This window comes from Microcaecilia unicolor, chromosome 4 (genome assembly GCF_901765095.1).
Source record: "Microcaecilia unicolor chromosome 4, aMicUni1.1, whole genome shotgun sequence".
NCBI classification, from domain to species: Eukaryota; Metazoa; Chordata; class Amphibia; order Gymnophiona; family Siphonopidae; genus Microcaecilia; species Microcaecilia unicolor.
The window spans coordinates 179,964,301-180,541,016 of NC_044034.1; the positions used below are offsets into that span (position 1 = coordinate 179,964,301).

General features: G+C 46.8%; 1 protein-coding gene across 6 annotated transcripts; it reads left to right on the forward strand.

Annotated features, from left to right (window-relative positions):
• Positions 1 to 1,472: 1,472 nt before the first annotated feature.
• Positions 1,473 to 431,783, forward strand: STK33 (serine/threonine kinase 33). Of its 6 annotated transcripts, none has more exons than XM_030201030.1 (16): positions 1,473 to 1,624; positions 24,734 to 24,778; positions 82,191 to 82,305; positions 125,940 to 126,036; positions 191,134 to 191,250; positions 224,232 to 224,345; positions 226,767 to 226,871; positions 227,053 to 227,191; positions 260,740 to 260,828; positions 277,206 to 277,293; positions 289,873 to 289,948; positions 340,960 to 341,072; positions 346,281 to 346,366; positions 355,647 to 355,907; positions 399,104 to 399,187; positions 430,461 to 431,783. In XM_030201030.1, the coding sequence occupies exons 4-16, from the start codon at positions 126,028 to 126,030 to the stop codon at positions 430,671 to 430,673; spliced, it is 1,494 nt and encodes a 497-aa protein (XP_030056890.1). In that variant the 5' UTR covers positions 1,473 to 1,624; positions 24,734 to 24,778; positions 82,191 to 82,305; positions 125,940 to 126,027; the 3' UTR covers positions 430,674 to 431,783. The 6 variants fall into 6 exon arrangements, with proteins under 6 accessions (XP_030056890.1, XP_030056889.1, XP_030056892.1 ...); XM_030201028.1 differs by lacking the exon at positions 1,473 to 1,624 and adding an exon at positions 1,830 to 2,077; XM_030201033.1 differs by lacking the exon at positions 1,473 to 1,624 and adding an exon at positions 1,830 to 2,077 and having other exon boundaries at positions 355,647 to 355,814.
• The last annotated feature ends 144,933 nt before the right edge of the window (positions 431,784 to 576,716 follow it).

Genomic DNA, 576,716 nt, shown 5'->3' on the forward strand with positions numbered 1-576,716 from the left:
TCAAGGAGCCTGCAACCACCCGTCTCTCTGAACAAACCCAGAGAAGAAGTACACACACATGGCTCAGGGCTGTGCCAGTTAAGTGTGCGTCTCGACGGGACCCCGCGCAGCCCAAGGACGCCGCTTGTGTTGAGGTAGGGGACATGACACATCCGCTGTCATGGACCTGAGTATGACATCTGAGGCTGGCATACAGGTTGGCACGAAATATTTTGTAAGATGTTTTTTGAGCATCCCCGATGCTCTCCGGTGGTCATCTGGCCATTTCGGGCACCTTTTTGTGCCTTAGTCCTAAGAAAAACAGGTCTGGGTGAAAATGTTCAAGTGTTCGTCAGGGACGTCCTTGTTTTTTTCGATTATCAGTCAAGGACGTCCAAGTGTAAGGCACGCTAGTCCCGCCTTCGCTACGCCTTCGACACGCCTCCTTGAACTTTGGCCATCCTTGCGACAGAGTGCAGTTGGAGACGTCCTAAATCGGGTTTCGATTATACCGAGTTGGACGTCCCTGGGAGAAAGACGTCCATCTTCCGATTTATGTCGAAAGATGGACGTCTTTCTCTTTCGAAAATGAGCCCAATAGTGGAATTAGAAAAGGTACAGAGAAGGACAATGAAAATGATAAAGGGGATGGGACGACTTTCCTATGAGGTAAGGCTGAAGTGGCTAGGGCTCTTCAGCTTGGAGAAAAAACAGCTGAGGGAAGATATGATAGAGGCCTATAAAATAATGAGTGGAGTGGAACAGGTAGACTTGAATTGTTTGTTTACTCTTTCCAAAAATACTAGGAGTAGGGGGCATGCGATGAAGCTACAAAGTAGTAAGTTTAAAACTAATCGGAGAAATTTTTTGTTCACTCAACGTGTAATTAAGCTCTGGAATTCGTTGCCAGAGAATATGGTAAAGGCGGTTTGCTTTGTGGGGTTTAAAAAAGGTTTGGACAGCTTCCTAAAGGAAAAGTCCATAGATCATTATTAAAATGTCATGTGGATAATCTACTGCTTATTTCTGGGATAAGCAGCATAAAATGTATTGAACTTTTTGGGGATCTTGCCAGGTATTTGTGATTTGGATTGGCCACTGTGGGAAACTGGATGCTGGGCTTGATGGACCTTTGGTCTGTCCCAGTGTAGCAATACTTATGTATGTAGTTATGTAGGTTCAGTCCACTAACACTTAGGTGACCGAAGTTTGTACAGTGGAACCCTTGAGAAAATTTCTCGCGGTCGCTGTATTTGTCATCATTTACTCACCAAGGACGTTTTAAACATTTGCAGCAACTGCCTTGGAAAGGGGAGTGGGCTAATTTTTGGGACTGGCTACTGAAGTCATAGAGGCCAGAGCTTTTAGTACCTCCTAAAAGGGAGGCAGGCAGGCGCCTCAATCCCTGGCAAGAACAAACCGCCTCGAGAATAGATGCCACCAGCAGGAAACCCATACTAGATAAAGCCTGTCTCCCTCCCGGCACCCGTAGTCGTACCAGCTGCTTGTACAGGGCAAAAAGTTTTTTTCCATCGAAGTTGCCCCCGTTGCGCGAAAACCTGAGGCTGAAGGGGGGGTCTGTTCCGAGCTCGGCTGCTCTCGGGGCAGCGGTAGGGCAGGTCCACAGGCAGCGCAGGGCGCCCAGGTAAGTGGCGGCCCCTCAAACTGGGGATGAGAGTCAGGCTGACGGGCCAGCGGAGTGCGCGAGTTGTCTCGTTGCTATGGCGACGCTCACCGCCGCTTAGGCCGGCATCCTGCCGCCGTGACTCTGTCTTCCTCATTTCCTCAGCTCCCCCCACCCCGTCCCCCGTTAACTTTTTCGTGTTTCCCCCCTTCCTCTCCATCCCACACTTATTCCCGCTCTCCAACCCACCGCCTCCCAAGGGACGGGGACCCAGCCTGGAACACCGACCTGCTTGACGCACGTCTTCCCGCTCCTTCGCCTCACTGCGTATAGTAAAGCGAAAGCACTGTCTGCCCCGAGCCCCTTATCCGTTTCCCATTTCATAGCTCTGATTTCATTTATTTATGAAAAACAGCTGGGTCGCTCCGGTTCTGGAACACGAGTCTTAATGCCTGTCTCACGGCGTTGATCCAGGTATAATGTTAGTAGTGTAGTGATTCTACGGCAGGTTATTATGACTGTCGATACTTTCATCAGAGCAACTTGTGACTGAAGACAGAGACCGGAGGAAGCCAAGGGTGCGATGGGGAAAAGTTTCGGCTTTCTGCCTCTTGTTTTGGGTTTGATAGAGTAGATGCTGACATAGAGGCCGCCCAGTTTTTACAAATTCAGTCATTTTCTAGTTATGGCAAAGCTCTTTCGAAAAGCAAGTTCTGAAATGGTTCATTTTTTTCGAGAACTTGCAGCCCTTTTGCTTCTTATTTCTGCTAGTTAGCGCTGATGTAATTTTTGGCTGTGTAGAAATAAAACACTCCATATAGGAAGTACCCAAGTCTCCAGAAAAATTTCCCGTCTCGGCACCCGAGGGCATTTTGTAGCTATGTGGAAAACCTTTAGGAGATTGGACTTTTAGATGACAAAAAGTCAATAGTTCTCTTTTTCTTCTTGTTTGTTTTTTTGGAATAGCAGTTTCATCAAATGGCATAAAAATAGTGTTATATTTTGGAGCAGCAGAATTTGTTCTACAATTGTATACAAAATGACCGTGTGATAATGTACAGGTAGGAAAGCAGTTGCACTACTAGAACAACATGATGGGTAGAGCCATGAAAACCTGAATTAATTAATTCCATGTCTAAGGCACACATTTAACTAAACTTGGTTAAAATTTATAATGTAAACTCTTTTGCTGTGAGGGTCATTTGATTGATATTATTATGTAAATTACAGCTAATTGTGACCAAATATAAGTTATCACTGATCAAAAATTTGTAGGGGCAGAGACCTTCCTGCTGTTGAAATTATAATTTGTTTTAGATACACAAGGTATTTTTAAATAAAAGTTTTAAGGAATTCTTAAATGATAAGAATCACCATTAAGAGTTTTGTGGGGTTTTTTTTTGTTTTACTATAATAGAAGTAAAAGATTCTTTTGTTTTTTTTAAGGTTGCTTCTTATATTGGGCTTCACCTCTTTCTGATACGTCTTTTTGTTGGATGCATGTTTCAACTGTAGTTCCATAGATTCTGATAGTAAATATCAAAGGACCCCAAATTACTTAGATCATAGTTCATAGTAGTACAGACAAATTGGAAGATTTCAAAACACTTTCAGAATGTATTTCCTCTAAGGAAAGATCATAGTAGGAGACAAGATTTAACAAGAATCCTTTCCTTCCTCTTTCTACCCTTATTTAACCTCTGCACAATATTAAATGTAACTGTCACCCTGCAATGACAATGTTAACAAAACTTTGTAAGCCACATTGAGCCTGCAAATAGGTGGGATAATGTGAGATACAATGCAATAAATAAAAAAGAACAGATACAGTTCAACTAGCTTGTACTAACAGTGAATGAGAAGTTGCTATAGTATTTTTTAAATGGTTTGGGAAAGAGGTACTTCAAAAGATGGGAAAAATGAGATGTAACTGAGTTGTGGTGGATCCTGAATGAGGGAGAAGTACCACAGTACCTCCAAGATTAGGTGATGGAGGTAAAGAGTTTGTGAAGAGGAGAGAAAGACTTATGTTTCTTGATATCCTATATAATAATTTGCACCTCCAACATTCTACGTCTGGATGCCTGGGTTCATTACATCCATTCCCACTCATTGCCCCGCCCTCGCGTCAAAACATAATGACGTCAGAGGGCAGAACAGTGAGAGGGAAGGGAAAGCTGGAGGCTGGCTGACGTCAGAAGGGATGTTACGAACGGAACGGAAGCCAGCGCCAGCCAGCCAGAGAACATTCGGGTACAAATCGAGGGGAGGAGAGAATCGCGGGACATCAAGGGAAGGGGAGGGAGGGGAGGGCAGGGCAGGGCAGAGGAGAATGGATGGGATGGGAGGACAGCAGAGGAGATAATCGCGGGACACGGATGGGAGGGCAGGGAAGAGGAGAATTACTGGACATGGAGGGAGGGCAGGGGAGAGAGAGAAAAAAAAAAGCTTACATGACAGCCTTTCTAGGGCCCGTTTCATTGTTGAGGAAACGGGCATGGTTCCACTAGTGTTCTATAATTCTAATGCGCTATCTTAGTGTGACTGGCTCACTTTTCTGCTCCTGGGGAATCTTGGTATGGGAATATAGGTAAGCAGCTTAGGCTACAAGGTGCTCAGAGATGGAACATGGAAGTGACTCCATGTTGTGGTTTCTCAAGGGAAGAATGGGAAAACTACTACTACCATTAAACATTTAGGGTCCCTTTTACTAAAGTTCAGTAATGTTTGCACTTACTGCACTTAAACAGCAAAAATTAATACATGGTAGCTGTTAGGGACACACCCAGCACATCCCCTGCAGTAACTACACAGAAAATTCTTTACCATGTGTTTAGATTATTTGTAATTAGCGCAGATACCCTTGCTGCCTCCTCGTGGTTAAGTATATTTGCTCAAGTGACAGTTTGTGGTAAGTACTGTGCACTGACAGTGTGCAGTCCACTCCCATTCTTTGCGTATAATCTTTCCAGTTCCTTCTTATTGTGGCATGCAGTTAGGACTAGATTCTATATATGGTACTGAAAAAATGGGCATGGAAAAAATGAACTTAGTTCTATTCTTTAACCTGCGCTTAGCGTTAGGTGTGGTTTATAGAATATGCGTAGTGCCCTGACCTATGACTAAATTAGGTGTGATCATTTATGCAAACTAAAACCTTGGGTAAATGCCCACACCTAACTTAGGCGCGGATCGGGCATCCTGTCTAATAAACCGCACCTCCAACGTTCTGAAGCTGACTCCGTGGCTGAAGCATTCCTGCGGTCTGTAAGGCTCCATCTACTGAACCGACGTCACGTACTTCCGGGTACGACAGCCGCAGCACTGACCAACAGCACGACACCTGCATGAGGCTCCGCCCCTGCCACCCTCACCAAAACGCCACGCTCCCCCAGGTTGCTGCCCCCAGGCGTACACACTCGGCCCTTCTCTCTCTGTTAGCTCTGGTTCTGCCCTCCTTTCCTGTTTCCGCAATGAGGGCGGGACCAGAGCTAACACACAGAGAAGGGCCGAGGCTGTACGCCTTTTAACGCTGCTTTCGTGTGAAGATGAGTTTTACGATTTGGAGCAAGTGCGCCTGGAACTGGAAGGGAGGGAGGAAGGGAGGGACGACGACCCTAGAACTGGGAGGGGAACCATGAAACTCGGAGGGAGGGGGACCCTGGAACTTGGAGGGAGGGAGGGGGGCCACCCTGGAATTCGGAGGGAAGGAGAGGGGGCCACCCTGGAACTCGGAGGGAAGGAGAGGGGGCCACCCTGGAACTCGGAGGGAGGGAGGGGTGACCCTGGAACTCAGGGGGAGGGAGGGAGACCCTGGAAATTGGAGGGAGGGAGAGGGGGGCGACTCTGGAACTCGAAGGGAGGGAGAGGGGGGGCGACCGTGGAACTCGGAGGGAGGGAGGGGTCGACTCGGAGGGGGCGACCTGGGAACTCAGAGGGAGGGAGGGGACCCTGGAACTCAGGGAGGGAGGGGGACGACGACCCTGGAACTCAGAGGGAGGGAGGGGGCGACCCTGGAACTCAGAGGGAGGGAGGGAGGGGGACGACCCTGGAACTCAGAGGGAGGGAGGGGGGCCCATGGCACACACTTTCATTCTCACACACACACTCTCTCACATACACACTCGCACCCAGTCTCACTCTCTCTCTGTCACACACACACACTCGCACATTCACTCTCTCTCTCTCACACAGTCAGTCTCAAACATACACATTCCGAGGACAACCTTGCTAGCGCCTGTTTCATTTGTGTCAGAAATGGGCCTGATGTACTAGTATTCTATAACAGTGCATGTAGTTTCTAGGAATGCCCACGACATACCAGTGCACCTCCCATGGCCACACTCCCTTTTGAAATTCATGCATTAGAATTATGGGCACCACTTTACAGAATACACTTAGACAGTAACGTGTGTAAATTCTAATTAGTGCCAATTAGTGCTGATAATTGCTCGTTATTGGCCAGTTATCGGCACTGATTGACTTGTTAGACAATTAAGTTTCACATGCAGTTTGGTTGCACTGCCAAATTTGCATGCACAACTTTAGCCACCATATATAGAATCTGGGGGTTAATGCACAAATTATCATGCACCTGCCAGTGCAATAACAGTAAACTTGTGCCCATTACAGTATATAGCGCAACAGGATGTATGCAGGACTTTACAAACGCAAAGACAGTCTCTGCTCAGTCTTCAGCAGGACAGGCAAGTTCTGTAGGATACCTATGTAATTTGGGAGCCCTGTGATATGTTGCAACACTCCTGGCAGTAGGAACACAGGCGGCAGACTCTCATGCACTTTAGAGCAGTGATCCTCAACCCAGTCCTCAAAGTACACCCAGCCAGTCAGATTTTCAGGATATTCACAATTAATATCCATGAGATAGATTTGCATACACTGTTCCATATCATCATGCTGATCAATCCATAGACTGGTGGGTTGTGTCCATCTACCAGCAGGTGGAGATAGAGAGCAATCCTTTTGCCTCCCTATATGTGGTCATGTGCTGCCGGAAACTCCTCAGTATGTTCTCTATCTCAGCAGGTGGTGGTCACACACAGCAGCAGCTCTGGCTAGGTCTCCAAGCCTAATTTTTAGGTTTTGTTGAGTACCTGGGGTTGAGGGCTCTTATTGAGCAAGTGCAAACCTGGTGGCGCCAGGTCCCTCCTTTTCTCCCCCCTCCCGCTGGCTCCGTTAAGAAAAAAAAATAAATTTTTTTGAACGTCCTTAAGGGCGTTTATTTCGACGTTTATTTAAACGTTTATTGCAGCTACTCACTGGGACACCAGGTCGTTACAGCTTGGAGCGAGAAGCAGGTAATTTTTACCTTTTTATAGCGGGCAGGGGGTTCCCCGATCGATCTCCACGTGGCCTATGGCGTCGGAGGGCGAGGGCGCGAAGAATCGCTCCCCGGACCGTGTGTGCGCTTCTAGTGGGGATGCGGGGGTCTTAAAGTCTGACTCGCCCTTGTTGGGTGTCAGTTCGGAGGCCGGTCAGTGTCCCGGGTCTTCCTCCGGTGCGGCGGTTTTTCCCGCCATAAACGCCCATCCCCCGCTGCTCGCCTCCGCCATCTTGGCCGGCCACGCTGCTCGGACGGCTTCTTCTTGGGCCGCCCTTGAGCTGGGAGACATTAATGCCATGGCCGCCCTTGATTTGGGCGACGGCAAAAAAGCGGCTAAAGTTAAGCGCCGTTCTTCCCGTGCGGCTCCTTCGCGGAGTGTCGCGCCGGACGCCATCTTGGATGCGCAGCATGTTTCTCCCCCGTTCTTGCGAGCGCCGGTTGAGGGTGCGTCTAGGGCTGTGGCCCAGGCGGCTGAAGTGCACAGTCTTGGGGGTTTCTCCCCCGAGTTTATTTTGCTGCTGCATCAGGCCTTCCTTATGCAGAACGCTGCCCCTTCTCCCTTGTCTGATAAAGGGGTTGAGGCCCCCGGAAGTAAACGCCCTCGGGTGGATTCCCAGGCCTTAGAGGACTTTGTCTCCTCTGATGTAGATGAGGGCAGCGTATCTGAGTTCTCCCAACGGTCCTTTGCGGATTCCTTGGAGGAGACGGATTCCCGCTCGGATGGAGCGGATGACCCCTCTGCAGCGCGGATCTTTCGCTCAGAGGATTTGCCCAACCTGTTACTGCAGGCCATGAGCATTTTGAAGATTTCCTCTCCAGAGGACGTCTCTCCCTCAGCCCCTGTTGGCTCCGCCATTATGCTGGGGACGAAGTGCCCGCCTAGAACCTTCCACGTGCATGATGCCATGCACACCTTAATTTCGGCTCAATGGGATGTCCCGGAAGCGAGCCTCAAAGTGGCTAGGGCTATGTCCCGCCTCTATCCTTTGCCTGAAAGTGAACGGGAAGCCTTTCTTTGGCCTACCGTGGATTCTTTAATCACTGCGGTGACTAAGAAAACGGCGTTGCCGGTGGAAGGTGGCACGGCCCTAAAGGACGCCCAAGACAGAAGATTGGAGGCGGCCTTAAGGTCGTCCTTCGAGGCGGCTGCCTTAAGTTTGCAGGCCTCAGTTTGCGGCTCCTATGTGGCCAGGGCGTGCCTGGCGATTGTGCTGCGGGCTTCCCCCTCGGATCCTTCCTTGAGGGCTGATTGGCCGGCCCTGGAATCGGGCTTGGCTTATTTGGCAGACTTACTGTATGATGTCTTGAGAGCCTCGGCTAAAGGTATGGCTCAGACAGTCTCTGCGCGGCGGTGGCTTTGGCTGAAACATTGGTCTGCTGACCACGCCTCTAAGTCTCGCCTGGCTAAGTTGCCTTTTAAAGGCAAGCTGCTCTTTGGAGTCGAGCTGGACAAAATTGTGACCGATCTCGGCACATCTAAGGGCAAGAGGTTACCAGAGGTCAGGGCTCGGGCCAGTGCTCGCCCCGGTATCTCCAGAGGACGGTTTCAGGAAGCCCGTCGGTACCGCCCGGGCAAGTCGGGCTCCTCTGCCCCCTCTTCCTTCAAGAGGAATTTCTCCCCCAAGCAGCATTCCTTTCGCAGAGACCGCGGTCCCGGAGGTGCGCCCTCCGGTCCTCCCCCAGGGTCTCGTACCCAATGACTGGGTCCTGGTCCATGGCCCAGTGCAGATTGGAGGACGCCTGTCCTCGTTTCTGGGCGAGTGGACCAGGGTAACTTCAGATGCTTGGGTGCTGGAAGTCATCAGAGACGGCTACAAGCTAGAGTTCTGCTGACCCTTAAGAGACCGGTTTGTACTCTCTCCCTGCAAGTCTCCGGTCAAAGCTGTGGCAGTGCAACAGACCTTGGACAATCTGATCCGCCTGGGTGCGGTCGTTCTGGTGCCAGAAAATCAGCTTGGCAAGGGACGTTACTCCATTTACTTTGTGGTACCAAAGAAAGGAGGTTCTGTACGGCCTATCCTCGACCTCAAAGGGGTCAATCGGGCCTTGAAAGTTCGGCACTTTCGCATGGAGACTCTCCGCTCTGTTATAGCGGCAGTGAAGGCAGGGGAGTTCCTGGCATCCTTGGACATCAAGGAAGCTTACTTGCATATTCCCATCTGGCCTCCTCATCAACGCTTTCTGCGTTTTGCAGTCCTGGGCCGACACTTCCAGTTCAGAGCCCTCCTGTTCGGGTTGGCTACTGCTCCGCGGACCTTCTCCAAAGTAATGGTGGTCATCGCGGCCTTCCTGCGAAAGGAAGGAGTACAAGTCCATCCTTATCTGGACGACTGGTTGATCCGAGCCCCCTCTTATGCAGAGTGCGGCAAAGCTGTGGACCGGGTGATTGCTCTTTTGAGCTCCCTGGGGTGGATCATCAACTGGGAGAAAAGCCAGCTGCACCCGACTCAGTCCCTGGAGTATCTGGGAGTTCGATTCGACACCCAAGTAGGCAGAGTGTTCCTGCCGGACAATCGGATTGTCAAACTTCATGCTCAGGTGGACCAGTTCCTAGTAGCCTCTCCGCTTCGGGCTTGGGACTATGTGCAGCTGTTGGGCTCTATGACGGCCACGATGGAAGTAGTGCCCTGGGCCAGGGCTCATATGAGACCACTACAACACTCTCTGCTGCAGCGCTGGACTCCGGTGTCGGAGGATTATGCTGTGCGCCTTCCCTTGGACCCAGCAGTGCGCAAGGCGCTGAGCTGGTGGCTGAAGACAGACAAGTTGTCTGCAGGGATGCCTCTTGTGACCCCAGAGTGGATTGTCGTCACGACGGACGCCTCTTTGACGGGCTGGGGAGCCCACTGTTTGGGAAGGACAGCGCAGGGGCTCTGGTCTCCTGCAGAGGCAAAGTGGTCTATCAACCTCCTGGAACTCAGAGCCATTCGGTTGGCGCTTTTGGAGTTCCTCCCGGTACTGGCGTTGAAGCCAGTACGGGTCCTGTCGGACAACGCCACGGCTGTGGCCTATGTCAACCGCCAGGGAGGTACCAAGAGCGCCCCTCTCGCCAAGGAAGCCATGAATCTATGCCAGTGGGCGGAAGCGAACCTGGAACAGCTGTCAGCGGCCCACATTGCCGGAGTCATGAATGTCAAGGCGGACTTTCTCAGTCGCCATACCTTGGATCCCGGAGAGTGGCAGTTATCGGCTCAGGCGTTCTTGGACATCACGAAGCGCTGGGGCCAGCCGAGCCTAGATCTGATGGCGTCATCGGCCAATTGCCAAGTGCCGCGCTTTTTCAGCAGAGGACGGGACCCTCGATCTCTGGGAGTAGATGCTCTTCTCCAACAGTGGCCGACACAAGAGCTTCTCTATGTGTTCCCGCCCTGGCCCATGTTGGGCAGGGTACTAGACCGGGTGGCAAAGCATCCGGGCCGGATAATCCTGGTGGGTCCGGACTGGCCCAGACGTCCCTGGTATGCGGACTTGATCAGGCTCTCAGTGGACGACCCTCTGCGGCTGCCAGTGGAGCAGGGCCTGTTGCATCAGGGTCCCGTGGTGATGGAGGATCCCTCCCCCTTTGGTCTTACGGCCTGGCTATTGAGCGGCAGCGTCTGAGGAAGAAGGGCTTCTCAGACAAGGTCATCGCCACTATGCTGAGAGCGAGGAAGCGCTCTACTTCTACTGCTTATGCCAGGGTTTGGCGTACCTTTGCAGCGTGGTGTGAAGCAGGCTCACTTTCTCCCCTCACTGCTCCAATTTCTTCAGTGCTGACGTTCCTGCAAGAAGGTCTGGAGAAAGGCCTGTCGCTCAGTTCCCTTAAAGTCCAGGTAGCGGCTCTGGCTTGCTTCAGGGGCCGCCTGAAGTGTGCTTCCCTGGCTTCGCAGCCAGATGTGGTACGTTTTCTCAAGGGAGTTAATCACCTGCGCCCTCCTCTGCACTCAGTGGTGCCTGCGTGGAATCTCAACCTGGTGCTAAGAGCCTTGCAGAAGCCGCCTTTTGAACCCTTGTCGAGGGCATCTCTGAAAGACCTGACGTTGAAAGCAGTCTTTTTGGTGGCTATCACTTCAGCCAGAAGAGTTTCCGAGCTTCAGGCACTCTCATGTCGAGAGCCTTTTCTGCAGTTCACTGAGGCAGGAGTGACTATTCGCACAGTGCCTTCCTTCCTGCCCAAGATTGTTTCTCGCTTCCATGTGAATCAGCAGCTCTGTCTCCCTTCCTTTCGTAGGGAGGACTACCCAGAGGAATACTCTGCTCTCAAATATCTGGATTTGAGACGAGTCATCATCAGATACTTGGAAGTGACCAATGATTTCCGGAAATCGGATCATTTGTTTGTCCTGTTTGCAGGTCCTCGTAAGGGTCTGCAGGCTGCTAAGCCTACAGTGGCAAGATGGGTCAAGGAAGCCATTGCAGCGGCTTATGTGGCCGCGGGGAAGGTGCCGCCTATCCAGCTGAAGGCTCACTCCACTAGAGCTCAGGCGACCTCGATGGCAGAGGCCGGGTCCGTCTCCTTGGAAGAGATTTGCAAGGCGGCAACTTGGGCATCGGCCCATACCTTCTCCAGGCATTACCGCTTGACTGTGGCTGCTCGGGCGGAGGCCCGGTTTGGAGCTTCAGTGTTGTGGTCAGGGATTTCAATGTCCCGCCCTGGGTGAGTACTGCTTCGGTACATCCCACTAGTCTATGGATTGATCAGCATGATGATATGGAAGGTAAAATTATGTATCATACCTGATAATTTTCTTTCCATTAATCATAGCTGATCAATCCATAGCCCCTCCCAGATATCTGTACTGTTTATATTCTGGTTGCATTTCAGGTTCAAGTTTAGTCTTCAGTTCCTGTTCAGGAGGACTTCGTGTTCAAGTTTTTTCAATTGGATTCTTCAAGAGTTGAGACGAGTTTGTGTTACAGTGAGCTGCTGCATTCCTCTCCCCTCCGTTTTACGGGGCTGGATTGAGACATAAATTCTGCCGGCGCTCCCTCCCGCTTCGTGCGGCTGTAGGGCAGCTTTGTACCCCTCCCGCTTCGGCGGTGTTAGGGTCAGTCAGCTCCTCCCGCGGTTGCGGTTGCAGGATAAGCCAGATCCCCCCGCATCGGCGGGGTGGTGTCCCTCCCCCGCTCCGCGGGGATGAGCTGGACGGATTCCCCTCCCCCACGTGTGGGGATGAGCTGGGTTAATTCCCCTCCCCCGTTTCGGCGGTGGTGAGCTGGGAAGAGTGTCCCTTTGTGGGTGTAATTCTCTAAGTGCTGAGTCCTGCGGATGGAGCTTGGATATCGACATACTGAGGAGTTTCCGGCAGCACATGACCACATATAGGGAGGCGAAAGGATTGCTCTCTATCTCCACCTGCTGGTAGATGGACACAACCCACCAGTCTATGGATTGATCAGCTATGATTAATGGAAAGAAAATTATCAGGTATGATACATAATTTTACCTCTCTTTAGTATGCAAGTCTCTCTCAGGCATATTCATTGTGGATATCCTGAAAACCTGACTGGCTGAGTGTGCCCCAATATCTAGGTTGAGAATCCCTTCTTTACAGGGGATATTGATTATTAGCTGTGTCATCTCCCGAACTGTTACTTAGTGGTGGTACTCTTGCAGGCTTTGAGGATAGTTTGGTTGATTCTTTGGAATATTCTGGAGGAAAGTATCTGTCTCTTCCTAAGATTACTTCTGTGGGAATTCTGTACAACTGTGCAGTGCAGAATTTGTGTAGAATTCTGCACAGGTGGCTGCAATGGCTTGGCAGTGCGGCATGTTGTGGCTCAGCCTCCTTCCCTCCATCCCTGCCACAATCAAGAGGAGGAGTTGCACAGCTGCACATTGAGCTGTGGCTGTACAGAAGCCCATGTTGTTCAAAGGAACAGTTGGGTCCAGGATAGCAAAGGGGAAGGATATCACCCAATTCATATTCATTCACCTCCTCCTCTTGCTGCATAGTTGGTGGGGGGAGGGAAGGGGAGTGACTGAAGAAAGGTAGATGGGTGTGTGTGTGTTTGTGTGTGTGTACGCATGTGCCTTGGGAAGGGGAGGGCTGGAGAAAGGTGGATGGAATGTGTGTCTAATGGGAAAGGGGGAGAACCCTTGGAGACGGACGAAACTGGGGTTATGCTGGGAGTTAGGAGAGACTAGTGGGGGTGTGAATGAGGGGTGAGAAGAGAGAACTGTGGAAGGCAGAGCTGCTAGGGGTAGAGAACATGTGAACAGAAAGGGAGTGTTGGGGAGCAGAAATAGGACATTCACCCTCAGCGCTATTCTATAAAGGGCACTATGGGATTCCCAAAGTTGCTTGCTCCAACTGAAAACTGGTGTAAATCCTGGCACGTAAGTTGGGCGTGGATTCCTGGAATTCTGTAACAATGCGTGCATCTTTTGAGAATGCCCTGATCTGGCTATGCCCTGATCTGGCCATGCCCTTCCCATGGCCACGCCTCCATTTGGTTGCACTCTATGAGATTTGAGTGCTCAGGCTTCTAGAATATCATGGGACAGTGGGACACTGTCATACCAGGGTACAAATTATATTGTAGTGATAGGGTGGATCATTTCCACCTTCACAGGATTTTCTCCATATACAAAACATTAGGTGTAGAATTAAGACAGATATTTTTATGTCTCTCTATATTCTCAATTTCTCTATATGGACCCAAATGATATTTATAAGGCACATTTACGTCATTATGATTTATTATTATTTGTTTTGTACGGACCAGATGATGCATACAAAGCATTTCTTTTTTTTTTCTTTTTTTTTTATTAATATTTTCAATGATACACAATACAATGTGACCATGCAATTCACATTTAGATCCATAAACGGAAAAACATTTCAATTAACACATAAGGAAACTGAGAACATTTTTTCTGTCCACATAAAAGAAAGAAATTGGTTCCAAGATAGGAAAATTTTTTAACAAAAGTATAGAATTAATAACGCAATTGCTACCTCTCTGTTTATACTCCAGCCTGTTATATGGGAGGGCATATAACATTCACTTCACCTCTAGCATCTAGGAAATCTTTAAGCTGTTTAGGGTCCACAAATTGAAACTGTTTACCTTCAAACATTACATTACAAATACAAGGAAAACGTAATACAAAGTTTGCTTTAATGGTCTCAACTCTGGGTCGCAGTTCCAAAAAGGCCCTGCGTCTCATTTGTGTTGGCCTAGATAAATCTGGAAAAATCCTAACCTTGGAACCCATAAACAAGCTATCTAAATGTCTCAGGGAAAGCCTTAGTACTGCATTCCGGTCTGGTTCCAACACAAAAGTGACCAGCATAGTCGTCCTGTGAGTGATTACTTCCAAAGAGCTTTCCAGGAAGGAGGTGAGATTCATTTCTGCCTCCGTCCCTCGTATAGGGAGTTCTCCCATTATTCCCTTAGTGTTCCAGATATAATAAGCCCGAGTTATAGGAGGCAATGAGTCTTTATCCATTCCCAGTAAATCCGTCATATATTTTTTCACCATGTCCATTGGGGAAATTAAGGGAGATTTGGGGAAATTAAGGAACCGAAGGTTAAGTCTACAAGCTTGGTTTTCTAGGTATTCTAACCGTTTATGTAGAAAATTACTATCTTTAACCATAACGGATTCCACAGTCCCCATTTCTTGAATTTTAGTGTCCAAACTTTCAATCTTACAGGACTGCTGCGCAGTCACTTGTGCCTGTATCAGAACGGCTTCAGAAAGAATTCTAATATCATTAGTATTTTCTTGCAACATTTTTTGCATGGAGGAGTGAGTGTCATAGACCATATCCCAAAGTGACTCAAGCGTCACATTTAAGGGTTTAATTATTCCACCTGTTGGTACCGAGGTGTGGGACGGGGGCTCAGTACGTGATAACTTATTCACAATATGCTGTGGTAATACCTTTAGGGCCAAATCGGCCGAAAACGCCTGGTCCTGTGTCCCAGTCCGATTGACAACAGTCCTCCCCTCTAACAGTTGCGGATTCAACACTCCGGTGTCCGTTTCTGCTCAGGCTGCTGAAAATAACTCACTCCCCGGCTGTGGTGGAGCCCTGCGTTCCACAGGGCTCAGGGAAGCCCCGTCTCCGCTACCCATCGACGTCAATACGTCGACGTTCACAGAGGGAGTCGATGTGCAGAGAGGACCCGGTAGAGCCGTGGGAAATTGCAGAGTAGATTGTTTCAAACCCGACGATGGTCCAGGAGTCGAGGGGACCTCCTTTACCTTCCCCCTTCGCTTCCCCATTGAAAACGAGGAATCGTGGGTCTCGGAAGAAACAGCAGTCTGCAACAAACACTCGGAGCCACTACAGGTGCGTGCGTTCAGAGCGCCATCTTGGAATCCGTCTTGCATACAAAGCATTTCTATTGTATTTTTATTATAGTAAATGTTCATTTAATACTCTGATTATGCCATTTTGTATACGTGTATGTATATATATGTATTTTTAAATTTAAAATTTAATATTTTTTAATTTAATTTACTTTTATGTTTTAGAAGCATATACATGTGATATTGTGATTAGCCTTCATTTTTGTACACAAATATTGCATTGAGAGGTATGTATATACAAAATTTTTTTTGTCCTCCCCATTTTTTATATGTTTTATATATACATTTTATTTTATATATACACTTTCTTATAGATATCCTGTTTTTATAGATATCTTTTTATTCATATGTACGTCTCGTTTTATAATTAAAATTGTATTTTGTTTTTTATTTTTATTTTTATGTTTATTCTTCTTCTTAATGAAGATTCTGATGATCCCCATATATATATTTATATAAAAAGTTTATTTAATGCGGGTCTTTTGAAAAAACGTGTATATATAAAAAAATCGAAAAAGAGTGGATGTTTGGGAGCTTATTGTGATATATATAGAATATTCCCCACATCTATAAAATTAGGTCTTTCAAAACAGAAACATATTCTTCTTCTTTGACATTGTATATCGATACTGCTTTTTTAAATATATTTTTTATATATATATATATTTGTGGTTTTTATTGCATATTTTTGTTTTTTATATAATATCTGTGATCTTTTTGTAGACTCCTGATGCAGACCTAGTGGCCGAAACACACCGTTTGTGTCATCTTTTTATCCAATAGACATTTGTTTCTTGAAGAATCCATCTCTCCAGTCTTTGTTTTCCGTGGTCAAACATCCCACTTTTTCTCTTACCTTGTGTTCTTCCGTGGGACGTTCGAGTAACGCACAATTTAACATGCAAAAGCAAGCAGACTACCTCAAAACCCCTTAACGGGGTCATGCAGTAGCTTGTTTCTGCACTTTAACTGCACATTATTTTCTAAAAACACCATGAAAAGCCATATCCACATGTCTTCACCTCCTGCTTATATTACTGCAACCAGCTGTTCACAGGTCTCCCACTGAACCATCTCTCATCCATTCAATCTATTCAAAATTCTGCTGCACAATTTATCTTCTGCTATTGTCGTTACTCTCACATAAACCCTCTTCTCAAGTCAGTTCCTTGGCCCGCTATCTATTTCTGCATACAGTTCAAGCTTCTCTTACTGACTTACAAATGCATCCATTTTGCAGCTCCTCTGTATCTCTCCTCTTTTATGTTTCCCTATACCCTGGGAGCTTTGTGTATTGGGTAAGTCATTCTTGTTTGTGCCCTTCTCCTCCACCACAAACTCCAGACTGTCCCTTCCACCTTACTGCAACATATACCTTCATGAGTCAATATGTCATTCTCTATCTCTGTCCCTATTCAAATCCAGGCTAAAAACCAACCTCTTTGAAGCAGCTTTTCACTCTTAACCCCTTATTTGCCTGTTTAATGCCCAGGTTTTTGTAATCATTCCCATAAATGAAACTCCCTATTCCTTGTCACTTGCAGCAGATGAATCCAGGAACTAGTGGGTTAAGTCCGCCTACCAGCAGGTGGAGATAGAGATAAACAAACTAAAGGCAGTGATGCCAGAGGGCCAGCTCCTTCCTCTGTTAGTATGTCTCTATCTCAGCAGGTGGTGGATGGCTTTTTCTCCAGCTCTTGGGCCCAAGGCCTCTGAGAGTGCCCCTGGGCCGGTGGCCAGTTTGAGCCAGCGGTGGCGGACTGGTGATGTCCCCTTTGGCAGCATACGCAGTTGCTGGGTACCTGCTGTACCTCAAATTCCCTGTGAACCAGGGGCGTATCTGGACCGCCGTTAGGGGGTTCCAGAGCCAAGGTGAGGGGGCACATTTTAGCCCCTTACCGGCGCCGCCGCCGCAGGCACCCCACCCGCCATTGCTGACACCCCTTGCCGCCGCCAGAACCACCTCCAACAACTGTGGCCCGCCCGCCGACGATCCCCTGCCCGCTGTCGCCGTGACATCGCCTACCTTTGCTGGCGGGGGACCTCAACCCCTGCAAGCCGATGTGTTCTTGCTTCGTTTGGTTTCTGAGTCTGTCTGACATCCTGCACGTACAACATGTAGGACGTCAGACTCACAGAAATAGAACAAAGCCCTGCAGATTCCAAGGCTTCGTTCTGTTTCTGTGAGTCTGACGTAGGATGTCAGACAGACTCAGAAACCAAACGAAGCAAGAAGACTTCGGCTGGCGGGGTTGGGGTCCCCCGCCAGCAAAGGTAGCAGACGGCGACGGCAGGTTGACGGCGGGTTGGCAGCGAGAGGAGGATGTTGAGAGGTTCGTTGGCAGGGGGGTCCAGGGCCAAATCTACGGGGGCCCTGGCCCCCATGGCCCCATAGTAGCTACACCCCTGCTCTGAACAGGCTTTTGCTGTTCCTTTCTTTCCCTGTTTGTTTCTGCCTCCTCACTAAAAAAAAAAAAAAAAGAGAACCATAGAATTTATTTAAAAGAGAAACATAGAAGCACAGGGAAGTGTGTTTTTGTTGAGAGCAGGTTTGTGTTACTGCTGTCCGAGTCCTGTTTTCTGTTGCCTGCTTGTCTGAGCTTGCCTCGAAGTGGAGTCGGAGAGTTTTTTTTTTTTCTTCGGCTCAGCTGTCAGTTCCCGTGCTTTCCCGGTCCGGGGTAAGTCCTGCTGGGTTCCTGTTTGGGGACGGGCAATAGCAGCAGAGGTGGTAAAACGTTGTTCCCGATGCGGGAAATGGCATTCGGCGGCGGGCCTTTGCAGCGCGGGGTGTGCTGATTTTGCGGGACTTGACGGAGCAATGGCCCCCCCGAGAGTGTGCTTTCCCGCCCAGAACCTGGCAATTCTTGAGTCATTTTGCGATTGGTTGCGGAGCCGGCTCCGTTAGCGGTTTTGGGCAAAGCTTCTTCTCCGCTGGTAGGGGAGTCGGGGGGGGGGGGGGTGGTCAGGCACTGTGGGCGGTGGTGCAGGTGCCATGGCTGCGACCTCCTCCGTTGCGGGGGAGGGGTTTTCTACAGAGTTTATTTTGCTACTCCTGGCGTTTTTGTTGAAAAGGGCCTTGCCCCCCCCCCCCTCACGCGACTGCGACAGCTTCGGCCTTTGATTCTCTCAGGGGGTCTGGGGGTAACCAAGAGATTTTGGGTTTTTCCCCAGAGAATTTCTCCTCCCTTAAAAAGCCTAGGCTTTCTTTGGGGTCTGATGAGGGGTCCTGCATACGGTTACCTGCAGCTTCCTCCGTGGTGGCTCTCTCAGAGCAGACGGGGGTAGAGGACGTGGAGGACGGTGTCCTCACTGACCAACCGGAGGACTCTTCCACCGTGAGGATTTTCCATAAGGAGGAGTTGTCCTCCTTTATCTCTCAGGCGCTGGAAGCCCTGAATATAGAGGACCCTGAGGCTGCGGCTTCTCAGGCGGTCAGCCCCAAGATGGCTAGTACCAGACGACCTTCTAAGGCCTTTCCGGTACATGAAGCTATTGAAGAGTTGATTTCGGCCCAGTGGGCGGATCCGGATGGGGGGCTGAAAGTAGCCATGGCTATGGCCAGGCTGTATCCGGTTTCAGCGGACCGTTTAGAGCAGTTTGCTCTACCTAGGGTGGACGGAGGTCACTAAAAAGACTACTAGTGGAAGGTGGTGTGGCACTTAAGGATATGCAAGACAGACGGCTAGAGACCTCTTTAAAACGTGCCTTTGAGGTGGCCGCTTTGACACTTCAAGCTTCTGTTTGTAGTTCTTATGCGGCTAGAGCTTGTCTCAGTTGGCTACATTCTGTCGTGGATTCAATTTCGGAGTCTGATATTCCAGGAACTCCTCAGATGTCACTGATGGATATTGGGCTGGCGTACTTGGCGGATGCCTTGTATGATTTGGTCCGTGCTTCGGCCAAACTCATGGCCTTGACCGTTTCCTCTCGGCCTCTTCTGTGGCTCTGTCATTGGGCCGCAGATACGGCCTCTAAGCAATGGCTCATTAAATTGCCTTTTCGAGGGAAATTGCTTTTTGGGGAAGACCTAGAAAAGATTGTTGAAGATTTGGGGGATTCCAAATCTCAGCGTCTTCCGGAGGATAGACCCAAGTCTACTTCCAGCGTTCTTCCTTTTGCAACGAGAAGCGTCCGGCTGGACCCCCCTCTCATCAGGGGGCTCCTTCTTGGGCCTCCCAATGATGGGGCGCAGGTCCACTCGGGAGGAGAGCAGATCGGTGGTTGACTTTTTCTGTTTCTTACAGAGTGGGCCAGAATTACTTCGGACCAATGGGTCCTCGATGTGGTGGGAGAAGGTTACAAGCTAGAATTCTTCTCTCCCGTCACAGACTTTTTTCTGGAGTCCCACTGTGTATCGTGGGCCAAGAGGACAGCGGTTCTGCAGTGTTTGCGAGACCTGCTAAGGATAGGTGCTATCGTGCCTGTTCCTCCTCTCGAAAGGCGCACAGGTCGGTGCTCCATCTTCTTTGTGGTTCCAAAGAAGGGAGGGCCTTTCGGCCTATTCTCAGAAAAGTAAATCAGTGTTTGCGGGTTCGTCACTTCCACACGGAGACATTAAGGGCAGTTATTGCTGCTGTTCAACCAGGCAAGTTTTTGATGACTCTCGATTTGAGGGAAGCTTACCTGCACATTCCCATTTGGCAGCCCCATCAGAGATTTCTCAGATTTGCGGTGCTGGGTCAGCACTTCCAGTTTCGGGCCCTTCCTTTCGGAATGGCCACTGCCCCACACACTTTTTCTAAGGTCATGGTGGTGGTGGCGGCGTTCCTGCGGAAGGAGGGGATTAGAGTGCGTTCATATCTCGACGACTGGCTGATTCGGGCGAAGACAGCAGAGGAGAGTCGAGTGGTCACCGGCCGAGTGATTGCGGTGTTGCAATCCTTAGGTTGGGTGGTCAATATGGACAAGAGTCATCTGGTTCCTACTCAGAGTCTGTAGTATCTTGGAGTGCAATTCGATACGAAGCGGGGGAAGGTGTTTCTGTCCGAGGGGCGAAGGATCAAATTGCTTTCTCAGGTACGGACCTTATTAGTCGTTGCGCTCCCCGAGTGTGGGACTATGTTCAGCTCCTCGGTTCCATGTCAGCGACCTTGGAGGTCATTCCATAGGTAAGGGCTCACATGCAGCCTCTTCAGAATTTCCTTTTGAGCAGATGGTCGCTGAGGTCGCTGGATTATCAACGACGCCTTCCTTGATCGAGCTGGGCCAGGGACAGTCTCGCGTGGTGGCTCCGGTCAGCCAATTTGCAGAAGGGTGCTTCTCTGGCGTCTCCCAATTGGGTGGTAGTCGTGACGGATGCCAGCCTTGCAGGCTGGGGAGCCCATTGTCTTCATCGAGTAGCCCAGGGATCGTGGACCCCTCTCAAAGCGACTTGTCTGATAAATCGTCTGGAGTTGCGAGCAGTCGTGAATGCGCTGTGGAGTTTTCAGGACCTTCTGCAGGGGCAGGCGGTTTGTGTATTCTCGGACAACACCACGACGGTGGCCTACATCAATCGGCAGGGGGGCACTCGCAGTCTTCCCTTGGCAGTGGAAGCGTCTCGTCTTCTAGTATGGGCGGAAGCGCATGTCCAGCGTCTGTCGGCAGCACACATTGCGGGTCAAGACAATGTTCAAATGGATTTTCTCAGCTGGACTCTTTTGGACGCAGCGGAATAGACGCTGTCGGACTCAGCTTTTCGGCTGATCTGCCAATGTTGGGGAAGACCAGTAATGGATCTCATGGCCATGGCTTGCAATGCCAAAGTTCCCCAGTTCTTCAGCTGCAAATGGCAGCCAGGATCCGCAGGATTGGACGCTCTTCTGCAGCCATGGCTGGAACAACAGCTACTGTATGTTTTTCCTCCGTGCCTCTGATAGGGAGAGTACTTTGCCGCATAGGGCGGCATTGGGGGCCGGTTGTCCTAGTGGCACCAGACTGGCCCCGACGGCCGTGGTATGCGGATCTCGTTTGATCACTCTCAGAGCCACCATTGTGATTTCCAGTGACTCCCGATCTACTGCTTCAAGGGCCAGTTCAGATGGAAAATCCCTCCCGCTTTGGTCTTATGGCCTGGCTATTGAGAGGCGGCAGCTGAGGAAGAAGGGATTTTCAGGACCAGTCATTGCCACTCTTTTGGGGGCACGGAAGCAGTCTACTTCAGCAGCGTACGCGCGAGTGTAGAAAGCTTTCTTGGCGTGGTGTGCTTTGTGTGCTGAATCGCCTTTTCGGGTGGACATTCCGGTTATTCTGGAGTTCCTTCAGGATGATCTTCAAAAGGGATTGGCATATAATTCCCTTCAAGTGCAGGTGGCCGCACTAGCTTGTTTTAGGGGCAAACTGGACGGTTCCTCTTTAGCAGCTCACTCTGATGTGGTCCGTTTCCTACGCGGGGCTCTTTGGCTTCGGCCTCCTCTGTGGCAGCCGTGCCTTGCGTGGCATTTGAATGTGGTACTGTGAGCCCTCCAGGCCCCACCGTTTGAGCCGTTGAATAAGGTTTCTGAGAAGGATCTAACACTTAAGACAGTGTTTTGGTGGCCATTGCTTCGGCTAGGAGGATTTCTGAAATTCAGGCTTTGTCTTCCAGAGATCCGTTTTTGCAGTTTTCTGAAGCAGGGGTGTCGATCCGGATGGTGCCATCGTTTCTACCTAAAGTGATTTCGGCTTTCCATGTCAATCAGGCGGTTTATCTTCCATCTTTTCGAAGAGAGGATTATCCGGGGGAGTTTGTCTCGCTACGTTTCCTGGATGTGCGGAGAGCCTTGTTTTGGTACTTGCAGATCTCTAACGAGTTTCGACGCTCGGATCATCTCTTTGTTCTCTTGTTGGGATCGAAAAGAGGTGAGGCGACTTCTAAGGCTTCCATTGCTCGCTGGATTAGGGAAGCCATTGGAGCGGCGTATCTGCTACAAGGGTGGGCGTCTCCAGTGGCCCTGAAGGCGCATTCTACTCGAGCACAGGCGGCTTCTTGGGTGGAGGCATCGGCCTTATCGCTGGAAGAGATTTGTTGGACGGCTACTTGGGCGTCCCGTCATACTTTTGCGAAGCATTACAGGCTAGACGTGTCTGCTCGGGAGGATGCGAGTTTTGGAGTGGGAGCGTCGGCTTCCCACCCTACTTAAGGAATGCTTTGGCACATCCCACTAGTTCCTGGATTCATGTGCTGCAAGTGACAAGGAAGGTAAAATTATGTCTTACCTGATAATTTTCTTTCCTTTAACGCAGCAGATGAATCCAGGATCCCTCCCTAGTTCATCCGACGTTTTTTTCATTTTCTGCGCAGTGTGGCTATTTTTTCCTTCTGGGTTCTCTTGCAGAGTTCAGACAGATATGGGAACACGGAAAGGATTCCGATTTCTGGCTCAAGTTGCAGTTATTTTGAAGTTCTTATTTGGTTCTCTGTTTTTCATAGTGAGGATGGTTTCTGGTTGTTATTGGTTTCATATTTTTGGCCTTGGCAAATGCTTACGACTGACATACTAACTGAGGAAGGAGCTGGCCGTCTGGCATCACTGCCTTTAGTTTGTTTATCTCTATCTCCACCTGCTGGTAGGCGGACTTAACCCACTAGTTCCTGGATTCATCTACTGCGTTAAAGGAAAGAAAATTATCAGGTAAGACATAATTTTACCGTCTTATATTTGTTCTGTTTGTATTGAATAGATTGTAAACTCAGCTGAGTTGATATAGAGGGGCATTTTCGAAAGAAACATCTAAGTTGGAATTTGGACGTCTTTGTAGAACGTCCAAATTCAGAGGCGGGGAAAAGGTCATTTTCGAAAAAAGATGGATGTCCATCTTTGTGTTCGAAAGTACCTTGGACGTCCTTGGATTTGGATGTCTTTGATTTTCAGCCATTTTTGAAACCAAAGACGTCCAAGTCTAAAACGTCCAAATTCAAGCCATTTGGACGTGGGAGGAGCCATCATTTTTAGTACACTGGTCCCCCTGACATGCCAGGACAGCAGTCGGGCACCCTAAGGGGCACTGCAGTGGACTTCATAAACTGCTTCCAGGTACACAGCTCCCTTACCTTGTCTGTTGAACCCCCCAAAACCCACCACCCCCAACTGTACACTACTACCATAGCCCTTATGGGTGAAAGGGGGCACCTATATGTGGGTACAGAGAAGGTTTCTGGTGGGTTTTTGAGGGCTTGCTGTTTCCTCCACAAATATAACAGGTAGGGTGGAGTGTGAGCCTGGGTCCACCTGTCTGAAGTGCACTGCACCTACTACTAAACTACCCCAGGGACCTGCATGCGCTGTCATGGACCGGAGTATAACATCTGAGGCTCGCATAGAGGCTGGCAAGTAATATTTTTAATCATGTTTTTTGAGGGTGGGAGGGGGTTAGTGACCACTGGGGGGCGTAACAGGAGGGCATCTGGTCATTTCGGGCACCTTTGTGTGCCTTATTCGTAATAAAAACAAGTCTGGGTGAAAACGTCCAAGTTTTAGTCCTGGACGTTTTTGCTTTTTTCCATTATGGCTCAAAGATTTCCAAGTCTTAGGAATGCCCAAGTCCCGCCTTGTCCATGCCTCCGATATGCCCCCTTGAGATTTGGACGTCCTTGCTACGGACTTCTGAGAAAGACGTCCAAAATCAGGTTTCGATTATACCGATTTGGACGTATCTGAGATGGACGTCCAAGTGCCGATTTATGTCAATTTTTGGATGTCCATCTCTTTCAAAATTGAGCCTGATAGTCTCTTTTGTGTTTGTGTACAATGCTATGTACATCTAGTAGTGCTATAGAAATAAGAGTAGTGGTAGTAGGTTTATTGCCTCATACATGCTGCTTAGTTACTGGGCATTGCGAGTGGGAGATAACATAACATTTTCTTATCTCAGGCATATTCACCTCCACTGTATGCAGATCTCTCTCATGGATATTTGTTAGGAATAAACTGAAAACCCAACATGTTTGCAGCCCCCAAGGGATGAAAATGAATACCACTGGCCTAAAAGTGTTTACATTAATTGTAATAGCTAAATAAACAGATTTTAATAAATCTAGTAAAAGACAGAAGTAGTATACAAAATAAATCTTTGTGGTTAAGTCTTAAACAATCACTAACACTTCATGGATAGTCAATCAAAAATCTGACAATTCTATTAAGCTTTGCATTGGCCTTCCCTGCTTCTGAATAGAAGCCAACAATAATACAGCGAGTAATCCAATTTGTCCAGGCAGAATCAGACAGTAAATTTCATAAGAGTCTGGTTTTACTTTACAGGTCTATGTGTTTCTCCGATATAAAACTGCTGTTATAGCATTACTGTACCATTAAGTTTCACGCACTATCTAGGTGGTTTATAATAGCTCAATTAATTAAAATGGTGAGGGAACATACACTGTTTCAAGGAAGGGGTGTTAAAAAAGTGAAAAAGTAATAATGGTCTCGTCCTACGTCAACAAGATACCAACCAACTTGAATTGGATCAACAATTATTTTCAGATATATTTATTTCTCTCTGTCTCTCTTTCTTTCATTTCTAGCCCACCTATATTACTGAAAGCTTGCCAATCCACCAGGTGTTTCTGGTAAATAATAGGGGGCATGCCTTCCAGAAACTTGTCCATACCATTTTTATCTCCATCTGTAATAATAGTTTTAATCTTATCCTCTAGCAATACATTCGAAAAAATATCAATGCCATATTTTTTTAAATAGACCTTCAGAGGAGGGCTCATAGAGGTTATTCATACCTTGTCATCAACAGCAGATGAATCCATTAACTGATGGGTTGTATCAGTCTACCAGCAGGTGGAGATAGAGAACACTGAAAGCACATGATGTTCCAGGACGCCCAACCCCCTCTGCCTTCAGTATAACTCTGTCTCCCAGCAGGTGTGGACGTCGCTTCTTAGCTCCTGGATTTTTTCCTGGGGTGGCTCCTGTGCTTTGCCAGTAGATTTGTGGCTGGTGGTGCCCACTTTAAAGGCATACTTGGTTTTCACTGTCCCTTCCTTACCCCATTCCCCCTCCTCCCAGAGTTCCTCTGTGGCTGCCTGCCTCTAACTTTCCTCACAGTAAAAAAACAAACAAACAGAGAGAGGCTTTCTCCTGAGCTCCTGGTTCGATGCAGCTTCACCACAGCTCATTTGACTTGGTCTCCTGAGGTGAGAGTGGTGCCCAGCTCCTCCGGGGAGGTTCCCACTGACAGCGCTCTATGTGGGGTAAGTTTTGGTGCGAAGGCACCATTTTGTTTTCTGTATTTGATGGCTGCTGAAGGGGTTAAGCGCTGCTCCCACTGTGGGAAACGCAGATCAGCAGCGGGGCTTTGCAGCACATGTTGCCTAGATGCTAATCTGGCACGAGCATGGCGGGCGGTGATTCTTCCTGCCCGCCGGAGTTGGCAGCGGCCGCCATCTTGGAGGCACCATATGACTCGATCCTCACAGTTGCGGAGGGGTCTGAGTGCAGGGGGATGCCTCGTTTTGAGGTTTCTAGAGGAGCTTTTGCCTTCGCTTCCCCCAAGGTGGGGGCGGATGTACAGGGTGAGTTTTTCTCCCCTGAATTTGTGCTGCTGATGCATAAGGATTTTATGTTAAAAAGAGCACTGCCTGAAGCTCCTGACAATTCCTGTCGGTATGGGTTGCCTCCGGTTCTTTATAGCCCAGCATCTGCTGGAGACTTTTTTTCTTCCCCCAAGCTTTTGGCTGACGCTAAGCGTAGACGAGTGAATACCCCGTCTGATGGGCACTCTTCACTCTGTTCTCCCCCGTGGTCTAGTTTCGGGGAGTCTGAGTGGTCTAGCAGGCCCTCACGGACTGATGATCCAGATGAGGGTGGCTGCTTGCCACAGGAGTTGGATGACCCTAAAGCGGTTCGGATTTTCCACCACGACGAGCTGCCAGCTCTCATTTCTGATGCCTTACAGGCCCTTTGTTTTGAAGATCCTGATGAGGGCACTGCCTCTTCTATTAATCCTAGGATGGCTAGCACTAAGAAGCTTCCATCCAAGAGCTTATTGCAGCTCAATGGTCTGACCCTGAGGGTCCCTTGAAGGTGGCCAGGGCTATGTGTCACCTTTACCCCCTGAGGGAAAGTCAGTTGACCCTCTTTGGGATGCCTAAAGTGGATGCCTTAGTCACGGCTGTGACTAAAAAGACTACTCTCCCGGTGGAGGGAGGGGTCGCTTTGAAAGATAGGCAGGACTGGCGGCTGGAATCCGCGCTGAAGCGGGCCTTTGATATCGCGGGCCTTTCCTTATGGGCGGCTATTTGCAGTTCCTATGCAGCCCGGGCCTGCCTTTCCTGGTTGCAGCAGGCGGTTGAGCAGCCCGCCAATGGAGCGGGTTCCCTCGCTGAGGTTGGCCCGCGTATGGACTCTGCCCTGTCTTTTTTGGCTGATGCCCTTTATAATCTGGTCAGAGCTTTGGCTAAGCAGATGTCTGTGGCGGTTGCTGCCCGCCGCCTTCTTTGGCTCCGGCATTGGGCGGCTGACATGGCCTCTAAACAAAGGCTGGTGAGGTTACCCTTTCGGGGCCTTCTTTTATTTGGGGAGGATTTGGAGAAGATTGTTAAGGACCTAGGGGACTCTTAAGTCCCAACAGTTGCCTGAGGATAGGCCGAGGCCTTCTTCCAAAAGTCCTTCTTTTCCCTCCTCTTCCAGGCCACATTTTCACTAAGCTCCCAGGTATCGCCCGTGGCGCTCTGCGGGGTTTGGTCAATGTACCCGTTTCCAGCAAAGGAACTCCTTTCGTTCAGACAAACGCACGGTGGCATCCGGGCAACGTCTAGGAGTTCAGGGGCGTCCTCCACAATGATGGGGCGCTGGTCCACTCGTCGGTTCCCCCAGTAGGGGGTCGTCTCTCCCTCTTTTTCGAGGAGTGGACCAAGATTACTTCGGATCAGTGGGTCCTAGACCTGATCAGAGAAGGTTACCGGCTAGAATTTGCCGTCCCAGTAGGAGACGCGTTTTTGGAGTCCCAATGCGGCACTGCCGTCAAGCGGGCGGCAGTATACGAGACCTTGCAGGTGTTGCTGAAGCTCGAAGCGGTGGTTCCGGTTCCTCCCTCTGAACATGGCTGCGGTCGCTGCTCCATCTATTTTGTGGTGCCTCAAAAAGGTGGGTAGTTCAGACCTACCCTTGACTTATGCAGAGTCAACGAGGCCTTAGGAGTGCGACACTTCCATATGGAAACTCTGCGCTCCGTCATTGCGGCAGTACAGCCAGGAGAGTTTCTCGTGTCTCTGGACCTCAAGGAAGCGTACTTGCATATTCCCATCTGGCCGCCGCATCAGCGGTTTCTCCTGTTTGCGGTATCGAGCCAACATTTCCAGTTTTGCGCCTTGCCTTTCGGCCTGGCGACTGCCCCTCGGACTTTTTCCAAGGTCATGGTGGTAGTGGCTGCCTTTCTCAGGCGAGAGGGTATCAGAGTTCACCCTTATCTCGACAACTGGCTCATCAGAGCGGGTTCGGCAGATGAGAGTCGACTTGCCACAGCCAGAGTTGTTACAGTTCTTTAGACTCTGGGCTGGGTAGTCAATATGCCCAAAAGTCACCTGACCCCCTCTCAGTCTCTCGAGTATTTGGGGGTCCAGTTCGACACGGCTTCGGGGTTCGTTTTTCTTCCTGACAGCAGGTGGCTCAAGCTTCAGAATCAGGTCCGCCTGCTCCTGCGGATGCCTCGCCCTCAAGCTTGGGACTTTGTTCAGCTCCTTGGATTGATGACGGCCACCATAGAGGTGGTTCCCTGGGTGAGAGCTCACATGAGACCCCTGCAGCTTGCTCTGCTTCAGCAATGGTCTCCGATTTCCCAGGAATACCAACGGAGACTACGGTGGCTTCTGGCGGCTCAGCGCAGTATGGATTGGTGGCTTTTCGACAGCAGGCTGCGGCAGGGGATTCCTCTGGCTCTTCCTTTTTGCTGTCTGGTGATAATGGATGCCAGCCTTTCGGGCTGGGGAACTCATTGCCGGGGACGCTATGCTCTGGGGCTGTGGTCCACCACGGAAGCGGGATGGTCCATCAATCGCTTGGAACTGAGAGCGATATTTCAGGCTCTTCTGGCCTTCCACTGGACGCTGAAGGGTCTTCCTGTCCGAGTTCTGTCGGAGAACACGACAGCAGTGGCCTACATCAATCGCCAGAGCAGCACTCAGTGCAGGGCCCTGGCTGCGGAAGCGTCTCAGATCTGCGACTGGGCCGAGCGCCACCTAGAGCTGCTGTCTGCGGCTCACATAGCCGGTTAGAGCAACGTGCAAGCCGATTTCCTCAGCAGACATCAAATCGACCCGGCGGAATGGGAACTGGCAGATGAAGTTTTTCTTCCGATTTGTGCCAAATGGGGGACTCCAGACTTGGATCTCATGGCGTCAAGCGTAACACCAAAGTCCCTAGCTTTTTCAGCAGAAGGAGAGATCCTCGCTCGGCGGGGTTGGATGCTCTGGCTCAACCTTGGGCCTCGGGTCTCCTGTATGTGTTCCCTCCTTGGCCCTTGATAGGGAGAGTTCTACTTCGGATTCGTCTGCACTGAGAATTGGTGATTCTCATCGCCCCGGAATGGCCAAGGTGTCCGTGGTACGCGGATCTCCAGCAGATGCTGGTGGACGCGCCTCTTCCTATGCCTCGGGTTCCAAACCTGTTAGTTCAGGGTCCGGTGACTATGGAAGATCCTTGCCGCTTTGGTCTTATGGCCTGGCTCTTGAGAGGGCGCAATTGAGGGACAAGGGCTATTCTAATAAGGTTATTGCCACGCTCTTGCAGGCTTGCACGCGGTCTACCTCTGCGACTTATGCTCAGATCTGGCGCACTTTTGAGGTGTGGTGTACGCCAAAGTCTTTTTCGCCAACTCTGCCGACAGTCTCGCTCTTGCTGGACTTTTTGCAGGACGGGCTACAAAAGGGCCTGGCCTACAATTCCCTTTGAGTTCAAGTGGCAGCGTTGGCCTGCTTCCGGGGGAAAGTCTCCGGATTGTCCCTTGCTGCTCATCCGGATATTCTCCGTTTTCTCAGAGGGGCGCTTCGTCTCCATCCTCCTTTGCGGTCGCCTTATCCAGCTTGGAACCTGGGGCTCGTGTTGAAGGCGCTCTAGCGATCTCCGTTTGAGCCTCTTAAACGGGCTTCTGAGAAGGATGTGACTCTCGACAGTTTTTTTAGTGGCAATGATGTCGGCTAGAAGAGTGTCTGAACTTCAGGCTCTTTCTTGTCGGGATCCCTTTCTGCAGTTCTCGGAATCTGGGGTAACTGTTCGTACCGTGCCTTCTTTTCTGCCTAAGGTGGTTTCAGCTTTTCACCTCAGCCGGCCCATCTTTCTTCCTTCTTTCTCTAAGGAGGAGTTTCCGGACTCCTTTGGGCAATTGCACTTTTTGGATGTCCGCAGGGCTCTGTGGCAGTATCTGCAGATGTCAAATGAATTTAGGAATTCTGATAATTTATTTGTTCTGTTGGCAGGTCCCCGACCGGGGTTTCCAGCGTCTAAGGCCACTATAGCCCGATGGCTTAAGGAACTCATTTTTTCGGCTTATCTGCTTTCAGGGCAGTCGCTGCCTGAAGCGTTTAAAGTTCACTCTACAAGGGCAATGTCCTCTTCGTAGGCTGAAACAGGTGTTTTTCTCTTCAAGAGATCTGTCGTGTGGCTACCTGGGCTTCTCAGCTCTCTTTCGTGCGACATTACAGGCTGGATGCGGCTGCGCGGCAGGATGCGCATTTTGGAGCGCAAGTGCTTGCTTGCGGAGTTGCCTGTTCCCACCCTAGTTAGGGAGTGCTTTGGTACATCCCATCAATTAATGGATTCATCTGCTGTTGATGACAAGGAAGGGAAAATTAGGTTCTTATCTTGATAATTTTCTTTCCTTTAGTCACAGCAGATGAATCCATGATCCCTCCCTGACTGAATTTAGTTTTTGTACAGATGTTGCATACAGACATTGTGCCTCATCAGGAGTACTTGAAGACAAGCTATCAGAGTTTCTACATGCTGTTTTTATTGCGGGAGGTTGATAACGTCCCTCCTTTGTTTGGTTATTGCCCCGGTTCTGGGGCGTTTGTTCTCTGTGAGGAAAGTTCAGTATATGAAATTTCCAAAGCAGAGTGAATAAAAAAGGCAATATAACATAAACTTTCCTCATAGAGAACAAACGCCCCATATACTGAAGGCAGAGGGGGGGTTGGACGTCCTGGAACACCATGTGCTTTTAGTGTGCTCTTATCTCCACCTGCTGGTAGGCAGATACAACCCATCAGTTAATGGATTCATCTGCTGTGACTAAAGGAAAGAAAATTATCAAGGTAAGAACCTAATTTTCCCTTACTCACTTGTGACTCCTCAAAAAGAGTGTACACCAACAATCTTCATCAGGCCTTAAAATAATTTTTTTGCAAATAGTTGGTAGTATTCCAATAATTGTCCAAACTTCAGAACAATGATAAATCACTTATCTTTTATAAATAAATTAGGGGCCCTTTTACGAACCTGTGGTAGAGCTACCTTGTGCCAAAACAGCGTTACCGCCGGGCACTTTCAGGGTCCCAGTGGTAGTTCTGATTTTGGTGCACACAGTTTCCTTTGGTAGAAATTAATTTTCTATTTTCTACCACGGGGAGCATTCCTGGCGGTAATCGGCAGCATGGCCACATTGGTGCATGCTGCTCGATTACCATTGGTTTAGCGCATGAGCCCTTACCGCCTACTAAATAGGCAGTAAGGGCTCACACGATAAATGGCCAGGCGCTAATTTTGACCTTAGTGCCTGACCATTATTGGTATAAATAGAAAATTGGCTTTTTTGCATCTGCACTAAGGTGGCTGGAGCATGCAGGAAAATCACTCACTACAGCTACTGCCGGCCATCTTATAGTGTGCCTTCATAAAAGGGCCCCTTAATCTTCAGTCTTCAATATTAGAGAGCCATAATTCTTTAAAACATTCTGGGAGACATTTCACAAGACTTTCATTTTGGGTTAGCACATGAAAGATTGGTGGATTTTGAAATGTTGAGCAGAAACTTTCACTTCTGCTATGAAGTTGGTCCCAGAAAAACATATACTGAAACCAGGCGCCTTGTTGGACCCATCATGTCAAGCTTCATAGATAAGTGATTGTTTAATTCTTTATTCCTTGTCATCAAGCAGATGCAACCATTACAGATGGGTTGTGTCCATCAACCAGCAGAGGGAGATAGAGAGCACACTTTTTTCAGTGCCTCATACCAGCTTGCTCCACTGCCTCTCTTCAGTATTCTCTATCTCCCCTAGCAGAGTGGCTGCAGCTTCTTCGAGCTCCATCTAAAATCTGCCTGGAGGTTGCTCCTGTGCTTTTGCCAGTTGTTAGCAGGGGTGTTGGAGGCTATAGCAGCTTCACTTTAAAGGCACATAGGTTCGCCCTTTCCCTGCCTTACCCATACCTCCGTGGATGTGGACACATTGCTTAGCTTTCCCTGTCCTTCCCCACCAACAGTGGATGCAGGCACATAGGTTCGCCCTTTCCCTGCCTTTCCCACTCACCTGAGCCTCCGGAGTTCTATTTTCCTCTGCTTTCCTCACAGCGTTAAAAAAAAAAAAAGTTGCGTCACGCTTTGGTGCTTAGACGCTGGAACAGAGGTATTTCCTTGCCTTTTTCTGTGGGACCGGAGCTGTGATACTCGGTCCAGTGAGGTAAGAGTGTTTTCTGACTCCTCCGGGGTGGGCCCGTGATCGGGGCGATTTTGGCGCGAACCGCCATTTTGAATTTTACCGCCATTTTCGACGATGGCTGCGGAGACAGTAAAGCGCTGTTCCAAGTGTGGCAAGCGCAGATCAGCAGCGGGGCTCTGTAAATCGTGCTGTACAGACGTTAGAGCCGGCCCGAGCATGGCGAGCGACGATTCTTTGCGCTCTGAGCTGGCAGCGGGTGCCATTTTGAATTTACCACATGGCGTGACCTCCGCTGAGACGGAGAGTCCTGAGCCCTGGGGAGGCCTCGGAGTGAGGCTGATACTACTAGCCCCGGCAGAGATCCGGGTGCCCAGGGTGAGTTTTTCTCCCCTGATTTTGTCTTACTAATGCATAAAGCATACATGCTTAAAGGAGCTCTCCCACAAAGCCCGGCATGGGCCTCTTCTAATACCACCCCCCCCCCCCCCCCGGTGAGGCGTTATTCCCTGATAATTGGCAGAATATAAAGTGCAGAAGGGCTCATTCCCCTTCAGAGAGTGCTGCACCTCCTTTCCCCCCCCCCCCCCGTGGTCGGGCTGTGAGGATTCGGAGGACTCTGGCAGGCCTTCATGGTCTGAGGAGCCAGAGTCTGGTGCAGAAGTGACTCAGGATCTGGACGATCCCTCCGCGGTGAGGATTTTCCACCGTGATGAGCTGCCAGCGCTTATTTCTGATGCCCTGCAGGCTCTCTCTATTGAGGACCCTGCCAGTGGCACAGCCTCCTCAGTGAATCCTAGGATGGCTAGTACCAAAAAGCCTGCTCGAACCTTTCCTTTGCATGACTCCATCCAAGAGCTTATTTCGGCTCAATGGGCTGACCCCGAGGGACCTTTGAAAGTTTCCAGGGCTATGGGGCAATTATACCCTCTGAGTGAGGAGCATATGGCTCGCATTGCTATGCCTAAAGTGGATGCCCTAGTCACAGCTGTGACAAAAAGAACTACCCTCCCTGTTGAAGGAGGTGTTGCCCTGAAGGATATTCAAGACCGTAGACTGGAATCAGCACTTAAACGGTCATTTGAAATTGCAGGTCTCACTATTCGGGCGTCTGCATGCAGTTTTTATGCTGCTAGAGCCTGCCTGGCTTGGTTGCAACAGGCAGTGGAACAGCCCGGTGATGGAGCGGAGCCCTTTTCAGATGTGGCTCCGTGGATGGAGTCGGCCTTGTCCTTTCTTGCTGACGCCCTTTATGATATTGTCAGAGCTTCGGCTAAACACATGGCAGTAGCAGTGGCGGCTCGCCGTCTTCTTTGGCTACGGCATTGGGCGGCGGACATGGCCTCTAAGCAAAGGTTGGTGAAGTTGCCCTTTCAAGGCCTTCTCCTGTTTGGTGAGGAGTTGGAGAAAATTGTGAAGGGCCTGGGTGAGGCTAAACCCCAGCGCTTGCCCGAAGATAGGCCTCGGCCTTCCTCTAAGGGTGCGGCGGTCCACTCCTCTTACAGACCTCGCTTCCGTGAAGCTCGAAGGTACCGCCCGGGGCGTTCTGCTGGGTTCACTTCTCGTCCCCGTTTTCAACACCTTTCGCTCGGACAAACGTTCCACAGCCATTGGCTCAAGGCCTGGAGTTCAGGGGCGACCCTCTCAATGATGGTGCGCCGGCCCTCTCCTCGAGTCCTGTCATCGGAGGACGTCTTTCCCTCTTTGCCGAGGAGTGGGCCAACATTTCCTCAGATCAGTGGGTCTTGGACCTGATCAGAGACGGTTACAGAATAGAATTTGACGCCCCTGTAAGAGACGTGTTTGTGGAGTCCCGATGCGGTTCTGTCGCCAAACGGGCGGCGGTAGAGGAGACTTTACAGGGTCTGATTCAGATAGGGGCCGTGTCCCCGGTACCTCCCGCTGAACACGGCTGCGGCCGCTACTCCATCTACTTTGTGGTGCCGCGAAAAGGAGGGTCTTTTCGCCCTATTCTGGACTTAAAAGAATTAAACAAGTCCCTGAGAGTGCGGCATTTTCACATGGAAACCCTGCGCTCCGTCATTGCGGCGGTACAGCCAGGAGAGTTTCTCACATCTCTGGACCTGGAAGAAGCTTACTTGCACATTCCAATTTGGCCCCCGCACCAGAAGTTTCTGAGGTTTGCGGTGATGGGAAAGCATTTCCAGTTCCGGGCCTTGCCTTTTGGCCTCGCCACAGCTCCCCACACCTTTTCGAAGGTTATGGTGGTAGTAGCTGCCTTTCTAAGGCGAGAGGGTATTCGGGTTCACCCGTACCTGGACGACTGACTCAATCGAGCAAACTCTGCTGCAGAGTGTCAGCATGTAACAGCCAGAGTGGTCTCAGTACTTCAATCTCTGGGCTGGGTCGTCAATTTGGCCAAAAGTCACCTGACCCCCTCGCAGTCTCTAGAATATTTGGGGGCCAGGTTCAACACAGCCTCGGGGTATGTGTACCTACCCGAGCAAAGGCGGTGCAAGCTTCAGAATCAGGTCCGTCTGCTCCTGAGGATGCCTTGCCTGCGAGCTTGGGACATTGTCCAGCTGCTTGGTTCGATGACGGCCACCATGGAACTGGTGCCCTGGGCGAGAGCGCACCTGAGACCTCTACAGTATGCTCTAGTCCAAAGATGGTCTCCAGTATCTCAGGATTACCAATGCAGACTCTCTTGGCTCCCTGCGGCCCGACTCAGCATGGAGTGGTGGCTCTCAGACAGCATGCTGCGGCGAGGAATGCCGCTGGCGCTCCCCAATTGGTGCCTAGTGGTGACAGATGCCAGTCTGAAAGGCTGGGGCGCACATTGCAAGGGGAAGCATGCCCAGGGTCTATGGACACCCGAGGAGTCGGAGTGGTCCATCAACCGCCTAGAGTTGAAAGCGGTGTTTCAGGCGCTTCTGGCCTTTCAAGTGACCCTGGAAGGATTGGCTGTCAGAGTGATGTCGGACAACACGACAGCAGTGGCCTACATAAATCGACAAGGCGGCACTCAGTGCAGAGCTCTAGCTGCGCAGGCCGAACAAATTTGCCACTGGGCTGAGCTGCATCTACAGTTTCTGTCGGCAGCTCACATTGCAGGTCAGAGCAACGTGCAAGCCGATTAAGCAGGCATCAGATCGATCCAGCGGAGTGGGAACTTGCAGACGAAGTGTTCCTGCAGATATGTGCCAAGTGGGGCAAGCCTGTGATGGATCTAATGGCGACAAGCTCCAATGCCAAAGTCCCGTACTTCTTCAGCAGACGGAGAGATCCTCGCGCGGCGGGGTTGGATGCCTTGGCTCAACCCTGGCCTCCGGGCCTACTGTATGTGTTCCCTCCGTGGCCCTTGATAGGGCGAGTGCTCCTGCGGATTCGGCTGCATCCAGGAGAAGTGGTTCTTGTCGCCCCGGATTGGCCCAGGAGGCCTTGGTATGCGGACCTCCGACAGATGCTCGTAGAGGATCCCCTTCAGTTACCTCTGGTTCCCAACCTGTTGTCACAGGGTCCGGTGACCATGGAGGACGCCGGCCGATTTGGTCTTATGGCCTGGCGATTGAGAGGGCGCAATTGAGAGGCAGAGGCTATTCCAATAAAGTAATTACCACTCTTCTGCAAGCCCGCAAGCGTTCCACTTCTGTGGCTTATGCCAGGATTTGGCGCCAGTTTGAAGTCTGGTGTGCTTCCAGAGAGATCACACCCCTGTGGGCTCCTGTCTCGCCGATTCTGGACTTTTTGCAGGATGGTGTACAAAAAGGCTTGGCCTATAATTCCCTGCGGGTGCAAGTGGCAGCATTGGCCTCCCTGCGTGGCAAGGTTGAAGGCGTGTCTTTAGCTGCTCATCCGGATGTGGCACGGTTTCTTAGAGGGGTGCTTCGGCTCCGTCCTCCCGTGCATGCACCTTGTCCAGCTTGAAACCTGGGGCTAGTGCTGAAGGCCCTTCAGGGTGCTCCCTTTGAACCGCTTCGGCGTGCTTCAGAGAAAGATTTGACACTGAAGGCCGTCTTGTTAGTGGCCATTACTTCGGCGAGACGGGTGTCAGAGCTCCAGGTGCTGTCCTGTAGAGACCCTTTTCTGCAGTTTTCAGAGTCCGGGGTCACGGTTCGGACCGTGCCTTCCTTCTTGCCTAAGGTGGTTTCAGCTTTTCACCTAAACCAACCTATTTTCTTGCCCTCCTTTGTCGAGGAGGAGTTTCCAGAATCTTTTGGGCAATTGCACCTGTTGGACGTGCGCAGGACTCTGCTGCAGTATCTGCGAGTTACTAACTCTTTCAGGACCTCTGATCATCTGTTTGTTTTGCTATCAGGTCCTCGCAGAGGGTCTCCAGCGTCTAAAGCCACTATTGCCCGCTGGCTTAAAGAATCTATCTTTTCAGCTTATTTGCTTGCCGGCCGGCCTCCGCCTGATGCCTTTAAGGCGCATTCCACTAGAGGAATTTCCTCTTCTTGGGCTGAAACTGGAGCACTCTCTCTTCAAGAGATTTGTAGTGCAGCAACATGGGCTTCTAAGCTCTCTTTTGCCCGACATTACAGGCTGGATGTGGCTGCCAGGAGGGACGCACATTTTGGAGCGCAAGTGCTGGCGTGTGGTGTGGCTTGTTCCCACCCTATCTAGGGATTGCTTTGATACATCCCATCTGTAATGGCTGCATCTGCTTGATGACAAGGAAGGGAAAATTAGATTCTTACCGTGATAATTTTTTTTCCTTTAGTCATAGCAGATGCAGCCATGATCCCTCCCTGTCCGATGCCATCTACTGTAAATCTATTTCAGGTTCTGTTCGTGTTTCCTGGAGATTCTGTGCTTGGGAGAAAGTCGGAAAACAGTCTTCAGGATTTTTGTTCAATTAACGGAGGATGACTTAATTCCCTCCAGTTACATGTTTTGGAGGATGAGTTTATTCCCTCCGGGAGGATGAGTTTATTCCCTCCAGTTATGTCTCAGTGGAGGATGAGTTTATGCCCTCTGGGAGGATGTTTCATTCCCTCCATTCTGAGTTAATGCCCTTTGTTGTAGGGCCATCGTTTGCTGTGAGGAAAGCTTATGTTATTCCCATTGCGGTTTGCCATACTGCTTTGGAAGCTTCAAATACTAAAGAGAGGCAGTGGAGCAAGCTGGTATGAGGCACTGAAAAAAGTGTGCTCTCTATCTCCCTCTGCTGGTTGATGGACACAACCCATCTGTAATGGCTGCATCTGCTATGACTAAAGGAAAGAAAATTATCACGGTAAGAACCTAATTTTCCCTTACTACGACTTGTGAAATAAATGTTTTTGACTTAGGGGACCAGATCATAGATTATAAGTTCACATAAGGACTATTTATTTTTTTATTATCTGTACAGTTGCAAGGAGACGTATTTTGATTTTAGTGTTTCAATTGTGTGCACTTTTGAGGAGTGACACATGATGGATTTGTGAGCTTTGATGTATTAGCAAAGCTGTTCTTAAAATTTTCTTTTGTCTTTACCAATATATTAGTTTCCTTCCATCAGCCTTTTTATTGGTGGAAATGGGAATATCTCAAAGCTTATTTCTTCAAAAGTTTATTTGGAGCATGTTATGCTGAACCATTTCATTTTGTGCCTTTCACACACTGACTTCTATTCTTTATATTTGAGTTACATCTGTTACATTAAAACAAATGACAGGAATGCTTTGAACATTTTCATTTTTAATTGTTATGAACAAAACAAAATGAGCAAGACATGCCCTGAAAGGACAACATTACTATAATTTTCCCTGTTACTACTGGTTTACAGGATTTGTATGATTCCATTTCTCATTGTTTTTCAACCATTACCAATTGGATGACATCTCTTTATTTGAAATTAAATAGAGAAAACATGACATTTTTACTGCTAGGAGCAAACAGAATCAAGAAGTTAATTCAAATTCTACTAGTGAAGGGGAATATTTTTCATTAGATCAATCTATTAAAATCTTGAGTATTGTGTTAGATATCAAATTATGTATGGAACAACAGATTAATTCACTTGTTAGGAGCTCTTTTTACATTATGAGAAAGTTGGGTATCCGTAAATACTTGCCAGAAGATTTATTTAGACTCGTGGTATAGTCATTGATTTTAAGCAAATTATATTATTGTAATGTTGTTTATTTGGGCTTACCAAAATATCTGCTGAGAAAGTTGCAAACTATTCAGAATGTGGCGGCCTGCTTAATTTACTGTCTCAAGAAATCAGACATCTTATTTCATTAAGCTTCATTAGTTTACTGTTGAAGCTAGGATAATTTTCAAACTAGATTGTCTGTTGTGGAAGATTGTATATGGAAGGGTTCCACAATATATGATTTCTCTTGTAAGTTATTCATCTGTGTGACAATTCTATAATACTCAAGTTCTTTTTCATTTTTCTTTCTAAGTCCCCGGGGTATTATCTTGAGGACCTTTTTTATATGCTTTTTTGCGTTTCAGGCTGCCAAGTTACAGAAGTTTCTTCCATTTAATTTATGATTTCTTCCTAGAAAGGCTTAAAGTCATTACTGTTCCATAGGTATGTGATTAAGAAATAATTATTTGCAGTTACATTATTAGATGTGTTTCTGTATTAAATTTTTTTTATGATACTTAGATTATATTTACGGTTATTTTTTTTATTTTAAATTGTTACATCCTAGACTTATTGTGTTTTAGTATTTTGCTGTAGTCAGATTGTAAGCTCTTTGAACAGGGACTGTCTTTCTTCTATGTTTGTGCAGCGCTGCGTACGCCTTGTAGTGCTATAGAAATGCTAAATAGTAGTAGTAGTAGTGAATGGTATTAGCGGGATATAAGTGAACTAACTGTAACTGTAAGGTGGCGGGGGTGCTATGGTGGTGCATCTGAAATAGCATTGATGAAGAGCCCATATTAAGTGAGAGAAAGTTTCTTTTTGGTCTGGATACTTAGTGCCTTCAACATTTGGTTCTCTAGGTAGTTGCCTATGTTGTTTATTCCTAAATCCAGGCCTGGGACATATGCATATATTATACATGTTGACGTGCTGATCTGTCCCATGTTTTGGATATTTTCCACTCCTAGGAATGCATGGATAAAGGTAAGCACTATAGAGGTAACTTCATAAAGTCATTTTCACATGTATGTGGCTTCTTATAAAATTCCAACCATCATGATGACATGATAGCCTGTACTTTGCTGGTAGGTATGTCCAGCATGAAAGTACACATGATGACATTATGGCCTATACTTTGCTGGTAGGTATGTACAGGGGTGGAGTTTGCATATATTTGCATATATTATAAAATATGCTAATGTCCACACCGCGGGCGACAAACACAGATAGGGATGGAGGGTTGGTAGTCCCTGAATGATTTTCAGAGGACTGTGTTCGTGAGTAGCTGGCTAAACTAAAGGTGGACAAAGTGATGGGGCCAGATGGCATACATCCAAAGGTACTGAAGGAACTTAGGGAAGTTCTAGCGGTTCTGCTGGCCAACCTTTTCAATGCTTTTTTAGAGTTAGGAGAGGTCAAAGAGCAGATGTCTCTCTCCACAAAAGCAGAAGTAAGGAAGAGGTTGGGAACTACAGGCTGGTAAGTCTGACTTCTGTGGTAAGTAAATTAATGGAAATGCTTTTAAAACAAAGAATAGTAAAGTTTTTGGAATCCAGTGGATTACAGGACCCAAGGCAACATGGTTTTGAGGCAGTCTTGTCAGACCAATCTGATTCATTTCTTTGACTGGCTGACGAGAGAGTTGGATCGAGGGAGAACGCTAGATGTAGTGTATTTAGATTTTAGCAAAGCCTTTGACATGGTGCCACATAGATGACTAATTAATAAACTTGAGTGCCTTTGGTATGGGCCCTAAAGTGACTGACTGGGCTAGGAACTGGATGAGTGGAAGATGAAAGAGGGTAGTGGTAAGTGGAGCTCATTCTGAGGAAAAGGATGTTGTTACCAGTGGTGTGCCACAAGGTTCGGTTTTTGGCCTGGTTCTTTTTAACATTTTTGCAAGTGATATTGCTGAAGGGCTGTCTGGTAAGGTTTGCCTCTTTGCGAGAGATACCAAAATCTGCATGGTGTGGATAACATGAGGAGGACTTAGCGAAGCTAGAGGAGTGTTCCAGAATTTGACAGCTAAGATTTAATGCTAAAAAATTCAGGGTCATGCATTTGGGCTGCAATAACCCGAGGGAACAGTATAGTTTAGGGGTTGAAGAACTTTTGTGCATGAAAGAGGAGTGGGACTTGGGTATGATTGTATGTGATGATCTTAAGGTGGCCAAACAGGTAGAAAAGGCAAAGGCGAAAGCTAGAAGGATGATTGGGTGTTTCGGGAGAGGAATGGCCAGTATTAAAAAGGAGGTGTGATGCCCCTGTATAAGACTCTGGTGAGACCTCATTTAGAATATTGTGTACAATTCCAGAGACCGCACCTTCTAAAATATATACACAGAATGGAGTTATCGGTCCAGAGGATGGCTATTAAAATGGTCTTCGTCATAAAATGTATGGGGACAGACTTAAAGTTCTCAATATGTATACTTTGTAAGAAAATATATAGAAAGGTACTCTTATTTTTATAAGCTATGACAGTCGTGGTGGCAAACACAAAACCCACTAATTATGCGTTGAGGAAAAGACCTCGAGAAACCCTGTGACTTCTCACCTTGTGTTATTTGTAATAGTTCTCACCTTGTGTTATTTGTGATACTTTGTAAGAAAGGCAGGAGAAGGGAGATATGGTAGAGACATTTAAATACCTATGTGGCACATAAATGCATAGGAGACGAGTCTCTTTCAGTTGAAAGGAAGCTCTGGAACGAGGGGCATAGGATGAAGGTGAAAGGGGATAGACTCAGAAGTAACTTGAGGAAATATTTCTCCATGGAAAGCGTGGTGAGTTTGTGGAACGGCCTCCTGGTGGAAGTGGTGGAGACGAAAACAGTATCTGAATTCAAGAGAGCTTGGGACAAGTACATAGGATTTCTAAGGGAGTGATAGGGAGAGTAGATGGAGTGGATGGGCAAACTGGATAGACTACTACTACTACTACTTATCACTTCTATAGCGCTACAAGGCATACGCAGCCTTACGGTCTTTCTCCAAGAACAAGCAGGCTTGCATATTCGCATATTCTCACAAGTAGGTAGATGCCAATCCTGTCGCCTGGTCCGGCATTTATGCCAAAGTAAAATATTAGAGCTTTGTGCAGCACGAACCATGCTCCACCGCGCATGCCTGAGTGTGTTCCTGCCCATCGTGCGAACGCGGTCTCCTCAGTTTTTTTCTTTCCACGTGAGGAGCAGCTGCTTTTTTTCGGTTCTGTCCTCACATGCCTGATTCAAAGAGCTTTTGAGTGCCTTTTGCCTATTTTCTTTTTGTTTTATTGTGGTTTTTTTTTATTTTTTATCTTTAAAACCCGTCCTTTAGTTTCTTAGCGATTTTTGCCAAACTTTAAGTTTTCTTTCTGTTTCAACGTCACAGGCCATCTCGGGGAAGAACACTCATTCTTGGTGTCTGCAGTGTCTTGGGTCTGACCATAGCCCTGCTGTGTTCTCTGTCTTTGTGAAGAGAGGACCCAGATTTCCCGAGAGGATCAATGAGAGAAGATTTTTGGAACCAGGTCCTGTTCCTTGACGTTGGCATCGGCATCAAGGTTGGAGGCGTCGGCATCAACGCGAAGCATTGTACTGGCATCGGGAGCCTCGGTGTTACGGTTGTGAGTTCTTGTGCCTGTTGGGAGTACAGAGATGAAGACTCAAATCTGCACTCCGTTAGGCAGCCGAGCAATCCCGTGGTTTCACCTGTGGTAACCGGCGTTCCCCGAGGGTTGAGCCCCCAGGTGCAGGCGGCCGACAGGACTTCTGGAAACAGGCGGAGAGCAATCTGGTGTTCAGGCAAGGATCGGGTCAGGCGACAGGCAAGGCATAATCTGGTATTCAGGCATAGGTCAGACAGCAGGTAAGGCGTAATCCGGTATTCAGGCAAAGGGCAGGTCAGGCAGCAGGCAAGGAGTAATCCGTTAGTCAGGTAAAGGTCAGGTCAGGCAGCAGGCAAGGCGTAATCCAGTATTCAGGCAAAGGTCAGGTCAGGCAGCAGGCAAGGAGTAATCTGGTATTCAGGCCAAGGTCAGGCCAGATAGCAGACAGAAAACAAAATCATTCAGAAGCACTATCCAATCTACAGAAGTAGAAGCCGAAGCACTGGAGTAAAGGACAGACGCTCCTAAAGTAGCCCCCACCATTAGGCACAAGCGAGATCAGCTGGCAAGGAAAATCCCCAGTTGGGTGAGCCAGCTGGGAGAGGCGGAGCCTGGCTGCAGGGAGCCTATCCAGTGGCAGGGGTGGAGCGAGCGTTCTCGGGCCCCGCGCCCGGAAGAGAAGAGACCCGTAACTGCTTGGTGCGCCGGCCATCTTGGCTGCGCCGGCGTTCCAAACCGTGGGCGCGCAGCGGGACCAGAGAGAGGAGCACAGCAGCAGCGGTGGACACAGAAGACGTCGGAGCGCCGACGCCTCCAATCTGGCCGGCGCTCCCCCCCCATGGCGGCAGGGGCATGAAGCGGGCAAGGCAGCAAAGGCCAGGCGAGGGGCATGACACTCGGTAAACATAGCTGCTTCGAGACCTTTAGACACCGGGAGCAGTGAAGCATCGAGAGGGTCGCCATCTGTCTTGAGACCTCCTGCTGTGCAGGCCCCCGGGGACCGTCCATCGTCGGATCCAGCCCCGAGATGATGTGAGGATTCATTGTCCTTGTCGGCACTGAGGAGCCTGGGTGACATGCTTCGGGCGAAGGGCAGGAAGCATCGTCATCAGTCACCCTCGATACATGGTGCCGGGAGCTCCAGGGCATTGAAGAATTCAGCACCCGAGAAGCATTAGCGCTGGGAGGATCGTTCTCCCTCCATACAGGAGGTACCGATGCACTTGTCTCCAAGCAGGTGAGATCCTGCTCTTGCATCAACCCCTGCAGTTCTGTAACCTGTGCCTCAGACGGCATCCCAGCTTTTCCTGATGTCGGCCCTCGATGAACACATCCGTGCCTTGCTCCCTGAGCTGCTGGATGGCCTTATGCAGCGATGTGCATTGGTATCAGGGGTGCTTATCCTGCCATACCTTCTGCTGTGGCCCCGCCTGGCCTCAGCCTGCGTTGTGGCCTCCGATGCCGGTGCTGCTTGTGGCCTCGGTATTGACTGCCACCCAGGCCAGTACATCCTCGACGGTGGAGGAAGCTTCCCCAGAGTCGAGGCGGGAGCCGGTTTCTCAATGCCGTTCTCGAGGACATGGCTCCTCGGCATCGAGGCAGGTTCGGTCTCGGACATCCCATGGGGAGATCCTGTCCAACACCAAAGGGGAGCACTCATGGGAATCAGAGGAGGATCCCAGACACTTTTCCTCAGATGAGTCTAATGGGATCCCCTCTGATCCCTCCCCACCACCTGAAAGGAGATGGTCTCTACCCGAGAGACTTTCTTTCTCATCTTTTGTCAAGGAAATGACTGATGCCATTTCATTTCCTTTAGAGGTGGAGGATGAGCCCAGGGCCAAGATGCTCGAGGTCCTGGACTACACATCTCCTCCTAAGGAGACTGTGACAGCTCCTCTCCATGAGATACTTAAGGAAGTCCTTTCAGGAACTGGGCATCCCGTCTATTGGTCCCTGTTGTGCCCAAGAAAATTGACACCCAGTATTAGAGCCACAGTGAACCTGGGTTTGTTAGGCCTTTAGTTGCCTCACAATTCCTTGGTGGTGGAATCCGTTCTCAAAAGAGCCAGGAGTACTAGGGACAATGGTTTGGCACCCCCTGACAGAGAAGCTAGAACCCTGGATTCTTTTGGGAGAAAGATGTACCAGATTTCAATGCTGATCTCCCAAATACAGTCATACCAGCTCTTCACTAGTGTTTACTTGCGAAACTCGGTGAGACAGCTGTCAGACTTGGTCGATGCGCTCCCTCCGGAGCAGGCTGAGCCTTTTCGCCAGTTGGTCAAGCAGCAAAAGGCATGTCAAAAGTGTTTGGCCAGGGATATTATGACACCTTTGATGTGGCATCCAGAATCTCTGTTCAAAGTATAGCAATGTGCAGACTCTCATGGCTGCGTATTTCTGACTTGGAACATTTTGTTCAGCAGAGGTTGTTGGATACCCCTTTCTTTCAATGTCGCTTTCGGCACCTAATCACTACACCTCTACTCAGGAAATCTAGACTACCCCAACTTGACATTTCGTCCTTTAGATTCTAAGCTCTTCTGAGCAGGGACCGTCCTTAGTTATTAATTTGTACAGTGCTGCGTAACCCTAGTAGCGCTCTAGAAATGTTAAGTAGTAGTAGTAGTAGTAGTAGGGATAACCTTTTTGGCGAGAAGGTTGAGGAGGCCGCTGACCAAATCAAGAAACACACTGATACCATCTCTTCTCTCTCCTGCCTGGTGCCTTCTGCAGCCACCTCTTCATCTAGGAGGGTTTTTGGCAAGCCACAGAGTGGTCCCTACTATTCTAGGCGTAGGTACACTCCTGTGGCTCATCAGCCCCATCGTGCTCATTCCCGTCAACAGCGTGTGCCCAAGGCCCCTGCTGCTCCCTAGTCAAAGCAAGGGACGAGCTTTTGACTGGCTCCAGCAGAGCATAATCTCAGTAAGAGTGTCGGATGACTTGCCAGTCGGGGGGAGGTTAAAATTTTTTCACCAAAGGTGGCCTCTTATAACCTCCGACAGGTGGGTTCTTCAAATAGTCCATCTCGGATATCCCCTGAATTGGCTCTCCAGTCCACTCTTTCTGTTCTTATCACAGGCCGGTACTTGCTGAGGAACTCTCCGCCCTTCTGAAGGCCTGTGCGGTTGAACCCATTCCACCAGGGGAAGAAGGGCAGGGATTCTATTCCATGTACTTCTTTGTGCAGTAAAAGACAGGGGGGATGCATCCATAGGCGGTCGGTGGTCCAATTGTTTGGGGAGGCTAAAGGGGGCAGGGTTCGGGGTGGAGCCAGAAAAACACACAGAAAAAAATAAGTAAAAATAAAATAGTCACAATTAATACCTTTTATTAAATTTAGATATTAGATATGTATCATATGTCAAAGAATAAAGTGATTGCAAATCGTTCAACTGTAAAACACTATGCACAAATTTGTGCAAAAACACACTCAGAACCTTACTGTACCATAAATATTACACTGGGCAGACCCCAATACACCAATATACCACCCATACAGAAAATGCAGACCATCAACAATATGAAACAAGGGATTATAATATCATAATTCTCATGTAGAGCCACAAAACACCCTTTTAGGGTGGATAGTGTTCACAATGAGCTCCTTTTATTAACGACCATATGTAGATCCTTCAAGAGGTAGTGTGTCATGATTTAGGCTCTACACCCTTTCTGATGTTTTGGTGCCACCTCAGTAAGGCCAACACACAATCTCTCCACTGCAAAACACTATACACAAACTTGTGCAAAAACACACTCATAACCTTACCAAGCCATAACAGCACTAATTCCAAGGACAGGACGAGCTACAACCTTATGCGTGGAAAGGCAGCACTATAATTACACCGGGCTCTAAAACACCAGTACACAACCTAGTGAAATAAAAAAAACAAAAACCAAAAAGGGCTGCAAATACTACACGCTAGCAGAATACTGCATCTTGATCACACATGAAAAACACATGACACAACAGATATGAAGGCAAAATACTGAACTGGAAAGTTACCTCAAGAAGTCAGACTCAGCATGTAGCAATACTAGAAAAATTGAAACTTACATGCAAAATATCACAGATACACATTTCCAAAAGCTGACATATTCCAATTAATAAATTCTGAATAAAATACTTTTTTCTACCTTTGTTGTCTGAGCATTTAGTTATTCTATTCGCTTTGGTCCCAGTGTCTTCTGTTTTATGCAGTGTTTTCTTTCCATTTGATATTTTTTTTCTCACCATGTCCACCATCCTCTTGTGTCCTTATGCGTCCTGTCTACCATTTGTAGCCCTGTCCCTATCCTTCCTCCAGTTTCAGCATCTGCCCTTAAAATGTTCCGATCCAGCCCTTAAATTCAGCAGTTTCCCCATCTATGTCTTTGTCTTGCCTTGGCCTGCATTTCCCTCTCTTTTTCCCCTACCCTCTGCTGTGATCAGTATTGCCCCTCTGTGTCACTAACCCACCCCTCCCCTGTCTCTTCCCTTCTTCCCCCACCCTGGGGCCAGGATGTCTCCCTCTTTCATCGCCCTTCCCCACAGTTCAGTATGTCTCCCTCCTAGGTCTCCAGGGTCTTCCCCCCCCTCTCTTTACCTAGTCAATCAGTCTTTCCCTTGCCTCCCACCCTCCAAGCTGATCCAGCATCTATGTATCCCTCTCGGCCCTCTCCCTCTTCCTCCAACACCTCTTCCTGTCTGTCTCTCCCTCTTCCCTCCCATTCCAGCAGAGCAGCACTTAGTTCTCCCTCCCTCCCTTTATCTCTCCTCCCCCATGGTTCCAGAGCCTCTCCCTCCGTCCTTACTCTCTATGGTCCGATGGTGCTTGCTAAGTTGCCTCAATCGCTGCTGGCAGGGGCACTGCAGCATTGAAAGATGCTGTATGGGTACCTCGATCTTCCCTGTGATGTGTTCTGCCTTCTCTGATGCAATTTCCTGTTCCGCATGGGCAGGACACATCTAGGCAGCTCCTTTCAATCGCTTCGGTGCCTCTGCCAGCAGCGATTGAGATAGGTTAGCAAGCACCGTCGGACCGCAGGGAGCTGGAGGGAGGAAAGTTGGCAGCAGCCCAGGACAGTAGATGTCATTCTTGCCGTTGGGGAGGCGGGACGGGGCGGCCATGACAGCGGACTCGCGGAGCTGCAGCTGCTGCTTGCTGGTTCTCTCTCGGAGTCTGACGCACACATTTCACGCTAGAGGGGGTGGGACTAAGGCCGACGGGCGGCAAAAGAGAGAGGAGGAGCCTTTCAGCCTTGCAAAGTGCAAGGCTCCGCGGATGAACTGCACACTGCTTTTCCTTGGGCAGGAACGATGATGCAGGTAAGAGTAGCACTCGCTCGCCCCCCCCAAACTACGTCCATGTCTCTTATATGGGACGCCTATGGATGCATCTCATCCTAGAACTAAGGGCCCTGAACAAGTTTCTAGTCCAAGAAAAGTTCAGGATGGTTTCCCTGGGCACCCTTCTTCCTATGATTCAGAAAAATGATTGGCTATGCTCTCAGGACTTAAAGGATGCATATACTCACATCCCGATACTTCCGGCCCATCGGTAGTATCTCCGATTTCGGCTGGGAAAACATCACTTTCAGTACCGCATGTTGCCTTTTGGGCTCAAGTCAGTCCCCAGAGTCTTCACCAAATGTCTAGTGGTAGTTGCAGCATCGCTATGCAGACTGGGAGTCCATGTGCTCCCATATCTCAACGATTGGCTGGTGAAGAGCACCTTGGAGGATGGTGCTTGAGAGTCCATACGGATGACTATTCTGGTGCTAGAGCTCCTAAGGTTCGTTATAAACTACCCCGTCCAATCTGCACCCTGTCCAGTGATTGGAGTTCATAGGAACCCTGCTTGACACTCAGAAGGCTCGAGTCTACCTCTCAGAGACGAGGCCATAATGGAACAGACCAAAGGTTCATTAAGCCCAGCATCCTGTTTCCAACAGTGGCCAATCCAGGTCACAAGTACCTGGCAAGATCCCAGAAAAGTACAATACATTTTATGCTTCTTATCCTAGAAATAAGCAGTGGAATTTTCCCAAGTCCATTTTAATAATGATCTGTGGACTTTTCTTCTAGGAAGAGCCAAACAAAAAATGAGAAAATCACCTCACGTGGAAGTAAGCAACAAAGAAAAAAGTGAGGTAGATGCAAGGAGGATATCTAGAAATCTTTAATGCCAACAGCAGAAAGATGACCTGACACGTCCATGTTTTGGCACAAAGGCCTGCCTCAGGGGTCAGGTAAATCTCATGTTATGGTGAAAACGCTTAACAAAAGAGTAAAGTCAAAGCCCAGGCTGTAGAATTCCTGTGATATCCTCAGTAGGACAAACCCCCTGAGCTGCAAAAGACGCCTGACCGGCAAATGTCTGTGACGTGAATCTTGCCATAACATCTTGCCTAGCATGCCCTGATGATACATTTACCCAGTCAATATTGGGGTAATTGAAATCACACAACAGTAATTACTTCTACACCAATTTATTCCGTATCTGGAGGTACGTCTTATATTATTCAATGAAAAAAATAGTGGAGAAAAAGACCTCAGTGTGAATCAGAGACACCCCAATTTGAAAGATATACCTTCATTTGCAAAGAGGGCTCCTTTTAATCATTAGTCTAAAAAACTCCACTATATATTACATGTATGTAATACCTCTCCACGATACAGAAATAACAAGAGACAAACTTCTTTATGGCTGATATATTTAGAGTTAAGCACTTATCTTGGATGCAGCTATCAAGAAATCTGCCACTCCTTCAGTAAATGTTATCAGAGTCCTGATGATTTCTCTAACTCCCAACAGGGGTTCCCTGTTTCACCATCATTTGGCTGCTTCAGGGGAAAAAATTACAATTTTAACGGGACACATCCAAGACAGCAAAAATTCAGTTCACCACCGCCCGTCTCTCCTGGCTTTTCACAAAATGGCGGCTGCTTCTTGAAAGACGCCAAGAACTTTAAATCCTCGCGTCATAGGTTTACGTTAGAACGTTGTGTGAGACAGAAGTGTAAGGTTATAGGAACGCCTTCCATTCAATGGAAATATTTAATCCTTTGGGAATTACTGTCTGCAGAGTGAAAATCCATCTTTGTTCCCTCTGTCGAAGGGAACGTCTTAAATCCCCTTTTCGCTCTGTAAACTTTATTTGCTCCAACACAATACATTGCACTTCTGAAAACTTATGTTGTTTCTCCATAAAATGGGATACCAAAGGTTCATGAGTCTTTTGAGAATGTATACAATGTCTATGTTCTATGAAGCGCATCTTCAGAGAGCGTGATGTTTGACCAATGTAATACAAATTACATGGGCTAAAGAGAATCCACGTGCGTGGAGAACTCAATAGATCCCACGGAGCATAAAATGAAAAATAAAAAGGTGGGAATACGAGCCAGGCTATCCAAAAACTGGATCCAAAGCGAAATTTTAAAATAAACAGCGTTTATTAATTTTCAAAACGATGATAATAAAACAGTTACACATTAAAAGTGACTTGACACAACGTTGTGTTTTGGCCAGAAGGCCTACATCAGGAGTCTTGTAACTGAGATCAAATAATGAAATAAGATCATCAATTTGTGTAATAAAGAAATCTCAAATCACAAAATGAAAAATCTGTAGACAAGGACTTAAAAATGGTCTTTAAAAAGACCGTTTGGCAAATAATCCGTCTGCCACTATTCTCTACAGAGAGGCGATCAAAGTGTTAGAATCCAGTTTTTGGATAGCCTGGCTCGTATTCCCACCTTTTTATTTTTCATTCTTCTTCTTCTTCATACAAATTACATGGACATGTCCCTTCCTAATCTCTTCTCCTCCCCACCCCCACTGTCCACCATTGGAACTCGTTGCCCTCCCGCCTGGCCCACCACGGCAATACCCTTTTCACCCCCATCCCTCACCACCTCACCATCCCTCTTATCCCCCTCCTCCATCCTCGCTCTCAACCTTCAACACTTCCTTCTTGCCATTAACCCATCCCCATTCCTCCTAAGTGCACCCTGTCTTCGTCGCCTTCGTCGCCCGTCCTCCCCCTCCCTCCTCCGCTCTCTCTTGCTCCTCCTCCTACTATCCGCCGAAGACATTAACCCTAATCCAGGTCCCCCTCATCTGTCCCCGTCCTATCCACGCGGACGATCCCGGGACGTCTCCAATCTCGTCTCTATTCACCTCCTCCCCCCTTCTTCCCTCCCTTTCTCTTGCACCTTGTGGAATGCCCGCTCAGTCTGCAACAAACTGCCCTTCACCCACGATCTCTTCATCTCCCACTCCCTTCAACTGCTCACCCTAACCGAAACCTGGATCTCCCCGGACGACTCTGCCTCAGTCGCAGCCCTTTGCCATGGTGGTTACCTCTTCTCACACACTCCCCGCCCAGTTGGCCGCGGTGGAGGCGTTGGGTTACTACTCTCGCCCTCCTGTAGTTTCCAACCCCTCCTCCTACCGCAGTCTCACTGTTTCTCATCCTTTGAAGCCCACTCCATTCGGCTATTCAACTCGCTACCACTCAGAGTGGCAGTCATCTACCGCCCCCCTGATAAATCCTTCTCTTCCTTCCTTACTGACTTCGATGCCTGGCTCTCTGTCTTTCTTGAACCCTCATCTCCATCTCTCATTCTCGGAGACTTCAATATACATGTTGATGACCCATCTGACCCTCACGCTTCTAAGTTCCTCACCCTAACTTCCTCCTTCAACCTCCAGCTCTACCACCACTACTCACCGTGATGGCCATTGTCTTGACCTCGTCCTTTCCTCATCCGGCTCACCCACCAATTTCCAAGCTTCAGTTCTTCCTCTCTCCGATCACCACCTGATCACATTCACACTTCTTCACCCCCCCTCTGCCCCGCCCAACCTTAACCACCACCTCCAGGAATCTCCAGGCCATTGACCCCCTCACCTTATCCGCTAGTATCTCTAATCTCCTCCCATCCATCATGTCTTCCGAGACTGTCGACAAAGCAGTCTCCGCTTACAATGCCGCTCTCTCCTCTGCTCTGGACACTCTCGCACCATCCACCTCCCGTCCCACAAAGCGTACTAATCCCCAGCCCTGGCTGACCCCTGGCATCCGTTACCTTCGCTCCTGCGCACGATCTGCCGAACGCCTCTGGAGGAAATCTCGTACTCATTTAGACTTCCTTCACTATAAATTCATGCTGTCCTCCTTCCACTCCTCCCTATTCCTTGCAAAACAGGACTATTACACCCAATTGACCAATTCTCTCAGCTCCAACCCTCGTCGTCTCTTCGCCACCCTTAACTCTCTCCTCAAGGTGCCCCCCGCTCCCACTCCCCCCTCACTCTCTCCTCAATCACTGGATGATTACTTCCACGACAAAGTGCAAAAGATCAACCTTGAATTCACTACCAAGCCATCACCCCCACCCCCCCTCTTCACCCATTAACCCTCTCCCTCAACCAACCAACCCAGGCCGCCTTCTCCTCCTTTCCTGAGATCACCGAGGATGAAACCTCCCGCCTTCTTTCCTCCTCTAAATGCACCACCTGTTCCTCTGATCCCATCCCCACCAACCTACTTAACACCATCGCCCATACTGTCAACCCCTCTATCTGTCGCATCCTTAACCTCTCTCTCTCCACTGCAACTGTCCCTGACACCTTCAAGCACGCTGTAGTCACACCTCTCCTCAAAAAACCATCACTCGACCCTACCTGCCCCTCCAACTATCGCCCCATCTCTCTCCTACCCTTCCTCTCCAAAATACTTGAGCGCGCCATTCACAGCCGCTGATTTTCTCTCCTCTCATGCCATCCTCGACCCACTCCAGTCCGGTTTCCGCCCTCTCCACTCGACAGAAACAGCACTCTCTAAAGTCTGCAATGATCTGCTCCTGGCCAAATCCAGAGGCCACTACTCCATCCTCATCCTCCTCGATCTTTCTGCCGCTTTTGACACTGTCAATCACGATTTATTTCTCGCCACACTGGCCTCATTTGGGTTCCAGGGCTCTGTCCTCTCCTGGTTCTCCTATCTCTCCCACCGCACATTCAGGGTGCACTCCCATGGATCTTCCTCCACTCCCATCTTGCTATCTGTTGGAGTTCCCCAGGGATCTGTTCTTGGACCCCTTCTCTTCTCTATCTACACCTCTTCCCTAGGCTCACTGATCTCATCTCATGGTTTCCAGTATCATCTTTACGCTGATGACACCCAGCTCTATCTCTCCACACCAGACATCACCGCAGAGACCCAGGCCAAGGTATCGGCCTGCCTATCCGACATTGCTGCCTGGATGTCCAACCGCCACCTGAAGCTGAACATGCCGAAGACCGAGCTCCTCGTCTTTCCACCTAAGCCCACTTCTCCTCTTCCCCCACTCTCTATCTCAGTTGATGGCACCCTCATCCTCCCCGTCTCATCTGCCCGCAACCTCGGAGTCATCTTCGACTCCTCCCTCTCCTTCTCTGCGCATATCCAGCAGACTGCCAAAACCTGTCGCTTCTTCCTTTTCAACATCAACAAAATTCGCCCTTTCCTCTCTGAGCACACCACCCGAACTCTCGTCCACGCTCTCATTACCTCTCGTCTCGACTACTGCAACTCACTGGCCTCCCACTCAGCCATCTATCCCCCCTTCAATCCATTCAGAACTCTGCCGCACGTCTCATATTCCGCCAGAGCCGATATACTCATATCACCCCTCTCCTCAAGTCTCTTCACTGGCTTCCGATCAGATACCGCATCTAATTCAAGCTTCTCCTCCTTACTTACAAATGCACTCACTCTGCTGCTCCACCCTACCTCTCTACCCTCATCTCCCCCTATGTTCCTGCCTGTAACCTCCGCTCACATGACAAATCCCTCCTCTCAGTACCCTTCTCCACCATTGCCAACTTCAGGCTTCGCTCATTTTGCCTTGCCTCACCCTATGCCTGGAACAGTCTTGCTGAATCCCTAGGCCAAGCCCCCTCCCTACCCATTTTCAAATCCTTGCTTAAAGCTCACCTCTTCAATGCTGCGTTCGGAACCTAACCTTTCGAACATATAGGTTGCCCCAATCTGTCTGACCTATCTGATTAACTGTAAATTGTCTTTTTAGATTGTAAGCTCTTCGAGCAGGGACTGTCCTTCCATGTTAAATTGTACAGCGCTGCGTAACCCTAGTAGCGCTTTAGAAATGTTAAGTAGTAGTAGTAGTAACATTTTGAGATACACAAGAAGTTTGAGCAGCAAGGGGATAGACCTTCCCAGTATGTATAATAATGAATTGATTAGATTCCAACATAACATTACATATAGTGCACGATCCGCATGCTGTATGATATTGTATTCTGGTGCACCTTTCATCACGAATCCATGGTTCAGATGTACATAGCATGTCCTTTAAGTTGGAATTACGTTGGAAAGCAAACAAAATTCTCAATTTTTGAAAGCACGGAAGAACTCTCAACATATGGATATGTCTCTTAATCATTATTACAACTGTGAGGAGATATTGACATTTGTAACAAAATATAATTGTCACACTAATGCAGTTGTAAGGATATAAGATGTTCCCTTCGACAGAGGGAACAAAGATGGATTTTCACCCTGCAAACAGTAATTCCCAAAGGATTAAATATTTCCATTGAATGGAAGGCGTTCCTATAACCTTACGCTTCTACGTTCTGACCTATGTCATTGGTACCCACGTGTACCAAGCCAGCTCGCTCCTCCTCATTACTATCTAAAATCCTATCTAGGTGATGCCTGAGGTCCGCCAACTTCACACCAGGTAGGCAAGTGACCAGGCGATCCTCATGGCCACCAGCTACCCAGCTGTCTATATGCCTAATAATCGAATCACCAACTACAACAGCTGTCCTAACCTTTCCCTCCCGGGCAGTAGCTCCTGGAGACACATCCTCGGTGTGAGAGGATATTGCATCCCCTTGTGTGCTGGTCCTGTCTACAGGATTACTTCCAGCTGCACAAGGGTGATGCTCTCCTTTTAGAAGACCTCCCTCCTCCAAGGCAGCACAGGTAGGACTTCTCTACAATGTACCTGTAGGCCTTCCTTATGTACCTCTCTGTCTTCCTCAACTCCTCCAAGTCTGCTACTCTAGCCTCATTGCACCAAGCACACACATATGACCTCTCACCAACTGGGAGATAATCATACATTTGGCCCTCAATTTAAAAGACTGGGTAGCACAACTCTCGCTGCTGGACTACTATCTGCATCTTAGTATTTTAGAGTTGTTTATTTAAAACTTCTTAAGGTACTTGGAATGTCAGATGAATATAAAGAGCCTTAAGATTGGTGTAATTTGTAATTTATTTAGTGTTTGCTTCTCAGAAACTAATTAAATGTAATTAAAACTCTAATGACAACTCTTCTCTTGTTGTCCTAATTAAGAATAATTAATCATAAATGAAGAGTTGAGCTAGGGGAGGATGGGTGGGAATGAGGACCGAACTGTGCCTTTTATCTATTAATGCTGTGGCAGAAAATTCAAGTTTTAAAACTATTTGGAAAAGGGTATGGAGGCTAGCTAATAAAGTTTGCGTCTTTTTTTTTTTTTAATTTTAACTGTGTTTATCAATATCCTACAAATCCACTTTTAAACCCAATCTTTAAGTTACCAGTCATGGAATAAAATAATGTCACTTACCCACAGAAATGCCCTCTTCTCTCATGACTTCTCAGAAAGAAAGTTAAGTAGGACCATTCCTCTCTATATAGTTTGGATTCTAAGGAGACTGTTTCAAACAAACCCTTTGAAGCTTGTCCAGTAATCAGATTGCCTTTAGTAATCTTTGTAAATATTCTACTTCCTCACACCATAATTAACACCTAAGTCAGGTCAGTAGCAGTGCTACCTCTCCAGCAGGCAAGAACAGAAAATAATTTTCTTTTAAGGATAGTCTAAGCCTTGCTACTATCCTTTTTATACTCTTGGCTGGTAAGTTTCTACCTCTAGAGAAAGTTTCAGTTTAAAACTATGGGGAAAAAGGTTGTACGCTATGGAAACTAGTTAATAATGCTTACTTCTTTCTCTTTTATTTTTTTTTCTACGACTGAACTAGGCCCTACTGTGCCTTCTATAGACTTATCTGTTAATGCTGTGACAGAAAATTCAAGCTTTGCAACGATGACGAAAAGGGTATGGAGACTAGCCAAGAAAGATTGCTTTCTTTAAAAAAATTCTAATTCTAACTGTGTTTAACAATATCCTACAATTCCACTTTTAAATCCAATCTTTTAAGTTACCAAGCACAGATTAAAATAATGTCACTTACCTACAGAAATGTCCTCTTTTCTCAGAACTTCTCAGAAGTCTTGTCTCGCTGGCGTCCAAGGTTCATGCCTCTGAGCAGGTCAAAGTTCGGCAGATGTCGAGATTGCTGGGCCACATGGCATCCACAGTGTTCGTTACACCCATGACATGTGTTCACATGAGATCAGCTCAGTGGATCCTGGCTTCTCAATGGTGTCAAGTCACAGGACGTCTGCTGGATGTCATCCAAGTGTCCCCAGAGCTAGTTCGCTCTCTCCAGTGGTGGACAATTCGATACAATTTGACTCTGAAACTTCCATTCCAAATTCCTCAGCCACAAGAAGTGCTGACGACGGATGCATCTCTCCTGGGTTGAGGAGCTCATGTAGATGGGCTTCACACTCAAGCAGCTTGGTCTGCCCAGGATACGAATCTTCAGATCAACCTTCTGGAGCTTCGAGCGATCTGGAATGCTCTAAAGGCTTCCAGGGATTTTCTCATCAATTCATTCTCATTCAAACAGACAATCAGGTTGCGATGCATTACATGAAGAAGCAGGAGGGCACAGGATCGCGCCCTCTGTGTCAGGACAGAGGCTGTCCGGATGTGGCATTGGGCTCGCAAATATGGCATGCTTCTTCGAGCCACTTATCTGGCAGGCGCAAACAACACCCTGACCGACAGACTAAGCAGGATAATGCAACCCCACGAGTGATCTCTTCGTATGGGCAAGGACCACAAGATCTTCTGAGCATGGGGCACCCCACGGTGGATCTTTTTGTCACTTGGATCAACCACAAGGTCCCTCATTTCTGTTCCAGGCTTCAGGTCCAACTCAGACTTGCATCAGATGCCTTCCTCAATTGGCGGACAGGTCTTCTGTATGTGTATCCTCCCATACCTGTAGTGGGAAAAACTTTGTTGAATCTCAAGCAAGACCGTGGTACTATGATTCTGATCATACCGTACTGGCTACGGCAGATATGATTCCCTCTTCTTCTGGAATTATCCTCTGAAAAACCGTGGAGATTGAAATGTTTTCTGATCCTCATTACTCAGAATGGGGGGGGGGGGGTCTGTTCTACATCCCAACCTCTGGCTCTCACAGCTTGGGAGCTTAGAATTTGCTTCCGTGGGTCTTTCAGAGTGTGTCTCCCGAGTCTTGCTGGCTTCCAGGGAAGATTCCACTAAGTGGTGTTACTTTTTTAAAGGGAGGAGGTTTGCCATCTGGTGTGAGTGCAAGGCCTTAGATCCCCTTACTTGCCCTACCCAGACACTGCTTGAATACCTTCTACACTTATCAGAGTCTGGTCTCAAGGGTTCACCTTAGTGCAATTAGTGCTTATCATCAACGTGTAGCAGGTAATCCCATCTCTGGACAGCCTCTAGTTGTTAGCTTCATGAAAGGTTTGCTTTTGTCAAAGCACCCTGTCAGACCTCTACCAGTGTCATGGGATCTCAACATTGTACTCACGCAGCTGATGAAAGCTCCTTTCGAGCCACTGAATACCTGCCATCTGAAGTACTTGACCTGGAAGGTCGTTTTCTTGATGGCTGTTACTTCAGCTCATAGGGTCAGCGAGCTTCAGGCCATAGTGGTGGATGCACCTTATACTAAGTTTCATCATAACAGAGTAGTCCTCCGCACGCACCCTAAGTTCCTGCCGAAGGTGGTGTCGTAGTTCCATCTGAATCAGTCGATTGTCTTGACAGCATTCTTACCCTGACCTCATGCCCATCCTGGCAAAAGCTTGCACACCTTGGATTGCAAGAGAGCATTGGCCTACTACATGAAGCGGAGAAGGCCCTACAGACAGTCCACCCAGCTTTTTGTTTCTTTTGATCCCAACAGAATGTGGGTCGCTATCAGGAAACGCACCATATCCAGTTGGCTGGCAGATTTCATTTCCTTCACTTATGCCCAGGCTGGGCTGGTCTTAGAGGGCCATGTTACGGCTCATAATGTCAGAGCCATGGCTGTGTTGGTAGCCCACTTGAGGTCAGCCTCCAATGAAGAAATTTGCAAGCCTATGACGTGGTCTTCAGTCCACATGTTCACATCTCACTACTTCCTTGAGCAAGATATCCGACGTGACAGTCAGTTTGGGCAGTCAGTGTTGCAGAATCTAGGGTCTAGAATCAAACTCCACCCTCCTAGGCCCATTTTATTCTGTTCCAGGCTGCACTGTCACTCAGGTGAATATAGTTTCAGGTTAATCTATGTTATGTCCTCGCCGTTGCAAGGCCCAATTAACCAATGTGTGTTGTTTTTGGTGAGCCTGAATGCTAGGGATTTCCCACTTGTGAGAATATGCAAGCCTGCTGGTCCTAGGATAAAGCAAAGATACTTACCTGTAGCAAGTATTCTCTGAGGACAGTAGGCTTCACGTTCTCACAATCCCTCCACTCATTAAAATTTGCATGCACATCTGACTGCGTGCTATTCTATAAGTCATGATGCCTAATTCCCATGGCACATATCTCAAAAGAGTTGTGGCCATGGGCACATTGGGGCGTTCTGAAATGTTGCTCATGGAGTTACAGAAAACTGCCTAACTGCACCTAAATTGAGTGCCGGTATTTACACCATGTTTCAGCAGGAGTAAGTCTGGTGCCAAATGTTAGGTGCAGGATTCACACTAAACACTAGGTAATCACCCTTTGTAGAATAGCACTTAACACCACATTTTTTTTAATCGCCAAAGTATTGGTGCCATTTACTGGATTCTGTCCTATGTGTCTTTATCCAAACTCCACCTCCAAACATGTCTAAACCCAAGTTACATACAAGTACACACATTCATGTCATTTTGCATACTTGTACACATGGGTTAATTTTATAAGTCATCCAAAGGAAAAGGAAGAAGGCAAATCATGACAACATACATAAAAAGAAACAAACACCTTTAAAAAATATTTTGTATAATTATATACTTTATATATAGAAAATCTTATCATAATACTAGGGTGGCAATGGTGTATATAGGTCACACAGCCTCTTATGGCTTATGTCATTCCAGGTCAACGACCTTAATCAATGGTTTTAATCATTTGTACCACCACTTGTATCCAAAAGACTACTTTACTTGTGACAATATAAAAATTTAAAAAGCACTTAGCTTATCGCTGTTGCTCTATTGTTCATGCAACGAGTTCAACGTTGAAGACCAGCCCCATACCCAATGTCAACAAGGAGTGTTAAGGCATTTCGGCAACACTTATGCCTGCTTCTGGGGTTAGGTGCTTGAATCACGGACACAAACATGTAATTAAACTGTTAGTACTTGAAACTGGAAGTGTTTAATTACACGTGATTGAGAAGCACCTAACCCCGGAAGCAGACATAACTGCTGCCGAAATGCCTTACCACTGCTTTTTGGCGTCGTGTATGGGTCTGGCTATCAACGTCGTTTGATGTGTTATGATTGGTATACATTGGTATACCCTGGAGGAAAGGAGAAACGGGTGATATGATACAGACGTTCAAATATTTGAAAGGTATTAATCCGCAAATGAACCTTTTCCGGAAAGGGGAAGGCGGTAGAACTAGAGGACATGAAATGAGATTGAAGGGGGGCAGACTCAAGAAAAATGTCAGGAAGTATTTCTTCATGGAGAGAGTGGTGGATGCTTGGAAAATTTGTTTATTAATTGAAACAGAAAACAAGATACATAAAAGCTAAAAGGTACATAAATACCCCTCAATCCCCTATTTACAAATACAGACCAAACCCCCTACCCCCCCAACATAGTCAAATAAATTCAAACAAATTCAAGGTGGCTTCAATCGCACATGTTTCCACCATCTGCAAAATGTACCCCTCCCTACTTCTACCCGCTCCCAACGTGCCACTTCTCACACAGCTCCAACAATGTCCCAGCTAACCCGTTCTACTGACCTGAACTCCTGGCGCAGGGGGACTCCGCATCGTGCCATCCAAAGATAGAAACGGACAATGACCGAGATTAAGAACTCCGTCCCTGGGTCCAAGCCCCCCGACCCCTGCCCCTGCCCATACACCCAGTCCGCATAAGAGTAGGTGCAAAAGCTGGGGATATGAAGCAGGGAGGCCACACGTTTACATACCAGAATCAAAAATGGACATTCCCTAAGGAAATGATCCATCGTCTCAGTGCAACCAACACATTCCCCCCTTGGGCAATCACGATCTTGTACGTTCCTATAATTCAAGTTTGCTCTCACATACAGTTTCCCGTGTAGGGATAGCCAGGCAATGTCACGATATTTGTGTGGAATCCGCTTTGATGCCACAAACTGCAAGCCTTGTTGCAGAACTGGCTCTGGAGCGTCCCGAAGTGCCAAAGGAGAGGAGAATCGCTGCATCTGCACTCTCTCCACCCATACCTCCCTCCTTTCCTCTTTAACCTCCTCCACCGTGATCCCCAACAACCGCACCAGTTTAGTCAATGTCCTGTAATACCCAACACTTCCCGGGAAACCCCTCCTTGGGCCCACCACTTTCCCCCCTTCCAACCACAGACCCCAAAACTCCTCCCACCACTGCACAACACTACGCGCCCATCCCGGAGCATCTCGCCCCACCGCCTTCCCCAAATTAAACTGGATAAAGAAAGAACTGAACGTAAGAACCGGATTAATCATCCCAACCCCCCCCCCCCCTTTCCCCGTGGCAGATACGTAATATTCCTCTTTACAGGGTTCATTCGGTTCCCCCAGAGTAACTGAAAAAAACACACTATAAAGCCCTGTATAACAACATTCCGGCAACAAACAAATATAGCTAAGAAACAATAATATGGGCACCACCTGCATTTTCAGTAATCTCACCCGGTCAGTCATCGACATCCTCCACCCTTTCCACCTCTCTACCTTAGCCTTGGCCTCCAAAATCTTCCGTTCCCCAGTTTCACTGTCCATAATCCCCCCCCCCCCAAAGTAAACCCCTAGAACCCGCATCATTTCCACCCCTGGCGGAAACCCTCCCCCTAACTCAAAACGAGCCCCTTCCGGACCTACCCACAAGGAAGTACACTTTTGCAGGTTAATCCTGGACCCTGTCGCCCGAGAGTACTCCACAGTCTTCCTGTTCAAAACTTCCCCTTCCCCCTGATCCACCACCCAAACTGTTATGTCATCTGCGTATGCCACCACACGCAGGGACACCCCCGTACACACTTCTATCCCTCTAAGCCCATCCACCCCCCCCCCCACTCCAACCGGCGCACCAGGGGATCAATCACAAAAGTGTACAGCAGGGGGCTCAACGGGCACCCCTGCTGCACCCCCGCCGTGATATCAAAATCCCTCCCTTTCCACCCATTAACTAATGGAAAGCAGCGAACACTGATGTACAACAACTGGAGCTGCTCAACCCAAGCCCTCGGAAAACCATAGTACCGCAAAACCTCCCAAAGAACCCTCCACTGCACCCGGTCGAAGGCCTTATCCTGGACAAAGGCCACTACTAGACGGCCCTCCTGCCCCCCCGGCTCCGCTCCACCCGAACCCAGGCCACTGCTACCAACACCCCCCTCCCTGGGACCCCACACCCCTGAGACACCGCCAACTCCCTCCCTGCCACCTGCCGCATACGTGCCAACAACATGTGAGCAAAGATCTTACGGTCACTGTTCAATAAGGCAATGGGCCTCCAATTTACTATATCTCGAGCATCTTTCCCCTTACTGAGAAGGACCAAGGCCGATTTTCCAAAGGACTCTGGCAGAGAACCTCCCTTCCGGGCCTCCTCCCATACCTCCAACAAGATAGGTGCCAACTGAACTTTAAATCGTTGATAGAACTCTGCCGGGAGACCGTCGGGCCCCTGTGCTGTCCTGCGCCGCAGGCCTCAATGGCCGCCTCCACCTCCCTGACTGTCCAAGGCTGCAGCAAGGCCTGAAGATGGGGCCCCCCCCCTGTCCCACCCCCGGAGTCCCTTCCACATACCTACTACTACTACTACTATTTAGCATTTCTGTAGCGCTACAAGGCGTACGCAGCGCTGCACAAACATAGAAGAAAGACAGTCCCTGCTCAAAAAGCTGACAATCTAATAGCAAAAAATAAAGTAAGCAAATCAAATCAATTAATGTGAATGGGAAGGAAGAGAGGAGGGTAGGTGGAGGCGAGTGGTTACAAGTGGTTACGAGTCAAAAGCAATGTTAAAGAGGTGGGCTTTCAGTCAAGTTTTAAAGGTGGCCAAGGATGGGGCAAGATGTAGGGGCTCAGGAAGTTTATTCCAGGCGTAGGGTGCAACGAGACAGAAGGCGCGAAGTCTGGAGTTGGCAGTAGTGGAGAAGGGAACAGATAAGAAGGATTTATCCATGGAGCGGAGTGCACGGGAAGGGGTGTAGGGAAGGACGAGTGTGGAGAGATACTGGGGAGCAGCAGAGTGAGTACATTTATAGGTTAGTAGAAGAAGTTTGAACAGAATGCGAAAACGGATAGGGAGCCAGTGAAGGGTCTTGAGGAGAGGGGTAGTATGAGTAAAGCGACCCTGGCGGAAGATGAGACAGGCAGCAGAGTTTTGAACTGACTGGAGAGGGGAGAGGTGACTAAGTGGGAGGCCAGCAAGAAGCAGATTGCAGTAGTCTAAACGAGAGGTGACAAGGGTGTGGATGAGGGTTTTGGTAGAGTGCTCGGAAAGAAAGGGGCGGATTTTACGGATGTTGTAAAGAAGAAACGACAGGTCTTGGCAATCTGCTGGATATGAGCAGAGAAGGAGAGAGAAGAGTCAAAGATGACCCCAAGGTTTTGAGCTGAGGAGACAGGGAGAATGAGAGAGCCATCAACAGAAATAGAAAACGGGGGGAGCGGGGAGGTGGGTTTGGGGGGGGGGGGGAAATGAGAAGCTCGGTTTTGGTCATATTTAATTTCAGGTGGCGTTGAGACATCCAGACAGCAATGTCAGACAAGCACGCTGAAACTTTGGTTTGGATGCAAGGTGAGATATCAGGGGTAGAAAGGTAGATTTGGGAGTCATCAGCTTAGAGATGGTAGGAAAAGCCATGGGATGAGATTAATGAACCAAGGGAAGAAGTGTAGATAGAAAAGAGGAGGGGACCAAGAACAGAACCCTGAGGTACGCCGACAGGCAGAGGGATAGAAGTAGAAGAGGATCCACCAGAGTGAACACTAAAGGTGCGGAGGGAGAGGTAGGAAGAGAACCAGGAAAGGACAGAGCCCTGGAATCCAAGTGAGGACAGGGTATCGAGAAGTATGCTGTGATCGACAGTGTCAAAAGCAGCGGAAAGATCAAGAAGAATGAGGATGGAATATTGACCTCTGGATTTAGCCAGTAATAGGTCATTGGAGACTTTAGTAAGCGCAGTTTCGGTTGAGTGGAGAGGGCGAAAACCAGATTGTAGTGGGTCAAGAATAGCATGTGAGTAGAGAAAATCAAGGCAGCGGTGGTGAACAGCACGCTCAAGTAATTTGTCTTCCTCATCCAAATGTAGATCTGAGAAGAAATGTCCAAAATGCTCCCCTACCACCCGCAAAATCCCTTCCCTCGAATCCTGAACAACCCCGTCCCTGTCCATTAACCCTTCCATTACCCTACGTTCCCTTCTTTCCTTACAGCACTCAAACGGGTCCGGACTCAATAATTTGCCAAAATCCCTCTCATAAACTAATGAGGAGTACTGGTCATACTGAACTCGCTCGATTTCCACCTGTATAGCCTCTATATCCTCCCTCTCCCCCCCCCCCCCCCCCCCGGAAATTAAATTATCCCGCCTCTTTTTTAATGCTATTCCCAACCGTGTCGCCTCCCTCCCCTCCTGCCTTGCCTGTCTAAGAAAAAACCCCTTCGTGCGTTGTTTCACCGCTTCCCACCACCTCCCTACCGAGGGGAAGATGCATAAGATGGTCTGCTGATCCCCCAAAAACTCCATATATTCTCTATGCACCTCCCCCTCCTTTAACCATTTCAAATTTAATCTCCACATCCCCTTTCCTGACCTATGGACCCCCGACCCCCCTACCTCTATCCGCATCGCCCTGTGGTCCGAAAACTCTACCACCACCAACTCGGGAGCCTGTACACAGGTCCCTCTCTTAACCAAAAACCGGTCGATCCGACTTCTACAATTCCCTCTAAAAAAAGTAAAACCCCCTTGCCCACCCCCGTGCTCCAAGTAGACATCCACTAACACTGCCCCCCTCATTATCCCCGCTAAACGAACTCCGTCATACCTCACCTGTGCACACCTGCCCCCGCTGTCCTCCTTCCTCAAAATCGTGTTAAAATCGCCCCCCCCCCCCACACTAACTGACGTGAAGAATACAAATAGGGTTTGATTTTCCCAAATAACTTCGACCTCCCCTTCTTAGTTTGTGGCCCATACACATTTATCACCCTTAACGGCACCCCGTGCAACAAAACATCCACCACCAAACACCTCCCTACCCCTAACTCCACCACCCGTTGAATCACCGCTTTGTGAGATTTAAACAAAATTCCCACCCCCCCATACTTCTCCCCTGCCAGCCCCCACACTGAGGGTCCCCATCTCCAAGCCTGCTTCGCTCTTCTCACATCTGCCAAAGTCTGCAGCCTTGTCTCCTGCAGGAGAAAACAATCAGCTGACATGGATGAAAGGCCCTCAAAGGCCAGACACCTCGCCCTTGGGGAGGCAATACTTGCCACGTTCAGTGTGATGAACGCCAACAAGGAACCTGCCATCATTATCAATTAGAAAACCGCCTCCCCTGGCCCTGCCTCCCCTTCCTTCCTTCTCTCTGCTCCAGACCTCCCTTTGAAGGCCCAGCTTCTTCCTCTACCTCTTCCTCTTCCTCCGCCCAGTCCCTAACCCCAAACTCGAAGGTCCCCCCCTTCCATCCTTCCCTGGTCTTTGCTTTCTTCCTCCCCTTCTTCTTCCTCTCCTCCCCCCTCCCCCCTCACCGGAAAAACCCCGGTCCCTCCCCCTTCCCCCTCCTCCTCCCCCATCCTACCCTCCATCCCTCCTCCCTCCCCTCCACCTTCCCCCCTCTGCCTCCCACCCCTCTACCCCCTGCTCCCCCAACCTTTCCTAATTTCCTCTTCTCCCCTTCTCCCCCACCTATCTCTTCTCTCCCCCCTCCTCCTGCACTTCCATACAGTCTCCTACCTCCGACCTCCCCGTCCTCCCCCTTCCCCTCCTCGCACCCTTCCCTCCCCCCTCTGTCCCTATCTCCCCCTCTTCACCTACCCCCTGCCATGCCTCACTGTCCTCCCTTCCGTTCTCCTCTCCATACTCTTCTCCCTGTCCCTTATCTTCGAGGACCCGAAATCTATTCTCCACCGCTATTCCCTGCCCTAACTTCCTTCCAGCCTCCACCAGAAGTCCCCCTCCCCCCTTCCTCCTCCTAGAGACTCGCGTCCACCCTTCCCCCTCCCCTCCTTGCCTCTTCTCACCCTTCCAAACGTTCGCCCCCTGCTCCCCCAACTCTTCCTCTACCCTCCCCCCCTTCAGTCACTACTACTGCCTGCCCCAAACCTCCACCCCTCCCCCCAGCACGATCCCCCCCATTATGAAAGGTTTGCGGGCAAGCCCGAAAGGCGTGCCCCAGATCCCCGCACAAATTACACCGATTGAGGTACAATGTTCTGCCACGTGCTCCCTCGCCCCACACTTTGCACACTGAACCACTGGGCACGACATACTAAAATGCCGGAAGGAACCACACTTAAAACATTGCCTAGGCTGTCCCTTATAAAAACACAAGATCCGATCTCTTCCGATGAAAGCTGCTGAGTGTTGGGTGACGTGTCCCACCTGGTATAACCTCACCGTCGCCCCCCACCCCCTGCCCATACCTTACTAGGGTTTGGAAGCTTGACCAGAGGAGTCCATAACTCTGCATACCTCTGCAGCCAGTAGGTCAAATCCGCCCCCGAGATTGACTCATTCTGCACTAACAGAGTCACCTGCACCAGGTCAGGTTTACTAATAGGCACAACTCGAAAATTTCTCCAGTCCCCCCCCCCTTTAACCTCCCTGTATTTCTCCCAAAAAATCTCCATTCCCCGTTGGGTCAAAAAACTGACATCATACTCTGGAATGTTCACCGGGTGAATGCAGGCATACAGATCTTCCAGGAGAAATCCTAACCCTAGAACCATTTTTAACACCACATCCCTACTCGGCATCCCCCCTCCCCCACCCACCTCAATTGAACCACATTCCGACGTTTGGGAACAGACCCCCCCAGACCACCCCTCAACCCCCTGTCCCCCCTCCCCTGCCCAAAACCCCCCTACCTCTCCCCATACCAACCACCGTGGCAAAGGAAGGAGCCCCCCCGCCCCCCCCCGCCCCCCCCGCCCCCCCGCCCCCCCGCCCCCCCCACCTTTGGCGCTCGAGGCTTCCTGCCCTTCACACACCAACCCCCCTCTTACAAAACCCTTCTTGCCCCCTCCATCCCCTTCCTCGGTCCTATCATCCCCCCTCCCTTCCCCCCTTCTCCAGCCTGAACCTTATCCCCCTGACCCCCCAAACCAGCTAACCTATTCCCCTCAACAGGATGAGACATGTCAATCACATCCCCCCCATTCCGCAATCCCTGCCCCTCCCCCTTCCTGCAAATCAAGACTCCCCCCATCGTCCTTGCCCAAACATGGAACAGAGTCAACAGTCGGACACAAACCCTCACAGTTCAACAATCCCCCCACTTGAGTCGCAGCAATGTCAGGAAAAGTGTTCAGCAACTTATCTGCCGTCTGTTGTAAAGCTGGCTCAGCGTGCTGCTCCTCAGCCGGCAGGTCCCGCGCGAGACGAACAGGGAGTCCCGATTCAGTCAGTTCCTTCTTCTGATCCAAATTCTCTGCTGCCTGCCCGCCAACGACCAGCAAGTTTCGTCCTTCTCCTGCTGCCTGCTTGACCAGAATCTCCTGGTGCTCCGTGTCAGGTGGGCGGGGCCTCTCCAATCCAGCAAACGCCGCCCCTCGCCCCTCTGTACCGTCTGAAATGCCACCATCCGGTAATGAACTGCCAGCCTTCCCCGGTGCCTCTGGAAGCCGTTCTTTGCCGGGTACAGCGCATCCACCACCCGACTCACTGTTTGCCAGCTCTCCCTCCAGAAAACCGCCATTGTGCACCCCGGACGCTGCTCGGGGGCAGGGCTTCTCCAAACATAGAGGCAGAGATGTAGCTGCAGTTAAAGATACCTGTTTCTGCTGCAGTCCTTCTGGCTCTGCCTCCGCTGCTGCAATCTTTCTTTCTGGAGGTTCTAATATCGATAAGTCACCATCTCCTTCACTGAACACCTCTGCCACTACTTCTGTAGAAAAAAGCCGACAGCTTGAAACTCCCTCCTCCGTCTCCACAATCTGGAAGGTCTTAACCAGCTTTTTAATTGCTTTCTCTTCTCCAACAGGTGCAGTCACCAACCCTGCCCCCGAACCACATCCTGCTGCTGCCTCCCTGCAGTCTGCCTGCTTAGTAAGTCCCCTGGACTGAGGGCTAGATGCATTACACCTTAACGACCCTCTAACAACCCTTTATCGAAGGAAATTCCTAACCATTGCATGCATTAAAGGCCCTTTTCCTACGAAGCAAGCAGCTAACGAAAACAGAATGCAAAGGAGAAACTACCATTGAAATGTGGACAATTCGGAATGCACTAACCATACGGATGATTGCAACGAATCATTTGCCGTCAGAAATTTTACATGTGCTCAGACCGGTCGTTAAGGCCTGAGCTATCATCTCCCTGCTGCCCCCTGCACCATAAAAATCCAAGCCAGCATGTTTAAAAAGAAAAGTGAGATACAAACACAAACACGTGGCTCTCCGCTTTCCCCTGCATCATTACAAAACAAAACATACTGCTTCTCCCTGCAGCTTAAAAATCCTGTCTCTCCCCTTCTCCAACAGCTTTGAAAATTAACACTCTCTGCTATTCCCTAAAGCCAATTTTCCCAGTACTGTAAACAAACTGCAAAGAGGTCTTTTGTTACAAAAGGGGATTTACGAGGGTCGTTCTTTTTAGAGTTATCTTCAACTGCACTCTTCTGCTAGATCAGACAGCTAAAAGGCTTGCAGGTCGGGATCCCCCCTCGCACGCCCCAGTCTGACGTAAGCAACCTACGTAGGTTTAATACGTTTGTGGCTGCTCTGCGCATGCTTAAGGAGCAAATTACCGACGGGGATAACGAACGCTTGATACATTGTACTTTTCAATACCGCACCGAACATTTCTGATCTGGTTTTTTTGTGCATTCTTTGTTGTTTCAAATTCGTTAAGCACTTTTACAATTTAGATTTTTTAACATTTGGTTGATGCATCTAGCCCTGAGTTGCCAGGTTTTTCATAAATGTTAAAGTGGATGTACTAGCAGAGTCTGTCAAGTCTTCTGGTTTAGACAAATCCTGAGACAAGGAGGCTAGACCCGATGTCCGCAGTTCTGTTTCCCTGGGAACTGCAGACTCTTGCTGGGACACAGTTCTCCCTTGACCTGAAGACTGTGACCTTAAAGCCATACGTTCTTGATTACAATATAGTTCTTTTAAAGGGTTCTCAGGTCCCTTTTTTAAACCCCTCAGCAACAGTTCTTTCTTTTGTATTTTTTTTCTCAAGCGGGCTTCCTCCTTCACATAACCTTTCTTGTGCTCAGCTGGAGCAAGTTTACTCATAACCTTTGCCATTTTCACACGCTTTCCCAATTCAGCCAGTTCTTTCTCCACACGTTTAATTCTTTGCACTCTACAGATCACACTATGTGCCGAGTCCTCAGGGTCATAAGGAATATCTAGGAATTCCTCCTCTTCCTCCTCTGAAGACCCACTCTCCTCACTTTCTGCCTCATCAAATGCAGGAAAAAATTCTGAGCTAACGTCCATAGCTTCATCTTCCTTTCTCTGCTTAGGGTGCCCTTCCAGGGCCTCCACCAGCTTTCTCCCCCCCTCCCCACAATCTTCACTCTCACCTCCCAGATGTTGCTGGAGCGTGGGGGGGGGGGGGGGAGTACTGGACTGGCTTCCACTCTTGGGCCTCCGCTCTCTTCGATCAACAGGACTCCTCTCGCTCCTGTCAGAAGCTCGACCGGAAAGAGAGCTGCTTCTCCCGGCCTTCTGGTCCCTGGCCCCAGGAGGCCCCATGGCCTGGGCCTTTCCTGAGGACCGCTCCCCAGGGACCCTCTGCATCCTCAGGGAAGGAGCTAGGCCTCACTCCCTTCCCTGGAACCTGCAGAGCCTCCGGCGGCACCTCCTCCTCCTTCCAAGTCTGAACAGCAACTAACTTGGAATGCCCTCCCGCGGGAGGTGGTGGAAATGAAAACGGTAACGGAATTCAAACATGCGTGGGATAAACATAAAGGAATCCTGTTCAGAAGGAATGGATCCTCGGGAGCTTAGCCGAGATTGGGTGGCAGAGCCAGTGGTGGGAGGCGGGGCTGGTGTTTGGGAGGCGGGGATAGTGCTGGGCAGAATTATACGGTCTGCGCCAGGGCTGGTGGTTGGGAGGCGGGGATAATGCTGGGCAGACTTATACGGTCTGTACCAGAGTTGGTGTTGGGAGGCGGGGCTGGTGGTTGGGAGGCGGGGGTAGTGCTGGGCAGACTTATACGGTCTGTGCCCTGAAGAGGACAGTTACAAATTAAGGTACGGTATGCACAAAAAGTAGCACATATGAGTTTATCTTGTTGGGCAGACTGGATGGACCGTGCAGGTCTTTTTCTGCCATCATCTACTATGTTACTATGATGGCCACCTTAGTATTATGATAAGATTTTCTATATATAAAGTATATAATTATACAAAATTTTTTTAAAAGGTTTATGTTTTTTTTTATGTATGTTGTCATGATTTGACTTCTCCTTTTCTTTTGGATGTTTTAACCAGTGTGGAGGGTCATTATTGGTAATTTTGTTCCCCTTTTTCTGTATAGTTAATTTTTTAAGTACCATTTTATTTGGATTTGGATTTTGCTCACACCTTTTTCAGTAGTAGCTCAAGGTGAGTTACATTCAGGTATACTGGGTATTATCCCTGTCCCTGGAGGGTTCACAATCTAAGTATGCATAAAAAAGAGCTTTATAAAATTGTTCCTTCAATGGATAGTATTTGAAAGCATACTTGTTACCGAAATACTTTCTTTTTGTGTGTGCAGTTGTATTTTTCAGGGTCTCAGATATAGCGGTACTTTTGTATATCAATGTTCTGTACTCCCAGTGAGATATCACTGATCTGCTAATTGTACAAAATATAGAATACTTTTTCAATATTTCAACCTTTTTCTATTTAAGTTCCTCTTCTCTCCTCACTGCTGCTGGAGCAAGTGTACTGTCTCTTCTTAATAAGAAAGAAGGTTGGTCTGTGGAGGTCTCCAGCAATGAGTGGCCCTGCTTGAGACTTACTGCTTGGTTCTGGATCATAGGTTTTTCCAGCTGGCTGACTGCTTGCCTGGTATTCCCTAGTTTGTCAACCAGCTACTAGCTGAATCTGACCACGCTTAGCTAGTATTCATAATGGGTAGGAGAACACTGACCTTAAACACTCTTGATATCTTTTGAGAAGTATTTTTCTGTTGTAATAATAGGAGAGAGAATAGGCTTTCATTTAAATGTCTTGAAGAGAAAACGTACTGGAGAACTTTTTACAAATAGAGGGCCCCTTTTACAAAGGCGTGCTAGCGTTTTTAGCGTGCTCTAAAAATAAGTATGCTTTAAACACTAGAACGCCCATATATTCCTATGGGCATCTCTAGCGTTTAGCACACACTAATGATTAATGCGCACTAAAAATGCTAGCGCGCTTTTGTAAAGGACCCCCAGAATGTAGTGGTGGTTGCGGGCAGATGGTTGTTTGACACAATTTTTATCATTGTATGGTGTACTATGATATGAAGAAAGCAAATTTTACGAAGCAAATTTTACCATTTCAAATTCACACCTAAAATTATTACACACTAAAAATTATTAGCGAGAAGGAAATGGTGAGTGGGAAATACTGCCTTAATAGAGAAACACAGTTGTAGTAAACCATTAATACAAGCTCAACATGTTTTTTAGAGAATCGTCTTTCTTTCCTCTTAGAAGACAGTGCTATGCAATGTTTTGTAAAGGCTTTTTGGTAAAGAACATTTCTAATAACTTCTAGACCTGACATTAATGAAATGCTATATTTTTCTGATGCCTTTATAACTGCTAACTGAAGCGTTTACTTGTGTATGTGTGTCTGTTGTTTCTCTGAGGACAAGCAGGCTGCTTGTTCTCACAATTGGGTCGTCGTCCGCGACGGCCCAGGAAACCGGCAAAAACTTGCACAGCAAAACAAAGAACTGTCGAGAACACTCCATCGTGTGGGCTGAACACACCCGCGCATGCGCGAATGGCTTCCCGCCCGCGACGCGAGCGTGCCCCCTTCAGTTTTTTTCTGTCCGCGTCTTGAGTTACATGTTTCTTCACGGTACTCAGTTTTTCAGCCAGGAGACTTGGTTAGCGTTTTATCACCCCTTCTAATTCTCTTTTTTGACTTCTTGTTAACTCGTATTTTCAAATATTAAAAAAAAAGTGTTTATTCCACCTTATTTTCTTAGTTTTTCTTCACTTGTTTAAGTTTCCTTTCTTTTTCGTTGCGGCTGCCCTTTAGGCTGCTTGACGGGGTCATTTTCTCCTTTTTTGTGCCTTTTCATTTGGCACGATCGAGTCTTTTAATTTTGCAGCCGCTGTTTTTCCGTCCATGTCATCGAGGACTCGCAGCGGCTTCAAGCGTTGTACTCATTGCAACCGGACCATCTCGGGTACCGACTCCCACGCGTGGTGTCTCCAGTGCCTTGGGCCCGAGCATTTGCCAGCTGCGTGTAAGCTGTGCTCTTTAATGAAGAAACGGAACAAGTGTCTCAGGAGGCTGAATGTGAGAAGCTCTTTGCAGATTCGACATCGGCATCGACATCAGTACTGAGGTCGGCGGCGTCAACGTCGAGGGAAGCATCGACATCGAGAGCGCAGGTAATGGCTGCCGAACAACTGCATCACGCTGGGAGCAGCGAGGCATTGAGTGGGTCTCCACCTATCTCGAGACCTACTGCTGTGCAGCCCTCCCGGGACCAACCTTTGTCGGACCTGGCCCCGAGGAAGCTTGAGGATTCGACGTCCTCCTCTTCTGTACCGAGGAGTCTCGATCATGGGCGTTGAGCGAAGGCTAAGAAGCACCATCATTGTTCTCCTTCCATGCATGGTACCGAGAGCTCTGGGGAGCCGAGGGAGTCGGCACTTGAGAAGCGTCGGCGCCATGAGGACCACTCACCCTCCATACAGGAAGTGCCGATGTGTCGGTCATCTGGCAGCCTGGTACTGGCTCTCAAGCCCCCTCAGATTTTGCCACCGACTCCTGCACCAGCCCCCCAGCCTTTTCTGATGGAAGCTCTCGATGAGTGCATCAGGGCCCTTCTTCTACAGCTTCTGGAGGGATTGCTGCGTCAATCTGCTTCGGTGTCGGGGGTGCTTGTGCCTTCTGTACCGACTGCGGAAGCGGCATCTGGGCCATCGCCTGTGGTGAGGTCCCCGTCCTCGGTGCCGCTTGCGGTATCAGCGTCGGCCGCCACCCGGGTCGATTCCCCCTCGACGTCAGTGGAGGAAGCTTCGCCGGAGTCCAGGCAAGGGTCGACTTCTCGACATCCCCCACGAGGTTGTCGTTCCTCGACGTCGAGATAGGCTCAGGTTCGGGCTGCTCTTACAGAGCTTTTGTCTGATACTGATGAGCGCTCGTGGGAAGAGGAGGAAGACCCCAGATACGTCAATTGAAAGAAGAATGTCTCGGAGATCCAAGATGGCGACTGTCTGAGACACAGCACCAGACGCGCTCAGCACTGGTACAAAAACGCCGCTGAAGAGGGTTCTTCTCCTTACCCTGGAATGGGGAAAAGGAGAGGCAAAGTTAGGGAGGTACCAGCTCCAGCAGACGACTCTGGAACAGTTTGGAGTAGCGCCCGGTCCCAGGATGGCTTCTACCTCTGAAATCGCAGCGAACACTTCGGTGCTTGCTAGCAATGTAGACGGGGTTTCCCTGAGCCCTGTCAAACGTGTGGCTCCTCCCCAGCCAGGACAAGGAAGTCTGGAGTCAAGCACTGTAGCTCAGTCCCAGAATGGGGACCAGAGCGAACAGGGAGGGAACGCCCATACTAAGTGGAAAATCAAAAGCCAGCAATTTAGAGGAACCAAAGAGGACATCTATTTCTACACTGTCTTCACAGATAGTGAGTACTTTGGAACGAACTGCTAAGGCACCTATTCCTGTTTTTTCTATAGAGGAAATGGAAAAACCAGCCGTAGTGGTGTTGGAGTCACTGGGACTTGACTTTTACTACGCATTCATCCCTACAGTCCTTGATAATTAAAAATAATAAAGTAATTAAGTTATTATCGGAGACTGCTTTCATTCAGGCACAGGCTTGTGAACAACAAGCCTCTGAACTGAAACAATTGGATGAAAGAATTCAGAAAATGGAACTTGTGGGACAAACTTCATTAAAGGAGAAAAACTTTACTTTCAGTCGCTTGGAATACTTAGAAAACCAATCCAGGAGGCTTAATTTGAGACTGATAAATTTTCCTCGATCACCTTTAATTACACCGATACAAATGGTTAAAAAATACCTAATTGAAATTTTAGGCATGTTAGAGGATTCTTTACCACCTATAACCTGGGCATTTTACATACAGGGTAATGTTAAAACAGACTCAGGTAGTATGCGACCTCAGGGTGGTGAAGAAATAAACCTCACAGCCTTTTTAGAATCTTCAACTATGTTGGTCTCTTTCTCCTTGGAGATGGACAGAAATGCAGTCTTAAAACTTTCCTTGAGACATTTGGACTCTACATTTTTGGGATCTAAAATAAGAATTTATCCTGACTTAGCTAGAGAAACGCAGAGAAGATGCAAAGTTTTTTTTAGCTTTGCGTCCGAGGGTTTTGGCAATAGTTTTGTACTTAAATTTCCTTGTATTTGTCGTATATTATTTCAATCTAAGCAATTTTTTGATCCCAAACAATTAGAAGAATTCTTATCAAGTAGGGAGAAAGTAAATGTAACATTCTAGTCTCAGATAAACACTGTAGATGCTTGGAGTAAGCCACCTTGGTTAGCTGTATCATTGATTAGTTTATTATAAGATGTATAAGTATATATATATATAATTTCTTTTGTTATTTCCTATCTTGGATCAATTACCAAAAAAATTATTGTGGTCGATATTTAATGAAAACCTTGTTTAAATAATTTATATTGCCTCAGATTTAATTTCTAGATTTGTGTATTATCATTCATAAGATATATATTATGATTGTTATATATAAAAACTTAATAAATAAAATAAAAAAAAAGAAAAAGAAAGAAGAATGTCTCCACCTGAGTCTTTCTTTCTCATCCTTTGTTCAGGAAATGTCGAAGGATATTCCCTTTCCTATGGAGGTTGTGGATGAGCCCAGGGCCGAGATGCTCGAGGTCTTGGACTATCCTTCTCCGCCTGCTGAGGTTGCAATGGCCCTCTTGCATAATACACTTAGAAGTTCTTATGCGAAATTGGTTGTTCCCTCTTTCTAATCCAGTGGTCCCCAAAAAATATGAGTCCCAGTACAGAGTCCATGGAGAACCGGTAATGGTGAAGGCCCAACTTCCTCACGATTCCATGGTGGTGGACTCTACTCTCAGAAGAGCCAAGAGTACTAGAGACTATGCCTCGGCGCCCCCAGGCAGAGAGTCTGGGACCTTGGATTGTTTTGGGAGAAAAACGTATCAGGCTGCTATGCTCACAGCCAAGATCCAAACATACCAGCTCTATAAGAGCATCCACTTACGTAACTCGGTGAGGCAACTGTCTAGTTTGGTTCAAGCACTTCCTCCGGAGCTCGCCGAACCTTTTCACCAGGTGGTCAGGCAGCAGAATGCGTGTCGCAAATTCCTGGCCAGGAGTACTTATGACATTTTTGATGTGGCATCCCGAGTAGCTGCTCAAGGTATAGTGATGCGCAGACTCTCATGGCTGCGTGTCTCTGACCTGGATCTTAAGACCCAGCAGCGAATGGCGGATGTTCCGTGCCAGGGGGATAATCTTTTTGGACAAAAAGTAGAGGACATGGTCGATCAGATCAAAAAGCACCATGATGCTATGGATTCTCTCTCCCACCGGGCGTCTTCTGCTACCTCCTCCTCATCTAGGAGATTTTTTTGAGGGAAGATGAGTGCTCCCTATTCCTACAACAGGCGTAGGTACACTCCTGCTTCTCGGCAGCCTGTCCAGGCTCAGTCCCAGCAAGCTCGTTCCCGTCAACGGCGTGCACCTAAGGCCCCTAGTGCTCCTCAGCAAAAGTAAGGGATGGGCTTTTGACTGGCTCCAGTGCAGCATAGCCTCAGAAAAACTGTCCATGCCGGACGGCTTACCGGTTGGGGAGAGGTTGATATTTTTTCATCAAAGGTGGCCTCTTTATTACCTCCGACAGGTGGGTTCTTCAAATAGTCCGGTTAGGATACACCCTCAATCTGGAAACCAGGCCTCCAAATTGTCCACCGGGAGCTCAATCTTTCAGCGCCCAGCACAAGCAGGTACTTGCAGAGGAACTCTCCGCCCTTCTAAAGGCCAATGCGGTCGAACCCGTACCACCAGGGGAAGAAGGGCTGGGATTCTATTCCAGGTACTTCCTTGTGCAAAAGAAAACAGGGGAGATGCGTCCCATCCTAAGGGCCCTGAACAAATTCCTAGTCTGAGAAAAGTTCAGGATTGTTTCCCTGGGCACCCTTCTTCCCATGATTCAGGAATACGATTGGCTATGCTCTCTGGACTTAAAGGATGCCTATACACACTTCTTGATACTCCCAGCTCACAGGAAGTATCTTCGGTTTCGGTTGGGAACTCGGCACTTTCAGTACTATGTACTGCCCTTTGGTCTCGCGTCTGCACCCAGGGTTTTCACAAAGTGCCTGGCAGTTGTTGCAGTATCGCTACGCAGACTGGGAGTGCATGTGTTCCCTTATCTCAACGATTGTATGGTGAAGAGCACCTCGGAGGCAGGCGCTCTACAGTCCATGCGGATGACTATTTGAGTGCTAGAACTACTGGGGTTCGTAATCAATTATCACAAGTTCCACCTTGTCCCGGTTCAGAAATTGGAGTTCATTGGAGCTCTGTTGGACACACGGACGTCTCAATCTCTTGGCCTAGTGTCCTTGGCTCGAGCATCTCAACAGATCACAGCTCGGCAGATGTTGAGACTCTTAGGATACATTTATTTATTTGTAGCATTTGTATCCCACATTTTCCCACCGATTTGCAGGCTCAATGTGGCTTACATTTGCGTAATGGCGGATGCCATTTCCGGGTAGCAGAATTACAAATGGTCTTGCATTAATGTGCGAACATACATGGAACATAACATAGATAGAATAGATCATGGTATATATACCATGTGCATACAGACATGGTTAAGAAGAATACATTAAGGTATTACAAGAAGGTTTCTGAGTAATAAATTGGATTGTAACATACATTAGGTCATCGACTATAGAGAGACCCTATTCGACATAAGGTTAAAGTGGTAGTGCTTGGTCCTTAGTTATGTGAAAAGATTTTGGTTTTGTATAGATCGTGTATAGTGTTATTATTTAGTATTTAAGATGGATGTGTATTGTATGTCTTCTTCAAAAGATCTGTTTTCAGTAGCCTTCGGAAGATGGTTAGGTCTTGCATTGTTTTATGGTCTTCAGTAGTGCGTTCCATAGCTGCGTGCAAATGTAGGAGAAACTGGTCGCATATGTGGATTTATATTTTAGCCCTTTACAGTTAGGATAGTGGAGATTGAGGCATGTGCGTGACAATCTTTTTGCGTTCCTAATAGGCAGGTCTATGAGGTCTGACATGTAGGTCGGCGCTTCCCCGTAGACGATTTTGTGGACCAGGGTGCAAACTTTGAACGCAATTCGTTCTTTTAATGGGAGCCAGTGTAGTTTTTCTCTTAGGGGTTTGGCGCTTTCGTATTTCGCTTTCCCAAATATGAGTCTGGCTGCTGTGTTTTGAGCGGTTTGAAGCTTCTTAATGATTTGTTCTTTGCATCCGGCATAAATGGCATTGCAGTAGTCTAGATGACTTAGTACTATTGATTGTACTAGGCTACGGAATACTTCCCTTGGGAAGAAAGGTTTGATTCTTTTAAGTTTCCACATTGAGTAGAACATTTTCTTTGCTGTATTTTTCGCATGGTCTTCAAGTGTGAGATTATGGTCAATTGTGACTCCCAGAATTTTCAGGCTGTCTGAGACCTGAAGGGTGTAGTCTGGTAGTTTATGGTATTTGGTTTGTTTGTGTTGTATTGTGATGACAGGATGAGACGTGGAGGGGCATAATCGAATGAAAACGTCTATCTCCATGGGCGTTTATCTCCGAGAACGGGTCCATGAAGGGGCGGACCAAACTGTATTTTCGCAAAAAATAGACGTCCATGTTTTATTCGACAATTTGTGAGCTGGGCGTTTTTGTTTTTCAGCGATAATGGAAAATGAAAGCGCCCAGCTCAAAAACGAATAAATCTAAGGCATTTGTTCGTGGGAGGGGCCAGGATTCATAGTGCACTGGTCCCCCTCACATGCCAGGACACCAACCGGGCACCCCAGGGGGCACTTTTACAAAAACAAAATAAAAGGTAAAAGAGCTCCCAGGTGCATAGCACCCTTCCCTTGTGTGTTGAGCCCCCCAAATCCCCCTCAAAACCCACTGCCCACAAGTCTACACCATTACTATAGCCCTAAGGGGTGAAGGGGGGCACCTACATGTGGGTACAGTGGGTTTGGGGGGTTGGACAACTAATAAGCATTAAGCAGCACAATTGTAACAGGTAGGGGGGGATGGGCCTGGGTCCACCTGCCTGAAGTCCATTGCACCCCCTAACAACTGCTCCAGGGACCTGCATACTGCTGCCAGGGAGGTGGGTATGACATTTGATGGTGAAAATAAAAAGTTGTGAAACATCATTTTTTTGTGGTGGGAGGGGGTTAGTGACCACTGGGGGAGTCAGGGGAGGTCATCCCCGATTCCCTCTGGGGGTAATCTGGTCATTTAGGGCACTTTTTGGGGCCTTATTCGTGAAAAAACAGGGTCCAGGAAAAGTGCCCTAAATTCTAGCTACAAACGCATACTTTTTTTCCATTATCGACGAAAGGCGCCCATCTCTGTTCGGGTGATAACCATGCCCCAGTCCCGCCTTCAACACGCCTCCGACACGCCCCCATCAACTTTGTACGCTTCCGCGATGGAGTGCAGTTGAAAACGACCAAGTTCGGCTTTCGATTATACCGCGTTATTCGTTTTTGTGAGATAAACGTCCATCTCCCGATTTAGGTCGGAACTTGGGCGTTTTTCTCATTCGATTATAAGCAGGATAGTGTCTTTTCTGCGTTTAGCTTTAGTTGGAATGCGTCCGCTCATGAGTTCATTATTTGGAGGCTGTGTGTGATTTCATTTGTGATTTTGGTTATGTCCTGTTTGAACGAGATGTATATCGTGACATCGTCTGCATAGATGTACGGGTTGAGTCCTTGGTTGGATAGCGATTTGGCTAATGGTGTCATCATTAAGTTAAAAAGGGTTGGTGAAAGCGGTGATCCTTGTGGTACTCCGCATTCAGGTTTCCATGGTGTTGATGTTTTAAAGTTTGAAATCACTTGGTAAGTTCTTGCTGTTAAGAAGCCTTTAAACCATGTTAGTACGTTTCCTCCAATCCCGAAGTAGTCTAGGATGTTCGAGAGTATTTGGTGGCTGACCATGTCGAACGCGCTGGACATATCAAATTGTAGGAGTAGCACATTGCATCCAGTTGCAATTAGTTGTTTAAATTTGGTTATGAGTGTGGTTAGCACTGTTTCAGTGCTATGGTTGGATCGAAATCCTGATTGTGATTCATATAGTATTGTGAATTTGTTTAGGTAATTGTTGAGTTGTTTTGTTACCATACTTTCCATTAGTTTTACTATCAGGGGGATGGATGAGACTGGACGGTAGTTGGTTGTGTCATTTAGTTTTTTCTTTAAGTCTTTGGGTATGAGTGTAAGTAATGTATTTCCTTTGTCCTTGGGGAAAAGTCCGTGTTGTAGCATGTAGTTCAAGTGTGACGTAAGGTCTGTTATGAAGCATTTGGGGGCAGACCTTATTAGGTTACTGGGAGAAATATCCAGTTTGGAGTGGGTTTTGGAGAATTTGTTGAGTGCTTGAGTGATGGTTTCTTCGGTTAGCAGTTCGAAGTAATTCCAAGTTCGATCTGCTGGGTATTCACCGGGAGTAGGGTCCAGGCATTCCAGAAATTTTTCGTGATCAGTGGTATTGAGTGGTAATGTTGATCGAAGTTTTATAATTTTCTCATTGAAGTATTTGGCAAGTTGGTCAGCCGATGGGGTGTCTGCGCTGGTTGTGGTAACCGGCGTAGTGTCTATTAGTTTATTCACAAGTTGGTAGAGTTTATGTGTGTCTTTGTAATCTGGTCCTATTTTGGTTTTGTAGTATGCTCTTTTGGATTGTCTTATTGTATATTTGTATTTTCTTTGCATTTGTTTTCAAGCTTTGAGTGTCTGTTCAGTTTTCATTTTTTGCCATGTGCGTTCGAATCTCCTGACTTGTGTTTTTAGTTTTTTCAGTTCATCGTTGAACCAAGGTATTGAGTTGTGTCGTTGTGTGGTACTTGTTTGTAGTGGTGCAATTTCGTCTAGTATGCTCCTGCATCTGTCGTCCCATTTTTGTAGACAGTGTTTGGATTCTGTCTGTGTTAACCATTCATTTTTGTAGATCTGTTCCCAGAATGTAGCAGGATCAATCTGTCCTCTAGTGGTGTATGTTGTGCATTCTTGCTTGGGTTGTGTGTCTTTTTCCCTCCATTGTAGGGTAACGTTTAATTTATGGTGATCTGACCATGGTATGGCCGTCCATTTTGTATCTGTTAGTGTAAGGTTTGAGTCTGAGGATAGTTTGTATGTAATGAGGTCAATTGTGTGTCCTTTGACATGTGTAGCTTGCATGTTAGGTAAGCTAAGATCCCATAGTTGTAGGAAGGCTTTGCAGTCACGTGCATTGGTTGCTTTAGGGTCTTCCAGGTGTAGGTTTATGTCCCCTATTATGAGTAAGTTGGAGTTGGATACACATGTATTCGATATAAAATCCATAAAGTTTGACTGGCATTCTTGCCAATTTCCCGGTGTCTACAAAACAGGACCAAGTTTAGATGGTCGAGCAAGGTAGCACGGTGGATTCTGACTGAGGCAATTTCGAGTTTTGGTGTTATAGACTCAGCAGTTGTTGTTATGGTGAAGTGGGATCTATAGATTATTGCTATTCCGCCTCCTCTTTTGTCCAGTGTGTGATTTTGTAGCCTGGGAGGCAGAGTTCTAGGATTACGGGGTCTTTGGGATCGTGGCTTCCACAGTTCATGTGACTCTCATGGCACGCCTACATATGAGATCAGCGCAATGGACCCTAGCTTCCCAGTGGTGCCAGGCCACAGGGGATCTAGAGGATGTGATCTATCTCTCCACCGACTTTTGCAGTTCCCTTCAGTGGTGGACCATTCGATCCAATTTGACCTTGGAACTTCCATTCCAAATTCCTCAGCAGCAAAAAATGCTGATGACGGATGCATCCCTTTTGGGGTGGGGAGCTCATGTAGATGGACTTCACACTCAAGGAGCTTGGTCCTTTCAGGAAAAGGATCTTCAGATCAACCTTCTGGAATTACGAGCGATCTGGAATGCTCTCAAGGCTTTCAGAGATCGGCTGTCCAACCAAATCATTCTAATTCAGACAGACAATCAGGTTGCTATGTATTACACCAACAAGCAGGGGGGCACCGGATCTTGCCCTCTGTGTCAGGAAGCTGTCCGGATGTGGCTTTGGGCGCACCATCACGGCATGTTTCTCCAGGCCACATATCTGGCAGGCGTAGACAACAGTCTGACCGACAGGTTGAGCAGGATCATGCAACATAACCAGTGGTCGCTAAACATGGCCATTGTCCTCAAGTTCTTCTGAGAGTGGGGCACCCCCTCGGTGGATCTTTTTGCCAGTCAGATCAATCACAAAGTCCCTCAATTCTGTTCCAGACTTCAGGCCCACGACAGACTAGCGTCAGATGCCTTTCTCCTACATTGGGGACAGGCCTTCTGTATGCGTATCCTCCCATACCTCTAGTAGGGAACACTTTGCTGAAACTCAAGCAAGACCGTGGAACCATGATTCTCATTGCGCCCTTTTGGCCCCGTCAGATCTGGTTCCCTCTTCTTCTGGAGTTGTCCTCCGAAGAACCGTGGAGATTGGAGTGTTTTCAGACCCTCATCACCTAGAATGAGGGGTCGCTTCTACATCCCATCCTCCAGTCTCTGGCTCTTACGGCCTGGATGTTGAGTGCTTAGAAATTGCCTCCTTGGGTCTTTCAGAGGGTGTCTCCTGAGTCTTGTTTGCTTCCAGGAAAGATTCCACGAAAAAGTGTTATTTTTTCTAATGGAGGAGGTTTGCCATCTGGTGTGACAGCAAGGCCCTAGATCCCTTTTCTTCTTCTACACGGACCCTGCTTGAATGCCTTCTACACTTATCAGAGTCTGATCTAAAGACCAACTCCATAAGAGTTCACCTGTGCAATTAGTGCTTATCATCAACATGTAGAGGGTAAGCCTATCTCTGGACAGCCTTTAGTTGTTCGCTTCATGAGAGGTTTGCTTTTGTCAAAACCCTCTGTCAAACTTCCACCAGTGTCATGGATCTCAACGTCGTTCTCACCCAGCTGATGAACGCTCCTTTTGAGCTACTGAATTCCTTCCATCTGAAGTACTTGACCTGGAAGGTTGTTTTCTTGGTGGCGGTTACTTCAGCTCGTAAGGTTAGTGAGCTTTAGGCCTTGGTAGTGCATGCACCTTGTATCAAGTTTCATCATAAGAGAGTAGTTTTCCGCACACACCCTAAATTCCTGCCGAAGGTGGTGTCAGAGTTCCATCTGAACCAGTCAATTGTCTTGCCAACATTTTTTCCCCGTCCTCATACCCGCCCTGATGAATACAAGTTACACACCTTGGACTGTAAGACAGCATTGGCCTTTTACGTGGAGCGAACAAAACCCTATAGGCAGTCTGCCCAGTTTATTTCTTTTGATCCCAACAGGAGGGGAGTTGCCATCGGAAAACGCACAATCTCTAATTGGCTAGCAGATTGCATATCCTTTACTTATGCCCAAGCTGGGCTGACTCTAGAAGGCCATGTCATGGCTCATAATGTCAGGGCCATGGCTGCGTCAGTGGCTCACTTGAAGTCAGCTTCTATTGAAGAGATTTGCAAGGCTGCAACGTGGTCATCAGTCCACATATTCACATCTCACTACTGCCTTCAGCAGGATACCCGACGCGACAGTCGGTTTGGGCAGTCGGTGCTGCAGAATCTGTTCGGGGTTTAGAATCCAACTCCACCCTCCTAGGCTCATATTTCTTCTTTTCCAGGCTGCACGCTCACTTAGTTGTGTTTCTTTTCAGGTCAATCTAAGTTATGTTCTTGTCGTTGCAAGGCCCAGTTGACCAATGTTCATTGTTTTGAGTGAGCCTGGGGGCTATTGATACCCCGTCAGTGAGAACAAGCAGCCTGCTTGTCCTCGGAGAAAGTGAAGATACATATCTGTAGCAGGTATTATCCGAGGACAGCAGGCTGATAGTTCTCACAAACCCACCCTCCTCCCCTTTGGAGTTTTTCCAGTTTTCTATTTTGCTTTTTATTAAACTGAAGAGGGCACGCTTGCGTTGCGGGCGGGAAGCCGTTCGCGCATGCGCGGTGTATTCGGCCTGCGCGATGTAGCGTTCTCAAGAGTTCTTTGTTTTGCTATGTAAGATTTTGCCGGTCTCCTGGGCCATCACGGACGTCGACCCAATTGTGAGAACAGTCAGCCTGCTGTCCTTGGAGAATACCTGCTACAGGTATGTATCTTCACTTTATATAACTATGTGGATGTGAGCCTATATCTCTGATTTCTGTTTTCTCCTATTTTCGTATCCTACCATTAGCTAACACGCTACATACCTTGACATCAGTTTTCATTTGCGCATATGGTTAAGTGACAATTTAAGTGCTGTTTGAAGCCACAGAATCAGCTGTGTGCCATGATAAATCTCAAGGCAGTTTTCTAAAACTCATATGGCATTGACCTTATCTGCTCTGAATTTTGAATGTTTTATCTTGAGATCATTCATAATGATTCTTATGTAATGAGTTCATATTGTTCTTTATAAGTAAGGCCTGAGTGAGTATCTTCGTTGTGGGATAACTTATCTCCCCCCCCCCCCCCCGTTTACTAAGCCATGCTAGTGACTGCCATGCGCTAATGGCGACACAGCCCATTCACTTTGAATGGGCTGTGTCGGCATTGCCGCGTGGCTTAGTAAACAGGAGGGTTATTTTTGATGTGGTTGAGGTGAAAGATTTTACAGCTGTCTTAATATGAAGATGCCCCATTTCTTAAATAAGAGGTTTGAGAAGATTTAAAAGGGTAATATAAAGATTGTTAAAATTAGATTTTGTTGATATTTATTTACAGCTGTACTTCACCTGGAAAGATATGCAGATAGAGGCAGCAGAGAATCAACTGTACTTCGCCAGGAAACAGCTCAGCAGAATGGACCAAAATTTCTGTAATTTCACAGTCTACAAAAGTGTGTAGTATATTTTGTGTTAGACAATTATGTTTATCTGTGCACTTTTTTTTTTTTAATCAGAGTGGAGGAGTAGCCGTGGACTTTGATCTTGGAGAACTGGGTTCAGTTCCCACTGCAGCTCCCTGTGACTCTGGACAAGTCACTTAGCCCTCCATTGCCCCAGGTACAAATAAGTACCTGTATATACAATGTAAACTGCTTTGAATGTAGTTGCAAAAATCACAGAAAGACCCATTTCCCTTTCCTTTCCCTTTCCCTTTATTGAAAGTCTGAATCAGCTTCTGGTTAGTTATTTGAGAATTATTGGATATGATGATGGATGTAAAGAAAATAATACTATTTAAAAAAGTACATCTGTAGTTTAGTTTTCAGCACTTATTGCACTGCGATGCAACAAGTCAACATGAAAATGAAAATAATAGCTTGTAGATGTCCCAGTCTCTAGTGCTGAAAATTTAATTACTATCAGTCCTGAACAATGCATACAAACCAAAGGCACATGTTGTTACTTTACCATCACACATTTCAGTGTCTAGCCAGTTACTATATTTTGATCACTAAGGGGTCCTTGTACTAAGCTGCATTAGGCACTAATTTGCGCTTAGGGCAAAAAACCCCCAAAGCAATACCACGGAATGCGCTCAGATGTCCTGTGGTAACTTAGCAATTTGTGTGCATTAAAGGGGTCTTTTACTGAAGATTAGCTCTGCAGCAGGGTCTATTTTATTCCTGTAGGCCCTGCTACAGATAACTCGAGCTAATCTTTACTAAAGATTATTCCTGTATTGTAATTTTTATTAATCCTATGTAAGCCACATTGTGCCTGCATGTGTGGGAAAATGTGGGGTAGAAATGTACTATAAATAAATAAATAAAAGAACCCCTAACTGCGCACTAAAAAATGTTTCTTATTTTTTTTGAGGGTGTGTGTCAGGGGTGGAGAGTGGGCATTACTGTGCTATTTATATTACTGCACACTAAGGGGTCCTTTTACTAAGCAGTGGGAAAAAAGGTCTTGCGGTAGTGGTGGGAGCTGTTTTTCCCACGCTCCAGGGCCCTTTCAGCAGTTAAAATGCCTCCCAAAAAGTGGCCACACGGTAAGATAACTCTTACTGTGTGGCTGTGTGGCAGGGAGCACTTACTGCCACCCACTGATGCCCGATTACTGCCGGGTTAGTACCGCGATACAAAATAAAAATTCCCGTAGTGCCGGAAATTGCATGCGGTCGAGCTGGAACTACTGCCAGTGGCCGTGTTGGCCGGCAGTAGTTCTAGCATAGCGTGCGGTAAGCCCGCTTTGGGCTTACCACTGCTTTGTAAAAGGGCTCCTAACTGCACAGATATTGCAGGAGCCCTTACCGCCTACAAAATAGGTGGCAGTAAGTGCTGTCTTGGTAATTTAAAAATATGTCAGCATATTGGTGGAGCTGAGGGAGACAGAGAGGTACATAGAGGAGACCTACAGGGATGTTGTAGAGAAGTCCCACCTCCAGTCTGGTAGCCCTTGTGCTACCCTGGAGGAGGGAGGTCTCCTAGAAGGAGAGCATCACCCTGGTGAAGTAGGAAGTACTCCTGTAGCCAGGACCTGCCCACCAGGGTATGTACCATCCTCTCGCACCGAGGATATGTCTCCAAGTGCTTCCTGGGAGGAAAAGGTTAGGACAGCTGTTGTAGTTGGTGATTCGATCATTAGGCATATAGATAGCTGGGTGGCTGGTGGACGTTAGGATCGCCTGGTGACTTGCCTGCCTGGTGCGAAGGTGGCGGACCTCACGCGTCACCTAGATAGGATTCTAGATAGTGCTGGGGAGGAGTCCGCTGTCTTGGTACATGTGGGTACCAGTGGCGTAGGAAAATGTGGGAGAGAGGTTCTGGAAGCCAAATTTAGGCTCTTAGGTAGAAAGCTCAAATCCATTTCCTCTAGGGTAGCATTTTCTGAAATGCTACCTGTTCCATGCGCAGGGCCCAAGAGACAGGCAGAGCTCCGGAGTCTCAATGCATGAATGAGACGATGGTGCAGGGAGGAGGGTTTTAGATTTGTTAGGAACTGGGCAGCATTCTGGAGAAGGGGGAGCCTATTCCGAAAGGATGGGCTCCACCTTATCCAGGGTGGGACTAGGCTGCTGGCGTTGGCGTTTAAAAAGGAGATAGAGCAGCTTTTAAACTAGAAATGGGGGGAAGGCCGACAGTCGCTCAAAAGCGCATGGTTCGGGATAAGGTATCTTGCAAAGATACCTCACAAACAGGGAAGATAGGGTTTCTGGATAGTGAGGTTGCACAACAGACCGTGGTAGGCCAGGTGCCCTTAAATACAACTAAAGATCAGACAAAAGATGGCAAATCAGTAGTGTCCAGTACTAAGCATCATGCAAATAGGAATAACAAACATACTTTGAAATGTCTATATGTAAATGCTAGGAGTCTAAGAAATAAGATGGGAGAGTTGGAATATATTGCAGTTAATGAAAAATTGGATATAATAGGCATTACTGAGACCTGGTGGAAGGAGGATAACCAGTGGGACACTGTCATACCGGGGTACAAAGTATATCATAGTGATAGGGTGGACCAGACTGGTGGAGGGATAGCATTGTATATTAATGAGAGCCTTGACTCAGATAGATTACAAATTCAGCAGGACACAAATCACACCCTTGAATCATTGTGGGTTGAAATTCCATGTATAAAAGGGAAAAGGACAGTGATAGGAGTGTACTACCGTCCGCCTCGCCAGGATGAGCAGGTAGACGCATAAATGATAAAAGAAATCAGAGACGCAAACAAAATGGGCAATGTGATAATAATGGGTGACTTCAATTATCCAAATATAGACTGGGTAAATGTAACATCGGGACACGCTAGAGAGGTACAATTCCTTGATGAAATCAAGGACAGCTTTATGGAGCAACTGGTGCAGGAGCCGACGAGAGAAGGAAAAATTCTAGACTTGGTCCTTAGTGGAGCACATGATCTGGTGAGTGATGTTATGGTACTGGAGCCGCTTGATAACAGTGATCATAATATGATCAGTTTTGATATCAAACTTGAAGTAACTATACACAGGAAGTCAAATACGTTAGCGTTTAACTTTAAAAAAGGAGACTATTATAAAATGAGAAGAACGGTGGAAAAAAAACTTAGGGGGACAACTGAGAGGGTAAAAACTGTACAAAAGGCATGGACGCTGTTCAAAAATACCATCCTGGAGGCCCAGGCCAAACATATTCCACAAATTAGAAAAGAAAGACGGAACTCCAAAAGACAGCCGGCGTGGTTGAAAAGTGAGGTGAAGGAAGTTATTGGGGCTAAAAGAAATGCCTTCAGAAAATGGAAGAAGGAAACGTCTGAAAATAAGAAGCAGCATAAGGAGTGTCAAAGCAAATGCAAGGCGCAGATAAAGAAGGCCAAGAGGGATTACGAAAAAAAGATAGCATTAGAGGCAAAAAAGCATAGTAAAATTTTTTTTTTGGTATATTAAAAGCAGGAAGCCAGCAAAAGAATCGGTTGGACCGCTGGATGACCGAGGGGTAAAAGGGGCGATCAAGGAAGACAAAGACGTAGCGGAGAGATTGAATGAATTCTTTGCTTCAGTCTTCACTGAGGAAGATTTGGGTGGGATACTGGTATCGGAAATGATATTTCAAGCGGAGGAGTCAGAGAAACTTACTGACTTCACGGTAAACCTGGAGGACGTAATGGGGCAGTTCAGCAAACTGAAGAGTAGCAAATCTCCTGGACTGGATGGTATTCATCCTAGAGTACTGATAGAACTGAAAAATGAGCTTGTGGAGCTACTGCTACTGATATGCAATTTATCCTTAAAATCGAGCGTGGTACCAGAAGATTGGAGGGTGGCCAATGTAACGCCCATTTTTAAAAAAGGTTCCAAGGGAGATCCGGGAAATTATAGACCGGTAAGTCTGACGTCGGTGCCGGGGAAAATGGTAGAGGCTGTTATTAAAAACAAAATTACAGAGCACATCCGAGGACATGGATTACTGAGACCAAGTCAGCACGGCTTTTGTGTGGGGAAATCTTGCCTGACCAATTTACTTCAGTTCTTTGAATGAGTACAGAGGAAATTGGAGGGTCATGGGATAGGAGGAAAAGTCCTATTGTGGATTAAAAACTGGTTGAAGGATAGGAAACAGAGAGTGGGGTTAAATGGTCAGTATTCACAATGGAGAAAGGTAGTTACTGGGGTTCCTCAGGGGTCTGTGCCAGGACTGCTGCTTTTTAATATATTTATAAATGATTTAGAGATGGGAGTAACTAGCGAGGTAATTAAATTTGCTGATGACACAAAGTTATTCAAAGTTGTTAACTCTCTACAGGATTGTGAAAAATTACAGAAGGACCTTTCGAGTCTGGGAGACTGGGCGGCTAAATGGCAGATGACGTTTAATGTGAGCAAGTGCAAGGTGATGCATGTGGGAAAAAAGAACCCGAATTATAGCTACATCATACAAAGTTCCACGTTAGGAGTTATGGGCCAAGAAAGGGATCTGGGTGTCGTCGTCGATAATACACTGAAACCTTCTGCTCAGTGTGCTGCTGCAGCTCGGCAAGAGAATAGAATGTTGAGTATTATTAGGAAAGGTATGGAAAACAGGTGTGAGGATGTTATAATGCCGTTATATCGCTCCATGGTGCGACCGCACCATGTTCAATTCTGGTCTCCGCATCTCAAGAAAGATATAGTGGAATTGGAAAAGGTGCAGCGAAGGGCGACTAAAATGATAGCGGGGATGGGACGACTTTCCTATGAAGAAAGACTAAGGAGGATAGGGCTTTTCAGCTTGGAGAAGAGACGGCTGAGGGGAGACATGATAGAGGTATATAAAATAATGAGTGGAGTGGAACAGGTGGGTGTGAAGCGTCTGTTCACGCTTTCCTAAAATACTAGGACTAGGGGGCATGCAATGAAACTACAGTGTAGTAAATTTAAAACAAATCGGAGAAAATGTTTCTTTACCCAACGTGTAATTAAACTCTGGAATTCGTTGCCGGAGAACGTGGTGAAGGCGGTTAGCTTGGCAGAGTTTAAAAAAGGGTTAGATGGTTTCCTAAAGGACAAGTCCATAAACTGCTACTAAATGGACTTGGGAAAAATCCACAATTCCGGGAATAACATGTATAGAATGTTTGTACGTTTGGGAAGCTTGCCAGGTGCCCTTGGCCTGGATTGGCCGCTATCGTGGACAGGATGCTGGGCTCGATGGACCCTTGGTCTTTTCCCAGTGTGGCATTACTTATGTACTTATGTACTTACGTACTTATGCTAATGGCAACATTAATGCATGGCCCTTAATGCAAAAAATAGAAAGTTGGGTTTTTTCGGCTACAGTAGAAATTACCTTAGTGTGTGGGAAAGACCCATATAAGGGCGTGCTAAGATCTATTTTTACCACAGCTTAGTAAAAGGACCCCTAAGTTTGGTTTAAATTTCAAGTACTACATATAAATACATATGGATATGATTGGCTAGCCATTATAATTAGGAGGTATACAGTATATCAAATTTTAATAAAGATGTGAAGAGGTAAAAATTTGCTTATACTCTCACTGTCATCTGGACATGCATTTATTTTTTAAAATTTTATCTTTATTAAGGGCCCTGTTTACTAAGCTGGGGTGTAGGTATGCTAGTGTTTTTAGCGCATGCTAATGCTAAAGACATCCATAGTAAACAGGTTCCTTAGGGCTTTGTTTACTAAGCCACGCTGAAGGTGCGCACACGTTTTAGTGCACGCTAATGATAGAGACACCCATAGGAATATAATGGGTATCTCTATCGTTAGTGCGTGCTAATTTTTAGCACACACTTAAAAGTTACTGTGCCTACAGCACGGCTTAGTAAACAGGGCCCTTAGTTTTTACAAAAATCCAAGTAAAACTTACTTGTACAGAAATTTGGCCAACCATTGGAATGTTATAAAAGAAAGTAAAAAAAAACAAAACAATTTTTCTGGACATGCATTTAGTTGACAAACCAGTCTCTTGTTACTGTGGGGGGGATGCACTAAAGTCGTCGTTGCAGCCGTTCCGTACCGAATTCCATAGCGAATCGGTAGGGAACGGCTATGCATCAAGGAAAGGGAATGCAAATGAGCTGCTCGTTGCAGCTCACTTGCATTCTCTAATCCTTCGTAAAACCGTCAGATAATTGGCCAGTAGAGCATGCGCAGAGCAGCCAAGCGTTATGCTTGCTGCTCTGCGCATGCCAAGGACGTAAAAAAAAACGCGTCCTTTATGGACGGCCTTGGCCCCCCCGCCCGAGGTCGCCGCCGCTGCTCCCCGCTCCCCACTACCCCCTCTCCCCTGCATTGAAATCAGAACTTTATGCAGCCCCGGCCCCCCTCCCTCCCTTCCTTCCTTCCTTCCTTGAAATGACAGCTTCCCCGCCATCCTCCGCCCCCCTGTGGCCCCGCCCCCACCTCCCCTGAGGTCATTGCCGCCGCTGCTGCCCCCCTCCACCCGCCCCCCTCCTTCTGCCACCGGGCCTTCACAGCGCCTCTCACCTCCGTGTGAAGGCGCTGCACCGGCAACAGCAGCTGATCGCCTCTCCGGACTTCCGTCCTTTCCTCCCTGATGAGGGCGGGCCAGGGAGGAAAGGAGGGAAGTCCGGAGAGGCAATCAGCTGTTGCCGGTGCAGCGCCTTCACACGGAGGTGAGAGGTGCTGTGAGGGCCCGGTGGCAGAAGGAGGGGGGCGGGTGGAGGGGGAGAGCGGCGGTGGCGACGACCTCAGAGGGGGGGGGGGCGGCAGGGCAGGGCCACAGGGGGGGCGGAGGATGGCGGGGAAGCTGTCATTTCAAGGAAGGAAGGAAGGAGTAAAGTTCTGATTTCAATGCAGGGGGGAGGGGGAGCGGCGGCTGCGACCTCGGGCGGGGGGGGCGGGGGGCATGGTCGTCCATAAAGGACGCTCCTGACAAGCACTTGGTCATTTCCTCCTCAACCCTCCAGACCGGTCAAGACGCTTGGGTTATGCTCGCCTACCAGCAGAGGGAGACTGAGAACACTAACTTCAAACTATGTACATATAACCTGTGCCTAGCCTTCTGTCGTCAGTATTTTCTCAGTCTCAGCAGAGGGTAGACAGGCAACCTGTGCAGCTTGTCCGGTCTGGTAGGATTCAGAGATTTTGTTAGAAGTTTCTTGGATCTGTTTTTAGATTTCATCCCTGTGCCTGGAAGACTTAGTGTGCTGGGGGTTGGTGGGTCCGGTGGGGCCTGCCATTGTCCCCTTTGGGGTGTCACACCCGGGTGGCCGGGTCCCTCCCCCTAACTGGCTCTCCCATTTGGGCAGCTTGTGCCTCGGCTGCAGTTCTGTGCTGCAGCCTTGAGTGCCGTATAGTTTAGCAGCAGCAGGGCTCAATTTCTGCAATAAAGTTTGTAAAAAAAAAAAAGATTCTTTCAGAGCAAAGGCCCAGACGGTGTTGAGAGCTAAGTGAGCTGCACTCCGGGGTTCCGGAGTTGTTCAGCTGTTTTGGGGCGCTGCTATTGAAGGCTCCGGGTGATTGAGGTTTCGGGCTGTCAGCTGTTAGTTTGGCGCGCGATGTCGGGAAAGCCGCTCCGATGCAAATCTTGTGCGCGCCGGGGGGTTGACGTGGTTGGCGGTTCCTGCCGTTATTGTGGCGAACCGAAGGCGTCTTCCTCCGCTCCGCCGGTGCTAGCGGCGGAGGTACCCGCGTCTGGCCCCCCAGAGCCGGCAGCGTCTCAGTGTAGCAGTGCGGCGGTCCCGATTTTGGCGGGAACCGCCGCCATTTTGGAATCGGCATCGCAAGGCCCGGAGTTGGTCGGAGGACTTATGGGCAGTCAATTGTCAGGTTTTTATGGGGGGGACGTTCCTGGTCGGATGGGTTTCCCGCCGGATTTCATCTGGAGTTTATTCCAGGCCTGGCAGGCAGGGCCGACGCGAGCGGAGCCCCCTAGTCTGGGAACGGGGGGGGGGCTAGTGTGAAAAGACCACGTGTAGAGTGGTCGGAGGACTTGGACAGTTTTTCCCCTCCAGAGTCAGAGGGCGATTTTAGTCCCCTGGAGGAGGATGAGGGGCCGTTGGCTGGTTGTGAGAAGGAGATTGCGGTGCCTGGGGAGGACCCTTCAGTAGTTCGCATTTTTCACCGGGATGAGTTGACGGAACTGATTGAACAGGTGTCGTCGACTCTCAAGTTTGAGGCGTCAGCTCCAGTGACAGCCGGGACGCAGGATCCATTGGTTAAGGGGATCCGGCAGGTTTCACGTACTTTTCCTATGAACGCGGATCTGAGGGAAATGATTACCCAGGAGTGGCGTTCGCCAGAGGATCAGTGTAAGGTGGCTCGAGCCATGGCTAAGTTGTACCCGCTCCCGCAGGAGGATAGAGAATCCCTCCGGCCTCCGACCGTGGATGCCGTGGTGACGGCTGTGACTAAGGCTACGGCTATTCCTGTGGATGGGGGGGCTGCGTTGCGGGACCCACAGGACAGGAAGTTGGAGACGTTTCTCAAACGGAGTTTTGATTTGTCTGCCTTGGCGCTGCAGGCGTCAGTTTGTGGAGGTCTGGTGGCCCGGGCATGTTTTCGCTGGGCGGAGCGGCTGCTGGATAGCCCACCGGCGGATAGGGCTTCTTTAGTTCAAGATTTGGCAAAGTTGGAGATGGGGTCGTCTTTCATGGCTGATGCGCTGTACGATTTGTTACGGGCTTCGGCTAAGAACATGACCCTGGCAGTGGCTGCTCGTCGGGCCCTGTGGTTGCGGGGCTGGATGGCTGATGCTGCTTCTAAGGCAAAGCTGTGTTCGCTGCCGTTTAAAGGTTCTTTGCTTTTTGGAGAAGAGTTGGATAAGTTGGTGAGGGGTCTTGGTGATGCTAAGGTTCCTCGTCTTCCAGAGCTTCGCCCTAAGGCCGCTAGGGGGTCCGCGGTGCGTGGTCGGTTTCAGGAAGCTCGTCGTTATCGGCCCGGCAGGTCCTCGGGGGGGACTAGGGGTCGGTTTTTCCAAAGAACTCAGTCCTTTCGAGGTGGTCGCCGTGTAGGGCGTGGGTCCGCTTCGGGAGCGAACGGAGTGTCCCGTCCTTCGCAATGATGGTTTGGGGACCCAACCTCTGGTTCGCGTGGGGGCGCGTTTGCGCTTGTTTTACCAGAGGTGGATCCAGATCACCTCAGATCAGTGGGTGCTGCAGATTGTGCGAGACGGCTACGCGTTAGAGTTCGACGGTCCTCTGCCAGATTTCTTTCTCGTGTCCCCTTGTCATTCCAGGCGCAAGGCGAGAGCAGTGCGGGAGACTCTGGCGCGTCTGGTCGATTTAGGAGCAGTGGTTCTGGTTCCTTCAAAAGAGCGAGGAAAGGGTTGTTATTCCATTTATTTTGTGGTCCCCAAAAAGGAGGACGCCTTTCGGCCCATTTTGGACCTCAAGAGGGTCAATGCAGCTCTGAAGGTTCCTTCCTTTCGAATGGAGACGTTATGCTCGGTCATTGTAGCGGTTCAGGAAGGAGAGTTTCTAACGTCTTTAGACCTGACGGAGGCGTATTTGCACATTCCCATCTTAGAGGCACACCAGCGGTTTCTTCGTTTTGTGGTGTTGGGGAGGCATTTTCAGTTTTGTGCTCTTCCGTTCGGCCTGGCAACGGCGCCCCGCACTTTTTCCAAGGTCATGGTAGTGGTGGCGGCTGCGCTGCGTTTGCAGGGCATTTTGGTCCATCCGTATCTCGACGACTGGTTGATCCGAGCCAAATCAAAGTCAGAGAGCGAGGACGTCACCGGCCGGGTGGTGTCTTTTCTGCGGTCGCTCGGATGGGTTGTCAATCTGGCCAAGAGTCACCTCGTTTCGTCGCAGTCTCTAGAATATTTGGGAGTACGTTTCGACACGAAGAAAGGCCGAGTGTTTTTGACAGCTCCCCGCATTTCCAAGCTGCAGTCTCAGATTCGGCACCTCCGAGCTCAGAGGGCGCCAGTGGCGCGGGAGTATCTTCAGGTGCTGGGTCTGATGGCGGCATCAATAGAGGTGGTGCCCTGGGCCAGGGCCCACATGAGACCGTTGCAGGTAGCGTTGTTGTCTCGTTGGTCTCCTCAGTTTCAGAGTTTGGAGAAGAGGCTCTCACTGCCGGAGGTGGCTCGGTGCAGTCTTCGCTGGTGGCTCCACTCTCCGAATCTAGTGAAGGGCATGCCGTTGGACACTCCAGATTGGGTGGTGCTGACCACGGATGCAAGTCTGTCAGGATGGGGGGCTCATTGTCTGGGTCAGGTGGCCCAAGGGCGTTGGACGTTGGAAGAGGCGAGTTGGTCCATCAATCGCCTGGAGACGCGAGCTATTCGGTTGGCTCTTCGGGCCTTTCAGAGTCTTCTGGACGGCAAGGCAGTCAGGATTCTGTCAGACAATGCCACGGCCGTCGCCTATGTAAATCGACAGGGGGGAACGAAGAGTCCCGGGTTGGCCGTAGAGGCGGCGGAGTTGCTGTCCTGGGCAGAAGTTCATCTGCAGAGTCTATCGGCGGGACACGTGGCAGGGGTGGACAATGTGAGTGCGGATTATCTGAGCAGACACACGTTGGATCCCGGAGAGTGGGCTCTCCATCCCTCCGTGTTCGAGCGGATAGTGTTGCAGTGGGGTCGGCCAGTGTTGGATCTTATGGCGTCGGCCGACAATGCGCAGGTCTCTCGGTTTTTCAGTCGTCGAAGGGACGCGCGAGCCGAGGGCATCGACGCGTTGGTGCTTCCGTGGCCAACTCAGCAGTTGCTCTACGTGTTTCCGCCGTGGCCGCTGGTGGGTCGCGTGGTGCAGCGGATCGGTCGGCACTCGGGGTTAGTGGTGCTGATAGCGCCCAATTGGCCCCGGCGTCCGTGGTACGGAGATCTGATGCGGTTGCTGGTGCAGGATCCGATTCCCTTGGGGCCTCGGGTGCGACTGGTTCAGGGGCCGATAGAGATGGCAGATCCCTCTCCGTTCTTGCTTACGGCTTGGCTCTTGAGAGGCACCGGTTGAGAAAGAAAGGTTTTTCGCCCAGGGTGGTTGATACGATGTTGAGGTCTCGCAAGAGGTCTACTTCTTTGGCGTATGTGCGGGTGTGGCGCATCTTCGAGAATTGGTGTCAAGAGCGGGATTATGTTCCTTTGCGTGCTTCGGTGGTGGAAGTTTTGGATTTTCTGCAGGATGGTTTGGAGAGGGGGCTGTCGCTCTCTTCCCTGAAAGTGCAGGTTTCGGCCTTGTCTTGTTTTAGAGGTAAGATTCGGGGAGTTTCCTTGGTGGCTTCTCCTGATGTGGGGCGGTTTCTGAATGCAGTGAAGTTGATTCGGCCGCCTCGTCGTCCGTTGGTCCCGCCTTGGGATTTAAATTTGGTCCTGGAGGCGTTGGTGGCACCTCCGTTTGAACCCTTGGCATCCATTACATGTAAGGATCTTACTTTGAAGGCGGTTTTTCTGGTGGCCATTTCTTCGGCGCGTAGGATTTCAGAGCTTCAGGCTCTGTCTTGCAGGGAGCCTTTTTTGTCTTTTGCTAAGGAGAAAGTGACTTTACGGACGGTTCCTTCCTTTGTGCCTAAGGTGGTGTCTGCTTTTCATGTCAACCAGGTGATTTCCTTGCCTGTGTTGGGGGATCGCGCTGGGGATCTTACGCAACGTCGACTGGCTAAGTTGGATGTACGGCGCGTTTTACGGTCTTATTTGCACAGAACGCAGGATTTTCGAGCATCGGATAGGTTGTTTGTGTTGTTTGGAGGTCCCAAAAAAGGGGCAGCAGCTTCCAAGGCTACTCTGGCTAGGTGGTTGAAGGAGACCATTGCGTCGGCGTACTTGTTGAAACGCCGGGCCGTGCCCTCGGTGCTTAAGGCTCATTCTACTCGGGGGGTAGCTGCTTCTTGGGCGGAAAGTAGTTTTATTCCTCCGCAGGATATTTGTAAGGCAGCGGCGTGGTCTTCCATCCATTCCTTTGTGAAGCATTACAGACTTGATGTTCAGGCAAAGGAGGATGCTCGGTTTGGAGCGGCGGTGTTGTCTTCTGCTTTTCGAGGATCCCACCCTTAAGTTTCTACTGCTTTGGTACTTCCCAAGCGTCTTGACCGGTCTGGAGGGTTGAGGAGGAAGGTGAAATTAGGCCTTACCTGCTAATTTTCTTTCCTCTAGACCCTCCAGACCGGTCAAGAGCCCGCCCTGTGGATTATCAGAAGTCTGTGGATTATCAGAAGTGATTTTGAGCCGTGTTCTGCTATGACTATCCTTTCAAGTTTAGGTGGTCGGAGAGAATTTCTTTGACTATATGACTCTACAGAGCGGGGCGTTTTGACGTTCCGTCTGTGGAGGCACACTGTTGGTGTTGGACTAGGGGTTTTCCAGGTTCAGGGGTTGTTTTTATTGTTTCAGGTTTTTTGGTTTCTGCTTTGCTAAGTGTATACTGACGACAGAAGGCTAGGCACAGGTTATATGTACATAGTTTGAAGTTAGTGTTCTCAGTCTCCCTCTGCTGGTAGGCGAGCATAACCCAAGCGTCTTGACCGGTCTGGAGGGTCTAGAGGAAAGAAAATTAGCAGGTAAGGCCTAATTTCACCTTTTGCCCCCTCCCGATTTTTTTTTTTTTTTTTACATTTTATACGTTTTCCAAGCCCGCGCAGCCCCAACGAGAGGTACAGACCTCTCGTTAGATTTCCCAACGTTTTCCAGCGATAGGGCAAGCGGAAAAGCTTAGTGCATCTCATTTCAATAGGGTTTCTACAGAATTTGCTCATCTGCATTCCGTTTGCGTTAGCTGCTACCGTCGTCGGAAAAAAGTATTTAGTGCATGCCAGGGTTTACTACTTGTTCATTAATGGCTCGTTATTGGCTCTTAAAGTTTAGTGCATCTGGCCCCGTGTTAGAATTCTTTATGTTCAGCTTGCAAATAGATGTTATATTTTGTTTGCCTGTTGCTTAGCTCTTTTGATAGAGTTGGTGACTAACTGTTGTTTCCTGTCCTTAATTGAATGATTCTCTGATCCAATCACTTGTCACTGTTAACACCACCTTTGTTTTCAAATTGTGTTCCCATCCTTCATGTTCTTCATGGTGTCACATCCTATGTGTCTCTTAACTTGAGGGTCCTTTTACTAAACTGCGGTAAAAGGGGGCTTTGCGCTAGCGTCAGCGTGTGTTTTTGACATGTGCTGAGGCCCCTTTTACTGCAGCTGGTAAAAGGCTATCTTTTTTTCTCGACAAGAATTGGCCGTGCGGTAAGTGAACCACTTACTGCACAGCCATTTCAAGGGGGGGGGAGGGCACTTACTGGCACCCATTGAGGTGGCAGTAAGGGCTCCCAAGCTATCCTGGCGATAACCGTGCAGCGCACGGCACTGCCTGATTATCACCGGGTAAGCACTGGCACTACAAAAATAGAAAATATTTTTGTAGTGCCGGAAATGGCTTGTGCTGGAGGTGGGAACTACCACTGGGCTTCTGCGGTAGCCTGGTGGTAGTTCCGGATTGGTACACGGCAAGGCCATTGCAGCGTTCCAACCCATTAGTAAAAGGGCCCATTGGTGATTTCTTAACATTTTTTAATTCTCTTTTCCTGTTGCACTTAAAAGCCTCTTAGGAAATTTTATTTTGATATATAGGATTTCATAAGTAACTTTCCAGGTCTATCTTTTACATCTTGAAGAGAACCTTAAAACACAGGCAGAGCAGGATGTGGAATCTGTTATTGAGACTGTGGTGAAGGCAAGAAAGAGAAGTGGTGAGAAACCTTTCAAACTAGTGAAGTCTAGATGATTGATGAAATACAGAAGGAATTGGGGGGGGGGGGGGGTCTTTTCCTAAAGCTTAGCTCAAGTTATCTGCAGCTGTTCCCATAGGAATAAAATGGGCCCTGCTGCAGATAGCTCGAGCTAAGCTTTAGTAAAAGACCCCCTAGATTTGTTTGAGAACCAAAAGATTTTTGTTTTGAAAATGCTCTTTCTTCCCCCAAAATGGATTAATTTTCTAAAATTTAGCCCAGTGATATCATAAAGCCAGTATTATGTGGTTCTTTATCAAAAATCATCACAATGTTTTAAGCATTCCTTTACATTATAATTATTGAAATCAACTATTTTAGGGCCCTGTTGATAAAGGTGAGTTAGTGTTCATTAGAGCACTCTAAAAACTACCATGTGCTAACTGTATAGATGCCAACAATATTCCTATAGGCGCTTCCACAGTTAGTGCACGCTAACGAACGCTAATGTTCCTTTCCTTGTCACAAACAGCAGATGAATCCAGGAACTGGTGGGTTGTGTCCATCTACCAGCAGGTGGAGATAGAGATAACAGAACTGTTGGGAGTAATAGCGGATGGCCAGCCTCTCTATCAGTTAGTATATCTCTATTTCCAGCAGGTGGTGGATGGCTTCTCTCCAGCTCCTGGATTCAAGGCCACTGAGAGTGCTCCTGGGCCACTGGCCAGTTGAGCTGCGGGGGGGGGGGGGGGGGGGGGGGGGGGGGGGTCAGCTTCGGAGGCATACTTTACTGCAAGGTCCCTGCCTCACCCCTTATTCTCTTCTGTCAGGCTTCAGTTTTCTCTTTTTCTGCTCTCTCTTCCCTCCTCACTTAAAAAAAAAAAAAAAAAAAGAGAACCATAGAATTTATTTAAAAAAAAAAAAAAAGACAAAACCCTATTGAGAGCTGAGAGTGATGCGTGCCTGTCTGACTGACTTCTGCTGCTGTTAGAGCCAGAGCATGTTTCCTCGGCTCCTGCTGCCCGGTCAGTGCTTGTGGGGGAATTAGCTGGTAAGTGCTGGCTTCGGGTTTGTTTTACTCCTAGTGGGGCAGTATGGCGGCGGAAACGGTCAAACGCTGTTCCCGCTGTGGGAAGTGGCGTTCGGCGGCGGGAATCTGTAGCACCGATTGCGCTGTGCCTGGGGCAGAGGGCTCTTCCTTCATCTTGGAGACAGCATTTTCCCGCACTGAGTCGCGTAGTCCGTGCGCCATTTTACATACGCTACCGAAGCGGTTCCAGTAGCGGTTCCTGCTCTCCTGCCTTCCCCATTGTACGGGGCCTTGTTGGTGGGGGGGGGGGGGGGGTCTGAAACGCTGATTCCTTTGACGGGTCACAGTCCAGCTACTCCTGTTGCCCCGGGGGAATTTTTTTTTCTCCAGAATTTGTACTGTTGATTCATCAGGCCTTTATTCTGAAGCGGGCCTTCCCCTTTTCTACCTCAGCTCTCTCCTCTGGACCTTTGGCAGTTCTTGGGGGCGAGAAGGGGCTCTTGGGGTCCCTTCCTGATGACAGGGCGACTCTTAAGAGGAGAAGGACCTCTCCTGGTACTGAGGAGGGGTCTTTGGCCCCAGGGTCGGCGGCTCCGTCGGGTTTCTGGAGACAGGCGGCTGGGGAGGAATTTGAGGAGGTTGACCTTCTTCAGGAACGGGCGGGTGATTCCTCTTCGGTTCGTCTTTTCCACAAAGATGAGTTATCATCTTTCATTTCGCACGCTTTAGAAGCATTAAATATTGAAGACCCAGACATTGCGGCTGCTCAGTCTGTGAATCCTAAGATGGCTAGCACTAGACGTCCGGCTAGGGCTTTTCCAGTGCATGAGGCCATTGACGAGTTGATTTCTGTCCAGTGATCAGACCCAGATAGCGCTTTGAGGGTTTCCAAGGCCATGTCTCGTCTTTATCCAGTAGCGTTGGTGCGATTGGAGCAGTTAGCCCTCCCTAAGGTGGACGCCCTAGTGACTGCGGTCACTAAGAAGACTACTCTACCAGTTGAGGGTGGAGTAGCACTCAAAGACATGCAAGACAGATGACTGGAAGTCTCCTTGAAGCGCTCCTTTGAGGTGGCCTCGTGGGCACTTCAGGCTTCCATTTGTAGTTCCTATGTGGCTAGAGCTTGTCTGAGTTGACTCCACTCCGGGCAAGAGTCTCTTCAGGAGACAGATGGGTCTGGATCTCCGACTTTTTCTCAAATGGAGGTAGGTCTGGCTTATTTAGCAGACACCCTTTATGACTTGGTTCGTTCTTCAGCCAGGCTTATGGCTCTAGCTGTTTCCTCTCGGAGGATGTTATGGCTTCGTCATTGGTCGGCTGACATGGCCTCCAAACAGCGCCTTATCCATTTGCCTTTTCGAGGTAAACTGTTGTTTGGGGAAGACTTGGAAAAAATTGTTAAGGATTTGGGGGAATCCAAATCCCAGCGCCTCCCTGAAGATAGACCTACTACTACTACTATTTAGCATTTCTATAGCGCTACAAGGCGTACGCAGCGCTGCACAAACATAGAAGAAAGACAGTCCCTGCTCAAAGAGCTTACAATCTAATAGACAAAAAATAAAGTAAGCAAATCAAATCAATTAATGTGTACAGGAAGGAGGAGAGGAGGGTAGGTGGAGGCGAGTGGTTACAAGTGGTTACGAGTCAATAGCAATATTAAAGAGGTGGGCTTTCAGTCTAGACCTAAGCCTTCTTCCAGACAAGGGCCCGCTAAATCCTGTTTTCGGGATGTGTGCCGTTATCGCCCAGGTCAGGCATCTGGCTCCTTTCAGCATCCCTGTTTCCAGCAAAGATCTTCCTTTCGCAATGAAAAGCGAGCTGCAGGAGCCTACGGTCATCAGGGAGCCACTCCTCGCACCTCACAATGATGGGGCGCTGGCCCATTCTGGGGAGCAACAGATAGGGGCTGGCTTTCTCTGTTTCTCCCAGAGTGGGTCAAGATAACCTCAAGCCAATGGGTTCTAGACGTGGTGCGGGATGGATACAAACTGGAATTCAGTGCACCTGTCACAGTAGTTTTTCTGGAATCTCGATGCGGAACGCATTCGAAGCGGATAGCGGTGCTATCCACTTGCGAGAACTTCTAAGGTTGGGAGCCATAGTTCCCGTTTCACCTCTTGAATTGCGCAAAGGTCGCTATTCCATTTACTTTGTAGTACCCAAAAAAGGCAGAGCTTTTTGCCCGGTTCTCGATTTAAGGGTCGTGAACAAGTTTCTGCGAGTTAGTCATTTTTGTATAGAGACATTACAGGCCGTTATTGTGGCAGTCCAGCCAGGAGAGTTCTTGATGACGCTACACCTCAAAGAAGTTTACTTACACATTCCAATTTGGCAACCGCTTCAGAGGTTTCTCAGGTTTGCGATCTTAGGTCGTCACTTCCAGTTTCGAGCTCTTCCCTTTGGCCTGGCCATGGCTCTACGCACCTTTTCAAAGGTCATGGTGGTGGTGGCAGCTTTCTTACGGAAAGAAGGAATTCAGGTTCATCCTTATTTCAATGACTGGTTGATTCGGGCCAACTCTCCTCAGGAAAGTCAGTGTCACCTCCCGGATGATCTCTCTTCTTCAGTCTTTGGGATGGATTATCAACTCAGACAAGAGTCAACTGTTTCCGACTCAGACCTTGGTATACCTGGGGGTGCTCTTCGACACGAAGGTAGGGAAAGTCTTCCTTCCCAGTGGTCGAAGAATAAAACTGATGGCACAGGTGCATGCCTTGCTTTGGATGCGTCGCCCTCGCATTTGGGACTATGTGCAAGTCCTGGGGTCTATGACAGCTGCACTGGAAGTGGTGCCATGGGCGAGGGCTCACATGCATCCTCTACAGTTGTTTCTTCTGAGCAGATGGTCTCCAACTTCTCTGGACTATCAACGGTGCCTGCCCTGGACGGATGTGGCCAGGGGAAGCATGACTTGGTGGATCTGCCCGACCAGTTTGCAGAACAGCATGCAGTTAGCCTCCCTGAATTGGGTGGTGGTTGTGATGGATGCCAGTCTGGCGGGTTGGGGTGCTTATTGTCTACACAGAGTGACTCAGGAGACTTGGATCCCTCTCGAGGCAGTGTGGTCCATAAATCGTTTGGAGTTGAGAGCTGTGGTGAATGTCTTGGAAGCTTTTCAGGATCTCCTGCAAGGGATACCAGTTCGAGTGTTTTTGGACAATTTGACGATGGTAGCTTACATCAATCGGCAAGGAGGGACTCGCAGTGTGTCTCTAGCAGTGGAGACATCCCGTCTCATGGATTGGGCGGAGACTCATGTTCTTTGCCTTTCAGCGGCTCACATTGCAGGCCAGTCCAATATCCAGGTGGATTTCCTCAGTCGAACTCTGTTGGATGCGGCGGAGTGGACGCTGTTGGCGGCTGCATTCAGACTGATTGCTCGTCGTTGGGGAACGCCAGCGATGGACCTCATGGCCATGGTACAGAATGCCAAGGTGCCCAGATTCTTTTCCTGAAAAAGACAGCCCGAGTCTGCAGGAATCGACGCCCTACTGCAGCCGTGGCCAAAGCAGGGGCTACTCTATGTGTTTCCTCCTTGGCCTCTGATAGGAAGAGTTCTCCATCGCATCAGTCGTCATTGCGGGCTCGTGGTTCTGGTGCCTCCAGACTAGGCCCGAAGGCCGTGGTAAGCAGACCTCATTTGGTTACTGCACGACACTCCGCTGCGACTTCCGGTATCTTCGGGTCTACTGTGCCAATGCCCTGTCCAGATGGAAAATCCCTCCTGCTTTGGTCTTATGGCCTGGCTGTTGAAAGGCAGCGATTGAGAAATAAAGGGTTTTCGTAACCTGTGATTACCACGCTTCTACAAGCCCGAAAACGGTCCACTTCTTATGCTTATGCCCGAGTAAGGAAAATCTTTTCCTTGTGGTGTGCTCAGAAGACCGCCTCTCTGTTCTTGGCGTCGATTTCAGTGATCTTAGATTTCCTCCAGGAAGGTCTTTCGAAGGGTCTCGCATATAATTTTCTGTGAGTGCAGGTAGCGGCTCTAGCTTGCTTTCGAGGTCGAGTAGTCTGGTTCTCCCTAGCATCCTAATCTGGATGTGGTTAGCTTTTTGCGAGGAGCCCTTCATCTTCGGCCGCCTCTTCAGCAACCTTGTCCTCCTTTGCGGCTAAACCTGGTGCTCAGTGCTTTACAGGCGCCTCCGTTCAAGCCATTACAAAAGGCAACGGATAAGGATCTTACTCGTAAGGCGGTGTTTTTGGTGGTCATTACCTCAGATTGGCACATTTCCGAACTACTGGCTTTGTCTTGTAGGGATCCCTTTTTTACAGTTTTCAGATTCGGGGGGTCTTGGTTTGGACGGTTCCTTCCTTTCTTCCGAAGGTAGTGTCAGAATTCCACCTCAATCAGACTCTGTTTCTTCCATCATTTTGGAAAGAGGATTTTCCAGGGGAGTTTGCATCCCTTCGCCTGTTAGATGTGCAGAGGGTGCTTTTGCGTTACCTCCAGGTCACCAATGAATTTCGGCGATCAGACCACCTCTTTGTCCTTCTTTCGGGGCAGCAGAGAGGTGAGGCAGCCTCCAAAGCCTCTATAGCACGTTGGATTAAGAAGGCCATTGGGTTGGCGCATCTGTCACAAGGTCGAGAGCCACCCTTGGCTCTATGAGCTCATTCTACTCGGGTGCAGGTGACGTCTTGGGCAGAGACCTCTATCCTTCATGTGGATGAAATTTGTTGAGCAGCTACTTGGGCATCTCGTCATACTTTTGTCAAACACTATCGGTTGGATGTCGCCGTGACGGAAGATGCGCATTTCAGGGCTCAGGTTTTGGCGCGGGGGACGTCGGCTTCCCTCCCTTCTTAGGGTAGGCTTTGGTACATCCCACCAGTTCCTGGATTCATCTGCTGTTTGTGACAAGGAAGGTAAAATTAGGTCTTGCCTGATAAATTTCTTTCCTTTAGTATGAACATTTACCATGGGGCAGGTATAAATATCTGTGCCAATATTTTTGTCACGTGTACATATTAATTATAGTTTTTTTATAATCTGTGTGGTCCACTCAAACTGTACCCCTGTGCATGCACAATGGCAAAGTACATGCTATCATGTCATAGCGTGTACTTTTCAAGTAGTTGGAAACTGTAAGGGGTCATTTATATATTTATGTTTCTATGTTCATGTTTAAGGGCCCCTTTTACCAAGCTGCAGCAAGAGGGGGCTGGTGCTGGCATCAGCATGTGTTTTACACGTGCGCCAAGGCCCCCTTTTACCGCAGCTGGTAAAAGGGAAGTCTCACTTTCCTAGAGGAAATGGCCATGTGGCAAGTAAAGCACTTGCTGCGTGACCATTTTTTTGGGGGGGGGGGGGGGGGGGAGCCCTTACCACATGGCCACATGGTGCCAAGGGCTCTCGCATTAACCCAGCGGTAACCGGGCAGCACGTGGCACTGCGTTGGAGTGGCCTAGTGGTTAGGGTGGTGGACTTTGGTCCTGAGGAACTGAGTTCAATTCCCACTTCAGGCACAGGCAGCTCCTTGTGACTCTGGGCAAGTCACTTAACACTCCATTGCCCCATGTAAGCCGCATTGAGCCTGCCATGAGTGGGAAAGCGCGGAGTACAAATGTAACAAAAATTAAAATAAATAAAAATTACAGCCTTTACACTCCGGCTACAAAAATAAATACATTTTTGTAGTGCTGGAAATGATGGCGTGCTAGGGGTGGGTAGTACCACCAGACTGCTGCGGTAGCCCGGCGGTACTTCCTGTACAGTGAGCGGTAAGCCCACATTGGGCTTACCGCCGCTTAGTAAAAGGAGCCCTCAATGATTTGAATACTGCAAAGTGGGTGTATACTTTATTCTCCGAGGACAAGCAGGCTGCTTGTTCTCACTGATGGGTGACGTCCACGGCAGCCCCCTCCAATCGGAACTTCACTAGCAAAGGCCTTTGCTAGTCCTCGCGCGCCGATGCGCACCGCGCATGCGCGGCCGTCTTCCCGCCCGAACCGGCTCGTGTTCGTCAGTCTTCTTTTGAATGCGCTCGGGACGGTCGTGTTTTGCCGCCGTTTCGTGCCCCTCAAGTTGACCTCGCGCGTCTTCACGTTTTTCGCTATAAAAAAAAAAAAAAAGAGACCGATTGGTCTTTACCCCTTCCCGTGTTTCCAGTTGTTTCCCCGCGTAAGTTTCCTTTCGCTTCGGGACCGGCCTATTTGGCCTCGGTACGGGTTTTTTCTCCCTTCTTTTTGGTGCCTGTCGTCATCATCGCGAATTTTGATTTCGCTGGCGTGATTTTTCCGCCCATGTCATCGAAGTCTTTCAGCGGCTTCAAGAAGTGCACCCAGTGCGCCCGGGTAATCTCGCTCACTGATAGGCACGCTTCGTGTCTTCAGTGTCTGGGGGCTGGGCACACCCCGCAGGCCTGCAGTCTTTGTGCTCTTTTGAAAAAGAGGACTCAGGTAGCGAGATTGGCCCAGTGGAACGCGTTGTTCTCGGGCTCTTTGACGACTACAGCACGGGGCGCATCGAGTGCATCGACGTCCACAGCTTCGAAGTCCTCGTCATCGGCATCGACTGCATCGAGGCTTCTACCTCCTGCTTCGTCGGTACCGAGGCATCGGAAGGCTGCATCGACGTCGGTGGTATCGGGACCCCCGCTATTGCTGATGTCGTTGGACAGTGGTGCTTCGTCTGGAGTGCAGGTGAGAGCTGTCCATTCCCCTGCTGGTGGCGGTGAGCCTTCGGGTGGGTCTCCCCCTGCCCTGAGGGCTCCTGCGGTACAGCCCCCCCCCCCAGATCGACCTTCTTCGGCCTCGGCCCCGAGGAAGCGACGGTTGGATTCTACGTCCTCCTCGTCGGTACCGGGAAGCTCCGGTGACATGCTTCGCTTGAAGAAATCAAAGAAGCATTGTCACCGGTCTCCTTCCCGTCTCGGTACCGAGAGCTCTGGGTCGCCGAGGGAGTCGGCACCCAGTAGGCATCGGCACCGGGAGGACCGCTCACCCTCTGTTCAGGAGGTGTCGATACGCTCCCACTTGGACAGCCCGGAACCGCCTCCACGCCCGGAACAGACTCTGACATCGACGCCTGCATCGGCTTCACAGTCTTTCTCCACAGCCGCTCTGCACAAGAGTCTACGGGCCGTTCTTCCAGAGATTCTGGGAGAGCTGTTGTGCCCTTCCCCTCCGGTACCGGGGGTGCTTGCGCCACCGGTACCGTCGAGTGAGGTGCCGGCTGGCCCCTTGCCCGAGGTGAGGTCTCCTACGGCCGACTCCCAGGCAGACTCCCCGACGACGTCGGCGGAGGGAGCTTCGCCGATGCTGGCGAGGGAGTCCACCTCTCGACGCTCCTACCGTGGCCGTGTTTCCACGGAGTCGAGTCGGGGACGGCTTCAGACGCAGATTCGTGAACTTGTGTCTGATACCGATGGTGAGGCCTCGTGGGAGGAGGAGGAGGACATCAGATATTTCTCTGTCGAGGAGTCTGATGGCCTTCCTTCTGATCCCACTCCCTCCCCTGAAAGGCAGCTTTCTGCTCCCGAGAGTCTGTCTTTTGCGGCCTTTGTCCGGGAGATGTCTACGGCCATCCCCTTCCCGGTGGTTGTGCAGGATGAGCCCAGGGCTGAAATGTTTGAGCTCTTGGACTATCCTTCTCCACCTAAGGAAGCGTCCACAGTACCCATGCATCATGTCCTAAAAAAGACATTGCTGGCGAACTGGACCAAGCCACTAACTAATCCCCACATTCCCAAGAAGATCGAATCCCAGTATCGGATCCATGGGGACCCAGAGCTGATGCGCACTCAGTTGCCTCACGACTCTGGTGTGGTGGATCTGGCCCTAAAGAAGGCTAAGAGTTCTAGAGAGCATGCTTCGGCGCCCCCGGGCAAAGACTCCAGAACCTTAGACTCCTTTGGGAGGAAGGCCTATCATTCCTCTATGCTCGTGGCCAAGATTCAGTCCTACCAGCTCTACACGAGCATCCATATGCGGAACAATGTGCGGCAGTTGGCGGGCTTGGTGGACAAGCTCCCTCCTGAGCAAGCCAAGCCGTTTCACGAGGTGGTCAGGCAGCTGAAGGCGTGCAGAAAATTCCTGGCCAGAGGGGTGTATGATACCTTTGATGTTGCATCCAGGGCCGCTGCTCAAGGTGTGGTGATGCGCAGACTCTCATGGCTGCGTGCCTCCGACCTGGATAATAGGATCCAGCAGTGGATTGCGGACTCCCCTTGCCGAGCGGACAACATTTTTGGAGAAAAAGTCGAACAGGTGGTAGAACAGCTCCACCAGCGGGATAACGCTTTCGACAAATTCTCCCGCCGGCAGCCTTCAGCATCTACCTCCTCAGGTAGACGTTTTTATGGGGGAAGGAGGGCTGTTCCCTACTCTTCTGGTAAGCGTAGGTACAATCCTCCCTCTCGCCAGCCTGCGGCCCAGGCTAAGCCCCAGCGCGCTCGCTCTCGTCAGCAGCGTGCGCCTCAGCAAGGCCCCTCGGCTCCCCAGTAAAAGCAGGGGACGAGCTTTTGACTGGCTCCAGCAGAGCATAGCCGACATCAACGTGTCCGTGCCGGGCGATCTGCCGGTCGGGGGGAGGTTGAAAGTTTTTCACCAAAGGTGGCCTCTTGTAACCTCCGACCGTTGGGTTCTTCAAATAGTCCGGCAAGGATACACCCTCAATTTGGCCTCCATGCCTCCAAATTGTCCACCGGGAGCTCAGTCCTACAGCTTCCAGTACAAGCAGGTACTTGCAGAGGAACTCTTCGCCCTTCTCAGCGCCAATGCGGTCGAGCGCGTGCCATCCGGGCAAGAAGGGCTGGGATTCTATTCCAGGTACTTCCTTTTGGAAAAGAAAACGGGGGATGCGTCCTATCCTAGACCTAAGGGCCCTGAACAAATATCTGATCAAGGAAACGTTCAGGATGCTTTCACTGGGCACCATTCTTCCCATGATTCAGGAAAACGATTGGCTATGCTCTCTGGACTTGAAGGACGCCTACATGCACATCCCGATGTTGCCAGCTCACAGGCAGTGTCTGCGATTTCAGCTGGGCACACATCACTTCCAGTACTGTGTGCTACCCTTTGGGCTCGCCTCTTCGCCCAGAGTGTTCACGAAGTGCCTGGCTGTAGTAGCAGCAGCGCTTCGCAGGCTGGGAGTGCATGTGTTCCCTTATCTCGATGATTGGCTGGTGAAGAACACATCCGAGGCAGGAGCTCTACAGTCCATGCAGATGACTATTCGACTCCTGGAGCTACTAGGGTTTGTGATAAATTATCCAAAGTCCCATCTTCTCCCAGTACAGAGACTCGAATTCATAGGAGCTCTGCTGGATTCTCTGACGGCTCGTGCCTATCTTCCGGAGACAAGGGCCAACAACCTGCTGTCCCTCGTCTCCCGGGTGCAAGCGTCCCAGCAGATCACAGCTCGGCAGATGTTGAGATTGCTTGGCCACATGGCCTCCACAGTTCATGTGACTCCCATGGCTCGTCTTCACATGCGATCTGCTCAATGGACCCTAGCTTCCCAGTGGTTTCAAGCTGCTGGGGATCTAGAAGACGTGATCCACCTGTCCATGAATTTTCTCAAATCCCTGTATTGGTGGACGATTTGGTCCAATTTGACTCTGGGACGCCCTTTCCAAATTCCTCAGCCACAAAAAGTGCTGACTACGGATGCGTCTCTCCTGGGGTGGGGAGCTCATGTTGATGGACTTCACACCCAAGGAAGCTGGTCCCTCCAGGAACGCGATCTGCAGATCAATCTCCTGGAGTTCCGAGCGGTCTGGAATGCTCTGAAGGCTTTCAGAGATCGGCTGTCCCACCAAATTATCCAAATTCAGACAGACAACCAGGTTGCCATGTATTACATCAACAAGCAGGGGGGCACCGGATCTCGCCCCCCTGTGTCAGGAAGCCGTCAGCATGTGGCTGTGGGCTCGCCGTTACAGCATGTTGCTCCAAGCCACATACCTGGCAGGCGTAAACAACAGTCTGGCCGACAGGTTGAGCAGGATTATGCAACCCCACGAGTGGTCGCTCAACTCCAGAGTAGTGCGCCAGATCTTCCAGGTGTGGGGCACCCCCTTGGTAGATCTCTTTGCATCTCGAGCCAAACACAAGGTCCCTCAATTCTGTTCCAGACTTCAGGCCCATGGCCGACTGGCATCGGATGCCTTCCTCCTGGATTGGGGGGAAGGCCTGCTGTATGCTTATCCTCCCATACCTCTGGTGGGGAAGACTTTGTTGAAACTCAAGCAAGACCGAGGCACCATGATTCTGATTGCTCCTTTTTGGCCGCGTCAGATCTGGTTCCCTCTTGTTTTGGAGTTGTCCTCCGAAGAACCGTGGAGATTGGAGTGTTTTCCGACCCTCATCACGCAGAACGAAGGGGCGCTTCTGCATCCCAACCTCCAGTCTCTGGCTCTCAAGGCCTGGATGTTGAGAGCGTAGACTTTGCCTCTTTGGGTCTGTCGGAGGGTGTCTCCTGCGTCTTGCTTGCTTCCAGAAAAGATTCCACTAAGAGGAGTTATGGAGGAGGTTTGCCGTCTGGTGTGACAGCAAGGCCTTAGAGCCTCGCTCCTGTCCTACACAGACCCTGCTTGAATACCTTCTGCACTTGCCAACTCTGTAAGGGTTCACCTTAGCGCAATTAGTGCATATCATTACCGTGTAGAAGGTAAGCCGATCTCAGGACAGCCTTTAGTTGTTCGCTTTATGAGAGGTTTGCTTTTGTCAAAACCTCCCATCAAGCCTCCTACAGTGTCATGGGATCTCAATGTCGTTCTCATCCAGCTGATGAAACCTCCTTTTGAGCCACTGAATTCATGCCATCTGAAGTACTTGACCTGGAAGGTCATTTTCTTGATGGCAGTTACTTCAGCTCGTAGAGTCAGTGAGATTCAAGCCCTAGTAGCTCATGCTCCTTATTCCAAATTTCATCATAATAGAGTAGTCCTCCACACTCACCGTAAGTTCTTACCAAAGGTTGTGTCGGAGTTCCATCTGAACCAGTCAATTGTCTTGCCAACATTCTTTCCCCGTCCTCATTCCTGCCCTGCTGAACATCAGCTGCACACATTGGACTGCAAAAGAGCATTGGCCTTCTATCTGGAGCGGACACAGCCCAACAGACAGTCCGCCCAAGTGTTTGTTTCTTTTGATCCCAACAGGAGGGGAGTGGCTGTGGGGAAACGCACCATATCCAATTGGTTACGCCCAGGCTGGGCTGGCTCTTGAGGGTCATGTCACGGCTCATAATGTTAGCGCCGTGGCAGCGTCAGTGGCCCACTTGAAGTCAGCCACTATTGAAGAGATTTGCAAGGCTGCGACGTGGTCATCTGTCTACACATTCACATCTCATTACTGCCTGCAGCAGGATACCCGACGCGACAGTCGGTTCGGGCAGTCAGTGCTTCAGAATCTGTTCGGGGTTTAGGATCCAACTCCACCCCCCTAGGCCCATGTTTATTCTGTTCCAGGCTACACTCTCAGTTAGTTGGATAAATTGTTAGGTCAATCTCAGTAATGTCCTCGCTGTTGCGAGGCCCAATTGACCATGTTTGTTGTTTTGAGTGAGCCTGGGGGCTAGGGATACCCCATCAGTGAGAACAAGCAGCCTGCTTGTCCTCAGAGAAAGCGAATGCTATATACCTGTAGAAGGTATTCTCCGAGGACAGCAGGCTGATTGTTCTCACAAACTCGCCCGCCTCCCCTTTGGAGTTGTGTCTTCCCTTGTCTTTGTCTTGCTACGTATGGGACTGACGAACACGAGCCGGTTCGGGCGGGAAGACGGCCGTGCATGCGCGGTGCGCATCGGCGCGCGAGGACTAGCAAAGGCCTTTGCTAGTGAAGTTTCCGGTTGGAGGGGGCTGCCGTGGACGTCACCCATCAGTGAGAACAATCAGCCTGCTGTCCTCGGAGAATATCTTCTACAGGTAAGTAGCATTCGCTTTATACTAATGAGCATATGCAGCAGCGAAACTCTGCACACGTTATAACCGTTATCTTATCTGGTTGCCATAGCATCCTGTTTGCAAGGTTCTGCAGTTCTGTCTGCAGTTCTGTTAACTATTACAAGTACAGCTTCTTTATAAAAAACACAATAGAGCAGCAGCTTACAGCTTCTTCAGCAAAAGCACAATATATTGCCATTTATGGCAAAACTCTGAATGTCCAGTCTGTAAGGCTGCCCCCAACAATCCTCCCTTTGATACTTTATCATCTTCATAGTGGAAAGTATCACATTCTTGATCCGTAGGGTTGACCACGGAGCTGATGAGATCTTTGACCTTTCCATTGCTCAAGAGGTGCGGTTCGTAGCTGCGAGGAAGAAGAAAAAGGTTAGACCCTAGAAACAATCAGTTGGCCCTAATCCCCTGCTCCGGCCGCTGGTTTGTTCGCCGGGTTTGAGATGGAGGGTTCCTATTGATGTCCCCCCCCCTTTGTAGCCGGACTTAGCCGCAGCAAGGGCTGGTGTACTTCAGATTGGTCCTGCAAGGAAAGGAAGAACTTCAGTCAGGGTCAGACAAGGGTAGGAGGAATACATTTGTAGAGACATAATCTGTGCAACAGCCCTCTGGTCAGCAATACGCTCCATTTTTCGGCAGGCATAGGACAGCAGACAAGGTATCAAAGAGGGTAAGAAAACAACACCTCCTAATAAACATAGTCCAAAAAATAACATCTTTTTCCACCATGCCCCTCCAAGCAAAGAGTCCCACCAACTACCATCTAACATAGATTTCCACCGCTGGACTGGTATGTGGGCAATTTTACGGATGTTAGTGGCTGTTTTTAACAGCGCCTCCCCATTGTCGTGAATCCCCAAACAGCAGTTAGATGTATTCCACTTACCACCAGTGTGACGTGCACTCCGAACTGGAGATGTGCAGTGTTTACACGGCTGACTGTCTGTTAATAGGACAAGGAGACAGTTACAAAGAAGGGCACACCACATCATAAACATTGTAATATAGTGAGAGATAATAACATGTGTTGCTGAAAGATGTAACCAAGTTTTTTTCTAAAACCAACAAAAGGATACCCAAAATTGCGATTCCGGTTATTAGCAAAAAGGCAATGCAAAACCTCCACGGGTGTGGATCAGGGTCAGGCATGTGGAAGCGGTGCCACTCAGCATCCTGGAACGTGAGTAGAGCAGGGTGGTCAACGCCTCTTCAGGGTCAGTCGCAAGGGTGTCTCCGGATGTGTGCTGGCGGTCCACAGCTCTGGGTGGGACGGGTTGGCCGCTGGCTTCACTCTGGTCCAATGTATCCAGGCCGGATTCCCTGCAATTTTAATAACAGTGGAGGTTGTAAGCAGAACAAGGGAGGCTCTCCTCCATTTAGGTTTCAAACAATCAGCCTCGTTCCACTCTTTTACCCATACCTCATCCCCTATCTGAAACTGATGAGTGGGGGTTGTCAGGATTAGAGGGCCTACGCTTTCAGTGTATTTCTGGATTTCTTGTACGGCCATGCATAGGCCTTTCATTTGCCTCACTAAGTAGCTCTCTCCCTGTATCTGTAGTGAGTCAGGAAACGAGGGTAGGGGTGGTGGTCAGCCATACATCATTTCATAAGGGGTGAGACCTGTGGCCCTGGGCGTGCACCTAAGGTGCAGCAAGGCTAGTGGGAGGAGGTCTGGCCTCTTGACTTTGGTATCCTGGCATAGTTTGGCTAGCTGGGTCTTTAGGGACCTGTTGGCTCTCTCTACGGCCCCACTACTTTGGGGTCTCCATGCACAGTGTAGCTTCCAGTTGAGGCCTAGCCTAGTGCTGAGTTGCTGGGTCACTTCACTAGTGAAGGCCGGGCTGTTATCGGAGTTCATCTGTTTGGGGAGGCCATATCTTGGCAGGATGAGGTGGACGAGTAGGGACATGACCTCCTTTGCCATTTTAGTCCTAGTGGGTGCGGCCTCAATCCATCCTGTGTATGTACATATTGCTACTAGGATGGCTCTGTGTCCTTTGGCTGGGGGCATGTGCGTGAAGTCGATCTGGCAAACTTGGAAGGAACTGGTGCCTTGGAGTATGTTACCAGGGGCTGGACCGGGCCCGGTGCATGGGTTATTTTGGATGCAGGTTGCGCACTTGCTGGAGGCATTTTTCGTCCATAGGGACATCTTGTTGACATAGTATGTCTTTCCAAGCAGTCGGGCTAGGGCGGTCCTGCCCAGGTGGGTCTGGTCATGGGCTCCCTTGACCACAGTCCAGGCTAGTGTCTCTGGTATCTAGATGTGTCCATCTTGCAGTATCCACCATCCGCTGCGCCGCTCCAGCCCTTCCTGCTGCGCCCATTCGTCTTCTTGTGGTGAGTATGTGGGCGTTTCTTCTGGAAGATGGATGAGGAGCAGCTTCTTGAGTTCAGGGCGGCCTGGCTTTTGACTTGCTCTCTTAGCGGCCTCGTCCGCCCGCCGGTTGCCCCTGGCGATGGGATCTGATCTCCCTGTATGGGCTCGGCAGTGCATCACAGCCACTTTCTTAGGTTTCCACACTGCCTCAAGCAACTGGCAGATTTCTGTAGCGTTTGCGAGCCCCCTTCCTTCAGCCGTCAGAAATCCTCTCTCCTTGTATAGCGCTCAATGGACTTGAAGGGTGAGAAAGGCGTATTTGGAATCGGTGTAGATACAGTGGTGGAAATAAGTATTTGATCCCTTGCTGATTTTGTAAGTTTGCCCACTGACAAAGACATGAGCAGCCCATAATTGAAGGGTAGGTTATTGGTAACAGTGAGAGATAGCACATCACAAATTAAATCCGGAAAATCACATTGTGGAAAGTATATGAATTTATTTGCATTCTGCAGAGGGAAATAAGTATTTGATCCCCCACCAACCAGTAAGAGATCTGGCCCCTACAGACCAGGTAGATGCTCCAAATCAACTCGTTACCTGCATGACAGACAGCTGTCGGCAATGGTCACCTGTATGAAAGACACCTGTCCACAGACTCAGTGAATCAGTCAGACTCTAACCTCTACAAAATGGCCAAGAGCAAGGAGCTGTCTAAGGATGTCAGGGACAAGATCATACACCTGCACAAGGCTGGAATGGGCTACAAAACCATCAGTAAGACGCTGGGCGAGAAGGAGACAACTGTTGGTGCCATAGTAAGAAAATGGAAGAAGTACAAAATGACTGTCAATCGACAAAGATCTGGGGCTCCACGCAAAATCTCACCTCGTGGGGTATCCTTGATCATGAGGAAGGTTAGAAATCAGCCTACAACTACAAGGGGGGAACTTGTCAATGATCTCAAGGCAGCTGGGACCACTGTCACCACGAAAACCATTGGTAACACATTACGACATAACGGATTGCAATCCTGCAGTGCCCGCAAGGTCCCCCTGCTCCGGAAGGCACATGTGACGGCCCGTCTGAAGTTTGCCAGTGAACACCTGGATGATGCCGAGAGTGATTGGGAGAAGGTGCTGTGGTCAGATGAGACAAAAATTGAGCTCTTTGGCATGAACTCAACTCGCCGTGTTTGGAGGAAGAGAAATGCTGCCTATGACCCAAAGAACACCGTCCCCACTGTCAAGCATGGAGGTGGAAATGTTATGTTTTGGGGGTGTTTCTCTGCTAAGGGCACAGGACTACTTCACCGCATCAATGGGAGAATGGATGGGGCCATGTACCGTACAATTCTGAGTGACAACCTCCTTCCCTCCGCCAGGGCCTTAAAAATGGGTCGTGGCTGGGTCTTCCAGCACGACAATGACCCAAAACATACAGCCAAGGCAACAAAGGAGTGGCTCAGGAAGAAGCACATTAGGGTCATGGAGTGGCCTAGCCAGTCACCAGACCTTAATCCCATTGAAAACTTATGGAGGGAGCTGAAGCTGCGAGTTGCCAAGCGACAGCCCAGAACTCTTAATGATTTAGAGATGATCTGCAAAGAGGAGTGGACCAAAATTCCTCCTGACATGTGTGCAAACCTCATCATCAACTACAGAAGACGTCTGACCGCTGTGCTTGCCACCAAGGTTTTGCCACCAAGTATTAGGTCTTGTTTGCCAGAGGGATTAAATACTTATTTCCCTCTGCAGAATGCAAATAAATTCATATACTTTCCACAATGTGATTTTCCGGATTTAATTTGTGATGTGCTATCTCTCACTGTTACCAATAACCTACCCTTCAATTATGGGCTGCTCATGTCTTTGTCAGTGGGCAAACTTACAAAATCAGCAAGGGATCAAATACTTATTTCCACCACTGTATTTACTATCTTCCCTTCTGCCCATTGCAGGGCTCTGATGAGTGCAATCAGTTCGGCTTTCTGGGCCGACGTTCCAGGGGGAAGGGGCTTCGCCTCTATTATGTCATCCTCCGGTACAACAGCGTAGCCTGCTCTCCTGATTCCCTGTATCACCTGGCTGCTCCCGTCGGTGAACAACGTTGTTCCCTTAAGCCACGGTTGGTCCTTTAAGTCAGGTCTACTGGAATAGACTGTGCCCATTACCTCTTCACAGTCATGGCTTCCTGGTTTGGGGGCAGGCAGCAGAGTTGCTGGGTTTAGGTTAGTAGTGTCCTGGATCTGCTCCTCAGGGTTTTCACACAGGAGGGCCTGATATTTGACTAATCTGGAGTTGGTCATCCATTTGGGTCCATGGCTTTCGAGCAAGCCGCGGACGGTATGGGGGGTGGTCACAAGGAGTGTCTGACTGAAGGTGAGTTTGTTGGCTTCCTGGAATAGTAGGTATGCAGCGGCTATGCTCCGGAGACATCCGGGCCATCCTTTTGCCACGTTGTCCATGCCTTTGGAGAGGTACGCCACTGGTCGCTGCCATGTCCCGAATGCCTGGGTCACGAGCGCCAAGCCCCTTTTCTCATCCACAAACAGGTGGAAAGGTTTGGTGACATCTGGTAGTCCCAGCGCTGATGGGAACATGAGGGCTTTCTTCAGATCTGCCAGGGCCCTCAGTTCGTGCTTTTCCCATGTGAGGGTCTGGGCTTCGGGTTCGGGTCCTTTCAGTTTGGCGTACAGGTCTTGGGTCAGAATAGCAAAGTTAATGATCCATATCTAGCAGTATCCCGCTGCTCCCAGCAGCGCTCGCAGTTCCTTTTTGTTCGCCGGGGTGGGCTGGTCACAGATAGCTTGGGTGCGGGGTGTGCCGAGCTTCCGGGTCTCTTCACAGGGGCAAGATCCCAGGGCTTTCAGGAATTACAAGACGAACGCTGCACAATCAACAGGTCACCCATGTACTGGACAACTGATCCATATTCGATCTGGCACATCTTCAGATCTCTGGCGGGTTGTTCCCCGAACAGGGTACGTGAGTGTTCGATCCGGTACATCTTCAGATCTCTGGTGAGTGGCTATGTCGAGCTGCATAGGGTTTACTGTGTTTGGGGCTGGTTTGCAACCTGGGCGTTTGGTTTCAGTTCGATCCAGATGGGGGTGGCATTCACGGCCAATCCTCCGGGATTGGATTCCGCCCATACTCCTGGTACCTTTGCCATGAGGTCCCTCCTCTGTTGGGCGAAAGCAGTGTTTTGAAAGTACCGGCTATCAGTGGCCCCGACGATCAAAGGGGCGTGCAGTCTCCATTCTTCTTGGACGGGGCATATGAGCGTCACTGGTTGAGCTTCAAAAATGGCTTCCACCTCGCCGGAGGGTTTGAATTTTAAGGTGGCTTGTAGTTTACACAGTAGGTCTCTTCCGATCAGGGGAACTGGGCATTTGGGTACATGTACAAACTGATGTGATACTGTCTTTCCCCCTATCTGAATCTGGCGTTCCTTCAATAGTGGTGCCGTGAGGGATTTGCCGGAGGCTCCCACTATCGGTATAGTTTCTTTGGTATGAGGGGCTATTGCTGTGGTGATGACGGATCGTTGGGCCCCTAAGTCCAGCAGGGCCTTCATTTGTTGTGTCCCCACTCGGATTTCCACCAGAGGGTCGATGGGGACTCCGCCCTCCCGGTATCTTCATGCTGTGTATTCTTCCGTGTTCTGTATGGCCATTTGCCATTCCTCCCGTTCTGATCGTCCTCGACCTCTGCCTCGGCTTCCTCCTCTTCTGGGGGTCCGGGGGCGATCAGGGGGACAGATTTGTCCGGCGGTAACTTCCTCACTTCCATATTTTTGTCGTCTTTCCTCGCATTCTGCTTTCCAATGGCCTTCTCGTTTGCAGTAGGCGCACTGGTTTCTTCCTAAAGGGGGTCTACTCCCCTGTCGTCCTCTGGTTCCCCCACTCCTTGGGGGAGTCCTCTTTCCCAACTCCCTGCCCGGTGTCCTCCAAGGCAGTCGCTAAAAGACTGACTTTCTCTCGCATTCGTCTACTTGCTTTTCTCTTTTCTTCCTGATCTCTATTCCCAAACACTCTGTCCGTCATAGCCTTTAATTGACTAATGCTCATTCCTTCGAATCCTTCGGTTTTCTGTAACTTCTTGCGTATGTCCGGGGCGGACTGGTTAACGAAACTCATGACTAACATTTGCCGGTTGTTAAGGTCCTCTGGGTCGAACAGGCTGTGTTTCCGGTACGCGTCCATCAATCCAAGAAATCCATGGGACTTTCTTCCTTTTTCTGGGTTATATTGTGGATTCTGTTCATGTTGGTGATCTTTCTTTTTCCCTTTTTCAGGGCCTCCAGATAGGCTTGTTGGTATGTGGCAATACGATTCCGCCCTTCCTGGGTATGATGGTCCCATCGGGGGGTCAGTAGTTGGGACAGGTTGGTTGGTACGGATAGCTGGATCGTCTCCCTGGGGGGGGGGGGGGGGGGGGTGGTCGCCCTGACGGCGGTTTCCATATTTTGTTGCACTTGGCGACGTTCCTCTGTAGTGAGGCTATAGGACCCCAGTTGTCGCATGTCTGCCCAATTGGGGTTGTGACTGGTAATTTGGCCCGCCACCATCTCGAACATCTGTTCAGGCTTCTGTTCGTAAGAGGGGCCGTGGAGTTTCCAGTTAAGGAGGTCGGAACTAGTGAAGGGTACGTAAGTGTACATTGTCAGTGGTAGGGGTTGAGCCGGGCCTCCGTCTGCGGCTACCTGTGGAACATAGGTGGTAGTCTGTCGGATGGGAAATGTATTTGCTGGTTTGCCATATTGGCTGTCAGGGCTAGTTTGGTGTTTCTTTGGGCCTTTTTTTTTCGCTGCGGGTGCTAGGCCTTGAGCCTCCGGCTGTGGAGGGGCTGGCCTCACTAAATGCCGCGGTCGAGTCTGGGCCCCCTTGGTCACGGTCTTGATCGGAGACCCTTTCATCTTCGTCTTGATCCAAATCAGCTGGCAGTTGGTCTGGGCGGCCTTCAACGATAACTATGTTCTGAACCCGGGCCGCTCGGCTGAATTCGAAAGATCCTTCTTCCGGCCAGTCAACTATCTGGCCGAGTCCTGGCCACATGACTTGGCATCTCTGGATCATACCTCCCTTTGTACATAGTTTCTGGTCGAACACTTCACTAAAATGTTCGGTCATTAGGTCTAAGGATGTGGACCCACCCCCGCCCATCCTGGCCTGAGTACAAAAGGATAGTAGACAGAAAAAGGGGAAAGGGTTGGTGGAGGGGTAAGGGGTCCCGTTCCACCGGACACATGAGGGTTTTCAGTCTGCACCAGCTGGGACGTGGTCGCTCGGCCAGAACCGCGGTGCCAGTCATGCTCTTTCACACAACAAGAAACCCGGCCTCCCGTTCCTCCCGGTCTCGGGCGGGTTTCGGAACCTAGTTCCTACTCTGCGCCCAGTGGGGGTTGATCAGGCCCCCCTTCGGTCTTTTAACAGACCGGCCAAATTCCCAAGTATACTCGCCTGGCTTCAGGATTCTCCAGAGATGAAAGCTTGTCTTGTTCGGATCCCGCAGCCCTGGCGCAGGTCAATCGGCCTTGTGCAGCCCCTCCTCTGGGCGGTCGGACACTGAACTCAGTGGTGCGCACTCACCGATCGGCCGGAGAGGGGCCGCCCGTCCCGGTGTGACCGTGCGCCGAAGGGGGAGGAATATCCTCGTTCCCCGAACCTCCTGGCTGGCTCGCCAGAAAATGTAACAGGATTAGCAAGTAAAACAAGAGGCTTGAGGCAACGGATCCAAATCAAGAAAACTTTATTGCTAGCAAGACGCAGCTGAGTTGTCTCAGTAACACTGCGTGTCTTGTATCATTTGCCACTGACATTTATAGTCTTTTACAGCAGACATGCGCATTGAGTTCACAAAAAGATTACACAGAAGTCAGGAATTGAAACTTAACACACAGTTCATTTTCATTACACAGACAAAGGATTATACTAATGAGCATATGCAGAAGCGAAACTCTGCACACCCTATAACCGTTATCTTATCTGGTTGCCATAGCATCCTGTTTGCAAGCTTCTGCAGTTCTGTCTGCAGTTCTGTTAACTATTACAAGTACAGCTTCTTTAGAAAAAACACAATAGAGCAGCAGCTTACAGCTTCTTCAGCAAAAGCACAATAGAGTGTCATTTATAGCAAAACTCTGAATCTACAGTCTCTGTAAGGATGACCCCAACACATCGAGCCCAGCATCCTGTCCACGACAGCGGCCAATCCAGGCCAAGGGCACCTGGCAAGCTTCCCAAATGTACAAACATTCTATACATGTTGTTCTTCCTGGAATTGTGGATTTTTCCCAAGTCCATTTAGTAGCAGTTTATGGACTTGTCCTTTAGGAAACCATCTAACCCCTTTTTAAACTCTGCCAAGCTAACCGCCTTCACCACATTCTCCGGCAACGAATTCCAGAGTTTAATTGCGCGTTGGGTGAAGAAAAACTTTCTCCGATTTGTTTTAAATTTACTACACTGTAGTTTCATTTTTGGAAAGTGTGAACAGACACTTCACATCCACCTGTTCCACTCCACTCATTATTTTATACAGTAGATATTTTTCTGTTTCTGGAGGGCTCACAGTTATTTAAAAAAAAGAAAAAAAAGAGCTGAAATTGGATTTGAACTTGGGTTCCTTGGTTTACAGTCCCTGCACTAACCACCAGGCTGCTACTCAGACTTGCTTTGTTAAGAATGCCCATAATACCTGCAACTATCATAGAACCTGGTATCCTCTTTCGGTTTCACTTTCAGGGGAGAGGAAGGGGGACAGCAGCCACTGAGGGATTAAGGAGGTGTCATGCTAACAGCGCACTTATTATTTATTTATTTATTTGTAGCATTTGTATCCCACATTTTCCCACCAATTTGCAGGCTCAATGTGGCTTACATTTGCCGTAGTGGCGGTTGCCATTTCCAGGTAACAAAATTACAAATGGTGTTGCGTTAAGGTGCATACATACACTTCAATCAGAGCACCTTTTTGTACCCTGGACGTACCTGAAACAGGTCTAAATAAGGATGTCTTTCTTTTTAGACATGGACATTTCTTCTCCTTCAGTAATCGCTGTTGAACATCCAGATTTCAGGCCCTCCCTAATCTTGCCTAAAGCATGCCCACAATATGCCCCCTTGCTATATTTAAAATGAAACTATGGTTTTGGATGTCCTTTTTTCTGCCTTTTCAAAAGTTGTCTCTTGGACATCTATTTCAGCCATTTGAGATGTTTAGGGTTACCATATGGCTCCAGGAAAAGGAGGACGGATTGAGCCAGCCGGGTTTTACTTCCATTGCTTTCAATGGAAGTAATTGAGCCAGCCAGGTTTTACTTCCATTGCTTTCAATGGAAGTAAAACCCAGCTGGCTCAATCCGTCCTCCTTTTTCTGGAGCCATATGGTAACCCTAGAGATGTTCATATGCTTTGAACATAAGTGCCGTGGAGGGACATAATCGAAAGGGACGCCCAAGTTTTGCTGAGGACGTCCTCGTAAAACGTCTTGATGGAGGGGCGGGGAAACCTGTATTATCAAAACAAGATGGACGTCCATCTTTTGTTTCGATAATACGGTCGGGGATGCCCAAATCTTGAAATTTAGGTCGTCCTTAGAGATGGTCGTCCCTAGACTTGGTCGTTTCTGATTTTCGGCGATAATGGAAATCAAGGACGCCCATCTCAGAAACGACCAAATGCAAGTCCTTTGGTCGTGGGAGGAGCTAGCATTCGTAGTGCACTGGTCCCCCTCATATGCCAGGACACCAACCGGGCACCCTAGGGGGCACTGCATTGGACTTCATAAATTGCTCCCAGGTACATAGCTCCCTTACCTTGTGTGCTGAGCCCCCCAACCCCCCCAAAACCCACTACCCACAACTGTACACCACTACCATAGCCCTTACGGGTGAAGGGGGGCACCTAGATGTGGGTGCAGTGGGTTTGTGGTGGGTTTTGGAGCGCTCACATTTACCACCACAAGTGTAACAGGTAGGGGGGGATGGGCCTGGGTCTGTCTGCCTGAAGTGCACTGCACCCACTAAAACTGCTCCAGGAACATGCATACTGCTGTGATGGACCTGAGCAGTGGCGTACCTAGGGTAGTTGACACCTGGGGCTGGTAATGTTTTAATACACCCCTCCAAAATCCAGTACTAGGCATACCGAGAATACAAAACACTCAGGACCTATAGAACAATTCTAGCATACTGTAAGCAGTTGTTTCTACAAGTCACACAAGGAAAAGGAAAGCATCTTAAACACTACAGTGAGCACTAGAACGTCAATTCACCTATTGTAAAACTAAACCAGACAGAATAGTACAGATCATCGATCCTGCACAGTCAATGCCAACTGAAAGCCATGTCTTTTTCACAAACACAGATACACCCTAATCCACTATAGAGTAAGTAATCATAAACATTCTATTTATACAAAAATTATACTGATCCCCCGAGATAGTAACATAGTAAATGACGGCAGAAAAAGACCTGCACGGTCCATCCAGTCTGCCCAACAAGATAAACTCATATGTGCTACTTTTTGTGTATACCTTACCCTGATTTGTACCTGTCCTTTTCAGGGCACAGACCGTGTAAGTCTGCCCAGCACTATCCCCGCCTCCCGCCACTGGCTCTGCCACCCAATCTCGGCTAAGCTCCTTAGGATCCATTCCTTCTGAACAAGATTCCTTTATGTTTATCCCACGCGTGTTGGAATTCTGTTACTGTTTTCATTTCCACCACCTCCCGCGGGAGGGCATTCCAAGCATCCACTACTCTCTCCGTGAAAAAATACTTCCTGACATTTTTCTTGAGTCTGCCCCCCTTCAATCTCATTTCATGTCCTCTCGTTCTACCGCCTTCGCACCTCCGGAAAAGGTTCGTTTGCGGATTAATACTTTTCAAATATTTGAACGTCTGTATCATATCACCCCTGTTTCTCCTTTCTTCCAGAGTATACGTGTTCAGGTCATCAAGTCTCTCCTCATACGTCTTGTAACGCAAATCCCTTACCATTCTCGTAGCTTTTCTTTGCACCGCTTCAATTCTTTTTACATCCTTCGCAAGGTACGGCCTCCAAAACTGAACACAATACTCTAGGTGGGGCCTCACCAACGACTTATACAGGGGCATCAACACCTCCTTTCTTCTGCTGGTCACACCTCTCTCTATACAGCCTAACAACCTTCTAGCTACGGCCACCGCCTTGTCACACTGTTTCGTCGCCTTCAGATCCTCAGATACTATCACCCCAAGATCCCTCTCCCCGAACGTACCTATCAGATTCTCCTCGCCTAACACATACGTCTCCCGAGGATTTCTATTCCCTAAGTGCATCACTTTGCATTTCTTCGCATTGAATTTTAATTGCCAAACCTTAGACCATTCTTCTAGCTTCCTCAGATCCTTTTTCATGTTTTCCACTCCCTCCTGGGTGTCCACTCTGTTACAGATCTTAGTATCATCCGCAAATAGGCAAACTTTACCTTCTAACCCGTCGGCAATGTCACTCACAAATATATTGAACAGAATCGGTCCCATCACCAATCCTTGAGGCACACCAATACTCACCTTTCCCTCCTCCGAGTGAATTCCATTCACCACCACCCTCTGGCTTCTGTCCGTCAACCAGTTCCTAATCCAGTTCACCACTTCGGGTCCTATCTTCAGCCCATCCAGTTTATTTAAGAGCCTCCTGTGGGGAACCGTGTCAAAAGCTTTGCTGAAATCAAAGTAGATTACGTCCATAGCTCGTCCCTGATTCAATTCTCCTGTCACCCAATCAAAGAACTCAATGAGATTCGTTTGGCACAATTTCCCTTTGGTAAAACCATGTTGTCTCGGATCTTGCAACTTATTGGCTTCCAGGAAATTCACTATCCTTTCCTTCAGTATCGCTTCCATTACTTTTCCAATAATTGAAGTGAGGCTTACCGGCCTGTAGTTTCCAGCTTCTTCCCTATCACCACTCTTGTGAAGAGGGACCACCTCCGCCGTTCTCCAATCCCTCGGAACCTCTCCCGTCTGCAAGGATATATTAAACAAATCTTTAAGAGGACCCGCCAGAACCTCTCTGAGCTCCCTCAATATCCTGGGGTGGATCCCATCCGGTCCCATGGCTTTGTCCACCTTTAGCTTTTCAAGCTGTTCATACACACTCTCTTCCGTGAACGGTGCTCTATTCAATTCAATCTCATTTGTACTTTTTGCAGTCCATCGCGGTCCTTCTCCAGGATTTTCTTCAGTGAAAACAGAACAAAAGTATCTATTTAGCAAATTTGCTTTTTCCTCATCATTATCCACTTAGCGGTTCGCAGTATCTTTTAGTCTCACAATTCCCTTTTTAGTCATTCTCCTTTCACCAGACTCTGTATACAATGCAACACCACAGAAACAGAAAATGTCCCCTAGTACTGTGCAAAATATAAAGACAGCAGATGTAAATTTGGAAAAACTAACAAATACCAATCACCACTTTAAAAATTAACAAATAGAAATAAAACAAATATATAAAACTAGTAAAAAAGGCCCGTTTCTGACACATATGAAACGGGCGCTAGCAAGGTTTTCCTCATAATGTGTATGTTTTGGAGAGTGTATGTGAGAGTGACTGTGTGTGATAGAGAGAGTGAAAGTGTGAGTGTGTGTGTGTGAGAGAGAGAGTGAGTCTGTGAGCGTGTCTGTGAGAGAGTGTGTGTGTGAGAATGAGAGTGTGTGCAATTGCGTATGGGAGACACAGTGTGATAGAGAGAGAGAGAGTGTGTTTCACACAGATACAGTGTGTGCGTGAATGAGAGTGTGTGTGAGGCACAGATTGTCTGTGAGACTGAGTGTATGAGACCAAGCGAGTATGTAAGTGACTGTGTGACACATAGAGAGTGAATGTGATACAATGTGAGACATAGAGTGTATGAGAGTGAGAGACAGAAACACATTGTCTGTGAGAGAGAGAGTGTGTGTGTGTGTGACAGAGATACCTCCCTCCCTCTCTCTCTATGGTGTCAGGCCCCCCTCTTTCTCTGGTGTCTGAGATTGCTGCCACTGCACCTAAGCAATTGGTGTGCTGGAGGAGAGGAAGAGAGAGAGAGAGTGTGTGTGTGGGGTGGGGGGGATGTGTTGGAGGGGTTCAGCTTGGAAGAAGAGGGGTGTGGAGGATTCTGGATGCGCTGCCAGATGAAAGTAAGTGAGTATGTGTGTGTGTGTGTGTGTGTGTGGGGGGGGGGGGGGGGTTCAGGAAGCAATGGCAGATGACAGAGTGAGGGAGTGTGTGGGGGGGGGGGGGGGCAGGGGGTACAGGAAGCGCTGCCAGATGAGAGAGTGAGTGTGTGTGTATGGGGTTTCATGAAGCGCTCCCATCCTTGAACCCCCTCCCCACCTCAGTCCCCTTCTCTCATTCAAGAACCCCCTCCCCAGTCTCTCCCATCCAAAAACCCCAGTCCCCTCCCCACCCGTCCCCTTCTCCAATCCGAGAACCCCCTCCCCAGTCTCTCCCATCCAAAAACCCCAGTGCCCTTCCCACCTGTCCCCTTCAAGCATCCAAGAACCCCCTCCCCCATCCTTGAACCCCCTCCCCACCTCAGTCTTCTCCCATTCAAGAACCCCCTCCCCAGTCTCTCCCATCCAAAAACCCCAGTCCCCTCCCCACTCGTCCTCTTCAAGTATCCAAGAACCCCCTCCCCACCTCAGTCCCCTTCTCCCATTCAAGAATCCCAGTCCTCTCCCCATCCGTCCCCTTCTCCCATCCGAGAACCCCAGTCCCCTCCCCACCTGTCCCCTTCAACTATCCAAGAACCCTCTCCCCACCCCCTTCTGCTTCTCCCATCCATGAACCCCTCCCACCTCAGTCTCCTTCCCATTTGAGAACCCCCTCCCCCCCACCTGAGAGCCCCACACCCTTCTCCCATCTGAGTCCCTCCCCACCTACCAGCTCCATTCTCCTGCCGCCCAGGCCCACCACCCTCACTGCCTTAAAAGAAAACCCAATTTGAAGCACTGGAGTAACAGGCAGCAGCGCCTCGCGTCTGCCCTTCTACTAAAAATCTCTTCCACGACGTCATTGGGCCTTCCCACATTGAGTCCCACCCGCCCTCGCGGTAATTGGAAGTTACCTGAGAGGAGGGCGGGACTCAATGTGGGAAGGCCCAATGACGTCGTTGAAGAGATTTTTAGTAGAAGGGCAGACGCGAGGCGCTGCTGCCTGTTATTCCAGCGCTTCAAATTGGGTTTTAAAGGCAGGACAGCGCCGGGAGCGGACTCGCAGCACCCCCCACCCGCTGACATCTGGGGCGGAGCGCCCCCACCACGTCGCCGTCGCGCGTTGCGGGGAGAGGACTCGGAGCACCCCCCACCCGCTGACATCTGGGGCGGAGCGCCCCCACCACGTCGCCGTCGCGCGTTGCTGAACTTGGGAGGGAGGGAGGGAGAGTGGTGCTCGGGCGGTCGGGGCGGGGCTACCTGAGGCGCGCGGCGCGGTTGGTAGCCAGCGTTTCCTTGGCAGGGGGAGGAGTATACTCCTCCCCCTTCCTTGATGCGGTCCCTGCTTTCATTTTTCTGTTGGTTTTCCGCCCTCGACGTCATGACGTTTGACGCGAGGGCGGGGCAGCAAGTCGTTCAGTGGCTTCACCACCACGAACTTACGAACCGTTCTGGGAGTCTGAGTGACTTCAGAACGTTGTCCTCAGAACGTTGAGGGTGCCTTTTATTATATTAGATAAAATAATACCATTTTATTGAACTAATACATTTAGCTTTCAGAGGCCAAAACCTCCTTCCTCAGGACAATATAGTATAGTGCTGTTACAGTATCCTATCCTGACCTGAGGAAGGGGGGTTTGTTCTCTGAAAGTTAGTAAAAATGTATTAAAATTAGTCCAATAAAAAGATTACCTTATTTACATGTTCTATTTATAAACATTTATTAACACATCTACAATACTACTTTATCCTAAAGCAAAAAAATAAAAATATATATTTTATTTACAGTTTGTTGTCTCTGGTTTCTGCTTTCCTCATCTTCTTTTTACCGTCTTCCTTCCATCCAGCATCTGTCTTCACTCTCTCTCTGCTGTCCCTTCCATCCACTGTCTGCCCTTTTTCTCTGCCCCTTCAATCCATCATTTGCCCTCCCTCTCCCATCCATCCAGGGTCTGCCCTACCTCTCGCTGCCCCTTCTTTTCGGCCCCCAGCTCCAGCCCCATTATCCCACCTGCCCCTAGTTCCATCCCCAGCCCACATCTCCCACCTGCCCCTCCTTTTCAGCCCCCAGTTTCAGCCCCACTATCCCACCAGTCCCCAGTTTTAGCCCCAGCGCTTTTCTCCCACCAGTCCCATGCATCAGCCCCCTGCTACTTCTCCCTGTCCCCTTTTCAGCTCCCAGTCCCCAGTTTCAACCCCAGCACTTTTCTCCCACCAGTCCCGAGCTTCAGCCCCAGCCACCTCCCTGTCCCCTTTTCAGCCCCCAGTCCCCACAGTTTCAGCCCCTACCCCTTTTCAGCCCCCAGTTCCAGTCCCCTTCATCCACTTGCCTTGCATTAGGGCCCCTCTTTTCAGCCCGACCCATTCTCCCACCTACCCCAGACATGGCCCCCTTCTCAGACCCCAGTACAGGCTCCAGGCCCCTTGTCCCATCTGAGCCCCCCCTCCCAGACCCAGTCCCCTTGTCCCATCTGAGCCCCCCCAGACCTAGTCCCTTTCTCCTATCTGAGCCCCCCCAGACCCAGTCCCCTTCTCCCATCTGAGCCCCCCACCCAGTCCCAGTCCTCTTCTCCCATCTGAGCCCCCCTCCCCAACCCAGTCCCCACCTGCCTACCAGCTCCATCGACAGACAGACGACCCTTTTCTCCTGCCACCCAGCCTTAAAAAAAAAATCTGGGAAGCGCCTCGCGTCTGCTCTGCTCTGCTGTAAAGGAAGCAAATCGCCTCGTTGTGTCGGCCCTTCCCTCACAGTGTCCTTCCTATTTCTGCGAGGGCGGGACACAGTGAGGGAAGAGCCGACGCGACTAGGCGATTTGCTTTCTTTACAGCAGAGCAGATGCAAGGCGCTGCACAGGTTTTTTTTTAAGGCTGGGTGCCGGGTGGCAGGAGAAGAGGGTCATCTGTCCGTCGACGGAGCTTGTAGGCAGGTGGGGACTGCAGCACCAGCGGAGCACCCCCCCACCTACTGAGACCCGGGGTGGACTGCCCCCACCGCCCTGCCCTTGGTACGCCACTGGACCTGAGTGCTGAGGCTGGCACAAAATATTTTTAAAGATTTTTTATGAGGGTGGGAGGGGGTTAGTGACCACTGGGGGAGTAAGGGGAGGTCATCCCAGATTCTCTCCGGACCGTGGTCATCTGGTCATTTCGGCCACCTTTTTGTGCACAGGAAAGTCGTCCAAGTGCTCGTCAGGGACTCCCTTTTTTTTTCCTTTATGGGTCGAGGACGTCCATGTGTTAGGCATGCCCAAGTCCCGCCTCCGACACGCCCCTGTGAACTTTGGCCATCTCTGCGACGGAAAGCAATTGGGGACGTCCAAAATTGGCTTTCGATTATACCGATTTAGACGACCCTGTGAAAAGGACGCCCATCTTCCGATTTGTGTCGAAAGGTGGGCATCCTTCTCTTTCGAAAATAAGCCTGAGAGTGTGACAAGTACTCATTTAGGAATGACGATTCTATCTTTATTACACTATCATGTACGTTATCCCTGTTAATTCATACTGTAAAACATTTTTGTGTTGCAGTTTCTCCACTGTCTTTTGCAAGAAATTGGTGAAGTGTTCAACTCATTACATCACTTCCGGAGGTGACGAGACTCCCACTCTAAGAATCATGAATCAGGTCAGTTACTTTTATAAATGTTTCCCCACTCACAACAGACCCAGTTTTGATTTCTTTTTCTTAACCTCTGATCTAGTTGTTAATGCTGTGAGCTCTTGGATGAAATTTGGACTGTGTTATTTCATGTCTAGATATTTCCTAACATCAGAATTCACCAATGGTGGCAATTGCTTTGTTCTGGAGAATTTTGGGAGCTTCTCAGAGGACTTGGGCGCCGATGCACAAAGGCACCCATTAATTACAGGTGCTGCTGTAAAGCTTACCGAGTCGCAAACAGCGACCGATGCACAAAGGATATTGCATGTAAATGGGATGCACGGATCCCCTTTTACTTTGGTCACTGTTTGCAACTCAAGCTGTCAAATGCATTTGACACTATACCACCAGGGAGATTTTTGAGTTGCGTTGGGGGGGGGGGGGGTCTCGGGAAAATCCACTGGACCCCCCTCTTGTGCCCCCCTCCTCCTGTACAACTCAAAAACTTCCTGGTGGTCTAGTGACCCCCCTCCCCTCCCTACATGTCCAGAAAATCCATGGTGGTCCAGTGGATTGCTGCCCGACCTCCCCCCCCAGCACCCCACTGAACCAACAAAAATCTCTGATGGTTCAGTGGACCACCTTCCTACCATCCCCCCCTCACTCTAAATGACTGCTTCCTGGTGGTCTAGTGAGCTCCCACGCCTCCTCCCTCGTGCCTCTGAACCTGCCTTCTTAAAATGGCGGTGTCCAGCCTGCCTGGTGCATCCTGGGATGCACTGGGAGGGGCTAGGCACCAGGGGCTGAGTGCCACCATTTTGAGAAGGCAGGCCCAAGAGGCCTCCAGCGTCTTGAAAATACGTGGGGGGGGGGGGGGGGGGAGAGATCACTAGACCACCAGGGAGTAGTCGTTCAGAGTGAAGGGAGGGTGGTAGGGAGGTGGTCCACTGGACCACCAGGGATTTTTGTTGGTTTGGGGGGGAGGGTTGGGAGGCGGTCCACTGGACCACCGGGGATTTTTGGTTTGGGGAAGGCGGGTCGGGGGTGGGGGGGTTGGTGTCCTCCGGACCAACAGTGAATTTTTTTTAAAGGTCTTGGGGGGTGGGAGTCATGTGTCCTGAGCGCCTACTATGGAGAGCAGTCTGCTTACACTGTACAGTGCAAGCAGGCTTCTCCCAATAACAACAGGTCCAGACCTCCATAACATTTTGAACGTTAAAGGTAGGTGATCAAGGTCTGTGCATTGCTTGGAATTCTCATTTTAATACTAATGAGCTTGTTGCAGTGCATTTGTGTAGAGCACATGTTAGAGCCACAGATAACCCCTTTGTGCGTTATTTGCTAAATAATGTTTGCTGTAAACCAGAGGAAATTGGAGAGTCATGGGATAGGAGCTAGTGTTCTATTGTGGATTAAAAACTGATTAAAAGATAGAAAACAGAGAGTAGGGTTAAATGGTCAATATTCTCAATGGAGAAGGGTAGTTAGTGGGGTTCCCCAGGGGTCTGTGCTTGGACCGCTGCTTTTTAATATATTTATAAATGACCTAGAGATGGGAGTAAATAGTGAGGTAATTAAATTTGCTGATGACACAAAGTTATTCAAAGTCGCTAAATCGTGGGAGGATTGTGAAAAATTACAAGAGGACCTTACGAGACTTGGCGTCTAAATGGCTGATGACGTTTAGGTTTAAACAATTTTTATTGATGATTCAACATTATTAACAAAACCAATAACGTAACCTTGGAAAAATACAACGCATTTGGGTATACGCATCCATATCTTTTATCATCAATGATTTTATCATCCCCCCCCCTTACAACCAGATCCCCATAGCCAGCACTGTTTTGCCACATGAATATCCACTATAACATTGATATCTCCCGAATACGCTGCTCATACATTCTTTGTGCTTGCCTTATCATAATCCCCGCTCTCCCCCCTCCCCCAATAACTACCGTGAATGCAAAGAAACTTTCATTAACTCTACACCTCATTAAGCATAAGCAATACATGCCACTAGACAGAAATATACCAGTGTTCTGAGACCTATACATTTGAGGAGACTTTCCCCCTCTCCTTTCTGTAGATCATTGTTATCAAAACCTGGACTTTGGCCACCTCCGAGAAGTAGACAATACCCTATTGCATGAATTGCTGCGAACTGCACAGAATCAGTATCTTTATAATGCGAACATTCCACTTAACTGTCCCATCAAAACATGCCCGTCCCACACAAAAATTAAACAGCCCCTACTGCCCTCTACCACACCCTACCTGAACATACCAGACTTCTCTCCTTCCCCCCTACTCCCTTACCGATCCCACCTTCCGCCCCCCCCAAGAGAAAGAAAAAAAAACCCCACTACCTGCTCTTCTCCTTCTCTCCTTCCTTACATACCATTTAATACTAAACTTCGTGCCCTAGTATATACCCCCTCCAGATTCTCATAAATCGCTCTCTCGCCTTTGGGGAGGGTCCCATCGCCCGACGCTCATGCAGCAAAAGATCATGGAGTTGATTTCTCCAATACCAAAAATCTGGAGGATCAACGCTAAGCCACCTATTCAAGATCAACTTTTTACCTAGGATACAGGCTTTACGTATAAAAAGCCGGGCACCCCTTCGTTGATAGCCAAATAATTCAAATTTGTCTAATAATATCCCTGAAGGGGACATGGGAATCCTAGCTTGCAATAGTCCCTCCAGATATTTAAAGATCTGCCTCCAGTAGTTCTGCACTAGGGGACAGCCCCAGAGGTAATGAAAGAATGTCCCCTCTGTCTGTTGGCACTTAGAGCATAGGGGGTCTGGCACCCCCCCCATCTTGAATACTTGGGCCTTGGACATATATGTTCTATACAAAATTCTATAATGGCATTCTCTGAGAGCTGCATTGATCGATATGGCCGGGACACGGGCCACCAACTTTTTATAGTCTAGGTGGAATTGGGTCTCTGCAAATCGTGTGCCCAGCGTGGCTGATGACGTTTAATGTGAGCAAGTGCAAAGTGATGCATGTGGGAAAGAGGAACCCGAATTATAGCTACGTCATGCAAGGTTCCACGTTAGGAGTCACGGATCAAGAAAGGGGTCTAGGTGTCGTCGTTGATGATACGTTGAAATCTTCTGCTCAGTGTGCTGCTGTGGCTAAGGAAGCAAATAGAATGTTAGGTATTATTAGGAAAAGAATGGAAAACAAAAATGAGGATGTTATAATGACTTTGTATTGCTCCATGGTGCGACCGCACCTCGAATATTGTGTTCAATTCTGGTCACCGTATCTCAAAAAAGATATAGTGGAATTAGAAAAGGTGCAGAGAAGGGCGACAAAAATGTTAAAGGAGATGGGACGACTTCCCTATGAGGAAAGGCTAAAGTGGCTAGGGCTCTTTAGCTTGGAGAAAAGGCGGCTCAGGGGAGATATGATAGAGGTCTATAAAATAATGAGTGAAGTGGAACAGGTATTTGTGATCTGGATTAGCCACTGTTGGAAACAAGATGCTAGGCTTGATGGACCTTTGGTCTTTCCCAGTATGGCAATACTTACAGTGGTGGAAATAAGTATTTGATCCCTTGCTGAATTTGTAAGTTTGCCCACTGACAAAGACATGAGCAGCCCATAATTGAAGGGTAGGTTATTGGTAACAGTGAGAGACAGCACATCACAAATTAAATCCGGAAAATCACATTGTGGAAAGTATATGAATTTATTTGCATTCTGCAGAGGGAAATAAGTATTTGATCCCCCACCAACCAGTAAGAGATCTGGCCCCTACAGACCAGGTAGATGCTCCAAATCAACTCGTTACCTGCATGACAGACAGCTGTCGGCAATGGTCACCTGTATGAAAGACACCTGTCCACAGACTCAGTGAATCAGTCAGACTCTAACCTCTACAAAATGGCCAAGAGCAAGGAGCTGTCTAAGGATGTCAGGGACAAGATCATACACCTGCACAAGGCTGGAATGGGCTACAAAACCATCAGTAAGACGCTGGGCGAGAAGGAGACAACTGTTGGTGCCATAGTAAGAAAATGGAAGAAGTACAAAATGACTGTCAATCGACAAAGATCTGGGGCTCCACGCAAAATCTCACCTCGTGGGGTATTCTTGATCATGAGGAAGGTTAGAAATCAGCCTACAACTACAAGGGGGGAACTTGTCAATGATCTCAAGGCAGCTGGGACCACTGTCACCACAAAAACCATTGGTAACACATTACGACATAACGGATTGCAATCCTGCAGTGCCCGCAAGGTCCCCCTGCTCCGGAAGGCACATGTGACGGCCCGTCTGAAGTTTGCCAGTGAACACCTGGATGATGCCGAGAGTGATTGGGAGAAGGTGCTGTGGTCAGATGAGACAAAAATTGAGCTCTTTGGCATGAACTCAACTCGCCGTGTTTGGAGGAAGAGAAATGCTGCCTATGACCCAAAGAACACCGTCCCCACTGTCAAGCATGGAGGTGGAAATGTTATGTTTTGGGGGTGTTTCTCTGCTAAGGGCACAGGACTACTTCACCGCATCAATGGGAGAATGGATGGGGCCATGTACCGTACAATTCTGAGTGACAACCTCCTTCCCTCCGCCAGGGCCTTAAAAATGGGTCGTGGCTGGGTCTTCCAGCACGACAATGACCCAAAACATACAGCCAAGGCAACAAAGGAGTGGCTCAGGAAGAAGCACATTAGGGTCATGGAGTGGCCTAGCCAGTCACCAGACCTTAATCCCATTGAAAACTTATGGAGGGAGCTGAAGCTGCGAGTTGCCAAGCGACAGCCCAGAACTCTTAATGATTTAGAGATGATCTGCAAAGAGGAGTGGACCAAAATTCCTCCTAACATGTGTGCAAACCTCATCATCAACTACAGAAGACGTCTGACCGCTGTGCTTGCCAACAAGGGTTTTGCCACCAAGTATTAGGTCTTGTTTGCCAGAGGGATTAAATACTTATTTCCCTCTGCAGAATGCAAATAAATTCATATACTTTCCACAATGTGATTTTCCGGATTTAATTTGTGATGTGCTATCTCTCACTGTTACCAATAACCTACCCTTCAATTATGGGCTGCTCATGTCTTTGTCAGTGGGCAAATTTACAAAATCAGCAAGGGATCAAATACTTATTTCCACCACTGTATGTACTTATGTACAGCCAGTCTGAAGCAAATGTTGAAAGCTCAGTAAACTTTGTGCATTGGCCACTCAGTGTCCATCCACAGTTTTTCCCTAAAGGTGATTTCTCCTTTCTACGTGAAAGGAGGTCTGCTTGTCTTCCTTTTGGATCAGGGTACAGACTTGAGGGCCAGGAAGCTCTACAAGTCAAACGTCCGCAGAGTATTGCTTCGATACTTGCAGGAGACAAACTTTTTCCATCTCTGATCATTTGTTCATCCTGTTCCATGGCCCCCAAAAAGGCAGGTGGTGTCAAAGGCTTCTGTTTGCCTGCTGGATAAAAGCAGCCATTGAGGCTGCCTATATTTGCAGAATAAACAAGTACCTTTCAGCGTTTCAGTGCACTCGACTCGTGCTCTGGCGATATCCTGGGCAGAGGCTGAAGCTGTTTTGCCAAAGAATATCAGTAGAGCGTCAACCAAGTCATCGCCCCATTCTTTTGTAAAGCATTACTGGATGTGCTGGCCAGAGCCTTGTTAGACTGGCAGAACCATACTTCAGGGGCCCTTGTCTTTTATTATTATTTATTTATTTATTTATTTGGCTTTTGCTCACACCTTTTGCAGTAGTATTTCAAGGTGAGTTAAATTCAGGTACACCGAGTTTCTGCTTGAGTACATCCCAGTCATAGGGGATGGTGCAGCTGGGTGCTGAAGACAGTGAAATTTAATCATACTTGTTAATTTCCTTTTCTTCAGTCCTGCTGTACCAGCCTGTGATTCTCCCTGGAAAATTTTGGTTCAAGGGACTAATTGAGTTTTCCACAGAGCACCAGCCCGTATACCAATGATATAATTGGGAAATGTCAGTTTTTCTGCCTCCATCTGCTGGGAGGAAGGGGATACCCAATCATGCAAAATGGTGCAGCAGGACTAAAAGGAAAGGAAATTAACAGATAGGAATAAATTTTACCTTATTCACAGTAGTTGATATTTAACAGTGTGACTGTACCTAACATTTACTCTTGTTTTGACTAGAATGTTCTTGTAAAGTTAGTTATGTTCTAATCCTTTACTTTTATACTTTTCGATCTTTGTTTGTGTATGTATGCTTAACTTTGATTTAGTTTTAGTTCAGAAAGCTCTTACCAGGCTTGACCACTACTGACTCATATCCATACAGTGTGAAACTTGATTAGAGCACATAGACTATTTGTCAGAGGTTTGCAATTTGCTTTTATGTTTTCAAACCTAGGGCATTTTGTTTTTATACTGAGATAAGTCCTTAAGTAAACCACATAGACTGGTGCATACAATTTGTTGAAAGTGGTTTCTTAGCAACAGTCAAAATGCCTGCAGTAAATAAGTACTTGACATTCACCTTGCTTTTGGCCTCTCTCTGGTTCCCATGCATAGTATTACACTGGAAAAAAAAGCAGTGAGAGAAATTGGTAGTATATCAATGTATACTGTTTTCAGGATTTTATTCATTTTAGAAGGGAAAGGCATGTGTAGAATCCTTCAAAAAAGATCGGGAAAATATGATTAAAAAACTGGATGAGAAAGCTAAGTAAACTACATAGTGCTTAATTCCCATCTATAGCACAAAAGCAAAAAATTGCACAGCTCTGCAAATACTTTTCATTCAATCTCTTAAACAGTTCCTCCCCCCTGTGTATATAAATATATATAAGGACGTGCTGTTATGTTTCCGAAGGACAATCAGAGACTCAAAGATCTTCAAAATTGTCCAGGCATATAATTATAGCACGACTCTAGTGATTTAAAGTGATGCCTCCAGGTGCCATATATAACACTTTCTGTGCAAACCAATTTACTATGAGCTTTCACTTAAAGACTGAAAATGGATCCCGACATGGTCCATGTTTCGCTGTAGCTGTTTCAAGACACCCGCTGACTGGTCTTTTAAATCTTATAGTGAAAAGCGTTCCTGGAAACAAAAAACTTCAACTCAAAAAACTTGCAAATAAACATAAAACTTAATACTATCCTAAAATAGGCTAACTATATAGTAAGCTAACTATACAGCTGGCTGAACAGGATATCCTTACCTTTATTATCAGACTGGCTCCCTTTTTCTCCAGAATTTGTTCTTTTAATGCACAAAGCTTTTTTGTTGAAAGCAACAGTGAACCCTCAGGGTTCTGCCGCCCGCTCTACTACTACTACTATTTAGCATTTCTATAGCGCTACAAGGCGTACACAGCGCTGCACAAACATAGAAGAAAGACAGTCCCTGCTCAAAGAGCTTACAATCTAATAGACAAAAAATAAAGTAAGCAAATCAAATCAATTAATGTGTACAGGAAGGAGGAGAGGAGGGTAGGTGGAGGCGAGTGGTTACAAGTGGTTACGAGTCAAAAGCAATGTTAAAGAGGTGGACTTTCAGTCTAGATTTAAAGGTGGCCAAGGATGGGGCAAGACGTAGGGGCTCAGGAAGTTTATTCCAGGCGTAGGGTGCAGCGAGACAGAAGGCGCGAAGTCTGGAGTTGGCAGTAGTGGAGAAGGAATAGATGAGAAGGATTTAGCCATGGAGCGGAGTGCACGGGAAGGGGTGTAGGGAAGGACGAGTGTGGAGAGATACTGGGGAGCAGCAGAGTGAGTACATTTATAGGTTAGTAGAAGAAGTTTGAACAGGATGCGAAAACGGATAGGGAGCCAGTGAAGCGACTTGAGGAGAAGGGTAGTATGAGTAAAGCGACCCTGGTGGAAGACGAGACGGGCAGCAGAGTTTTGAACCAATTGGAGAGGGGAGAGGTGACTAAGTGGGAGGCCAGCAAGAAGCAGATTGCAGTAGTCTAAACGAGAGGTGACAAGGGTGTGGATGAGGGTTTTGGTAGCGTGCTCGGAAAGAAAGGGGCGGATTTTACAGATGTTGTAAAGAAAGAAATGACAGGTCTTGGCGATCTGCTGGATATGAGCAGAGAAGGAGAGAGAAGAGTCAAAGATGACCCCAAGGTTTCGAGCTGAGGAGACAGGGAGAATGAGAGAGCCATCAACAGAAATAGAAAACGGGGGGAGTGGGGAGGTGGGTTTGGGGGGAAAAATGAGAAGCTCGGTTTTGGTCATGTTTAATTTCAGGTGGTGTTGAGACATCCAGACAGCAATGTCAGGCAAGCACGCTAAAACTTTGGTTTGGATGCAAGGTGAGATATCAGGTGTAGAAAGGTAGATTTGGGAGTCATCAGCATAGAGATGATAGAAAAAGCCATGGGATGAGATTAATGAACCAAGGGAAGAAGTGTAGATAGAAAAGAGGAGGGGACCAAGAACAGAACCCTGAGGTACGCCGACAGGCAGAGGGATAGAAGTAGAAGAGGATCCACCAGAGTGAACACTGAAGGTGCGGAGGGAGAGGTAGGAAGAGAACCAGGAAAGGACAGAGCCCTGGAATCCAAGTGAGGACAGGGTATCGATCTTCAGAGATCTCGTTCTCCCCCACCAGCACATTTACCTAAGAGGCAGCACTTGGAATGTCTTCAAGAATCTGATAGGGCCTTTGGTGATTCGGAGGCTGCGGATGGCTCCTTCTCTGAAGCCTCCCTTTCTGCTGGCATGGATCCTCTGGACGAGGGGGAATTGCCACCAGATGAAGGGGATGACCCCACGGCAGCTAGACTATTTAGAAAGGAAGAACTCCCGGAGCTTATTCTCCTTTCCCTTGAAGGGGATAGTGCTGGGCAGACTTATACGGTCTGTGCCAGAGCCGGTGGTGGGAGGCGGGACTGGTGGTTGGGAGGCGGGGATAGTGCTGGGCAGACTTATATGGTCTGTGCCCTGAAGAGGACAGGTACAAATCAAGGTAGGGTATACACAAAAAGTAGCACAAAAGAGCATATCTTGTTGGGCAGACTGGATGGACCGTGCAGGTCTTTTTTTGCCGTCATCTACTATGTTACTATGTATATGTTAACTTAGGATAAATTCCAATGTGGCTAAGCAATAATAGCTCCCAAGTGGTGTATTGCATTATGTGTCCTTGTGAACTTTACTATATAGGTCACACTAAACGTCCCTTAAAGAACAGATTAGCAGAGCATGTAAGTAATTTACGTTTGAAGAAAATGATGTGCCCTCTGGTTGCTCATTGGTATGAGTGCAATCATACTGTAGATCAGTTAAAGTGTGTGATATTAATACAAATTCCCCTCGATAGGAGCCGTGGGGGTGATATTAGCTCTAGATTGTTAGCCATAGAACAGATATATATCTATACATGGCGAACAGTGACTCCTATGGGGCTAAATCAAGAGGTAGAATGGATTTAAGAGTCTGTTTCTTTAAGGGAGAAAAAAGAAAAAAGAAGCTATGCATTGTGGGAGGATATAAGTTTGGGTGTTCTGATCAGTGTTGCCAGGTGGGCGGTTTTACCGCCCAATTGGGCGGTTTTCCGCGACCCGCCGCGGGAAATTTTTGCCCGCGGCGGGTTGCGGTTTTTTGGGCTGGTTTTTGTGCTTCGGGCGGTTTTTTCGGCCGCGGGGGGGGCGGGGTTAGTGACGTTTTTGGGTGGGGTTAATGACGTTTTGGGCGGGGTTAGTGACGTGGGAGGCGGGGCCGATGACGTGGGGGGCGGGGGCCGATGACGGGGAGGCGGGGCCGATGACGGGGAGGCGGGGCCGATGACGTAAGAGGCGGGGCCGATGACGGGGAGGCGGGGCCGGTGACGTGGGAGGCGGGGCCGGTGACGGCGGGGGCGGGGTTTATGACGGCGGGGGCGGGGGTGATGACGCGGGGGTGGGGGTGTCAGGGGCGGGGTTTGTGTTTGGGCGGTTTTTGGGCTGTTTTTTGGGCTCCAGTGGGCTGGAAAAAAATTTTCCACCTGGCAACCCTGGTTCTGATCCTCCCTGGTTAATTCAGAGCCACGGCAGTTGGGTTCCGGCCTGAGAAAGTCCTTTGTTGGCACGCAGCCAAGCAGAATTGGTTAAAGTAAGTGAAGTTATAATATATAAAACATTGTATTTTGAAGAGAAATAAATATGTTTGAAGGTTGAGATTGAAGGGGTGACAGTGGAATTGTGTTATTTTAGGGGATATGGTGGTTCCTCCTGATGAAGAGAACGAAATGCGGTCCTGCATAGAGGAGCCGAAGCTTGTTTAAGGACCGAAGTAACAGCAGTTATGAGATCGAAGGTCTCATTCCGCTAATTTAGTGCATGAAGCCTATTGAAAGTGGAGTTGTTTTTTCCCCCAGAGAAGCGAGTTGGGGTCTTTTTTGATCTTTTTTGAACTTTCATGAAACTTTATATGAAACCGGAAACCGGAAGAGCAGAGCGAATGGACACATGCAAAGGTTTCCTGTTTCTAAATGCTGTGAAGTCTCTTTGAGAGACGAGTAATCACGAACTTTGACACAGCGTGTAGTAATATTCAAGAAAGTAATGTGTATATAAATTCTACTTGTTATAGATTTTCTATGTAGGCACTATAAGGTGTGAATGAGTATGAATGATATAAGAGAATATTGTTTGTGAATAAAGGTTTTAAATACACGTGAGCAGGTTTTGAAGCACACGTGTTTAATAAAGATATTTTGTATTTAATAGACTGGAGCCATTTAGTGATTGATAATACGAGTGTTCCAGCAGCTCTATCGAGTCCCTAATTGTGTAATATTAATAATATAAGCAGTAATGGAGACAAGTTCTGGATTTATTCCTGAACACTGTTGAACCAAAGGATTTGTGATTCATAATTTTTATTAATTTTATACATACTTTACAGAAATTATCATACTGCAAAAGTATAATACAGCCATTGCATACTCAAAAAGAAAAGATAATAATACATCAAATTATCTAAATAAAATCAAATATTGGCTTCCTTAGACCTCAATAATGGGGGGGGCAGGAAATAGTGAAGTTATACAAAATCGTAACATTATAAATGAAAATTTTGGTTCCGTCAGTCCCATTATAATTCTAACTCTATCGTTGTTTAGTGTCTAGAAAAGTCTGAAGCTGTTCAGGCATATAATATGTATATTTAACTTGATTCAACCTGATGACACATTTACATGGGTAAGCCAGGAGGAAAGAGCCTCCCAATTCCAATACCTTTGACCTCATAGATAGAAACTTTTTACGTTTTTCTTGTGTGGATTTAGTCACGTCCGGGTAAAGCCAAATCTTTTGGCCTGCAAATTCTCGATTAGTAGATTTAAAGTAAAGGCGCATAACCGCGTTTAAATCCTGTTGAAATACAAAGGAAATTATCAATGTCCCCCTTTCTGGTGATTCCTCAATTGTTTGCTCCAAAATGGCTGTGACATTTTGTAAATCAATAGAATTTCCTGTCCCAACTTTTTTCATCGTACTTGGTATATAGTAAATTTTATCCAGAGGAGGAAATACTTCTTGGGGAAAATTTAAATTTTCTTTTAGATATCTCTGGAACAAATCTTTTGGAGATTCTCCCAATATTTTAGGAAAGTTCAGCATTCGAAGATTCAGTCTCCTATTGAAATTCTCTACCTGCTCCAGTTTTCTTCTAATTTCCATATTGTCTTTTACCACTGCCATTTTAAAATCTTCTGTTTGCTTTGTCTCTCTCTCTAAGGCCTCAATCTTTGAAGTAAAATCTTGTTTTGCCAAATCTAGGGAACCTTTCACTTCCTGGATATTAAGATTTAAAGTCTTTACCTCATCAGAAGATTGTCTCAAAGTTTGTTCAATTTCCAATAGTTTCAGCCAGATCTTGCTCAGGCTCACCTCCGTCTCCTCTGCAGCTGCAGTTCTCTTTACAGAGCTAGGCTCCCCTCTGGGCTCCCCGGGATAGCCCTTTCCGGGCTCCAAGAGAAACCCCGACTCGCTCAGAGCAGTTGCAGGGCATGGAGGCGTCGTAGAAGGCGGGGAGAGAGAAATTTCTATTTCCTGCGGGGAGGTCGCTTCACCGACCCCACCCGCTAAGGACTCCGCTCCGCTTCTTCGGGACAATGCAGGGAAGAAGCGTTCCAGACCTCCGCTTGCCGGTGTGGACGTCGCGGGGTGAAGGGGAATCCCCCGAGTCGTCCCTTTACGCTTGGTATGCGGCATTAAAGAAAGCAGGTATATAATTATATTTATTCCACAAGCAGGCAAAGGCAGGAGCTCGCTTTCAACACGTCTGCTCACGGCGCCATCTTGACACGCCCCCTCTGAACCAAAGGATTTGAATAGGGAAGTGGAGTGGTGGGCATATTTATAAACAGTTTATTTTGTTTGCTTTCGGGGTAGTGACGTCTCCAGGTTTAAATGGAGCCGCCACTATTCTGGGTTTTCCTTAGCGTCTGCATTTCAGTTGAAAGTCGTATAAGTTAGGTAAGGATATCCCGTTCAGCCAGCTGTATATTTAGTTTACTATAGTTAGCCTATTTTAGAATAGTATTAAGTTTTATGTTTATTTGCAAGTTTTTTGAGTTGAAGTTTTTTGTTTTCAGGAACGCTTTTCACTATAAGATTTAAAAGAGCAGTCAGCGGGTGTCTTGAAACAACTCCAGCGAAACATGGACCATGTCGGGACCCGTTTTCAGTCTTTAAGTTAAGTGAAAGCTCATAGTAAATTGGTTTGCACAGAAAGTGTTCTCCGAGGACAAGCAGGCTGCTTGTTCTCACTGTTGGGTGACGTCCACGGCAGCCCCTCCAATCGGAACACTTTACTAGCAAAGGCCTTTGCTAGTCCTCGCGCGCCGATGCGCACCGCGCATGCGCGGCCGTCTTCCCGCCCGAACCGGCTCGTGTTCGTCAGTCTTCTTTTGTCCGCGCTCGGTACGGTCGTGTTTGCGCCGTTCGCGCCCCTTAAGTTGACCCTCGCGCGTCTTTTGACTTTTTCGCTTTCAAAAAAAAACAAAAAACAAGGGATTTCAGAGAAGGGCCTTTCGGTCTTTTTCCCTTCCCCGTATTTCTAGTTTTTGGCCCCGATAAGTTTTCTTTCGTTTTCGGGGTAGGCCCATTTGAGGCCTCAGGTCGAGTGTTTTTCTCCCCCTCTTTTTGGTGCCTTACCGCAATTACGAGTTTTGATTTCGCCGGCGTGATTTTTCCGCCCATGTCATCGAAGTCTCCCAGCGGCTTCAAGAAGTGCACCCAGTGCGCCCGGGTAATCTCGCTCACTGATAGGCACGTGTCGTGTCTTCAGTGTCTGGGGGCTGGGCACCGCCCGCAGGCCTGTAGTCTTTGTGCCCTTTTACAGAAAAGGACTCAGGTAGCGAGATTGGCCCAGTGGAACGTTTTGTTCTCGGGCTCTTCGTCGGCATCGGCACCGGGAGTATCGAGTGCGTCGACGTCGACAGCGTCAAGACCTCCGCCATCGGCCGCAACTGTATCGATTGCATCGAGCCATCGAACCCTCTGCATCGTCGGGGCCGAGTCATCGGAAGGCTGCGTCGGCGTCGGTGGTACCGGGACCTCCACTAGTGCTGATGTCGTCGGACGGTGGTGCTTCGTCTGGAGTGCAGGTGAGGGCTGTCCATTCCCCTGCTGGTGGCGGTGAGCCTTCGGGTGGGTCTCCCCCAACCCTGAGAGCTCCTGCGGTACAGCCCCCCCGAGACCGACCTTCTTCGGCCTCGGCCCCGAGGAAGCGACGACTGGATTCTACGTCCTCCTCGTCGGTACCGGGAAGCTCCGGTGACATGCTTCGTTTGAAAAAGTCAAAGAAGCATCGACACCGGTCTCCTTCCCGCGTCGGTACCGAGAGCTCTGGGTCGCCGAGGGAGTCGGCACCCAGTAGGCATCGGCACCAGGAGGACCGCTCACCCTCTGTTCAGGAGGTGTCGATGCGCTCCACCTTGGACAGCCCGGAACAGCCTCCATGCCCGGAACAGACTGACTTCGACTCCTGCATCGGCTTCCATGTCTTTCTCCACAGCCGCCCTGCACGAGAGTCTCTGGGCCGTTCTTCCAGAGATCCTGGGAGAGCTGTTGCGCCCTTCCCCTCCGGTACCGGGGGTGCTTGCGCCACAGGTACCGTCGAGTGAGGCGCCAGCTGGCCCCTTGCCCGGGGTGAGGTCTCCAACATCGGTGCCGCTTGCGGTACCGACTGCGGTCGCCTCCCAGGAAGGCTCCCCGACGACGTCGGCGGAGGGAGCTTCGCCGGTGCGGGCGTGGGAGTCTACCTCTCGACGCTCCCACCCTGGCCGTGGTTCCACGGAGTCGAGCCGGGCACGGCTTCAGACACAGGTTCGTGAACTTGTGTCTGATACCGATGGTGAGGCCTCGTGGGAGGAGGAGGAGGACATCAGATATTTCTCTGACAAGGAGTCTGATGGCCTTCCTTCTGATCCCGCTCCCTCCCCTGAAAGGCAGCTTTCTCCTCCTGAGAGTCTATCTTTTGCCGCCTTTGTCCGGGAGATGTCTACGGCCATCCCCTTCCCGGTGGTTGTGGAGGACGAGCCCAGGGCTGAAATGTTTGAGCTCCTGGACTATCCTTCTCCACCTAAGGAAGCGTCCACAGTACCCATGCATCATGTCCTAAAAAAGACATTGCTGGCGAACTGGACCAAGCCTTTAAGTAATCCCCACATTCCCAAGAAGATCGAGTCCCAGTACCGGATCCATGGGGACCCAGAGCTGATGCGCACTCAGTTGCCTCACGACTCTGGAGTTGTGGATTTGGCCCTAAAGAAGGCTAAGAGTTCTAGAGAGCATGCTTCGGCGCCCCCGGGCAAAGACTCTAGAACCTTAGACTCCTTTGGGAGGAAGGCCTACCATTCCTCTATGCTCGTGGCCAAAATTCAGTCTTACCAGCTCTACACGAGCATACACATGCGGAACAATGTGCGGCAGTTGGCGGGCTTGGTGGACAAGCTCCCTCCTGAGCAAGCCAAGCCATTTAAGGAGATGGTCAGGCAGCTGAAGGCGTGCAGAAAATTCCTGGCCAGAGGGGTGTATGACACCTTTGATGTTGCGTCCAGGGCTGCTGCTCAAGGTGTGGTGATGCGCAGACTCTCATGGCTGCATGCCTCCGACCTGGAGAATAGGATCCAGCAGCGGATTGCGGACTCGCCTTGCCGTGCGGACAATATTTTTGGAGAGATGGTCGAACAGGTGGTAGAGCAGCTCCACCAGCGGGACACCGCATTCGACAAGTTCTCCCGCCGGCAGCCTTCAGCCTCTACCTCTACAGGTAGAAGATTTTTTGGGGGAAGGAAGACTGTTCCCTACTCTTCTGGCAAGCGTAGGTACAAGTGTCAGTGCCGGGCGACCTGCCAGTCGGAGGGAGGTTGAAAGCTTTTCACCAAAGGTGGCCTCTCATAACCTCCGATCAGTGGGTTCTCCAAATAGTCCGGCAAGGATACACCCTCAATTTGGCCTCAAAACCTCCAAATTGTCCACCGGGAGCTCAGTCTTACAGCTTCCAGCACAAGCAGGTACTTGCAGAGGAACTCTCCGCCCTTCTCAGCGCCAATGCGGTCGAGCCCGTGCCATCCGGGCAAGAAGGGCTGGGATTCTATTCCAGGTACTTCCTTGTGGAAAAGAAAACAGGGGGAAGGCGTCCCATCCTAGACCTAAGGGCCCTGAACAAATATCTGGTCAAAGAAAAGTTCAGGATGCTTTCCCTGGGCACCCTGCTTCCCATGATTCAGGAAAACGATTGGCTATGCTCTCTGGACTTGAAGGATGCCTACACACACATCCCAATACTGCCAGCTCACAGACAGTATCTGCGATTTCAGCTGGGCACACGTCACTTCCAGTACTGTGTGCTACCCTTTGGGCTCGCCTCTGCGCCCAGGGTGTTCACAAAGTGCTTGGCTGTAGTAGCGGCAGCACTTCGCAGGCTGGGGGTGCACGTGTTCCCATATCTCGACGATTGGCTGGTGAAGAACACGTCTGAGGCAGGAGCCCTGCAGTCCATGCAGATGACTATTCGCCTCCTGGAGCTACTCGGGTTTGTGATAAATTATCCAAAGTCCCATCTTTTCCCAGTACAGAGGCTCGAATTCATAGGAGCTCTGCTTGATTCTCGGACGGCTCGTGCCTATCTCCCAGAGACGAGAGCCAACTACTTGTTGTCCCTCGTCTCGCGGGTGCGAGCGTCCCAGCAGATCACAGCTCGGCAGATGTTGAGATTGCTGGGCCACATGGCCTCCACAGTTCATGTGACTCCCATGGCCCGCCTTCACATGAGATCTGCTCAATGGACCCTAGCTTCCCAGTGGTTTCAGGCTGCTGGGGATCTAGAAGACGTGATCCACCTCTCCATGAGTTTTCTCAAATCCCTGTATTGGTGGACGATTTGGTCCAATTTGACTCTGGGACGTCCTTTCCAAATTCCTCAGCCACAAAAAGTGCTGACTACGGATGCGTCTCTCCTGGGGTGGGGAGCTCATGTCGATGGGCTTCACACCCAGGGAAGCTGGTCCCTCCAGGAACGCGATCTGCAGATCAATCTTCTGGAGTTACGAGCAATCTGGAACGCTCTGAAGGCTTTCAGAGATCGGCTGTCCCACCAAATTATCCAAATTCAGACAGACAACCAGGTTGCCATGTATTACATCAACAAACAGGGGGGCACCGGATCTCGCCCTCTGTGTCAGGAAGCCGTCAGCATGTGGCTCTGGGCTCGCCGTCACGGCATGGTGCTCCAAGCCACATACCTGGCAGGCGTAAACAACAGTCTGGCCGACAGGTTGAGCAGGATAATGCAACCTCACGAGTGGTCGCTCAACTCCAGAGTAGTGCGCCAGATCTTCCAGGTGTGGGGCACCCCCTTGGTAGATCTCTTTGCATCTCGAGCCAACCACAAAGTCCCTCAGTTCTGTTCCAGGCTTCAGGCCCACGGCAGACTGGCATCGGATGCCTTCCTCCTGGACTGGGGGGAAGGTCTGCTGTATGCTTATCCTCCCATACCTCTGGTCGGGAAGACTTTGTTGAAACTCAAGCAAGACCGAGGCACCATGATTCTGATTGCTCCTTTTTGGCCGCGTCAGATATGGTTCCCTCTTCTTCTGGAGTTGTCCTCCGAAGAACCGTGGAGATTGGAGTGTTTTCCGACCCTCATCACACAGGACGAAGGGGCGCTTCTGCATCCCAACCTCCGGTCTCTGGTTCTCACAGCCTGGATGTTGAGAGCGTAGACTTTGCCTCTTTGGGTCTGTCAGAGGGTGTCTCCCGCATCTTGCTTGCTTCCAGGAAAGATTCCACTAAGAGGAGTTACTTCTTTCTATGGAGGAGGTTTGTCGTCGTGTGTGACAGCAAGGCCCTAGATCCTCGCTCTTGTCCTACACAGACCCTGCTTGAATACCTTCTGCACTTGTCTGAGTCTGGTCTCAAGACCAACTCTGTAAGGGTTCACCTTAGTGCAATCAGTGCATACCATTACCGTGTGGAAGGTAAGCCGATCTCAGGACAGCCTTTAGTTGTTCGCTTCATGAGAGGTTTGCTTTTGTCAAGGCCCCCCTCAAACCTCCTACAGTGTCATGGGATCTCAATGTCGTTCTCACCCAGCTGATGAAACCTCCTTTTGAGCCACTGAACTCCTGCCATCTGAAGTACTTGACCTGGAAGGTCATTTTCTTGGTGGCAGTTACTTCAGCTCATAGAGTCAGTGAGCTTCAGGCCCTGGTAGCCCAGGCCCCTTACACCAAATTTCATCATAACAGAGTAGTCCTCCGCACTCACCCTAAGTTCTTGCCAAAGATTGTGTCGGAGTTCCATCTGAACCAGTCAGTTGTCTTGCCAACATTTTTCCCCGTCCTCATTCCTGCCCTGCTGAACGTCAGCTGCACACATTGGACTGCAAAAGAGCATTGGCCTTCTATCTGGAGTGGACACAGCCCAACAGACAGTCCGCCCAATTGTTAGTTTCTTTTGATCCCAACAGGAGGGGAGTGGCTGTGGGGAAACGCGCCATATCCAATTGGCTAGCAGATTGCATTTCCTTCACTTACACCCAGGCCGGGCTGGCTCTTGAGGGTCATGTCACGGCTCATAATGTTAGAGCCATGGCAGCGTCAGTGGCCCACTTGAAGTCAGCCACTATTGAAGAGATCTGCAAAGTTGCGACGTGGTCATCTGTCCACACATTCACATCTCATTACTGCCTGCAGCAGGATACCCGACCCGACAGTCTGTTAGGGCAGTCAGTGCTTCAGAATCTGTTCGGGGTTTAGAATCCAACTCCATCCCCCTAGGCCCATGTTTATTCTGTTCCAGGCTACACTCTCAGTTAGTTGGATAAAGTGTTAGGTCAATCTCAGTTATGTCCTCGCCGTTGCGAGGCCCAATTGACCATGTTTTGAGTGAGCCTGGGGGCTAGGGATACCCCATCAGTGAGAACAAGCAGCCTGCTTGTCCTCGGAGAAAGCGAATGCTACATACCTGTAGAAGGTATTCTCCGAGGACAGCAGGCTGATTGTTCTCACAAACCCGCCCGCCTCCCCTTTGGAGTTGTGTCTTCCCTTGTCTTTGTCTTGCTACATATGGGACTGACGAACACGAGCCGGTTCGGGCGGGAAGACGGCCGTGCATGCGCGGTGCGCATCGGCGTGCTAGGACTAGCAAAGGCCTTTGCTAGTAAAGTGTTCCGATTGGAGGGGCTGCCGTGGACGTCACCCATCAGTGAGAACAATCAGCCTGCTGTCCTCGGAGAATACCTTCTACAGGTATGTAGCATTCGCTTTATATATGGCACCTGGAGGCATCACTTTAAATCACTAGAGTCGTGCTATAATTATATGCCTGGACAATTTTGAAGATCTTTGAGTTTGTGATTGTCCTTTGGAAACATATAAGCACGTCCCTATATGTATATTTATATACATGGGGAAACGCTGTTTTAAGAGATTGAATGAAAAGTATTTGCAGTACTATACTATTTTTTGCTTTTGTTCTATAGATGGGAATTAAGCACCATGAATGTGTAGTATCCTTGCCGTGGCAGAATGTAAACAATTATGATTACTGATAGCATACTTTACTTTTTTCATCAGATTTATATTTCCCAATATAATATTATAAATGTGAACAGTAAATTATATTTTTTACTGTTCAAATTGCTGACTGTTGAATATTGCAGCATAATATATTTGGGTTTCTGTGAATTTATACAGTGAAAACTCTGGTTCCTACATGTTGTCTGTTTTAACAGAAGAATACAAGGCACCCAATTTCCAAGAATAACCATTTAGATTTTGCTTTAAAATAACATCTTTTCAATAGAGATTACTTACAGGACATTTTTCTAGTCTTCATGGTGTGTTTATTAGATGGAACTTTGTGCCTGGGCACAACAAATTCTTTTTTAGGACATCTTGGCAAGTACAATATTCCAAGCAAAGAAGAGCTACTTAAAATATTTTTGGTGTTACTGTATGTTATTCTATGACCATATTTCTAGAAGTTGCAAAGAATCGGTCTGCTTGTTTGGCTTATTTTACCTTTTTGTTTTGTAAAATCTTGCGTGAATTATTCTTCTGTAATAAAAAGCATCTTCTGCATGTATTCATTTTACAGTATGTTGTGCAATAGAAATTTGGTCCATACAACATTCATTTCACTAGGTGTAAGGATATGCCCCAGTTGTCAAGTCTTGTTGTAGTTGGTTAACATTGCTGTCATGCACACTGTACCCCCTACACAGAATGCCTTAAATGTTTGTGGGTCTCAAGCACAAACCTTTGCTAGTTGTTGAAATAAGAGGTATTCTTAGAAGAGTTTTCACAGCATTACTAGACCTAATGTTCCTCATGCCACTGATTAATAATTTATTGAATTGTATTGGATACACGAGTCATTAAAACCTTTCCCTTTGCTCTTTCACCACCCTCAATTAGTTTTGTTTCTTGGTGAGATTGACGTCAGTCCTGGAACAGCCCAGTTGAATTAGTAGTGCGTGAAAGTAGTATAATGAAAAAATAGTTATAGACAATATTCCTTGTTTAAAAATAATACAGTTCGACTCCGATTATCCGGACAATCCTCTGCAGATTTCGATTATCCAGATTATTCTCTGCAGGGGGTGGTCCGGATAATCATAAATCTGGATAATTGGACATTCCTTTTTGAAAAGAGAATATACTTTGAGAATTGCATGTTGAGCATTATGTTTTGCTTTCAATTATAAATGGGAAAATATCAAGCTATTTGTGATTCTATAACATTTTTTACTGTATATCAGGCATAACATGATAACTATGATACAGAGATTATGATTTAAAAAAATGGAAAAGATAAGGAACAGAAGCAATCCGGATAATTGGAGTTTGGATAATCGGCATCCTATTGTTGTTCATTTAGAAACTTGAAGCATATGTTTCTGAAAACCACAATTGTAAACTAATCCTGTTGGCAAATTGTGTAGCATAGTATTTTAAGCATATTACTCAAAAGGGTTAATATATATAGGGATCCTTTTACAAAAGTGTGGCAAGCCTATTGCGGGCGTGCTGTGCTGCAATAGTTCCAACCCTCACTGCACGCCATTCCCGGCACTAGAAAATATTTTTATATTTTCTAGTGCTGGGGGTGTGCCCAGCGGTAATTGGTACTGCCTGGATACTGCTGGGCTACTGCTGGGCTCCCTCAAGAAATGGCTACGCGGCAAGTGTTTAACTTACCGTACGGCCATTTCCTTCCTATTAAAAAAAAGCCTTTTCACCGAGGACAAGCAGGGTGCTTGTTCTCACACTTGGGTCGACGTCCACAGCGGCCCCAGGAATGGCAATTTTTCAAAGCAAAAATCTTCAAAGTTTTGCCAGAGCCCCATCGCGCATGCGTGGCCGTCTTCCCACCTGTCGCGTGAGTGTTCCCGCTTTGTTCCCTTTTTTCCGCGGTAGTAGCTGCATTTGTGGTCTCTCTTTTCAGCCCTTGGAACGAGCCTTCGCCGTTTTTTTGAAGTTTTTACTTCGTTTTGTCTTCTTTTATTTCTTTACCTTGTTCCCTTTAAAAAAAAAAAATTTTTTTTCCTTTACCTCTTAGTTTTTGGCCTGTTAAGTTTCCGTTCGCCTCCATTGCGGGCTGCGCGTACGCGGTTTCTCCTTTTTGTGCGCTTCCTTGAGCCACAATCGTGGATTTTGATTTTGCCGCCGCTATTTTTCCATCCATGTCATCGAGGACTCCCAGCGACTTTAAGAAGTGTTCTCGGTGCAGCCGGTCGATCTCGGGTACCGATCCGCACGTGTGGTGTCTTCAGTGCCTTGGGCCCGACCATCGCCCAGACACATGTAAGTTGTGTCTTAGCCTGAAAAAGTGGACACAACCGTCAAGAAAAGCTTTTCAAGACCAACTTTTCGGAGCTTCGACCGGTTCCTCGGCGTCGCCGTCGACATTGGTACCGAGGTTGGCAGCGTCAGTATCAGCACCGGGGATGGAATCGACTTCAGGAGCGCAGGTAATGGCTGTCCGGAGACCACCACACGCTGGGAGCAGAGAGACGTCGAGTGACTCTCCACCTGTCTCAAAGTCTCCTGCTGTACAGGCCCCACGGGACTGACCAGATTCGGACCTGACCTCAAGGAGGCGTGTGGATTTGACGTCCTCCTTGTTGGTACCGAGGAGTATCCATGACGTGCATCGAGCGAGGGCAAAGAAGCATCATCATCGGTCGTCTTCCAAACACGGTACCGAGAGCTCCAGGGTATCGAAGGATTTGGCACCCGTGAAGCGCTGATGCCGGGAGGACCACTCACCCTCCATTCAAGAGGTGTCGGTTAATTGGTCTTTGGGCAGCCTGGTATCGCCTCCTCAACCTCCACAGATCCTGACACCAATTCCTGTACTGACCCCGCAGCCTTGCTTGACGATGACTCTAGACGAGCACATCCGAGCCCTTCTTCCAGGTCTTCTGGAGGGGTTTTGCGTCAGTCTGCTTCGGTGCCGGGGGTGCTAGCGCCCTCCATACCGTCGGTGGAAGCGGCAGCTGGCTCTGTGCCTGTGGTGAGGTCCTCGACGCTGGTGCCACCACCCAAGTCGATTCCCCGTCGACATCGATGGAGGGAGCTTCATTGCCGCCAGCAGAGGAGTCGACCTCTCGACATCGCCATCAAGGACATGCTTCCTCGGTGTCGAGATGGGCCCGGTTTAGGACTGCAGTTAAGGAACTCTTGTCCGACACCGATGAGGATGCCTCTTGGGATGAAGAGGAGGATCCGAGGTATTTCTCTTCTGAGGAGTCTTGTGGTCTTCCTTCTGATCCTACTCCTTCACCAGAAAGAAAGCTTTCTCCCCCGGAGAGTCTTTCTTTCTCTTCATTTGTCCGGGAAATGTCTGTGGCCATTCCCTTCCCAGTGGTATCTGAGGATGAGCCCAAGACTGAGATGCTCGAGGTCCTGGACTATCCTTCGCCACCTAAGGAGTCATCCACGGTTCCTTTGCATAATGTGCTCAAGGAGACACTTATGCGGAACTGGATGAAACCATTAAGTAATCCCACCATTCCCAAGAAAGCTGAGTCCCAATATCGGATTCATGGAAAACCTGAGTTGATGAAGTCGCAGTTACCTCACGACTCTATGGTTGTGGATTCTGCTCTCAAGAGAGCCAGGAGTTCTAGAGACTTTGCCTCGACACTCCTGGGAAGAGAATCTAGAACCCTGGACTCTTTTGGGAGGAAGGCGTTTCAGGCCTCTTTGCTCGCGGCCAAAATTCAATCCTACCAACTCTACACAAGCATTCACTTGAGAAACACAGTGAAGCAACTGGCAGACTTGGTTGATAAGCTCCCTCCAGAGCAGGCCAAGCCTTTTCAGGAGGTGGTCAGGCAGCACAAGGCGTGTCGTAACTTCCTGTCTAGGGGTGCTTACGATACTTTTGATGTTGCATCCAGAATCGCTGCCCAATGTATAGTGATGTGCAGACTCTCATGGCTGCGTGCCTGTGACCTGGACAATCGAGTTCAGCAGCGGATTGCGGATGTCCCTTGCTGGGGGGATAACATTTTTGGCGAGAAGGTCGAGCAAGTGGTTGATCAGATCATGCAGCGGGAAACCGCTATGGACAATCTCTCCCGCCGGGTGCCTTCTGCTTCTACCTCATCTGGTAGACGATTTTTCTGGGGAAGGAAGAATGCTCCCTATGCCTATAACAAGCATAGGTAAAATCCTCCTTCTCGACAGCCTTCTCAGGCTCATCTCCAACGCGCTCATTCTCGTCAACAGCGTGGGCCAAGGCAGGCCCTGTGGCTCCCCAGAAAAAGCAAGGGATGGGCTTTTGACTGGCTCCAGCTGAGCATAGCTGCTGTTCAAGTGTCCGTGCCAGATGACTTAACGGTTGGAGGGAGGTTAATCTTTTTTCACCAAAGGTGGCCTTTCGTAACCTCCAATCGGTGGGTTCTTCAAATAGTCTGGTTAGGATACTCCCTCAATTTGATATCCAGGCCTACAATTTGCCCACCGAGAGCTCAGTCTTTTAGCTTCCAGCACAGGCAGGTACTTGCAGAGGAACTCTCCGCCCTTCTCAAGGCCATTGCGGTCGAGCCCGTTCCACCAGAGCAAGAAGGGCTGGGATTCTATTCCAGGTATTTCCTTGTGCAAAAGAAAACAGGGGGGGGGGGGGGGTGCGTCCCATCCTAGACCTAATGGCCTGGAACAAATTCCTAGTCCGAGAAAAGTTCAGGATGGTTTCGCTGGGCACCCTTCTCTCCATGATTCAGGAAAACGATTGGCTATGCTCTCTGGACTTAAAGGATGCTTATACACACATCCCGATACTTCCAGCTCACAGGAAGTATCTTCGATTCCGTCTGGGAGCGCAGCACTTCCAGTATTGTGTGCTGCCCTTTGGGCTGGCGTCTGCGCCCAGGGTCTTCACAAAATGCCTGGCAGTAGTTGCAGTGTCGCTATGCAGACTGGGAGTACATGTGTTCCCTTATCTTGACGATTGGCTGGTGAAGAACACCTCAGAGGCAGGGGCTCTACAGTCCATGCAGATGACTATTCAACTGCTGGAGCTACTCGGGTTGTTATAAATTACCCCGTCCCATCTTTTCCCTGTTCAGCAACTGGAATTTACAGGAGCTGTGCTGGACTCACAGATGGCTCGAACCTATCTTCTTGAGGCAAGAGCAGACAATCTTCTGTCTCTAGTTTCCATGGCCAGAGCGTCTCAGCGGATCACACCTCGGCAGATGTTGAGACTTCTAGGCCAAATGGCCTCCACAGTTCATGTGACTCCCATGGCGCATCTTCACATGAGATCAGCTCAATGGACCCTAGCTTCCCAGTGGTCCCAAGCTGTGGGGGGATCTAGAGGATGCAATCCAGCTGTCCACCGATTTTCACAATTCCCTTCAGTGGTGGACAATTCGACCCAATTTGGTCTTGGGACGTCCCTTTCAAATTCCTCAGCCACAAAAAATACTGACAATGGATTTATCCCTCCTGGGGTGGGGAGCTCATGTCGATGGGCTTCACACTCAGGGAGTTTGGTTCCTCCAGGAAAAAGGTCTTCAGATCAATCTCCTGGAATTGCGAGCAGTCTGGAACACTCTAAAGGCTTTCAGAGATCGGTTGTCCAATCAAATCATCCTAATTCAGACAGACAATCAGGTTGCGATGTACTACATCAACAAGCAGGGGGGCACCGGATCTCGCCCTGTGTCGGGAAGCTGTCCAGATGTGGTTTTGGGCTTGCAGTCACGGCATGTTTCTCCAAGCCACGTATCTGGCAGGCGTAAACAACAGTCTGGCCGACAGGTTGAGCAAGATAATGCAACCTCACGAGTGGTCACTCAACATGGGCATTGTACGCAAGATCTTCCAAGCGTGGGGCACCCCTTCGGTGGATCTTTTTGCCACTCAATTCAATCGCAAGGTCCCTCACTTCTGTTCCAGACTTCAGGCCCACGACAGATTAGCATTGGATGCCTCTCTCCTTCATTGGTGGACGGGCCTTCTGTATGCATGTCCTCCCATACCTCTGGTGGGGAAGACTTAGCTGAAACTCAAGCAAGACCGCGGAACCATGATTCTGATTGTTTCCTTCTGGCTGCGTCAGATTTGGTTCCCTCTTCTTCTGGAGTTGTCCTCCAAAGAACCGTGGAGATTGGAGTGTTTTCCAACCCTCATAACTCAGAACGAGGTGGCGCTTCTGCATCCCAACCTCCAGTCTCTGGCTCTCACGGCCTGGATGTTGAGAGCGTAGAATTCTCTTTCTTGGGTCTTTCTGATTGTGTCTCTCGGGTTTTGCTTGCTTCCAGGAAAGATTCCACAAAGCGGTGTTATTTTTTCAAATGGAGGAAGTTTGCAGTCTGGTGTGATAGCAAGGCCCTAGATCCTTGCTCTTGTCCTACACAGACCCTGCTTGAATATCTTCTACACTTGTTAGAGTCTGGTCTCAAGACCAACTCCGTAAGGGTTCATCTTAGTGCAATTAGTGCTTTTCATTCTTGTGTAGAAGGTAGGCCTATCTCTGGACAGCCTTTAGTTGTTTGCTTCATGAGAGATTTGCTTTTATCAAAGCCCCCTGTCAAACCTCCACCAGTGTCATGGGATCTCAACGTCCTTCTCACCCAGCTGATGAAGCCTCCTTTTGAGCCACTGAATTCCTGCCATCTGAAGTACTTGATCTGGAAGGTCATTTTCTCCAAGGAGAAGCAGGCTGGACATCATCACTCATGGGTCGTCGTCTGCGACGGCCCAGGAGACCGGTAATTAAAAGCAAAACTTTTTTTTAAATTCTAGAAGTGACGTGGGGCACGTGGGGACAACACACTGTGCATGCGCGAGTGACTTCCTGCCCGCAACGCCCGCGCGCTTCCCTCAGTTCTCTTTTTTCTGCTTCGCGAGGAGTAGTGTTTTTTGCTGCTCCTTTGCGTATTCGGCCCAGGAGAATTTTTTCGCGTTTATCCCGCCCTTTTTTCTTCTTTTTCTTTGATTTTTCTTCCGTTATTAAAAAAAAAAAAAAAAAAAAAGACGTTTTTCCCTTATTTTCTTATTTTTTCTCATCTTTTTAAAGTTTCCTTTCCTTTCTTCGCAGACGCCTTCAGGCCGCTCAGCCGTGTTCCTTTTTCCCTTTTTTTGTGCCCTTTTTCTTGACACAATCGAGTCATTTAATTTAGCGGACGCTTTTTTCCTGCCCATGTCATCGAAGACTTCAAACGCTGTACTCGCTGCAACCGGACCATCTCGTCTACCGACCTTCACGTGTGGTGTCTCCAGTGCCTCGGGCCCGATCATCTTCCAGCTGCTTGTAAGCTGTGTAAGTTAATGAAGAAGAGGACCCAGGTGGCTCGAGAGGCTCAGCACGATAGGCTTTTTTCGGATCGGTCCGGTCCTTCGACGTCTGCATCGACATCGGTACCGAGGTCGGCGGCAATGACGTCGACGTCGAGGGAAGCAGCACCGAGAGTCCAGGTAGTGGCTGCTGAAAGACCACTTCAAGCTGGGAGCAGCGAGGCATCGAGCGGGTCTCCACCTGCCTCGAGGCCTACTGCTATGCAGGCCGGCCCCGAGGAGGCGTGAGGATTCCACGTCCTCCTCGTCGGTACCGAGGAGTGTCGATGACGGGCGTCGAGCGAAGGTGAAGAAGCACTGTCATCGATCTCCTCCTCACGGTACCAAGAGCTCCGGGGAGCTGAGGGAGTCGACACCCGAGAAGCGTCGGCGCCGGGAGGACCGCTCACCCTCCATTCAGGAGGTGCATCGATCGTCCGGCAGCCTGGTACCGGCTCTCGAGCCCCTTCAGATTCTGGCACCGACTCCTGCACTGGCCCCGCAGCCTTTTCTGATGGCAGCTTTCGATGAGCGTCTCCGGGTCATTCTTCCAGGGCTTCTGGAAGGACTGCTCCGTCAGCCTGTTTCAATACCAGAGATGCTTGCTGAGTTGGCGTCTGGCCCATCTCCTGTGAGGAGGTCCCCGCCATCTGTACCGCTTGCGGTACCAGAGCCTGTTACCACTCGGGTTGACTCTCCCTTGACGTCGGTGGAGGAAGTTTCGCTGGAGTCCAGGCAGGAGTCGACTTCTAGACATCCCCAATGAGGACATCGATCTTCGAAGTCGAGACAGGCTCAGGTTTGGGCTGCTCTTCGAGAGCTTTTGTTCGATACCGAAGAGGAGCACTCATGGGTAGAGGAGGAAGACCCCAGGTATTTTTCGGAAGAAGACTCCCAGGGGCTTCCTTCTAATCCTACCCCCCTATTGAAGTTAGACAATCTCCACCTGAGAGTCTTTCTTTTTCATCTTTTGTGTGGGAAATGTCTAAGGACATTCCATTTCCCATGGAGGCTGTGGGTGAGCCCAGGGCTGAGATGTTTGAGGTTCTGGATTATCCTTCTCCTCCTGCAGAGGTTGCAACGGCCCCCTTGCACAATACATTCAGGGAAGTGATGTTGCGGAATTGGTCTTGCCCTCTCTCTAATTCAGTGGTCAACAAGAAGTCCAAATCCCAGTACAGAGTCCATGGTGAGCCTGTGATGGTGAAGGCCCAACGTCCTCACGATTCTATGGTGGTGGACTCTGCTCTCAGAAGAGCCAAGAGTACTAGAGACTATGCCTTGGCGCTTCCGGGCAGAGAGTCTAGGACCTTGGATTCTTTTGGGAGACGTACGTATCAGGCTGGAATGCTCGCCGCCATGATGCTATGGATTCTCTCTCCTGCTGGACGCCTTCTGCTACTACCTCCTCCTCTAGGAGGTTTTTTGGAGGGAGGAGGAGTGTTCCTTATTCCTATAATAGGCATAGGTACACTCCTACCTCTCGACAATTTGTTGAAGCTCGCTTCCAGCAGGCTCGCTCTTGTCAGCGGCGTGCACCGAAGACCCCTCCGGCTCTCCAGCAAAACAAGGGATAGGTTTTTGACTAACTACGGAGCAGCATAGCTGAGGTAAGAGTATGCGTGCCGGACGATCTGCCTGTTGAGGGGAGGTTGATATTTTTTCACCAAAGGTGGCCTCTTATAACCTCCGACAGGTGGGTTCTTCAAATTGTCCGGTTGGGGTACGCTCTCAATCTGGAATCAAAACCTCCAAATTGCCCACCGGGAGCTCAATCCTTCAGCTCCCAGCACAAACAGGTACTTGCAGAGGAACTCTCCGCCCTTCTAAAGGCCAATGTGGTCGAACCCGTTCCACCAGGGGAAGAAGGACTGGAATTCTATTCCAGGTACTACCTTGTGCAAAAGAAAACAGGGGGGATGCGTCCCATCCTAGACCTAAGGGCCCTGAACAAATTTCTGGCCCGAGAAAAGTTCAGGATGCTTTCCCTGGGCACCCTTCTTCCCATGATTCAGGAATATGATTGGCTATGCTCTCTGGACTTAAAGGACGCCTATACTCACATCTCGGTGCTTCCAGCTCACAGGAAGTACCTTCGATTTCGTCTGGGAACTCAGCATTTTCAGTACTGCGTGCTGCCCTTTGGTCTAGCATCTGCGCCCACGGTCTTTACAAAGTGCTTGGCAGTTGTCGCAGCATCGCTACGCAGACTGGGAGTGCATGTCTTCCCTTGTCTCGACGATTGGCTGGTAAAGAACACCACAGAGGCAGGAGTTCTACGATCTATGCAGATTACTATTCAACTGCTCGAACTGCTGGGGTTTGTAATAAATTATCCCAAGTCCCACCTAGTTCCAGTTCAGAAATTGGAATTCATAGGAGCTCTGTTGAACACACGGACGTCTCGAGCTTTTCTCTGTGGACAAGCAGGCTGCTTGTTCTCACTGATGGGTTGACGTCCGACGGCAGCCCCAGGTCCGGAATTCTTCCTAGCAACAAAGCTTGCTAGAGCCCTCGTGCGCACGAGTGCGCGCACCGTGCATGTGCGGCCGTCTTCCCGCCCGTCACGAGAACGTGCTCCTCAGTCTCTTTTTTTCCGCAGTCAGAGTGGCTGTTTTATGGTTGCTCTGCGCCTCAGGAGAAAGCCCTGTTCATGATTCACCGTCTTTTTCTTCTTTTTTCGCGAGTTCGCTCGTGTTCTTCTTTGTTTAAAAAAAACAAAACAAAAAACTCCACAAGAGAGCTGAGTCCCAGTATTGGATTCATGGGGACCCGGAGTTGATGGAGAGTTGATGAAGTCCCAATTGCCTCACGACTCTGCGGTTGTGGATTCCGCTCTCAAGAGAGCTCGGAGTTCTAGGGATTACGCCTCAGCGCCCCCGGGGCGGGAGTCTAGAACTCTGGACTCTTTTGGGAAGAAGGCCTATCATTCCTCTATGCTCGTGGCCAAGATTCAGTCATACCAGCTCTACACGAGCATCCATATGCGGAATAATGTGAGGCAACTGGCGGACTTGGTCGATAAGCTCCCTTCCGAGCAGGCCAAGCCTTTTCAGGAGTTGGTCAGGCAGCTGAAGGCGTGTCATAAATTCCTGTCCAGGGGTGCTTATGACACTTTTGATGCTGCGTCTAGGGCCGCTGCTCAGGGTATAGTGATGCGCAGACTCTCATGGCTGCGTGTCTCTGACCTGGAGAATCAAGTCCAGCAGCAGATTGCCGACGCTCCTTGCTGGGGGGATAACATTTTTGGCGAGAAGGTCGAGCAGGTGGTAGAACAGCTCCATCAGCCGGAAACCGCACTCGACAAACTCTCCCACCGGATGCCTTCAGCATCTACCTCTTCAGGTAGACGTTTTTACGTGGGTCGGAAGAATGCTCCCTACGCTTATAATAAGCGCAGGTACAATCCTCCTTCCCGCCAGCCTGCTCAGGCTAAGCCCCAGCACGCTTGTTCACGTCAACAGCGTGCGCCTCAACAGACCCCTGCAGCTCCCCAGCAAAAGCATGGGACGGGCTTTTGACTGGCTCTGGAAGAGCATAGCCGACATAAAAGTTTCTACTGGTCGGAGGGAGGTTGACATTTTTTCACCAACGGTGGCCTCTTGTAACCTCCAATCAGTGGGTTCTCCAAATAGTCCGACTAGGATACTCCCTCAATTTGATGTCAAAACCTCCAAATTGTCCATCGGGAGCTCAGTCCTTCAGTTTCCAGCAGAGGAACTCTCCACCCTTCTCAGCGCCAATGCGGTTGAGCCCGTGCCACCGGGGCAAGAAGGGCTGGGATTCTATTCCAGGTACTTCCTTGTGCAAAAGAAAACAGGGGGGATGCATCCCATGCTAAACCTAAGGGCCCTGAACAAATATTTATTTATTTATTGCATTTGTATCCCACATTTTCCCACCTATTTGCAGGCTCAATGTGGCTTATAGAAACCTGTTATGGCAGCGCCATTTCAGGGTACAAAATACATTTGGTGTTGCAAAGATGTCAAGGATGTCAATACTTTCTAATCAATCAGTTATAGTAGAAGAGAGTAGAATAAGGTAGGAGTGGTGGTGTGTAGTATATGGTTAAGGGTTCTTATGGTAGGCTTTGTTGAAGAGATAGGTTTTCAAGGATTTGCGAAAGTTAGTTCGGTTGTTAATAATCCTTACTTGTTTTGACAGTGCATTCCACAACTGTGTGCCCATGTATGAAAAGCTGGAAGCATGTGTTAGTTTGTATTTTAGTCCTTTGCAGTTGGGGAAGTGTAGCTTAAGAAAGGTGCGGGCAGATCTTTTAGCATTTCTAGGTGGGAGGTCCACGAGATCTAGCATATATGATGGGGTGTCTCCATAAATGATTTTATGAACAATCGTGCAGATCTTGAATGCAATACATTCCTTAAGTGGGAGCCAGTGCAATTTCTCTCTTAGGGGTTTTGCACTTTCGTATTTTGTTTTTCCAAATATAAGTCTGGCTGCGGTATTTTGAGCGGTTTGTAGTTTCTTGATGATCTGTTCTTTACAACCAGCGTAGAGTGCGTTGCAATAGTCCAGGTGACTAAGTACCATTGACTGTATCAGGTTTCGAAAAATGGCTCTAGGGAAGAAGGGCTTTACTCTTTTGAGTTTCCACATGGAATGGAACATTTTCTTAGTTGTATTCTTCACGTGATTGAAACAAAAAAAGGCAAAGATCTGCCACAGAAATAGCAAATCAAAAGAAAAAAAAAAAAAAACAGATCAAAAAAGACAAAAAAATAGAACAGGAGGGTAACAGAAGAAATGGTTTATTACAAGTTACCCGTCAACATAGCATTGTGAAGTTTGCTGAGTAAGCTTGGGAAGCACTTATGTAAGGTGGTTGTATGACTACTTTTAGGGGTTCACTTTGCTTTTTACCCCTGTTAGTTTTTTTTACCCCTGATGCAGGCTGAGGGCAAAACGTGGTCACGTGATTTTCAAGTGTGAGATTTCGATCAATGGTAACTCCAAGAATTTTCAGGGTGTTTGAGACGGGAAGGGAAGGGGGTTGTTACGGTGGAGAAGTTGCTTGTGTTGTGAGGTGATTATAAGACATTGTGTTTTTTCTGCGTTGAGTTTTATCAGGAATGCATCCACCCAAGAGTGCAGGATTTGGAAGCTTTGGTTGATTTCGTTGGTGATTTCCTTTAGGTCTCGTGCGAAAGAGATGTAAATCGTGACATCATCTGCATATATGTATGGATTGAGGTTTTGGTTGTCTAGTAACTTGGCTAGTGGTATCATCATTAGGTTAAAGAGGGTTGGTGATAGGGGGGATCCTTGAGGAACTCCACATTCAGGTGTCCATGGGGCTGATGTCGCCGCGTTGGTTGTTACTTGGTATGATCCTGTTGTCAGGAATCCTTTAAACCAGTTAAGAACGTTACCTCCAACTCCAAAGAATTCCAGGATGTGCAGTAGTATTCCATGGTTGACCATGTCGAAAGCACTGGACATATCAAATTGCAAAAGAAGTATGTTGTTTCCAGTTGCAATTGTTTGTTTAAATTTATTCATTAAGGTTACTAATACTGTTTCAATGCTGTGGTTCAATCGAAATCCTGATTGAGATTCGTATAGGATTGAGTGTTTGTTTAGGTGGTTAGTGAGCTGTTTCGTCACTGTGCCTTCCATGAGTTTGGTTAACAGCGGTATCGAAGCTACTGGTCGATAATTGGTTATGTTGTTTGTATTTTTCTTTGCGTCTTTAGGTAGAGGAGTGAGTAGGATACTTCCTTTATCTTTTGGGAAGAGGTCGTTTTGTAGCATGTACTTCAGGTGTCTTGTTAGGTCTGTTTTGAATTGTTGAGGAGCCGATCTTATAAGTTTGCTGGGGCATATGTCTAGTTTGCATTGAGATTTGGCGTAGTTTTTAAGCAGTTGGGAGATGCTATCGATTGACATTATGTCGAAGTTGGTCCATGAACGGTCTGCTGGATATTCCCCAGGTATTGGGTCTAAGCATTCAAGGAGGTTTGCACAGTCGGTTGTATTGGTGGGTATCATGAGGCGTAGTTTTATAATTTTTTCTTTAAAGTATGTCGCAAGGTTATTTGCTGATGGAGTGTCTGTATTGGTAGAGGCAATAGGAGTGGTATTTAGTAATTTGTTTACGAGTTGGTACAGTTTGTGTGTGTCCTTGTAGCCCGGTCCAATTTTAGTTTTACAATAAGATCTTTTAGTTTGTCTGACGGTGTATTTGTACTTTCTTTGTAATTGCTTCCAGTCGTTGAATGCAGAGTCGTCTTTTTTCTTATTCCAGGCTCGTTCTAATCTTCTGACTTGTGTTTTTAATGTTTTAAGTTCTTCATTAAACCAAGGTATTGAGTTTTTTCTGTGTGAGGTTCTGGTTTGAAGTGGTGCGATCTGGTCAAGTATGATTCTACATCTGTTGTCCCATTCCTGAAGGAATTGAATAGAGTCTGTTGGTGCTGTCCATTCGCTGTTGTAAAATTGTTGCCAAAATGTTAGTGGGTCTATTTTGCCTCTCGTGGTATAGGTTGATTGTTCTTGTTTATGTTGCGACTTTTTTGTTCGCCATTGAAGGGAGAGGTTTGCTTTACAGTGATCAGACCAAGGTATGGCTGTCCATTTTGTGTCTTTTAGTGTGATACTTAGTTCCGGTGCGAATTTGTGTGAAATGATGTCTAGTGTGTGTCCTTTAATATGGGTGGGTTGTATGTTTGGCCATTGGAGCTCCCATAATTGGAGGAAGTCCTTGCATTCGGCTACATTTGTTAGATTAGTGACCTCAAGGTGGAGGTTGATATCTCCTACTATAAGAAGGTTTTGGGCTGAGACACATGTGTTTGATAAGAAGTCCATGAAATGTGTTTGGCAGTCTTGCCAGTTGCCTGGTGGTCTATAGAACAGGATAATAAGGTTTAGGTGGTCCTGTAGGGTTGGGTGATTGATTCTGACTGCAGCGATTTCCAGTTGGGGAAGTATAGATTTGGCTATTGTTGAAACGGTGAAATATCTGATTCGAGAAAAGTTCAGAATGTTTTTCCTGGGCACCCTTCTTCCCATGATTCAGGAAAACGATTGGCTATGCTCTCTGGACTTGAAGGATGCTTATATGCACATCCCGATACTGCCAGCTCACAGACAGTATCTTCAATTCTGTCTGGGGACACAGCACTTTCAGTATTGTGTACTGCCCTTTGGTCTCGCCTCCGTGCCCCGGGTGTTCACCAAATGCCTGGCGGTAGTGGCAGCGTCTCTGCGCAAGCTGGGAGTGCATGTCTTCCCTTATCTCGACGATTGGCTGGTGAAGAGCACTTCTGAGGCAGGAGCTCAGCAGTCCATGCAGATGACTATTCAACTCCTGGAGCTACTCTGGTTTGTTATAAATTACCCAAAGTCCCATCTTCTTCCAGTTCAACAACTAGAATTCATAGGAGCTCTACTGGACTCAAAGACGGCTCAGGCCTACCTCCCCGTCGCCAGTGCAGACAATCTTCTGTCCCTTGTTTCCTGGGTCAGAGCGTCTCAGCAGATCACAGCTCGACAGATTTTGAGACTCCTGGGCCATATGGCCCCCACAGTTCATGTGACTCCCGTGACCAGTCTCCACATGAGATCAGCTCAATGGACCCTAGCTTCCCAGTGGTCTCAAGCTGTGGGGGATCTGGAGGATGTTATCCAGCTGTCCACAGTGTTTCTCAATTCCCTCTATTGGTGGACAATTCGATCCCGTTTGACTTTGGGACGTCCCTTTCAAATTCCTCAGCCTCAAAAGGTACTGACGACGGATGCATCTCTTCTCGGGTGGGGAGCTCATGTCGATGGGCTCCACACTCAAGGAGTTTGGTCCCTCCAGGAAACTGGTCTTCAGATCAAACTCATGGAGTTGGGAGCGGTCTGGAACACGCTGAAGGCTTTCAGAGATCCAATCAAATTATTCAAATTCAGACAGACAATCAGGTTACCATGTACTACATCAACAAGCAGGGAGGCACCGGATCTCGCCCCTTTTGTCAGGAAGCCGTTCAGATGTGGCTTTGGGCTCGCCGGTACGGCATGTTTCTCCAAGCTACGTATCTGGCAGGCGTAAACAACAGTCTGGCCGACAGGTTGAGCAGGTTAATGCAACCTCACGAGTGGTGTCTCAACTCGAAAGTAGTACGTCAGATCTTCCGAGCGTGGGGCACCCCCTTGGTGGATCTCTTCGCCACTCGACTCAATCACGAGGTCCTTCAGTTCTGTTCCAGGCTTCAGGCCCACGGCAGGCTAGCGTCGGATGCCTTTTTCCTTCATTGTGGCAAGGGCCTCCTGTATGCATAGCCTCCCATACCTTTGGTGGGGAAGACTTTGCTGAAACTCAAGCAGGATCGTGGAACCATGATTCTGATCGCTCCCTTCTGACCGCGTCAGATTTGTTTCCCACTTCTTCTGGAGTTGTCCTCCGAAGAACTGTGGAGATTGGAGTGTTTTCCAACCCTCATTACTTAGAACGAGGGGGCGCTTCTGCATCCCAACCTCCTTGGCTCTCACGGCCTGGGTGTTGAGAGCGTAGACTTTGCCTCCTTGGGTCTTTTGGAGGGTGTCTCCTGAGTCTTGCTTGCTTCTAGGAAAGATTCCACTAAAAAGAGTTACTTTTTTAAATGGAGGGGGTTTGCCGTCTGGTGTGACAGCAAAGCCCTAGACCCTCGCTCTTGTCCTACACAGACCCTGCTTGAATACCGTCTGCACTTGTCTGAGTCTGGTCTTAAGACCAACTCCGTAAGAGTTCATCTTAGTGCAATTAGTGCTTATCATTACCGTGTGGAGGGTAAGCCTATCTCTGGACAGCCTTTAGTCGTTCGCTTTATGAGAGATTTGCTTTTGTCAAATCCCCCTGTCAAACCTCCTACAGTGTCATGGGATCTCAACATCGTTCTCACCCAGCTGATGAAAGCTCCTTTTCAGCCACTGAATTCCTGCCATCTGAAGTACTTGACTTGGAAGGTCATATTCTTGGTGGCTGTTACTTCAGCTCGTAGAGTCAGTGAGCTCCAAGCCTTGGTAGCCCATGCTCCATATACTAAATTTCATCATAACAGAGTAGTCCTCCACACTCACCTTAAGTTCTTGCCCAAGGTGGTGTCGGACTTCCATCTGAACCAGTCAATTGTCTTGCCAACATTTTTTCCCCGTACTCCTACCTGCCCTGCTGAGCGTCAGTTGCACACATTAGACTGCAAAAGAGCATTGGCCTTCTATGTGGAGCGGACAAGCCCATTCAGACAGTCCGCCCAAATGTTTGTTTCTTTTGATCCCAACAGAAGGGGAGTGGCTGTCGGGAATCGCACCATTTCAAATTGTCTAGCAAATTGCATATCCTTCACTTATGCCCAAGCTGGGCTGACTCTTGAGGGTCATGTCACGGTCATAGTGTTCGAGCCATGGCAGCGTCAGTGGCTCACTTGAAGTCAGCCACTATTGAAGAGATTTGCAAGGCTGCAACGTGGTCATCAATCCACACATTCATATCTCACTACTGCCTTCAGCAGGATACCCGACGCGACAGTCGGTTTGGGCAGTCGGTGCTCCAGAATCTGTTTGGGGTTTAGAATCCAACTCCACCCCCCTAGGCCCATTTTTATTCTGTTCCAGGCTGCACTCTCAGTTAGATGTTCTGGTTCATATGTCAATTCTTGTTACGTCCTCGCTGTTGCGAGGCCAAATTGACCCTGTTTGTTGTTTTGAGTGAGCCTGGGGGCTAGGGATACCCCATCAGTGAGAACAAGCAGCCTGCTTGTCCTCGGAGAAAGCGAAGGATTTATACCTGTAGCAGGTGTTCTCTGAGGACAGCAGGCTGATTGTTCTCACAAACCCACCGACCTCCCCTTTGGAGTTGTTCTTGTTGTTTCTTGCTTTTGGATATAACTAAGCGGGAACACTCACACGACGGGCGGGAAGACGGCCGCGCATGTGTGATGCGCGCGCCCCGCGCGCCAGAAGGCTCTGGCAAAACTTTGAAGATTTTTTTTTTAATTACATTTGTACCCCATGCTTTCCCACTCATGGCAGGCTCAATGCGGCTTACATATTGTATACAGGTACTTATTTGTACCTGGGAAAATGGAGGGTTAAGTGACTTGCCCAGAGTCACAAGTTGCTGCCTGTGCCTGAAGTGGGAATCGAACTCAGTTCCTCAGTTCCCCAGGACCAAAGTCCACCACCTTAACCACTAGGCCACTCCTCCACATTCCTGGGGCCACCATGGACGTCGGCCCAAGTGTGAGAACAATCAGCCTGCTGTCCTCAGAGAACACCTGCTACAGGTATGTATCCTTCGCTTTACCAGTGGTAGTAAAAGGGGGCCTCAGCATGTGGCAAAGCTGCATGTGGATGCCAAAGCAAGGTCCTCTTACTGCCGCTTGGTAAAAGGAACCCATAGATTGTATAATCAGCCTCTTTATTTATTTATTTTTTTAATATTTATTTTCAAATGTGAACAACATTATACAGCACTAGAACAATGTGCAGAAAGCATAACGGACAAAAAATGATTTGAGACCTAGCAGATAATAATAACATGTGCAGCTATTGTTGTACAATTCCAAAAAGCATGACCTAAGGTATTGTATGATATTTGGCATTTTAAACGTTATAGAAGATTCCACCTGCCTAATTTTGGGCTTGAGTTTGTGAAAGCTGTGCTCTGTGAAGAACCCTAAACCGACATTCTTAAATCTTCATTGTGGACCATTAGAGGAATCCTTCCTACAAAAGTCACAACATTAAAGAGATTCTATAGGATGTTCAAAATCCATACTGCATCTGCCCACTACATCACTATAATACTGAGGGGGAAGAACTTTATAGATTTATGTAGCTGCAACACCGATAGTTTCCCTGGTGCATGGATATCAAAAAAATCTTGCATTGTGGCTCCAACCTGTGTATAGAGGGCAGTTGCATCCGAGTTAAGGTAATGTAATAACTGATGATAGGTGTAGATTGTAAGCTCTCTTGAGCAGGGACTGTCTTTCCCCATGTTTAAACTTGTACAGCGCTGCGTAACCCTGGCAGCGCTATAGAAATGCTAAGTAGTAGTAGTAAATTAGTCCCCCTGCCAAACATGGATTCGTTGTTGTACCTCTGTATAGGACATAATCTGTCCGTCCTCTCTTAGCAAATGCTCAACCAATGTTAGACCATTCCCAGCCCATTGAGTGAAAGTGACATTGTCCAGTCCTGGCAGGAACTCAGCATTCCCCTGACCTGGTATAAGATCATTCTCCAAGGACAAGCAGGGCATTAATTCTTACAACTGGGTGATGCCGACTCATGTCGCCTGGTCAGGGACTTATGAGTAGCATAAGTACAGCTTTGTGGAGCACGAGGCATGCTCCACCATGCATGCGCAAGTGCCTTACCACTCACTGTGAGAGCACAGTCTCCTCAATTCTTTTTCTACTGTGGTGAGGAGAGGGTGTGTTTTTTTTTACCATCTTACTTCGTTCAATCCAAAGAGCTTTTTTGTGCCTTTCAGCAATTTTTTCATCCTTTTTTTGTGTTACTGTTGTGGAACCCCCCTTTTATTTGCATTTTTCCTTTATTTTCTAGTTTGAGTTTGTCCGGTTTTAAGTTTCCTTTCTTTTTCATCGTCATTCGGCCGTTTTAGGCCTTGACCGGCCAGGATTTTTCCCTTCTTTTTGCTGTGCCTTTCCCCTTTTTCAGGCACCATCGCTTCGTTTAATTTAACTGAGGAAGTTTCTCCTTCCATGTCCATGAAGGTTCCCAGTGGCTTTAAGTGCTGTACCTGTTGCAATCGGACAGTCTCTAGGAAAGATACACATTCTTGGTGACTTCAGTGTCTTGGGCCCGACCATAGCCCAACTAACTGTGTTCTCTGCCTTCGTATGAAGAAGAGGACCCAGGTTTACAGAGAGGCTCAACGAGAGAGGATTTTTGGAGCCGTCCTGTTCCTTAACATCGACATTGGCATCGAAGTTGGAGACGGCATCAAAGTTCAGCATCACAGTGGCATCTGGAGTGTCGGTAAGCATGGCTACTGTTAGACCCATTGACACTGGGAGCAGTGAGGCATCATGTGGGTTTCCACCTGCCTCGAGGCCTCCAGCTGTGCAGGGCTCCCGGGACTGTCCATTGTTGGAGCTGACCCTGAGGTGATTTGTGGATTTGATGTCGTCCTGAGGAGCCTCGATGACAAGCTTCGGGCGAAGGCCAAGAAGCATCGACATTGATCGCCCACGACGCATGGTGCCGGGAGTTCCGGGGTGTCGAAGGATTTGGCACCTGAAAAGCATCAGTGCTGGGAGGACCGCTCCCCCAACATACAGGTGCCAATGCGTTGGTCTCCTAGCAGCCTGAGCCAGCTCCCACATTGACCTCGGCAGTTTTGCAACCTGTGCCTCAACCGACACCCCAGTCTTTTCTGGTGTCGGCTCTCGATGAGCGCATATGGGCCTTGCTCCCTGAGCTGCTGGATGGCCTTTTGTAACGGTGTGCATTGGCATTGGGGGTGCTTGTGCCTACTCTGCCTCCCGTTGTGGCCCCGCTTGGCAGCCTGCAGTGCGGCCTCTGACACTGACGCCACGTGCTGTTCCGATGATGACTGCCACCCAAGCCGGCACTCCCTCGACGTTGGTGAAGGAAGCTTTGCCAGAGTCAAGGCGGGAACCGACTTCTCGATGCCATTCTCGAGGCTATGGCTCCTCCACATTGAGGCAGAGTGTCACTCCCTCCAGGAGGTATTGTTGACACCAGAGAGGAGCGCTCATGGGATTCAGAGGAGGATCCAGGGTCCTTTCCCTCAGATGAATCCTATGGAATTCCCTCTGAACCCTCCCCTCCACCTGAAAGGAGAAAGTTTCCTCCGGAGAGCCTTTCATTCCCTTCTTTTATCAAGGAAATGACTGATGCCATTCCATTTCCTTTGGAAGTGGAGCACGAGCCCAGAGCCCCAAGATGCTTGAGGTCTTGGACTACACGTCTCCTCCTAGGGAGGCTGTGACTGTCCCTCTCCACGAGGTACTCCAGGAAGTCCTTGTTAGGAATTGGGAGTCACCTCTGTCGGTTCAAGTCATGCCTAAGAAGATCGATATCATGTACTGGATCCACAGTACACCTGGTTTTGATTAGCCTCAGTCGCCTCACAATTCCATGATGGTGGAGTCCGCTCTCAAAAGAACCAGGAGTTCCAGGGAATATGCCTCAGTGCCCCCAGGTAGAGAAGCTAGAACCTTGAATTCTTTTGGGAGAAAGATGTTCCAGGCTTCAATGCTCATCTCCCAAATACAGTCCTACCAGCTCTTCACGGGTGTCTACTTGCGAAACTCGGTGCGTAAGTTGTCGCACCTGGGTGAGACACTCCCTCCGGAGCAGGCCGAGTCACTTCACAAGTTGGTTAAGCAGCAGAAGGTGTGTTGAAAGTTCTTGCCCAGAGGCACTTATGACACATTTGATGTGGCATCCAGGATCTCTTCCCAGAGAGTATAGCAATGTGCAGACTCTCATGGCTGCGTGTTTCTGACTTGGAACATTCTGTTCAGCAGAGATTGGCAGATGCCCCGTGTCAGGGGGGATAAACATTTTGGTGAGAAGGTTGATGAGGTCGCAGACCAGATCAAAAAACTACTACTACTACTTTTTATTTCTATAGCGCTACTAGACGTACGCAGTGCTGTACACTTGAACATGAAGAGACAGTCCCTGCTTGACAGAGCTTACAATCTAATTAGGACAGACAAACAGGACAAATAAGGGATAAGACAATTACTAAGATGGGAATGATAAAACATGGGTACTGAACAAGTGAATAAGGGTTAGGAGTTAAAAGCAGCATCAAAAAGGTGAGCTCTTAGCCTAGATTTTAAGACGGCCAGAGATGGAGCTTGATATACTGGCTCAGGAAGTCTATTCCAGGCATATGGTGCAGCAAGATAAAAGGAACGGAGTCTGGAGTTAGCAGTGGAGGAGAAGGGTGTAGATAAGAGAGATTTACCCAGTGAATTGAGTTCCTAGGGAGGAGTGTAGGGAGAGATAAGAGTGGAGAGGTACTGAGGAGCTGCAGAGTGAATGCACTTGTAAGGAGTTTGAAGTGTATGTGGAAATGGATAGGGAGCCAATGAAGTGACTTGAGGAGAGGGCTAATATGACACTGGCGGAAGTCGTGCAGCAGAATTTTGAACAGATTGAAGGGGAGAGAGATGGCTTAGCGGGAGACCTGTGAGAAGCAAGTTGCAATAGTCTAAGCGAGAAGTGATAAGAGTGTGGCTAAGGGGTCTGGTAGTGTGCTCAGAAAGGAAAGGACAAATTTTGGTGATATTATAGAGAAAGAAACGACAGGTTTTAGCACTCTGCTGAATATGTGCAGAGAAGGAGAGAGAGAGGAGTCGAAGATGACCCCAACGTTATGAGCTGATGAGACAGGGAGGATGAGGGTGTTATCCACAGACATAGAGAATGGAGGAAGAAGAGAGGTTGCTTTAGGGGGAAAGATAAGAAGCTCAGTCTTGGTCATGTTTAGTTTTAGATGGCGGTGAGACATCCAGACAGCAGGCTGATAATTTGGTTTGAATTCCTCTGAAATTTCTGTTCTGGAGAGGTAGATCTGGGAGTCATCTGCATAAAAGTGATACTGAAAACCATGGGAGAAGATCAGAGTACCAAGGGAGGAAGTATGTATGGAGAAAAGAAGAGGTCCCAGTACAGATCCCTGAGGTACACCAACTGATAGGGGGATAGAAGTGGAGGAAGATCCACCAGAGTATACACTAAAAGTATGATGGGAGAGATGAGAAGAAAACCAGGAAACAACAGAGCCCTAAAATCAACTGAGGATAGCGTATCAAAGAGTAGGCCGTGATCAACAGTGTCAAAAACAACAGATAGATCGAGAAGGATGAGGATAGAATAGAGACCTTTGGATCTGGCCAGGAACAGGTCATGGGAGACTTTAGCAAGCGCTTTCAGTTGAATGAAGAGGATGAAAGCCAGATTGAAGTGGATCAAGAATAGCTTGAAATGAAAGAAAGTCAATGTCATGATTGTGGCCGTGACCCCTCTTTTGACTCACCTTATTCTGCTGGTCAGCTCATGAGCTGGCTACTGTCTGCATTGTTGTGTTTGTCCTATGTGTTCCAAGCCTCACTTCGGTGTTCAGTGTGTATTTCTCGTTTCTGTCCTGTAGGGTTTCCACTTCCTCTGTGTTTCAAGCCTCACTTTGGGTTCTGTGTATTTCCTGTCTCTGTCCTGTTATAAGGAAGTGGTGCACTTTCATTCAGGGCCTTTGCAATGCCAAAGGTCCCGAGGTAGTTCGTGTGCAGTGTGCACTTCTGTTTGGATTTCTTGCCTTTTTCTTGTCTGGGTGCCTGTGGGCACTTCTGTGTCATGTTTTCTTATTTTGGTGCCTGTGTGCACTTCTGCCTTTAGCCTTTGTTCTTTTGTTTGTCTGTGTGGGTTAGCTTTGTGTCCTGCCTAGTCTGCCTTGCTTGTTCTAGTCCCTTCTACCTTAGCTTCAGCCTTAGTTCTGTTGTTTGTCTGTGTGGGTCAGCTTTGGTTCTGTCCCTGCTTGTCTGTCTTTACCCTGGTAGTCTTTAGCTCCAGTCCTCTTCCTGCGTGCCTCTGCCTTGCAAGCCTTCAGCTTTGGTTTTGTCCCTGCTTGTCTGTCTTTACCCTGGTAGTCTTTAGCTCCAGTCCCCTCCCTGCTTGTCTGTGCCCTGTTTGTAGCCAAGCTTGTTCCTGAATCCAGTTCCAGTCCAGTCAAGCCAAGCTTGTTCCTGAATCCGGTTCCAGTCCAGTCAAGCCAAGCTTGTTCCAGTATCCGGTTTCAGTCCAGTCAAACCAAGTCCATTCCAGCGTTTGGTTCCAGCCCAGTCAAACCAAGCTTGTTCCAGTATCTGGCTCTAGCGAAGCCAGTGCATCCTGAATCCTGCCCAGTCTTGCTTGGGGGGTTTTGCCTCCTGCTGCCGCTCGACGACAGTAGGCCAAGGGCTCACATTGTTCCAGAGTTCGTGCCTGGTTGTTCAAAGCCTGGGATCGCGACAATCAAGACAATGGTGGTGAACATCACGTTTACGTATCTTGAATAGAAAGGGAGGAGGGAGATGGGGTAATAGTTGGAAGGACAGGTAGGGTCCAGTGAAGGTTTTTTGAGGAGTGGTGTGACTATGGCATGTATGAAGGCATCTGGAAAAGTCGCAGTGGAAAGTGAAAGATTGAGGATATGAAAGACAAAAGGGATGACAGTAGGAGAGCTAGTGCTAAGTAGATGGGTGGGAATGGGATCAGAGGAAAAGGTAGTTAGTTTTGAGGAGGAAAGAAAATGTGCACTTTCCTCTTCAGTGATTTCAGAAAAGGAAGAAAAGGAGGCAGGGGTTGAAGGAGGGTTGATAGAATGGACCAAGGGAAGGAGAGGTGGAGGAGGCTTGGTTGAGAATTCAAGTTTAATCTTGTGAACCTTATCATGAAAGTACTCAGCCAGAGTCTGGGGAGAAAGTGAAGGGGGAGTTGGAAATGAAGGCACTTTGAGGAGAGAGTTCATTGTGGCAAAGAGACGTCGAGGGTTTGAGCCAAGAGAATTTGCCAACTGGATGTAGTAGCCCTGTTTGGCAAGTGAAAGAGCAGACTGGAAGGAGTTCAGCAAGAATTTGAAATGTGTGAAGTCAGCATGGGCATAGGATTTCAGCCAAAGGTTTGACAGAGCAGGCACAGGAACGTAGGTAGTGGATTCTAGAGGTCAGCCAAGCCTGGGGTTTGGTACGCCTTACAGAATGAGGAATGGGAGGAGTGAGGGTATCCAGAGCAGAGGAGAAAGTAGTATTATAGGGAGAGACAGCCTCATTGACAGACTTGGATAACATAGTGGTTAAGAAGAGATTTGAAACACTGGAGGACAGAGTAGAAGGGTCAATAGCCTGAAGATTCCTAAATGTATTGGTTAAGATTGGAAAGGACTTGGGGGTAGTGTGTTTAAGTATGAAAGTTATCAGATGATGGTCAGAGAGGGGAAAAGCTAAGGCACAGAAACTGGAGAGTGAGCAGTTGGAGAAGGAGATAAGATCAAGGGGGGTGAGTGGGGGTAGTGGAGCACAGTTGAAGATTGAAAGAGGATGTTAAAGCGAGAAACTGAGAGGCATAAGAATCAGAGGGATCATTAGCATGAATGTTAAAATCCCCAAGAATGAGGGAAGCAGATGAAGGTTCAAGAAAGAAGGAAAGCCAGTCGTCAAAAGTCAGTGAGAAAGGAAGAAAGGGACTTACCAGGGGGTTGATAAGTGACTGCTACGTGGAGAGGCAGAGGAGTGAATAGACAGATGGAGTGGACTTCGAAGGAAGAAAAGCAGTGAGACTGAGGTAGAAGAAGAGGTTGAGCTCTACAGGAGGGTGAAAGTAGTAGCCTGACACCCCCTCCACGGCCAACCAGGCGAGGAGTATGGGAGAAGAGGTAGCCTCCATGACACAGGGCCGCAGCTGAAGCAGAGTCTTCAGGGCAAAGACAAGTCTCAGGGCAAGCAGATGGAATGTATGAGAGATAAAGAGGTCGTGGATGTAGGGAAGTTTGTTGCAAACAGAGCGGGCATTCCACAAAGCACATGAGAAAGGCATGGAATAAGGGGGGAGGAGTGGAACAGAAATTAGATTGGAGACATCACAGTGTGACCTGCACAAATAGGATGAGAGCTGATGTGGAGGACCAGGATTGGAATTCATATCCCTTGCAGAGAGCAGGAGAAGGAGCAAGAGAGTACGGAGATGAGTAGGAGAGGCATGATGACAGTGACAAAGGCGAGATGTACTCAGGTAGAATGGAGATGGTTGAATGGAAAGAAGGAAATGTTTAAGATTGAGAGCTGAGAAGGGAGAAGACAAAAGAGATGGTGAGATGATGAAAGCAGAAGGTGGGCAATGTGTTCCTGCAGTATACAGTGGTTTCAGATGGTGAGTTTGGGAAGGGACAGTACCAAGAAGAGATAGTATACTGGAGCCATAAGAAGAAACTGGGAGAAAATGCAAAGTGTGTAGAGAAAATGCTTCGGCACGCGGCACCTGGAGCGAAGGCTCTGGGAGGATTAGGTGGATCTGGGAGTCACCCCGGAGAAGGCTGTGAGGATATGCAGATGGGTCAAGTCCTCCACAGCACCTGGAAGGCAGTTGGTGGGAGCGCTGAGCACCTCCCAGCCAAGAAAAGGCTTACCAGGGGTTAGGCCGAAGCCTGCATTCCTCCCCCTGATACCTTCTCTTCTCTCTCCCGCTGGGCACCTTCTGCATCTACCTCCTCAGCTAGGAAGACTTTTGGCAAGCCAATGAGGAGTCCCTATTACTATCAGAGGCATAAGTGCAGCCCCTCAGCTCGCCAGCCTACTCAGGCTACTACTACTACTAATAGCATTTATATAGCGCTACCAGGCGCATGCAGCGCTGAACACCTGACATAGAGAGACAGTCCCTGCTCAAAGAGCTTACAATCTAGATAAAACAGACAGACAAGACAGGCTCAACCTCAGAACGCTTGTTCATGTCAACAGCATGCGCCAAAGGTCCCTGCTGCTCCCTAGTCAAAGCAAGGGATGAGCTTTTGACTGACTCCAGCAGAGAATAGCTGCAGTAAAAGTGTCCATCCTGGACGACTTGCTGGTCGGGGGAGGCTGATATATTTTCAAGAAAGATGGCCCCTTATAACCTCTTCAAATAGTCCGTCTCAGATACACACTCAATTGATATCTAAAACCTCCAAATTGACCACCGAGAGCTCATTTGTTGAGCTCTCAGCACAGGCAGGTACTTGCAGAGGAACTCTCAGTCCTTCTGAAGGTCCATGCGATTGAGCCTGTGCTACCAGGGTGTTACAAGAAATGATTTATTTTGGGGAAAATAGCTCTAGAGCAACTCGCCACTGTTTATAATTTAAGAGCAGGTGCTGTATTTATAAGTTTTAGGATATTAATTTCTCCACCAATCACCAAAGGTGATAATTGCAATAAATTAAATAAATTAAGTATATATAAAAGGTACCATATACTCAGAACACAAAGAGACCGTATTTTTAGCTTCAAAAAGATTGATTTAATATACAATTGCACACGAGAGGTAGGTTTTTAAGAGATCTTTACAGATAATCTGTGCATGAAGTAGAACAAAGTAGCAGGTCTAGATCAAAAGTTATGTTACTTACAAGTCCTTGTTACACAGTATGAACAGCATTAGGTAAGCACATGTTTGCAGGACAGGAACAGGGCTTCTGCAGTAAGTGGATCATGTGAGTTGCTTGCAGCTGAAGAGAGTCTGAGTTGCTTGCAGTTGAAGAGAATCTGACTCTTGGGAAACAGCTTGTCCTTTTATACCTTGCAAGCTGCAGGAGGATATGCCATGTGGATCTTTGCTGGCTTCCTGGTTTTTTGCACACGACCCCTGAGTCCTGGTCTCATGTTTGCACACGACCCCTGAGCCTTGGTCTCATGTCTTATGACATCAGGAGACTTGCTGTCTGGATTTTGCTGGCACATGGTCTTTTGATGTCCTGCTCAGTCTCTGGGGCAGATACATATTACAAGTCCTTCCTTTCTGCACATGTCTGAAAGCTGATGGGAGGGGCAGGCATACCTTTGACAAGCAAATGTCCTGTTTATGGTCTTCCTCTGAGTTCTTTGTTTTCAATGGGGTATTCAGGTGCCCACCTTAGTCATGCCTTTGTTAGGTGGGAGGGCAGAGGAAGCTCTTTTGTGTTTGTTAAGTGTTTGTAATTAACTATCCCTGCTCTCAGAAGTTCCCAGAAAAAGGAATGGGGAGAGAGGGGCTTGAAATGAAACTATTTTCTCTGCTGCAGTGTAAAAGCTGCACAAATATATTGGTGTATATATAATCCAGCAAAATATAATAAACTGATACCATTACAAGGGGAGGAAGGGCGGAGATTCATTGTAGATATACTGAAAACCTGACTGGCTGGAGTGCTTCCAAGACCAAGTTTGGGAACCAGTGCTGTAGAGTGATGCACATAAATTCTAATGCGTGCTGCCAAAAAGGGAACATGGAATGGGCAGTTCATGAGCGTTTCTAAAAATTATGCGCGCTGTTATAGAATACACCTGCTCCGTGGCCAAGTTAGTTGCCAACATTTACAACAAGTTTTACTGCCTAGGTGTATTTGTTTCAGTGTGCTTGCCACCTCTTTCTGCCTCTATTACTTCCCTTTTGTTCATGTTGCAAGCCCATTTGAAGCTTCGTTAGATGTTTGTTTTGACTTAATCATTATGCTTAGAAGCTCATGACTAGATCTGGATGGCATAATCATTGGGTTTAATGACTTCTTGGGCAGTCATCGTTCCGAAAAATGGCCATTTCAAGTCTTATCCATTATGCCACTATCATTTGTAGCTGAATGTTTATATTGTGTATCAATCATTATTGGAACAATTAAAAAGATACTTTAAACATAAGGTTCTCTTTTGCCGCATTCTGTTTTATGTCTCCCTCATTTCTCTGTTTTTCTTGTAGATTTTGTGAGGGTTGTTTCCTCCTTCTGTTAGTGCCATTAACACATGGCCATTAATACAAAAATAGAAAAATTGGCCATTTTACTGCTGTGGTAAAAACGGCCTTAGTGCATGGGAAAAACCTGTGCAGGGGCACAGTAAGGCCATTTCTACTGCAGCTTAGTAAATGGATCCCTTAACCCTCCATGCCTCGAGAGACGGCAATGGCAGATCACCCCGTATCATGCCAAGAAAACCACAAAGAGGGCATCTGCTTTCATTTAAGGTTTCTAAGTTGTAGTTCATGAATAAATGCATATATACTTAGTTTGAATTTTAATACTACACATGAAATTTTTCAGCTGTAACAGAGGTAAGAAGAAGACATGAAACAAGGCTACCACCTTGTGGGAGGAATGAATTATTGCAGAAAGCATAAATAGTTACTCTGAATAGTAGGTATTTATATTTTCTGAAGGTAAGCAGCTCAGCCAGTGATATGACCCATTTGTATGTCTTTGGTTACAGGAAAGACCATAGGTGTCTTCTGTGCATTCATAGGAGTTCTTGTGCTGCTGCAGTCCTGAGGTTTTTCGTGCACCAACACATGTCTGTGAGCTTCTTCGGGCTGTTTCACTGTTCAAAACATTTGTTCCCCTACCTCTTATTTTTGTCTAGACAGACTTTCAGTGGTTCCTTAAGTTATTTTTTAAATTGTTATGCTACCTGGCATTAAAAATACTTTTTCTTCTCACATTACAGGCTCTTAGCTGGCCATTTATTTTCAAGTTTTCATTGGTTTCTAGGGAGAAAATTTCAAACTACCAGAATAGCTGCAAAGTATGCAGGTACTTTTTAATTCTCAAAGTAAAAATATATGCACACTTCTGCTTTGTAAAAATTACATAAGAAAATATTTACCTACACATATTTGTTCCTCCTTTTTTGGGTGGATATTTTTTTCAACTAAAAGAACATATATAGTTTGAAAATACAAAAGTATGCATGATGTTTCAATCCCTGCAGAAAAATCAAATATTGTGGATCAAAACACCCTGTGTTACAAACAATCTATCTGATTTATATTTTAAAAAATGGAGAAAAAAGGCCTCAAAAAGTCTGTGGTACTTTCACAGTCTTCACAAAGGTACAGTATCCTGCAGAACTGCGACTCATCAATGTCCAAAAACCTCCCAGTAAATTTTCTTTTTTATTCCACTTATGATTAGGTATTTTAAACAATACATGAAGTGAATGAAATAACATAGATTATGAAATAATAAACAAAACTATAATGTATGTAAATATAATACTAATGTTAAGAAGTGCTCAGTTCACACGTCAGTCATAAACAAAGTGACTGGCTGAGTAGAGAACCATCATTGCACCACTCACATTCTCATGAATGCAGACTATATATGACTCTGCACTATAGCAAAGTGAAGCATTCTACCTGTGGCTTATGTAACCACAATACACATTCATACTCCAAAGATGGTAATATGAGCAACAAACAACCCGACTAATGTCCAAAACTAATATATATGTATGGGTATGCAAAATTAGTATGTGTGTGTGTATGTGTATATATATATATCTATATATCTATATCTATATATATATATATATATTTCTCCGAGGACAAGCAGGCTGCTTATTCTCACTGATGGGTGACGTCCACGGCAGCCCCTCCAATCGGAAACTTCACTAGCAAAGGCCTTTGCTAGTCCTCGCGCGCCCATGCGCACCGCGCATGCGCGGCCGTCTTCCCGCCCGAACCGGCTCGTGTTCGTCAGTCTTCTTTTGTCCGCGCTCAGTACGGTCGTGTTTGCGCCGTTCGCGCCCCTTAAGTTGACCCTCGCGCATCTTTTTGACTTTTCGCTAGTTAAAAAAAAAAAAAAAAAGGAATTTCGGAGAAAGGCCTTTTCGGTCTTTTTCCCCTTCCCGTATTTCCAGTTTTTGCCCCGTTAAGTTTCCTTTCGTTTTCGGGGTAGGCCCTTTTGAGGCCTTACCGCAATTACGAGTTTTGATTTCGCCGGCGTGATTTTTCCGCCCATGTCATCGAAGTCTCCCAGCGGCTTCAAGAAGTGCACCCAGTGCGCCCGGGTAATCTCGCTCACTGATAGGCACGCGTCGTGTCTTCAGTGTCTGGGGGCTGGGCACCGCCCGCAGGCCTGTAGTCTTTGCGCCCTTTTACAGAAAAGGACTCAGGTAGCGAGATTGGCCCAGTGGAATGTGTTGTTCTTGGGCTCTTCGTCGACAACAGCACCGGGAGTATCAAGTGCATCGACGTCGTCAGCGTCAAGACCTCCGACCTCTGCATCGACCGTATCGACTGCATCGAGGCATCGACCCTCTGCATCGTCGGTACCGAGACATCGGAAGGCTGCGTCGCCGTCGGTGGTACCGGGACCTCCACTAGTGCTGATGTCGTCGGACGGTGGTGCTTCGACTGGAGTGCAGGTGAGGGCTGTCCATTCCCCTGCTGGTGGCGGTGAGCCTTCGGGTGGGTCTCCCCCTACCCTGAGGGCTCCTGCGGTACAGCCCCCCCGAGACCGACCTTCTTCGGCCTCGGCCCTGAGGAAGCGACGGTTGGATTCTACGTCCTCCTCGTCGGTACCGGGAAGTTCCGGTGACATGCTTCGTTTGAAAAAGTCAAAGAAGCATCGACACCGGTCTCCTTCACGCATCGGTACCGAGAGCTCTGGGTCGCCGAGGGAGTCGGCACCCAGTAGGCATCGGCACCGGGAGGACCGCTCACCCTCTGTTCAGGAGGTGTCGATGCGCTCCACCTTGGACAACCCGGAACAGCCTCCACGCCCGGAACAGACTCTGACTTCGACGCCTGCATCGGCTTCCATGTCTTTCTCCACAGCCGCCCTGCTCGAGAGTCTCCGGGCCGTTCTTCCAGAGATTCTGGGAGAGCTGTTGCGCCCTTCCCCTCCGGAACCGGGGGTGCTTGCGCCACCGGTACCGTCGAGTGAGGCGCCGGCTGGCCCCTTGCCCGGGGTGAGGTCTCCGACATCGGTGCCGCTTGCGGTACTGACTGCGGTCGCCTCCCAGGAAGGCTCCCCGACGACATCAGCGGAGGGAGCTTCGCCGGTGCGGGCGAGGGAGTCTACCTCTCGACGCTCACACCGTGGCCGTGTTTCCACGGAGTCGAGCCGGGCACGGCTTCAGACACAGGTTCATGAACTTGTGTCTGATACCGATGGTGAGGCCTCGTGGGAGGAGGAGGAGGACATCAGGTATTTCTCTGACGAGGAGTCTGAAGGCCTTCCTTCTGATCTCACTCCCTCCACTGAAAGGCAGCTTTCTCCTCCTGAGAGTCTGTCTTTTGCGGCCTTTGTCCGGGAGATGTCTACGGCCATCCCCTTCCCGGTGGTTGTGGAGGACGAGCCCAGGGCTGAAATGTTTGAGCTCCTGGACTATCCTTCTCCACCTAAGGAAGTGTCCACAGTACCCAAGCATCATGTCCTAAAAAAGACATTGCTGGCGAACTGGACCAAGCCTCTAAGTAATCCCCACATTCCCAAGAAGATCGAGTCCCAGTACCGGATCCATGGGGACCCAGAGCTGATGCGCACTCAGTTGCCTCACGACTCTGGAGTTGTGGATCTGGCCCTAAAGAAGGCTAAGAGTTCTAGGGAGCATGCTTCGGCGCCCCCGGGCAAAGACTCTAGAACCTTAGAATCCTTTGGGAGGAAGGCCTACCATTCCTCTATGCTCGTGGCCAAAATTCAGTCTTACCAGCTCTACACGAGCATACACATGCGGAACAATGTGAGGCAGTGGGCGGGCGTGGTGGACAAGCTCCCTCCTGAGCAAGCCAAGCCATTTAAGGAGATGGTCAGGCAGCTGAAGGCGTGCAGAAAATTCCTGGCCAGAGGGGTGTATGACACCTTTGATGTTGCGTCCAGGGCCGCTGCTCAAGGTGCGGTGATGCGCAGACTCTCATGGCTGCGTGCCTCCGACCTGGAGAATAGGATCCAGCAGCGGATTGCGGACTCGCCTTGCCGTGCGGACAATATTTTGGAGAGAAGGTCGAACAGGTGGTAGAGCAGCTCCACCAGCGGGATACCGCTTTTGACAAGTTCTCCCGCCGGCAGCCTTCAGCTTCTACCTCCACAGGTAGACGTTTTTATGGGGGAAGGAAGACTGTTCCCTACTCTTCTGGTAAGCGTAGGTACAATCCTCCTTCTCGACAGCCTGCGGCCCAGGCTAAGCCCCAGCGCGCTCGCTCTCGTCAGCAGCGTGCGCCTCAGCAAGGCCCCTCGGCTCCCCAGCAAAAGCAAGGGGCGAGCTTTTGACTGGCTCCAGCAGAGCATAGCCGACATCAACGTGTCAGTGCCGGGTGACCTGCCGGTCGGGGGGAGGTTGAAAGTTTTTCACCAAAGATGGCCTCTCATAACCTCCGACCAGTGGGTTCTCTAAATAGTCCGGCAAGGATACACCCTCAATTTGGCCTCCAAACCTCCAAATTGCCCACCGGGAGCTCAATCTTACAGCTTCCAGCACAAGCAGGTACTTGCAGAGGAACTCTCCGCCCTTCTCAGCGCCAATGCGGTCGAGCCCGTGCCATCCGGGCAAGAAGGGCTGGGATTCTATTCCAGGTACTTCCTTGTGGAAAAGAAAACAGGGGGGATGCGTCCCATCCGAGACCTAAGGGCCCTGAACAAATATCTGGTCAAGGAAAAGTTCAGGATGCTTTCCCTGGGTACCCTTCTCCCCATGATTCAGGAAAATGATTGGCTATGCTCTCTGGACTTGAAGGACGCCTACACGCACATCCCGATACTGCCAGCTCACAGACAGTATCTGCGATTTCAGCTGGGCACGCACACGTCACTTCCAGTACTGTGTGCTACCCTTTGGGCTCGCCTCTGCGCCCAGAGTGTTCACAAAGTGCTTGGCTGTAGTAGCAGCGGCGCTTCGGAGGCTGGGAGTACACGTGTTCCCCTATCTTGACGATTGGCTGGTGAAGAGCACATCCGAGGCAGGAGCTCTACAGTCCATGCAGATGACTATTCGCCTCATGGAGCTACTGGGGTTTGTGATAAATTACCCAAAGTCCCATCTTCTCCCAGTACAGAGACTCGAATTCATAGGAGCTCTGCTGGATTCTCGGACGGCTCCTGCCTATCTCCCAGAGACGAGAGCCAACAACTTGTTGTCCTTTGTCTCGCGGGTGCGAGCGTCCCAGCAGATCACAGCTCGGCAGATGTTGAGATTGTTGGGCCACATGGCCTCCACAGTTCATGTGACTCCCATGGCCCGCCTTCACATGCGATCTGCTCAATGGACCCTAGCTTCCCAGTGGTTTCAGGCTGCTGGGGATCTAGAAGATGTGATCCACCTGTCCACGAGTTTTCTCAAATCCCTGTATTGGTGGACGATTTGGTCCAATTTGACTCTGGGACGCCCTTTCCAAATTCCTCAGCCACAAAAAGTGCTGACTACGGATGCGTCTCTCCTGGGGTGGGGGGCTCATGTCGATGGGCTTCACACCCAGGGAAGCTAGTCCCTCCAGGAACGCGATCTGCAGATCAATCTTCTGGAGTTACGAACGGTCTGGAACGCTCTGAAGGCTTTCAGAGATCGGCTGTCCCACCAAATTATCCAAATTCAGACAGACAACCAAGTTGCCATGTATTACATCAACAAGCAGGGGGGCACCGGATCTCGCCCCCTGTGTCAGGAAGCCGTCAGCATGTGGCTGTGGGCTCGACGTCACGGCATGGTACTCCAAGCCACATACCTGGCAGGCGTAATCAACAGTCTGGTCGACAGGTTGAGCAGGATTATGCAACCTCACGAGTGGTCGCTCAATTCCCGAGTAGTGCGCCAGATCTTCCAGGTGTGGGGCACCCCCTTGGTAGATCTATTTGCATCTCGAGCCAACCACAAAGTCCCTCAGTTCTGTTCCAGGCTTCAGGCCCACAGCAGACTGGCATCAGATGCCAACTCTGTAAGGGTTCACCTTAGCGCAATCAGTGCATACCATTACCGTGTGGAAGGTAAGCCGATCTCAGGACAGCCTTTAGTTGTTCGCTTCATGAGAGGTTTGCTTTTGTCAAAGCCCCCCGTCAAACCTCCTACAGTGTCATGGGATCTCAATGTCGTTCTCACCCAGCTGATGAAACCTCCTTTTGAGCCACTGAACTCCTGCCATCTGAAGTACTTGACCTGGAAGGTCATTTTCTTGGTGGCAGTTACTTCAGCTCATAGAGTCAGTGAACTTCAGGCCCTGGTAGCCCAGGCCCCTTACACCAAATTTCATCATAACAGAGTAGTCCTCCACACTCACCCTAAGTTCTTGCCAAAGGTTGTGTCGGAGTTCCATCTGAACCAGTCAGTTGTCTTGCCAACATTCTTTCCCCGTCCTCATTCCTGCCCTGCTGAACGTCAGCTGCACACATTGGACTGCAAAAGAGCATTGGCCTTCTATCTGGAGCGGACCAAGCCCAACAGACAGTCCGCCCAAATGTTTGTTTCTTTTGATCCCAACAGGAGGGGAGTGGCTGTGGGGAAACGCACCATATCCAATTGGCTAGCAGATTGCATTTCCTTCACTTACGCCAAGGCCGGGCTGGCTCTTGAGGGTCATGTCACGGCTCATAATGTTAGAGCCATGGCAGCGTCGGTGGCCCACTTGAAGTCAGCCACCATTGAAGAGATCTGCAAAGCTGCGACGTGGTCATCTGTCCACACATTCACATCTCATTACTGCCTGCAGCAGGATACCCGACGCGACAGTCGGTTCGGGCAGTCAGTGCTTCAGAATCTGTTCGGGGTTTAGAATCCAACTCCACCCCCCTAGGCCCATGTTTATTCTGTTCCAGGCTACACTCTCAGTTAGTTGGAAAAATTGTTAGGTCAATCTCAGTTATGTCCTCACCGTTGCGAGGCCCAATTGACCATGTTTGTTGTTTTGAGTGAGCCTGGGGGCTAGGGATACCCCATCAGTGAGAACAAGCAGCCTGCTTGTCCTCGGAGAAAGCGAATGCTACATACCTGTAGAAGGTATTCTCCGAGGACAGCAGGCTGATTGTTCTCACAAACCCGCCCGCCTCCCCTTTGGAGTTGTGTCTTCCCTTGTCTTTGTCTTGCTACATATGGGACTGACGAACACGAGCCGGTTCGGGCGGAAAGACGGCGCGCGCGGGGACTAGCAAAGGCTTTTGCTAGTGAAGTTTCCGATTGGAGGGGCTGCCGTGGACGTCACCCATCAGTGAGAACAATCAGCCTGCTGTCCTCGGAGAATACCTTCTACAGGTATGTAGCATTCGCTTTCTCCGAGGCAGTTTGGGGGGGGGGGAGCGCCGTTGGATCAGCTGTGAGATTTGTTTTGCGTCTCCCCCCCCCCCCCCCCCCCCCCCCGGGGTCTGATGTGGGCGTCATACTGGGAAGGTGACGTCAGCCTGGCTTCGGAGCCTAGCAGACCAACTCAGCCTAGAACACAGGCAGCAAGACAGAACGTTGGAGGTGAGAATTATTATATATATATATATATATATATATACATACCGTGTTTCCCCGAAAATAAGACAGTGTCTTATATTAATTTTTGCTCCCAAAGATGCGCTAGGTCTTATTTTCAGGGGATGTCTTATTCGGGAGTAGTAGGGGGACTGTGGCGGTCGGGAACAGTATTGAAGTGGGGGTGGGATCCTGCAGGAGTAGGCCGTGGCTCGCCTATCTGCCCACAGTGACCGCAGGACTCGAGCAGAGCAGAGCCGCCCTGGCCGGTCTGGGAATGGAGGAGGGGTATGCACTAGGGAAGGTAATGGAATGTGGTGCCGGGCTGCTCTGGCTGGGGGTCTCGGGAGGTTGTGAGAGGGCTTAGGGCGCAGGATCATCCCTACCGTATTACAAACGTTAAAAAAAAATTCTACGGTAGCTCCGTTCCCCGTTGGTGGCGTTTTATGCGCTCCTCCTGTACATTCGCAACACTTTCCATCCATCTAGTCTGACTTAGCCCTAGGGCAATGGAGCAGCGCTGAAAGGGCTCGGTTACTCATTTTCTTTTCTTTTATTATTTCTGCAAGGGGGATGCTTCTTCTCTTTCCGGGCTCACTTACCGGTAGTTGATCTTCACAAAAGCGTGAAGGAGGATGGTAGGAGTGCGCTGGACGATAGATTTTCCACCTCAGTTTTGTTTCTTGCATTTCTTTAATGTTATTTCGTCTTTGGGTTACAGCAAAAAAAATTAAGGTTTCTGTGTCCATGTCCCATCGGGGCCAAACAAAAACTTTGCTAGGTCTTACTTTCGGGGGAGGCCTTATATGTAGCAATTCAGCAAAACCTCTACTAGGTCTTATTTTCAGGGGATGTCTTATTTTTGGGGAAACAGGGTATATATATATAAGCAAAATAAGTCCAACAGCACCCTAACAGTATCACAGCAGAAAACCAAAACTACACAAAACACTGTGGTGTAATCTGCAGAGCCTTGAATCCTTCAGAAAATGGAAGAAGGAACCGACTGAAAATAATAAGAAACAGCATAAGGAATGTCAAGTCAAATGCAAATCGCTGATAAGGAAGGCTAAGAGGGACTTCGAAAAAAAGATTGCGCTGGAGGTAAAAACACATAGTAAACATTTTTCTAGGTATATTAAAAGCAGGAAGCCGGCAATAGAATCGATTGGACCCTAGATGACCGAGGAGTAAAGGGGGCGATCAGGGAAGACAAAGCCGTAGTGGAGAGAGTAAATGAATTCTTAGCTTCGGTCTTCACTGAGGAAGATTTGGGTGGGATACTGGTGCCGGAAATGGTATTCAAAGCTGACGAGTCAGCGAAACTTAATGAATGGAGTGGAGGAGTGGCCTAGTGGTTAGGGTGGTGGACTTTGGTCCTGAGGAACTGAGTTCAATTCCCACTTCAGGCACAGGCAGCTCCTTGTGACTCTAGGCAAGTCACTTAACCCTCCATTGTCCCCTGTAAGCCGCATTGAGCCTGTCATGAGTGGGAAAGCGCAGGGTACAAATGTAACAAAAAAAAAATTCTCTGTAAACCTGGAGGATGTAATAGGGCAGTTCTACAAACTGAAGAGTAGCAATGGACAGGATGATATTCATCCCAGAGTACTGATAGAACTGAAAAATGAGCTTGCTGAGCTGTTGTTAGTAATATGTAATTTATCCTTAAAATCGAGTGTGGTATTGGAAGGTGGCCAATGTAATGCCGATTTTTAAAAAAGGTTCCAGAGGAGATCCGGGAAATTATAGACCGGTGAGTCTGACGTTGGTGCCAGGCAAAATGGTAGACACTATTATTAAGAACAAAATTACAGAGCATATTTAAAAGCATGGATTAATGAGACAAAGTCAACATGGATTTAGTGAAGGGAAATCTTGCCTCACCAATCTACTACATTTCTTTGAAGGGGTGAACAAACATGTGGATAAAGGTGAGCCAGTTGATATTCTATATCTGGATTTCCAGAAGGCGTTTGACAAAGTACCTCATGAAAGACTCCAGAGGAAATTGGAGAGTCATGGGATAGGAGGTAGTGTTCTATTGTGGATTTAAATCTAGTTAAAAGATAGAAAACAGAGAGTAGGGTTAAATGGTCAGTATTCTGACTGTAGTGGAGGAGTGGCCTAGTGGTTAGGGTGGTGGACTTTGGAACTGAGTTCAATTCCCACTTCAGGCACAGGGAGCTCCTTGTGACTCTGGGCAAGTCACTTAACCCTCCATTGCCCCAGGTACAAATAAGTACCTGTATACAATATGTAAGCCACATTGAGCCTGCCATGAGTGGGAAAGCACAGGGTACAAATGTAACTAAAAATAAAAAAACTCTTAATGGAGCAGGGTAGTTAGTGGGGTTCCCCAGGGGTCTGTGCTGGGACCACTGCTTTTTAACATATTTATAAATGACCTAGAGTTGGGAGTAACTAGTGAGGTAATTAAATTTGCTGATGACACAAAGTTATTCAAAGTAGTTAAATCATGGAAGGATTGTGAAAAATTAGAAGAGGACCTTACGAAACTGGGAGACAGGGCGTCTAAATGGCAGATGACGTTTAATGTGAGCAAGTGCAAAGTGATGCATGTGGGAAAGAGGAACCCAAATTATAGCTACGTCATGCAAGGTTCCACGTTAGGAGTCAATACCAAGAAAGGGATCTAGGTGTCGTTGTTGATGATACGTTGAAACCTTCTGCTCAGTGTGTTGCAGCGGCTAAGAAACCAAATAGGTATTATTTGGAGTGGAATGGAAAACAGAAATGAGGATGTTATAATGTCTTTGTATCGCTCCATGGTGCGACCACACCTCGAATATTGTGTTCAATTCTGGTCGCCGCATCTCAAAAACGATATAGTGGAATTAGGAAAGGTACAGAGAAGAGCGATGAAAATGGTAAAGGGGATGGGACGACTTCCCTATGAGGAAAGGCTAAAGCGGCTAGGGCTTTTCAGCTTGGAGAAAAGGCGGCTGAGGGGAGATATGATAGAGGTCTATAAAATAATGAGTGGAGTTGAATGGGTAGATATGAAGCGTCTGTTTACGCTTTCCAAAAATACTAGGACTAGGGGGCATGCGATGAAGCTACAATGTAGTAAATTTAAAACAAATCGGAGAAAATGTTTCTTCACTCAATGTGTAATTTAAACTCTGGAATTTGTTGCCGGAGAATGTGGTAAAGATGGTTAAATTAGCGGAGTTTAAAAAAGGTTTCGACAGCTTAGAACATAAAAACATAAGCACTGCCATACTGGGAAAAGACCAAGGGTCCATCAAGCCCAGCATCCTGTCTCCGACAGTGGCCAATCCAGGCCTCAAGAACCCGGCAAAACCCCAAAAATAAAACAAAAATTTAAATTAATAATGTTCAATGGACTTTTCCTTCAGGAATCTGTCCAAACCCCCTTTAAACTCAGCAGTGCCAACTGCTGTCACTACATTTTACGGCAATGAGTTCCAGAGTCTAACTACGTGCTGAGTAAAGAAAAACTTTTTCCTATTCGTTTTTTTTTGTTTTTTTTAATTTTATTTTTAAGTTTTTAACATTTAAATCAAGCAATACACTTGTTTGAAAAGCAATACATTTCAACATATTTGAAGAAAAAATAAAAAACAGAAAAGTACTGAAATTTCTTGCTCAAGTCCACATTTTTGGGGCAAGATGTTAAGAAATGGAATATATATTATAACAAAAATTATCAATGATAGAGCAACAAATGATAACAGCCGACATTATGCAGTGCTAACTATATTTCAAGGGTAAAGATGTTCTAAGATCCCCGTTTTTGCCTTGAGGTAAGGAATGCTGTTAATTGAGCCGAATCAAAAAATACATATTTATTTGATTGGTATCTCAGCACACACTTGCATGGATATCGCAAATAAAATGTTGCACCCAGTTGAATTACAGCTGGTTTCATTAAAAGAAATGATTTCCGACGCTTTTGCGTGTCTCTGGAGATATCTGGAAAAATTTGTATTTTCTGGCCGAGAAATGTTTTATGTTTATTCTTAAAGTACATAGACATTAACCATTGTTTATCTGGTGCCAATGCCAATGTTACCATCAAAGTTGTAGGAATCACGTCATCAGGATCTGTTAATTCAAGCAATTCAGTAACATTGAGTGGTTGTTCTTGTGCTTCAATTTTTTGTTCACTTCTCTCCTTAAGCGGAAGATAGTACACTTGGGTAAAAGGAGGAATTAATTCCTCTTTTACTCCCAAGATCTCTATTATATATTTTTTCAACATTTCCCAGGGAGGTTTAATAGTCTGTCTGGGAAAATTCAACAGTCGTAGATTGTTACTTCTAACAGTATTTTCAAGAGACTCAGTCTTTCTTCTTAATGAGGTCAGGTCTTTAATCATAATCTCCTGTTGGGACTGGATTCTATTCATATCAAGATCTTTCTTTTCTTCTGCCTGTTCAAGTTTATCTATTCTTGCCTCTATAGTCTTTATTTTTTCCCCTTGTTTTCTCATATCCTGATTTAATATATTTATCTGTGGGGTAAGAGACTTCCCAAGATCTACAATCAGAGTCCATAATGAATCCAAAGTCACTTCAACTGGTTTGTGCACTTCAAAGGAAAAAAGTGGTAGTGTTACCTCTTTCTGCTGCAAAACGTCCGGATTCAAACCAGCAGCATTTCCCGCCGAAGTCACTGTTATTGTCGGCATTTCCATCAAGGCTTCCTGCACTCCAAAAGACCGCTGTTCTGCCTCCCGACTCTGTTCGGTCTCACCACTTCTGGGGGATCCGTTCAGGGTCGTCTCTGATGGGGTGGAATAGCCCAACGGCTGAGGGGGTGGTTCCCTTGTGTCGGGGCTGAGCGTAAGCTCTAGCCCTGGAGACGCTGCCGTGCCTCCATCCGCACAGGCGCGTATCAGCGGGCTGCCCCCAGACACTTCCAACACTGCCGTAGATGGAACCACAGTTGTCTGCAAAAAAAAGGCCGAATATCTTGCGAAAGAGGATCCGACCACTGGGGAGCATGGGGGGCGGACCTGCCCCGTCGCTTCGGCATCTCAATAGGTAAAAGCTGAGAACTGGGGAAATGCTGGCGGTTAGCAAGTTCGCTCGGCGGCCATCTCTCTCCTATTTGTTTTAAATCTACCACATTCTATCTTCATCTTATGTCCCCTGGTTCTATTATTGTTATAAAGTGTAAACAAACGCTTCACATCTGTCCGCTCCATTCCACTCATTATCTTGTAGACTTCTATCTTATCACCCCTCAGCCGCCTCTTCTCCAAGCTAAAGAGCCCTAACCGTCTTAGCCTTTCCTCATAGGGAAGTTCTCTCATCCCTTTTACCATTTTTGTCACCCTTCTCTGCACCTTCTCCAATTCCTTTATATCTTTTTTGAGGTGCGGTGACCAGAACTGAACACAATACTCGAGGTGCGGTTTCACCATGGAGCGATACAACGGCATTATAACATCCGTGTGTTTGTTTTCCATCCCTTTCCTAATAATACTCAACAATCTGTGTGCCTTCTTAGCCGCCGCAGCACACTGAGCAGAAGTTTTCAACGTGTTATCCACGATGACTCCCAGATTCCTTTCTAGGTCTGTAACTCCTAACATGGAACCTTGCATGACATAGCTGTAATTCAGGTTCCTCTTTCCCACATGCATCTCTTTGCACTTGTCAACATTGAACTTCATCTGCCATTTGGACGCCCAATCTCCTAGTCTTGCGAGGTCCTCCTGTAATCTTTCACACTCCTCCTGCGACTTGACGACCCTAAATAACTTTGTGTCATCTGCGAATTTAATTACCTCACTAGTTACTCCCATCTCTAGGTCATTTATAAATATATTAAAAAGCAGCGGTCCCAGCACAGACCCCTGAGGGACCCCACTAACTACCCTTCTCCATTGAGAATACTGACCATTCAACCCTACTCTCTGCTTCCTATCTTTCAACCAGCTCTTAATCCACAATAATACCCTACCTCCGATCCCATGACTCTCCAGTTTCCTCTGGAGTCTTTCATGAGGCACTTTGTCAAACGCCTTCTGAAAATCCAGATACACAATATCCACTGGCTCCCCATTGTCCACATGTTTGTTCACCCCCTCAAAAAAATGCAGTAGATTGGTGAGGCAAGACCTCCCTTCACTAAATCCGTGCTGACTTTGTCTCATGAGCTCATGTTTTTGTATGTGCTCTGTAATTTTATTCTTAATAATAGCCTCTACCATTTTGCCCGGCACCGACCTCAGACTCACCGGTCTATAATTTCCCAGATCTCCTCTGGAACCTTTTTTAAATATCGGCGTTACATTGGCCACCCTCCAGTCTTCCGGTACCCCACCTGATTTTAGGGATAGATTGCATATTACTAGCAGTAGCTCTACAAGTTCATTTTTCAGTTCTATTAATACTCTTGGATGAATACCATCCGGTCCTGGTTTTGCAGAACTGACCCATTACATCCTCCAAGTTTACAGAGAATTCGTTTAGTTTCTCTGACTCGCCCGCTTCAAATACCCTTTCCGGCACCGGTGTCCCTCCTAAATCCTCCTTGGTGAAGACCGAAGCAAAGAATTCATTTAACTTCTCTGCTATGGCTTTGTCTTCCCTGATTGCCCCTTTAACACCACTGTCGTCCAGCGGCCTAACCGATTCTTTTGCCGGCTTCCTGCTTTTGATGTATATATAAAAATTTTTACTATGTGTTTTCGCTTCTAACGCTAATTTTTTTCAAAGTCCTTTTTCACCCTCCTTATCTCCGCTTTGCATTTGGCTCGGCATTCCTTATGTTTTATCTTATTATTTTCAGTTGATTCTCTTCTCCATTTTCTGAAGGATTGTTTTTTGGCTCTAATGGCTTTCTTTACCTTGCTCTTTAGCCTAAAGGAAAAGTCCATAGACCATTATTAAATGGACTTGGGGAAAATCCACTATTTCTGGGATAAACAGTATAAAATATTTTGTACTTTTTGGGGATCTTGCCAGGTATTTGTGACCTGGATTGGCCACTGTTGGAAACAGGATGCTGGGCTTGATGGACCTTTGGTCTTTCCCAGTATGGCAATACTTAAGTACTTATGAATCTTTTATCTGGAATACTATGGATGTATACATATCATTAATCGACGTAAGTGGAGCTGGTCAATCCTCAGTCCAGAATTTTCACCCCAAAATCTAATTGTTCAAAGAAGTAAAAGCTTCAGCAAACCCTAGTGTTGAATTCCCTCAACCCAAGCTGAGTTTTGAAAATCTTCATCACGAGGAAACTACTAAAAAATAATAACCAAAACGAAACACGAACACTCCCTTTTAATTTATCTCATAATTACAGAATATAAACTCAAAAAGCAAAAAAGCAAAATAAAAATGTATTTATTTGTATATTGGCTGCGTACCAAATGGGAAACTCCCACATATATTCACACAGACATTGCCTAACCGCTACGAAACCTGGGCTCTTGCTTAGTGACGTCACTCAATTGTGGCGCCTGCCATTGACGTAAAAAAACTAAAATGCCTTGCAGTTACAGCCACTCAGCTTCTTTGTTTAAGCCCTTAGGACTAACTGTGTCCCGTACAAAGATGAATCATTGTTCCTTGCTGATAAGTAACTCAAAAACATTACCTCCATGCATAGAATGTATTTTTGCAGAGGCAAGGGAGTAGCGTGATCAACAGGACACTTCCAAAGAAATTCAAGGAGATGAAAGATGGTAAAATATTCTTTAATAGTGGATAAGACTCAATACGGCACTGTGTTTCGGCAAACACTGCCTGCCTCAAGTGTCTGTACTTGGTAAATGCCAGTTGGTGGAGTTGAAGAAAGCGAACCAAATAAAGCCTTTAAAAAGTCTGTGGATTGATAAATAAAGGTGTGAGAGAAGTTGAGTGCAAAAAATGCCAAATAGCAGTATCTCAGTGTCACTTTCTTCAACTCCATCAACTGGCGTTTACCAAGTACAGACTATTGAGGCAGGCGGTGTTCACCGAAACACTGTGCCGTGTCAAGTCTTATCCACTATTAAAGAATATTTTACCATCTTCCATCTCCTTGGATTTGTTTGGAAGTATCCTGTTGATCACAAGTACAAATTCAAGGTAAGGTATACACATATGAGTTTGTCTTGGGCAGATTGGATGGACCATGCAGGTCTTTTTCTGCCGTCATCTACTATGTTACTATGATCACGTTACTCCCTTGCCTCTGCATTTCTGCTCGTAGTGGATCCAGTTTCTCCACTTCTGTGGCTTCTTTTGTTTAGAATGTATTTTTAACAGAACAACAAAGTGCAAGTCCTGTAAACTGTTATCAAACCAAAACCTCAACCCATACATATACACAGATGACGTAACGATCTACATCCCATTTAAACAAGATTTAAAGGAAATTTCCAATGACATCAACCAAAGTCTCCATATCATGCATTCATGGGAGGATGCATTTCAGCTGAAACTTAATGCAGACAAAACCCAATGTCTAAACTTACCTCCAACATAACACGAACAAATTCACCACCATTAACACACCAAATCTGAACCTTCCAATTTTGGACACCCTAAAAATTCTTGGAGTTACCATCGATCGACACCTAACACTTGAGAACCACGCGAAAAACACAACCAAGAAGATGTTCCACTCAATGTGGAAATTAAAAAGAGTAAGACCTTTCTTCCCAAGGACTGTTTTCCGTAACCTGGTACAATCAATGGTGCTCAGTCATCTAGACTACTGCAACGCACTGTACGCCGGCTGTAAAGAGCAAATAATCAAGAAACTTCAGACAGCCCAGAACACTGCAGCTAGACTCATATTCGGTAAAACAAAATATGAAAGTGCTAAACCCCTACGTGAAAAGCTACACTGGCTCCCACTTAAAGAACGCATCACGTTCAAAATATGCTCCCTAGTTTACAAAATCATTCACGGAGATGCACCAGCCTACATGTCAGACCTGATAGACTTACCACCCAGGAATGCTAAAAGATCATCCCGCACATTCCTTAATCTTCACTTCCCCAACTGCAAAGGTCTAAAATACAAACTAATGCATGCGTCAAACTTTACCTACTTGAGCACACAGTTATGGAATGCACTGCTGCGCAACTTAAAAACGATTTACGAACTAACCAACTTCCGCAAACTACTGAAGACCCATCTCTTTAATAAGGCATACCACAAAGATCAACAAATGTGAACATACACCACTCCTCCACCTATATTGAGAACTGTTTTACAATATATGCTTGTTATATTACTATCATGTTTTATCATTATCATGTTACCCAAAATCCTTCTGTAACACTAAATGTCTATTTTCTAATATATTTCCACCATTCATGATGTATTGTAAGCCACATTGAGCCTGCAAGGAGGTGGGAAAATGTGGGATACAAATGCAATAAATAAATAAAGTATGTCCTTGTTCCTCCCAATGGGATACCAAAGGAGCTTCCTCTCTCCTACACCTCAAATTGGTCAAATGTTCTCAAATGCGTAACTTAATACTGCCTCTGGTTTGTCCAATGTAGTATAAGCCACACAGGCAGACTATGCAATATATCACATTATCACTGGAGCAATCAGCATGTTGTTTCAAATAAAATATTTGATTAGAACCAGGAATTTTAATGCAATCTGTTTCCAAAGCATGACAGCAGTATATGCAATAACCACATTTGAAATGGCCATAGGCCTCCATATGTGGTTGTTTAAATCCAGACAAAATCTTACCTACATTGCGACTGCATGTATAAGCAAACTTAGATAAGTCTTGTAATTTTAAATGAATTTGTAGAACTTGCCAATATTTTTGTACAATCAATCGAACCTGATGAGCTTGAGACGAATAGGGAAGAATACATATCAGAGGGTTATCATTTCTTGTTTCTTGATCCAATAGTAACCACTCTCGATTGGTGTGTAATGCTCTTTTGTATGCCTGTTTCACTACAGTAGATGCACAAATCTGATACATATCTTCTGAATGGGTTTTATACAGGGTTGTCTTAGAGCATAAGCGTTTTACTCTAAGAAATTTGTCCCACCGGTATATTATTGCGTAAACCCCTTAGGTGGAAACTGGATTAGTGTAATAGAATTTAGTTAGCCTATTGCCTAACAAAATTCCTAATATTCTGATATAAGAAGAGAATTGATATAATATCTGAGTTATCATCACTCTTTTTTCCCTTTGCATCTGGAGAATAGGTAACTAATAAAAATTTAGTTTTTTCTGAATTTAATTCGAGTTTATGCCTTTTCATCTATACTTTTAAAATATTTAAAATATTATGAAGTAAATCTAGATGAGATGAAACCATTGTATTAATGGGAACCAAAACCGTTAATGTCATCTGCATAGCTGTAGAAATGAACTCCCAACTTCTCCAGAGCGTAACCCAAAGAGTGCATATACACATTAAAAAGTATAGGAGAAAGTGGAGAATCCCGAGGAACACCACTTGAATTACTTCACCTATCTGATAAAGTACCATCCAACCTTACTCTGTAAGTACGATCTTTCAGAAACCCTGATTTGTACATAGTATAAACCTAAATTATTCTCCTTAATTATTTACTTTCTAGTATACATCAACATGAACATGGACTTTTAAGTTAGATAACGGTTATTTAGATTTCAGTAGTTAAGGCAAGTTACATTCAGGTATAGTAGGGAAGGTAGAAATTATATCACCAAAGGAAAGATGAAATCCATTATGATTTTATTGGGGCTCTATTGAAGCATTTTTCTACAATTTGAAATTGTTATTTGTGACCTTAGTTACTTTTCAGCAAAATTCGGGTTTACTCATGAAGCTTTACTTATACCTCTAATTTTCTTTTTTTTAAAATTTAATTATTATTTATATAAAGAATATGTATTTCTATTCTGAATATAAATAATTTGCAGTCTAGCCTTTAAGCAGTAAAACTTAAATATTTTTTATTTGTTTCATTATGCTAAGCTGCTGTCACCAGATGTGCTAGACTCATGCAGAAAAGTGCCTACCCAATGGGCTCGCAGTGGTAGTGCAGAGAACAAAGTGCCCCACAAGCGCATGGATGATGAAGCAGCAATTCAGGTATTTCTGTTATATCCTATCTTCAAGCCTTTTCAAGTGCTTTTGTTTTTCTACTCAATAGAGCCTTGGATTTTGGTGAACCTCTTCCATCGGTACTTACACTCTTTTTTGGTTCCATATGAATAGTTTTTTAATCAGGCTCCTGTTTGCCTGCCATGATTTTGCAGCAGACTGCAGTGTTTTTATCTTGGTGGTCAGATGTAAATAGTTGGAACGGTTGGGAGGCGGGGCTAGTGCTGGGCAGACTTATGTGGTCTGTGCCAGGGCTGGTGGTTGGGAGGCGGGGATAGTGCTGGGTAGACTTATACGGTCTGTGCCAGAGCCGGTGGTGGGAGGCGGGGCTGGTGGTTGGGAGGCGGGGATAATACTGGGCGGACTTATACGGTCTGTGCCCTGAAAAAGACAGGTACAAATCAAGGTAAGGTATACACAAAAAACTAGAACATATGAGTTTATCTTGTTGGGCAGACTGGATGGACCGTGCAGGTCTTTTTCTGCCGTCATCTACTATGTATGTTACTATGTTCTTTGAGAACTATACTCGGTAAGTATCCAGATTCTAACAGATGCAAGATTCACCCACATCTGCCGTTTCTCAGTTACTTTTGTTGCACTTCCATTTTGTTTGGAGCATGTACCGCTTAGTCAGAGGAACTTGAAGAGTTCTGTGATTAAGTCTAAAAAAAAAAAAGACCAATCATTTTGCAGAACATGATGCCCTGATACTTAAATGTCTTTCAGTGACATTGGAGCCCAAGAAGGCATGGGGCAGACACAGAGGGTCTCTGAGAGAGAAGAGAGAGAGAGGAAAGAATTGTAGAGTTTAATAGCTGGTATGGATGGACAGTCTAGATAGGCCATCTTGGCTTTATCTGCCATCTTTTTCTCTATTTCTGTGTCTTTTTAAAGCCCAACAGAAATATGCTGCTTTTAGTATGTGAGTTTTTAAGACAAAACATGTCTGCCGATTACTATATCAATCAAAACATTTTCAGTTCTTTGACCCGAGGCAGCTTGTGGAATTTTTGGTTTCTTAAAACGAAGTAAATGTAAATGTGAATTTGTGATTAACAGAAAGGGCACTGCATAAGATAGCTTGGAGGAATGAAATAGGGTGGTGGCAATTCCCGTGTAGATTAGTCTAACTATATATATTATATAATTGTATAATTATATGATTTTATTTTATTTTCCTTTCTTGGATCTGGTAGGGTTGCTTTCCTATGTTGTGGTCGATGAGATTTAGATTATTTCACTGTATATAAGGGGAATTATTTGAATGTAATATTACAAATTTCCAGTTATTCATCTCTGTTTGAGTTGTATAAGTAATTAAAATTTAATAAAAACAAAATAAAAAAAAGGCAAAACATGTCCTTCTGTTAGCTGCTGTGCTTATATCTCAGGGGATGTCTGTGCTTTTAAAAGCCCATGTGCTGCTGTAACAGGGGATAATATTTAGTTGTACAGTAATCATTTAAAGGTTATCTGGTTAAGGTGCTCATTTTCAAAGCAAATGGATGTCTTAAAATGCCTAAAAATCATCCATCTGCTAAACACGTCCAAATCCTATTTTGGAAAGTCAGAATTTGGATGTTTCACACTGTAGTTCATCTAAATAGCAAGGGAGCGTGTTACGGGCATGTTTTGGGCAGGGCAACGGAGGGCCCAAATGTAGGACATCCAACAGAGATTTTTGAATGGGAAGAAACATCTATGTCTGAAAAAAGGATGTTTCTATCTAGACCTATTTCAGTCAGTTTAAGTTACAAAAAGTTGCTCTAATTGATCATGTGATCACTGGAGGGATTAAGGTATGACCCTTTCCCTCTCACCTGAAAATGAAACTGCAAAGGAAAACCAGCTGCAGGTATTATGGCCATTCTGAACATAGTAGTAAGTAGGTCAGAGTAGTAGCCTAGTGGTTGGTGCAGTGATTATGAACCAAGGCACCCATATTCAAATCCCCCTTCAGCTCTTTCTTTTTTAAAATAATTCTGAGTCTTCCAGAAACAGGAAAATACCTACTGTATATATAAGACGAGACTGGGAGACTGGGCATCCAAATGGCTGATTATGTTTAATGTGAGCAAGTGCAAAGTGATGCATGTGGGAAAGAGGAACCAGGGCTATAGTTATGTGATGCAAGGTTCCATATTATTTATTTATTTATAGCATTTATACCCCGCTCTTTCCCACTCGATAGCAGGTTCAGTGTGGCTTACAAGGTATGGTACAAAGTATCACAGAGGTAAAACAAAGTATGGTACAACGTAGCAGGTATTCTGAGTACAGCAGGCTATATATTCTCACAACTGGGTAACGCAATACCACATTCCTTAGCGTCCCTCCGGACCGGACCAAGATTGGACTCGGGTTGTGCTCGCCTACCAGCAGGTGGAGACTGAGAAGAACTTGTGACTCTGGAGAGCCAATAAGAGCCCTGGTCATGTGACCCTAGCCCCAGTATTTTCTCAGTCTCCCAGCAGGTAGGAAGCGAGCCCATTAGTCTCTCTCTTTATCTTTCTCTTTTAGAGGTTAATAATAAGAACAACTATGCTACCTCTTCTTCTGTGCCTAGGAATTCTTTGTTAGATGCTGGTCAGGTAGGGATTTCTTTTCCTTTCTTTCTTTTCAGCCTCTGGGGGTGTTAAATTCGGGGTGCCCCCGGGTCCCTCCCCCCTTCCTCCCCATCTCCCATACGTAGCTGGGAAGGGCTACCCTTTGTTTAGAAAGGGGTATGCCTCTGGGAGAGGCAGCCACTCTAGAAAGTCCCACATTTTTAACCAGCAAGCTCAGTTGTTTATTAAAAAAAAAAAAAAAACAGACTGCTATTTTATTTCTCTTCAGCACTGTTCTTTTCTAGCTCGGCTATATTGTTTGGCCATTTTTAATAGGCAGCCATTTGTTACTCTAAAGGAATTAAAAGAAAACGAAATTAAGACAAGAAGCTTTTTCTTTCTCCAGACTTTTGCTGGCAGTCAACTCTTTCTTAGCTCAGCTTTTAAAATGTATATATGTATGTATGTATGTATATATATATATATATATATATATATATATATATATATATATATATATGTATGTATAGATATATGGATATATATAGATATATAGATGTATATGGATATATTTATATATTAATACTAGCGAATTATTCAGCATCTGTGTCTTTAAAGGGGCGATTTTTCTCTTCACAATTATTTTCCTCCGTTTTCTTACGTATAAAAAAACCGCGAATCGCTTAGGCGCGGGCACGCTCTCCTCTGATCTGTCGACAAAGCTCATGTTGAGACGTGCTGTTTATCAGCGTCGGAGGAGAGGCTAAGGTTTTTGCTAGGTAACAGGGGGTACCTGTTCCTTTTCCTCTACCAGCGTCACCGATTTCCTGCTTCGTCGCCTCCATGTTTTTCTTCTTCGATCCTCGTTCTTTTTTACTTTTGGCGCGATAGGATGCCATTTTTGAATGCAGCGGCAGTTTCATTTCCGCGGAAGTGTTGCTTTTATTATGCTTTACTTTCGACACTGTAGAAGAACGGAGATATTGTTTCTGGGATAGTCTGGAGATTTGCAGCAGAGGGTGTTTCCCTCGGTGTCTTTTTCTTCTATGGACTTTCAGCTTCAGTTCCTATTGTTCTCTCTATGTAAGGTATTCGGTGCTGCGTGTGTCTGGTTCCGCTATTCATATCTTAAAAATAATATTTTGATTGTTCCTTATGCTTTTATTCTTAGGTGGCCCCTATAGGGGATGACTGTATGTTTTGGTTTACTACTACTTACGCAGCGCTGTACAAATGAACATGAGAGACAGTCCCTGCGCGACAGAGCTTGCAATCTAAATTGGACAGACGAAACAGACTGCATTTGGACAGTCTGTTTGCCTTTTGGTGGTGGTTGGCTAGTGCACTGGGAGGATTTCCTTCTTAGTATGTTTGCTTTTTCTCATCTCAGGTATCCTAAATTTTTCCTTAGGCATGGTGGCAGTCAGGCATTCATTTAGCTGCACTTTCTATAAAAAAAAACAAAAAAAAACAGCTGCAGTGTGGTGCAATTGTTTTTTTTTTGAGAGCTATTTCTGTAAGATGTGTCTGTGTGTGTATATATATATATATATATATATATATATATATATATATATATATATATATATATATATATATATAATGTATAGTAGTACTGCCACACTGGAAAAGGACCTAGAGTCCATCGAGTCCAGCTCCCTAGCTATGAAAGCGGTCAATCCAGGCCAAGGGTGTCTGGTAAGCTTCCTAAACGTTCAAACATTCTATAGAAAACAAATCATTTATACATTTGATTCAATTCAGTTTCCCGCAAATTGGCGTCAAGCGCTCTGGGATATTTATTTATTTATTTGTTGCAGTTGTATCCCATGTTCCATTACATCATGCATGATGAAAATATATAGGAGATTATACATTTAGTATTGCATAAGGACCTTGGGAGTCATTAAATGGCAAAGAAAACATACTTTTAGTGTGGCATAGGATCTTAGATGTTTCTTCTGATATCATATGAGTTTCAAGGGTATATTGTGTAACTGCTGCGGCTGGCAGTTTATCTGGACCTTCAGTCAAGTCTGCAATAAATATAGCATTGACAGATTGTACACATTCTGGTTTTTTTTGCCCAGTATGCCCTTTCATAGCATCTACTATCTTTTTCTCTTGCTTACAGACCTTATGTTCTTGTCTCAAGCTGTCTTGGAGTCAGATACAGTCTCATACTTTCTTACAGTCAGATACAGTCTTGTATTCTCCGCCTTCACCAGAAAGGCTATGGCACAAATTCACCACCTTTTTCCGTTTATAATATTTTTCTTTCTTTTTTCTTTCTTTTCGTGCTCTGCTCTCTCACTCCAGAGCTTCTTTTCATTTGGAAGGGGATTTTGTTTTCACTTCCTGGGCATTTTTGCCATCACTACGTTGGGCCCAATACAGGTTGTAATTACCACATTCTTCTCTATGGGGTGTGGGTCTGTATATCTCACTATGGCAGGAGAAAAGGCCATGATACGAGGATGATGGCAAGGTCCACATTACCAGTTTTATTGCCCTGCTCTTTCGCAGCGGCGCTCATGAAACAAGGCCTCCTCGTTTCATCCTTTCCTGGACGACCGGTTCATGACAGAACGTCTTATTGGCAGAGTTGTCATGTCACGCACAGGGGGGTGCATTTTTCTGCTGTCTCTAGGTTGGGTGGTGAATGTTGCCAGGTTTATTATTTCTTCTCTCCTTTGATTTCTCATGTGATCTCATTAGATTTCATTACATATCTCTGCTTTTCTCTCTTTGTTTAGTCAAGCTGGAGCAGAGTATTCTGTCTTCTCTACATGCATCCCACTTTCTGTTTCTAGCGCCCAAGAAGGAATTTTTCTTCATTATATTTCGAGTCTCAGTAGTCTCCTTTGGCAACTTTTCACTTCTTCAATGTCATGGACATGGGAATATTTGTCTAACCCTGGGAGAGTGTTTTTTCTTTCCCTACTAGATAGCGAGGTGGTGAGAGTCTGACGGACAATGCCTCAGCAGTAGCTTAGGTCATTTGTCAAAGGACAATGAAGAATCTGCTCTTCACATGGCATGTGGTTGGATTAAAAAAAAAAACGCATTGTGTGTATTTTTTCTCTTGGATTTCACTCTACTTTCAGGGGAAGAGACTCGCAGCTTCTGGGCTTTGTCAGCGGATAGTACCTTAATGGGATGTCCCTCTTCTACAACATTTTGTTTTCGCTTTGAACTCAGGTATGCTTCGCTTAGTCTCTTGCTGCAAAGACAACGGCAGGAGTACATGTCCTCTGGCAGCAGGGATCTTATGGTCTTCTTCTTCTCTATCTTTTTCCTCAATATTTTCTCTTGAGTTATGACTTTCTTTACATCTCTCTGATATTCTCTCACCTCTCATATATTCTCTCCTATCTGGTTATTTTTCTCGGATGGAATCCCTCAGTTGCCTATGTAGTCTTTAGAGTGCAGCACTCTGGTCTGCTGGTTGAGATTGAGCATCCTTTCTGTAGGTATGTCTCGAGAATATAGACAGTGGACAATTTTTTTACATAGGTATATGTGTATTACCACACTCGGTAAAGGTCAAATGTCCCATCGAGCCCAAAGGGCACCTGCCTAGATTCCTAAATGGACAATCTTTCTATACATTATTCCTAGAACTGTGTAGTGGTTTATGGAATTCAATATGATAAAAGGTATTAATGAGGGTATTAACAAGTGTCTACATTGCATTTCAGTTATTCACGTTTCCTCTAATTGGTGTTTGCGGCAAGAATTTCAGGTGATCTGCTTGCAGAGGCAGCAGCTACAGATGATTGTTCTATCTCATTTCAATTGCGCTCTGAGATATGTTTTCTCCATATTCTGTAACTGCAGCGGCTGGCACTTTATTTGCACATTTAGTCAGCTTGGCGGCAGGGATTTAGATGCTTTCTTCTCCTGCATAGCATTTTCGGCTATGATAATTTATTTAATTGTACTCTTGTTTTCACCTTTTTAGTTTCAAGTGATCAGGTGCTTTCTCTCTGTCAGTTTTTTCTTTCTTCCAATCTGCTGTTAGGTCGGCTAGGATATCTGTAGGAGTGGTAGTTCAGTATTCCTGTTGCCATTTTTCTCAGCTGAGGTGGATTCTTGGCAGATTTTTTGTTTCAAGGCGGCTTTGCAATCTTTCTTTTAGCAGGTTTTCTCTTTCTAGAGTCTCCCTGTCCTTCGCGCTGCACAGCTAGTGCGGTAGGTAGGGGACAATAGTCATCGTCGCTTGGACTTGTAGGTTTTTTTTTTTTGTTTTGTAGTCATCCTATTTGGTTTGTTGGCGGCTCTTGGATCTTCAAGCTTTTGGCTTCGTATTCATCCTAGTCTGTTTTCAGGTACTCTTCCGCATTCTCAATGCCAGTCCCTCCCGTAACATTACTGCTTTGGTACTTCCCAAGAGTCCAATCCTGGTCCGGTCCGGAGGGAGAAATTAGACCTTACCTGCTAATTTGCTTTCCTTTAGTCCCTCCGGACCTGACCAGGCCCCTCCCATGTTTTGTCATTTTTTCAGCGGAATAGTAAAATAAATAAATAGATAATTAAAAAAAAAAAAAAAAAAACAACAACAACAATACAACAATAACAAGCTTGTATATTTAGCATTTTCAGTGACCCATGCCACATCTCTAGTTGGAGTTGCGGGTGGGTTCCGTTGCTGCTATATATGTGTATGTATGTATGTATGTATCTATACAACTTTAAGGGGACCTTACCGCTTCTCTGGTGGGAGTTGCTGGTGACCTATACTTCAAGTGAGCCATACCACTTCTCTGGTGAGAGTTGCTGGTGAGCTGTTATACAAGTGGGCCATACCACTTCTCTGTCGAGAGTTGCTGGTGACCCATACTTCAAGTGAGCCAAGTGAGTCATACCTCTTCTCTGGTGGGAGCTGCGGGTGAAGTATGATACAAGTGGCCTATACCACTTCTCTGGGGACAGTTGCTGGTGACCTATACTACAAGTGGGCTATACCTCTTCTCTAGTGCTTGTGAGCTAGAATATGAGTGAGCCATACCACTTCTCTGGTGAGAGTTGATGGTGAGCTATATTACAAGTGAGCCATACCACTTCTCTGGTGAGAGTTGTTGGTGAGCTCTAGTACTCGGCTTTGTCGAGGAATTTGTGGCTGCTAGGATTCCATACGGCACAGAAGGTTTCTCTCTTTCTTTTCTGCTTGGTTAGTCAAATACTGAGGCTAGGGTCACATGACCAGGGCTCTTATTGGCTCTCCAGAGTCACAAGTTTTTCTCAGTCTCCACCTGCTGGTAGGCGAGCACAACCCAAGAGTCCAGTCCTGGTCCGGTCCAGAGGGACTAAAGGAAAGCAAATTAGCAGGTAAGGTCTCATTTCTCCTTGCCTGGTTTGGAGCTTAGGCGTCACTGACCAGGAAAGGGATCTAGGTGTCATCATTGGTGTTACCTTGAAACTCATTGCTCAGTGTGCGGTGGCAGTTAAGAAAGCAAATAGAATGTTAAGTATTATTAGGAAATGAATGGAAAACAAAAATGAGGATGTTATAATGCCTTTGTATTGCTCCAAGGTGTGACCACACTTCGAATACTGTAAGCAACATTTTTTTCTCCAAGGACAAGCAGGCTGCATTATTCTCACACGTGGGTTGACGTCCACGTCGGCCGGGAACTAGCATTTGCCATAGCAAAACAAAAAACTTTGCTAGAGCCTTCTGGCGTATGGAGCGCACACCGCACATGCGCGGACTGACTTCCCGCCCGCCTCGTGATCGCGTACCTCAGTTTATTTTTTTCCATGACAAGGTGCGGCAGGTTCCTCCTGTGTTCCTCATTTTGGCACGGGAAAAGAGTCTTCTTTTCAGCAAATTTTGTGTCAGTTTTTTCCCCTTTTATTTAGTTTGTTTAAAAAAAAAAAGAGATAGGATTCCTTTTTTAAAATCCTCAGTTCTGTTTTCCCTACTTTTAAGTTTTCTTACATTTCGACTCGGCTGGTTTTAGGCCGCATGATCGGGTTTCTCCCTCTGTGCCCTTTTTTACTGGCACATTCGAGTCCTTTGATTTAGCCGGAGCCATTTTTCCTTCCATGTCATCGAAGACACCCAGCGGCTTCAACCACTGTATTCGGTGCAACCGGACCATCTCAGGTACCGATACCCATTCTTGGTGTATCCAGTGCCTTGGGCCTGACAACAGCCCAGCTACTTGTGCTCTGTGTCTTTGTGTGAAGAAGTGGACCCAAGTAGCTCAAGAAGCCCAACGTGAGAAATTTTTTACGGTTTGGTCCAGTCCTTCGACATCGGCATCAGCATTGGTACCAAGGTCAGCAGCATCGATGTCGACATTGGGGGAAGCGTCGACGTCAGGAGCAGAGGTAATGGCTGCTGAAAGGCCAAGACATGCTGGGAATAGTGAGGTGTCGAGTGGGTCTCCACCTGTCTTGAGGCCACCTGCTGTGCAGGCCCCCTGGGACCGACCATCGTCGGACCCAACCCTGAGGAGATGTGAGGATTCTATGTCCTCTTCGGCACCGAGGAGTCTCGGTAAGGGGCATCGAGTGAAGGCAAAGAAGCACTGTCACCGTTTTCGTTCGACACATGGTTCTGGGAGTTCCGGGGCGTCAAATGATTCTGCTCCCAAGAAGCGTCGGTGCTGGGAGGATCACTCCCTCCTTCATACAGGAGGTGCCGATGTGTGGGTCTCTTAGCAGTCCGGTTCCTGCTCCTGAGCCTCAAGCGATTCTGCACCAGCTGCTGTACTGGCCCCTCAGCCTTCTCCGATGGTGGCTCTTGATGAGCGCATCCGGGCCCTACTTCCAGAACTTCTGGAAGGACTGCTGTGTCAGTCTGCTTCGGCATCGGGGGTGCTTGCGCCTTCCGTGCCGCCTGCTGCAGCGCTGTCTGGCCCTTCACCTGCGGTGAGGTCCCTGTCCTCAAGCAGCACTGGTGTCGGCTGCCAGCCAGGTCAACTCCCCTTCGACGTTGATGGAGGAAGCTTCATCGCAGTCCATGCGGGCGCCGGCCTCTCAACATCACCATCGAGGACGTCGGTCCTCGGCGTCAAGGAAGTCCTTATGCGAAACTGGTCGTTCCCTCTGTCTGCCCCCGTGATCCCTAAAAAGACTGATTCTCAGTATCAGATCCACGGTGAACCTGGGTTGATGAGGTCTCAGTTACCCCACAATTCTATTGTGGTGGACACCGCCCTCAAGATAGCCAAGAGTACTAGAAACTATGCCTCGGCGCCCCCAGGCAGAAAAGCTAGGACCTTGGACTCTTTTGGGAGGAAGATGTATCAGGCCTTTATGCTTGCTGCCCGTATTCAATGTTACCAGCTCTTCACGAACGTTCACTTGTGGAACTTGATGAGGCAGCTGTCTACCTTGGTCGATGCCCTCCCTCTGGAGCAGGCCAAGCCTTTTCGCCAGGTGGTCAGGCAGCAGAAGGCGTTTACGATACTTTGGATGTGGCATCCAGAATCGCTGCTCAAGATATAGCAATGTGTAGACTCTCATGGCTGCATGTCTCTGACCTGGACCATTTGGTCCAGCAGAGGATGGCGGATGTACCTTGCTGGGGGGGGGGGGGGGGGGGGGAGGGATAATCTTTTCAGAGAGAAGATGGAAGATCTGGTCAACCAGATCAAAAAGCATAATGATGCTATTGCTTCTCTCTCCCGCCGGGCGCCTTCTTCTACATCCTCCTCAACTAGGAGGTTTTTTTGGGGGGCACGGAGTGCTCCCATTCCTATGCTAGTTGTAGGTACACTCCGGTGTCCCAACAGCCTATTCAGGCTCAGCCCTAGCGCGCTCGTTCCCATCAATAACGTGCGCCTAAGGCCCCTGCTGCTCCCCAGCAAAAGTTAGAACGGGGTTTTGACTGGCTTCAGCGAAGCATAGCCACAGTAAAGTGTCTGTACCGGACGACTTGCCGGTTGGAGGGAGGTTAATGTTTTTTTTCACCAAAGGTGGCCTCATAACCTCCGACCGGTGTGTTCTTCAAATAGTCCGGTTAGGATACACCCTCAGTCTGGAATTCAAACCTCCAAATTGCCCACCGGGAGCTCATTTGTACAGCTTCCAGCACAGGCAGGTACTTGCAGAGGAACTCTCCGCCGTTCTAAAGGCCCAAGCGGTTGAACCTGTTCCACCAGGGGAAGAAGGGCTGGGATTCTATTCCAAGTACTTCCTTGTGCAGAAGAAAACAGGGGGGATGCGTCCCATCCTAGACCTAAGGGCCCTGAACAAGTTTGTAGTCCAAGAAAAGTTCAGGATGGTTTCCCAGGGCACCCTTCTTCCCATGATTCAGGAAAACGATTGGCTATGTTCTCTGGACTTAAAGGAGGCTTACACACGTATCGCGATACTTCCAGTTCACAGAAAGTATCTTCAATTTCGGCTGGGAACACGGCACTTTCAGTACTGTGTACTGCCCTTTAGCCTGGTGTCTGTGCCCAGCGTGTTTATAAAGTGCCTAGCAGTAGTCGCAGTGTCGCTACACAGATTGGGAGTGCATGTGTTCCCTTATCTCGACGATTGGCTGGTGAAGAGCACCTCAGAGGATGGTGCTCGGGAGTCCATGCAGATGACTATTCAGGTGCTGGAGCTACTAGGGTTTGTAATAAATTACACCAAGTCCCATCTCACTCCTGTTCAAAAATTGGAATTAATTGGAGCACTGCTGGACACGAAGACAGCTTGAGCTTATCTCCCCAACACGAGGGTAAACAACCTCCTGTCCCTGGTGTCCACAGTTCAAGCTTCTCAGCAGGTCACAGCTCGGCAAATGTTGAGACTGTTGGGGCACTTGACCTCCACAGTTCATGTAACACCCATGGCACGTCTACATATGAGATCAGCTCAATGGACCCTAGCCTCCCAGTGGTATCAAGCTGCGGGGAATCTAGAGAATGTGATCCAACTGTCCACCAACTTTCAGAATTATCTTCAATGGTGGACAATCCGATCCATTTTGACCACGGGATGATCATTCCAAATTTCTTAGCCACAAAAAGTGTTGACGACAGATGCATCCCTCTTGGGGTGGGGAGCTCATGTAGATGGGCTTCACACTCAGGGAGCCTGGTTCTTCCAGGAATCAGGTCTTCAGATCAACCTCCTGGAGCTCCGAGTGATCTGGAATGCTCTGAAGGCTTTCAGAAATCGGCTGTCCAACCAAATTATATTGATTCAAACAGACAATCAGGTTGCGATGTACTACACCAAGAAGTAGGGGGGGGGGGGGGCACCGTATCTCGCCCTCTGTGTCAGGAAGCCATTCAGATGTGGCATCAGGCATGTTTCTCCAAGCCACTTATCTGGCAGGCGTAAACAACAGTCTGGCCGACAAGCTGAGCATGGTAATGCAGCCTCACGAGTGGTTGCTGAATATGGACATTGCCCGCAAGATCTTCTGAGCGTGGGGCACCCCCTTGGTGGATCATTTTGTCACTCAGATCAATCACAAGGTCCCTCAGTTCTGTTCCAGTCTTCAGGCCCATGGCAGACTAGTGTCAGATGTCTTTCTCGTACATTGGGGAACAGGCCTTCTGTATGCGTATCCTTCCATACCTCTAGCAGGGAAGACTTTGCTGAAACTCAAGCAAGACTGCGGAACCATGATCCTGATTGCACCCTACTGGCCGTGTCAGATTTGGTTCCCTCTTCTTCTGGAGTTGTCCTCCGAAGAACTGTGGAGATTGGAATGTTTTCCAAACCTCATCACTCAGAATGAGGTGTCGCTACTACATCCCAAACTCCAGTCTCTGGCTCTCACGGCCTGGATGTTAAGAACTTAGAATTTGCCTCCTTGGGTCTTTCAGAGGGTGTCTCCCGGGTCTTGCTTGCTTCCAGGAAAGATTCCATGAAGAGGTGTTACTCTTTGAAATGGAGGAGGTTTGCTGTCTGATGTGATAGCAGGACCCTAGATCCTCTCTTTTGTCCTACACAGACCCTACTTAAATACCTTCTACACTTGTCAGAGTCAGGTCTCAAGACCAACTCAGTAAGGGTTCACCTCGGTGCAATTAGTGCTTATCATCGGCCTTTAGAGGGTAAGCCTATCTCTGGACAGCCTCTAGTTGCTTGCTTCATGAGAGGTTTGCTTTTGTCAAAGTCTCCTCTCAAACCTCCGCCAGTGTCATGGGACCTCAACGTTGTTCTCACCCAGCTGATGAAAGCGCCTTTTGAGCCACTGAATTCCTGCCATCTGAAGTATTTGACCTGGAAGGTCATTTTCTTGTTTGAGTGCACTGGATGACGGCTGCGCAGGATAGGGGAATCAAAGATTAAGCTGACTGGCTTCCCTGCCTACAGTAAACTGGACAGGCTGACTTCTACTCCAGTCTATTAAATCTCCTACGTACATATAACTGTTAATATGCATACCTAGAATTGTATAACTATAACAAAACTGCAATTGCAGATCTGTAATATTCACGCTTATCTGTAAGCTACTTACCTCTCTTAGGAACTTTTCTTATATAGTGCTGTAATGCTCATGCTTAATTGTGACATGTAAATCATCTGCTATCTCTAATACCTTTGATAAGACGGTAAACTACACTAGTCATAAGGGACAAACAATAACATTGCATGTAAGTAATCTACCTCTCTTTAAAACGTTTTCTTCTACAGTGCTGTAATGTTCATGCTTATCTGTGACATGCAAATCATCTGCTCTCTCTGATTCCTCCTAGATGACCGTAAATTATATTAAGAAATATAACATAGTCATAAGTAATATACTATACAGCTGAAAGCCCAAGTTACTGCATTAATGCCTGATGTTGATAATAATCGATGTTCACACTAAATCTCATTTACTAACACCACCAATTAACACTAACTATAGCCAACATGAACACCAGTAGACTACTTTTAATAATTTACTTTCTTCCCCTAATCCATGGACAACTCCGCACATAGACAATAACCTACTCACAGCTCACAAGAACAATAATCAACTAAGAGGAAAAACAAACACACACGGAAACAACCAACAAAAAGGGAAGAAAGGACACAACAGAACCAGACACTAAGATAACAAACAACTAATAAAGATTAACACATCTACGCCCCAAATTGAACCCTATCAACTAATCCAACTGGGATACGTAAACGCCAGATCAGTAGTTAATAAAGCAGAAATTATAACAGACTGGATCACAGCAGACAATCTAGATCTGTTATTCATCACTGAAACCTGGATTCAAGACCTTAAAGACCCCATAATCCTGGATCTATGCCCACCAGGTTACAAGATTACTCACTGGACAAGAAACGGAAAAAGAGGAGGAGGAATAGCCATAATATACAAATCCGAGTTCATCATCACAACCACAGCTGAATCCATTCTACCACAACTTGAAATCGCCTCGGTAAGAATCAGTCACCCAAATTTGCAGGATCACCTTAACGCAGTCCTGCTCTACAGACTGCCAGGCAACTGGCAAGACTCCCAAACACACTTCATGGACTTTATCTTGAACACTTGTGTCTCTACCTCAAACTTTATCATAATAGGAGATATCAACCTGCACCTTGAAGATTCTACCTCAACTAGCACCCAAGAATGCAAAAGAGTTCCTACAACTGTGGGACCTCCACGGACCAAACACACAACCAGCTCACATTAAAGGACACACACTAGACATTATCACACACAAATTCGATTCCGACTCAAACCTTATACTAACAGATACAAACTGGACACCCGCACCGTGGTCAGTCCACTATAAAGCATATATCTCCCTCCAATGGCGAACGAAAGACACAATCAACAAACAAGAATGAAAAATCTACACCACGAGAGGAAAAATAGACCCGATAATATTCTGGCAACAGATCTACCACAACGGATGGACAATAGAGGCAGATACAAACCAATTCCTCTTAGAATGGGACGATAGATGTAGATCAATATTAGACAATATTGCACCAACCCAAACCAGAACCTCACACAGAAAGAACTCAACACCATGGTTCAACGAAGAACTGAAAAAAATTAAAACACAAGTTAGAAGGTTAGAACGTGCGTGGAATAAAAAGAAAGATGACCCCACATGTAACGCTTGGAAACAACTCCAAAGAAAATATAAATATACCATAAGGCAAACTAAACGAATATATTACAAAACTGAAATTGGACCAAACCACAAGGACACACATAAACTCTTCCAACTCGTGAACAAACTACTAGATATCACACCAATCACAACCAACAGTAAAGATACACCAGGAGCAGATAATCTCGCGAAATACTTCAATGAGAAAATCGTACAATTGCGACTTAAAATACCTGTTAGTACCATCGATTACGCCATACTCCTCGACTGTCTAGATCCAGACCCTGGAATATACCCAGCAGACAGAACCTGGACCAACTTTGAGACATTATCGGAAGATCTCATCTCCCAAACACTCAAAAGATTGGCCAAATCTCATTGCAAATTAGACATATGCCCAAACAACCTTATGACATCTGCCCCTCAACAATTTATAACAGACCTAACGAATCACATGAAGTACATGTTACAAAATGGACTCTTCCCGAAGGAGAAAGGAAACATTCTACTCACCCCCATACCCAAAGACGCAAAGAAAAGTGCTGGTGAACTAACCAACTACAGGCCAGTAGCATCCATTCCCTTAATAACCAAACTAACGGAAGGGATGGTGACCAAACAACTCACAAACTACTTAAACAAATTCTCAATACTACACGACTCCCAGTCAGGATTTCGGACTAACCACAGTACTGAAACAATACTAGTTACTTTCATGAATAAATTCAAACAAATGATTGCAACTGGCAAGAACATACTACTTCTACAATTTGACATGTCTAGCGCCTTCGACATGGTTGATCATGGAATACTACTACATATCCTCGAGTACTTCGGAATTGGAGGCAATGTTCTCAACTGGTTCAAGGGGTTCCTAACCACACGATCATACCAAGTGACATCCAATTCGACTACATCAGCCACATGGATACCTGAATGCGGAGTTCCACAGGGATCCCCCCTCTCACCGACCTTATTCAACTTAATGATGATAACCTTGGCCAAACTACTATCAAACCAAAACCTCAACCCATACATATACTCAGACGACGTAACGATCTACATCCCATTTAAACAAGATTTAAAGGAAATTTCCAATGACATCAACCTAAGCCTACATATCATGCACTCGTGGGCCGATGCATTTCAGCTGAAACTCAATGCAGAAAAAACCCAGTGCCTAATACTCACCTGCCAACATAACACGAACAAATTCACCACCATTAACACACCAACTCTGAGTCTTCCAATCTCGGATACCCTAAAAATTCTTGGAGTTACCATTGACCGACACCTAACACTTGAGAGTCACGCGAAAAACACAACCAAGAAAATGTTCCACTCAATGTGGAAATTAAAAAGAGTAAGACCTTTCTTCCCAAGGACAGTCTTCCGCAACCTGGTACAATCAATGGTACTCAGTCATTTAGACTACTGCAACGCACTCTACGCTACTGCAAAGAGCAAATAATCAAGAAACTTCAGACAGCTCAGAACACTGCAGCTGGACTCATATTTGGTAAAACAAAATATGAAAGTGCTAAACCCCTACGAGAAAAGCTACACTGGCTCCCACTTAAAGAATGCATCACGTTCAAAATATGTACCCTAGTTCACAAAATCATTCACGGAGATGCCCCAGCCTACATGTCAGACCTGATAGACTTACCACCCAGGAATGCTAAAAAATCATCCCGCACATTCCTTAATCTTCACTTCCCCAACTGTAAAGGTCTAAAGTACAAACTAATGCATGCGTCAACCTTTTCCTACCTGAGCACACAATTCTGGAACGCGCTGCTGCGCAACTTAAAAACGATCTATGAACTAACTAACTTCCGCAAACTACTGAAGACCCATCTCTTTAACAAGCATACCACAAAGATCAACAAATGTAAACTCCACACAGATAACCAGAATTGTCTTATAACATTTGCTTGTTACACTACTATCATGTTTTATCATTATCATGTTACCCAAGATCCTTCTGTAATACTAAATGTCTATTTTCTCATATATTTCCACCATTCATGATGTATTGTAAGCCACATTGAGCCTGCAAAGAGGTGGGAAAATGTGGGATACAAATGCAATAAATAAATAAATAAATTTTCTTGGTGGCTGTTACTTCAGCTCGTAGGATCAGTGAGTTTCAGGCCCTAGTAGTGGATGCACCTTATATTAAGTTTCATCACAACAGAGTAGTCCTCCGCACGCATCCTAAGTTCCTGTCGAAGGTGGTGTCGGAGTTCCATCTGAACCAGTCGATTGTCTTGCCAACATTTTTTCCCCGTCCTCATACCCACCCTGGCGAAAGCAGCTTGCACACCTTGGACTGCAGGAGAGCATTGGCCTTTTACGTGGAGCGGACAAAGCCCTTCAGACATTCTGCCCAGTTGTTTGTTGCTTTTGATCCCAATAAGAGGGGCGTCGCCATCTGAAAACGCACAGTCTCCAATTGGCTAGCAGATTGCATGTCCTTCACTTATTCCCAAGCGGGGCTGACTCTGGAGGGTCATGTCACGGCTCATAATGTCAGAGGCATGGCTGTGTTGGTAGCTCACTTGAAGTCAGCCTTCATTGAAGAGATTTGCAAAGCTGCATCGTGGTCTTCAGTCTACACTTTCACTTGACATTACTGCAGAATCTGTTTGGAGTTTAGAATCCAACTCCACCCACCTAGGCCTGTTTTATTCTGTTCCAGGCTGCACTCTCAACTAGCTGTATATAGTTTCAGGTCAACCTACGTTATATCCTCGCCATTGCAAGGCTCAATTGACCAGTGTTTATTGTTTTGGGTGAGCCTGGATGCTAGGAATACCCCATGTGTGAGAATAATGCAGCCTGCTTGTCCTAGGAAAAAGCGAAGATACTTATCTGTAGCAGGTATTCTCCGAGGACAGTAGGCTCATTTTCACAATCCCACCCACCTCTCCTTGGAGTTATTTGTTATTTGTTTATGCTTTAGACTTAACTGAGGTACACGCTCGCGTGACGGGTGGGAAGTCAGTCCGCATTTGAGCGGTGCACATGCGCCAGAAGGCTCTAGCAAAGTATTTTTGTTTTGCTGTGGGAAATGCCGGTTCCTGTTCCGACACGGATGTCAACCGACGTGTGAGAATAATCAGCCTGCTGTCCTCGGAGAATACCTGCTACAGGTATGTATCTTCACTTCACTCAACATGTAATTAAACTCTGGAATTCGTTGCCAGAGAATGTAGTAAAAATGGTTAACTTAGGGTTTAAAAAAGGTTTGGATAGCTTCCTAAAAGAAAAGTCTATAAGCCACTATTAAGATGGACTTGGGGAAAATCCACTGTTTATTTCTAGGATAAGCAGCATAAAATGTATTGTACTGTTTTGGCATCTTGCCAGATACTTATAACCTGGATTGGCCACTGTTGGAAACAGGATATTGGGCTTGATGGACCTTCAGTCTGTCCCAGTATGGCAATTCTTATGTTCTTATGACGCAGTCTGAAGGCTGTTGAAGTGGTGCACATTCAGGTACAGTAGGTATTTTTTCAGATTTTGGAGGGATCACATTTACAAAAAAGCATTAGAGTGGGGTTTGAACCTGTGTCCTTTGGTTTCAAGTCTACTGTACTAACCACTAGGCTACTCTTCTGTTTTGTAGGGATATCTGTATGGCCATATTTTTGAAAATGATGCTAAACAGATGTTCATGTCCCTGCTTTTTGTTGTTCAAAAGTTGGATGTTTCCCTTTAGAAAATGGCTATTCATTTTAGACATTTTCAGTGCATAATCGTCCTTCTGACAGCCATAATCGAACAGGAAGTTCAAAAGAGATGGGAGTAACTAGTGAGGTAATTAAATTCGCAGATGACACAAAATTATTCAGGGTCGTCAAGTCCCAGGAGGAGTGTGAAAGATTAAAGGAGGACCTCGCGAGACTGGGGGATTGGGCGTGCAAGTGGCAGATGAAGTTCAATGTTGACAAGTGCAAAGTGATGCATGGGGGTTAGAGGAACCCGAATTACAGCTATGTCATGCAAGGTTCCGCGTTAGGAGTTACAGACCTAGAAAGGGATCTGGAAGTCATCGTGGATAAGACGTTAAAAACTTCTGCTCAGTGTGCTGCTGCGGCGGCTAAGAAAGCGCACAGAATGTTGAGTATTATTAGGAAAGGGATGGAAAACAAACATGAGGATGTTATAATGCCGTTGGATCGCTCCATGGTGCGACCGCACCTCGAGTATTGTGTCCAATTCTGGTCGCCGCATCTCAAAAAAGATATAAAGGAATTAGAAAAGGTGCCGAGAAGGGCGACGAAAATGATAAAGGGAATGGAACGACTTCCCTATGAGGAAAGACTGAGAAGGTTAGGGCTCTTCAGCTTGGAGAAAAGGCGGCTGAGGGGTGATATGATAGAAGTCTACAAGATAATGAACAGATTAAAGCGGACAGATGTGAAGCGTTTGTTTACACTTTCAATCAACAACAAAACCAGCGGACACAAGATGAAGCTAGAATGTGGTAGATTTAAAACAAATAGGAGAAAGGTTTTATTTACTCAGCGTGTAGTTAGACTCTGGAACTCATTGCCGGAGAATGTAGTGACAGCAGCTGGCCTTACGGAATTTAAAGGGGGTTTGGACAGATTCCTGAGGGAAAAGTCCATTGAACATTATTAATTTTTTTTTTTTGGGGGGGGGGGGGGGGGTTGCCGGGTTCTTGAAGCCTGCATTAGCCGCTGTCGGAGACAGGATGCTGGGCTTGATGGACGCTTGGTCTTTTCCCAGTGTGGCGGTACTTATGTAAGTTGGACTTTTCACTGAAGAGAATTGCTATTCATTTTAGACATTTTCAGTGCAAAAACATCCATCTCACAGCCATAATCGAACAGGAAATCTAGACATTTTTCCTGTTTGATTATGACTGTGAGATGGCCGTTTTTGTGAATGTTTTGAGCAGGATTTTTTTTGACAGACTTTTTTTGAAAATGCCCCTCTAAATTTCAAGTACATTTTCACCCAACTTTAACCAGTTAAGTTGGACTACTGAATAAGCGTAATAGTCTTTCAACTTCAGGACAATTATGTGGTCATAGTGAGCACTATCCAATTAACTTTAAATCCCACCCTCAGTTCACCCCGCCAGAAATCAATATGTATGAACAAAACATATGCAGTCAGTGTCCCAGGACATTCAGAGGTGAAGACTTATCTAGTTAATTCTCAAAGCTAACTCAGTAAATCTTTGACCATCGTCCCTCTACCTTTAGGCAAAGCTCCCCAGACTGTGGGTTGGGATCCCAAATGGGGGTCATAAAATACGTATTTGGGTAGGCTTTCAATGGGTGCATCATTATTCTGTACCTCCAGAGGGATGGGGGTGTCAGATAATTTTATTTGGCTGTGATCATGGGGTGATGGCCACAAGCACTGCCTTTATGTTTTGGTTTATGGTTAATTAGAGAGCATGTGGAGGATAATTTTTATAAGAGGTTGCTTAGTTTGGGAGGCCAAGTAACTGCCAACTCCTGCCAATGTGCATGGCTGAAGTACATATGTAGATGTCTATTTTATAATCTATATGTGTACATTGTGACTGTCTAAACTCCTTCCTGAACACGCCTGCCCTTGGGTCGCATAAAAGTACACACCTTCTTGTCACCGGGAATACTTGTGTAGTTTTTATAAGAGGCCTTTTATGCACATACAATATGGTTTATTTTTATTTATTTATTTGTTACATTTGTATCCCACATTTTCCCACCTATTTGCAGGCTCAAATGTGGCTTACATAGTACCGTAGAGGCGATTGCCAATACCGGTTATAACAAATACAAAGTGAGGCTGTGGTAAAGTAAAGTTCCTGTGTGACAGACACATTGGGGAATCGTAAGAAGAAGAGTTAAGTTATGTCCAGTATGTCCAGTATGAGCTTTGGTTTTGTTGTGTTGCTGGGTTAAGGCATTTAAGTTGGATCATTAGGGTATGCCTTTTTGAACAAGTTATTTTTTAGTAATTTCCGGAAATTCAGGTGGTTATATGTTGTTTTCACGGCTTTTGGTAATGCGTTCCATAGTTGTGTGCTTATATAGGAGAAGCTGGATGCATAGGTTGATTTGTATTTGAGTCCTTTGCAGCTTGGGTGATGGAGATTTAGGTATGTTTGTGTTGATCTTGATGTGTTTCTGGTTGGTAGGTCTATGAGGTCTGCCATGTATCCCGGGGCTTCTCCATAAATGATTTTGTGAACCAGGGAGCAGATTTTGAATGCAATACGTTCTTTGATTGGGAGCCAGTGCAGTTTTTCTCGTAGGGGTTTGGCACTTTCTAATTTCGTTTTTCCAAATATAAGTCTGGCTGCTGTGTTTTGAGCAGTTTGGAGTTTCTTTATGATTTATTCTTTGCATCCCGCATAGATACCATTACAGTAGTCTAGATGGCTTAGTACGAGAGGAAGTGACGTCACGACACGGCATGGCTGCATGCTAGCTGAGCTCCGTACAACCCGCGGAGATTAATAAGCTAAAAAGCCTGTTTAAAGTGGCGAAATCACTACCCACCGCGAGCGGAGGAAAGCGCAACATAGCGGGAATAAATTGCTGATGCAGACGGAGGCGGAGAGAGTGAACTTCTCCCGCTTCGCATACACATCGCTGGCGCGAGGAGAAAATAAAATGGCGGCCGCATCATCGAACCGCCCAGAACGGGCGATCGCGGCAGCGGACCTCACAGAACCAACATCCCCTTCGGAGACGAACACCAAAGCAGACCAGGTGGGGCCCGAAGAAGAGATGGGCCCGGAGTGGCAGAAATGGCTGCAAGAGATACGGACAGACTTGAAAGCGATGCGCAACGAGCTGGTGACTATGGGAGCAGACCTCAAAGGTGAAATTAGAGAGCTGGGATCCCGCTTGGAGGAGGCAGAAAATCGGCTTGATGCCCAGTCAGATGCAATTGAGGCCTTGGATCAGCGAACTACGGAAAGCCAGCTAGCCCACCAACAGGTCCTTAATAAAATAGAAGACCTGGAGAACCGTAGCCGCAGATGCAATTTGCGTTTTCGTGGACTACCAGAATCCCCTGCTTACACAGACTGTGAGGATACTATACAAAGGCTAGTGAGTGAACTACTAACAGCTGGAGGTACTGCAACAGAGCCAACCTCGATCCTCATTGAGAGAGCCCATCGGGCATTCAGCTCTCCACGAGCCAATTTGCCTAAGGACGTTATAGTGTGCTTTAGGGACTTCAAGATGAAGGAGCAGGTGGCAAAAGCGGCACGGCAGACCCCAAATTTCAAATGGGATACATACGCAGTTGAGGTGTACCAAGATTTGGCAGCCACTACGTTAAAGCGTAGAGCGGAACTCAAACCAGTCACTAGGCGACTTCAAGAATTGGGGATCCGGTACAAATGGAGACACCCATTTGCATTAGTTTTTTACAAAGAGGGAAAATTGCAACAAATAACAACACTTTCAGAGGTGAAGGAAGTCCTTCCAGAGGAAGTCGAGATGGAGACATCGACTCCGACGGCAGCGGCAAAGCGAGGTCCATCCCGGGTGATACCACCAAAGTGGCAACGAGCAGGCAATGGTCAGAGACGTCTAAAATGCCAACAATCGGCAACCAAAGTGACCTGAAGGAGAAGCACTTCAAGGGGAGACCTTGGTTTGTGAGCAATTGCCGGATCAGTGAAAAGATAGAAGCTGCCTCTATAGCCGCTCAGCGGTAATGATACAGAGACGATGAACCTTAAGAAGTGGTTGGGTGATGTATTTTGTTCTGTTAATATTATGCAAACACCAGTTATGTTGTCAAGTTGTCACTCAGTTTTATAGAAAGGTTAAATTTGAAAAGAAACAGGGCTTTGCTTAAATATACAAGAGCACTCGCGGGAGTACGGACTGAACAGCTTACACTTCTTCCTAGGATGCCCTTAGTGATATACAGGGGCAGCTTTCAAATGAGGGGGGGAGGGAGGGGGAAGGGAGGGAAACATGGGGAAAGGGACAGGGAAGAGGCCTATCAGAAAGCTATGGGGAGGATCAATCAGAGGGAACAAATGGAAAAAAGGCAAAGAAACACACCAACTCAGACTCCAGCAGGCAATAGAGAAACCTATTATGATACTGCATGGCAGCTATTAATCTATTACTGATTAATGCCAGAGGGTTGAATATCCCGAGAAAGCGACAGCTCCTGTTTAGAGAAATGCTCCGCTTGCAAGCAGATGTGGTTTTAGTGCAGGAAACCCACTTGTTACCCAGACATGAATACTTATGTCACCATAAGAAATATCCCAATATATATTTTGCGTCCAATGGCGACAACACGAAGAGTAAGGGGGTACTGATGGCATTTGTGGGGGATAAGCCCTGGGACATTCTTAAAGTGATTAGAGATAGAGGGGGAAGATATCTCCTGGTGGTTTTTTCACTACTGGGACAGGTCTTCACTGTAGTAAACGTATATGGACCGAATACACAGCAGGAGGGCTTTTTCTTTGAGATAGACCTACTACTCCAGAAACATGTAGAGGGCTCCCTCATGGTGGGGGGAGACTTTAATCTTACCCTACAGTCCCACCTAGACAATTCCTCGAGCAGCATACAGTATGGCCGAAGAGATAGAGCACGATTGTACAAATTTGTTAATCATTGGCACCTAATAGATCTGTGGCGACAAGTACATCCAAGAGAGTGTAGCTATACGTACTACTCTACAGTCCATAAGTCATCCTCCCGGATTGATTACTGGCTAGGAGAAGCAGCAATAGCAGGGTTGATGGGGACACAGCAGATCTTACTTAGGACCTGGTCAGACCACTCCCCGGTTCTGCTGCAGTTGACATTACCCAACACGCGAGGGAGACAAAAAAAGCTGGCGTCTAGATGATGCTCTTTTGCAGGATTCAGCCAATTTAGCTAGCATTGAAAACAATATTAAAGAATATATCCAATTCAATGATAATGGGACAGTTTCACCGATAATAGTCTGGGAGGGATTTAAAGCAGTCATGCGGGGTCACCTCATAGCGCTGAAGGCACATATTAGGAAACAGCGAATGTCCAGGGAGGCGACTCTCCGGAAACAACTAGAACAGGAAGAAGCCAAACTTCACTGTGGTGGGTCGGAACACTTACAGACGTGCTTGGATGGTATTCGCCGGCTGCGGAATCAAATTTGTGATCTGGAGCTGGCGGATATCTCCGAAGATCTTCAGAGGGCTCAACAGACCCACTACGAATTTGGCAATAAGGCCAGCAGTCTTCTGGCTTACAGGCTTAAACAGCAAGCAAATCGCAACATAATTGCGAGCCTAAGAGATGAGGGAGGGGGCACTCATACAGACTTGGATTATATAGAGCTAGCATTTAAAGACTTTTATGAGAAGTTATACACTAGGGGCGAGGAGACAGATTACACAGAGACAACAGAATATCTAGAGGGGCTAGAGCTCCCAAGGCTGGCGACTAGTGCCACTCAGATGCTATCACACCCCATTGAAATGGAAGAGGTTATCCATACTATTAAGGAGCTCCCAGCAGGAAAGGCCCCAGGCCCCGATGGCTTCACTAACAAATTCTATAAAATATTTGGGAAGCTCCTGGCCCCATTGTTATTGCAGGTGTTTAATTCTTTGGAGGCCAACTCAGGGCTCCCGCCAACCTGGAATCTGGCTAATATTACGGTCATCCACAAACCAGGGAAGGATCCACAGCTCTGTGGATCTTATAGGCCTATCTCACTGTTAGGGATAGACTATAAGATCTTCACAAAGATTCTGGCGACACGACTGCAAAAACATTTGCCCTCTCTAGTCCATGAAGATCAGGCAGGCTTTGTGCATGGGAGGCAAACATTCGATAACATACGTAGAGCCCTGCATTTGGTATACCATGCACAGGACACACAGTCTCCATTATGCATTCTGTCGCTAGACGCCGAAAAGGCGTTTGATAGAGTGAGCTGGTCCTTCCTGTTTGGAGTGCTAGACAAAATGGGATTCACTGGGCGCTTCCTCCACTGGCTCCATCTAATTTATAGAACTCCTCAGGCTTCCATTAGAATAAATGGCAGACTGACAGAGCCCTTTAATCTATATAGAGGAACAAGACAGGGATGTGCACTATCCCCCCTGCTTTTTGCCATTGTAATGGAGCCATTGGCGGTTGGGCTCCAGACACACCCAGAGGTTAAGGGGCCACGATTAGGTAGAATCGAAACGCGGACGCTTTTCTTTGCAGACGATGTCTTGCTAATGCTGAAAGACCCTGAGACCTCCTTTCCGAGAATATTGGAAATGTTAGATGCGTATGGGAAAGTCTCGGGTTTTAAGATTAATTTAGACAAATCTGAAGCGCTTGACATAAATATTCCTACTGAACAAAAATCCCGTCTACAGCACGCAGCTCCGTTCCGATGGGCACCGCGATATATTCGATATCTGGGGGTTAATATTCCCAGAGACATTAAGGAGCTATTCCAGGTTAATTTCCCCGAGGTAGCGAAGCAGTTGCTACAAGATTTACAGAGGTGGGAGGGTCTCCAGCTATCCTGGGTTGGGAGAATAAGTGCAGTAAAAATGGTAGTACTCCCAAGGATATTATATCTTTTTATGGCGCTACCGATTTCCATCCCAGACAGCTTCCTGCGAGGCCTCCAGAGGGACATCTTCTCATTTATTTGGAAAAAAAGACCCCCACGAGTTAGAAGAGAAGTTATGTACCAGCCAAGACAACAGGGAGGGATGGGGGTCCCTTCTATCACTTTGTATTACCAGGCGGCACATCTTAGAACAATAGCGGCATGGTTTACAGACACAGAGAAGTTAAGTATAAAGATGGAACAGGGTTGGGTGGGTCCCTTCCCACTTAGGGCTATTCCATGGCTGGCTAAGCAGGAGTTGGATGAGCTCATTAAGGGATGTCCGCCACTGATGCAGTGGCCCCTACACATCTGGAGTAGGGTGCGAGAACAGTTTTTCCCAGGGCGCAAGTTCTTTCGGCACATGTACCTTAGATTTGCTCCGCACTTTACGCCAGGAAGGCATAACACAGCCTATTGTAGTTGGGAAGATATGGGTCTATGTACGCTAGGCCAAATGTGGGAGGAGAGTAAGACGATAACGTTTGAGGAGCTCTGCAGGGAACATGGTCTATCCTCTTTGCAAGCTTTTCAATATTATCAGGTACAGGACTTTATAAAACGAAGGGCAAAGGATGAGCTTGGTCTATCAGAAACTAAGGTAGAAATGTGTATGATGAGAGGGGGAGGTAAGGGCAGTATATCAAGACTATATGAAGCGTTGCTTTTATATTCCAATCCAGTAGAACACTACTTAGCTATATGGCATGAAGCCTTGAGGGAAACATATACCTTTCAGCAATGGAAATTAACATTTAAATCTTTGCTCAAAGTCTCGATTTCCAGCTCTATGATCGAGAATGGACATAAGATATTATATTGCTGGTATTATACCCCACATCGCATTGCAAAGATGTTTAGAGGAAGTTCAGCTACATGCTGGCGACAGTGCGATGGTATAGGAGACATGTTCCACATCTGGTGGGCCTGCACACACGCCCAGACATACTGGACCATGCTTTTGAAATTTCTATCTGAGGTCACCGGGCTATCCTACCCAATGAAGATGGATTATTGTCTGCTACATTTTAAACCTAAAGGAGTTCCAAACCCAATACATCAATTTGCTGGACAGCTGTTTGTGGCAGGCAAGCTGGTGTTAGCGGCGGCTTGGAAACAACCATCACTGCCGGGCCTTCGGAAAGTCCTGCAGAAACTAGACTATATTTGCCTTATGTCCAAACTTACAGCATTACGGAATGGTCATCTAGTACAACATCAAAAGACTTGGAAGCTTTATGAACAATGGTTATCCTCCCGAGACAATACGGGATAGTAAAATATAGGACACTAATGAGTGGATAAAGGGGGAGGGGGGGAGGGGAAGGGTGGGAGGGGTTTTGGTGAAGCCAAATGAGTGGAACTAGAAATGGGGAATAGTTCAAGCAATGTGCCTAACAATATGATTGTATCAGAATTGCTCTATGTTTTGATATGTTTATATATGAAAATAATAAAATAAATGGTTAAATAAATAGATGGCTTAGTACCATAGATTGTACCAAGTTGCGAAATATTTCTCTCGGGAAAAAAGGTTTCACTCACTTGACCTTCCACATTGAGTGGAACATTTTCTTCATTGTAGTTTTCACTTCGCTCTCTAGTGTGAGGTTTCGGTCGATTATGACTCAGAGAATTTTCAGGCTGTCTGAGATAGGGAGGGTGTAGTCTGAGGTGGTTATGTTGGTGGGTTTGTTCGTGTTATATTGGGATGAGAGGATGAGACTATCCAGCTTATTTTGGAACGAGACGGACGCCCATCTTCCGACACAAATCGGGAGATGGACGGCCGTCTCAAAAACAGGTATAATCGAAAGCTGAATTTGGACGGCCCCAACTGCTTTCCGTCACGGGGACGGGCGAAATTCTCAGGGGCGTGGCCGAACGGTAGCGAAGGCGGGACCGGGGCGTTCCGGGGCGTGGTTAACAGATGGACCTTCACGCCTGATAATGGAAAGAAGCAAGACGTCCCCGACGAGCATTTAGTCCACACAAAGTTGGTCCTGTTTTTTTTCATGACCAAGCTTCCAAAAAGTGCCCAAACTGACCACCGGAGGGAATCGGGGATGTTCTCCCCCTCCCACCCTAAAAAACAAACTGTTTAAATATTTTTCCAGCCTCTATGTCAGCCTCAAATACCATACCTAGCTCCATGACAGCAGTATGCAGGTCCCCCGAGCAATTTTAGTTTAGTTGGTGCTGCGCGGGACCCATGTAGAGAGCAAAAATCGGAAGAAAAATAAACATGCAAGTGCAGTCAGGGACGTCCAAATTAAAACAATAGTAATGGGGGAATTCGAACCAGCCACCTTCTGATTACAAGACTTGTGCTCTAACCACTGCACCACTTATTCAGTTGCTTAGACATTCCTTCCCTTTCCATTAAGTCCCTCCAAGTTTCTGTCAGCCAATCACAGCTCATTTACCTGACATCGGTGTCAGCTAAACGAGCTGTGATTGGCTGACAGAAACTTGGAGGGACTTAATGGAAAGGGAAGGAGGTCTAGCCAGCTGAATAAGTGGTGCAGTGGTTAGAGCACAGGTCTTGTAATCAGAAGGTGGCTGGTTCAAATCCTACATTATTATTGTTTTAATTTGGACATGTTTTTTTTCCTTCCGATTTTTGCTGTCTGCATGGGTCCCTTGCAGCACCAACTAAACTAAAATTGCTCTGGTTCGAATCCTCCTATTACTATTGTTTTAATTTGGACGTCCCTGACTGCACTTGCATGGTTTTTTTTTCTTCCGATTTTTGCTCTCTGCATGGGTCCCGCGCAGCACCAACTAAACTAAAATTGCTCCGGGGACCTGCATACTGCTGTCATTGAGCTAGGTATGATATTTGAGGCTGGCATAGAGGCATCTCAGGGGGACCAGTGCATTACGAATGCTGGCCCCTCCCACGACCAAATGGCTTGGATTAGGTCCGTTTTTGAGATGGCCGACAGCGGTTTCGATTATCGCCAAAAACCGCGGACGGCCATCTCTAGGTCCAGTGATCTCACCATTTGTGTCGTCTATCTCTAGAGTCGACACAAATGATGGGATTTCAGCGGGCCGAACCGTATAATCGAAACCGAAGATGGACTGCCATCTTGTTTCGATTTTACAGTTCGCTCCGCCTCTTCACGGAGCCGTCTCCGGAGATGGACGTTTTTACACATGGGCGTTCACGTTCAATTATGCCCCTCTATGTGTTTTTTCTGCGTTAAGTTTTAGTTGAAATGAATTTGCCCATGAGTTCATGATGTTTAGGCTGAGATTGATTTCTTTGGTGATTTCTGTAAGGTCATGTTTGTATGGGATGTAAATTGTGATGTCGTCTGCTTATATGAAAGGGTTGAGGCCTTGATTGGATAAGGACTTGGCTAGTGGGGTCATCATTAGGTTGAAAAGGAGTGATGATAGTGGTGTTCCTTGAGGTACTCCACAGTCTGCTTTCCATGGTGGTGATATGTTTGAATTTGATTTCACTTGATATGTTCTATTGGTTAGGAAACCCTTGATCCAGCTAAGTACATTTCCACCAATCCCGAAATATTCTAGTATGCTTAGTAGTATGTTGTGATTTACCGTGTCGAATGCACTAGACATGTCGAATTGTAAGAGAAGTACGCTTTTGCCTATTGCAATCTCTTGTTTGAATTTGGCCAAGAGAGTAATTAGAACTGTTTCGGTGCTGTGGTTGGAGCGGAATCCTGATTGTGATTCGTGGAGTATTGTGAATTTGTTTATGTAGTCAGTTAGTTGTTTAGTTACCATGCTTTCCATCAGTTTGACTACTAGTGGGATTGATGCTACTGGGCGGTAGTTGGTGATATCATTTGTTTTTTTCTTAGTATCTTTTTGTATTGAGGTGAGTAGGATGTTGCCGTTTTCCTTAGGGAAGAGACCATGTTGAAGCATATACTTTAAGTGGGATGTGAGGTCTGTTGTGAAGCGGTGGGGAGCGGATTTTAATAGGTGACTAGGGCAGATGTCCAATTTACAATGAGTCTTAGAGAACTTATTAATCGCTTGGTTGACTGCTTCAGCGTTGAGTGGAAGGAAGCTTGTCCAGAATCTGTCTGCTGGATATTCGCCGTGGACTGGGCCCATACAGTCGTTGAAATTTCCAATGTCGGTGCTTTTCTGAGGTAACGTATTGCGTAGGTTTACAATTTTTTCTTTGAAGTATTTGTCAGGTTTATCTGCAGGTGGGATATCTCTGTTGGTTGAGTTGACCACAGTGGTGTCTAGTAGTTTGCCCACTAGTTGGTATAATTTTTTCGTGTCTTTGTAGTCAGGCCATATTTTGGTTCTGTAGTATTGCTTTTCGGCTTGTCTTATTGCGTATTTGTATTTTCTTTGATTGTGTTTCCATGCAGTGAGTGTTTGTGCATCTTTCATTTTTTTCCATGCTCGTTTGAGTCTCCTTGATTGTGTTTTCAGTTTTTTTAGTTCTTCGCTGTACCATGGTATCGTGTTGTGCCCACGTGAGGTTCGTGTTTGTAAGCGTGCTATTTTGTCTAATATGTTTTTACATCTTTTATCCCAGTCCGTGAGATAGTGTGTGGAGTCCGTTTGTGCAGTCCATTCATTATTATTTGTTGCCAGAATGTTTCCGAGTCTATTTGGCCTCTTGTGCTGTAGGTTGTGTGTTCTTGTATGCAATATGAGCCCTTTTCCCACCAGAGTAGGGATAGGTTTAGGTTGTAGTGATCCGACCATGGTATGTTTGTCCAATTGAAGTCTGATAATATTACGTTCTGGTCTGTGGCCAGTTTGTGTGACTTGAGGTCCAGTGTATGTCCTTTGACATGGGTTGCTTGAGTGTGTGGCCATGAGAAATGTTTTATAAATTGATCTTAGTAGGAAGATCATGTCCATCCTGTGTGTCTGTGATGCTGTTTCAACACAGAAACCAGCACATAGATAATTTTGAAAAAATCAAGTTGGGGAACGTGCTTAACAAAATGTGAGGGACATTTCGGCTGGCAGTAGCATCAGCTTATGATCTGTAACTTGCACCGAACAGATAGGGGCATTTTCGAAAGGGACATCCTCGTTTCGATTTGGACGTCCTCTCAATACATCCCGATCCAGGGGCGGGGTAACCCATATTTTCGAAACAAGATGGACGTCCATCTGTTGTTTCGATAATACGGTCAGGGGCGTCCAAATCCTGAAATTTGGTCGTCCCTAGACTTGGTCGTTTTTGATTTTCGGTGATAATCGAAACCAAGGACGTCCATCTCAGAAACCACCAAATGCAAGCCATTTGGTCGTGGGAGGAGCCCGCATTTGTAGTACATTGGTCCCCCTGACATGCCAGGACACCAACCGAGCACCCTAGGGGCACTGCAGTGGACTTCATAAATTGCTCCCAGGTACATAGCTCCCTTACCTTGTGTGCTGAGTCCCCCAAAACCCACTACCCACAACTGTACACCACTACAATAGCCCTTACGGGTGAAGGGGGGCACCTAGATGTGGGTGCAGTGGGTTTGTGGTGGGTTTTGGAGGGCTCGCTGTTTCTAGGGGGGTATGGGCCTGGGTCCGCTTGCCTGAAGTACACTGCATCCACTAAAACTGCTCCAGGAACCTGCATACTGCTGTGATGGAAACACTTACCTGCGAAACTGACATTATGCTGTATAACTGTACATACATGGCAAGTAAATGCAGGCACTCAGTTATAGAATTGCCCTTTTAATGTGTTTATGGAGGAGTAGCCTAGTGGTTAGTGCAGCAGCCTTTGATCCTGGGGAACTGGGTTTGATTCCCACTGTAGCTCCTTGTGACTGTGGGCAAGACACTTAACCCTCTATTGTCCCAGGTACAAAATAAGTACCTGCATATATGTAAACCGCTTTGAATGTAGTTGCAAAATACCACAGAAAGGCGGTATATCAAGTCCCATTTCCCTTTCCCTTTATTTAGGCAGAAAAGTAGGAGACCAGAGTATATTTGAAAATTGTACTCGTTTTGAGCTCTAAGATGGGTAAATGTTACAAAGTTTTTTAGGATGGGATCTATAGGTTGATATCAGTTTAGGAAAAAGGTTTAATAGTTTCTTTGCTAGGAGTGCCTACTTACAGCAATTATTTTGATGGTATTTATACATCTTCTGACTGTAATGGTCCCTGTTTTTATGCCATATGCATTCTGAGAGCCAAATTTGATTCTTAATTAGGCAGAGACCTGGGTTATACCAGCCATTTTGGTGGATTAGATTAACAAAGGAGGTTCTAATTGGACCTGTTGTGTCTAATGGGATGGTAAGGCTTGAATCCTAGCTCTGTACTTGTGAATCAAGAGATAAGTTTTGAAATTTGAACAGAAAAAAAAAGAAGGGAAAGACGAGAAGAGAGGTTTTCAGATGGAATAGAGGCAAGATTTCTACTGGTTGAAGAATATTGAGTGCAGTGTGTGTCAGTGACATCCATCCTTTCCAGCTCATCTTCAGACTTTTTACTAGTTGTATCCTCAAGGAGGTTTGCATTTCCAAATGCATTCTCTTCATCTGTTGAGAAATACCTTGTTCTTCAAGCATGGGGCTTTTCCTACCATCCATGTCCCCCTTTCTGTCCTGAGCTTGGGTAGAAAGTAAGAGAGTTGTAGAAAAAAAATTAAAATGAAGACAGAGGCCACCTCAGATGTTTTCAGGGGTTGCCATTGGCTCCCAGACCTTGCATTGAAGAACCCTGCCTTATATGGTGCACATCTATGATTGGTTGAGATCGAAGTAGTGTAAGAGAAGTGTTAGACTGTAGAGAGAATCTTGCATATGAAGCTGAAAATTTATGAATTACTAGTAAAAAAATGCCCGTTTCTGTAAACAATGAAACGAGCGCTAGCAAGGTATTGGCTTCCTGCAATTAATGTTTGGAAAGTGTTTTTTATGATAAATGTGTTTTTTTAGTGTTTTGGTTGTGTGTGTGGTTGTGAGTGTGAGACGCTGATTCTGCATGTTGCAGCTTGTGTATTTTTTTTTTTGGGGGGGGGTGTTGGTGTGAGTGAGGGCAGAGATCTTGATTCAGCACGGCAGAGTGTTTATATGATGTTTCCCTACTCCTCCCCCTGCCTAGGTCGCTGTTTGCTGCTGTGCGTCGTGCTGGTTTGCTCACCCGCAGGCAATCACTGTGATGATAGTTCCTTATGCGTCTCTCTGTTCCTCCCTCGACGTCATCACGTTTTGACGCGAGGGCGGGGCAGAGAGACAGGGAGAGTGGGATGGCTTCACCACCATGAATTGTCGAGCCCTTCATGGTGTGGACTGAGGAGTGACTTCAGAACGTTGTCTTCAGAACGTTGAGGGTGCGTTTTATTATAGTAGATGTTGTAAGATTCTCATTTTGCTCAGCATTTCCATGTGCTTGTTTTAACTTTAACATTTTAAAAAATATATATGTTTATTAGGATTTATTTAAGGAATTCACTCAAGATGGTGTACAGTAAGAATAGATCAAACATGAGCAATAGACAATTACAGCAGTAAAAATATTCAAATAACAATACAAAGTATGGCATAGTATACTACCTACAATGTCAGCACAATACGTAATAGAACATTTTAATTGAAAGTGAAGGGTTAAGCAAAGATGGAACATATAGATAGGTAAGAGAGTAAGAAGAGTTAGAAAGTAAGGTGACTAATTTAAAAAGAACGTTGCAGATGAGGTCAGACAGATGGTTAAATATTATCTCAGCTAGGGTAGGAGTGGATAAACATCATTTGGAGGCATTGTTTTTTTTTTTTTTTTACCTGTTCTGCTTTTTCTAGCAAATCTATACATTTGGAAGGAAACTGGGACAAGGAAGCTTTGGAGTGGTGATTGAAGCAACCCATAAGGAAACAGGCAAAAAGTGGGCAATTAAAAAAGTGAACAAAGAAAAGGTAAAGAAAGAGAATAGTGTACTCTCATTGCTCTTGTTGGTACTTATATATACGGCTTAATATAAGCAATGTCATAGTAAAGATACAAACTTAGAACAGAATGAGAAAAATGTCAAATTTCCTATCCAAAATGAAGGGCATTTAAACCTAATTTTATATAGAATGTAAAGGTTGGAATTTAGACATGCAGGTCGGGACACGCTCAATTCCTACTGATGCAGAGCGTTTCTAAAATACCTGCAGGAGTACACATGCATTTGGGAGTGCGTGCTGTGGGAGCAGCCATTTTACAAAGATACATGTTGAAAGAATGAATGATACAGACCCAGCAGCATGGAGGTGTCAGTACTTTGCATGGAAGTAGCACCATTTCCATCAGTGGCTGCCACATTTTACAAATCTACACATATAAGTGCCACCAATTAAGAAGTAAGGCCGCATTTTACATGTTTCAGTTTGGAAATCAAAATAAATTACATGGGATTAAGGAGAATGACTCCCTTAATCTCTCATGTAAAGCCCTGGCCAAAATGAACATTTAAGCTTTGAGAAGATGTAAATCCTGATGAGGAAATTGTCCCCCATACACGTGTATTCCTTTTGTAAAACAGGCAATACATGTGTATATTTTAGGTCCACCCAAATCATGCCCCTTGGGCCTACATGGCATAAGCCCTGGGGTCTACTGGGGTTGGGACAGTGTGATTCCCAGTCGTTCCTACCCCTTGCTGGTATCGGTTCAAAATGGCCCAGTAACATTTGGCAGTGGTCTCACTGTACTACTGTTAGAGGTAAAGCTGTCTCCCCCAAATATAAAATTTTTTACATGCAAATTTTCAAGCATGGTACTTTTTGGTATAATTTTATAAAGGTTTTCCCATGTGAAAAATGCTTTTTATAAAACTGCACAGTCGTTTGTGTATAGACATTCCTAGGTATATAGTTAGGGAGAGCAGAGATGTATTTATAAAAATATGCAGGTACATGCATAGAGTAAGTACATATTTACGGTAACCTTGGAGCAGGATTAATTGCATGTGATGGCATTTATGCTCTATTTTTGCTGGTTCTTGGGGTCAATGTAAAAAAAAAAAAGGCACATATGCATCTATGCTACTTTTATCAAAAACCCGCCAAAGGCTTAAAATAGGTGCTTTTTTGGATTCTCACATTGATGCCATTTTACCAGATCAGGCCCTTAATACATACCTGTTAGCATTCATGTTTAAAAGTGTCTCAAATTATCTCACACACAGTGTGATTTGTTATTATATAACAACCAGTTTTACTCGATCTGAGAATTTGTGACTTTCTGGTTAGTAGTTCAGGGCCACAAGGGAAAATATTACTTGAAAGTAGCATTTTTAATTGGTAGTACTTGGGTATTGCTGTTGACTTTGTTACTTCCTAAACATCATGCTGTACAAATAGGGTGGGATTCAGTTTTTTTATTTTTAAAGATTTTACTATAGATGGGCTTCCTGTTCTTTTACTTCCCCTAACAATTTTTATATTGTATACTAGCAGTTCACATCCGTATGAAAACAATGGATTCAGTGTACTCTAGGGGCTTAAATTGTCCAGCAGTTTCTCTTTTATTTGTTGTTATTGTACCTTAGTAAAACAATGCCAAGTAACTTTAAGGGGGGGGGGGGGGGGTGTTAAATGTGGGCTGCTATTAACATAGGTTATTTTACCACATATCATGCTATTTTAGCACAAGGTCCCATTTTATGCAATGAGAGCCTGTGTTAAAATAACGTGTGGTAAAAAATCCTATCTTAACGGTAGCCCATGTTGATAATTTCCCCCTCTAAATGCACTTTTGGAATTGTGTAAGCTAGCTATGTCTGGTGTTCGTTGAACTCAAATCTAAATAGTTGTCTGTCTATGAATACATTTTATATAACAAAAGAGAGGGAACGAAGTACAAACTAAAGTCCAAACAAAAAAAAACAGCACCACGGGCCTTTAAAAATGGAACACAGTTCTTTAATGAATGAGCCTTGACAAAAAGACCCGATACAGAAAGTGAAAGTGCCTTGGTGCTTTGTAGCTTTTACTACATGAGACGTGGGGTAAGGAATAATATATTGTAGAGGAATATATTCGAGTTATTCCCCAAGTTTTCCACGTCATCACTGTGACCCCTGACGCAGGTGCTAGTCACCGAAACACGGCCCTTGTCGGGTCTTTTTGTCAAGGCTCATTCATTAAAGAACTGTGTTCCATTTTTAAAGGCCCGTGGTGCTGTTTTTTTTGTATGAATACATTTTAGACATTCATTAACCACGTTTAGTCAATGGTAAAATGAACAGAAAAATAACCAAAGAAATTATTGAATGAGTATGACTCTATTATGCAGGATTAATTATAATACCAGTGAGAACATACATTTGTTTTTGTTTGTTTATGGTGAAGGCTGGAAGCTTAGCTGTGAAGTTACTTGAACGGGAAGTACACATCCTAAAATCTGTAAACCATGAACATATTATACATCTTGAAGAAATTTTTGAAACTCCTAAAGTAAGGCTTTTTACAGTACATTATAAAAAGTTGCATTTCATGAGGAAATATGAATGCCATCTTTTATTCCTTACCTAATGCGCCTGTTTTCAAATTGCTTGTGTTGTCTTCGTGGTTAATTCTTTAATCATATAATATATGGCAAGAAAAGTTATTATTTCTGGTTGTTTTCTAATATCAGCGGATGTACCTTGTAATGGAGCTGTGTGAGGGTGGAGAACTGAAAGAAATTCTTCAGATGAAAAAACATTTCTCAGAAAATGAAACAAGACACATCATTCACAGTCTAGCATCAGCAATAGCATACCTTCATAAAAAGGGTAAAAAAAGGTTTATTGATTTTATTTGTCCTATGACTGCAGTACTATTTGTATTTACTAGCTAACACCTATTGAAATATTAATATGGATGCAGTGACTGTATGTATTGGTCAGGTGTGTGTCACTACACACACACCAGTATGCAGTGAGGTGTGTATGTAACATAGGTGTATGAATGTACATTGTATGTATTCATATAGCCTTCAGGGCACAGAGAAGTGCACTCATACCCCCTATATCTATCTATCTATCTATCTATCTATCTATCTATCTATCTATCTATCTATCTATCTATCTATCTATCTATCTATCTATCTATCTATCTATCTTTATGCAATGAAAGTAATGAATACAAATTTGTTTATAATTTACCACCCATATACTAGAGTCTTTAGCTATGAAAATGTCTGTTATACCAAAGTTATTTTCTTTAGCTTGGAATGAACTTCTTTCTCCTTTTTCTTCCAACTCAATTGGAATCAGTGTTAGTGTTCTGTTACTATGCACCTCGATTCATGTGAATTTTTTTTTGCTTATTTTAATTAGCCCTTCCCTTTTCACTGTTCTTAGTCTGGTCACCAAGGATTCTTCTAGATCCCTGTTTCATGGTGTCTAAATTGGGTAACCTGTTGATGATAACAAAGCCCTGGTGAAGCAAGTAATGAAGCAAAACTATGACCGGTTGAGTCTCTCTTGAGAAAAATGGAGCCAACTGGGTAACAGAATTGTTCATAATTGGCCGGCTGATATTCCTTATAATAGAATCATAGATGTCTCATACCCTAAGACAGATTTGAATGGTTAACTATATGAAAGTTATTTTCATTAATCTCAGTATTCTTATTAACGTACTCTAAAATATCTAGTTGCTTTCTTGTGATTAAATTTAAAGATCAAATCCACATTCGTTGTAATGGAATGGTCATGCATTTGATTAGCACAGATTTTAGCTCATACTTTTTCAGTATTAGTTCAAGGTGAGATATTTCCCCGTCTCCAGAGGGCTTATATCCTAGTTTTGTACCTGAGACAATGGAAGGTTATGGGCCCCTTTTACAAAGCGGAGGTAAACCCAATGCGGGCTTCCTCAGCGACCCTCCAGACCGGTCAAGACGCTTGGGTTATGCACGCCTACCAGCAGAGGGAGACTGAGAACACTAAAACTTAAACCAGTATAAGCTAGCAGCCAACCCCCAAGCAGCCAATAAATCTCAGTCTCCAGCAGAGGGTAGACATGCAGCCTGAGCAGTCAGTCTGGTCTGGTAGGATTAGATTTTCTTAACTAATACCCTGTACTTGGAATTATTTTTGGTTGAGTGCTTCAAGAAAAGCGGGTCCAGTGGGATTCACTGTGGAATTTAGCCGGTGTGTGGCTTATTCCCCGGCTGGCCTTTGGTTAGGCAGCCATGTGCCTCGGCTCCTGTTGTGACAGGAACCTTGAGAGCCATAACTTCTGGCAGTTTGAAACAGGGGCGTATCTGGACTCCGGCGGTAGGGGGGACCAGAGCCAGAGGGAGGGGGCACATTTTAGCCCCCTCCCCCACCGCCACCGACCCCCCCCGCCATTGTCAGAGCCCCCACCGCCACCAATGACTCTCTCCACCCCCCTCCCGCCGCCAACCCTCCCCAGCTGCCGTTGCTTACCTTTGCTGGCGGGGGGCCCCAACCCCCGCCAGCCGAGGTCCGCTTCCACCTGCCGCTGCCTTAAAAACTACTTCTTCAGCCGGCGGGGCACCCCAAACCCCCGCCAGCCGCCCCAAGGTGTTTAAAGTTCATCTTCGGCCTCCGTGGCCGTGCTGCTGTTGATAGGAGCTGTTGAATCCACTTCGGAGTCTGACGTCGCAGCACGTACAACGACGTCAGACTCCGAAGTGGATTCAACAGCTCCTATCAACAGCAGCACGGCCACGGAGGCCGAAGATGAACTTTAAACACCTCGGGGCGGCTGGCGGGGGTTTGGGGTCCCCCGCCGGCTGAAGAAGTAGTTTTTAAGGCAGCGGCAGGTGGAAGCGGACCTCGGCTGGCGGGGGTTGGGGTCCCCCGCCAGCAAAAGTAAGCAACGGCAGCGGGGGAGGGTTGATGGCGGTAGGGGGGTCCATGGCAAAATCTGCGGGGGCCCAGGCCCCTGAGGCCCCATGCAGATACGCCCCTGGTTTGAAATCCTCTTTCTGAACTTTCTGCTTGTTGCCTCGGCTCCTGCTATGGCAGGAACCTTGAGTGCTTAGTCCCTGTCAGCTCTTAGCAACTGGGCTTTTGTTGTGAGTGTAAAAAAAAAAAAGAAAGAAAGAAAGAAAGAAAAAGAAACAGTGTTTGGCTGCTTGGCAGTGCTTGACTGTGTTGTTTGGGAAGCTGACAGAGAGGCCTGGGGATTTTGAGCAACTTTGAGAGAGCTGGGACGTTAGGGTGTACCGCTTTAAATTCGCGGTGTCGGCGGGAAAGCCGTCGCGCTGCCGTTCTTGTGCGCGAAGGGGGATAGACGCGCCAGGAGCTCAATGCAGGTTCTGTGGGGAGCCTAAACAGCCTGATTCTTCGCCTCCGGTACTAGCTGCGGAGGGTTCAGGTAGCGGTAAAGGTTTGCCCGGCTCTGACTTGTCCTCTGGGCCCGTAGCGGCGGTTCCGATTTTGGCGGGAACCGCCGCCATCTTGGATTCGGCCGCCACGGGGGTGGCTGCTCGCCCGCTGTTGGAAGGTCCGGGGCAGAGTGCTTCCAGGCCTCCGAAAGGTGCGGGGGCCATGGGGTTTCCTCTGGATTTTATTTGGGCCATGTTTCAGGCCTGACAGTCAGGCCCTAATCAGTTAGAGCCTCTGAAGGGAGCAGGGCCTCTGGTTGCTAAGTGACAGCGTTTAGATTGGTCTGAAGAGCCAGATTTGTTTTCCTTGCCTCTCTCAGACGACGAGGGTAGTCTGCTGGGGGATGAGTTCCTAGGGGACAAGGTTTCTGAGGAGGAGGGGCCTTTGCCAGGTGAAGACCCCTCGGTGGTGCGCATTTTCCCTAGGGATGAGCTTCCTGAGCTGTTTGAGCAGGTAGTGTCCACGCTTAGGTTTGATTCGCCTGAACCGGTGGTAGCGGACGCTAAGCAGCTTGACCCTTTAGTTAAGGGAATTCGGCGGGCAGCGCGTACTTTTCCCATGAATTCGGATCTCAGAGATATGATCGTCCAGGAGTGGTCTTCCCCAGATTCTCCTTGTAGGGTGAGCAGAGCTATGGCGAGACTGTACCCTATTCTGCAAGGGGATAAGGACTCCTTTAAGTCGCCGACAGTGGATGTGGTGGTGACCGCGGTTACCAAGGCTACGGCTGTTCCGGTTGATGGGGGAGCTGCTCTCAGAGATCCGCAGGATAGGAGATTAGAGTCTTTCATTCGGCGCAATTTTGATCTCTCGGCATTGTCACTTCAGGCCGCTCTGTGCGGGGGCCTAGTAGTCAGGGCATATTTCCGTTGGGCTGAAAGTCTTTTGGATGGCCCGGCCTTAGATAGAGCTTCCTTGGTGCAAGAGCTAGCCAAGTTAGAGATGGGCTCTTCCTTTTTGGCAGATTCTAGTTATGATCTGCTGAGAGCTTCTGCTAAGAATATGGCGTTGGCGGTTGGAGCTCGTCGGGCTCTTTGGCTTAGTGGTTGGACGGCGGATGCGGCGTCTAAGTCCAAGTTATGTTCTCTCCCCTTCAAGGGGACCTTGCTGTTTGGAGAAGAGTTGGATAAGTTGGTTCGATTTTTTCAGCGTACTCAGCTCTTTCGCGGAGGTCGGTGAGGAGGCCGAGATGCGCCGGGGGAAGGTCTGTCCTCCGGGCGTGCTTCACAATGAAGGTGTGTGGGTCCAGCCTCTGGTAAGGGTAGGGGCTCGTTTGAGTCAATTCTATCAGAGGTGGACCCATATCACGTCAGATCAGTGGGTACTCGAGGTGGTGCGAGACGGGTACACGCTAGAATTTGAGACTTTCCTTCCAGATTTTTTCCTCGCCTCTCCATGCCGCTCTCGGGTCAAGGCCAGGGCGATTCGGCAGACACTTCGTCGGCTGATACATCTGGGGGGCGGTCGTTCCCGTGCCGGTTTCAGAAAGGGGGACAGGTTGTTATTCGATTTATTTTGTGGTCCCCAAAAAGGAAGGTTCCTCTCGGCCTATTCTAGATCTCAAAAGGGTCAACGAGGCTTTGAAAGTTCCCTCCTTTCGCATGGAAATGTTGCGCTCTGTCATAGTTGCGGTGCAGAAGGGGGAGTTTCTCACATCTTTGGATCTGTCAGAAGCCTATTTTCATATTCCCATTCGGGCGGCGCATCATCGGTTTCTCCATTTTGCGGTTCTGGGACAGCATTTTCAATTCTGTGCGCTGCCGTTCGGTCTGGCTACGGTGCCTCGTACCTTTTCCAAGGTTATGGTGGTCGTGGTGGCGGCTTTGAGGAAACAAGGAGTGTTGGTACACCCATATCTCGACGATTGGCTCATTCGCGCCAAGTCCCTTCAGGAGAGTGTGGATGTGACGGCGAAGGTGGTAGCTTTCTTGGAGTCGCTTGGCTGGGTGGTGAACTTGGTCAAGAGTCACCTGGAACTGACTCAGTCCCTGGAATATCTGGGGGTTCGCTTCGATACGGCAAAGGGCCGGATGTTTTTACCGGCAGTTCGAATTGCCAAGATGCAGTTATTGATTCGCCAGTTTTGTGCCAAACGGTTCCTGTCTGCTCACTCTTACCTTCAGATTTTGGGACTCATGGCGGCATCGATAGAGGTAGTGCCCTGGGCCAGGGCTCACATGAGGCGGCTGCAGGTGGCACTGTTGGAGCGGTGATCTCCTCAGACTCAGAGCTTGGAGAAAAGACTGCGCTTGCCGGATCTGGTTCATCTCAGCCTGCGATGGTGGCTTCACACGCCGAATCTGGAAAAAGGCATGCCCTTGGATCCTCCGGAGTGGACGGTGCTAACGACGGATGCCAGTCTAGCAGGTTGGGGGGTGCATTGTCTCGGAGAGGTAGCTCAGGGTCGCTGGTCGGAGGAGGAGGCCTTGTGGTCCATAAATCGGTTGGAAACTCGGGCGATAAGGTTGGCACTGCAGTCTCTTCAGTATCTTCTCGAAGGCAAGGCAGTTCGAGTACTGTCTGACAATGCCACGGCGGTGGCGTATGTAAATCATCAGGGGGGTACCAAGAGTTGAGAGGTGTCAGAGGAGACGGCGGAGTTAATGCGTTGGGCAAAACTTCATCTTCAGAGTCTCTCGGCAAGTCATGTAGCCGGAGTAGACAACGTCAGTGCGGATTTTCTGAGCAGGCACACGTTGGATCCAGGAGAGTGGTTGCTACATCGTCCATTGTTCCGTCGCCTAGTGAAGGAGTGGGGTCTGCCTTTGATAGATCTCATGGCCTCGTCAGACAATGCTCAAGTACCCAGGTTTTTCAGCCGGCGGCGAGGTCTGAGGGGATCGATGCTCTGGTGCTCGCGTGGCCCCCTCACCAGCTGTTGTACGTGTTTCCTCCTTGGCCCTTGATAGGATGGATAGTTCAAAGAATAGAGCGGTACGCCGGGACAGTAATTCTTGTGGCTCCAAATTGGCCTCGTTGGCCTTTGTTTGCCGATCTAGTACGTCTGGCGATAGGCGGGCAGCTCGCACTGGCGGAGTCGGTGGTGTTGATGCAAGGCCCAATCGTGATGCCAGACCCGTCTCCGTTCTCGCTTACGGCCTGGCTCTTGAAAGGGACAGGCTGAAGAAGAAAGGTTTTTCAACTAAGGTGATTGATACTATGTTGCAGTCCCGTAAACGTTCCACGTCCTTTGCTTATATTAGGGTGTGGCGGATCTTTGAAGGTTGGTGTAACGATCGTTCTTGTTCGCCTTGGACCGCTTCCATTCCGGAGGTATTAGAGTTTTTACAGGATGGTGTAGACAGAGGTCTTGCTCTTTCCTCTTTGAAGGTGCAGATTGCGGCTCTGTCCTGTTTTCTGGGAAGGATACGGGGAGTCTCCTTGGCGTCTTCCCCGGATGTGGTTCGGTTTTTATGTGCTGTAAAGCTGATTCGTCCTCCTCGGCGGCCGGTTGTACCGCCGTGGGATTTGAACTTGGTGTTGGAAGTCTTGGTAGGGCCTCCCTTTGAGCCTCTGGGGTCGAGTACTCTTAAAGATCTTACTTTGAAGTCGGTGTTTTTGGTGGCTATTACTTCGGTGCGGTGAGTTTCGGAGTTGCAGGCTTTGTCTTGTCGTGCGCCTTTCCTGGCTTTCTCGAAGGAAAAGGTCTCTTTGAAGCCTGTTCCATCGTTTTTACCCAAGGTAGTGTCGTCTTTCCACGTAAATCAGGACATTTCTTTGCCAGTGCTGGGAGATAAGTTGGGAGATGCGACTCTGCACCGTTTAGCCAAGCTGGATGTTCGGCGAGTCTTGAGGGTTTATTTATTCAGGACTCGGGAGTTTCGGTCTTCAGATAGGTTGTTTGTGTTGTACGGCGGTCCAAAGAAGGGAGCTGCAGCTTCTAAGGCAACTATTTCCAGATGGTTGAAGGAGGCGGTTTCCTTGGCATATTTGATCAAGGGACGTAGAGTTCCTGACCAACTGAAGGCGCATTCGACCAGGGGAGTAGCTTCCTCCTAGGCGGAGAGTGGTCTGGTTCCGCCTCAAGATATTTGCAGGGCGGCGGTCTGGTCCTCGTTGCATTCGTTTGTGAAACATTATAGACTGGATGTGCAGGCTAGGGAGGATGCCAGTTTTGGTGTGGCAGTGTTGACTTCTGGGTTGCAAGGTTCCTGCCCTTAGGAGTTGTACTGCTTTGGTACTTCCCAAGCGTCTTGACCGGTCTGGAGGGTCGCTGAGGAAGGTGAAATTAGATCTTACCTGCTAATTTTCTTTCCTCTAGACCCTCCAGACCGGTCAGGAACCCTCCCGCTGTGTACATGTTTCTTTGTGGTGAGTATGATTGGCAGAGTTCTGGTGTTCTTATGGTCTATGTTGCTATGGCTGAAAGGTATCTAAATTTCAAGTCTTGCTATACATATATTTCCTCTGCATTTCAGAGAGGGACCGTAGTGCTGTGGCGTTCGGACAGTTGAAGCACGTGTTTCATGTTTTTTGTTTCTGAGTACAGGGTTCTTTGACCTTTCGGGGTTGTAATTGTTTATTGGTTTCATTTGTTTTCTGCTTTGTTAAGGATTTACTGGCTGCTTGGGGGTTGGCTGGTTTAAGTTTTAGTGTTCTCAGTCTCCCTCTGCTGGTAGGCGTGCATAACCCAAGCGTCTTGACCGGTCTGGAGGGTCTAGAGGAAAGAAAATTAGCAGGTAAGACCTAATTTTACCTTATTGCTCACTAAAAAGGAACTACCGCCGGGCTACCACAGCAGCCCAGTGGTAGTTCCCACCCCCAGCACGCAGTCATATCCGGCGCTACAAAAATATATTTATTTTGTAGCGCTGGTGTGTACCCGGCGTTAATTGGGTAGTCACGCGCTACCTGGTTAGTGCTGGGTTAGCACAGGAGCCCTTACTGTTACCTCAATAGGTGGGGGAATGGACACCCCCTGAAATGGCCGCACGGAAAGTGCGTCACTTGCTGCACAGCCATTTCTTTAAAAAAAGAAAGACCTACCTTTTACCTGCTGAGGTAAAAGGGGACCTTGGCACGAGTCAAAACACGTTCCGATGCCAGCGCAGGCCCCCTTTTGCCGCAGCTTGGTAGAAGGGGCCATATGTGACTTGTTTAAAGTCAGAAGGAGCATCAGTGGGATATGAATCCTGACATCCTTGGTTTTTAGCCCACTGCTGTAACCACTAGGCTACTTATCCACTCTAGTGGGCCACTTACTATAGTACTAACGCTGAGAGACACTTCATGAAGCTAATAGATAGTGATTTTAAATTAATTGGAATTTGTTGCTCAAAGGTGCCGAGAAAGCAGTTAATGTACATGGATTTATAAAGGGTTTAGAAAAGATCCTGGAGAAAAGGTTAATAAACCAGTATTATCCAGGTAGGCTAAGGAAAGCCATGACTTATCCATGAATGCTTGGGCATTCTAGTGAATACGATCTGGATTAACCACTGCTGTAAAGCAGGCTGATGCTCTTATGGACCTTTTGGTCTGACCCAATATGGCATTTCTTAAGTTACCTTCTTAATTTGACTTATTCCATATTGGAAGAAATATGCCAACCAGTTGTACATTTTGTGTTTGTCTCTCTAATAATAACAATAAAAATATTTAAACGTATTTAGAAAAGAAAGTATATAATTCTGTGTCTGTAATAAAACTGTTTTGAAATTAGAGCTTCCTGATAATTTTGTTTATAAGAAAAGCCTTTTATAAATCAGACTCCTAACTTGTTTTTTAAAATTCTGATAGCTGTGTATGTAGGCAGTAGCTTACTGTATTCAAGCTACATCTGGCTAAGTGGACTTTTGGCCTTGAAAGTTCATGCCTCAATAAATCAATTAGCCTACATGATTCCACTAGCCCAGTGATTCCCAAACTTTTTCAGTTCACAGCACCCTTCGTGTCCGAGCAATTTTTTGCAGCACCCCCTCCCCCGGCCACACTGATCTCCGCCCCCCTCAGCCACAAAGGTCTCCGCCCCCCAGCCACACCGATCTCCGCCCCCTCCCACTCATACAAATATAGTGCTAGGGTGTCCCTATAACCAGTCCCTCCAAATGACACATTAATTACTACTATTACTACTACTACTACAAATCATTTCTATAGCGCTACCAGTCGTACGCAGTGCTTCACAATTGAACATGAAGAGACAGTCCCTGCTCAAAGAGCTTACAATCTAAGTCAGGACAGACAGATAGACAGGACAAATAAGGGATAAGGGTAGGACAGACAGATAGGACACGTGGAGGGGCATAATCGAACGAAAACGTCTATCTCCATGGGCGTTTATCTCCGAGAACGGGTCCGTGAAGGGGCGGACCGAACCGTATTTGGGGAAAAAATAGACGGCCATGTTTTATTCGACAATTTGTGAGCTGGGCGTTTTTGTTTTTCAGCGATAATGGAAAATGAAAGCGCCCAGCTCAAAAACGAATAAATCCAAGGCATTTGTTCGTGGGAGGGGCTAGGAGTCGTAGTGCACTGGTCCCCCTCACATGCCAGGACACCAGCCGGGCAACCTAGGGGGCACTTTTACAAAAAAAAAAAAAAAAAAGGTAAAAGAGCTCCCAGGTGCATAGCACCCTTCCCTTGGGTGTTGAGCCCCCCAAATCCCCCTCAAAACCCACCACCCACAAGTCTACACCATTACTATAGCCCTAAGGGGTGAAGGGGGGCACCTACATGTGGGTACAGTGGGTTTGGGGGGCGGTGTGGAGGGCTCCCATTTACCAGCACAAGTGTAACAGGTGGGGGGGGATGGGCCTGGGTCTACCTGCCTGACGTCCACTGCACCCCCTAATAACTGCTCCAGTGACCTGCATACTGCTGCTAGGGAGGTGGGTATGACATTTGAGGGTGAACATAAAAAGTTGTGAAACGGCATATTTTTGTGGTGGGAGGGGGTTTGTGACCACTGGGGGAGTCAGGGGAGGTCATCCCCGACTCCCTCCAGTGGTCATCTGGTCATTTAGGGCACTTTTTGGGGCCCTATTCGTGGAAAAACAGGGTCCAGGAAAAGTGCCCTAAATTCTCGCTAAAAACGCATATTTTTTTCCATTATCGGCGAAAGGCGCCTATCTCTGATCGGCCGATAACCACGCCCAAGTTCCGTCTTCACCACGCCTTTGACACGCCCCCATCAACTTTGTCCGCATCCGCGACGGAGTGCAGTTGAAAAACGTCCAAATTCGGCTTTCGATTATACCTCTTTATTCGTTTTTGTGAGATAAACGTCTATCTCCCGCAATAAAGGCGTTTTTCTTTTTCAATTATAAGCTGGATAGGGATAAGGGACTATTGAAGAGAGGAAGATAAGATAAAGTTTACGAATAAGTGACAAGTTAGGAATCAAAAGCACCATTAAACAGGTGGGCCTTTAGCCCGGATTTGAAGGCGGCCAGAGATGGAGCTTGACGTAATGGCTCAGGAAGTCTATTCTAGACATAAGGTGCGGCAAGATAAAAGGAACTGAGTCTGGAGTTAGCGATGGAGGAGAAGGTGCAGTTAGGAGAGATTTACCTAGTGAACGGAGTTCCTGGGAAGGAGTGTAGGGAGAGATGAGGGTGGAGAGGTAGTGAGGGGCTGTGGAGTGAATGCACTTATAGGTCAATAAGAGGAGCTTGATTTTAATTACCATTTATAACAAATTACTACTCTACCTGTGAAATATTATTCCGTTATTACACTTCCTCTGTATGCTGCACAAGCCAGTATGTTTGAAAATATAAGTGAGATTAAATAAAAAATACCACCAACAATAAAGAATGACAATGTGGATGCAGCAACTCAGGTTTGCTTGCTGTGTTTTGAATGGGAAGGGAAAACAGAGACTTTGTGACTTCATCCTGTCTCTTATTTCCATCCAACTTCCTTGGCAGCAAAAGCGAGTCTCGAAGGCTGTCTGCTCTTTGCCTCCAGTGGCCGTGACAAAAAAAAATAAGAAAAAGCAAGTGTGAGGCCACAGCAGCCTTCAGGCATGCGCTGTTGGCTCTGCTGGTCCTCTGCTCCCGCTGATGTCAACTTCCAGTTCCGGGGGCAGAGGACTGGCAGAACTAACAGCACATGCTTGAAGGCTGCTGCAGCCTTGCGCTTGCTTTTTTTGTTGTTATTTGCCACCGCTGCTGTCTGCAGTAGCGGTTCAGGTGGTGGCAGGACAGGACAAAAAATAAGATATTTTTGACTAGACCTGTTTCAATAACAACTAAGTGCCAAAAAGGTGCCCAAACTGACCAGATGACCCCTGGAGGGATAAAGACATGACCCCCCAATCTCCCAGTGGTCACTGACAGCCTCCCACCTCCCTAAGACGTGAAAGTGACAGTACATACCGGGCTGTATGGCATCTGCAGATATAATGGCCATTCCTCTTAGAGCAGCAAGCAGGTCCCTGAAGTAGCCTAGTGGTCGGTGCAGTGGACTGTAGAGAAGGGGACCATATCGCACTCTAACTAGTACATATATGGTGGAAAGTGTGAGCACCCCAAAACCCATAAAATACCTATTGAACCCACAGGTGACACCTGCAGGCATAAGGACTATGGTAGTGGTGTACAGTTGTATACAGTACATTTTTTTTGCTAGTCCAGGAGGGCTCACCATACAGTATAAAGGGGTTATGATGTGATGTATACCTGAGTCCTTTTATGTGAAGTTCATTGCAGTGCCCCCTAGGCTGCCCTACTGCTCTGCTGGGATATCTGTGTGGCCAGTCTAGTAGGACTGCTGGCCCCCAGATATCTCAATGGCTTGTATTTTCCTTTGTACATTTTTTTGTTTGAAAATGGCCCTAAAAGAAAGATGTACTGAGCACAAAAACGTCTAAAATAGGGCGATTTATGAACCAAAAAAATATACATTTTTCTGTTTTGAGAACCATGTTTGGCACTGGATTTTTGGATGTTGTTTGCAAAACATCCAAAATTGGATTTGGAAGATAATGAAAATGTCCCTCCATACTACTCAAAAATGTGTATTCCATTGCTGCAAAGTTTGATCAAATAAACAACTTAGCTGATTCAAGGCTAGTTTGCAACTATGGTGTCTGTCTAGGGTGGCAGAATTTGGAAGAGGGTGGCACAGTTCCATTGTGCGAGAGTGCCTTTCCCTGTTTCCCTTCTCTCTGCCAGGGCTGCTGCCGCCTCCTATCAGCTCCTGAACCAGCCTGAAGATTAAACAAGCCTGAGTGCTGCACAGATCCTATAAGCACAATCGCTTACAGTGTTATTCCAACTACAGTAGAACTTTGTTATAAGGGACTTTCTACCCCTGATATCTCACCTTGCATCCAAACCAAAGTTTCAGCGTGCTTGTCTGACATTGCTGTCTGGATGTCTCAACGCCACCTGAAATTAAACATGACCAAAACCGAGCTTCCCATTTTTCCCCCCAAACCCACCTCCCCACTCCCCCCATTTTCTATTTCTGTTGATGGCTCTCTCATTCTCCCTGTCTCCTCAGCTCGAAACCTTGGGGTCATCTTTGACTCTTCTCTCTCCTTCTCTGATCATATCCAGCAGATCGCCAAGACCTGTCGTTTCTTTCTTTACAACATCCGTAAAATCCGCCCCTTTCTTTCCGAGCACTCTACCAAAACCCTCATCCACACCCTTGTCACCTCTCGTTTAGACTACTGCAATCTGCTTCTTGCTGGCCTCCCACTTAGTCACCTCTCCCCTCTCCAATCGGTTCAAAACTCTGCTGCCCGTCTCGTCTTCCGCCAGGGTCACTTTACTCATACTACCCCTCTCCTCAAGTCGCTTCACTGGCTCCCTATCCGTTTTCGTATCCTGTTCAAACTTCTTCTACTAACCTATAAATGTACTCACTCTGCTGCTCCCCAGTATCTCTCCACACTCGTCCTTCCCTACACCCCTTCCCGTGCACTCCGCTCCATGGATAAATCCTTCTTATCTGTTCCCTTCTCCACTACTGCCAACTCCAGACTTCGCGCCTTCTGTCTCGCTGCACCCTACGCCTGGAATAAACTTCCTGAGCCCCTAGGTCTTGCCCCATCCTTGGCCACCTTTAAATCTAGACTGAAAGCCCACCTCTTTAACATTGCTTTTGACTCGTAACCACTTGTAACCACTCGCCTCCACCTACCCTCCTCTCCTCCTTCCTGTACACATTAATTGATTTGATTTGCTTACTTTATTTTTTGTCTATTAGATTGTAAGCTCTCTGAGCAGGGACTGTCTTTCTTCTATGTTTGTGCAGTGCTGCGTACGCCTTGTAGCGCTATAGAAATGCTAAATAGTAGTAGTAGTAGTAGTAATCTCGTGTTCAAGGGCTGCCCCCTTTGAGGTAGACTTACTGTCAAGAGGGTGGGGGGAGGGCAGGACTTGGCCAATGTTTCTTCTAAGGATTGATAGCTTGTGCAAAAATTTCCACTGACTAAATTTGTGAGCATTTTTCTGCAGCAGAAGCTCTTGATTAAAAATCATAACCATAACAAGGTGAACATTTTTAGATAATATTACATTTTTACTATTACCTTAATGGTTATATATTAATATTGATTGTCTCGGCTAACATGAATTAAAAACATGAAAAATTAAAGTATTTCAGACCTGTGATGGAAAGTTAATTGAAAATTGTATAGTTGTAAAATGCCACCCTCTCCCTAAAATAAACCCTGTCATATCAGGGCTTTTAAAAACAGAATCATGCAGCTTGGACCACTGCTGATAACAGTGTCATTATAATCTATAGTATTATAGTGCCATCTTATGGATGAGACCAGAATAGCCAGTTTAGCAGAGTGCCACTTTAAGCTAAGTAATTGCTCAACTGTAACATAGTAACATAGTAACATAGTAGATGACGGCAGAAAAAGACCTGCATGGTCCATTCAGTCTGCCCAAGATAAACTCATGTGTATACCTTACCTTGATTTGTACCTGTCTTTCTCAGGGCACAGACCGTATAAGTCTGCCCAGCAGTTTTTCCCGCCTCCCAACCACCTGTCCCGCCTCCCATCACCGGCTCTGGCACAGACCATATAAGTCTGCCCTCCCCTATTCTCGCCTCCGAACCACCAACCCCTCTTCCCCCCACCTGCTCCACCACCCAATTTTAGCTAAGCTTCTGAGGATCCATTCCTTCTGCACAGGATTCCTTTATGCATATCCCACGCATGTTTGAATTCCGTTACCGTTTTCATCTCCACCACCTCCTGCGGGAGGGCATTCCAACCATCCACCACCCTCTCCGTGAAAAAATACTTCCTGACATCTTTCCTGAGTCTGCCCCCCTTCAATCTCATTTCATGTCCTCTCGTTCTACCACCTTCCCATCTCCGGAAAAGATTTGTTTGCGGATTAATACCTTTCAGATATTTAAACGTCTGTATCATATCACCCCTGTTCCTCCTTTCCTCCAGGGTATACATGTTCAGGTCAGCAAGTCTCTGCTCATACGTCTTGGAACGCAAATCCCATACCATTCTCGTAGCTTTTCTTTGCACCTCTTCCATTTTTTTGACATCCTTCGCAAGGTACGGCCTCCAAAACTGAACACAATACTCCAGGTGGGGCCTCACCAACGTCTTATACAGGGGCATTAAAACCTCCTTTCTTCTGCTGGTCACACCTCTCCCTATACAGCCTAGCAATCTTCTAGCTACGGCCACCGCCTTGTCGCACTGTTTCGTCGCCTTCAGGTCCTCAGATACTATCACCCCCAAGATCCCTCTCCCCGTCCGTGCCAATCAGACTCTCCCCGCCTAACACATATGTCTCCCTTGGATTTCTACTCCCTAAGTGCATCACTTTGCATTTCTTCACATTGAATTTTAATTGCCAAACGTTAGACCATTCTTCTAGCTTCTTCAGATCTTTTTTCATGTTTTCCACTCCCTCCGGGGTGTCCACTCTGTTGCAAATCTTGGTGTCATCCGTAAAAAGGCAAACTTTACCTTGTAACCCTTCGGCAATGTCACTCACAAATATATTGAACAGAATGGGCCCCAGCACCGATCCCTGAGGCACTCCACTACTCACCTTTCCCTCCTCCGAGCGAACTCCATTCACCACCACCCTCTGGCGTCTGCCCGTCAACCAGTTCCTAATCCAGTTCACCACTTCGGGTCCTATCTTCAGCCCATCCAGTTTATTCAAGAGCCTCCTGTGAGGAACCGTGTCAAAAGCTTTGCTGAAATCTAAATAGAGGCAGATACAGATAGTTCAGTTTTTCTGTAATGCTTTTTAACAACTAATAAAAATATCTCAGTATTTATATTTTCTTGTGCATGCAACATTTTGCTGTGTGCACACACGCTCAACTTAGAGGGAAAACTGGTCATGGCAGTGCTTGAGTGTGAGCCTGTGATTAAAGGGCGAATAGAATGTTGGGTATTAGGAAAGGTATGGATAACAGGTGTGAGGATGTTATAATGCCGTTATATCGCTCCATGGTGCGACCACACCTTGAGTATTATGTTCAATTCTGGTCGCCGCATCTCAAGAAAGATATAATGGAATTGGAAAAGGTGCAGCGAAGGGCGACTAAACTGATAGTGGGGATGGGACGACTTCCCTATGAAGAAAGACTAAGGAGGCTAGGGCTTTTCAGCTTGGAGAAGAGACGGCTGAGGGGAGACATGATAGAGGTATATAAAATAATGAGTGGAGTGGAACAGGTGGATGTGAAGCATCTGTTCACGCTTTCCAAAAATACTAGGACTAGGGGACATGCGATGAAACTACAGTGTAGTAAATTTAAAACAAATCGGAGAAATTTTTCTTCACCCAACGCGTAATTAAACTCTGGAATTCGTTGCCGGAGAACGTGGTGAAGGCGGTTAGCTTGGCAGAGTTTAAAAGGGGGTTAGACGGTTTCCTAAAGGAGAAGTCCATAAACCGCTACTAAATGGACTTGGGAAAAATCCACAATTCTGGAAATAACATGTATAGAATGTTTGTACGTTTGGGAAGCTTTTATATGCAAAAGTAGTAGCGTATGACTGTTTGTATTTAATTTCTTTGCAGTTGGGGAAGTTTAGATTGAGGAATTTGCGGGCCAATCTTCTGGCATTTCTAGGTGATAGGTCCACCAGATTGAGCATATAAAGTGGGGCGTCTGCGTGGATGATTTTGTGGACTGTTGTGAAGATCTTGAACTCGATTCGTTCCTTGAGTGGTAGCCAATGTAGCTTCTCTCTTAGAGGTTTCGCCCTCTCGTATTTAGTTTTTCCAAAGATGAGTCTGGCTGCGGTGTTCTGGGCTGTTTGGAGTTTTTTAATGGTCTGTTCTTTACAGCCTGCGTACAAAGTGTTACAGTAGTCCAGATGACTTATTACTAATGACTGTACTAACATAGTAACATAGTAGATGACGGCAGAAAAAGACCTGCACGGTCCATCTAGTCTGCCCACGATAAACTCATATGTGTATACCTTACCTTGATTTGTACCTGTCTTTTTCAGGGCACAGACCGTATAAGTCTGTCCAGCAGTATTTCCCGCCTCCCAACCACCAGTCCCGCCTCCCATCACTGGCTCCGGCACAGACCCCGTATAAGTCTGCCCTCCCTCATCCTAGCCTCTCAACCACCAACCCCTCTCCCCCCCGCCACCCAATTTCAGCTAAGCTTCTGTGGATCCATTCCACAGAAGCTTATCGTGGCTACCACTCAAGGAACGAATCGAGTTCAAGATCTTCACAACAGTCCACAAAATCATCCACGCAGACGCCCCACTTTATATGCTCAATCTGGTGGACGTACTAGGGTACGGAAGATGTTTCTTGGGAAAAAAGGTTTTATTCTCTTGAGTTTCCACATCGAGTAGAACATTTTTTTCGTTGTATTTTTCACGTGGGTGTCGAGTGTGAGGTATCGATCAATAGTGACTCCAAGAATTTTCAGATGATCTGAAATAGGGAGTGTGCAATATGGTGTGGTTATGGTAGGGTAGTTGATTGTGTTGTATTGGGAGGTGAGAACTAGACATTGAGTTTTTTCTGCGTTCAGTTTTAACTGGAATGAATCCGCCCAAGAGTGCATGATTTGGAGGCTCTGGTTGATCTTGTTGGTTATTTCGTTTAAGTTACTTTTAAACAGGATGTGGATCGTGACATCATCCGCGTATATGTAGGGGTTGAAGTTGTGGTTGGTTAGAAGTTTGGCTAGTGGTATCATCATAAGGTTGAAAATAGTTGGCGAAAGGGGGGATACCTGAGGAACTCCACATTCAGGAGTCCAAGGTGGTGATCTGTCATTATTCGTTGTTACTTGGTAGGATCTGGTGGTGAGGAATCCTTTGAGAACTGGGCCTTCGATTCCAAAGTATTCTAGCAGATGTAGTAATATTTCATGATCTACCATGTCGAAAGCACTAGACATGTCGAATTGTAGTACGAGTATGTTCTTGCCGGTTGCAATTGTTTTTTTGAATGAATTCATTGCAGACACTAGTACAGTTTCAGTACTATGATTTGATCTAAATCCTGATTGAGACTCTTGTAGGATTGAGTGTTTGGTTAGGTAATCCATGAATTGTTGCGTCACTATGCCTTCCATCAGTTTTGTTATGAGCGGGATCGAAGCAACTGGTCGGTAGTTGGTTAGGTCCATTGTGCTTTTCTTGGCATCTTTTGGCAGTGGAGTGAGAAGGGTATTTCCTTTATCCGTAGGGAAGAGACCGTTTAGGAGTCTATAATTTACTTGGTTTGTGTAGTCTTTTGTGAATTGTTTGGGGGCGGCTTTTAGTAGGCTAGTAGGGCAGATGTCAAGTTTGCATTGAGATTTGGCATATTTTCCGATCCAGTGTGTGAGTTCGTCTACTGAAATCAAGTCAAAGTTGGTCGATGATCGATCGGCTGGATATTCTCCAGGTTTCGGGTCTAAGCATTCAAGGATGCTTGTGTACTCAGTGATATTGCTTGGTATCATGCGTCGGAGCTTTATAATTTTTTCCTTGAAATAGTTCGCTAGGTTGGTTGCCGATGGGGTTTCTATGCTATTCGAAGTGACCTGTGTGGTGTTTAGGAGATTATTTACAAGTGAAAAGAGTTTATGCGTATCCTTGTAATTTGGTCCTATTATAGTTCTGTAATGCGTTCTTTTGGTTTGATTTTGTATTTGTATTTTCTTTGTAACTGTTTGCATTCTTTGAGTGTGTGTTTGTCTTTTTTTTTGCTCCAAGCTCTTTCTAGCCTTCTAACCTGTGTTTTTAGTTCTTTCAGTTCTTCGTTGAACCACGGGATTGAGTTTTTCCTATGTGAGGTTCTAGTTTGTCTAGGACTGTTCTGCATCTATTATCCCATTCTTGTAGAAATTGGGGTGAGTCAGTAGTTGTTGTCCATTCATCGGTATATATTTGTTGCCAGAATGTTAGAGGGTCTATTTTGCCTCTTGTAGTGTATGTTCTTTTTTCTTGTTTTTGTAGTGTCTCTTTTGTTTTCCAGAGGAGGGAGGTGATAGCCTTGTAGTGGTCTGACCACGGTGTGGCTGTCCATTTTGTGTCTTTGATTCTGAGGTTCGCTTCTGATGAAAATTTATGGGTAATGATGTCTAATGTATGTCCTTTCTTGTAGGTGGGTTGCATGTTAGGCCAGTGGAACTCCCAAAGTTGTAGGAATTCCTTGGATTCGTGTACGTTGTTTGTGTTAATTTCTTCCAGATGAAGGTTGATGTCTCCTGCTATAAGAATATTTTGGGAGGACAGGCAAGTATTTGATATGAAGTCCGTGAAGTGTGTCTGGGTATTTTGCCATCTAGCTGGGGGGTCTGTAAAATAGGATTATGTTTAGTTGGTCCTGCAGGTTGGGGTGGTTGATTCTGATTGAGGCTATTTCGAGATGGGGAAGGATAGATTCAGCTGTTGTTGTGACTGTGTATTGGGATTTATAAATTATAGCTATGCCTCCGCCTCTTTTTCCTTCCCTTGTCCAATGGGTGATTTTGTATCCTGGTGGGCAAAGCTCTAGGATTATTGGGTCTTTAGAGTCATGAATCCAGGTTTCATTGATGAGAAGGAAGTCAAGGTGATCTTCTGTTATCCAGTCAGTTATCGTTATGGTTTTTTTGATTATTGATCTAGCATTAGAGTAGCCTATTTGTATTAATTGGTATTGCTCCCTTGGGTTTGGGTTTGTGGTGATATTTATCAGTTGTCTATTTTCTTGATGTGTGGATTTGGTATTTTCTTTTTTTGATAACTCTTGTTGGTGTCTGTAGGTATTAGGTTTGTTGTATACTTTGTTGTTGTTTTGTGCAAGCATGATTTGTACGTGTATGGTGTGTGGTTCGAAAGTTGTGAGGTTGTTGTTATATGTGTCATGGGTTGTATGTACTTGTATGAGTAGGATGAAACAGTAGATAATTAGGGGTATTTTGTTGGGGTACATATCAACATTTAAGACACTACAGCAATTTCTGAAGCAAGAGTAAATAGGATGTAGAATACAATATACTCGGTGCACCTACTGTACAGTGTCTACTGCTGGGTTCCTGTAGCAGCTAGTTATCAGCATTTAAGACACTACAGCAATTACTAACGCAACAATGTAAAGGATATAAAGTACAATATGCGTGGTGCACCTACTGCATGGTGTCTACTGCTGGGTCCCTGTAGCAGCTGGTTATCAGTATTTAAGACACTACAACAATTACTAAAGCAACAGTATATAAGATGTAAAGTAGCTCCACGCTCCACGCAGAGATTACAGATCTTGCTTCATGATAATGCTATAAGAAGCTTAGCAAATATTTAGCAGGTATATAAATTTACAAGCATTACAGATCTTGCTTCACTATGATGCTATGAGAACCTAGCAAACATTTAGCAGGTATTTACTTTTATAAGCATTACAGATCTTGCTTCAATATATTGCTATGAGAAACCTAGCAAACATTTAGCAGGTATTTAGATTACAGGTGTATGATAATCTTTAAGAGTTTTCTGGATCTTGTTACAGGCTGTGAGTTGTGAGGCAATCATTCAAGAGGCATTTATATTATAGATCTGGATGCAATTTGATACCTCCCGTATAAGTCCTATCCAGATTTGTTTTTTTTTTCCAGTTGTAATGGAAGTGCGTTTTAGCAGAGCAAGCAAAACAATACAGATAAGCAGAATCGCAGGCAGCCTATCTAGTTCATTTTGGCAGAACTAAACAAAAATAAACAAAGCAAAGCAAGCAAACATCGGTGGTGTTAGAAGCAATCCGCTGATCCAGTCCTCTCTCTCGTGCCCGCCAAGTTCCTCTGCAAGGCCTGACCTGGTAGCGAGCAGCTAATCCGGGGCCTCTGTCGGGACGGTGTTCTTTACCTCAGGCAGTGCTCCTGTACACTTCATGAGAGATTTGCTTTTGTCAAAGCCCCCTGTCAAACTTCCACCAGTGTCTTGGAATCTCATTGTCGTTCTCATCCAGCTGATGAAAGCTCCTTTTGAGCCACTGAATTCCTGCCATCTGAAGTACTTGACCTGGAAGGTCATTTTCTTGGTGGCTGTTACTTCAGCTCGTAGAGTCAGTGAGCTTCAGCCTTAGTAGTGGATGCACCTTATACTAAGTTTCATCATTTATTTATTTATTTATTTATTTATTGCATTTGTATCCCACATTTTCCCACCTTTTTGCGGGCTCAGTGTGGCTTACAATAAGATATGAATAATAGAATTACATTTGTTACAACTTGGTTGTGGATTACATTGTACAGAGTTGTGCGAGACATTCGAATATCATTAGGAATATAACAATGGGACATCAACATAGAAACATTGGAAGGAGACAATGGGAAGTTGAAAGGGCAGTGTTAGACACAAAGACATATGGTGTACATAGTTCCGTGAATAAATGTATGATTGACTGGATTACAGGATGAGGGAGCAGAAGTGGATGTATGTTGCATTGATGAACAGTGAGTATGGACTCTATGTGTTTTGGCTCTTTCCGTAAGTTTGTTCAAACAGGTGAGTCTTCAGTAGTTTACGGAAGGAAGCTTGTTCGTTAATCATTCTTAGGTTGCGCGACCGAGTAGTCCTCCACACGCACCCTAAGTTCATGCCGAAGGTGGTGTCGGAGTTCCATATGAACCAGCCGATTGTCTTGCCAACATTCTTTCCCCGACCTCATAACCCATCCTGGCGAAAGCAGCTTGCGGACCTTGGACTGCAAGAGAGTGTTGGCCTTTTTCATGGAGTAGATGAAGCCCTTCACACAGTTCACCCAGCTTTTTGTTTCTTTTGATCCCAACAGGATGGGGGGCGCCACCGTGAAGCACACCATATCCAATTGGCTAGCAGATTGCATTTCCTTTGCTTATGCCCAGGCTGGACTGACTTTGAAGGGTCATGTCATGGCTCATAATGGTAGAGCCATGGCTGTGTCGGTAGCCCACTTGAAGAAAGCCTCCATTGAAGAGATTTGTAAGGCTACGATGTGGTCTTCATTCCACACATTCATATCACTACTTCCTTGAGCAGGATACCCGACGTGACAGTCGGTTTGGGCAGTCAGTGTTGCAGAATCTGTTTGGGGTCCAGAATCCAACTTCACCCTCCTAGGCCCGTTTTATTCTGTTCCAGGCTGCACTCTCATCTAGTTTCTGTATAGTTTCAGGTTAATCTGCATTAAGTCCTGGTCTTTGCGAGGCCCAATTGACCAATGTTTGTTGTTTTGGGTGAGCCTGGATGCTAGGGATTCCCCACTTGTGAGAAGATTGAAATCCGCTTGTCCTGGGAGAAAGCGAATATACTTACCTGTAGCAGGTATTCTCCGAGGACATCAGGCTTCATATTCTCACAATCCCGCCCACCTCCCCTTAGAGTTGTCTATTTGCATGTTTTTATTTTTATTTTTTTACTTTTGTATTAAACTGATGTGGTGGCAGGCAGGAAGGCACTCGTGCATGCGCGCTGGAGCGTGGCTCGTGCTTCTAAAAGCTCTAGTTAATTCTATGGGAAATTTGCCGGGCTGGGCGACGCGGGATGGTGCCTACCCACTTGTGAGAATAAGAAGCCTGCTGTCCTCGGTGAATGCCTGCTACAGCTAAGTATCTTCGCTTTTTCTCTATAGACTCATCTGCTCAAACAGATTTTCATCTCAGAGCCAGCACAGGCATCTTCTTTGCTATGCAAGTCCATACTCTGTTTTGCTACCTTGGTGCAATATCATTGCACTGGATGCTTCAGAAGGGTAGTTTTTGATGGAAAAGCCATTAAAATCAATCCCGGTTGTACTAACTGTAGAAGATAAATATTTTTTCATCTTTTTTGTGTTTGTTTTTATTTTGCACTTTTCAGGACAGTCTTGCTAATTTTTACAGGAAATATTCAAAGACTTTGTTAAGGGCTATTACAAGGATATCCCATGTGGAACCACAAGCTTCTTTTTTCCACCTTCTCCTTGTAGATTTTTCAAAGTTATACTATTAGTATCTGGCTAAATATCTAAATATCTGACTAAATGGTTTGATACTATCCATATAAAAAGGGACTGGGTTTTGGGTGGGGTGCAGGGCGGTTGAAAAATTATCCATTCAGTCGCGATATTCAGCCATTAAACAGATACATTATCCCCTGGATTCTATTTTTCTCCAAGGACAAGCAGGCTGCTTGTTCTCACATATGGATGACGTCCACGGCAGCCCCATGTCCGGAAAATCTTTCTAGCAACAAAAGTTGCTAAAGCCTTCGAGTGCACAGGTGCGCATACTGCGCATGCGCGGCCATCTTCCCGCCCGTTGCGCAAGAGTCCCGCTTCAGTCTTCTTTTTTCTGTGGTCAAGAGTGGCTGTTTACGGCGGTTCTGTGCCCCAGTAAAGAAGAGCCTTCGTTTTTAGCTGGCTTTCGCCAGTTCTTTCTTCTCCATTTGTGCTCGTGAACGAGCTGTTTCGTTTATTCTTTATAAAAAAAAAAAGTTTTCCCTTAGTTTCTTTAGTGTTCTCCCTGAAGTTTCCTTTCGTCGTCGTGTGCGGCCATTTTGGCCGCCCGTACGGGTTTTCTCCCTTTTTTGTGCCTTTCCTTTGGCACCATCACGAATTTTGATTTTGCCGTCGCTATTTTTGTCGATGACATCGAGGCTCGCCAGTGGCTTCAAGAAGTTCACTCGGTGCAACCGGGCAATCTCAGACACCGACCCTCACGCGTGGTGTATCCAGTGCCTTGGGCCCGACCATCGCCCAGACGCATGTAAGTTGTGTCTTAGCCTTAAAAAGTGGACACAAGCATCGAGACAAGCTCAACGGGAACGCCTGTTTGGAGCTTTGCCCGGTACTTCGGTGTTGACCTCGGGAGCGTAGGTAATGGCTGTCCAGAGACCATCACATGCTGGCAGCAGTGAACCATCGAGTGGGTCTCCACCTGCCTCAAGGGCTCCTGCGGTACAGGCCCATCGGGACCAACCCCTTTCGGACCTGACCCCGAGGAGGCGTGTGGATTCCACGTCCTCGTCGGTACCAAGGGGTACCAGTGATGTGCCTTGAGCAAAGGCAAAGAAGCACTGTCATCGGTTCCCTTCTCGTTACGGTACAGAGAGCTCCGGGGCATCGAGGGAATCCGCACCTGTGAAGTGTCGACGCCGGGAGGACCGCTCACCCTCCATACAGGAGGTGTCGATGCGCCGGCCTCCGGACAGCCCAGTACCGCCTCCTCCTCGGCAGATTCTGGCCTCAACTCCTGTACCGACTCCGCAGCTTTTCTCAACACTCTTGACGAGCGCCTCCACGCCATTCTTCCAGGGATCCTGGAGGGGCTGCTGTGACAGTCTGTTCCAGTACCGGGGTGCTTGCGCCTACGGTACCGTCGATGGATGCGGCGGCTGGCTCCCTGCCTGTGGTGAGGCCCTCGACGTCGGCATCGGCCTCGGCTGCCCCCCAAGTTGACTCTCCGTCGACGTCGATGGAGGGAGCTTCATTGCTGCCAGCACGGGAGTCAAGTTCTCGGCATCTCCATCTGGGACATAGCTCCTTGGCGTCGGCTTCGGACTGTAGTCAGAGAACTCCTGTCCGATACCGAAGGAGAGGCCTCGTGGGAGGCAGAGGAAGACCCAAGATATTTTTCTTCTGAGGAGTCTTGTGGCCTTCCTTCTGACCCTACTCCTTCGCCAGAGAGAAAGCTTTCTCCCCTGGAGAGTTTGTCTTTCTCATCCTTTGTCCGGGAAATGTCTACGGCCATTCGCTTCCCGGTGGTAACTGAGGATGAGCCCAGGGCTGAGATGTTCGAGGTCCTGGACTATCCTTCGCCACCTAAGGAGTCATCCACTGTTCCTCTACATAATGTCCTTAAACAGACACTGTTGAGGAACTGGATGAAACCACTATCTAACCCCACCATTCCTAAGAAGGTTGAGTCCCAGTATAGGATTCACGGGGACCCGGAGTTGATGAAGGCCCAGTTGCCTCATGACTCGGGGGTTGTGGATTCTGCTCTTAAGAGAGCCAAAAGTATGAGAGATTTCGCCTCGGTGCCCCCGGGACGGGAGGCTCAGACTTTGGACTCTTTTGGGAGGAAGGCCTACCAGTCAGCTATGCTCATCTCCAAAATCCAATCCTACCAGCTATACACGAGCATTCACTTGCGGAATAATGTGAAGCAACCGGCGGACCTGGTCGATCAGCTCCCTTCGGAGCAGGCCAGGCCTTTTCAGGAGGTGGTCAGGCAGCTGAAGGCATGTCGTAAATTCCTGTCCAGGGGTACTTTTGACGTGACGTCCAGAGCTTCTGCTCAGGGTGATGCGCAGACTCTCATGGCTGCGTGCCTCTGACCTCGACAGTCAAGTCCAGCAGCGGCTTGCGGATATTTCTTGCCGGGGGTATAATATTTTTGGCGAGAAAGTCAAACAGGTGGTAGACCAGCTCCACCAGCGGGAAACCGCATTTGACAAACTCCCACCGGGCGCCTTCAGCATCTACCTCAGGTAGACGGTTTTACGGGGGGAGGAGGAATGCTCCCTATGCTTACAATAAGCATAGGTACAATCCACCTTCCCGCCAGCCTGCTCAGGCTCAACCCCAGCGCGCTCGTTCACGTCAACAGCGTGCGCCTCGAGAGGCCCCTGCAGCGCCCCAACAAAAGCAAGAGACGGGCTTTTGACTGGCTTCAGGCGAGCATAGCCGCAATAAAAGTGTCCGTGCCGGACGATCTACCGGTCGGGGGGAGGTTAAAATTTTTTCACCAAAGGTGGCCTCTTGTAACCGATCGGTGGGTTCTTCAAATAGTTCGGCGGGGATACTCCCTCAATTTGATCTCCAAACCTCCAAATTGCCCACCGGGAGCTCAGCCCTTCAGCTTCCAGCACAGGCAGGTATTTGCAGAGGAACTCTTTGCTCTTTTCAGCGCCAATGCGGTCGAGCCCATACCACCCGGGCAAGAAGGGCTGGGATTCTATTCCAGGTACTTCCTTGTGCAAAAGAAAACAGGGGGGATTCGTCCCATCCTAGACCTAAGGGCCCTGAACAAATATCTGATTCGAGAAAAGTTCAGGATGCTTTCTCTGGGCACCCTTCTTCCCATGATTCAGAAAAATGACTGGCTATGCTACCTGGACTTGAAGGATGTGTTAGGTTCTCAGGTTCCAAACATGCAGGTACGGACTCTGGAGTAATCGTGAGCCCTTGGGCTGCTGACGCAGAGAGGCAGCAGCAGGCAAAACCCACCAACCAACACTGGGCTAGAACACACCGGACTGGTATGCACTGAACTGGAACCCACAGGACTGGAACCCACTGGACTGGTACACACTGGACCGGAACACACTGGACAGAAACACACGAAACTGGACCTAGGCTTCACCTACACTTAGCCGCCATTCCCTGGGGGTTGAGCCCCCGGCCCCCGGGTGCAGGCAGCCGGCAGGGCTTGGAGGAAAACTGGTACTGGAACTAGCAGGCAGGAACACCAGGAACCAGGATTCAGAAGTGTCCACAGGCACCTAGACAAAAGCAGGGCAGACAGGGTTCAGAAGTGCCCACAGGCACCTAGACAAAAGCAAGGCAGACAGGGGTTCAAGGTACTCAGACAGGAGGGAAAGGAAGCCAAAAGCAGACAGGATTCAGAAGTGCCACCAGGCACCCAGACAAGAGCAAGGCAGAAGTGCTAACTGCACCAGGAATACAGGGTTTTCAGACAGGAGGGAAAGGGAGCCAAAAGCAGACAGGATTCAGAAGTGCCACCAGGCACCCAGACAAGAGCAAGGCAGAAGTGCTAACTGCACCAGGAATACAGGGTTCTCAGACAGGAGGGAAAGGGAGCCAACAGGACTGGAATCAGGATAGGATTCAAGGCAAGCAAGACAAGGCAGATGTGCTAACAGCACCAAACACTAACCTGGACCTTTGCCGTTTGCAAAGGTCCTGAATTGAAGAACATCACTACCTTATCAAGGGCCTGACTGATGATGTCACAGCTACAGGACTCAGGCAGAAAGCATACTGAAGCACAGAGAGGCTGAACACACAGGTGCAGTATAGTGGAGTAATTAGAGCCACGCTGGAAGCAGCACACAGAGACAGAGGCAGAGCTAACTCAGGCAACACACACAGGTGCAGTATAGTGAAGCAATTAGAACCATGGTGGGAGCAGCCAGCACACAGAGACAGAGCTAACTCAGGAAGGACAGACAGAAGCCAGCTAAGAAGCTGACCACCAGAAATAAGGTAAGTTTGAGAGGGGTCACGACCACAATCGTAACAGTACCTCCCCCTCAAGGCTCCCGTGTCCCCACGGGAGCTCCAGGTCTCCAAAGGAAATTCAGGTCTCAATGGGTAACAATGGTGAAATCTACGGAGGAGCTTCAACACATGACAACGGTCAGCTGGGCAGGAACTGGAACAAGAATCAGGACTGGAACGCAGACTGGAACTCGGACTGGAATCAGGACTGTACCTTGGACTGGAATCAGGACTGGAACTCAGACTGGAGTCCAGTCTGGAACAAGAATCAGGACTGGAACGCAGACTGGAACTCGGACTGGAATCAGGACTGTACCTTGGACTGGAGTCAGGACTGGAACTCGGACTAACATCAGGACTAGAACTCAGACTGGGACTCGGACTGGAATCAGGACTGGAACTCGGACTGGAGTCAGGACTGGAACTCGGACTAACATCAGGACTGGGACTCAGACTGGGACTCAGACTAACAGGACTGGAACTTGGACTGGAACTCAGACTAAAATCAGGACTGGAATCAGCATCAGCTCGGCTGGAACTGGAACTCAGTTTGGACTCAGCAGCTTGGCTAGAACTGCAACTCGATCCGGACTCAGCATCTCGACTGGCACTGGAACTCGGCAGAGGCTTGGCTCGAAGTGACCTTCGGACTGGAATCGGCGGCTCGGTCAGAAGCGTCCCTTGGACTGGACTCCAAAGCGTGAGTGGGAGCGCCACTTGAACTGGGATTGGAGGCTCGGTTCGAAGCACCCCCCGGACTGGAATCGGAGGCTCGGTTCGAAGCGTCCCTTGGACTGGACTCCGAGGCTTGAGTGGGAGCGGCACTTGAACTGGGATTGGAGGCTTGGTTTGAAGCGCCACCCGGACTGGAATCGGAGTCTCGGTTAGAAGCGTCACTCGGACGGGACTCCGAGGTTTGAGTGGGAGCGCCACTTGAACTGGGATTGGAGACTTGACTGGACGCGTCGCTTGGACTGGACTCAGCATTTTGGCTGGATGCGCCACTTGGGCTGGACTGGACTCCAGCTGAGCCCAGAGCGTGGAATTTCCAAGACGTCTCCTTTCAGCAACAGCTTCAGGAGTATCCCACAAAGCTGGATTCAAGACAAGGTTGCGGCGATATTCAGAGAGCGTGATAAACAGGTCAATATCCGAAACTGGGTTTTCGACGATCCCGAGCAGCTGGACATGTTTTCTCTCAGCTGCCGCTTCAGGGGTCTTCTTCAAAACAGGATGAGACAAAAGTTTACCATGATACCAGTGAAGAGTCATAGAATGATCAAGAACAACGACGGAGCTGGACCCCAGCTGGGCGGGTGATCTTGCCGGGCTCATGGCCTTTTGCAATCTATTAGGTTCTCAGGTTCAAAACACGCAGGCACGGACTCTGGAGTAATCGTGAGCCCTTGGGCTGCTGACGCGGAGAGGCAGCAGCAGGCAAAACCCACCAACCAACACTGGGCTAGAACACACCGGACTGGTATGCACTGAACTGGAACCCACAGGACTGGAACCCACTGGACTGGTACACACTGGACTGGAACACACTGGACAGAAACACACGAAACTGGACCTAGGCTTCACCTACACTTAGCCGCCATTCCCTGGGGGTTGAGCCCCCGGGTGCAGGCAGCCGGCAGGGCTTGGAGGAAAACTGGTACTGGAACTAGCAGGCAGGAACACCAGGAACCAGGATTCAGAAGTGTCCACAGGCACCTAGACAAAAGCAGGGCAGACAGGGTTCAGAAGTGCCCACAGGCACCTAGACAAAAGCAAGGCAGACAGGGGTTCAAGGTACTCAGACAGGAGGGAAAGGAAGCCAAAAGCAGACAGGATTCAGAAGTGCCACCAGGCACCCAGACAAGAGCAAGGCAGAAGTGCTAACTGCACCAGGAATACAGGGTTTTCAGACAGGAGGGAAAGGGAGCCAAAAGCAGACAGGATTCAGAAGTGCCACCAGGCACCCAGACAAGAGCAAGGCAGAAGTGCTAACTGCACCAGGAATACAGGGTTCTCAGACAGGAGGGAAAGGGAGCCAACAGGACTGGAATCAGGATAGGATTCAAGGCAAGCAAGACAAGGCAGATGTGCTAACAGCACCAAACACTAACCTGGACCTTTGCCGTTTGCAAAGGTCCTGAATTGAAGAACATCACTTCCTTATCAAGGGCTCTGGAGTAATCGTGAGCCCTTGGGCTGCTGATGCGGAGAGGCAGCAGCAGGCAAAACCCACCAACCAACACTGGGCTAGAACGCACCGGACTGGTACGCACTGAACTAGAATACACTGGACTGGAACGCACCGGACTGGTACGCACAAACTGAAACACACTGGACTGGAACACACCGGACTGGTACGCACGAACTGGAACACACTGGACTGGAACGCATCGGACTGGTACGCACTGAACTGGAACATACTGGAGAGGAACACACGGGACTGGAACCCACAGGACTGGAACCCACTGGACTGGTACACACTGGAACGGAACACACTGGACAGGAACACATGAAACTGGACCTAGGCTTCACCTACACTTGGCCGACGTTCCCCGGGGGTTGAGCCCCGGGTGCAGGCAGCCGGCAGGGCTTAGAGGAAAACTGGTACTGGAACTAGCAGGCAGGAACACCAGGAATCAGGATTCAGAAGTGCCCACAGGCACCTAGACAAAAGCAGGGCAGACAGGGTTTCAGAGTACTCAGACAGGAGGGAAAGGAAGCCAAAAGCAGACAGGATTCAGAAGTGCCACCAGGCACCCAGACAAGAGCAAGGTAGAATTGCTAACTGCACCAGGAATACAGGGTTCTCAGACAGGAGGGAAAGGGAGCCAACAGGACTGGAATCAGGATAGGATTCAAGGCAAGCAAGACAAGGCAGAAGTTCTAACAGCACCAAACACTAACCTGGACCTTTGGCGTTTGCAAAGGCCCTGAATGGAAGAACACCACTTCCTTATCAAGGGTCTGACTGATGATGTCACAGCTACAGGACTCAGGCAGAAAGCATACTGAAGCACAGAGAGGCTGAACACACAGGTGCAGTATAGTGGAGTAATTAGAGCCATGCTGGAAACAGCCAGCACACAGAGACAGTGGCAGAGCTAACTCAGGCAACACACACAGGTGCAGTATAGTGAAGCAATTAGAACCATGGTGGGAGCAGCCAGCACACAGAGACAGAGCTAACTCAGGAAGGACAGACAGAAGCGAGCTAAGAAGCTGACCACCAGAAATAAGGTAAGTTTGAGAGGGGTCACGACCACAATCGTAACAGGATGCTTATACACACATCCCGATACTGCCAGCTCACAGACAGTATCTTCGATTCCATCTGGGAACACAGCACTTTCAGTATTGTGTGCTGCCCTTTGGGCTCGCCTCTGCACCCCGGGTGTTCACAAAATGCCTGGCGGTCATTGCAGCGTCGCTACGCAGGCTGGGAGTGCATGTGTTCCCTTATCTCGACGATTGGCTGGTGAAGAACACCTCGGAGGCAGGAGCTCTACAGTCCATGCAGATGACTATTCAACTCCTGGAGCTACTGGGGTTTGTCATAAATTACCCAAAGTCCCATCTCCTTCCAGTTCACAACTAGAATTCATAGGAGCTCTGCTGGACTCTCAGACAGCTCGGGCCTATCTTCCCGAGGCGAGGGCGGACAACCTTCTGTCCCTGGTTTCCTTGGCCAGAGCATCTCAGCAGATCACAGCTCGGCAGATGTTGAGACTTCTGGGCCATATGGCCTCCACAGTTCATATGACTCCCATGGCACGCCTTCACATGAGATCTGCTCAGTGGACCCTAGCTTCCCAGTGGTATCAAGCTGCAGGGGATCTAGCAGATACAATCCTGTTGTCTACCGCTTTTCACAACTCCCTGATATGGTGGACAATTCGCTCCAATTTGACCTTGAGACATCCCTTCTAAATTCCTCAGCCTCAAAAAGTGCTGACTACGGATGCATCTCTTCTAGGGTGGGGAGCTCATGTAGATGCACTCCACACTCAGGGAGTTTGGTCCCTTCAGGAATCAGGTTTTCAGATCAATCTCCTGGAGTTGCGAGCAATCTGGAACGCTCTAAAGGCTTTCAGAGATCGGCTGTCCAATCAAATTATCCAAATTCAGACAGACAACCAGGTTGCCATGTACTATGTCAACAAGCAGGGGGGCACCGGATCTCGCCCCCTGTGTCAGGAAGCCGTCCAGATGTGGCTTTGGGCCCGCCGTCATGGCATGTTTCTCCAGGCCACGTATCTGGCAGGCGTAAACAACAGTCTGGCCGACAGGTTGAGCAGGATAATGCAACCTCACGAGTGGTCTCTCAAGAGGGTAGTTGTCCGCAAGATCTTCCGAGCATGGGGCACCCCCTCGGTGGATCTTTTTGCCACTCAGATCAATCACAAGGTCCCTCAGTTCTGTTCCAGACTTCAGGCCTACGACAGGCTAGCCTCAGATGCCTTTCTCCTACATTGGGGGTCAGGCCTTCTGTATGCGTATCCTCGCATACCTCTGGTGGGAAAGACTTTGCTGAAACTCCAGCAAGACCGCGGAACCATGATTCTGATTGCACCCTTTTGGCCGCGTCAGATTTGGTTCCCTCTTCTTCTGGAGTTGTCCTCTGAAGAACCGTGGAGATTGGAGTGTTTTGCAACCCTCATCACTCAGAATGAGGGGGCGCTTCTGCATCCCAACCTCCAGTCTCTGGCTCTCATGGCCTGGATGTTGAGAGCGTAGATTTCGCTTCCTTGGGTTTTTCAGAGGGTGTCTCCCGAGTCTTGCTTGCTTCCAGGAAAGATTCCACGAAGAGGTGTTACTCTTTTAAATGGAGGAGGTTTGCTGTCTGGTGTGACAGCAAGGCCTTAGATCCTCGCTCTTGTCCTACACAGACCCTACTTGAATACCTTCTGCACTTGTCAGAGTTTGGTCTTAAGTCCAACTCCGTAAGAGTTCATCTTAGTGCTATTAGTGCATATCATTATCGTGTGGAAGGTAAGCCTATCTCTGGACAGCCTTTAGTTGTTCCATTCATGAGAGGTTTGCTTTTGTCAAAGCCCCCTGTCAAACCTCCTACGGTGTCATGGGATCTCAACGTCGTCCTCACCCAGCTGATGAAAGCTCCTTTTGAGCCACTGGATTCCTGTCATCTGAAGTATTTGACCTGGAAGGTAATTTTCTTGGTGGCTGTTACTTCAGCTCGTAGAATCAGTGAGCTTCAAGCCTTGGTAGCCCATGCTCCCTATACTAAATTTCATCATAACAGAGTAGTCCTCCGCACTCACCCTAAGTTCTTGCCGAAGGTGGTGTCGGAGTTCCATCTGAACCAGTCAATTGTCTTGCCAACATTCTTTCCTCATCCTCATACCCGCCCTGCTGAACGTCAGTTGCACACATTGAACTGCAAGAGAGCATTGGCCTTCTATGTGGAGCGGACAAGCCCCTTCAGACAGTCCGTCCAAATGTTTGTTTCTTTCGACCCCAACAGAAGGGGAGTGGCTGTCAGGAAACGCACCATTTCCAATTGGCTAGCAGATTGCATTTCCTTCACTTATGTCCAAGCTGGGCTGACTCTTGAGGGTCATGTCACGGCTCATGGCAGCGTCAGTGGCCCACTTGAAGTCAGCCACTATTGTAGAGATTTGCAAGGCTGCAACATGGTCATCAGTCCACACATTCACATCTCATTACTGCCTTCAGCAGGATAGCTGATGCGACAGTCAGTTTGGGCATTCGGTGCTGCAGAATCTTTTTGGGGTTTAGAATCCAACTCCACCCCCCTAGGCCCATTTTTATTCTGTTCCAGGCTGCACTCTCAGTTAGATGTTTCTTTGTAGGTCAATTTTTGTTATGTCCTCACCATTGCAAGGCCCAATTGACCCTGTTTGTTATTTTGAGTGAGCCTTGGGGCTAGGGATACCCATATGTGAGAACAAGCAGCCTGCTTGTCCTCGGAGAAAGCGAAGTTACTTACCTGTAGCAGGTATTCTCCGAGGACAGCAGGCTGATTGTTCTCACCAACCTGCCCGCCTCCCCTTTGGAGTTGTTCTTTTCTTTGTTTTTGCTTCATAAGTTGACTGAAGCGGGACTCTTGCGCGACGGGCGGAAAGATGGCTGCGCATGCGCGGTATGCGCACCCGTGTGCTCGAAGGCTTTAGCAACTTTTGTTGCTAGGAAGATTTTCCGGACCTGGGGCTACCGTGGACGTCACCCATATGTGAGAACAATCAGCCTGCTGTCCTCGGAGAATACCTGCTACAGGTAAGTAACTTCGCTATCGCGCCTAGTGTTCTGTGCCAAAATCCAAGCGTATTCTATATCAATGTGCATAACTGAATTGGCTTAACAAGCTAATCAGCATTGATAGCAGCACTTAACAAGCAATAATGAGCACTAATTGGCGATAATTAAAATTTACGCACACAACTCGCGAAGTGTATTCTTTAATGCAGAGTGCCAAAATTCTAATGCGCACAACCAAAAAGGGGTGTTGCTATGGGTGGGGAAATGGGCGTTTCATGGGTGTTCCAAAATTTACATGCACTGTTATACAGTATAATATGGCCCTCCATGCCTAAATCTATGCACCATGTTTTCTTTGGTGTAAATGGATTCTCGTAGTTCTAGGTACTGAGATATCAACTAATTGTATTCTATATACTGCACCTAAATCTAGGCACCGCTTATAGAATATGCTTAGGCGGAAATTTGTTTCGCATGGATTTTTCAGGCACCATATTTTGCCCTATATTTTTAGCTTAGGCATGCTGAATATTGGGCCTGAATTAAATGGATAGTGCCCACCTAGTAATTATCCATATATTCAGTGCCGCTAGTTCCGCTGCTTAGAAGAGCCAACGTTCCAGCTCCATATTGGCTGATATGTATGTATGTGTGTCTGTGTGTATAAATGTTCATTGTTGAGTTAATCTTGAATTGATAAATGAATGTGACTGTTGGGCAGACTGGATGAACCATTCAGGTTTTTATTTGCCGTCATTTACTATGTTACAATGTTACTATGTTTTAATTGTTTCATTATGTATTTTATTGTTGATAAAGGTGATTAATAGATTGTAATAAAATACAGATCTCTTTATAAAGTCAGATTTGTTTTGCTAGTGTTATCCTAGAGATGAGATTGCCAGGTTTGAAATACTGTAGCATCTTATAATTTAAGATAACTCTAATAATGATTTGACTCTGCTTCGTAGAGGCATATTAGCCTTGGATATATAATATTAGTTTATCTTCAGTTGGAAAGAATGTTGTATTATGACTCTAATCCTTTGACTGAATTATTTGTCTACCAAAGTACTGCATTTTATTGAAATATTCTAAATACTATGTATAATTTGAGGGGGTTATTTTTCATTACAGATATAGTTCATAGAGATCTAAAACTGGAAAATATTTTAGTTAAGAACAGTGAACATAACAGTGCAGATGCATTGGAATTAAACATAAAGGTAAGCAGCAGGTTGTATTTACTGTTAACACTATTTTGATTTCGGGTGCCAAAGGCAGCACAGTTAGAAAAAAAGTTATTCAGTGTTTCTTTGGAGGGAGGGGGTAGGAGTAGAGTTTGTATTGTTAAGAAACTATAGTCTGAGTCAACTATGAATTTGATATGTGTAGGGGATGAGTATCTAAGCTTATATGTATAATCTCTCTCTCTCTCTCTCTCTAACATGTATTTATATATTTATTTATTAGGATTTATTTACCACCTTTTTGAAGGAATTCACTGAAGGCGGTATACAGCAAGAATGTCCAGCTTATTTTCGAAAGAGAAAGACGCCCATATTTCGACCCAAATCGGGATATGGGCGTCTTTCTCCCGTGGGCGTCCAAATCGGTATAATCGAAAGCCAATTTTGGGCGTCTTCAACTGGAATCTGTTGCGGAAACAGCCAAAGTTGACGGGGGCGTGTTGGAGGCGTGGTGAAGGCGGGACTGGGGTGTGTTTATCGGCCGAGATGAGCGTCCTCGGCCGATAATTGAAAAAAGAAAGGCTATTAGCGCGAATTTGGGTCACTTTTTTTGGACCCTGTTTTTTTATGAACAAGTCCCAAAAAAGTGCCCTAAATGACCAGATGACCACCGGAGGGAATCGGAGATGACCACCCCTGATTCCCCCAGTGGTCACTAACCCCCTCCCACCCAAAAAGAACAAATTTAAAAACGTTTTTTTTCCAGCCTGTATGCCAGCCTCAAATGTCATACCCACCATGATAAATAAGTTACTTTGTCAAGATCTTTCCAACAAAAGAAAAGTGTTCTAAGGGCTTGATGTAACATTAAATCCAGTAATTGTGCTTGATATTTGTCTATTGATGATTGTAACATTAGTGATCCACATATAACTATATTATATGATAAAACATCTTGAATATTCAAGGTGGAAGATATTGTGTCCCATACAGAATGATGGAATTCTGTGTCTATTTTAGCTAAATATGAATATGCTGCGTCTGAAAAACATAACTCACTTGTTAAGTACAACAAAATATGGTCTCCTTTACTAAACCCACTACGTAATAACCTTTCTCCGAGGACAAGCAGGCTGCTTGTTCTCACTGATGGGTGACGTCCACTTCAGCCCCTCCAATCGGAACACTTCCTAGCAAAGTCCTTTGCTAGTCCTCGCACGCCGATGCGCACCGCGCATGCGCGGCCGTCTTCCCGCCCGAACCGGCTCGTGCCGGCCAGTTTTCTTTTGTCCGCGCTCGGTACGGTCGTGTTTCGCCGTTCGCGCCCCAAAGTTGACCTCGCGCATCGTTTATCGACTCAGTTCTAAAAAAAAGAAAAAAAAAAAAAAGGTGTCGGAAGGAGACCTTTATGGTTTTCTCCCTTCCCGTACTTCCAGTCTTTGGCCCTGTAAGTTTTCTTTCGTCGTCGGGGTAGGCCCTATTTAGGCCTCGGTTGAAGTTTTTCTTCCCCCTATTTTTGCGGTGCCATTTTCGCCATTTCGAGTTTCGATCTCGCCGACGCGATTTTTCCGCCCATGACATCGAAGTCTTCCAGCGGCTTCAAGAAGTGCACCCAGTGCGCCCGGGTAATCTCGCTCACTGACAGGCACTCGTCGTGTCTTCAGTGTCTGGGGGCTGGGCACTACACGAGCATACACATGCGGAACAATGTGCGGCAGTTGGCGGGCTTGGTGGATAAGCTCCCCCCTGAGCAAGCCAAGCCATTTCAGGAGGTGGTCAGGCAGCTGAAGGCGTGCAGAAAATTCCTGGCCAGAGGGGGGTGTATGACACCTTTGATGTTGCGTCCAGGGCCGCTGCTCAAGGTGTGGTGATGCGCAGACTCTCATGGCTGCGTGCCTCCGACCTGGAGAATAGAATCCAGCAGCGGATTGCGGACTCGCCTTGCCGTGCGGATAATATTTTTGGAGAAAAAGTCGAGCAGGTGGTAGAGCAGCTCCACCAGCGGGACACCTCATTCGACAAGTTCTCCCGCCGGCAGCCTTCAGCCTCTACCTCTACAGGTAGAAGATTTTTCGGGGGAAGGAACACTGTTCCCTACTCTTCTGGCAAGCGTAGGTACAATCCTCCTTCTCGACAGCCTGTGGCCCAGGCTAAGCCTCAGCGCGCTCGCTCTCGTCAGCAGCGTGCGCCTCAGCAAGGCCCCTCGGCTCCCCAGCAAAAGCAAGGGACGAGCTTTTGACTGGCTCCAGCAGAGCATAGCCGCCATCCAAGTGTCAGTGCCGGGCGACCTGCCAGTCGGAGGGAGGTTGAAAGCTTTTCACCAAAGGTGGCCTCTCATAACCTCCAATCAGTGGGTTCTCCAAATAGTCCGGCAAGGATACACCCTCAATTTGGCCTCAAAACCTCCAAATTGTCCACCGGGAGCTCAGTCTTACAGCTTCCAGCACAAGCAGGTACTTGCAGAGGAACTCTCCGCCCTTCTCAGCACCAATGCGGTCGAGCCCGTGCCATCCGGGCAAGAAGGGCTGGGATTCTATTCCAGGTACTTTCTTGTGGAAAAGAAAACAGGGGGGATGCGTCCCATCCTAGACCTAAGGGCCCTGAACAAATATCTGGTCAAAGAAAAGTTCAGGATGTTTTCCCTGGGCACCCTTCTCCCCATGATTCAGCAAAACGATTGGCTATGCTCCCTGGACTTGAAGGACGCCTACACGCACATCCCGATAGTGCCAGCTCACAGACAGTATCTGCGATTTCAGCTGGGCACACGTCACTTCCAGTACTGTGTGCTACCCTTTGGGCTCGCCTCTGCGCCCAGAGTGTTCACCAAGTGCTTGGCTGTAGTAGCAGCGGCACTTCGCAGACTGGGGGTACACGTGTTCCCATATCTCGACGATTGGCTGGTGAAGAACACATCCGAGGCAGGAGCCCTGCAGTCCATGCAGATGACTATTCGCCTCCTGGAGCTACTGGGGTTTGTGATAAATTACCCAAAGTCCCATCTTCTCCCAGTGCAGAAACTCGAATTCATAGGAGCTCTGCTGGATTCTCGGACGGCTCGCGCCTATCTCCCAGAGGCGAGAGCCAACAACTTGTTCTCCCTCGTCTCACGGGTACGAGCGTCCCAGCAGATCACAGCTCGGCAGATGTTGAGATTGCTGGGCCACATGGCCTCCACAGTTCATGTGACTCCCATGGCCCGCCTTCACATGAGATCTGCTCAATGGACCCTAGCTTCCCAGTGGTTTCAGGCTGCTGGGGATCTAGAAGACGTGAGCCACCTGTCCACGAGTTTTCTCGAATCCCTGTATTGGTGGACAATTTGGTCCAATTTGACTCTGGGACGTCCTTTCCAAATTCCTCAGCCACAAAAAGTGCTGACCACGGATGCGTCTCTCCTGGGATGGGGAGCTCATGTCGATGGGCTTCACACCCAAGGAAGCTGGTCCCTCCAGGAACGCGATCTGCAGATCAATCTTCTGGAGTTACGAGCGATCTGGAACGCTCTGAAGGCTTTCAGAGATCGGCTGTCCCACCAAATTATCCAAATTCAGACAGACAACCAGGTTGCCATGTACTACGTCAACAAGCAGGGGGGCACCGGATCTCGCTCCCTGTGTCAGGAAGCCGTCAGCATGTGGCTCTGGGCTCGCCGTCACGGCATGGTGCTCCAAGCCACATATCTGGCAGGCGTAAACAACAGTCTGGCCGACAGGTTGAGCAGGATTATGCAACCTCACGAGTGGTCGCTCAATTCCCGGGTAGTGCGACAGATCTTCCAGGTGTGGGGCACCCCCTTGGTAGATCTCTTCGCATCTCGAGCCAACCACAAAGTCCCTCAGTTCTGTTCCAGGCTTCAGGCCCACGGCAGACTGGCATCGGATGCCTTCCTCCTGGACTGGGGGGAGGATCTGCTTATCCTCCCATACCTCTGGTGGGGAAGACTTTGTTGAAACTCAAGCAAGACCGAGGCACCATGATTCTGATTGCTCCTTTTGGCCGCGTCAGATCTGGTTCCCTCTTCTGGAGTTGTCCTCCGAAGAACCGTGGAGATTGGAGTGTTTTCCGACCCTCATCACGCAGGACGAAGGGGCGCTTCTGCATCCCAACCTCCGGTCCCTGGCTCTCACGGCCTGGATGTTGAGAGCGTAGACTTTGCCTCTTTGGGTTTGTCAGAGGGTGTCTCCCGCATCTTGCTTGCTTCCAGGAAAGATTCCACTAAGAGGAGTTACTTCTTTTTATGGAGGAGGTTTGCCGTCTGGTGTGACAGCAAGGCCCTAGATCCTCGCTCTTGTCCTACACAGACCCTGCTTGAATACCTTCTGCACTTGTCTGAGTCTGGTCTCAAGACCAACTCTGTAAGGGTTCACCTTAGTGCAATCAGTGCATACCATTACCGTGTGGAAGGTAAGCCGATCTCAGGACAGCCTTTAGTTGTTCGCTTCATGAGAGGTTTGCTTTTGTCAAAGCCCCCTGTCAAGCCTCCTACAGTGTCATGAGATCTCAATGTTGTTCTCACCCAGCTGATGAAACCTCCTTTTGAGCCACTGGATTCCTGCCATCTGAAGTACTTGACCTGGAAGGTCATTTTCTTGGTGGCAGTTACTTCAGCTCGTAGAGTCAGTGAGCTTCAGGCCCTGGTAGCCCAGGCCCCTTACACCAAATTTCATCATAACAGAGTAGTCCTCCGCACTCACCCTAAGTTCTTGCCAAAGGTTGTGTCGGAGTTCCATCTGAACCAGTCAATTGTCTTGCCAACATTCTTTCCCCGTCCTCATTCCTGCCCTGCTGAACGTCAGCTGCACACATTGGACTGCAAGAGAGCATTGGCCTTCTATCTGGAGCGGACACAGCCCAACAGACAGTCCGCCCAATTGTTTGTTTCTTTTGATCCCAACAGGAGAGGAGTGGCTGTAGGGAAACGCACCATATCCAATTGGCTAGCAGATTGCATTTCCTTCACTTACGCCCAGGCTGGGCTGGTTCTTGAGGGTCATGTCACGGCTCATAATGTTAGAGCCATGGCAGCGTCGGTAGCCCACTTGAAGTCAGCCACTATTGAAGAGATTTGCAAAGCTGCGACGTGGTCATCTGTCCACACATTCATATCTCATTACTGCCTGCAGCAGGATACCCGACGCGACAGTCGGTTCGGGCAGTCAGTGCTTCAGAATCTGTTTGGGGTTTAGAATCCAACTCCACCCCCCTAGGCCCATATTTGTTCTGTTCCAGGCTGCACTCTCAGTTAGTTGGTAAATTTTTTAGGTCAATCTCAGTTTTGTCCTCGCCGTTGCGAGGCCCAATTGACCATGTTTGTTGTTTTGAGTGAGCCTGGGGGCTAGGGATACCCCATCAGTGAGAACAATCAGCCTGCTGTCCTCGGAGAATACCTTCTACAGGTATGTAGCATTCGCTTTCTCCGAGGACAAGCAGGCTGATTGTTCTCACAAACCCGCCCGCCTCCCCTTTGGAGTTGTGTCTTCCCTTCTCTTTGTCTTGCTACATATGAGACTGGCCGGCACGAGCCGGTTCGGGCGGGAAGACGGCCGCGCATGCGCGGTGCGCATCGGCGTGCGAGGACTAGCAAAGGACTTTGCTAGGAAGTGTTCCGATTGGAGGGGCTGCCGTGGACGTCACCCATCAGTGAGAACAATCAGCCTGCTGTCCTCGGAGAATACCTTCTACAGGTATGTAGCATTCGCTTTGTCAGAATTGAAATTATGTATTACTCCTGTGACTTATGATTATGATCTGTTATCGAAATAATCCCGGACTTGCCCTAACTTGAACATGTATGCTGATGCTTGTTACTGTTAACTTGTTAAGCTGGCTAATTGCTTTATTTTAGCTATTTGTTATCATTTATAAAACACAATAAAAATATTGGAACTAAAAAAAATGTCATACCCAGCTCCATCACAGCAGTATGCAGGTCCCTGGAGCAGTTGTTAGTGGGTGCAGTGGACTTCAGGCAGGTGGACCCAGGCCCATCCCCCCCCCCCCTCCTGTTATACTTGTGGAAATGGGAGCCCTCCAAACCGCCCCCAAAACCCACTGTACCCACACCTAGATGCCCCCCTTCAGCCATAAGTGCTATGGTAATGGTGTAGAGTTGTAGGGAGTGGGTTTTGGGGGGGATTTGTGGGGCTCAGCACCCAAGGGAAGGGAGCTATGGACTTCAGAGGTAGTTTGCTTTGTTTTTTTAATTGTTACAAGTGCCCCCTAGGGTGCCCGGTTGGTGTCCTGGCATGTCAGGGGGACCAGTGCACTACGAATCCTGGTCCCTCCCACAACCCAATGCCTTGGATTTGGTCGTTTTTGAGCTGGGTGTCTTTGGTTTCCATTATCGCTGAAAAACGAAACCGCCCAGCTCAAATCCGCACAAATCCGATGCATTTGGCTGGCACAAACCGTATTATCAGAAAAAAGGACTTCCATTTTTTGAAAATACGGTTTGTCCCACCCCTTCATGTACCCGTTCTCGGAGATAGACACCCATGGAGATGGGCGTTCCCGTTCGATTATGCCCCTCTGTGTCAAACATAAGCAATAGACAATTGCAGCAGTAAAAATATTCAAGCAACAATACAAAGTATGGCATAGTATGCTACATTATAATGCCAGCACAATACAGAATAAAACATTTTAATAGACAGCATAGGGTGTAAGCTAAGATGGAACATATAGATAGTAGGGCTGTGCATTCAATGTTAATAACGCGGTGAACACGCAAAATGCTTAACTAGCGTTAAAAATTTGAACGCAGTTAACACATTCCTCTGTCTCCCCATACCCCGATTCCAGCTTCACCCCATCTTGTCTCCATGTCCTCTCCCCCTCCCACTGGCTTTCTCATTTTAGATGGTGTGGAGCTCGTACACCGATCCCCTGCTTCTCTCTTCACCATACAGCAAGCCAAAGACAGGCGCAGGAACGTTCACCTGTGTGTGCTGCTGTTGACTCTGCTGGACTCAGAAACAGTGTGTAACTTCCTGTTTCTGGGTCTGGCAGAGCCAGTGGCAGCACACAGAGGGGAACATCCCTGCACCTCTCTTCTGCTTTCTGCCGCTACAGCCACAGTGAAGAGAGAAGGGAGAGATTGGCGCACGAGCTCCAGACCATCTAAAATGAGTAAGCCAGTGGGAGGGGGAGAGGGCAGGGAGACAAGACAGGGCAAAGCTGGATACGGGAGCCATTTTTCTCTGAGGACAAGCAGGCTGTATTATACTCACAACTGGGTCGTTGTCCTCGACGGCCCAGGAGACCGGGAAAAATTTTGCCAAGCAAAAAGAGAGAGACTTCTAGAACACTGTGTCGCGCGGGCCGAACACACCGCGCATGCGCGAATGGCTTCCCGCCCGTGACGCGACCGTGCCTTTTTTCAGTTCTTTTGATCCGCGATCGAAGATAGACGTTTTTCTTGGACTCCGTTTTTCTTTTTGGCTCAGGAGACTCGGGTAAGCGTTTACCGCTTCCTCTTTTTTCTTTTTCTTCTTAAACTTTTGATCTCTTCAAAATAAAAACAATTTTAAATCCCCCTTTTTTCCTTTAATTATTAGGTTTTCTTCACCTTTTTAAGTTTTCTTATTTTTTCCGTCGTGGCCGCCCTTTAGGCTGCTCGGTGGGGTTATTTTTTCCTTTTTTGTGCCTTTTTGTTTGGCACGATCGAGTCATTTAATTTCGCTGCCGCTGTTTTCCCATCCATGTCATCGAGGACTCCCAGCGGCTTCAAGCGTTGTTCTCGCTGAAAGCGGACCATTTCGGGTATCGACCCCCACGCGTGGTGTCTCCAATGCCTTGGACCCGACCATCTGCCAGCTGCCTGCAAGCTCTGTCTTTTGATGAAGAAATGGACCCAAGTGGCTCGGGAGGCTGAACGTGAGAAACATTTTTCTGATCGGTCCGGTCCTTCGACGTTGGCATCGACATCGGTACCGAGGTCGGCGGCATCAAAGTCGACGTCGAGGGAAGCAGCGACACCGAGAGTACAGGTAATGGCTGCTGAACGACTGCATCGTGCTGGGAGAAGCGAGGCATCGAGTGGGTCTCCACCTATCTCGAGGCCTACTGCTATGCAGGCCACCCGGGACCGACCTTCGTCGAACCCGGCCCCGAGGAGGCGTGAGGATTCCACGTCCTCATCGGTACCGAGGAGTCTCGATGACGGGCATCGAGCGAAGGCTAAGAAGCGCCGTCATCGTTCTCCTTCGGTACCGAGAGCTCCGGGGAGCCGAGAGAGTCGGCACCCTACAAGCATCGGCGCCGGGAGAACCGCTCACCCTCCATACAGGAAGTGCCGATGCGTCGGTCATCTGGCAGCCTGGTACCGGCTCTCGAGCCCCCTCAGATTCTGCAACCGACTCCTGAACCGGCCCCCCCAGCCTTTTTCCGATGGAAGCTCTCGATGAACGCATCAGGGCCCTTCTTCCGGAGCTTCTGGAAGGGTTGCTTTGCCAGTCTGCCTCTGTGTCGGGGGTGCTTACGCCTTCTGTACCGACTGTGGAGGCGCCATCTGGGCCATCACCTGTGGTGAGGTCCCTGTCCTCGGTACCACTTGCGGTATCGGCATTGGCTGCCACCCGGGTCGATTCCCCCTCGACGTCGGTAGAGGAAGCTTCGCCGGAGTCCAGGCAGGGGTCGACTTCTCAACACCCCCCACAAGGTCATCGATCCTCGGCGTCAAGACAGGCTCGGGCTGCTCTTAGGGAGCTTTTGTCCGATACCGATGAGGAGCGCTCGTGGGAAGAGGAGGAAGATCCCAGATACTTTTCAGAGGAAGAGTCTTATGGGATTCCCTCTGATCCTACTCCACCAATTGAAAGAAGGTTGTCTCCACCTGAGAGTCTTTCTTTTTCCTCCTTTGTTCGGAAAATGTCTAAGGAGATTCCATTCCCTATGGAGGTTGTGAATGAGCCCAGGGCCGAGATGCTCGAGGTCTTGGATTATCCTTCTCCGCCTGCTGAGGTTGCAACGGCCCCCTTGCATAATGCTCTCAGGGAAGTACTCTCAGGGTTAAAAGATAGAAAACAGCGAGTAGGGTTAAATGGTCAGTATTCTCAATGGAGAAGGGTAGTTAGTGGGGTTCCCCAGGGGTCTGTGCTGGGACCGCTGCTTTTTAACATATTTATAAATGACCTAGAGATGGGAGTAACTAGTGAGGTAATTAAATTTGCTGATGACACAAAGTTATTCAAAGTGGTTAAATCGCGGGAGGATTGTGAAAAATTACAAGAGGACCTTACAAGACTGGGAGACTGGGCGTCTAAATGGCAGATGACGTTTAATGTGAGCAAGTGCAAAGTGATGCATGTGGGAAAGAGGAACCCGAATTATAGCTACGTCATGCAAGGTTCCACGTTAGGTGTCGTCGTTGATGATACGTTGAAACCTTCTGCTCAGTGTGCTGCTGCGGCTAAGAAAGCAAATAGAATGTTAGGTATTATTAGGAAAGGAATGGAAAACAAAAATGAGGATGTTATAATGCCTTTGTATCGCTCCATGGTGCGACTGCACCTCGAATATTGTGTTCAGTTCTGGTCGCCGCATGTCAAGAAAAATATAATGGAATTGGAAAAGGTGCAGCGAAGGGCGACTAAAATGATAGCGGGGATGGGACAACTTCCCTATGAGGAAAGGCTAAAGTGGCTAGGGCTCTTCAGCTTGGAGAAGAGACGGCTGAGGGGAGATATGATAGAGGTATATAAAATAATGAGTGGAGTGGAACAGGTGGATGTGAAGCGTCTGTTCACGCTTTCCAAAAATATTAGGACTAGGGGGCATGCGATTAAACTACAGTGTAGTAAATTTAAAACAAATCGGAGAAAATGTTTCTTCACCCAACGCGTAATTAAACTCTGGAATTTGTTGCCGGAGAACGTGGTGAAGGCGGTTAGCTTAGCAGAGTTTAAAAGGGGGTTAGATGGTTTCCTAAAGGAGAAGTCCATAAACCGCTACTAAATGGACTTCGGAAAAATCCACAATTCTGGGAATAACATGTATAGAATGTTTGTATGTTTGGGAAGCTTGCCAGGTGCCCTTGGCCTGGATTGGCCGCTGTCGTGGACAGGATGCTGGGCTTGATGGACCCTTGGTCTTTTCCCAGTGTGGCGTTACTTATGTACTTATGAAGGGTCAATAGCAGAAACTGGGTTTACAATAAGCCCAAGCTGCCGGATACGCTTTCTCTCTGCTGAAGCTTCAGGACGCTTCTTCAAGGCTGGAGCAGACAAAAGCTTCCCACAATATTCATCAAGTGTCATGAACGGATCAAGAACAATAATGAAGCTGGAACCGATCTTTACACGGGAAACAGGAGCCAAACCCGGGTGGTGACCCGGATTGCCAACAGGGGCAACGGTTCTAGGCTGGAAGCCCAGCTGGTAGGGTGATCTTGCCAAGCTCATGGCCTTTGCATTCTGTCACGATCTCAGGTTCAAAACAGTCACTAGAACATGAGCCCTTGGACCACTGCCGAGAAGCGGCAGCGGCAGGCAAGACCCACAGCTTGGACTAGGCAAACAAGCGAGGCTGGAGCTGGAATGGACTTGGCCAGAATGACAGGATTGGAAATGCGGCTGTAGGCAGACAATGCTGGAACCACAGGACTGGGATAACAGGAGGCAAACAGGACTAGAGGAGCTCCGGGTTTCACCTGCGCTGACCGCCGTTCCCCAAAGGTTGAGCCCCTGGGTGCGGGCGGCCTGCAGGACTTACAGGATGGAGCTGGACTGGATCAGGATTCACAGACAGACTAGGCAGACAGGGCGTCCATACAAGCTTGGCAGAAGCAGGGTTCAGGACATACATACAAGCTAGGCAGAAGCAGGGTCCAGGATATACATACAAGCTTGGCAGAGGCAGGGTTCAAGATATACATACAAGTTTGGCAGGAGCAGGGTTCAAGATATACATACAAGCTTGGCAGAAGCAGGGGTTAGGATATATACACACAAGCTTGGCAGGAGCAGGGTTCAGGATATACACACAAGCTTGGCAGAAGCAGAGGTTTAGGATATTCACACAAGCTTGGCAGAAGCAGGGGTTTAGGATATTCACATACACAGGCAACAGAAAAGAACCAAGACTGAAGGCTGCCAAGCAGCCACAAACAGAAACACAGCGAACAAGACAAACAGAAGGACTGGAAGCCCACAGACAACAGCAAGACAAAGCATAAGGGCAAGAGCCTACAGAACAAGGCTGGGTAAACCGTGCAACAGCAAACCGACTAACCTGACGACCCTTGGCAATGCAAAGGCCCTTAATGCAAGTACACCACTTCCTTATCAAGGCCCGACTGATGATGTCACAACTACAGGACACAGGCAGAAAGCATACTGAAGCACAGAGAGGCTAAACACACACAGGTGCAGTATAGTGGAGCAATTAGAGCCATGCTGGAAGCAGCCAGCACACGGAGACAGAGACAGAGCTAACTGAGAAAGAACAGAAGCCAGCTCGGAAGCTGACCGCCAGAAATAAGGTGAGTCTGAGAGGGGTCACGACCACAATCGTGACAATATCCTCCCATATCTCTAGTAGGGAAGACTTTGCTGAAACTCAAGCAAGACCGTGGAACAATCATCTTGGTTGCTCACTCTGGACTTGTCAGATCTGGTTCCCTCTTCTTCTGGAGTTGTCCTCCGAAGAACCGTGAAGGGTGTTTTCGGACCCTCATCACCCAGAATGAGGGGTCGCTTCTACATCCCAACCTCCAGTCTCTGGCTCTCGCGGCCTTTATGTTGAGAGCTTAGAAATTTCCTCTTTAGCTCTTCCAGAGGGTGCCTCCCGAGTCTTGCTTGCTTCCAGGAAAGATTCCATGAAAAAGTGTTATTCTTTCAAATGGAGGAGACAGCAAGGTGTGACAGCAAGGCCCTAGATCCTTTTTCTTGTGCTACAAGGACCCTGCTTGAATACCTTCTACACTTATCAGAGTCTGGTCTCAAGACCAACTCCGTAAGGGTTCACCTTAGTGCAATTAGTGCTTATCATCAACGTGTAGGAGGTAAGCCTATCTCTGGACAGCCTTTAGTTGTTCGATTCATGAGAGGGTTGCTTTTGTCAAAGCCCCCTGTCAAACCTCCACCAATGTCATGGGATCTCAACGTCGTTCTCACCCAGCTGATGAGAGCTCCTTTTGAGCCACTGAATTCCTGCCATCTGAAGTACTTGACCTGGAAGGTCATTTTCTTGGTGGCTGTTACTTCAGCTCGTAGAGTCAGTGAGCTCCAAGCCCTGGTAGTGCATGCACCTTATATCAAGTTTCATCATAACAGAGTAGTCCTCCGCACTCACCCTAAGTTCTTGCCGAAGGTGGTGTCGGAGTTCCATCTGAACTAGTCAATTGTTTTGCCAACATTTTTTCCCCGTTCACATACCCGCCCTGGTGAAGACAAGTTGCACACCTTGGACTGTAAGTGTGCATTGGCCTTTTACGTGGAGCGGACAAAGCCCTATAGACAGTTGTTTGTTTCTTTTAATCCCAACAGGAGGGAAGTCGCCATCGGAAAATGCACAAACTCTAATTGGCTAGCGAATTGAATTTCCTTTACTTATGCCCAAGCTGGGCTGACTCTAGAGGGCCATGTCACGGCTCATAATGTCAGAGCCATGGCTGCATCAGTTGCTCACTTGAAGTCAGCTTCTATTGAAGAGAATTGCAAGGCTGCAACGTAGTCATCAGTCCACACATTCACATCTCACTACTGCCTTCAGCAAGATACCCGACGCGACAGTCGGTTCGGGCAGTCGGTGCTACAGAATCTTTTGTTCCAGGCTGCATTCTCATGTAGTTGTGTTTCTTTTCAGGTCAATCTATGTTCTGTTCTCGCCGTTGCGAGTCCCAATTGACCAATGTTCATTGTTTTGAGTGACCCTGGGTGCTAGGGATACCCCAATCGTGAGAACAAGCAGCTTGCTTGTCCTCGGAGAAAGCGAAGATACTTACTTGTAGCAGGTATTCTCCGAGGACAGCAGGCTGATTGTTCTCACAAACCCACCCTCCTCCCATTTGGAGTTCTAGTTCTCTAATTTGCTTTTTACTAAACTGCGGCGGGGAGGAAGCCATTCGTGCATGCACAGTGCGCTCTGCCTGCGCTCCGGAGCGTTCTCGAAGATTCTTATTTTGCTTGCAAAATTTTTTGCCGGTCTCCTGGGCCGCTGCGGTTGTCGGCCCAATCATGAGAACAATCAACCTACTGTCCTAGGATAATACCTGCTACAGGTAAGTATCTACGCTTTCTCTGCGATTCCCAATGCGATTGTAACATATGAACCTTATCCGACTATAACATCATTTTGTATTTGTTCTCTACCGGAGTTGGCGATCGCCGTTACAGTACCATATAAGCCACATTGAGCCTGCAAATAGGTGGGAAAATGTGGGGTACAAATGTAACAAATAAATAAATAAACCTGATTTATAATATAATAACATATGCTTTACTGTTTGGGGTAGTTTGTCTAAAGGCTTTATCACAGGTAAAGCACTTGTATAAGCAAAAAAGGCCTTTTATAAAATTGTATGGCTGTATATATATGCCAAAAGATCACACATCTTTTTACACATATTCGGCCTGATTCTATAAATGGCATGCAAATTTACGTGCAAAATTGTGCGCTATTGTGAGATGCATGTGGAAGTAGACTCCCCCCTCCCATTTTACAAAGCTGCACAGGAATGCCAACACAGCCCATTCAAAGTGAATGGGTTGTGCCGGCACTACTATACCAGCAGCTGCTAGCACAACTTTGTAAAAGGGGGGGAGGGTAAATTGGGTAATGAGCCAGTTGGCGCTATCAATTATTGATGTTAATGGGCAACAATTTGGATTTTCTTGCGAATCTTGCTAGGTGCTGTTCCATAAAGATCCACATGTAAATCTTAGTGCGCAAGTCAAAAGGGAGCATGTCCATAGGAGGAACATGGGAGATGGGAGGATGTTCACTAAAGATGCGCTTGGCATTACTGAGTACCAGGGATCTGCACCTAACTTACGCGTCAAAATTTACACCAGGTTTGTTGGTGTAAAAGTTGGGCATGAATCCCAGTGCTATGCACTGTAGGGCTCCAATCCCAGAACACCCATTATAGAATACCATTGAACACTGATTTTTTTTTTGGCGCCAAGTTTTGAGCACCATTTACTGAATCCAGCCCACTGTGCATAGGTATTTCCAGAGGGCATAGTTTCAGCAGATGTGGAGATGTAATATATGCATTTATTTTATAAAATATATGGTTACACACATAACGTACATGCACACATTCAAACCATCTTCAGATCAGGTGTAAATCTGTGCTTGTGAATTTATGCACTATTGGGGCTGGTTCTGAATGCCTATTTGTTCCTGTCTTTGGGAAAAGATGATTAAAGTAGTGGATCCAAAATGTCAAGAATGGCTGATTTTTCATGTCATGGGTCCATAAGCAGTCTGTAAAAGTTACATGTTTGAAGTTCTGTAACTTTTTTATTTTTTCACATACAGTGGTGGAAATAAGTATTTGATCCCTTGCTGATTTTGTAAGTTTGCCCACTGACAAAGACATGAGCAGCCCATAATTGAAGGGTAGGTTATTGGTAACAGTGAGAGATAGCACATCACAAATTAAATCCGGAAAATCACATTGTGGAAAGTATATGAATTTATTTGCATTCTGCAGAGGGAAATAAGTATTTGATCCCCCACCAACCAGTAAGAGATCTGGCCCCTACAGACCAGGTAGATGCTCCAAATCAACTCGTTACCTGCATGACAGACAGCTGTCGGCAATGGTCACCTGTATGAAAGACACCTGTCCACAGACTCAGTGAATCAGTCAGACTCTAACCTCTACAAAATGGCCAAGAGCAAGGAGCTGTCTAAGGATGTCAGGGACAAGATCATACACCTGCACAAGGCTGGAATGGGCTACAAAACCATCAGTAAGACGCTGGGCGAGAAGGAGACAACTGTTGGTGCCATAGTAAGAAAATGGAAGAAGTACAAAATGACTGTCAATCGACAAAGATCTGGGGCTCCACGCAAAATCTCACCTCGTGAGGTATCCTTGATCATGAGGAAGGTTAGAAATCAGCCTACAACTACAAGGGGGGAACTTGTCAATGATCTCAAGGCAGCTGGGACCACTGTCACCACAAAAACCATTGGTAACACATTACGACATAACGGATTGCAATCCTGCAGTGCCCGCAAGGTCCCCCTGCTCCGGAAGGCACATGTGACGGCCCGTCTGAAGTTTGCCAGTGAACACCTGGATGATGCCGAGAGTGATTGGGAGAAGGTGCTGTGGTCAGATGAGACAAAAATTGAGCTCTTTGGCATGAACTCAACTCGCCGTGTTTGGAGGAAGAGAAATGCTGCCTATGACCCAAAGAACACCGTCCCCACTGTCAAGCATGGAGGTGGAAATGTTATGTTTTGGGGGTGTTTCTCTGCTAAGGGCACAGGACTACTTCACCGCATCAATGGGAGAATGGATGGGGCCATGTACCGTACAATTCTGAGTGACAACCTCCTTCCCTCCGCCAGGGCCTTAAAAATGGGTCGTGGCTGGGTCTTCCAGCACGACAATGACCCAAAACATACAGCCAAGGCAACAAAGGAGTGGCTCAGGAAGAAGCACATTAGGGTCATGGAGTGGCCTAGCCAGTCACCAGACCTTAATCCCATTGAAAACTTATGGAGGGAGCTGAAGCTGCGAGTTGCCAAGCGACAGCCCAGAACTCTTAATGATTTAGAGATGATCTGCAAAGAGGAGTGGACCAAAATTCCTCCTGACATGTGTGCAAACCTCATCATCAACTACAGAAGACGTCTGACCGCTGTGCTTGCCAACAAGGGTTTTGCCACCAAGTATTAGGTCTTGTTTGCCAGAGGGATTAAATACTTATTTCCCTCTGCAGAATGCAAATAAATTCATATACTTTCCACAATGTGATTTTCCGGATTTAATTTGTGATGTGCTATCTCTCACTGTTACCAATAACCTACCCTTCAATTATGGGCTGCTCATGTCTTTGTCAGTGGGCAAACTTACAAAATCAGCAAGGGATCAAATACTTATTTCCACCACTGTAAAAGGATGGGGTTTGGACTGTTGTATTACAAATTGTTTGCTGTAACAGAATTCATTAAAACTTCAGTTTTTGTTTCTGGTGACTTTAGTAACCTTTTTCCTGACATGGTTACATTTTATAAACACCCAGAAGTGTCTGTTAGGTGCCTTTTTGGATTTTTTTGCCTAGGTGCCTTGTTATAAAATTACACCCTAGATATATAAAACATCACGTATGTCTCATATGTTTTAACTAAGCATGTCCACCATATCTATGTAAGTAGCTATTGTGTTAGAATAAATGAGTGGAGCTTGATATATGTATGGGAAGTTTTATATTGTTGTGTTTCCTCTAGGTAACTGATTTTGGTTTAGCAGTGAAGAAGGGTGGTGTTGGCAGTGAAAGTATGCTGCAGGCTACCTGTGGGACTCCTATTTACATGGGTAAGAACAACGGTCATATCTTAAGAATAGCTTTCACAAAGAAATAGACTGGTTAATACAGTTCAAAGACTAAGTTCTTGAAAGACCTGAACATGGTTTTATTTTTCCATTGTAAGAAAAGAGTGGGTGTGTGTCAGGGTGGTAATATGTCCAAGAACACATAGAACTGATAAAAAAAACAAAAACTTCAGCCGATATTCAGCAAGCAGCAGCCAGTGTTTGTTTTTTAAATACTTACCATTGCCGACTAGATTAGCCCCCAGTATTCAGTGCCAGGCCATGGCTGGTCACTGACACTGAATATCCGGGGCTAACTGAAAGGGCCCTTATCACCAGAGTTTATGCGGGTCTGAGCCAGTATTCAGTTGGCGCCTGCATAAGACAGTTATGCGGTCTCTAGCTGAATATTGGCCAGGACCCGCATAACAATTTGTAAAAATCTTCCTGATCCCCTGAAATGCCCCTCTCTTCTCTTCCCCTCCCCCTCAGCCCATGATTTACAAACACCCTCTCATCCCCCATCTCGGTAGGCCCCCTGGTCCTACCTGATATCCCTAGTGCTCCAATGGGGTTGATGGGGGCAGGAGCAAAGCCCACCGGACCACCAGGGATATCAAGTAGGTCTGGGGGGCCTACCAAGATGGGGGGGTGTTGGGGATCATTTTGGGGGAGGGTGGGAGGGGATTTGTGTCTTGCGGGCTGGGGGGGGGACCAGAAGAAAGAGGGGGGACTTTTTTTAGGGGACCAGGGAGCTAAAAAAATAGTTAAGCAGATCTCAGCAGATATTCAGTGCTGGGACCCACATAGCTAGGCCAGCCAAAGTTAGGTAGGACAGCTTTTGCGCTGTCTTAACTTAGCCAACTAGCTATGTGAGTTCCAGCACCTGCATAACTGTTAGCTTCTCCCCAGTGTTAACCCTTGAACCACTCCTAATCTGCCTACCTTTGACATGGGCAGTTAGAGACAATGTTCAGCAACACTGCCTGGTTTAGTGCCACTGAATATCATTAGTTAGTTGATTCAGAGCCTCTTTTACAAAGACGTACTACCGATTCTCGGTGCGGCAAATGAGAGGAAGCCCATTTAATTCCTATGGGTTTTCTCTCATTTGCCACACGGGAATCGCTAGCGTGGCTTTCTAAAAGAAACACTCAGAGCAGTTTTAGCGGCCCAGAGCTTGTACTGCCCACTTAAATCACTCTGAATATTGGGGGGGGGGGGGGGGGGGGGAGGGAAGAGCTATTAAAATGTGAAATAATTATTCTTTCCACCAGGCAATATTCAAATGTTTTAAAACAATACTAGCTTTAAAAAGACTTAAGAATTCAGTTGGAAGGTAAAATAAGTGAACTTAAAAAGGTATTTGTTTTGTCTTTGTTACTACAGTCAAGACAAGATGTGGGCTACCAAGGTGATTGCCCATCCAACGTTTTTCCCTACTTAGCATTAGCAACTAAGAAGCATGGGAGTCAGGAATAGAGGAGGGGTCTTTTACTAAAGATCAGCTTAAGTTATCTGCAGCAGGGCCTATTTTATTCCTATGGGCCCTGCTGCAGTTAAGCTAACCTTTAGTAAAAGACCCCCAGAGTTTGCTGTTTTTGGCACCCCTAATCAGAGAGGTGTTCTCCTGTTGCTGAGTTCCTTAATCTGAAAATTGCCATTATTCAAAACAATCATGACTTCAGTTCTGTAAAACAACCAATAATTGATTAGCTTTATATGTGGCATTGTCTGTAATTCTTTTATCAGAAAACTCCTGTTATCCAGAACATCCATTATCTAGAAAAACATTGGTCCCAGTTAGTCCAGTTATTAGGTGCTCTACTGTATTTTATTCCTAAAAAAATTATCTTTTGAAAACTCCTCAAATTTATATTTTGAAAACCTCTAATTTATCTACTGGAGTGTTACTCAACAAATATTAAAATATGCATGTAAAGGGACTTTGCCGGAAAAAAATGTAAAACCTTCCAATAAGAGCAGAAAAAAAAGGTTGAATACAATAATTAGGAGAACAGCTGAGGCAATGGCTTTGCAGTAGTAATAAAGTTTTGCAGAATAGATAAAACTTCAGGTCCTTATTTGCTGTTATATTCTATGTTTCTGTAAAAATGTTAGGCTAGGTGATACTTTCAAGATTGTATGTAGTACCTTTTCTTTGTTAAGAGTGATCTTATAGATCTCTTTTGATTTTGCCTAAATAAGATATGAGTCAAATTTGGGTTTGTCACCAATTGATAGTATCTCTTTCTTACAATATGTAACTAAGAGCTCTTTTTACAAAGCCGTGTTAGTGATTCCCATGTGGCAAACATGACAAAGCCCATAGGAACTGAATGGGCCTTGCTGCATTTGTTGTGCCAGAATCGCTAGTGTGGCTTTGTAAAAGGAGCCCTAAATTGTCATTGTATTTAGTTTTGTAATGTTTGTAAGCTAGAATTTATTGGCACCTACTAGAATAGATGTACTATAGATTTCAAGATGTTTTTTCTCCTAGTCCAGAAAATGCTGACATGTAAACACTTCACTTTATTTATATACTCTTTCTACATACAGAGTCAAGGCAGTTTACAATGCTGCTTCAGTCTTAACAATCAAAAATAAATTAAACCCCAATTAAAACAAAAATAATATAGTCTACATTCCCTAAAATAACAAATTAAAATGAAAAATAAAATACAGTGAACAAGGTCAATATCAAGACAAGATAAAAAGTCAATTACATTTCCTCCAAAACCAATCAAGTGACTGAGAATTTGAGGTAAAAAAAATATGCCTTAACATATTTTTAAATATGTTCTCTTTTTAAATTTTGAAAGGTTTGACTCACTCCTTAAATGTAATGGAAGCAGACTTCAAAGTGTGGGGACAGAATAAAAAAAAGCTGAATTCCTTGTCATCAAGCAGATGCAGCCATTACAGATGGGTTGTGTCCATCAACCAGCAGAGGGAGATAGAGAGCACACTTTTTTCAGTGCCTCATACCAGCTTGCTCCTCTGCCTCTCTTCAGTATTCTCTATCTCCCCTAGCAGAGTGGCTGCAGCTTCTTTGAGCTCCATCTAAAATCTGCCTGGAGGTTGCTCCTGTGCTTTTGCCAGTTGTTAGCAGGGGTGTTGGAGGCTATAGCAGCTTCAGCTTGCTCCACTGCCTCTCTTCAGTATTCTCTATCTCCCCTAGCAGAGTGGCTGCAGCTTCTTCGAGCTCCATCTAAAATCTGCCTGGAGGTTGCTCCTGTGCTTTTGCCAGTTGTTAGCAGGGGTGTTGGAGGCTATAGCAGCTTCACTTTAAAGGCACATAGGTTCGCCCTTTCCCTGCCTTACCCATACCTCCGTGGATGTGGACCCATTGCTTAGCTTTCCCTGTCCTTCCCCACCAACAGTGGATGCAGGCACATAGGTTCGCCCTTTCCCTGCCTTTCCCACTCACCTGAGCCTCCAGAGTTCTATTTACCTCTGCTTTCCTCACAGTGTTAAAAAAAAAAAAAGTTGTGTCGCGCTTTGGCGCTTAGACGCTGGAACAGAGGTTTTTTCCTTGCCTTTTTCTGTGGGACCGGAGCTGTGATACTTGGTCCAGTGAGGTAAGAGTGTTTTCTGACTCCTCCGGGGTGGGCCCGCGATCGGGGCGATTTTGGCGCGAACCGCCATTTTGAATTTTACCGCCGTTTTCGGCGATGGCTGCGGAGACAGTAAAGCGCTGTTCCAAGTGTGGCAAGCGCAGATCAGCAGCGGGGCTCTGTAAATCGTGCTGTACAGACGTTAGAGCTGGCCCGAGCATGGCGAGCGACGATTCTTCGCGCTGTGAGCTGGCAGCGGGCGCCATTTTGAATTTGCCACATGGCGCGACCTCCGCTGAGATGGAGAGTCCTGAGCCCGGGGGAGGCCTCGGAGTGAGGCTGATATGGGAGCTACTAGCCCCGGCAGAGATCCGGGTGCCCAGGGTGAGTTTTTCTCCCCTGATTTTGTCTTATTAATGCATAAAGCATACATGCTTAAAAGAGCTCTCCCACAAAGCCCGGCATGGGCCTCTTCTAATGCCCCCCCGGTGGATTCTAGCCTGGGTATGCCCTCTGAGGCGTTATTCCCTGATAATTGGCAGAATATGAAGCGCAGAAGGGCTCTTTCCCCTTCAGAGAGTGCTGCACCTCCATTCCCCCCCCCTGGTCGGGCTGCGAGGATTCGGAGGACTCTGGCAGGCCTTCATTGTCTGAGGAGCCAGAGTCTGGTGCAGAAGTGACTCAGGATCTGGACGATCCCTCCGCGGTGAGGATTTTCCACCGTGATGAGCTGCCAGCGCTTATTTCTGATGCCCTGCAGGCCCTCTCTATTGAGGACCCTGCCAGTGGCACAGCCTCCTCTGTGAATCCTAGGATGGCTAGTACCAAAAAGCCTGCTCGAACCTTTCCTTTGCATGACTCCATCCAAGAGCTTATTTAGGCTCAATGGGCTGACCCCGAGGGACCTTTGAAAGTTTCCAGGGCTATGGGGCAATTATACCCTCTGAGTGAGGAGCATATGGCTCGCTTTGCTATGCCTAAAGTGGATGCCCTAGTCACAGCTGTGACAAAGAGAACTACCCTCCCTGTTGAAGGAGGTGTTGCCCTGAAGGATATTCAAGACCGTAGACTGGAATCAGCATTTAAACGGTCATTTGAAATTGCAAGTCTCACTATTCGGGCGTCTGCATGCAGTTTTTATGCTGCTAGAGCCTGCCTGGCTTGGTGCAACAGGCAGTGGAACAGCCCGGTGATGGAGCAGAGCCCTTTTCAGATGTGGCTCCGTGGATGGAGTCGGCCTTGTCCTTTCTTGCTGACGCCCTTTATGATATTGTCAGAGCTTCGGCTAAACACATGGCAGAAGCAGTGGCGGCTCGCCGTCTTCTTTGGCTACGGCATTGGGCAGCGGACATGGTCTCTAAGCAAAGGTTGGTGAAGTTGCCCTTTCAAGGCCTTCTCCTGTTTGGTGAGGAGTTGGAGAAAATTGTGAAGGGCCTGGGTGAGGCTAAACCCCAGCGCTTGCCTGAAGATAGGCCTCGGCCTTCCTCTAAGGGTGCGGCGGTCCACTCCTCTTACAGACCTCGCTTCCATGAAGCTCGAAGGTACCGCCCGGGGCGTTCTGCTGGGTTCACTTCTCGTGCCCTTTTTCAGCAGAGGAACTCCTTTCGCTCGGACAAACGTTCCACAGCCACTGGCTCAAGGCCTGGAGTTCAGGGGCGACCCTCTCAATAATGGTGCGCCGGCCCTCTCCTCGAGTCCTGTCATCGGAGGACGTCTTTCTCTCTTTGCCGAGGAGTGGGCCAACATTTCCACAGATCAGTGGGTCTTGGACCTGATCAGAGACGGTTACAGAATAGAATTTGACGCCCCTGTAAGAGACGTGTTTGTGGAGTCCCGATGCGGTTCTGCCGCCAAACGGGCGGCGGTAGAGGAGACTTTACAAGGTCTGATTCAGATAGGGGCCGTGTCCCCGGTACCTCCCGCCGAACACGGCTGCGGCCGCTACTCGATCTACTTTGTGGTGCCGTGAAAAGGAGGGTCTTTTCGCCCTATTCTGGACTTAAAAGAATTAAACAAGTCCCTGAGTGTGCAGCATTTTCACATGGAAACCCTGCGCTCTGTCATTGCGGCGGTACAGCCAGGAGAGTTTCTCACGTCTCTGGACCTGAAAGAAGCTTACTTGCACATTCCAATTTGACCCCCGCACCAGAAGTTTCTGAGGTTTGCGGTGATGGGAAAGCATTTCCAGTTCCAGGACTTGCCTTTTGGCCTCGCCACAGCTCCCCGCACCTTTTTGAAGGTTATGGTGGTAGTAGCTGCCTTTCTAAGGCGAGAGGGTATTTGATTTCACCCGTACCTGGACGACTGGCTCATTCGAGCAAACTCTGCTGCAGAGAGTCAGCATGTAACAGCCAGAGTGGTCTCAGTACTTCAATCTCTGGGCTGGGTCGTCAATTTGGCCAAAAGTCACCTGGCCCCCTCGCAGTCTCTAGAATATTTGGGGGCCAGGTTCGACACAGCCTCGGGGTATGTGTACCTACCCGAGCAAAGGCGGTGCAAGCTTCAGAATCAGGTCCGTCTGCTCCTGAGGATGCCCCGCCCGCGAGCTTGGGACATTGTCCAGCTGCTTGGATTGATGACGGCCACCATGGAACTGGTGCCCTGGGCGAGAGCGCACCTGAGACCTCTACAGTATGCTCTACTCCAAAGATGGTCTCCAGTATCTCAGGATTACCAATGCAGACTCTCTTGGTTCCCTGCGGCCCGGCTCAGCATGGAGTGGTGGCTCTCAGACAGCATGCTGCGGCGAGGAATGCCGCTGGCGCTCCCCTATTGGTGCCTAGTGGTGACAGATGCCAGTCTGAAAGGCTGGGGCGCAAATTGCAAGGGGAAGCATGCCCAGGGTCTATGGACACCCGAGGAGTCAGAGTGGTCCATCAACCGCCTAGAGTTGAAAGCGGTGTTTCAGGCGCTTCTGGCCTTTCAAGTGACCCTGGAAGGATTGGCTGTCAGAGTGATGTCGGACAACACGACAGCAGTGGCCTACATCGACAAGGCGGCACTCAGTGCAGAGCTCCAGCTGCGCAGGCCGAACAAATTTGCCACTGGGCCGAGCTGCATCTACAGTTTCTGTCGGCAGCTCACATTGCAGGTCAGAGCAACGTGCAAGCCGATTATCTAAGCAGGCATCAGATCGATCCAGCGGAGTGGGAACTTGCAGACGAAGTGTTCCTGCAGATGTGTGCCAAGTGGGGCAAGCCCGTGATCGATCTAATGGCGACAAGCACCAATGCCAAAGTCCCGTGCTTCTTCAGCAGACGGAGAGATCCTCGCGCGGCGGGGTTGGATGCCTTGGCTCAACCCTGGCCTCCGGGCCTACTGTATGTGTTCCCTCCGTGGCCCTTGATAGGGCGAGTGCTCCTGCGGATTCGGCTGCATCCAGGAGAAGTGGTTCTCGTCGCCCCGGATTGGCCCAGGAGGCCTTGGTATGCGGACCTCCGACAGATGCTCGTAGAGGATCCCCTTCAGTTACCTCTGGTTTCCAACCTGTTGTCACAGGGTCCGGTGACCATGGAGGACGCCGGCTGATTTGGTCTTATGGCCTGGCGATTGAGAGAGCGCAATTGAGAGGCAGAGACTATTCCAATAAAGTAATTACCACTCTCCTGCAAGCCCGCAAGCGTTCCACTTCCGTGGCTTATGCCAGGATTTGGCGCCAGTTTGAAGTCTGGTGTGCTTCCAGAGAGATGACACCCCTGCGGGCTCCTGTCTCACCGATTCTGGACTTTTTGCAGGATGGTGTACAAAAAGGCTTGGCCTATAATTCCCTGCGGGTGCAAGTGGCAGCATTGGCCTCCCTGCGTGGCAAGGTTGAAGGCGTGTCTTTAGCTGCTCATCCGGATGTGGCACGGTTTCTTAGAGGGGTGCTTCGGCTCCGTCCTCCCGTGCGTGCACCTTGTCCAGCTTGGAACCTGGGGCTATTGCTGAAGGCCCTTCAGGATGCTCCCTTTGAACCGCTTCGGCGTGCTTCAGAGAAAGATTTGACACTGAAGGCCGTCTTGTTAGTGGCCATTACTTCGGCGAGACGGGTGTCAGAGCTCCAGGCGCTGTCCTGTAGAGACCCTTTTCTGCAGTTTTCAGAGTCCGGGGTCACAGTTCGGACCGTGCCTTCCTTCTTGCCTAAGGTGGTTTCAGCGTTCACCTAAACCAACCTATTTTCTTGCCCTCCTTTGTCGAGGAGGAGTTTCCAGAATCTTTTGGGCAATTGCACCTGTTGGACGTGCGCAGGACTCTCCTGCAGTATCTGCGAGTTACTAACTTTTTCAGGACCTCTGATCATCTGTTTGTTTTGCTATCAGGTCCTCGCAGAGGGTCTCCAGCGTCTAAAGCCACTATTGCCCACTGGCTCAAAGAATCTATCTTTTCAGCTTATTTGCTTGCCGGCCGGCCTCCGCCTGATGCCTTTAAGGCGCATTCCACTAGAGGAATTTCCTCTTCTTGGGCTGAAACTGGAGCACTCTCTCTTCAAGAGATTTGTAGTGCAGCAACATGGGCTTCTAAGCTCTCTTTTGCCCGACATTACAGGCTGGATGTGGCTGCCAGGAGGGACGCACATTTTGGAGCGCAAGTGCTGGCGCGTGGTGTGGCTTGTTCCCACCCTATCTAGGGATTGCTTTGATACATCCCATCTGTAATGGCTGCATCTGCTTGATGACAAGGAAGGGAAAATTAGGTTCGTACCGTGATAATTTTCTTTCCTTTAGTCATAGCAGATGCAGCCATGATCCCTCCCTGTCTGATGCTATCTGCTGTAAATCTATTTCAGGTTCTGTTCTTGTTTCCTGGAGATTCCGTCCTTGGGAGAAAGTCGGAAAACAGTCTTCAGGATTCTTGTTCAATTAAAGGAGGATGACTTAATTCCCTCCAGTTTCATGTTTTGGAGGATGAGTTTATTCCCTCCAGTTATGTCTCAGTGGAGGATGAGTTTATGCCCTCCGGGAGGATGTTTCATTCCCTCCATTCTGAGTTAATGCCCTTTGTTGTAGGGCCATTGTTCGCTGTGAGGAAAGCTCATGTTATTCCCATTGCGGTTTGCCATACTGCTTTGGAAGCTTCAAATACTGAAGAGAGGCAGTGGAGCAAGCTGGTATGAGGCACTGAAAAAGTGTGTTCTCTATCTCCGTCTGCTGGTTGATGGACACAACCCATCTGTAATGGCTGCATCTGCTATGACTAAAGGAAAGAAAATTATCACGGTAAGAACCTAATTTTCCCTTTCTTGTCAAGTCTAGTCTAGTCTCATCTTTGAGACTGGTGAAACCACAAGACGATGTTGGTCTTGAGAATATAAAACATGACCAGGAGCCTTATGTGTTAAAAGACTAAAATTTAAAATTTTATCTGGTAACAAATAGGGAGCCAGTGCGCTTCCTTGCAAAGTGGAATAGCATGGTCAAATGAATGGGCGCCTGTAGCTATTTCTAACAGTCATTTTCTTTCTTTTTTGTATCAATGAATATTTTATTTTATGTGCAAATACAGATAACCATATAAACCATCACCAATAAAGAAACAATATATAGGTCCAGTCTATTAATATCATGATACCCAAGCCCCCCTGCACCGAGTCATTCACGATGAGCCCCACAACCCCCCCCCCCCCCCATAACTAAAAGGAAACCCCACACAAGAAAAATCACCTGCAGAGTGCCCCAATGTTCTTTCAAGGCACCTCACTAAAGGGAAATGGGACTTGATATACTACCTTTCTGAGGGTTGTTTTTTTAAACCTACATTCAAAGCGGTTTACATATATTCAGGTACTTATTTTGTACCAGGAGCAATGGAGGGTTAAGTGACTTGCCCAGAGTCACAAGGAGCTGCAGTGGGAATTGAACTCAGTTCCCCAGGATCAAAGTCCACTGCACTAACCACTAGGCTACTCCTCTAAGTCCACTAAAGAAATCCCATGCCCCCTTCTCCCCTCTTCCCCCCACCCTTCCCATCTAAACCTAACAATCCTAAAACCCCATACCCAACCCCCCCCCCCCTTACATCAAATCAGACATGGAGTCACTAAGTCTATCCCAGTCTCCCTTATGAGGTAGATAGCTGTCATTATGTTGGGCTATCAATCTTTCCATGTATAACAAGGAGTGAAGATGCTGGATCCAATCTTCCAAAGAAGGTGGTGTGGTACTCTTCCAGCAGGAGTCAATCAAATATTTAGCTGCTGCTAAGCCCCAAAGTAACAGTTTACCCTCCCACCGGATAGGACGATCGTTGTACAATCCTAGTAAGTGTGCATCAGGAGTACAAGGCAGGGAAGCCCTGAGACCCTTCACTAAAGCTTGCATGACCTTCATTCAAAACGGGGATATCAGAACACACCCCCACCAAATATGAAGGAAAGTCCCCACCCCATTCATACAGCTCCTACACACATCTGAGACAGTAGGAAACATCCTCTTTAAATGATCAGGAGTATAATACCAACTTGTAAGCACTTTATATGTATTTTCTTGAAGCAGGGCACAGGCTGAAGCCTTCTCCACCTCTGTACACATGGCATCCCACTCCTGAGTCAAAAAACTACAATGTCAGCATCAATTTAAGCTTAGAAAAATCCCACCCTCTCACATATTTATATAGCACTGAAATGGGGTGAGGAGCCTTTCTTAAAGTATCCATAAATTCTCCAGATTTTCTGTCCCACGAGGGTCCTTCCACAGCCAGCCCTGCTTACCAATGTAATGGTGTAGTTACATATAAGGTAAAAAAATCCTCCAGCGGCAATGCATATTTATCCCATAATATCACAAAGGGAATCATACACCCTCCCACCAATACATCACGAAAACTAACCAAACTCAACTTTTCCCACTGAGAAAAAGCCCTACCCTCGCGACCTCCTTGAAAATCAGGCACCCACCTCATCGCAGCCAAAGAGAGAACTCTATGTTTCTGACCCCATCGTTTACAGGCCTCCCCCCAAATCTCAAACAGATGATGTGAAAAGGGTTCAGTATTCTATGTGGAGACCAACCCGGTTCCCGTGGTATCCACAAAAAGGAGCACAACTGGCAGTCCGGAAAATACGATTACTCCAATTATAAGAACATAAGAGTAGCCATACTGGGTCAGACCAATAGTCCATCTAGCCCAGCATCCTGTTTTCCAACCAGTGGCCAAGCCAGGTCACAAGAACCTGGCAGAAACCCAAATCGTGTCAACACTCTATACTACAAATCCCAGGGCACAGCTGATTTGCTCTATCCCACTTCCCTATCCAACACCAAATGCAACTGTGCTGCCATATAATACCAATCTAAATTAGGGATAGCCATACCTCCCTGAGCCAGGGCTCCTCATGAAACCTGTTGAGACAACCGCGGACGTTTTCTATCCCAAATAAAATGGATTAAAAGAGCTTGCATCCGGCGAAGAAGCTTTCAAGGGATAGGTATCGGAAGAGACTGGAATAAAAAGAGCAACACAGGCAAAATATTCATCTTTACTACCGCAATGCAACCCCACCAAGAAAGCCATAATCCTTTCCACTGGCTTAAATCCCGACGAATGAGAAATAAAATCTTATCATAATTTAAGGCATATAACCATTGGAGGTTGCGTGGCACCTGAACCCCTAGATAGCAAAGATTTGCTGGCTCTTCCATCTGGTTCTGCAGCTCTTGTATCGTCACACTATCCTTAGATAGGGAGCCCTTAACTGCTAACACATCCTCCCTCAGCGAGTCCATATCCTCCTCCACTGAGGCCACGTGAGCCCCTAATTCACTTATTTTAGTCTTAATATCTTTTAAGGTATTCTGAACATCACCGCGGACACCTGCCACATCTTCTTTCAGTTCCTGGAACCAGCCCACTATGTCATTCTTAGTTACCTCCACTGTTTCTGCATGGGCTGCCAACTGCTCATCCTTCTCAGAGTCTGATGGAACTGGCGCCATCTTTTTCATGCCCACCTTAGAACCCGCTGGTTCCTGCCTCAATTTCTCATACTGGTCAGTGGAGTGGCAGAATCTCTCTAGGCTCTTTTGATTCGGCACGTCTTCTCCTCTTATTACTAGCAAAAAGCATTATGCAGCAACAAGCACAACTGACGAGAAACGCTCAACACAGCAAAGCCCTGACGCTGCCATCCTGAAAAGTGCGGTCACTTCCTCCCTCTAACAGTCATTTTCTGAACTAGTCGTAAGCGGTGCGAAGCATAATGTGGAAGACCATTAAATAAGGAGTTACTACTACTACTACTACTTAACATTTCTAAAGCGCTACTAGGGTTACGCAGCACTGTACAATTTAACATAGAGGGACAGTCCCTGCTCAAAGAGCTTACAATCTAGAAGACAATTGAACGGTCAGTCCGATAGGGGCAGTCAAATTGGGGCAGTCTGGATTTACTGAACGGTAAGAGTTAGGTGCCGAACGCAGCATTGAAGAGGTGAGTTAGAGTAATCCAGTTGACTAGTAATTAGAGCATGGATTTATAATATTTTTGATAATTATTTTAGAAAAATAAGAAAATAAGACAAAGAAAACTAATAAAGTGACAGTAAAGGAGGTTTGTAGACTTATGATGAAGCGACCGAGCAACAAAAGAAATATATTGTGAAGTCTTTACCTCCGAGAAATAAGTGAATTTAGTAGAAGTTTAAGCAGTTAAGATGATACATTTCTTGTGTACTAGATAAGATTGGTGAGTTCACTGATCACAAGTTTTAAGCCATTAAGATTTGAGAATGTTGCTTATTGAAAATGTAATAAAGATGTATGCTTTAAAAAGGGTATTCAGTAGTGTAATTCAGGTTTTAAAAGAAAAATACCACTGCTCTGTATTTAGTGAGACAATTAATGTTATTTCCTTTAGAAGCTAAATGAAAAGTAAAGATTGTACATCATAAATTCCTAAAGTCTGTATATTATTTGTTTTTAAGTATCTGTTCTTTTTTCCTTTGTTATGTGGGGATATATTATTTCACACCAGCAAGATTTTTATTCCGTGTTTAAGTATTTAAAAGTAACACTTGTATTATTAATATTATTGTTTCTGCTTGGTTGGCAGCCCCAGAAGTTATCAATGCCCATGACTATAGCCAACAATGTGACATTTGGAGCATAGGTGTCATTATGTATCTGCTGTAAGTAGCCTGTATAATTTGCAATTTAAAGTGAATCGTCACAGTAATAATACTTACAAGAACACTGAACCCCCCATCCAAAAAAATTTAATATATGAGAAAAAGGATATATATTAGCACACTGAGGCTATTTAAGATGCATATTTTAAGTCTATTCTATAAAGAAAAGTAGGTGCCTACTTTTCTTTATAAAATAATGCACGTGGCCCATAATGCAATGCAAGTATGTGCATAAATGATCATGTTTCATGATCAATATGCGTACTTGCTTACACTGTCCACACTCCACCCAAACTCCACTCATGTACCTACCCACAGTAAAAGTAAGCACCACACAAACAACACATATACTAGTTGGTGTTTTATAAGAGGTCATTTATATGTGCAAGTGGCCCTTAACATGCACAAATGATTAAAATATCTTACCGTTCCTCAGCAATCCTCCAGACCGTTCAAGACGCTTGGGTTATGCACTCCTACCAGCAGAGGGAGACTGAGAACACTAAAACTTCTTATACAAGTAGCCTGTGCAGACCTTCTACTAACCAGTATTTTCTCAGTCTTAGCAGAGGGTAGATGTGTGCAGCCTGTGCAGTGTACTTAGTCTGGTAGGCCCGTTTGGGGTTTCTAGGTTGGGTTGTAAATGTTAGAGAACCCACACTTGGATCTCTATTACAGGGTGTAAGTCCTAAGGGGCTTCTTATTCCCTGTGGGGTGTCACACCCGGGTGGCCGGGTCCCTCCCCCTGTGCTCTTCCTCTGGAGGACTGCTTGACCTCGGCTACAGACCTCGTTCTGTACCCTTGAGGCGTTTAGGCATCAGCAACGAGGTTTAAAAAAAAATAAACGTTTTTAAAAGGTGGCTATTTTGGCCGTTCTTGTGGCAGTCCAGAGATAAAACGTCTTCAAGGGTGTTCTTGCCTTAGGCGGTTTTGCCTATTAGTCTGTCAGAGCACAAAGCAACTGTTTGTTTTTATAGTGTTCGAGGCCATTATGTCTAAGCTGGCGAGGTGTCGGTTTTGCGTGAAGCGCGGCGTTGAAGTGAAAGGTGGCCAATGTAAATTTTGTGGGGAGCCTAAGTTGTCATCGCTTTTGTCCCCCGTGCTTTCCCCTGAGTCGGTGGAGGTGTTGGGCAGCGATTTGACCGCTTGACGGAGCCGTTTTTGGTGGGAAGTGCGGCCCTTTTGGCCACGCATTCCGTACCGGCACCGGGGGACCCGTGTGTGGCGGGAAGCGCACCTAGTTTAGCCGCGGATCATGCGATGGACCTGCCACCTCAGGAGCGAGGGGGTCCACCACGGAGACTGCGGGAAGTGTTGGGGCTTCAGCAGCGTCGGGGGGGGGGGGGGTATGGTTTTCCCCCTGTTTGGTCTCTGTATAATGCCTGGAGAGCTGGCCCCTCTCAGGCTGTTTGTTCCCTGGAGGCTGCTAGCTCAGTGGGAGTTAAGCGCCCGCGGGTGGATATTTCGGAGCCTATGGAGATACTTTCTCTGCCTGGGTCGGAGGTTTGGAGTGACCCAGGAGAGGAGGATCTCTTAGATGAGTCTGAGGATCAGGATGGGCTAAGGCCTGGGGAAGATTCTTTAGTGGTTCGCATTTTTCATAAGGAGGAGTTGTTAGAGCTCATTGATCAGGTGATCTCTACTTTGAAGTTTGCTCCGGCGGCTACTCCCTCTGCGGAGGGACCCCAGGTAGATCCCTTGGTTAAGGGGATTCGGAGAGCCTCCCGTTCCTTTCCCATGAATTCAGACATTAGAGACATGGTTTTTCAGGAATGGTCTGTGCCGGAGGCTGCTTGTAAGGTGTCTAGGGCTATGGCGCGGCTGTATCCCTTGCCTCTGGAAGATTTGGCCCTGCTGAAGCCACCTACTGTGGATGCTGTGGTTACGGCGGTTACTATGGCTACAGCCATTCCGGTGGATGGCGGTACAGCCTTACGGGATCCTCAGGATAGGAAGCTAGATTCCTTTCTGAAGCGCAGCTTTGATTTGTCAGCTTTGGCCTTGCAAGCTTCTGTGTGTGGGGGCTTGGTAGGCAGAACTTGTTTCCGTTGGACGTAGAAGCTCTTGGATGAGCCTGCGTTAGATAGGACTGGTTTGGTTCAGGACCTGGCCAAATTGGAGATGGGGTCTTCGTTTTTGGCGGACACCCTTTATGATTTGCTAAGGGCTTCGGCTAAGAATATGGCTCTGGCGGTGACGGCTCGCAGGGCTCTTTGGCTTAGGGGCTGGGTGGCAGATGCGGCCTCTAAAGCAAAGTTGTGTTCTCTACCTTTCAAAGGTTCTATGTTGTTTGGAGAGGACTTGGATAAACTGATGAGTGGTCTTACTACTACTACTACTTAACATTTCTAGAGCGCTACTAGGGTTACGCAGCACTGTACAAATTAACAATTAAGGACGGTCCCTGCTCGGAAGAGCTTACAATCTAAAGGACGAAATGTCAAGTTGGGGTAGATAAGTTTTCCTGAGAAGAGGTGTAGTGATTAGGTGCCGAAGGCGACATTGAAGAGGTGGGCTTTGAGCATTGATTTGAAGATGGGTAGGGAGGGAGCACGGCGTATGGGCTCAGGGAGTATGTTCCAGGCATGGGGTGAGGCGAGACAGAAGGGGCGGAGCCTGGAGTTGGAGGTGGTGGAGAAGGGTACTGAAAGGAGGGATTTGTCTTGAGAGCGGAGGTTACGGGTAGGGACGTAAGGGGAGATGAGGGTAGAGAGGTACGGAGGGGCCGCAGATCGAGTGCATTTGTAGGTGAGTAAGAGAAGCTTGAACTGTATGCGGTATCTGATTGGGAGCCAGTGAAGTGACTTGAGGAGAGGGGTGATATGAGTATATCGGTTAAGGCGGAAGATAAGACGTGCGGCAGAGTTCTGGATGGACTGAAGGGGGGATAGATGGCTACGTGGGAGGCCGGTCAGGTTGCAGTAGTCAAGGCGAGAGGTAATGAGAGAGTGGATGAGAGTTCGGGTGGTGTGCTCGGAGCGGAAGGGGCAAATTTTGCTAATGTTATAGAGGAAGAAGCGACAGGTCTTGGCTATCTGCTGGATGTGTGCAGAAAAGGAGAGGGAGGAGTCGAAGATGACACCGAGGTTGCGGGCAGATGAGACGGGGACGATGAGGGTGTTATCAACTGAGATAGAGAGTGAAGGGAGAGGGGAAGTGGGTTTGGGTGGGAAAACAATAAGTTCAGTCTTAGACATATTCAGTTTTAGGTGGCGGTTGGACATCCAGGCAGCAATGTCGGATAAGCAGGCCGAGACTTTGGCCTGGGTATCCGCAGTGATTTCTGGTGTGGAGAGATAAAGCTGGGTGTCGTCGGCATAAAGATGATAGTGGAAACCATGAGAAGAGATCAGGGAGCCTAAGGAAGAGGTGTAGATTGAAAAAAAGAAGGGGCCCAAGGACAGATCCCTGAGGAACTCCAACAGAGAGCGGGATAGGGGAGGAGGACGAACCATGAGAGTGTACTCTGAAGGTGCGATGGGAGAGATAAGAGGAGAACCAGGAGAGGACAGAGCCCTGGAACCCAAGGGAGGACAGTGTGTCAAGAAGTAGGTTGTGATTGACAGTGTCAAAAGCGGCGGAGAGGTCGAGGAGGATGAGGATGGAGTAGTGACCTTTGGATTTGGCGAGGAATAGGTCATTGCAGACTTTAGATAGTGCCGTTTCTGTTGAGTGTAGGGGGCGAAAGCCGGATTGAAGCGGATCGAGGATGGCATGAGAGGAGAGAAAATCAATACAGCGGCTGTGAACGGCGCGTTCAAGTATCTTGGACAGGAAGGGTAGGAGGGAAATGGGGCGGTAGTTGGAGGGACAGGTAGGGTCAAGTGATGGTGTTTTGAGGAGTGGAGTGACCACAGTTGGAGGTTGAAGGAGGAGGTAAGAGTGAGGAACTGAGAGACATATGAATCGGAAGGGTTATCAGTGTGGATGTTGAAGTCACCGAGAATGAGGGATGGGGATGAGGGCTCAAGAAAGACGGAGAGCCAGGCATCGAAGTCGGTAAGGAAGGATGGGAGGGATTTATCAGGGGGGCGGTAAATGACTGCAACTCTGAGTGGCAGTGGGTGGAATAGACGGATGGAGTGAACTTCAAAGGATGAGAAGCTGTGAGACTGAGGTAGGTGGAGAGGTTGGAAGCTGCAGGCGGGCGAAAGTAGTAGTCCGACGCCGCCACCGCGGCCGACTGGGCGGGGCGAATGGGAGAAAAGATAACCTCCGTGGCATAGGGCTGCGATTGAGGCAGAGTTGTCCGGGGTGAGCCAGGTTTCAGTTAGGGCGAGCAGATGAAGGGAATGGGAGATGAAGAGATCGTGGGTGAAGGGAAGTTTGTTGCAGATTGAGTGGGCGTTCCACAGGGCACACGAGAAGGGGAGGGAGGAGAGGGGGAGGAGGGGAATAGGGATGAGATTGGAGATATCGCGGGATCGTTTGCATAGATGAGATGAGGACGAGGACAGGTGTGGGGGACCTGGGTTGGGATTAATGTCACCAGCGGATAGCAGGAGAAGGAGCAAGAGAGTGCGGAGAAGGGTGGGTGAGGAAGGGCGACGAAGGCGACGAAGACGGGATGCGCTTAGGAGGAAAGGGGAAGGGTTCATGGCAGGAAGCAGGTGTTGAAGGTTGAGAGCTAGGAAGGAGGAGGAAGACAGTAGGGATGGTGAGGTGGTGGGGGACAGGGGTAGGTAGGGGAGGGTGGAAGAGGACAGGGATGGGTAGTGAGATCGTGTGGAAGACAGCGGTGAGAGGGGGAAAAGATTAGGGAGGGACAGGGCAAGGAATAGAATGTGAATGGGGGCCATGGGTAGTGACTGAGGTGTTCAAAGGGAAGGTAGGTGGGCTGGGAGACAGGCAGGAGAGGGTAAGCAGTCGGGCAGGAGAGTGATGAGCTGGTAGGAAGATGGGCTGGGAGGCAGGCGGGTTTCAGGGTGGGTGGTAGACAGTCAGGTGATTGGTGGTAAGTCAATGATTGGCTAGTAGTCGAGTGGCAGGCTGGAGTGGTTTGAAGCAGGAGCTGGCGGATTAGGACAAGCTGATGCAGACAGACTGGAACAGGCTGGGACAAGCTGAAGCAGATGGACTGGAACAGGCTGTATCAGGCAGACTGGAGTAAGCTGGCTGGAGCAGAGGGCCTGGAGTAAGGGAGTAGCTGGAGCAGGCAGGCTGTAACACGCTGGATCAAGTAGACTGGAACAGGTTGAGGCAGATGGACTGGAGCAAGCAGGGAGGGCAGGATCGGGCGGACTGGAACAGCTGGATCAGGTGAAGCTTGCATAGTTGTGGTGGCAGTATGAAAGGTGAAGAGATTCTCTTTTGGAAACCAGGTCCGTATGGGGACATCATCAGACACCCGATCGATACTGTACATGCGCTCCAGCTTCCTTCTTTGCCAGCCTGATTCACTGGACTGGTGCTGCTCCACCTCAAAGGAATTCTGGGAGGGCACTGTCAGGTGGGTACAGTTGGTGTTCTGCTGGCTGCCAGCCCAGCTCTTGCACTGACTTCTGATGTTGTAAGAGCTGCCAGAGCTCTGCAGAGGTTGAGGGGAACAATGGTGGTGGTGGTGACGATGGTGGTGGAGGTGGTGATGGTGGCCATGATCGTCCTCTTGACTACCCTTTATCACCACCAGCTCCATACTCTCATTCTCATGGTCCGACAGCATAGGCCGCTCGCCAGAGATGGTATACACCTGTGACTTGGAGCCCTCACTCGGGGTCTTCTCACCACACTCCTCTGAGAATCTCCTCTCAAATTTACTGTCCGAAATGACTGAGAGCCTGCGCTTGTTCTGAACCACCTTTTGCCTTTCTGGGGAATCTTCTTGGACAACATACGAGTCAGCTAACAGGTGATCTGATCCATTCCTGCCCTCAGAATGGTTCTGGGAAAGATACTCTCCAAAAGCCCGTGCTGCTCGAACTTTAGCTGCTACCGAGGACATGGCATCATTCCGCAGACTCTTTTTTTTGGATACAGCTGTGCCCATTCTCGTTTGCAAAGCTTTGGGGAAACATTCAGTACCAAGGACTGGACTTGTAACGTTTAAAAGGAAAAGAGACTGTGTTATTTATTACAAAGGGGGAAAAAAATAGAACATCTAACCTATAAAACCAGCTGCCCTGAAGGGTGTCTCCTTGTTTTGTTAAGTTTGCTTAGGCCCATTGCTGAAGCAGGAGTATCTGAATCCCAGCTCCACAATTCCCCGTTTCTCGATCCAGGATGCAGCTCCTGCCTCCTGCTGCTGTCTGCAATGCATATTTCTCACCGCCTTCCCATTGATTGCTGCAGGAGGGTGGGGAAGGCAGAGCGAGACAGGACCTGGCCAAATTGGAGATGGGGTCTTCGTTTTTGGCGGACACCCTTTATGATTTGCTAAGGGCTTCGGCTAAGAATATGGCTCTGGCGGTGACGGCTCGCAGGGCTCTTTGGCTTAGGGGCTGGGTGGCAGATGCGGCCTCTAAAGCAAAGTTGTGTTCTCTACCTTTCAAAGGTTCTATGTTGTTTGGAGAGGACTTGGATAAACTGATGAGTGGTCTTGGGGATAACAAGGTCTCACGGTTGCTGGAGTTATGGCCTAAGGCGGCTAGTTGATGTGGTTCGGCTAGAGGTCAGTTTAAGGACGCGAGGCGGTACAGGCCGGGCAGATTTGTATCTCCTTCTAAAAGCCGTTTTTTCCAGCTGACGCAGTCCTTTCGAGGAGGTCGTCGAGGAGGTCGGGACTCCTCCGGAGGTGCCGGAAATGGTAATAAGTCCTCCTTATGAAGGTGTGCGGGTCCAGCCTCTGGTGAAGGTCGGGGCGTGACTTCATCTGTTTTATCAGGGGTGGACCCAAATTACTTCAGATCAGTGAGTGCTGGAGGTCGTTCGCGATGGTTATGCGCTCGAGTTCGAGCACCCGCTGCCGGATCTGTTTCTTCCCCCTCCTTGTCACTCTCGAGTCAAGTTAAAGGCTATTCAAGAGACTCTGGGTCGCTTAATCCAGTTGGGAGCTGTGGTACCCGTTCCTCGGCATGAGCAGGGAATGGGTTGTTATTCCATTTATTTTGTGGTGCCGAAGAAGGAGGACCAGTTTCGACCCATTTTAGATCTCAAGAGGGTCAATGGGGTGCTCAAGGTGCCATCCTTCCGTATGGAGACTCTGTGCTCGGTCATAGTGGCTGTTCGTCAGGGAGAATTTCTCACGTCACTGGATCTCATGGAAGTGTATCTGCATGTGCCGATTCGAGAGGCCCATCAGCGTTTCCTTCGTTTTGCTGTTTTAGGGAGGCACTTTCAGTTCTGTGCTTTGCTTTTTGGTCTGGCAACGGCTCCATGCACCTTCTCCAAGATAATGGTGGCGGTAGCAGCGGCTTTGCGGAGGCAGGGGATTCTGGTGCATCCGTATCTGGATGACTGGTTGATCCGGGCGAAGTCTCGGGCTCACAGTGTTGCGGCGACGGCTCAGGTGGTTGCGTTTCTGGAATCGCTCGGATGGGTAGTGAATGTAGTCAAACGTCAGTTGATCCCATCGCAGAGTCTGGAGTACTTGGGAGTGCGGTTCGACATGGCAGTGGGTCGTGTTTTTCTGCCGGATTCTTGGATCGCCTCTCTTCAGCAGCAGGTCCGGCTGTTAATGTCCGTTCAGAGTCCGACGGTTCGAATGTACCTTCGGGTTCTGGGCCTCATGGCAGCAACAATAGAGGTAGTACCTTGGGCCAGGGCACATATGCGTCAGCTTCAGGCGGCTCTGTTGTCCCGGTGGTCTCCCCAGGTACACATTTTGGAGTTGCGGTTGCCAGTGAGGGGGGCTCCTCGGCGCAGTCTCCAGTGGTGGCTGTGCTCGGCCCATCTAAGGGCATGCCGTTGGAACCTCCTCAGTGGGTGATTCTGGTAACGGATGCCAGTCTGCTGGGCTGGGGAGCTCAGTGTCTTGGTTGGTCCGTGCAGGGGCGGTGGTCGATGGAGGAAGCTCAGTGGAGACGAGGGCGATTCGGCTAGCTCTGTTGACGTTTCGCTCAAGTGTGGTCAGAAAGGCGGTAAGAGTCATGTCCGACAACGCGACAGCGGTAGCGTATGTCAACTGGCAGGGCAGTACAAAGAGTCCACGGTTGGCAATCGAGACGGCTCTGCTCATGAGTTGGGCGGAAAGGCATCATGCAGATTTCGGCGGCACACATGGCCGGGGTGGACAACGTGAACGCGGATTTTCTAAGCAGACACATGTTGGACCCCGGAGAATGGTCTCTGCACCGGTCGGTGTTCGACCAGATAGTTCTAAAGTGGGGAATGCCAGTAGTGGATCTCATGGCGTCGGCACAGAATGCTCAGGTTCCTCGGTATTTCAGTCGGCATCGGGATCTGCGAGCGGAAGGGATCGATGCGTTAGTCCTTCCGTGGCCTCAGTGGGTGTTGCTGTACGTGTTTCCCCCGTGGCCCTTGATAGGTCGAGTCCTACAGAGGGTAGAATGTCATGCGGGTCCGGTGTTGTTGGTGGCTCCGAATTGGCTGTGTCGGCCGTGGTTTGGGGATCTGATGCGCTTGTTAGAAGGCAAGCCTCTGCGGCTGGGGGGCTCGGTGTTGTTGTGTCAGGGTCCAATTGTCATGCCGGATCCGGCTCGGTTCTCTCTTACGGTGTGGCCCTTGAGAGGGAACAGTTGAGAAGGAAAGGGTTTCCCCCTCAGGTGATTCAGACGATGCTGCAGTCTCGCAAACGTTCGACGTCTTTGGCCTATGTGCATGTGTGGCGCATATTTGAAGATTGGTGTGGGGACCGGGCATGTGTCCCTTCGACAGCTTCTTTGTCGTGCATTTTAGATTTCTTGCAGGATGGTTTTGAGAATGGCCTTTCATTGTCATCTTTGAAGGTGCAGCTGGCTGCTTTGGGGTGTTTTCGGGGTAAGGTGCAGGGCAGGTCGGTTGCTTCTTCCCCGTTATGGTCCGTTTTTTGAGGGGGGTGAAGTTGCTTCGACCTCAGCGGCTGGTAGTTCCTCAGTGGGATCTTAATATCGTTCTTGACTCTTTGGCGGGTTCTCCTTTTGAGCCCTTGGAGTCTTGTTCGATAAAAGACCTTACTATGAAGGTGGTCTTTTTGGTAGCTATATCGTCGGCTCGCAGGATTTCGGAACTTCAGGCTCTTTCATGTAGGCCTCCGTTTCTGTGGTTTTCTAAGGAAAAGGTTTTGCTGTGTCCAGTCCCTTCGTTTTTGCCTAAGGTGGTATCCTCCTTTCATGTCAATCAGGTGATTTCATTGCCGGTCTTGGGGGACTGGACGGGGGATGCTTCTCAGCGTCGTTTGGCAAAATTGGATGTGTGCAGAGTGTTGAAGGTTTACTTGCGCAGGTCGGAGGAATTCAGGTCTTCGGACAGGTTATTTGTCCTTCATGGGGGGCCCAAGAAGGGAGCGGCTGCTTCTAAGGCATCTATAGCTCGGTGGTTGAAGGATGCCATCTCTTCGGCTTACATATTGCATGGTCGTAGGGTGCCGGTGGGGCTCAAGGCACATTCCACTAGGGGGATGGCGGCTTCATGGGCAAAGAGTAGTTTTGTTCCACCGGTGGACATTTGTAGAGCGGCGGTGTGGTCCTCCCTGCATTCTTTTGTCAAACATTACAGAGTGGATGTACAGGCAAGGGAGGATGCCAGTTTTGTATCTGCAGTCCTGTCCTCTGGGCTTCGCAGGTCCCACCCTTAGATGTGTTTACTGCTTTGGTACGTCCCAAGCGTCTTGAACGGTCTGGAGGATTGCTGAGGAAGGTGAAATTAGGCCTTACCTGCTAATTTTCTTTCCTCTAGATCCTCCAGACCGTTCAAGAGCCCACCCAGTGTATCAGACAGTTCAGTATGATATTTTCTTTAGACTTCAGTTGCTGATATTTCTAGTAGCTCTTGTGATTTGGGTCCTGGAGTTTTACTAAGGGCAGTTTGTGGTACCGTTTGTGCCCATCTGCAGTTGAATTCCCCCGTCTTAAGGGGAGGAGATCTGAGTGTGGATTCAGTGGTTTTGTTTAAGTGGAGGTGTTTTGTTCCTCTGCTTTGTTACTGTTTTACTGGTTAGTAGAAGGTATGCACAGGCTACTTGTATAAGAAGTTTTAGTGTTCTCAGTCTCCCTTTGCTGTTAGGAGTGCATAACCCAAGCATCTTGAACGGTCTGGAGGATCTAGAGGAAAGAAAATTAGCAGGTAAGGCCTAATTTCACCTTTACTTGCGTTCTTGGTGTCTGAAAGTAGACAGCTGTATCTAAATTTATCCCCATAAGAACCAAAGTACATTTTAAGGAGCCCGAGCAACAATTTATGCTGATGATTTACAAAATAAGTTTTTAAAACCCATGTTATTTAATTTTTATGTAAGTCACAAATATCTTAACTGCCTTTTCAGAAGTCTATAAGAAAGGGTGCTTTGATAAAAACTTATTTCACAAAGGAACTGGGTGACCAATGAAATTTCTTGTTTATTTTCATTATTTCACTAGTTGTATCAGTGTCTCTAGTAGTAATCATGTGTTTAAAAGCTTCTTTTTTGAGGCAATACATTGCTAAGTGACTATAAAATCTTATTTGTATATCATACAGATATTGACTGTGCTTGAAGAGTTGCAATGGGAAATAATTTCCTGAAAATGCAAAAATGTGATTGAAGTTATGAACACAGGGTATCCATATCAGGTTCATGTGTTGCTTATTAACAAGCCAATTAAATTGCACACACAAACTGGATGTGTGCCCAAATTATTGCACACAATTAATGACTTTTATAGAATTTGGGGGCATGTGATTAGCACGCCAATTTTATAGAATAGCGCCTAGCACATATGTGTGTAAATGCCAATTGTACTATCATTGATGCACATAAGTGTGCCTACTCTCTAAATCAATGCATGAAATTGGTGCCTATATTTAGGCCCTCTTTATAGAATTGTCCTTCACATCTTTAGATAATTCTTATGATGGGCAGAAAAATACCATCACAATACAAAGAATACAGCTCTCATTGGGGCCAATGTGGATACTAGAGCTGTGTTTGCACAATTATATACAACATATATTATAACCTCCAATTATCAGCACTAATTAGATTTAATTGGAATATATGTGCGTAAATTTACTCACAAGTTCAAAAAGGGAGCCGGAAATGGGAGGGTCATGGAGCGGAACGGGGACATTCCTAAAATTATCACATTTATTTATACAGTGGGTATTTTACAAAGTCACATTAGCGTTTTTAGTGCGCACTAGTGATTAGTACACTCTAAACACTAGAGAGGCCCAAAGGAATATATGGGCATCTCTAGCGTTTAGCACATGTTTATTAGCGTGTGCTAAAACGCTAGAGCGCCTTTGTAAAAAGACCTCAGAATAAGGGGAAATGCACCTATTTGAGGCGTGAAGATTTGCACCATGTTTCAGTTGGTGCAAATGGCCATGCCTAAAGTTAGGCGCGATTCCCAGGTGTAAACGCTATTCTAGAAACCATGCCTAATTTAGGTTTTTTCAGTACCGATTTTTTTTGGCGCCATATATAGAATTCATCCCATGACATATAACAGCAAATGGGCTGTGCCAGTGGGTGGAGCATGGGTGTATCATGGGCATTCCATTTAGCAATGTGTGCACATTATAGAATAGTATCAGATGCATACATTACAAAGTGTGCTTAGGCTCGCCTGCCATTGACCTAGTATAAGCTTTGGCGCCTTAGTTTCAACACGCCAAAACAGCTTGGTGCTACTTAGGAATACCATAATTATAGAATCAGCACGACACTAAGTACACTTCTTTGTTGCACCTACTTTCAGGCAGCACTTTATAGAATTGACCCATTGTGCATAAGCTTTCAAAACCTCATTCATCTCTTTGGATGTGAAGAAGAACAATAGTTGTCTGAAGAAAGGTCTATGTAGTTTCCATATCTCGTGAACAACATTTTTGGATTGTTCTTATGTTGAACAGAAAAAAAAACCCAAAACAAACAAAAACCCCACTGGAACTTTCCAATGCTGTGACCTCTGAATACTGTATTACTGACAGAAGTAGCCTCATGGTTATAGCAGTGGGCTGAGAAGCAGGGAAGTTTGGTTTAAATCTCTCACTGTAGCTTCTTGTGATTTTGGGCAAGGTACTTAACCCACCATTGCCTGGGTACAAACTTAGATTGGAAGTCTCTGGGGACAGATATCTTCCTGTACCGGAATCTAACAAACTTTGAGCTAAATTCTCCTGATATTCATATTGATAAATGATAATACAAAGCAAAAGTGCACAGTTGCTGCTTATACTTTTGTCAGCAAGCTCTTACTGCCTACTTCTCCACTTACTGTAGCTGTGGAGGAGCAGAAAAGAGGTATTTAAATATAAAATGTTTAGTTTTTGTTACTTTTCTCTTGGGGTGTGCGTTTCAATCTTTTTTTTTTTTTCATTGAGGATTGCTTTCTTTTTTATCATTTTGTTTTTGATTTGTTTCATTTATGTGAAAAGCAAGAAATTACAAACTTAGGGGTCCTTTTATTCACGTGCACTGAAAAATGGCTGCGCAGGTGTAGATGTGTATATTGGACGCGTGCAGGCCCATTTATCAGCGCATCCAAAAATGGATGTGCGGCAAAATGAAAATTGTCACGCGTCCATTTTGGTTCTGAGACCTTAACCGCCATCCACTGATTTAGTGGTAAAGTCTCACACGTTAACTGTTCGGTAATCATCAGCACGCATACAATGCCGATTACCACCCGGTTAGCACCGTGCGCTGGAAAATTTTCCAGCGTGCGTAAAAAATGAAATTACTGCCTGGGCCACACGGTAGCCAGGTGGTAGTTCAAAATTGATGTGTGTAGGACGCGCATGCGCGCCTACACGGCTTAGTAAAAGGACCCCTAAGGGCTTCTTTTACAAGCCACGCTACCGATTCTCAGTGCGGCAAATGAAAGGAAACCCATTCAATTCCTGTGGGCTTCCTCTCATTTGCCGTGCGGGAATTGCTAGCTCGGCTTTGTAAAAGAAGCCCTCAATAAAAAAAATATGACTCCCCCCCCCACACCCCGCAAATTCAAAACAAAAGGAAAATAAACATTTGGTCTAGGATCTGGTTGCCCAGCCTATGACTTTTGGCTCTCCCACTCTTCTGTCCATCTCTCCTTCTTATCCAAAGTCTAAAGGAGCAGGAGTGATCTCAAGTCAGAGACTGGCAGATGTCATTTTGAAATAGAGCCTGTGCATCTGAGGACCCCCCCCCCCCCCCAAGTGTTTCAACCTTACTCCTAAGCCAGGGCATGTAGAGTATGATCTCAGTCTGTCAGATTTACTGCTGACGCTCGCCATAGTTCTTGCATTGTGCCAAAGAGAGCTTCTTTCTGAAGTTCATAAGATGTAATATGTATATGCAACTTATCCAGGTGCCCTTGGAAGTTTTTTGATCAAGCCTGTGGCACTCAAAACAATGAGAAAGAAATATTGTGTATATTTCTGCCATGTTTTCTTGGTCTCAGACTTAATTTCCTGTTACTTCAGGATCTTTTCTGTCTCCACACGATTCATCAAGTAATTGTTTGGGACCAACAACTCTGTAATCAATGCCGTTCTTGTGTTTTTCTCTTTTACTACTACTACTACTTAACACTTCTAAAGCGTTATGCAGCGCTGTACAGTTTAACAAAGAAGGACAGTCCCTGCTCAAAGGAGCTTACAATCTAATGGACAAAATGTGCAGTCAATCAAATTGGGGCAGTCTAGATTTCCTGAATAGAGGTATAATGGTTAGGTGCTGGTTGGGGTTGGACAGTTTCCTAAAGGACAAGTCCATAAACCGCTACTAAACGGACTTGGAAAAATCCAAAATCCCAGGAATAACATTTATAGAATGTTTGTACGTTTGGGAAGCTTGCCAGGTGCCCTTGGCCTGGATTGGCCGCTGTCGTGGACAAGATGCTGGGCTCGATGGACCCTTGGTCTTTTCCCAGTATGGCATTACTTATGTACTTATGCTGAAGGCGACATTGAAGAGGTGGGCTTTGAGCAAGGATTTGAAGATGGACAGGGAGGGGGCTTGGCGTATGGGCTCAGGAAGTTTATTCCATTCATAGGGAGAGGCAAGGTAGAAAGGGCGGAGCCTGGAATTGGCGGTGGTGGAGAAGGGTACAGAGAGGAGGGATTTGTCTTGTAAGCGGAGGTTTCGGGTAGGAGCGTAAGGGGAGATAAGGGTAGAGAGGTAATGAGGGGCTGCAGATTGAGTGCATTTGTAGGTAGTAGGAGAAGCTTGAATTGTATGCGGTACTTGATCGGAAGCCGGTGAAGTGACTTGAGGAGAGGGGTGATATGAGCATATCGGTCCATGCGGAAGATAAGATGTGCAGCAGAGTTCTGAACGGATTGAAGGGGGGATAGATGGCTAAGTGGGAGGCCAGCGAGGAGTAGGTTGCAGTAGTCAAGGCGAGAGGTAATGAGAGAGTGGACGAGCGTTCGGGTGGTGTGCTCAGAGAGGAAAGGGCGAAATTTACTGATGTTATAGAGAAAGAAGCGACAGGTCTTGGCTATCTGCTGGATATGCGCAGAGAAGGAGAGGGAGGAGTCGAAGATGACTCCGAGATTGCGTGCAGATGAGACGGCGAGGATGAGGGTGCTATCGACTGAGATATAGATTGAAGGGAGAGGAGAAGTGGGTTTGGGTGGAAAGACAATAAGCTCTGTCTTGGCCGTGTTCAGTTTCAGGTGGCGGTTGGACATCCAGGCAGCAATGTCGGATAAGCAGGCCGATACTTGGGCCTGGGTTTCCACAGTGATGTCTGGTGTGGAGAGATAAAGCTGGGTGTCGTCAGCATAGAGATGATATTGGAAACCATGAGATAAGATCAGGGAGCCCAGGGAAGAGGTGTAGATTGAAAAAAGAAGGGGTCCAAGGACAGATTCCTGAGGAACTCCAACAGAGAGCGGGATGGGGGTGGAGGAAGAACCATGAGAGTGTACTCTGAAGGTACGGTGGGAGAGATAAGAGAAGAACCAGGAGAGGACAGAGCCCTGGAACCCAAATGAGGACAGTGCGGCAAGAAGTAAATTATGATTGACAGTGTCAAAAGCGGCGGATAGGTCAAGGAGGATGAGGATGGAGTAGTGACCTTTGGATTTGGCAAGGAACAGGTCATTACAGACTTTAGTGAGTGCCGTTTCTGTCGAGTGTAGAGGGCGAAAACCAGATTGAAGCGGATCGAGGATAGCATGAGAGGAGAGAAAATCAAGGCAGCGGCTGTGAACAGCGCGTTCAAGTATCTTGGAGAGGAAGGGTAGGAGGGAGATGGGGCGGTAGTTGGAGGGACAGGTAGGGTCTAGTGATGGTTTTTTGAGGAGTGGTGTGACTACAGCATATTTGAAGGTGTCAGGGACAGTTGCAGTGGAGAGAGAGAAGTCAAGGATATGACAGATGGGGGGTGGTGACAGTAGGAGAGATGGTGTTAAGTAAGTTGGTGGGGATGGGGTCAGAGAAACAGGTGGTGCATTTCGAGGAGGAAAGAAGATGGGCGGTTTCCTCTTCGGTAATATCAGGAAAAGAGGAGAAGAAGGCCTGGGTTGGTTGATTGAGGGAGTGGGTTATAGGGTGAAGAGCAGGAGATGGTTTGGTAGTGAATTCGAGGTTGATCTTCTGTACCTTATCACGAACGTAGTCATCTAGTGATTGAGGAGAGAGTGAGGGGGTGGGGGGTGGGAGCGAAGGGCACTTTGAGGAGGGAGGTAAGGGTGGCGAACAGACGACGAGGGTTGCAGCTGAGGGAATTAGTTAATTGGGTGTAATAGTCCTGTTTGGCAAGGATTGGAAGGATGAATTTGTAATGAATGAAGTCGGTATGGGTACAAGATTTCCTCCAGAGGCGTTCAGCAGATCGGGCGCAGGAGTGAAGGTATCGGATGCAAGGGGTCAGCCAGGGCTGTGGATTAGTACGCCTTATGGGACGGGAGATGGATGGTGCAAGGGTGTCCAGAGCAAATGAGAGAGTGGCATTGTAAGCGGAGACAGCCTTGTCGACAGACTCGGAGGACATGATGGAGGGGAGGAGATTAGAGATACTAGAGGATAAGGTGGGAGGGTCGACGGCCTGGAGATTCCTGAAAGTAGTGGTTAGTGTAGAGCGGGACTGAGGGGGAGGGTGATGAAGTGTGAAGGTGATCAGGTGATGATCTGAGAGAGGAAGAGCTGAGGCGCAGAAGTTGGAGGGTGAGCAGGTAGAGGAGAGGACGAGGTCAAGACAATGGCCAGTTTGGTGAGTAGGGGTGGTGGAGCTCAGCTGGAGGTTGAAGGAGGATGTCAGAGTAAGGAACTGAGAAGTGTAAGAGTCGGATGGGTCATCAGCGTGTATGTTAAAGTCTCCAAGAATGAGGGACGGAGATGAGGGTTCAAGAAAAACGGAGAGCCATGCATTGAAGTCGGTAAGGAAGGAGGAGAGGGACTTATCAGGGGGGGCGGTAAATGACTGCAACTCTGAGTGGCAGTGGGTAGAATAGACGGAAGGAGTGAACTTCAAAGGATGAGAAGTAGTGAGACTGCGGTAGGAGGAGGGGTTGAAAACTACAGGTGGGTGAAAGTAGTAACCCGACACCTCCTCCGTGGCCGACTGGGCAGGGAGTGTGGGAGAAAAGATAACCTCCATGGCATAGGGCCGCGACTGAGGCAGAGTCGTCGGGGGTGAGCCAGGTTTCAGTTAGGGCTAGCAGTTGAAGGGAACGGGAGATGAAGAGATCATGGGTGAAGGAAAGTTTGTTGCACACAGAGCGGGCATTCCACAGGGCACACGAGAAGGGGAGGGAGGGGGGGAGGAGGGGAATAGAGATGAGATTGGAGACATCCTGAAATCGTTTGCATGGATGAGACGAGGACAGGTGTGGGGGACCTGGATTGGGATTGATGTCTCCTGCGGATAGCAGGAGAAGGAGCAAGAGAGTGTGGAGGAGGGTGGGGGAGGTAGGGCGACAAAGGCGACGAAGACGGGATGAGCTTAGGAGGAATGGGGATGGGCTAATGACAGGAAGTAAGTGTTGAAGGTTGAGAGCTAGGAGGGAGGGGGGATAGGAGAGATGGTGAGGTGGTGAGGGACGGGGGTGGGTGGGGTAATGCAGTAGTGGGCAGGACGGGAGAGGACATAGATGGGCAATGAGTTCCTACAGTAGACAGCGGTAGGGGGAGGGGGAAAAGATTAGGAAGGGACAGGGCGATGAAGAGAATGTGTATAGGGGTCATGAGTGGTGACTGAGGTGTTTATGGGTGTTTACCAGTATATCCATTTTTTTTTTGCATCCAGCTTTTTATCAGTCAGACTGGGGATGTCCCAGGTGATCATAACCTCCTTCGATTTCCACAGTTCTCCTAACGTTACAATCCCAATGCTTTTCTTGTACACTGATTTAATGCTTACAGAGTTTCCAATGAATGAAGTGCGCCACTTTGTAGTACCTTTCTGTATTAAAATATTCCTACCATCAATACTTTGCAGCTAGCTACGAAATGAGTAACTATTTCTAGCTCTTTCTTACAGAATCTACAGATGTCTGTTGCACACAGTTTTTTCATTCCTTGCTGTAAGCTATCTCATCTGTAATCTGCTGTTATAGGTTGCAACTATCCATCACTCTTCCTTAGGTTTTCGTTCATCTCTCCTTAACCATTCATGGGTTCAATTTTGAGCAACGAATGCTTCCTGGAGTACCACTTTGTATTCCCCGCTGCACTCATGCGTTTGCCACGTTGTTTCTCCCCTGTGATCCAATTTCTTGAAGAGTTTTTCTTCTTCCTTTGCAAATTGTGTTGCTTTCTTCCTTTTTGATACTAATGGATTTTCACCTGTTCAATCTACTTGTTGAAACACTTGTTCAAGTTTAGTAATGGAACTGAATTCTGCAAGTTTTCTTTTGTATTTCAACACCTCTTGTTCATTGGGATTGGATGCTGTGTGGCACATTATTGCTCTAATTCTATATTTGGCGCTCAAAATTGTATGTGCAAATTTAATTGATAAACGAGCCAATTAATGCTGATAATGAGGCACTAATAATTATCGGCGCTAATTAGCATTAATCAAAATTTGCACTCACATCTTTAGGTGCCGGTTTATGCGCAAATCTGAAAAGGGGGTATGGCCGTGGGAGAGGCATGGGTGGATCAGGGCATGCCTGGAATTTGTGCACAATGATATAGAATTCGGGGGATCGCCTAAACGCTAATCTGTAAATGATGCCCAAGAGCGCAGTTTATAGAATAGCACTAATTTTTATCAGCGTTGGTTTTTTGCCACCATATATAGACTTGAGTCCTATATGACTTTTCAGCAGTAGTGGCTTCCATCTTGCCAACCTTCCATACAGACGATAGTCGCTGAGTAGTCTTGAAATTGTTGCAGAGTTAACATTTTTTCCTGTTCTCTGCCATAGACCTTTCTAGTTCTTTTAAAGTAATTTTAGGCCTCAAAAGTGACCTTCCTCAGCAGTTTCTTTGCTCCAGTTACTGACTTTGGAGGAGCATCCTGATCAAGGCAGTATATTGGTGGTATCAAACTGTTTTCACTTTACAATGAAGGATGTGACAGCTCTCAAGGATTATTTAAACACATCAACATTTTCTTTGCACCTTCTCCCAATTTGTACCATTAAAAGCTTTATCTTGGAGTTCATTCTACAGTTTCATGTTTGATATATTTAGACTTTTGTTTCAAATTTACTTAATACAAATGAATCAGCTTGATTCTTTGTTCAGGAATATTCAAATCAGCTCAGCTACATTGGACACAGGTGGGTTGGTTCTATTTAGTTTACATGGGACTTATTAATACAAGTTTTTGAAATGGAACTGATTTGGGTTTGCTTTGGCAAAGGGTCATGCTATCAAGACTCTGTTGTTGTTTTTTTTTTACTCCTGATTACTTTTTCAATATTGCTATAATTGTTCTTCCATGTTGAAAGTGTAGAGTATGTTGTGTAGACCAGTGAATGTACAAGGATATAACGTTTTTCACATAGCACTGTACTTGTCCTTGAATGTGTAAGTTACATAAAAAAAGCAAGATTAGTGATAGGGAAAAATGTTTATTATCAGATATGAAAGGAGAAAGCAGAACTAGAAAGTGAGAAATATAATTAAAGAGTCAGGCTGACTGAGCAAGTGGCCTCACTCATATATTTTGCTTTTAGTCCATTCCATTTCTTGCAGTCTTGGTTTCAACCTATCCATTTGATCACCTCTAATCTTTTCACTAGGCCTTTATTTCAGAAATCCTTTGATCCACTAGTATGCTTTTTACTGTTCTATTCTTTTTGGATCTTATATGTGCATATTGACCCTTTTTATTATCTAGCCCTTACTTCTTCACATGTACCAACACTTTTCATCTCATCATCAGTACTCCTCAGTTTTCTTTTATACTTCTCCATACCTTGCCATTTTTTTCTTCATTGTTAGCTGTTACTTTGTATTTTTCTGAATGATAACGCTTCATAGCACAATGGTTCAATATCGAGACATGGTAATTTAAAATATTTAGTTCTAGAACATAAATGCTTTTGTAGAGTTTATTAGTATTACTTTTTCATGCGTAAAGAGGATCAGGTCAGTATTCAAAAGCACTTATCCAGATAAGTGCTGCTGACCAGGATAGTCAGAGGCACTATCCAGTTAGTGCCTCTGTACAACCCTACAGAATGGCTTGGCACTGTGAGAGCAATTCTGTAAGTGGGCAAATCCATTTAGATGTCCTTGGGGTATGTGGTAGGAACCTGTTCTGTATAGAAACTTAGGCATCTTGGTTCCGTTATAGAATACTAGCATAACCTTGTATCGACACACCTAACATTTAGGCATTCTCAGCCATAGAGCTGGTGTAAGTTCAAGTACATAAATGTGGCAGGGAGCAATGCCTATGCCCTCCTTGCAAACTCCTATTTCCAGAATACTGTTTAGGCGGCATTCTAACATATGTGCTAGTATTCTAAACATTTACATGCATAATGCAAATGTAAATGGTAGCATCTAGTTCAGTGGAATTAGAAAAGGTACAGAGAAGGGCGACGAAAATGATAAAGGGGATGGGACGACTTCCCTATGAGGAAAGGTTGTAGCGTCTAGGGCTCTTCAGCTTGGCGAAAAGATGGCTGAGGGGAGATATGATAGCAGTTTATAAAATAATGAGTGGAGTGGAATGGGTAGACGTGAATAATTGTTTACTCTTTGCAAAAATACTAGGACTAGGGGCATGCGATGAAGCTACAAAGTAGTACATTTAATACGAATCAGAGAAAATGGGGAGGGGGGGGGGGGAGGTATGAGCCTGGGTCCACCTGTCTGCAGTGCACTGCACCCACCATTAGACTACTCCAGGGATCTGAATTCTACTCTAATGGACCTGGGTATAACATCTGAGGCTGGCATAGAGGCTGGTAAGTAATGTTTTTAATCACATTTTTGGGGGGGTGTGGGGGTGGGAGGAGGTTAGTGAATACTGGGAGAGTAAAGGGAGGTCATTCCTGATTCCCTCCGGTGTTCATCTGGTCATTTAGGGCTCTTTTTGTGGCTTATTTTTTAATAAAACAGGTCTACACCAAAACGTTCAACTTAAAGCCCTGGATGTTTTTGTTTTATTACATTATGGCAGAAAGATATGCAAGTATTAGGAACGTCCATATCCTGCTATTAACATGCCTCTGACACGCCCCTTTGTGATTTGAATGCACTTCTGGTGGACTTCATAGAAAAACATCTAAAAATTGATTTTGAAAATACCAATTTGGATGTTTTTGTGAGAAAAACTTCAAAATGCTAATTTATGCCACTTTTTTGATGTTTTTCTCTTTTGAAAATGAGCTCCATAAGCATCTGTATGATTTCATAAAATACTCAGGGTAAACTGGATGCAGTAGAGGTTTTAAACTCAGACAAATGTCCAGACATATTACCCATCCTTCTACCTTCTGGACCTTAATGTAAAATTCTGCTGACTTCTGAAAAAAACTGGACAATCCTAAACTACCTGAGTCCTGAGTATATATCAGAGGGCCCCCTGAAATATAACACAAAATATATGCAGAGTTTGCCAATGGTTTAATCTAGCCCTGTTCATAGCAACAAAATGTTACTTGGCAGTGTACTTAAAGGGAAATTCTATAATCTAGGTGCCTATATTTATACACCTTTTGTATGTGTGAATGTTGAGAATATTAGCATTTACAGGTGTATGTGTACTGTACACGTACTTGTGAAAGTGCCATCAGGGCACCTAAGTGTTATTCTGCAAATACCCCCATAATATACATAGCACATAATTTGCAAAGGGGTGTACACATGGACAGGGCTTGCACTTATATGTGTAAGTTACATGTGACCCTATCACATTTAGGTGACCACACTTACATAAGTTCTATGGCTGTTGTAACTGTGGATGTCTAATACTTAGGAGCACCAATATTGGGTTTTGTTAGTATTCTGTAATGGAACCCTCCAGTATAAAAGAGGTTCCTACTGCATGACTTCTGGTCCTCTAAATGGAGGTACCCAGTTATAGCAACCAATAAGAAAGCTGTGATTCTTAAAGTAGTTTTCAGAGTAGAATTAACAACAAAGATAATGAAATAAAGGACTAGGGAAATATTAACATTTCTTTTGTGTGCCTCTGTGTGATCTGCATGTGTTTCTGTTTGTTTGTGTATCTCTGTTCTGTGTTGTGTATGTGCTGGGCATGTGTTGTGTGTGGAGGAAGTAGCTGGAGTTGGAGAAGCACTTGTGAGGCGGCACGTTTGAGGGGGAGGGGGTAGTTGGAACTATGTAGACAAGTTGTGAGCGACTAGTTTTGAGGGTGGCACAGTTGCAGGGGAACAGTTGGTTAGGGCAGTTTGTGGGGTGTTGTATAAGTTGTGGGTAGGGTATTTTTGGGTATGAGGCAGTTTGTGGGGGGTTATTGTTTGGGGGTGGTAGGGTTAGGGTCATTCTTGAATAAAAATCTGTGTGAACCCTTGGTTGTCTCCCCTCCTTTCCTAGACCACCACCACTGTTTCTTAGACCTTTGGTTGATTGATGTTTTTCTCCTTTTTCTCCCTTTCTCTTCTTGGGGTTTAGAGTAGGACAGTATACAGGGTGGTGGGGCAGTTTAGTTGTTTTTTTGGAATGAGTCAGTTTGCAAGAGGTAGTTGTAGGGGTAGGGCCAGTTTAGGTGTGTTGTGGCAGTTGCAGGATGTATGTTTGGTTAGTGGGGGAAGTATGTGGAGTGGTGTGGAATTTCGGAGGTAGGTTTTGGGGACAGGTCACTTTGCAAGGTGATGGGGCATTGGCAGGAGATAGTTGTTGGAGATGGAGCAGTTTACGGGTTGGTGTGCCAATCAACGTCTTTAACTTTGCCAGCTCTCACCATGCATGATGTTCTCCTTTCATATATAATGACAGTCAAAATTCTTTGATAGTGAGCTCTCCTTTTCCAGTCATATTTCTCTTACTGTGTCATCCTGCTTTTTTACACTAAGGCAGATCAGATCTTTATTCTAAGGCAGATCAGATCTTTATGCCACCTTCTCAAAGAGTCATTTTTCGTACCTTAATCCTGGCTCTTGTAATCTCTAAGCTTGTTTATTACAACTCATTTTACTCAGTCTTCCTCAATCCCAAATCCATGGATTACAGCTATTTTTTAAAATTTATTTTATTTATTTGTTAGGATTTATTTACCGCCTTTTCAAAGAAATTCACCCAAAACAATGTACAACAAATATTCAAATAACAGTACATATTAAGGTGCAGTATGCTACTTACAGTGTTGACACAATACACAATAAAACTCCATTTGCTGAGGGAAAATTTCCGGTTCCTGGGCCGGCGTGGACGTCGACCCAAGTGTGAGAACAAGCAGCCTGCTTGTCCTTGGAGAACAAATAAAACAGTTTTGCTTTTTTTTTTTTAATACAGTGCAAACAGAACAAGCAAGGTAAGAAAGGATTTGCCAGGTAGAAATGAGAGGGAAGTAATGCAAAAAATGTGACTTAGATTTTGATAACACTGAAAAATGTTATTTCTGCTTAGTTTTAGTCAACAATAAAAAGAAGCTGTGATTCACAGGATCACAATAAAGGTATGCAATGTTATCCCATTGTTTATGATTTTTACATAGCACAGAATGTAACAGTGGGTTTCCTTAGGCAGATCACTTAAAACATGGAAGATGTGCAGGATGTGTGAAACCTGGAAGATGCAGCTGTGTGTCCGTTCGGGGTTTAGAATCCAACTCCACCCCCCTAGGCCCATTTTTATTCTGTTCCAGGCTGCACTCTCAGTTAAATGTTCTAGTTTTAGGTCAGTCTTTGTTACGTCCTCGCCATTGCGGGACCCAATTGACCTCTCTTTCTTGTTTTGAGTGAGCCTGGGTGCTAGGGATACCTCAAGTGTGAGAACAAGCAGCCTGCTTGTCCTCGGAGAAAGCGAAGGATACATACCTGTAGCAGGTGTTCTCCGAGGACAGCAGGCTGATCTCACAAACCCGCCCACCTCTCCTTTGGAGTTGTTGCTGTTGTTGCTTTTTGATTTAACTGAGCGGGAATGCTCACGCAGTGAGCGGGAAGACGGCCGCGCATGCGCGGTGCGCACTATTCACGCTCCAGAAGGCTCTAGCAAAACTTTTAAAATTTTACTGGGGGAACATTTCCGGTTCCTGGGCCGCCGTGGACGTCTACCCAAGTGTGAGAACAAACAGTCCTCGGAGAAAACCTGCTACAGATATGTATCCTTCGCTTTATTGTTTACTGGGCACTGCATTTGAAAACTGTTCTGTCTGTTATTAAGAGCAGTGGTGTAGCTAGGTGTGGCGCCAGGGGAGCGGCCGCTCCCCCAAATGGAGTTCTGCAGGCGCTGGCGCTTATTTTTTTTCTTGTCATGTTTCATTGAAAATGTGCGCCGGCGGAAGTCCGCTTTTGTTCCCCCCGCGCCGTCAACCTGGCTCCGCTTCTGATTAAGAGCTTTTATTTCTTCATTGTTTTTGAACTAGACTTGCTTCTGTCCTTCCCCCACTGGTCCCTAATAGGAAGCATTGAAAGGCTGAGGTGTGGCTGGCCTACAAAAATAGGGGAGCTAAGGGCAAATACATGGTCTTTCTTTGAGATCTACATTTGGATTGAAACCTCACTGTCTGAGATAAGCCACATTTTCTGCATTTCTTCCCTCTCATTTCTACCTGCCAAATCCTTTCTTACCTTCCCTGTTCTGTTTGCACTGTATTTTTAAAAAACTGTTATAATTTACACTTCATTTGAAAACTGTTATAGTTTCACAGCTAGAAAACCCACAGATCTTACTTCTTAGGCTCTACCCCTAAGCCCAAACAGTGGTGTAGTAAGGTTGTTTAATGTAGCTTTGGAGATAGGTTTCACAACATATTCTACAGATACTTTCTCTACAAGCTCCTACACTTGAAATATGACAAAGCAACCCCGTGCCCCTAAAGCTGCAGCTCCCATTACAGCTATTGCTTCTGTCCAGACTGAATGATTGGTCCAGGGCAAGATTCTGGTTTCATGTCATAAATGTATGCACATTGAAATCCCTCATGAATGAAGCACAAGAACTAAGAGAGGAGGTGGCAAAACTAAGAAGCATCTGGGACAACCAGAAATTCATCCTGGAGATGCATGTTGAAACATTGGGGATCTCCAGCAAAGGGAGAGAAGATCTTGTGCAGAAAGAGGACAGCTGGACAAAGGTCACCAGATCCTGCAAAATCAACTCCCCAACTCCATCTTCGATTGGACTGAAGAATCAGTTCGCAGCCCTGGAGGCAGAAGAGCTCAAAACATCTCAAGAACAAGAGGAGACGATGATCAATAATCCTAAATCCGCTTGACTGGTGGCCAACAAGAAACGAAAGGTACTTTTTGTTGGTGATTCTCTTCTGAGGGGTATTGAGGCACCCATCTGTAGACCAGACATGTTGTGCAGGGAGGTGTGCTGTCTGCCTGGTGCCAAAATTCAAGATGTAGCAGAAAGATTGCCTAGACTTATCAAGCCTTCTGACCACTATTCTATGCTGCTCATCCATGTTGGCACAAATGATACTGCTAGGCATCCTACTGAACAGATGAAACGTGATTTCTTGGCTCTGGGTCAGAAGGTAAAGCATCTAGATGTGCAGGCGTGTTCTCATCGATCCTTTCGGTTCAAGGTAAAGGCTGAACGAGGGAAGCTTGCATCGTGGAGCTAAATGTTTGGCTGCATAGATGGTGCCAATGTGAGCACTTTGGACCATGGGATAATTTTCCGAGAGCTACTAAGCAGCAATGGTGTCCATCTCTCAAGGAAGGGACATAGTGTCTTCAGTACCAGACTAGCTACTATACTAAAGAGAGCTTTAAACTAAATTTGCTGGGGATGGGTGAGAAAAACCCAAAGTCATTAATAACCCTCAAGAAGGTAAGATACCACATACCCTTATAGAAAGGGGAAAAAAGAGTAACATCTGGAGAGTGGGATGGAGCTATTCTGGACCTGGTACTTAGAAATAGGGGCAATGTCTCTGATGTTATGGTGGGAGATTATTTGGTATCAAGTGATCACTGAATGATGTGATTCAATATTAAGACAAAGGTTGAGAGGGCTTATTCAAGATTGAAGGGCCTAGATTTCAAAAGAACTAACTTTGCTGAGATGGGGGAATTTCTCAGGGAAGAGTTAGTTGGATGGGAACAACTGAAGGAAGCAGAACAGCAGTGGGCAAAACTGAAAGGAGCCATCTTAAAGGTGACAAACCTTTATGTTAGTGAACTATATAAAACTCATAGGAAAGGAAGACCACTGTGGTCTTCAACATACTAGCTGAAAAGGTAAGTAAAAGAAGATTAGCCTTCATATGTTACAAGAGGACTCAGAAAGAGGAAGACAGGTAGAGATACCTGGAAAAGCTGCCAGGAATGTGAAGAGGAAAATGGAAGAAAAGATAGCCGAGATGGTAAAATTGGGGGAAAAAATTTTTTTTGGCTATATAAGTGACAGAAGGAAGTGCGGAAGTAAGCAGGATGTTGGGAATTATAAACCTCTCTGTCTCACCTCGGTGGTGAGTAAACTAATGAAAACACTTCTAAAATGGAGGATCGTGAGGTTTCTCGAATCGGATGGCCTGCAGGACCCCGAGGCAACATGGCTTCACTAGAGGCAGGTCATGTCAGACAAATCTGATTAGCTTCTTTGACTGGGTGACCAAACAGTTGGATATGGGAGGGTTGCTTGATGTGTTGTACTTACTACTACTACTACTTAACATTTCTAGAGCGCTACTAGGGTTACGCAGCGCTGTACAGTTTAACAAAGAAGGACAGTCCCTGCTCGAAGGAGCTTACAATCTAAAGGATGAAATGTCAAGTTGGGGCAGTCAAGATTTCCTGAATAGATATAAAGTGGTTAGGTGCCGAAGGCGACATTGAAGAGGTGGGCTTTGAGCAAGGATTTGAAGATGGGCAGGGAGGGGGCTTGGCGTTTGGGCTCAGGGAGTTTATTCCAAGCATGGGGTGAGGCGAGGCAGAAAGGGCGGAGCCTGGAGTTGGCGGTGGTGGAGAAGGGTACTGAGAGGAGGGATTTGTCTTGGGAGCGGAGGTTACGGGTAGGAACGTAAGGGGAGATGAGGGTAGAGAGGTAAGGAGGGGCTGCAGACCAAGTGCATTTGTAGGTTAGTAGGAGAAGCTTGAACTGTATGCGGTACCTGATCGGAAGCCAGTGAAGTGACTTGAGGAGAGGGGTGATATGAGTATATCGGTCCAGGCGGAAGATAAGACGTGCAGTCGAGTTCTGAACGGACTGAAGGAGGGATAAATGGCTAAGTGGGAGGCCAGTGAGGAGTAGGTTGCAGTAGTCAAGGTGAGAGGTAATGAGAGAGTGGATGAGAGTTCGGGTGGTGTGCTCAGAGAGGAAAGGGCGAATTTTGCTAATGTTATAGAGGAAGAAGCGACAGGTCTTGGCTAGCTGCTGGATATGCGCAGAGAAGGAGAGGGAGGAGTCAAAGATAACTCCGAGGTTGCGGGCAGATGAGACGGGGGCGATGAGGGTGTTATCATCTGAGATAGAGAGTGGAGGGAGAGGGGAAGTGGGTTTGAGTGGGAAGACAATAAGCTCGGTCTTGGCCATGTTCAGTTTCAGGTGGCGGTTGGACATCCAGGCAGCAATGTCGGATAAGCAGGCCGATACTTTGGCCTGGGTTTCCGCAGTGATGTCTGGTGTGGAGAGGTAAAGCCGGGTGTCGTCAGCATAAAGATGTTATTGGAAACCATGAGATGAGATCAGGGAGCCCAGGGAAGAGGTGCAGATTGAAAAAAGAAGGGGTCCAAAGGACAGATCCCTGAGGAACTCCAACAGAGAGCGGGATGGGGGTGGAGGAAGAACCATGAGAGTGTACTCTGAAGGTACGGTGGGAGAGATAAGAGGAGAACCAGGAGAGGACAGAGCCCTGGAACCCAAATGAGGACAGTGTGGCAAGAAGTAAATTGTGATTGACAGTGTCAAAAGCGGCGGATAGGTCAAGGAGGATGAGGATGGAGTAGTGACCTTTGGATTTGGCAAGGAACAGGTCATTGCAGACTTTAGATTGTGCCGTTTCTGTCGAGTGTAGGGGGCGAAAGCCAGATTGAAGCGGATCGAGGATGGCATGAGAGGAGAGAAAATCAAGGCAACGGCTGTGAACAGCGCGTTCAAGTATCTTAGAGAGGAAGGGTAGGAGGGAAATGGGGCGGTAGTTGGAGGTACAGATAGGGTCAAGTGATGGTTTTTTGAGGAGGGGTGTGACTACAGCATATTTGAAGTTGTCAGGGACAGTTGCAGTGGAGAGAGAGAGGTCGAGGATATGACAGATGGGGGTGGTGACAGTAGGAGAGATGGTGTTAAGTAAGTTGGTGGGGATGGGGTCAGAGAAACAGGTGGTGCATTTCGAGGAGGAAAGAAGATGGGCGGTTTCCTTTTCGGTAATATCAGGAAAAGAGAAGAAGGCCTGGGTTGGTTGGTTGAGGGAGTGGGTTATAGGGTGAAGAGCAGGAGATGGTTTGGTGGTGAATTCGAGGTTGATCTTCTGCATCTTGTCACGGAAGTAGTCAGCTAGTGATTGAGGAGAGAGTGAGGGGGGGTGGGGTGGGAGCGGAGGGCACTTTGAGGAGGGAGTTAAGGGTGGCGAAGAGACGACGAGGGTTAGAGCAGAGGGAATTAGTCAATTGGGTGTAATAGTCCTGTTTGGTGAGGAATAGGGAGGACTGGAAGGAGGATAGCATGAATTTGTAATGAATGAAATCAGTATGGGTGCGAGATTTCCTCCAGAGGCGTTCAGCCTATTGGGCGCAGGAGCGAAGGTATCGGGTGCAAGGGGTCAGCCAGGGCTGGGGATTAGTACGCCTTGTGGGACGGGAGATGGATGATGCAAGGGTGTCCAGAACAGAGGAGAGAGTGGCATTTTAAGTGGAGACAGCCTTGTCGACAGACTCGGACGACATGATGGAAGGGAGATGATTAGAGATACTAGAGGATAAGGTGGGAGGGTCGACAGCCTGGAGATTCCTGGAAGTAGTGGTTAGTGTTGGGTGGGACTGCGGGGGAGAGTGATGAAGTGTGAAGGTGATCAGGTGATGGTCAGAGAGAGGAGGAGCTGAGGTGCAGAAATTGGAGGGTGAGCAGGTAGAAGAGAGGACAAGGTCAAGACAGTGGCCAGATTGGTGATTAGGGGTGGTGGAGCTCAGTTGGAGGTTGAAGGAGGAGGTTAGAGTGAGGAACTGAGAAGCGTAAAAGTCAGATGTTAAAGTCTCCAAGAATGAGTGATGGGGATGAGGGCTCAAGAAAAACGGAGAGCCAGGCATCGAAGTCGGTAAGGAAGGAAGAGAGGGACTTATCAGGGGGGCGGTAAATGACTGCAACTCTGAGTGGCAGCGGGTAGAATAGGCGGGTGGAGTGAACTTCAAAGGATGAGAAGCAGTGAGACTGCAGTAGGAGGAGAGGTTGAAAACTGCAGGAGGGCGAAAGTAGTAACCCGACGCCGCCACCGCGGCCAACTGGGCAGGGAGAATGGGAGAAAAGATAACCTCCATGGCATAGGGCCGCGACTGAGACAGAGTTGTCAGGGGTGAGCCAGGTTTTAGTTAGGGCGAGCAGTTGAAGGGAACGGGAGAGGAAGAGATCATAGGTGAAGGCAAGTTTGTTGCAGACCGAGCAGGCATTCCACAGGGCACACGAGAAGGGGAGGAAGGAGGGGGGGAGGAGGGGAATAGAGATGAGATTGGAGACATCGTGGAAACGTTTGCATGGATGAGACGAGGACAGGTGTGGGGTACCTGGGTTGGGATTGATGTCTCCTGCGGATAGCAGGAGAAGGAGCAAGAGAGTGCGGAGGAGGGTGGAGGAGGTAGGGCGACGAAGGCGATGAAGACGGGATGAGCTTAGGAGGAATGGGGAAGGGTTCATGGCAGGAAGGAGATGTTGAAGGTTGAGAACTAGGAAAGAGGAGGAGGACAGTAGAGATGGTGAGGTGGGGGACGGGGGTGGGTAGGGTATTACAGTAGTGAGCAGGACGGGAGAGGACATGGATGGGCAGTGAGTTCGTGTGTTATACAGCGATGGGGGGGGGGGGGGGGGGGAAGATTAGGAAGGGATAGGGCAAGGAAGAGAATGTGTAAGGGTCCATAAGTAGTGACTGAGGTGTTTACGGGTGCATATGTAGTGACTGAGGTGTTAAGCAACGGGTAGGGCAGGAAAGCCGGACTGGAGGCTTAAAACTGGAACAACAGGCAGCGATTTGGAACAGAAGGTGGGTAGACTGGTGGGTAGGCAGGTGGTTTGACAGGCAGATTGGTGGTCTGTCTGGCCGATTGGCAGGTGGGGAGGTAAGTAGAGGGGCTGGCGGCGGGTAGGTAGGTTGATGGGGGCGGGCAGGCAGGTAGATGGGCTGGGAAACAGGCAGGTTGAAGGGAGAGCAGTTAGTCAGGGGAGTGATGGGCTGGCAGGTAGAGGGGCTGGGAGGCAGGCAGGTTGAAGGGTGAGCAGTCAGTCAGGAGAGTGATGGGCTGGCAGAGGGCAGGCAGGGAGGCAGGTAAGTAGTTGTGCAGGCTAGGGGGCAGGCAGGTTGTTGATGGGCAGACAAGCAGGCAAGTTGAAGGGCTGACAAGCAGATAGGTTGGTTGATTGGCTAGCAGGCAGGCAGACAGGAACAGGTGAATGCAGTGGAGAGCACAGCAGCAGGACTGGAACAAGCTGGAATAATTGAAGCAGAGGAGAGCAGAGCAGCAGGATTGGAGCAAGCTGGAACAAGCTGGAGCAGACGGACTGGAGTGAGCTGGATCAGGCGGACTGGAACAAGCTGGAGCAGACGGACTGAAACAAGCTGGATCAGGCGGACTGGAACAAGCTGGATCAGATGGGCTGGAAGAAGCAGGGAGGAGCTGGATCAGGCGGACAGGAACAAGCTGGAGCAGATGGATTGGATCAGGCAGGGAAAAGTTGGATCAGGTGGACTGGAACAAGCTGGGGCCGATGGACTGGAACAAGTAAGGAGAAGCTGGATCAGGGGGACTGGAACACGCTGGAACAAGCTGGATCAGGCAGACTGGAACACGCTGGGGCCAATGGACTGGAACAAGTAGGGAGAAGCTGGATCAGGCGGACTGGAACACCCTGGAACAAGGTGGATCAGGCGGACTGGAATAAGCCGGATCAGGCGGACTGTAACAAGCTGGGGCAGATGAACTGGAATAAGCTGGAGCAGAGAAGAGCCGAGCAGCAGGACCGGGATAAGCTGGAACAGACGGACTGGAGTAATCAGGAGCAGGAGAGAGCAGAGCAGCAGGGCAGGGACAAGCTGGACTGAGCAAGCTGGAGCAGATGAGCCGGATAAACTGGGACAAGCTGGATCGGGCAGGTTGGAACAGGCTGGAGTGGATGGACTGGGCTCCTCTGCCAGAAGCTCATGAGGTCCAGCTCTGGGACCAGTTGGATCAGGTAGACCGGAACAGAAGTTCACCAGATCCAGTTTAGGCACAGACAGTGAAGCCGCGAGGGCCTCACAACAGCCCCCTGGCTTGTCCCACCCTCGGATGATGCTGCAGCGTGGTCGGGCCCGGTCAGACGAGGTGTTCCGTATCGCCCAGGTCACGTCGCCCTCGCCACCAGAGTCCAGGACATCCGCCCGTGCTGTGATGGGCGGGACGCTCCAGAATCGTTGTTCGGGCAGTCCTCTCGCTAGCAGCATGATCGGCTGCGTGGTCGGGTCTATCGATTGGCCTCGCGACCAGGCCAGCTCAGCAAGCGGCGCCGAACTCGAACTTCGGTGTTGCCATGGATCACCTCCGCTGCCACTCTGCCTCCGCTTCCCGGTCTGGATTTTAGCAAAGCCTTTGACACGGTTCCGCACAGGCAACTGATTAATAAACTGAATGTCCTCAGCATGGGACCTAAAGTGACTGACTGGGTTAAAAACTGGATAAATGGGAGGAGACAGAGAGTAGTGGTAAATGGAATGTGCTCCAAGGAAAGGGATGTTATCAGTGGTGTACCACAGGGATCGGTCCTAGGGCCGGCTCTTTTAAACATCTTTGTGAGTGATATTGCGAAAGGGCTGTCTGGTAAGGTTTGTCTCTTTGCAGATGATACCAAACTCTGTAATCGGGTGGATACTCTGGAGGGAGTGGATGGCATGAAGAAGGATCTAGTGAAGCTTGAAGAATGGTCCAAAAATCGGCAACTAAGATTTAATGCTAAGAAATGCAGGGTCATGTACTTGGGTGGCAAGAATCCAAGGGCACAATACAATATAGGAGGTGAAGTGCTCCTGTGTACAAAAGAAGAGTGGGACTTGGGGGTGATTGTGTCTGACGATCTTAAGGTGGCCAAACAGGTAGAAAAGGTGATGGTCAAAGCCAGAAGGATGCTTGGGTGCATAAGGATAGGGATGACCAGCAGGAAAAAAAAGGTGATAATGCCCTTGTTTGTAGTGAGGCCCCACTTAGAGTACTGCGTGCAATTCTGGAGACCGCTCCTACGGAAAGATGTAAAAAAGAATGGAGTCAGTCCAGAGGGCGGCTACCAAATTGGTAAATGGTCTCGGTCATAAAACATGCAGTGATAGGCTCATGAACCTCAACATGTATACACAGGAAGAGAGGCGTTAGAGAGGTGATATGATAGAGACGTTTAAATACCCTAGTGGCGTTAATGTACAGGAGGTGAGTATTTTTCAAATGAAGGAAAACTCTGGAATGAGAGGGCATAGGATGAAGTTAAGAGAAAATAGACTTAGGAAGAATCTAAGAAAATACTCTTTCATGGAAAGGGTGGTAGATGCGTGGAATGGCCTCCCGGTGGAGGATGTGGAGATGAAGACTGTGTCAGAATTTAAGAAAGCGTAGGACAGGCACGTGGGATCCCATAGGAAAAGGAGGTGTTAGTGGTTACTGAAGAAAGGCAGACTGGATGGGCCATTTGGCCCTTTCTGTCGTCGTGTTTCTATGTTTCTATATTAGAACAGCCAGATATGATAGCACATTGGCCACAAAATAATAGCTGACAATAAACAATATAACAAGTACAAACCCACAGCCATAAACACCCCAGAACACATCCTTCCCATCTCAGACAGCCTAAAAATACTCGGCGTCATAATCGACCGCAGCCTTACCCTTGAGACCCAAGTAAACTCTGTAATAAAATCCCCCACCCCCCACCACCACCACTTAAGATCTGAGCAGCAACAGCATAAGTTTAAAAAAAAAATCTAATGGCCTGTGAGCCAGCACATTCTGCACAAAAGCCCACGTTTCCCCAATCCCCACCTACCTTAGACGTATTTGTCTAATTCGTAGGGTCCCACTCCTTGCATGAATGTCCTAAGTGAGTGGTTCCCAGGCCTGTTCTGGGGAAAACCCCGGCCAGTCGGATTTTCTGGATACTTGCAGTAAATATTCAAGAGATTGATTTGCATGCACTGTTTCCATTGCACATAATTTTCTCTCATGCATATTTGGTGTGGATATCCGGAAGACCCGACTGACTGGGATTCCCCCAGGATAGGTTTGGGAACCACTGCCCTAAGTAGAAGAAAGCAGTACAGACTTCCTTACTTATGCTGATTCCCCCACTCTAGCGATCTGATTTTGACACAGGTTGCCATCCCATCATCCCGCAGCTCCCTCACTGCGCTCTTCAGGATGCAACAAGGAATAAAACCAGCTCTGCATCCTCAGGTTAAGGTGGCTGTGGCTGTAAGGGGTCTGCATGCATTGTGTGCCACTGCTTTCTCTTTTCTAGAGTGTACACATTTTGGAGACGAGAACTAAGAAGGTCTGACAAGATATTCAGATAGCTATTTTTCCTTTTCTTGAGAGGAGAATACATAGAACACAATGTTGGTGTGAAGTTCTAGAGGCAACTTAGAAGCAACGTTGGAAAATATTTCTTTGTGGAATGGGTGGATATGTGCAGGGGGCATCAACTGAAAATGGTGGAAGCGTGGTATTTAGACACAGAGAATCCTTCATAGGATGCTTAAATCATTTCTGGGAACTCTATGCAAAATCTTTCAGGCGGAGAAGTTGGCTCATCAGATATATGAGGGGCAGAGACTGCATTACTTTGAATACTTTTACCCATATCCTACTCTGTATTGCTCACTAGAAGCTGTAGTCCCATCCCCGGAGACTTATCAGCCTCATTGGTATTTCTTTTCTCTATATGCTACTATAGTTGTATTCTCTTTTTCAGAAACTTATCAGCTTCCTTGCACCTACTGTTACTCTATTTTCCACTCTGTATATATTCCTGGAGTTGGTACTCTCCTCTCTGGAACCTGTAAGCCACATTGAGCCTACTGGGAAAATGTGGGATACAAATGTAATAAATAAATAAATAATATAGAAAATGTTCTACTCAATGTGGAAACTTAAACGAATGAAACCTTTCTTCCCAAGGGAAACTTTCCAAAACCTAATACAATCAATGGTCCTAAGCTACGCAGACTACTGTAACGGAATCTATGTGGGATGTAAAGAACAACTCGCAAAAAAACTCCAGACTGCCCAAAATACAGCTGCTAGGCTGATATTTGGCAAAACATGCTTCGAACGTGCCAAACCCCTCCGTGAAAAGCTACACTGGCTCCCAATCAAAGAATGGATCATCTTCAAAATCTGCACCTTGGTCCACAAAATCATCTACGGCGTAGTCCCAGGATACATGACAGACCTCATAGATCTACCAACCAGGAACAGAATCAGATCATCACGATCTTACCTAAACCTACATTACCCAAACTGCAAAGGACTCAAATACAAAACAACCCACGCATCCAGCTTCTCCTACATAAGCGCACAACTATGGAATGGACTCCCAAAAGCCGTGAAAACAATCCATGACCATCTGAACTTCAGGAAATCACTAAAAACCACCCTCTTCAAAAAGGCTTACCCACCGATCCAATGTAAATCCCTACACCCAGCAGCACAACATAACCAATGATCATACTGGACAATAACTTTCGACCCCCATGATGCCTGATACACAACTACCTCATTCAACCACAATATAACCTTGTATTTGTTATCAGCCGACTGGTGAACGCCTTTACGGTACTATGTAAGCCACATTGAGCCTGCAAATAGGTGGGAAAATGTGGGGTACAAATGTAACTAATTAATTAATAAGAAAAAGGTCTATGTTTTTGATTTGATAACAGTATTTCATGCCTTTACATATTATTTCCTTAGCAGTCCACAACAATAGTCTATTAGTTTTCACATATTTTGGAAAGTTTTTCCATTAGGTTATTGCTGTTGCTGTTTAGTTTGGTCTCGAAAGAATTTATGGATTGTCTTTTAAAAAAAAAATTTTTATTTATCATTTTACTTAATTACATTCACATTTATCACGTAAATGTAAGGAAAAACAGAAATTAATATAAGGAAAAAGAAAAAACATTTTCTCTCAACAATATATATAATTGTCCACAATTGGGGGATCCAAGATCAGGAAAACAATCTCAAAGAAAATAAGAAAAACACCAAGTGGTTAATCTTACAAATTCATATTTTCTGAGGAAGGAAGGTTAATTGGTAATTGCAGCCGGTACAGTGGTAACTAAAGGAAGTTGCTGCAGAGGGTTCTTCATCTGTTCTTTTAACTCCACAAACTCTTGTAATTTCTTGGGTTCAACAAATAAGTAATAAGGAAATAAAACACTTACAAGGGAATCGCTGAATTTATGGATTGTCATCTGCCCAGGTACCAATGTGAATGGCATCTATTTTTATTATGATATTCATTATTGCTCTTATTTTTATTTTTGTTATTTCTTTTTACAATTTTTTACAATATTTTTAGGCCTTTTTCATTCCCCTACAGCAGTAGAAGTTCCTTGGATTCTGCCTGGTCGTTCATGCTTTTGATGGTGGGGTTCAGGGTTGCCAGGTGGAAAATTTTTTTCCAGCCCGCTGGAGCCCAAAAAACAGCCCAAAAACCGCCCAAACACAAACCCCGCCCCTGACACCCCCACCCCCGCGTCATCACCCCCGCCCCCGCCGTAATCAACCCCGCCCCCGCCGTCACCGGCCCCGCCTCCCACGTCATCGGCCCCGCCTCCCCGTCATCGGCCCCGCCTCTCACGTCATCGGCCCCGCCTCCCCGTCATCGGCCCCGCCTCTCACGTCATCGGCCCCGCCTCCCCGTCATCGGCCCCGCCTCCCACGTCATCGGCCCCGCCTCCCACGTCACTAACCCCGCCCAAAACGTCATTAACCCCACCCAAAAACGTCATTAACCCCGCCCCCCCCGCGGCCGAAAAAACCGCCCGAAGCACAAAAACCAGCCCAAAAAACCGCAACCCGCCGCGGGCAAAAATTTCCCGCGGCGGGTCGCGGAAAACCGCCCAATTGGGCGGTAAAACCGCCCACCTGGCAACACTGGTGGGGTTCTATATGCAGTCAGTTTTAGATTTTGGCTTCCTCCTCTTTCCTTCCTGCCCCCACCCCTCGCACGCGTTAGTAGTAGTTATAGTAGTGGGAGGACATGTGCCTGCCGAGCTCCTGGGCTTGCCTTCATATTTATCAGCATTTTGTCTTGAGCATGGATTTCTCTCAACAAAGCTTGCTGAACCTATGGACAAATTTGTGGAGCGACTGACCGATCCTAAACCTGCTAAATCGACCCGAGCAGATCGAGCTCAAGGTAAGCAAGGGAACGAAAAGACGGTGGCATGTAATGCAGTTTACAACAGCATCAGCATTATCAGGCAGTTCGTCTGCTGTAAACACAGCCTGAGAAGTGAATTTGCAGGCTGTGGTTTCCACTGTAGCTGCACTAATTGAATCAGAATGCATTCTCCAATTGTAAAACCTTAGGAATTTGCTAACATCATCCTGTTAATGGCTCATTACCTTTGGGCCCTATTTGGGGGCTTTCTCCTGTTCTATGCTAGTAGCAAAAATCATTTATCAATGAATCCTTTTTTTTTTTTTGTTTAATTGACTGTGTATTATCAACCTTACAAAAATGTGAAATATGGGTAGAAGAGCCGGAATACCTGAAACTTTTAATTCTTAATCTTTTATTGAGGTTTCCAACCTGAATTCTCAAAATACACAACAGTAAGCTGGTGTGTGTGTATGTACACACACACACCTTCTCCCCTCCCCATACACACCCTAATTTGTTTTGAAAGCCTGCTTAATTTTTACCTGGCTTTTCTAGAACTGTAGTTGCAGGCTACCAAAGTGTCAAAACTTCAGGCATTCTAACAGTGTGTTGATTTAATACTATTGTGTACAAAAAGTCTACACAAATGATGAGATTCTATTAATGATTCTTGTTTAATTAACAGATGTAAGTATAAATGTCGTCTTAAATAGTTGCTATTCTCATCAAGCGCCTGCAGATTTAATTAAAATATGATAAAAACTCTATAGTTTAAAGCTAAAACCTGCTTTAAGCCTTAAATCTCTACAATCTCTTTGGAAGAGAGTCAGTTTTTTAGAATCCTGTAGATTATGACTTTTTCCAACAAGTGCTTCCGAAAATCCCATGAAACCAAGCTGCTTCAGTTTGTATAACTCTTCCCTACACTTTTACATAATATTGTGCAGAGATGGTATTGCTGGGGGTTTTTTTCCTTTTTTTTTTTTTTTTGTTTTTTGTTTTAAAGGTAAACTACTTTTTCCAGGGGCAATCCTAAAAGGATGAGTGCTGTGTGTTAAAATAGGGTTGTCCTTGCTATACTTAAAATTCATTTGTCAGATGTGGCGTATAGAACTTTGCATGCCTTGAAAAGTTTGTATTTATGTTTTGCAGGCAGATATATTCTAATTCCACTATCCAGCTTATAATCGAAAAAGAAAAACGCCTATATTGCGACCCAAATTGGGAGATAGACGTTTATCTCACAAAAACGATTAAATCAGTATAATGGAAACAAAATTTTCAGTACGTCCGGGTCGCTCGTACGCTCAGAGAGAAACACCCAAATAAGGGGCGTGTTAGGGGTGGTGATACGACCTGGTCATGTACAACGTATAACGGATAGCGAAATGGATCTGGTTGGGCGGGAGCATGGGCGTCATTTGTTGGACCCCAAATAAAAGCGACCAGAGCAAGGGGGAAACATCTTTAGACCCAATAGCGCTTGTGTGGAGTTGGAGAGTGGCAAGATCGGTGTTGGGAGAGCTGATTTGTTGGTTGCAGAGAGAAAGTTGAGTGTGTTGAGTACCTGGTACGTTCGTCTGTGTGGCCTGCCTCTTTTGTGACTGACCGTTTGACCTTTCCCTACTCCTACTCCTTGCTCTATCAGTACCTTCCCCTTCCCCTCCCCCTATCCCTCTCCAATCACTGTTCCCACATGTATATTGTATTCCCTGACCTCCGTTTGTCTCTGTGTTGCCTGTGTGAGTGGAAGAGGGCATGGTGGCTGGCAGTGAGAGGTCTGTGTGTTGTGCGTGTGTTATTACTACTACTAATAATACTTGCACTGCTGGGAAAATGGATGCACTTAATGCACTGGTGTCTGGCATGGTAGAGGAAGAGGGCACACACCGCAGGACGTATGCACGGCCCCGAGTCTATAGGCCCCGCACCACCTTCCTACAACTCACTGACCAGCAGTGTCTTACAAGGTTCAGGTTTGATAGGGACACCATTGTGCAGCTTTGTGAGCAGCTGAAACCCCTCCTTCAGCCCCAGACCCGTAGGAATAACCCCATCCCTGTCCATCTCAAAATCACTTCCTCTCTCTCTGTCCTGGCCACTGGGAGTTTTCAATCTGTATTAGCTGTTAACACAGGGCTCACCCAGGCTTCTATTTCACACTGTCTCACCCAGTTCCTGCATGCCTTTCTAACTCACACCTCTCACTACATCACTTTCCCCACCCCCCCCCCCAGGCCCTGCACACCAACATGGCTGCGTTCTATGCTGTTGCTAGATTCCCCTCAGTCATAGGTGTGATTGATTGCACACACGTCGCCCTCAGACCCCCCAGGGCACACGAAGCCATCTACAGAAACAGGAAGGCTTTTCATTCCATGAACATGCAAGTTGTGTGTGATGCCCAGGGGGAGATATTAGACATGTGTGCCAGGTTCCCCGGTTCCACCCACGATGCATACATCCTACAGCACTCGGGCATCTACCGCAGATTTGAGCGAGGAGAGTTCACCGGTGGATGGCTACTAGGTAAGTTCAACATGGATGGACCCATACCTATACCTCCTCCACTGGGCAGCCCTCCGCCCTGGCTTCCTCCACCTCACTCCACAACCCACTATCCTTATCCTCCCTTCCCCACCCCCCTGTACCTGCTCCAAGCAATACACACTCATCTATCTCATTCTGCTTTTCTCCAAAGGTGACCAGGGCTACCCGCAGAGGACGTGGCTCATGACCCCCGTGGTGCATCCACAACCAGGCCCACAAGAAACTTACAACAGGAGACATCGGAGCACCCGGGGGATCATTGAGCGGACTTTTGGAATGGTCAAAAACCGGTTCCGCTGTCTGGACCGGTCTGGAGGGGAGCTCCTCTACAGCCCTGAAAAGGTGGCCAAGATGTTTGTTGCCTGCTGCATGCTGCACAATTTGGCTCAGCGCAGAGAACAGCCTCTCCCAGAGGAGGCACAGCCACCAGAGGAGGCCCCAGATGAGCAGGAAGAGGAGCCCCCTCCACCCCCAGCCCACAGAGCAGACCTCAATGCTTACCAGCTTGGCATAAGAGCAAGACAAAGACTCATTGAAACAAGTTTTGTGTGAAAGTAAGTGCACATTTATTGTGTATAACTGCATAAGTGCATGGGTGTTCAACCCCCCCCCCCCCACCCTCACCCTCCAGCATGTGATGACATCACTTTCCCCGTCCCCTCCCCCGTCCCCTCCTACCCCTCCCACGGACTTCCTGTGCAGCTGGTGCTGCAGGGGAAGTATCTTCACTCTCTGATGTGCTGCTCCCACTGTCCTCCTCCTCGGTATCCACACAGGAGCCTGCGACTTGGGCTACGGAGTGGAAATCTGGCCACTTTGTTGGGTTTAGCCTGGCCACAGGACCCAGAATGGGAGATGGTTTGGTGGTGAGTGCTGCAGTAGTGGGTGCGGAGGCGGCAGATCGCAACGCCCACCTCTTGGCTGGTGGTTGCTGCCCACTGGAGGAGGAAGTGGAGGGCAGGTCTTGGTGCTGCAGCATGGCTGGAGTAGGTGGTGGTGGGCCCGGAGGGCGCAGCCCTTCAATGGTGTGCTGCAGCTGTTGGAGTTGGTGCAGCACCTCGTGGTGGGCTTCCCGCTGCGCCTGGAGCACCTCTTGGCGGGCTTCCCGCTGCGCCTGGAGCACTTCTTGGTGGGCTTCCCGCTGCGACTGAAGGGCTTGCCGCTGCACCTGCAGTGCTTCCCTCTGCAGCTGTAGTTTTTCCTGGCGGTACTCCTCCAGGCGCACATTGTGCCTCAGCAACTCAGTGGCCAGCCGCAACAGTTGCCTCCGTTGGCTGGATGGCCTGTGACGAGGAGCTGACCCCCTATAGGCATACTCATCAGCAGAGTCAACCAGTGGTGGAGGTGCCGCCTCTGCTGGTGGTGCTGGTGGAGGTTGAGCCTCTACTGCTGGTTCAGCTGCAGGTGGTGGTGGTGGTAGAGGCTGTACTGGTGCAGGTGGTGGTGGTGGTAGAGGCTGTACTGCTGCTGCAGGCGGTGGAGGGTGAGGCTGTGGTGCTGCTGTAGGCCTTGGTTGGTCTTGCAGGCCACTAGGGCCAGCCTCCTCAGAGTCATCACCTGTATAGCACAAGGGTGAGCAAATGTTGGTGAAAATAACCCACTTTTGTCTTTCAGCATTCATATACATTGGCCCCCAAACTGCTGACCCAGCAAAGAGATGGTGAGGAGGAAAGGAATTGCCAGCGATGTGAAAGAGAGCCCCACAGCCAGCTGGGTAGAGGTGGTGGACGGCCAGCCAAGAGAAGGACACCGCTCACAACTTTGTGGACAAGCTGTTTGTTGTATATTTGTCAAAATGAAGGACATTTCAGCATGTCTTCTGTTACTACGGACTTGCTAGACTCTCTAGAACTGCATTATCACCCCCATTACAGGCTCCTTAAGTTGCAAGCATGTGGCCCACACTCAGTAGAGCACAGAGGTGATAGAAGGAAATAGGCACGGTTTGGTGATGGGAAAATAGGAGGGAGTAGTAGGGAAGGAAGGGTCCCAAAGTAGTGCCACAGTAGTACCCTACATACACCCATAGGAGCCAACTGTTATGCATTATTGGGGGTGAAGCCGAGTGCACAAAACTTCACCCTGGACACCTACATGATAGTTGATCAATATTGGGGGTGTTGAAAAACCCACAGCAGCCACAGAGTGTGCTCCTATGACACACCACAACTCAAAGAAAGCTTACAATGTAGTTAAGAAGCACACACAGGACAAGTATGAGGGAAGGTAAATGAGTACGGTAGGGATAGAGAGTAATGATACAGAGCAAGTGAGTAGGGGTAGGTAAGAAAGTCAGCACAGCATCATTAAGATGGTCGTTTATTCTACATATTAACACACCCGCCTGAAACTCCCTCCCGCTTCCCGCTCACCCCACTCCCCACCTCCCACCTCCTGGCCCCAACTTGTATAACACAGTTTAGTGCAGCGGAACACATAAGCGCAGCTTCATAAAGAATGGTCAACCTACCTGAGTCCTCAGCCTGTGCAGAGGTGTCAAGGGACCCTATTCCATGGATGCCCTCCTGGGGTAGGAGGGAGTGGACCATCAGCTCCAGGGGGGTGAGGTTGGCAGTATCATGTGGTGGGGGATGGGCACCAGCCTTGCACCTCACATCCCTCCGGAGCTTGCGCCACTTGCGCTTGCAGTCCTCCACGTCCCTTGCACAATGGAAGACTGCATTGACGCTGTCACGGACCGCCTTCCACTCCCTCTGTTTCGTGGTTGCAAACAGATGTTGGTGGCGTTGCTGGATCTCCTGCACCAGTAGCTCTACCTCTCCATCCGTAAAATTACCCTTCCGGGTTGGGGGTTGATGTGGCGGCATTGTACCAATGGGGTTTTCGAAAATACGGAGTGGGCGTTTATATAGTCGCCAGGAACGCCCATTGAGACGGGAGATAGGCGTGTCTGATATGGGCGGTTTTTTTGCGATTATGCACATAATTCCTAAGCGTGCCCAGCTCAGATAGCGATTTGGAACACATGATTTCGATTATGGGTAGATAAGTATGGGCGTCCCTACCTGCCTTCCCTTTCTTGATTGCCATTTAAACCGGCATTTCCTGCGCTGGGACGTTTCCGGTTGTTCGTAACATGCGTTGACAGGGTTTTACCCTCACTTATAATAAGGTTTGTGTTTGCCAATGTATGCTTGGGTACACCTGTGTATTTGGGGGGGGGGGGGGTTGTGATTAGTGCTGGCCCTTAGCCACCACGCCTTCGGTTTCCAGTCCTCCACATCCCGTGAGCCTCCCTTACTTTCTCCCATTCTCTCTGGCTGGTAGTAGCAGGCAGTCTGTGGGAGCGGAGAGCTTGGTAGAATGGCACCAAAGGAAGCACCCATCTGTAAGGGTCATTTCACTGACGCTGAAATGGAGCTCATGGTCCAGGAGAAAGAAGCCCCAATACACAATGTTGCAACACACGTTCAAGGTAAGCTCAGTCTGCTCAGCCACCTCTTCTCTTTCTGCTCATAATCAAGGAGTGTCCATTCACTGTATGTAGTCTGCAGTCAACTCTTAGCTCTCTTTTCACCAGGTTCCTTTTGCACTGGTTGGAGTCCATCAGCGCTGTACTTTGTGGGGTTGTCAGGTCCTGAATGGTGTGGGCCAGCTGTTGGAGCTGCTGTATTGGTTGCTGGTAGGTTCCATCTTCCTTGTGTATGTGGTGAACCCCAGTCCCCATGTATGAAGTGGGCACCCATTCTCAACGTCCATAGGAGGGGGGGGGGAATAATATATGCAATGGATGTGTGTAACCCATTATTGAACACCTTCCTCCTAAAATCCTACCTAGTTAGGGAGCAAGAACATTTCTAACATTTGGTAGCCTGGGAAGTAGGCTAAAGGTGGCTACAGGTACTGCCTACTGAGCCCTTAAGACGTGGTGGTGAGGGAGAGGGTTCTGTGTACAGATCCAAACCCAAATTACCTGCAGGTGGCTATAGCCTGGTGGCTGATGTGGCCTAGTGGTTAGAGCACCAGCCTTGTAATCACAAGGTTGACAGTTCAATTCCCACTGCTGCTCCGTGTGATCTAGGGCAAGTCACTTCAGTGGCAGTTGGCTCAGGGACAAGCTTTTAGTCATCCCGTGACAGAGACACACCCAGAATACCTGAATGTAACTCACCTTGAGCCACTACTAGAGGACGTGTGATGAAACCTCCAAATAAGGAGCACCATATTTATTTGTGCCCTTCTGTAACTGTTGTATTATATTGCTACTGTGATGAAGTAAAGTAAGCAGCCATCTAATGGGTTTCCCATTGTTAACCCTTTTCTCCTCAGCACTATATACCATTGCTGATGTATTGAATACAGTAGTATTTCCCGCCTCCCAACCACCAGTCCCGCCTCCCATCACCGGCTCTGGTACAGACCGTATAAGTCTGCCTCCCCTATCCTAGCCTCCCAACCACCAACCCCTCTTCCCCCCACCTGTTGTGCTCAGTGCAACCGGACCATCTCAGGTACAGATACCCATTCCTGGTGTATCCAGTGCCTTGGGCCCGACCATAACCCAGCTCGTTGTGCCCTTTGTCTTTGTATAAAGAAAAGGACTCAACTTGCTCAAGAAGGCCAGAGAGAGAAACCTTTTGGGACTCGGTCCGGTCCTTCGACGTCGGCATCGACATTGGAACCGAGGTCGGTGAAGTCGACATTGAGGGACGCATCGTCATCAGGAGCAGAGGTACGCATGTGCTGAGAGGCCTCGGCACGCTGGGAGCAGTGAGACATCGTTTAGGTCTCCACCTGTCTCGAGGCCTCCTGCTGTGCAGGCCCCCAGGGACCATTGTCGGACGCGACCCTGAGGCGACGTGAGGATTTGATGTTGTTCTCGTCGGCACTGAGGAACCTTAGTGACGTGCATCGAGCGAAGGCAAAGAAGCACTGTCACCGTTCCCCCTCAACACACGGTGCTGGGAGCTCTGGGGCACCGAGGGATTTCGGCACCTGAGAAGCGACAGCGCCAGGAGGACCACTCCCCCTCCATACAGGAGGTGTTGATGCGTCGACCTCCTAGCAGCCCGGTTCTTGCTCCCGAGCCTCAACCGAGAATGCCACCAACTGCTCCACCAGTCCCCAGCCTTCTCTGATATTCTGCTCCAAACCATTCCAGCTTGTTCCAGTCCTGCCGATGTACTCTCCACCGCACTCACCTGCTCCCGCCTGCCTGCCTGCCTGCTTGCCAATCAACCTGCCTGCTAGCCAGTCACCTGCTCCTGCCTGCCTGCTGGCGTAGCACCTCCTCATGTCTGCCTGCTAACCAGGGCTTTTTTTGAGGGGGTACTTGGGGGAACTGAGTACCGGCACCTTTTCTGTTGTCTGCTAAAATTGACCCATGGACCTCAAGTTTTAATGAAAGAGCTGAGGCTCTACACACCAATTCTGCCTTGACATACATTCTGTGACTGGTTGCAGGGGGCTTGGCTATTGTGGGATGGGTTCCTCAGTGATTATCCTACCCCTGAAGAGTGGCCTAGCATTTGAGTACCGGCACCTTTTTTTACTAGGAAATACGCACTGCTGCTAACCAATCAACCAAACTGCCTGCTTGTCTGCCTCTCAACCGCTCGTCGGCCCATCAACTACAGCCTACCTCCCAGCCTGCATAACTACCTACCTCTGTCATTACATCTGCAACCGTAAACACCCAGTCACTACTTATGGCCCCCTTACACATTTTCTTCCTTGCACTATCCCTCCCCAACCTTTTCCCCCTCCCACCGCCGCATACTCCAGAAACCCACTGCCCATCCATGTCCTCTCCTGTCCTGCTCACTACTCCAATACCCTACCCACCCCCATCCCCCATCTCACCATCCCTACTGTCCTCCTCCTCCTTCCTAGCTCTCAACCTTCAACACCTCATTCCTGCCATGAACCCCTCCCCATTCCTCCTAGGCGCACCCCGTCTCCGCCGCCTTCGTCGCCCTACCTCCCCCACCCTCCTCCGCATTCTCTTGCTCCTCCTGCTATCCGCGGGAGACATCAATCCCAACCCAGGTACCCCACACCTGTCCTCGTCCTCGCTTCATCCATGCAAACGTTTCCGCGATATCTCCAATCTCATCTCCATTCCCCTCCTCCCCCCTCCTCCCTCCCCTTCTCGTGTGCCCTGTGGAATGCATGCTTGGTCTGCAACAAACTTTCCTTCACCCATGATCTCTTCATCTCCCATTCCCTCCACCTGCTCGCCTTAACTGAAACCTGGCTCACCCCTGACGACTCTGCCTCAGTCGCGGCCCTATGCCACGGTGGTTATCTTTTCTCCCATTCTCCCCGCCCAGCTGGCCACGGTGGCGGTATCGGGCTACTACTTTCGCCCTCCTGCAGTTTTCAACCTCTCCTACCACAGTCTCACTGTTTCTCATCCTTTGAAGTCCACTCCATCCGTCTATTCTACCTGCTGCCACTCAGAGTTGCAGTCACCCTCCAATTTCTGCGCCTCAGCTCTTACTATCTCTGACCATCACCTGATCACCTTCACACTTCATCACCCTCCCCCTCAGTCCCGCCCAATACTAACCACTACTTCTAGGAATCTCCAGGCAGTTGACCCTCCCACTTTATCCTCTACTATCTCTGATCTCCTCCCTTCTATCATGTCCTCCGAGACTGTCGACAAGGCTGTCTCCACATACAATGCCTCCCTCTCCTCTGCTCTCAATGCCCTTGCACCGTCCATCTCCCGTCCCCTGAGGCGTACTAATCCCCAGCCCTGGCTGACCCCTTGCACCCGATACCTTCGCTCCTGCGCCCGATCGGCTGAACGCCTCTGGAGGAAATCTCGCACCCACACCGATTTCATTCATTATAAATTCATGTTATCCTCCTTCCAGTCCTCCCTATTCCTCGCCAAACAAGACTATTACACCCAATTGACCAACTCCCTCAGTTCTAACCCCCTCGTCTCTTCGCCACCCTTAACTCCCTCCTCAAAGTGCCCTCTGCTCCCACACTCCCCTCACTCTCTCCTCAAGCACTGGCAGACTACATTCGTGACATGGTGCAGAAAATCAACCTCGAATTCACCTCCAAACCATCTTCTCCTCCTTCTCACCCTACAACACACTCCCTCAACCAACCAACCCAGGCCTCCTTCTCCTCTTTTCCCGATATCACTGAAGAGGAAACCGCCTATCTTCTCTCCTCTTCGAAATGCACCACCTGTTCCTCAGACCCCATCCCCACCAACTTACTTAACACCATCACTCCTACTGTCACCCCCCCCCCCCCCATCTGTCATATCCTCAACCTCTCTCTCTCCACTGCAACTGTCCCTGACACCTTCAAGCATGCTGTAGTCACACCACTCCTCAAAAAACCAGCACTTGACCCTACCTGTCCCTCCAAATACCGCCCCATTTCCCTCCTACCCTTCCTCTCCAAGATACTTGAACGCGCAGTTCACAGCCGCTGCCTCGGTTTTCTATCCTCTCACGCCATCCTTGATCCACTTCAATCCGGCTTTCGCCCCCTACACTCGACGGAAATGACACTATCTAAAGTCTGCAACGACCTGTTCCTTGCCAAATCCAAAGGTTCAATTCTGGTTGCCGTATCTCAAAAAAGATATAGTGGAATTAGAAAAGGTGCAGAGAAGGGCGACGAAAATGATAAAGGGGATGGGACGACTTCCCTATGAGGAAAGGCTAAAGTGGCTAGGGCTCTTCAGCTTGGAGAAAAGGCGGCTGAGGGGAGATATGATAGAGGTCTGTAAAATAATGAGTGGAGTTGAACGGGTGGATGTGAAGCGTCTGTTCATTCTTTCCAAAAATACTAGGACTAGGGGGCATGCGATGAAGCTACAATGTAGTAAATTTAAAACGAATCAGAGAAAATTTTTCTTTACTCAACATGTAACTAAACTCTGGAATTCGTTGCCAGAGAATGTGGTAAAGGCGGTTAGCTTAGCGGAGTTTAAAAGAAGTTTGGATGGCTTCCTAAAGGAAAAGTCTATAGACCGTTATTAAATGGACTTGGGGAAAATCCACTATTTCTGGGATAAGCAGTATAAAATGTTTTGTACTTTTTGGGATCTTGCCAGGTATTTGTAATCTGGATTGGCCACTGTTGGAAACAGGATGCTGGGCTCGATGGACCTTTGGTCTTTCCCAGTATGGCAATACTTATGTACTTATGGAAGCTAGTATTCAGCTCTGCATGTATATGAAACCGTAAAGTTGTGGATTGGTTCAGGTTAGATGGAAGACAAGCGCTGCAGGGAAATAAACATCACAGAAACCAGCATGTATAAACTATGCTGTTTATAAAAGAGGAAACCCAGTACGGCTTGTGTGAACTATGTTACCACCACAAAACTGTTTGTTTAAAAGGATTACATCAAGGAGTATAGTACGGCTATGGAAAGCTTGTGTGTGTATTAAAAAACTAAAATTCAGAAAAAGTGCACCAAAACTGTGATTTAAAGATGCCAACATCCTTTAGAATGGAAGGGAAAAGATGCCGTGTTAAATTAGAAGGTAAACCGCAGTGAAAAGAAGATAACAAAAAACAAAATGAACAACATGACTGAAAAAGTTGCTTACCAAATAGACTTCCACTCGTGTAAAAAAGGGGGAAGTGACAAAAGCGTCATCTATTTAAAGAACGTGTATTGCATATGTATTAGCATCTAATGAATATGAAACGAAAATACATCATCTGACTTCCTGTGAGACCGGTATTGGAAGGGAGCTTATGTGCGTAAGCAGTGGTGTTCTGGTAAATGTTTATCAAGAGGCTCTCTCCCTGGTCCACCTCTGTGCCGCCCCTCCCCCCCCCCCCGTCCACCTTTGCGCCCCCCCCCCCCCAAATTGCAGAGCTGGCTATAGCCAGGGAGAGAGCTTGGGGGGGGGGGGGCAATGCATTACTCCAGGAAAAAAAATTAAATGATCCCAGGTTCCAATCTAATTCATGTTTAATGTGGGATAAAATGCTATAAATAAGTAAATAAATATAAACTTTTAATGTTGAGCACCTGATTCTCAAAGTGGACATTTTCCAAACACTGTAATGAAAACAAAAAGATTTTTTTCTACCTTTGTTGTCTGGTGACTTTGTTTTTCTGATCATGCTGTCCCATTATCCGATTCTGCTGCTATCTGTCCTCTTAACTCCGTTTCCAGGGCTTCCTTTCCATTTATTTCTTTACTTTCCGCCTTTCTTCTTCATTTCTTGCCCTACATCCATAAGTAAATGCTGGGTCCTCTGCAGACTTGACTGTCCAGTGGATCCAGCTTCTGCCTATTTTCTTCATCCATGTACAGTTTTTCTCCTCTCTTCCTTTTCCCTCTTCCCTCATCTCATCTCCTTCCTCACTCTTCCTTCCCCTCCATCCATGTCCAGCATTTCTTCTATCTCCCTTCCCTCTCCCCATCCATGTCGAGCAACCCTCCTCTCCCCCTGTCCTCCCCTCCATCCACCCATGTCCATCAACCCTTCTCTTCCCCCTGCCCTCCCCTCTATCCACCTATGTCCAGCAACTCTCCTCTCCCCTGCCCTCCTCTCCATCCACCCATGTCCAGCAACTCTCCTCTCCCCTGCCCTCCATCCATCCATATCAGCAATTCTCTTCTCTCCCCTGCCCCCCTCTATCCATCCATACCCAGTGATTCTCTTCTCTCCCCTGCCCCCCCTCCAGCCACCCATACCCAGCGATTCTCTTCTCTCCCCTGCCCCCCTCCAGCCACCCATACCCAGCGATTCTTTTCTCTCCCCTGCCCCTCCTCCAGCCACCTATACCCAGCGATTCTCTTCTCTCCCCTGCCCCCCCTCTAGCCACCCATACCCAGCGATTCTCCTCGCTCCCCTGCGGCCGCGTTATTGAAAGCCCTGCCCGTCTCTAGCCTTCCCTTCGAGTTCGTTCCCTCAGAGTTCCGCCTTCTGACGTCATTTCCTTTTTCCGTGAGGGTTCCAGCACACCACTGTGCGCAAGCCAAATAGTGCCACTTGAAAATGTATGAGCGAAGATGGTAATTGTTTTATATACATTCGATACTTTAAAAAGGGGGGGGGGGGAACTTTACCAAGTGGTATGAGAAAGTTGTGATGATATCTTACAAAATGGTATTGAGAAGGTCGTGAGTGCTGGTTTATAGTTCTAAAAGTAGAGTGGAAATGTCCATATATGTTGATATAAGAATGAGAACATAAATACAATTATGACTGAGTTATGTGCATAATTGATATTTAAATAAAGATCATCTTATGAAAATTTGAATCATCTTTTGAAAATGAAAATAAAGTGGGACATTTAAGGCAAAACTAAAACATTGCAAAGCATTCATGCAGAAATTAAACGTTGCATTTATCAGTACCACACAGATACGACTTTCAGTTTACATTATGTATAAAAGAATGAGGTATAAAAAACTATTGTATTAAAATGCTATCGGGCTCATTTTCAAAAGAGGACGTCCATCTTTTGACATAAATCGGAAGATGGACATCTTCTCCCAGAGATGTCCAAATCGGTATATTCGAAACCCGATTTTGGACGTGTCCAACTGCAGTCTGTCGCAAGGACGTCCAAATTTCAAAGGGGTGTGTCGGAGGCGTAGCAAAGGCGGGACTTGGGCATGGTTAACACTTGGACGTCTTTGACCCATAATCGAAAAAAACAAGGACGTCCCTGACGAACACTTGGACATTTTCACCCGGATGTGTTTTTGTTACGAATAAGGCACAAAAAGGTGCCCGAAATGACCAGATGACCACCGGAGAGAATTGGGGATGACCTCCTGTTACTCCCCCAGTGGTCACTAACCCCCTCCCACCCTCAAAAACATCTTTAAAAATATGTTGTGCCAGCCTCAGATGTCATACTCAGGTCCATGACAGCGCATGTAGGTCCCAGGAGCAGTTTTAGTGGGTACTGCAGTGCACTTCAGACAGGCGGACCCAGGCCCCTACCTCCCCTACCTGTTACATTTGTGGAGGAAACAGCGAGCTCTCCAAAACCCACCACAAACCCACTGTACCCATATATAAGTGCCCCTCTTCACCCGTAAGAGCTACGGTAGTGGTGTACATTTGGGGGTAGTGGGTTTTGGGGGGGGGGTTGGGGGGCTCAGCACACAAGGTAAGGGAGCTATGTTCCTGGGAGCATTTTATGAAGTCCACTGCAGTGCCCTCTAGGGTTCCCGGTTGGTGTCCTGGCATGTCAGGGGGATCAGTGCACTACAAATGCGGGCTCCTCCCACGCCCAAATGGCTTGCATTTGGACATTTTTGACATGGACGTCTTTGGTTTTGAAAATCGCCGAAAGTCAGAAACGTCCATGTCTAGGGACAAATTTAAGGATTTGGACATCTCTGACGGTATTTTCGAAATGAAAGATGGACATCCATCTTGTTTTGAAAATACGGGTTTCCCTGCCCCTGGATTTTGCCTTTTTGCAAGGACGTCCAAATTGCAACTTCGACGTTTCTTTTGAAAATGCCCCTCCACGTGTCTCCAGATGACATTTACCGACTGCATTTTAGAGATATTGCAATATTAATTAAGTATGATAATCTATACAAAAAGCATATCATGAATAACTATTACATATGTCAAAAACGATTTTTCAGCATATATATACCTGTGGGCTTCTTAGCATTTAGCCAGTGTTAATCAGTGTGTGCTAAATCCATTAGTGCACTTTCGTAAAAGGAGCCCTTTGTGCTAGTCAGCACTTTTGCAGTCAGCACGGGACCACTTACTGTCTCCAATGCTGGAAATGCTTGCAATGGTTGCTGTATTAAGGCCCTCTTTTACTAAACCACGCTGTGGCACATTTGCCGTGTGAGGAATCGCTAGCACAGTTGAAGCCCTAAATTTGCAGCTACCTCACGGCAAAGTCCTGTGTTAAACCCTGGTGACTGCACATTTTACTGTGGTTTAATTAAAGGACCCCAAAATATTGGTAGTAAATTCCCTAAAATGGAAATCGAGGATAAAATGAAAGTTAGGATCTAAACCTATGATAATGAGCCTTAAGCAAAAGCAGGCCAAAAATACTGGACCATGTAGTACTCTTGTAAAATATGCAATAATGTAGTGTTAATATTATTAAAATATATCCCCCTTATGCAAAGCCACGCGGTAATGCCATAAGTACATAAGTGTTGCCATACTGGGACAGACCGAAGGTCCGTCAAGCCCAGTATCCTGTTTGCAACAGTGGCCAATCACTTTGAATGGGCTGTGTCAGCATTACGGCACTGGCAGCCGCTAGCTTTGTAAAAAAAAAAAAGGGGGGATAGTTTGTAGAATGATGAACTGTACAATTCTGTTCCATCAGATCAAATTTTGAAAATATAAATTGCTTCCAATTTTATTATTTTTCAATTATTTTATTTTTAGATTATGTGGTGACCCACCTTTTATGGCAAACTCAGAAGAAAAACTTTTTGAACTTATTAAAAAGGGACAGCTGGACTTTACAAATTTAGTATGGAAAAATGTTAGTGATTCTGGTAAGTACATATCAAGGTTTTGCTGAAATATATAATAGTACTCAGCTGAAGAAAGTAAGCTTTCAAAAACACTAGGTATTGCTAAAGATAGCATCTTAATGGGAATAGATTTTAGTGCTGTGAGTCACAGTGACTTCTGATTTCATCACAAAACCAAAGGTCATTTAGATTAAATAGACCTAGGTAATCAACACTACTGTTTTGTTTAAAAAAATAAATAATTCTTAATAAAGAGACTGCTAATTACTTGTGCCTGTTTTTGCAAGTCACAAAAACTTATGGTAAATGGAAGGCAAAGAAATAATCAGCTTTATTTGCTTTCTAAACAGGATTTTTAAGAAATAATTCAGTACCAAGAGCGTGCAATAAACCTCACAGTGTCCCTATCGTACACTCTCATCATCCACAATATGATAGAATTATATGGAATTTAGGAGCCAATGCACTAAAGGGTAGATTTACAAAGGGTTTAAATGACTTTCGAAATTAGCCAGCTTAATCTCTGCATTTGATCATTCTTATGACTAAATATAGATGCCTCCCCTCTGGTTGGAGTGGGTGGCTGAGCCAAGGGAAGGATTATAGCTAGCTAGCACTGATTTCAGCACTGGTGGACTAACCTGGCTAGCCAAATCTAGGTACTGCAAACTAGCCCACCACTCACCAACGTGCCCATGGAGTTCCGATCTCCTCAATTCAATAAAGAATCCTTTTAACATGTCTGATGTCACCTCCTTCCTAACTGTTCAAATGTTCCTTTCCAAAATGATCTGATCATCCTTCCCTCTGCCTTATTTTTTTTTTTTTTTTTCAGACAATCTCCTCTCTCTTGCTGCTTCTTCGATAACTCCCCTTTCCCAAATCTTCCCAATCCAATCTGGTAGGAGGGCACTTCCTGTTGGCTTGGTTTGAAGAGTAGGTATGGGGGCAGAGGGAGAGGTGGCAGATATTGGGGCAGTTTTTATAATATCAGGTTGGAGGGGAGCTTAGCCCATACATTTTTTAACCTTGAGTAGAAGGGAGGTGTAGTGCTCTCTTTCTCTGTCTTTTAAATATCAGGAAGAAGAAGGGATTAGAGATGGGTAGGAGGAGCTCAGCATACAGTTTTTCAAGATCAGGAGAAAGGAGACCCTTTAAAAGAGAAGACTTAACAAATTAGTGCTGATATTAATATTTAATAATCTTTGCTGTTGGCCAGGTACATTTAGGTGCCTAAGATAGAGTGGCCTATCTAAACAGAGAATGTTTAGGATGATTGTCAGCTCAAAATCTAACCAACAAAATATGCCTAAAATTTTGGTCAGCTACCTAGTTGTTGTGGCCCTTGTTGAAAAGTAATTCCTAAGTATTTTTCTCCTAGTGGTTAGTTCAGTGGACTTTGATCCTGGGGAACTGAGTTCAATTCCCACTGCAGCTCCTTGTGACTCTGGGCAAGTCACTTAACCCTCCATTGCCCCTGGTACAAAATAAGTACCTGAATATATGTAAACCGCTTTGAATGTAGTAGCAAAAACCTCAGAAAGGCGGTATATCAAGTCCCATTTCCCTTTCCCTTAAATGTTTGATTTTGCCTATGGTGCTGAGACACTTTGAAGGGGCTGGACCGGGCTGGGACATACTGGGGCTCATTTTCAAAACAAAATAAATCCAAAAAACGTCTTAAGGTGGCAGAAGGACGTTTTTCTCTCAAAAACGTCCTTTGTGATTTTAGACATCTTGCTCCACAGTTCATCCAGATTTCAAGGGGGTATGTTGGGGCATGTTTTCAGTGGGACATGGGTGGCACCAAAAGATAGACGTTTTCCTGCAGTAATGGAACAAAATGAAAATGTCTAGGGCCAAAATTAATGCTTTTTGGCTAGATCTGTTTCAATCACATCTGAGTGACCAAAAGGTGCCTTAAATGACCAAACCACCACTGAAGGGATTAAGGTATAACCCCGCTTACTCCCCCAGTGGTCACTGAACCCTTCCCAGCCCCCTAAGATGTGACAGTGACAGTACATACCAGGCTCTGTGACAGCTTCAAATATGATGGCTATTCCTACTAGAGCAGCAAGCAGGTACCAGGAATAGCCTAGTGGTCATTGCAGTGGACTGTAGAGGAGGGGGTACAGGTCCATATCCCACTTTGACTGGTACACTTCTGATGGAATGTGTGAGCCCTTCAAAAAGCACTAAATATATACTGTACTTACATATAAGAATAGCCATACTGGGTCAGACCAATGGTCCGTCTAGCCCAGTATCCTGTTTCAAACATTGGCCAATATTGCCAGGTCACAAGTATCTGGCAGAAAACCAATTAGTAGCAACATTCCATGCTACCAGGGTAAGCAGTGGCTTCCTCATGTCCATCTCAATAGCAGACTATGGACTTTTCCTCCAGAAACGTGTCTAAACCTTTTTTAACCCCAGATACGCTAACTGCTGTTACCACTTCCTCCGGCAACGAGTTCCAGAGCTTAACTGTTTGTTAAGTACAAAAAATATTTCTTCCTATTTGTTTTAAAAGTATCTCCATTTAACTTCACTGAGTGTCTCCTAGTCTTTCTACTTTTTGAAAGAGCAAAAAATTGATTCATTTCTACTTGTTCTACACCACTCAGGATTTTGTAGATATCAATCATATCTCCCCTAACCTCTTTTGCCTTTCCTCATGTGAGAGGAGTTCTATCCCCTTTATCATTTAGGCCGTTCTTCTTTGATCCTTTTCTAATTCCGCTATATCTTTTTTGAGATATGGCGACCAGAATTGAACACCTGCAGGCATAAGGGCTATTGTAGCGGTGTACCATTAGGTACAGTAGACATTTGGTGGGTTTTGGAGGGCTTACCATACAATATAAGGGGGTAACGGTGAGATGTGTACCTGGGACCTTTTATGTGAAGTCTACTGCAGCATCCCCTGAGGTGCCCCATTGCTCTTCGTGGATGTCTTTGTGGCCAGTCCACTAAGAATGCTGGTTCTCCATACGTCCCAGTGGCTTGTTTTTGTCCGTTTTTCCCTTGGCCCTTTTTTTTTTTTTTGTAATGGTCCTAAAAGATGGATGCACTGAGCAGAAAAACGTCTAGCAAATAGCCATTTTTCTGGTTTGAAAATGGCCATAATCGCTACTGGATTTTTGGATGATTTTTGCAAAATGTCCAAAATTGGATATACTGTAGACGTCATATCGAAAATGCCCCTCCACGTCTGTTTGTGTATGGATGTAAGTGTTGCTTTCTTATCTAACAGTGAATTTCCTATCTGGCAGTGAATTATTCCCTAATTATTGTTTTGTAACATACTCTACCTTGTCATGGTCTTCAAGAAAGTTGGTTTAGCAAATCCAAATAAGTCATAAACCATAGTTATAGAATGAGAACGTCAGGTCATTAGTCTGGAAACTTGCACGTTCTACGCATACAATACAATCTAATATAATAATTTGCACCTCCAACATTCTGAAGCTGACTCCATGGCAGTGAAGCCGTGTAGTGTTCGTAGGGTTCGTAATCGCCCTGCCCTCGAGGGAACTCTGTATAGTTGCCAGGGAAAGAAACGCGACGTCAGAAGGAGAAGAGACCAACCACAGGCCTCGCATTCGCTCTCAGTGCCCCGCCCTCTGAGGGAAGGGAAGGCTGCATATAATATTCACCCACCGGAAGTTCGTTCCCTCCCTCCCAGTTCCAGCGTCCCCGTCCGTCCCCCCTCCCTCCCAGTTCCAGCGTCCCCCCTCCCTCCCAATTCCAGGGTCCCGCCTCCCTCCCAGTTCCAGGGTCGTCATCCCTCCCTCCCTCCCTTCCAGTTCCAGGCCCCCTGCCTCCGAATTTAAAAGTCATCCTGACTTACCTCTTGCTGTAAAAAGCGTGCAGGCTCAGCACTTCAGTTTTCCCTTCTCTGTCTCTCAGCTCTGGTCCCGCCCTTGCGGAAACAGGAAATGAGGGCAAGACCAGAGCTGAGAGACAGAGAAGGGAAAACTGAAGTAAGTGCTGAGCCTGCACGCTTTTTACCGCTGCTGCCGGCCACCGTAACCCCGACGAGGTAAGTCAGGATGACTTTTAAAATTCAGAGGGAGGGGGCCTGGAACTGGAAGGGAGGGAGGGAGGGACGACGACCCTGGAACTGGGAAGAAGGGAGGGGGGACCCTGGAACTGGGAGGGAGGGCCCTGGAACAGGGAGGGGGGGGGAGCCTGGAATTGGGAGCGGGGACGTTGGAACTTCCCTTAAAAACATTAATGGCAGAAGGTGATTACCTTGCTAGCGTCCGTTTCATTTCAATGAGAAACAGGCTTTTTTTACTAGTATATTATAAAAGAATCTAGCTTTCCATTTAAACTGCATACTAGAGTGCATCAGGGGCGTAGCCAGATTTCCAATTTTGGGTGGGCCTGGGCCCAAGATGGGTGGGCAGAAGAACCCTGCCTCGTCCCCAAGTGATTTGGTCTCCCTCTTTTGCCTGCATGTCATATGGTCTCTCAAACATCTCCTCTCCCCCACATACCTTTTAAATAGCAGATTTTCACCAGCAATGAGCAGTAAATAATACACACTGCTCATGTTGGCCCCATAGTCTTCCCTCTGATGTAACTTCCTGTTTCCGCCTAGGCGGGAATAAATCAGAGGGAAGGCTGTGGGGGCTGGTGCAAGCAGTATGTATCAGTCGTTGCTCGCTGCAGGCAAAGATCTGCTATTTACAAGGTATGCAGGAGGGACAGTTGTTGGGAGTTTTCGGCTGTTGGGGCTTGGGGATCCCTACCAGCCACATCATAAATGTGGTGCTACTGGGTAGGCCTGAGCCCAAAATGGCGACGCCACTGGAGTGCATACTGTTCTAGGGGTAATATCTCTTATTGCGGTCAAGATGAAGAGACTTTATGCTGAGTACCTCCAAACTAAAATCTTTTGTGTCTTTTAAGCGATTGTCCACTAATATGCATTACTTGTAAGATCTTGATTTTCCTGTGCTACAGACATGGCTAATCATGTATAAGGAAATACAGGGAAGATTCACAAAATCAAGTTCAGCAATCAGTGAAATCTTTCATACCTCTTTCTCAAACTTATGTAATATATGTCCTTACTAAAATATGCATTTTCATGTAGTAGATCAAAAAAGGAAGTGTTAAAGACCAACAAATCTAAGATCTACATCAACAGAACAGATGAAGGTAAAAGAGAAGTGTCTATTACAACTGAAACATTAAAAATGTGTTTTTTTTTAGCTAAATTTACCTTGCAGCAGCTGTTGAAAGTAGATCCTGCCCACAGAATTACAGCTAATGAATTGCTTGACAACCACTGGATAACAGTAAGTGTAGCACTGATAGTTTGTTCACTGTCCTTTGCTTATGTATCTTTAGACTACAAAAGTTAGAAATTAACAACTAATTTTTTATGAACTATATTTAACTGAAATGTGTAAATCTCATGGAATGGAGGAGTAGCCTAGTGGTTAGTGCAGTGGGCTTTGATCCTGGGGAACTGAGTTCAATTCCCACTACAGCTCCTTGTGACTTGGGGCAAGTCACTTAACCCTCCATTGTAAGTACCTGAATATATGTAAACCACTTTGAATGATAGACTTACAGACTAGGAATGCCAAAAGATCAGCCCGTACATTCCTGAATCTTCATCTCCCAAGCTGCAAAGGTCTAAAATACAAACTTATGCATGCAGCAAACTTTACCTATCTGAGTGCCAAGCAATGGGCTGCACAACCTGAGAAAGATCTACAAACATCCAAATATCATTGAAGACCCATCTTTTTAACAAGGCATACCACAAAGAACAACAAATATAAATGCATGCGTTTCCTTTACCTTCACACAGACCTATTTTTATAATATCTGTTTGTTCTAAACTTCTACTATGTTACTCAATATCTCTAAGTAACAATATGTAATTATTTTATAATATCTGCTTGTTTTAAACTTCTAATACTTTACTATAATTCTCCATGTAACAATAAGTAACTATGTTCTAATCCAATACCACCAAGAACGATACATTGTAAGCTACTTTGAACCTGCAAAGAGGTGGGAAAATGTGGGATACAAATGCAATAAATAAATAAAAATATAGTTGCAAAAACCTCAGAAAGGCAGTATATCAAGTCCCATTTCCCTTTCCCTTTCTGTGGCAAGTTTCTCTTCATATTCTCTTTTAGCCGCCTTTATCAGTGCTTTGCATTTAGTTTACCAGTGCTTATGTTGCTTCTTATTTTCTTCATTTGGATCCTTTTTCCATTTTTTGAAAGATATTCTTTTGTTTCTAATAACTTCTTTCACGTTACCTTTAACAATGCAGGCTGTCGTTTGCTCTTCTTTCCACCTTTATTAGTACGTGGAATACATCTAGTCTGGGCTTCCAAGGCTTCCTGAGGATCATGAGTCAATCATGACATATTCTGGGAGTTCCTCTTCTTTCCAGAGGAGGCAGATGGAAGTGACCACATTTGCAGTTTGAGTACCCATTGCAAAGCTGAGTCAGAACATCTGATTGTATTTGCTCCTGACCGATTCCTGTGACAGCTCCTGATTCCGCAGCCTCCTTCTGCAGTTACTTAACATGTGCCCAGGAAGGCCGCAGTAGAGAGAGGCCTTCCTGATGTTGCCTATCTTTCTTCTTTGCCGATAGGCTTTATTTCATTGTGTCTATTAACATGGGATCCTCTGGAGGTTGTGATCTTTCTAGCAGCGTGACACTGCAGCTCAGTCCAGTACTTTCTGCCTCTCTTTCCAGAATATGTTGTAATTAGCATCTTTCTGGAATAGCTTCTCTAGTTATACTGAAACTCCAGATGTACCAGTTCATTCATAATAGGAGCATCAAGGCCCCACTGAAGTGGGCCTAGAGGGCTGGCTCATTCCTGTTGATATAATTTGCCCAATGCTGGAATTCTGTAGCGTATTCTATTACTATTCTGCAGCCCTGATAAAGGGTCATTATTTGATTCTCAGCCATCTGAGCTTGATCAGGTTCCCCAAAAGGGCAGCTTTAGAAAAGTCTGCTTTACCCACTCACTTTTTCAAGTTGAATAACTAGACTGAGATGGTCATGCTCAACTGTGGCAGGTAGGAAGTGGCATGCATATGAAATGAGGCAGGTCAAAAACTTCTAGTACTTACTATTCTGAAGGAATTTTCCCATGAGCAGTAGCGTACCAAGGTGGGGGCGGTCCGCCTTGGGTGCACGCCGCTGGGGGGTGCCACGGCGCGCGACTGCTCCTCCGAGTTCGCTAAGCTTCGTTCGTTCGCTGCAGCTCCCTCTGCCCCGGAACAGGTTACTTCCTGTTCCGGGGCAGAGGGAGCTGCAGCGAACGAACGAAGTTTAGCGAACTTGGAGGAGCAGGTGCGCGCCGTCGCACCCCCCCCCCCCCCCAGCGGCGTGCACCCGGGGGGGGGGTCATTTCGCCGGAGGGGGGGAGGTGTCATCTAGCGGGGGGGGGGGGGGCGCATCGGCACTCCGCCCCGGGTGCCATCCAGGCCAGGAACGCCACTGCCCATGAGGGCTCCATCTGTGATGTCACCCATTGTGTGAGGAACTTTTATCCTGCTGTCCATGGAGAAAAAGAACATAAGAATAGCCGTACTGGGTCAGACAAATGGTCCATGTAGCCAAATTTCCTGCTTCCAATATTGGTCAATCCTGGTCACAAGTACCTGGCACAGTGGTGTAGCTAGGTGGGGCGCCAGGGGAGCAGCCACTCCCTCAAATGGAGTGCCTATTTTTTTCTCGTCGTGTTGCATTGAAAATGTGCACTGGCGCCAGTGGAAGTCCGCTCTTGCGCCACTTTCGCTCCCCCCCCCCCCCCCCCCCCGCGCTGTCAACCTGGCTCCACTTCTGACCTGGCAGAAACCTAATTAGTAGCAACATTCCATGAGACCAATCCCAGGACAAGCAGTGGTTTCCCCCTTGTCCATCTCAATAACAGCCTATGGAGTAGCCTAATGGTTAGTGGAATAGGCTTTGATCCCGCTGACCTGGTTCAGTCCCAACTGCAGCTCCTTGTGATCGTGGGCAAATCACTTAACCCTCCATTGCCCCAGCTAAAAAACTTAGATTGTGAATCCTCTGGTGACAGAGAAAGTACCTGCATATGATGTGTACAGCACTACCTACATCTAGTAGCACTATAGAAATGATTAGTAGTAGTACTATGGCCTTTTCCTCCAAGAACTTGTCCAAACCTTTTTTAAACCCAGATACACTAACCGTTGTTACCACATCCTCCGGCAGCAAGTTCCAGAGCTTAACTATTCTTTCAATGAAAAAATATTTCCTCCAATTTGTTTTAAAAGTATTTCTATGTAGTTTCATAGAATTTCCCCTAGTCTTTGTACTTGTTGAAAGAGTGAAAAATCGATTCACTTCTACCCATTCTACACCACTTAGGATTTTATAGACCTCAGTCATATCCCCCCTCAGCCATCTCTTTTCCAAGCTGAAGAGCCCTTATTTCTTTAGCCTTTCCTCATATGGGAGGAATTCCACCCCCTTTATCATTTTGGTAATTCTTCTTTGAACCTTTTGTAATTCACTATCTTTTTTGAGATACGACGGCCAGACTTGAATGCAATACTGAAGGTGAGGTTGCACCGTGGAGCAATACAGAGGCATTATAGTATTCTTGGTCTTATTTTGCATCCCTTTCCTAATAATTCCTAGCATCCTGATTGCTTTTTTGGCTGCTGCCACACACTGGGCAGAAGATTTCTTGAGTGCTGACTTCTAAGGTGGACCCTAGCATCAGGTAACTATGATTTGGATTATTCTTCCTAATGTGCATCACTTTTCATTTGTCCACATTAAATTTCATTTGGCATTTGGATGCCCAGTCTTCCAGTTTCTTAAGGTCTTCCTGTAATTTTTCACAATCCGCATATGTTTTGAAAACTTTGTATAGTTTTGTATCATTTGCAAGTTTAATCACCTCGCTCGTCATTCCGTCTTCTAGGTCATTTGTAAATATGTTAAATGGCACTGGTCCTAGTACAGATTCCTGCGGCACTCCATTATTCACCCTCCTCCATTGAGAAAAATGCCCATTTAACCCTACCCTCTGTTTTCTGTCCAATAACATATTCCTAATCCATTGCCTCCTGTCCCATGACATTTTAATTTCTTAGGAGTCTCTCATGAGGAACTTTTTCAAAAGCTTTCTGAAAATCCAGATACACTACATCAACCGGCTCACCGTTATCCACATGTTTATTTATATCCTCAAAGAAATGAAGCAAATTGGTGAGGCAAGACTTCCGTTGGCTGAACCCATGCTGACTCTGTCCAATTAAACCATGTTTGTATATGTGTTTTGTAAATTTATTTTTTAAAATAGTTTCCGCTATTTTCCCCGGTACTGAAGTCAGGCTTACCATTCTGTAGTTTATTAGATCAGCCCTGGAACCTTTTTAGAAAATCGGTGTTACATTGGCCACCCTCCAATCTTCAGGTACTACAGATGATTTTAACAACAGGTTACAGATCTTGGTGTTGCAAACATTGAGTATTCTCCAGCAAAGGTCCACAGCAGTGGGCCCCAACATCAAGCAACATGTCCGGAGTCTAGGTATCCCCATAATTACCATACTTGGAGACAGCAAGGTAAGAGGTAGAAGTGGATAAACATTTCAGAAACTTGAGCATGAGCCACTCATTTTAGGAACAAACTTTTTTTTTTTTTTGCTCTCTTTAGGGTTACTGTGTTCCCCTTTTCGGAGGAAGAGGAGGAATTTTTTTTTTTGTTTTGCCTCTTTTGCTGATCCCCCCCGCCCCCACCACCACCAAAAGAAAAATCTCTGGTAAGAGGCATCTGCTTGGCACAAAATGTAAACTTCCTCAGCAATCCTCCAAGACCGTTCAGGATGCTTGGGTTGTGCACTCCTACCGGCAGAGGGAGACTGAGAACACTGGAACTTCTTGTACGGGTGGCCTGTGCAGACCTTCTACTAACCAGTATTTTCTCAGTCTTAGCAGATGGTAGATGTGTGCAGCCTGTGCTGTGTACTCAGTCTGGTAGGCCTGTTTGGGGTTTCTAGGTTGGGTTGTAAATGTTAGAGAACCCACACTTGGATCTCTATTACAGGGTGTAAGTCCTAAGGGGCTTCTTATTCCCTGTGGGGTGTCACACCCGGGTGGCCGGGTCCCTCCCCCTGTGCTCTTCCTCTGGAGGACTGCTTGACCTCGGCTACAGACCTCGTTCTGTACCCTTGAGGCGTTTAGGCAGCAACGAGGTTTAAAAAAGAAAAAAAGAAATAAACATTTTTAAAAGGCGGCTATTTTGGCCGTTCTTGTGGCAGTCCAGAGATAAAACGTCTTCAAGGGTGTTCTTGCCTTAGGCGGTTTTGCCTATTAGTCTGTCAGAGCACAAAGCAACTGTTTGTTTATACTGTGTTCGCGGCCATTATGTCTAAGCCGGCGAGGTGTCGGTTTTGCGCAAAGCGCGGCATTGAAGTGAAAGGTGGCCAATGTAAATTTTGTGGGGAGCCTACGTTGTCAGCGCTCTTGCCCCCTGTGCTTTCCCCTAAGTCGACGGAGGTGTTGGGCGGCAGTTTGACCGCACATTCCGGGCCGGCAATGGCGGGGCCGGTTTTGGCGGGAAACACGGCCATTTTGGCTACGCGTCCCGGGTCAGCCTCGACAAAGCCGTTTTTGGTGGGAAGCGCGGCCCTTTTGGCCGTGCACTCCGTACCGGCGCCGGGGGACTCGTGTGTGGCGGGAAGCGCACCTAGTTTAGCTGCGGATCACGCGATGGACCTGGTGCCTCGGGAGCGAGGGGGGTCCATCGCGGAGATTGCGGGAAGTGTTGTTGGGGCTTCAGCGTCGGGGGGGGGGGGGGTCTGGTTTCCCCCCTGAGTTTGTTTGGTCTCTGTATAATGCCTGGAGAGCTGGCCCCTCTCAGGCTGTTTGTTGGGCAGACTGGATGGACCGTGCAGGTCTTTTTCTGCCGTCATCTACTATGTTACTATATTAACAACAGATCAGCAATTTCATGTTTGAGTTCTTTCAGTACCCTGGGGTGTATGCCATCCACACCAGGTGATTTATTACTCTTTAACTTGTCAATTTGGCACAGTATGTCTTCCAGGTTCACCGAGATTTCTTTCAGTTCTTCCGCATCGTCACCCTTGGAAATCATTTCCGGTACAGATAGATCTCTTACGTTTTCTTCTGTAAAGACCTCCCTGAGTGCCCCTTTTGCTTCTTCATGATCTAAAGGTCCCACAGATTCCCTCACAGGCTTTCTGCTTCTGATGTACCTGAAAGAGGTGTTACTATGAGTTTTTGTCGCCACAGCAAGTTTTTCTTCAAATTCTCTTTTAGCCTTCTTTATCAGGGCTTTGCATCTAGCTTCACACTGTTATGTTGTTTCTTATTTTCTTCATTCGGATCATTTTTCCATTCTTTGAAGGATGCTCTTTTGGCTCTAATAGCCTCTTTCACTTTATCTTTTACCTGCTACAGGTAAGTAACTTGGTCTTAACAGGTACTGTTGTTACCTGAGGTTGTTACTGCCTATTATCTGCCATGTAATGACGCCTGAATAGGTGTAGCTAACTGCATCACCTTATCTGCCATTCAGTTATCTTTCTTTGCATTGACTGAATGACAAAATAGTTGCAGTGCCAACAACATTTAACACTGAGGCCTATCAGAAAAAATTAAAGACCTATTTCTTTCTCCAGGTGTATGGGATGAAAGAATAACTAGGACCTATTTTATCTGGTGTATATTGATACCTGAAATGATATTAATAGTTTGTTTATTTTATTATGCATGTGAATTGCTCTCTGCTTAGAATTTGTAGATAATGAGGACTATGAATACATTTTCTAATTATTAGTATGTTAATTTTGACAACCTCAGATAACAGCAATATTTTACCAGTAAATAGGAACCTTATTTCATTTTTGTTTAATTTTTATATCTTCATAAGTGACCAGGAAGTCTAGATACCCTAAGTAGCACTTTTTTGAAATGCAGAGAGACTTTGCTGCTGTAAGCACTGTAATCTGAAAGCCTTATTGAACATCTTAAAATCACAAATTAAAAAGAATACAAAAAGAATTTCAACACATTTTAACATAATTATAAACCATTATTTCTCATAGGAACCAGTTCAAATAGTATGATCCAGTGTAATATCTCAGTATTGTGTGGCATATTGCTTTGAATGTGTTGATATTTGAATGTATATGTCTTCATTCAGTATATTTGGAGAGTCAGTAAATAAAGTGAATTTAATTATAACATCAAAATAGTAGAATTTACTTATTGACTTCCTCTTTAGGTATGTGTGTATATGTGTGTATTATATCTATAAATACACACTCTGTTTTGTGCTAGATTACAAGTATACGTTTATGGGGCAAATCGTTTTAAAGAAATGCTTAGGGACCCTTTTACAGAGCGGCAGTAAGCCCAACGTGGGCTTACCACTTGCTCTTCTGGAACTACCACTGGCCCTATCCCCCCCCCCAGAAATGGCTTGTGCAGTAGAAACTTGGCGGTAATCATGCATCTCCATGATCTGCCTGGTTACCGCTGTGTTAATGTGGGAACCCTTATCACCACCTCAATGGGTGGCAGTAAGGGCTCCCTGTCACATGGCCATGCGGTAAGAGTTCTCTCACTGCATGGCCATGTGTGCCTGGGGTCTTTTTACCTGCTGCGGTAAGAATCGCCTTGGTGTGCAGGAAAAAAGGCCTCTGCTGCTTGGTAAAAGGACCCTTTAGTGCCTAAATTTATTTAGATTTTGTTCACACCTCTTTCAGTGGTATCTCAAGGTGAGTTACATTTAAGTACACTGGGTATTTCTCTGTCCCTGGAGTGCTCACAATCTAACTTTGTATCTGAGACAATGGAGGGTTAAGTGACTTGCTGAAGATCACAAGGAGCAACAGTGGGATGTGAACCACCCACCTCCAGATGTCAAGACTGGTGCTTTAACCACTAGGCTGCTCTTCAATTCCTATGAGGGTAATACATTTTACCTACATTTATGAATCTACGTTAGATGCCTGTTAAGGAAAAATCAGTGCTAAGTTCCCAACTTTACTTCTTCTCTCTAATTTGGCCCCATGGAGGGGCGTAATCGAACGGCGCCGGCCATCTATATGGCCGACCATCTTCGGGGCCGGCTCCACAAAGGGGCGGTGCCAACCGTATTATCGAAAAAGATGGCCGGCCATCTTTTCTTTCGATAATACGGTTGGGGCCGGCTAAATCTCAACATTTAGGTAAAATGTTGAGATCGCCGGGTTTACAGATGGCCAGCTTCAAAACAAGTGGAAAAAAAATTAAAGTGCTTGTCAGGGATGGTGTTTTCAGTAGTACCCATGGGATTTGAACCAGCCACCTCTGGATTATAAGACCGGTGCTCTAACCACTTGGCCACAGCTCCTCTTACTTGGGTGTCCCTCCCTTTTGATTATGCCCCTTCAGATCTCTCTCAGCCAATCACAGCACATTTAGCTGTCTGTGAGTGGCTGAGAGAGACCCCTGTCTGTGATTGGCTGAGAGAGACCTGAAGGGGCATAATCAAAAGGGAGGGACAGCCAAGTAAGTGGCACTGTGGCCAAGTGGTTAGAGCACAGGTTTTGTAATCCAGAGGTGGCCAGTTCAAATCCCACTGGTACTACTGAAAAAGCCAAGCAAAAATAGTTTTGATTTAGATCGTCCCTGACGAGCACATCGATTTTTATTTTTTGGGGGTGGGAGGGGATTGGTGACCACTGGGGGAGTAAGGGGAGGTCATCCCCAATTCCCTCCGGTGGTCATTTGGTCAGTTGGGGCTCCTTTTTGAAGCTTGGTCGTGAAAAAAAAATGACCAAGTAAAGCCGGCGAAATGCTAGTCAAGCCTGGCTTTTTTTCCCCCATTATCGGGTGAAGCCGGTCATCTTGTGAGCTTGCCCCCATCCCGCCTTCACTACCCTACCGACACGCCCCCTTGAAATTTCACCGGCTCTGCGACAGATAGCAGTTGAAGCCGGCCAAAATCGGCTTTCGATTATACCGATTTGGCCAGTTGTGTCGGAAGATTGCCGGAGATCTCTTTCGAAAATAAGCCTGATGGCCACACACTTTTTAGGTTCTTAAATTTAAATGCATTGTGGAAATAGGCTTCTACATTTAAAAGCTCAGCACTAATCATTTTTCAAATGGGCTAGTTTAGGCATCTAACTTCCAAATTTGGACGTATTAAATCCTTTGAAAATTGATCCTATTAAATATAGATATGACTGCACATTATAAAGGTAAATTTATGCTAATCTTCAAATGCATTTGTGCTATTTTAATATAATGAGCTGCTTAACATAAATCTGTATGTGATTATTTAATATGTGAGCACATGTAAACTCTCTGTTAATGGTAGCATGTTAAGCTTAACACAATGTTAATGTCATTTAAAACTGTATTAACATGCATTAATGATGTTTTCCCAATAACTCACTTTTGTACTGTGGTTCCAGTTTGTTAGTTTATTCTAAACAGCCATACTCTAAAACTGTTATATTCTAAAATGGACTTTGTGTTGTATTATCTATACACTGTTAAAGCAAACAATAAAAGTTGTTCTTACTTTTGAGGGTGAAACAAGCACAATACAGAAGCCTAACGTTCTAGAAATGATGAAGGAATGGAAGAATAGCCAGGATGGTGATGAAGGAACTAGTTTGGAAACAGAATGCAATGGTCCAATCATCCAATCGATGCAGGACAGCAAGATCCATACTGTAAAAACCACTGAAAAAAGGGCAAGTCCAGTGAGAAGCAATGGTACCCCTGAACTGGTCCTAGAAACTGAAACAGACAGTGGCAGCAGCAAACCATCCACACCAACCAAACATGTAAGAACAAACATGTGCCAGTAAGATTTAATTGGACACTTTTAGTTCTGCATGGTTTTGTAGGACTATTGTAGAAGGGCACTGTCAAATTAAAACATATTTGGGACACAGCAGGTTGCAAATTTGCATGTGTTACCTTTTTTAACTTATAGCAGCCTTGGTGCATATCACCTAGAGGAAAATTTTTCATTGGATAAGCTCACATTTCTTAAGATACAGTTTGTTGTGTATGCTCAAAATTTGCTGCTTCTCTGTCATGCCTGTATGTATTTATATATTTTTATTGGATCCAGTATAATTACTAAACATAGTTTAAAATTTACTTGATTATTTGGGAATTCAAATATTTATGAAATAAAAACAGTGACAGAACTCATGCTGGGTGACTGTAACAGCAAGGAAGGGAGATGATGGGAGGTAAGAACAGTGTTTGAGGTGAGATAGTTGATGGGGTAATTGTGCAGATTGGGAAAACCAGTCTGTATCTGGCAACTATGTAAGGGCTTGATTCACCAACATTCTTTTTGACTTCTTGAGTCAACTCAAAACAACAGCTGCTGTAAAAGCTGTTTTCCTTATCATCCTGCTAAACCAGCCCAGACGAGTGGCGGCAGAGATCACTGACAGTTCAGTGATGTCATCACCAATGTGCCTTGTGATGCAGCCCTGGAACTTGCCAGCATTTCTCTGCCTCCTGCAGATGGTGCAAATTGGACTGGTGCAGCAGGATATCTTTGATACAGATCTGACTTCCTAGGGTGTAGTCCACAGACTGTGACCTTTAAAATAGAGTGCCTTGGCCCATATAGGCTCCCAGGGATTTGTCCACGGACCTTCCCCTGGTTGAGCCCAAAGGAGTCTGACCTGCTGGAGCCCCAAGCCTCAGCCTGTGGGCTCCCCTATGGCTAGCTGTAAACTCCTGATGCAGTCCATTCAGCTGAAACATGGCCTGTGTCAAGACTCCTAGAGGACATTCATTAAAGCAACTTTGGCACCGTTGGTTGTTTTTTGTCACCTCTACTGTTTCCTGTTCTTGGTTGAATAGTGTGGAGATGTATTCTTTTGTTTCTTGTGATAGCTGTCAGATGTTCCATGAGGCCTCTGTCAATGAAAATGAGTTATTCTTAGCAATGTTCCTGAGGAGGATCTCAGGCCTCAGTCTTCAGATCTTTTGCATGATGAGATGGACATGTGGTTTCTCCTCTTCTTCCTCCCCTCAGAGGTTGGGGAGTCCTTTATAGCTTGCTCATTTCTTTTCTCTGTTTAAAAACAAAGGTATTTGGATGGTCGGGAGAATGAGGGGGTTCAAGCCAGAGGTAGCCTCGCACTTATAGCGTTGACTTGGATGGAGGGAGGGGGAATTCTCCGATGCTGTATGGAGGGGAATTCCCAGAGCCACAACAGCAGATAGGGGACAGTGTCAATGTGCAAGAGGGTCCTGTGTTGCTGCAGTAGGCTGGATGTGAGACACAGAAATCCCCAATTCCTGGGATTACTTGTATGCTGCAGCTGGAAGTGGGAGGACTTGGAAGCATTTGTAGATTGCAGTCCAGTGTAGTGCCGCAGGGTGTTATGTTTGTAAGACAGGAAACTCTGTCATGGGCCAAGGTAACGGAAAGATCTCACCTGAGGTTACAGTTAGTTTGGGAGGGTCCCGCTGTCCTGGCCTGTGGATTTCTCATACGTGGGAGAGGTAGCCATCTTGGTTTGTATTGCGGGTTCCAGCTTTGTCTGCAACGAGAGGAACAAGTCTTTTGAATAGGAACAAACAATTTCGGGAAATAAATCTGCCTGCTGGGATGTGAGCCAGAAAGTTGTGATTCTTCAGGTAGTGCAGGGGTCTGGAGACTTAAAAAGAAGCAGCTGCTTTATTCTTCTTATCCTCATTTTTCTCCTTCTCTCTCACTGATAGTCACTGGGGGTGGGGTGCATGGCTAGCCTAATAGCTGGTGGGGCAGGTAGTTCTCCATGCTGTAGCAAGGTTTTAGTTTCTAGCTAGGCTCTTTCGAGATTTGAAGCGCCCCTTTTCCCGTTTCTCCAAGCTTGAAGGGCAATAGGAATACAGATTCCAGAACTGGTGCTAGGCTCCGCTATGTGACTGGAACTTTCCACAGTGTCCAGGACAATTTACATTGCAGTACCTGAACAAAAAAAAATAAAGAGAAAGGGATATCCTGCGTTGGCAGCTCTTCTGACCTGGGCTGGTGCCCTTCCTGGCCCTAGTCTGTGCCCCTGCAGATTCAGCTTGCTCCAGGTCTGACTTCCCTGGTTGGAGTCAGCATCCTCTGGGGAAGGCCGTATTGCCTTTCGGAAAGTAGCCTTGCATGGTGATGAGAGTGCTTACATATATCTGTGTGGACCTTGTAAGGGTATCCCCTGTATCTCATCTTTTGTAGGCCTGAGGCCTGTATGGACCATGAACCATCTTTGCTGAACAATACTAACATGGATTCTGTATGACTTCCTGGCAGCACTGTGCTAGCTGACATCACCCAAGGACATGCTGTTTACTTGCATTAGCCCTCCAGTCTATCTCATGGGAAGCAGTGGAGGGGAGAACTTTACAGGTACACAGAGCCCTCCAGTATCTTGTAAGAAGCTGTAGAGGAGAGAGTTTTCACAGAAAGCCAGGGACGAGGTCATGCTTGTTTACCTCATTGGCAAGAGACTACTACTGATAAGGTGGTCCTTCTGGAAACCCAAAGGCCCGTCATTGTGGACAGATATATATGGTTCCTGAATTGTCCCGGATCATCACCTGTGGACCCTGGGAGCAGTGTCAATTCAGGGGCTAGAGAGAGAGATGGGCAAGGAGAGAGGAGAAAAGAAGATGATCTGATGGTGTATGCATCTCTCTGAGGAGAGGGACTAAATTGTCAGTTACACCTGTGGATTGTGCCTTTCTCCGAGGACAAGCAGGCTGAATATTATCACTGATGGGTTGTCGTCCTCAACGGCCCAGGAGACCGGAACCTGTAAAAAACAAGAACTTTCCAGTACGCGGCGTCGTGCGGGACAAGACACACCGTGCATGCGTGAGCAGGTTCCCGCCCGCGACGCGAGCGTGTCGCCTTTAGTTCTTTTTGATCCGCAATCGAAGTAGCATGCTCCTTCTGGCTACTGTTTTTTTCGTTGGCTCAGGAGACCCGGATAAACGTTTGCCGTTTCCCCCGTTTTCATTTTCTTCTTCTCATCTTTACTACCCTTCTAATATAAAAAAAAAAGAAGCCCCTTTTTCCTTTAATTTTTAGATTTCTTCACCTTTTTTCTTGTTTTTTTTATCGCGGACTCCCTTAGGCTTCTCGGCCGAATCTTTTATCCCCTTTTTTGTGCCTTTTTTTATTTGGCACCATCGAGCCATTTAATTTCGCTGCTGCTGTTTTCCCATCCATGTCATCGAAGACTCCCAGCGGCTTCAAGCGTTGTACTCACTGCATCCGGACCGTTTCGAATACCGACCCCCATGCGTGGTGTCTTCAGTGTCTTGGGCCCGGCCATCTTCCAGCTGCCTGTAAGCTGGGTAAATTGATGAAAAAACGGACCCAAGTGGCTTGAGAGGCTCAGCGTGAGAAACGTTTCCAGATCGGTCTGGTCCTTTGATGTCGGCATCGACGTCGATGTCTAGGAAAGCAGCGACATCGAGAGTTCAGGTAATGGCTGCTGAACGACCGCATCGTGCTGAACGACCTATCTCGAGGCCTACTGCTATGCAGGCCCCCGGGACCGACCTTCGTTGGACCCGGGCCCGAGGAGGCGTGAGGATTCCACGTCTTCCTCTTCGGTACCGAGGAGTCTCGATGACGGGCGCCGAGCGAAGGCTAAGAAGCACCGTCATCGATCTCCTTCCATGCACAGTACCGAGAGCTCCGAGGAGCCGAGGGAGTCGGCACCCAAGAAGTGTTGGCGCCGGGAGGACCGCTCACCCTCCATTCAGGAGGTGCCGATGCGTTGGTCATCTGGCAGCCTGGTACCGGCTCTCGAGCCCCCCTCAGATTCTGCAACTGACTCCTGCACCGCCCCCCCCCCCCCCCCCAGCCTTTTCCGATGGAGGCTCTCGACAAGCGCATCAGGGCCCTTCTTCCAAAGCTTCTGGAAGGGTTGCTTCGCCAGTCTACCTCGGTGTCGGGGTGCTTGCGCCTTCCGTACCGACTGCAGAGGCAGCATCTGGGCCATCACCTGTAGTGAGGTCCCCGTCATCGGTACCGCTTGCCACCCGGGTCGATTCCCCCTCAATGTTGGTGGAGGAAGCTTCGCCGGAGTCCAGGCAGGAGTCGACTTCTCAACACCCCCCACAAGGTCGTCGATCCTCGACGTCGATACAGGCTCGGGTTTGGGCTGCTCTTAGGGATCTTTTCTCTGATACCGATGAAGAGTGCTCGTGGGAAGAGGAGGAAGACCTCAGATACGTTTCGGAGGAAGAATCATGTGGGCTTCCCTCTGATCCTACTCTGCCAATTGAGAGTAGAAGGTCTCCACCTGAGAGTCTCTCTTTTTCATCTTTTGTTCGGGAAATGTCTAAGGACATTCCATTCCCTATGGAGGTTGTGGATGAGCCCAGGGCCGAGATGCTCGAGGTCTTGGATTATCCTTCTCCGCCTGCTGAGGTTGCTACGGTCCCCTTGCATAATACACTGAGGGAAGTGCTTATGCGAAATTGGTTGTGCCCTCTTTCTAACCCAGTGGTCCCCAAGAAATCAGAGTCCCAGTACAGAGTCCATAGAGAGCCTGTAATGGTGAAGGCCCAACTTCCTCACAATTCCATGGTGGTGGACTCTGCTCTCAGAAGAGCCAAGAGTACTAGAGACTATGCCTCGGCGCCCCCAGGCAGAGAGTCTAGGGCCTTGGATTCTTTGGGGAGGAGAACGTATCAAGCCACTATGCTCACCGCCAAGATCCAAACTTACCAGCTCTACACGAGCATCCACTTACGGAACTCGATGAGGCAGCTGTCCAGTTTAGTTGAAGCACTTCCTCCGGAGCTTGCTGAACCTTTTCACTAGGTGGTCAGGCAGCAGAAGGCGTGTCGCAAATTCCTGGCCAGGGGGTCTTACGACACTTTTGATGTGGCATCCCGAGTAGCTGCTCAAGGTATAGTGATGCGCAGACTCTCATGGCTGCTTGTCTCTGACCTGGATCACAAGACCCAGCAGCGGATGGCGGATGTTCCTTGCCGGGGGGATAATCTTTTTGGAGAAAAAGTAGAGGACATGATTGACCAGATCAAAAAGCACCATGATGCCATGGATTCTGTCTCCCGCCGGACGTCTTCTGCTACCGCCTCCTCTTCTAGGAGGTTTTTTTGGGGGGAAGAAGAGTGCTCCCTATTGCTATAACAGGCGTAGGTACACTCCTGGTTCTCGGCAGCTGGTTCAGGCTCAGTCCCAGCATGCGTGTTCCCATCAACGCTGTGCACCCCTAGGGCTCCCCAGCAAAAGCAAGGGACGGGCTTTTGACTGACTCCAGTGCAGCATAGCCGCAGTAAAAGTGTCTATGCCGGACGGCTTGCCTGTTGGGGGGAGGTTGATATTTTTTCACCAAAGGTGGCCTCTTATAACCTCTGACAGGTGGGTTCTTCAAATAGTCCAGTTAGGATACACTCTCAATCTGGTATCCAAGCCTCCAAATTGCCCACCGGGAGCTCAGTCCTTCAGCTCCCAGCACAAGCAGGTACTTGCAGAGGAACTCTCTGCCCTTCTAAAGGCCAATGCAGTCAAACCCGTTCCACCAAGGGAAGAAGGGCTGGGATTCTATTCCGGGTACTTCCTTGTGCAAAGGAAAATGGGGGATGCGTCCCTTCCTAGACCTAAGGGCCCTGAATTAATTCCTAGTCCGAGAAAAGTTCAGGATGGTTTCCCTGGGCACCCTTCTTCCCATGATTCAAGGAAACGATTGGCTATGCTCTTTGGACTTAAAGGATGCCTATACTCACATCTCCATACTTCCAGCCCACAGGAAGTATCTACAATTTCAATTGGGAACTCAGCACTTTCAGTACTGTGTACTGCCCTTTGGCCTCGCGTCTGCGCCCAGGGTCTTCACAAAATGCCCGGCAGTTTTCACAGCATTGCTACGCAGACTGGGAGTGCATGTTTTCCCTTATCTCGGCGATTGGCAGGTGAAGAGCACCTTGGAGGCAGGAACTTTACAGTCCATGAGGATGACTCTTCAAGTGCTAGAGCTACTGGGGTTCGTAATCAATTATCCCACATTTCCCGATTCATTGGAGCTCTGTTGGACACACGGAGCTTATCTTCCCCAGGCAAGGGCAGACAATCTCCTGGCCCTAGTGTCCTTGGCTCGAGCGTCTCAACAGATCACAGCATGGCAGATGTTGAGACTTTTAGGGCACATGGCTTCCACAGTTCATGTAACTCCCATGGCACACCTACATATGAGATCAGCTCAATGGACCCTAGCTTCCCAGTGGTGTAAAGCCACAGGGAATCTAGAGGATGTCATCCATCTCTCCACCGACTTGCAATTCCCTTCAGTGGTGGACCATTCGATCCAATTTGACCTTGGGACGTCCATTCCAAATTCCTCAGACGCAAAAAGTGCTGATGACAGATGCGTCCCTCCTGGGGTGGGGAGCTCATGTAAATGGACTTCACACTCAGGGAGCTTGGGCCTTTCAGGAGAAGGATCTTCAGATCAACTTCCTGGAATTGCGAGCGATCTGGAACGCTCTCAAGGCTTTCAGGGATCCAATCAAATTATTTTAATTCAGACAGACAATGAGGTTGCAATGTACTACACCAACAAGCAGGGGGGCACCGGATCTCGCCCTCTGTGTCAGGAAGCCGTCCAGATGTGGCTTTGGGCTCACCATCACGGCATGTTTCTCAAGGCCATTGGAAACATTCAAACATTGGAGATAAAGCCCAGAAAAGGGTGGTACATATGGAAGATGGCCCATTCATCAGGACCCCAATACAAGGCATAGTTGTTCCAGATTCAGTGACCATTGGCAAGATGATTAATTTCCTTCTTTTCCCTCCTCAAGTAGATGGTCCTGGTCAAGGGTTCAGTAAGGGCATTTCTCCCCTCTTCCTCCACCTTACCCGGTGTCATTATCTATGGTGGTGCAGGGGCTGTTTTCCTTTATGGAATCATCTGGTGTCCTGTTTCTGGCTGAGGGCTGAGATTCAACAGGTCTTTCTCCACCTTTGCTACAGTCCTTGAGGACGTTAGGCTGATGTTGTGCCACAGGCTTTGGACCCGGGAAGGACTTTTGTTTTCCTGGGTTCCTCAGATTCGATGGCCTGGATTCCTCCCTATTGATGTCATGTTCTTCCCTTGGGTTACCCGTAGCACCTGCAGGTGAAGTGCAGTTTGTTTTTTCTCCTAGAAGAGCATGGTGGTGTGTGAGAATTCAGGGGATCAGGGCCTCACCCCCCAGTGACTAGTTCTCTTGTCTCCCGCAGACTGGTTACTTGTACAGTTCTTGTCCCTAGAATTGGAGTTCTCTGTTTTGTTCCTAGGCTAGGCTCCTAGGTGCCCCTCCCAACTCAAATCTGTCCAGAAGGACCATTGAGGTGCTGGTTTTAGTCCTTTGTCACTGTGGACTGGTGACCGCTGAGTTTCATTGGAGAACATAAAAAGTGGCGGCTACGGTGATGCATCACAAGTCCAATGAAGGCTAGCAAGTTCTGTACATCATTTTCAGTTGTTGCATGTACTGAAATTGAAGATTGACTTGGGCATTGGTTTATTTCAGCTTCTTATATACTCCTGTGCTTTGTTCCTCCTAGGGAAGTCCCTTTTATAGTTTATTTGCCAGTCCGCTAATCCTGTATGTTATTCCTTGGGTTGGGACCCAGATTGTGCATTGCTGTCTTTCCAGTTACACTCCTGTGGTAGGGCGCTGTGGTGGGGCATCACCTTTGGAATTGTCTAATCAGCAGCCTTTGCATCATGGTGGTTGTCTAGCTCCTGAGTGTTTGGTAAATAAGAGTGAGGGGGTCTGACAGTAGAGAGAAAAGATGACCAAGGGGAGATATGATAGCGGTCTATAAAATAATGAGTGGAGTGGAATGGGTAGACGTGAATCGCTTGTTTACTGTTTCCAAAAATACTAAGACTAGGGGACATGCAATGAAGCTACAAAGTAAAACGAATCGGAGAAAATATTTCTTCACTCAACGTGTAATTAAACTCTGGAATTTGTTGCCACAGAATGTGGTAAAAGCAGTTAGCTTAGCAGGATTTAAAAAAGGTTTGGAAAGCTTCCTAAAAGAAAAGTCCATAAACCATTATTAAAATGGACTTGGGGAACATCCAGTGCTTATTTCTAGGATAAGCAGCATAAAATGTTCTGGTTTGGGATCTTGCCAGGTACTTGTAACCTGGATAGGCCACTGGTGCAAACAAGATGCTGGGTTTGATGGACCTTCAGTCTGTCCCGGTATGGCAATAATTATGTTCTTAGGTCTGAGGACTATACAGGACTCGTTAGTTTGGTCACTGCCTGCAGAAGGTCCCTGGCCAGCCCAGAGGTTGCTAGGCTCAGTTTTCTTTAGAGGACTCATATTCTTGAACTTTGGCTGGGTCTTAGAATGGTCCATTAAAGGATGTTATGAATGTTTGAGTTTTGATGGGTCTTAGCTGTAATGCTTCTGTGAGCTTTGGGGTTAGCCTAAGTTCTAGCCTTTAAGAGGTTGTGCTACTAAAGAAAAAAAAAAAAGGAAAAGACAAAAAAGTCTTGCCCTTCTTTGGCTAGCAGGTTCCTACCCTCGTGTCTTGCCCTGCATGCAATGATTAGTTGGGGGAGACTTCTGGAACCCTGGGGATTTCCTTGAGTTTTGTATGGCGCTAACCCTTGCCCCTGTTGTCCTCTCCTTTAGGTATTCAGCGTCAAATTTTTCTTCACTTATGGGAATTCAGTTTGCTCCACTCATAGCTCAAGGGGAGCAGGGCAGTGCCAGTTTCATTGACCTTTTTGTTAATTTGAGAGTTTCGGCAGTAGTTGGTCTCCCTCGATACGATGTGATGTGACATATATGAGGGGCCTGATAACAGAATGAGAATTTCAGAATCTTTTTATATTTGATACCAGAAAAAGAAGGGAGTAATAAACTAAATGGATCTCATGATCTTGAACTATGACGAGCCAAAGGAAAAGAAATCAAATTAAAAAGATATTCTGAAGATGTACCATCAAATATCTTAAAAACTAAACAAGCTATCTTAAACAAAACTCTCCGATGAATGGGAAGCCAGTGCACAGTAGCAAGGGCAAAAGTGGGGCCATCGCTTCTGGATGTCCCATATTTGGTAGCACATGGGGAGGGAGCAGTATGCACACTGGGGTGGCCCTACACACTTGTTCGTTGGTAACAATAGGGATGCTCAAAGTCAGCGGGTTGTGACCTTAAGAGAACAGCAAGTATCAGGGCTCGGTCTCATCTCAGCTGGGTTCCTTAGGGCTTTGGTATGTCCCACTCATCTGGGCTGGTATAGCAAGATGATAAGGAATATAAAAGTTTGTTCTTTCCGGCTAATTCCTTTCCTTAAGTCCTGCTAGACCAGTCCAGGACCTGCCCAGGAAAACTGCAGCTGGATCTCCCTCTTGGGATTGTCTAGCAACTCAGCAGATATCCTTGGTTTTTGTTCCTATGGGTGGTTCCAGGGAAATAATTTTCAATCCTGCCAAAGTTAGGAGCTTTGTGGAAGTGGAAATACTATATTGTTTTATGATTCTACTCTATAATGCCATGTAAAGTTGTTCCACTGTGATGATGCTATATGCCTTGGCTCTACATTGTAGCACTATGAACTTGATTTATTGAGGGGTCCTTTTACCAAGCTGTGGGAAAAAGGGCCCTGCACTAGCAGCGGGGGCCGCTTTTCTTTCACGCCAGGTCTGTTTTTACCGCAGCAGGTATAAAAGCCCCCAGCACACATGGCCATGCGGTAAGAGAACTTTTACCGCATAGCCATGTGGTAGGGAGCCCTTACCACCACTTATTGAGGTGGTGATAAGGGCTCCCTCGCTTACCCGGTGGTAACTGGGCAGTGTGTGGCGATGCTTGATTACTGCTGGGTTATCACCATGCAAGCCATTTCTGAGGATTTTCTTTTTCCCCGTGAAATGACACACGGTCGGGGCGGGACTACTGCTGGTGGCCGCGTTGGGCCGGCAGTAGTCTCGGAAGAGTGAGCGGTAAGCCCGCGTTGGGCTTACTGCCGCTCTGTAAAAGGGTCCCTGAGTTAATATATAATGCTGTTGTAGAAGATTCTCCGAGGACAAGCAGGCTGCTTGTTCTCACTGATGGGTGACGTCCTCGGCAGCCCCTCCAATCGGAATCTTCCTAGCAAAGTCCTTTGCTAGCTCTCGCTCGCCCGCGCGCACCGCGCATGCGCGGCCGTCTTCCCGCCCGAAACCGGCTCGAGCCGGCCAGTCTTCTTTCGTCCGCACTCGGTACGGCTGTGTTTTTGTCGTGTCGAGCCCCGGAGAGTCGACCTCGCGCGTCCGTTTTCTAAATCGACGTGTTTTTCTTCGGAAAAGTTTCATTTTCGTTCGGAAAGTGCTCCGGAAACCCCCTTGGGTTTCGTTTGCCCCTTCCCGTATTTCCAGTTTTGCCCCGGTAAGTTTTCTTTCGTTGTCGGGGTAGGCCTCTTTCGGCCTCGGTCGAGATTTTTTCTCCCTTAAAGTTTTGGTGCTCCAAATTCGTCATTTCGGATTTTGACTTCGCCGGCGTGATTTTTCCGCCCATGACATCGAAGCCTTCCAGCGGCTTCAAGAAGTGCACCCAGTGCGCCTGGGTAATCTCGCTCACTGATAGGCACTCTTCGCGTCTTCAGTGTCTGGGGGCCGAGCACCGTCCCCAGAACTGTAGTCTGTGTTCCCTCTTACAAAGGCGGACTCAAGTAGCGAGATTAGCCCAGTGGAACGTTTTGTTCTCGGGCTCTTCGTCTGCATCGGCACCGGGGTCATCGTGTGCATCGACGTCATCAGCGTCCAGACCTTCTTCCTTGGCTGCCAGTGCATCGAGTGCATCGAGGCATCGGCCCTCTGCATCGGCGCCGAGACATCGGATAGCTGCATCGACGTCGGTGGTACCGGGACCTCGTCTCCTGATGTCGTCGGACGGTGGTGCATCGAGTGGAGTGCAGGTGAGGGCTGTCCATTCCCCTGCTGGTGGCGGTGAGCCCTCGGGTGGGTCTCCTCCTACCCTGAGGGCTCCTGCGGTACAGCCCCCCCGAGATCGACCCCCTTCGGTCTCGGCCCCGAGGAAGCGACGGATGGATTCTACGTCCTCCTCGTCGGTGCCGGGGAGCTCCGGTGACATGCTTCGGAAGAAGTCGAAGAAGCATCGACACCGGTCCCCTCCCCGCGTCGGCACCGAGAGCTCTGGGTCGCCGAGGGAGTCGGCACCCAGCAGGCATCGGCACCGAGAGGACCGCTCACCCTCTGTTCAGGAGGTGTCGATGCGCTCCACTCTGGACAGCCCGGAACAGCCTCCACGCCCGGAACAGGTTCTGACGACGCCTGCATCGACCTCCATGCCTTTCTCTGCAGCCGCTCTGAACGAGAGCCTCCGGGCCGTTCTCCCAGAGATTCTGGGAGAGCTGTTGCGCCCTACCCCTCCGGTACCGGCGGTGCTTGCGCCTCCGGTACCGTCGAGCGTGGCGCCGGCTGGCCCATCGCCCGGGGTGAGGTCCCCGACGTCGGTACCGCGTGCGGTGCCGACTGCGGCCACCTCCCAGGAGGGCTCCCCGACTACGTCGGCGGAGGGAGCTTCGCCGATGCGGGCGAGGGAGTCTACCTCTCGACGCCCCCATCGTGGACGTGGCTCCACGGAGTCGAGCCGGGCACGGTTGCAGACGCAGGTCCGTGAACTTGTGTCTGACACCGAGGGTGAGGCCTCGTGGGAAGAAGAAGAAGATCCCAGATATTTCTCTGACGAGGAGTCTGAGGGTCTTCCTTCTGATCCCACTCCCTCTCCTGAAAGGCAGCTTTCTCCTCCCGAGAGTCTGTCTTTTGCTTCCTTTGTCCGGGAGATGTCTACGGCCATCCCCTTCCCGGTGGTTGTGGAGGACGAGCCCAGGGCTGAAATGTTTGAGCTCCTGGACTATCCTTCTCCACCTAAGGAAGCGTCCACTGTTCCCTTGCACCATGTCCTGAAAAAGACATTGCTTGCGAACTGGACAAAACCATTAACTAATCCCCACATCCCCAAGAAGATCGAGTCCCAGTACCGGATCCATGGGGACCCAGAGCTGATGCGCACCCAGTTGCCTCACGACTCTGGAGTTGTGGATCTGGCCCTAAAGAAGGCTAAGAGTTCTAGAGAGCATGCTTCGGCGCCCCCGGGCAAAGACTCTAGAACCTTAGACTCCTTTGGGAGGAAGGCCTACCATTCCTCTATGCTCGTGGCCAAAATTCAGTCTTACCAGCTCTACACGAGCATACACATGCGGAATAATGTGCGGCAGTTGACGGGCTTGGTTGATGCTCTTCCCCCTGAGCAAGCCAAGCCTTTTCAGGAGGTGGTCAGGCAGCTGAAGGCGTGCAGAAAATTCCTGGCCAGAGGAGTTTATGACACTTTTGATGTTGCGTCCAGGGCCGCTGCTCAAGGTGTGGTGATGCGCAGGCTCTCATGGCTGCGTGCCGCCGACCTGGAGAATAGACTCCAGCAGCGGATTGCGGACTCGCCTTGCCGTGCGGACAATATTTTTGGAGAAAAAGTCGAGCAGGTGGTAGAGTCTCTCCACCAGCGGGACACCGCATTCGACAAGTTCTCCCGCCGGCAGCCTTCAGCTTCTACCTCTACAGGTAGACGATTTTTCGGGGGAAGGAAGACTGTTCCCTATACTTCTGGTAAGCGTAGGTACAATCCTCCTTCCCGACAGCCTGCGGCCCAGGCTAAGCCCCAGCGCGCTCGCTCTCGTCAGCAGCGTGCGCCTCAGCAAGGCCCCGCGGCTCCCCAGCAAAAGCAAGGGGCGAGCTTTTGACTGGCTCCAGCAGAGCATAGCCGACATCCAAGTGTCAGTGCCGGGCGACCTGCCAGTCGGAGGGAGGTTGAAAGTTTTTCACCAAAGGTGGCCTCTCATAACCTCCGATCAGTGGGTTCTGCAAATAGTCCGGCAAGGATACACCCTCAATTTGGCCTCAAAACCTCCAAATTGTCCACCGGGAGCTCAGTCTTACAGCTTCCAGCACAAGCAGGTACTTGCAGAGGAACTCTCCGCCCTTCTCAGCGCCAATGCGGTCGAGCCCGTGCCATCCGGGCAAGAAGGGCTGGGATTCTATTCCAGGTACTTCCTTGTGGAAAAGAAAACAGGGGGGATGCGTCCCATCCTAGACCTAAGGGCCCTGAACAAATATCTCGTAAAAGAAAAGTTCAGGATGTTTTCCCTGGGCACCCTTCTCCCCATGATTCAACAAAACGATTGGCTGTGCTCTCTGGACTTGAAGGATGCCTACACACACATCCCGATACTGCCAGCTCACAGGCAGTATCTGCGATTTCAGTTGGGCACACGTCACTTCCAGTACTGTGTGCTACCCTTTGGGCTCGCCTCTGCGCCCAGGGTGTTCACAAAGTGCCTAGCTGTGGTAGCAGCGGCGCTTCGCAGGCTGGGGGTGCACGTGTTCCCATATCTCGACGATTGGCTGGTGAAGAACACATCCGAGGCAGGAGCCCTGCAGTCCATGCAGATGACTATTCGCCTCCTGGAGCTACTGGGGTTTGTGATAAATTACCCAAAGTCCCATCTTCTACCAGTGCAGAAACTCGAATTCATAGGAGCTCTGCTGGATTCTCGGACGGCTCGTGCCTATCTCCCAGAGACGAGGGCCAGCAACTTGTTGTCCCTCGTCTCGCGGGTGCGAGCGTCCGAGCAGATCACAGCTCGGCAGATGTTGAGATTGCTAGGCCACATGGCCTCCACAGTTCATGTGACTCCCATGGCCCGTCTTCACATGAGATCTGCTCAATGGACCCTAGCCTCCCAGTGGTATCAGGCTGCTGGGGGTCTAGAAGACGTGATCCACCTGTCCACGAGTTTTCTCGAATCTCTGTATTGGTGGACAATCTGGTCCAATTTGACTCTGGGACGTCCTTTTCAAATTCCTCAGCCACAAAAAGTGCTGACTACGGATGCGTCTCTCCTGGGATGGGGAGCTCATGTCGATGGGCTTCACACCCAAGGAAGCTGGTCCCTCCAGGAACGCGGTCTACAGATCAATCTCCTGGAGTTGCGAGCGATCTGGAACGCTCTGAAGGCTTTCAGAGATCGGCTGTCCCATCAAATTATCCAAATTCAGACGGACAACCAGGTTGCCATGTACTATGTCAACAAGCAGGGGGGCACCGGATCTCGCCCCCTGTATCAGGAAGCCGTCAGCATGTGGCTTTGGGCTCGCCGTCTCGGCATGGTGCTCCAAGCCACATATCTGGCAGGCGTAAACAACAGTCTGGCCGACAGACTGAGCCGGATTATGCAACCTCACGAGTGGTCGCTCAACTCCAGAGTGGTGCACCAGATCTTCCAAGCGTGGGGCACCCCCTTGGTGGATCTCTTCGCATCTCGAGTGAACCACAAAGTCCCTCAGTTCTGTTCCAGGCTTCAGGCCCCCGGCAGACTGGCATCGGATGCCTTCCTCCTGGATTGGGGGGAGGGCCTGCTGTATGCTTATCCTCCCATTCCTCTGGTGGGGAAGACTTTGTTGAAACTCAAGCAAGACCGAGGCACCATGATTCTGATTGCTCCCTTTTGGCCGCGTCAGATCTGGTTCCCTCTTCTTCTGGAGTTATCCTCCGAAGAACCGTGGAGATTGGAGTGTTTTCCGACCCTCATCACACAGGACGAAGGGGCTCTTCTGCATCCCAACCTCCGGTCCCTGGCTCTCACGGCCTGGATGTTGAGAGCGTAGACTTTGCCTCCTTGGGTCTGTCAGAGGGTGTCTCCCGCGTCTTGCTTGCTTCCAGGAAAGATTCCACTAAGAGGAGTTACTTCTTTCTGTGGAGGAGGTTTGCCGTCTGGTGTGACAGCAAGGCCCTAGTTCCTCGCTCTTGTCCTACACAGACCCTGCTTGAATACCTTCTGCACTTGTCTGAGTCTGGTCTCAAGACCAACTCTGTAAGAGTTCACCTTAGCGCAATCAGTGCATACCATTACCATGTGGAAGGTAAGCCGATCTCGGGACAGCCTTTAGTTGTTCGCTTCATGAGAGGTTTGCTTTTGTCAAAGCCCCCTGTCAAACCTCCTACAGTGTCGTGGGATCTCAATGTCGTTCTCACCCAGCTGATGAAACCTCCTTTTGAGCCACTGAATTCCTGCCATCTGAAGTACTTGACCTGGAAGGTCATTTTCTTGGTGGCAGTTACTTCAGCTCGTAGAGTCAGTGAGCTTCAGGCCCTGGTAGCCCAGGCCCCTTACACCAAATTTCATCATAACAGAGTAGTCCTCCGCACTCACCCTAAGTTCTTGCCAAAGGTCGTGTCGGAGTTCCATCTGAACCAGTCAATTGTCTTGCCAACATTCTTTCCCCGTCCTCATTCCTGCCCTGCTGAACGTCAGCTGCACACATTGGACTGCAAGAGAGCATTGGCCTTCTACCTGGAGCAGACACAGCCCCACAGACAGTCCGCCCAATTGTTTGTTTCTTTTGATCCCAATAGGAGGGGAGTGGCTGTAGGGAAACGCACCATTTCCAATTGGCTAGCAGATTGCATTTCCTTCACTTACGCCCAGGCGGGGCTGGCTCTTGAGGGTCATGTCACGGCTCATAATGTTAGAGCCATGGCTGCGTCGGTAGCCCACTTGAAGTCAGCCTCCATTGAAGAAATTTGCAAAGCTGCGACGTGGTCTTCTGTCCACACATTCACATCTCATTACTGCCTGCAGTAGGATACCCGACGCGACAGTCGGTTCGGGCAGTCAGTTCTTCAGAACCTGTTTGGGCTTTAGGATCCAACTCCACCCCCCGAGGGCCCTGTTTGTTCTGTTCCAGGCTGCACTCTCAGTTAGTTGGTAAATTTTTTAGGTCAATCTCAGTTATGTCCTCGCCGTTGCGAGGCCCAATTGACCATGGTTGTTGTTTTGAGTGAGCCTGGGGGCTAGGGATACCCCATCAGTGAGAACAAGCAGCCTGCTTGTCCTCGGAGAAAGCGAATGCTACATACCTGTAGAAGGTATTCTCCGAGGACAGCAGGCTGATTGTTCTCACAAACCCGCCCGCCTCCCCTTTGGAGTTGAGTCTTCCCTTGAAGTATATTGTCTTGCTACATACTGGACTGGCCGGCTCGAGCCGGTTTCGGGCGGGAAGACGGCCGCGCATGCGCGGTGCGCGCGGGCGCGCGAGAGCTAGCAAAGGACTTTGCTAGGAAGATTCCGATTGGAGGGGCTGCCGAGGACGTCACCCATCAGTGAGAACAATCAGCCTGCTGTCCTCGGAGAATACCTTCTACAGGTATGTAGCATTCGCTTTATTTAATAATGCTTTTTGAATATTGCAGATCTGCTTTGTCAATAATATACTAGCAAGTTCTAGGGCTGCACCAGTCATTACTGAATTGTCAGTGTTTTCTGCCTCCATCAGCTGTTCTGGGGATATAACCTACTCTTTTGGACTGGTCTAGAAGGACTCAAGGAAAAGAAATTCGCTGGGAAGAACAAATTTCACCATTTAAGAGATTTATCCAAAGAGAAAATATTCATTAAAACTGGAAAATGTTAGATTGTCCCAGAGGATGATGGTCTATAGATCCTTGATTTCATAGGAGCCAACTTTTCAAAATTATTGGGGGTGCTAAGCCCAATGAAAATAACCCCTCCGTGGACACATACAAGGAATTTTCTTAATATTGAGGGTGCTCAAGCACCCACAGAGTCGGCTCCAGTGCTTGATTTATACCCTGCACTCTACCCACAGAGATGCCCACAAATACCCATTCACCTCTAGTAGCTCTTACACAAGAATGTACTTCTGACTCGCCTTTTTTTTTTTTTTTTAAATTGAAGCAATTCTGACACTTATAGAATTTGTTATTTTCTAAGGAAACTAGAAAACCAAGCTGGATTAAACATTTTAGATTATCAAAAAACAGTCTTCCTCTAATTTTAATTGGTGTTTAAGATTTTACATTCAAAGTATTTTTAAAGGGTTAGTGTTGCTTTATTCAGTGAGAATCATTGTGTTTACCTGTCCTGATAGGAGTGAACTGCATTTTTTAAAGGTGGCGGGGATGCAGTCCTGAAAACAAGGCCAATATCACAAAAAATTTAGGAAAAAGTCATACATTGCCATGTATCTTGCCACAATTTTCATGATGTTCTTGTATAAATTTCATAAATGTTTAATTCTTTTTAGAATTTAGACTGTTAACTCACACAGCCAAGTGACAATCTCAACCACACATGGAATCCATTTCCTTGAATCTATAAAGAATAACTAACTGTGGTCACAAAAATGTAATGTGCAAATGTATTAGACACATGCAAGCAACATAAAGAGGTTGAATTTGCACAAGTTTTGAAGCTTGTGAGCAGTAACACTGGTTGTCAAGGCTTCAACCATAATATCTCTGTGTTCACTGTTCATGAATCTTATGCATTCATAATTCTACCATCTTAAAACAAATTATCTAAAATGTAGAGCATGTGTCACATGTACTTTTTTCATGCTCGAGCCAGAAAAGGCTGTTTATCATCATGGAACAGGTTTGTAGGTGAGCGTGATGGTCCAGTGAGGGGGCTGGTGGGAACTTATTTTCATAAATACAAAATGAGAAGAAATTATAAGTAAATCAGGCCCTTTTATGCCACATACGTCTGCAAGTTTAGAAACCATTTTTGTCAACTCTCATCTGGTGTAACACTAGAATTCTCTGAGGACAAGCAGGCTGCTTGTTCTCACGATTGGGTCATCGTCTGCAACGGCCCAGGAGACTGGCAAAATTTGCATAGCAAAAACAAAGAACTCTCCAGAATGCTCTGTCGCACAGACAGAACACACTGCGCATGCACAAATGGCTTCCCGCCCGCGACGCGAGCGTGCCCTCCTCAGTTCTTTTTTTTATCCGCGTCTTGAGTGACATGCTATCCCGCTGTGCTCATTTTTTGACCCAGGAGACTCCGTCTAGCGTTTACCGCTACCCCTTTTTTTCTTCTTCTTTTCGTTTTCTATTTTCACAAATATTTAAAAAAAAACATTTAGTTTTTCCCTTATTTCTTAGTTTTTTCCCATAAAGTTTAAGTTTCCTTCTTTTTTCATTGCGGCCGGCTTTTAGGCTGCTCGACCGGGTTTTACTTTCTTTTTTGTGCCTTTTTAATTGGCACGATTGAGTCCTTTAATTTTGCAGCCGCTGTTTTTCTGTCCATGTCGTCGAGGACACCCAGCGGCTTCAAGCGTTGTACTCAGTGCAACCGGACCATCTCAGGTACCAACCCCCACGCATGGTGTCTCCAGTGCCTTGGGCCCGATCATTTGCCAGCTGCTTGTAACAAGCTGTGTTCTTTAATGAAAAAACGGACTCAAGTGTCTCGGGAGGCTCAACGTAAAAAACTTTTTGCGGATCGGTCTGGTTCTTCGACATCGGCGTCAAGGGAAGCATCGACTTCGAGAGCGCAGGTAATGGCTGCCGAACGACCACATCGCACTGGGAGCAGCGAGGCATCAAGTGGGTATCCACCTGTCTCGAGGCCTACTGCTACGCAGGCCCCCCGGGACCGACCTTTGTCGGACCTGGCCCCGAGGAGGCATGAGGATTCCACGTCCTCCTCTTCGGTACTGAGGAGTCTCTATGATGGGCGTTGAGCGAAGGCTAAGAAGCACCGTCATCGTTCTCCTTCCATGCGCGGTATCGAGAGCTCCGGGGAACCGAGAGCACCCCAGAAGCATCGGTGCCAGGAGGACCGCTCACCCTCTATTCAGGAGGTGCCGATGCGTCAGTCTTCTGGGAGCTTGGTACCGGCTCTTGAGCCCCTTCAGATTCTAGCACTGGCTCCTGCACTGGCCCCGCAGCCTTTTCCGATGGAGTCTCTCGACGAGCGCATCAGGGTCCTTCTTCCAGAGCTTCTGGAGGGATTGCTGTGCCAGTCTACTTCGGTGCCAGGGGTGCTTGCGCCTTCTGCATCGACTGTGGAAGCAGCATCTGGGCCTTCGCCTGTGGTGAAGTCCTCGATGCCGCTTGCAGCATCGGCGTCAGCCGCCACCTAGGTTGATTCTCCCTCAACGTCGGCGGAGGAAGCTTCGCTCAGTCCAGGCAGGGGTCAACTTCTCGACATCCCCCTCGAGGTTGTTCCTCGACATCGAGACAGGCTCAGGTTTGGGCTGCTCTTAGAGAGCTTTTGTCAGATACCGATGAGTGCTCGTGGGAGGAAGAGGAAGATCCCAGATACTTTTCTGAAGAAGAGTCTTATGGGGTTCCCTCTGATCCTACTCCGCCAATTGAAAGAAGGTTGTCTCCACCTGAGAGTCTTTCTTTTTCCTCTTTTGTTCCGGAAATGTCTATGGACATTCCCTTCCCTATGGAGGTTGTGGATCAGTCCAGGGCGGAGATGCTCGAGGTCTTGGATTATCCTTCTCTGCCTACAGAGGTTGCAACGGCTCCATTGTATAACACACTCAGGGAAGTTCTTATGCGAAACTGGTCGTTCCCTCTTTCTAATCCCATGGTCCCTAAGAAAGCTGAGTCCCAATACAGAGTCCATGGAGAACCTGTAATGGTGAAGTCTCAACTGCCTCACGATTCCATGGTGGTGGATTCTGCTCTCAGAAGAGCCAAGAGTAGTAGGGACTATGCCTCGGCGCCTCCAGGCAGAGAGTCTAGGACCTTGGATTCTTTTGAGAGGAAAATGTATCAGACCACTATGCTCGCAGCCAAGATCCAAACTTACCAGCTCTACACGAGCATCCACTTGCGGAACTCGGTGAGGCAACTGTCCAGTTTGGTTGAAGCTCTTCCTCCGGAGCTTGCCGAACCTTTTCGCCAGGTGGTCAGGCAGCAGAAGGTGTGTCGTAAATTTCTGGCCAGGGGTACTTACGACTCTTTTGATGTAGCATCCCGAGTAGCTGCTCAGGGTATAGTGATGCGCAGACTCTCATGGCTGCGTGTCTCTGACCTGGATCATAAGACCCAGCAGTGAATGGCGGATGTTCCTTGCCGGGGGGATAACCTTTTTGGAGAAAAAGTAGAGGACATGGTCGATCAGATCAAGAAGCACCATGATGCTATGGATTCTCTCTCCCGCTGGACGTCTTCTGCTACCACCTCCTCAACTAGGAGGTTTTTTGGAGGGAAGAGGAGTGCTCCTTATTCCTACAATAGGCGTAGGTACACTCCTGCTTCTCGGCAGCCTGTCCAGGCTCAGCCCCAGCACGCCCGTTCCCGTCAATGGCGTGCGACTAAGGCACCTGCGGCTCCCCAGCAAAAGCAAGGGACGGGCTTTTGATTGGCTCCAGTGCAGCATAGCCTCAGAAAAAGTATCCGCACCAGATGACTTGCCGGTTGGAGGGAGGTTGATATTTTTTCACCAAAGGTGGCCTCTCTTAACCTCCGATCGGTGGGTTCTTCAAATAGTCCGGTCAGGATACACCCTCAATCTGGTATCCGAGCCTCCAAATTGCCCACTGGGAGCTCAGTCCTTCAGCTCCCAGCACAAGCAGGTACTTGCAGAGGAATTCTCCACCAATGCGGTCAAACCCGTTCCACCAGGGAAAGAAGGGCTGGGATTCTATTCCAGGTACTTCCTTGTGCAAAGGAAAACGGGGGATGCGTCCCATCCTAGACCTAAGGGCCCTGAACAAATTCCTAGTCCAAGAAAAGTTCAGGATGGTTTCCCTGGGCACCCTTCTTCCCATGATTCAAGGAAACGATTGGCTATGCTCTTAGGACTTAAAGGATGTCTAAACCCACATCTCGATACTCCCAGCTCACAGGAAGTATCATCGGTTTCAGTTGGGAACTTGGCATTTTCAGTACTGTGTACTGCCCTTTGGCCTCGCGTCTGCACCCAGGGTTTTTACAAAGTTCCTGGCAGTTGTCGCAGCATCGCTACGCAGACTGGGAGTGCATGTATTCCCTTATCTCGACGATTGGCTGGTGAAGAGCACCTCAGAGGCAGGCGCTCTACAGTCCATGAGGATGACTATTCGGGTGCTAGAACTACTGGGGCTCGTGATCAATTATCCCAAGTCCCATCTGGTCCCGGTTCAAAAATTGGAGTTCATTGGAGCTCTGTTGGACACTCGGACGTCCACCGATTTTTGCAGTTCCAATTTGACCTTGGGACATCCATTCCAAATTCCTCAACCACAAAAAGTGCTGACAACGGATGCATCCCTCCTGGGGTGGGGAGCTTATGTAGATGGTCTTCACACTCAAGGAGCTTGGTCCTTTCAGGAAAAGGGTCTTCAGATCAATCTCCTGGAATTGCGAGCGATCTGGAACGCTCTCAAGGCTTTCAGAGATCGGCTGTCCAACCAAATCATTCTGATTCAGACAATCAGGTTGCTATGTATTACACCAACAAGCAGAGGGGCACCGGATCTCGCCTCTGTGTCAGGAAGCCATCCGGATGTGGCTTTGGGCGCGGCGTCACGGCATATTTCTCCAAGCCACGTATCTGCTAGGCGTAAACAACAGTCTGGCCGACAGGTTGAGCAGGATCATGCAACCTCACGAGTGGTCGCTCAACATGGGCGTTGTCCACAAGATCGTCTCAGCGTGGGGCACCCCCTTGGTGGATATTTTTGCCACTCAGATCAATCACAAAGTCCCTCAGTTCTGTTCCAGACTTCAGGCCCACGACAGACTAGCGTCAGATGCTTTTCTCCTGCATTGGAGGACAGGCCTTCGGTATGCGTATCCTCCCATACCTCTAGTAGGGAAGACTTTGCTGAAACTCAAGCAAGACCGCAGAACCATGATTCTGATTGCACCTTTTTGGCCCCATCAGATCTGGTTCCCTCTTCTCCAATCCCCTCCGAAGAACCATGGGGATTGGAGTGCTTTCCAACCCTCATCACCCAGAGCGAGGGGTCGCTTCTACATCCCAACGTCCAGTCTCTGGCTCTCACAGCCTGAATGTTGAGAGCTTAGAAGTTGCCTCTTTGGGTCTTTCAGAGAGTGTCTCCCGAGTCTTGCTTGCTTCCAGGAAAGATTCCACGAAAAAGTGTTACTCTTTCAAATAGAGGAGGTTTGCCGTCTGGTGTGACAGCAAGGCCCTGGATCCTTTTTCTTGTCCTACATGGACCCTGCTTGAGTACCTTCTACACTTATCAGAGTCTGGTCTCAAGACCAACTCCGTAAGAGTTCACCTTAGTGCAATTAGTGCTAAGATGGCCGACAGGTAAAGAGCTCTGTGGCGAGCTCCTGAGGCCCCGGGGGAATAGACCTGCCTGGACCTACCTGTTCCATCCTTGACCGGAGTTGGATCGGAACCGACTGAGGGACTGCTGGCCTGCGACGGCCTCACTGGATTCCAGCACGGGTGAACGAGCCCGACGCTGATCGCGACGGTCTGCCTACCTCGTGGCCACAATTCATCCCCGACCGGATTGAGCCCAGCCGCGTCGGGATCGACCGACCTCGCCGACCGGCGGCCTTCGTGAGGGACCGCCGCGAGGTTTGTACTCCCTTGGCCCGGGTCCGGTGCACTAGTGGACCTCCAGAGCCTTGCTGTGCCCGGGAGACGTGAAGCGGGGGGAGACGCCGGCCGCCGACCGCGTGGATCGATAGGAGGAGGAGGAGAGAGACGCACTCGGACCGCGGGCCTCCCAGACAGATCGGGAGTACCAGGAGACCCACCCGGACACAACCTCCCAGCTCTGAGGACCTTACAGGAATTCATAAGAATGCAAGCTTTGTTTGTTCATGAATGAGGTGAATCATGGCTACCTGGGGGTAATGGAGACAGAGACTGATCATGTAGGTGCCCTTGCTACAAGAGCTAGATAGGCTCTCTTCCGTTCTGTCTATTGAACATCCTTGCAGCAGTTCAGGGATTTGAATTCATTGTTTGAGTGTACTGGATGACGGCTGTGCAGGGCTGGGAAACAGAGACCAAGCTAATTGGATTCCTTGCTTACATGCTTTGTCTACGGATGACGACTGCCTAGGAGTAGCTTCTTCCAGCCCTTCTGCTCCAGCTTGTTCCTGTCCGCCTGACCCATCTTCTCCCTACTCGTTCCAGTCCGCCTGACCCAGCTTCTCCCTGCTTATTCCAGTCCGTCTGATCCAACTTCTCCCTGCTTGTTCCAGTCCGCCTAATCCAGCTCGTTCCAGTCCATCTGCTCCAGCTTGTTCCAGTTCGCCTGATCCAGCTTGTTCCAGTCCATCTGTTCCAGCTTGTTCCAGCTTGCTCCAATCCTGCTGCCCTGCTCTCTTCTGCTCCAAACTATTCCAGCTTGTTCCAGTCCAGCTACTGTGCTCTCCACCGCTCTCACCTGTTCCTGCCTGCCTGCTAGCCAATCAACCAACCTCCAAATTATTCCAGCTTGTTCCAGTCCTGCTGCTGAGCTCTCCACCGCACTCACCTGTTCCTTCCTGCCTGCCTGCTAGCCAATCAACCAACCTGCCTGCCTGCTAGCCAATCAACCAACCTGCCTGCTATCAGCCCTTCAACGTGCCTGCTTATCTGCCCATCAACAAACTGCCTGCCTCCTAGCCTGCATAACTACCTACCTGCCTCCCCGCCTGCCTCCTAGCCTGCACAACTACCTACCTGCCTCCCCGCCTGCCTCCTAGCCTGCACCACTACCTCAGTCACTACTTATGGCCCCCATACACATTCTCTTCATTGCCCTATCCCTTCCTAATCTTTTCCCCCTCCCCCTACTTCTGTATACCGCACGAACTCACTACCCACCCATGTACTCTCCCGTCCTGCTCACTACTGCAATACCCTACCCACACCCGTCCCCCACCACCTCACCATCTCTATTGTCCTCCTCCTCCTTCCTAGCTCTCAACCTTCAACACCTCCTTCCTGCCATGAACCCTTCCCCATTCCTCCTAAGTGCATCCCGCCTTCGTCGCCCTACCTCCCCCACCCTCCTCCGCACTCTCTTGCTCCTTCTCCTGCTATCCGCGGGAGACATTAATCCCAACCCAGGTTCTCCACACCGGTCCTCGTCCTCGTCTCATCCATGTAAAAGTTTCCGCGATGTCTCCAGTCTCATCTCTATTCCCCTCCTCCCCCCTCCTCCCTCCCCTTCTTGTGTGCCCTGTGGAACGCCCGCTCGGTCCGCAGCAAACTTTCCTTCACCCATGATCTCTTCATCTCCCGCTCCCTTCAACTACTCGCCCTAACTGAAACCTGGCTCACCCCCGACGACTCTGCCTCAGTCGCGGCCCTATGCCATGGAGGTTATATTTTCTCCCATTCTCCACGACCAGTTGGTGTCGGCGTCGGGTTACTACTTTCGCCCTCCTGCAGTTTTCAACCTCTCCTCCTACCGCAGTCTCACTCCTTCTCATCCTTTGAAGTTCACTCCATCCGTCTATTCTACCCACTGCCACTCAGAGTTGCAGTCATTTACCGCCCCCCTGAGAAGTCCCTCTCTTCCTTCCTTACCGACTTCGATGCCTGGCTCTCCGTTTTTCTTGAGCCCTCATCCCCATCCCTCATTCTTGGAGACTTTAACATACACACTGATGACCCATCCGACTCTTACGCTTCTCAGTTCTTCACTCTAACCTCCTCTTTCAGCCTCCAACTTAGCTCCACCACCCCTACTCACCAATCTGGCCACTGTCTTGACCTCGTCCTCTCCTCTACCGGCTCACCCTCCAACTTCTGCGCCTCAGCTCTTCCTCTCTCAGATCATCACCTGATCACCTTCACACTTCACCACCCTCCCCCTCAGTCCCACCCAACATTAACCACTACTTCCAGGAATCTCCAGGCTGTCGACCCTCCCACCTTATCCTCTAGTATCTCTAATCTCCTCCCTTCCATCATGTCCTCCGAGTCTGTCGACAAAGCTGTCTCCACTTACAATGCCACTCTCTCCTCTGCTTTGGACACCCTATCACCATCCATCTCCCGTCCCACAAGGCGTACTAATCCCCAGCCCTGACTGACCCCATGCACCCGATACCTTCGCTCCTGTGCCCGATCGGCTGAACGCCTCTGGAGGAAATCTCGCACCCATACTGATTTCATTCATTATAAATTCATGCTTTCCTCCTTCTAGTCCTCCCTATTCCTTGCCAAACAGGACTATTACAACCCAACTGACTAATTCCCTCTGCTCTAACCCTCGTTGTCTCTTCGCCACCCTTAACTCCCTCCTCAAAGTGCCCTCCGCTCCCACCCCCTCACTCTCTCCTCAATCACTGGCTGACTACTTCCGCGACAAGGTGCAGAAGATCAACCTCAAATTTACCACCAAGCCATCTCCTCCTCTTCACCCTATAACCCACTCCCTCAACCAACCAACCCAGGCCTCCTTCTCCTCTTTTCCTGATGTCACTGAAGAGGAAACCGCCTATCTTCTTTCCTCCTCAAAATGCACCACCTGTTCCTCTGACCCCATCCCCACCAATTTGCTTAACACTATCCCTCCTACTGTCACCCCCCCCCCCCCATCTGTCATATCCTCAACCTCTCTCTCTCCACTGCAACTGTCCCTGACACCTTCAAGCATGCTGTAGTCACACCACTCCTCAAAAAACCAGCACTTGACCCTACCTGTCCCTCCAACTACTGCCCCATTTCCCTCCTACTCTTCCTCTCCAAGATACTTGCATGCGCCGTTCACAGCCGTTGCCTTGATTTTCTCTCCTCTCATGCCATCCTCGATCCGCTTCAATCCGGCTTTTGCCCCCTACACTCGACAGAAACGGCACTATCTAAAGTCTGCAATGATCTGCTCCTTGCCAAATCCAAAGGTCACTACTCCATCCTCATCCTCCTCGACCTATCGCCGCGTTTGACACTGTCAATCACAATTTACTTCTTGCCACACTGTCCTCATTTGGGTTCCAGGGCTCTGTCCTCTCCTGGTTCTCCTCTTATCTCTCCCACCGTACCTTCAGAGTACACTCTCATGGTTCTTCCTCCACCCCCATCCCGCTCTCTGTTGGAGTTCCTCAGGGATCTGTCCTTGGACCCCTTCTTTTTTCAATCTATACCTCCTCCCTGGGCTCCCTGATCTCATCTTATGGTTTCCAATATCATCTTTATGCCGACGACACCCAGCTTTATCTCTCCACACCAGACATCACTTGCGAAACCCAGGCCAAAGTATCGGCCTGCTTATCCGACATTGCTGCCTGGATGTCCAACCGCCATCTGAAACTGAACATGGCCAAGACAGAGCTTATTGTCTTCCCACCCAAACCCACTTCTCCTCTCCCTCCACTCTCTATCTCAGATGATAACACCCTCATCCTCCCCGTCTCATCTGCCCGCAACCTCGGAGTCATCTTCGACTCCTCCCTCTCCTTCTCTGTGCATATCCAGCAGATAACCAACACCTGTAATTTGCCCTTTCCTTTCTGAGTACACCACACAAACTCTTATCCACTCTATTATTTCCTCTCGCCTTGACTACTGCAACCTACTCCTCACTGGCCTCCCACTTAGCCATCTATCCCCTCTTCAGTCTGTTCAGAACTCTGCTGCACGTCTTATCTTCCGCCTGGACCGATATACTCATATCACTCCTCTCCTCAAGTCACTTCACTGGCTTCCAATTAGGTACCGCATACAGTTCAAGCTTCTTCTACTAACCTACAAATGCACTCGATCTGTAGCCCCTCCTTACCTCTCTACCCTCATCTCCCCTTATGTTCCTACCCGTAACCTCTGCTCTCAAGATAAATCCCTCCTTTCGGTGCCCTTCTCCACCACCGCCAACTCCAGGCTCCGCCCTTTCTGCCTCGCCTCACCCCATGCTTGAAACAAACTCCCTGAGTCCATACGTCAGGCCCCCTTCCTGCCCATCTTCAAATCCTTGCTCAAAGCCCACCTCTTCAATGTTGCCTTCGGCACCTAACCACTATACCTCTATTCAGGAAATCTAGACTGCCGCAACTTGACATGCCCCAACTTGACATTTCATCCTTTAGATTGTAAGCTCCTTTGAGCAGGGACTATACTTCTTTGTTAAACTGTACAGCGCTGCGTAACCCTAATAGCGCTCTAGAAATGTTAAGTAGTAGTAGTTATCATCAACGTGTAGAGGGTCAGCCTATCTCTGGACAGCCTTTAGTTTGCTTCATGAGAGGTTTGCTTTTGTCAAAGCCCCCTGTCAAACCTCCACCAGTGTCATGGGATCTCAACGTCGTTCTCACCCAGCTGATGAAAGCGCCTTTTGAGCCACTGAATTCCTGCCATCTGAAGTACTTGACCTGGAAGATCATTTTCTTGGTGGCTGTTACTTCAGCTCTTAGAGTCAGTGAGTTCCAAGCCCTGGTAGTGCATTCACCTTATATCAAGTTTCATCATAACAGAGTAGTCCTCCGTACTCACCCTAAGTTCTTGCCGAAGGTGGTGTTGGAGTTCCATCTGAACCAGTCAATTGTCTTGCCAACATTTTTTCCCCGTCCACATACCCGCCCTGGTGAGGACATGTGGCACACCTTGGACTGTAAGAGAGCATTGGCCTTATACATGGAGCGGACAAAGCCCTTCAGAGAGTCCGCCCAATTGTTTGTCTCTTTTAATCCCAACAGGAGGGGAGTCGCCATCAGAAAACACACAATCTCCAATTGGCTAACAGATTGCATTTCCTTTACTTATGCCCAAGCTGGGCTGACTCTAGAGGGCCATGTCACGGCTCACAATGTCAGAGCCGTGGCTGCGTCAGTGGCTCACTTAAAGTCAGCTTCTATTGAAGAGATTTGCAAGGCTGCAACGTGGTCATCAGTCCACACATTCACATATCACTACTGCCTTCAGCAGGATACCCGACGCAACAGTCGGTTTGGGCAGTTGGTGCTGCAGAATCTGTTCGGGGTTTAGAATCCAACTCCACTCTCCTAGGCCCATTTTTGTTCTGTTCCTGGCTGCACTGTCAGTTGTATTTTTTTTTAGGTCAATCTCTGTTATGTCCTCGCCGTTGCGAGGCGCAATTGACCAATGTTCATTGTTTTGAGTGTGCCTGGGTGCTAGCGATACCCCAATCGTGAGAATAAGCAGCCTGCTTGTCCTCGGAGAAAGTGAAGATACATACCTGTAGCAGGTATTCTCCGAGGACAGCAGGCTGATTGTTCTCACAAACTCACCCTTCTCCCATTTGGAGTTGTTCCAGTTTTCTGTTTTGCTTTTTATTAAACTGAGGAGGGGACGCTCGCGTCGCAGGCGGGAAGCTGTTCACTCATGCTCGGTGTGTTCTGCCCACGCGACAGAGCGTTCTGGAGAGTTCTTTGTTTTTGCTATGCAAATTTTGCTGGTCTTGTGGGCCGTCGCGGACAACGACCCAATCGTGAGAGCAATCAGCCTGCTGTCCTCGGAGAATACCTGCTACAGGTATGTATCTTCACTTTCTCCGAGGACAAGCAGGCTGCTTATTCTCACGATTGGGTCGTCGTCCGCGACGGCCCACGAGACCAGCAAAATTTGGGTGTCCATCTTTCGTTTCGATAATACGGTCGGGGAAGCCCAAATTGCGAAATTTAGGTCGTCCCTGATTTTCGGCGATAATGGAATCTGAGGACGCCCGTCTCAGTAATGACCAAATCCAAGCCCTTTGGTCATGGGAGGAGCCAGCATTCGTAGTGCACTGGTCCACCTGACATGCCAAGACACCAACCGGGCACCCTAGGGAGCACTGCAGTTGTTAAGACCCGGATAGTGAGCCCTTGTGCCACGACTGAGCACGGTAGAAAGGCAGCGCCGTACTCGGTCAGGCAGCCGGACAACCCCTAGCTTCACCTGGGAAGCTACCACCGTTCCCCAGGAGTTGAGCCCCCAGGTGCGGGTGGCTACCAGGACTTCGGGATACGGACGGGTTTGGACAGCCACTGACCTGGCTGGCGGGTAGTTGAGAACTGTCCTAGGGTCTAGGCAGGCAGCAACACAGCGGGTAGTCGAGTTCAGTCCAAGGGTCTGGGCAGGCAGCAACACAGCGGGTAGTCAAGTTCAGTCCAAGGGTCTAAGCAGGCAGAAACATAGCGGGTAGTCAAGTTCAGTCCAAGGGTCTATCCGGAAAGCAAGTAAGCACGTAGGCAGCAAAGCACATGATATCAAGTACCAAACATCTATAGCAATAGAAGCCGAAGCGAAGACTGAAGGCGACTGCAGTTCTTAAATAGCTTCTCCATCAGCAGTAACTCTGAGCAGCTGGAGAGAACGATCCAGATTGGTGGCCACTGGAAAAAGGTGGAGCAGCGGCGAAAGGCGGCCAATCCCGCACCTTCAGGCACGACGAGGGAACCGCGCCGGAAGCAAGCCCCACTTCCTGAACGCCAACAGTCCACGTGGCCAGCCACCACGGCCATTACAATATTGCCGGCCAAGGTCAGCATGGCCGACCTATCGTGACCTGACACCACGATCGGCCTGGCATGGCCGGCCATCACGACCGGACCGATCAATGGCATGGCCGGCCATCTCGACCAGACAGAGCAGGACCGCCGCCGACAACCCGCATGGCCGGCCACCGTTACCAGGATAGCGCTCGGAGGTGACCTGGCCGCGCGGGCCGCACTGCAGATGAGGGATGTAACAGCAGTGGACTTCATAAATTGCTCCCAGGTGCATAGCTCCCTTACCTTGTGTGCTGAGCCCCCCAAAACCCACTCCCCACAACTGTACACCACTACCATAGCCCTTATGGGTGAAGGGGGGCACCTACATGTGGGTACAGTGGGTTTGTGGTGGGTTATGAAAGGCTCACATTTACCACCACAAGTGTAACAGGTGGGGGGGGGATGGGCCTGGGTCCGCCTGCCTGAAGTGCACTGCACCCACTAAAACTGCTCTAGGGACCTGCATACTGCTGTCATGGAGCTGGGTATGATATTTGAGGTTGGCATAGAGGCTGGAAAAATATTTAAAAAAATGTTTTTGAGGGTGGGAGGGGGTTAGTGACCACTGAGGGAGTAAGGGGAGGTCATCCCCGATTCCCTCTGGTGGTCATCTGGTCATTTCGGGCACCTTTTTGTGCCTTATTTGTAAAAAAAACCACATCTGGTCTTAAGAAAAAAAGGACCAGGTAAAGTCGTCCAAGTGTTCATCAGGGACGCCCTTCTTTTTTCCATTATCGTTCGAGGGCACCCATGTGTTAGGCATGCCCCAGTCCCGCCTTTTTCTACGCCTCCGACATGCCCCCATGAACTTTGGTCGTCCCCGCGATGGAAAGCAGTTGAGGACGCCCAAAATCAGCATTTGATTATGCCGATTTGGGCGACCCTGTGAGAAGGACGCCCATCTTGCGATTTGTGTCGAAAGATGGGCACCCTTCTCTTTCGAAAATAAGCCTGATAGTGGACTAGAATCCATATATGGTGCCTAAAACATTGGCACCGAAAAAAGCGCTATTTTATAAGCCGCACTTAAAAGGGGTCTTTTACAAAGTGTCGGTAAGCCCAACGCAAGCTTACCGAATGCTAAATCGGGACTACCGCCGGCCCAACGCAGCCACTGGTAGTAATACTGCCTCAAGCATATGCTATTTCCGGGAGAAAAAGAAAACCCATGGAAATGGCTTGTGCAGCGGTTACCCAGTGATAATCGGGCATTGCTGCACGCTAAGGCTTAGCGGAGTTTAAAAAAGGTTTGGACGGCTTCCTAAAGGAAAAGTCCATAGACCGTTATTAAATGGACTTGGGGAAAATCCACTATTTCTGGGATAAGCAGTATAAAATGTTTTGTACATTTTTGGGATCTTGCCGGGTATTTGTGACCTGGATTGGCCACTGTTGGAAACAGGACCTCTGGTCTTTCCCAATATGGCAATACTTATGTACCTATGCTGGGTTACTGCGGGATCCCTTATCGCCACCTCAATAGGTGGCATAAAGGGCTTCCTGCCGCATGGTCATGCGGTAAGAGTTCTCTTACCGCATGGCCATGGTTGGGGGCTTTTTACCCGCGGCGGTAAAAAGGGCCCTGGCATGTGGGAAAAATGGCCCCCACTGCTAGTGCAGGGCCCTTTTTCCCACAGCTTGGTAAAGGAACCCCAAAGTTTGGTGTGGTTTATAGAATAGCACCTATCGTCGGGAGTTGCGCCTAACTTTAGGTGCAGCCATTTCCACCAATTAGAACGTGGTGCAAATGTGTGTGTCTACATTAGGCGCGTATACCCATTATTCTATAACAACGCGTTAATTTTAGAAACATCCCTGTTACGCCCATGGCCCTTCTATTTACGCGCCCCCTTTTTCAGATCACGTGTAAATTTTAGTTGCATAATTGCCAATGAAATGTAATTAGTGCCAATAATTGCTTGTTAAGAAGCCAGTTATTGGCACTAATTGGCTCATTATTCAATTAAATTGCATGCACAATTTTGTTGACTTTTATAGAATTAGGAGGTATACCTGTTTTTCACTTTGTGATTTCTTAGTAATATTTTTGTGCTGATCTATCTAAAAAAAAATTTCTTGGCATGACAGTTTCTTCCCGCTCCTTGGGTTTGCAGTTCTGTTGGGCTTTGGTGTTATGAGCCATCATTTGAAACGTCATGGATTTTTCCCCTCTCTTTTATATCCCCCTCCCAGTCAATCCAGTGACAGTTCTCAGCTGGGAGAGGAGGGCAGTTGATTAGGATTCTTCTGGAACTCCTGCAGCTGTGAGTTCTAAGTCTGGCCTCTGTCACCATTGAATGATGACAGGAACTCAGTAACTCCCCAGTTGGTATGAATCGTGCCTCCATAGTATTCCAGGCTAATGCCCAGTAAACAGAAGCCATTTTTGGGAATCAAAATTGAGCACTGTACGTGGTGGTGCATAACTGAAGATGGCCGCCGACTAGATGGCCACGGTAGCACTCAGCGTCAGGGACCCTGTAAGGATCCTGACCGGAGACCAACCGACAATGGCACCGTTCATCCCAAACGCCTGACCACATGCGGACCTAAGAGGTCGGCGAGCTGAAAGTCGATCGCTGTCGGATCCAATTGATGGTTTCACCGGGAAAGTGGATAGGGAGGCGCAATAGAACCCGGCCCATATATCGGACATCCTGGATGGGCCAGGTTGTTGTAGAAAGCCAACCACAACCTCCACCTATCCAGGACTGCAGCGCTGCCCATCCCTAGCCTGGTACCCGCACCCACCTCTGGCATCGCTGACCACTCGCCCGCATCCACCTCTGTCAATGCTGGCTAGCAACGGCGCCCCCAGCCTCCGTTGAGCACCAAGAGGAGCGCCAGACAGACGGCTGCCCGCTGAGGCTGCAGGGAGGAGAAGAAAGCGGAGCGCCACACACACAGTTCGGAGCCAGAGGAAGGCAGGCCAGAGGAGCAACCTTTTGGAAACGAACACTGAGGTGCATCACGAGGGACCGGAGCAGTTGTCCCACTCTGCGCATGCCGATGTCTGGACAGAGAGCAGCCCACGCCCACTGTAGAAAAAGAAATGTGAGTGAACTGTCTACGTCCACTCTATAGAAAAAACTCCAGAAAGTAATAGACGCTTAGACTGCAGACTTGTCTGTGCTAATCTATAGAGGAGACCTCAGAGAGAGATAAAACTCTCGGACTACACAATTGTCTGTGTTTTATGCAGTAGAGGAGACTTCAGAGAGGGAAGAGACCCTTAGACTCTCCCAGTATCTCAACCGGCTGTGCCGGTCGGGATGCTGACTGGTCTACACACTGGCAAACTTTCTTTAGCTATAAAAGTAACGTTCAAGAATGTTTAAGAATTACTATTAAAAGAGCCGTATATGCAAAGCAGAGGATTCAGTGGAAGTTTAAACCACTGCCTAAATGCCAGCATTACGCGATAGCAGCATTCCAAAGAGCAATTGAGTCAAGCTCTTTCCTATTGTCTCTTTTTTTATATTTTATTTATTCATTTAATCAAAATTTACAAGAAACATCTTGCTTAGGAAAGTGTCATTCAAAAGAACATTTTTACCAAGGAAAAAAAAAAAGAAAAGAGAAAGAGCAATTAAATCATTACACGTTCAAAATTCTAAGACACTCAAGTCCATACATGGAGATCCAAGATTTTAGGAGATCTAGGGGAGAAATATAACAAATTGTACAACTTGTACAAATTGTACAAATTGTACAACTTTTTAGTGTTGCCTCTCCAATTTAACTGAGGCTAAAAGCGATGATACATGAGCAGGTTCAGTAAACATATATTTCTTACCCCCCAGCCTTATTATGCACTTGCAGGGGTATCTAAGAAAAAAGGTACCCCCCAAGTTCAATACTTCAGGCTTAAGGAGTAGAAATTGTTTCCTCCGTTATCTTGTCTCTTTCGAGACATCAGGAAATAGCATAATTTTAAAACCCAAAAAGGGTTTCTCCTTGTTGCGGAAAAAGAGACGGAAAATCCAATCCTTATCAGGAGTCAATGCGACTGTCACCACCAATGTAGTGGCAGTCACCAATTGAGAGTCAGAGGTCTCAAGCAAAAGAGAAATATCCAACGTTTTTTCATTATTTCCTATTGTCTCTTAAGTACCTTCCCTGACTAAGAGCAACCCCACCCTCTGGATTGGCTTGTTAGTAACCAAAGACAGCCACAGAAGTCAGAAGTAGGAATTGTTTTTTATATTGACAAATCTGCGGAACACCTTAAGCAAGTCTAGGAACAGTAAGAAATGAAACCAGCTTAAACCAACTATCGCAGAGTAGACCAGAAACTCCGTAGCAGGATAACAGAGAGAAAGGAATCTCCCAACTTGAATTCCTGTGCTGCACATAGGACACCTCCCTGCTAAATACAATGAGGGAGCTTTGAAGTAGAAATCTTCCAACCAGAGCCCCCCATGGTACATGTGTGACACCTCTCTGTTAATTACCTGAAGGTGCTCTGAAGCTCCCCCCTCCCCTCTGCCTCCAGCCAAACCAGAAAATGGAGCCTTGAAGACTCTCTGGTAAGGAGTGAGGGAAATAACTAGCCGTCAAGAGACCAAACAAAGGAGGTCACCGATTTAAAACACTCTTCTCCCCATTCCCCCCTCTACCCCACACCCTCTGCTCACAAACCGACACCGAAACCTGATCCAACATCGACCTCAACAACTGTTAGGCAAGCTGAAACAACACATAAGACCAGAACACCTGACCGCACTCCTAAGAATCAAAGTCTTATCACGCATCCATAACATGGTTTTACTAGGAACCAACAGCAAATAGAAACCAAAATGAACACCTTCAAATTACTCTTAATAATCTACTCCTTAACACTGATCCAAGAAACACTAACCACACCACTTGCAGGAAGTAACACTATATGCATACTATACAATCAGTCACACCGCAACTAAACAAACAGCAACCCATACAAAGGAAAATTGCCAACTTGCAGACAACCACCACAGAATGCAAAGAAGGGTCCTAACAAACCCACATCAACAAAGAAACGACAAATAATAAAAGTCCACACAACACCAAATGCAGAAGACCCATTCCAAACAATCCAAATAGGCTACATTAACGCCAGATCCGCAGTAAACAAAACAGAAATACTAACAGACTGGATCATAGCAGAAGAACTTGACCAACGAAACTTGGATCCATGACCAAAAGGACCTGATAATCCTGGACCTATGCCCTCCAGGATATAAAATCATACATTGGACCAGAAAAGAAAAGAGAGGCGGGGGTTTAGCTCACTTCACCATTGAAACTACTGCCGAGTCCATGACACCTCAACTTGAAATGGCCTCAATCAGAATGTTCATCGGCTAAAAAATCTCCCTAAGGTGTAACTTGTTGTTCTGTGTGTAGGTATTCAAAACAGACTCAATCCAACACTTATCTTAATGTTGTAAATTTGCAGTTTGGTTCCACTCCGTTCTGTTCCGATGGGGTCCCGTTTCACCATCTTCGGCTTTCTCAAGGAAAATCGACCTCTTACTGAAATTGTAGTCTGTAAACCAAAATTTACATCAGCCACTAAACATCAAAAAGCCCCCTCCTGTGTTCTGTATTATAAATCACATTCGTTACAATGCTATGTGATTCAAAGTTATGTGTACTTACTCTTAGCTCTATATGATCCCTCTATTACACAAATGTTTATAAAAAATGGCGCCCCTTAAGTACTGACGCTCATTCGATTTTCTGCCATGCTATTGGTTGGGGAAATTTTTACATTTTAAAGGGATCGCACCCGGGTCTGAGTTAAAGAGACCGCTTTACAAAAAAGTTGTCCATTGTATCGTGGTATTTAAACCACTCGGTTCTAATGCTTTCAATCTAAAAATCCATCGTTGTTCCGCTTGGAGAAGGTGTTTATCCCTATTGCCTCCTCTTTTGTTCTCCTTGATCTGATTGATTACGAAACAACGAAATTGGGTAAAGTCATGTTGTGTAAACTTACAATGTGCTACCAGTGGCAATCCTAATTGTTTCCTTTTTAAGCAAGATTTGTGTTCCAACAATCGAATGTGGAGTTGTCTAGTGGTTTTCCCTATGTATAACTTATTGCACATAGATCACATGATCTAATCAGCAGTTCGTGTATGAATTAATATGATATTTCTTTTGATCCACTGGATTAATGAATTCTCTGCAATCGATCATTATGTTGCAGGTACTGCACCCGCCACACTTTGCATGGCCCCTTGGTGTGTCAACTCTCGGTTTTACTGTCAGGCATGCTGGACTGAGTTTCTCTTTCAGATTTTTTCCTTGGAATAGGAAATGCGTAGTTTGCTGTTTGTAAACAACAGGTGGGACTGTACTATGTCCCATTTTTTTCTTATGACATTGCCTATTTCCTCGCCTCCCCTCATGAATTTCAAAATAAAGGTTTCACATGCATCGTTACTAGGATCTTTAGAACTGTTGTCTAATAATAAATAATCTCGTTCTCCATGTTTAGCTCTAGTATAAGCTTTTTCAATGATTCTGGCTGGATACCCTCTGTCTTCGAGATCTTTTGCAAATTTTTTTGCTTGTACCTTATAATCTGCTTTATTGGTGCAATTCCTCCTATACTGCAAAAATTGCGAATAGGGAAGGCTATTTTTCAAATTCTTCGGATGACAGCTGTGGTATTGTAATAATGTATTTCTGTCTGTCGGTTTTTTGAACACAGTAGTCTTCCAACCATTAGTTGTTAGTTGTAAATTGACATCCAAAAAGTGAATGACACTTTTTGAGCTTTCGAAGGTGAATTGTATATTTGAACTTAAACTGTTAAGCCAACCGACGAAATTGGGTTAAGCTAATATCATCCCCTATCCAAATAAGAAATATGTCATTGATGTATCTTAGCCAAATTCTAATGTTGTTATCATATGGGCAATGTTTTACCTAGTTTTCTTCATATTGTGCCATATATAGGTTTGCCACTGATAGTGCAAACGTTGCACCCATTGCAGTACCCGATGTTTGCAGGTATAAATTGTCTTGAAACAAGAAATGATTTTCTGTTAAAGCTATGTTACTCAAAATAGGGACAGACTACAAAGACACGAAGAAACCATACCAACTCGTGAACAAACTCCTAGACACCAACCTGGTCACTACATTGAATGCAGACATCCCCTCTGCAGATAAACTTGCTAAGTACTTCAGTGAAAAAATCACAATCCTACGCAATATGCTACCTCAGGATAACAATAACATCGAAAACTTCCTCAATGAGCTGGATCCAACCATGGGAGAATACCCGGCTGACCGTACCTGGTCGGATTTTGCCCTCTTCACTGTCGATATAGTTGCACAAGCAGTAAGCAGGTTCTCCAACACTCACTGCAAACTAGATACCTGCCCCAACCACTTATAGCAGACCTCACATCCCACCTAAATTACATGCTACAGCAAGGTCTCTTCCCTAAGGAAAAAGGCAACATACTACTCACCCCGATACCAAAAGACACCAAGAAAAAAACAAAAGAAATCACCAACTACCGTCCAGTATCATCCATCCCGTTCTCAGTCAAGCTGATGGAAAGCATGGTAACTAAACAACTCACAGATTACCTAAACAAATTCTCAATATTACACGAATCACAGTCAGGTTTCCGACCCCTCCACAGCACAGAAACAGTACTAGTCACTCTCCTAGCCAAATTCAAACAGGAAATAGCAGTAGGCAAAAACATCCTCCTCCTCCAATTCGACATGTCTTGCGCATTCGACATGGTAAACCATAATATATTAATAAGACTACTCAATAAGTTTGGGATTGGTGGACACGTACTCAGCTGGATCAAGGGTTTCCTAACCACAAGAACATACCAAGTAAAATCAAACTCAAACATATCATCACCATGGAAAGCAGACTACGGAGTACCACAAGGATCACTGTTATCACCGACCTTCTTCAACCTAATGATGACCCCTCTAGCCAAGTTACTAGCCAGCCAAGGCCTTAACCCTTTCATCTATGCAGACGATGTCACAATGCAAATAGGTGGGGAAATGTGGGATACAAATGCAACAAATAAATAAATAAATAAATATACATGCCTTACAAATCTAAACTGACAGAAATCACCAATGAAATCACGATCAGCTTGAACATCATGGACTCCTAGGCAAACGCATTTCAACTAAACAAAGAAAAAACACACTGTCTCATCCTCTCATCCCAACACAGCACTGAGAACCCTACAACTCTCAACACCCCAGAGTACACCCTCCCGATCTCAGACAGCCTGAAAATACTCAGCGTTACATTGTACCGCAACCTAACACTAGAGAACCAAGTGACATCCACAACAAAGAAAATGTTCCATTCTATGTGGAAATTCAAACGCGTGAAACAATTCTTCCTGAGGGAAACATTTTGCAACCTAATACAATCAATGGTACTCAGCTATGTATACTGCAATGGAATTTACGCAGGATGCAAAGAACAAACACTAAAGAAACTTCAGACTGCCCAAAATACAGCAGCCAGGCTCATCTTCGGAAAAACACGATTTGAAAACACAAAACCCCTCTGCGAAAAACTGCACTGGCTCCCAGTCAGAGAACGCATTGCCTTCAAAATCTGCACGCTGGTTCACAAAATTATCTACGAAGAAGCCCCGGGATACATGACAGACTTAATCGATCTACCAACTAGATACACATCCGAAACAATACGAACGTACCTAAATCTGCATCACCCAAGCTGCAAAGGACAGAAATATAAGTCAACATACACATCCAGCTTCTCCTATATAAGCACACAACTGTGGAACGCACTTCCAAAAGCCTTGAAAACCACGCTCGACCACCTAAACTTCCGGAAAAAACTAAAAACTAACTTGTTCAACAAAGCATACCCTACCAATCCACCATAAATGCCTGAACTCTGCAACACAACAATACTGTACTAAAGAATGTGTTGGACATAACACAACTGTTCCGTTGTACGATCCACTAATGGTGGCAGTGCCACACGATCTTTATCTTACCACAACATCACCCTGTAACTGATCACACCGGAGACTGCTAACGCCCTCTGGTACTATGTAAGCTACATTGAGCCTGCAAATAGGTGGGAAAATGTGGGATACAAATGTAACACATAAATAAATATAATTTACCACTGAACCATTATGGTGGGTATTTTACAATTTTAAAAAAGGGTCAGTGTTCATTGATCCCTTTTCTGAGATCATTTAAAGTGGTTGCTAACCAAATACATCTTTATTTACTGAGTTGCCAAAGGGTTTGAATTATTTGTATCCATTCTTTCTTATCAGATAGACTAGTTCACCCTCTTTTTTTTTTTTTGCTTTGTTAGCATTTGTTAACAGCCATAGTCTAGCACCAAAGATATATCAGTTGAAGCAAAAGAGAGCAAAACCTCATCAGGAACTGGCTCATCAGGATGGGCCAATTCTTTTGCTTTTGTTTCTTCTATCTGTGTTGCTGCACAGCAGAGGTAAATTAAAGGAAAACAGGAGATTGAAAGATTGAAGTAGAGGCATAAAATAGTAAGTTATAATTTTCCTTGAAGCATTTACAGAAATAGCTGTAACTTTAATATGTGATTCAAAACATTTAGATTGTTGATTCACATTAGCAAGCTTTTGTATTTTTGTTATCTTCTGTAGTGAAGCAGCAGAGATATACCTGGTGAACCAATAAGATTGACCAGTCATGCTTTCCTCCAGTAACTGTAAGGAAGGGAAGGCCTGCTGTTCTCAAATTCATATCAAATGGAAGAAAAAAAATAATGTAAAATGTCACTAAAATATCAATAGGCTTATTTTCAAAAGAGAAGGGCGCCCATCTTTTGACACAAATTGGGAGATGGGCACCCTTCTCTCAGGGTCCCCCAAATAGGCATAATCGAAAGCCGAATTTGGGCATCCTCAACTGCTTTCCTGGGGCCGTGTCAGAAGCATAGCGAAGGCGGGACTGGAGCGTGCTTAACACATGGGCGTCCTCGGCCGATAATGGAAAAAAGAAGGGCATCCCTGACGAGCACTTGGCCGACTTTACTTGGTCCATTTTTTCTTGCGACCAAGCCTCAAAAAGGTGTCGAACTGACCAGATGACCACCGGAGGGAATCGGGGATGACCTCCCCCAGTAGTCACTAACCCCCTCCCACCCTCAAAAAAAACCTTTTAAAATATTTTCTGCCAACCTCAATGCAAGCCTCAAATGTCATACCCAGCTTCCTGACAACAGTATGTAGGTCCCTGGAGCAGTTTTAGTGGGTGCAGTGCACTTCAGGCAGACGGACGCAGGCCCATCCCCCCCTACCTGTTACACTTGTGATGGTAAATGTGAGCTCTTCAAAACCCACCACAAACCCACTGTACCCACATCTAGGTGCCCCTCTTCACCCCTTAGGGCTATGGTAGTGTTGTACAGTTGTGGGGAGTGGATTTTGGGGGGCTCAGCACCCAAGGTAAGGGAGCTATGCAGCTGGTAGCAATTTCTGAAGTCCACTGCAGTGCCCCCTAGGGTGCCCCGGTTGGTGTCCTGGCATGTCAGGTGGACCAGTGCACTACGAATGCTGGCTCCTCCCATGACTAAAGGGCTTGAATTTGGTCGTTTCTGAGATGGGCGTCCTCGATTTCCATTATCGCTGAAAACCAGGGACGACCATCTCTAAGGTCGACCTAAATGTTGAGATTTGGGCGTCTCCGACCATATTACCGAAACGAAAGATGGACACCATTCTTGTTTCGATAATACGGGTTTCCCTGCCCCTTCGCCGGGACGTCCTGCAAGGACGCCCTCAGGAAAACTTGGCACCCCTTTCGATTATGCCCCTCTAAATCTACACAATTTGAAGACTAAGGCCTTCCTTTTCAAAAAGATTTTTTTCCAGCTTTGGAAGTAAAATTTCCATATCTCATAAAGTGGACTCTTGTTCTTGTGTCCTAATACCTTAATAAATCCATTACTCTATGAAGTACCTGCAGCCTCTATTGCTGTTACTGTATGCAACAGAACAACTTGTATAAAAATTGTATAAAACTGAAATGGTGCTCAAATACACGTGGAGGAGCATAATCGAACAGGGCGCCCAATTTTTCCTGAGGGCGTCCTCGTAGGACGTCCCTGCAAAGGGGCATGGAAACCCGTATTATCGAAACAAGATGGGTGTCCATCTGCTGTTTCGATAATATGGTTGGGGAAGCCCAAATCGCGAAATTTAGAGATGGTCGTCCCCGATTTTTGGCGATAATGGAAACCGAGGACGCCCATCTCAGAAACGACCAAATCCAAGCCCTTTGGTCATGGGAGGAGCCAGCATTCGTAGTGCACTGGTCTACCTGACATGCCAAGACACCAACCGAGCACCCTAGGGGGCACTGAAGTGGACTTCATAAATTGCTCCCAGGTGCATAGCTCCCTTACCTTGTGTGCTGAACCCCCCAAAACCCACTCCCCACAACTGTACACCACTACCATAGCCCTTATGGGTGAAGGGGGCACCTACATGTGGGTACAGTGGGTTTGTGGTGGGTTATGAAGGGCTCACATTTGATCAAGATGGCGTCCAGGGGAGGAGCAGCGTTTTGAGGCTCTGAGACTCGAGGAAGCTAGCTTGGCGTTTTTCCTTTCCCTACCTTAATAATGGTTAAGAGGAAAGGAAAGATTGGTGCTAAAGCCGTTTCTAGCACAGGGGACACCGTACCGCTAAAGCAGCCTACCTTAGAAGACTTCGGGCTACAAACGCTGGGATCACAAGCTTCAGCCTTGGTTGGATCTCCGAAGCAACATCTTGTCGGAGATCTTGGCGTGGAGGCGATTTCGCTGAGTCCGCCTAGTAGAGTTGCGCCGCCGAGACCGGGTGGAGAGACGGACCCTACAGGAAAACTTCATTTTGATAGTTTTGAAGTTGCTAGCGGCCCTGTGGGATATTCGACGCCAGACGCGGCGACGTCTGAGCGCAAGGCGGGAAGAGGGGAGATTGTACCCGCTTCTATTCAGACGCCTTCACCAGTGGGACTCGGCGAATTAATTAGACCACCAACAGTAACATTGGATACCTTATGGGATGCCATTCAGATAATGAATGTTTCACTGCAAAAGATTTCTTCTGAATTAACTGCTGAAGTGAAGGAAGTAAAAAACTCTCAACAACTAATGGAGTCGAGAACGGCGAAGCAAGAAGAAAAAAGTGAGTTAAACTCTCTTGCAATTAAAAAATTACAAACTCTAGTTGACAATGTTCTTTTGGAGAAAGAAAGGGATCAAAGGAAAGTGGAATTTTTGGACAATCAACTCAGACGGAATAATTTACGATTCTTAAACTTTCCTAAAACCCCTTTGTTATCTCCACTAGAGATGCTACAGAAATATTTCCTAGAAATCTTAAAGATTCCAAAAGAAGTTTTTCCTCCGATTGTTAAATTATACTACATTACTGGAATTAAAACAAATCAGGAGGTTGCTCCTGATTTAAACCTTACTCAACTTCTTGAAACATCACTAGAGTCAATAACTGAACGCACTACTCTTCTGGTTTCATTTGCCTTCGAGACTGATCGCAATAATATATTTCGCCTTTACTTCAAATTCAGGGAAGCTCCTTTTTTCGGCTCAAAGATACAGATTTTTCCAGATGTCAGCAAATTCACACAAAAGAAAAGGCGAGAATTTTTGGGGCTTAGGTCTCGAACTCTCTCCCTGGGAGGAACATTTAAGTTGAAATTTGCATGCAGATGTCTTGTTTCTTTTGGTAATATATACTATGTTTTCTTTGATCCTGAAAAATTGAAGCTCCTATTAATAAGTAAAGAAAGCAGGGATCTTCAAGTTTCTGAGACACCCATGGGGAGTTGAAACCGCAGGCTAACTTGTGATTCTGTCCTCCTAATGTCTATTGTAAGAGTTTCTTTACTCTTTTATTTCCTTTGACTAATACTTTGTATCTTGATCATTAATAGTGGACTAAGTATAAAAGAAATCTTTTGAAAATCCATGGAGATGTAAATGGATGATTCTTTAATCTTTGGATGTATTTCCTGATTTCTATACATTTATTATTGTGAATGTATTAATTTTGAAATTTAATAAAAAAAAAAAAAAAAAAAAAAATATGAAGGGCTCACATTTACCACCATAAGTGTAACAGGTAGGGGGGTGGATGGGCCTGGGTCCGCCTGCCTGAAGTGCACTGCACCCACTAAAACTGCTCCAGGGACCTGCATACTGCTGTCATGGAGCTGGGTATGATATTTGAGGTTGGCATAGAGGCTGGAAAAAATATTTAAAAAAAATTTTTTTTAGGGTGGGAGGGGGTTAGTGACCACTGAGGGAGTAAGGGGAGGTCATCCCCGATTCCCTCCGGTGGTCATCTGGTCATTTCGGGCACCTTTTTGTGGCTTGGTCGTAAAAACAAAAGGACCAAGTAAAGTCGTCCAAGTGTTCGTCAGGGACGCCCTTCTTTTTTCCATTATCGGCTGAGGACACCCATGTGTTAAGCATGCCCCAGTCTTGCCTTCGCTACGCTCCTGACACGCCCCCAGGAGCTTTGGCCATCCCCGCGACGGATAGCAGTTGAGGGCGCCCAAAATCGGCTTTCGATTATGCCGGTTTGGGTGACCCTGAGAGGACGCCCATCTCCCGATTTGTGTCGAAAGATGGGCGCCATTCTCTTTCAAAAATGAGCCCAAAAGTGTTACATATAGATAGCATATGCTTAAATGTTAAAAAACAAAACAGACATCAACCCCATACTTCTTTTTCCACAGGGAAACAAAAAAAAGGTATTTTTAAGTTCTCTTCCAAACGGAACACTTAGAAAGAAGGGATCAGGTCACAAGCCATCTAGTCCTGTAAGTAGATTTTGAATCAAAATAATTTAAATGAACTCTTGAGTAGCCTTCTAATAATTGTAATGCTATTACTAATGAAGCAGTGTTTACTTAGTTTTATCCAAGTGTTTGTCTAAATGTATCTTAGGACCTCATTTACTAGTGTGCCTTAACTAGGTTAATTCAAGTTAAGTGTATAGGTGGTAAATAAGCCCCGCAGAGAATAATGAGGCCTTCATGATTTAACACACATGGATAAGTATTAATATGCTTAATAAACTTTAGTAAAGAATGCCCTTATAATATACTACTTCAGAAATATATATGCAGCCTTTTATCAGCTGAGTGGATTTGCAGCATAATTTTGACACACAAAATACATAGAACATATTAGAGGAGAAAGAATAAAGCCACTTTTATTATCAAACAGTAAAATAAGTTATCCAGGGTCTGAAAATCAATGATAGGACTTGAGTTTCTGTTTAACGAGTTCTTCTGAGTTGTAATTTAGGGTACAACTTATTAAGCTGTAGTAAAATATAGCGTTCTATCACAGCTTAGTTAATTGTGAGCGTCACAATCCTCCCGCACTTGTTTGACAGGTCTGGGCTGTCCACACCCCCCCCCCCCCCCCCCCCCCCAGGTTCAGGGAGGGCTGGAGATCCGATGGGTGTCCAGCCCTCCCTAACCAACCCCCCCCCCCCCCCCCAGCAACAAGGGGGCTGGAGGTCCGCTGGACCGACATTCCCCCCACCCCCCCCCCCGACGTTCCCCCTCCTAGGTTCAAGGAGGGCTGGAGATCCGGTGGGTCTCCAGGCCCCCCAGCAAAGGGTCTCTGGTGGTCCAGTGATCAGTCCGCCCCCCCTTTCCCTACCCCCTACTTTGTGGGTCAGAGGAGGGAGGTAGCCTGCCTCCCTCCTCTTCCTTCGACGCCATGGTTGCGTTGGTAGCCCACTTGGTAGCCCACTTGAGGTCAGCCTCCATTGAAGAAATTTGCAAGGCTGCGACATGGTCTTAAGTCCACACATTCACTTCACACTACTGCCTTGAGCCGGATACCTAACATGACAGTTGGTTTGGATAGTCAGTGTTGCAGAATCTATTCGGGGTCTAGAATCCAACTCCACCCTCCTTGGCCATTTTATTCTGTTCCAGGCTGCACCCTGATTGTATATAGTTTCAGGTTAATTTGTGTTAAGTCCTCGCCATTGCGAGGCCCAGTTGACCAATGTTTGTTGTTTTGGGTGAGCCTGGATGCTAGGGATTCCCCACTTGTGAGAAGATTGAAGCCTGCTTGTCCTCAGAGAAAGTGAAGATACTTACCTGTAGCAGCTATCCTCCGAGGACAGCAGGCTTCATATTTTCACAATCCCACCCACCTCCCCTTGGAGTTGTCTCCTTGGTTATTTTTACATTATTTTTTGCTTTAGTATTAAACTGAGGAGACCGTGTTCACAGGACGGGTGGGAAGGTACATGTGCGGTGGCGCATGTGCGGTGGAGCATGGCTCGCGCTCCACAAAGCTCTCTCTTTTTTACTATAGCAAAAGCTAGACTGGGTGATGTAGATTGGCGTCGCCCACTTGTGAGAATATGAACCCTGCTGTCCTCGGAGAATACCTGCTACAGGTAATTATCTTCGCTTTCCTTGTCATCAACAGCAGATGAATCCATTAACTGATGGGTTGTATCCATCTACCAGCAGGTGGAGATAGAGAGCACTGAAAAACCACAGTGACCTTGGACAGCTAGCCCCTTCTGCCTTCAGTATATCTCTATCTCCCAGCAGGTGTGGACGTCGCTTGATCAGCTCCTGGAATTCTGCCTGGGGTGGCTGCTGTGGTTTGCCAGTAGAGCGGGGGTGTTGTGGCTGGTGGTGCCCACTTTGAAGGCATACTTGGTTTTGTTCCCTGTCCCTGTCTTACCCCACCCCCCTCCTCCTGGAGTCCCTCGTTTGCTGCCTGCCTCCAACTTTCCTCACAGTGTAAAAAAAAAAAAGAGCGCGCTTTTACAGCGTGGCTGTTCTGAGGCTTTCTCCAGAGATTCTGGTTCAGTGCAGCTTGACCGGAGCTCATTGACTCGGTCTTCTGAAATGAGAGTGGTGCCCATCTCCTCCGGGAAGGTTCCCACGGACAGCGTTCTGTGCAGGGGTAAGTTTTGGCGCAAAACCACCATTTTATTTCTATATTTCCGTCCTGGTAGGCGATGGCTGCTGAAGGCGTGAAGCGCTGCTCCCGATGTGGTAAACGCAGGTCAGCAGTGAGGCTTTGCAGTACGTGCTCCCTAGACGCTCGTGCTAGTATGGGCATGGAGAGCGGTGATTCTTCCCGCTCAATGGAGCTGGCAGCGGGCGCCATTTTGGAAGTGCCGCGTGTCTCGACCCTTGCGGTTGCGGAGGAGTCTGAGTACAGGGGGATGCCTCATTCTGAGGCTGCTAGAGGAGCTCCTTCCTCCGCTTTTCCTAATTCGGGGGCGGAGGGCCAGGGTGAGTTTTTCTCCCCTGAATTTGTGCTGCTGATGCATAAGGCCTTTATGTTAAAAGGAACTCTGCCGGAGGCATCTGACACCACGTTGCGGGCTGGATTCCCTCCAGGTTTTGATAGTCCAATGTTGGCTCCTGAGTTTCCTGCTTCCCCCGAGCGTTGGACTGATGCTAAACGTAGACGGGTAAATTCCCCGTCTGACGGTCGCGCATCTCCCTGTTCCCTGGTCAGGCTGTGGGGAGTCAGAGGAGTTTGGTAGGCCCTCATGGACGGATGATCCAGATGAGGGTCCCTGTTTGCCACAGGATATGGATGATCCTAAAGCGGTGTGGATTTTCCACCGCGACGAGCTGCCAGCGCTCATTTCTGATGCCTTGCAGGCCCTTTCTATTGAAGATCCGGCTGAGGGCAATGCCTCCTCGGTTAATCCTAGGATGGCTAGTACCAAGAAGCCTTCGCGGGCTTTTCCTGTGCTTGACTTCATCCAAGAGCTTATTTCAGCTCAATGGTCTGACCCTGATGGGCTTTTGAAGGTAGCCAGGGCTATGAGTCAGCTTTACCCTCTGAGTGAGGATCACTTGGCCCCTTTTGGGATGCCTAAAGTGGATGCGTTGGTCACGGCCGTGACTAAGAAGTCCAGTCTCCCAGTGGAGGGAGGGTCACTTTGAAAGATATGCAGGACCGGCGGCTAGAATCCGCGCTGAAGCGGTCCTTTGAAATCTCGGGCCTTTCCTTAAGTGCGGCAGTTTGCAGTTCCTATGCAGCCCGTACCTGATTTTCCTGGTTACAGCAGGCAGTTGATCAGCCCGAGGATGGTGCGGGTTCCCTCTCTGAGGTTGGTCCGGGTATGGAGTCTGCCCTGTCCTTTTTGGCTGACGCCCTTTATGATCTGATCAGAGCTTTGGCTAAGCAGATGTCTGTGGCGGTGTCTGCCCGCCGCCTTCTTTGGCTGCGGCATTGGGTGGTTGACATGGCCTCTAAGCAGAGGCTGACGAGATTACCCTTTCGGGGCCTTCTGATTTTTGGACAGGAATTGGAGAAGATTGTTAAAGACCTAGGGGACTCTAAATCCCAGCAGTTACCTGAGGATAGGCCGCGGCCTTCTTCCAAAAGTCCTATTTTTCCCTCCTCTTCCAGGCCACGTTTCCGCAAAGCTCGCAGGTATCGCCCGGGGTGCTCTGCTGGGTTTTCTCAACGGGTCCGTTTTCAGCAGAGGAACTCCTTTCGCTCGGACAAATGTTCCGCAGCAGCCGGCCAACAGCCAGGAGTTCAGGGGCGTCCTCCACAATGATGCGAGGCCGGTCCACTTGTCGATTCCTGCAGTAGGGGGTCGTCTTTCCCTCTTCATCGAGGAGTGGACCAAGATTACATTGGATCAGTGGGTCCTGGACCTGATCAGAGAAGGCTACCGATTGGAATTCGGTGCCCCGGTGAGAGACGCTTTTTTGGAGTCCCGATGCGGCACTGCTCCATCTATTTTGCGCTACTCCATCTATTTTGTGGTCCCTCTGAAAGGCGGGTCTTTCAGATCGATCCTCGACTTACGAAGAGTCAACGAGGCCCTAAGAGTGCAACACTTTCGCATGGAAACCCTGCGCTCCTTCATTGCGGCAGTACAGCCAGGAGAGTTTCTCACGTCTCTGGACCTAAAAGAAGCGTATCTGCACGTTCCTATGTGGCCTCTGCATCAGCGGTTTCTCTGGTTTGCGGTTTTGAGCCAACATTTCCAGTTTTGGGCCTTGCCTTTCGGCCTGGCCACAGCTCCCCATATCTTTTCGAAGGTGATGGTGGTGGCAGCTGCTTTTCTCAGGCGAGAGGGTATCAGAGTTCACCCGTATTTAGACGACTGGCTTATCAGGGCGGATTCGGCAGACGAGAGCCGACTCGCCACGACCAGAGTTATAACTGTTCTTCAGACTCTGGGCTGGGTGATCAATTTGCCCAAAAGTCACCTGACCCCCTCTCAGTCTCTCGAGTATTTGGGGGTCCGGTTCGACACGGCTTCGGGATTCGTCTTTCTCCCCGACCACAGGCGGTGCAAGCTTCAGAATCAGGTCCATCTGCTCCTGCAGATGCCTCGCCCTCGAGCTTGGGACTTTGTTCAGCTCCTGGGGTCGATGACGGCCACCATGGAAGTGGTTCCCTGGGTGAGAGCTCACATGAGGCTGCTGCAGATTGCTCTGCTTCAGCAATGGTCTCCGATCTCCCAGGAATATCAACGCAGACTATCGTGGCTCCCTGTGGCCCGGCACAGTATGGATTGGTGGCTCTCCGAAAGGATGCTGCGACAGGGAATGCCGCTCGCGCTTCCTTCTTGGTGCCTGGTGATAACGGATGTCAGCCTTTCAGGCTGGGGAGCTCATTGCCAGGGAAGCTATGCTCAGGGTCAGTGGACACCCGTGGAAGCGGGATGGTCCATTAATCGCTTGGAATTGAGAGCGATATTTCAGGCTCTGCTGGCCTTCCACAAGACTCTGAAGGGGCTTCCTGTCTGGGTGCTGTCGGACAACACGACAGCAGTGGCATACATCAATCGTCAGGGCGGCACTCAGTGCAGGGCCCTGGCTGCGGAGGCTGCTCAGATTTTCCACTGGGCTGAGCTCCACTTGGATCTGCTGTCCACAGCTCACATAGCAGGTCAGAGCAAAAAGGCATGGCTTACAATTCCCTTCGGGTGCAAGTGGCAGCGTTGGCATTCTTCCGAGGGAAAGTCTCTGACTTGTACCTTGCTGCTCATCCGGACATTGTCCGATTTCTCAGAGGGGCGCTTCGGCCTCCTGTGCGGTCGCCGTGTCCGGCCTGGAACCTGGGGCTGGTGTTGAAGGCTCTTTAGCGTTCACCTTTCGAGCCACTTAGGCGAGCTTTTGAGAAGGATGTGACTCTCAAGACAGTCTTTTTGGTGGCCATGACATCGGCTAGACGCGTATCTGAGCTCCAGGCGCTTTCATGTCGGGATCCTTTTCTGCAGTTCTCGGAGTCCGAGGTAACGGTACATACAGTGCCTTCCTTCCTGCCTAAGGTGGTTTCAGCGTTTCACCTGAACCAGCCCATTTTTCTACCTTCCTTCTCTAGGGAGGACTTTCTGGATTCCTTTGGGCAATTGCGTCTTTTGGATGTTCGCAGGGCTCTGTTGCAGTATCTACAGATGTCAAATGACTTCAGGACTTCTGATCATATTTTTGTATTGTTGACAGGTCCTCGACGCGGGTGTACGGCGTCTAACGCCACTATAGCCCGTTGGCTCAGGGAAGTCATTTTTTCCGCATATCTGCTTTCAGGACAGTATATTAAAAGCAGGAGGCCGGCAAAAGAATCGGTTGGGCCGCTGGATGACTGAGGGGTAAAAGGGGTGATCAAGAAAGACAATGACGTAGCAGAGAGATTGAATGAATTCTTTGCTTCCGTCTTCACTGAGGAAGATTTGGGTGGGATACCGGTGTCGGAAATGATATTTCAAGCGGACGAGTCGTAGAAACTTACTGACTTCACGGTAAACCTGGAGGACGTAATGGGGCAGTTCAGCAAACTGAAGAGTAGCAAATCTCCTGGACCGGATGGTATTCATCCTAGAGTACTGATAGAACTGAAAAATGAGCTTGTGGAGCTACTGCTAGTGATATGCAATTTATCCTTAAAATCGAGCGTGGTACTGGAAGATTGGAGGGTGGCCAATGTAACGCCGATTTTTTAAAAAGGTTCCAGGGGAAATTATAGACCGGTGAGTCTGTTGTCGGTGCCGGGGAAAATGGTAGAGGCTATTATTAAAAACAAAATTACAGAGCACATCCAAGGACATGGATTACTGAGACCAAGTCAGCACGGCTTTTGTGTGGGGAAATCTTGCCTGACCGACTTACTTCAATTCTTTGAAGGAGTAAACAAACATGTGGACAAAGGGGAGCCGGTTGATATTGTGTATCTGGATTTTCAAAAGGCTTTTGACAAGGTGCCTCATGAAAGGCTACAGAGGAAATTGGAGGGTCATGGGATAGGAGGAAATGTCCTATTGTGGATTAAAACTGGTTGAAGGATAGGAAACAGAGAGTGGGGTTAAATGGGCAGTATTCACAATGGAGAAGGGTAGTTAGTGGGGTTCCTCAAGGGTCTGTGCCAGACCGCTGCTTTTTAATATATTTATAAATGATTTAGAGATGGGAGTAACTAGCGAGGTAATTAAATTTGCTGATGACACAAAGTTATTCAAAGTCGTTAACTCGCGACAGGATTGTGAAAAATTACAGAAGGACCTTACGAGACTGGGAGACTGGGCGGCTAAATGGCAGATGACGTTTAATATGAGCAAGTGCAAGGTGATGCATGTGGGAAAAAAGAACCCGAATTATAGGTACGTCATGCAAGGTTCCACGTTAGGAGTTACGGACCAAGAAAGGGATCTGGGTGTCGTCATCGAGAATACACTCAGTGTGCTACTGCGGCTAGGAAACCGAATAGAATGTTGGGTATTATTAGGAAAGGTATGGAAAACAGGTGTGAGGATGTCATAATGCCGTTGTATTGCTCAATGGTGCGACCGCAACTTGAGTATTGTGTTCAATTCTGGTCGCCGCATCTCAAGAATGATATAGCAGAATTGGAAAAGGTGCAGCGAAGGGCAACTAAAATGATAACGGGGATGGGACGACTTCCCTATGAAGAAAGACTAAGGAGGCTAGGGCTTTTCAGCTTGAAGAAGAGACAGCTGAGGGGAGACATGATAGAGGTATATAAAATAATGAGTGGAGTGGAACAGGTGGATGTGAAGCGTCTGTTTACGCTTTCCAAAAATACTAAGACTAGGGGGCATGCGATGAAACTACAGTGTAGTAAATTTCAAACAAATCGGAGAAACTTTTTCTTCACCCAACGCATAATTAAACTCTGGAATTTGTTGCCGGAGAACGTGGTGAAGGCGGTTAGCTTGACAGAGTATAAAATGTTTGTACGTTTTGGAAGCTTGCCAGGTGCTCTTGGCCTGGATTGGCCGCTGTCGTGGACAGGGTGCTGGGCTTGATGGACCCTTGGTCTTTTCCCAGTGTGGCATTACTTATGTACTTATTCCATGAGAGCGATTTCCTCCTCGTGAGCTGAAATGGGTGTCCTTTCTCTTCAAGAGATCTGTCGTGCGGCTACTTGGGCTTCTCAGCTCTCGTTTATACGGCATTACAAGCTGGATGTGTCAGCGAAGCAGGACGTGCATTTTGGGGCGCAGGTGCTTGCTCACGGAGTTGCCTGCTCCCACCCTACGTAGAGAGTGCTTTTGTACATCCCATCAGTTAATGGATTCATCTGCTGTTGATGACAAGGAAGGGAAAATTAGGTTCTTACCTTGGTAATTTTCTTTCCTTTAGTCACAGCAGATGAATCCATGATCCCTCCCTGTCTGACTTTGTTTTTGTTGTTCAGATCCTTCATGTAGATATCGTATCGCATCAGGAGGAGTTGAAGATCAGTTCTCAGATTTTCTACATGCTGTTCTATTGCAGGAGGTTGAGAATGTCCCTCCTTTGTTGGTTATTGCTCCGGTTCTCTGAGGACAAGCAGGCTGCTTGTTCTCACTGATGGGTGACATCCACGGCAGCCCCAGGATCGGAAGATCTTCCTAGCAACAGAAGTTTGCTAGCTCTCGTGCGATCCGCATGCATCGCGCATGCGCGACCGTCTTCTCACCTGCTACAGCATGCTCCTCAGTCTCTCTTTTTTTTCGCGGTCAGAACGGATGTGTATCGCTCGTTCGCGGCCCCAGAGAGGCCCCCGACGCGTTCTTCGCTGCAGCTTTAGTGCCTTTTCGGCTTGTTCTTCGTTTCTCCTCTCGTGTGTTTAAAAATAAAAAGAGTTTGTTCTGTTTTCCGGTACTTCTTTGAGGTTTCCCGGGTAAGTTTCCTTTCTTTTCCGTGTGCGGCCTGTTCCGCCGCCCGTTCGGGTCTTTTCCCCTTTTTTGGTGCCCCTTTTATCAGCATCATCGCGTTTGACATCACCGGCACGATTTTCCCGCCTATGTCTTCGAAGCCTGCCAGCGGCTTCAAGAAGTGCACGCGGTGCCACCGGACGATCTTGCTAACTGATAGACACCTATCGTGTCTTCAGTGTCTCGGGGCTGGTCATCGCCCGGACGCCTGTACTTTGTGCCTCCAGCTTAAGAAGAGGACCCAGGCGGCGAGATTGGCTCAGTGGAACATCCTGTTCAGAGCCTCGTCCGGTCTTTTGGCGTCGACGAAGCCAGCGGTACCGAGGTCGTCGCCGGTATCGATGTCGGCGTCGGAGGGAGCATCGATGTCCGGAGTGCAGGTGATGGCTGTCCAGAGATCCCACGCTGGTAGCAGTGAGCCATCGAGTGGGTCTCCACCTGCCTCGAGGGCTCCTGCAGTGCAGGCCCCCCGGGACTGACCACCTTCGGACCCGGCCCCGAGGAGACGTTTAGATTCCACGTCTTCCTCATCGGTACCGGGAGGTGCCGATGCGGTGCTTTGCGCGAAGGCGAAGAAGCACCGTCATCGGTCACCTTCCCGTCACGGTACCGAGAGCTCCGAGACACTGAAGGATTGACACGGTTCCCCACAGGAGGCTCTTGAATAAACTAGAAGAGCTGAAGATAGGACCCGAAGTGGTGAACTGGATTAGGAACTGGTTGACGGGCAGACGCCAGAGGGTGGTGGTGAATGGAATTCGCTCGGAGGAGGGAAAGGTGAGTAGTGGAGTGCCTCAGGGATCGGTGCTGGGGCCCATTCTGTTCAATATATTTGTGAGTGACATTGCCGAAGGGTTAGAAGGTAAAGTTTGCCTTTTTGCGGATGACACCAAGATCTGCAACAGAGTGGACACCCCGGAGGGAGTGGAAAACATGAAAAAAGATCTGAAGAAGCTGGAAGAATGGTCTAACATTTGGCAATTAAAATTCAATGCGAAGAAATGCAAAGTGATGCACTTAGGGAGTAGAAATCCAAGGGAGGCGTATGTGTTAGGTGGGGAGAGCCTGATAGACACGGACGGGGAGAGGGATTTTGGGGTGATAGTATCTGAGGACCTGAAGGCGATGAAACAGTGTGACAAGGCGGTGGCCGTAGCGAGAAGGTTGCTAGTCTGTATAGAGAGAGGTGTGACCAGCAGAAGAAAGAAGGTTTTAATGCCCCTGTATAAGACGTTAGTGAGGCCCCACCTGGAGTATTGTGGTCAGTTTTGGAGGCCGTACCTTGCGAAGGATGTTAAAAAAAATGGAAGCGGTGCAAAGAAAAGCTACGAGGATGGTATGGGAGTTGCGTTCCAAGACGTATGAAGAGAGACTTGCTGACCTGAACATGTATACTCTGGAGGAAAGGAGGAACAGGGGTGATATGATACAGACGTTCAAATATTTGAAAGGTATTAATCCGCAAACGAATCTTTTCCGGAGATGGGAAGGCGGTAGAACGAGAGGACATGAAATGAGATTGAAGGGGGGCAGACTCAGGAAAGATGTCAGGAAGTATTTCTTCACGGAGAGGGTGGTGAACGCTTGGAGAACTCTTTTTATTGAAAAAAAAACTAAAAACAAATTACACACATGAAAAAAACAACCAACCCTCCCCTCACATCCCCCATCAACATCCTACCTATACACAAGCAACCTACCTATATACAAACCCCCCTTCCCCTCACATGATAATACATTAAATTTATCTACCAAATATCCCAGAGTCCCCAAAACCCCTGCAAACAGCCAACTGAAAGCCCCTCATGGTGGTTTTAGCCTGACATGCTTCCACCACCTTGCGGATTTCTCCACCCCCTTCTCCACTCTTTCCCACTTTGCCGCTTCCTGCACCGCCCTCACCACATCCCAGCTGATGTTTTCCGCCGACCGGACGTCCTGGTGCAGGGAGACCCCACACCGCGCTATCCAGAGGCAGTATCGGAGTATCACTGATATCAGAAAGCGTGTCTCCGGATCCAAGCGCCCTACTTTTACAGATGGACCGTACACCCAGTCTGCATAGGTGTACCGACGGAAACTGGGGATCTGCAACAGAGAGGAAACCCGGTCAGAAACTTGGACCGAAAATGGGCATTTCTGCAGGAAATGCTCCATTGTTTCCTCGACCCCAGCACATTCCCCCCTTGGACATCCTCTGTCCTGCACTTTCCGATCTTTCAAGTTGGCTCTCACATACAGTTTACTGTGAAAGGACAGCCACGCAATGTCTGTGTATTTCACAGGGATCCGGTCAGATGTAATCAACCGCAACCCCTGCTTTAACACTGGGTCTGGCGCATCCCGCAGCGCTAGGGGCGCTGAAAACATCTGTGATCGAACCCTCTCCATCCAAACCCCCCGTTGTCCTTCTTTCACCTCTGCCACTGACACCCCCCACACCCTCACCAGCTTCACCAGGGTCTTGCAGTAGCCTACCCTCCCTGGGGCCCCCTTCCGCAGAGCTACTACCCTTCCCCCTTGCTGCCATAGGTCCCAGTACCTGCTCCACTATTGCAGAACACTCTGTGCCCACCCCGGGGACTCCTGCCCAACCGCCCTGCCCAAATTAAACTGCAGGAACAGCGCACTGAAGAACAGGACCGGGTTTACCATTCCCATCCCACCCCCCCTCCTTCCTGGGCAGATATGTAACATTACGCTTCACTGGGTTCATCCTGTTTCCCCAGAGCAACTGGAAAAACACGTTATATAGGGCTGTATAGCGGCTTTCTGGCAACAAGCAGATGTAGCTAACAAATAAAAACAAGGGAATTAGATGAGTCTTTATCAACTGGACCCGCTCCCCCATCGACATTCTCCACCCCTTCCATCTGTCTACCTGTGCCCTGGCTTCTTGGAGACACTTATCCCAGTTGTATAACCTATAATCCCCCTGGTCAAAATAAATCCCCAGAACCCTGAGCCGCTCCCCTGGCGCTGGAAACTGACCACCCAACTCAAATTGGTGCCCTTGATCTTCCCCAACCCACAGGCTATTCGATTTTTGAAAATTGACCCTCGATGCTGTGACCTGCGAGTAATCCTGGATCAGCTCCTGCAGTCTTCCTCCCTCCCTTTGGTCCGCCACCCACACTGTGACGTCGTCTGCATATGCCACGACCCTCAGCTGACTACCTTCCCCTACCTCCACACCTTGCAGTCCCTGCGCCCCTCCCTTCTCCACCCGTCTTATAAAAGGGTCGATGGCATATGCATACAACAGCGGGCTCAGCGGACACCCCTGCCGCACCCCTGCCCCCACCGTAAACCCCTTCCCCCTCCACCCATTTACCAAGGGGAAACACCCAGTCTGCCTATACAGCAGCTGCAGCTGCTCTACCCACCCCTTCGGGAACCCATAGTGTTCTAGAATTCTCCACAGAACATCCCATTGCACTCTGTCAAATGCTTTATCCTGGTCAAGCGTCACCACCAACCGACCATTCACACCCTCCCTACTGTGTTCAACTCCCTCCCGTACCCATGCTGCTGCTTCCAGGACCCCTCTGCCCTTAACCCCGCATGCTTGGGAGGCCGCTAACAATCCCGCAGACACCTGCCTCATCCTTTGAAAAAGCATTCTTGCGAAAATCTTCCGATCCTGTGTTGAGCAGCGCTATCGGCCGCCAATTGGCCAGCAGCGACGAGTCCTTCCCTTTGCTCAGCAAAATCTGAGCTGCTTCTGTCAGGGACCTGGGGAGGGAACCCTCCGAACGAGCTGCCTCCCATACCTTCAACAAGATCGGCCCCAGTTGCGCCTTAAAGGCCTGATAAAACTCGGTCGGCAGCCCGTCCGGCCCCGGCGAGGTCTTCTTGTGGAGTGCCTCAATGGCTTCTTCCACCTCCTGCACAGTCCATGGTTGCAAAAGGCCCTGGAGCTGGGGTCCCTAATCCCCTATCCCTGGGGTCCCTTCCACATAGCTCTCCATCTGTTCTTTATCTATCTGCTGGGCCGAGAGGAATACTTCAAAGTAATCCCCTACTACACTTAAAATCCCCTCCTTGGAATCCTGAAGGATCCCTCATGTGTCGCGCACTCCCTCAACCACCCTATGGTCCCTCCTCTCCCTACAACAGGCGAAGGGATCCGGGCTAACCATCTTCCCGAAATCTCGTTCATACACCAATGAGGTGTAACGATTGAACTGCACCTTTTCCAGGAGCTCTTGGAGTTCCCTTATTTCCACCTCACTCCCCCCCTGAGAAATTAATCTATCCCTCTTCTGTTTCACCGCCAGACCCAGCTTCGTCCTTTCCCTACCCTCCCTTCTCGCCTGCCTCAAAAAAAACCCCCGTGTGCGTCTTTTCACCGTGTCCCACCACCCACCAATCGATGAAAATGCTCCTTGTACTGTAACCTGATCGTCCAAAAACCCAAGAAATTCTTCCCGCACCTGCCTGTTACTTAACCACTTTAAGTTCAGCCTCCACAACCCTCTCCCTGGCCTCTGTGCTCCCGCTCCCCCCACCTGAAGGAGAACCATATGGTGGTCCGAAAAGTCCACATCCACAATCTTTGGGCCCCCCAGACCAACCCCTTTCCTCACCAAGAAGCGATCTATTCTGCTCTTGCACTGTCCTCTGAAGAATTTGAACCCCTCCTGCCCCTCACAAAACTCCACATGTGCGTCAACCAGCCCCGCCTCCCGCATAATCCTCGCCAGTCTCACCCCATCATAGCTCACCTGCATTGACCGTCCCCCACTATCCATTTTCCTCAATATAGTGTTGAAATCCCCACCCCAGACTACCTGGCGTGAGGTGTACAGGTAGGGCCGAATTTTCCCAAAAAGGAGTACCCTTTCCCTCTTACTCTGGGGCCCGTACACGTTGACCACCCTCAACGCTCTTCCCTCCCAAATTACATCTACCACTAGACATCTCCCCACCCCCAACTCCACCACCCTCTGGATATTCACCCGGTGCGTCTTAAATAAAATTCCCACTCCCCCATACCTGTCCCTCGCCAACCCCCACACCGAGGGTCCCCACCTCCAGGCCCGTCTCGCCCGCCTGATTTTTTCCAGAGACGTCAGCCGGGTTTCCTGTATCAGGAAACAATCCGCTCGGACCCGCGCAAACCTGTCATACGCTAAGCATTGCGCCTTTGGGGAGGAGATACTGGCCACATTAAGGGTAGCAAATGTTAATACAAGTCCCGCCATTCTCATGGAGAGTAACCGAGCTGCTCAACACCTCCTATACTCTGTACCCGAACCTCCTGATGTTCCCCCTTCGCACCCTGAGACAGGTCCTCTTCTGTGCGGCCATCGTCCTCCCCCACCCGATCCCCTTCCCCCCCCCCCCACCAGTCCCACCTTTACCTCCCCCTCCCCTCCCCCTTTCTTCCTTCCTTTCTTCTTCTTTGTGCTATCCAATCCCACTCCCTTACCCCTCACCCTCCCTTTCCCCCTTCCCCCAACCTCACCCCCTAACTCCTCCTCTAGGTCCTCCCTGTCCTCCAAAACCTCCTCCAATTCCACTCTGTCCCCCCACTCATACACTTGGGCCCATGCCCCCTGCACAACCCCCTCGGCCTTCCTCTTACTCCCCTTCCCTCTCCCATCCCTTCCACCCTCCCCTCCCCCTGCCTCCTCTCTCCCCCCTCCCTCTTCCCTACTGCCCTGAACCTCCCCTCCCTTCTTCCGACTCCCTGTACTTCCCACCTGAACCTCTTTATATTTCCTTTTGCCTTCTGCTGTCCCCCCTGCCTCTGCTCCCTCCTCCATCAACTCCACCCTCGTCCCCTTCATCTGTTCACCCTCCTCACCCTCAGCCCCCCCATCCTCCTCTCCTAACACCTGATATCTATTCCCCCCCCTCGCCCCCTGCTGCGGCACCTCCCCGCCTACCGCCCGTGTCCCCCCCTTTCTAGACTTCCCCCTCCTCTGTGGAACTCGCACCCAATCCCCCTCCTGCTCCTCCCCCGACCCTCCTTCCTGCCTCCCCTCCCCTTCTCCTACCAGCTCCTCCCTGCCCAGCACCCCCTGCCCTGCCCCCTCCTCTTCCCCTACCACCCCGCCATACCCCTTCCTCCACATGTCCCACTCATTATGGGACGCCCGAGGGCAATTCCGGAATGCATGCCCCAGCCCTCTACAGAGATTTCACCGAATCGAGGTACAATCCTCCGTGGAGTGCTGGGTGTCCCCACATCTCCCACACTTTACCATAGGGCAGGACATGCTAAAATGTCGAAATGAACCACACCTAAAGCACTGTCGTGGCTGTCCTTTGTAAAAACACAGTATCCTGTCACGGCCGATGAAAGCTGCCGAGGGGATGTGCTGAACGACATAGCCGTCCTGTTTTAATTTTACCTGGGCTCCCCAACCTCCTGCCCAAACCCTACTCGGATCCGGTAGCTTAGTAAGTGGTGACTTCAGCTCCGCATACCGCTGGAGCCAGTAAGCCAGATCTACCCCTGAGATAGACTCATTCCGCACAAGTAGGGTAACCTGCACCAGGTCCAGCTTGCTGATCGGAATCACCCTGAAGTCCCGCCACTCCCCCTTCCCCCTTACTCCCTCATACCGTTCCCAAAAGATTTCCATCCCCCTCTGGGTCATAAAGCTTACATCATATTCGGGGATGTTGACGGGGTGTATACAAGCGTAAAAGTTCTCAGGTATGAACCCCATCCCCATCACCTGTTTCAAGACCTTTTCCCGGGACGGCATTGCTCCATCCCCTATCCATTTAAGCTGAACCACATTGCGTCTTTTTGGTAACTGCCCACCCCCTTTCCCCATTCCCCCAAAACCCCTGCCTGTCCCTTCATACCCCGCAGGTCCTCCCCCCTCCCTCCTCCCCCCTCCCTGGACCACTGCAGCAAAGGACACAGACCCTTGCCCCCATCGCCCCCCTACCCCTGAGCTGGTGCCAGCCCTACCCTCCAACTCCGCCCCCTCCCTTGCTGCCCCTCAGCCTTACTGTCTTCCCTACTCCCCCCCACCTCCTGCCCCCCGTACCCGTAATGATGTCATCTCCCCCCTCTCGCTGCCCCTCCCCCCTGCCTCCCCCCCTTCCTTTTACTCTGGGGCCTCCCTGCCGCTCAGGAACCATACCCCCTCTTCCCTGATGCTGCTGGCCCACCGACATACCTCCATCCCCTGCTGCCCAGACACCTGAGTCCCCTGCATCAGGCAAATCTACACCAAAAGAACCTTCCCACTGCAAACCTTCAGCTGCCCCAGAATCCCGCAACAAACCCCCTTCAGCCCGCCCTCCCTCCGGCTGAACCAAGTCTGGTACCGCATTACCGGCAGTCCTTGCGGCCATTACTTGCTGCGGGGCTGGCGCTGCAAGAATCTCCCTGTCTGCCCCTTCTTTCTCACAGCCTTCTGGGTGCCTTGACTCCTTTCTCTCTGATGGCTCTGCTCCGGTCCCGTTGTCGAACCCGTGCAAATTCCCTCCTCCTGCGCCCCGATTGGGCAAACCTGCCCTCTCATCTGCTGTGAGTGGGCAGAGCTTCCTCGAACCCGGAAGCTCCGCGTATCGTCTCTCCGTTCCTTGCTGAAAATTAGCCTCTGTCCCCCTTAGCGCTACAGCCCTCTGGTTCGCCTCCGATGTTCCACCGGCTGTCTGTGATGTCCCTTGCAGCTGCGAACTGCCCTCTGCACACTGCGAATCAGCCGTCTCTCGATCAGGTATGACGTCCTGCCCCTTCGATCCTCGTGGGCGGACCTGCTGCGCTAGTAATGGCACTGCGCTCGTAGGTTGCCGACCTCCTGAAACCGATGCCTCCAGTGGAAAACACCTGTGGCTGCAACCGCTTGTCCTTGCTTGGAGCCCACTGCTCCATTCCGGGTACACCGCCCTCTTTCTTCTGCATCGGCTCAACCAGAACTGCATTAGACAACAGGCTCTCCCCTGTAGCGCCTGACCCTGTGTCTAGTATCTGGAATGATTGTCTCTGAAACTCTCTCGCTTCTGTATTTTCCTCCACAGGTCTCTGTGTCTGAGAAGTCTGATCCAGACCAGCCCTGACGTCCCTGAGCTCTGCTGTCTCTGGAAGAGGACCGGGCTGGCTTGCCAGGTACTGCATATACTTTAATGTGGCTTGTGTACCGCTCCCGGTCAGTTCTGGCACCGAAGAATGCAGGGACCCAGGAACTGAACCCTCTGTCTTCTTCCCTCTCTGTTCTGCTGTGGGGTCTGATCGTTTACTTCCCTGGCCTCCAGCGAGAGAACCAGAAGCCATTCTTTCCTTGTTCACATAAATCTCGCGCAAAGGGTTCCCAGGGCCTTTTTTTAAAACCCCAAGCAGCTGTTCTTTCTTCCCAAGCATTTTTTTTAGATGTTTTTTTTCCTTTTCATATAGTTTCTTGTGTGTTGCTGGAGCTACTTTAATCATGGTTTTAGCCATCTTGATACGTTTACCCAGTTCCACCACCTCTTTCTCCACGGCCTTGATTCTCCTAACCACTTTGATCAAACCACTAGCCGGGTCCTCTGGGTCCTGGATTCTCTCCCAAAAATCTTCCTCTTCCGAGGACTCGCTGTCCTCACTGCCTGTCTCCTCAGATTCAGGCTGACTCTCCTGACAGGTATCCATCTCCTCCACCTTCTCTCTGCCCGGCAAACTCCCTTCTTGGGTCTTCACCAGCTCTCCCCTCCTCTCACCTTCTGGATGTTGTAGGCCAGTGAGGGGGGTACCGGACTGGCTTCCACCCTCGGGCTGCTGTTCTCTCCGGTCTACCGGGCTCCTCTTCCTCCTCTCTGCGGCTTTAACAGAGAGGGAACCGTTCTTCCAGGCCTTCTGGTCCTGGGCCCCAGGAGGCCCCATATCCTGGGCCTTGCCTGAGGACCGCTCCCCAGGGACCTTCCTCATTTCTGGGGAAGGGGCTAGGCCTCACTCCCTTCCCCCTGGAAGCCTGCAGAGCCTCTGGCAACACTTCCTCCTCCTTCCAAGCCTCAACAGCAACTGCCTTGGAATGCCCTCCCGCGGGAGGTGGTGGAGATGAAAACGGTAATGGAATTCAAACATGCGTGGGATAGGCATAAAGGAATCCTGTGCAGAAGGAATGGATCCACAGAAGCTTAGCTGAAATTGGGTGGCGGGGTGAAGAGGGGTTGGTGGTTGAGAGGCTAGGATAGGGGAGGGCAGACTTATACGGGGTCTGTGCCGGAGCCGGTGATGGGAGGCGGGACTGGTGGTTGGGAGGCGGGAAATACTGCTGGACAGACTTATACGGTCTGTGCCCTGAAAAAGACAGGTACAAATCAAGGTAAGGTGTACACATATGAGTTTATCGTGGGCAGACTAGATGGACCGTGCAGGCCTTTTTCTGCCGTCATCTACTATGTTACTATGATTTGGTACCCGTGAAGCGTCGATGCCAGGTGGACTGCTCGCCCTTCATACAAGAGGTGTCGATGCGCTCTGCTCCGGACATCCCGGTACCGCCTCCGCGCTCCAGCTCACCGCCGGTACCGGCCCCATTGCCTTGCTCGACAGCCACTCTGGACGAGCGCCTCAGAGCCATACTTCCAGAGATTCTGGAAGGGCTGCTGCGACCTTCTGCTCCGGTACCGCCGGTGCCTGCGCTGGCGGTACTGTAGAATCATGCGGCAGTTGGCTCTCCGCCTGTGGTGCGGACTGTGACACCGGTACCGCTTGCAGCATCGGCGTCCGCTGCCACCCAGGAGGACTCCCCGTCGACGTCGCTGGAGGGAGCTTCGTCGCCGCCGGCACGGGAGTCTTCTTCTCGGCACCGCCATAGGGGACCGGGTTCCTCGGCGTCGAGACGGGCTCGGCTGAAGTTGTGTCCAATACCGACGGTGAGGCCGTGGGAGGTGGAGGAAGACACCAGGTATTTCTCTGACAAGGAGTCTTGTGGCCTTCCTTCCGATCCCACCCCTTCGCCAGAGAGAAAGCTTTCTCCCCCTGAGAGTCTGTCTTTCTCTTCCTTTGTCCGGGAAACGTCTACGGCCATTCCCTTCCCAGTGGTTACTGAGGATGAGCCCAGGGCTGAGATGTTCGAGGTCCTGGACTATCCTTCACCACCTAAGGAGTCGTCCACTGTTCCCCTTCATAATGTCCTGAAGCAGGCATTGATGATGAACTGGGTGAAACAGTTAAGTAACCCCCACATTCCCAAGAAGATTGAGTCCCGGTATCGAGTCCATGGGGACCCCGAGTTGATGAGAACCCAGTTGCCTCATGACTCTGGAGTTATGGACTCGGCTCTCAAGAAAGCCAAGAGTAGTAGAGATTACGCCTCGGCGCCCCCGGGCCGTGAATCTAAGACTCTAGACTCTTTTGGTAGGAAGGCCTATCATTCTGCTATGCTCGTGTCCAAGATCCAATCCTACCAGCTCTACATGAACATCCACATGCGGAATAATGTGCGGCAGCTGGCGGACTTGGTCGATAAGCTCCCTTCGGAGCAGGCCAAGCCTTTTCAGGAGGTGGTCAGGCAACTGAAGGCGTGTAGGAAATTCCTGTCCAGGGGTGCCTACGACACTTTTGATGTAGCGTCCAGGGCCGCTGCTCAGGGCATAGTGATGCGCAAACTCTCATGGCTGCGTGCCTCTGACCTGGAGAATAGAGTCCAGCAGCGGATTGCGGATGCTCCTTGCCGGGGGGGATAACATTTTTGGTGAGCACGTCGAACAGGTAGTAGAACAGCTTCACCAGCGGGACACCGCATTCGACAAGCTCTCCCACCGGACGCCTTCAGCATCTACCTCTAGAGGTAGACGGTTTTATGCGGGACGGAGGAATGCTCCTTACGCTTATAATAAGCATAGGTACAATCCCCCTGCCCGTCAGCCTGCTCAGGCTAAGCCCCAGCACGCTCGTTCGCGTCAACAGCATGCGCCTCCTCAGGCCCCTGCAGCTCCCCAGCAAAAGCAAGGGACGGGCTTTTGACTGGCTCCAGGCGAGCATAGCTGAGATAAAAGTGTCTGTGCCGGACGATCTGCCGGTCAAAAGGAGGTTAAAGTTTTTTCACCAAAGGTGGCCTCTCATAACCTCCGACCAGTGGGTTCTCCAAATAGTTTGGCTAGGATACGCCCTCAATTTGATCTCAAAACCTCCAAATTGTCCTCCGGGAGCTCAGTCTTTCAGCTTCCAGCACAAGCAGGTACTTGCAGAGGAACTCTCCGCCTTTCTCAGCGCCAATGCGTTCGAGTCCGTGCCACCGGGGCAGGAAGGGCTGGGATTCTATTCCAGGTACTTTCTTGTGGAAAAGAAAATAGGGGGGATGCGTCCCATCCTAGACCTAAGGGCCCTGAACAAATATCTGGTCCGAGAAAAGTTCAGGATGCTTTCCCTGGGCACCCTTCTTCCCATGATTCAGAAAAACGATGGCTATGCTCTCTGGACTTAAAGGATGCTTATACTCACATTCCAATACTGCCAGCTCACAGACAGTATCTTAGATCCCATCTGGGAACACGGCATTTTCAGTACTGTGTGCTACCTTTTGGTCTCGCTTCTGCACCCAGAGTGTTCACAAAATGCCTGGCTGTAGTGGCGGCGTCTCTACGCAGACTGGGAGTGCATGTGTTCCCTTATCTCGACGATTGGCAGGTCAAGAACACCTCAGAGGCAGGAGATCTACAGTCCATGCAGGTGACTATTCAACTCCTGGAGCTACTGGGGTTTGTGATAAATTATCCAAAGTCCCACCTTCTTCCATTTCAAAGACTAGAATTCATAGGAGCTCTGCTGGACTCCCAGACGGCTCATGCCTACCTCCCCGAGGCCAGGACAGACAACCTTTTGTCCCTGGTCTCTTGGGTATGAGCGTCTCAGCAGATCACAACTCGGCAGAATACCTGCTACAGGTTGGTAACCTCGCTTTCTGGGTGTTTTGAGTGAGCCTGGGGGCTAGGAATACCCCATCAGTGAAAACAAGCAGCCTGCTTGTCCTCGGAGAAAGCGAGGTTACTAACCTGTAGCAGGTATTCTCCGAGGACAGCAGGCTGATTGTTCTCACTGATGGGTGACGTCCACGGCAGCCCCAGGATCAGAAGATCTTCCTAGCAACAGAAGTTTGCTAGCTCTCGCGAGATCCGCATGCATCGCGTATGCGCGACCGTCTTCCTGCCCGCTACAGCATGCTCCTCAGTCCAGTATAAAGCAAAGACAAGGGAAGACACAACTCCAAAGGAGAGGAGGGTGGGATTGTGAGAACAATCAGCCTGCTGTCCTCGGAGAATACCTGCTACAGGTTAGTAACCTCGCTTTCTCCGAGGACAAGCAGGCTGCTTGTTCTCACTGATGGGGTATTCCTAGCCCCCAGGCTCACTCAAAACAACAAACATCGGTCAATTAGGCCTCACAACGGCGAGGACATAACTGAGATTGACCTAAACACCAACAACTAACAGAGTGCAGCCTGGAACAGAATAAAAATGGGCCTAGGAGGGTGGAGTTGGATTCTAAACCCCAAACAGATTCTGCAGCACCGACTGCCCGAACCGACTGTCGCGTCGGGTATCCTGCTGTAGGCAGTAATGAGATGTGAATGTGTGGACTGATGACCACGTCACAGCCTTGCAAATCTCTTCAATAGTGGCTGACTTCAAGTGGGCCACTGACGTCGCCATGGCTCTAACACTATGAGCCGTGACATGACCCTCAATAGCCAGCCCAGCTTGGGCGTAAGTGAAGGAAATGCAATCTGCTAGCCAATTTGAGATGGTGCGTTTCCCGACACTGGGGCGTTTGTTCACTGTGAGGAAAGTTCATGTTATTTTACCTTTCCTTTTCACTGTGCTTTGGAAGTTTCATATACTGAAGGCAGAAGGGGCTAGCCGTCCAAGGTCACTGTGGTTTTTCAGTGCTCTCTATCTCCACCTGCTGGTAGGCGGATACAACCCATCAGTTAATGGATTCATCTGCTGTGACTAAAGGAAAGAAAATTACCAAGATAAGAACCTAATTTTCCCTTATTGGGCCTATTTTCTGCGCTAAAATTTTACAGTTTTCATGCGGTATTAGCCTATTTAATGTGGTGTTTGCCCATTTATTTTAAAACCTTTGCACAAATTGAATGTATTCCCAGCATCTCCACATAGAGCTAGCACAAAGAAAAAATCTTTACTGTGTATTAACCACATTGCACATAATGCAGTGCAATTAGGTACACCTATTGAGGTAGCATTAAATTTACACACAGTAACTACGGTTCTGTGTTAATTCTCGCCTATCCTGTGTCTCATTCTGTATATGCTGTTAACACAGAAAGTAGCACACATTAATCCCCTTATTCTATAATAGATTGCCTAAAGTTAGGCCCACTTTCGCTCTTAAGTGATAGAATACTAGCACTTATGCATGTAACTGTAACAGTTATTCTCCGAGGACAAGCAGGCTGCTTGTTCTCACGACTGGGTTGACGTCCGCGGCAGCCCCCACCAACCGGAAGAAGCTTCGCGGGACGGTCGGCACGCAGGGCACGCCCACCGCGCATGCGCGGCCGTCTTCCCGCCCGTGCGCAACCGCTCCCGCCAGTTACTTTTTTTCTGCGACTGGAGAGAGTTGTGCAATCGCCTCTCTCTCCGTTCAGCCGCCGGATTTTTCGACCGCGTTTACGCGGATCGTTGCTTTGACCCGTTCGGTTCCTCTTTCTTTCTTTCTTCGTATTGTTAAAAAAAAAAAAAAAAAAAGATTTTCGCGCGTCCCTTTTCCCTCGCTTCCAGCGGGGACGCCTCATTGCGGCCTAGTGGCCGCTCGGTCGGCTAGTTTTTTCGTGGTGTGATTTTAGCCACCATTGCCGACTTTGACTTCGCCGACGCGATTTTTCCGTCGATGTCCTCGAAGGTCCCGAGTGGATTTAAAAAGTGTGGTCGCTGCGGCCGGCCGATCTCGCAGACCGACACCCACGCTTGGTGCCTCCAGTGCCTCGGGCCGGAGCACAATCTCAAGTCGTGCGCGCTGTGTCTCGGTCTCCGGAAACGGACTCAGGTTGCGAGGCAAGTTCTGCGAGACCGTCTTTTTGGAACTTGCGCCGGCCCCTCGACGTCGACCTCGACGGCATCGGTATCGAAGGCCGGATCTTCGGTACCGGTATCGATGCCCGAGACATCGGCACCGATGGCAGCGACCCCAGGAGAACAGGTCCCGTCGGCCCGCCGGTCCGCCGGTGAGAGTGGGGTTGAGAGGCCGCGTGGGCTGTCGGCCCCGGTCACTCCCTCAGCTCGTGAGCCACGGGACCGAACCCTGTCGGACCCGGTACCTCGAGACCGAGGGGGATCGACCTCCTCCTCCTCCATGCCCTCCGGCGCCGGTGACGTGCACCGGAAAAAAGATAAGAAGCGCCGTCACCGGGAGCCCTCGGTGCACCCTGAAGGGGAGTCGACGCCGAAGCGTCATCGCAGAGAGGAGAGATCTCCGTCGGTGGTGGAGGTACCGACGCGTCGGGGTTCCGGCACCTCGGTGCCGTCTCCTGGCCCCCAGCAGCTTCTGGCACCGACACCCTTACCGGCCCCACCGCCTTTCCCGGCAGCGGGCCTGGACGAGTGCCTCAGAGCCATCCTTCCGGGGATCCTGGAAGGGCTGATGCGCCAGGCTGTGCCGGCGTCGGGGGTGCTTGCGCCCCCGGCGCCGATGACTGTGGCGCCGGCGAGCTCTAGCCCGGCGCCGGGGCTGTCGACACCGCCGCCGCTTGCGGTGCCGGTCTCGACCGCCACGCAGGTGGAGTCCCCGTCGACGTCGATGGAGGGAGCTCCGTCCCCGCCGGCGCGGGAGTCCACCGCTCGACGACACCGAGACCTCGGTGCCTCGACGTCGAGCCAGGCCCGGTACCGGACTCAGCTACATGAGCTAATGTCCGATACCGAGGATGAGGACTCGTGGGGGGAAGAGGAAGACCCGAGATATTTCTCCTCAGAGGAGTCTACGGGCCTTCCCTCGGACCCCACGCCGTCACCGGAGAGGAAGCTCTCACCTCCTGAGAGTCTCTCCTTTGCCTCCTTTGTGCGGGATATGTCTATAAGCATTCCCTTTCCCGTGGTCTCTGTGGAAGAGCCGAGGGCCGAGATGCTCGAGGTCCTCGACTATCCATCACCACCTAGAGAGTCCTCCACGGTACCGCTGCACAATGTCCTGAAGGAGACGCTGCTTCGGAACTGGGTGCGACCACTAACTAACCCCACCATTCCCAAGAAAGCAGAGTCCCAGTACAGGATCCACTCTGACCCAGAGCTCATGCGGCCCCAGTTGCCCCATGACTCAGCGGTCGTGGATTCTGCTCTCAAGAGGGCACGGAGTTCGAGGGATACCGCCTCGGCGCCCCCGGGGTGGGAGTCTCGCACTCTGGACTCATTTGGGAGGAAGGCCTACCAATCCTCCATGCTCGTGACCCGCATCCAATCTTACCTGCTCTATATGAGCATCCACATGCGGACCAATGTGCAACAGCTGGCGGACCTGGTTGATAAGCTCCCGCCGGAGCAGTCCAGGCCATATCAGGAGGTGGTCAGGCAGCTGAAGGCGTGCAGAAAGTTCCTGTCCAGGGGGATTTTTGACACCTGTGACGTGGCATCTCGTGCTGCGGCCCAAGGTATAGTGATGCGCAGGCTCTCATGGCTGCGTGCCTCTGACCTGGACAACCGCACCCAGCAGAGACTGGCTGACGTCCCTTGCCGGGGGGATAATATTTTTGGCGAGAAGGTCGAGCAGATGGTTGACCAACTGCATCAGCGGGAAACCGCTCTCGACAAGCTCTCCCACCGGGCGCCTTCAGCACCCGCCCCCGCGGGCGGGCGTTTTTCCCGGGCTCGGCAGGCTGCACCCTATTCTTTTGCGAAGCGTAGGTACAACCAGCCAGCCCGAAGGCCTCGTCAGGCACAGGGACAGCCCCAGCGCGCTCGTTCCCGTCAACAGCGTGCGCCTAAGCAGCCCCCTGCGCCTCCACAGCAAAAGCCGGGGACGGGCTTTTGACTGGATCCACGGGAACATAGCCGCCCTACAAGTGTCCGTACCGGACGACCTGCCGGTCGGAGGGAGGTTAAAATTCTTTCACCAAAGGTGGCCTCTCATAACCTCCGACCAGTGGGTTCTCCAAATAGTGCGGTGCGGATACGCCCTGAATTTGACCTCCCTGCCTCCAAATTGTCCTCCGGGAGCTCAGTCTTTCAGCTCCCATCACAAGCAGGTACTTGCAGAGGAACTCTCCGCCCTTCTCAGCGCCAATGCGGTCGAGCCCATACCACCCGGGCAGGAAGGGCAGGGATTCTATTCCAGGTACTTCCTTGTGGAAAAGAAAACAGGGGGGATGCGTCCCATCCTAGACCTGAGAGGCCTGAACAAATTCCTGGTCAAAGAAAAGTTCAGGATGCTTTCCTTGGGCACCCTTCTGCCAATGATTCAGAAAAACGATTGGCTATGTTCCCTGGATTTAAAGGACGCATACACTCACATCCCGATACTGCCAGCTCACAGACAGTATCTCAGATTCCGCCTGGGCGCACGGCACTTTCAGTATTGTGTGCTGCCCTTTGGGCTCGCCTCTGCCCCACGAGTGTTTACAAAGTGCCTCGTGGTGGTAGCGGCCTACCTACGCAAGCTGGGAGTGCACGTGTTCCCATATCTCGACGATTGGCTGGTCAAGAACACCTCGAAGGCAGGAGCCCTCCGGTCCATGCAGTGCACTATTCAACTTCTGGAGCTGCTGGGGTTTGTGATAAATTACCCAAAGTCCCATCTCCAGCCAACTCAGTCTCTGGAATTCATAGGAGCGCTGCTGAATTCCCAGACGGTTCAGGCCTACCTTCCCGAAGCGAGGGCCACCAATCTCTTGGCCCTGGCTTCGCAGACCAGAGCGTCTCAGCAGATCACAGCTCGGCAGATGTTGAGACTTCTGGGTCATATGGCCTCCACAGTTCATGTGACTCCCATGGCTCGTCTTCACATGAGATCTGCTCAATGGACCCTAGCTTCCCAGTGGTTCCAAGCCACCGGGAATCTAGAGGATGTCATCCGCCTCTCCACCAGTTGCCGCACTTCACTGCTCTGGTGGACCATACGGACCAATTTGACCCTGGGACGTCCATTCCAAATTCCGCAGCCCACGAAAGTGCTGACGACGGATGCATCCCGCCTGGGGTGGGGAGCCCATGTCGATGGGCTTCACACCCAGGGTCTGTGGTCCCTCCAGGAAAAGGATCTGCAGATCAACCTCCTGGAGCTCCGAGCGATCTGGAACGCACTGAAGGCTTTCAGAGATCGGCTGTCCTGCCAAATTATCCAAATTCGGACAGACAATCAGGTTGCAATGTATTACGTCAACAAGCAGGGGGGCACCGGATCTCGCCCCCTGTGTCAGGAAGCCGTCGGTATGTGGCGTTGGGCGTGTCGCTTCGGCATGCTTCTCCAAGCCACGTACCTGGCAGGCGTAAACAACAGTCTGGCCGACAGACTGAGCAGAGTCATGCAACCGCACGAGTGGTCGCTCCATTCCAGAGTGGTACGCAAGATCTTCCGAGAGTGGGGCACCCCCTCGGTGGATCTTTTCGCCTCTCAGACCAACCACAAGCTGCCTCTGTTCTGTTCCAGGCTTCAGACACACGGCAGGCTAGCGTCAGATGCCTTTCTCCTTCATTGGGGGACCGGCCTCCTGTATGCTTATCCTCCCATACCTTTGGTGGGGAAGACCTTACTGAAGCTCAAGCAAGACCGCGGCGCCATGATTCTGATAGCGCCCTTTTGGCCCCGTCAGATCTGGTTCCCTCTTCTTCTGGAGTTGTCCTCCGAAGAACCGTGGAGATTGGAGTGTTTTCCGACTCTCATTTCGCAGAACGACGGAGCGTTGCTGCACCCCAACCTTCAATCCCTGGCTCTCACGGCCTGGATGTTGAGGGCGTAGACTTCGCTGCGTTGGGTCTGTCTGAGGGTGTCTCCCGGGTCTTGCTTGCCTCTAGGAAGGATTCCACTAAAAAGAGTTACTTTTTCAAGTGGAGGAGGTTTGTCGTTTGGTGTGAGAGCAAGGCCCTAGAACCTCGTTCTTGCCCTGCACAGAACCTGCTTGAATACCTTCTGCACTTATCAGAGTCTGGCCTCAAGACCAACTCAGTAAGGAATCACCTTAGTGCGATTAGTGCTTACCATTATCGTGTGGAAGGTAAAGCCATCTCTGGAGAGCCTTTAGTCGTTCGATTCATGAGAGGTTTGCTTTTGTCAAAGCCCCCTATCAAGCCTCCTACTGTGTCATGGGATCTCAACGTCGTCCTCACCCAGCTGATGAAACCTCCTTTTGAGCCACTGAATACCTGCCATCTGAGGTACTTGACCTGGAAGGTCATTTTCTTGGTGGCAGTTACTTCAGCTCGTAGGGTCAGTGAGCTTCAAGCCCTGGTAGCTCATGCTCCATATACCAAATTTCATCACAACAGAGTAGTGCTCCGCACCCACCCAAAGTTCCTGCCGAAGGTGGTGTCGGAGTTCCATCTTAACCAGTCAATTGTCTTGCCAACATTCTTCCCCAGGCCGCATACCCGCCCTGCTGAACGTCAGTTGCACACATTGGACTGCAAGAGAGCATTGGCCTTCTACTTGGAGCGGACACAGCCCAACAGACAGTCCGCCCAATTGTTTATTTCTTTCGACCCTAACAGGCTAGGGGTCGCTGTCGGGAAACGCACCATCTCCAATTGGCTAGCAGACTGCATTTCCTTCACTTACGCCCAGGCTGGGCTGACTCTTGAGGGTCATGTCACGGCTCATAGTGTCAGAGCCATGGCAGCGTCGGTGGCCCACTTGAAGTCAGCCACTATTGAAGAGATCTGCAAGGCTGCGACGTGGTCATCTGTCCACACATTCACATCTCATTACTGCCTCCAGCAGGATACCCGACGCGACAGTCGGTTCGGGCAGTCGGTGCTGCAGAATCTGTTTGGGGTGTAAATCCAACTCCACCCTCCAGGACCCGAATTTATTCTGGTCAGGCTGCACTCTCAGTTAGTTGTTCTTCGTAGGTCAATTTCTGTTGTTCCCTCGCCGTTGCGAGGTTCAATTGACCTGGGTTCTTGTTTTGAGTGAGCCTGAGAGCTAGGGATACCCCAGTCGTGAGAACAAGCAGCCTGCTTGTCCTCGGAGAAAGGGTATGATACATACCTGTAGCAGTTGTTCTCCGAGGACAGCAGGCTGATTGTTCTCACCTACCCTCCCTCCTCCCCTTTGGAGTTGTGTGTTTCATCTTTTGCTAGTCATTCAACTGGCGGGAGCGGTCGCGCACGGGCGGGAAGACGGCCGCGCATGCGCGGTGGGCGTGCCCTGCGTGCCGACCGTCCCGCGAAGCTTCTTCCGGTTGGTGGGGGCTGCCGCGGACGTCAACCCAGTCGTGAGAACAATCAGCCTGCTGTCCTCGGAGAACAACTGCTACAGGTATGTATCATACCCTTTCTCGTAAGTGCTAGTATTCTACAACTTAACAGTCACCCTCGTAAGAGCTAATATTCTATATCTTAACAGTTACACTCGTAAGTACTAGTATTCTACAACTTAACATTTACTCTCATAAGTGTTAATATTCTATAACTTAACAGTTACACATGTAAATTCTAGTATTCTGTAACTTAACAGTTAACACTTGTAAGTGCTAATAGTGTATAACTTAAGTTACACTCGTTAAATGCTAGTAGTCTATAACTTAACAGTTACACTTGTTAAGTCTAATAGTCTATAACTTAACAGATACACGTGTAAGTGTTTGTATTCTATCATTTAGTATTCTATAACTTAACAGTTACTCATTAAGTGCTAGTATTCTATAACTTTACAAGTTACACTCGTAAGTGCTAGTAGTCTATAACTTAACAGTTGCACACGTGTTAGCTATAATTTAACAGTTGCTCGTTAAATGCTAGTAGGATTGTGAAAAATTACAAGCGGACCTTACGAGACTGGGCGTCTAAATGGCAGATGACGTTTAATGTGAACAAGTGCAAAGTGATGCATTTGGGAAAGAGGAACCCGAATTATAGCTATGTCATGCAAGGTTCCATGTTTCGAGTCACGGACCAAGAAAGGGATCTAGGTGTCGTCGTTGATGATACGTTGAAACCTTCTGCTCAGTGTACTGCTGCGGCTAAGAAAGCAAATAGGTATTATTTGGAAAGGATTATTAGGAAAGGAATGGAAAACAAAAATGAGAATGCTATAATGCCTTTGTATCGCTCCATGGTGCAACCGCACCTCGAATATTGTGTTCAGTTGTGGTCACCGCATCTCAAAAAAGATATAGTGGAATTAGAAAAGGTGCAGAGAAGGGCGACGAAAATGATAAAAGGGATGGGACGACTTCCCTATGAGGAAAGGCTAAAGCGGCTAGGGCTATTCAGCTTGGAGAAAAGGCGGCTGAGGGGAGATATGATAGAGGTCTATAAAATAATGAGTGGAGTTGAATGGGTAGATGTGAAGCGTCTGTTCACGCTTTCCAAAAATACTAGGACTAGGGGGCATGCGATGAAGCTACAATGTAGTAAATTTAAAACGAATCGGAGACAATGTTTCTTCACTTAACGTGTAATTAAACTCTGGAATTCATTACCAAAGAATGTGGTAAAGGCGGTTAGCTTAGCGGAGTTTAAAAAAGGTTTGGACGGCTTCCTAAAGGAAAAGTCCATAGACTTTATTAAATGGGGAAAATCCACTATTTCTGGGATAAGCAGTATAAAATGTTTTGTACATTTTTGGGATCTTGCCAGGTATTTGTGACCTGGATTGGCCACTGTTGGAAACAGGATGCTGGGCTCGATGGACCTTTGGTCTTTCCCAGTATGGCAATACTTATGTAATGTAGTCTATAACTTAACAGTTACACATATAAATGCTAGGCACTATTCAGTGGAATTTTATAACTTTAGCATACAGCTGTCTTAGTGCGTAAATGTAAGGGGCGTTCATAGGGGGCGGTGCATGGGTGGGCCATGGTCATACCTCCTACTTACATGCCTGTAAGTTACACAGATAAATGTGGCATTTAGGTGCACATATTTATACCTGCTGTTGGGGCATAAGTGGGCATTTTTGTAGGTGCATTAGTGCTGACTTACTCTAGTATTCTGTAACAGGAATTACACGCAGTTCTAGGATAGACTCACAGCTTGCTTTAATTGGACCCCTAAATTGTAGCACCAAGTTATAGAGATGCCATGTTAACGTGGGCGCTGTGCTAAAAGTTAACTGTTGGTGTGCGTTAGTTGCTGTGTTAATAGCTAATAACACTTAATCAATATAATCCTATTTACTACAGAGCTTTTTTCTGCTACACAAAAGATAGAAACATTTCCTTAAATGAAGCCTTTGTACCTTTCTAGGAATGCGCATTTGTTAGCGTGCACTCATTTCATTAGTGTGTCATTTAAAATTTAGTGCACACTAAACTAATTTAACGTACGTTAACCTAATACATGCTGAAAATTTTATATTAAAATGAATGTGAGAAATGAACTGAAAAAAAAATCCAAAAAGCAGGGGAAAATGCTAAACAAACTGAAAATGAACCAAAACGTTTTGCACTGTGCATATCCTTATGCCTTTCATGGTTCTAAAAACCATGGATTAGAGGTAGGTGTAGGTGCCTGGATTATAGCAGATGATTGGTTTTGTACCTTATTTAGGCAGGGGGTGAAGTGGGGTGGGGGAGTGAAGTCCAACTGATAATTGCTTCTGCAGCAGAAAAAGGAACTTGGAGGTGAGAGAGGTGACAATTATATTGGCCCAGAATACAATCTTTCACTATTTGACTCCCATCATGTCACATCAGAATGGCCAGATATGAGCTAAATTTCAGATGTAAAAAGTGTGTATTAAATTTAACCATACTAGAACAATAATTAAAATGCTGTTGGAATGGTCAGCGTGTGTAGGTGTGTTAAAATTATAACGATGGTTAGCATGTGTGATACATGGGACCCTTTTGATATTTTTGGATCATGTGATGATGTTGTTGGGCTTATGTGTTAGCTAATATTTGATTGTATATTGCAAGATATTGCTTCACCAGTTGTACAACAGTATGTAAAAAGGAGTCTTAATATGCTATATATCACACAATAACCCATGGTAATTTTAAGTTAACTTGCACTAAATATAGATAAACTATATGACAAAATTAAAAAGACATTTTTCAAATATATAAATAAAATATACAGAAATTAAATTTCAAGAATGCTTCTTCTCATGTGGAATTATGTCCAAAATTAATAGAAACAAAAGTAAGAAATCTTTTAGATTTTTAGAATTGGTAGAGAGCAATAAAAGATTTTAAATTGAAAAAGAGGTGGTTCTTTTTCATAACTGCTTTACTGATTTTAAGTGCTTTACATTTACTGTATGACTAAAATAAATGTCTCCAGTCCTTCATACTAACAAGTATTGAAGTGCCAAATCTCACAACACCTTCACTTCATTGATAGTATTGTATTAAATTTATTTATTTTGTTTATTTATTGCAGTCACTTGTTAATGTACAATAAAAACACATAAACCAGATAAGGAGGGGTGAGGAAAAAAGAGGGATGTACTTAAATAGAAAGGGTGGGAGGGGATAAGCAAAGATGGGCACAAGATAAAAGCAAGGAGCATTCACAGTTTATCAACCAATCATGAAGAGTTTTTAGCTCTGAAGGGGTTGCCCTGAAGCTCTTTGAGGCTTTTTCCGCCTACTATTATTAATATATTAGTGGATGTCTAATGCAAATTTCAATGTAATTGAGGATTGTATTTAAATTATATTTTGTATGAACCAAAATAGCCATGTTTAGGTAAGTCAGTTCAAAACAGAGGTCAGTGGCTAGGGCAAGGGCCAAGATGTGAAAACCTTTCCAGACAAAATGTTGTAAGGGTCCATCCACTTAGGCATTTTATTTGAAATGTTTCTTTTTATAACCTCTCTTTTTGATTACAGCCCACAGCAGGTGGAAAAACATCACCACTGTCAAACATAAAGTGGATATGCGACAATCAAGAGCACTCTGTGGCACACATCACCCCTTCACTCAGACAACATCCCCAGTCTGTAAAAAGGGATCTTGGCAGGTCTATTGCACCCACAAGTCAGGGAATGGGGCATAAAATGAAATCCAGTCTAAATGCTTCCCCCAGAGCTAAAAAGACATAGGGCAACCATCAACTACGAACCCCACTCATACCCTAATGGGACTATTAATTTTGCCAAAGTGAGGGAACTTGTGTAGATACAGAGATGTATATCTTGAAATGGTAACTGTTCTGTTTTTCTGACCTGTGTGATTTACAGAGTGCTCCTTATATCTGTTACCATGAAAGGTATTCGATCCATTGATAATCTGTTTATCAGGCTGTGGATTACATGCTGTCTTCATAAACGTTGCTCTGATATGGATTTCATAAATCCATTCGTTGTGTTGTGCCCAGGAAGATAATTATTTTGTCACAGCCATCCTGAGGGAAGAAGAAAAGTACTATCAGAGATGTACTGGGGAAATGCTTAGCATCATATGTTCACTTAAAATGTTTAATGTTTATAGGCATTGAACCATATATTATATGTTCAAATTAATGAAATGTATTATGGTATTTTCAGGTGATCATACAGTATAAATTGTACTGAAGCTTGTGTATCTTATCCTAACCTTGACAAATTGGAGTACTTAATGTAGAATTTCTAATACATTAGTAAAGTGTGTTAACTACAGTATTTAATTGACATGCCAAGTCTTCACCATCTTTACTATAGTCTTAGATACAGTTCCTGCTTAAAAGGAAGCTAAACTAGGGCTTAATTGTCATTGATCTCTGATATAAAGTATGGATGTTACCTGCTGTTACAGGAAATACATCTTGCTGTGATCCAGTTTCTGTGCTTCCCCTATCAGTTTTTTAGTTCTGTTGAGAAAATTGAATGCTTTAAAAAAACCATGATATATGTTTGTGGTTGTTTAAATGTTCATTTAAAGAGTCAGATCTGAAGGGATAGGGTTTAGTTAAAATTTTGATGAGAATTTTGTAACTCTCTGCTGTTTTGTAATAAAAGTTTTTGTATTCCCTGTATGTATTTATTCTGGATGGTGCCTGATTTGTAAGGATGGTGACTTGAATGTGATCTTGAATTCCTACGTTTAAACAAAAGATTTATTATTATTATTATTATTATTATATAGCTTCTACTTTTAGAAGAGTTCAGTTTTGTAAAATATAAATAAAACTCTTAATGTCTATCTGCATTTAAATAAGCCATTGTATCTCAAAAGTTTTCTTTCAGTCTTACATAATACTATTTCATAGTGATATATTCTAAACATTTAACATTAACATATTAATTTTAGGCATATAATTCTAATAAAGATGAAATAACCCTAACAGTGTTTGAAATATTGTCAGTGTATCATTATAAAATGAAATTCTTTACTTGCAGGATATTACCAGTACTGCGCTTCTTGATATAGTTATCATTGTGTGCATTTTGTTCAACAGAAACTCAAAAACCTCATTCTGGCTGATGTCTCCTAGTGCAGCCTCTATGTCCTCCAAAACAAATAGTCAAACATCCTACACATGAGTAGAACTCATTGTGGGACCACACAAATCACCAAAACACAAGCAAACACCACATGAACCCCCATTTTGCATAGGGACACAACATGGCAAATGGGACATCCAGGTCGGGATGTTCACATTTTACAAAAGTGTCTGTTGATCATAGAGTCTTTTGTAAAATACATATAAGGACACTGTTAAACACACATGCATTTTCTGGTATTTACAGAGGTGGTACTGATTTTGAAAAACTGTATTTAGAAAAAAAGTGTCATCATTTGCAATCTTTCATGTATAAGTGCTAGCAACTTCCACATGTAGGTGCCTGAACTTTACATGTATAACTCCCAGTTTCACAAAATTGTATATATAAGTAGAAACAATCAACTAGCAAAGCTGCAAGAGGTGTTTTTTTCCTTCCTTTTTTCACTTAAGGCAGAAAATGGGAAATTAAGAATAATTGCAGCCAAGGCCAAAATGAACACTTGTATAAAGCCTATACGTTCCTTGAAGCTGTCAGATGGGGAAGTTAGTTTAAATATATAGTCCCCTTATAAAATAGGAAATACGCATACAAATTTTCAACTCTTTCAAATTGCACCCCCTTGAAAATCTCTGCATCCTAGACTTAACAAATGCAAAGAGCAGCTTTCTGAAATCGCCACCATTTACATGTATATTCAATGCTACAATTTTCACATGTAGTCACTTCTAAAGTGAACACTTAAATTGCCCATTAACTTAAATATGCCAGACTGTACTTGACCTTAATCACTTAAACAACTGGCACAACACTTGTGTCCAGTGGTCTTGAGATTCATCTGCATTATATTCTGAAAATGGTGTATGTGTTTCCTGCATTGTAATGCTCCCATAATGCTCCTTTACTACCCTTGTTTTTTTAATTGCACCTTACTGTATTGACTATCATGTTCAATTATAGTATTCTAATCTCAGAATGACGTTTTGTACTGTTTTGCCCCTAAAGGATGTGTTACAAAATGTATGCCTTTTATTTCACACAAATTATTTTGTATAATAGAGTTGTATTCTCTAAAGTTTCAATGGATCTTGTAGAAGTCTAAAGTTTCACATGTATTGCATAATGTGTCTATTATAAAAAAAATTTTAAAAACCAGAGTATTGACAATACAAATATACTGTTTAAAATATTTGTGCATGCATACCTTTTAAATAGCAGATTTTCAACAACAGCAAGCAGCAACTAATACACACTGCTCATGCTGGCCCCACAGCCTTTCCTCTGATGCAACTTCCTGTTTCCACATAGGCGGGAATACATCAGAGGGAAGGCTGCAGGGCCGGTGCGAACAGTAAGTATCAGTCGCTGCAGGCAAAGATCTGCTATTTAAAAGGTATGCAGGAGGGACAGTTGGGAGTTTTCGGCTGGTGGGGCTTGGGAATCCCTGCCAGCCACATTATAGATGTGCTGCTACTGGGTGGGTCTGAACCCAAAGTGGATGGGCCTGGGCCTACCCGAGCCCACCCTTGGCTACGCCACTGTCTGTAGCTAGGAATTCTCGCTGAAGCTTCCAATATGACTCAGGTCATCAGGAACAGGCTTTGAGGCAATTAAGACAGGCACGAAGAAGCTGACTATGAAATTGACTGTTAAGACATTCCTTGGGACAGCACAGGAGGCTCAGAAGTGCTAAAGAGTTGGGAAATTTTGTGAAAGACAGAATTTCAGCATTTTTTATGCGGCTGCTAATACTGGAAATTAACACAGCTGAGGCTCCTAAGCTGGCAAAGAATCAGATTGCATGCCTATGGTAGAACTTGCATCTAGCATTTTTGCTGCTTACAGCATTGTAGCATTTCTTTTCACTTTCTGTTCACTCACCTATTCCCTGCTGGGAATACTGGTATAGCTGCTGACTTGCAGTCAGTCCCGCCATCCTGCATTCTGTTTCATGGAGCGTGTGGGAATGGCAAATATTTTGTATTGCCTCATGTTGAGGTACTTTTTGTTGTGCTTCTTGTTGTTCAGTCTCTAACTGGGGAATCTTCATGGCTACTTGTTTTGTTTTGTTTTTTCCCAAGTTCCACATGGTGCTGCATGCAGTCTTCCTCACCAGGTCTGGAACTTAAAAAAAAAAAATCCCTCAGTCAGTTGATGTCTCTTTGGTGATCTATTCAGTTCAGCAGTTCTAGTCTGAGCTTTGGCCACACCATTGATCAGCCTAGTTTCGGTAACGGCAAGGCTGGGCTTGCTGTTATGCATGTGGCCTCACTGACTGGGACTAAAAATTCCTCCAGGGGTACATCTCATCCTAGGATGCTCCCTTAAACTATCTGCTTTGATTTTCATTGTCTTAAGTCTGATATCTCTTCTGAATTCTGGCTGTATTACATACTGCTTTACATCCTAGGGCTATCTAATCTGAAAACTAAACTGTGTTCCAGCCTGAAGCTATTATCTCTATTCTACCTTGTAGATATCAGTTGTTTGTTAATTTCTAACTGTCACATGGAATTGACATCTGTATTGTAGCCTGGAAGTGTTACCTATTTTGCTACCTGTAAGTGGCCTATTTTTCAGCCTGAGAGTCTCATCTGATTTCCAGCCTGAGAGTTGCGGCTCTTTACCACTCTGAGAGTTGCAGCTGTTTTGCACTCTTCCAGTCTTGGCAGTTTTGCAAGCCTTAAGTATCTCTTGCATTACTGTCTAGGACAGCTTAAGATTTCAGCTGCATTTTAGGCTGGAAGTCTCTGTGGCATTGCTTCCTGAGACTATAAACTGCATTTCAAATGAAGACATGCTGTTGGAACCTGAGAATTTGAGCTTTATTACCAGTATCAGCTGTCTTTCAGGTACCAGGCACATTGGAGACATCAGCTGTGCTTTACTTTGCACACTCAACTGGGATTCTCCTCACAGTTTCAACTGTGTTTATCTGTATAAGCTCTGTTTAGCCTTATGGACTCCCCTGGCTTTAACCTTACAGATTTAGCTTTGTTTCATGTCACAATCATAGTTATGCATCACCTTTCAGGCTCAGGTGTACTTCACAATCACAGACAGTTTCATTCTCTCTGCCTAACCTCTGTTTTGTCATATAGGTTCAGCTGGGTTTAACTTTGCGGACTCAACTGTTCTTTATTATTATTACATGACATTTATATCCCACACTTACCATCAAAGTACAGTGTGGCTTACATAATTTTAAAAAATGGCCAAACCCCAGGAACATTACAAACCAATAAAACATTTATTTATTAGGATTTATTTACCGCCTTTTTGAAGGAATTCACTCAAGGCAGAGTCAGTAAAAATATTCAAATAACAATACAAAGTATGGCATAATATACTGCCTACAATGTCAACACAATACATAATAGAACATTTTAACTGATAGTGAAGGGTAAAGCAAAGATGGAACATATAGATAGGTAAGAGAGTAAGAACAGTTAGAAAGTAAGGTGACATTTAAAGAAAGTTATACATGAGGTCAGAGAGATGGTTAAATATCTCAGCTAGGGTAGGAGTGGAGAAATATGTCCTGCTGCAGTATGTGCAGCCCGTGTCACTCCTTGTGTGTGTGAGTGAGACTAACAAGTTAATTACTTCTTCCATTAAAGGCCTGATCGAAGAGCCAAGCTTCCTCCTGCTTCCTGAAGTAGAGATAGTCTTGTGTTAAGTGGAGCCTTTCAGACAGTGCATTCCAGAGTGTGTGGGCTACTCCGGAGAAGGCTCGCTTGCGGGTATCACATCGTGTGATGTCTTTTGGAGAGAGTATGGTTAGTGATAGACCTTGAGAGGACCTTAGTGTCCTTGGCGTTATGTAGTGGATCATCGTGTTCTTCAGCTACTCAGGGCCATTTCCTTTAAGAGCCTTGAAGGTCAGACATAGTTTTAAATTTAGCCCTGTATTGTACTGGTAGTCAATGAAGTTTTTGCAAAAATGGTGTAATTTGGTTACATCGCTTGCAACCTTCTATTAGTCTTGCTGCTGCATTCTGAATTAACTGGAGCTGGTGCAGGCCCTTTGTAGTCAGACCATTGTATAGTGCATTGCAGTAATCTAGTCTTGATGTTATCATGGCATGCACAACTGGGATAAGATTCACCTTCTTCATGTTAGAAGAGAGGCAGTGTAGTTGTCGCAAATAGTAGAAGCAGCCGTTGAAGGTTGCTTGGATTTGGGGAATCAAAGTAAGTGTTGAATCTAACTGTTTTCCAAGGTTCCTGACTTGTGATTTGAGGGGGAGTTTGTACTTCCCAAAAGGAATTTTGATGTATATATCCAGTTATGTTAGGGACCCAGAGAAGCTCAGTTTTACTTGGGTTCAGGCAAAGTTTGTGGTGTTTAGCCCATTCTTGAATTGATGTTAGACAGGTAATCAGTTTATTCAAGGCTGTAGGTAAGTCAGGTTCAATGGGTATGAATAGCTGCACATCATCTGCATAGATGTAGAACTGAGTGTCCATTGACCAAATCAGCTCAGCTAGTGGCTTGAGGTAGATATTGAACGGAATAGGCGACAGTATCAATTCTTGTGGTACCCTGCAGGTCAGTGTCCATGGTGATGATGAGTTGCTGATAGATAAGATCTGAACCAGGCAAGTACTGTTCCATTGATACCTGTTTCTGTTAGTCGTGCTAGCATGATATCATGGTCCACTGTGTCAAAAGGTGCTGAGAAATCTAGTAGTACTAACACTGAGGCGAATCCCCTGTTTCAGTGAAGATCATCTAGTAGGGATATGAGGACCGTTTCTGTTCTATAACCAGGTCTGAATCCAGATTGACATGGATCTAGCCAGTTTCTCTCCTCTAGTCAATCATTAAGTTGAACACAGACTGTTTGTTCTATGAGTTTCCCTAGGAATGGGATGTTGGATACTGGCCAGTAACTTTCAAGTTTGTCCTGGTCAGGGTTGTTTTTCTTTAGCAAAGGGTGAACCACTGCCCTTTTTAATGCTGTTGGTAGTTGCCCATTAGAAAGAGGGGTGTTCACAATTTTTGAGTTCCTTCTATGAGGCCCATACTTGCCTGCTGCTCTTTCTTTGATGGTCAAGGGAGCAGGTAGTTGGTCGAAGGTCTCATAGGATTTTGTCAAGGCTCCCATCTGTCTCTGACAGGAGGAGGCGAGTTTGTGCACCCCTGATTAACTGATTGGGGACTGGGTGGGATTGCCTGTAAATCCTGGCGGAGACTTTTAATTTTGTTGGCAAAGTATGCAGCAAAATCATTGCAGTTCAGTTTAGACTGAGCAGGCTGGTTCCGTTGTGGGGGTTGCAGTAGGCTGTTTACTATACTGAGCAACTGCTGGTTAAATTGGCAGCCTGTGCAATGCATTGAGAGAAGATCTTTTATAGTGGTGCCATTTTCTCTAATGTCTTGGCTAAATATGTATTCCAGATGTCAATCTGTTCTGACACTGTAGTTATCTTTTCATCCACATGTGGATAGTCCAAGGCCTCTAGGAAATTCTCAACGGTCAGCTTTTTTTTTTTGTCTCTGATCTCCTTCCAAACTCTGGGAGGTGCCATTTATTTCAAGTGGTCACTTAGGGAAAATTTAATTAGAAAGTGTTCTGACCGTGATAGGGGTATTATATCAATACTGTTATCCCGGAATTCTGGGATATCCACCCCTTTGTAGAATACCAGGTCTAGTATGTGACCCTTTTTGTGAGTTGGAGAATTGATCACCTGTGTAAATCCTAGTGCTGTCATTGTGTCCAGAAAGGCAGCTGTGGTGGTATCTGGGGTTTCAATGTGAAATCTCCCATGATCACCAGCCTAGGGTAATGTCAGTTGAGTAATCAGGTCTAGGAGTTCTTGCACAGATAATGTGTTGTTATGAGTTGCTGCCAGATTGGTTTCTCCTCTCAAGTTGGATTCAAAGAGATTCTGATTCATGTAGCTGGGGGATGGATATTCTGTGCAGTTTGATTGTATCCCAAATAAAGACTGCTATCCCTTCACCCTGTCTTCCTGGTCTTGGTTGATATTGGATGTTGAAACCTGTTGGGCATAGTTCAGCCAGTAGTAAACCCCCACTTTCATCTAGCCAGGTTTCACTTATTCCTAGGATGTCAAGATGCTGTTAATATATGTCATCATGAATCACTGAGGATTTGTTTGCAACTGATCTGGCATTCACCAGTCCTATAGTTCCCAAGGGTGGTCTGGGGGTGCTGGGGTAGCTTTGGTGTGGTAATGAGGTGATCTTTTAAGTACTGTTATATAGGTGTCTGACATTTTGCACTTTTGCCTTCTCTTTGGTTGGTAGGGATTATGATTTCCTCTCCCACAGACCACTGGGATACTCGAAGTCTCATGGTCTGTGGAACAAAGGCACATTTTTTTGTGTCAGAAGCTGGTTAGGCAGAATTTCACTGGGTGGCACTGCAGTCCACTCTTTGGAGTTCACCCTGTGGATCAGCAGTCTTACTAGTTGGCAATGCAGGGTTAAGGCTTTAAATAATCTAAAAGAACAGACCTTTTTAAAGTTGTGAATTCAGACCAGGCCTGTGAGATCAAAGGCATCCAGCAATAGAGAAACAAATGGCCGTACTTAGCACTTCTATGTGAATTTCTTTGGAGACTTAATGCAGTGGGGTTGATGGTGGATTTTAGTTTTAAGGAATCTAACAGATTCAGAATTTTAGAAATAGTCATATAGTTAAAATACATTTTTAACTCATGGATTGCAGTTATGAACTTTATGGTTTCTGGTTCTGATATTTTTAGATGGTCCAATTGATGCAGGTTGATGTAGGCTTTTTCTTTGTTGTCCAGGAGGAGGGTTAGATGTAAATATAGGGCATGAGGAGAGTTATTTGTAATGTGAAGGGAAGATAAAATTTCCTTTCTACAGCCAAAATAAAATTGATGACTGGTGCCTCAGCACAGACTGAGCAGAAGTCAGTAAAAGTTTGGGTTGTAAATAAGCAGAAAGTGTATTATTTAATCTAAGTTGCAGAGCCTGATGTGAACCCAGCCAGCCACCCAGCCCAGCCCAGCCAAGAAGGATAATTAATTTACACTCAAATATTTTTTTTAAATAAGTGTCTTCAGCAGTCTACGAAATGCAACATTAATTAGGTTGGGCTCTAATTTCTACAGGTAGCTTGTTCCAATCACTAGCTGGCTGATATGCAAATGAGGAAGATAAAAATTTCTTGTACACCACCTTTGTTGGATCTGGATATTAAAGAATTTAAAAAAAAACATCTAGATCCAAGACAGGCATTTCTAACTGATAATCATGTAAGTTTAATCATATAAGCAGGCAACTCTCCATATGCATTTTAAAAAACCAGACAGCAAAGCTTAAAAACAGTGCATGCCTGTACTGGTAAGCAATGTAGTTGCATCAAATGGTGTGACTATCGAATTTGGATATCTTAAAAATTAGCTGGGTTGTAGTATTTAATAAAGATTGAAGATTCTTTATAACCATATCTTTATAGCCCATCGCATACTCATCTGTGCTTATCCTCATGGCCTCAGCTGTGCTTCTTCTTGGAGATTTATCTGTATTTAACTTCACACACTCCATTGTGCTTAACCACACTGGCTTGGATGTGTTTAATGTCTCTTTCTTAGTTCCATTATGCTTATTCTTATAGACTCAGCTAAATTCAGCCAGCCTCATACACATTACCAGGCTTCTCCTTGTAGACTCACTCATACTTTCCCACCCAGAATCCCCATACAGTAACAGCTCAGCTGAACTCACTCTCTCAGTATCAGCTGTGCTTCACAAGCTTGGCTGGACTTTGCAGTGGGATTATGGCTGGACATAGAATTGGTGGCATTTAGTCTCATTGAATTGCCTGGACCTAGTCTCACAGAATTGTGTGTACTAGCTGACATGGAGTAGAACGGTCTTAGGCTCTCAGTATTGGCTAATTTTCATTTCACAGAATAGGCTAAGCTCCTATCATGGAATCATATGAACTCAGCCTTACAGCCTTGGCTTGGCTTCCCAGCAAAGGCAAGGTTGTGAGTATCTTCATGTCAGTACCTAATTTATCCTCTTTCAGCTGTGCGATTTATCCCCTTGGTTTAAGATGGCCTCCTTTTCACAGATTCAACTGGCTTTTTCCTTGTAGAATCAGTAGGGATTTCCCTCAAAATATCACTTTGGTTCATTTCTTAGAATTGGAGGATCTGATACTCCCAAATTTAGTTGAGTATTTCACAAATCGGCTGTGCATAGCCAAGAGAGATTAGCTATGCTCACCATGCTTATCCTCATAGATTTTGACTGTCCTTGGCCTCACAGAAGTACCTTTTCTAAGCCTTGCACAATCAGCTGTGGTAATCCTTGCAATGAAAAAAACAAAAGCGCGACTTTATTTGGCTTCTTCATTTGTGCTTTAGCCCCACAGAATAAACTGTTTTCTGAGGCACTGGTGTTCTTGAATGCTCAGCATTTTTTCTCCTCGCACCATTGCCTTCCTTCAGTTTGTTGGTGCTAGTAATGCTTCCACTTTTTGGTGCCAGCAGTTCTTCAGTTTCTCAGTATCTCCTCAGTTTGACCTTCTAAATTCCTACTGTGCTGCTCTTTCATGGTATTGGTAGACCCTTTCAACTTCAGATCTTCTTTATTTCAGTACCTTAAATTCTGTTGGACTTCAGCTCTTTGATGTCACACATGCCTCTCTTTGCTATATTAGCTATCTTCACCTCTCATTATTTTTGGTTTTGCAACCTATTCCTATTCTCTTGCTACAAGCTTGGTTTTGTTCACTCAGTAGGAACTGCACCTTAACTTAATTGTTTCTGCTATTCTTTAGTCTTACAGTCTGAGTTAACATTCAACTTTCCTCTTTCTACGGTGCTTCAGTCTGGTGATTGTAGTCAACTCTCCTTCACAGTATCTTCGCTCTTTTGCTGTGTAGTGCTTGTTCTGTTTTAGCCTCTCATTCTCTTCCTCTGCAAAGTATTTTTCTTTCAGTACCTACAACACTGCATTTTTTTGGGTGCCAGTGGTATTTCTTTTCCACTTTAGTTGCTTTCTGTTTTGCTTTAAGCTTTCCTGTGATTTGCTGCAACATCCTGTGATAAAATCATAAACTCCCACACTATTTGTGAACTGCTTTGATATATCCCACAAGTAATGGACTGATCAGTGGGATGCTAAGGAAGGAAAATTTGTGTCTTACCTGATAATTTTATTTCATTTAGTCCCAACAGATCAGTCCAGAAGCCCACCCGTCTTCTTGTTTACTGGGTTTCCTTTTATTAAGGAATCAAGCCTATTTATTGCCAAGAGCACATTCTTCCCAAAAGGAGTTTTGGAGAAGCTTCTTGTCTTCATCATGTCATTTTTGCCAAATTGGAAAAAGGTTGATGAACCTCAGCAGGTTGCTGTACAATTGGTCTCCTAAAGTCTTCCTTATGTGGAGGTATTATCCATGGTTATTAATCAGTTCACTTCCATGGATTCAGGAGATGAGTTACCTATTGCTTCAATTAATCATGCTGCAGTTGCATTATACCATGTTTATGAAATATGTTGGTTCTGGCTTCACTAGGTATCAGTTGTCTTATCTAGCTTCACTTTAGTTGGAGGTTGGTGAGGCAATTGCTATTAATTGACTATTTCTTAATTATGATGACTACTCTGATCTTTATCTATGAGCAACATTGCTTTGTAATTCAAAGTACTGAGAGTTCTAAGACTGCATGGTGCCCTTAAGGGGTGAATCATAAAGAACAACTTTCTTTCTCTGTCTCCCTCTGCTGGTTGATGGGCACAACCTGCAAGTTCTGGCCTGATCTGTTGAGACTAAAGGAAAGAAATTTATCAGGTAAGACATCATTTTTCCTTGTCAAGCCTAAATTTAGACATGACCATTTATGCCAGGTTAATGCAGGCATAAATAGATATTCCTAAGTACACTATGCATAGTGTGTAACTTATAGTACTCTATAAGTTGGGCATGTAAGTTAGAGATGCCCATTGCCCATGTTCTGCTTATATATATGCCCCCTTGCAGTTATCCACTATAACACTTAGGGGCAGCCTTATAGAATAGCGCCTAGTGCACTTATGTGCGTAACTGCTAATTTTGGCATATCCACTGTGCATAAGCATAGGCACCAAATTATATAATACCATTTGAGTGCTTGTTTAGTGCCAAGATATAGAATACCATTTAGGCACCCAAAGTACATTTTTGCAGATAATTGTACACTTAAGAGCCTACGTGTCAATATTCTGTACATTTAGGTACACAGTTGCATGTAAATGCAAGCTATTTATTCATGATATTTATACCCCACATTAGCCCAAAATAGACTCAAGTTCAATGTGGCTTACAAACAATAAAGTGAATAAAACATAGTAATGTACAGAATATAACACAAATTATAATAACTTGTTATAGAATTGCCCTTTATCCCCCTATTTCTATAAAGTTGTGTGCCCAAATTTCCAACTAGCACACAACTTTTCATGCACAACTTATAGAATAAAGTCAGTTGTGCACGCAACTTAATAGATTAATTAGATGCTAATTGGTGTTAATTGGCAGTTACACATGTAACTGCCCTTTGTTGGTATTCTATAAGTTGTGCACTCAAATTCTAGAGTGTGCAACTCCAAGGTGGGGGTGTGGACAGGTCAAGGACCTGCCATCCAGTTTGCATGTGGGTTATAGGGCAGTAGCATTTTTGCGCCTAACTGCCTACAGTCAGGCAAGAGCATTTACAGCAGCTCGTGGCTAAACTTTGGCACGTATATGCAGACTTATCCCCAGTTGCAGTTATAGAATCTGCACTTAGTGTGCATCATTCCAATGCCTAACTTTAGGCCAGTGGTTCCCACACCTGGTCCTGGAGGCACCCCAGCCAGTCAGGTTTTCAGGATACCCACAATGAATATTCATGTGAGAAATTTACATGCACTGCCTCCACTGCATGCAAATCTATCTCATGATATTCATTGTGGATATCCTGAAAATCTGACTGGCTGGGGTGCAGTGCCGTAGCGAGGGCGGCTGACACCCGGGGCGGGTCGCCGCTGCGCCCCCCCCCCCGGGTGCAGCACGGTGCCCCCCCCCCTCGGCGCGCACCCTCCCCCAGAGCGCATTCTTAGTTTAGAAGCGAGGGGCGGGCGGGAGGGCCGATCCGCCCCCGAGTCCACGTCGCTGGGAGCTGCGTCGGCTCCATTGGTTCCTTGCTCTCTCTGCCCAGGAACAGGAAGTAACCTGTTCCGGGGCAGAGGGAGCAAGGAACCAATGGAAACGACACCCCCCCAGCGGCGTGCACCTGGGGCGGACCGCCCCACCGCCCCCCTTCCTACGCCACTGCTGGGGTACCTCCAGGATCAGGTTTGGGAACCACTGCTTTAGGCGATCTATTGAAAATTACCCCCTAAATGCATAGGTATTCTTAAGAAAGCAGAATGGAGTGAGGACATATATGCATATACATTGATTGCTACTGGCATATACATACACACAGTGCTTCTACTTTGGAGCAGGTGTAACTTTGCATGGGAGCTTTCACGTAGCCTATTTTATGTGCATGTGTTGCCTATAAAAAAAAAATAGGTGTAATGTATGAGTCTATGTGCTTATTTTTAAGCATATGGACATCCCAAAATGCCAAAATGGACACCCATGTACTTGAAACATATAAATCATGATTTTGCAAAGGCAGGATTTGGACTTCCAATACTGCTGTGTGTCCAAATAGCAAAGGGGAGTTTTGTGGATGTGTTTTGGGCGGGACCATGGAGGACTCAAATTCAGGACATCCAACAGTGATTACTGAAAGGAAGGAAATGTCCAAGACTATAAAGAAGGATGTCCTTAGGTAGATCTGCTTCAATCACATCTAGGGTACAAAAAGGTGCTCTGATTGAGCAGCTGGCCACTGGAGGGATTAAGGCATGATACCTCCATCCGCCCCTTTCTTTCCGAGCACTCTACCAAAACCCTCATCCACACCCTTGTCACCTCTCGTTTAGACTACTGCAATCTGCTTCTTGCTGGCCTCCCACTTAGTCACCTCTCCCCTCTCCAGTCGGTTCAAAACTCTGCTGCCCGTCTCATCTTCCGCCAGGGTCGCTTTACTCATACTACCCCTCTCCTCAAGACCCTTCACTGGCTCCCTATCCGTTTTCGCATCCTGTTCAAACTTCTTCTACTAACCTATAAATGTACTCACTCTGCTGCTCCCCAGTATCTCTCCACACTCGTCCTTCCCTACACCCCTTCCCGTGCACTCCGCTCCATGGATAAATTCTTCTTATCTGCTCCCTTCTCCACTACTGCCAACTCCAGACTTCGCGCCTTCTGTCTCGCTGCACCCTACGCCTGGAATAAACTTCCTGAGCCCCTACGTCTTGCCCCATCCTTGGCCACATTTAAATCTAGACTGAAAGCCCACCTCTTTAACATTGCTTTTGACTCGTAACCACTCGCCTCCACCTACCCTCCTCTCTTTCTTCACGTTCACATTAATTGATTTGATTTGCTTACTTTATTTATTTTTTGTCTATTAGATTGTAAGCTCTTTGAGCAGGGACTGTCTTTCTTCTATGTTTGTGCAGCGCTGCGTATGCCTTGTAGCGCTATAGAAATGCTAAATAGTAGTAGTAGTAGTACTCCATAATCCCCCAGTGGATGCTGTCCCCCTCCTTCTCCCCTGAAAGTGAAACTGGAAAGGAATACCAGACTCTATGACAACTTCAAGTATTATGGGCATTCTGAATAAAGCAGCTGTAGCCTAGGGGTTAGTTAGTACAGTGGACTGTAAACCAAGGGACCCAGGTTCAAATCCCACTTTAACTCTTTTAGGGGTCCTTTTACTAAGCCACGGCAAACAGTGGCTTACAGTAGTGTGGGTATGTGTTTTTGGCACGTCTGGGCAGGTTTTACTGTGTTTGGGGAAAAGGGCTTTTTTTTAATGGGCCGGGAAATGGGTTTGCGGTAAAATAGAAACCAGCATGCACCTATTTACTGCCTGAGCCCTTAATGCTCACGCGCTACACAAGTGGTGACAGGTTGATGCATGCCAACTGCTACTTAATGCTGGAAATGTGCCAAAGGTAAAAAGCAATTGGAGAAGATGCAGAGAAGGGCGACGAAAATGATAAAATGGATGGAACAACTTCCCTATGAGGAAAGGCTGAGAAGGTTAGGGCTCTTCAGCTTGGAGAAAAGGCAGCTGAGGGGTGATATGATAGAAGTCTACAAGATAATGAGCGGAGCAGAGCGGACAGATGTGAAGCATTTGTTTACATTTTCAAACAACAATAGAACCAGGGGACACAAGATGAAGCTAGAATATGGTAGATTTAAAACAAACAGGAGGAAGTTTTTCTTTACTCAGCGTGTAGCTGGACTCTGGAACTCGTTGCTGGAAAATGTAGTGACAGCAGCTGGCCTTACGCAGTTTAAAGGGGGTTTGGACAGATTCCTGAGGGAAAAGTCCATTGAACATTATTAAAAATTAATTTTGTTTGTTTGTTTTGCTGGGTTCTTGAAGCCTGGATTGGCTGCTGTCGGAGACAGGATGCTGGGCTTGATGGACCATTGGCCTTTTCCCAGTATGGCGGTGCTTATGTTCTTATGTTCTTACCGCCAGGGGGGTGCACTAGCCTTGCGGTAGTATTGTTTTGGCATGTGCTTCGTGCGCGTACAGCCTACCATGCCTTTGTAAAAGGGCCCCTTCTGAAATTGTGTGCCCTCCAGGAACAGAAAAATACCTACTGTACCTAAATATATAAGCCACCTGCAAGCCTGAATGCTATTGAAGTGGTGTACATTCAGGTGCAGTAGGTATTTTTCTGTTCCTGGAGGGCTCACAGTTTTTTTTTTTAAATGGAGTTAAAGTGGGATTTGAATCTGGGCCCCTTGATTTACAGTCCACTGCATTAACCATTAGGCTGCCCCTCTGCTTTGCAAGGAGGTCTGTGTGGCAATTTTCTATGAATGCTGCCACACAAACATCCATGTCTCTTGTTTTCCCCTGTTCATAATTTGGATGTTCCACTTTGTAAAATGTCTGTTCATGCTGGATGTGTCCAGCACACAGACATTCACCTCATGCCTTTTCAAACAGGAAATCTTGACATTTTCGTGTTTGAAAATACATGTGAGATGGATGTCTGTTTGGGACATTCTGATGTGGATGTCCTTATTCTGACTTGGACATCCTTTTGAAAATGCCCTTTCATGTGTTCTGACAACCTAGGTGTCTTTTTATAAAATTGCCATCCTTGTGTTTATTCTCTTTATCTTTAAAAATTTAAGTTGTTTTTGGTACGTCTACTTTGTACTTTTAAGAATAGATTTGAAAGTCAAGTTTTACAATTTAGACAGCAACTTTCATTTCCTTTTTTCCTTAATACTGAATGTTACCTTTAGCAATATTAGAGCAGTGATGTGTATTTTTTGTCTTATAGCTTGAACAGCGTCTTGTTTCTAGGAGCCTAATCCCTTCTCACAGGTACAGAGTTCATGGCATAGTGGACGATTGATGATCTCTTGCAAATATTGGCAACCATTTTAATAACCAAGTGGATTTTGGTTTCACATCACATGACCAATGCTAACCAGGTACCTTCTTCCTGTTGTCACCTCTGCCCTCATTTTGAGAAGAGCTGTAATTAAATTTGAAGAACTGGAAGATGTGGACTATTGAAAGGCATTAAAGAAGACAAAATGTAGATTCCTGATCTCCATTTAGGTTTATTTGTGTTATTGTTAACTGTTCTCTGTCCTGCTTCAAGTGAATTTTTAATGTATTGAATTTTGTTGTTCATGATCTTTAGTCTGGTGCTTTACATATCTATGGCTTAAACTTGTTTATTAGGATGAAAATAATTTAATAAATCTTCTATAGTCTTAGTTCTAGTTACTACTATTACTATTTAACATTTCTAAAGCGCTACCAGGGTTACGCAGCGCTGTACAATTTAACAAAGAAGGACAGTCCCTGCTCAAAGGAGCTTACAATCTAAAGGACAAAAAGTGCAGTCAATCAAATTGGGGGCAGTCTAGATTTCCTGGATAGAGGTACAATGGTTAGGTGCCGAAAGCGACATTGAAGAGGTGGGCTTTGAGCAAGGATTTGAAGATGGGCAGAGAGGGGGCTTGGCGTATGGGCTCAGGGAGTTTATTCCAAGCATAATTCTTATGTTTTCCCTATGCCTATTTTTTGAAAATACTGTTAGCTGAGATAATGTCAAGACTTACTATTTTAAGAATTACATAGAAGAGAGAGAGGCATGGAGGAGTTGCAAGATTTGACCATATGAAATATAACAGATTTGTTGTACCTCATCAATATGCAGGGTGAAAAATATTGATCAAGTACACGAAATTAGACTGGAACGTCATGCGGTGTCTTATTCATTTATGTGGGACTGCTTGTGAGAAGCCACAGTCACTGAAGTAGTGCCCATCACTTTTACTACTGTCTAAATGTTGACATCCCTTTAGTTTGTGTTGAATGAATGTTACAGATATAATCTGGCCAGTATGATTTACTTCAGCTAGAAAATAAATCACACGAAGCCTAAGGATTCTACATATTTTCTTTTGTAATTTCATTTTTTTTTTAGGCATGAAAGTTTTATTCTGGCTTCTTTGAGCCTTCAGCTCAATTAAAACCAGTCTTTAATGGGCTATGATACTATGAGTCTTCATTCACAGCTATCCAGCAGTTTCACCTATACTTTTTAGCACCACTCGTTATGCAGTCCAGCCACGCAGCTCTCAGCTAGGAGCCACAGACAACATTCTCATGACCTTTATATGCATACGCTCAAAGTCTGGTTTCTCTACGTTGCTGTTCTGAGATGACTGGAATTCCTGTCGATTGGTAGGCAATCTCCAGCCCTCATGGACACCAGTCTCCTCAGGTTTTTAGGATATCCTTATTGAATGTGGGTGAGAGATTTGCATGCACACTGCTTATTAAATGCACATTTTTCTAACGTATATTCATTACAGAGATAACCAAAGATCCAAGCAGATTGGAGTCCACGCTTGTTTCACCTTCCAGTCTTCCCTAGCAGCAACTGGGACTTTTCTGAGATCCTTTCCTTGAACATTATCTTTGCAAAATCCACAGTCCTGTTTAGTTTCAGGAGCAAAAGCCAGACTTGGGAGGATCAAATTCAGATTTCATGTATGGTGATGCACAGCAGTATTACTAAGCTATCAGGTTAGCTTCTTCTAATCCTGCTTCTTAAACATGTTTAGGTAGATATTCAGTGACATGCTAAGTGGGCAAGATAACTGCTATTTTTAGTTGAACCTATTAGATTAGGTTTTCAGCTGAAAATTCTCCTAAATCTAGCAGGTCAAAATGTTATCAGGTAGATTATTGTGACTAGGTTTCCCAGCTAAACATCTTCCTTCATAGTGCTGAAAACTGGGTGCAAATTGATTCACATCTTTATTTACTTTTTAAAATAATAACAAAACACCAGTGATCAGTGACTTTAAAATAAATGTCACCACAGCAACCCAACACTTTCCTTTTTTTGGAAAGGAGGAACAAAAAGAAGAATCCCTAATCAGCACTCCATTTTGGGCCAGCCAAGAGGGGAAATGGCACTGTTGTGGAACATTTTTTTTTTTAATATAAAGTGTTTGGAGGAAGAGAAAGAGGCAAAGGGGTACTGCCACCATGGGACCATTTTAATGAAGTTTAAGAGGTTGGAATGAAGAGAGGCAAAGTGCCCTGCTACTGTGGGAACATTTTTATTATTTTCAAGAGAAGGCAAGAGGTATAGCAACTGCCCAAAAGTTGGGCTGTAGAGAAGTGGTGTCCACCACCATAGACCCATTCTTTTAAATATCCAGGTGTGATGCAGAGGTCCCTTTTTGCCACAGAATCATTATTATAAAGAATGGAGAGGGCATGAAGGGGTCAGGCTGCTCTTCGAGCTGTCACGGTTGTGGCCGTGTCCCCGTGTCCAGATTCACCTCTCCTCCCAGTGACCAGACTCTGTGGCTGCTGTGGACTGCTTTTTTCCTGTTTCTCAAATCATGTTCCAGAGATTATTCCAGTCCTACTCTGATGTTCAAGTATTCAAGCCTCATTCATGAGTCATTCAAGCCTCACTCTGGTGCTTCAATGTGTTTCAAGCCTCTTTCCTGAAGTCATGACATCATCATCAGTGAAGGCTCTCAGAAGGAAAGTGAGGACATTCAAACTTTGCCTTTGCAACAGAGGTCTTCAGATGAGTTTTTGTCTGTGTGAATTTGCACTTCAAACCTGTTCTTGTCTGTGTGTGATTGCTGTACTTTCAGCCTGTTCCTACTTTATCCCTATTTTGTTCTTGCTTTACTGTGTTCCTTTATATCTTGTCTAGCTTTCTCTCAGGTCTGTAATCATGCTTGTGCTTTACCTGCTTGTCTTCAGCTTCAGTTCCTGCCATTCTTGTCTTCAGCTCCAGTCCTGCCTGTTACAGCCCTACTACTAATCATTTCTATAGCGCTACTAGATGTACGCAGCCCTGCTTGTCTTCAGCTCCAGTTCCAGTCCTGTCTGTTCCAGCCCTGCTTGTCTTCAGCTTCAGTCCTGCTTGTTCCAGTCTTGCCTGTCTTTAGCTACAGTTCCAGTCCTGCTCGCTCCAGTCCCACTTGTCTTCAGCGTCAGTCCTGCTTGAACTAGTCCTGCCTGTTTCCAGCTCCAATCCTTGTCTGGGTTGTTCGCCTGCTGCTGCCGTTTCCCGTAACCGGTCCAAGGACTCACTTTTCCCTAAGTTCATGACAGGAGCATTGTTTTAATTTAGAGTTGGGAGGGAGGGTGGCCAGATAAATTCAGGCCTATTCCTGTATTGCCTAAATTTGAATGGCCAACTTTCTACCATCAACAATCCTGCCTCCAGGCCCATCCAGCTAATTCAAGTTACCTAGTTAACTTCCTCCTTAGCTAAAATGTCAATGTGAGCTACCATTAAGAACTGCTACAATTCTATACTCTACACATGCAAATGCATGCCCAGTGTGCATAAATTTACACACAAATTTATAGAAAGGAGTTGATCTGTTAAATGCAGCTACATAAGTTTGCTTTTCACAAAACTGATAAGACCATGATTGCCCCAAATATTCTTTTGTTTGTTAAGAGATCCTTTTACCAAGCTGTGGTAAAAAGGACCTTGCACTAGCTGCAGAGGTCATTTGTTGTTGCACGCTGTGGCCCTTTTTACCGCAGCATGTAAACAAGGCTGAAAATAGCCGTGGCCATGTGGAAAGATTGCACTTACCGCGTGGCCATGCGGGGGGGGGGGGGGGGGGGAGCACTTACTACCACCCATCGAGATTGGACTGGCAATAACTCAAGATTAGTGTGCGGTAGGCCCATGTTGGGCTTACCGCTGCTTCGTAAAAGGGTCCCAAAGAGAGGTGGAAGAGCTATAAACATAATCCAATGCAATTTTGAATTTGCATGTTAGGAGTGGTTTAATTTCTGCTTTAAAGCAGAACCTAGCCAAACTTCATTTCATACTGCCATCATGCTTTTCTTCCACCCTTCAGCATAAAATCAGGAGCCGCTGGGAACACAGTGAAAAGCATCAAGCTCTGAAGCATATGGCATTTTTTTTCATGGCAGGGACTATCAATCTTCTAATGACATTACTTATTTTAAACTGCTTTGTATTCAGGATATTTGCAATTGTAATAAATTGCTCATTTAAACATCAAATCAATCAGTATTTTCACCAGAGGAAATTTTTAAGTACCAATTAAGAATGAAAAAGTGATCCACATCATCTAATACAATATTAATGTACTGTGATGGGTGATCCCAACTGCGCAGAAAAAAAATGCAGCTGTGCATGTGCCAAAGTTAGGAAAAAGTGAGTGTTTTTGTTACTTGGACTTATTTTATGAATAAGATGTGGTCATTTTTTATTACCTTTTATGAGATTGATGCTATCTCAAATCCACTGACACATGGAGCATTACTCCAACTAAAACAATTAAAAAAAACAAACAGTGATTGTAATGGCACCAATGAGCACTTGGTGCTGTGGGTAGACAGGTGTGTTTTCCTTTTACAGCTGACTGAGCAGAACTGGTGAATTGCATGGACCTATCGTGGCAGGTCTGGCAGCCAAATGATAAGAAAATGATATGTTTGTCCTGCTGACAGAGCAAAATATAGGCACAGAAGAGCACTGAGTGAAAGGGCTAGAAAAGAGGTAGCACTCTTGTCTTCTCTGAGGGTCTCTGATGTACTATCTACCTACCTACCTATCGTGTCAATAAAAGGCACAGTTGCTCACAGCTTTTAATCGCTTGTGTAGGTGTGAGAGAGACTTAATTATGTTTTACATTTTTCCTCCATTCCACTGTACTCTGAAAATTCAATGTTCCAATCACAAAACTTTTGGAGCTAGATGAGGAGAATATTCTTATAAAAATTACATATACAGGAATAAATTCTTATGGACTTTTCAACTAATTTATAGGCTTTCAATTATTAACAGGAAACAAAGTAATGGTCTCAGAGTAGATGCACTTGCAGTAAATGGGGATATGCTGCAGCATAAGAAGGTCTGTGAATGCCTCAACCCAGCTCTAGAGGGCAAATAGTGTTTATTCTATGAATTTCATTTTACCAGTTTCCTAATGAAGAGGGCGAAAGGTCTGCAGACTCCTCAGCCTTATACAAAAAGTTCAAAGTGATTGTACTATGTGACCAAATATGATTAAACTCTCTAAGGCAAGAGACTAAGGCATTTTACTTTTGGCTTTGTGCTATTATTACCTTGTTAAGGAGGGAAGAGACTTACCCATAGGGTTGAAGGCACAAACCACTTTATTTGTTATCTATCAAGAAAGCGTGCTGGGCAGTGTTTAAATTGCTAACTGGAGGTAATTTTCTAAGAGATTGCTTGGGTTGAGAGTGCAAGAAGGTGTCTTATTTCTAGTAGGGGCATACATTTATGTGAAATATTTCCCATGTCATTTCTTTTGCCTGAATTTACTGGAAAGGACCTGAAATTATGGAGTCAATATTCAAAACGATATAACCGGGGCAGGAGAGGCTGTACTGTCATTGGAATGACCAAACTAGGCATGTTGTGTGGTTAGGGGGAAATTGGAGAAAATGAAGCTTTGGGGTGCTAAATCCCTGTCTAGGTCCCAAACAAACTGGAAGAACAAAGGAGTAGAAGAACCCTGCAAGGGCAATCCCTGACTCCTCCCCCTCCCATCCCAATAGAAGAAACAAGAAAACAGGCAAGACTCTACTGAATTGTTTTAACTAGGATTTACACTTTAAACTCCAGGGTGTAACATGCCCCATTGCTGCAAGCAATTTATTGGAATCAGTGATTCATAAAACTGAGATAAAAAAAAAAAAGATATAGAAAAATTTGAGAAAGTCCAGAAGAGAGCCAGAAAAATAATGAAGGCTTGAATTATATGACTTCTGAAGATTGGCTAAAAAAGTTAAGTTTATTGAGCCTGGGAAAATGATGACTGAGGGGCAAAGATAGAAATCGATGAACTGGTAAAAGTGTGTTACAATGAGGATTGCAGATTTTCCATTTCTACCTTGGAAAGGAAAGGATTAATGGCTTAAATGCAATAGTAGAGATTTACACTATATAGGAAGAAGTTTCTAACTAAAAATAGTTAAACATTTTAAAAAGTCATCTACAGTGAATTTTAACAGCAGGTTAGACATTTTTCTGATATGGTCTGAGTACAATGGATTTTCGTGGAGGTAGGGTGATGGACTAGATCAAGGGCTTTCAATCTCTTAGCCTTACAGTACCCATACTCCTGGGCTGTTCTTCCACGATTGCCAAGAAGCACAGGAATACAGGTAATACATGACTCAAAAACTTGAGACCCTCACTTGAGTCACTACATAGACTGGGAGTCCTATCTGGACTATTGGCTGGTGAAGAACACGTTGAAGGATGATGCCCAGGAGTCCATGCAGAGAACTATTCAGGTGTTAAAGCTACTACGGTTCGTTTTAAACTACCCCAAGTCCCATCTCCATCCCATTCAGCAATTGGAGTTCATCGGAGCCCTGTTAGACATGTAGCAGGTGTGGGCTTTTCTCCCTGTGCCGAAAGCGGACATTCTTGTCGCTCAGGTCCAAGGCAGCCAGAGGATCACAGCTTGGAAGATGTTGAGATTGTTAGGCCACATGGAGGGGAATAATCGAATGGCGCGGCAAAATAGATTGCTGACGATCTATTTTGGCGGTGCCGCAAACAGCTGGCCTGAACCGTATTATCGAAAAAGATGGCCGGCCATGTTTTCTTTCGATAATACGGTTTGGACCGGCCAAATGCCAGAGTTCACCGGGTTTGAGATGGCCACTTTTGTTTTTCAGCGATAATGGAAACTAAAAGCGGCCATCTCAACCCCGGCTACATCCAAGGCATTTGCTCGTGGGAGGAGCTAGCATTTGTAGTGCACTGGTCCCCCTGACATGCCAGGACACCATCCAGGCACCCTAGGGGGCACTTCTAAAAATTAAAAAATAAATATACAAATACCCCCAGGTGCATAGCTCCCTTACCTTAGGTACTGAGCCCCCCAAATCCCCCCAAAACCCACTCCCCACAACTCTACACCACTACCATAGACCTTATGGGTGAAGGGGGGCACCTACATGTGGGTAGAGTGGGTTTTGGGGGGTTTGGAGGGCTCAACACTTACCACCACAAGTGTAACAGGTAGGGGGGGATGGGTCTGGGTCCGCCTGCCTGAAGTTCACTGCAACCAACAAAAACTGTTCCAGGGACCTGCATACTGCTGTCAGGGAGCTGGGTATGACATTTGAGGCTGGCAAAAAAGGTTTTTATTTTTATTTTTTAGTGTGGGAGGGGGTTGGAGACCACTGGGGTAGTACGGGGAGATCATCCCCCATTCCCTCCGGTGGTCATCTGGTGAGTTGGGGCACCTTTTGAGGCTTGGTCGTGACAATAAAAGGACCAAGTAAAACCGGCGAAATACTCATTAATGCCACTTTTGTTTTTTCCATTATGCGCTGAAGCCGGCTATCTGGTAGCCACACCCATGTCCCACCTTCGCTATGCCACTGGCACGCCCCCTTGAACTTTCACCGGCTCGGTGACAGGAAAGCGGCGATGGTGTCAAAAATGGGGGTTTCGATTATACCGATTTGGCCGGTTTTGAGAGATCGCCGGCCATCTCCCGATTTATGTCGGAAGATGGCCGGTGATCACTTTCGAAAATGAGCTGGATGGCCTCCACTGTCCGTGCCATACCCATGGCACATCTTCACATGAGAACTGCCCAGTGGACCCTAGCTTCCCAGTGGTTCCAAGCCTCGAGGAACCTAGTGGATGTCATCTGAGTAACACCAGAGTTGGTTCAGTCTCTACTTTGGTGGACAATTTAGTCCAATTTGATTGTGGGACTTCCATTCTAAATTCCTCAGCCCCAGAAGGTGCTGATGATGGATGCATCCCACCTAGGGTGGGAAGCTCATGTGGATGGGCTTCACACCCAGGGTGCTTGATCAGCTCATGAATCAGACTTCAGATGAGCCTCCTGGAGCTATCAGTATCTGGAGTGCTCTAAAGGTTTTCAGAGATCAGGTGTCTAACCAAATTGTACTCATTCAAACAGAGAGGTTGCAATGTACTACGCCAACAAGCAGGGGGTACCGGATCACGCCCACTGTGTCAGAAGGCCATCCAGATATGGCAGTGGGGAGTCCAGCATGGGATATTTCTCAAGGCAAATCAAACAGTCTGGCTGACAGACTGAGCAGGGTCATGCATCTGCATGAGTGGTCACTCAAAATGAGCATTGCTAGCGAGATCCTCTGCATGTGGGGGCATCACCTCAGTGGATCTCTTTGCCACTCCATTCAGTCACAAAGTCCCTAGTTCTGTTCCAGGTTTGAGGCCCATGACAGACTAACGTCAGATGCCTTCTTCCTTAATTGGGGGATGGGTCTTCTGTCTGCATATCCTCCCATTCCTCTTGTGGGGAAGACTTTGCTGAAACTCAAGCAAGACTGAGGGACCATGATCCTGATCGCTCCATATTGGCCCAGGTAAATCTTGTTCCCTCTTCTTTTGGAGTTATCCTTCAAAGAACCTTGGTAATTGGAGTTCTCTCTGACCCTCATCACACAGAACAAGGGATCTCTTCTCCATCCCAACCCCCATTCTCTGGTCCTCACAGCCTGGATGTTGAGAGTTTAGAATTTGTTTCCTTGCATCTTTCTGAGGCTGTCTCCCGGGTCTTGCTGGCTTCAGTAAAGATTCCACTAAGAGGTGTTACTCTTTCAAGTGGAAGAGATTTGCCATCTTGTGTGAGGGGTTAGGCCCTAGACCACCTTTCTTGTCCTACACAGACGCTGCTTGAATACCTTCTATGCCTTTCTGAGTCTGGTCTCAAGACCGTCTCTGTAAGGGTTCACCTTAGCGCGGTTAGTGCTTACCATCGCTGTGTAGAGGGTAAGCCCATCTCTGGACAGCCTCTAGCTGTTCGCTTCATGAGAGATTTACTTTTGACAAAGTCCACTGAAAAACCTTTGCCTGTGTCATTGGACCTCAACGTCATCCTCACTCAGCTGATGATAGTTCCTTCTGAGCTGCTGGATTCCTGTCTTCTAAAGTATTTGCCCTGGAAGGTCTTCTTTTTAGTGGCTGTTACTTCAGCTCACAGGGCAGTGAGCTTCAGGCCCTAGTGGTGAATCCACCTTGCACTAAATTTTGTTATAACAGAGTAGTTGTCCTTACCCTAAGTTCCTGCCTAAGGTTGTGTCGGAGTTCCATCTGAACCAATCAATTTATTTATTTAGATTTTGCTCACACCTTTTTCAGTAGTAGCTCAAGGTGAGTTACATTCAGGTACACTGGTTATTTCTGTCCCTGGAGGGCTCACAATCTAAGTTCATACCTGAGGCAATGGAGGGTTAAGTGACTTGCCCAAGATCACAAGGAGCAGCAGTGGGATTTGAACCAGCCACCTCTGGATATCAAGACCAGTGTGGTAACCACTAGGCCACTCCACTCGTTCTTCCAACATTCTTTCCCAAACCTCATGTCCATCCTGGTAAAAGTGCTCTACACACCTTAAATTGCAAGCGTGTATTGGCCTTTTACTTGGAGTGGATTAAGCCCTACAGACAGTCCACCCAGCTTTCTTTTGATCCCAACAGGATGGGGTTTGTCATTGGGAAACAAACAATCTCCAATTGGCTGCCAGATTGCATTTCATTCAATTATGCCCAGGCTGGCCTGACTCTTGAGTGTCATGTCAACTCTCACAATGTCAGAGCCATGGATGCGCCAGTAGCTCACTTGAGGACAGCATCCATTGAAGAAATTTGCAAGGCTGTGATGTGATCTATCCACACATTCACATCTCACAACTGCCTTGAATAGGATACCCAACGTGATAGTTGGTTTGGACAGACAGTTCTGTAGAATTTGTTTAGTGTCTAGAATCCAACTTCACCCCCCTAGGCCCATTTTGTTCTGTTCCAGGCTACACTCTCACACAGTTGTATATAATCTCAGGTTAATTACTTCTTTGCCGTCACTGTTGCGAGGTCTAATTGACCAATGGTTGTCATTTTTGGTGAGCCTGTTAACTAGTGATTCCCACATGTGAGAATATGGCCTGCTTGTCCTCGAAGAAAGTGAAGATACTTACCTGTAACAGATATTCTCCAAGGACAGCAGGCCATTCATTCTCACATACCCTCTCACTTCCCCTGGAGTTGATTCCATGCTATGTTACTTTACTGTTGGTCCTGAGGCAGGAAGGCACTTGCGCTTATGCGGTGGGGACACTGTATATGTTCTTAAAGTTGTATTAGCTTGTTTAAGCTCCGGACCGAGCAACGTGAATGATGTCACCCACATGGGAGAATGAATGGCCTGCTGACCTTGGAGAATACCTGAATGTACACCACTTCACTTGCCTTCAGGTATTTTTCTGTTCCAAGAGGGCACACAATATAACATTTTTTTAAAAATCACAAGAAGCTGAAGTGAGATTTGAATCTGGGAACCTCATTTCTCAGCCCACTGCACTAAGGTTACCCCTCAATTCTGCAACATGATTTATTAAGAATTTTATTTAAGAAAGATTTTAGTACTGTAAATTTTGATAGTTCCTGAAGCAGTCATGGAGCCCAGTATCCCTTGCTAGTTTCACATTCACAGGAAGGAGGGAAACAGTAACCACTGGGAATTAAGGAGATGACTTGCTTTAAATCCTCCAGTTGACAGCTGCTCAACCAGAGCACCTTGCTGTATCCTGGGCATGTCAAGTGCGAGGTCTACATAACAACATCCGTCTTTTTGGACATAGATGTCCCTTCCCCTTCTGAAATTGAAGTTGGATGTCCATATTTAGGCCCCAATCTTGTCCCATCCATAACATGCCCAGATCCATGCCCCTTTGTCATATTATGTACTGCAGTTTAAGATGTCTATATCCTAGCTTTATAAAATTGGTATTTGGATATCCATACAATTTGGATGTCTAAATGCAGGTTTTCAGCCGTCCAAAACATAAATAGAGCTTCCAAAGTAAGGGCCTTAGGATATTGATTGAAAACAGTTTTACTGATATCTAACTATGGGCTAGATTTACTAAAAGGCATTACCACAGCACACACCAACGTGCAATGACATGTTAATTACTGTGGGTTCCCCAGTTTCTATACATGGTGCCCAAATTTGGGCATGCTGTCAAGATGTGCATGCAAATTAATTGGTTAACGAGCTCTTAACCAATTGGGAGCTAACACCCAATTATTGATGTTAATTGGCACTCATTAAAATTTGCACAGACATCTGGCTGCACACTATTCTATAAGGCAGGGCGCTAACTTGCATAGCATGTATCCCAAAAATGCATGTGGTCATGGGAGGACATGAGCGTGTCAGGTGTGTTCTGAAAAGATACATGCATGGTTATAGAATGCCAGGTAAGCGCACCTAACTTGGGCACCAACATTTACACCAGGTTTCTTTGAATATAAGCTTAAGTAAAGCAGTGAGCATAGCACAACAATATTTGAACGTCTATACCCTGATGGATTGAAGTGAAACATAGCTGTGTTGGTGCTTGGTCCTCCTCATACTAAAAGCTAAGTGCTGATATATATATATATATATATATATATATAAATCTACATTGTCAGCTGGTCTCTCATCCAAGGTCTGGCCTAGGTCAGCCCTGCTTAGATGCACTGCCAACTGGACGGGTCTGCCACACTCTGATCCTTGCTTAACTCTTTATTCAGCTCCAGTCCTTACTGCCAGAATTGCTGCTCTTTCTATCTTCACGACTATCCTCTCCACAAACGCACACTAACTGCAGGACTTCTTATAAATGGAAGTTTATTTAGTCAATCTATACTGGTACTGCTTACAGCTTCACAGTAGAACTTCTTTCTCACCTCAGTCCTGCACACAGCTAGAGGAAGTTACAGTTCATCAAACAAACAAATCTCTTTCATTTCTTCTACTCCGGTGCTTAATCTCTGCAACACCCCTTTCTACTCTTTGAGGCAAATTACCTGGCACATCTTTCCCACAGGGTTTTTCCCCATTGACTCAACTTTCTTTCTCCAGTCTTCTACAACTAGCTCAGCGTGCCCGCCAGGAAACCTCTCCTTGCATTCGCTTTAGTTTGAGCCAGAGCTGCAATCTCCATACCTTCCTCCCCTGGCTCCTCAGCTACCTCCATTTTATCATAATCCCTAGCCCCCTCCTCCCCTGGCTCTTCCACCTGTTCCTCATCACTTTCATCAGAAATCATTTCCAATCCCCACCTCCCAGCTCCTGTGTGACTTGCCTAGGAAGAGAGGGTTCTTGGGACTAGTAGTTCCTCCCCCTCTTCAATACTTGGGCTGGTCTCTCGGCCACTAGGGGGCGAACCCTCGGTGTACTGGGAACTTGATACTGAAACTTTCTCTTTCTGTAACCTCCTACCTGCTTGAGCCCCTGTTCCCGTATTCTTTTGGTCCAACTTTTCCCTGCCCCCTTACAATATATATATAAAAATAGTGGAGTATGGACCGATAAAGGGTGGGATGAGTCATAGAGTGAGTTCCTCATGAAAAAAAAAGTCATCACTGAGGTCCTTACTCATTAAAGATCCAATTGAATATCATTTATACCATCATTTAAGTCAATGCATGGGACATAGATATTGAATTTATAAGCTATATTGGGAGTCTGCTTTTGGCTATAGACCTATAATGGAGGTAGTAGGCATGCAAATCTCTCATTTATTTATTTATATTTATTTATTGCATTTGTATCCCACATTTTCCCACCTCTTTGCAGGCTCAATGTGGCTTACATTACATCATGAATAGTGGAAATACATAAGAAAATAGACAACTAGTATTGCATAAGGATCTTGGGTTACATGATAATGATAAAGCATGACAGTGGAAAACAAGCAATTATTTTTATTACATTTGTACCCTGTGCTTTCCCACTGATGGCAGGCTCAATGGAGGGTTAAGTGACTTGGCCAGAGTCACAAAGAGCTGCCTGTGCCAGGAATCGAACTCAGTTCCTCAGTTCCAAAGTCCACCATCCTAACCACTAGGCCACTCCTGCACTTTTATTAGCTGCACTCCATGTGTATAGAGGCTATTTTGATTGGAGGTAAAATATAGTCTTTCATTATTTAAATTATATTCTGGCTTGGATACAGTGGGACTAACAGAGGGATGCAGACTGCAAACTCTGACAATCTCCAGAGGCTCTCAATGGTTCACATTCACACAACCAAACTTGCGTTATGGGTTTCAGTTTCGGCCAAAACCAGATGATAAGTTTTGGCTACGGTTTCGGTTTCAGCTGAAAGCATTCAGACATTTTCAATGGCAGTTTTGGTTTCAGCTTCGTAAGGCAATTCTGGATATATCTGTAGGAGTTCACATTTGTTGGTCTTTGTGGTATATCTTGTCAAAGAGATGGGTCTTTAGTAGTTTGTGGAAGTTAGTTAGTTCATAGATCGTTTTTAAGTTGCGCGGCAGTGCGTTCCAGGATTGTGTGCTCAAGTAGGAAAAGGTTGACGCATGCGTTAGTTTGTATTTTAGACCTTTGCAGTTGGGAAAGTGAAGATTAAGGAATGTGCGGGATGATTTTTTGGTGTTCCTGGGTGGTAGGTCTGTCAGGTCTGACATGTAGGCTGGGGCATCTCCGTGAATGATTTTGTGAACTAGGGTACATATTTTGAACGTGATACATTTTTTAAGTGGTAGCCAGTGTAGCTTTTCTTGTAGGGGTTTAGCACTTTCATATTTTGTTTTACCGAATATAAGTCTAGCTGCTGTGTTCTGGGCCGTCTGAAGTTTCTTGATTATTTGCGCTTTGCAGCCAGCATAGAGTGTGTTGCAATAGTCTAGATGACTGAGTACCATTGATTGTACCAGGTTACGGAAGACGGTCCTTGGGAAGAAAGGTCTTACTCTTTTTAATTTCCACATTGAGTGGAACATCTTCTTGGTTGTGTTTTTCGCGTGATTCTCAAGTGTAAGGTGACAGTCAATGGTAACTCCAAGAATTTTTAGGGTGTCCGAGATTGGAAGTTTCAGTTTTGGTGTGTTGATGGTTGTGAATTTGTTTGTGTTGTGTTGAGAGGTAAGTATTAGGCATTGGGTTTTTTCTGCATTGAGTTTCAGCCGGAATGCATCCACCCATGAATGCATTATATGTAGACTCTGGTTGATGTCATTGGAAATTTAATTGAGATCTTGTTTAAATGGGATGTAAATCGTTACGTTGTCTGCGTATATGTATGGGTTGAGGTTTTGGTTTGATAGTAGATTGGCCAAGGGTATCATCATTAAGTTGAATAAGGTCGGTGAGAGGGGGGATCCTTGTGGAACTCCGCATTCAGGTATCCATGTGGCTGATGTGGTCAAGTTAGATGTCACTTGGTATGATCGTGTGGTTAGGAACCCCTTGAACCAATTGAGAACGTTGCCTCCAATTCCGAAGTATTCTAGGATATGTAGTAGTATTCCATGATCAACCATGTCGAAGGCGCTGGACATGTCAAATTGTAGGAGTAGTACGTTCTTGCCAGTTGCGATCAATTGTTTGAATTTAGTCATAAGAGTAACTAGTACTGTTTCAGTACTGTGGTTAGACCGAAATCCTGACTGGGAGTCGTGTAGTATTGAGAATTTGTTTAAATAATTTGTGAGTTGTTTAGTCACCATTCCTTCTGCTAGTTTGGTTATTAAGGGAATGGATGCTACTGGTCTATAGTTGGTTAGTTCACTAGCACTTTTCTTTGCGTCTTTGGGTATGGGGGTGAGTAGAATGTTTCCTTTCTCCTTTGGGAAGAGTCCATTTTGTAACACGTAGTTCAGATGAATCGTTAGATCTCTTATAAATTGTTGAGGGGCAGCTGTCATAAAGCTGTTTGGGCATATGTCTAATTTGCAATGAGATTTGGCGAATCTTTTGAGCGTTTGGGAGATAAGATCCTCCGACAGTATCTCGAAGTTGGTCCAAGTTCTGTCTGCTGGATATATACCAGGGTCTGGATCTAGACAGTCAAGGAGATCGGCGTAATCGATGGTGCTAACAGGTATTTTAAGTCGTAGTTTTACGATTTTCTCATTGAAGTATCTCGCGAGATTGTCTGCTCCTGGTGTATCTTTGCTGTTGGTTGTGACTGGTGTGATATCTAGTAGTTGATTCACGAGCTGGAAGAATTTGTGTGTGTCCTTGTAGTTTGGCCCAATTTTGGTTTTGTAATATAATCTTTTGGTTTGTCTTATGGTGTGCTTATATTTTCTTTGACGTTGTTTCCAGGCGTTAAGTGTAGGGTCGTCTTTCTTTTTGTTCCACGCACGCTCTAACCTTCTTACTTGTGTTTTAAGTTTTTTCAGTTCTTCATTGAACCATGGTATTAAGTTCTTTCTGTGTGAGATTCTGGTTTGAGTTGGGGCTATATTGTCTAAAATTAGTCTGCATCTATCGTCCCATTCTAGGAGAAATTGATTTGTATCTGCCTTGATTGTCCATTTGTTGTGGTAGATCTGTTGCCAGAATGTTACAAATCTCTCTTATGCATATTCATTAGGGATATCCTGAAAACCCAACTGGCTGGTGGTCCCCCAGATCAGGTTTGAGAATGGCATTGTTGACTGTTCTGAATATGGTGGTGCTTGATCTTTGAGTGAGAATGACAGGATGACCTAACAAAGAGATGGTGAGGAGGAATGGGATTGACACCGATGTGAAACAGAGCCCCACAGGCAGCTGGGTAGAGGTGGTGGACGAACAGCCAAGAGAAGGACACCGCTCACAAATTAGGACTAGATATTGTCCTTTAAAGATGCCAGTGCTGGTAACAGGGAGCTGAAGTTGGCCAGTGCCACCAGTCAGTTAATATAATCCAGAATTGCTTATTGGAAAAGGCAGAGACTCACCAGCTTCAAGAAAGAAACTGCATTTCTGAGACAGGCAGGGTTTGAAGGGACATTTTGATAGGACAGCACTTACCAGCACACTCACAATTAGCCTTTCTACTGTTATTTAGAAAATGAATTATGTTATAGCGGTTAATCTTTTTTGTCAAATCTCTTAGCTTGCATGTGTCACCCTGATGACAGCGGCATTGCAAACCTCCTCCAGAACAATATGCTGATGTTTTCAGAGTTTCAGAGACCCTTTCCATAATGGATAGAATTATTTGGAGGCCCTATCTTGCTAAGAATGTAAAAAGAATTGAAGCGGTACAAAGAAAAGCTACGAGAATGGTATGGGATTTGCATTACAAGAAGTATGAGGAGAGACTTGCTGAACTGAACATGTATAATCTGGAGAAAAGGAGAAACAGGGGTGATATGATACAGACGTTCAAATATTTGAAAGGTATTAATCCGCAAACGAACCTTTTCTGGAGAAGCGAAGGCGGTAGAACGAGAGGACATGAAATGAGATTGAAGGGGGGCAGACTCAAGAAAAATGTCAGGAAGTATTTTTTCACAGAGAGAGTAGTGGATGCTTGGAATGCCCTCCCGCGGGACTCAAAGTACTGGATTTCAGACGTACTGATTTTGGTAAAATAGGGGAATACCTGAAAAAGAAGCTGATGGCATGGGTAGAAATAGGTGAAGTGGAAGCACAGTGATCCAAGCTGAAAGCTACTTTAAATTTAGCAACTGAAGGAAAGTAAACAAAAACAACAGAAACAGGAAGCCTATATGGCTCTCCAAACAAATGGCTGAAAAAATAAGCTTCCTTCCAGAAATACAGAAGAACGCAAAAAGAAGACCATGGAAAAGATTACATTCAAAGAAGCGAAGAGAGAAATATGGCTGGTGAAAGCGCAGGCTGAGGAAAAATTGGCTAAAGATGTTAAGAGTGGTGATAAGACCTTTTTCAGATACATTGGGGAAAGAAGAAAAGATAAGAACGGAATTGTAAGACTGAAAGATGCTGAGAATGGCTATGTGGAGAGTGATGAGGATAAAGCGATTGTGCTAAACAAATACTTCTCTTCGGTGTTCATGAAAGAAAATTTTGGAGAAGGACCACAGTTGGCTGCCAAGGGTATATCTGGGAATGGAGTGGATATTGCGCCATTCACGGAAGAAAGCATTTATAAACAGCTCAAAAATCTGAAAGTGGACAAAGCTATGGGGCTGGATGGGGTACATCATAGGATACTGAGGGAGCTCAGAGAAGTCCTGGTGGGACCTCTTAAGGATTTATTTAATAGATCTTTAGAGACAGCAGAGGTTCCGTGGGATTGGAGATGAGCTGATATGGTCCCTCTTCACAAGACAGGGAAGAAATGGGAAACCACAAGGCTGGTAAGCCTCATGTTGGTGGTACAAAAAATAATTGAGTTGCTGCTGAAGGAAAATATAGTTAACTTTCTAGAAGCCAACAGGTTACAGGATTTAAGGCAACATGGCTTTACCAAAGGAAAGTAAAGAAGGCTAAAAGAGAATATGAAGAAAAACTTGCTGCAGAGGCTAAAACTCACAGTAACAACTTTGTCAGGTACATCAGAAGCAGAAAGCCTACAAGGAAATCTGTGGGACCATTCACAAAGGAGCAAAAGGGGTACTCAGGGAGGACAAGGCCATAGTGGAGAAACTGAATGAATTCTTTGCTTCGGTCTTTATGGAAGAAGATGTAAGAGATCTGTCTGCCTAAAGAATTGTTCAGGATCCAAAGGCTGTTCATATAATATCCAAAATCTCTTCATATAATATCCTAAAGCTATTTGAACTATCCAAAGCACTCGTGTTGTAAATCCAAGGCTCAAATTATAACTGTCCAAAACTCAAAACAGAAATTACTTATCTGCATTCTAGGCTTATAATACCCTATCCCCACTGATGCAAACTTTCTGCCAGAAGGAGAAGGATGTGGCTGAGGGCCTTATTCTACAAAGTTTATGCTCCTAAATTTACGCTTCTAAAATTTACACTCCTAAATTTATGAGCATAATTTTTGTTTCTAAGTTTATGTTCCTAAATTTATGCTCATAAATTTAGAGCATAATTTATGCTCCTAGAATAAGGCCCTAAACACTAAGGGGTCCTTTTACCAAGCTGTGGGAAAAAGGGCCCTGCGCTGGCGGTGGGGGCCATTTTTCCTGCGTGCCAGGGCCCCTTTAACCGCAGTGGGTACAAAAGACTCCAGGAACACATGGAGGGGCATAATCGAAAGGTCGTCCAAGTATGCATTAGGATGTCCTTACGAAAACGTCCAAAATCAGGCAGGTATAATCGAAAAATAGTATGGACGTTTTTCGACAATCGATTATTCCCTGTTGCAAACGACCAAATGAGGGGCGCATAAAGGTTAGAAAGCAGGGCGCCATTACACATTCGATTATCGCAGGTGAAAACGACCAAATCAGAAAGTATAGTAAAACAATTTGTACCGCAAGTACAGTGCATGCTGTTCTGGACATCCAGGTACGGGAAATATGAGGAACGTTCATACGCGTAAAATACAGGAAGATCATGCTGCTCCACCGAATATTCCTCATATATGCCCTATCTGGATGTCCGGAACTGCATGCACTGTACCTACTGAACATGCAGCTATATGCATATTGTGTATATGTGAAAAGGTTCGCGTGCTTCATACTGATCTATATAAGGCAAGTGCCGCACGCATCAAGGGCCCGCACGCATAACAACCATTCATGCACGTCAAGGACATCTATGATTACGACGGCGTCCACCTGCTGATAGGGCCATATATGGGATGTTAATCCATATATGGAGCTGTGCACGAAACGACGTCCGTCACGCAAGGGCGTCCATATAAGGCACTTGTTTTCCAACACCTATTCTCACTGAAAAATATGGCGCACCTGCGACGTGAGCCAAACTTCAGTGAGGCTGAGAGCCTGCTGCTGGTGCGGCTGTGGCACAGGCTATTTATCCACCACCACCACCTGCCCCCCAGGATACAGGCAATGAGAGCCTGGTCCCGCATCAGGAACAGGCTGGAAAGGTAAGTGTTTGCCCCCCCCCCCCCCCCACCCACATCAGGTCCCCCTCCTGTACCTACACATATAACAGCTTCGTCATCATTGTAAGCAGTAACTGGAGTGTGCATGCAAGGATAATGAGTAATATGGGTTCATGCACAATCAGTAATAAAATGTATGTACTGGAAAGGACAACCATTCCCACATCCCAACAATAATTTATTTCTTTATTTACTTATTTATTGCATTTGTATCCCACATTTTCCCACCTCTTTGCAGGCTCAATGTGGCTTACAATACATCATGAATAGTGGAAACATTTAACAAAATAAATGTATAGCATACAGAAGGATCTTGATAACATGGTAATGATAAGACATATTAGTAGTTTAACAAGCATAAATTATAATGCATACAAACGGGACTTTCTAGCCTCATGGCCACCTCTATGGCATCATCTGCATAGGAGCCGACTCTGTGGCTGCTGTGGGTGCTTGAGCACCCCCAATATTGAATAAATTCCTTGTATGTGTCCAGAGAGGGGTTATCTCCACTGGGGTTAGCACCCCCAATAATTTAAAAAAGGTGGCTCCTATGTCATCTGTACCAATGGAATGTCCCCCACCCCCCCAACAGTGTTGACCCTCTCTGCTATTTGATTGAATGTGTGTGCAGAGGGCAAGAAGGACCATCCCCTGACTCCTGCTCTACAAACATATCTTACAGACTCTTCGGGATTCACAGGGACCTCGAGTCCCTGAGGAGGAGATTTAGGTGCGTACGCCGCGAGAGCCCAGATATCATCAGGGCAGTGCGACGGCACCTGAGGGCTCGACGTAAGTCTTCAAAACAGGACACCTGTACTCATTTGTAAATGTATTTATTGAATAATGCAAATGTACTCTACAATATCACTTTCCATGTGGCTATAGCCAACTACTAAGTAATAACATATCTGTCCCAGATCAAGGACTCAGGTTGCAGGTGCCCTCCCACGAGTGTGGCTGTAACTTCCAACGACCCTCCCCCCCCCCCCCCCCCGAGATGAATGAGATGACATGCCTCACTTTACTATCCCCCTTTCTGTGGTGGGTGGATGGTGTTTCCTGGTAGACCTGCCTGAGGCCCTACTTTTAGTGGATGTCATGGCCTCATATAAAAGTTATGTCGTAAACACCCTACCCACCGCCCCCCCCCCCGCCAACAATAAACACAACAAAAACAGGTCAGCAAACCGTCGTCACATATCAGGATGTAAACATGCTGGTCAGCAATGAGTGTGGTCTGCCAACATGTCCTGTGTGTTCTGTGTCAGAGCAGCTTCCAGGGTTCCCTGTCATATCATCTGATGCAGCTCAGTCCCCATGGGTATAGGCCACGCCTCACCACACCTTTCCCCATCCCCCGGCACAGGCCACCCAGCTACTGCACTATGCAAGCCATGTTGCATGTGCTGATCTCAACCACACTCCTTTTACATACACAGGACTCCAGCACCAGCAGGAGGAGGAGGCGGATGAGGAGGGCCACCTGGAGAAGGAGGAGCCAGCCGAGGAGGGCCACCTGGAGGAAGAGGAGCCAGCCGAGGAGGGCCACCTGGAGGAGGAGGCCCACGAGGAGGCCCATGAGGAGGAGGAGGACGAGGAGGAGGGGGTCCTCATCATTGATGAGGACATTATGGAGGACCCCTCCCCACCTGAAGCTCCATCCCTTGAGCCATCTCCATCCCCTGGGCCATCTCCATCCCCTGGGCCATCTCCAGCCCCTGGCCCAACTCCATCCCCTGAGCCATCTCCAGCCCCTGGGCCAGCTCCAGCCCTTGGCCCAGCTCCAGCCCTGCGCTTCCTGCAGCAGCTGGTAGATGGGCAGAACCAGGTGCTGCAGGAGCTCAGAGCCATAAGGCAGGGTAATGAGCAGCTCCACGGCCCACTGAAGGTCCTGCTGGTGCTGCTCATTACCTTGCTACAGAGGGCGTTGGCAAGAGGGCGTGGGCGCCCTTGACATACTTTGGGTGGGTGGAGGGTGGAATTGTTGGATTTGGAGGTGGGGGTGGGGGGATATGTATGGGTTGTGGGGATTTGTTGTGGTGGGGGGGATATGTAGGGGTTGTGGGGATTTGTTTCTTGGAGGGGGATTTGTAGGGGTGGGGGGGGAAATATGTTGGGGTTTGTACAGAAATATATTTTTTCTATTTCATCTAACAGGGTGTGTGTGTCTCTACCTTGTGCATTACATATAACCAAATGGGGGTGTTGATGTGAGAGGAGGCAGCAATATGCATTGCATGAAATGTGAAGTGTGAATGAGAAAGTTGATGCATGTCTGTGTTAATGTTGCCCATACAGAAGCCCACCTGTTCATTCCAACCTGCATGGCCGTATGTGCAGGGGGGTGGGCCGGGGAGGCTGGATGGCTATTACTGTTGAGGAACACAAATGGCCATCCAGCCTCTCTTCCTCCCCCTTACCATACAGCCCCACAGCACAGAGTGGCATAAATAATAGATGTGTTGTCTAGCACTTGTGATCTGCCAAGTAGACACTTGCACATAACCCTAGGTAGCACATAGATGATGTTTGCTCTCTGATCGCCACACATCCTTACCCACAACCAAACCACATTGGTGGGGGGGGGGGGGGGGGGGGGGCACGAAGGAGCTACAAACAGCTGGCTCATCTTTTCACATTCAATGCATCAGCAATGTTATATAGTGTTGAGGAGAAAAGGGAAAACAATGGGAAAACCATTAGATGGATGGTTACTTCATCATAGTTGCAATATAATACAATAGTTACAGAAGGGCTCAAATAAATATAGTGTTCCCTCACACTTTTTTCAGTAGTTGCTCAACCTGAGTTACATTCAGGTATTCTGGGTCTTTCTCAGGATGAGTCAAAGTTTGTACCTGAGGCAATGGAGGGTTAAGTGACTCACCCTAGATCACAAGGAGCAGCAGTGGGAATTGAACTGGCAACCTTGGGATTACAAGGCTGGTGCTCAAACCACTAGGCCACTGCAGCTACCAGGCTGTAGCCACCTGCATATAATTTGGGTTTGGACCTGTAACCACAAACCCTCTCCCTCACCATGTCTTAAGGGCTCAGTAGGCAGTACCTGTGGCCATCTTGAACCTAGTTTGCAGCATGTGGTAACATGTTAGAAATGTTGTTGTTCCATAACTATGGACGATTGTAGGACGGTGTTCAATAATGTGGTAAAGACATTCATTGCATATATTATTCCCCCTCCCCCTCCTATCAAACTTGAGAATGGGGGGGCCACTTCATAAATGGGGACTGGGGGTTCACCACATAAACAAGGAAGATGGAACCTACCGGGAACCAATACAGCAGCTCCAACAGCTGGCCCACACCATTGAGGACCTGCCAAAACGACAGTGCACAGGAACCTGGTGAAAAGAGAGCTAAGAGTTGACTGCAGACTACATACAGTGAATGGACACTCCTTGATTATGAGTAGAAAGAGAAGAGGTGGCTAAGAAGTATGAGCTTACCTTGAACGTGTGTTGCAAGATTGTGTAGTGCGGCTTCTATCTCCTGGACCATTAGCTCAATTTCTGCCTCAGTGAAATGACCCTTACTGATGGGTGCTTGCTTTGGTGCCATTCTAACAATCTGTTCGCTCCCACAGACTGCCTGCTACTACCAGGCAAATGCTGGCTCCTCCCACGACCAAATGCCTTGGATTTCGCCGGTTTTGAGATCGCTGGCATTATTTTCCATTATGGCCGAAAACCGATGCCGGCCATCTCAAACCCGGCGAACTCTGACATTTGGCCGGGCCCAACCGTATTAGTGAAGAAAAAGATGGCCGGCCATCTTTTTCAAAAATACAGTTGGCTCCGCCCACTTGCGGCGCCGGCCCCGAAGATGGCCGGCCAGCTATTTGGCCGGCGCCGTTCGATTATGCCCCTCTGGGCGTCTAAATGGCAGATGATGTTTAATGTGAGCAAGTGCAAAGTGATGCATGTGGGAAAGAGGAACCCAAATTATAGCAACATAATGCAAGGTTCCACATTAGGAGTCACGGACCAAGAAAGGGATCTAGGTGTCCTCGTTGATGATACGTTGAACCCTTCTGCTCAGTGTGCTGCTGCGGCTAAGAAAGCAAATAGAATGTTAGGTATGTCGTACCATGGTGCGACCGTACCTCGAATATTGTGTTCAATTCTGGACGCCATATCTCAAAAAAGATGTGGAGGGGCATAATCGAACGGAAACGCCTATCTCCATGGGCGTTTATCTCCAAGAACGGGTCCGTGAAGGGGCGGGCTGAACCGAATTTTCGAAAAAAATGGACGTTTTTGAGCTGGGTGTTTGTTTTTTTTAGCGATAATGGAAGCTAAAATCGCCCAGCTCAAAAACGTCCTAATCCGAGCCATTTGGTCGTGGGAGGGGCCAGGATTGGTAGTACACTGGCCCCCCTGATATGCCAGGACACCAACTGGGCACCCTAGGTCAGTGCGGTGGACTTCAGAAAAAGCTCCCACATGCATAGCTCCCTTACCACGGGTGCTGAGCTCCCAACCCCCCTCCCCCAAAACCCACTACCCACAAATGTACAACACTACCATAGCTCTTAGGGGTGAAGGGGGCACCTACATGTGGGTACAGTGGGTTTTGGAGGCCTCCCATTTACCAGCACAAGTGTTACAGGTGGGGGGGGGGGGGATGGGCCTGGGGCCACCTGGCTGAAGTGCACTGCGGTACCCACTAAAAGTGCTCCAGGGACCTGCATACACGCAGGCCTCTAGGACTGGTTGCTGCTATATAACATTGGCACACCAGTTGACACCTGAAGACTAATCTCTCCGAAAACGTCCTTTATTGGAATAACCGCCTTTACTCACAGTTAACTGCAGATCAGAGGTTGTGCCCCACTGGCAACGAGTCTCCCTGGTACTGAGATTAGCAGTAGGTCAGAGCTGGCAGAATGCTGTACAATGCCCTCTTTCAGCCACATTCAAGGTAAGAACTAAGTTCTATAACGTGGCTAACATGTGAAAGGGATCTAAAACTGGCTTACAAAAATGGCCACTACCGCATGGACTACAACAGGAAACACAACAGGGCACACTCTGACCCTGTAGGCAGGGGGAAAAGCACCATGGGAGAAGAGCCTACCAACTACCAACATCGTGAGATTGTAACACAAGCTAATGAAATCACGGAGCCCAATACCCTACACCCACCACAATGCAATGCTGATGTGACCCTGTACTGCACCCGAGAGCCACATCTGACCCAGGGAAAGGCTGTGACAGGATCGAACACATTCTGTTGTCATGGAGGTGGGTACGGCATTTGAGGCTGGCATAGAGGCTGGAAAAAAATGTTTGAAAAGTGGGGTTTTTTTTTGGTGGGAGGGGGTTAGTGACCACTGGGGGAGTCCAGGGAGGTCATCCCCGATTCCCTCCAGTGGTCATCTGGGCAGTTGGAGCACTTTTTTGGGACTTGTTCGTGAAAAAAAAGGGTCCAAAAAAAGTGACCCAAAATCGCGGTAAAAACACCTTTTTTTTCGATTATCAGCTATCTCCTCGGCTGATAACCACGCCCCAGTTCCGCCTCCACCACGCCTCTGACATGCCCCCTGTCAACTTTATTCGTTTCCGCGACGGAGTGCAGTTGGAAACGCCCAAAATCGGCTTTCGATTATACCGATTTGGGCGCCTTTGCAAGACAAACGTCTATCTCCCGATTTAGGTCGCACTATAGGCGTTTTTCTCTTTTGAAAATAGTGGATAGTGGATAGTGGAATTAGAAAAGGTGCAGAGAAAGGCAATGAAAATGATAAAGGGGATGGGATGACTTCCCTATAAGGTGGCTGAGGGGAGATATGATACAGGTCTATAAAATAATGAGTGGAGTGGAATGGGTAGATGTGAAGCGTCTGTTTACGCTTTCCAAAAATACTAGGACTAGGGGGCATGCAATGAAGCTACAATGTAGTAAATTTAAAATGAATCGGAGAAACCTTTTCTTCACTCAACGTGTAATTAAACTCTGGAATTCATTGCCAGAGAATGTGGTAAAGGCGGTTAGCTTAGCGGAGTTTAAAAAGGGTTTGGATGGTTTCCTAAAGAAAAGGTCCATAGGCCATTATTAAATGAACTTGGGGAGAATCCACTATTTCTGGGATTAGCAGTATAGAATGTTTTGTACACTTTTGGAATTTTGCCAGGTATTTGTGAGCTGGATAGGCCACTGTTGGAAACAGGATGCTGGGCATGATGGACCTTTGGTCTTTCCCAGTATGGCAATACTTATATACTTACGTATGTACTTAATTAATCACATTAGGACACAAGCAGCTGTAACTTGGACAGTATTCACTATACAGGATCCCACTGAACTTCCTCCCTTGTCTGGATATTGATAAGATTTAATCTGAATGACCAACCATAAAATCCATACTATGCCATTTGTATTTCTAGGATAACCACTGGCAGAAGAGGGCATTTGCAGTATTATTTCAGGAATCCAATTTCTACTACCAAGATATCATTCACTATAGTACTGAGATGGAAAGTATTATGGAAATAAAATGAGAAATATAGTATATCTGCCATTCTATGAAACTATGCCAACTGCCTAGTCTATGCATCAATTAGCCATAGTTGGAGGACACAGAAACTTGTTCTACATTATAAATTTTTGCATTGCTGTCTTATTTTCTCTGCCAAGTTAACCAGGTAGAATGCAACACAATTGTAAAATTCAAAGATGCAAATTTATTGGCCAATGTCCTTATTTAATTACCATAAAGTTGTCAGCTTGAATTTCTCTCACAATGGGACTTGAAATATACAGTGGGCATAAACTTCATTAATATAACATGAAAGGTTTGACTTAAGCTCCGAGGAACACAAAGATTCAAATCACCAATATATAGTCACAATGGGATGCAGGGAAATGCCCCATTGTGCTTAGATATTGCTGCATTAACTGAATTTCATTTCTTTGCAAGCATAAGAGAAAATTCCTATCACAGTGGTGACCAGTTCCAAATGCTAAAACTACACCCTCAGAGCCCTGCCTAAAATGAAAGAAACTGCTTGACACCTAATGGCTTTATTGGCTATTTCTCTGCAGTGACTTTCATGCATTCAAACCAAACTATATCATATCAGCAGTCATACAACGTCATGGTCCTTGTTTATGGGGTGTAGGGAGTAAGAAGTAGCACTATATTGTGATATGCATTCTTTAAAACGAATAATCTCTTTTTTTAATCAAATGGGATAAGTGGATAGAAAGGAAGTAAGAGTATGACACTATCCTGCTTATAATCGAACGAGAATAACGCCCAAGTTCCGACCTAAATCGGGAGATGGGCGTTCTTCTCACAAAAACAAATAAAGCGGCATAATCGAAAGCCGAACTTTGGACGCTTTCAACTGCACTCCGTCGCGGATGCGGACAAAGTTGACGGGGGAGTGTCGGAGGCGTGGTGAAGGCGGAACTGGGGCGTGGTTATCACCCGAACAGAGATGGGCGCCCTTCGCCGATAATGGATGCGTTTGTAGCTAGAATTTAGGGCACTTTTCCTGGACCCTGTTTTTTGACGAATAAGGCCCCAAAAAGTGCCCTAAATGACCAGATGACCCCCAGAGGGAGTCGGGGATGACCTCCCCTGACTCCCCCAGTGGTCACTAACCCCCTCCCACCACAACAAATGATGTTTCACAACTTTTTACTTTCACCCTCAAATGTCATACCCTCCTCCCAAGCAGCAGTATGCAGGTCCCTGGAACAGTTGTTAGGGGGTGCAGTGGACGTCAGGCAGGTGGACCCAGGCCCATCCCCCCCCTACCTGTTACAATTGTGCTGCTTAATGCTACTAGTCGTCCAACCCCCCCCCCAAACCCCCTGTACCCACATGTAGGTGCCCCCCTTCACCGCTTAGGGCTATAGTACTGGTGTAGACTTGTGGGCAGTGGGTTTTGAGGGGGATTTGGGGGGCTCAACACCCAAGGGAAGGGTGCTATGCACCTGGGAGCTCTTTTACCTTTTTTTTGTTTTTGTAAAAGTGCCCCCTAGGGTGCCCGGTTGGTGTCCTGGCATGTGAGGGGGACCAGTGCACTATGAATCCTGGCCCCTCCCACGAACAAATGCCTTGCATTTATTCGTTTTTGAGCTGGGCGATTTCATTTTCCATTATCGGTGAAAAGCAAAAACGCCCAGCTCACACCTTGGCGAATAAAGCATGGGCGTCTATTTTTTTTAAAAAATACGGTTCACTCCGCCCCTTCACGGACCCGTTCTCGGAGATTAACGCCCATGGAGATAGGCGTTTCTGGTCGATTATGCCCCTCTATGCGTTAATGCCAAATAACTTTCTAAGTTCTCGAAAGCTGACATACAGCATATTTGGGCAAATTATGCTGAAACAATAATAGCTGTCACAGTCTGCAAAGAAGCTACTCAGCTCCAGGGCCAGTATGATTACTACAGCTCTTCTAAGATACATAGACAAGATTGAGTTACACAAAAGCCCAGGCACAAGCACCTCACTCAAAGGAGGAAATGAAAAAGATGGGGAACACAGTTAATGTTTCAGATAAGAACTCTGTCATGCCTAGAGGCAAATGTGAACACTAGCATGTTCCTGAATACACACTTAGCTCTTGCTGGTCTTTCTGACTTATCTAATGTTTCAGTTTATATCCGTGATTTTATAGTAACATAGTACAAAGCTGCGGTAAAAAAAGTGGCCTTACTGTGTCCTTACACAGGTCTTCCTGCATGTGAAGGGCATTCTTACTACAGCTGTAACCCCCCCCCCCCCCCCCCCATTTTCTATTCTCTGTATGTAATACCCCATGATATGGGTATTACTAGAGGCTACAGTGATTTTTCCAGATGCCCTGAAGGGAGGAAGGTCTCTGCCAGTAGGTTGGATTGTGAAGTTGGAGGCCTGCCCAGGGGAGAGGTTGGCAGAGAGATTGCAGAGACAAAGTGTTTCCCTGCAGTGAGTGACAGCAGGGAGTGGAGTTGGGAGATTAAAAAAAAGGAATGCAAGGATGTACATGAAGTCTTTGGCTGCCTGTACCCTCGCCAGGACCCTGGGGAGTATTGGGGGATCCTAGAGTAAGAAAAATAAATACAGGCTGATTACAGGAGTAGTTGCTGCCCCTCTAAGTGGCAACTGAGAAGGAGGTAGAGCTTCAGGTGGATAAGGGGAATCCAGCCCGGAAGCATGGAACTCGAACAGGGAAAGCCTGTTCAAGGATGGAGTGTAGCTCGGCAAGGTGCACTGTTGGAAGTAAGTCAGCCTAAAGGGTTTGTGCCTGAAAGTGTTGGATTAGCATCAGGAGTAGCAAAAACAGCCTTGGATTTATTCCTGACACAACAGGATGGGTGAAGGACGGAGTCTGTGTAAATGGGCCAGAGTACTTAACACACCTTTGAGACCTCTAACTCCTCTCAACGATTATCACTATCTGTACCCTTGCCAAAATAAATTGTACGATGTGATACTCACCAGTGAGCCTTCTTGGGAGTAGCACTCATGCTCTGGAATTTACTCCCAGAGGGGCTACTTATAACTCGAGACTACCTCTACTTCAGGAAGCAGGTGAAAGCCTGGCTCTTCTCCCAAGCCTTTGATACGTGGAGGGGCATTTTCGAAAGGTCGTCCAAGTCTGAATGAGGACGCCCTTACGAAGTCATCCAAAATCAGGTAGGTATAATGGAAAAATAGTATGGACGTCCTTAGACATTCCATTATCGCAATTTAAAATGCCCAAATCAGGGACGCCCAAAGAATAGAAAAAAGGACGCCCTTAGACATTCCATTATCGCAGTTGAAAACGCCCAAATCAGGAATGGCCACAAAGTATAGGAAAATTCTCCGAGGACAAGCAAGCTGCTTGTTCTCACTGATGGGTCGGTGTCCAAGGCGGCCCAGGAACGGCAATTTTCCAGAGCAAAATAACAAAAACTTTGCCAGAGCCTTCCAGCGCGTGGGGCGCGCACTGCGCATGCGTGGCCATCTTCCCGCCCATCACGCGAGAGTCCCACTCAGTTTTTTCTTTTTCTGGGGTGGAGAGTGGCTGCTTCGTCGGTCTCTCTCCTCAGCCCAGAGAAAGAGCCTTCGTTTTGGACGCCTTTTTTCGGAGTTTTTCTCCCTCTTTAGTCTTCTTTTCTGTATCCTCTCTAAAACTTAAAAAAGAAGTCCTTTATTTTCTTAGTTTGGCCCTTTTAAGTTTCCTTTCGTTTTTGTTGCAGCCCTCTTAGGCCGTGCATACGCGTTTTCTCATTTTTGTGCCCTTTTAATTAGCACAATCGAGAATTTTGACTTCGCCGCCGCTATTTTTCCGTCCATGTCATCGAGGACTCCCAGCGGCTTCAAGAATTGTACTCGGTGCAACTGGTCTCAGGTACCGATCCCCACGCGTGGTGTCTTCAGTGCCTTGGGCCCGACCATCGCCCAGACGCATGTAAGTTGTGTCTTAGCCTTAAATGGCGGACACAAGCGTCGAGAAAAGCTCTTCAGGACCGTCTTCTTGGAGCTTTGACCGGTTCTTCAGCATCAACATTGATGTCGACATCGGTACCAAGGTTGTCGTCGTCGATATCAGCACCAAAGATGGCATCGACTTCAGGAGCGCAGGTAATGGCTGTCCGGAGACCACCACAAGCTGGGAGCAGTGAGCCATCGAATGGGTCTCCACCTGCATCGAAGTCTCCTGTTGTGCAGGCCCCCTGGGACTGACCTCTCTCAGACCCAACCCTGAGGAGGCGTGTGGATTCCACGTCCTCCTCATCGGTACCGAGGAGTATCGATGACGTGCATCGAGCGAAGGCAAAGAAGCATCATCATCAGTCTCCTTTCAAGCACGGTACTGGGAGCTCCGGGTTGTCGAAGGATTTGGCACCTGTGAAGCGCAGACGCCGGGAGGACCACTCACCCTCCATTCAAGAGGTGTTGGTGCGTCGGTCTTCGGGCAGCCCGGTACCGCCTCCTCGACCTCTACAGCCGATTCTTGCACCGACCCCGCAGCCTTGCTTGACAGCGACAGCGACTCTATATGAGTGCATCCGAGCCATTCTTCCAGGTCTTCTGGAGGGGTTGCTGCGTCAGTCTGCTCCGGTACCGGGGATGCTTGAGCCCTCTGTACTGTCAATGGAAGTGGCAGCTGGCTCTATGCCTGTGGTAAGGTTTCTGATGCCGGTGCCGCCTGCGGCATCGGCCTTGGCTGCCACCCAGGTCGACTCCCCGTCGACATCGCTGGAGGGAGCTTCATCGCCGCTGGCATGGGAGTCGACTTCTCAACATCGCCATCGAGGACATGGTTCTTTGGCGTCGAGACGGGCCCGGTTTTGGACTGCAGTTAAGGAACTCTTGTCCGATACCAATGAGGATGCCTCGTGGGATGAAGGGAAGGATCCCAGGTATTTCTCTTCTGAGGAGTCTTGTGGTCTTCCCTCTGATCCTACTCCTTCACCAGAAAGAAAGCTTTCTCCCCCGGAGAGTCTTTCTTTTTCTTCATTTGTCTGGGAAATGTCTGTGGCTATTCCCTTCCCAGTGGTATTTATTTATTTATTTATTGCATTTGTATCCCACATTATCCCACCTCTTTGCAGGCTCAATGTAGCTTACAATAAATCATGGATAGTGGAAATGAGAGAAGAATTGACATTTGGTGTTACAGAAGTAGTTTGGGTAGCATGGTAATGGAAAACAAGATAATAACATGACATAAGGCATTCTTTACATTGCTAGATATGTGTGGGGATTTCACAAGTTTTGGTTTTTGTGGTATATCTTGTCAAAGAGATGTGTCTTCAGTTGTTTGCGGAAGTTGGTCAGTTCATAGGTCGCTTTAAGGTTCCATGGCAGATAAAAAACAACAAAGCAGTGGAATCAAATGCATTTATTGGAACAATACCCGACGTGGCCACGTTTTGCCCTCAGGCTGCGTCAGGGGTATAAACTATCAAAAGTGTATGTAAATATATCATACACACTAGTAGTTCCAAAAATCTAGTTCCACTTATCTGCTACTTCCAACTAAACTGATATGCAGATAAGTGGAACTAGATTTTTGGAACTACTAGTGTGTATGATATATTTACATACACTTTTGATAGTTTATACCCCTGACGCAGCCTGAGGGCGAAACGTGGCCACGTCGGGTATTGTTCCAATAAATGCATTTGATTCCACTGCTTTGTTGTTTTTTATCTACTGTTTTGTAAGCAGTTGTGTGCCTTTTTGTTTTTTTTGTTAGGTTCCATGGCAGTGCATTCCAGAATTGCGTGCTCATATAGGAAAAGGTTGATGCGTGCATTAGTTTATATTTTAGGCCTTTGCTGGGTGGTAGGTCGATCAGGTCCACCATGTAGGCTGGGGCCTCGCCGTGGATGATTTTGTGCACCAGGGTGCATACCTTGAACGTGATGCGTTCTTTGAGTGGTAACCAGTGTAGCTTCTCTTGTAGGGGTTTTGCGCTTTCGTATTTTGGTTTTCCAAATATGAGTCTGGCTGCTGTGTTCTGGGCTGTCTGGAGTTTTTTGAGTATTTGCTCTTTGCAGCCGGCGTAGAGTGAGTTGCAGTAGTCTAAGTGACTGAGTACTAGTGATTGTACCAAATTCCGGAAAACGGTTCTAGGGAAGTATGTTTTTATTCTTTTTAATTTCCACATTGAGTGGAACATCTTTTTGGTTATGATTTTTGCGTGATTCTGTAGTGTCAGGTGCCGGTCAATGGTGACTCCTAGGATTTTCAGGGTTTCTGAAATTGGTAGATTTAGTTTTGGGGTGTTGATGGTGGTAAATTTGCTCGTATTATGCTGAGAGGTGAGTCTTAGGCATTGGGTTTTTTCTGCATTGAGTTTTAATTGAAAGGCGTCTGCCCATGAGTGCATGATATGTAGACTTTGGTTGATTTCATTGGAAATTTCTTTTAGGTCCTGTTTGAATGGGATGTAGATCGTTACATCATCAGCGTAAATATATGGGTTGAGGTTTTGTTTTGATAATAGTTTGGCCAAGGGTATCATCATTAGGTTGAATATTGTCGATGAGAGGGGGGATCCCTGTGGAACTCCACATTCAGGTGTCCATGTGGCTGATGTTGTTGAATTTGATGTCACTTGATATGAGCGTGTAGTTAGGAATCCTTTAAACCAGCTGAGAACATTGCCTCCGATGCCGAAGTATTCAAGGATGTGTAGTAGGATTCCATGATCAACCATGTCGAAGGCACTTGACATGTCGAATTGTAGAAGTAATATATTCCTACCGGTTGCAATCGTTTGTTTGAATTTATTCATGAGAGTAACTAGTACTGTTTCAGTGCTGTGATTAGAGCGAAATCCCGACTGGGACTCATGTAGTATTGAGAACTTGTTTAGATAATCTGTGAGTTGTTTGGTAACCATCCCTTCTGTTATTTTGGTTATTAGGGGAATGGATGCTACTGGTCTATAGTTGGTTAACTCACTCGCGTTTTTCTTTGCGTCTTTGGGTATGGGGGTGAGTAGGATGTTTCCTTTCTCCCTTGGGAAGCGTCCATTTTGTAGCATGAAGTTCACATGTTTCGTTAGATCTGTTATAAAGTGTTGGGGGGCCGATTTCATAAGTTTTAGGACAAATGCCTAGTTTGCAGTGAGATTTGGCGAATCTTTTAAGCGTTTGGGAGATGAGGTCTTCTGAAAGTGGCTCGAATTCAGTCCAGATCCTATCTGCAGGGTATGCTCCATGGTCTGGGTCCAGACAGTCTAGTAGTGCAGTGTATTCGATGGGGCTAACAGGTATTTTTAGTCGCAGTTGTACTATTTTCTCTTTGAAGTACTTTGCGAGGTCATCGGCTCTTGGTGTGTCTTCGCTGTTATTCGTGACTGATGTGGTGTCTATTAGTTTGTTCATAAGTTGGAAGAGTTTGTGTGTGTCCTTGTAATTAGGTCCTATTTCAGTTTTGTAGTATAATCTTTTGGTTTGTCTTATGGTGTATTTGTATTTTCTTCGGAGTTGTTTCCAGGCATTAAGTGTGGATTTGTCTTTCTTTTTATTCCAAGCGCGTTCTAATTTTCTAACTTGTGTTTTAAGTTTTTTCAGTTCTTCGTTGAACCACAGTAATGGGTTCTTTCTATGTGAGGTTCTGGTTTGAATTGGGGCAATGTTGTCTAATATTGTTCTGCATCTTTTGTCCCACTCTTGGAGGAATTTGATTGTGTCTGTCTTTGTTGTCCATTCGTTATCGTAGATTTGTTGCCAGAATATAGTCGGGTCTATCTTTCCTCTAGTGGTGTAGGTTTTTCGTTCTTGTTTTTTGATTGTAGTTTTTGTCCTCCATTGGAGGGAGATGTATGCTTTGTAGTGGTCTGACCAAAGTGTGGGTATCCATTTTGTATTTGTTAGTATAAGGTTTAGGTCTGGGTCGAATTTGTATGCGATAATATCTAGTGTGTGTCCTTTGTTGTGTGTTGGTTGAGCATTTGGTACGTGAAGATCCCATAATTGTAGGAATTCCTTGCATTCTTGGGTGCTTGTTAAGATAGGATCTTCCAAGTGCAGGTTGATATTGCCTATAATGATAAGGTTTGAAGTAGAGATGCATGTGTTCGAGATGAAGTCCATAAGGTGTATTTGAGTGTCTTGCCAGCTGCCTGGCAGCCTGTAAAGTAGGATAGCGTTGAGGTATTCCTGCAGGTTTGGGTGATTGATTCTTACCGATGCAATTTCGAGTTGAGGTAGGATGGATTCAGCTATGGTAGTAATAGTGAATTCAGATTTGTATATAATGGCTATACCACCTCCTCTTTTCCCGTTTCTTGTCCAGTGTGTAATTTTGTATCCTGGTGGGCATAAGTCTAGGATTATGGGATCCTTAAGGTCGTGGATCCAGGTTTCGGTGATGAATAGGAAGTCAAGTCTGTCTGTGGTGATCCAGTCCGTTATCATATCTGTTTTGCTTACTACTGACCAGGCGTTAACGTATCCCAGTTGGATTGGACGGTATGGTTCGGTCTGGGTCGTAGATGTGTTGATTTTTATTAGGTGCCTGTTTTCTAGGTTTTTGGTTTTGTTGTTTCCTTTCTTCGCTTGCTGTTGATTATTTCCGTATGTATATGTTTTTCTTTTTATTTGATTATTATTCTTTTGTTCTGGTGAGTTGTAGGTGGGTGGTCTATAGGCTTTGTGTATTGTGGGTAGGTTGTTATTTAAGTTGGGGGTGGTCCAGGCATGATAGATTATGGGGAGGAAATAGATTATCATGAATAGTTTTTTTGTATTCATGCTGGTTATGGTTTGTGTGTAGTTTTGACAGAGTACAGTACAGTAAATGCAGTGTGGTATTAGCGATACAGTCTGAGCAATGCAGTATGAACAATGCAGCGCAAATAGTAGGCAGTATAGTATACGCGGTACAATTTTGGCGATACAGTGGTTTTGATACAATGGTGGTACACTGGTTTTGATGGTAAACAATACAGTATGCGCAGTGCGGTATGAGCACTACGGTCTTGACAATGCAGTATAAACAAAGCAGCTTAGACGGTAGGTAATATAATATACAGTGCAAAAATGCTATGGGAAACCTAGCAAACATTTAATGCATTTAAATTACAATTTTTGATTCACTATTATGATATTAAACTGATATTTAGATTGCAGTTTTTGATGTAGTGAGATGGTATGGGATGCTTAATAAGCGTTACTGATCTTGCTTCATTAGATTGCTGTGGGAGAACTAGCAAACATTTAGTGGCGTTTAACTTACAGTTTTTGATGTAGTATTATGATGATGGATGCCTACTAAGCAGTTGAAGCATTACAGTTGGGAGAAAGAAAAAAGAAACCGTCACTTCCACGTGGAGTTAGTTCATCGGTTCGCATCCGTATCTGAGGATGAGCCCAGGACTGAGATGCGAGATCCTTGACTATCCTTCACAGGGCCGGTCTTAGGCAGAGGCGACCGAGGCGGCCGCATAGGGTCCCATGCCTAAGGGGGCCCTGCGCGGCGCACCTCGCCTCTGCCCGCCTCTCCGACCACGCTCGCCTGCCCTCCACCCATGTCCCGCGACGCGAGTCTCCTCGTTCCCCTGCTGCTCCCCCTCCCTCCAGCCACCTGAGACCCCTCCCGTCTGAGCCCCCCCTCCCCGACCCACCAAACGACCCTCTTCTGCCGCCCGCACCTCACCTGACCCGACCCAGCATTTTAAAAAAACCTCCAAGCGGCGGTACCGGTGCCTCGCGTCTGAGAGAAGAAAACTCGCTTCGTCGTTGGCCGGCCTTCCCTCAAGTCCCGCCCTTGTGGAAGTTACATCAGAGGGCGGGACTTGAGGGAAGGCCGGCCAACAACGAAGCGAGTTTTCTTCTCTCAGACGCAAGGCACCGGCACCGCCGCTTGGAGGTTTTTTAAAATGCTGGGTCAGGTGAGGTGCGGGCGGCAGAAGAGGGTCGTTTGGCGGGTCGGGGAGGGGGGGGCTCAGACGGGAGGGGTCTCAGGTGGCTGGAGGGAGGGGGAGCAGCAGGGGAACGAGGAGACTCGCGTCGCGGGACATGGGTGGAGGGCAGGGGGACGGGGGGGTTACTGGACATAGGTGGATGGCAGTTGGCAGGGGGGACAGGAGGGTCGCTGGACATGGGGTGGATGGAGGGGAGGGGGGCTTCTGGACATAGGTGGATGGCAGGGGAGGGCAGGGGGCACAGGAGGGTCACTGGACATGGGTGGATGGCAGGGGAGGGCATAGGGGACAGGGGGGGTTGCTGGACATGGATGGCAGGGGGGACAGGAGGGTCACTGGACATGGGTGGATGGCAGGGGAGGGGGTTTCTGGACATAGGTGGAGGGCAGGGGGCACAGGAGGGTTGCTGGACATGGGTGGATGGAGGGGAGGGGGTCTCTGGACATAGGTGGATGGCAGGGGAGGGCAGAGGGGACGGGGGGTTGCTGGACATAGATGGATGGAAGGGGGGACAGAAGGGTCGCTGGACATGGGTGGATGGAGGAGAGAGAAGAAATGCTGGACATGGATGGAGGCGAGGGAAGAGTGAGGAAGGAGATGAGGTAAGGGAAAAGGAAGAGAGGAGAAAAAGTGCACATGGATATAGAAAATAGGCAGAAGCTGGATCCACTGGACAGTCAAGTCTGCGAAGGACCCAGCTTTTACTTACGGATGTAGAGCAAGAAATGAAGAAGAAAGGCGGAAAGTAAAGAAATAAATGGAAAGGAAGCCCTGGAAATGGAGTTAAGAGGACAGATAGCAGCACAATCGGATACTGAGCCAGCATGATCAGAAAAACAAAGTCACCAGACAACAAAGGTAGAAAAAACTATTTTATTCAGGATTTATTAATTGGAATATGTTAGTTTTTGGAAATGTGCATCTGTGATATTTTTCATGTAAGTTTTAATTTTTGTAGTATTGCTACATGCTGAGTCTGACTTCTTGAGGTAACTTTCCAGTTCAGTATTTTGCATTCATGTGTTTTTCAGGTGTGATCAAGGAAGGTGCAGTATTCTGCTAGCGTATAGTTTGCAGCCCTTTTTGTTTGTTTTTTTTTCACTAGGTTGTGCACTGGTGTTTAGAGCCCGGTGTAATTACAGTTGCCTTTCCACGCCACGCATAAGGTTGTAGCTCGTCCTGTCCTTGGAATTAGTGCTGTTTATGGTTTAAGGTTATGAGTGTGTTTTTGCACACGTTTGTGTATAGTGTTTTGCAGTGGAGAGATTGTGTGTTGGCCTTACTAAGGTGGCACCAAACATCGGAAAGGGTGTAGAGCCTAAATCATGACACACTATCTCTAAAAGGGTGTTTTGTGGCTCTACATGAGAATTGTGATATTATGATCCCTTGCTAGCTTCATATTGTTGATAATCTGCATTTTCCGTATGGCTGGTATATTGGTGTATAAGGTATTAATTGTGACTTTTTTTTTACTTATTTTTTTTCTGTGTGTTGTCAGACAATTATGGATGACAGAGTCGGAGTCTTCTTGAGTCAGAGAGTTGTGGTATATATTTTAAAACAATTTAATACCTTGGTGGTCTATATGTTTTTATATTGTACATTATATTTTACATATCACTTTATTTTATTGTATATCTTTTCATTTCATTTTTATTTTATTGCATATATGGGTTACAGAGTAATAGGGGAATTTGAAAGTACTGAATCTTTCTTAATATTTTTCCTTTATTCTCCTTTGTTATGAGAATTGGAACTACTAATTGTAGTGGACTTGAACTGAATAATTTCTGGGGAGGGGAGGTTTCATGATAGCATTGTGCTTATTATTTCAATCAGTTTTTTGTACAAGTTTAGCTTCATTTGTCTTTATTTGAAATTTCATAAATAAAAAAAATGTTCTAAAAATGGAATAATCTTATCAATGGGGTGGAGTTAGGGTGGGGGCGGGGCTACGGTGGGGGTGGGTGGTGGGGTGGGGCTAGGATGGGGCCCCACCAAATTGGTCTGCATAGGGCCCCGCACTTGCTAAGACCGGCCCTGATCCTTCACCACCTAAGGAGTCATCCATGGTTCCTTCACATAATGTGCTCAAAGAGACACTTATGCAAAACTGGATGAAACCACTAAGTAACCCCGCCATTCCCAAGAAAGCTGAGTCCCAATATCAGATTCATGGAGAACCTGAGCTGATGAAGTCGCAGTTACCTCACGACTCTATAGTTGTGGATTCCGCTCTCAAGAGAGCCAGGAGTTCTAGAGACTTTGCCTCGGCGCCCCCGGGGAGAGAATCTAGAACTCTGGACTCTTTTGGGAGAAAGGCATATCAGGCCTTATGCTCGTGGCCAAAATTCAAACTTACCAGCTCTTTTCCATTGTTATATTCCTTAATGATACTAGACTTTGTCTCGCATAACACCTCATAATGTAATCCATAACTGAGTTGTAACAAACTGTACTTCCAGCTTTCATAACGTATTGTAAGCCACACTGAACCCGCAAAAAGGTGGGAAAATGTGGGATACAAATGCAATAAATAAATAATAAAAATAAATACACGAGCATTCACTTGAGGAACACGGTGAAGCAACTGGCGGACTTGGTTGATAAGCTCCCTCCGGAGCAGGCCAGGCCTTTTCAGGAGGTGGTCAGGCAGCAGAAGGTGTGTCGCAAATTCCTGTCCAGGGGTGCTTACGATTCTTTTGATGTTGCATCCAGAACCACTGCCCAAGGTATAGTGATGCGCAGACTCTCATGGCTGCGTGCCTCTGACCTGGACAATCGAGTCCAGCAGCGGATTGCGGATGTCCCCTGCCGGGGGGATAATATTTTTGATGAGAAAGTCGAGCAAGTGGTTGATCAGTTCACTCAGAGGGAAACCGCTATGGACAATCTCTCCTGCCGGGCGCCTTCTGCTACTACATCATCAGGTAGACGATTTTTCCAGGGAAGGAAGAACGCTCTCTATGCTTATAACAATCCTCCTTCTCGACAGCCTTCCCAGGCTCATCCCCAGCGTGCTCGTTCTCGTCAACAGCGTGTGCCAAGGCAGGCCCCTGTGGCTCCCCAGCAAAAGCAAGGGATGGGCTTTTGACTGGCTCCAGTTGAGCATAGCCGCTGTAAAAGTGTCCGTGCTGGACGACTTACCGGTCGGAGGGAGGTTAAAACTTTTTCACCAAAGGTGGCCTCTTATAACCTCCGATTCGTGGGTTCTTCAAATAGTCCAGTTAGGATACTCCCTCAATTTGAAATCCAGACCTCCAAATTGCCCACCGGGAGCTCAATCCTTCAGCTTCCAGCACAGGCAGGTACTTGCAGAGGGACTCTCCGCCCTTCTCAGTGCCAATGCGGTCGAGCCCGTGCCACCAGGGCAAGAAGGGCTGGGATTCTATTCCAGGTACTTTCTGTGCTAAAGAAAACAGGGGGGATGCGTCCCATCCTAGACCTAAGGGCCCTCAACAAATTCCTAGTCCCACAAAAGTTCAGGATGGTTTCTCTGGGCACCCTGCTTCCCATGATTCAGGCAAAAGATTGGCTATGCTCTCTGGACTTAAAGGATTCTTATACACACATCCCGATACTTTCAGCTCACAGGAAGTATCTTCGGTTCCGTCTGGGAGCGCAGCACTTCCAGTATTGTGTGCTGCCCTTTGGTCTTGCATCTGCGCCCAGGGTCTTTACAAAATGAGTAATAGTTGCAATAAATGTGTATACTAAAAAGTATTTTGTTTGGAGCATCAGCTATTAGCCTCGGTTTATGTTCATAGAGAGAGTCCTAGTTCTATATAGGATATTTTGTCACTTACATATACTGTCATCTACCAACATTTGCTTATTTCTGATGAAGAAAGGCAACCTTCAAAAGCTAATCAAGAAATGTATTAAGTTATGTCCAATAAAAAAGGTAACATCTTATTTTCTTTTCCATGTTTTATTTTGTTTTATTTCTATTGATTACCTTTAAAAGTGGACTAACACAGCTACCACACCTCTCTACTCAAGGTAGCATGTAGAATGTGCCCATAGAAGGATGGTTTGTCAAATTAAACAATTTGTTTCAAGCTGGTATTTCTTTCCACTGGGAGGTGTTATCTTCAACAAGAACTCCACTGCTTTAATGTTATATATATATTAGCTATAAAATTACAAAATGCCAGATAAACAAAAACCTATTAAAGCTGACCTTATTATTTCTATCTTCAATTCACAGAGTAAGGTGCAGTAATTGTCAGTTCCTGGTGTTATTAGGTTGAAATAATAGTATGTGGAGTATTAACATTAAAATTTCATTATGCTGGGACAAAGAGACTCATGTCTAATCAATACTACAAATTTATTATTATTGGCTTTAAATGGATGAAAGGAAGTCAAGGCTGAACACTATTTTTTTTGGATATGAATAGTTGGTAGTGCTTTGAATAATAAAGGATTAACATTATCCTGATAAAGAGAAAGTTGTTCAGGGAGTTGAACTGTTTCTATCTTAAATTGGTATGTCATGCCTCTTTGTTAGAAAGTCTAATTCAGGTTTAGGAAAGTTGGACTGTGTTGTGCATCATGAGATTAGTATCAAGATGTACTGACCCACAAGCACACATTTGCAACGTCCTTGCAAACCTTGAAGAGCAGCTGGAACAGTCGGCAGCCTCTGCACAGGCCTTTTCTGCTCCACCTGGCTGGCTCTTCAGTTTTGTGTTTATTTACTATTTGATATGATTGATAAATCATCTAACTGTATTACAATAATCAAAATAGCATAACAGAGGTCAAATAGAAGAAAAATAATAAAGACAAGCATGCATTTTTTAAAATATATTTAACAGTGAAAGATAGCAAAGGAGAGAAGTCAACTGGTAGGGCATGGAGAACCCTGCCAGCCACGCCACTCCGCCTAGCCAGTTCCACTGCCTCTTTGGCTGGCAAGGTCAGGGAATCACTGTCAACCCGCCAGCCATACTACTTTCACTTGCAAATTGCTCTCCATGTTTTGGCTGCCCCACCCCACCCCAAAATCTGGTGCTCTAGGTGACTGCCTGTTTCACTTAATGGTAATGCTAGCCCTCTGCTGCTTTAGGCAATTGTTTAAACTGGAAGTTAGTGATAGATTGTTAATGATTGATGTGGGGAATAACCAGACTAAATTAAATCTGTTAGAGTGGAATGAGAGTAGTAGTATATGTCTATAGCTTTCATCAAATTTGACAGGTGCCTCGCTCCGTTCTGGTTTTCAGCCAGTCAGAAGTGAGGGCATGCCCAAGTCATGCCCACTCCCCACCCCTTTTGATGAAATCACCGCCCAAACCTTGCCCAAGCCACTCCCACTCCCCGCCCCCAGGGCTGATGCCACAGGATATGATGACCCTGCTCAAACCCCACCTCTTTTGTATTACCATTTTCCTTGTCCCACCTTATTTGCATAACCTCTCCCCAAACCCCACCCCTTTTGCATAGTCCCGCCTCAAACCTCATTCCTTTTTTGATGTTACAGGAAGTAACATCATAGTCACATCCCTTTTTAAAGATGGCAGCCACCATCATATCTATCACATCACTTCCTGTTTTCACTACTAGCTGCCATCTTGGATGGGGGTCACGTGATAGAAAATGATATAAAAAAAATCCTGACACTGCCCACTACAGCCTCGGTGGAATTTAGTCTCGCATGCGCACCTCAACCTTTTTTTCTGAGAGGAAAGACAATAGACATTTTTTCTTTCAAAAGCTTTAAAAGCTGTTTCTTCTCTTTTTCTCCAAGGAAAGAAAGTAGTCATTTGTTTAAAAAAAAAAAAGACATCTTTTTAAGCTGGATTGTCTTTTTTTTAGTCTGCTGTACAAAGCCTCCCTGCTTTTTCATGAGAGATCGCAAATGACTTTTTTTTCTGAAAAATACTGCAAAAAAAAAAAAAAGGTCTGTCTGCTTTTAAGAAGGACAGGCTTTCCTCTTTGCTTTAAAGACAAAAGACAAAGCTGTTTGCCTTGTCATTCTCTTTGTGAGAGCATTCTGTAGCCTCCACCCTGTGACCCCCCTCCCCTTAAGCTGGATCCTCTGCTTTTTATTTTAAGAACGGAGCAACCCCATCCCCTTCCCCTCCTAGCTAGCAACAAAACTTACAGGGAGAATCACAGCTCAGGCTTAAGATGGACTTAAAAAGTTACAGAAAAGCCAAGGTGGAATGTCTGAATAAATGCTTTTTCTGTTTTGCCTCCCTTTCTCGGCAGTATGAAAGGAATCTGTGTTTGCTTTTTTTCCCAGTGACTCTGTGAGATCAATTTACAGCCTAATCACAGCTCTGCCCCTAGCATAGGCGGTAGGTGGCCCAACTGTTTGGGGAGGCTAAAGGGGGCGGGGTTAGGGGTAGGGCCAGGGGTGGAGCTTACATCCGTAATTATCTGACAACACACAGAAAAAAATAAGTAAAAATAAAAGTCACAATACCTTTTATTAAATTTAGATATTAGATATGTATCATATGTCAAAGAATAAAGTGGTTGCTCAAAGCATATACTAACCATGATCGCTCAACTGCAAAACACTATGCACAACTTTGTGCAAAAACACACTCAGAACCTTACTGTACCATAAATATTACACTGGGCAGACCCTAGTACACCAATATACCACCTATACGGAAAATGCAGACCGTCAACAATATGGAACAAGGGATCATAATATCACAATTCTCATGTAGAGCCACAAAACATCCTTTTAGGGTGGATAGTGTTCACAATGAGCTCCTTTTATTAACGACCATATGTAGATCCTTCAAGAGGTAGTGTGTCATGATTTAGGCTCTAATTTCCTCTCTCCCCTGCCCCCTCCATCCATCCATGTCCAGCAATTCTCCTTTCTCCCCTGCCCTCCCCTCCTTTCCTGTCCAGCGATCTCTTCTCTCCCCCTGCCCTCCCCTCCATCCATGTCATCACAAACAAAATATAAGAAAACCAATGGACTGCATTAGGGGCTTAGAGCCCATTTAGTTATGTTTAAACAAAAGAGATCTGCATGAAACAAAATATTATTTTTTTTATTTTGACATAATATAAAACCTGCCTCAGAGTCAGCACCTCTCCTGAAATCCAACGTGCGGCGTGCCACAATTTAAGTCTGGGAATACTAGTATTTAAGCTCAGACAGCCACACTGGGTGGATAGTTTTCACAACAATGAGCTCCCTTTATTAACGACCAGATAGAGATTGATTGATAAGAGTTTTCAAATTTCAATTTTGGCACAGCAGTATACTGTAAGTCATCACAAAACAAACAAAATATAAGAAAACCAATGGACTGCATTAGGGGCTTATAGTTATAGCCCATTTAGTTATGTAAGAGACTCAAATGGGCTGAGATCTGCATGAAACAAAATATATATATTTTTTATTTTGACTTAAATCCTGCCTCAGAGTCAGCACCTACCTCTCCTGAAATCCAACGTGTGCTGTGTGAAACAATTTCATTTTGAATTATTATGGTCTACTCTGGGAAGGAAGTGGGAACACCTCAGACAGCCACTCTTAGCTAGTCTTGAGCCTTCCCTACTCAGTGACAGCCCCGCCTGCGCGTTCCCGCCTTTGCGGAACAGGAAGTTGCATCATGACGGGAGCCCTCGTATGCAAGGCTGACTGGCTGAGCCTGAGGCGAAGCAGATGATGAGAATGCAGCGCTATTAAATCGACGATCGCTATTCACTACAGTACCACCACTGTAGCGATTAAGGCAGGAGCACTCGGCAGGACTCGATCATGCTGCAGCCCAGCCCTGAAGGCTGAACTGACTGTGAGAGTCGCGCAGTGGCATGGGGGAGGGAAAGAGGAGAAACCGCGGGGCGCAGGCAGCACTGCAAAGAAGAGAGAGGAGTCAGGACTGGTCTGGAGGAGGAGAACAGAGAAGAATAAAGACGGAGAATGAGAAACAGTTGATCTATCCTGCTGCTGTTTGTTGAGAACTTGTGGCTGGGGAGGCTTAGCCTCCCCAAGCCTCTTATACCGGGGACCTATGGCCCCTAGCTAAAACAGAGAAAATCCTAGCTCTGTTTCAAAAAGGGCAGTCCCCTCCTCTCTAGCCATTCCCCCCCCCCCCCCCCCACACACACCTCTTTCCCCCTCCCAGAAAGAAAATAGGCATTGGTTTTCTTTGAAAAGGTTATAATCTGAATGCTTTATTTTGCTTTTAGCACTCCCCCACCTTTATTCTCTGTTAGCAAACCCTTTTATCACACTGTCACATGTATAACAATGTAATATTATGTGGCAAAGCTAGGTATGGTCAAGTAAAAATATAATTAATACCTGTAAGGCAAAGTGTTAACATTTTGAATCAAAACCTGTTTATCATTCACGACCCTTTGAATATTTTTTAAGAACACAAGATTCAACCTGCCACTGGGACTTATTTCTGTCTATTGTTTTTTGCTGAATGGATATATCTTAGTTTGTTTATTCAGTGGCACCCATGGATTGTAATCCAGAACTAGCTCCTTTAGACTACAAAAATGTATTTTCTTGCCATTTTCATTGTTGAATATATGCTCACCCTTAGGGATCTCACTTGTTAATTTGCTTAAATAGTCATCCAAAGGAGGATCCCACTCATCCTCATTACTTACAAAAATCACAGAATATGTATTATGATATAGGCAGCACTCATGTAAAGCATCAAGAACTTTGTACAGCTCTAGCTGGGCATGCGGAGTTGTAGAAGAGGCTATGAAAATGTTAGTGTTACCCAGTGGTGCACAAAGTGCCATCATGCGCTTGCAGGTGATGCATGTTGCATCATCATCTATAAGATTGCAAGACAACATGGTGTATTTGGGGGAAAACAGGTACATATTGTGATCCCCACAGGAATACTATTATGTGCTGACACCATTTGATGGCTCCTGTTCTGTACCACAGCCCACTACCAGGGCTCAATAGAGCTTTGCTTCTAAAAAGGATCCCCAAAACACCTTATCAATATAGCAGCTCATACCTTCAGACTTAGGTATAGGGGCCCTCCTTCCACTCAGGGTGACTGTTCCTCAGTTATCAGCCATCCTGTTTCTGACCCCCTCATTTTGACGCTTCCGTTAGAAACATGTTGCAGTCACAGTATGCTTGTGGTATGCCCTCATGGCGCCTTTTCTGGGGCACACAATATTATAGTAGCAGGCTTCAAAATATGGAAATTAGCCACTTCTTAGGCAAATTATACTTCTTTTAATATTTCTAAATCATGCCAGCAGAGAATTCTTTCAGCAAACAGTTCAGTAAATCACTCTTCAACTGAGCCCACCTTATGGAGGACCTGGGTCTCAGTTTAGAACAGCCACCACCCCTTGGACAGGACTTTTATTTTCACTCTCACTATACAGTCCTGTCCTCCACCCCCCCGGTTGTTAGTCCAGTTCTTAATTCATATTCTCCAATTCTTAATTCACAACAGTTTTTTGCTTCATCATCATAATTTCAAGGTAAGTACCTTCTTTCTTCCCTAGAGATTCTTTCCTTCGAGAACCTGCCCTGGGGTTTTCAGCCCGACAGGATGCTCTCTCTCTCTCTCATTCCTTATGGACCTTCTCTTTGTGGGTCAGATCCCCGGGGTTTTCAGCCCGCCTTGGCCCATCTCCTGGGAGTCTGCTTACGAGTCACTCAGCATCCATCCATCCATCCATCCATCCATCCATCCTTCCTTCCTTCCTTCCTTCTCCTTAGCTCCTTTTTCTTCAGCTCCCCCTAAAAGTGCTCTTTATAGGACTGCTAATAGGCCACAACTCCCCTTCTGGGCCCCTCCTTCTAGCTTTGGAAGGGTCCAGAACCTTCTCCTGGGTGCCTTTTCTCTTAAAGGGGAATCTCCTGCTATGAGTCCTCCTCGACTCCTATATGCCTGGCCTTTCCTGGAGCTCCCTCTAGTGACTCCTTCCTAGTATTTCACTGGTGTCCCCCTTGGAGCTCCCTCTAGTGGCCTCTTCAGGGTAGGACAGATCCTGGCATTTTACAGGGTTTTCACTACAAGTGCACCCTCCAGTGGCCTCTTCAGGGTAGGACAGGTCCTGTGTTTATCACAATATACAGTTCATCGGGGTCTCTTACGATGCTAGTGGCAGGTAGACTTCTTCTTTGACCAAACTTCCCCCACAAAGAATTTAAGAACAGTTTTGCAATTTGTCATTTTGCAGGGTTCACGGTTATCTGATTGGTGTGTAAAAGCCAGGGCTTTATTTGAGGGGGTACTCAGGGGTACTGAGTACAGGCACCTTTTCCACTGTCTGCTAAAATTGACCCATGGACCACAAGTTTTAATGAAAGAGCTCAGGCTCAACACACCAATTCTGCCTTGTCATAGACTCTGTGACTGGTTGCAGGGGGCCTGGCTATTGTGGGGTGAGTCCCTCAGTGATTACCCCACCCCTGAAGGGTGGCCTGGCATTTGAGTACCGGCACCTTTTTTGCTAGAAAAATTGCATTGGTAAAAGCACACCTTCTTTCTGGTAGAAATCATCTATGTACCTGTTTTGTTGTTCAGCTTTGGTACACCACCAAGGAAACCCTGATGCTTCCTGCTTTTGTCGTAGATGCATGTATATGTATTCTGTAAAGAGTTGTGTAGATGTCTGTTCAAAATGTCAGACCTTGTAGATTTCTCCCACCGTGTACCCTTTAGAGATAGCCCTTTCCAATTCTACGGTACACTACGTCCCCACCAGGGTTCTCTCACCATCATCGTGGGTGCATTTCTCCTGCTGATTCATTATGGCACAGCTGCGACACAATGGGAACATGAGTTCACCAAGCACCCTAAAGGGCAGTACAGGGAATAAGAGTCCACGCAGGGGGAACATCTTGATTTTCACAAGCCCAAAATAATTGGAGAGGTGGCTGAAATTGTTATAGATGATTTTGGGGTGTCCGATCAGATATTCTTTTGTTTTATTGACAACAGGTACAGGCTGGTAAAATCATAATAGTGTATTTTCTCACCCTGTTTAACCTGATAGTACAGACACACAGCGTTTGTTCTGTCTCCAAAAAGGGCGTCTCGTGGAACTAAAGGTTCAGGTAACGTGGCACTGCTCAGAAAGGCCACACATTCCCCATCTGTTTTAAACAAACTGTCCCACTCATGTTCACAAATACTGATGACCTTAAACCCTTTCTCTTTTAGGTAATCTATCTTGCACTGTGTTTTGTAGTTGAGAAACCCGAAGGTGATACCCATCAAAGGGTTCTGTTTTTTTAGAATCGTAGCAGGTCATGCAACCATGGTAAAAGCATCTGTTAAATTCAAAGGCATTGCGCTCGCCGTTAACGACAGCATACCCGTCAAGAAAGTAGTCACCCACCCACATTTTGCCTCCCTTTAGAACGTGCCTGATTTGTATGTATTCTTTGTCCTCGGTGTACATCAACCAACTGGTACTGGCGGTTGAATATCTTTTGGTCTGCCGGTGGTAATCGTCAACAGCCGGCAGAGCTATGGTTTTCATTTTTAAACACATGTTTTTTGTAAAATATAGACATCCTGCTTACAATAGAAGGCTAGTTCTTTTTGTAATTCAAATGTCATATTCTTGTTCTCACCATACCAGTATGCAAAAGCCTCTTTCTTATCAGGCATCATGCTCTCAACACTGTAGTACTTTTCCTCTGGCATTTCCCCCACATATTTTTGGTTTTCCACAGTGTTAAAAAAGTGAGGAAAGTACCCTTTGCTGCTTTCAAAGTCCATGGCTTGCGGGTGCTTGCTAAGCTTCATGAGCAGAAAATTTAGAGAGTCTATTAAGTGAATGCCCAGTGTGTCAACAACGATTTGTAAAAGCTTACTGCCCTGTGCTAACAAACTCATATCTATCATTTCCCGCAATAGCTGACTGATGACAAAATAACTGTCGTAACCTTTTGAATTGTTTACTATGAAAGTGTAATCCTTGAACCGCTTGTCAATAAAAGAACCTATGAAATTGGAGAGACAATTCTCCCTCTTGAATTCCCATTCGTGCTCACGGTAAAGGTCCATTGCAAAGATGTAGTTGGGGATGTGCACCACTGTTTCCTGCATGCACTCACAGTCATAAATGATATACCTTTCAGATGTTTTAGGCCTAGTCAGCCTTGTCACATAGCATAAATGGTTTTCCCCAAACATTTTCTGACTTTGCATTTGTGACTTTTTTCTGTGTAAGAGTCACATATTGCAAAATATTTTGGACAAGTTTGTATGCCGTTTTAGACATTCCTTAGAATGTCTAAAATGGTACAACTGACAGGGCACCTCTCTCTACTCCCCTCCGGAACCACACATGTCAGATAGACACAGATGACAGCATGATTTGCACACTGTTTGATATCTAAGATACCATAAAAATGATCATGATGGAGTAACAGATAAATGATCTTATGGTACAGCTGATGGGCGTTTGTTTTAAAAAGACACCAACCGTATCTGTCTATACGATGTAGGACTCGTATATTTATGCCCAGATGTTGTTCTAAAACTGCTACATTGCTCAACATTCTGACTACCCTAACTCAGTGTGCAGTTTTGTGGCTTTATGTAACAATTCTACGTCTTTTAGCTTGACAGCAGTGGTGAGTGCCTTGAGACTCCCCGCAAAGCACAAGTTATTTCCCACCTTGTTTAGGTCTAATAAATGTCTTCTTTTTTCCCCGATAATGTGGCTATCGAGAACACCTTGTAAAGACCTGTTACAACCCCCCCCCCCCCCCTGTTTCTGATAACCGCCACAATGAGACACGTGTTCTCATTGATGTGTATTTCTCTGAAGCTCTGCAGAAAAAAACTGTCCTGTCTTACTTTGCTCCCTTCCGATCGGTGACTTCTAGAATACAAGGAATTATATAAACCCCCAGGCATAAATCTTATTTGTAAGTAATCCTTGGGTGATGCTCTACTATTTATGATTACATTCTTAGCAAGATATGGCCTCCAAAACTGAACACAATACTCTAGGTGGGGCCTCACCAATGATTTATACAGGGGCATCAACACCCCCTTTCTTCTGCTGGTCACACCTCTCTCTATACAGCCTAACAACCTTCTAGCTACGGCCACCGCCTTGTCACACTGTTTCGTCGCCTTCAAATCCTCAGATACTATCACCCCAAGATCCCTCTCCCTGTCCGTACCTATCAGACTCTCCCCGCCTAACACATACGTCTCCTGTGGATTTCTATTCCCTAAGTACATCACTTTGCATTTCTTTGCATTGAATTTTAATTGCCAAACCTTAGACCATTCTTCTAGCTTCCGTAGGTCCTTTTTCATGTTTTCCACTCCCTCCGGGGTGTCCACTCTGTTACAGATCTTAGTATCATCCACAAATAGGCAAACTTTACCTTCTAACCCTTCAGCAATGTAACTCACAAATATATTGAACAGAATTGGCCCCAGCACCGATCCTTGAGGCACTCCACTACTCACCTTTCCCTCCTCCGAGCGAATTCCATTCACCACCACCCTCTGGCATCTGTAATTATGGTATTGCTTGAAGATTCCTGAGTACAAATTGGATTGTACATACATTAGGTCATCGATTAAATTGAGATCCTATTCGATATAAGGTTTACAGTGGTGGTACTTGATTATTTATAGCCAAGAAGTTAATCAGTCATGTGATAGGAGTTCGGTTTTGTATACATCGTGCTGTAATGTTATTAGTTAGTGTTTAAGATGGATGTTTATAGTATGCCTTCTTGAACAGATCTGTTTTCAGTAGCCTTCGGAAAGTGGTTAGGTCTTGCGTTGTTTTTATGGCCTTTGGTAGTGCGTTCCATAGCTGCGTGCAGATGTATGAGAAACTGGTCGCGTATGTGGATTTATATTTTAGCCCTTTACAGTTAGGATAGTGGAGGTTGAGGATTGTGCGTGATGATCTTTTTGCGTTCCTAGTAGGCAAGTCTATAAGATCTGACATGTAGGACGGGGCTTCCCCATAGATGATTTTGTGGACCAGGGTGCAGACTTTGAATGGGAGCCAGTGTAGTTTTTCTCTTAGGGGTTTGGCGCTTTCGTATTTCGCTTTCCCAAATATAAGTCTGGCTGCTGTGTTTTGCGCGGTGTGATAAGTATGAGGCTGTCCTACCCTGGTTAGGCCCCTAGAGGGCGCTGTTCCCCTAAAATGTCCAGGGAGAAGGGCTGAAAGAATCACTAAAGGGAGCAAGTAAGGGGATGGATAGCAGGAGGTCGCTAGGACCGAGGAGAGTCCTGGAGGAGGAAACAGGTGCAGCAGGTTATGGGCTGGGTCCTGTTTAGCCATTAACCACTTAAGACCCCACCAGAGTGTGAGGGAGAGAGAAGAGCTAGCAGCTGAAGCAGAGAGCTGGGAGCTGATGCAGAAAGATCCCCATGGAAAGTACTGGTGGAGCCCTATGGACTGGTGGTGAACTGTGTGTATAAAGAAAGGAAACTGGCTGGGGTAAGAAGGCCCTTGAGCTTAAGTATATGAACTGTGTGTCCAAGTACAGAGAGAGGCAGGCTGCAAAGCCTGGGGTTGGAAGTCCCCAAAGTATTGCTGTACTGAGAGAAGCAGGCTGCAAAGCCTGGGGATAGAAGTCCCCAAAGTATTGTGGAGCTAAAGGAAGTGTGCCCTAGGGGCTGAAATAAAGTTTTGTATGAGTAATATTCTGTTGGTGAGACCTGACTTTGTTTGCCTTTTGAGAAGCAGGTCACCCCGAGCCGAAAGGGGTATGAGACTAATTTGCATATAATCTGCATACTAAAATCCAGCTCACCCTGACTGAAAGAGGGACCGGGGATCTAGAGGTTGGAGCCTCCTCTCACAAGATGAGGTGGGGATGTCACAGTGTTTTGAAGCTTCTTAATGATTTGCTCTTTGCATCTGGCATAAATGGCATTGCAATAATCAAGATGACTTAGCACCATTGATTGTACTAGGCTGTGGAATACTTCCCTTGGGAAGAAAGGTTTGATTCTTTTTAGTTTCCACATTGAGTAGAACATTTTCTTTGCTGTATTTTTCGCATGGTCTTCGAGTGTGAGATTTCGGTCAATTGTGACTCCCAGTATTTTCAGGCTGTCTGAGACCGAAAGTTTGGGGTGTTTATGGTATTGGTTTTGTTTCTGTTGTATTGTGAGGACAGGATGAGATATTGTGTTTTTTCTGCGTTTAGCTTTAGTTGGAATGCGTCCGCCCATGAGTTCATTATTTGGAGGCTGTGTGTGATTTCATTTGTGATGTTTGTTGTGTCTTGTTTGAACGGAATGTATATCATGATATCGTCTGCATAGATGTACGGGTTGAGCCCTTAGTTGGATAGCGATTTGGCTAAAGGTGTCATCATTAAATTAAAAAGGGTTGGTTATAGTGGTGATCCTTGTGGTACTCCGCATTCAGATTTCCATGGTGTTGACGTTTTTGAGTTTGAAATCACTTGATAGGTTCTTGCAGTTAAGAAGCCTTTAAACCATCTTAATACGTTTCCTCCGATCCCGAAGTAATCTAGGATGTTCGAGAGTATTTGGTGGCTGACCATGTCGAACGCACTGGACATATCGAATTGCAGGAGTAGCACATTGTTTCAAGTAGCAATTAGTTGTTTAAATTTGGTTATGAGAGTGGTTAGCACTGTTTCAGTGTTATGGTTGGAACGAAATCCTGACTGTGATTCATGTAGTATTGTGAATTTGTTTAGATAATTGGTGAGTTACTTGGTTACCATACTTTCCATTAGTTTTACTACCAGGGGGATGGATGCTACTGGTCGATAGTTGTTTGTGTCATTTAGTTTTTTCTTTAGGTATTTGGGTATGGGTGTAAGTAATATATTTCCTTTGTCTTCGGGGAAAAGTCTGTGTTGTAGCCTGTAGTTCAGGTGTGACGTGGGGTCTATTATGAAGCGTTTGGGGGCGAACCTTATTAGGTTACTGGGGCAAGTATCCAGTTTGGAGTGGGTTTTGGAGAATTTGTTGAGTGCTTGAGTGATGGTATCTTCGGTTAGCAGTTCGAAGTCATTCCAAGTTCGGGGGTAGCGTCTAGGCAATCCATAAATTTTTCATGATCATTGGTGTTAATGGTAGTGTGGATCGAAGTTTTATAATTTTCTCATTGAAGTATTTGGCAAGTTGGTCTGCCAATGGGGAGTCTGTGCTGGTTGTGGTAACCGGTGTGGTGTCTAATAGTTTATTCACGAGTTGGTAGAGTTTATGTGTGTCTTTGTACTCTGGTCCTATTTTGGTTTTGTAGTATGCTCTTTTGGTTTGTCTTGTTCTATATTTGTATTTTCTTTGCATTTGTTTCCAAGCTTTGAGTGTGTGTTCATTTTTTATTTTTTGCCATGCACGTTCGAGTCTCCTGACTTGTGTTTTTAGTTTTTTCAGTTCTTCATTGAACCAAGGTATTGAGCTGTGTCTTCTTGTGGTTCTTGTTTGTAGTGGTGCAATTTCATCTAGTATGTTCCTACATCTGTCGTCCCAATTTTGGAGATAGTGTTTGGAGTCTGTCTGTGCTAACCATTCATTTTTGTAGATCTGTTCCCAGAATGTAGCAGGATCAATCTGTCCTCTAGTGGTGTAAGTTGTGCATTCTTGTTTGGGTTGCGTGTCTTTTTTCTGCCATTGTAAGGCTACGTTTAGTTTATGGTGGTCTGACCATGGTATGGCCGTCCATTTTGTATCTGTTAGTATAAGGTTTGAGTCTGAGGATAGCTTGTATGTGATGAGATCAATTGTGCTTAAATGCTATTTAACCAGCCAGGAATTGTTCCCGGACAGGTAAATAATTTTGAATATTGGGGGGAATGGGTATAGTCCCATGAATTACAAAATCATCAGTAGATCAATTCAGCATAAAGTAAAAAACCTTCAGAATACTGATAGAATTGAAAAATGAACTTGCGAAACTCTTCTTAGTAACATGTAATTTATCTTTAAAATTAAGAATGGCACCAGAAGATTGGAAGGTGGCCAATGTAACACTGATTTTTTAAAAAGGTTCCAGGGGAGATCTGGGCAATTATAGACCGGTGAGCCAGAAGTCGGTGCCGGGTAAAATGGTAGAGACTATTATAAAGAACAAAATTACAGAGCATATTCAAAAACATGGATTAATGAGACAAAGCCAACATGGATTTAGTGAAGGGAAATCTTGCCTCACCAATCTATTACATTTCTTTGAAGGAGTGAACAAACATGTGGATAAAGGTGAGCCGGTCGATGTGTATCTGGATTTTCAAAAGGCGTTTGACAAAGTACCTCATGAAAGACTCCAGAGGAAATTGGAGAGTCATGGGATAGGAGATAGTGTCCTATTGTGGATTAAAAACTGGTTAAAAGATAGAAAGCTGGGGCCGCTGCTTTTTAACATATTTATAAATAATCTACAGATGGGAGTAACTAGTGAGGTAATTAAATTTGCTGATGATACAAAGTTATTCAAAGTTGTTAAATCGCAAGAGGATTGTGAAAAATTACAAGAGGACCTTACGAGACATCTTTCAGAGTGACACATAACTCTATGAAACTATGATGTAGGACATCGATACAGGAGTTCAGGTCTCAAGTGCTGCAAACAGACCAGGTTTTCAGGATATCCCTACTGAATATGCATCATATAGCTTTGCAAGAATGGGCAAAGGAGTAGTGTGAAGAAATTACACTTCCAGAAACACGAAGGAATCAAAAACAGTCATACACAGAGTTTATTGCTAAAGAACAACCTATACACAATGTGGTGCTGTGTTTTGGTGCTAGCCACACATGCTTCAGGGCTCAGATGCACAAAACCTAGCAAGCCAGCAACCTGTTTTTTATACCAGTTCTAGCCAGTTTAGCAAGCAAGGGATAAAACGAGACATGCACAAAAGGGTTCTCTGTGCTCTTTCCTATCACAGTAGCAGCTAACGAAAACAGAATGCAACGTTACTATAATAAGCTAATTACTATACAAAAGTGCATGCAAGGTGATGCACAGCTGTTTTCCGACCTGATGCACAGAAGCAGTCTCTAACTTTACTATGGAAAAGTTAACGGGAGATCTGGAGCTGTCGGTCCTGACTGTTCTAGACCTCCCGTTAACTTTGAGTGAGCTTCATACAACAAAATATCAGGGCAGAGAGTGCTGTAGGCAAATTAACTGTAACTTTAACCAGTACACACTGTGTATGAGCACAAGTTTCATGATTTTCAGCTGTGCTGTTTCAAAACGCTGCTTCTTCTGTTTTTGTCTCTTTGGTTGACCAATTGCGCTTTTGTAACAGCACAACTGAAGATCGTCAAACTTGTGCCCATACACAGTGTGTAAAGTTCCTACATCTAATCGATTCAGATTCCTGAGGCATGCATGGCTAGCGCTGAAACATGGCACAGTGTCAAGTTTACAGGTTGTTCTTTAGGAATAAACTCTGTGTATAACTTCTTTGACTCCCTTGTATTTCTGGAAGTGTCATTTCTTCACACTACTCCTTTGACCATTCTTGCTACAGTTGTAGTGTTCTCCGTTCCTCTACCTCGGTGGTTGATCCCTACTGACATAGATCTGCAAGGATAGTTCCTCCACTGTATTCAAAGCTTTCTCATGCATATTCATTACATTATCAGAAATCAAAGTAATACTATGAAAATGACTACATAGAATCTTTATTATAACACATTGCAACAATAATTGTATCAAAACATTAAAATCCCCTCTCTAAGCTGGACTAGCTGAGATTGTGATAATCAATCAGTACTACATTTCAATTATACACCATTCTAAATATAATTATAAACATCCATTAATCTGCATGTTCTATAGTATGGTGAAAGTTTCCTCTAAAATAATTGATGTTTTCAAGTGGATCTTCCACAGAGGCTGCTTGACAGTATTTCTGATGGGCAGATTCTGCAGATTAATCGGTTATGCTCAGATCAGGGAGCTTTCCTGGACCAAGCTAGACAGTTGAAGTATAGATTTTTACAATGTAGCTACCCTAAACAAGTAGTTCACAGAGCCTTCAAAAGAGTTTATAATGGTCAGAGAATGTGGTTGGTTGGTAGCTCAAGGGAACAGAAGGAATATCGTATCACCTGTTTGCTGCCTTATGTAGCGCAGATGTATCAGATTCAATGGGTTATCTGCAAGTATTGGAATATTTTATCTTTACATTTGGGATTTGAACGTATTCCCAGATTTGCTTATACTAGAAGTAAAAATCTGGGGGAATTGGTGAAAAGGCAGATGGTTAATAGGAATGACCAATATATATGGGGTCACTATTCATGTATTGCAGTTATGCATTAATTACAGATGCCATCCAAATTTCTAATACTAACAGAATGTACCAGTTACCGCAGTATACTTAGGCACATTGCAACAAGTCATCTATAGGATCAAATGCCCCTGTAACAAATGGTATTTGGAGCAAACTAAAAGATCTATTAAATATATGATAGTGCAACACCTCAGTAATTTAAGGGTTAGTAGAAGTGAGGCTTCTCTTGTTGATTACTGGACCCAAGTGGGTCATAATGATCTGTAATTTATAGTTTTACAACAAATTTCTTTAAAACGAGGAGGTGAGATAACAGCAGTACTTACAAGGAGTGAGCAACAAATGATTTTTAGGTGGAATACTATAGAACCTAATGGTCTCAATAAGGAGGTTGAATGGGCACACATGTGATGTAATCATTCAGGATATATTATGGCATCTCTGCTTTCAGACTCAGAGGAGTTGTGAGTTTTCCCAGCCCCAGGAATGAGCTGTTGGCCTGGTTAAGACCGTGCAAGCATTTGTGAATTTATTGTTGGTGAGTTTTGTGGTTTTAATAAATTTTAAGGGGTGTTGTAGGATGGGAAATGTGTTGTAACTTGGGGTTTTGTTTCGGTTTAGTCTCCTGAGGATGCCAGAGATGTTAAAAAAGAGCTTGTGTCAAGACTAAAATAGAGATGCTATCGATTCTGTGGCTGGTAGTTTCTAAGATTGCTAGTGCCATAGGAGTATAGTTTGAATGCCTCCATTAAGAACTATTGAATCAGAATGGTCAAAGGGGCATTGCACCAGTCATGTGTGCTAAAATTGCCAAGATTTATTGGGCTTCAGATATCCGGAAGACTGTGAGAGATCAGTTGGTTCAGTGTGAGCAGCACGTTTACATTTTATGACTGGAAGAGCCCCTTGACAACATCAATTATTTAAGGGGGACTTTCACCATACTATAGAGCATGCAGTGTAACAGATGTTTGTAATTCTATTTAGAATGATGTACAATTGAAATGTATTACTGATTGGTTATCACAATCTCAGATAGCTAGTCCAGCTTAGAAAGGGAATTTTGATGTTTGGTATAATTATTGTTCTAATGTGTTATAATAAAGATTCTATGTGGTTATTTTCATAGTGTTATTTTATGATTTGTAATAATGTAGTGATATTTGAATCATAATTGGATTAGATAACCCAGGATTTGTTTATTGATGCATATTCATTAGGGATATCCTGAAAATCTGGTCTATTGTTGGTGGCACTCATGACCTGTATCCCTGATGTAGGATGTGCTGGTGTGCCTATGCCATCAAGGGTAGATGTGTCCATGCCAATAATTGAAGGAATCTCAGGTAGCTGAACCAACGGTACCTTACGACTCTCCACTGAGTGCCTTAACCTCATCTATCTGTAATGCTGAGGAGGTGACATCATATTCTGCTTGTATCTCCCCATTTGAGGAAAACGTAGTGCCCTTCATAATGCTCCCAATAGTTTTTATCCCCTTAGAAAACCAGGAAGCCCAAAAGACTGATATTTTATCAATTAAAATAGCACGATTGTACCACAATAACTGTCACTTACCATCCTGCCATTTAATATCGGTACATGTCTAGCTATTTCAGAGCTTCCAAAGATGCTTCAAATATATCAGCATTTATTTATTTGTTACATTTGTATCCCACATTTTCCCACCTATTTGCAGGCTCAATGTGGCTTACATAATACCGTTACGGCATTTGCCAGTTCCGGTATGAACAAATACAAGGTGATATTGTGGTAGAATAAGGTTCATGTATGGAAAATACATTGGGGTAACAGAGAGGAAGAGGAAGAGTTAGGAAATGTCTAATTACGGTCTTTGGTTTCATTATGTCGCAGGTACCCAGGTTTTTATGTTGGGTTGGTGGGGTATGCCTTTCTGAACAGGTTGGTTTTTAGTGCTTTTTGGAAATTTAGGTGGTTGAACATAGCTTTTACTGCCAGTGCCGTTCCTAGACTCGATGACACCCGGGGCGGATCGCCGATGCGCCCCCCGCCAGGTGCAGCGCCCCCCCTTGAAATGACACCTCCCCCCCGGCGAAATGACACCCCCCCCGGGTGCATGCCGCTGGGGGGGGGGTGCCACGGCGCGCGCCTGTGGGCTCTGAGTTCGCTACGCTAACTTCACTGGTTTGCTGCAGCTCCCTCTGCCCCGGAACAGGAAGTAACCTGTTCCGGGGCAGAGGGAGGGAGCTGCAGCGAACCAGTGAAGTTAGCGTAGTGAACTTGGAGCCCACAGGCGCGCGCTGCAGCACCCCCAGCGGCGTGCACCCAGGGCGGACCGCCCCCACCACCCCCCCCCCCCTTGGTACACCACTGTTTACTGCTTTTGGCAGTGCATTCCATAGTTGTGCGCTTAAATAGGAAAAGCTGGATGGGTAAGTTGATTTGTATTTGAGTCCTTTGCTGCTTGGGTAGTGGAGATTTAGGTATGATCGTGCTGATCTTGTAGTGTGTCTGGTTGGCAGATCTAGGAGGTCTGTCATGTATCCTGGGGCTTCACCGTAAATAATTTTATGAACTGCTTAAAAACTTCCAATTTCAAACTGTAATGGGAAAAAAGGAAATAAAGGAAAAACCATAAATTAAAGCTAATTAGTCTAATTAGACTGTACCAACTGTGCAGTTTGAAAGGGTCTAGAATAAGTATGTAGCATGCTCTAGTGTAGAAATCTGAGCCAAACAGAAATACAAGAATCCTTATAATTTTTTCTGTATATCAAAATTCCATTTATTAATACTTTACTTCCCTCATACATCAGGGGAGGTTCCTCAGTAACACTCCTATATGTCCAAGACATAACAACATTGAGGTAGATACTCAAAGTCCCTCTGAGCAGTGATCTAACTGATTCATTGTAGTCAGTTATCTTCAGGTGATTAGTCAGTGGAACCTAACCAGCTTAGTTTTCAGCTGATGATTTTCTTAAATTTAGCCAGTTGAACCTTGATCAGCTACATATAGTGTGGTCAATGTTCCCTGGTTAAACTCAGCTGGTTAGTATTAAAAGGTAGAACCAACTAGCAAAGTTCTTTTCTTATTTTTATTTTTAACTCAGTTCCTTTCTTCACTCTTAAATGATCAAACTCACCCCCTTCCCTTTTTCCTACTGCTTGAGTTCCTTGTTTCCCCACCCTCCCTCTTCCCAACTTAAAAAGTAAGAGGCTCTTGAATCCCCTCTCAATACCACCCACCAAGGAGAAATAGCAGCCAAAACACCAACCCCCACCCCTGACTGCCAAAAGTGTCTCCAAAGGCAGGAAGAGGAGGGAGTCTTGCCTCCTCCCATTCAGCTGAATTCTAAATGCCACTACAGTTGACATCTACTAGCACTTAGGGGTAATTCTGTTGGTGGGTGCTTCCTTTGAGGCCCCTGAATGCCGTGTAGTTACAACCTATTTTATAACAGCATCTACACCCCCAGATTTTCCATCATAGAACACTGGTATAATCCAGTGTTGGCACGTCTTACTAGAGATGCCTGCAGTTACCTCAGCCGTAGACCTGGTATAACTGCAAGTGCCCAAATGTGGCAAGGGCATTCATAACATTGTATTCTGTAAGTTTTGTGTGCTGATGGTAGCCCTGTCCAAGCCCATCCCATGCTCCACCCATGTAAATGCCTCTTTTGAATTCACACGTTATGGTGCTCATTTTCAAAGCACATACACTTACAAAGTTACATAGGGGCCCTTTTACAAAGCAGTGGTAGGGCTATCGAATGAGTAGTATGTGCCAAATTGGCACTATCACTGGGGTAGCACGGGTGCCCGGAGGTAAATCTGAAGTTGGTAATCGGTAACATGCCCACTTTGGTGCATGCTGCATAATTACCACACAAGTAGCGCATGAGCCCTTACCGCTAGGTCAGTGGCTGGTGGTAGGGGTTCAGGCAGTAAATAGCTGCATGCTACCTTTCACTCTAGCACACAGCACCATTGAAAAATGCCGTTTTCCCCAGCTGTGGTAAAAAATGGCCCAGCATGTGCCAAAAACATGCGCCCACACTACCGCAGGCCACTTTTTACAGCCACTTATTAAAAGGACCCCCATAGTGCTTAAAGTTAGGTGTGGTGTATAGAATAGCTCTTACTGCCGGGAGGCATGGCCATTTGCCCCAGCTGAAACATGTTGCAAATGTATATGCCTAAATTAGGTGCATATCCCCCCTTATTCTATAACAATTCATGTAAATGCTAGGAAAGCCCCAGTTCTGTCCATACCCCTCCCATTTCTGCACCCCTTTTTTGGATTGCATGTAAATTTTAGGCACAGATCCTGTGCCTAAATTTATTTGCATAAAGTCCAATTAAATTTAATTATTATCAATTATTGCTTGTTAAAAAGTCAATTATTGGCACTAATTGGCTTGTTATTGAATTAAATTGTGTGTGCAAATTGGACACATGCACAAATTTGTGCATACAATTTTTGGTGAATTTTATAGAATTAGAGTATATGATTACATAGCAAGTGAAACCAATATTGTACCGTATGGCAGAGCAGTGATTAATAATGAGGGCACACAGTGGATCAGTTTGCTTCTATAAACTGGGCAATAAATTAAGGGTAGATCAGAGGTTTTCAACCCAGTCCTCAAGACACACCCAGCCACTTAGGGTTTTCAGGATATCCCTATTGAGTTTTTTGTTCTTGGTGGTCATGAGAGAGGGCAGTGAAGTAGTAAGCCTACATCTATTGCGGAACAAAAGACAGGAAGCAGACTTTAATGAAGAAACAAGCAGTCTTTAATAAATTGTATTGATGCTCCCAGGGTTCACATTCAGATGCCCAACATGGCCACGTTTCGCCAAAAGTACAGGCTGCATCAGTGGCACACAGTACTATAATAAACAACATAAAAGCAAATCAATAAAAAGTGCCTATACACAGGGATGCCTAGAGACAAAAGCAGACCTGGGGCAAGCACTCAGGGGCCCCCCACCCCACCGCACCAAATGCAGGGGCATAGCTAGCAGCCCATTGGGGGGGGGGGGGAGGAGCACTTAGGGAGGACAAGGCCATAGTGGAGAGATTAAATGAATTCTTTGTTTAGGTCTTTATGGAAAACCTATATCGGAAATGGTCTTCAGGGGTGACGATGTGGAGGCACTGAAAGAAATCTCAGTGAACTTGGAAGATGTACTGAGACAAACTGACAAGTTAAAGAGTGATAAATTACCTGGACTGGATGGTATACACCCCAGGGTATTGAAAGAACTCAAACATGAAATTGCTGATCTGCTGCTAGTGATCTGTAACCTGTTATTAAAACTGTCTGTAGTACCTGAAGACTGGAGAGTAGCCAACGTGATGCTGATTTTTAAAAAGGGCTCCAGGAGTGATCTGGGAAATTACAGACTGGTAAGCCTAACGTCAGTGCTGGGCAAAATAGTGGAAACTATTATAAAGAATAAAATTGCAGAACATGTAGACAAACGTGGTTTAATTGGACAGAGTCAGCATGGATTCAGTCAAGGGAGGTCTTGCCTCAACAATTTGCTTCTTTGAAGGTGTGAATAAACATTTGGATAAAGATGAGCCGGATGAGGTAGTTTATCTAGATTTTCAGAAAGCTTTTGACAAAGTAGTCATGAGAGACTCTTGAGAAAATGAAGAAATCATGGGATAGGAGGCAATGTCCTTCTATGGATTAAGACTCCATTCCCTCCCCCCCCCCCCATTAGAATTGTTACCTTTGCTGGCAGGGATGCCCAAGTCCCGCCTGCCGAATAGCTCCACGGCCTGAACCTCCCCTGGTGTATGGAAGTTGGCAGCATACTTTCCAACCACTGCTACCAACACTCTTTGCACATGCTCAGTTTATGCGCATGAACTTAGCATGAGCGGAGCACTGGCTAGAAAGCATGCTGCTAAATTCCTTACACCAGGGAAGGTTTGGGCTTTGGAGCTATATGGCTGACGGGACTTGGATATCTCCACCAGCCATTCAAGGTACTGCAGTTGGGCAGCCTGAGCCTAAAGTGAAGGGGCCCAGGCCCCCCATGCCACTGGGTCAGCTGGGTTTCCCTTTGAGGCTGGGCCTGGGGAATCTTGCCCCCTACCCTCCTCTCAGTGGACCTGTCTATATGTAACATAGGGATAAGAGTGGAAAAAATAGTATATATGTTTTTTTTTTCTTACCTGGGGTCTTTCGGGGGCTCCTGGAGGCTGTCGCTAAGATTTGATGGAGGTCAGGGTGCCAGGATCGGGAGTCAGTAACTCTGGAGGGGGCAGTGCCGTGATTTGCCGGTGTCTGGGGATAGCTGGGCACATCCCCGGACGAGTAGGGGCTGGCCAGGTTTTACCTGGCGGGTTGGGCATGTGTGGGGGCCGGTTTTCAGGCCCTGTTTAGGGCTGGTGGTGAGCTGAGGGGCGTGATGAGCCGGGACACTTGCGGAGGCAGTGCAGCGGTGGTGCGTCCAGGTCCATTGGGCCATTTTTGGGGCTGGTGCGGTGGCTGCAGAAGCAGCGAAGAGATTCCTGTGGGGCCCAACGGTGAGAGTGCAGTCAGCGCCGTAGGGAGACAGATGGATGGAGGAGCGCCGGAGAAGCGATGCACCGTGTGGAGCAGCGTTGGGTTTTTGCGGGCCAGCTTCCGGGAAGGTTTTCGGCGGAGGTAGGAGGAAGAGGGAGAGTTCATGCGTGTGCATGAGGCAGCGAGCCTCATGCACTAATCGGGAGCGCGCCATTTCGATTTTATTTTTGGAGCTCCGGCGAGGCCTTGAAGCCTGGGCCTCGATTTTTAGGCCAGAGCTCCAGAAAAATGGCGGTTTCTGGGGCGTTTTTTCTTTTTATCTCCGTTTTGGCTCCTGGATTATCGGGACAAGAACAGATGGTAGTCGTTATGTGAGAGGAAAATCTACAATAAGGTAAGAGGTTTTTAAACCTAAAATTTTGATTTGCTTATTTTTAAATTGTAGAAATTGGGTTTTTAATTTTTTTAAAATCAGGGGTTCGTCAGAATTGAATTATTTTTGTATATCTTGGATTGGAGTACTTTTGTTTATTTTTGTGGTGGGTTGGATTTTAAATTTGAATATTTTTAGGGGTCTTTTGGGGGGGGGGGAAGGTTCATTTTAAAGGGGTTCTGATAGGATTAAATTAATTTACTCGATGAAGTAAGTTAAGGGAAAGTTAATTTAATTTTTGAATTGGTTTTTACGGAATTTGGGATTTTTGTGAGGGGTTTAGGAGAGATAATTGCGGGCAGACAGTTAATATTGGTATTTTTAAATTTTAAAAACTTGATTTAACAGGGGACGGGAAGTTTTATTAGTATGGAAATTTTGAGGTGATTTGGAAAAAGTTTTATTGGGTTTTTATTTAATTTTAATATTTTTCCATTATTTTCTATGGGTTTAAAATGGAGATTTTGCACTGCTGGCCAGAATTCCGCTGGTCAGCAGTGGAAATTAGAATGTTGAAAATGGTTTGGGATTGGCTGATCGGGTTTAGAACCTCAAGCTCAGGGCTGGTCTCCTAGGTAACAGTGACTCTGGCGGTTGGCAGAGTGAGTTGGACGGTCAAGGTGAGAGGTGGTGTTGTGAGTGGTCAGAGCGAGAGAGTTGATTTTAATGAGAAAGGTTATTTTATTTTAAGGGATTTAGGGGGAGCATTAGTATAGGAGTGTAGTAATATTGTAAGGATAGTGTTGGGGGAAAATTACATTAATTTATATAGGGTTTAGGAATTTGGGTATAGGGGAAAGTGTTTGGGAGTGATCATTGGTGAGAGTATACAGGTGTACAGGTGTTTGAATAAGGGGGCTGTGTGTGTATTAAAATTTATTTTCAGGGAGAAATACAATTTAGTGTTAGAATTTTAGTCAAGGGTGATTAGGGAAGGGAAAGAAAAAAAAAGTGATGGAATGTTGAGACAGGGTGATATCTGGAATGTGGTATGAGAAGTGCTGAAAGAGAAAGACAGTCCAACACTCTTTAATTTTAGGGAAAATAAAAGTTCAATTAGCGGTAGGTCTAATAGATAAGGGAATTTTTGATTTTTTTTATTTTAATAGTTTACTTGGGCCACAGTCTTTATTAAAAATCTTCCCCAGTGTAGAAACTGTTCCAGCCTATCAGGAAGATAGGGTTTTGCCTACATTTGAGTTTATTAAGAATAGGTTTAGGAGGAAGAGTTACGGAGAGAAGATCTGCGGTTCGTCGGAATCATCAAGGGCCCCACCGCAAGAAAGTCTGCATCACATTTTGGAGAGAGGAAGAACTTCAGAAGCTAAGTGACTGAGTGGGACATAAGGGAAATCCTAAATAAAGAAAAGATAACAAGGATAGTGGGAAAGGGAAAGAAATTATAAACTTACCTTAGAGATCCGGAGAGGTGCGGGGTGAAAGAAACCTGCAAGAAAGAAAAAGACACAAAGAATCAATTTCTTGTGATTTATAAGAAGAGTAAAAGATAAGCATTACATGTTAGTTTTTTTTTTTAATTTGGAATAATACTTACCTGATAGATCCTCTTGTTGAGAGAGAAGTACCTGAAACAGAAAAAGAACATAGAATTATTAATTGAGTTTATTGTTACAAAGCTTTGTTTTTTGTTATATGAAAAGTGAAACGTTTTCTTGCATACACTAATTAGAAAAAGCAAAATCATTTTAATAAAATAGTTAACATTTTTAAAGAAATCTTGAAGTGTTGTATTCCTCAACAAGAACAAATTGGGAAAAAAAGTCCAAAATTAGTTTATTTTTCCTCTTCCGCTCTTTGAGAGCGGAAGATGTGGTTAGTTTTTTCCTGCATCACTCCCAGAGTTCTGAAGTGCAACTCAGAGACTGGCCTGACTACCAACATCTGTCCTGAGGCACTTTAATTTCATCCGGAATTTTGGGGGTGCATGACATATACATACCCTTCACAGATAGAATGGTGGATGCATAGAACGGCCTCCCAGTGGAGGTGGTAGAGATGAGGACTGTATCTTAATTTAAGAAAACATTGGACAAGTACGTAGAATCTCTAAGAGAGAGGGAGGAATAGTAGTTGGTATGGATGGGCAGACGGAATAGACTATATGGGACATCAAATGCACCATTAACAGTTAGGTGCTTGTATGCAATAGGTGTTATTCTATAAGGAAGTGCCCAAGTGCCATAGTGCCTAACTGCAAGGGGGCATACATGTAGGTGGAGCATGGGTGGACCATAGGTGTGTAGTGGAGCATGGGTGGACCAGGTATGATGTAGTTTACAGAATACTATAAAGTAGGCATGTCACTTGGCGCATGATGGGAATCCTTTTATGCAGCTCTGATTGCATAAACTTACTTGAATACAGTTTCCTTTTTGCAGCTTGAGAACAAATGTCGTGAACTGAACATTGCCTGGTGTCATAAGAGCATAAAAATAGCCATACTGGGCAGACCAATGGTCCATCTTACCCGTATTCTGCTTCCTACAGTGACCAATACTGTTCACAAGTACCTGGCAGAAACCCATATTCCATGCTACCAATCCCGGGGCAAGCAGTGTCAAGCCATTTCACAGTTCATGAATTTTGCAGAATCGAACCCTGTGTTGTCAGATTTTCTGTTCAGCAAACAGTAAAAATTCAGTTAGGTTTTACTGCTTTAAATAAAGCTGGGTTGAGAGAAATATGCAAAGCCCAATAATGCCCATAACTGCTTTCTTCTAACTCTAACTAGTGTGAAGTGGCAGCTATCATTAACGACCACCTACCTTCTGTTTTCCAGGTTGCTGTACCAGTCGTACTGGGCCACTCCTACCTCAACTCCCTATGAGGGAACTTTTAAATAGAACCTTGGTTCAGCAAGCACCTCTGAGTTACCATCTGCTGTTGTCAAAAAAGAAATTGTACAATATGATAAATAATATTGATCAAATAAGCACAATGACGGTGAAATGAGTCTGTGATCCTAGGTATCCTCCTGCTCAAAGCTATCTTAATGTGTCTTCCTCAACTGGAAAAGACCCCCCTCCAGGCTTCTGAATGACATTGGTTGCTTAATTTAGAAAGTGTACCAAACCTTGCCCTTTTCAAAGAAGAACTGGCAAAACATTTTTGAAAATACAGTAAGTGTTTTGGATAAGTTAACTTGTACATACATGAAGCTAAGGAACCTGACTTTGTTACACTATCTCTCTGATTGACCAGACTCCCTGCTGATCTCCCACCTGGTTTTCTTTATTTTCCAGAACTTTTGTTCCAATAATAATAATAAAAAAAAGTTGAAGGTGGGAAATTTTTAAAAACACATGCTCACAGGTAAAATAATTGTTTTATCCATGGAAAAGGCTCCAAGGATTGCTTTCCATGACAGAAAAATCTCATAATTAGTATAGAACTGATATTTGTAAATTTTAATGCGAGCTGCAAAAAAGGGGGCATGGCCATGGGCATGGAATGGGTGGGCTGTGGGCATTCTGAAAAACTACAGATTTACGCCATTTTACTTGGTATAAATGGATGAACCTAGAGTTAGGCACAGACATGGCTGCTAGGAATAGTCTATAAGCCCGCTAGGCCTATTCTATAAACCATGCCTAAATCTAGGTGCAGTTTACAGAAGACACCTAGGTGGAAATATTTTGTCATTGATTTTTCAGGCACCATATATAGAATCTAATCCTATGTGTGGATCTGCCCTACACCCTATTCTATAAAATGCATGCCAAATTTTCATAACACTCAACTCCAATGGGCATGTGGCCATGGGAGGGGCATGGACAGGTCAGGGGCATTCCCAAAATTTAGGCATTCATTGGGCATGAGCATTTACATCAGCCTTTGTTAGGTATAAATGTTCATGCCCAAAGTTAAGAGCACAAATGTGCACTAACCTCTGGATTATACATAAGGCACTACGAGTAGTGTGCATTAAATTGGACACATGCCCAATTTACATGAGCTACTTAATTGAGTAATGAATAATTTTCGGCTACTTCCAAGCCATTAGCCACAGAGGACAGACCTCTGTGAGTAACAACGAGGAAGTGCCAGGCTGCAAGTAATTCTATACTGACTCCTTTACCTGTTAGAGTGTTAGACCAAACCCAACTAAGTAGGGAGCTAGATAAGGATAAATAAAGAGAATGAGAGAGAGGTTTTTCTTCTAAAATGTATTACTTACCAAAAGCAATTCATACAAGCAGGTTATAAGAATATAGACATATTCTTAGGGAGATCCATGAGACAGAGTGACCGGGGGTCTGACATGTCCTGGACTTCTCCATTTGCATATGAGCTGTCAGTTTCTTAAATACCCTTTTGGCCAACATTAATTTCAATTAGCCTCAAAAACTAATAAACATGTTTACGCTTAATTTTCCAGATGGCCGTTATCACACCCCTCACCGCAGATTTTCATAACTGTTCGCAGAAAAAGCCCCTTCTTTCCACACCTGGTTCGTACTGGACTTTTGACCACAACGTCTCTTTTTCGCTTTGCACCTGGTGTTTATTAAATTCTGTACAGTTATTTTCGTCAGAACTCAGTTTCGACATCTGGCAACTGTCAAACTGGCACAAACAAGTGTCACTGAATTCTAGTTATTCATTTATCATTTATTCATTTTATATACCGTTTCTTATTGCTATTGCAAAACAGAATGGTTTACATTAAAAAAGAAACACTTCTCATACAAACAAACAAATAAGAACTCCAATCATTGATAGAAAAGCACAGCAACCCAAAAAGACAAAGAAATATATTTCTAATAAAATCTACTACTATCTTTTGATACAGAGAGGCCCTTTTGATTTCTAGGTCCATCAAATCTGCTTGACCTATCTTTTCCAAAAGGCCTCAGGCTGCACCATTTTTCTACAGTAACAAGCCAATCAGTGGTGATAATTGGCTGATAACAATCACTTATCATCTCTAATTGGAAATAATTGGAATTTATACGCTCTTCTTTATAGGCATATTTTAAAAAGAGGCATGTGTAAATTCTAATGTGCGTAGCTGAAAAGGGGGCACAGCCATTAGAAGAGTGTGGGCATTTCAGAGGCATTATTCAAATTTATGCATCTTGCTATAGATTTCAAGGAACACACCTACATTTAGGTTTTCAGTGGAATAAATGGCCACACCTAAATATAGGCACATTCCCCAGCCCTATGTGCTATTATATACACTGAGCCTAACTTTAGGCACATTATATAGAATAACGCTAAGTGCTTTTTTCAGACATGTCTAGATTTTAGATGCCGTTTACAGAATTTAAGTTAGTATTCTATAAATGTTGTTTCACACAGGATGACCTTAATAGAATACTAGCTTTGTACAGATCATTTTGATGTTTAACTTTAGTTGATCCATACAGAATATCCCTATATATATACAATTTACTCGTTCTCTCATATATGGTATCCTGAACAGTGTACCAAAATAAAGCACAATCTTTTCAGCCACATTTTATGTTTTCCATCCCTCCCCCCTCCCCCCCAGTAAAAAAAAAAGTAACTTCTAGTATCGTGTTCAATGACTTGGGAGAAAGTTTGAATAAAATTGTTCCTTCTATAAATATTACACAGAGAAAGCTAATTACAATCTGCTTTTATTTGCCAGCTTCTAAGTGGGACAACACAAGCTCAGATCATTAAATATCTATCATGGTATGCTTGCCAAGAAATGAATACAGTAGAATCTATTTTTCTTGTAGTAAAGACCTATTTTGAAATTTTGTAATGTAAGACCAATTTTCTAACCAATCCATGTTGGAAACATAAAACAACAAAAATAGATGCATGATGAACAGAATAAAGAATGTGGGGCTCATATTTAAAATAATTTGTCCGTTTTTTCTTGTGGTGAATTTTTGTGACATAGAAACTTACATACATAGCAGTTATAGAATTCCTCTTTTCAAACTACCCCATCCTAAAAAAGACCCCAGCACAAACCACACCCCTAAAACTCCCACCACACAACTGCCCTAGACCCGCTATTGCCCCATGACTCTGCAAACGAACCCACCCAAAACTAACCTGCAACCACCCCACCACCCCCACAAACTGCCAGTCACCCAAATTAACCCCACTACCATGCAAACTGCACCCTAAAAACTACCCTCATATAATTGCTCTAACCTTGCAACTCCCCAAAACTAACCCACCTTCCTGCAAACTGCTCCTCTCCCCAAAATAGCCCCTGCAACTGTCCTGTTGCTCTATAAACTACTACTACTAATCATTTCTATAGCGCTACTAAGCATATGCAGTGCTGTACACATTATATGCAGGTACTTTCTCTGTCCCTGCCTCACAATCCTAAGTTTTAGTACCCGGGGCAATGGAAGGTTAAGTGACTTGCCCAAGGTCACAAGGAGCTACAGTGGGACTCAAACCCAGGTTGCCAGGATCAAAGCCTGCTGCACTAACCATTAGGCCACACTCCTCCTGTAAATTGCTCTTACCCAAACCTTATCCCCACAACTACCATAGCATCAGCAAACTGCCCCTTTCCCTTCCCCCCAAAAAAGCCATGTAATGTGCACCACCACTCCAGGTACATCACACAGACACAACACAGGCAGTGTACACACAGAACACACAACAGAGATGCCCACAAACACACATACATGAGTGCAGAGAGGTTGCAAACAATATCATGATCCATCTGTTGAACAGTATAGGAAGTAACTATTTGATTGGGGCCCCATTAAGTCTTCTGATATGAAGATTTACTGAATGAAAGCTGTTTAGGATTAGTTAAGCAAATGTGTCTTTGTTGTCCTGACTAAATGGCTAATGTCCAATAAGAGCTCTGTAGCTGCTGGATGCAAACCAGGCTTTGCAATGTTAAGCTCCGCTTTGGTGTAAGAGTCAATACCCTTGTTAAAACAAAAAGAACAAATGCAAAAAAAAAAAAAAACCCTCACAGATCAGAGCCGTGAATAATGCTGATCACTTTTTTTTGCCTAATTCAACATGTACTTGATATATTGGCTTTTTCCAATAAGATGATATTTATGATATGACTATAACCCCTAATGGGCTAGATTCTATATCTGGCGGCATAAAAATTGGTGCCGAAAAAATGTGCCTAGGTGTATTCTATAAATTACACTTAAAGTTAGGCGTGGTTTATAGAATACAACTAGGATTCGTCTACACGACTAAATCTAGTCGTGGGAATTTATGCCAAGTAAAACTTGGTGTAAATGATGGCGACTAACTTAGGTGTGGAGCAGCTACATTTTATAACAGAGCGCATAATTTTTAGAAACACGCACAAACATTGAGCCTGCAAATAGGTGGAATAATGTGGGGTACAAATGCAATAAATAAAATAAAATAAACCAGCCATTCCTCACCCATGGCCATGCCCTTTTTGGAATCCCTCGGCATCCCTCATTTGTATATATTAAAGTGAGAAATAAAAGATTTCTACAATGTTAACCTATGTAAACCAGCTTGCTTTAATCTATGTCATGAGATGGAAAGTGTGCACAATGGCTTATAGCCTATTAGAGCAGCAACAATATAACTACCCCTCTAAGAGCTGTAGCTAGCTTTCTGTATTACTACCTGCATCAATGAGAATGCTTTTCTGCACATACTTTAACATGTGCCTCCCTTTGTATCACATTAAAATCGACTGTTACTACCCCTATAAAACATCACATTTACACGTTAATGGACAATATGAACCCAGTTTACTGCACTGGTCCTTTAATTCCTGTCATGTACTGAAGGAGTTCAATAAGCATAGTTATAAACTGGGGTCACCCCAGTAGCAAAGAATAAAGGGTCACTGTAGAGTACATGCTGGTGAGACAGTACTATAAGGGAATTTGGAGTGAGCTTTCCACAGTCCTCTATGGCTGAAGGTCAAATCTCTTTGCATTTCCTGCCACAGGAAATCTATTGAATGACTTGAGCCATTATTGTTTCACTGTTCCAAATAGTGCAGGTTTAGCAGTGTCAGAACATTGCTGATGTGTTTGCTTTAAAACTTTACGTGCAGTAACAAATGACTTTTTAATGTGAGAAAGCACAATATGTATGTAAAAGCTGTCCCTGGGGAACAATCAAAGGCTGATTCACTATTACTCTAACCTTCTGCATTCAGAGCAAACAGACTGGGGCACAAACAGATCGTGAATTAATTGGGATAATTAACATTTTGTAATGCTAATGACTTCTAATCAATATCTTATGCAAATAACATCAATGCATACAACAAAGGTTATTAGTTATGTATGCATGAAGAACCACTTTAGTGGAACTAACAACGGGATATTTTATTGGATCAGAACTTTAAGTGGAAATTCAAGACATGAGAAATGGCGCCCAAAGATATATGCTGGGATGATCTGTGCTAAGCTAGTATTCTGTAAAGGACATTTTGCATGGAATGACCTGTATAATGCTAGCTTAGCATGCATTTTCCCCTCAGAATCTATATAATATGGCTTAAGTGGTGCAAGCAAATCGTTGTATTCCAGATTTGCATGCACAACTTAATTAATTAATAAGCCATTATTGACAATAATTGGCAGAATTTACATGTACAACTGTCTAAGCGTATTCTGCAACTTGATGTGTATAAATTGTAAATCGCATAGTTGAGAAGGGAGCATGGCCATAGGTCTGGAATGGGCGAGTTGTGTGTGTTTCTCAAATCTATGCGCGTTGTTATAGAATACACCTGGTCCACATCTAATTTAGGTGTCTAGATTTACACCAAATTTTATTTGGTGTAACTGCCCACAACTAAATTTAGTCACACAGACAGGCGCTCGGTGTATTCTATAATCCACATGGAAATTTAGGCTTATTCTATAAAGTATGCCTAAATTTAGGTGTACTTTATAGAATAAGCCTGGGCATATTTTTTTTCAGTGCAGATTTTTCAGGTGCCATATATAGAATCTAACCCTTTGCATCTGACTTTGGGTGTGGGCATTTACATCTGCCAAAAGCTGGTGTAAATGCTCGCGCCCAAGTGATGGCAGTTAGGTGTGCAAATGCGAGTATTCTATAACATTGGGCTTGATATTCAGTCGCGTTAACCAGCCAGGAATGGCCATCGACTGGTTAACTCTCATCTCAGTGGATAACTGATAATTTTCAGAGGGTTTAACTGGTTATCACCACTGAAAATGCCCAGTTAGTACTGAAAATAAAGTCAGTGATGCTGGGGGCATTCCAGGGGCGTGACTGGTTAAGTCCTGATATTAGGAACTTAACCAGCTTGAGTTAGTAGCCAAATAAAGCCACATAAAAATCAGGCCTATCATTGCGGTTAAGTCTGAATATCAACTTAGCAGGTCATGCGCTAGCTGGTGTTGCAAAACCCGGATATTCAATTCCAATTGCTGGAAACGACCCGACATTGAATATCTGGTTGAATGCTGGTAGCAGGCAATCAAAACGCTGCCCGCTGAATATTGGGGGAGGGATTGTTCTTAATTTCTGGGAACACTCCTGACCCGCCCGTGTCCATACCATAGCAATGCGCCCTTTAGAATTGTGCGCTATGAAATTTAGGCATGCATGTTAAATAGTAGAGCATAGGGCAAATCTATATGTAACTCTTAATTACTGACAATTAGTGCTTGTTAACACCAATAATTGATTATTGCTTAATTAACTAATCAGTTTATTTATGGGTCTGGGATCCACACCCAAATTAATGTGTCTAACTTTGAGCAACCTATACTACACTTGTCCTTCCGTACTCCCCTTCTCGTGCGCTCCGATCCATGGATAAATCCTTCTTATCTATTCCCTTCTCCACTACTGTCAACTCCAGACTTCGCGCCTTCTGTCTCGCTGCACCCTACGCCTGGAATAAACTTCCTGAGCCCCTACGTCTTGCCCCATCATTGGCCACCTTTAAATCTAGACTGAAAGCCCACCTCTTTAACATTGCTTTTGACTCGTAACCACTCGCCACCACCTACCCTCCTCTCCTCCTTCCTGTACACATTAATTGATTTGCTTACTTTATTATTGTTGTCTATTAGATTGTAAGCTCTTTGAGCAGGGACTGTCTTTCTTCTGTGTTTGTGCAGCGCTGCGTACGCCTTGTAGCGCTATAGAAATGCTAAATAGTAGTAGTAGTGTCTAACTTTGAGCAACCTATACAGAATCCAGCAGTAAGTGACCACATCTTCATGTAAGATAATGCAAAGAGCTAATGAGGCTTCTATGTTCAAGCATCCCAAGAAGGAGTTGCTTTGATCATGAGGAAGTTAGGTAAAGTTCAGCCATGTTTTCTAGTTCATTCTACTGAGTAGACATTTGGGGGGTCCTGTCCACTTGAGGGTATTTTAATTATTTACCCAGAGGTGTGACAATATACTGTATGCGCATAAATGACGCCTTACAGAATACCGACTAGTTCAAAAGTATCTGCCATTACATTTAGGTGCATACTTTACCAGTGGGCGTGGACAGGAGTAGAATGTGGGTGGAGCAGACAACTATGTATGCAGAAAACAAAATATTAGAATTTACATCCCAAGACAAATATTGGCATGGACAGTGAGAGCTGCCCATGTCTGCCACTTCCACTACTTACCTTCATATCCTAGTTAGAAATTACCCTTCACATGCACCAAATAGTACAGACAGGACTTCGTACCTTTGTGTCATTTGTACCAAATGGAGACTGCTGAGTGCGAGGATACGCACCCTGACTCTGCTTGGTGGCTGAGCAACCCCGAGGTTCACATGCAGTGACAGCCGTTCCCCGGGGGTTGAGCCCCTAGGTGAAGGAAACAGACAGGGCTTACATAGAGAGAAGATGAGAGGCGCTGAGGAAACCAGCTGGAGGAGAGTAGAAGGGAGTGGCCCGGGTACAGGCAACAGTCCAAAAGGCGGGCAGCTGGCAAAGGAGAGATCCAGGTACAAGCAAGGTCTTACAGGCAGGCAGCAGACGAGAGAGTAATCCAGGTACAAGCAAGGTCTTACAGGTAGGCAGCAGACGAGAGAGTAATCCAGGTACAAACAAGGTCAAGAACCAGGAACACAGGCAGAACACAGTGGAGATAAACGCTTACCAACTAGAGGCCGAAGCAATAATGCAGAGGAAAGCTCTCCTGAAGTAGTGGAGGCATCTGACATCAACAGGAGGCAGCTGGAGAAGGAGATAGGTCAGGAAGGCAGTGAGGGGAGGGGCGCGGAAGCCCGCCCACGGAGCAGGAAGGCGAGTTGGCAGTCGCAAGCAACCTTGGAAGTTCCTTACGAAGCGTGCTGATCCAACCGCAGGCAGGGTGACATGGCGGACCTGGGCACGCGCACAGCACTGGAAAGGACCACAGAAGGACGCAGCACTGCCCTGAAGTGTCGGATCCATAGAGACGGTGAGTGTGCCCGCGCCGCAGGAGAGCCCCAGCGACGAGGAGGAAAGGAGCATGACAGTACCCTCCCCGGAAGGTTCCCTCTCTGTCTTGGTCCGGGTTTGTATTGGTAGCGGGTATGGAACTCCTGGATCAGTTCTGGTGCATGAACATGGCTAGCGGGCTCCCAGGAATTATGCTCGGGACCAAAATGTTTCCACGATAGTAAGTAGAACAGCCGTCCCCGTTGGCATTTGGAGTCCAGGATTTCATCCACCTCGAATTCTGGATCCGGCTCGGTATCAGGAACGATGATCCTTTTTGGCTCAGGGTGCCATTTCGAGGTCAAGAACGGCTTTAGCAGGGACACATGGAAAGCGTTGTGAACCTTGAGGTTACTTGGTAACTGGAGAAGATAAGTGACGGCTGCCACCTGAGATCGTACCAAAAAGGGTCCAATATATCGAGGAGCAAACTTGAAGGAGGGTAATTGGAGTCTTAAGTACTTGGTGCTAAGCCAAACTCTTTGTCCAGGTTGAAAGGTTGGAGCAGATCGCCTCTTGTGATCTGTGAAAAGCTTGTATTTAGCAGCGGCTCTCTGAAGATGTTGTTGGACCTTGTTCCAAATGTCCCAGATATGAGTGAGGGTCTGTTGGAGTTGAGGCGAGGCTGAGGTCTGAGGTATCAGAAGAGGTAGTCTTGGGTGGCGCCTGTGTACCATAAAAAATGGTGATGTACGAGAGGCAGTGTGAAACCCATTGTTATAGGTGAATTCAGCCCAGGGTAGTAAAGTGGACCAATCATCCTGACGGTTATTAGTATACATTCGTAGGAATGTCTTGAGGGTTTGATTGACCCTTTCCACCATGCCATTAGTCTGTGGGTGGTAAGCGGATGAGAAATGGGTGGTGATGCCAAAAGCGGAACACAGGGCTCTCCAGAACCGAGAAGTGAATTGAGATCCCCGATCACTTATGATCCGGAGAGGCAGGCCATGCAAACGAAAGATATGCTGGATGAAATTCTTGGCAAGGGTAGCGGCTGTTGGGAGAGATCTCATAGGAATTAAATGGGCCATACGGGAGAATTGATCCACCACTACCCAAATGACCGTGTGACCTTGGGACAGTGGTAAATCAGTAACAAAGTCCATGGATACTTCTTGCCAAGGGAGCTGTGGAACTGGCTGTAAAAATCCCCACAGCTTGCCAGGAGAGGATTTGTTTCGGGCACAGATGGGACAGGTGGAAACAAAATGTAAGATATCTTGGGCCATTTCCTGGCCACGAATAGTACTGAGAAATTAACTGAAAAGTCTTGCGGAATCCGGAGTGACCAGCAAACGTGGAAGAATGCCCCCACTTGAGAACCTTCTTCCTGGACTGGGGTGGAACAGAGGTCTTCTTGTTGATGAAAGAAACTACTGTCATGGAGGCAACACAGGCGGGATTAAGCATGGGGTAGTATTCCTCAGGTTCTTCGGGAGGGTTGAAGACCCTGGATAGGGCATCAGCCTGAATATTCTTTTCAGCAGGTCGAAATACCAGGCAGAAGTCAAAGCGGGCGAAGAAAAGAGACCAGTATGCCTGTCGCGGGTTTAGTCTCTTAGCATCTTGGAGGTATAGGAGATTTTTGTGGTCGGTGATTACAGTGACGGGGGGCAAAGCCCCCTCCAGGAGATATCACCATTCTTGAAGAGCCAATTTCAGAGCCAGCAATTCCTGGTCCCCAATGGTGTTGCTACGCTCTGCCGAAGAAAATTCTTTGGAGAAAAAGAAACAGGGACGCCACTTGCCAGAGTCAGAGGTTTGAGACAGAACGGCCCCTGCCCCCAGCGAAGAGGCACCCACCTCTAAAATAAATGATCTATTGATATCTGGGCTTTGAAGCACAGGGGCGGAGAGGAAGGCTTGTTTTAAGGTGGCAAAGGCCTCTTGGGCCTCCGGTGTCCAGTTCCTCACGTCAGCACCCTTCCTGGTCAATGCTGTAAGAGGGGAAGTGATAAGGGAATACTGATGGATGAACTGCCGGTAGTAGTTAGCAAACCCCAGAAAACGTTGCAAGGTCTGGAGACCCAGGGGCATGGGCCAATCCTGGATAGCTCGGAGCTTGGTGGGGTCCATTTGAAGGCCTTCCGAAGAGACGATATATCCCAAGAATGGAATAGCTCATTGGTGAAATGAACATTTCACTAGTTTGGCGAAGAGGCGGTGGTCCCGGAGGCATTGGAGAACCATGCGGACATGATGAGGGTGGTCTTGAACAGAAGCAGAAAAAAACAAAATGTCATCCAAGTAAACTATGACTGAAGAGTACAGGAGATCTTGAAAATGAAATTAATGAATTCCTGAAAGACTGCAGGTGCATTACAAAGGCCAAACAGCATGACCAGGTATTCGAAATGTCCTTCATGGGTATTAAAAGCGGTCTTCCATTCATCCCCATGTCGGATTCGGACCAGATTGTAGGTGCCTTGGAGATCCAGCTTGGTAAAGATAGAGGCTCCCTGCAGACGATCAAACAGTTCTGGAATGAGAGGGAGCGGATACTGGTTCTTAATGGTTATTTCATTAAGACCCCGGTAGTCTATACAGGGTCACAGGGAGCCGTCCTTCTTGGTTACAAAGAAAACCCCTGCCCCCACCAGGGAGGAGGAGGGTCTGATGAACCCTTTTTGGAGGTTCTCTTGAATGCACTCCCGCATAACTTTGGATTCCTCCCGGAAGAGTGTATACAGCCGACCCCGAGGAGGAATCTTGCCTGGAAGTAATTCGATAGGGCAGTCAAACGGATGATACAGAGGAAGGGAATCAGCCTCCTGGGCATTGAAGACATCTTGAAAGTCTCGATATTCCACAGGAAGGGCGGCATCACAGGGAAGCAGGACCTCAGGGGAGGCAAAGATAGTCCTCGGAGGAGGAACCACCGGCGTGAGGCAGGAAGCAAAGCATTGGGAACCCCACCTGTCGATATCGCTAGTGGTCCAATTAATACTTGGTGTATGTTGTCGTAACCAAGGCAGACATAAAATAATGGGATGGATGGCCCGGGGAAGAACCAGAAGCTGGATATCTTTCTTGTACAAGATTCCTACTTGCATCTGCAATGGCCGAGTGACTTGGGTAATGGAGTAGGGTAATGTCAATCCCTGAATGGAGGTCACTTGTAGCCAGTGCTTTTTTTGTAGAAAAAAAGGTGCCGGTACTCATTATGGGCGGGGTCACCACATATGGCTCCACCCCTATGATAGCCACACCCACATTAACCACACCCCCTATGCCAGCCATGGCGCATATAAACAGACATCATTGAAAATATTATAGTACTATAGGAGAAAAAAATAACGTGATTTTTTTTCATGATAAATAATCTCTGTAAGCTCTTACAGCTCCAGTATACCTAGTGCAAAATAAGACAGCCAATGTAAATTCTCAAATTGGACATATTACAAACACTAAAATGAAAATAAAATGATTTTTTTCTACCTTTGTTGTCTGGTGACTGTTTTTCTTTCCATATTGGTCCCAGTCTGTGATTCTGCTTTCCTTTGTTTTCGCTTAACTCTTCTGTGCCATTTGTCATTTTTGTCTCCGTTGCGTACCGGCACAAAAAAAGCACTGCTTGTAGCGTAGGTTTACAGGCCATTGAGGGGGTTCCAAGCTGGACTAGGAGACTGGCGTCAATAAAGTTCCCTCCGGCTCCTGAATCGATTAAGGCCATGGTGCTAATACAAAACTCCTTCCAGCGCAGAAAAATAGGGACAGAGACAAGATTATCCGGAAGAGGTGAGAATCGACCCAGGGCCACCCCTTTCAGGCCCTGGGCCAATGCGTTTCCTGGTTTATTTGGGCAATATCTCAGGAAATGACCGGCCTACCCACAATAGAAGCAGAGTTGATTGCCCCGACGGTGAGCCCTCTCCTTCTCAGAGAGGCGATGCTGCCCGATAACCATCAGCTCTTCAGAGGTTCCAGGAGTGGAGCAAGCAGCTCCCTTAGGTGAGGAAGGACGTGACATCCGAGGTGATGGTCTTTGTGGTTGACGCTGAGCAGCGCGCTCCTGTGTCCTCTCCTGGAACCGAACGTCGACACAGACGCAGAGGGTAATCAGGGCATCTAATGTGGGCGGAAGTTCCCGGCCTGCCAATTCATCTTTGATTCGGCCAGTTAAACCCCTGCCAAAACATGGTTATGAGAGCCTCCTGGTTCTATCTCACCTCAGAGGCTAGGGTTCAAAAGCGTACGGTATATGCCCCTACAGAGCAATTGCCTTGTTGAATCCATAGAAGTTCTCTGGCTGCCGAGGAGGGATGTCCAGGCACGTCGAACACTAACCTGAACTGGCGGAGGAATTGCCCTAGATCGGTGAGTAGGGGGTCCTGCTGCTCCCAGAGAGGGGAGGCCCAAGTCAGGGCTGGTCTGGAAAGTAGAGAGATTATATACGTGACCTTGAGTTTATTGGAGGAAAAGACTTTGGGTTGCATTTCAAAAAGCATAAGACATTGGTTGAGGAACCCTCGACAAGAGTAAGGGATTCCCTCAAAGCGGGGGTGGGGGGGGTGGGGGTGGGGCTCAGGGAACCTTAACCCAGTAGTAGGTAAAACAGGTCCAGACAGGGCAGCCGGAACTGGTCGTTGGGATTGAAAAGTAGACAACTGGGAACAAACGTCCTGCAGGACTCCGGACAGATGATTGAGCTGAGCCTGTTGTTGCTGAAGAACCTGGGTCAAATCTGCCAATTCGGGTTTGTCCGGCGAACTCATGGCTTCGGCTTACTGTCAGGTTTGTGAGTTCTTTGTACCAAATGGAGCACTGCTGAGTGCGAGGATACGCACCCTGACTCTGCTTGGCGTCCGAGAAACCCCGAGGTTCTTTTCCCCAGGGGTTTCCGTTCCTCGGGGGTTGAGCCCTCAGCGGGCGGCTGACAGGACTTACGTAGAGAGAAGATGAGAGGGGCACTGAGGAAACCAGCCAGAGGAGAGTAGAAGGGAGTGGCCCAGGTAAAGGCAACAGTCCAACAGGCAGGCAGCTGGCAAAGGAGAAATCCAGGTACAAGCAAGGTCTTACAGGTAGGCAGCAGACGAGAGAGTAATCCAGGTACAAGCAAGGTCTTACAGGCAAGCAGCAGATGAGTGAGTAATCCAGGTACAAACAAGGTCAAGAACCAGGAACACAGGCAGAACACAGTGGAGATAAATGCTTACCAACCAGAAGCCGAAGCAATAATGCAGAGGAAAGCTCTCCTGAAGTAGTGCAGGCGTCTGACATCAACAGGAGGCAGCTGGAGAAGGAGAGCTTGATAGGTCAGGAAGGCAGTGAGAGGAGGGGCGTGGAAACCCACCCACAGAGCAGGAAGGCGGGTTGGCAGTCGCAAGCAACATCGGAAGTTCCTTAGGAAGCGCGCTGATCCGACCGCAGGCAGGGCAACATGGGGGACCCGGGCATGCGCACAGCGCTGGTAAGGGCCGCGAAAGGGCGCAGCACCGCCCAAAGTGCCGGACCTGTAGAGATGGTGAGCATCCCCTCGCTGCCTGAGAGCCCCACCGACGAGGAGGTAAGGGGCGTGACAGGTTCAGGCAAAGTTTGTTGTGTTTAGCCCATTCTTGAATTGATGTTAGACAGATAATCAGTTTATTCAAGGCTGTAGGTAAGTCATGTTCAATGGGTATGAGCAACTGTACATCATCTGCATAGATGTAGAACTGAGTGTCCATTGACCAAATCAGATCAGCTAGTGGCTTCAGGTAGATATTAAACAGAATAGGTATTAGGTCTAATAGTACTATAATACCCTCTAGAAACCTAGTCAGTAACAAACTGTCCAAATCAGTGTCATAGCCAGATGTGCCACTTTGGGTGGGTTTGAGTCCAAAGTGGGTGGGCACATACTATTTCTCCCCACCTGTGACCCCAAATTCAATAAATATTTGAAATGGCAGGGATCCCCAAGCCTTCCCAGCTGAAGAGGTCCTGTTCTGGTGGCCCAGAATGCTCTTATACTCACTGCAGTCGGCAGTACTCTCTAAGGGCCACTGCCAAGCCTGCCCTCCTCCCTCCTGCGCATGTGTGGGAGGGGGGTGAGCCAGCACAGCAGCAGCCCATAGAGAGTTTGTTTTTCCTAAAACTATTACAAAGCCCAGTATCCCTTGCCAGTTTTTTTTTGGCGGAACATCAACCACTGGGGTATTAAGCAGAGTGCTGTTTTTCGGAAACCTAAACATCCAGGCTGGCAGCAATAAATCGCGAAGTCAATCTGTTCTTAGTCCTGCCCAAAACATGCCCACACCATGCCCCCTTGCCTTTGGCATGTTCAGTTTTAAACACGCATATCCTGGCTTGGTAAAATCAAGACTTAGACGTTTATACAATATGAACGTCTAAGTGACCCATATCTAAAACTTGTATGGTATTTCAACAATAAGCACCCATATGTAATATTATTATTTACGATAAGACATTTCAAACCTTCAGTAAGACTGTTTACAAAGCATATTTACCCTGTGACTGGCATGAGGTTGGACTTAAATTATTCTGTTTTTGGTTTTATTATTTTTGAGGGGAGGGGAGAGGGAGGAAAGAGCTGGAGTTAGTCATTGAAGTACAAGCATCCTGTCAGATTCTGAAATGGAAAATGACAACAGCTTACATTTTCACGTTGCTCACAGCAGCTTACATTTTTATTTAATGGTTTTTGATTTTAATGCAAGTATATCTTGGGTCAACACTGGGCTACTAGTGGAGAACCTTCCATACAAAATCACTGGCAAATGGGATTTAACACTCAAGAGGCTTAGACGGTCTATTAATTCTGGTTCTGGCTTTCTTCCAAAACAAGTGCTCTTCTCTTCTAATTCATGGCTAATTTCTATCAGAGGCACCAAGAGACCATTTTTCTTTTCAGACAGGAAGCATCCACATAGCATAAATGGATTCATGTGAGGGGCTTTAGCAGGCAGACATTGATTGGCTCGTCTCTGGGGCCTAGCAAAGGACTGATGGGTACTAGTTTGACATTGGCAGCAAATGAAACACGACCTCCTGTGAACAGGACTGAGCTTTTGGGCCTCTGCGTAATCCAACAGCTTAGGACCTTTCCAATCTCTTTTAATTACTGAAGTGATTTGACTCGACCGAGAATGCATTTTAATGATTAAGAAAAATAAAGAAAAAAAATATCCTAAAGATAAAATGGGACACATTTTATTATTCCATTAACCCTTTTCACCCATAGTCTCTGTAAATGTCACCCAGGTATGTCTTATACAGCTCCTGCCCAATGGAACTCCCTTCCATTGCTGGTACGGTCTGAACTTTCCTTTAAGATCTTTAAAACAGCTTTGAAAACCTGCTTTTCGAACAGGCTTTCAATTAAGTATATAAAGAGTTAGGCTGTCATCCCCTTTCCCCAGTTCTTGTTCTAAGTACTGTCTCTCTCCCCTTCTCCTGTTTCCTCTATTTACCCTTCACCTTTGACTGATTATGCTACTGCTGAGTGATACTGTCTGTCCTATCAAATACTGTATTTCGTTTCTGAATTTTTCTGTTTTTAGCTTGTAAACCGCTCAGATCTGCAAGTTAGCTTGGGCAGAATAGTAAGTACAAATAAACTATAAACTATAAATGTACTAGTTTATTACAATTTCTCTACCATACTGAGTGTTCATTCATTTCAAAGATCTTTTGTGATTGAGAGGAAGTTAATGAACTCTTATGATTGATCTACTGTGACCTATGACTTTTGAAATTGCACACTGTATCATTTTTACAATATTAGAAATCATTGGCTGATTAAATGACGTTTGTAAAGGGAATACGTTGATGGTTTTGCCATTTGGGTTATCCAATAGCTCCAGGTTATGAGAGACAGACTGAACCAGTTCTGGTTTCCTTCTGCCCTCTCACTACATGCAAAGGTAAAACCAAGAGTGGCCCAGCCTGTGCCTCATGATCTGGAACCATTGGTGATTCCAAAGCATGCTTGCCATCCATAGAGTGGGGGTGTACAACCTTGGTCCTCAAGGGCCATAAACCAGTTGGGTTTTCAGGATTTCTCCAATGAATACATAAAAAACCTTTGCAAATAAATCTCATGCATATTTATTCTGTAAATCCTAAAAACATAACTGGGCAAGGACCGAGGTTGGACACCCCTAGATTAGAGTATTTCTGTGGGCTAACTTGGAAGCAAGAAAAGGCATGAAATCATTGGTGTACTGACATTCCTTGTGACCTTGGGTAAATGATTCTATCTCCCTTTAATTCATGTACTCATTTGGGGGTGAATTTATTGTACCTGTCATTGTACCTCACAGATGCACTTCTAACCTCCCCACTCTCTGCTCATGGGTGCGCCCCCTCAAACCTATTTGCACTAAGGCCCCAATGCTCAGAAGCAAATGTGGGTGCTAGAGGCCATTAGCGCTGGATTAAGCGCCTGCATTTGCACCATGTTTAAAGTTTTCTACAGTGGGAATACTGACCATGTGAAGGGATAGTGCAACCAGCAAATGCATGCTGGTGAGCTACTTCCCTATTCATCAGCAATGCACAGCAGCAAGCTTGCCAAAGGTGCTTTTGATGCAGAAAATCCTACGCCAGCTCAGAGCTGGCATTAGGGTGTCTCCAGCTGGCTGACACAGCCCTGGTGGTCCAGTGGATCATATACCCCCAAAAACAAGGGCCTAGAGGTCTGGTGGACCACCAGACCCCCCCACCCCTCAAGGGCTTCAGTGGACAACCCCCACCCCCCAAAGATGTGAGGGCCTGGTGGTCTGGTGGACACCAGGCCCCCCTCAGGCCCCTGCCCATCCCCTGAAATAAAATTTAAACTAGGTGATCCAGCAGGGCTCCCCACAAGGACTTTAACCCTGGTGGTCCAGTGGGACCCTGTAACTAGGACAGCCCCCATGGCTGACCTTGAAGTTGGAGGAAGAGGTACAGAGTCTTACTCCCTCCTCCTGCGGGTGTCTCCTCAAAATAGTGGTGCTCTGCCTTATATGGTAGTCAAGCCCCATCCAGTGCATCCCAGGATGTATCAGGCAGGGCAGAGCGCCGCCATTTTGAATATGCACCTGCAGGAGGAGGGAGTAGGACTCAGTCCCTCCTCCTTTAACTTTGAAGTAGGCCATGAGGGAGGGGGGTGGTGTGAGTATCCTGGTTTGGGGGTCCCACTGGACCACCAAGGTTAAAGTCATTGGAGGGGGTGGGTTGGGTCCTACTGGACCACCAGGGTTAAAGTCCTTTGGGGGATCTTGCTAGATCAACAGGATAAAATTTTATTTTGGGGTGGGCTGACAGGGGCCTGAAGAAGCCTGGGGTCCCCTGACTACATACAGCTCTTCAGCGCATGCCCAGGCATAATCCGCTCGCAGTTGTCCCTTATCCTCAATGCCATAACCACGCTTAAATCAAACATAAGCAATTGACAATTACAGCAGTAAAAATATTCAAATAACAATACAAAATATGGCATAGTATATACTACTTACAATGTCAACCAATACATAATAGAACAATTTAATAGACAGCGTTGGTATAAGTCAAGATGGAACATATAGATAGGTAAGAGAGTAAGAGGAATTAGAAAATAAAGTGACTAATTTAAAGAAAGTTGCACATGAGGACAGAGAGACAATTAAATGTTATCTCAGCTAGGGTAGGAGTGGATAAACAATATGAGTACAACTGGACATCTTTGAATTTTGACTATGTGATATGGATTGGGATGCAAGACGAATGGTGATGTTACAGAGAAGACTTGAATGAAGTCCTCTGGGATCTTGTTAAAAAAACTAAACAGTTTCATTTAGACACAATTCAGGGTCTAGAGGATGAGCATCCTAGAGCAATGTTTAAAAGAAACAAAGTGAAGATAGTAATGCATAAAATGGTTGGTGCTCAACCACATACAGAGTATATTCCTTACTCTGCGGTTGATCTCACTAGCCTTGTCCAACAATTACCTGACCTCACGGAAGGTGATAATAAATGGATACGTAAACATTAGTGCAAGAAACTTACAAGAAGCATTAGTAGTCTTTTCACCATGGACTAAATATAATATACACAGTAAGCAGCATGCATTAGTATAAGAGCTAACTAGGGCCAGTATCGGAGGTAGATGAGGCATCGCTAACTTTCCACCGAAACAAAGATGTTTATTGAACAGAGCAATCAATATGAAGGGTTGGCGCTGTTGTTCTGCTGTGAAGTAAGTTTAAGTCTCCTCTCTTGCCTAACTATTTTTCAAGAACAAGTGCCTTAGCATTCATTCCCCAGCAGAATAGTGTCTGTGTCCTACAGGAGAAGTGCAGACTTCAGATTCTCAACAGTCAATAGTATCCAGTAAACATAACAAACTGTTATGAAGAAATTGCTCCACAAGAAAAAATAACTCACTAACATGACGAACAGATGGATGTGGATCTTTGATTTGATTACTGGGAAACAGTATCTATTGCCTATAATCAATTAAATATATACTGGAAATAAATCTTGTTTTGTTTTGGCTAATAATAAGATATCCAAACAACCTGTGATTGCCACAGTAGCATTTCTTTTAGCAAGTTATACAAAGGGAAAATAATGGAAATTATGTTGCATAAAACACTTTGCACTCTTGTGGGATAAGTTGGTGTATTAACTATGACCAGTAAGCTTTTTTCCCCTCACAGAAAGAGAAGGGAGAATTTCAAAGACACAGCCACCACATAACACATAGATATATTTTGGCTGTCCATCAAGTTGTCCACTAGAAATTTATCCATTAGCCATCATTAAAGAAGCCCTTACAGGGAAACGTGCCCCTAGTGGTAGTACCATGAGACTACTGCTAGGGGTTGCTGGTTCCATTTTGAATCAGGCACTGGCAAGGGCAGGAGTAACTATGAATTGCTCCTGCCTGAACCCACTAAACAGTAGTAATCTTGGAAGGTAAGCCCTGGGGGGCCTTCAAGAGGGTGGAGGACGGCCCCTTGTGGTTCATGGAAGCATGTCTTAGGAGAGTCTTCTGGTGGAGGAGGGGAACTCTCAGGTGAGGGCTTCTTAAGGTTGGAGGTGCTTGTATTGGGAGGTTATGGATGGTCTTTTACTTTTTATTATTATGAAGTTCTTTTCCTAAATGATGCTTTTTGTATCTGTTAGCTGCTATGATTTGCATTTTCAACAATGGTGGGATGGCAAAAGTTAATAAACGTTAACCCTCAGTAGGAGTTTGTTGGGGGGGGGGGGGGACTCAGAGGAACACCTTAAATTAACTGTGCCTGACCCCTTTCAGAAGTGGCCTAGGAGCATCAGTTTGTAGCTTTGAGGGCGATGCTCCCAGGATGGTAAAATAACTCTAGGTTTTTCTGGGGTTATTCTTCCAGATATACGTAATATGATTGTGGTGTTCACCGCAACCTGTGCTAACGTAGGAGCTAACTTTTCAAAATAATTGGGGTGCTAAACCCAATGGAAATTACCCTTCTCTAGACTCAGTCAAGGAGTTTGTTCAATATTGGGGGTGCTCAAGGACCCAGAGCACCCAGACAGCCGGCTCCTATGTGTACTATGGAATTGCCATCATAATGAGGTATGTCTGCATGATTTGCATCTCATTATTATTTACCCCATGGTAACTTCACTAATGTTTTGTTATGGTAATCTAACTAGCATTATTATTCTTTAACACACATTAAGGGGCAAATAATGCCCATTAGAGCTGTAATGCGGCTTGATAACTTCTTCCCTTAACCTCTTATTGTCAGACTCTCTAGGACAATCTGGACTCGTGTGCCCTTGGGCCACTGCCAAGGAGTGGCAGCGGCAGGAGAACTATCCAAACAAGAGACAAGGCAGAACTCAGATGGACTGGTAGAAACAGGACTGGAACCACCAGACTGGAGCTGCAGCTGAGGCAAAGCAGGTTGGAACAGGCAGGGCAGGAACAGCTAGACTTCACCTGTGCTTGACCGCCGTTCTCCAGGGGTTGAGCCCCTGGGTGCGGGCGGCCGGCAGGACTACAGGACAGAAGGGAAAACCAGAACTGCAGGGTCCAGCAGGAGGCCAGCAAACAGTCAAATAGCCCAGGAAACAAGCAGGAACAAAGGCAGGCAGTAACAGTAGAATACTCCAGGAACCAAACAGGGTCAAAGGCAGGCAGCAAACAGTAGAATACTTCAGCAAACAGGCAGGGTCAAAGACAGGCAGCAAACAATAGAATACTCCAGCAAACAGGCAGGGTCAAAAGCAGGATAAGAAGTAACAGGGTAGCACTGCAACAACACTCACCGACGAGAAGCTCATCAGGCAAAGCTAGAAGTTTCCCAGGTGCTTGATAAAGGCAGTCCCAGCTGAGGTCACAAATAAGGGCGAGGCTTGATTGCAGGAACAGCAGAGCACGGCTTGGCAAGAACAGGATCCAGGAACGGATTTGGCTTGACTGGAATGGCATTCAGGATTTTCATCCAGGCTTCAGGATTTTCAAGCAGGCTTGGCTTGGCTGGACGAACCCCAAAGTAAGTCCGGCAAGGAATATAGTCACAATCTTGACACTTATTTACCTGTTCAATAGCCACAATCATTCCCATAATAAAAGAAACTCCCTAGTCCCTTATTTGTCCCATTTGTTGTAAATAGATTGTAAGCTCTGCCATGTAGGGACTGTCTCCTAGATGTTTGTATGCCGTTCTGCATATTTCTAAGAGCGCTATAGAAATGATCAACATTAGTAGTAGTAACATAGGACTAATATGTGCTTATGTACCTTCCCAGCCAATGCACTACTACTACTACTACTACTATTTAGCATTTCTATAGCGCTACAAGGCATACGCAGCGCTGCACAAACATAGAAGAAAGACAGTCCCTGCTCAAAGAGCTTACAATCTAATAGACAAAAAATAAATAAAGTAAGCAAATCAAATCAATTAATGTGAACGGGAAGGAAGAGAGGAGGGTAGGTGGAGGCGAGTGGTTACAAGTGGTTACGAGTCAAAAGCAATGTTAAAGAGGTGGGCTTTCAGTCTAGATTTAAAGGTGGCCAAGGATGGGGCAAGACGTAGGGGCTCAGGAAGTTTATTCCAGGCGTAGGGTGCAGCGAGACAGAAGGCGCGAAGTCTGGAGTTGGCAGTAGTGGAGAAGGGAACAGATAAGAAGGATTTATCCATGGAGCGGAGTGCATGGGAAGGGGTGTAGGGATGGACGAGTGTGGAGAGATACTGGGGAGCAGCAGAGTGAGTACATTTATAGGTTAGTAGAAGAAGTTTGAACAGGATGCGAAAACGGATAGGGAGCCAGTGAAGGGTCTTGAGGAGAGGGGTAATATGAGTAAAGCGACCCTGGCGGAAGATGAGACGGGCAGCAGAGTTTTGAACCGACTGGAGACGGGAGAGGTAACTAAGTGGGAGGCCAGCAAAAAGCAGATTGCAGTAGTCTAAACGAGAGGTGACAAGGGTGTGGATGAGGGTTTTGGTAGAGTGCTCGGAAAGAAAGGGGCGGATTTTACGGATGTTGTAAAGAAAGAAACGACAGGTCTTGGCAATCTGCTGGATATGAGCAGAGAAGGAGAGAGAAGAGTCAAAGATGACCCCAAGGTTTCGAGCTGAGGAGACAGGGAGAATGAGAGAGCCATCAACAGAAATAGAAAACGGGGGGAGCGGGGAGGTGGGTTTGGGGGGGAAAATGAGAAGCTCGGTTTTGGTCATATTTAATTTCAGGTGGCGTTGAGACATCCAGACAGCAATGTCAGACAAGCACGCTGTAACTTTGGTTTGGATGCAAGGTGAGATATCAGGGGTAGAAAGGTAGATTTGGGAGTCATCAGCATAGAGATGGTAGGAAAAGCCATGGGATGAGATTAATGAACCAAGGGCACTCAACATTGCATGCTGAAATTTGGCACACATCAGGCGTATTCCTTAATTGTGCACACAACTTGACAAATGAGTAGTTAATTGACAATAATTGGGCGCTAACCATCAATTATTGGTGCTAATTGGCAACAATTTGGATTTATACATGCATCTTGCTGAATGTTATTCTACAGAGATGTGCGTGTAAATCTTTTGTGTGCAACTGAAAAGGGGGTGTGGCCATGGGAGGAGCATAGGCAAGTCAGGGGCATTCACTAAAGATGTATGCACTATTACAGAATTTGGGGGATCCATGCCTAATTTACACACATGGATTTATACTTGGTTTCAGCTGGTGTAAATCCTCACACCTTCATATCGCAGCACTAAGCACTATTCTATAAACGGTGCCCAATGAGCACCATTTATAGAATAGCACTTAAGGCTCATTTTTTTGGGTGTCCATTTATAGAATTTAGTCCAATGTGGGTAAATTCCTAAGAGGGTCCCTAAAAATGTTTCAAAAAAGTGCCTATTTGTGCCTCTTAATTGTCCCGTTTGTGTGTCTTGAATAGATTGCAAGCTCTATGGAGGAGGAACTATGTACATCTAGTAGCACTGTAGAAATGATAAGTAGTAGTAGGCAACTGCCATAGCAATGAAGAAAAGCCGACTCTACAGCGGAGGTCACTCCATCCCAAAGTCTGAGGTAAAGAGTTTCTGTAATGATACAAGGACATTGTATGCTCCCTGAACTTCAATATTCTGCTTCTCTCTAACTCAGTAGAGCTGGAACTCCATACTATTAGGCACAAATGGCATTTTGAAATGACTTTTTTTTTGGGGGGGGGGGGGGGGGCAAACCCAAAAGACATTGCTAAGATTTACATTTTTCAAATACATGCTGACCTTTTTTTTCCCTCTTTCTTTTTAGTTCATTTGTCACCAGTATGTAATTGAATCAATATATTTCCTGATCAAGCCAAAGATTGAATAAGGTCATGGGAAGCCATGTGTGGACATTAAAAATCATTATTTTACTCAAAATGAGCAAGATGGCATAGGCCATTCAGAGTTCCAAATGAAATTCTATTACACTTTTACAATTATAGAGACGTTCCAATAATACAAGGGGAAATGAAGTCCTAATAAAAAAGCCCAGAGGTGCATTACAATGGAATGGGATACTATTTTTCTAGTTAAAAACTTGATGAAAAGAGCTCTGCTAGTGTGCAGCCTCTGATGACCTCGGTCTTAAGAATAGAAAAAGCAAGACGGTTTTTCTTGTCTCCCTTTTCCCTTTCAGTGAATGCATATTATAATAAAAAATAGATTTCCAACAAAAATAAACTGTATTTAAAGTGCATGATAATTTTTAATATGTCAAGAATCAAAAATAACCTCTCAATATATTGCATGTGAATGTATTTATATATCAGTGTAAGGATCCATAGGGTGTATACAAAGAACATATGTCTCTTGTAGAGAGGATGTATGAGTACTAAACCAACCCATTTGCTTACATATCCCCCTGTGGGAGATGCAGTAATGGTCTAGTCCTGGGTTTAGTTTTGTGGTCCCCTTGAAGATGGCTTCCCAAACCTGTCCTGGTGACTCCACAATTAGTCATGTTTTCAGGATATCCTCAAAGAATATACATAAGGGTAAGTTTGCATCTGGTTAGTCTCCAAAATATGCAAATGTATCATTGTGGATAGCATAATAAATAAATAAATAAATAAATAAATAAATACATAAATAAATAGAAAAGATAAGATGTGCCAAGCCGGGTCAAACCAGAGTGGAGTGGAGTGGTCTAATGGTTAGTGCAGCAGGTTGCAGGCCTGGGGAACAGCATTCAATTCCCGCTGCTGCCTAATGGTCAACTGTGGGTTGAGATCCTGGGGAACCTGGTTCAATTCCCTCTACAGCTCTGTATGATCCTGAGCAAGACACTTAGCCCTCCATTGCCCCAGGTAGATAACTTAGATTTTGAGCCCATTAGGGACAGTGCAAAGTACCTATAATAGAAATTGTAAACCACATAGGAAAACCAATGGTCTATCAAGCTCAGCATCCCTTCTTCAACAGCAATGAGTCTAGTTTGCTTAGAAGTATCCATCATATCCTAAAAAGGAAATGTAAAGTGGAGACACCAAGGCTACCTGGCCAAATAGCTATTAATACACCTGTCCTCTAGAAACACATCTAAAGTATTTTAACCTTGACTACATTACTAGAAGGGCATTTCAATAAACTAGGCACTCACATTTACGCATGCATTACATGTGCAAATGTTTAGAATAATGACAGATACACATGTGTCAGTATTCTGCCTAATTGCTATTCTGCAAATTAACACTTAAATTACATAGAACTAGATTCAGTAAATGGGGCTCAAAAAATGATACCCAAAAAAATCTAAGCAGAGCACTGTTCTATAAACAGCGCTCCGAGTTTGGCACTCTTTATTGCATAGCACTTAAATCCTGGAATGTAATTTAGGCATGGATCCGTGGCCTGGCCCTGGCCTGGCATGTATCTTTAGTAAACATCCCTGATGCACCCATGCCCCTTTCATAGCCACACCCCCTTTTGCATTGCAATCTATAAGATTTGCACATGGATCTTTAAAGAATAGCTATTAGTAAGATACATTCGCAAATCCAAATTGTTGCCAATTAACACCAATTATTGGCGCTAATTGACTGGTTAGTATGCAACTTTGCATGTGGAAATTTGTGCCCCATTTATAGAATCTGGGCGATAGTGCGTATTTGTAAGGTGGGGTATACACAGGGGCAGCACATAGGTGGTACATAGGTGGGGATCCCACTTACAAGCATAACTTGCAGAATGCTGTAAGTTACACATGCAGGCACTCACAGGCCAGCTGTATGGCAGGTATAAGTGTGGGTGTCTGAATGTTAAGTATGCTGATTCTAGGTTATACTAGTATTCTATAATGGACCTAGATGCATAGGTTTGCTTGTAGAATAGGCTCTTACTGTGTGACCTTGGGATACCTAAATGGAGGTGTGACCACATTTCTCTGGTAGCAAATTCCAATGTCACTGTGGGGTCACTAGAGCAGGACTGTTACACCCAACCACAAGAGGCAGAGTGGAAGCATAGTTGGAGTGAAGAATATGAGCTTTTCCCAAGGGTACAGAACCATGCTCCTTTTTGGGTTTGTCTCAAGTTTGTGGTATATCAAATGTGCAAATAAATAAATAAAATAAAATAAATAGAGTACTGTGCCCAACCCAATTGATTCACTTGAAGTATTTTAGGATCTGGTAGCATTTTGCAATGGAGAAGAGGTTTTGCATTAGCTAGTTGAATTGATGGGTTGATGCTCACCTTACCTGGGACTGAAGAAGCTCCATGTCTTTCCCTCCTGTTCTGTGCAGGCTGCCTAGAGGTAGGGGGAAGGGGACAACAAGTGAGGAGGAACTGGATTAAGGAACCCAGTGACTCTTCTCTGCTTCAGCCTCAACCTCATATCCCTCCTAGGGTTACCTTGAGGGGCATTTTCGAAAGGGACGTCCAAGTTGCGATTTGGATGTCCTTGCAAAACGGCGAAATTCAGGGGTGGGGAAACCCGTATTTTCAAAACAAGATGGTCGTCCATCTTTTGTTTCGAAAATACTGTCAGAGACATCCAAATCGTTAAATTTGAATGTCCCTAGATTTGGTCGTCCCTAGACATGGACGTTTCTGACTTTTGGCGATTTTCGAAACCAAAGATGACCATGTCAATAACGTCCTAATGCAAGCCATTTGGTTGTGGGAGGAACCAGCATTTCTAGTTCACTGGTCCCCCTGACATGCCAGGACACCAACCAGGCACCCTAGGGGGCACTGCATTGGACTTCATAAATTGCTCCTAGATACATAGCTCCCTTACCTTGTGTGCAGAGCCCCCCCCCCCAAAACCCACTACCCACAACTGTACACCACTATCATAGCCCTTACGGGTGAAGGGGGGCACCTAGATGTGGGTACAGTGGGTTTGTGGTGGGGTTTGGAGAGCTCGCTGTTTCTTCCACAAATGTAACAGGTAAGGGGGGGTATGGGCCTGGGTCCGCCTGTCTGAAGTGCACTGCAGTACCCACTAAAACTGCTCCTGGGACCCTCATGTGCTGTCATGGATCTGAGTATGATATCTGAGGCTGGCATAGAGGCTGGCATGATATATTTTTAAAGATGTTTTTTTGAGAGTGGGAGGGGGTTAGTGACCACTGGGGGAGTAATAAGAGGTCATCCCCAATTCTCTCCGGTGGTCATCTGGTCATTTAGGGCACCTTTTTGTGCCTTAGTCGTGATAAAAACAGGTCCGGGTGAAAACATCCAAGTGTTCGTCAGGGACGTCCTTGTTTTTTTCGATTATGGGTCAAGGTCGTCCAAGTGTTAGGCATACCTGAGTCCCACCTTCACTACGCCTCCGACATGCCCCTTGAACTTTGGCTGTTTTTGCGACAGAGTGTAGTTGGAGACGTCCTAAATCGGGTTTCGATTATACCGATTTGGACGTCCCTGGGAGAAGGACGTCTATCTTCCGATTTATGTCGAAAGGTGGACGTCCTTCTCTTTCAAAAATGAGCTCACATATGTCTGGTTTTACCTGGACATGTCCTCTTTTTGAGGACACCGCAGGACGTCTGGGAAGGATTTTCCAGCCTGCCTGTTTGCCCAGATTTGCGGGTAGGTTGGCTGGCAGGCTGAGGCTGGCGTTGGCAGATCTCAGGGTGTCCTCCTCTCCCCTACCTTATTGTGCCCTGGTGGTCTAGTGGCTTCTTTGGGGCAGGAAAGGACCCTACTCTTTCCTGCCTGGTGATGCCACTCCTGCTTGCTGGCGGTGCCACTTCATAATGGCTGTCGAGACTTCAAGTAGTGGGGTGAGGGAGGGCTTCTTTGAAGGGGATCAAGTTGATTATGTGGCATGGGGGTGGAGAGGGGGTGTGATTGGTGGGGAGGGGCATAGCTAGCTATTGGTATCCTCTTTTTTTGTCAAGGTAAATATGGTAACCCTAATCCCTCCTCTACTGTCCCTGTGCACTGCTTGTTTTCTGCTGGGTAAGATTTATTGCAGGATCCCTGTGTGCTCATACCTAGGGAGGGGGAGAGTGCTAGGGTCAGGGAGGAGGGAAAGGTGAAGCATGCTGAAGGAAAGGGGAAGAAGGCTGAAGTCAGACTTGGGGATGGAGTGGAAGAGTGCTGGTGCTGGGGTTATCCCCTTATGAAGGGGGAGGGAAAGATGGAATGAGAGATCAGTATGTATATACATGTTGAGTGTATTGTGATTTTAACCCTGGGCCCTGGGTCCCTTGAGCTCTTCTGTCGCTTGGTCCACACTCCCAGCTTTATAATTTCCCTGAGTTCAGGTCAAGGCCACAAAGTGATCCATTCCGGGTTTTCTTCCTTTATTCCAACGAAGCAGTTTTAATACCAGTGTAACAAACAAAAGGTAAACAGCAAACTGCTAGTCCACAACACAAAATCAATTCTAAGAGTTTTCTGTACCCGGTTCTATTCCATCAGGGGTATCTAGTCCAACTTCTAATATGTCTCACAATTTTCTTTCAGCAATCTGTCCCTCCCCTATTGGGCTGGCAGCTCCCTGCTCCCACATAAGCTTCTTGCAGTGACCTGCCCCTACACTATTGAGGCTGGCAGCTCCCCACTACCACAGGTTTCTTTCTGCAGGCTGCCCCCTGCACTATTGAGAGCTGGCAGCTCCCCGCTCCAACAAGCTTCTTTCTGTGGCTTCCCACAACTGACTTTTATAGCACCTGGAATCATAGGCGGTCGGTGGCCCAACTGTTTGGGGAGGCTAACGGGGCGGGGTTAGGGGTGGGGCCATGGGAGGAGCTTAAATCCATAATTGTCTGATAACACACAGAAAAAAAAAATTCAATTAATACCTTTTATTAAATTTAGATATTAGCTATGTATCATATGTCAAAGAATAAAGTGGTTGCTCAAAGCATATACTAACCACAATTGCTCAACTGCAAAACACTATGCACAACTTTGTGCAAAAACACACTTAGAACCTTACTGTACCATAAATATTACACTAGGCAGAACCTAATACACCAATATACCACCCATACGGAAAATTCAGACAGTCAACAATATGAAACAAGGGATCATAATACCACAATTCTCATGTAGAGCCACAAAACACCCTAATTCATGTTTAATGTGAGATGAAATGCCATAAATAAGTAAAAAATATAAACTTTTAATGTTGAGCATCTGATTCTCAAAGTGGACATATTCCAAACACTATAATGAAAATAAAATGATCGTTTCTACCTTTGTTGTCTGGTGACTGTTTTTCTGATCATGCTGGCCAAGTATCCAATTCTGCTGCTATCTGTCCTCTTAACTCCGTTTCCAGGGCTTCCTTTCCATTTATTTCTTTACTTTCTGCCTTTCTTCTTCATTTCTTGCCTTACATCCGTAAGTAAAAGCTGGGTCCTCTGCAGACTCGACTGTCCAGTGGATCCAGCTTCTGCCTATTTTCTCCATCGATGTGCAGGTTTTCTCCCTTTTCCCTCATCTTATCTCCTTCCTCTCTCTTCCCTCCCCTCCATCCATGCCCAGCATTTTTTCTCTCTCCCTTCCCCTCCATCCATGTGTATCTCCTTCCTTTGTCTTCCCTCCTTTCCATGCATGTCTAGAATTTCTCCCCTTCATTCATGTGCATCTCCTTCCTGTCTTCCCTTCCCTCCATCCATGTCCAGCAACCCCCCTCTCTCCCCTGCCCTCCATCCATCCAAGTTCACCAACCCTCTTCTCCCCTCTAGCCATCCATGTCCAGCAACCCTGTTCTCTCCCCTGCCCTCCATCCACCCATGTCCAGCAACCCTTCTCTCCCCTCTAGCCACCCACCCATGTCCAGCAACCCTCCTCTCTCCCCTGCCATCCCCTCCATCCATCCATGTCCAGCAACCCTCCTCTCTCCCCTGCCCTTCCCTCCATCCATGTCCAGCAACCCTGTTCTCTCCCCTGCCCTCCATCCACCCATGTCCAGCAACCCTGCTCTCCCCTCTAGCCACCCACCCATGTCCAGCAACCCTCCTCTCTCCCCTGCCCTTCCCTCCATCCATGTCCAGCAACCCTGTTCTCTCCCCTGCCCTCCATCCACCCATGTCCAGCAACCCTCCTCTCTCCCCTGCCATCCCCTCTATCCACCCATTCCAGCAACCCTCCTCTCCATGCACATCCAGCAATTCCCTTCTGTCCCCTGCACCCCTCCATCCATACCCAGCCCGATTCTCCTCTCCCCTGCCTCCATCCATCTGGGCCAGCGGCGCCCTGGGTCTCCCCTTTCCCTCCCCTTGCTTACTATCTGCCCCGCGCCATCTTTAATTTAGCTCCGCTGCGTCCCCACTCCCAGCGTTGGCCGCATCATTTCAAAGCTCGCCCTGCTTCCCGTCTCTATTCTACCCTCGCTCTCTTCGCGACGTGATTCGTTCTGCAGACAGAGTCCCGCCTTCTGACATCATTTCCTCGAGGGCGGGACTCTGTCTGCAGAACGAATCACGTCGCGAAGGGAGCGAGGGGAGAATAGAGACGGGCAGCAGGGCGAGCTTTGAAATGATGCGGCCAATGCTGGGGACGGAGCGGAGGTAAATTAAAGATGGCGCGGGCCGCGGGGCAGATATAGTAATAAACGGAGAGGGAGGGAAGGGGACACTCACGGCGCCACTCGCCCGGCTGGGGAGGCTTAGCCTCCCCAAGCCTCTTATACCGGGCGCCTATGCCTGGAATTCCTTTAGCAGGCTTCCTATTCTAGTTCACTACCCTCTGCTTCACAGCCTGAGTTATGGTTTCCTTTCTCCATAAACTTAGGGTTACCATATTTTGTCCCCCAAAAAGGAGGACACATGCCCCGCCCCACCATACACCCTGCCTCGCCCCTTTCATATCCACCCTGCCCCCTTTCACACCCTCGCTCCGCTCCCTGTCACATTTTCCCCTCCCCCTGTCACATACCCCGTCACCCCCCCTCCCCGTCACCCCCCTCCCCTTACCTTACTACTGCCCTGGTGGTCTAGTGACTTCTTTGGGGCAGGACAGAGCCCCCTCTTTCCTGCCCAGAGCGCTGCCCTGCATGCATCCTTCCTGTTGCTGATCTCGGCGCTGATTCAAAATGGCCGCTGAAAGTTGAAGTCTCGCGAGGTCACTTCAACTCTCGGCGGCCATTTTGAATCAGCACCGAGATCAGCAACAGGAAGGAAGCATGCAGGGCAGCGCTCCGGGCAGGAAAGAGGGGGCTCTTTCCTACCCAGAAGGCGGAAGAGGTCAGTAGACCACCAGGGCAGTAGTAAGTAAGGGGAGGGGAGGCTAGCAATCTGCCCGTTTGTCCGGATTTCTAGACGGCCCGCCCACCAGCCTGCCCGTTTGTCCAGAAATCCGGACAAACGGGCAGATTGGCAAAACCTGCCCGGTTGCCCGGACATGTCCTCAAAAAGAGGACATGTCGAGGTAAATCCGGACATATGGTAACCCTATATAAACTCTATAACCTCCAGGCAGGAGAGAGCGACACCTTCAGGCAGGAGAGAGCGACACCTTTCTCTTCCCAGGTACTTTCTTTCCTGTTTGCCTTCTGGCTCAAGCCAAACTATTTTCAGCCAGGGGAACTGAACTTTCTCACTGATAGGACGATGATCACAAGCAAACATGGGAGCTAGAGGCCAATAGCGCCATACTAGTGCCTGTGTTTGCTCCCGCCCGATGATCAGAGTCAGTGAGCGCTTGTAATAACATGCTTGCCAGCTCTGAATGCTAATTGCATGCAAATGCATGCAAACAAGGGTCTCCTGCATTCATCCCTCAGCTCGGAGCTGGCATTAGGGTTTGCTAGCAAGGGAGGAATGAGGGAGACCCACTGAAGAGGTTTGACAGGTTCAAGATTTTCTCCCTGACCTGACAAAGCCCGCAGCCCCCAAAACAGAAGACCTGGAGGTCCGATGGACCTTCAGGCCCCCCATCCCCAAAGCACAAAAACCCTGGTGATCCAGTGGGACCGCTATCTATCTGCCCTCTCCTGGTGGCCTACCTCTCCATAGTAGTGGTAGTAGTAGTTGGAAGAGGGTGGGACTAACAATCCCTCCCTCTTCTTTTGTGCCTTGCCAAAATGGCAGCGTCTGACCCTGCCCAGTGCTTACCAGGATGCACCGGGCAGGGCAGGATGCCACCATTTTGGGAAGGAGCCAAAGAGGAGGAGGGGGGGGGGTGCTAGTCCCTCCCCCCGCCCACTACTACGATTACGGAGAGGTAGGCTGCTGGGGGGTAGGGGCGGATAGATAGCAGTCCCACTGGACCACCAGGGCGTTTTTGTGCGATGTGAGGGGGGATGGGAGGGGGAGACTAGCAGTCCCACTGGACCACCAGGGTTTTTGTGCTTTGGGGGTGGGGGGCCTGGAGGTCTACTGGTCTTCCAGATCTTGTGCTGGGGGGGGAGGGCTTAGGTTTGACAGGTCTGAGAGAAAATCCTGGACTTGTCAAACAACTTCTGCGGGAGGATGGGCGCATGCCCAGGCACAGTTCTCCCACAGAAGTACCCCTATGATCAGAGCTAATAGCGCACATAAATTTGCATGCTATTACCTTTGATCATAGGGGCGTTATAGCCCTGCACTGTTACGGTGTTATTTTTAGAGCGCTGTTTGGAACACCACGGGGTTTCTGATCATCAGCCCATGAGGCTCCCCCTGGCTGCCAAACAAGGTAACTTCACCTCTAGCTTAGGAGGAACAATCCTAATTCTTTCTTCCTGAGGGCATTCCGTGTTTTCCTTCCATCTCCTAGGTCTAAGGCCAGAAGCTTTATCCCTAAGGGTTGTTTTGCTGGGAATCCACCCCCTAGAGAGACCATCTGGGATTACCTTGTCACAGTATGTTTTGTGCATGTGTTTGTGTATGTGTGCTTGTGCGTGTGTGTGTTTGTGAGACAGAGAATGTTGGGTACATGTAAAAGAAAAGAAAATTGACAGGTGCCATTCCCAATCTACACCGAATCTCATGGCCACAAATCAAAAGTTCCCAGGCATTCTCATCTACAAGAGAGTAAGGAGTAGCAGAAGAGTGAGGAAACTGAAGCAAGTCTACATTCAGGAGATTCAGGTACAAGGTATACTCATTTCAAATGACTCATTTCAAAGAGATTCCTGCCTATGATAGGAAGAGATTTTAAGGTACAGCCCAGTTGGCTTGGGATATCTTTGCCCTATGTCTGGGCTTGCTCCTCGCTGAGATTTTGCTTCTTGTTCCTTGTTTCCTGTTCCGTGTGTTCTCTGTCTAGAGTTTTGCTCCTGCTCTGGAATCCTTGCATCTCTGTATAGGATTCTTGCAGTTCCTAGTTGCTGGATCCTAGTCCTGTCCTGGTATCATTTTGCTTCTATGGTCCTTGCCATGTTTTTCCTTGTTTGAATCCATTCAAATAAGAAAAAGTTCTATTAAACTTGCCTTTGAGATATTATCTGGACTCTGCACTCTTTTACCATTAGAAGTGTTTGTCCAGTGGTCACCCCATGGGACCCCAAACCCTGAGGCTGCCTATCACGCTTATTTTCGAAAGAGAAGGACGCCCATCTTTCGACACAAATCAGGAGATGGGCGTCCTTCTTGCAAGGTCATCCAAATCGGCATAATCGAAAGCCGATTTTTTGACACCCTCGACTGCTTTCTGTCACAGGGACAACCAAAGTTCATGGGGGTGTGTCGGCACGGTAGCGAAGGCGGGACTGGGGCATGATTAGGAGATGGTCATCCTCGGCCGATAATAGAAAAAAGAAGGGCATCCATGAAGAGCACTTGGCCGACTTTACTTGGTCCATTTTTTTTCATGACCAAGCCTCAAAAAGGTGCCCGAACTGACCAGATGACCACCGGAGGGAATCGGGGATGACCTCCCCTTACTCCCCCAGTAGTCACTAACCCCCTCCCACCATAAAAAATAAATTTAAAAGTACTTTTTTCCCAGCCTCTATGCCAGCCTCAAATGCCATACTCAGGTCCATTGCAGCAGTATATAGGTCCCTGGAGCAGTTGTAGTGGGTGCAGTGTACTTCAGGCAGGCGGACCTGGGGGGGGGGGGGGTTGGGGGGCTCAGCTCTCAAGGTAAGGGAGCTATGCACCTGGGAGCAATTTCTGAAGTCCACTGCAGTGCCCCCTAGGGTCCCGGTTGGTGTCTTGGCATGTGAGGGGGACCAGTGCACTACAAATTCTGGCTCCTCCCACCACCAAAGGGCTTGGATTTGGACATTTTTGAGATAGACGTTTTTGGTTTCCATTATCGCCGAAAACCGAGAACGACCATCTCTAAGGTCGACCTAAATGTCAAGATTTGGGTGTCCTCGACCGTATTATTGAAACAAAAGATGGACGTCCATCTTGTTTCGATAATACACGTTGCCCCACCCCTTCACGGCACCACCCTTATAGCTGGGCACCCTTAGAGATGGTCATCCCCATTCGAAAATGCTCCTTCACGTCTCATTCAGGAGTCATTGACATAAAGTGCTGAACAACAAGCAGCACTCTAGGTGCACTATGGAAGAGATGTTTCTCAAGAAGGACAAGGTTTTTATAGAGCTGCCTGCGTATGATTCACAGAAAGGGGAAAAGGAACAGCAAGACCAGTAGCATGGAAAGGGGGTGAAGAGACAAGGAGTAATGACTTTAGACCATAAAAATATATGACCTGCCATAATAGGTCAAACCAAAGAGCCATCAAGCCCAATATTCTGTTTCCAACAGTGGCCAATCCAGATCACAAGTAGGATAGAGTAGTTTCCCTCAAGTCTACCTTAATTACTTTTCCTCCAGGAACTTGTCCAAACCTTTTTTACACCTTGCTACACTAATTGATTTTACCTCAGACAAAGAATTCCAGAGCTTACCTATGCACTGTTCTCCTGTATTTTAAAAGTACTACTTAGTAAGTTCATGGCATGTCTTTCTAGTGTTTGTACTTTTTGAAAGAATAAACGAACGATTTACGTTTACTAAGTTCCCTCCTTTCAGGATTTTGCAAACATGTATCATATCCCTCCTCAGCTATCCCCAGCTGAAGAGACCTAACCTCTTTAGCTCACATTGGGATAGATGGACTCTGAATTTTGCCATAGACACAAAATGAGAAAATCTTTGGAGTACATTGGGCCCACTGTTCTCTGCGATAGCCCAAGTTAATGCAAAGTTGCTTTAATTGGACACAAAAAATAAGTTTAATAATATGGAAGAATGCATGAAGAAATACATTTACCTTGAGATACAGCAGAATTGGGGATATCTACCAGATGAAAACATGTACTGTGCTGTAGATTTAATTCCTAATTTTTTCTAATATGAAAATCATCATCCTTTATTTTAGAGATGTATAGAGTCGTACCAGATAGAGAATGATGAGGTATAATATTGAGTCCTGTAGTTCCAGATTTCTATATAATGTAATGGATTTGTAATTTGAAAAGGTCAGTCTGCTCTTCTACGGTATAATTTTTTTCAGATCTTATTACACTGGAGAATATTAAATGAAAATATATATGTACTATATTCTGACAGACTAATTTCATTTTTGATTGCTTACTTTAGAGAAATGGTTTGAATCTAATTTTTTGTCAAATGTGGAGGAGAGCAATGTTGTTACTGGCTTCAACGTTTTTCTAAAGAAAAACAAATTGTCACCTGCATTTTTAACTCAATTACAATTGTGCAAGAAGTGCAGTGTGATCGCTTTAAAGTTTTCTTCCATTTAATTCATCTTGCAGTTACAAACTGTGTGCTGTTCATGGAATTAGTTTTGTTGTAATGCAGTAAAAAGGGCCACATCTTTACCTGTCCACCTTCATCCTTTTTCTTTTTTAAAAAAAATTATATTTATTAAATTTCAAATAATGTCAATCACAGTAGTCATGACAAAGGAAATATCACCAATTACATAAGGAAGTAAAATAAGGAAAAAAAGGGATCACAAAAATTTGAACCACAACAAGGATAATAAGGAATCAAGTCCAGGAAAATATAATTGACCCCCCCGATTTTCAAAACCATTTAACTGGCCAGGAATGGCACTTGGGGGCTCTATTTGCTAAGGCACGTTAGCATTTTTAATGTGCCTACAATTAGCTTGTGCATTCACCGGTTAGGCGCCTATAGGGATATTGTAGGCACATACACAGTTAACGCACGTTAAAGATGCTAACACACCTATAATACTGTGTAGTAAACAGGGCCACTGGCCATTTAACCGGTACTTAGCTGGTTACCTGGTGATATTCAGCGGGAGTTAGCTGGCTGTCTCCCACTAAATATCACTGATTAGCACCTAGCAGATAGCCAGTTATATTGCGTGATATAACCAGCTATCTGCTTATTGCCGGCTAAGTTTGGTGGCCAAATCTGACTGCATCAATAGCAGGTCTATCTTTGGCTGGTTTCAACTTAAATAGCCAGCAATGAACATCGGCTTGGCTGGTTAAGTTGGAATCGGCCAAAAATAAATCAGATATTCAATGCCGGTCACCAGAAATGGTCCAGCATTGAATATCTGGGCTCAGCAATGACCACGAGAGGCAGCCTGGCTGAATATCAGCCCCATAAAGGTTAGAAAAGAGAAAAAATTAGAACAAATGCAAGCTCAGTCCTTTGCTTCCAAGCTAGCCATAGAAGAAATATCTAACTTATGTCACAATCCTCAACTCCTCTTTAGAAATAATTCAGGTCAAAAACATACATATTTTATTTTCAAAATTTACCACACATGTACAAGGAAATCACAAAACAAACCCAAAACCCAGCTTCTGAGTTCTAGGATACATGGCCAAGAACTCCTGCCACCATTACGGAGTCACTCTTGACAAATCAGGAAAAATTCTAACTTTAGATCCCATAAACAACTGATCCATAAAGTCTAAGAACTGCATTCCGGTCATTCTCCAGAGCAAAAGTAGCCAAACGTGTATAACTAAAAGTAACGACACCTAAAGATGATTCCAAGAACTGTTTTAGGTTCATAATGGATGCGTCAGGAGGATCAGAAAGGGTCTGACCAGATATAGTTAGATACTGGGCACGAACCATGGGTGGACTAGCCTCTGGTGGTATCTCATGTAGCTTCATGTACTTCTGGACTATATCTATCAGAGCCACTAAAGGTGACTTGGGAAATTTTGTAACATGGAGAGTGTTCTTCCTAGTCTGATTCTCCAAATAATCCAATTTCCTATGAAGAGCCAATTTGTCCTTAGCCAAAGAGCCATTAGTATCCTGCAGATCACTAACCTTCTTCTCCAAAGATTCCTCAATCATGGCCTGTAGTTCCAGCTTCTGGGAGTGATCTGAAGAGGTTCTGGAAAGCTGTACCAGTTGAACACCAAAATTAGAAGACAAGTGCAAAATAGATTGATTGAAGGTATGTATAGAGGGCATTTTCAAACGGGGCCGGCCATCTCTAAGGGCGCCCATCTCCGAGGATTGCACCATGAAGGGGCGGGGCCAACCGTATTTTCAAATGAGATGGCCGGCCATCTTTCATTTTGATAATACGGTTGGGACCGGCCAAATGTCAGAGATGGCCGGGTTTGAGATGGCCGGCCTCGGTTTTTGCTCGACGGCTCTGAATGCATGCTAAACAGGGCTAAACATATTCATCCCCAATGATCATCGACCAGCGTGCCAAAGATTGGGTCTCTGGCTGCGGCAAACCCTACACCAGCTCCAAGCTGGCATTAGGGTTTGCAGATCATTGGGGAGGAATGGTGAGCCCTGTCCAGCATGCATTTGCATGCTGCCAGGCCCCCATTCCCCCTAACAAGGCAAACCTGCCAGCGACAGGGGGCTGGAGGTCCGGTCCCCCTGACGATCCCCCCCCCCAGGTTCAGGGAGGGCTGGAGATCCAGTGGGTCTCCAGCCTCCTCTAACTCCTGTCAACATGTGCACCTAGTCCCTGGTGGCCCAGTGGGTGACCAAATCCTCCCCCAGTGACAGGGGGGCTGGAGGTCTACTGGCCCGCCGGTCCCCCCTGAGACCCCCCCCCATGTTCAGGGAGGGCTCCCTCCTCCGACCCACAAGGTAGGGGGGTAGGGAGGGGCGGATTGATCACTGGACAACCAGGAACCCTTTGCTGGAGGGTTGGGGGGCTGGAGACTACTACTACTACTACTACTATTTAGCATTTCTATAGCGCTACAAGGCATACGCAGCGCTGCACAAACATAGAAGAAAGACAGTCCCTGCTCAAAGAGCTTACAATCTAATAGACAAAAAATAAATAAAGTAAGCAAATCAAATCAATTAATGTGAACAGGAAGGAAGAGAGGAGGGTAGGTGGAGGCGAGTGGTTACAAGTGGTTACGAGTCAAAAGCAATGTTAAAGAGGTGGGCTTTCAGTCTAGATTTAAAGGTGGCCAAGGATGGGGCAAGATGTAGGGGCTCAGGAAGTTTATTCCAGGCATAGGGTGCAGCGAGACAGAAGGCGCGAAGTCTGGAGTTGGCAGTAGTGGAGAAGGGAACAGATAAGAAGGATTTATCCATGGAGCGGAGTGCACGGGAAGGGGTGTAGGGATGGACGAGTGTGGAGAGATACTGGGGAGCAGCAGAGTGAGTACATTTATAGGTTAGTAGAAGAAGTTTGAACAGGATGCGAAAACGGATAGGGAGCCAGTGAAGGGTCTTGAGGAGAGGGGTAGTATGAGTAAAGCGACCCTGGCGGAAGATGAGACGGGCAGCAGAGTTTTGAACCGACTGGAGAGGGGAGAGGTGACTAAGTGGGAGGCCAGCAAAAAGCAGATTGCAGTAGTCTAAGCGAGAGGTGACAAGGGTGTGGACGAGGGTTTTGGTAGAGTGCTCGGAAAGAAAGGGGCGGATTTTACGAATGTTGTAAAGAAAGAAACGACAGGTCTTGGCGGTCTGCTGGATATGAGCAGAGAAGGAGAGAGAAGAGTCAAAGATGACCCCAAGGTTTCGAGCTGAGGAGACAGGGAGAATGAGAGAGCCATCAACAGAAATAGAAAACGGGGGGAGCGGGGAGGTGGGTTTGGGGGGGGAAAATGAGAAGCTCGGTTTTGGTCATATTTAATTTCAGGTGGCGTTGAGACATCCAGGCAGCAATGTCAGACAAGCACGCTGAAACTTTGGTTTGGATGCAAGGTGAGATATCAGGGGTGGAAAGGTAGATTTGGGAGTCATCAGCATAGAGATGGTAGGAAAAGCCATGGGATGAGATTAATGAACCAAGGGAAGAAGTGTAGATAGAAAAGAGGAGGGGACCAAGAACAGAACCCTGAGGTACGCCGACAGGCAGAGGGATAGAAGTAGAAGAGGATCCACCAGAGTGAACACTAAAGGTGCGGAGGGAGAGGTAGGAAGAGAACCAGGAAAGGACAGAGCCCTGGAATCCACCGGATCTCCAGCCTTCCCTGAACCTAGGGGTGATTGTCGGAGGGAGACCGGCAGTCCAGCGGACCTCCAGCCCCTCTGTTGCTGGGGGGGGGGGGGGGGGGGGTTGGTCGCATATGTTGAGGGGAGTTAGGGGGGACTGGAGACCCATCGGATAGCCAGCCCTCTCTGAACCTGGGGGGGGGGACCGGAGGTCCGCCGGACCTCCAGCCCTTGTTGCTCGGGGCAGGGGTAGTTGGGGCCTGGTGGTCCCATGGACCTCCAGCCCCTGTGTTTGACAGGTTTGGGCTTTTGACAGCCGAGATCTGTCAAACAAGTGCGGGAGGATTGTGCTGAGTGCATGCTCAGGCACTACTACTACTACTTAACATTTCTAGAGTGTTACTAGGGTTACGCAGAGCTGTACAAATTAACGAATAAGGACGGTCTCTGCTCAGAAAAGCTTACAATCTAAAGGACGAAATGTCAAGTTGGGGTAGATGAGATTTCCTGAGAAGAGATGTAGTGATTAGTTGCCGAAGGCGACATTGAAGAGGTGGGCTTTGAGCAATGATTTGAAGATGGGTAGGGAGGGGGCCCGGCGTATGGTCTCAGGGAGTTTGTTCCAAGCATGGGGTGAGGCGAGGCAGAAAGGGCGAAGCCTAAAGTTGGCGGTGGTGGAGAAGGGTACTGAAAGGAGGGATTTGTCTTGAGAGCGGAGGTTACAGGTAGGGACGTAAGGGGAGATGAGGGTAGAGAGGTAAGGAGGGGCTGCAGATCGAGGGTTTATATTATTACTAGTGGAACCCAGCCCGTTTCCTCAACAATGAAATGGGCCCTAGACAGGCTCTCTTGTAAGCAATTGTTTGACTCTCCACTGCCATCCCCCCCATGTCCAGCGATTCTTCCCTTCCCTTTCCTCCACTCCCCTCCCCTCCCCTCCCATCCCATCCCATCCCATCCCCTCCCCTCCATGTCCAGCGATTCTCCTCTTCCCTGCCCTCCCTTCCGTGTCCCGCGATTCTCTTCTCTCCTGTCCTCTCCTCCCATCCTATCCCATCCCATTCATGTCCAATGATTCTGCTCTGCCCTGCCGTCCCCTTGATGTGCTGCGATTCTCTCTTCCTTTGTACCTCATCGTTTTCTGGCTGGCCTGGCTGGCTTCCCTTCCGTTGGTAACATCCTGAAGTCAGCTCGCCTCCAGTGAGGGGGAATGGAACGCTGGAGGCTGGCGGATGTCATCAGATGTTATGAACCCAGGCAGCCAGACAGCGATGGAACGTTGGAGGTGCAAATTATTATATAGGATTACCATTATTATTATTATTATTAACATGTATTTATATACCACTAATACCACAAAGGTCTTAAGCAGTTTACAATCAGCAAAGAAAAACAAGATGATCACTTGAGAATTACAATTAGAATACAAAGTAAATAAAAGTGCCATTACGATAGTGCATACAAAAGCAGTACACTTAATCTAAAGTTAAAATTAACATTGGAAATATCTTTCGAATAATAAAGTATTCACATTTTTCCTGAAATTTAAATAGGAATTTGAATGATCAAAGCATAAAGCAATTCCTTTCCAGATTTTTGGAGCTTATGAAGCTAGAATTTTTTTTTTAATGAAGTTTAAATTCTTTTTTTCCCCTTTTGCTGATGGAAAGGAGAAAGAGGAATTATTATGCAATCTCCTATATCTATTTGTATTAGAAAATTGAAAATGCAAGAACATGTATCCTGGACAATAACCATTTAAAACTCTGTGTAAAATACAGACAAATTTGAACATAATTCTCGCCTCTATAGGCAGCCAATGGAGATTAACATAATATTGTGAAAGCCTATCAAATTTATTTAGGGAAAAGATTAATCAAACTGCAGTATTTTGTGTAGTCTGCAATTTTTGTAAAACTTGCTTAGATAGTCCAGTATAGTTGATTAGTAACTAATTGGCTTTTGAGTAGTGACTAATTAGGTTCCAACTAAAGACAGGTTAGAATTCAAATTCTTTATATTCTTGTTTAAGATCTTACATGGTCTTGTACCTAAATATATGGGCAACTGGGTACTTGGTATATTCCAACACTCTCATTGTGATTAGAAGAGTAACTTAAGATACAATTGCCTTTGGTGACAGACTTTAGACTAGTAGTTTGGAGAAGAAGTCACACTCATTTTCAATTCATGATTAAATCAACAATGAATGTGATATAAAATACTAGATCAATGGTCTTTCTTTGACGTTTCTGGGACATAGACCGTAGAGGTCTGTCCGACCCTGTTCCAACTACTGGAGTTCCTGTCGAAGCCCACTCCAGCCTATTCAAATCCATCTTGTTATTTGTGGGACTCAGACCGTAAAACTCTGCCTAGCACTGTCCTCGGTTCTGGCTACTGAAGTTGCCAAAGCCCTTTCCAGCCCATCCTAAACCGGATTGCCATATACAGAACACAGACCATACAAGTCTGTCTGGCACCGGCCCTCGTTTGGAATACATTGCCTTTAATCCTATGAAAAGAAACAAATTATATGCAGTTTCATTGTCTTTTAAAAACATGCCACCCGATATTTGGCCCGCAGCAGTAAGCAGCTTCTGAGCCACGGGCTGAACTGACCCCAGATGTTCAATGCCAGGGTGTGTGCGGCTCCCGGCATTGAATATCTGGGTCTCAGTGGTCACCCGGATGTTACCCAGGTGCCAGTCGATATTCAGGCTGGTGCCCGGTTAACCTTAGCACATAAAGGGGCCCTTTGACTAAGCCACGGTAGGCCTACTACCGTGGGATGCGCTGAGGTGTCGCATGGTAGTGTTATTCTTAGCGTGCGCTAATCCTGCTAATGCAGCTGTGTTTCTGGAGGGCGGAGAGTAGGTATGCCTGTGCTAATCGAATAGCATGGGCACATCATCGTGTGCTATCTGATTAGCACAGGAGTAGCACAAGAGCCCTTACTATCTCCTAAATTAGGTGGAGGTAAGGGCTCCTGCCAGTAATGGCCATGCGCTAATGGGGAAATTAGTGTGTGGCCATTAAAACAAGAATGCTAAAAAGTGGCTGGAGTGCACGGCAAACCCATGTGCTACTCGCAGCTCTGGCCACTTTCTAGTACTGCTTAGTAAAAGGACCCCAAAGTTAGGAAAGCTTTTTAGCAGACTGAAAATCACTACTAACCGGCTAACTGGTTAGGAGATGGCAGTTAGTGGCAATATTCAGTGGCATTAACCAGTTAAATGCTACTGAGTATCATGTGCCAGCTTGACCAGTGGGGTTTTAACCAGGGAGAAGCCACTCCTGCCTGGTTAAACACTTTTGAATATTAGGCAGATGGTTATTTAAGAAATATTATCAAGACAGTAAAATGATCATCAGTTACATGATTATACTGCCTTGTATGTTTTTATCCATATGGCATCATTTATGGATGTATTCAATTAATGGTGGTTTATTTGTTGCTATCTGTATTTTACAGTTTTCATTGGTAAATTTCTTATTTTATAGTCCATTTTCCTCTTCTGTAATCTATTTGTAATGCAAGGATATAATTATAATCTACCTTGAACTGCTGTGGTGGTTAAGCAGAATGTAAATGTGTGATTACAATTAAATTAAATTATGGTGGGGGTGATTTTCAATAAAAGGAAAGGCAGTGGCCTGGGGGAAAGAGGGAAGAGTGCACCAAGTTTCTCTCCACCCCACTTCAGTGATGTGGGCTGGTCTCACAATCACTCCACTATCTCCATTAGTCTCTCTTCATGTGCCCATTGAGGAGGACACATGCTTCTCGTCGGCACTTGCAGATCACTGACCCTTCCTTCTCCTTCCCTTTGACCTGTGTGGGCTGCTGATCTAGCTTCCTCCTCCATTGGCCTGTATAGGCCATTGATGCCACTGTCCTGACAATCACCACTAGGTACCAATAGCCCATTCTTATTTGGGGATGGGTGGGTGTGGGTGGGAAGGATGGTGCTTCAGTTTGCTAGGTAAAGTGCTAGAACCCATTGTGGACTTGCAGGAATCTGGATTTGTAGATTGTCCTACCATTTTTTGGGCTACCTGTGTTGTGGCCTGATAAGCTAAAGGGCTTTCTTTCATTTTATGCCTGTGGAGAAAATGTTTAGTATATAGGGCCCATTATCCATGAGGGAGCAGATATAAATTCCGTGTGCTTCTGGAGGAGTGGCCTAGTGGTTAGGTGGACTTTGGTCCTGGGGAACTGAGGAACTGAGTTCAATTCCCATTTCAGGCACAGGCAGCTCCTTGTGACTCTGGGTAAGTCACTTAACTCTCCATTGCCCCAGGTACAAATAAGTACCTGTATACAATATGTAAGCCGCATTGAGCCTGCCATGAGTGGGAAAGCGTGGGGTACAAATGTAACAAAAAAAAATCTTAATAATGTGTCAGGTTCATAGACACATCAGTTACCTAGTTGCAGTGAATGAGTTAATAGCAAACTTCCCTTCTATGGAATAAAGGTATTATCTTCACTCAAGACCTCAACCTTTCTGTAGAAACTTTAAATTCAAAGAATGAGCTCAATAGTAATACAAAGAGTAGAAGGATAATTATGGAATTAGGAGTTAGATTATGCCAAGCACAATTGAATAAGTTCAGACTTTTCATACTGACAGATATGTATATTAATAGTTGGCACTTTATTGAACCAAATATGAATATTCATCTTCATTTATATTTCAAGGCCTTTCATTCCTCAAGGACCACAGTGCTTTTGACCAATTTTCATCCACATTAGGAAAATGACAGCTTTCACTCCTGGGCCCTGACAGAGGTCTTCGGAATTCATTGGAGGTCCTGGGAGGAGGGAGCCGGCTCCCGCTCCCAGCTGTCCACAAACACTCATTAAGAAAGGCAAATATCCAGCAGAATCTCTGTGAGAATTTTTAATCACGCCAAGGCTCTGCTAATTAGGTAGCTGATGGGGCATACAGAGCACAAGGACGAATTCTTTAAGCAAAGGACTGGAAACTTTGAGAGCTTTAATTACTTGGGCGCAGAGTTCATTCTAGAACTTGAGAACAAATTATTCTGATAACAAAAAAGAGACCTGGTGCTAAGCCATATTAGCAAAGAGTGTGTGGAAATTTCAGTTTCTTTGCATTGTCACTAATGTGATTGGAGTATCCTTAGATCTGGAGGTCAGAATTGAAGCTTTATTCTGAACTGTATTCGTATTGCAGAACTGATTAAGAATGTAACTGGTCTTCACTTCCTGTTCTCAAGGGCCACCAATGGGCCAAAAGTTTAGGATACTCCTAGTAAATATACATGAGAGAAATTTGCATGCCCACTACCTCCATTGTATGCAAATCTCTCTCATGCATATTCACTAGGGGTATCTTATAAACCTAACTGTTAGGCCCTCAAGGAATATTCAGTGGTTTTACTTTTACAGATAAATAGGTTGAAAATCTGCATAAAGGTACCTGGATAACTTAACTGAGTTTCTTTATATAGATTCAACTCTGCTGAATATTGTCCTCTGGCATTATTATATAAAATAAGTGCTTTCCAAATGCTGGTCTCTGTATGGGCACCAGGCCATAGAGTGGCAATCATTACAGGGGGAAACAGGAGGAAGCAAGACTCCCACCACAGCTCATTCCAGTGTCCTATATCTTGCACTGCAATGTGAATGAATAGTCTTCAGGCTATTAGAGGTTCCCCCTACCCTCTTCCCCACCTATAGACCTTTATTGCAGTGATGGCTTTTTCCAAGTCTAATTACTGGGACAGGGGCAGTTAAGGAGCAGGCTGGATAATTAATCCCTGTACTCCGCTCTCAGACCTGCCTCCTAGACAGAAGCCAGGAATGGGGGAAACTACCTCATGGTAGGGATGGACATAGCCAAATAGATTTTGTTCTTTAGCTTGAATTCCTGCTTTTCTGATGTATTTTGTTCATTTCAAACATTTGTTTCAATGGAAATGTTTTAATGCAAGCTATTAACGCATGTTAATTTGCTAGTTAGGTTGCGCTATATCAATTTATTTAGGCACACTAATGAAATAAATGCATGTGAACAATTGCATATCCCTACCATATAGCCTGACAGTGAAGGCTGACTCATCCCTACCACATGGCCTGATAGCAAAGGTTGAATCATCCCTACTGCATGGGCTGACAGCAAAGGCTGACTTATCCCTATGGCTTGGCCTGATAGTAAAGGCTGACTTCTCCTTACCACATGGCCTGACAGTGAAGGCTGACTCATCCCACTGGATGACCCGACAGTGAAGGCTAATTCATCTTCACTGCATGGCCTAACAGTGAAAGCTGACTCATCCTCGCCACATGGCCTAACAATGAAGGCTTATTCCCACCATATGGTCTGACAGTACAGGCTGACTCATTCTTACCTCAACTTGACAGTGAAGGCTGACTCATCTCTACCACATGGCTTGGCAGTGAGGCTGACTCATCCCTCTGCATGGTCTGACAGTGAAGGCTGATGCATTCCCACCACATGGCCTGACAGTGAAGGCTAACTCATGCCCCCCACATTGCCTGACAGTGAAGGTTGACTCATCCTTACCGCATGGCCTGGCAGTGAGGCTGACTCATCCCTCTGCATGGCCTGATAGTGAAGGCTGACTCATCTGTCCCCCACATAGCCTGATAATGAAGACTGACTCACCCCTCTGCATAGCCTGACAACAAAGGCTAACTCATCCCTTCACATAGACTAACAGCAAAGACTGACTGAGAGTGTGGCCCATTCCCAAGGACTAGGTTGAGAACACTTGCTCTATGTTATGTTCCCTTATTTATTTGCTACTGGCTCACACCTTTTTCAGTTGTAGCTCAAGGCGAGTTACATTTAAGCACAGTGGGTAGTTCCCTATCCCTGGAAGGTTCACAGTCTATCTGTACCTGAGGTAATGGAGGTTTAAGGGGCCCTTTTACTGAGGAGTGTTAAGCCCTAACACGGGGGCTTAGTGTATTGAAAAAGACATACCGTAGGATGCGCTAAAGTGTTTTGTGATAATTTCCTTGTTTGTGCGTGCTAATCGCATATAAACTATTTTCAAATATTTTTTGAATAGGTGTGTCATTGGTGGAGAGTGGGCCAGCTAGTGCATTCACATTACCATGTACTAACTGGTTAATGTTGGGTTAATGTGGGAGCACTTAGTGCCTCCTAAATAGGAGGTGAGAAGTGTTTCCTCATTAATTATTTGCAGTTGCTGCATGGTAATGACAACATTAGCACCCAACATGCAAATTCAATCCCTATTTTCTTACTGCAGTAAAAATGGGTTTAGCGAGTGGGAAAATCCCGCATTGGGACGTACTAAACCCAGATTTTGCCATGGCTTAGTATAAGGACCCTTAGTGACATGCTCAAGATCACAAAGAGCCATAGTGAGATTTGAACCAGGTTTCCGTTGTCCTCAGCCTACTGCTCTAACCATTAGTTTACCCTTTCACTCTATCCTTGATTAAAAATATTAGAATCAATATTCAAAGTGATTTAACCAGCTAGAAATGGGTCCCGGTCGGTCGTGGCTACCCACTAATTTTGAGCAGCACTTAACAGGATAGTGCCACTGAAAATGACAGGTTAGCACTGAACTGCAAACTGGCTATTTTGGGGGAGTATTCCAGGTGTGGCGTCGGCACTTAAAAATATAAGCATTGCCATACTGGGACAGACCGACGGTCCATCAAGCCCAGTATCCTGTTTCCAACAGTGGTAAATCCAGATCACAAGTACTTAGCAAGATCCCAAAACAGTACAATACATTTTATGTTGCTTATCCTAGAAATAAGCAGTGGATTTTCCTCAAGTCCATCTTAATAATGACTTATGGACTTTTCTTTTAGGAAGATATCCAAACTTTTTTTAAACCCCGCTAAGCTAACTGCTTTTACTACATTCTCTGGTAATAAATTCCAGAGTAGAGAGTTGCACGGGGACAGAAATCTTACCCATCCCCGCCCGTCCCTGCTGGAATCTTACCCGTCCCCACCCATCCCCACTGGAATCTTACCCATCCCCACCCATCCCCGCAAAAATTTAAACCATCCCAACCCGTCCCCACCCGTCCCCGCAAGAATTTAACCCATCCCCACCCATCCCCGTAAGAATTTAATAGTACATAAAAGAAAGATCCAGTCAGCTCCCTCAGTCTCTTTCTGGATTTGAGCCACAGCACTGTAGGCAAGGAAGGAACGGAAGTTGGAACACTCTGGTGCCCACATGTAAGATTTGTCTCTGATTCACTGGCAGTGTGTGCTGAGAGGCCGCCACATGCACGCGCCAGTAGGTCAGGTGACATCTGATTCTCGTGCCTGTCTCAGAGCTGAGGTCTGTGCACCAGCCTGGGAGCAAAGAGGATTAATAGTAACAAAGTAAGTGACAGCAAATAGACCTGAACGGTCCATCCACTCTGCCCAATAGTCACACTCATGATCAATTCATCATTAAATCAACGAGTGTGATATTATATACTTGATTATGGTCTTTCTTTCGTGTTTCTGGAACAAAGACCACAGAAGTCTATCTGGCCCCATCCTTATGTTCCAACTGCTGGAGTTGCCATCGAAGCCCACTCCAGCCTATTCATGTTCTCATTTGTGGGACACAGACCGTAAAAGTCTGTCCAGCACTGTCCTCATGTTCCAGCCACTGAAGTTGCTGTCTAAGCCCTTTCCAGCCCATCCTACACCAGATTGCCATGTATGAGACACAGACCATACAAGGTATCAGCTCTAGTTCATCACAGTCAGAGTTGCCATCTAAGTGTCACTTGACATATCCACACACATGCAGCCATTTAAGGTTAGCTTTTATATAACTTCCATTTTCTAATTAGAGATCCTCTGTGTTCATCCCACGCCTTTTTGAATTCTGTCATCATTTGTGACTCTACCACCTCCTTAATGGAAGACTTTCCACATTTATGCTGTTAAAGCAAGGAAGAAGAGGAGGAGGAGGAGACAGCACTCAAATAAATTGGTATTCGGTAGATGAGAGGCTGGTGCAGGTGCAGCTTACACTTCCACGGGAAGCCCACAGAACTGGTTCCATCCCCACGGGAACCCCGCAGGAACTGCCTCCGTCCCCGCGGGAACCCCGCAGAACTGCTTCCGTCCCCGCGGGAACCCCGCAGGAACTGCCCCCGTCCCCGCGGGAATCCTGCGGGTTCCGCGGGATTCCCGCGGGGACGGAAGCCGTGCAGCTCTCTATTCCAGAGTTTAATAACATGCTGAGTGGAGAAATGTTTTCTCTAATTTGTTTTAAACTTACTACTTTGTAGCTTCATTGCATGCCCCCTAGTCCGAGTGTTTTTGAAAAGAGTAATCAAGCAATTCACGTCTACCCAGTCCTCTATCATATCTCAGTCGTCTTTTCTCCAAGCTGAAAAGCTCTACCCACTTCAGCCTTTCTTCATAGGGAAGTCATCCCATCTCCTTTATAATTTTTGTCACCTTTCTCTGTACCTTTTCTAATTCCACCACCTTTTTTGAGATGCTGTGACCAGAATTGCACATAGTATTCATCACTTAACCAGCCAAAATCACCGCATAAACTAGGATTGCATAAAAGTCAGTCCTATCTTTATACGACAGCTAGTTAAGTGCTGAATATCGCACTTAACCTGCTAGGCATTAGCCAGCTCCCCAAAATTGGATATTCAATGCCAGTGTCTGCATATGGCCTGGCATTGAATATCCAGGTTTGATTGCCACTAGTGTTCTACTTTCTGTTGTGCCCGTCACTGAATTTAGTAATGGAAAAGGAAAAATTGCTGCCTAATGACTTATTAATTAATATTTCAAAATTAATTAAAGTTTCTTAGGAACGTATGTAAGTTGCCTCATGATAATTGCAATTTATTACAGAGCAACGAACAAAAGTGAGCTTGAAAAAGTAATGGAATTACATCTTTAAAGTAATGAAATTACATCTCCTTTATACAAATTTTAAAAAGTAGTATCAAGTCTGCTGCTGTTGTGATTGTTACCTGTTGTGACTTAAAACTCCAGCTTGGGATTTGAAAGGACTGATCATGTTATCATTATCCTTCATTCAGACAAAATCAATTTTGTTGCCATTTTTCACCATCGTTTATAATGGTAGCAGCTAACAGTTATTAGATTTTTAATTATTTGAAAACAATTAACCTATAATGATGATTAATGCTTTGGCTAGGCATTCAATTTGCATAGCTCAAGCTTATCTGGGACAGTAAATTTTGACGATTTGCCAAATAGAGTGTTTCACTTCCTGAACATTTGTCCGGTGTTTCATGCATAAAGAAAGAGAGAAAAGTTGTCCTGAGTAAGGAAGAGATCAGTCAACGAGTTTTCATTTCTCACTTTTATAACAAGAAAGGTAGGGAGCAGATTGCCAAGTGACAGTTTGAGTGCCTCTGGAAGCTAAAGATGTCTATCCAATGCCTAATAATGAAATCATTTCAAAGATGAATAGCTCATCCTTTTCACTCAGGGCTCATGATTCTGTAATCTGTAATGACACCATTTCCAACAGTGATTCTCTCACATCTTCTGTGAGAACCATTTTACCTTTCCTTGGCTCTACCTGCCTTACCTTTGTTAATGTTCTTTCCAAGTAGCCCTAGATTCCACTGGATGTTGGAGTTGGATGTGATTAGGACAATTCTGCCACTTATTAACAATATGATTTTAAAAGTAACAATCATGAGAAAGACAACTGAGGCACTTGCCCCTTAATTCTATAAACTTGGGCGCACAATTTTTCAACTAGTGTGGAAAATTACATGCACAAGTTATAGGATAACACCTGGGCCTGTTATCAAATTGGGCTAGTGGTCCCTGGTATGGTAATACTGACAAAGCCCATTCACTTTGAATGGGCTTCATCAGCATTGCCATGCCGGAATTCAAACAAGCCGAAACTACAGGAAGTAAAACGTCAAAGGACCAACTGATAGGTCGAGGAGGATGAGGATGGAGTAGTGACCTTTGGATTTAGCAAGGAACAGGTCATTACAGAGTGCCGTTTCTGTCGAGTGTAGAGGCCAGAGAATTTGGTAAAGTTGGTTAGCTTAGCTTAGCGGGGTTTAAAAAGGGTCTGGACGGCTTCCTAAAGGAAAAGTCCATAGACCATTATTAAATTGACTTGGGGAAAATCATAGGTGCCCCATATAGGAGGCTTGGGGAGGCTAAGCCTCCCCAGCCCAACCGTGACCTTCCCCTGGTTGCTGCCCCCACAAACGCTGGGCTGGCGCAGCGCTGCAGCCAGACAGCTCTTTGACGGTCCCTCCTTCCTTCCCGCTCTCAGCTCACTGTCCAGCAGCCCTCCTCCTTTCCGTTCCTCCCTCCCTCCTCCTCCCCCCCGCGCATGCGTGTGTTTTAACCATTTTACTTTCCGTAGCAGCGATGTCAGTGACGAAGAAGGCACTGCGGGCTTGCATCCAGCTCCAGCTTCTCCCTTCCCTCTTCACACAGTGTGCCACCTTCCATGATGATGAATTTCCTGTTTCTGTGGGGGCGGGACACTGTGTGAAGATGGAAGGGAGAAGCTGGAGCTGGAGGTGAGCCCGCAGTGCCTTCTTCGTCACTGACGTCACTGCCATGGAAAGTAAAAGGGTTAAATGCTTGGGGGGGGGGCAGGAAGGAACGGAGAGGAGGGCTGTCGGGGAGCTGAGGGCAGGGTGAATTGCTGGACATGGATGGGAGGGGAGGGCAGGGCAGGGGGAGCAAACAGATCACTGGACATGGAGAGGAGGGGAGGGCATGGGGAGAGAACAGATCGTTGGAGATGGAGAGAAGAGGAGGGCAGGGGGAGAGAAAGGGAGGGCAGGGGTAGAGAAGAGATCGCTGGAGAGGAGGGGAGGGCAGGGGAGAGAGGAGAATTGCTGGGCATGGATGGATGGAGGGGAGGGCAGGGGAGAAAGGAGAATTGCTGGACATGGATGGATGGAGGGGAGGGCAGGGGGAGAGAGAATTGTTGGACATGGATGGATGGAGGGGAGGGCAGGGGGAGAGAAGAGATTGCTGGACAGGAGAGGAGGGGAGGACAAGGGAGAGAAGAGAATTGCTGGCCATGGATGGATGGAGGGGAGGGCAGGGGAGAGAGGAGAATTGCTGGACATGGATGGAGGGAGCAGGGGAGAGAGGAGAATTGCTGGACATGGATGGAGGGGGCAGGTTAGAGGGGAGAATTGATGGACATGGATGGATGAATGGAGGTAGGGGAGAGAGGAAATTTGCTGGATATGGGTGATGAAGGAGAGGGTAGGGGAGAATGGAGAGTTGCTGGACATGGATGGAGGGAAGGGCAGGGGAGAGAGAGGAGAATTACTGGACATAGATGGATGGAGGGGGCAGGGGAGAGAGAGGAAATTTGCTGGATATGGTTGGATGGAAGAGAGGGCAGGGGAGAATGGAGAGTTGTTGGACATGGATGCATGGAGGGGAGGGAAGTCAGTAAGGAGATGCACATGGATGGAAGGGAGGGAAGAGAGGAGAAATGCTGGACATGGATGGAGGGCAGGGAAGAGAGGAGAAATGTTGGACAAGGATGGAGGGAAGGAAAGACAAAGGAAGGAGATGCACACAGATGGAGTGGGAGGGAGAGAGGAGAAACGCTGGACATGGATGGAGGGGAGGGAAGACAGAGGAAGTAGATGCACATGGATGGAGGGGAGGGCAGTGAGGAGAAATGCTGGATATGGATGGAGGGAAATTGCTGAATTTAAAGGCTGGATTGGAACAATTTGAGGGCAGATATTGAAACTGGAGAAAGGATAGGGACAGGGCTACAGATGGTAGACAGGACGCATAAGGACACAGAAGGATGGTGGACATGGTGAGAGAAAAAATATCAACTTGAAAGAAGACATTGCATAAAACAGAAGACACTGGGACCAATGCTAATAGAAAAACTAAATGTTCAGACAGCAAAGGCAGAAAACATTTTTTATTCAGAATTTATTAATTGGAATATGTCAGCTTTTGGAAATGTGCATCTGTGATATTTTGCATGTAAGTTTCAATTTTTCTAGTATTGCTGCATGCTGAGTCTGACTTCTTCCAGTTCAGTATTTTGCCTTCATATCTGTTATGTGTTTTTCATGTGTGATCAAGATGCAGTATTCTGCTAGCGTGTAGTATTTGCAGCCCTTTTTGTTTTGGTTTTTTTTGTTTCACTAGGTTGTGTACTGGTGTTTTAGAGCCCGGTGTAATTATAGTGCTGCCTTTCCACGCATAAGGTTGTAGCTCGTCCTGTCCTTGGAATTAGTGCTGTTATGGTTTGGCAAGGTTATGAGTGTGCTTTTGCACAAGTTTGTGTATAGTGTTTTGCAGTGGAGAGATTGTATGTTGGCCTTAATGAGGTGGCTCCAAAACATCAGAAAGGGTGTAGAGCCTAAATCATGACACACTACCTCTTGAAGGATCTACATATGGCCATTAATAAAAGAAGCTCATTGTGAACACTATCCACCCTAAAAGGGTGTTTTGTGGCTCTACATGAGAATTGTGATATTATGATCCTTTATTTCATATTGTTGACGGTATGCATTTTCCGTATGGGTGGTATATTGGTGTATTAGGGTCTGCCCAGTGTAATATTTATGGTACAGTAAGGTTCTGAGTGTGTTTTTACACAAAGTTGTGCATAGTGTTTTGCAGTTGAGCGATTGTGGTTAGTGTATGCTTTGAGCAACCACTTTATTCTTTGACATATGATACATATCTAATATCTAAATTTAATAAAAGGTATTAATTGTGACTATTTTATTTTTACTTATTTTTTTTCTGTGTGTTGTCAGACAATTATGGATGTAAGCTCCACCCCTGACCCCACCCCCTAACCCCGCCCCCTTAGCCTCCCCAAACAGTTGGGCCACCGACCGCCTATGGGGAAAATCCACTGCTATTTCTGGGATAAGCAGCATAAAATGTATTGAACATTTTCGGGATCTTGCCAGGTATTTGTGACCTGGATTGGCCACAGTTGGAAACAGGATACTGGGCCTGATGGACCTTTGGTCTGTCCCAGTGTGGCAATACTTATATTCTTATGTACTCCTTGTTGTATCTTGTTTCTCCATAGAGGTTTCTTCCTGTTTTCCTGTGCATTCTTATAGTCTTATATTTCCTGAAAAAGTCTTTTAATACTTTTACATGGGAAGCCATGGTGGAGAGTTACTACAGCCTAGTTTTACTTGCTCCTCCAACTCATGACATTGCAAGAAATGGACAAACTGGATAGGCTACATAGGCCTTTTCTGCCATGAGTTGAATTAGAGTCTGCAACATGAGAAATATCCAGAAGAGATGATCTCTGAACTTAGTTTCCACCAGCAATGGTAAAATAATCATAAAACAAAGCTTCTAGTGTTAGAAATGAAAACAGAGAGATGAATCTGTGCTGATGGTTCTTTAATATTAATACCCTTCAGGTGCAAATTCCCCAGTAGGAATTCAGACATAAAACAAAAGTGACAAATGACTCTCAAAGCTCAGTTATGTCTTTTAGTTTCACTGCATTTAGATTTTCTGCATCATAAAGCGCACTGGTAATTCTGACTTGGCACCTTTCAGTTTGAAAAATCAAACTGCACTTTCTTCCCTGGGCTCTACAACAATAGTTAAAGCAGAAGGTAAACCTTCCGAATCTCCTTGCAAGATTTTGACCCGTTCATTCCTAGTTTCTCAGCCTGCCCAGGGTTCCTCACCTGAGCTTTGCAAAGCATTTTCGGTACATTATTCCTAGCGTGAATGATGCTATAGTCTGCAGCATTTCCTGCTAGCCCTCTTTTGTGTGCTGTGTAATAGTTCTCTATTTGTGCACCATCAATACGGTTCTTTTGTAACTGGAAAAAACAAAGTGGGGCACAGACGGTGCTGTGCTTTGAAAAGAGGGGCCCTGATTGATAAGCAAGCTGCAGCCAAACCTGTTCCTGCTAATTGTCTTTCAAATGCCCTCATTAATCAAACTGAGGAGCAATACTGACGGGAAGCCTGTCACTGCTTCCATGATTTTCTTCCACTCACTTCACAGCATGAGGCCTGGCTGCAAACCCAAGTTAGGGCCTTCAAAGTGCTTCTAAAGCCTGTTAGCTGCAGTGTACACCTGGATTTAGTGGGATGGGGACCACTCAACTTGGAGCTCTGAGTTGTCCCTAGAGGCCAATTTAGCAGTTTTTTTTTAAAGATTCATAGCTTGATGTCTGGAAATGAATGCGCCACACAATAATATACATAAACAAATGTAAGTAGTTTTCCCCATTTTAGCATAAGTAGCCACCCACTAGTGGAGATGTAGTGAATAGCATATTTTACTATTTGGCCGAATATGTCTAATGAAAAATATTATTTGGCCAAATACAAATACTAAATTTGAATAATGGGCATTGAGCTTTAACATAACAAATAAAAGAAACTGTGTGAAATCAGAGATCAAGTGTTTATTTCAGTAGGATTTAACACAATAGAGCCCCCATATTATTCGTATTTGAATTTAAATCATTGTTTGGTTGAATACGGATAATGTATTTGGGGCACTAATTGGGGCCAAACTGAATTGAATACAAATATTCGGTCTAGCACTACCCACTAGTGTATTAACAAATGTGGTGAAAAAGAGTTTGCTGAAACTATTTGGTAACAGTGATTCTTTCAAGATAAAAAAAAGTCTGTCTTTTCACCTACTGATACATCAATTCTCTGACCTCTCTTAATAGTTCACTTGAGACAAAGTTGTATGACTATTTTAGAATTGTACTATAATGAGGATAAAACAAATCCAATCATTTTATGATATGCTAACTAGATTCAAGGAGCCTCCAGCCACAGAAATAATATTTGCCAACACTGGCAGGAATCGTGGAGAGAAAAGTCCAAGGGCCCTTTTCTTGATAGTTTGTCATCACTGAAATTTGTTTTCATTATTATTTTGTCACTGTGATTTGAAATGTTACAACTAAGTCCTGGGAGATGTAAAATAGCCTGTTTCTTGAAGGGGAGACTTGGAGGAGAAGATGCCCCAAGAAGCAGGGGTTTGCAGAAAGTCAAGAAAAGCTGGCAGTTCACTTTGCCTGTTGCACACCAAATCCAATAGTATGAAGTGCAGATGTTGTGACCCCTGAAGCAGGCTTTCAAGCCAAAACACAGATCTGTGTCGGGTTGCTTACAGCTGTCAGACTGATATTGGTTGTCTACTCCTTAAGTATTGCCATACTGGGACAGACTGAAGGTCCATCAAGCCCAGCATCCTGTTTCCTACAGTGGCCAATCCAGGTCACAAGTACATGGCAAGATCCCAAAAAAGTACAAGATCTCAAAAAAGTACAATATATTTTATGCTGCTTACCCTAGAAATAAGCAGTGGATTTTCCCCATTTTAATAATGGTCTATTGTCTTTTCCTTTAGGAAGCCATCCAAACCTTTTTTAAACCCTGCTAAGTGAACTGCTTTTTCTACATTCTCTGGCAACAAATTACAGAGTTTAATTACATGTTGAGTGAGGAAACAACATTTTCTCAGATTTTATTTAGATTTTGCTCACACCCAGGAGGGCTCACAATCTAAGTTTGTACCTGAGACAATGGAGGGTTAAGTGACTTGCCCAAGATCACAAGGAGCAGCAGTGGGATTTGAACCAGCCACCTCTGGATTGCAAGACCAGTGTGCTAACCAGTAGGCCACTCCTTTGCATGCCCCCTAGTCCTAGTATTTTTGGAAGGAGTAAACAAGCGACTTACAACTACTCTATTTTATACACCTCTATCATATCTCCCCTCAGCCATCTTTTCTCCAAGCTGAAAAGCCCTAGCCACTTTAGCCTTTCCTCACAGGGAAGTCGCCCCATCAGTGGTGTTCCTAGGGGGGCTGACACCCAGGGCGGATCGCCGATGCGCCCCCACCCCCCGGGTGCAGCATCCCCCCGGATGCAGCGCGACCCCCCGGCGAAAGGACCCCCCGCAAAAGAACCCCCCCCCCGGGTGCATGTCGCTGGGAGGGGGCCACGTGCGCCTGTCCTTCATTTGTTCCATGCTCCCTCTGCCCTGTTCTGGGGCAGAGGGAGCATGGAACGAACGAAGGATAGGCGCGCACGGCATCCCCCCAGCGGCGTGCACCTGGGGCGGACCGCCCCACCGCCCCCCCTTGGTACACCACTGCGCCCCATCCCCTTTATTATTTTTGTCGCCCTTCTCTGTACCTTTTCTAATTCCACTATATCTTTTTTGAGATGCGGTGACCAGAATTGAACACAATATTCAAAGTGCTGTCGCATGATGGACCGATACAAAGGCATTATAACATCCTCATTTCTGTTTTCCATTATCTTTCCTAATAATACCTAACATTCTATTTGCTTTCTTAGCCGCTGCCATACACTGAGCAGAGAGTTTCAACGTATCATCAATGATGGCACCTACATCCCTTTCCTAGTCATTGACTCCTGATGTGGAACCTTGCATTACATAGCTATAGTTTGTGTTCCTCTTTCCCACATGCATCACTTTGCACTTGCTCACATTAAATGCTATCTGCCATTTAGATGCCCAGTTTCCAAGTCTTGTAAGGTCCTCTTGCAATTTTTCATAATCCTCTTGCGATTTAACAACTTTAATAAACTTTGTGTTGTCAGCAAATTTAATTATCTCACTAGTTACTCCCAACTCTAGATCATTTATAAATATACTAAAAAGCAGCGGTCCCAGCACAGACCCCTGGGGAACCCCACTATCTACCCTTCTCCATTGAGAATATTGACCATTTAATCCTACTCTCTGTTTTCTACCTTTTAACCAGTTTTTAATCCACAATAGAACACTACCTCCTATTCCATGACTTTCCAATTTCCTCTGGAGTCCTTAACTGTATTTATTCCTAAAACTCTGAGGGCCAGATGCACTAAACTTAACGAGCCATTAACGAGCAAGTAGTAAACCTTGGCATGCACTAAAGGCTTCTCCGAGCCATTTTCCGATCACGGTAGCAGCTAATGAAAACGGAATGCAGATGATCCAAAGGCTATTATAATGAGATGCATTACGGTTTTCCGACCCCCTTACTGTGAAAAACCTAATGGAAGGTCTACACCTCTCATTGGGGCAAATCAGAAGAAAAAAAATGTCGTCAGGGACGTCCTTTTTGAAAGTCCTTCACCTGACCCCCCCCCCCCTCCAAAGAAGTTCTTTTTGGACATTCTTCACTTAATAAAAACCTGTGCCGCCCGAAAGGAAGACGCCGCGCTGCTCACCCCCTCCACGGCCTGCTGCAGGAAGGCTCCGATGCGGCTTGATCCTAGCAGGAGAGTGCAGTTGAGGATGTCCTCCCCCTCCCCGCCTTTTTGGATGTCCTTCACTCAGCTGAGTGACCTGGAAGTCTCTGAGCCAATCACAGCGTGTTTAGGGATTTTAGATGAATATAAAGAGCCTTAAGATTGGTTTACCTTGTAATGTATTTAGTATTTGATTCTCAGAAACTAGTTAAATGTAATTAAAACTCTAATGAAAACGCCCCTCTTGTTGTCCTAATTAGAATAATTGACTATAAATGAAGAGCTGAGCTAGGGGTGCAGGGCCGTGCCAACACGGTAAGTGGGGTAAGCACCGCAGGGGGGCACCGACCTCTGGAGGGCGCCGCTCACTTGCAAAATCTTTTACCTGAAGTTGTGATTCTCCTCTCTCCTTGTCAGAAAGTGAAGACAGCCCAGAAGTGCTAACTGAGGCAGACACCTCTGCTGAAGTTGCTTAAAAGAATACAACCATTGCTATATATGTCTTTGGTGTGGGAACAACTTCTCATTCGGGGTGAGCTTGAAGTGAACAACATTCAAATTAAAGAGAACAGGTTTGGAGGGAGGTGTGCAAGTGAGACTGGAGAGAAATAAAAAATAAATAGTGTAATTGTTTGTTAAATCTGTAAGTGGTTCCAAGTTTTTTTTTTGAGCATGTACACTGAGAGGAGGGCATGACTGCAATGATGTGTGCATAATTATCTTATCAGGTAACCTGAGATATCTACAGCTAAAAGCCATTTCATTGGCTGATGGTTCAAACAGTAGGTTCAAAGAGGAAGTTTAGCTGTGAAGAGCTGGTAAGTGAAAATCTGATTGCTTTTTTTGTGTGTAATTGCTAAATGTTTATTTCTTATATATCTCCACCATTCATGATGTATTGTAAGCCACATTGAGCCTGCAAAGAGGTGGGAAAATGTGGGATACAAATGCAATAAATAAATATAAAACATTCTGCTTGGATAGGAAGAGTTTGTGATATGTGAAAATACATTTTGCTTTAATGAAATTGCTAAACTTTAGAGTCAGTGCTTTTTTTGTGTTTGTTTTTAGGTTATGGATTTTGATTGTTTTTATTTATTAACCTTTTTATGTCTGTGCAGAAAGTGCCTTTGAGAAAGAACTTAAAAAAGAATCCAGCGCTGGCTTCTGTTCTTTATGACCTGGCAGAAAGTCATCTGCTCACCCTATTGGTAGTTAAAGATGATATACTGCTTAGTCTGGGTGAGAGAGATATGGAGAATGACAGAAGGGAATGACTGTAAGGCCCACTTGGGTCTGCCCAAGCCTGAAACAGTGCTGCAGAGATTGCACAGTTTCTGACTTTTATGTAGTTCAGGGGAGAGAGGAGACTCGCTGGACATGGATGAGGGGAGGGCAGGGAAGAGAGATTCTCTGGACATGGATGGATGGAGGAGTTGGCGGGGAGAGAGGAGAAATGCTGGTCTTGGATGGAGGAGAGGGGAGAGAGAATTATTGCTTTATATGGATACAGGGGGGGGGGGACGAGAGAGGAGAAATGCTGAACTTGGATGGAGGGGATGAGAGAGGAGAAGTGCTGGACATGGATGGAGGTGAGGAAAGAAAAAAAGAAGATGCACATGGATGGAGATGAGGGAAATGGAAGAGAGGAGAAAAACTGCACATGGATGGAGATGAGGGAAAGGGAAGAGAGGAGAAAAACTGCACATGGATGGAGATGAGGGAAAGGGAAGAGAGGAGAAAAACTGCACATGGATGGAGAAATAGGCAAAAGCTGGATCCACGTTATACCTCCTCCAGTCAATTCCACAGAGGAGGACACAGCTTTTACTTATGGATGTAGGGCAAGAAATGAAGAAGAAAGGAGGAAAGTAAAGAAATAAATGGAAAGGAAGCCCTGGAAACGGAGTTAAGATAGAGAGCAGCAGAATCAGAGACTCGGACCAATATGGATACAAAACAAAGTCACCAGACAACAAAGGTAGAAAAAAATCATTTTATTTTCATTTTAGTGTTTGGAATATGTCCACTTTGAGAATTTACATCTGCTATCTTATTTTGCAATGTATAGCAATTTGTTTTCTAAGAATATTGCTGACAATTCCTGTTAGTGTGGCAAGTGGTGAACGATCATTTTCACGGTTAAAAATCATAAAAAATTATTTGCGATCAAGTATTTCGCAAGAAACACTTGTAAGCCTTGCCATCTTATGCCACACGGGGGGGAGGGGGGGCGCCAACTGATAGTCTGCAGGGGGGCACCAGAGACCCTAGGCACGGCCCTGTAGGGGTGGATGGGAGTTGGAGAGGGTGGGTAGGAATGAGGATTGAACTAGGCCCTATTGTGCCTTCTAGAGACTGTTATTGCTGTGGCAGAAAATTCAAGTTTCAAAACTGTGGGGAAAAGGGTATGGAAACTAGCTAATAAAGTTTGCTTTTTTTTTTTTTTTTTTAGAATTCTAACTCTGTTTATCAATATCCTACAATTCCTTTTTTAAACCCAATCTTTAGGTTACCAAGCACAGAATACAATAATTCCACTTACCCACAGATATGTCCTCTTCTCTCAGAACTTCCCTTATGAAGGTTTAATAAACTACCATTGGAACTTTGACCTCTAGAGCCTCTTCTTCCTTGTTGTGGAAACCCATGGGCCACCCCTACTTTGATTAACTTTGTTGACAACTAATCTGGCGTCAAAATGTTGGCCATGTTTCCAGTAGATCTTTGGGAAGTACATGTACCAAACTTTTTCTCTGAATTACTTTCCTCCATCACATATTTTAAGCTTACCCCTCTAAAGTATATAATTCTATAAATGAGTGCCTGCATTTTTGTACCACTGGAGTGCATAAATGTACAGAATATCAGCATTTTCATGTATAACTGTATACTCATAATATCAAGCAAAAAGTAGCATCTTATCACAAATAAACAACAAAGATAAAAAAACAAAACCAAGCTTTATTAATTTTCTATATTTCCCCAACAATTCTAAATCTCAGGAATATTCAAAACAAGGTCCCATACTCTTCCAGCATAATAGGTAGTCCATTCCAACAATCAAACATGGTGGTACATTACAAAGACTCATAAAACCATTGAAAACTGCTTATACAATTAATTTGCCATAGCTGCTACTGCTCAGACCGTTTTCACCCTCCATGTGCTTAATTAGGGAGCTTTAAAAGTGTCACAAGCCAGCACTGCTCACCCCAAAGGGAACACTAAGGCAGAACAGCAAATTTTTTTTTGTTTTCTTTAAAAAATCTTTGTTGTTTATTTGTGAAAAGATAGCCCTTTTGCTTGATATTTTGATACCCTTTGGAGTTGGTGGCACCTTGGTATATTTTTGCTTCATCAGAAATATTTTTACTTCTAAGTGTACAGTTAAGCACATAAATGGGTAAAGAGACAGATTCTATAAATCATGCTCAAAAATGGTCACCGGAAAAAAATCAGTGGCAAGAGCAATTTTATAAAGGGCGCATGCTTAGTGCTAATTTCCATCCCCAAACTTTAAGCATCTGAAATCAGATGTAAATGCTGGCACCCATTAGGCATGCTTACCCAGTATTCTATAACTATGCATACAACTTTTTGGAACGCCCCATTTTGAGATAGGCACTATAGGAGTAAGGTGCACTGCCTTATAGAATAATGTGCAAATAGATGCACATGCAAATTTATTGGGTGCCAATTAACATCAATAATTAGTAGTTGGCACCCAATTATTGACTAACTAAGAACTTGTTAGTCAATTGTGTGCTCAAATTTGGGTGCACAGATCTTGGCATTGTATATAGAATCTGAAGGACAGTGACTAAGTGCTATTTTGTAAGGGTGTGTGTAAGTGACATAGCACATAAAGGCACCTACTTATAGAAGTTCCCAGGGCTTTTTTTGAGGGGGTACGAGGGGGTACTGAGTACCAGCACCTTTTCCATTGTCTGTTAAAATTGACCCATGGTCCACAAGTTTTAATGAAAAAGCTCAGGCTCTACACACCAATTCTGCCTTGTCATAGATTCTGTGACTAGTTGCAGGGGGACTGGCTATTGTGGGGTGTGTCCCTCAGTGATCATCCCACCCCTGAAGGCTGGTCTTGCATTTGAGTACTGGCACCTTTTTTGCTAGAAAAAACATATTGGAAATTCCCCACTTATAGAAGTTCCCCCAGTGTGTCCAGGATGATTTTTTTACAGTTGCAGAATGTAACCTGTTAAAATTTGTGGTCGGTACCTATTGTATACCAAGTAGATTTCTTGATATACCCTTTTAGAATGGCAGCAATGTCTGATTAACATAAATACAACCCATATAAGTGGGAACTTCTGAAAAAAAAAACCAGTGTTCACTGAAGTTCCTTGGATGTATTCTACTAAGCAGATTACCTCACAGCTCAGCACTTGTAGTAGAAAGAACTGTTTCCTTCCAATGGCTTTGTCTATCTTCCTTTCTAATCTTAATGGATGACTCTTGTGCTTTCTCTGTGCTCGAGATGTGAACAGGCCTTCTGCTACTGTCTGATAAGGTCCATTGATATTTTTGTATGGAGCGTTTTGACCCCTCCTCAATCTGTTCTTCCTTCCAAGGAGAACAGCCTTGTAGAGACAGAATATATTGTTGTATTATAGCCTTCTTCCTACCCCCCCCCCCCCCCCAATTTTATTTAAGGTTGTTGTGTGGCTAAAGAAAAATTGCCTAGCATTGATAATATCCCACATGAAAAGTTCAATATTGCAAATTTGAGAACTCTTTTGTTTGACATGATGGACTTATTTTGCAGAAAGGGATTTTGTTCTTCCTATTCAGTGTGACAAGTTGAAAATATATTTGTCAAAACCAGATCCTTCTGAGTATTTTTGTTTTCATGTTCATTTTACTAGTCATTAAAAAAAAACCTTGATGGAGAATTCAGAAATTTTAACTTTTTGGACATTTTGTTGTACTGATTCAGGAACTAAGCATTTAGGGGGTCTTTTACAAAGGCTTGCTAGCGTTCTTAGCACGCACTAATCATTAGCATGCTAAACAGTAGGATGTCTCTAGTGTTTAAATTATGCTTATTTTTAGTCCATGCTAAAAACACTAGCGTGGCTTTGTAAAAGAGGCCCTTAGGTTTATTAAACCGATCATTCAGTAAATATAATCTAAGTGAGAATAGTGAGACAGTAGGATGTTTATTTCTACAGGGCTGTCAGCATCCAAATATCACATAAAAAGAATCATTAGAAAAGAAAAGCAATAAGCAGTTTTCTTGGCTGGCACAAGGGTATTAAGTGTCTATCCTTTCCCTCTCCATTACCTTTCAGACCTCAACAATCATGATCATCCCAATACGACCCCTTGAGAACCATATGTGTAAAAGGGCAGTTTGGAAACTGCTCACTCTCGCTGCTAGCAAAAGCACTTTTACTGTTTGTGGTTAAGACCTATTGTTTTGCTTGAATACAGCTGCTCTTTGATGCCCTCCAGAAATCAATGCCCTAGGCGATTGCCTAGTCCTGCCTTTTGGTTGGGCCAGCCTTGGCAGCTTTTTGAGTTGTGAGTTGAGAAGTTAGAGATACTACTACTACTACTACTTAGCATTTCTATAGCACTGCCAGGGTTACGCAGTGCTGTACAAGTTTAACATGGGGAAGGACAGTCCCTGCTCAAGAGAGCTTACAATCTAATTATTTTGCACTTATTCAGGTCATTAGTGGGCCTTTGAAAATGTAGGGGGGAGGACGCAATACTGAACTAGTGGCAGTCAGTGTTTCTTTAAATGCTAACTGGAGGTGACTGAATTAATCCCAGATTCTCAATGCTGTTACCTGAGTACCAGCACTGAGTATCTGGGAATATGGCAGCTGCTGTGAGTTACCCAGGTACTGCCGATATTCAGAGACAATACCCGGATAGCTACCCAGTTAACTTAGGACAGATGGACAGGGGGAAGCCACTGCTTGCCCTGGGATTGGGAACCTGGAGTCTTGCTACTCTTTGGGATTCCGGAATCTTGCTAGTATTTGGGATTCTGCCAGATACTTGTGACCTGGATTAGCCATGGTTGGAAACAGGATACTGGGCTTGATGGTCCATTGGTCTGAGCCAGTATGGCTATTCTTATGTTCTTATGTCTGTTTGTTGTCCTAAGGTAACCAGATATTTATGTGGGTACTGCCTCTTAATATTGGCAGTGCCTGGGTAACTCCCAGCTCTATCCCAGTTCTGCCCCCGACTGCCCTGGCACTAACTGGATAATGCGTGGTAATCTGCCTGGCTATTTAATGCTACTGTCTAGGTATTGCTGCTGATTATCCAGGTTTCTCCTGGTGAGCAGGAGTAATGCAGGTAGGAGCTGCCAGACCTGGAGCCACCAGAACTTCCCTAAGTTTCAGAAGGCCCCATCGTTTTGTCTAGTTTTAGTTTAGCTAGTGCTTCACAAACACAGACTTCTGGAAATCACTGAAGTTCTATCTTATTTCCATTCCTATGTATCCCAATATTGAATCAAACTATTCAATGATCACTTGATACCAGATGATCACCCACTATAACATCAGAAACATTTTCCCCATTCATAAGCACTAGGTTCTGTAGGGCCCCCTCCTGTGCTGGTTCCAATCCTAGTTGCTTCTAGATACCCCGTAGCAGGAATGTCCCAATTAACATCTGGCATCAGTAGTACTTTCCTTTCATAGCAATATTGTGGAAATAAGAGTCAGTAACTGATTCCTAGGTAATACCTTTCTATTGGACGAACCTGAGTGTATCCAACCTAAATTTAGGTAAATAGAAAGGTACCACCTACAACTTGGTGGTTGACTCTCAGTTCCACATATCCAAGTAGACTAATATGGCAATCACAATTTATAGCAATTTTGTGAATATTTTCCATTACATTTCTGTCAATTTCTTCTGCCTATGAAAGCCAGTGTAAATAGATGGTCTGTTCCCTCTTTACAAATGAACACACAGCACATCCTTCTTATCTTGTAAGTACTGCGATTTTGTTGCCTTAATATAACCTTTAACATGTGAATCCCCATTTTAAATAAAATTTAGCCATCAGAATTGATTCTTCCAGGTCAGTGTAAAATTCCAGGAGTATTTTAGAACAGGATCTGCCAGCCTAGAGCCTTTTGTAAAATACAAGCAAAAGTGCTCATGTATTTCCCAGCATATACAGTGAGAGCTGTCATTTAACAAAGATACATATTGAAATACTGAAAGAAGGAAATGGTGCATCTTACATGTGTAAATCTCTGCTCTTACACATTTATGCCTGCCATGGTGCTAATTGCCAGCAGAGGCTGCAATCCTTATTTATTTTCCATTGAGAGGGGGAAATAAATAGCAAGGAATTAAGGGGGAGTACTCGCAATCCCTACTGTAAAGAGCTGACCTAAATGAGCATTTTAGACAAACCTATACATGGAAAGCAGCAGATGTAAATCTCAATGTTGAAATATTGGATAGAAAAAAAAAGGAAGTCCACCGAAGTGAAGGAACACTGGAATCACACAAGAAGTACAAAGATACGAAGACAGTGGGAAGTTGACTTTGTAATGTAATGTTTAAGACAACATAGCACTATGTTTTGGCAAAGAATGCCTTCTTCTGGAGTATTGAGCTTAATCTGGAGTTTAAAACCATCTAATGGGTTAAAAGAGGTATGGAGTACAAAATCTTCCAATAGTTCAAAAGAGGTCAAAATGAATGTCTTTCTCAAGACCTTTGAGGGTATCTTGTTGATGAACAGAGCAGTAGTACTTTCTTAGTGATGACTGATTTTGTACTCCATACCTCTTTTGATGACCCATTGGACGGTTTTAAACTCCAGATTAAGCTCAATACTCCAGAAGAAGGCATTCTTTGCCAAAACATAGTGCTATGTTGTCTTAAACATTACTTTTTTGAATCTTTGAAGTATCACTGGTTGTCCTTGGAAAGCCATTGTCAACTTCCCACTCTCTTTGTATCTATATAGAAATATTGGGTTGTGCATGTGCATTCCCTTTATAAGCACATAAGTATTGCCATACTGGGATAGACTGAAAGTCCATCAAGCCCAGCATACTGTTTCCAACAGTGGCTAATTCAGGCAAGATCCCAAAACAGTACAATACATTTTATGCTGCTTATCCTAGAAATAAACAGTGGATTTCCCCCAAGTACATTTTAATAATGGTTTATGGACTTTTCCTTTAGGAAGCCATCTAAACCTTTTATAAACCCCGCTAAGCTAACTTCTTTTACTACATTCTCTGGCAACGTACTCCAGAATTTAATTACACATTGAGCGAAGAAATATTTTCTCTGATTCATTTTAAATTTACTACTTTGTAGCTTCATTATATGCCCCCTATTCCTAGTATTTTTGGAAAGAGTAAACAAGCGATTTACATCTACCCGTTCCACTCCACTCATTATTTTATAGACCTCTATCATATCTCCCCTCAGCCATCTTTTCTCCAAGCTGAAGAGCCCTAGCCACTTTAGCCTTTCCTCATAGGGAAGTCGTCCCATCCCCTTTATCATTTTTGTCACCCTTCTCTGTCCTTTATCTAATTCCACTATATCTTTCTTGAGATGCGGCAACCAGAATTGAACACAATATTCGAGGTACAGTCGCACCATGGAGTGATACAAAGGCATCATAACTTCCTCATTTCTGTTTTTCATTCACTTCCTAATAATACCTAACATTCTATTTGCTTTCTTAGCCGCTACCGCACACTGAGCAGAGGGTTTCAACGTACCATCAACGATGATACCTAGATCCCT

Coding starts and splice junctions, on each gene's coding strand:
- STK33 (XM_030201030.1), top strand. Junction 227,192..260,739: donor AGCATACCTTCATAAAAAGG/GTAAAAAAAGGT, acceptor TTTTCATTACAG/ATATAGTTCATAGAGATCTA. Junction 399,188..430,460: donor GTCACAAGCCATCTAGTCCT/GTAAGTAGATTT, acceptor TTTTGATTACAG/CCCACAGCAGGTGGAAAAAC.